General features: G+C 43.5%; 4 protein-coding genes, 1 non-coding gene and 1 pseudogene across 5 annotated transcripts; 3 read left to right on the top strand and 3 right to left on the bottom strand.

The window, feature by feature from the left end:
- Positions 1–24,823: 24,823 nt before the first annotated feature.
- LOC126191115 (cytochrome P450 6k1-like) lies at positions 24,824–83,429 on the bottom strand. Its single transcript, XM_049931856.1, has 8 exons — positions 83,383–83,429; positions 76,073–76,305; positions 59,363–59,601; positions 51,156–51,418; positions 44,010–44,203; positions 34,717–34,938; positions 27,644–27,895; positions 24,824–25,219 (listed from the first exon to the last, which is right to left on the bottom strand). The coding sequence occupies exons 2-8, from the start codon at positions 76,293–76,295 to the stop codon at positions 25,053–25,055; spliced, it is 1,560 nt and encodes a 519-aa protein (XP_049787813.1). The 5' UTR covers positions 76,296–76,305; positions 83,383–83,429; the 3' UTR covers positions 24,824–25,052.
- Positions 50,341–50,415, top strand: Trnat-ugu (transfer RNA threonine (anticodon UGU)). The gene has a single exon. It is a non-coding gene; the product is annotated as a tRNA-Thr (tRNA).
- On the top strand, positions 70,764–70,881 carry LOC126089771 (5S ribosomal RNA; annotated as a pseudogene).
- A 48,617-nt stretch (positions 83,430–132,046) lies between the features above and the next one.
- Positions 132,047–229,663, top strand: LOC126191269 (cytochrome P450 6k1-like). Its single transcript, XM_049932077.1, has 8 exons — positions 132,047–132,212; positions 137,056–137,293; positions 150,916–151,154; positions 164,536–164,798; positions 177,990–178,180; positions 189,958–190,164; positions 213,850–214,095; positions 229,354–229,663. The coding sequence occupies exons 2-8, from the start codon at positions 137,065–137,067 to the stop codon at positions 229,533–229,535; spliced, it is 1,557 nt and encodes a 518-aa protein (XP_049788034.1). The 5' UTR covers positions 132,047–132,212; positions 137,056–137,064; the 3' UTR covers positions 229,536–229,663.
- Positions 229,664–263,142: 33,479 nt separating this feature from the next.
- LOC126088203 (cytochrome P450 6k1-like) lies at positions 263,143–544,569 on the bottom strand. The gene is made up of 8 exons (XM_049906329.1): positions 544,555–544,569; positions 528,645–528,939; positions 521,315–521,553; positions 500,464–500,726; positions 495,222–495,415; positions 485,734–485,955; positions 263,316–263,567; positions 263,143–263,195 (listed from the first exon to the last, which is right to left on the bottom strand). Exons 1-8 carry the CDS (start codon positions 544,567–544,569, stop codon positions 263,143–263,145), a joined length of 1,533 nt encoding a protein of 510 aa, XP_049762286.1.
- On the bottom strand, positions 360,832–441,374 carry LOC126191268 (probable cytochrome P450 6a13). Its single transcript, XM_049932076.1, has 8 exons — positions 441,289–441,374; positions 422,524–422,806; positions 422,146–422,384; positions 409,721–409,983; positions 405,287–405,480; positions 390,828–391,049; positions 371,056–371,307; positions 360,832–361,064 (listed from the first exon to the last, which is right to left on the bottom strand). Exons 2-8 carry the CDS (start codon positions 422,753–422,755, stop codon positions 360,895–360,897), a joined length of 1,572 nt encoding a protein of 523 aa, XP_049788033.1. The 5' UTR covers positions 422,756–422,806; positions 441,289–441,374; the 3' UTR covers positions 360,832–360,894.
- Positions 544,570–576,716: the final 32,147 nt, after the last annotated feature.

Raw genomic sequence — 576,716 nt, 5'->3', positions numbered from 1 at the left:
ACTCAATGTGTTACACAACATAAGCAAATGTATGCAGCATGGGCTGCTGACTTGCAAGGTTTAGCATGCCAGTGTGATTTCTCCTGTATACAATGTGGTGCATTGCACATGGAATCATTATCTGTGATGTTATTACACGTCTCACTCCTGAGAGAAAAGTTAGTGCAAAGGCTTTGGAGTCATCGATCCAACCCTTTGCAATGTGCTAATAATTGACAAAGCTCACTAAGTAAGGGCATCTGCATGAGCTATGTTTCTTGATACTTCCTGTGGTGACTTTCTCAGTAGCGATTGTCACCATTCTGTTCTACAGTCAGCTGATGACATCCCATCAACATTGTCATCCAGTTTATCTACCACCTATTCATCGAGAAGTCCAGCAACACAGGATCAGTAGTTAGTGCAGTACTTAATGTGGTGATTTTAAATCTACCATTAATGCCCAAGAAAATTTTGATCTATATCCAATTTCTAGTTCACAGGAACTGTTGTCAAAATTGGTTGGGGGCATTATTTTTCAAAGACAGATCCACCTGATGCCTACTTTCAGTTACCTATAAGCGATCAGACAAAACAGTTTTTAGTGATTAATGTGCCATTCAGAACATATCATTTTAACAGTTTGGCATTTAGAGTCACAATATTCCCACAACAATTGAGAGATACCTTGAGGGACTCATCCAAGATGTCTCTAGCTATTTTAATTATTTAGAAGACTTGCTAATCACCAGAGCCACACAAGAGCAGCACCACCACCACAATCTACAGATGTTGTTTGGAACCATGTGGGAGGAGCACCAGTGCAGTCTCCAGAAGTTGCTTGAGGGCTCCAAGCCGATGGTCTGCATTGCTGCCTAAAAAAATGTAGTACACTCGAGACAAGTGTAAAATACAGGATCATGTGGATGCAGTCACTAACTTACCAGCTCCTGTGTACCTCAAAGGACTACAATCATTCATTGGCAAAATAAATTATTGTGAGAAATGTATACCCAATTCATCCCAGATTTCCCACACACTTAACCAACTGTGTAAAAAAAGGTCTATTTGTATCATTAGATATGTAACAGAAAGCTTTCTTGTAACTTAAAATCTGCCTCAGAGTGGCCCCTTGTTTAGCACCATTTTATCCAAACAAACACTTAAAATCACACTGGTGTGTCAGATTGTGGCATTGGTGTCATATTGTCCCATAAAAATATCAATGGCATGGAACAGCCCATTGCTTTTTCACCTAAAATGTTTAATGTGACAAGGAGGAACAATACACAAATTGAGAAAGACATATAGGCTATCGTATACGTGTCTGGGTGAAGTTTGATTCTATGAGACTAATTGTGTCCCATGACCATGACCTAACATAGGACAGAAATTTGATTTAGATTTCAGCTGAAAGTGCAGCTGTCTTCAGTGTGTTACAGGTAGTCATGTAGACTGAGCATGGTTATAACGACACATGTTAAATGTAACTTTAGCATATACAAGCATCAGTGAAACTCAATTGAATGATGCTTGTTCATGTGAAAGTTATATTGTAATATTTGTTGTTATAATTATGCTGAGTCTACATGACTACCAGTAATGCACTGGTGATAGCAGCACCATCAGTTGAAATCTAGTTCTGCAAAACGTACAGATGACAGTATGACTGATGCTGACCTGCTTTCTGTCCTACTTTCAAGTATATCTCTTTGGTTGGAAATGTCACCTGATCTCTGGTCACAAGCCACTCATTTTGCGTTCTGCTCCTGTTCAAAACTTCTTGATAAGACAACACAGTGACTGCAGTGGTGGGCATTGTTCCTGAGTAACTATAGCTACAAGACCCGTTATTGGCAGACTTTGCAGTACTTAAATGCAGATGTGCTTTCCTGCTTGCTGTGTGGTTCAGATGCAGAATTTGACAGGCAGAAAGTGATATGTTTCAAGCAAGATGCAAATCAGCAACACGCCTTCAACAAATTCACAGTTATGGAGTGCAAAGTAGCAGAAACACACTGTGATCCACTACTCTGCAGCGTTGTTGTCTGCTGCACGGCACGGTTGGCCAGAGCACCTGCAAAAGGGCACTGACCCAAAATGGCACACTTATTTTACATTATGCACAGGCTTAACGTTACTGATAGTGTCGTATTATCTGTTATGGGCAATTCAGGATGCTAGCTGGTAGTTTCTCTCACAGTCTGTCTCCACAGACTCAAACTCTCCCACTCTACACCTTGGGGAATATGTAAATGAAGGCAATAGAGTGGCATCATTTGTACTGCCCTAGTGCTGATGTCACCGTAGAAGACATCATATGGAACTGACAGCCCCAACACAGCATTAACCCCTTGGCCACACTCTGACCACCCTTGACAAAGAGTACATTTTGATTTTGCCACACAATTCTAGGAAGTGTTGTGGTTGCTCACTGTCAATGCCCTCTCTAACTTTCCATATGTGGCATGGATGGCTACTGCCATCACAGCAGCTACATCCGTGCCCTCTCCATTATATTTTCTATAGAGCGGACACATCCCACTTGGATTTAGAGAATGGGCCTCAGTTCATAGCATCTGCATTTCATGATTTTGTGAACACAATGGCATTGAGCACCTGACCACCACCCCTTTGCCTCCCAAGTCCGATACAGAAGCTGAGCTGGTGGTCAGGGTCATCAAACACAGTCTACATCTACATCTACATTCATACTCCACAAGCCATCCAACAGTGTGTGGCAGAGGGCACTTTACATGCCATTACTGTCATTAACTCCCATCCTGTTCCAGTCGTGTGTGGTTCGCGGGAAGAACGACTGCCGGAAAGCCTCCGTGCGCTCTCGAATCTCTCTAATTTTACATTCATGATCTCCTTGGGAGGTATAAGTAGGGGGAAGCAACATATCCAATACCTCATCCAGAAATGCACCCTCTCGAAACCTGGACAGCAAGCTACACCACGATGCAGAGCGCCTCTCTTGCAAAGTCTGCCACTTGAGTTTGCTAAACATCTCTGTAATGCTATCACGCTTACCAAATAACCCTGTGACAAAACACACCACTCTTCTTTGGATTTTCTCTATCTCCTCTGTCAACCTGACCTGGTATGTATCCCACACTGATGAGCAATACTCAAGTATTGCCACTCATTTTGCTTTCTGCTCCGGTTCAAAACTTCTTGATAAGACAACACAGTGGCTGCAGTGGTGCAGAGTAATGATGACTGCCATCCTGGGAAAGCACTCATCAAGCTTTCTTGCCATCTGAGTCCACCCCCATAAATAGATTTTGCTTAGCTGAAATTTGAAACAAATGCACACTCCATAGCGTCTTTCAATCACTGTGCCTGACTCAGTAGGCCCACCGTTCACACATTCAGTTGTATTAACACAAGAGCTCCCATGTCTGGGGTCATATTTTTGGCTGGGAATGTGAAAGGCTCAGGGCACCATCATCAGCAGATGGGGTTGGCAAATGTTTCAGGCCGCAGGTGACCATGAACGTATAGTCATGCATTGCATTCAGCTCTGGCCACAATGAAATGTACCATTCCACCTCCTCCGCCCCCCCTCCCCCCCCCTCTCTGTTCCTCAGCTGATGATTCTCCAAGATCTATGAAACTGTGCCTGGAATGAGCCCACCCAAAAACCGGACTTCTACTACTACAGCCTTCATGTTAATGTTAAGCATTGATAGTAGATTGAAAATGACCAATGATGGGAGCCAATGGAGGTGGAAATGCTGCCTCCCTCTAAGCCACTTCTGGCATCCACCAATGCCAGTGTCCCATTCACTTCACCATTGGCAGTAATGGAGAATTTTCAGACTAGGAAGCCATGGAGGGCAAAGCGTTATTCCTTTCTCCAATATAGTCAGCACTCACTCCTCTGCAGGCAGAACCCCTATGTGCCCCAGAACCCATTAGTCACCAGGAAATCCTACTATGTCAGCATCCAACTCTGTCAACTGCATTGAAGAACTACTGTGGGGGCCTCTTGCAGGGATTATGACATCTCTCTATCCTCTTCCTTGATAAAATCAGCAAAGGCCAGGTCATTTCCAGAATTGTGTGCCACTTAAAGGGTGAAGGGATTTAGTATCTGACTGTGATTCAAATATCCCAGACAGTTGGTGTACTGACGTGGAGGGCAGGTCAGAGATAGTTGTGCTACATATTCCAGCCACATCTTGCTCTTGCATGAGGTGACACAACAGACACAAATGTGTCACTTGATGCCATCCAGTGAATACCTTGGTCACACACTTGCCAGTCAGTCTCACTAATTCATTGAAGCCTTTGATATGTACTATTGACTGATTAGTAGGATGGTTGGCCCTGTTTGCGTTATTTTTTTTTTATTTAGATTGATACCTGGACTGTTTGTGTATGCGTGTGACAACTTTTCTGCACTGTGTACTTCAGTTTTTATTAGCCATTTACTTTGTGAACTCCACCATCATGGATCTCAGGAACCACCAGTTTGTTTCACTGGCCTCTGCATTACTGCCACTGTGATTGATTATAAACGGTGTTCTATCTACACAGAGAAGGAAAGGATAGGTAAAATTGAACAGGAGCAAAAAAAAAAAAAAATGAGTGGATAATTCCTGGGGTTAAAGAGTCTTGTGGTAGAAAGACAGACCTCTAAGTGGTTCAGAGAACACATCATATTCAAGATCAAAACTCCATTACAACCAGTATTGTAGAATCCTCCAGTCCATTGTTTACAAAAAGCAAAAGAACATAATGATCCAAATGAAGTTGATCCCCCAGAAATTAGCTCTGGCAGAGATTGTGACACTTCCAAATCATTTACTGTGATGTTCAATGATTACTTCACAGCGGTAGCAGCAAACACTGCACATGGTAATAAACAAACCATATGCAGATGCATTATATTTACTTGTGTGGACACTAGATGTACCACCAACAATTGTTATTTTCAAAAATATAATGCAAAGGAGATTATAGAATTCACCAAGTCATCAAAAAGTAGTTATTCTACTAATAAGAAAACATTAAAATCTTATTCTGACTTGACAGGATTACTCTCAAAATATCTTGGTAATCAATCAGGAAGTAGGGCATATTTCCTAACAGACTTACAAATGCTGTACTAATACCAATACATAAAGCTGGGGATATGAAACTATCTCTAACTACAGGGCTGTATCACTTCTTTGCATCTTTTTAAAAGCATTGGAGAAAGTGGACTTTGACAGAATATTGACCAGACCCTATTAACAACCTCTTAGTTTAGCTTTTGTAAAGGACTCTCTGCAGTGTAAACGATACAAGACCTAAAAAATGAAGTGGCAGCAGAGCTAAACAAGAAAAATTATCCTATTGCTATACACCATGGCATTGCGAAAGTCTTCCATTGTGCGAATCACAAAATTCTACTTAGTAGACCAAAGTGTTATATCATTAATAGTACCTTCTCACATAGATGGAATCTTCCTTTTATAATAGGGCCTCATTACAGGCAGCTCTTCAGACAAGAATCTAAACTCATAATGGGGGATCATTACATGTCGCATACCACAAGGGTTTATATTAGGCCCACCTGCTATGAACTTACATAAATGATCTTTAAAGGATTGTCCAAAACCAGTAATATTCACTACTGACACAAACATCAAGGGTTAAAACTCAGCCTCAGCAGACACAACTCAGATGATAGCTAAAGCTGCCTAAAAGCGGTTCACAGCTAACACTTTCATCGGCTACTTGCAGTTTAGTGGTTAGCATCACATCTGTCTATCACAGTATTCTTGGTCCAATTCCCAGCTGCATCAGAGTTTTTCCTTGCTCAGGGAGTTGGTGTTTATGTTGTCCTAATCAATGTATCTCACCTCAACATGCAAAATGTTGGAGTGGCATCAAATAAAAAGACTTGTGCCAGGCAACCAAACAATCCCAAACGACTTCTCTAAGGCAGTAATATCATATATTTATTTCAGTTTAAGTCTTTATCTCAAAAGGAATCATATTATGCAATTTCATACCTACCAGCAATAATGACCTGTTAGCACCAGAATTGTGCATTGATAGACTAATCAAAAATTGTGTTGACTTAAAGACAAGAGTGTCTATTTATTTATCATATTTCAATTCTCTATTGCCTTACAGAATTATATCTGTGATGGTGCACATAAAGTAAATAATATGTTGTTCAGCACAAACAAGCAGCAGAAACACTGTGTAAAATAAATAACTGTTGCATCTCAGAGAAGCCTTTTTAAGAATCTTATAATTCTTATACCAACTTCCAAAGGCATTTACTCCTTATTGGTTTGTGTTGCTGATAATAAAAATCAGATTCAACTGAACTGTGGTGTACACAGTTGTAATACTAGATACAAAAATGATTTTCATGTAGAGTTTGCCACCTTGTTAAGGGTTCAAAATGGAGTTACATGCTCTGGTGGTAAGATATTCAATAATTTCCCATCCAACATAAGATAAGAACTTGGGAATCTCTACCAGCACCACTAAGCAGTATAGTGATATTTTATTGCTAAACAGGGTACAGATTAAATTTTTACAATTTCTTCATTTATCATTAATATGTACTCTGACTTGTTCTACAACCCTGGATGTTCTCCTTCTTGATGGGGTCTACAGAGCATGAAAAATGAATTAACGAATGACTCACTCAATCAATGAAAACTGGGTACCAATTAATTTTCCTGTGACTTGTGATAAACTGGTTACTAACTTAATGCATCATTTAGCCAATGGAAAAGCAAGGAAAGTTGTTTTATGGGTTTAACTATCCATTATGTGTACAGTTGTTGTACTGATTTATAACAATGTACAGTAGTGTGTTATGTGTGACAATATAGGAGGAACTGTATACCACTAAATCATAATATGTAATGGAATGTAAGCCCTATATCCATCATGGTGTTTCAATGTATGACTTCTTTTCTGTGCATTTTTTGCTGTAATCAGATGACACACAATTTAATGGAGCCACCTCTTTTGTCAAAATATTGTTTCATTACCTCCCTGAAGGCCTTCAAAACAAAAATTAAAAATATTTGGAGTAAGTTTTGCAGTTATGTCAGAGGTCCTGCAAGACTTATGCCAGGGCTCAACCTGGTTCTCTACAAGCATGCTTTCAGAAAATACACATTGCTTCATTGACTTATTACATTCATTCACCCACTCATTCATTCATGCACTAAGTCAGTCATTTGTGTGTCTTATATCTCATTATAAGGAGAACATCAAGGATACACATTAATAGGCAGAAGCATCCAGTGTAGAAAATTTCTGTAAAGTATAATGAGAACAAATTATGAACAGTGCTAAGCCACACAGTGATAATTAATAAATTAGATATACATTATTTTACATACATTATCAGAAAAGCAGCTATGATGAAAAAGGAAAAGTGAGAGAGAGAAGCCACTACTCAGTGTTTGACACAACTAAGCTGCTATTTATGTCTACTTCTTTGTAATAAGCGTTTACATAACTTTACGCACTTTACAGAAACTATAGTCATCTGTACAATGGAAAAAATAAAAACCTGTTTAATATGAACATCAGTGTCAATAGCTATTTGCACCCTCCATTTTAAACATTGTTATAGATTATAGAAGGAGTAGCTATTAATTATTTATCGTTTTTTTTATGAAATACTCTAGAGCTTAACTCACTTCAGATTTATATTTTAGCCCATATACATGTTTCAGCAAAAACAAACACTGATACTATGAATCAGTTACCAAAATTAATATACTTTCAAGCAACCACATAAACCATTTCTTGTATTATTGTTGAATTTGACTAACTTATGTGAAAGAATGGCTTGTGACTTTACTCACAATGTAGGAAATCAGACTGGGACCCACTTCCATTTTCTTTTGTTATCTAATTCTGAGCATAAGACCGGGCTCAGTTTTGCTAAATTACATTAGTCAGAATAATTTGCTATTTAATTTGAACCATTTCAAGTAACTAGTTTTGTTATAGCTTAGAACAATTATCTAACAATAATTATTTGCTATTCCAATCACATTGTTGATGTACAAACAGATGCAATTACTATATTACTGATAATGTTAGGAAAAAACCCACAGAAATTCATACAGTTAATTTCTAAAATGTGGTAGGAACATCAGCATTCAGTCAGTTTCTATGTAATTAACACTTCCATGTATGGTATTGTTTATTTAGCTATTTTTGCAGTTTTGTCATCAAGAAGGCTTCTTTCAATCAAAACTCTTATTGTAAGATAATGTTCAGACGAAAACCAATTGTTCTGCGCCATTCTAAGTGTAAATTATCAAAATTATGTATTTAACAATGGAAACTTTTGTAGCTATTTTGCAAAACTGGATCTGAAGCTGTTTTCAAATGTGGAATCTGTGTCAGTAAAAACTGCAACAATGTAATGGTGTAATGATGTATTGTTGTGGATAAGAAGATGGGAAACGAAGAAGGACAGCTAACAGTGGTTGCTGATTAATATAAAAGCGCTATTGTGTCATTTAACTGAGTGAGACTGTTGTAGGTTGCTTATGTTGTACTGCACAGTGGCTATTGTCATGTAATTAGAACGTGTAGTATGTGCATACTTAGTAAATGACACTTAACTACGTAATTAAGACATGCACTGGCCATAACTAACTCAGTGAGAAGGGTCTAATGTTTTATGGGAGTAAAACTCATGAAACCAAATGTGTGTGTGTGTGTGTGTATACCATATTACTGGATGTATATAGTGCTGTACTCCCTTATTTTTACAGCCAATTTTTCACCATGGTCATTGTTACTGAGGAACTACAACCTGATTTATAACCAGCTATGTCACAACAGCAAAGTCTTAATCTTTTCTTTCAACTGAATTTCACTGAGTCAAATTTTAAAACATTTATGACACGTGAAAATTTTTGATGTACAAAATCCCAGGTTTCAAGATTAACCCTAGTTGTCACATTTGTTTTGATTTTTCCTCAGAGATATCATAAATTTCATGTTGTACAATTTTCTTTCAAGAGTCCTCCCTATATTAAAATTTTCTTGTAAATGAATGTTACATGTTGTTTCGTAAGACAAATTTTGTTCTCTTGTCTAATACTGATGCAAGTAAAAATAGCTTAAAGTGAATTGCTACCAAGTGATACCTTTTTCTTACTTTATTTTTCATTGTCAAAAACTAATAGGTTTGTATTTTACTTGTATTGGAAATGAAGTTACTGTTCTCACTATAGACAGACTGGATGTTGTGACTTCCCCATGAAATCTCAAGTGGAATGTGTGTTGATGATCTTGTATAAGTCAAAATTGTATAGTTACTAATCATATCTCTAGATGAGTCTTCTTAGAAGTTTGTATAGTGGAATTCTGTAAGGTTAACTTCGGCAAATAAATAACATTTTGTTAGTTTAAGTATTCTTCATGATTTATTTGTAATAGTGCTTCTGACTCCATATAAAAAAGTTGCAATTTAAGAACTAACACTGCATGACACATTAACATACATAGAAATTACAAAACATGTTAGTCCCCTAACACACTTAATTAAGATAACCCACACTCTACTCCATTTCTCTTTGCCAAACATGTACTACTCTGAATTCAAACAATCCTCACATATTAATTTATTTATGCAGGTCACTAGCAATTGTTCAAAGTTATGTTAAATATTAAACAGATATTGTAAATTTTAATGTAATAAATTCACTTTTGCATAGTGATCATATCCTGTAAATTTTTTCAGCATTCCTGTTTTCAAAAATTTAAAGAACTTTATCATGATAATTGTTATTGATGCTCATTTTGGTAAGCCGCCTGCAAATGGACTCTAATTTATTGTATGTGGTTAGGTCTCAGGTCCACAACAGCCAATATGAACTTAGATGCATCAGTCCAAGCAGATACTACACAAACAATCCAAAAAAATAAACATCCCCTAGTAATTTGTTAACTATCTCACTTAACAAGTCCTGGACATTATTTCCATTATCAGACTTCATGCTCACTGTGGAGAGAAATCAGACTACTATGACTGCCAAAAATTGCAACTTCCCTTCTTAACAATAAACAAACTGTCAAATTCATGTAAATAATTTTTTGCACTGTAACAATATAGCTGAGCAGTATTAAACTTCCAACCAACAACACAATGACTCACACACTTCAGCAGAATCCAACTGCTGATTTCAAGTAATAAATACTGCAAATCAGTGGTTTATATTGTTGTTCTTCCTTATCAGATATTGTACAATTGATTCCCTGGATAGCTATCATTATTAAATCCATTTCAGATATATATGTCAGACCTGGTCTGGTGCATACCTGCAATATAAGGTATGATTCATGAAAAGATGATACAAGACTGGCTTAACAATGTCATCAAACATTTTTTGTCATTAGTTGGTTCCATGCAGTATCACTATGCTGTCAGACAGCTTGCTGCCAACAACCAGTTTCTGTTGGTTGCATAAGTTGCAGGATAGCTCAAGCAATTACAACATTCTGAAACAGTTTTAATCCATTCATTACATAGAAAACCCCCATGCCAGTAGCTCACTGGTGTCTCAGCAGTCATGTTATTAAAAGCCTCGGCACTAGATGGCATCCTCAGTTATAGGTGATCTGTCACATATCTCCTTACCCAAAGATAGCAACATTATTTTACTGCTGAGTTAACTCAACAGATATCTGGCAGGATCAAGGTCATTATCCTTTTATGACTCTAGTTACATAAGTACTCTTCCTAAGTAAAGTGAGTCTCACCTAGTGTCCAGTTTTGCTCAATTATTACACATTATTTATTTCTTTTAAGTTGCGTTAATAATTCTTTTTTACATCAGGTGTTTGGGGTCACTATTACCCACTATGGGCACCCCTTCCTTAATTTTATGTTAAACCACATCTCAGAGAATAATCTTAAATATCATTATGGCATATAAACTCATTTACATACATGACTGCTATCTGTACACTCATTTCCATTCCTAACTTAAATTATCACTAGGCATACTTCTTTATCAATTAAATATTCTTTTTATAATTTGTACTCCCTTCTTATTCTACGTATTCAGACTGACACACTAGAATAACACTTAAAATTAAAATAATCACCTCTTCATCAACATTTTTGTGATTCATCATTATTACAACAAATATCACTTCCTTTGAAAATTATTTATTCACATCTTCCTTTAAAATTAAATTGTGTTCTCATAGTACTCTGTGATATATTATCTTGGATCTTTTATGCTCATAATATGCGTAGTACATAAACATTCACCTTTACTTGTATCATTTTGCTTTTACACCAGCATTCATTGTGCATTAAATAGTCCTCCAAAGAACAGCTATGTACTTAATACACTACTTCAGTGTTACTTTCATGTATCATTAGTATTCTACCTTCTATGTAACCAACTTAAGACATCACTCTAAAAATTGCTGTTAACAGCCCCCTTTAGTTCAGGAAACAGCTGTTGAAGTACAAGATGTATTTTTGTCTCTTGTTGTACATCTTTCCATAAGGTTTATCCGTGAAATATACTACAGAGATATCAGAATCACTGACAAGAATCAAGTTACCTGATCTTTTTAATAATTACTTAAATACTCTGCACTCCAAGATGATACTTTCAATATTCTGCTCTCTTAAACATTTGCCCATCATATTTCATGTATAATCATTTATTGCCCATGGGTATTGAACTAAACCATGTGTATTTCACCAAGACCAGAGACAATATTGTTCATGTGACAGCTACAGCTTACAGATAACTGTATGTCAAACATTTCTTTGCATACATTACTTAAATATTTAAGCTAAATTAAAGCATTACTTTTACCTAAAAACAAACAAAAGCAACCGAGGCTTTCTTCACTCCAGTAATAGTTTTAATTCGACTTTATTACTAACATCCTTTGACACAATATAAAAGATAGTTCCACCTTACTAACTAGCATTGGCATTGTTATCATATATAACATGCCTTACACACTGTGAAATATTTCACCAAAATCCAAGCACCATTTCATGTAAGCTCTCCAGTCAGTAATTACTTAAATTAATATTACACAAAGCTTCAGCATATGCCAGAGATTATGTAGCACTCAGACACTACATTTATTACTTCAGCAATCCCATTTAATTCATTAGCTCATTATATCATGTGATCAAAGACTATTGAACACCCAATAACTTCCTTATCACATACATGCAAACCTTTCTTCGATAGTAAAGAAATAAATTTATAATATGTCTCCAATGCCTCAGATAAATAATTTAAATTATGTAAATATAAAGTGCTAACTAAACATCCTTGCATTAAGGAATACAGCTAACACCACCATTATGTAGCTTATCCATGCCATTGATATCCATACCATAAATTTTATTCCACAAGAGTAACAATGTTTATCTCCTGTAATATTGCTCTGCTCTCCAGGAGAACATCATACATGTCATGACTTAATATTCTCTGGTACACACAATGTACCCTCCACTTCCTGGATTGAGGCATTATATGCATTACCCTCTCGTTATCACAAGATTCAATCATATTATTTGTACTTGATTCAATTAATTGCTCTATAATAGCCCCTGCTTGTTTCACAGTCCAAAATATGAGCATCCCTCCAACCACTCCTAGTTTTCTGGCTTTCTTTCATATTTAATAATTTCTCCCTTAGAATATGGGTCCTATTGCTACCCATTGGTCCCCTATTTTTCAAAAGTATGGTTTTAGTACTTCATGTTGCTTCATTATTAGTAGGTAATCCTTTCAATGGGTGATAATTAGCATTTTTCTCATGCTTCTGTTGAGGGTTTTTTCCACCTTTAACTCAAGAATGAGTATTTCAGTTTGCTATACCGTCTTGAGTTCCTCTATTTGCTTTACCTTTTTCTTAACCATCTGATTGATTTAGATAGCCCAGCAACCCCTACACATTTCTGAGGTTTCTGCCTGTTACCTGCTTTATTATGTGGTATTGTAGGTGATTTGTGAGGATAAAAACAATTTATACAATTATCTTGGCATTGATTCAGCAATTCCTATCTATTCCTCTCAACCTCATGCTATACTCAATGTCCCTTTTATAATCCTTTCTTCCTGAATCTCATTCCTTCCTTAGTTCCTTCCTTAGTTCCTCATAATTAATGTTGACTTATTCTCTAATTTGCTAAAATTGTCTTCAGCTCCTTACACCTATTGATTAGCATATCCCATAATTTAACAAGTTCAGTTTGTAACTCATTAAAATTAGAGCTCATCTCTACTGCTGATTGCTGATTTCACATTTGATTCTCTAATTTCAAATCCCTGTTTGTACTCAGTAGGAGGCCAATCCTCTTCATTCCCAAAGTGAATTCCCATTATACCATTTCCCTGTCTGGAAGTTAATTAAATCTTATCACTAATAACCTTATCACCACTGGAAGGATTGCTATCACTATCCAGAGTATTTGATATGGTCATAAAACCACCTGTTTCTCTGAAGAACACCACAAAACCCCTCTCAGAATCCTTATCCTTCTCCGTTTGAATTTCCTGTTACAGATGACTACACCTGTTAAATTTAAAATCAGGCTGCTGAGAACAATTGAGTGAGCAATTTCAAACAAGCCTGCTCCATAGAAACAGCAACCACACCAACTGTGACACCCCTGTTCACTGCCATTGATCCTCTGACCTCTGTGTTGGTCACCAATGTCATCTCAGCAGCACAAGGCTAGGGATGCACTGGACCATACCCCACCATCAAGATGAGGTGGGCTGCACAAACGTTGCCACACGTTACTGATCAGAGCTGCTGCATTTTCATCAACCACCTATCTTCTTCTGGAACTCTCTCTCCACTGTTAATGGCCACATAGTTTTTATTCATTTAACACACATAAAATTCCTCATGCCAGTAGTTCATTTGCCTCTCAACAGTTTTTTAATTAAAAAACCTGGGAACTACATCATGTACTGAAATATTAAAAACAGGTCATGATGGTTGGTATACGCAATCTCTCACATTCTGCAGACAAAATTACAATTAATGCTGTTCTTTTGTGAATATAGTTTTTCAAGTTTTAAGATTGTTTCAGTGTTAGAAAAATCCAAACATGACATTATTATTAGTATTTGTCTCCCATAATTTTGATTTGATAAGAAATTTATTTGTATAACATTCTTGAATTTTGCACCTGTGTTTTTACTGTCATTATGAGGTCTACTTCCTTTTATTGCTGTTTCAGTTTGCTTTTCTATTAGCTTAATGCTCTTTCCAGACTTGTGATCCCTCACCTTGTTACAGTTATATTCAGAGATTCTACTTTCACTGCACCTTTATAAAGTTTACTAAAATTTTCTTTAAAGCACTCTTTTCCATCACTCTGGACATAGTTGTTGGCTTACTGCTGCCAACTTCTTTCAAAAGCAATTACTACAAGACACTTTTTCCAAACTTACTGCCATTGTGTAAAGAAACTTCCATTTTTTCTCATTTTAACAACTGTCCTTACAAACTGTGAGTTTTGCTCAGTAACTAAACAATCTTCAGCCCCACTACTATCTGATTCTTGATCATACTTTGGCATTTCCAAGATAACAGACTTTAGATAACCAATTTCACATTCAAATTGCAACGATTGACTTCTCATTGAAAGGAAATGAGAACTTTACAAAAATAATGGAAGTGCAGTCTGTGCACTGATATACTAAATAGGCCAGCAAATATTCGCATAACAAATGGATCTGAAGTGCTCATAGTGACAATGATGCTTTTGTAGAACACACTGAATGTAACCAAACACTGAGTGTTGCAATAACGGTTCTCTCGAACACTACTCTTTCTACACATCAACATGAAGATGAACAAATTCTGTGTTATGCCGTTCCTATTGCTGAAAACATCTGCCAACATGTTTGGGTTTGTAACTGCCTGAGGAAGCTTGTGATTCTTGCCGAGAGTCACGGATGGGGAATCGCTTCTTGGGTAAATGAAATGACAGAAACTGTGAAAGCAACAGGTTTTGTCAAACCTGGGACAATGCTGTCTCAAGTAATAAAGTATGGTCATTCAGAGGAAATCAATAAATCTCAGTAGCCTGCCATGAACTAAAGAAGTGCTTTAGCTATCTGTGACACAAATATTATTTATGTCAACGTTCCACACCGATATCATTTACTGTCCTGGTCATGTGTGAACAAAGAGATCAGCACTGCAAATGAAAAGCTCTCAATCATATGCAGTCAGTTTGTAAACGTAAATGTTCTGGACATCAACAGTATTGACCATAGATTTCATACCACACATAGTCTCCATTTGAATAGCCTTGATAAAAAATTCATAACTAAAAAAAAGTTGAAATAATCACACGTAATTCTCTCAGGTCAGATGCGAGAGAAGTTATAAAAATGCTGTATCTCCCACTGCAAAAAAGAGAAATAGTGATTGTTTGCCAATGCAGCATATTCCTGTAGTAGTCAGAATTCAACAAAAGCCTTTTTTAGATTAGAAAATAAGAAAAGTTATGGAGTAAATATTGTACCCTTTAGTAATAATTTAGCTCATGTTAAATCTAACATTAAGAAACATCTCAGAAGTGCAACAGATTACCTGAATAGCTTAAGAAGATTTCACCAAAATGTAAGAAGCTGTTTAAACAAAGGAGACAAACTACAGTTTTCTCTTCAAGAAACAGCTGACACTGAGGACACTATTGCTGATGTGCTCTGCATAAACAAATATCACCTGGAAGGTACAGATATCAAAAAAATATATTAAAATAGTTATAGAATAATTTCTCACTACTGCAGAACCAACTTAAGGCAAGGTGGGGTGGAAATTTATATGCACAATACTCTTAGATCATAAACTGAATCTAACAACATTTTGAATGCTGTGCTGCCAAATTAGAACCGGAAGCTCAGTTCCTCATAAAAATTCAGTTTAGAGTGTGCCTGTGAGAAACATTAAAAAGTTCCTCTTGCAGCTAGAATTAGTTCTTACAAACCTTTATAGGAATAACATTTTGATTACAGTATGTGGTGATTTTAATATTAATTTTCTTTCAAACAGTAACAGTCATAAACAACTGGAATCATTGTTCTCAACTTTCAGTATACTCCTGATGGTTTCATTCCCAACAAGAGTATATGGTCACAGCAAGACCTTGATTGACAATCTATTCCTAGAACCCACAAATTATAATGATGTAAAAACACAAGCCATAATAAATGGTCTGTCTGATCATGATGCTCAACTGACAACCTTAAGGCTCACCTGTAGAAAAGCAGTAAATGATCACACCAAGATTAAACATATTAGAATAATAAATACAGAATGTACTAGCTTGTTTAGAAACAGCTTACACGGTGAACACCAGGCAGTTACAATGAATGAGAAATTCAATTCACTCCTGGACTTATTTCTTAAACTTTTTGAAGCCTGCTTCTCCAAAAGACAGATTAAAATGAAATCAATCTGTTCTGGAATAAAAGACAGAAGTGTAACAGGTGAATGTTGTATTTTATCCGTTTTGACCAACTTATTATACACCAGCTACACTGCATCTGCTATTGCTCGAGTGTCACAATGCCTTCGATGTTCAACTTATTTTCCAGTGCCACCGCTTTAATTTATGCTAACGATACAATACTTCGAGATTCTAGCACCATTCCCTCCACACACAAAATTCTTTTCGAGCACATATCATGACTAAACACTTCTGTGGTGCTTACTTCCTCCTTGATCCAATCAATATGAATCATGCCTTCTGTTTCACCTGGTGAAGTGGAACCCACTGGGACTCCTTCAACATCAGTCATTCTTTTCTGTAATGTTACTAGCGCACCTAACTGCTGATAATATGAGAGTGCAGCTTCAGATGTGTTCAGCATTGCATCATTTGAATGTGTAGAATGGGCTGCCATGCTGTCCCACACTGCCATCACCTGGCTGACTGGATTCACCCATAGCCGCAGGTGTACAACCTCGTTCGGCAATGCTATCTGCATCAGCTGAAGTGCTCCCATGCTTGTCCTGCCACAAAGCAGGATGCCTTCCCACCTCCACTGTTATTGCTCAGTGTTAAGCTATCTTACCACTGTCTCAGAAAACACTACATACCATTTCTGACATCACAATGCACTATTCTGAAACCATTTTTTACTGTTTCTTCAGCAATAGTTCAATGCGTTTCCCATATAGTGCACCATGTGGTAACTATTCTCTTATATCTCTCATACTTTACTTGAATTTGACTGGTTAAATTTTTAGTTTTGTATCAAACAAAACACATCATTTTGCTATGAGAGAAAATAATGGAAGTCCAAACCCTAATCAACAACGTACCATATGGAAACTACCTGTAGCAGGAAGCGAAAATCTGAGGGTGCGTAGGTCTAGTGAATAGCAGACCTACCTTTCTGATTCTGCCTGTTTGAATTCTAGATGTTGTCCACCTGTCAAACTCCATAGTCTTGGTCTAGTGGCTAGCATTGCTGCTTCTGGATCACGGGGTTCCAGGTTCGATTACCGGCTGGTTTGGGGATTTTCTGTGCCTGGGGATTGGGTGTTTGTGTTATCATATCATCATCACCATTAGTGACAATGTCTAGATTTGATTGTAAAAAAATTGGATTTTATCAAAATTGGGACTTTGTACAGGCACATATGACCACGCAGTTGAGCGCCCCCACAAACCCATGATCACCATCACCATCACCATGACGTGGTCTTAGCAGCAGAACAGGCTACCAGCGCATTTCACTTCCAATATATGAACTCTGCGAATGAATGTGGTACTATAATAACATTCTGGGGAAGTTGGTGCACCCGTGAAAATGAATCACAGACAAGTCTGGTAAAAGTTTAATATACTGTGTCTCCCCATTTTTCAGGTGTACATTCGTTACAGGAACTGCACAAAGTTACAAATGCGGCAATCAGAATTCACGGAGCTCATGAGAACGTAACTTCTTACCCTCACCTCGAGACGACAGATACGCAAGGAAATTTATTTGCTCACGAATGCCATACTTCTACTATATTTTGAACATATAATTATTACTATACTTCGTAACTTCTTACCCTCACCTCGAGACGACAGGTACGCAAGGAAATTTATTTGCTCACGAATGCCATACTTCTACTATATTTTGAACATATAATTATTACTATACTTCGTAACTTCTTACCCTCACCTCGAGACGACAGGTACGCAAGGAAATTTATTTGCTCACGAATGCCATACTTCTACTATATTTTGAACATATAATTATTACTATACTTGCAACACACCACTTGAATATTTTAGGAAATGCTAACACTTTCTTAACAAGCAAAATTTACAGAATACTCTCAGTGTGCCAACCAAGTCATCATCGGCGATGATAAAGCCACAACGTTGAGGCAGTAAAAATGGGAGTAGCGAAAGTACCGAACTTACGTGAATTGTAGTAATGGTGCTATGACTGGAATAAGCTTTGCGCATTCTCTATATACATAAATGATCAGATGAGCAGAGTGCACAGCAGTCTGCTGCTATTTGCTGATGATGCTGTGGTGTACAGAATTGTATCATCTACATCTACATCTACACCTACATCCATACTCCGCAAGCCACCTGACGGAGTGTGGCGGAGGGTACCTTGAGTACCTCTATCGGTTCTCCCTTCTATTCCAGTCTCGTATTGTTCATGTAAAGAAGGATTGTCGGTATGCCTCTGTGTGGGCTCTAATCTCTCTGATTTTATCCTCATGGTCTCTTCGCGAGATATACGTAGTAGGGAGCAATATACTGCTTGACTCTTCGGTGAAGGTATGTTCTCAAAACTTTGACAAAAGCCCATACCGAGCTACTGAGCGTCTCTCCTGCAGAGTCTTCCACTGGAGTTTATCTATCATCTCCGTAACGCTTTCGCGATTACTAAATGATCCTGTAACGAAGCGCGCTGCTCTCCGTTGGATCTTCTCTATATCTTCTATCAACCCTATCTGGTACGGATCCCACACTGCTGAGTAGTATTCAAGCAGTATTCGTATCATCAGTGAGTGACTGTACGAGGACACCAGATGGCTTAGACAAAATGGTTCAAATGGCTCTAAGCACTATGGGACTTGACATCTGAGGTCATCAGTCCCCTAGAACCCAGAACTACTGAAGATAAGGTGAGAGACATTAGGGCTTTTACAGAGGCATGCAGACAGTCGTTTTTGCCTTACTCTGTTTATGAATGGCACAAGAGAGGAAATAATTAGTAGTTGTACAGGGTACCTTCCACCACATACTATATGGTGGTTTGCAACGTATGTATGTAGAATCAGTTGAAGGTTACCTGACACTGTCTAAAACTGCGACTTTGTCACCAATCAAAATATACTTGTAATCTCCAATTCACTTTCTACACTACTTGACCAGAAAATATATTATTTACTTAATATGTACAAACCCTAGGCATATTGTGCGATAACTGTGGAGCTGTATCTTGCATCATGTCCAACAGCTCCAAGCTCTAGCCACGTTCGTCTGAACAGTGGCGTACCCTCCCCATTGTGGTCCGTCATAGCTGACAATGACATCACACTGGAAACTTTCAGGATTGTTAACGTTTCTGATAGTGTAATAACTTCGTTGTTTGCTCCCAGGGATACATATGCAGAGTTATAGCTGACAGTATTTTGCCTCTTTCCTAACCATTATAATTCATAACATTATTGCGCCTTTTTTTTCTCTGTGTTTCTACTACACCACATACTCTTCCACTTTGTCATGATGAAGGGATGTCAGCTGCTGTAAACTACACAGCACTTCTTCTTAAGAAGCTGTTTAGATTACAACGAATCCGTATCGCAGGAGCTCTGTTCATTAGTAAACTACGATACATATTCTGATTAACGAAGTCTACGATTCCACCCATTTTTCAACTGTGTGTTTTCTAATGTAATAATCAACAAGTGAACCTTTGGTGTTGTAACCTGTTGTAACTGCGACCGGAGTGAACGCAGGTGTCCGAGAAAGCACGGGGGACCAAATGGAGAACGGCCCACCAACAAACAAACGAACGGAATAGACGGACACGAAACGACGATGGACGGTGGAGAGAGACCTTATGACGACAACATGCAAGAAGCATTGGAGTGACACAGACAACCAGAGGAATCCAAGACGTTCACTAGTAATGAAAACAAGGAACAGTAAACACGCTGTCTACTGTCGAGGCGATTTGTCAAGTCTCACGCAACGATTAGACTAACTGCTGAGCTTTTTTTTCCTTTTTTTTTAAAATTCGCCCCAAAGGGGCCGGGCTGCAGCAGCTGAGTACGCTGCTCTACAACCTACAGACTTTTTCAAAAACGGAAGAAGAAAAGAAACAAGAAAAACAGGCGATAAAACGGTGACTGAAAGTATAAAATGGCGGAAAAATGCGGAAAGTTAAAACAGTAAGCAAAGGGGTTGGCAATGTTAATAAAATACACAGGAATCAGACAAGTAACATAGTAGACACACAATTAAAAAACATGGCGACAGTCTGGTTTCTGTTCGCAAGAGATAAAAAATCACACCCAGCGACAGTATGATGGCCGTTCGCAACACTTCCCAAAAGACACAACACGGAACACTCACTGTAAAACACTCACTGTAAAACACTCACTGTAAAACACTGCACGAAAATGGTGGCACAAAGATTACACTCCCGAACCAAAGGAAGATGGGGGGGGGGACCTGGAGGAGGAGGAAAAACAAGGAGGGAGGAGAGGAAAAAACGAAAGGGGGAAACCAAGGAGGGAGAGGACTCATAAGGGGGGAGAGGGGCAGAGCAGACGCGAGAGGGAATGAGAAGAGGCAGAGGAGGGAAATGCAAAAGGACTCGGGGGAAAGAAGGGGGCAGAGAGAGGGGAGGTGGGGAAAAAAGAGGATGGAAAAGGGGGGGAGAGGGAGCCCGGGAAAAGGACAGAGGAAAGGAGGGAGAGTGAGGATCAGAGTTGATAGGAGGGATAAATGGAGGGAGAGAGGGCATCATCTGGGAGTGGGAGTTGATGGAAGCCACCTTGGGAAAGGAGATGAAAGGTGTAGAGATGGAGGGTAGGGGGGACACAACAGTGAGGACGTGGCAGGGGGCGGAGATGGGAGAGGAGGGGAGCAACCAGAGGGTGAGAGGGATCAAGGCGGTGGGAGGTGTAGAGGATGTGGATATGTTCAAGGAATAGGAGCAGATGGGTGAGAGGAATGAGGTCATAGAGGACCCGCATGGGGGACGGGAGGCATATACGGAAGGCGAGGCAGAGTGCATGACGCTCAAGGATCTGGAGGGACTTATAGAATTTGGGGGGGGGGGGGGGCAGATATCCAGGCGGGACTGGCATAACAGAGGATGGGACGGATTAAGGATTTGTAGGTGTGGAGGATGGTAGAGGGGTGCAACCCCCATGTCCGGCCAGAGAGGAGTTTGAGGAGTCAGAGGCGGTTGTGGGCTTTGGATTGGATGGAGCGGAGATGAGGGATCCAGGTGAGGTGACAGTCGATGGTGAGGCCAAGGTAGGTGAGGGTGGGGTGAGGCGGACAGGATGGGTGCAGACAGTAAGGGAGAAATCCAGGAGCCGGAAGGAGTGAGTGGTATGACCTACGATGATTGCTTGGTTCTTGGAAGGATTGATTTTCAGGAGCCACTGGTTACACCATGCAGCAAAAAGGTCAAGGTGATTCTGGAGGAGGCGCTGGGACCGTTGGAGGGTAGGAGCAAGGGCGAGGAATGCGGTATCATCAGCATATTGCAAGAGGTGTACTGGAGGGGGGGTTGGGGCATATCTGCCGTGTACAGGAGGTAGAGGAGAGGGGAGAGGACAGAGCCCTGGGGCACAACTGCAGAGGGGTAGAAGGTGTGAGAATTGGCATTATGGATGGTAACATAGGAGGGGCGGCTGCTGAGCGAGAGGCAGGCACTTAAATACTCCATTGTGGGCGCCGCTATTGGCCGCTGGAACCACATGTTCCACTGTGGCGCCCTCACACTAAATGCGGGCCAGGAGACGCGCGCCGCCATAGCTTACGGCGCGATAGTGCAGAGACCTCTAGGGGTCTTCGACGTCCATGACGTTTGGCAGGGATTCAAATTCCGTGGAGCGCGGTACCAGATTTGGCATCGATGTATTGTTAAGAACATTTGTTTGAAATTTCTTTCTTTTTCATATTCTCTGTAATGTTGTGGAAAGTCATTTTTATCTTTCACTTCAGAAAAAAGTTAATATTCCTATAAATTTCAATTCTTTCGAATGAAAACTGGCAAGTATTTTACATTGTGAAATACTTAATTACAAAAGTCCATGATAACATTTCACTATCCATAAAATTAAAAACTGTAACAATTTTCATAAACACCAGAAAAGATCGTAATGTTAATATCGTAAGAATATATCTTTGATTCTTTGCACCAACTAGTTGTGTTAGCTTGGTTTAATCTCTAAGTAGTGGTCTTTAGGAGTGATGGGCAGGCGACTGTCGTAAAAAGTCAAGTGTTGGACTAATTTTCTTGTAAGATGGAGTAATGCATTATTTCGTCGGCCGATAATTGTGAACACTGTGTCTAACAAAAATTTCGAGTTTTGTAATTGTACAAAGAAGAAAAGAAATGTCATATTATCAATCACGAATCAGTGATTATTCAGAGGAGACTGTCTGTAACAAGAATTGAGTTATTTCAAAAAGAGAAGTGAATTGTAGGATAAATTGAAATTGGCAATAAATAACGATGCTTTATTATCCTCTAATTTATATCTTTGCTGAAACATATAAAACTTGGGCGTCTTGAAGAATCATGCATCAAAATATACTGGATGACGAGCTGAGCCACGAATTTATTCGAAATATCTGGATGAGTATTATTTTTGACTTCTAGTTTACACAACAGCCAACACTGGGACTTCTATTCTGCAGGGCCATTTCCCATCATATACTTACATACATTTACATGTCTCATAGTGCAGACGAAGAAATGCTACTGTTAAAATTAAATAATTTCAATAATTGCTCTTTGACTGGTCTTTGCGGACGAGACTGTTTCCATTCGTCACCATTCGAAGCTTTCCCGACACCTTGGCTGCATCCGCATCACATTGACGTGCGTTGTTGTAGTCACTCGGATCACAATATTGTTTTTAACACACTTACCGTAATAAAATTCTCTACACAACAATATATGCTTATGCTTGCGTAGGTCTTTCTTTCACTATTTTAATTAGTCCAATTATTGATGACAAGAGCGAAGCGCATGCCCAGTGGACAGACATACCACTACCACGTGTCAAGGCTTTGCATAGTTGAGTAAAATTTTGAAAACTTCAGTTGGTAACGCACAAGACATGCAAAGCAAGTCAGCAGAAAAGGATGTTGCATGTAATACAGCTGCAAGGCAGAGTTAATTGCTACACACCGTAAGAGCTGGATGTTCAATGTGCCACTGCAGTACAGTAACTTCATAGAGAGAGAAGGACGCCGTCATTGTGTTGACCAGAGCATGCAGAGTGGAATAACAAAGTGTAGCTCTGATGGAAGAATAACCACTCAGTATACTGACTTCGCAAAATCTGTTCGCCACAGCTCCTGGACGGCGAAGTTTCAGCTGCAACTATGGTAACCAGAGTGGCTCGCCAGATGAAAAAAGCATACCCAGTGATGTCATGGTCGCCCCACAGTGGCATAGCACATGGGAATGTATACATATTACTCCTGTTGCAGTGGAGCAATGCTAATCTGCAGCCAACGAGCCCAGAGGAGGGACCTGTGTCGGTCTGGAATGTACTCAGTTCGCAGCCGTCCAGCCTGGTAGTTGGACATGTTGGTGTAACTCCTGCTCATCTAGCTGTCTACAGTCTTCGATGGAGCAACAAGTTCTATCTGAGGATCACAGCCGCCGTGAGCGCCACAGCCGTCGACCGACTCAAGACTGATGGGGAACTGCAGATGTCTCTATCCAGTTGGCCTTCTGGTGGCTTAATCAGCAGGCCCAAGACCAACATCTGTCATCATGAGGGCCACTCACCTGTCTGGAGGCCACAGGATAACTCATGACGAATACACAAACTTCTAGCAGAGTTTGTAAGTCTCTTCCTGGATGCCGTCTACAGTGTGATCGAGCATGACCACGTTACCCGCTTTCTGGAGCTGCTTGCGACCCGACCGTGGAGAGCACGGACGACAACGCCAATACGGCATCGCCAGAGCAGCCCCATGATGTCACTGGGCGCTGTCCATGTGGCTCCCTCTGCCGATGCATTGGAGGCAGCATGCCTCATCTTGGTGTTACCATATTCCGACGAGGCGTGTGCCACCTCTGCCCCATCATTGCTGCAAGCAGCCCGTCCACAAAGTCAACTGTGTATCTTTGAACAGTAAATGTCTACTACGCTAACGACGTTTCATTAGTGGTTTCGGGTGCCAGAAAGATGATCTCACACCTAGCCACTATTACCCGACGTCCAGGGGTGGTGGTCCATCAAGATCCTGACCTCGATGACTACCACCATCATCTGGACCCCAGCCGTTACAGTTTTCCCATTTAATGAGGTCTTATACATCCAGATTTGCAATGGATTGGATTTGCGGGCAGTTTTTGAGATATGCCTCAACACTGCAGTTTGAAGAGCAATCACAGTTAATGGCACAGATGTAGATTTCAAAAGGGTTTCGGTAACCAACACGCAGACTATCATAAACATTCACATTAGCTTACCCATCATTACTGCCAAAAATATTTCTTTCTTAAGTAACAGCAGTAAAATTATTTGTTTCTTGTGCCAGGCAACACTTGCCGAAGGGAAAGAGTTATAGTGTTCTGTTATAGAGTTTATTAATAAAGTCAAAAGCATAAATGTACAAAAACAATTAACACGAAAGAAATTGTATGGTAAAAACTTGATTTTCGAATACAGTGTGAAAACAAAGTGATAGGAAAGGAAAGGGTACACGTAATGAGCGATATGTTTGTGCCACTTCTTCCTACTGAAAGGTTTCAGAGTCGTCAGAAGAACACACGAGTCCATATGAGATGAACAGCTGCTGCTGAAGCACAAGTGATAACTTGTCTTCGTGACTAGCCCCGATTTGTCAGTTTCAGTTGTATGCCGTCAGCAGAGCCCAGGTTGAAGGATTTCGCGCTGAAGCGCAGATTCGCTCTCGTCTTGTCGCAGGTCTCAACGTTGAACTTGGAGAGTATCTGCACTAGGCCTACTTTGGTTTGTAGCAGACCAAATCGCATTCCTGGAACAGAATGTTTATTTCAGCACAGTTATTTGAGCATCCCATCGATCTCAACCGCGAGTTTTCGCTATGACATGGAACGAGACAGTTTCACAATTATTGGTTTATAGCACGCTTCTTAATTTAAAAAATATGGCATAATGCTGACCATTTACATGATCGTCCGAAGTAACTTTTTTAGATACAGTAATTTACACTTAACAGTGTTCAAACTCCCTCTGTATCTCTCTCAAACATATATTCAGAAATTCTTCAGTGGAGCAGATCGAGTAATCAAGAAGATATTATTTCAATTTATGTGTGAAGTTAATTTTGTTATCTACTAGCTTACAAACTCAGCTTTGTCCGAGTATTCGTTTTGGCAATTTCGTATTAGAAACGAAAACAAAAATTAACTGTGTTTCTAGTGAAGTACCGAAAAAATTTCATTTCCATTTTCGCCTACAACCGTCTGCGCTTAGCAGTTGAATATAGTCAGAAGCACTGCCAGGTGTCAGGAATTTTCTTTATTTGACTCGACTGTCGAGTGTCTTAGTAGTGAAGAATAAATCTATTCAAACTTCATGCATGCTGCGGCAATTTTTCAGGATCTCAGTGTTCATGACGTCATATCCGCTGATCTATGTCTTATATAATGATATAATTTTGTAGGTATATTCAGCAGCATATGCGGATACTGTCTGCAAATTATGTTGTGAATGGAGTTGGGAGCAATAAATTTAAACGTCAAGCATGATACGGCAGTTTCTCACGCATCTCATAGTTTATGACTTCATACTTTTGATCTATGTGTCATAGAATGATGTAATTTTATAGGTACATTCTGCGGCATATGTGGATACTGTTGGAAAAATGTGTTGAGAACAGAGTTAGTAGAAAAGAAGAAATAAATGTAAACATAATGGACAATGCGACTGTCTTCTACGCATCTCTTGAACTATATGTGATATACTTTTGTAGGTGTATTTGGCGGCATATGTGGACACTGTGAAATTTATTGCGAATACAGTTAGTAGTGCAGAATTAATACGTTTAAAGGTCGTGCACGATGCGGCAATTTTTCGTTATTTATGACTTCATGTCTACTGAACTGTTTTAGGTAGGCGGTTCTTCCCACACAACGATTGTTTCCTGACAGTGAAGGATATGTTTGGTTGAAATCGCTCCACACACAGACACACACACACACACACACACACACACACACACACACACACAATAATATGTGTGGATTAACCTATTAAATTCTTTACATCAGTGGACGGGTGGTCAGAGTCTTATTGCTAAATAGTTCATTCTTGCTGTGTCATGCTAAGACTACGTAAAAGGCAGTGTAAGTCATCTGCCGTTCTACAATTATAATTACTTATAAATGTTGCTGTTGCTATCGAACTGAGAGACTGTTGACAACAAGCTTCAAGTGGGTGTAAATGTACAGTAAGGCTACTGTAAGTATGCCCAGCTGTTAAAAGAGTTTTCTAGAAAATTTTGCAGATTGGAGACCACTAAGGGCTTCAGGGGACACGCGAGCATAATTGTTAATCAAACAGGCTGTTCGACGATGAGAAATTTGTGGTATATTTACAAAAGAAAAGCTGAAGCCGTCACAAAACTATGAAATCATGGTTGTGAACAAAAATTTTATACACTACTGGCCATTAAAATTGCTACACCACGAACATGACGTGCTACAGACGCGAAATTTAACCGACAGGAAGAAGATGATGTGATATGGAAATGATTAGCTTTTCAGAGCATTCACACAAGGGTGGAGCCGGTGGCGACACCTACAACGTGCTGACATGAGGAAAGTTTCCAACCGATTTCTCATACACAAACAGCAGTTGACTGGCGTTGCCTGGTGAAACGTTGTTGTGATGCCTCGTGTCAGGAGGAGAAATGCGTACCATCACGTTTCCGACTCTGATAAAGGTCGGATTGTAACCTATAGCGATTGCGGTTTATCGTATCGCGACATTGCTGCTCGCGTTGGTCGAGATCCAATGATTGTTAGCAGAATGTGGAATCGGTGGGTTCAGGAGGGTAATACGGAACGCCGTGCTGGATCCCAATGGCCCCGTAACACTAGGAGTCGAGATGACAGGCATCTTACCCGCATGGCTGTAACGTTTCACCAGGCAACGCCGGTCAACTGCTGTATGTGTATGAGAAATCGGTTGGAAACTTGCCTCATGTCAGCACGTTGTAGATGTCGCCACCGGCGCCAACCTTGTGTGAATGCTCTGAAAAGCTAATCATTTGCATATCACAACATCTTCTTCCCGCCGGTTAAATTTCGCGTCTGTAGAACCTCATCTTCGTAGTGTAGCAATTTTAATGGCCAGTAGTGTAATAATTTTACTTCATGTTTAGTTCTCGTGCGGTATTACGCTGATAGCCTTAATTGAATATGTGAGTACTCACCTATGCAGTTTCTCGGGCCCTCTCCAAACGGAATGTAGACGTAGGGATGCCTCTTGGCCTTCGCCTCTTCAGTGAACCTCTCGGGGTCGAAGCGCTCGGGGTCCGGGTAGTGCTCGGGGTCTCGGTGAAGCCCAAACACGGAGATCATCACCGGCGTGCCCTTGGGGATGACCATGTTGCTGCCGGCGAACTTGTAGTCCACGCCGCACTCACGATTCAGTATCGGCACAATGGGGTACTTCCGCAGCGTCTCTGCGATTCACACACACAGTATTTATTGTTATCAGCAGGCATTAACTAAAAATCAATACCGGAGACAACTCCCTGGAAACAGCAATTACCATAAAATACCTAGGAATAACCATCCGGAGCGACCTAAAGTGGAATGACTACATCCGCAGTTGTAGGAAAAGCAGTTGTCAAGCTGACATTCATTGGGAGAATCTTCAGGACTTATAATTCATCCACGAAAGAAATAGAGTGCAAAACATGTGTTCAACGAATTCTTTTGCCCATCAGTATGCGACCCTTATTATGTTGGACTAATAGGAGATGGTGAAGATCCGAGGAATGGGGCACGTTTCGTCACGGAAACGTATAGTCGCTGCGAGAGCCTTATGGGAATGCTCAACAGACTCTAGTGGCAGATGATACAAGACAGACATTGTGCATCACTGAGAGGTTTACTGTGCGAATTCCGAGAGAGCTGCAATCTCCCAGCTCCTTCCTTCTTCCATCTATTGTCCATGTTAAATAACGCCCAGTCCAAGTAATGAATAAGCAAAGTCTTTTTTTCGAAGAGTTGAGAGGAGCGAAGGTTACAATAAACTTTCAAGTTTAGTTAACTTGTCATGCTGAGATGGCTCCAGTTCTACTTGTCTAGGGGTCTGATTCTTGAAGCTGAAAATCTATCATCAGGTCCTCACGGTTGGTTTGGACTAGATAAATTGGAAGATTGTTGTTGTAGAATTCTTTACGTAAATGTTTTTTCCACTTATTTTATTATATCATAACAGCATTTTGATTTTGCACATTAACACATTGTTCGCACCTAGTATAAAGAAATACGTCCGACCACATCGGAGGCAAGCTTACGACTCTCACACTGCGTGGAAATAACAACAATCCAATGGGTTTACAATTTTTCTTAACAAATGAATTTCTGCTAGCTTTCGTTACATTATTGATTTCTATTATTATTCCATAAATGAATCCAGAAATAAACATAGCAAACGGTACAGGATTGCGTAATTAATAACAGAATTTTTAAGTGTGCAAATAATTCGTAATTTCAAATGTTTTTAAAATAAATAATTTTAACTGTACTTTCAGAACTAGTACTTACCGATTATGACATCGAAACTGAAATATTTTATAAAGTAATTCATTTTCATAAATTTTAGCTTGAAATATAACATACTGTGTATAAAGTTTTCAGAAAAGCAACTGAGATAATACTGACGTGTCCAAATTTCAAAAGAAAATAATAATAATGGTATCGACAACTAGCGTTAGGTAATGCTAGAGGAGTTACAGCTTACTTTCGAAGAACAGTCGGGCAACATATTATCGTATTTTGTTGTATAAGCTTCCGCCTCGCATATTCCCCTCTCCTACGATTTTTCATTTATTTTATTAATATTGCGCTTAATTCCCTCTCCTGGTTCGTTCTTCCTGGAGCGACCTTCAACTGACTTGACAATGAACAACAGTGGACACAGCGGTACTCGGCATAAAAATATTTCCATTGTCACAACATACCGTAAATTTCAAAAGTGCGGTTGCAGTCGTATTTCTAGATCAGTTTGTTACAAGTCGTCATAATGTCGAAATATTCAATATAAATTAAATGTGTTATCTTACGCCGATACAAACGGAGTGAAAGCTGCAGGAAGGCATATCTCCGTTGATCCTAATTCAACACGGTGTTGGCGGAGACAAAAAGATAAACACATGGCTGCAAAGGAAAGCTCCAAATCTTTCCGTGGACCTAAAACAGGGAAATATACCGAAATTGATAATGGTGTAATTGCTTATGTCAATGAACTTCGGAAAGATGGTTGTGCTGTCACTTGTGAAATGATTCAGAACAAAGCTCGCGAGATAGCAGCCACGCTAAACATTGACAGAAAGGATTTTAAAACAGGTATTGGTTGGGTTGATTCGTTTTACGAGACGGGAAAATCTCAGTCAAAAGAACATCTTTGTGCCAGCGTTTACCTCGAGACTACACAGATAAGGTAATCGAGTTCCATCGTTACGTAATACAAGTGCGACAGCAATATGACTATTCGCTCTCCCAGGTTGGCAACGCTGACCAGACGCCAGTGTTTTTTGATATGCCATATAATACCACCATTGCTCCAACTGGCTCCAAAAGTGTCCCTGTGAAGACGACTGGAGAGGAGAAACTAAGATGTACAGTGGTGTTGTGCACTACAGCAGACTTCCACCATATGCCATCTTTAAAAGGAAGTCATTACCAAAGGAGACCACCCTGCAAAGAATTCACAGACGAGTTCAGGAAAAAGGCAGGATAACAGCAGATTCGATGGTGGATTCGTTGGAGAAAGTTTGGGGATGACAACCAGAATCATTATTACAAAAGAAGTCCCTCCTCGTCCTGGTCGGTTTCCGGTCTCATCTTGTGGGAACTGTAAAGCAGAAAGTGAAACGGACGAATTCCCATCCTGTCATCATCCCTGGAGATTTTAACTTCCATTCTTCAACCTTTAGGTGTCAATTTCAACAAACCTTTCAAAGAACATCTGTATTCAGAGTGGATGGTGGTGGGATCTCATCAGCTGACTGCAGGGGACGAGATAAGGAAGCCATCAATACCGACGACGTGCGAGTGGATAATCGGCGCATGAGAGAAAATTAGTGTGGATGTTGTTAAAGAAGAGTTTTAAAAAAGCTGGAATTTCTTGTGCAGTTGACGGTTCTGAGGACGACATGTTGTGGAATAGTGAAAATGAAGAAGATACTCGTAGATGTGTTATCTGAGCCTGAAAACAGTGACGATGGTGACGAAAGCGAGGCCGCAGAATAGTGAGAGAAAAGAAACAATGCATTGCTGCTCTTCATTGTAGGCATAATGAAACCGTGGTATGAATCCAGTTCTTTCGTGATAATCGAAAACAAATAGCCGTAGGTACCACTTTTCACAAATTACCGTAAATATAACTTTTATCAACGTAATACATCGTTTCCCCTCCTTTCTAGATACCTAGAAGTACCATTTTACTACTCACATAATTTTCTGCCTAGTGTTTTCAAGAAAATATTTCGAGAAAAAAGGAAGGGAATTACCCGATAAGATACCGTACATTGTCCCTCATACCATTCCTGAAATCGGAGAAAGAAGATACAGTAGGCGAGCATGGAAAGTCGGCTGTGGCTGAACGTTGCTGGAGAACAGACATAAAATACAAATTTAAAAGACGAATATTTTGTTTATAAGATGACTTTGTAACAAAAGAGGCACGCAAGATTAGATTAATTTGCAATAATTTCAAAGGAAACCACAGGTACACGGCTTGGGGGCAGGCTCCGGACACAGAGTTGAAACAAAGGCAAACAGGGAGGTGAGAGAAGCAATTTCAGTCGTAGCACCGGCCCATCGTTCCAACTGACGTCACGCATTTTCACTGCGCGCTGAAGCTACCAGAAGCTGGAATGCTCCAGGCGCAGCTTACATGCCTATACGAGGTGGATTCAAGTTCTAAGGCCTCCGATTTTTTTCTAATTAACTACTCACCCGAAATCGATGAAACTGGCGTTACTTCTCGACGTAATCGCCCTGCAGACGTACACATTTTTCACATCGCTGACGCCATGATTCCATGGCACCGGCGAAGGCTCTTTAGGAGTCTGTTTTGACCACTGGAAAATCGCTGAGGCAATAGCAGCACGGCTGGTGAATGTGCGGCCACGGAGAGTGTCTTTCATTGTTGGAAAAAGCCAAAAGTCACTAGGAGCCAGGTCAGGTGAGAAGGGAGCATGAGGAATCACTTCAAAGTTGTTATCACGAAGAAACTGTTGCGTAACGTTAACTCGATTTGCGGGTGCGTTGTCTTGGTGAAACAGCACACGTGCAGCCCTTCCCGGACGTTTTCGTTGCAGTGCAGGAAGGAATTTGTTCTTCAAAACATTTTCGTAGGATGCACCTGTTACCGTAGTGCCCTTTGGAACGCAATGGGTAAGGATAACGCCCTCGCTGTCCCAGAACATGGACACCATCATTTTTTCAGCACTGGCGGTTACCCGAAATTTTTTTGGTGGCAGTGAGTCTGTGTGCTTCCATTGAGCTGACTGGCGCTTTGTTTCTGGATTGAAAAATGGCATCCACGTCTCATCCATTGTCACAACCGACGAAAAGAAAGTCCCATTCATGCTGTCGTTGCGCGTCAACATTGTTTGGCAACATGCCACACAGGCAGCCATGTGGTCGTCCGTGTCAGCATTCGTGGCACCCACCTGGATGACACTTTTCGCATTTTCAGGTCGTCATGCAGGATTGTGTGCACAGAACCCACAGAAATGCCAACTCTGGAGGCGATCTGTTCAACAGTCATTCGGCGATCCCCCAAAACAATTCTCTCCACTTTCTCGATCATGTCGTCAGACCAGCTTGTGCGAGCCTGAGATTGTTTCGGTTTGTTGTCACACGATGTTCTGCCCTCATTAAACTGTCGCACCCACAAACGCACTTTCGACACATTCGTAACTCCATCACCACATGTTTCCTTCAACTGTCGATGAATTTCAATTGGTTTCACACCACGCAAATTCAGAAAACGAATGATTGCACGTTTTCAAGTAAGGAAAACGTCGCAATTTTAAGTATTTAAAACAGTTCTCATTCTCGCCACTGGCGGTAAAATTCCATCTGCCGTACGGTGCTGGCATCTCTGGGACGTATTGACAATGAACGCGGCCTCATTTTAAAACAATGCGCATGTTTCTATCTGTTTCCAGTCCAGATAAAAAAAATCAGAGGCCGTAGAACTTGAATGCATCTCGTACAGGGTGGTCCATTGATAGTGACCGGGCCAAATATCTCACGAAATAAGCATCAAACGAAAACGCTCATTTCGTGAGATATTTGGCCCGGTCACGATCAATGGACCACCCTGTATAAGCGGAACGTGATGTCAACTATGACAGTCTGTAGTTTTTTACTTCTGATGACGAGGGCAGAGACAACTGTCGAAAGCTCGAGAATCTTATTGAAATAGCTCCACTCGAAGAGTTTTTCCATGCATCAAGTTCTCACACTGAACTGAAAAATGACATAGAATACCTTTAGCTCATTTGTATAGACCATTGTGCAAATACTGGGGCGTTTTCCAGTTTCGATTCGAATTAAGCAAACTATTGTAACACAAAACAATATATAACACTTATTGCACAACACATGGGCAACATATGTACTCGATTTTCCCTGTCTTAAGTAGGTTAATGTAGATTTAAATCTAGGCAATAATAAAGCTTGTGATACAGTTTCATGAATCCACCGCTTTCTATATTCCGAGTTCGGTAATAAGCACGCGATAACTGACTGACCGATTGCTTTAAATATTATGCTCTTTGGTTTGTAACTTAAATTTATACATACTAGAAGTTGGTCCTGATGGAGCATGGCATGCACTTGTTGATTGCAGCGAACAACTGTTACTAATCATCCTGAGGTTGAAGATCTTCTACTATGTTTGCTTTCAAATACATTTGTTTTTGGAGAGGATCCGCCTTGAGCAAAACACAATTTTTATCTTTTCCTTTATTTCCTAGGAATGTTTCACTGAAGTTTCAGCATCATCAGTGGGCTTTTATTATCTTTCTTGTTACCACATGCTGTGGTTTTCCTGGACTTTTATGTTATTTTTTGGAGTTGTCTTCTTTTACAGCTTATAATTTTTTTCTGGTTCCCCCATTATCTTCACTGTAAAGTCCTGCTCAACGTGGCATTCACTGTGACTGTAGTTTGTAAACAGTGACAGTGAAAGTTACTTAGTGCAGGTCTTCACAGTGAAGAAAATGCGGTAACCAGCAAAAAATGATGAACTGTGAAAGAAAACAACTGCAATAAAAAAAAAAAAAACTCCTGGATAACCACAGCGTGTGGTAACAAGTAAGGTAATAAAAGCCCACTAATGGTGCTCAGACTTCAATATTACATGTCTGGGAAATAAAAGAAGGCAGAGGGTTGAAGATTGCGACGTGATTTGTGCTAGGCGCATTACTCGAGTACCTGTCAGTTTATCTGACAGTCGAAGTTTTTAAGTAGAGATGGGTAGACAGTAACTGAAGCAAGGCTTAAAGTCTAATACGTGAAGAGAAGAAGAAAAACATAATGATGCTGCGCTTTATAAAGAGAATGTACCTGTTGTAGTTCCACGTTAGACAATATAATTTTTGGAAACAGTAGAAGAATAACTTGCGTAAGGCAAAAAATACTACTTACGGCAAAATGTTTTCTGTATGGCAATATTATTCACGAATACTATTTACGTAAAAGTGAATTTTGCGTCGACACATTGTTTTTTGAGACGGAAGTAAAAGGTTAAAACAAGTTTGTGTCATTGATAAAGAAACAAACCTTAAACTTTATAAAATAGTACCAAATTGTACAAAACTCCAATATTGCTGTACCGTGTTTGACCCATGGATCATCTTCAAAGCTGATGAAAGTAAAATTCATGCAGTAGAAATGAAATTTATGAATGTCAAAAGACGTACGCTGTTACATCATACTTGCATTAATAACAAAATTGAAGAATTTAAGGTGAAATAACTGCTAAACTAGATCTAAGCAAATAATGTCACGCTCCCTACCTACAGTGTATATGAAAGTTTAAAGAATAACAACGTATCGACTAACTAGGAAAAGGGGAATAAGCAGACACTCAAGCAATAGAGTGAGTTTCTAAAGAGGAACACCCTAATCCTTGAAGGAAGAAGAAGCAGACAATGATGATGTATGTTAAAGATTTATAAAGCATTAATTCGTATAAGGATTGGGCATGTACTAGGCGAGGGCAGTTGTCCATAAGCAGATCTATGTCTCTTACCAGATACGACCTTCTCCAGGTAGCTCATCTGGCTGATGGCATCATACGTCAGACCCTTTCCCTCCTTCTCCAGGACGCTGTCGATTTCCTCCTGTAGCTTCCGCTGGATGTCTGGGTTGACCGCCAGCTCGTGCAGGGCGAAACTCATTGTGGTGGATGACGTCTCGAAGCCGCCGAGGTAGAACGCGAAAGCTTGGGCCGCTATGTCGTCCAGTGTCAACTCTGAAACAAATGTGCTTCTTTGTAACTTCATTACTTTACTGGCAATTGGTCATGAGTTGAAAATCTATAACATTCCATAATTGCTGTAGGACGAGATTTGTGGCTGCACCTAGAAACGAGAACGAGCTTTTCCTCTGTAATTAACCTGCTTCTGACTGGAGATAAATTACTACTCGTGTCCCACAAGGTTCAATACTGAGACCATTCTTGTATGTAAATGACCTTCCTTCTTACACTGATAAAGTAGAAATAGTGCTCTTTGGTGAAGATGTAAACCCTCTACAGGCCTCACAGTACAAGAGACAAGAACTGAAAGAATCAGAATTTTTTTTATTTGTTCTTGGTAAATGGCCTCTCACTTAACTTACAATTGTTAGATAAAACACAATTCATTGAATTCTGTATAAGCAGGATGCATCACCATCAGCAAACATAGAGCATGGAGAAAACGAAACATGTAAAACCGAATATACAAAGTACCGTACTTAAACATGCAAACTGATCATAAGTTGAACTGAACATTACACAACAGATCTTTTCAAATGTTGGAGTTTAGTAATATTTGTCTTACGTATGACTGCTGATTTTAGTGATGAAAGCACCATAATAAAGTTCTCTTTTTTTTTTTTACTTTGCTCAGTTCCATTCATAAATATCGTGGGGATTAATTTTCTATAGAAATTCCACGTAGACAAAAAGTATTTACTGCATAGAAACATCCTGTAAGGATAATATGTAGCGTCCATCCTGGAACCTCATGTAGGCAACTGTTTGAAAAACTTGGCATGTGAGCAGGAGCTTCAAATATGTGAGATAACTCTCTTATGAAATTGGCTATGAAGAACTCATAATTTGAAAAACAATTGACACAGCCATAAATATAGCACAAGGAATAAAAAATGATTTCCACTGTAGACGAAGTAAAAATTTTCCTACACAAAAAGTTCGCAGCCATAAAAATACTGTAGCTGCCCTTATCAATTAAAGTTACTGGCAGCTATGAAAATTTGGAAAACAAATTGATTTAGCATTTATTTGATGCTTCTTATATTCATACACCTATGAATGGATAATATCTGTTTTTGTAGGATTATATTTATTAATGTTTATTGATGGTCAAAGTGAAAGTAAAAATACAATTATGTAAATATTCAGTGTGTATTCATGATTGATAACATCCGCATATACTTGTATTAAATCTTATTGTCCAATAAAAGGAAAGTACAACCATGTTTCAGAACAACAGTCCCATCTTCCAGTGCATCTGAAAAATTAAACCTAAATGTGACGACTATTAGTATTATGTGACTCTAAGAAAACTAATGAAATATGTAATAACATAAAGATGAAACCACAATACGTACAGAATATACATACAAGTCAACTATAAGGGGGTGACGCAGTGATTGTCTGGTACATGACATATACCCAGAAAATTCAGCTCATATATTCTACGGCCGTGCGGAGAGAACTTTCGAGGAACTGGGCCTACATAAAACACAATGGAGCTACATATGTATACGGATACTCTGTACGTATTGTGGTACCCTCTTTATAATGTTACTATAGGTTTTATTGGTTTTCTTAGAGTTTGAAAATACGAATAGTCATCACATTTAGTTGTTGTAACATTTCAAATGCTCCTGAAGATGAGACTGTTGTCATGAAACTTGGTTGTGATTTCCTGTTACTGGGCAATAAAATTTAATACAAATATATGCGGATGTCACCAACCACGAATTATTTCTACAACAGCTGTGGATGTCCTATCAAGGGGAAGCCAGTATCTATTCGTACATTTACAGATAAAATGTTTCTCATTTGTACACCTCCAGACATGTTCTACATTATAGAGCTTTCGACAGTATGATCCACGGAATGTGATTCATGTGTGGGCCCGTTCTATCTGAGTGATACTGTGTTCCATCAAGTAAAATGTTGGATCAAAAGCAAAGGCTGAATTAAATCTCCTATTTGGCCCTTATAAAAATGAACATACTTTCAATTTGTTTCGATCTCTTACACATGCTCGCAGTCTGCGATAATATCTGAATATCTGTTCTAAAGAAAAGAGAGCATTCACAATATAAACGAAGTGCTCGGTACAATTACGCAGTTTTCAATTCTTTTCTAGAGAAAATGAGACGTTTTTCGCCATATCCTTGTTATCCGTCTCTGCACATGATATATATATATATATATATATATATATATATATATATATATATATATATATATGCACTTCCTCACCAGATTGCTCGAATGCTCGAACACTGTGGCGAGAAAAATTGGCAAATTAGTCTCGTATTCGCATCGTCCAGCGTATTTTACGGTATTCCGCGGCTGTATAGTGACTCTGTGTATAGGTATAAAACGGGATGGCTCTCTACAGCATGATACACGATTGTTTCTTTTTTCTATTAACCTGCTGCGTGTTTGACGTAAGAAATCAGAGACCCTGACTTGCAGAAATGATGTGACTCTATATTTCATCTGATTAGGCAACAGTCGCCTGCAATTGATCCTCCTTACTAATGTTAATGACCTTTCATCAGTTACGTTGTCAGACACTAACATTGTTTTGTTTTCAGTTGATATAAATATTATGACAAATAACAAGCCAGGTGCAATTTTAGAAACGGCTGCTAATGATATTTTCTAAGAATTATTAAAACATTTGTAAGGAATTCATTGTCAATAAACTTCGTAAAGACTCCTTATTTGTAGTTCAGAGCCTGCAACAGCATAAGTTTAAAATATAGGAACGTGGTGGTAGAAGAGGGTGACAGCTTTCAGTTATATTAAATAGATATGAAACTTCCTGGCAGGTTAGAACCGCGTGCCCGACAGAGTCTCGAACTCGGGACATTCGTCTTTCGCTGGTAAGTGCTCTACGGACTGAGCTACCCAAACACGACTCACGATCTGTCCTCAAAGCCTTAATTCCACCAGTACCTCGTCTTCCACTAGTACCTCTTCTTCCAGGAATGCTAGTTCTGCAAGGTTCGCAGGAGAGCTTCTGTGAAGTTTGGAAAGTAGGAGCGGAGTGCTGGCGGAATTAAGGCTGTGAAGAGGGGTCATGAGTCGTGCTTGGGTAGTTCAGTCGGTAGAGCACTTGCCCGCTAAAGGCAAAGGTCCCGAGTTCGAGTCTCAGTCCGACACACAATTCTAATATGCCAGTAAGTTTCATATCAGCGCACACTCCGTCGCAGAGAGAAAATTTCATTCTGGATATTAAACAGAGCTTGACAACACAATCACTTGAGGAAGAGTATGAACCACGGACCTGTTGAAACACCTAAACAAATCATTATTAGCAACGCAGATATTGTCAATCAAAGGTGACAAAAATAAGCAAACTGGTATAATTTCGTTGTATTGTATTGTATGTCGCAGCCACAGTGGTCCACAACCCCACGACGACTACCGCAGTCCATTTCACCCCTCCGCCGTCCCACACCGAACCCAGGGTTATTGTGCGGTTCGGCCCCTGGTGGACCCCCCCCCCCCCCTGGGAACGTCACACACCAGCACACCAGACGAGTGTAACCCCTATGTTTGCGTGGTTGAGTAATGGTGGTGTACGCGTACGTGGAGAACTTGTTTGCACAGCAATCGCCGACATAGTGTAACTGAGGCGGAATAAGGGGAACCAGCCCGCATCCACCGAGACAGATGGAAAACCGACTAAAATCCATCCACAGACTGGCCGGTTCAACGGACCTCGACACAAATCCGCCGGGCGGATTCGTGCCGGGGACCAGGCGCTCCTTCCCACTCCGGAAAGCCGTGCGTTGGACCGCTCGGCTAACCGGGCGGGCTGTATAATTTCCTTGTTTCGTTTTAAAATCGTGTGGCACGTTTTTCATGAATTCAAGGAGCTTCTACAGAAAGCTATAAAAATTATACACTCCTTTGCAAAACTGAAGGACGAGCTACACTCCTGGAAATGGAAAAAAGAACACATTGACACCGGTGTGTCAGACCCACCATACTTGCTCCGGACACTGCGAGAGGGCTGTACAAGCAATGATCACACGCACGGCACAGCGGACACACCAGGAACCGCGGTGTTGGCCGTCGAATGGCGCTAGCTGCGCAGCATTTGTGCACCGCCGCCGTCAGTGTCAGCCAGTTTGCCGTGGCATACGGAGCTCCATCGCAGTCTTTAACACTGGTAGCATGCCGCGACAGCGTGGACGTGAACCATATGTGCAGTTGACGGACTTTGAGCGAGGGCGTATAGTGGGGATGCGGGAGGCCGGGTGGACGAACCGCCGAATTGCTCAACACGTGGGGCGTGAGGTCTCCACAGTACATCGATGTTGTCGCCAGTGGTCGGCGGAAGGTGCACGTGCCCGTCGACCTGGGACCGGACCGCAGCGACGCACGGATGCACGCCAAGACCGTAGGATCCTACGCAGTGCCGTAGGGGACCGCACCGCCACTTCCCAGCAAATTAGGGACACTGTTGCTCCTGGGGTATCGGCGAGGACCATTCGCAACCGTCTCCATGACGCTGGGCTACGGTCCCGCACACCGTTAGGCCGTCTTCCGCTCGCGCCCCAACATCGTGCAGCCCGCCTCCAGTGGTGTCGCGACAGGCGTGAATGGAGGGACGAATGGAGACGTGTCGTCTTCAGCGATGAGAGTCGCTTCTGCCTTGGTGCCAATGATGGTCGTATGCGTGTTTGGCGCCGTGCAGGTGACGCCACAATCAGGACTGCATACGACCGAGGCACACAGGGCCAACACCCGGCATCATGGTGTGGGGAGCGATCTCCTACGCTGGCCGTACACCACTGGTGATCGTCGAGGGGACACTGAATAGAGCTCGGTACATCCAAACCGTCATCGAACCCATCGTTCTACCATTCCTAGACCGGCAAGGGAACTTGCTGTTCCAACAGGACAATGCACGTCCGCATGTATCCCGTGCCACCCAACGTGCTCTAGAAGGTGTAAGTCAACTACCCTGGCCACCAAGATCTCCGGATCTGTCCCCCATTGAGCATGTTTGGGACTGGATGAAGCGTCGTCTCACGCGGTCTGCACGTCCAGCACGAACGCTGGTCCAACTGAGGCGCCAGGTGGAAATGGCATGGCAAGCCGTTCCACAGGACTACATCCAGCATCTCTACGATCGTCTCCATGGGAGAATAGCAGCCTGCATTGCTGCGAAAGGTGGATATACACTGTACTAGTGCCGACATTGTGCATGCTCTGTTGCCTGTGTCTATGTGCCTGTGGTTCTGTCAGTGTGATTATGTGATGCATCTGACCCCAGGAATGTGTCAATAAAGTTTCCCCTTCCTGGGACAATGAATTCACGGTGTTCTTATTTCAATTTCCAGGAGTGTAGATCAACTAACATTACACACTGGGTACTCGGTGGAAATTAATCGAAGTGCGTGGGCATGTTGCCAGAAGGCTCGCAGTCGAGCACAGAAAGTTGGACACCACAATAGCCTTCAGGTTAGAATAGCGACAGTACCAGATGGGCCTGGTCTCAACACGCGACAGTCGGAGGACTGGGGAAAGACAGAGAGTGTCAGCAAGCACCTACGGTACAGTCTGATGGAGTTCTTCATTACAACATGGCTCGGAAAAAGAATATTTGGATAACTTCATACTGTGAAAATCATCGGGAACCTGGAAGAAGGATAAAGTGTGACGAGTGTAGCCCAGGAGTGTGGTGCTGCTCACAGCATTGTTTCACGTTCATGGGGAGCATTCCGAGCCACAGGCACCGCTACCCAGAGGAGAGGAGATGGTCGACTACGGTCAACTACGGTAGAGGATGACTGTTACATTGTGCAACAAGCAAGAAGGGACCCACGTCAAGCAGGGTGTACAATTGCAACCACATTTAGCAGGACTGCAAGGCACGCAGTCTCACTCTCCACAGTGGTACGGCGACTGCATGGAGGTGGTCCCTCTGCCCGACGCCCAGTACGTTGTGTTCCGTTTGACAGCCGCACATCAGCGGCACCTTTTGCTGCGGTGTCAGATGCACAGGGACTGGAGCAACGAGGAGCGCGATAGCGTACTCTACTCGGACGAGAACTGATTCGGTACAAGTAGTTAATCTGGTCGCGCCCTCAAATGGCGAGAGGTGGGAACAGGTAATGCATCCATTGTCGAAAGTTATTGTTTGGTGGCCCAGCTGTTATGGAGTGGGCAGGCATAACGTTGCATTGGCGTGCTCACCTCCAAATCTCTGAGGTACGGCGCACTCCTGGTCAACGTTCTTGCGACACTGTACTCCTTCCCTATGTGCGACCTTCAGGGGAGCATTCAGCCATGAGTTCATTTTCTTGGATGACAACGCGCGACCACATGCAACAACAACCAGCCAGCACTTGTCAACCGCACTGGTGGAGGAGTACAACGCCCTTACCGCAAGAACTCCGTACCAACCTCACGACCAGCATGGTAGCAAGTTGCATAGATTGCATTACTGTCTCTGTTGCCACGCACCCTTCTAAGAATCACATCACACCTTTACACCTTTTGTAATGTCCAGGGGGCCACAATATATCGCGGTAAATATTTTCTTTGAATAAAACTGTCATTTCTGTTCGTTTAATTCGTCTATTTCTGTCAGCTAGCTTCCGTACCAGCCAATGATCTTGCCGCAGTGGTAACACCGGTTCCCATCAGAAAAAAATAACCAAAGTTCAGCACCTTCGGGCTTGGCTAGCTCTCAGATGGGTCACCGTCGGGTCTGCTGGGTGCTGTTGGCAAGCGAGGTGCACTCAGCCTTGTGAGACCATTTGAGGAGCTGCTTGTCGAAAAGTAGCGGCACCTGTCACGAAAACTGACAACGGGTGGGAGAGTGGTGTGCTGACCATATCCGCATCTGGTGACACCTAAGGTCTGAGGATGACACGGCGGCCGTTCGGCACCATTGGGCCCTCAAGGCCTGTTCTGATGGTGTTCGTTTTTGTTTGTACCTTCTGTACTATACAATAGCAGTTGTTCCTATGTATGGTCCAAGTTTCACCGAGCTATGCTACACAACACTCAAAAGGTAGCTTGGACCTGAAGTTTTGTGCACCAGTGTGAGGACTACTGGTCTGATAAATTTCTTGTTAATAAGATTACACATTTTTCAGTGAAGAGCTCAGTTCTGGAAGGAAGAAAGATTATAAAAATGTATAACTATACAGTTTTCCATTAGTCGTGGAGACCCATTTTCAGTAAGTTTGGAGGAATCATAAAGAGGTAAGATTCCAATACAGTAAAATGTACCAGAACAGGAGCAAGTTGCATATCTTGCATTACTGTCTCTGTTGCCACGCACCCTTGTAAGAACCACGTCCTGCTTTTTGTGATGTCCAAGGGGCAACCATAAATCCTTGTAAATGCAGTGTAATTATTTTCTTTAAATAAAAGTGACATTTCTGTTCGTTTAATTCGTCTATTTCTTTCAGTTACCTTACGTACCAGCCAATGATATTGCCGCATTGGTAAGACTGGTTCCCATCATATAACCCAAGTTCAGCACCGTCGGGCTTGGCTAGCACTCAGATGGGTCACCGTCCGGGTCTGCCGAGTGCTGTTGGCAAGTGGGGTGCACTCAGCCTTGTGAGGCCATTTGAGCAGCTGCTTGTTGAGAAGTAGCGGCACCTGTCACGAAAGCTGACAACGGGTGGGAGAGCGGTGTGCTGACCATATGCCCCTCTGTATCCGCATCAGGTGACGCGTAAGGGATTGGGATGACACGGCGGCCGGGCGGCACCCTGGGCCTTCAAGGCCTGTTCTGATGGTGTTTGTTGTTGTATATATGTTCTATACTACAGGGTGTAAATTTTAAGTTGGAAAACCAGAATAACTCGAAAAATAAGCTTCACACGAAAAAAATGTGTAGAATGGAAAGTTGATTATTTTCAAGGGGGACGTCTGCTGGTGCTAAAATTAGCCCGCCACCCAAGCCCACTGGGGTCGGGGCGGGAGACAACTTTAAAATTTCAAATCGGTAACCCCCATTTTTTATTGCTGAATCAGATTCTACACAAAAAGCTACGTACATTTTGTCTTAAACATTTCTTTTGATTCTAGGTAGTTGGCGCTGTAATTGAAGAAATTCCATTTTCTCATTTTTGCCCGGAAAATGGTTACGGGTAAATAAAAAATTCTTATTTATTTCGTAAATTTTGTTCGCTAAAACTAAAACTCTCCCTCTCTCCTCATAGGGTGGGGTTTGAGAGAGAGAGAATAATTAGAGTTTTGCGAATGTTGACCCACATATTAACTTTTTCCGCAGATTCGGATAAGTTTTGTTTGTTTCGTGGTCCTCTCTCTCAACCCTCTCACACTAGTTTTAGCGAATCAAAATTTACGAAGTAAATAAGTATTTTTTATTTATCTGTATCCATTTCCACGCAAAAATGAGAACATAGATTTTCTTGAATTACAGCGCCAACTACCAACAATCAGAACAAATATTTAAGACAAAATGTACGTAGTTTTTTATGTAGAATATGATTCTACAATAAAAAATAGAAGTCACCATTTGAAATTTTCAAGTTGCCTGCCACCCCACCCCCAGGAGGCCGGGGCGGCGGGATAATTTTAGCACCAGCAGATGTCCCCCTCCAAAAAATCATCTTTGGATTCTACATATTTCTTCGTGTGAAGCTTATTTTTCGAGTTATTCTTGTTTGTCAACTTAAACTTTACACCCTGTACATTACAGCAGTTGTTCCTGTGTAGGGTCCAAGTTTCACCGAGTTATGTTACACAACACGCAAAAGGTACGTTGCACCTGAAGTTTTGTACACCAGTGTTCTGACTACTGAATCTGAACAATTTCTTGTTAATAAGATTACACTTTTTTCAATGAAGAGTTCAGTTCTGAAGGAAGATAAATTATACAGATGTATAACTATACAGTTGTCCATTAGTCGTAGAGACCCATTTTCAATACGTTTGGAGCAATCATACAGAGTTAAGATTCCAATAGAGTAAAATGTAATATGAGTCTGAGGAACAATATTTTCCGCTTCATTTAATTCCTCCACACCTTGTTTACCCCCTTTACTTGGATGTCTAGTAGAGATACTCACTCCATCGGGCAGCATCCGCGTCCGCTCCGGCGCTGGCCGCTTTGTCATCCTCCACGGAGCCGACGTTCTTCAGCTGGATCAGCAGGTGCATGAAGTCGTTCCTCGCCACGTTGTTCGCCTCGCGATACTTGACAGTGTCGCTTACCATTTTCCGGAAATGATCCGTCACGGGCGGCTCGTTAGAGCGAGTGAACCTGTTCCGTGTACCAACAGCAAACATAATTCTTTCAGTGAATGCAAAATAACTTCCATAAACTACTGTGATACATGTGGGTATATGCCTCTTTAGCAAGGGTAAATCTGCGCAGTTTGTGATCGGATCATTCTGTAAATACACTACTGGCAATTAAAATTGCTACACCAAGAAGATGACGTGCTACAGACGCGAAATTTAACCGACAGGAAGAAGATGCTGTGATATGCAAATGATCAGCTTTTCAGACAAGGTTGGCGCCGGTGGCGACACCTACAACGTGCTGACATGAGGAACGTTTCCAACCGATTTCTCATACGCAAACAGCAGTTGACCGGCGTTGCCTGGTGAAACGTTGTTGTGAAGCCTCGTGTAAGGAGGAGAAATGCGTACCATCACGTTTCCGACTTTGACAAAGGTCGGATTGTAGCCTATCGCAATTGCGGTTTTGTCGTACCGCGACATTGCTGCTCGCGTTGGTCGAGATCCAATGACTGTTAGCAGAATATGAAATCGGTGGGTTCAGGAGGGTAATACGGAACGCCGTGCTGGATCCCAGCGGCCTCTTATCACTAACAGTCGAGATGACAGGCATCTTATCCGCATGGCTGTAACGGATCGCCCAGTCACGTCTCGATCCCTGAGGCAACAGATGGGGACCTTTGCAAGAGCCGGCCGCAGTGGCCGAGCGGTTCTAGGCGCTACAGTCTGGAACCGCGAGACCGCTACGATCGCAGGTTCGAATCCTGCCTCGGGCATGTGTGTGTGTGTGATGTCCTTAGGTTAGTTAGGGGACTGATGACCTCAGAAGTTAAGTCCCGTAGTGCTCAGAGCCATTTGAACCTTTGCGAGACAACAAACATCTGCACGAACAGTTCGACGACGTTTGCAGCAGCATGGCCTACAGCTCGGAGATCATGGCTGCGGTTACCCTTGACGCTGCATCACAGACAGGAGCGCCTGCGATGGTGCACTCAACGACGAACCTGGGAGCACGAATGGCAAAACATCATTTTTTCGGATGAATCCAGGTTCTGTTTACAGCATCATGATGGTCGCATCTGTGTTTGGTGACATCGCGATGAACGCACATTGGAAGCATGTATTCGTCATCGCCATACTGACGTATCACCCGGCGTGATGGTATGGGGTACCATTGGTTACGCGTCTCGGTCACCTCTTATTCGCACTGACGGCACTTTGAACAGTGAACGTTACATTTCAGATGTGTTACGACCCGTGGCTCTACCCTTCATTCGATCCCTGCGAAACCCTACATTTCAGCAGGATAATGCACGACCGCATGTTGCAGGTCCTGTACGGGCCTTTCTGGATACCGAAAATGTTCGACTGCTGCCCTGGCCAGCAGATTCTCCAGATCTATAACAAATTGAAAACGTCTGGTCAATGGTCGCTGAGCAACTGGCTCGTCACAATACGCCAGTCACTACTCTTGATGAACTGTGGTATCGTGTTGAAGCTGCATGGGCAGCTGTACCTGTACACGCCATCGAAGCTCTGTTTGACTCAATGCCCAGGCGTATCAAGGCCATTATTTCTACGGCCAGAGGTGGTTGTTCTGTGTACTGATTCCTCAGGATCTATGCACCCAAATTGCGTGAAAATGTAATCACATGTAAGTTCTAGTATAATATATTTGTCCAATGAATACCCGTTTATCATCTGCATTTCTTCTCGGTGTAGCAATTTTAATGGCCAGTAGTGTAGTTATGACATCCTGGCTGTTACGAAACACAAGAGTTGTAGGTAGAACCTGAAATGCAGTGATAAATGTTTCATCATTCTATAAAAACAGGTTTTTAGGAACAATCAGTTCCAATTGACTCAGTTGTTTCTTTAAAGAAACGCTGAATATGATTTACCTTTCGTCATTTTAAAAACGAAAGTGTTCAAAAATTCTTTTTCACTGTAAAGTTTAGTTAGAGGCTAATGCTGATAATGGAGAAGCGAGGTGGGAGAGGAGGGGCTGGTATTAGTTAATATCTGATGGCACTCAGGGCTAACGGTCTCATTAAGATCGAGTACCACCATCAATTTTTAACACCGTCAAAGGAATGTAGGCCTAAGTAAGAAACATAAATTCCAACTTGATGCGTCTATCCTTTCCCGAGAAAAGGGGATTTTTACAGTCGGACGAACAAACAGAGAGCCAGATGGAGAACTAAATGATTTTACAAGGGTTCCGTTTCGATCGGTTAAGGTAAGGAATCCTAATAAACGTATCGATTCCACCTGTCCAGACACTCTGTGGCCATAATGGCGGCGCAATGGAGAACGGCTCAGAGAAGTCCTGAACGCTTGTTCCCGAAACCGTGTCACAAACTTCAAAGTGACAGATGTGTAAACAAGTGACCACTGGACAGAAAACCAACTACCGCATCTCGACAGAGGAGAGGACACTGGACCTGATGGGACAGCAGTACTGTGCAACACAGAGTTTGTGAAAAAACACGATCCTCTGCTAGCAGTCGTGTACCGCGGGTTCCAATGATTGCAAAAAGCCTTACAAGGAGAGGTCCCCAGCCTGGCGATCGACTTCTTGAAACTATCTAGACGGTGATGTGGGTTAAGGTCCCAGGTATCACGCATTGCAGCTATTCACCCTCTTGGGCTCTCCTTTGCCAGTAATTGACGAACAAAAATTCGGCATTTTGTGCGGCAATAACATTACAACAGTTGTGTCATACAGCCTGGTTGCTTGGTGTAATGATAGGATAACAGCTACAGGTGGAGGAGGTTGTGGGTTCGAATCTCGTCAGGTGCACAGATTTTTCTTTTATCTTTAAATCTTTATCGAAATTACTTCGATCATTATTTTTGTACATTTAATTGGTTTAACACTTATTTTTTGTAACTATTCCTTCGCTACATAATTTTAATCACCATATGAACTTTTTCATTTCTATAATTTTTTCGTTATATCATTCTTTTTCCAATCGGAATTTTCGTGAATATGAATTTAATTATATTTGTCTCATAACATTCATTTCTTTAAAATTCTGATCTACCAATTAAAAAACAAAAGACGAAATATCTATTTATCCTTGCGCAATGGTGTGAAAATGTATTTTTGTTACCAAATGTGCAGTTTATTTGCACAGTAATTGTCACACAAACATTTGAAACATGGCCTAAATACCTGCTGCACTACGGACAAAATAACGCAGAAGAAAATTGAAACCAAAGTCGGGTTTATAAGTAAAACGAAATTCAAGCAAAAGGAGAAATAGATGTAATGAACGCAATATTGTGGACGAAAAAACCGTGTGATAAAACAAAAGAAGTTAAATCAAAATTAAGACGTAAAATTAATTAAAAACACATGAACAGAGATTTCAATTGGAGAAAGACCGATAGGAAGAAAAATGAGAGCAAATGAAGAATTTGAAATAATGGTTAAGATTAGCTCACAAAGGAATGAAATTAAAAATTACATTTAAATCAATTAATTGAATAAAAATGATGATCAAAGTCACTTCGAAAAGATTTAAAAATATAAAGAAGCTTACTCCACCTGCTGAGATTCGAGTCCACAACCTCCTGCATTTGTAGCTGTTATCCTATCCATTACACCACACAACCACACTGCATACTGCCATTTCTTTAACGCTATTGAGTGTCGCACAAAATTCCGAATTTCTTTCCTCAATTACTCGCAAGCGAGGACCCGCCACAGTGAATGGCTGTAGTGTGTGATACCTGGGATATTAACCTACATCATCGTATAAATAGTTTCCGAAAGTCGATCGCACCGCTGGGGACATTTCCTTGCTAGAAGGGTAGTCGAATAGACACACATAAATCTTGACAGTCTGACGTAGAATTCTGGAACTTGCTTTACGCTCTTATGTTTTGATATTTCTGGAGACCGAAAACCTGCTATATAGGAATCAATAAGGATTCCAACATTAACTATCGTGTGTAACGCAGCCGCCCATCTATGACACCCAAAAATTAGTAGATACAGGCGCCCAAACTGAGCCGTGTTCCATAACTTCCGGAAGGCATTCGTTACAGTTCCGCACTGTCGCCTAATGATCAAAATAAGAGCGCACGTTATAACAGACCAACTGTGTGACTGAGCTGAAGAGTTTCGGCAAACGAGGTCGCTACTGTAGGAAGATTGTAGCGAAAGGCAGGTCTTCCTGGGAGTTAGTGTTCGGAGTGATTTGAAGTGGAACGATCACATAAAATCTCAAGTGACTTAGGTGCTGGAAGAGATTTATTGGAAGAATTCTCAGAAAGTGTAGTTCATCCACAAAGGGGGTAACTTACAAAACCCCCGTTCAATCTATAGTTGAACACTGTTCGTCGGTCTGGAATGGGAGTGACAGTGGAAATAGAGAAGATCCAAAGGATAGTAGCGAGTTTCGCTATAGGCTCACGTAGTAAGAACGAAAGCGTCACGGAGATGCTCATCCATCAGTGGGAGACATTGTAGGAGACCACGGAGTGGTTTACTCATAAAATTCCGAGAGCGTACGTTCCTAGAAGAGTCAGTCAATATACAGTCTTAGACAGAACAAAAAGGACGCACTGCAAATGGCTTATCGAACAGGACGGCAATCAGTGGATATGATGTATATGTACAGACAAACAAGTGATTAAAATTTCAAAAATTTGGATAATTTGTTCAAGAGAAAGAGCTTCACAAACTGAAGAAATCAATAACGCGTTATTCCACCTTCAGATCTTATACAGTAGTTATTCGGCTTGGCACTGATTGACAGAGTTGTTGGATGTCTTCCGGAGGGATATCGTGCCAAATTCAGTCCAATTGGAGCGTTAAATCGTCAAAATCACGAGATGATTGGAGGGATCTGCCAATACTGCTGCAAACGTTCTCAATTGGGAGGAGATCCGGCGACCTTGCTGGCTAAGGTAGGGTTTGGCAAGCACGAAGACAAACAGTAGGAACTCTCTCAGTGTGCGGGCGGGCATTATCTTGCTGAAATGTAAGCACAGGATGGCTTACCATGGAGGGTAACGAAACGAGACGTAAAATATCGTCAGTCTACCGCTGTGCTGTAAGGGTACCGCGGATGACAACCAAAGGGATCCTGCTACGAAAGCAAATGTCAACCCAGGTCATCACTCCTGGTTGTCAGGCCGTATGACGAGCCACTGTCATTTTGGTATCGCACTGTTGTCTGCAATGACTGCAGCCACCTCTTCGTTGGTCATCAGGGCTCATCACTGAAGGCAATTCTACTCCATTCAAAGTGATTCCAGGCCGAAGATGTGCCTGCAGACACCCTGGACAGTGGTGGGATACCAAGCTGACTGTCGCCTACTATACAGTCAGACAACCAGGAGTGATGGTCTGCGGTTCAATTTCTTTAATAGCATGATCCCTTTGCTTATCATTCGCAGAACCCGTACATTATGGCGGCATATCAAAAAGATTTTACTCTCTGTTTTGTTGTCTTTCATTACGATTCATCCTAGGCTTAAGTTTCAGCAAGATAATGCCCGGCCGCACTCGGCAGGAGTTTCTACTGCTTGCCTTCGTGCTTGCCAAACGCTACATTGAAATGATAAGTAAATCAAGACCCCAAGCTGTCGACAGCCGTTGATATACATCAACTGGGACAGTTGAAAATGTGTTCCCCGACCAGGACTCGAACCCAGGATCGCCTGCTTACATGACAGATGCTCTATCCATCTGAGCCATTGAGGGCACAGAGGATAGTGCGACTGCACGGATTTATCCCTTGCACACTCCTCGTGAGTCCCACATTGCAAACGTAATGTCCGCACACTACATTCGTAGTGCCCCTGCCCATTACACTCATTACTCGTGGCAGACAATCTTACCGAGTCCTGTAAGAGTTCGGGCAATGCGTGTGCATCCAGCACAGAAGAAGAAGGTCATGTCCGAAAGAACAGATACCATCTTCGTATATTTAAGGCTAACCGGCCATTGACCTTCTTCTTCTGTGCTGGATGCACAAGCATTGCTCGAACTGTTACGGGACTCTGTAAGATTGTCTGCCGCGAGTAATGAGTGTAATGGGCAGGCGCACTACGAATGTAGTGTGTGGACACTAAGGTGGAAATGTGGGTCACACGGGGAGCATGCAAGAGATAAATCCGTGCAGTCGCAGTATCCTCTGTGCCCTCAGTGGCTCAGATGGATAGAGCATCTGCCTTGTAAGCAGGAGATTCCGGGTTCGAGTCCCGGTCGGGGCGCACATTTCCAACTGTCCCCGTTGATGTATATCAACGTCTGTCGACAGCTTAGGGTATTGATTTAATTATCGTTTCATTCTAAGAGAGATGCAGGGTCACCGATGGCATCTGTTCTTTCGGACATGTCCGAAGGAACAGATACCATCTTCATAAACCCTACAGGGCCAGCAGGGTCGCCGGACTTCTACCCAGTTGAGAACTTTTGGAGCACTAGAGGCCTGACCCTTTAACCAACTCGAGATTTTGACGATCTAACGCACCAGTTGGTCAGAATTTGGTACGATATCCCTCAGGAGTACATCCAGCAACACTGTCAATCAGTGCCAAGCCGAATAACTGGTTGTATAAGGGTCAGAGGTGGACCAACGTGTTATTGACTTAATCAGTCTGTGAAGCGCTTTGTTTTGAATAAATCACCCAGTTTTTATGGAAATTGTAATTATTTCTTATGTCTGTACATGTAAATCACATTTACCGATTTTCGCCCCATTTGGATAGTTCCTTCGTGGTGCCTTGCTACTTTTTTTCTTCGAGTGTATTGCTTCCAAATGTGTATATCTCGAGAAAAGATCGTGAACATAAAAGTCAGACATGCGAGCTAACTCGGAAGCTTACCAGCAACGGTTCTCCCTGTGAACCATTCGCAATTGGAAGGAGGAAGGGGGAAAGTGACAGTTATACTTAATGTAATCCCCACCGGACACCAAAGGGTGGTTACGTCGGAGTGTTAAGTTTCTTACTTGAGAAGCTTGCCCAGTGCTGGGGCGAGAAAGTGAGCGATGATGATGAGCGTCTTGGTGAAGGACGGTTCGAAGACCTTGCGGCCCCACTGGCGGAACTCGGAGTCCGGGTTCTGCAGGCAGTTGGCGTTGATGCCGAAGGCGACGGAAGCGATGACGTCAGTGGTGTAGCGAGCCACCAGTTCGCGCATCTCTTCCGCCTCGCCCTTGGCTGCTGTCTTCTCCAGCACCGACACCAGCTCGCGGCCACAGTCTGTCATAGTCTGCAATCAGTTTCATGCGTGCGAAATTAAAAACACGGTTTTTAGGGGAAACAGGGCTGACAGTGAATAATAATGCGTGTGCTAAGATGATGCTGTTGTTGGTGTTGTGGTAATCAGTCCGAAGACCCATTTTATGCAGCTCACCACGCTACTCTATTCTATGCAAGCCTCTTAATCTCCGAACAAGTATCCCTGCCCTTAATGCTACGGTTTTTGATCCCCACAGTTCCTTCCATTACGAAACTGAGGATAGGTTCTCGCCGGAGGAGGTATCCTATCAACTGATCCTGTCTTTTGGTCAAATTGTGCCATAAGTATCTTTTTTCCCCATTCGATTCAGTACCTCCTCATCACTTACTCGATTTACCAATCTGATCTTTAGCAGTCTTCTGTAGGACCACATTTCAAAAGCTTGTAGTCTCTTCTTGTCTGAACTGCTTATTTGCTAAGCTAATTCCCTCAGCATCATCTGATTTACACCCATAAAAAGAAAAATTTTAAAAAGCCACGAAGGAATTATCCAAATGGGACGGAAATTGGTAGCTGTGAAGTACATGTATGGTGAATCAAATTATTACAATTTCAGAAAAATTGAATGATTTATTCAAGAGAAAGAGCTTCACAAAGTGAACAAGTCAGTAACATGTCGGTCCGACTCTGACCCTTACAAAACAGTTATTCGGCTTGGAATTGGTTGACAGAGATGCTGGATGTCCTTTTGTGGGGCTAGTACTAAATGCTCTCCAATTGGCGCATTACATCGTCAACACTGCTAGCTGGCTGAAGGACCCTCCCCAGAATGCTCTAAATGGTCTTAATTGGGGTGAGATCTGGTGACCTTGCTGGCCACAGTAGGGTTTGGTAAGCACGAAAACATGAAGTAGAAATTCTCTCTGTGTGGGGACGTGAATTACACTCCTGGAAATGGAAAAAAGAACACATTGACACCCGTGTGTCAGACCCACCATACCTGCTCCGGACACTGCGAGAGGGCTGTACAAGCAATGATCACACGCACGGCACAGCGGACACACCAGGAACCGCGGTGTTGGCCGTCGAATGGCGCTAGCTGCGCAGCATTTGTGCACCGCCGCCGTCAGTGTCAGCCAGTTTGCCGTGGCATACGGAGCTCCATCGCAGTCTTTAACACTGGTAGCATGCCGCGACAGCGTGGACGTGAACCGTATGTGCAGTTGACGGACTTTGAGCGAGGGCGTATAGTGGGCATGCGGGAGGCCGGGTGGACGTACCGCCGAATTGCTCAACACGTGGGGCGTGAGGTCTCCACAGTACATAGATGTTGTCGCCAGTGGTCGGAGGAAGGTGCACGTGCCCGTCGACCTGGGACCGGACCGCAGCGACGCACGGATGCACGCCAAGACCGTAGGATCCTACGCAGTGCCGTAGGGGACCGCACCGCCACTTCCCAGCAAATTAGGGACACTGTTGCTCCTGGGGTATCGGCGAGGACCATTCGCAACCGTCTCCATGAAGCTGGGCTACGGTCCCGCACACCGTTAGGCCGTCTTCCGCTCACGCCCCAACATCGTGCAGCCCGCCTCCAGTGGTGTCGCGACAGGCGTGAATGGAGGGACGAATGGAGACGTGTCGTCTTCAGCGATGAGAGTCGCTTCTGCCTTGGTGCCAATGATGGTCGTATGCGTGTTTGGCGCCGTGCAGGTGAGCGCCACAATCAGGACTACATACGACCGAGGCACACAGGGCCAACACCCGGCATCATGGTGTGGGGAGCGATCTCCTACACTGGCCGTACACCACTGGTGATCGTCGAGGGGACACTGAATAGTGCACGGTACATCCAAACCGTCATCGAACCCATCGTTCTACCATTCCTAGACCGGCAAGGGAACTTGCTGTTCCAACAGGACAATGCCCGTCCGCATGTATCCTGTGCCACCCAACGTGCTCTAAAAGGTGTAAGTCAACTACCCTGGCCAGCAAGATCTCCGGATCTGTCCCCCATTGAGCATGTTTGGGACTGGATGAAGCGTCGTCTCACGCGGTCTGCACGTCCAGCACGAACGCTGGTCCAACTGAGGCGCCAGGTGGAAATGGCATGGCAAGCCGTTCCACAGGACTACATCCAGCATCTCTACGATCGTCTCCATGGGAGCATAGCAGCCTGCATTGCTGCGAAAGGTGGATATACACTGTACTAGTGCCGACATTGTGCATGCTCTGTTGCCTGTGTCTATGTGCCTGTGGTTCTGTCAGTGTGATCATGTGATGTATCTGACCCCAGGAATGTGTCAATAAAGTTTCCCCTTCCTGGGACAATGAATTCACGGTGTTCTTATTTCAATTTCCAGGAGTGTATTTTGCTGAAATGTAGGCCCATGATTGCCTGCTATGAAGGTCAACAAAACGGGTCGCAGAATATTGTCGACGAGTGCGGTAAGGCTGCCGCGAAGACCTCTTTGTACAGCATGTGATTCCCGCTTTGAAAGTCCGCAACTTTATGGAAACCACTGTTCCCATGCAGGCTGGTTCATAATAAAATCAACATTATGCCATTCCCACTCGTTTGACCTTTCTCCCCACGTGCTGCTCGTAACCCATTACATTTGTGAACATTTCTATACGGCTATCTTGCATTCACAGCGTCAGATTTGCGCCTGGTGGCCAAAATTGGAACTAATGGGTCGCACGTTAACTGATTAGCATATCTACCAACTTCCGCTGCCATACGATAATTACACCCCACACTACACCTCCGTGAGTAGCTGCACTTTAAAAACTTGGTACTAAGAGAATTCGTGGTTAGTCACGAGACCAGCCAATAGGATTTAGGAGTGGATGAACTGAAGAAGATGTGACAAAACGGCAGCGGGGCGGTAATAACAGAGCAATGGACCTCACACAGCAGAGTGGTTTCAGAATGTGACATCACATATCGATACCATCCCAAGAGCGTCAATGTTGGCAACAGAATTGAAAGGTCGATAGCGGTCGTGCGGGATCTGAAGAATCCACTGGAGCACGCCGGGTGAGCCAGGACTCCAGCAGCTCTGTATCATGAACGCCCACTGCTGCCATGATATATAGGATAGCTGGCAGCAGACTTGGAGCCACACCGCTACATGATGTTATGCAGACGCCACCTAACCACAGCTTAGACACCACAGTTCGTGCTTTTGTTCAGAGAACCTCATTCTTGTCGTTATTGAGATGGCTGAGTCCAATTTCTTTCGTCATTATTTGTAATGAGTCTTTGTACGCTTGGAGAAATACGAGTTGAGAAAATCTTTCGTTTCCTGTGTTAACTTGCTCAGTCTAATCATTTCTGTTACTGTCCAGCTTTCGTTCGACGATAGTTACCGCAACACACTGTAGCCCACCTCTACTAGCCGTTGTTTACAAAGCCGTACATAACACAAAACATACAGTCCGGACATGCGCTGAGTTGTCCCTTCAGTCCATTGGCTATCGGAATGTCCTAGCACACGGTATTCTGACTCTCTTGGATAGTACCAATGACACGTCCAGAACTTTGATGCTCTCGAGTTTTACTCATCTGAATACGCACTGCATTTGGAATTTTAGCGGTTTCCAAAAGTCGGGTCTTCAACGGATGGCTTTTGTGGGACCAGTCATGACGCCTGTGAAAATTGGGTCATTCTGTGAAAGTCTTGACACTTGGGAACACTAGTAAGAAGTGAAAGTGCGATGAGATGAAGAACATTAATTCAGGGTAAAACGAGAGTAATGATAAGTCATTAGGTCTAAGGAAGTTTCTTTCGGATTTGATTGCTTCGAGTGTTCAAGATTTACAACTATCGCTGCAATGATTGTTGTTCTACAGGAGGCTCATCTAAACTTCAGAACTTTTCATGGGGTAATTTTAAGAAATGAATTTGAAAGGAAAGCCCCGCGAAAAATTTATGGACCCGTGAGAGTGACAGAGAGCTGGAGAGTAAGGTACAACCTCGAAATACAAGAGCTTATAAAAGAGAAGGATATAGGGAAATTTGTTAAATCTCAAAGAATAGCTGGTTAGGGCATATGGAGAGGATGGCAGAAGACAGGACGCCCAAACCATTAGCGATAGGCAGATTGTCCTCCGTCAGAAGGCCGACCAAGAGCTAGATGGCTGGATTACGTGTTGGCTGAGCTTATCACGACGGAGATGAGAGGATGGATGAGAAAAGCAGAGAAGAGAGCTATGTGGAGGGTGATTGCTGAGGAGGCCAAGGCCTATCAAGGGCTGCAGCGCCAAAGAAGAAGTAGTTGAAGAATGGCGCTAATCTTAGTGAAGTGGGATTGTAAAGGCAAGGGCGAGTATGAGAGTAACCTGAAATATTGTTAGGATAAAAGTGTTGTCTAATAAATGGTGACTATAACTGCAAATGTCGTTCATCAGAATTACTGAATATAAAGCATGTGCTTCCCACAATTATGAAATTGCAGTATAATCAGCCTATGTTACAACAGAAATTTGGAAGCGACGCTTGGCACACGGTCACAGCTGTTATTTGAGGTTTTCATCAGGTGAGAACCAACAGCCAGAGTACTTTAGAAAATCCATTTTCACTGTCAGCTATTTTATTTGACATATATGTCATCTACTGGTTTCGGTCATAGACCATCATCACTGGATATAAGGTAAAACAGATCAGTTAAAAACATACCTCATTTGACTTTTAAGCTGACATAACATCAGGGTTGTCACAGGGAAACCACCCAAACAACTATCGTTACCCTTGCTTCAAACACTAACGAACGTATATTACAACGCTTAAAGTCAAATGTGTGGTGGGGTGGAAGCTTTTCGCTCTCTGAATTCTCCTAGTTCAAACGAGAAAGGTTGATCACATCTATCCATATGAAGTTTGCACGGTCATTAATTACTATTAACCGTTTAACGCCGAGCGTCCCGAATTCGTGTCATACCATAGCGACGCTAATAAATGGAGCGCCATTGATGGTATTTGTAGATCAACACGAACCTAACACCGTCACTGACATGAGCTTCCCTCTCCTGAGCGTTTCGAATACTTCTACAGCGACTTGCTGTTCGCGTGTTTGTACACGGCACAAACACGAGTAATTATTGTCATTGTTTACATCATTACAGCTAGATAAAGAGGAAAGTTCATTTCTGAAAATTATTTGTATGTTCTATAGTATTTGTGACGTGATGCAAAACACATTTTGATTTATTAAACTAGTTGTAGGTGTAAGCTAATTCGAAAATACTGTTTGTGTAAAATATGTACCATCAGGCGTTTGTGAACCCTTGTGTGAGTGTGCAGGAGATGAAATCAGCTGAAGTCAAAGCAGATCTTTCCGTTGAAGTGTATCACCAGAATACTTCAGTGAGCGATTGTGTCCATTATTTACATATACATACTTAAATTCACTACAAGTTCCCGCCGGACGGGGTGGCCGAGCGGTTCTAGGCGGTACAGTCTGGATCCGCGGGACCGCTACGGTCGCAGGTTCGAATCCTGCCTCGGGCATGGATGTGTGTGATGTCCTTAGGTTAGTTAGGTTTAATTAGTGCTAAGTCCTAGGGGACTGATGACCTTAGAAGTTAAGTCCCATAGTGCTCAGAGCCATTTGAACTATTTGCACTACAAGTTCCCAGTAAATCATGTTGTATTGTACGGCATCAACACTGTTTTGACTGATTACATTTCACTTTTATTGAGTTATGCAAACTTCATGAATTGCCAATACCCTGAAGCTTTTCTTTTATTAGCAATGGATCCCTGGAGTTTTATGCTCCACGAAATACAATTTAAGATTTCAAAGCTCCTGTACCAACTGAGGAGAGGGACTACGACAATTTCAAAACTCTCAGTTACGAACAAAATACTTTACAAGAATTCAAATCCAAAATAGCAGAGATACTCTCCAATCATCCCTACGCAAGAAGCATCAGCGTTCAACAAAACCGGTTCCAGATAAGTTTGCCTGGTCTGATGTAATATGTCACTGGCCTCACGTTACAGACACAAGGCAAAAATGTAAAAGACCAACTTGTAAAAATAGACAGCATTTGTGTGTAGCAAGTGTAATGTTCATCTGTCTCTAAACAAGACAATACACTAGAATGAGATTTTCACTCTGCAGCGGAGTGTGCGCTGATATGAAAATTCCTGGCAGATTAAAACTGTGTGCCCGACCGAGACTCGAACTCGGGACCTTTGCCTTTCGCGGGCAAGTGCTCTACCAACTGAGCTACCGAAGCACGACTCACGCCCGGTACTCACAGCTTTACTTCTGCCAGTACCTCGTACGAAGTAAGTAGAAGCAGAAGTAAAGCTGTGAGTACCGGGCGTGAGTCGTGCTTCGGTAGCTCAGTTGGTAGAGCCCGCGAAAGGCAAAGGTCCCGAGTTCGAGTCTCGGTCGGGCACACAGTTTTAATCTGCCAGGAAGTTTCAAGACAATACACTGTTTCCGAGATTTTCACCAATTTTGTGAAATCGTACCGGGTGTTTCAAAAGGAATGGACTGATGACAAATCTCCATATCTACTGATAAAAACATACTACAAACACGGGAACAGTTGCAAAATACAAAATCTTGAAGTGTTAGCTATGCTATTACAAATGCTCTATGTGTCCTCCAGCAACAGCACGAACAATATTTAGACGATAGCTAAATTCTTCATAAACTGTACACAGTGTGTCTGCTTTTACAGAAGTTATGGCGGCTGTTATTCTCTTCACTTCTTCTACGTCTCGAGGTAAACGTCAGCTGAACACACTTTCCTTAATGTATCCCCACAAGAAAAAATTCTTGTGTCTGGCGGTTTTGATGGCCACGAAAGCGGGGCAGTATCTCGGGGTCCCAAGCGCTCTAACCATGTTGAACTATCTTCAAACGCTGTAAAATTGTTTTTTTCTACCCCTTCAGGAGGGCTCCAATGACTTCATTTTCCGACTGGATGGAGCTGCACAACACTGTCACAATAACGTACGTTACTTTCTCAATGACACTCTGCACCAAAGCTGGATAGGGGGCACGGGACTCCGAGACACTGCCCTGCATTCCTGGCGTCCAAGATCGCCAGACGTGACCCCACGCGAATTTTTTCTTGTGGTGATATGTGAAGGAAAGCGTGTTTATCTCCCCTTTACTTCGTGGCGTAGAAGAAGTGAAGGACAGACTAATAGCCGCCACAGTTTCAGTGATAGCAGGTACATTGTGTAAAGCTATGACGAATTTTAGCCATCGTCTAGACGTTGTTCGTGCAGCTGCTAGTGGACGCTCAGAACATTTCTAACAGCATAGCTATAACTTTAAGATTATGTGAGTATTTTGAAATTGATCCCGTTTTTAGTATGTTTTTATCAATAAATATGGAATTTTGAAATCAGGTCATTCTCTTTTAATTTTTTTGGAAATTTATGGTAATTTCCTATGGGACCAAACCGCTGCGATCATCGGTCCCAAGACTTACATATTACTTAATCTAACTTAAACCATTTTACGCTAAGGGAAACACACACACCCATGCCCGAGAGAGGACTCGAACCCCGACGGGGAGAGCCGCGCGAACCGTGGCAAGGCGCCCCACACCGCCCGGCTACTCGTGCCGCTCAGTCTCTTTGAAGCACCCTGTATTATACATAATCATTTAAAATGTATGCCTCCATGTACTATTCATTTTTGATCATGTAAATCCTATCAATGTACCGTCGAAATGTTAAATCAAAAATATTTTACTAAATGATCTACGTGTTAATTTCTTGAATGCCTGTTGTAGCAAGTTTACGACATACCAAGTTGTACCTAACAGATATAACTGACCTTATATACTCTATAACGCTTCATTAATGGTTACAAAGTATGATTTTTTTATTTTTTCATTCAAGGAGAAATTTATTTCGGTATTAAGTGGCTAATCTCTGTATAGTAAACAGAATCTGAACGTCACTTTGAATCGAGAAACGCTCTAGCCTTAGGTAAACTTACAGAGAACATCATCTTGAGCTTCCCTGAAGTGAAGGTGGGAGTGAGCTTGACCCTCAGCCTCTTCCACTCGTTTCCAGTCAAGGCGAAGAGGTGCCTGTTGATGGGGTCCCTCTTGTCCATGGTGACACCGCGGTCTTGGAACGCCTGGAAGTCCTTCACCAGCACGGTTCGCACCAGGTCTGGGTCCCTGACAATCAGCGATGGTCGCTGAAGAGCGTAGATGCCAACGACCTTTTTGCCTGAAAAGTACAATAGTCAGTAAACCGAGAAAATTAGTAATGTCACAGCAGGGAACAGGACTAACAGGAAAACAAATGACGGAGAGAAGAGGGAGTGATGGGCAGACAGAGCTGTGGTGGAAGCCTAGTAGAACGGGCGCTCTGCGGAAAGGAAGTGAGAGAGAAGCGAATTGTGACAGCGATGTGTGGGATGTCAGTGGAAAACAGGGGCCTGTACGTTGCCCTGACGTCCTGGAGTAAGAAGCAAAAGATTTTTGCTGGACCGGGAATCGAATCCAGATACTTGTCTTTCGTGAGTTGGGTGCTACGAAAGCTTCAACTTATCACTGGAATTTCTCTAACCTCAAGCTTAGGCGGGTCGATAAGGCATACTTGAGTAGCACCACTGGTACGAACCCTGTCCTTAACACTAATGATACAGGTTACAGTCTGTATCTTGTCTCAGATGTTCAGCACATCATATATTCGCTAATTCATCCTGGTTTGAGAGTTAGCTACAAACTGTATCAGTTACTACCTATATTACAAATATGGATGCAGTGAGCCTAAGTTGAATAGTACACCACAGAAGCGCTTTTAATTGTCCGTCGATGTTGCTGTACTACCACTACAGCTCAAAATAAAAAAATGGCTCTGAGCACTATGGGACTTAACATCTGAGGTCATCAGTCCCCTAGAACTTAGAACTACTTAAACCTAACTAACCTAAGGACATCACACACATCCACGCCCGAGGCAAGATTCGAACCTGCGACCGGAGTGGTCGCGCGGTTCCAGACTGTAGTCTCTAGAACCGCTCGGCCACACCGGCCGGCACCACTACAGCCTCTCTTGTTGTTGTGGTCTTCAGTCCTGAGACTGGTTTGATGCAGCTCTCCATGCTACTCTATCCTGTGCAAGCTTCTTCATCTCCCAGTACTTACTGCAACCTACATCCTTCTGAATCTGCTTAGTGTATTCATCTCTTGGTCTCCCTCTACGATTTTTACCCTCCACGCTGCCCTCCAATGCTAAATTTGTGGTCCCTTGATGCCTCAGAACATGTCCCACCAACCGGTCCCTTCTTCTTGTCAAGTTGTGCCACAAACTCCTCTTCTCCCCAATCCTATACAATACCTCCTCATTAGTTATGTGATCTACCCATCTAATCTTCAGCATTCTTCTGTAGCACCACATTTCGAAAGCTTCTATTCTCTTCTTGTCCAAACTGTTAATCGTCCATGTTTCCTTCCATACATGGCTACACTCCATAAAAATACTTTCAGAAACGACTTCCTTACACTTAAATCTATACTCGATGTTAACAAATTTCTCTTCTTCAGAAACGCTTTCCTTGCCATTGCCAGTCTACATTTTATATCCTCTCTACTTCTACCATCATCAGTTATTTTGCTCCCCAAATAGCAAAACTCCTTTACTACTTTAAGTGTCTCATTTCCTAATTTAATTCCCTCAGCATCACCGGACTTAAGCCTCTCTCATTGTTCGTGAAATTAAATTTTTATTTGTCACCGCCTACACACAACAGCCAGGTACACGAGCGTGATCCAAGACTGCTGCAGAAGCTTAACTTTTTTAACAGCCTCAGATGAATGAACTGCAACATGCCTCGTTAGAGACAAGTCAATCAGGGAGATTCCTCTCTGGTCATATGATAACGCTCGGTAGCATTAAAGTGGACCCACACTGAAAAATAACGGAAAAGGACTTCGCCACGAAACGGTGGTATGTTCAGAGGAGGCGGAACGTCAACATAGCGTCATATCGCTTAACCCAGTAATGAACGGTAAAAGTGAGCTTATGCGGAAACTGCCCATCTCCATAAAACGACGGAAACTTATATCTACAAACACAGAAATGGAGTACATAACGGCTTTTTATGGTACCTTACCCCAATCAGTAAAAACGGAACCCATACAGGATCACTTTGTTGTCCACCTCTGTCTATATATTTGTCTGTCCGACAGTTAAGACACCTTTTTCTCAGGAACAGGTAGAGATATCAAGTTAAAATTTATGTCACATGCTGAGGTCTATGGTCCCTTGGTGGTGTAAAATATTGAAGCTTCTAAGACAATAAAATCAAAAGATTCGGCTACTTACGTCACATATTTTGATACTCACAAACTCACTCATCAAAAGCTATAGGGTTCTTCCCGTTGACCTAGAATCACGAAATTTGCCAAGAAGCAAGGTTTCACAGTACAACCAAAGGGAAAAATCCGAAAGCTATCAGCTTGTTGTTATATCACAAGACTTTTTTTTCAGTTTTTGATATCAAGATTGTCTATCTGTCTGTTACGACCCAGTTTTCTCGGTAATGGGCAGACGTGTCAAGTTGAAATTTATGTCTCATACTATGTCTGTGGTCCCTTGACGGTATAATAAACGTTAGCTTCTAAGTCAATGAAATCAAAAGGTACGTACATTTACGTCACATATTTTGGTACTCGCAAACTCACTCATCAAAACCTATAGGGTACTTCCCGTTGACCTAGAATCATGAAATTTGGCAAGAAGCAAGGTTTCATGGTACAAGTAAAGGGTAACAAAATCTGAAAATTGTCCATTTATAATTATATCACAAGAAAAAAATATTTCCTTTGCCATTTGTTATCTGATGTCAAACTTGAAATTGAAACAATCAGTACTTTTGCATTCAGGCTGATTGGGCGCAATGGTGAAAGTCAAATGTTAGGTAAGGAACGACTTTTCTTGTTCATATGGCACTTTTCGGAATTTATCTATCATCAGACATCCATGGGGGAAAAATGGCCTAAAAGATACTAGACGTAAACTGCACACCTGTATAGTGCTGTTTTAAGTGGTGGGTGCAGCGACGAAGATTTTGTTACAGCTGCATGTACAGTGTCTTCAGTAATTAAGGAATATTCTCGGTACTATTGAAGTGAGGGTCAGAACAGGAATCCTTGAGGCGGCTAGCGCGTCCTTGCGCGCTGTCACGAATGGAGTCACTCGTAAACAGTGTCGCTCGTAAGTGACACGAAGCAGTAATTACGTCTCACATGTTACTAAAATTAACTTTATACTCTTCTTAACAATTTTCTCTCCGGAAGCTTTTACATGGTCAAACACAACGCAGATTCGTCAGGGACGGCGATTTTTGTTACCCATGTGAGAAGTTTCACACCTCTTACGGTATTTTTTTTTATATCCGAATAGTCCTACGTTTTCACGGTAGAATATGTTTTAGATGTATTTATAAACTTTGAGAACCTTCCTGCATTTTTTGAGTGTAAATATGTTAGTGTTTCTGACTTGTTCCTCAGACCGAAGTAAAAAACTAGATCTCTTTACGAGCTCTTGTAAAGTTAGTTTTTCGTTTTATCGTAAGGACTGCTAAGAATTTTCTTTTGGAAAATACTCCAACATAAAGATGTGTGACTTTTTTTGAAGTTTTTGCTAATATTTGAAATTGTCATTAACAGGAAATATTGTAAATGGTACAGATGACCTGCCTGTTTTCGCGACAACCGCTATAGCACTTTTTATCCTATAGTAGTGAATGATCGCTGTAACCCACCCTGGCTGAAAGCTTTGTGAAAAATGTTGCAGAACTCCGATTCTGGAGTGTTGGCCGTGGTAAGGCTAAGTGCAATTTGAGACGCGTATACCACGTGCCAAGTGAAGTGCTACGCGCGCTGACAGAAGCGAAGTGTGCACCCTGTAATCTTTCTCGAACTACTTTGCAGGAACTATCCGGTAAATATATTTGATTTTTATGTTACTTCTAGCTTTATATGTCAGCTTCACGGTGAAGTGCCCACCATCTCTCTAATTGTCATATTTACAGCAATATACGTCTTTGAGTAAGACATTGCTCATAATTAGAAAAGTCTGCAATGAAAATTAGGGATCGCTACGATTTTGCGTTTGGTGTATATTACTGCATACCAAAATTTAGCTAATGTATTGAATTTTTCTTTAGACTTGGGAGAAGGTCTCTATCTGTCTTTGATCTCTAGAAAATGGATTGTATGTAGCATATTCACTCCTGTTCGCACGCACGAGAATGAAATATTCGTAACGTCACTCATATCTCCTAAATCGGTCGAGATATCGGAATGAGATTTTGGCACATTATAGCACACTAGGAGGAGAGTATTTTGCCAAAGCATTAACACACGAAACTTTCTTATCTATGGTGATATAGTAGTATCTATACTTTTTATTTTATTTTCAAACCAGTAATTTTTCTGAGTCACCGACATCTAGTGAAAAGAGAATTTGCTAGCATGGATATAAACATGATATTTCTTCTCACTGGAAACCGACACAATGAGGTTTTCTCTAAGCTATTGACCTTTCTGGTCACCATTTGCTTGTTTAATGAGACACTGTTTGAGAATTCTGCCGCAAAAGCTGCAGCAAGATGATTTTGTGCAAATTATACTATGTTTTGACAAAAGAAGCACAATTAAACGTGTTAACAAGAGTAGTAGAGCCGTTACTCATAAATGACGATGCTTCTTCAAATTAGAAAAAGTAAACAATTCAGGCAAAGATAAATCGCCGATTCTGTTCCGGTTTTGGCGGAATCCTCGTAACCATCGTATTTTTAATAGGGAACGACTAGAATGGTAATTTGCCGTAGGCTTTTCTTCCTGTGCTTCATCTGAGCAATATGAAGGTACCAACGAGCTTACCATTCAGCCGGAGTGACGCGCAAATGTGAGACGCTGGTTACTCGCCTTGTCCTGTCAAACTGACAATGTGTGACTCACGAATGAAATAGTTACTATTGAGAAAAGCAAACCATTGATCCACCGCACAACACGACGCGACAGGAAAGCAGAAGCTAGTCAGGTGTGCCTCGTGAATGAAAGAGTTTACGTCATTCGAAAAAGATTGTCGTGCCTTTTTTAGAAATACATTTCAGCAAATTAAATATATCAGCAGACTCTTTCAGCATACTCATATTTTCGGAATAATATCGACCACATCCTTCATTTTTGTATCCAATGAAGTTTCTCGTCACTATACGCCAATAAAACATTGTCATTCATGGGTGTTTCTCGACTGTTTCTAGCTTACAGCGAAGATGTGATGTCCCCATGCACTCTCATTACATCTACATTCAAGTAATCACAATGAAACTTACATATTTCAGATACTGAACACAAAGGGGATACATCTGTGGAATTTCCCAGATTTAGAATTTTTGTTACAAATCGTACATTCACACCAGCATTATAGGCAGCACTTAGACAACCTTATTTCACTGCGTAAGATTAAAAATTTCCTGCCTTGTTTCTTGAATCAGATGATTTTATAATATTACTTCCGATTTCACTATTCTCACGATGAATCTTCTGTGCCTTATTGCGGTTTGAAGACATTGTGGAGCCACAAGGTATAATCCCAATGTCTAATGGTTCACCAGTCATTGAATTGTCCATTGTTCTCGAAAAAGGAAAAACAATAACGCAACAAAACAGCAAAACTATACGGATATAAATAATTGAAAAATATAATGTACTAATGAAAAAAAAACCAAAATGGGGAAAAACGAAACGCTACTCGGTGACAATAAGGTTCTGTAGTAAGGCAATATTTATCGGACGCCCGAGACTACCTTTGTCCATATGCGTGGTGCCGAAAGGAGCATATGCGAGGACTGCTTTCCCGGTCCCCATCTCGCCTCTCCCACAGTGGCGCGCGGCGCGAGTAGCTCTACCACAACAACAATGGCACGCCACTTGTCACAGATGTGTGTCGCATCACCATTACGACGCTCCCAGTTTGCGCAGACTCACTTGAATCTGCCTCCAGATTTCGCACGGAAGTAACATATATTCGAGAATGCCTATTACGAAACTATCATTTTCAAATGTAGTGCACTGAGGCACCAAAGAAACTGGTACAGGCATGCGTATTCAAATACAGAAATATTTAAACAGGCAGAATACGGCCCTGCGGTCGGTAACGCCAATGCAGTCTGGCGCAGTTGTTAGATCGGTTACTGCTGCTACAATGACTGGTAATCAAGGTTTAAGTGAGTTTGAACATGGTGTTATAGGACGTGCACGAGCGATGGGACACAGCATGATCAAGGTAGCGATGAAGTGGAGATTCGTACACCTTACCGTTGGTGGGGAGGCTTGCGTGCCTCAGTGATACAGATAGCCGTACCGTAGGTGCAACCACAACGGAGGGGTATCTGTTGAGAGGTCAGACAAATGTGTGGTTCCTGAAGAGGGGCAGCAGCCTTTTCAGTAGTTGCAGGGGCAACAGTCTGGATGATTGACTGATCTGGCCTTGTAACACTAACCAGAAAGGCTTTGCTGTGCTGGTACTGCGAACGGCTGAAAGCAAGGGGAAACTACAGCCATAATTTTTCCCAAGGGCATGCAGCTTTACTGTATGGTTAAATGATGATGGCGTCCTATTGGGTAAAATATTCCGGAGGTAAATTAGTCCCCCATTCGGATCTCCGGGCGGGGACTACTCAGGAGGACGTTGTTGTCAGGAGAAAGAAAACTGGCGTTCTACGGATCGGAGCGTGCAATGTCAGATCCCTTAATCGGGCAGGTAGGTTAGAAAATTTAAAAAGGGAGATGGATAGGTCAAAGTTAGATATAGCGGAAATTAGTGAAGTTCGGTGGCAGGAGGAACAAGACTGCTGGTCAGGTGAATACAGGGTTATAAATACAAAATCAAATAGGGGTAATGCAGGAGTAGGTTTAATAATGAATAGGAAAATAGAAATGCGAGTACGCTTCTACAAACAACATAGTGAACGCGTTATTGTAGCCAAGATAGATACGAAGCCCACGCCTACCACATGCCAACTAGCTGCGCAGATGACGAAGATGTTGATGAAATGTATGATGAGATAAAAGAAATTATTCAGATAGTGGAGGAGACGAAAATTTAATAGTCATAGGTGATTGGAACTCGAAAAGAAGGAAACGTAGTAGGTGAATATGGGATGGGAGGAAGGAATGAAAGAGGAAGCCGCCTGGTATGCACAGAGCATAACTTGGTTCAAGAATCATAAAAGGAGATTGTATACATGGAAGAAGCATGGAGACACTGGAAGGTCTCAGATAGATTATATAATGGTAAGACAGAGATTCAGGAACCAGGTTTTAAATTGTAAGACATTTCCAGGGGCATATGTGAACTCTGACCACAATCTATTGGTTATGAACTGTAGATTAAAACTGAAGAAACTGCAAAAAGGTGGAAATCTGAGGAGATGGGACCTGAATAAACTGAACCAGAGGTTTTAGAGAGCTTCAGGGAGAGCATTAGGGAACGATTGACAAGAATGCGGGAAAGAAATACAGTAGAAGAAGAATGGGTAGCTTTGAGAGATGAAGTAGTGAAGGTAGCAGAGGATCAAGTAGGTAAAAAGACGAGGGCTAATAGAAATCCTTGGGTAACAGAATAGATCTTGAATTTAATTGATGAAAGGAGAAAATATAAAAATGCAGTAAATGAAAAAAAAATTGGCTCTGAGCACTATGCGACTTAACGTCTGAGGTCATCAGTCGCCTAGAACTTAGAACTAATTAAACCTAACTAACCTAAGGACATCACACACATCCATGCCCGACGCAGGATTCGAACCTGCGACCGTAGCGGTCGCTCGGCTCCAGACTGTAGCGCGCAGAACCGCACGGCCACTCTGGCCGGCGCAGTAAATGAAGCAGGACACAAGGAATACAAACGTCTCAAAAATGAGATCGACAGGAAGTGCAAAATGGCTAAGCAGGGACGGCTAGAGGACACATGTAAGTATGTAGAGGCGTATATCACTAGGGGTAAGATAGATACTGTCTACAGTCCTTGGGAGAAAAGAGAACCACTTGCATGAATATCAAGAGCTCAGTTGAAACCCAGTTCTAAGCAAAGAAGGGAAAGCAGGAAGATGGAAGGAGTATATAGAGGGTGTATATAAGGGCGATGTTCTTGAGAACAATATTATATAAATGGAAGGGAATGTAGATGAAGATGAAATAGGAGATATGATACTGCCTGATAAGTTTGACAGAGCACTAAAAATCTAAGTCGAAACAAGGCCCCGGGAGTTGACAACTAGAGTAGAGAACTGCAGACAGCCTTGGGAGAGCCAGGTCTAAGAAGACTCTACGATCTGGTGAGCAAGGTGCAGGAGACAAACGAAATACCCTCAGACTTCAAGAAGAATATAATAATTTCAATCCCAAAGAAAGCAGGTGTTGACAGATGTGAAAATTACCGAACTATCCGTTTAATAAGCCACGGCTGCAAAATACTAACACGAATTCTTTACAGATGAATGGAAAAACTGGTAGAAGCCGACCTCGGGGAAGATCACTTTGGATTCCGTAGAAATGTTGGAACCCGTAGGCAATACTGACCCTACGACTTATCTTAGAAAATAGATTATGGAAAGGTAAACCTACGTTTCTAGCATTTGTAGACTTAGAGAAAGCTTTTGACAATGTTGAGTAGAATACTCTCTTTCAAATTCTGAAGGGGCAGGGGTAAAATACAGAGAGCGAAAGACTATTTACAATTTGTACAGAAACCAGATGGCAGTTATAAGAGTTGAGGGGCATGAAAGGGAAGCAGTGGTTGGGAAGGGAGTGAGACAGGGTTGTAGCCCATCCCCGATGTTATTCAATCTGTTTATTGAGCAAACAGTAAAGGAAACGAAAGAAAAATTCGGAGCAGGAATTGAAATCCATGGAGAAGAAATAAAAAATTTGAGGTTCGCCGATGACATTGTAATTCTGTTAGAGACAGCAAAGGACTTGGAAGAGCAGTTGAACGGAATGGACAGTGTCTTGAAAGGAGGATATAAAATGAACGTCAACAAAAGCAAAACGAGGTTAATGGAATGTAGTCGAATTAAGTCAGGTGATGCGGAGGGAATTAGATTAGGAAATGAGACACTTAAAGTAGTAAAGGAGTTTTTCTATTTGGGGAGCAAAATAACTGATGATGGTCGAAGTAGAGATGATATAAAATGTAGACTGGCAATGGCAAGGAAAGCGTTTCTGAAGATGAAAAATTTGTTAACATCCAGTATAGATTTAAATGTCAGGAAGTCGTTTCTGAAAGTATTTTTATGGCGTGTAGCCACGTATGGAAGTGAAACGTGGACGATAAATAGCTTAGACAAGAAGAGAATAGAAGCTTTCGAAATGTGGTGCTACAGAAGAATGCTGAAGATCAGATGGGTAGATCACATAACTAATGAGGAGGTATTGAATAGAATTGGATAGAAGAGAAATTTGTGGTGCAACTTGACTAGAAGAAGGGGTCGGTTGGTAGGGCCTATTCTGAGCCATCAAGGGATCACCAGTTTAGGTTTGGAGGGCAGCGTGGAGGATAAAAATCGTAGAGGGAGACCAAGAGACGAATACGCTAAACAGCTTCAGAAGAATGTAGGTTGCAGTAGGTACTGGGAGATGAAGAAGCTTGTACGGGATAGAGTAGCATGGAGGGCTGCATCAAACCAGTCTCTGGACTGAAGACCACAACAACAACAACCGCCAATATCAGAAATTCGCCAAAACATCCAATCTCCGACATCGCTGCGGCCGAAAAATATCTTGGAAGAACGGGGCCAACGACGACTGAAGAGAATCGTTCAACTTGATAGAAGTGCAACCCTACCGAAAATTGCTGCAGATTTCAATGCTGGGCTATCAACAAGTGTCAGCGCGCCAACCATTCAACGAAACATCGTCGATATGAGATTTAGGGGCCAAAGGCCTAATAGCGTACTCTTTATATCAGCATGAAACACAGCTTTACGCCTCGCCTGGGCCCGTCAACACCGACATTGGGCTGTTGATGACTGGAAACACTTTGCCTTGTCGGACGAGTCTCGTTTCAAATTGTATCGACGTGGACGTGTACGGGTATGGAGGCAACCCCATGAATCCATGGACTCTGCATGTCAGCAGGGTGCTGTCCAAGCTGGTGGAGGCTCTATAATGGTATGGGGTGTGTGCAGTTGATGTGATATTGGGCCCCTGATACGTCTAGATACGACCTTGACGGGTGACACGTACGTAAGTATCCTGTCTGGTCACCTGCGTCCAGTCACGTCCACTGTGTAGTCCGACGGACTTCGACAATTCCAGCAGGACAATGCGACACCGCACACGTCCAGAACTGCTACAGAGTGGCTCTAGGAACACTCTTCTAAGTTTAATCACTTCCGCTGGCCACCAAACTCCTCAGACATGAACATTATTGAGCATATCTAGGACGCCTTGCAATGTGCTGTTCAGAAGTGATCTCCACCCCCTCGTACTCTTACGGATTTATGAACAGCTCTGCACTATTCTTGGTGTCAGTTCTCTCCATCAGTACTTCAGACATTAGTCGAGTCCATGTCACGTCGTGTTGCGGCAGTTTTGCGCGCTCACGAGGACCCTGTACGATATTAGGCAAGTGTACCAGTTTCTTTGGCTCTTCATCGTACTTATCTGTAGCAAAGAACGTATATTAAACTAAATTTGTTACAATGAACGCAATGAGAAGAAGGAAAATGGCCTATGTTAAGAATACCCTTACGCTAGCAACAATCATGAATAGATGACAATCAACGCAAAGTGTTGCTATTCCTCGGAAGACAGTTTAGTGCAAAAATTATGCGACCAATCCATAAACGACTAGCACACAGTCACATAATATTCCGTAAAATGAATCATTCCACATCATTACGATAGATTGTAGAAAGCGACGTATGGGAATCAACTAATTCTTGTCCAGATAGCCACTCAAGAAGTTGGCGTGTTTTGTCGTTCTCTGTCTACCAGTCTTTCCCCATTCCGCTACATGTGGCCACGTTGAATGCCACCCTCAAGGTGTCTCGTGTGCTGTGCGGCGGACACGCCGAGCTGGCAGTATGGCTAGGCTGTCCTGCCGCTGACTCTCCGCTTCCCTCCCTCCCCCCCTCCCCCGCCACCTCCCAGCCCCGCTCCAGGCCCAACGAGTTGGATTTCCGCGAAGTTGACAGGACAGCGACGAGTTCTGCCTCTCTGTCAGCGGTACACCATACTAGTGAGCAGTACCCCCTCTGTGTATGAGGGGCGTTCAGCAACTAATGCAACAAATTCTTGTTTTGTGAAAGCAAGTAGGTTTTATCCTGGATTCCAATACACAATATTATTCCCCACTCTTTTCTCTACAGAGGCAACGGCCTTGTCGCAGTGGATACACCGGTTCCCGTCAGATCACCGAAATTAAGCGCTGTCGGGCGTGGCCGGCACTTGGCTGGGTGACCATCCGGGCCGCCATGCGCTGTTGCCATTTTTAGAGGTGCCAATTGAGGAGCTACTCGACCGAATAGTAGCGGCTCCGGTCTCAGAAAACCATCCTAACGACCAGGAGAGCGGTGTGCTGACCACACGCCCCTACTATCCGCATCGTCAGCTGAGGATGACACGGCGGTCGGATGGTCTCGATGGGCCACTTGTGACCTGACGACGGTATACTTTTTTTCTCTACAAAACCCAATTTTTCAACATAACCTCTCTTCAATGCGATTGCGTTACGCCACCTTACTGGGCCACCTTACTGGCCATATGCCCACATGGTACCACCCTACTGGTCGGCGTCGGAGCCAACGTCTTGGTGCATCAGTAACCTCCCCATCCTGCTCCACACGGAGTGCTTCCTTCATTGGGCCAAACAGATGGAAGTCGGAAGGTGTGAAATCCGGGCTAGAGGGTAGATGAGGAACAACAGTCCAGTGAAGTTTTGTGAGCTCTTTTCCAGTGTCCAGACTGGTGTGAGACCTTGCGCTGCCATGTACAGGGAGAAGTTCTTTTACATTTTTTGTGGCGACGAACACGCTGCACTTGCTTCTTAAATTTCCTGAGGGTAGCACAATAAACTTAAGAGTTGATCGTTGCGCCGGGAGGGAGGATATCAAGCAGAATAACCCGTAGAAAGCCCCAAAGACTATCCCCATGACTTCACCGGCTGAGGGCGCGGCTTTGAACTTTTTCTTTGGAGGTGAAGAGTGTGCCGTCCCATGGATTACCGTTTTGTTTCGAAGTGATGAACCCATTTTTCATCGGCCGTGACGATGTACGACGAAAATTTGTCATGATCGGCCTTGTAACACCCAAGCAGTTCGGCACAGATCGTCCTTCGTCGGTCTTGGTGAGGAACCCAGCGGACCTTTGAGTATCCCAACTGGTGAACAAGTGTGACAGCACTATCAACAGAGGCATTTATAGTCCGATCCAGGAGCGATGGTGGTTCGCGCATGTCCAAGCACGGACGAGGATTGCATTGTTAACTATACCAAGCGACAGCTGCGCTAAGCGCGTGCGCGTGCTTTCCGCTGGAAGGAAGTGTATATCCTGCAAATTATGTCTCTCCCTCGCTTATGCGGAATGTATCACTTACCACTGCCACCAGCAATAACAAGTCGCAACAAATGGTATAAAAATTCACTAAACAACTCGATACGAACACGTTTAATGCTCGCATTAGCTACGGCATTCAGAACAGACCGCTCAGAGCACTACTGGACGCTCATTGGCTGTCGGAGAGTGAGTGACGTAGGTCTGCAGAACAAGCCTAAACTCGACCGCCATCGTTCGTGACTCCAACTATAGCAGAGCAGCGAGGTGTTTGATTGTGATCGTCGGTCACCTCGAATTAGAGTGTCCGCACGTTCCAGCATTGCAGGGTGTTACAGCTGACTGCGGTCGGCCACCACGCGAGAGGTCGGACAGGTTTCTACATCTACATCTACATTTATACTCCGCAAGCCACCCAACGGTGTGTGGCGGAGGGCACTTTACGTGCCACTATCATTACCTCCCTTTCCTGTTCCAGTCGCGTATGGTTCGCGGGAAGAACGACTGTCTGAAGGCCTCCGTGCGCGCTCTAATCTCTCTAATTTTACATTCGTGATCTCCTCGGGAGGTATAAGTAGGGGGAAGCAATATATTCGATACCTCATCCAGAAACGCACCCTCTCGAAACCTGGCGAGCAAGCTACACCGCGATGCAGAGCGCCTCTCTTGCAGGGTCTGCCACTTGAGTTTGTTAAACATCTCCGTAACGCTATCACGGTTACCAAATAACCCTGTGACGAAACGCGCCGCTCTTCTTTGAATCTTCTCTATCTCCTCCGTCAACCCGATCTGGTACGGATCCCACACTGATGAGCAATACTCAAGTATAGGTCGAACGAGTGTTTTGTAAGCCACCTCCTTTGTTGATGGACTACATTTTCTAAGGACTCTCCCAATGAATCTCAACCTGGTACCCGCCTTACCAACAATTAATTTTATATGATCATTCCACTTCAAATCGTTCCGCACGCATACTCCCAGATATTTTACAGAGGTAACTGCTACCAGTGTTTGTTCCGCTATCATATAATCATACAATAAAGGATCCTTCTTTCTATGTATTCGCAATACATTACATTTGTCTATGTTAAGGGTCAGTTGCCACTCCCTGCACCAAGTGCCTATCCGCTGCAGATCTTCCAGCATTTCGCTACAATTTTCTAATGCTGCAACTTCTCTGTATAGTACAGCATCATCCGCGAAAAGCCGCATGGAACTTCCGACACTTGCGCAGCCTTGTTGTGACGATGACAGACGCCTCGCTCAACGACTCACCCTGCTTTTGTTCATCTTAGATATTCTGCAACGGCCTACGAATATATGTGACACTCTGGTTTTCCGCGAAAAGAAATTCAGTGACTGTCTCTACTTGGAACGCCCCTCCGTTACAGCCGGTCGATGTGGCCGAGCGGTTCTAGGCGCTTCAGTCTGGAATCGCGCGACCGCTACGGTTGCAGGTTCGAATCCTGCCTCGGGCATTGATTTGTGTAATGTTCTTAGGTTAGTTAGGTTTCAAGTAGTTCTAAGTTCTAGGGGACTGATGACCTCAGATGTTAAGTCCCATAGTGCTCAGAGCCATTTGAACCCTCCGTTACATACCATTTCGAATGCTACATATAGCGCCGCCAACTATCGCAACTTAGTGAAACTTTACGGGCTGAAGTAAGAAGAATCCACAATGTCCCACAATAAATTCCACATTTTTTTCAACCGAAATTGGCTGAGAAAATAAACGTTTTGCATTAGTTATTGAACGCTCCTTATAAATTATTGTAAAACGAATTTTAAGCAATTGAGAGCAAGTTTCATGACAGTGTCAAGTGCTTTTTTGAAAAAAAACTACGTTTACTATTTCGGGTTGCAAAAATTTTGGCTGCGTAAATAGTTCTATTTCAAAGGACGATGTTAAAAGTTGGAAGTTCATCGGTAGAACTTAAAAAGAGCACGAAATTTAAAAAACTCATATTCAGGCCCAAAAATCGTAGCTAACAATGAACCGAAGATTGAAGGCTTGTAAAACTGCAGACATAGCCGTTGTGGATTTTAAAATTGTACGGGCATAGCCGTTCAAAGAATTATTAACACAGAAACAAATTATGGGAACGAGAAGCTTCTAAGAATCGTAGCAATTCGTAAATTTCTTGGTAAAACTGGTCTGGCTTTTCAAGGTATAAGAGATAGGTTGTTCAAATCTAATACCCGTAATTTCTTAAAAATAATTGCTATCTGAATTTGATCCCATTATGGAAGAGGACGTCTGTAGAGATTTAAAAACAAGGAGAGACTAAACCTCACTACCTCGCAAAAAATATACAAAACAAGGTTATATGAGGAGTGTTCAAATGAAAAGGTACGAAATGCCATAACAACCAAAGAGATTGAAATTTGCATGTGCCGCTTTGGGATAACGTACGCGCGATTTTATCACACTAAAAGTTTTGTTCCCTTTATGATGTATCTGAATGGATAAACGTGTGAAGTTATAGCGCTATTCTTGTACTGTTTCATGTGATATGATGTTATTCTGGGAACTTGTGTTTCATTAATGTTTTGTAGACATTCATCTCAGGTTGGGATTGTGCAACTTCTGTTTGAACTATTCGTTGGTGGGTCGCAGCAGCCGATGTCGTGACGTCAGAGCAAGTCCAGAGAGACTGCAGCACCAAGAAATACGTGAGATGGAAAATTCATTGAACCCTAATGAACGATGCTGTAGAAGAGAACATCGAGCTTTAATGTATATTTTGAAGTATATTTGGGCCACACATAGTGTACTCAACACCACTGACAATAACTGCTGCGAAAGAAAAATAGAAAAAAAGCTGGTGTGGACCAATGAGAGAATAGCAGCGCTTGGAAAGAGTTTCAGATTGAAAATATTCAATTTATCATAAATTATTAAATAGAATTTTATGGAATTTATTTTTTCCCCAGTCTTGTGATAGATGCTCATTTCTTGGGCAGCATTGATACTTGCCTTAGGCAGCATATGGCCCACGGGCCGCGGGTTGGACACCCCTGGTCTAATGAGTGCAGAATATGGACTGAGAGTAAAGTGACGCAAAATTAAAGTAACGAGGAATAGTGGGACTGAGCTTACCGATCAACTTACTAAAGTTGGGGGCCACGGACTGGTCGAAGTGAGGGACGGAGTTCCGTTACGTTTGAAGCAAAATAACACATAATGGATATAGGAAGGAGCACGTAAAAACTGACTAGCACAGGAATAGATGGAATTCCTGTACAAAAGAAGGTTACTTGTATCAAACATCGTCCTTAATTTGAGGAAGAAATTTTTGATAGTGTATGTTTGGATTACAGAATTAAATGGACGTGAAGGAAACCGAAAAATAAAAGAATCAAAGAGTGTGAAATGGAGTGCAGCAGAAAAATGTTGAAAATTAGGTGGATTGATAGGACACGAAATGAGGAGATTCTCTTCAGAAAGGCCGAGGAGAGGAATATGTGGAACAAAAAGGGACGGGATGGCACGACGTATGTCCGTCGTACTTGCGTGAGCTGTCGAGGGTAAAAACTGTATGGGAATACAGGATTTGGACTATATCCATCAAATAATTGAGTACGTTAAGTGCAAGTGCTATTATGAGATAAAGAGGGCGGCGCAGGGAGAAATTCGTGGCGTACAGCATCAAACGACTCAGAAGCGTGATGAAAAAATAAATAAATAAATAAATAAATAAGTGACCTAGCTGCTCACACTTCTCGACCATTCTGAAAAGTCTTCCCACCCTGAGCCCACTCAATACATTTCATTGCTCATCAGACACTGATTTCCTAAAAAAGCAGATAGTCTGCGGGTGTAATTATGACAACAGTTAATATATCTTTTATGTTTTTTTATGAAGCTCACTTTATAACAGCAGAAAGTCATTTTGTCCTTGGTGAAGACATGGTGCCTGACGGACTTGATACACTGCTTACCTACCATTTTACGTACTCTAACAAAGTTGCATACAGTAACAAAGCTGCAACTACTAATAATAGTATTAGCATTTGAATATAAGCAGTGAGAAGATAGCAGATGATGCCAGGCCTGGAAGATTTAGAGTTTAAAATTCTGAGGAGAGGAGAGGATGAATAGCGAAGTGCAGGTGCAGAAAGATTACCTTTGTGTTTCCTGTAAACTTTGGCGATGGTCAAGCCCATCGAGAGCTTGCCAAAGAAGCTGTCACGCAGACTTCCGAAAGGGAAGGTCGGCTCGTCGTAAGGTACGCCCCTGCTCTTCCAGAAGCGGTAGTGGACGAAGACGAACTTGAGGTAGATGTAGATTATCGGCAGTGAGAGCACCACCAGCAGCTCCGTGAGCCATGAGTCGAAGTAGATGCCCATCGTGATCTCTCTGGAAGAACGAAGGGATGTTGTTTCAGTGACACAGTTGCTGCTTATCGAATGCAATTCCGTACATATGTCACGTTACTACGAAACTTCTTTGCAACTTCATCATATTATTTCAATGTTTTTACAGAACGTTATGGTATCTGCGCATTTCTGCAAATTGTGTTATCTACTATTTCGTCTGCTAAACTACACTATTTTCATTGTCGAGCGTTATGCGATATCTCGACAAAAAAAGCTATTTATACTTGCGCTATCTTATTAAGCACTGTTCAAGCATACTGTAGACGTCTTCCCCTTCATGGATTAACTAAGTTGCAGAAGAGCAGGACGGAAATCTGCCGAACGCAACTACTGTTATCTCTATTACTGTCAGCTGGAAGGAGCGGCATCGTGGGACGATTGCAACTGAACACAGACGGTATGAATTCTCGGCTAAATCAGCATCCCGATGATTAAACAGAGGAAGCAGTTACGAGGACAGAAGTTTAAGTATATATGTAGTGTCTGTTCTTTCGGAAGTGTCGGAAAGAACGGGCAACATTTTCATCCTGCAGCAACTGTGAATCAAGACAAAAAGGAATTAATGACATTACCTGCCAATGGGCATTGATTTAAATCAATGAGGAAAGCTGAAAACTTGTGCCGGACTGGGATGTGAAACCGGGCCTTTTGCTTCCCAATTGATTTAAATCAGTGCCGACTGGCAGCTAAAATTAAGAACGTTACGTGTCGTCAAAATAGCAAATAGTTTCTTTCCCAAAATGCAACGTTTAAAAATCACCACACTCTGCTTTTAGCCCAGTACACTTGGTCCACAAGATCCAATTCCTCTTTTCCCACAGCGGCATAGTTCCTTTGAAACGACACACCCGATTACCTTCCTCAATCTTTCCTAATCAGAGCTTGTTCTCCGTCCCTAATGACCTAGTTGTTGACGGGACGTTAAATACTAATCTTTTTCCCGTGCATTAGATATCGAAGAAAGGGCAAACTCCAACTCTTCTCTAACTCATTTCAGACCCTGTGAGTCAGGCAACATACAAGCGTAGATTGACACGTTTGTAATACATACAAAACAAAATTTATTTTCCAGTGTAATCAGCAGTCAGTGATCTCATTAAGCTTGTTTCAGCTAAATTTGAATCTTTATATTTTCTCAGAAAAAAATTGTATAGAATTATAATACTGTCAAGGTTATAGGGGCCTCTCAGTACATAATTTTGTGAGAGGGATACTCATATGTTCATACGTTACAGTCGAGACGTGGAGTATCACACATTTCGTACTTGGCTGTGGTTCTGCCAATCCAAGTAAGCTTTAAAATAATATATATTGTAATAAAATTGTAATTTTTCTACATTATGTTCAAAAACTCATAAATCGAATGAACTAGTTGGTTTTGTAACTTTCAATATTTTCAAATTTTTACATCTTATACTGAAGTTCTGAGGACATCATTTTGTAGATGAAAATTGTATCTATTATTTTTGACTTCCTGCCAACTTCAGCAAATGCAGCTTTTGTGAAGTAGTCAGTATGCTCAGGGCGTGAGAAAGTTCTCGGACTGAGCTCATGGTGAGCGAATGTAATCAGATGCTTAATTTTCCGAAATGAAACGGAATCACTAACGAAAAATGTTTTCGGAGAAATATATTTTTTGAAATACCAATGGCCAGGGAATAAGTATTAAAAATGGCTGTCAAGGATCTGGCGAATTATCATAGAACTTAAACAATGATGGTCGCACTGGATAATTACAAAATATAAGTAAATTTTCTGTTTATTCCCATTTTACTTAGGTAATTTCTTTTGCATAACATTGTGTTGATACATATCCATTATTCTCTTGGATACAGCAAAACATCTAACCACTGAATAGTTAATGGCACTATTGGGAAGCTACACAATTCTGATAATTCTACTCGTAAATAATATTCGTTTATAGCATGAATAGCCTATTCACGTGACGATAGTACATTCACTCCGAGTCAGGAAACCTATAAGACACTTGGAACAAAATCTGGTGCAACAGAGTGGACGGTAGAACTATTTAGAAGCATAGGTCGTGCACTTTTGTCATCGTAATGTGTAGGGTATGAACACTTTTTCTACCGACAAAAGGATCCTCGCACTAGGCGGTGCGTTTTCACCTTAGCACAAAACTTTAACGTTAATTGTAATTGGGGGGCAGGGGGGGTCTACTTTTCGCTACTATCACCTCATGTTGTCAGGAGCCTTGTGCTTCAACGTTTCCAGTCGCAGTGACACTAGGTGCTAACTGCTTCATAGTACGTACAATTTCAATTTGAGTATTATGCTCACATTCATATAAGATGGGAGTGATCTCAAGAACCTCAGTGGTTTTCTATGACGATACCATTAACTGTGTGAACAATTTCCACAGAGGAATTCTCGATCGCGCCGATAGTAGTGGTTATAGGCTACGATTAAAGTCTTAACAATAAACGGCCTTGGGTGCTGTTGCGGAATCCCCGTCCCCTCGCCCCTTTTTCCAACTCAGATTGTATGATGTTACCATCCATGCCTTTAAATAATAATGTTTTATAAGTGCATTGTATTACTTTGTGTCTATTTCTATGAAGCGTGTGACAGCTGTCAACAAAGAACTACCCGGTCTATTTATTTTAACGTATAAACAAATCGAAGAAACACACGTACCAACAGTAACAGTGTAACTGTTTCGTTGATTTACCACAAGTGTCAATTACATTGAAGCGCCAAAGAAACTGGTATAGGCATGCGTATTCAAATACAAAGGTTTCTTATCAGGCAGAATACGGCGCTGCGGTAAGACAAGTGTCTGGTGCAGTTGTTAGATCGGTTACTGCTGGTACAATTGCAGGTTATCAAGATTTAAGTGAGTTTGAACGTGGTGTTACAGTCGGCGCATGAGCGATGGGACGCAGCATCTCCGAGGAAGCGATGAAGTGGGGATTTTCCCGTACGCCCATTTCACGAATGTACCTTGAATGTCTGGAGTCCGCTAAATATCACATCGAGCTGATGGACGTGTCGGGTATGGAGACAACCTCGTGCATCCATGGACCCTGCATGTCAGCAGGGGACTGTTTAAGCTGAAAGAGACTGTAATGGTGTGGGTCGTGAGCAGTGTGAGTGATATGGGACTCCTGATACGTCTAGATACGACTCTGACAGTTGACACGTAAGTAAACATCCCGTCTGATCACCTGCATCCATTCCATTGTGCATTGGGCAAATCAGCGGGACAATGTGACACACCACACGTCCAGAATTGCTACAGAGTAGCACCAGGAACACCCTTCTGAGATTAAACATTTCCACTGGCCACCAAACTCCCGAGACATGAACGTTATTGATCTGGGATGTCTTGCAACGTGCTGTTCAGAAGAGATCTCCACCCCCTCGTACTCCTACGGATTTATGGACAGTCGTGCTGGTTTCATGGTGTCAATTCCCTCCAGCACTGCTTCAGACGTTAGTCGAGACCATGCCACGTCGTATTGCAGCATTTCATTACGCTCGCGGGGGCCCAACACGATATAGGCAGATGTATCAGTTTCTTTGACTCTTCAGTGTAATTTACTGTTGCATTCTTTTAGTGGCCTGAGACCAAGTTCGAGACACCTAATATAACAATGTTAGACCTCTTTAATTAACGACGGCATCGTCATTATGATCATCAGTAATTTGATGTAGACTACAGGAAACTGGACTTCTATAGAATTCTCGATGCACTATTGTCTTCAACTATACGTATCCACTTTGTACATACGTGTTTTCTTGTGTCGCCCACCCAACTGCCATTGAGATGCCGTCTCATTTTCTCATCTCTTGTAACCCATCATAAGATTGCCCAGCTCTACTTATCATTCTTTCGCCTGGCTACAAGTCCACGACACTTTTGTTTTATATTCAACATGTTTGTAATTACGGCTTCATCTACAGTCCGTTCCCTTACGAACGGTATATGTTTTCTGTCTATCCTAGCATTTACCAACAGTTTAAAATTCCCGCAGCTGAAACCGTGACGTCTAGTTACAGTTCATGTACTCCTAGAGGTATCTACATCTACATCCATCTACTGCAAACCATAGCGAAGTGCATGGCAGAGTGTACTTCCCAGTGTATCGGCGATTAGACCTCTCCCCGTTCCATTCATATTGGAACACGCAGAGAATAATTGTTCCAGTGGCTTTCTGACCCTTGTAATTAGCTCATAATACGGTGCACAGTGGAAGGTACCTCGTACGACAACTAGTCATCCCCTTTCCTATTTCACTCGCAAATAGTGCGAGGGAAAAACGACTATCTGGACTCCTCCTACGAGCCCTAATGTCTCTCATCTTTTCTTCGTGGTCCTTACGTGAAATTTACGTTGGTGTCAGTAGAATCGTCCTGCAGTCAACCGCAAATGACGTTTCTCTAAATTTTCTCAATACTGTTTCGCGACAAGAACGTCGCTATCCCTCCAGGGATTCCCATTTGATTTCCCGAACCATCTCCGTAATACGTCTGTGTTGTTCGAACCTATCGTTAAAAAATCTAGCACCTTCGATGTGTTCCTTTCTTCGACCAGGTGGGGATCGCAAACTCTCGAGCAGTTCTCAAGAATAGGTCACATTAGTGTTCAATACGCGAGCTCCTTTATAGATGAGCTACACTTCCCTAGATTTTTCCAAATAAATCGAGGTCGACCATTTGCCCTCCCTACTACCGATCTCACGTGCTCCTCCCACTTGACACCCCTTTTCAACGTTAGGCCTTGATATTTGAGCGACGTGACTGTGTTAAGCAGCACACCACAAAGACTGAATGCGAACATTACAGCTTTGTGTGATGTGTGTGATGTCCTTACGTTAGTTAGGTTTAAGTACTTCTAAGCTCTAGGGGGCTGATGACCTCAGTTAAGTCCCATAGAGCAGAGAGCCATTTGAACCATTACAGCTTTGTTTTTCCTAGTCATCTGCATCGAATTACGTTTTTCTGCATCTACTCGTAGAGCAAGCTGCCATTCCTCACTTCGAATAGTAGTCCCGTCTAAGTCGTCCTGTATCTCCTACAGCCCCTCCACGACAACTCTCTCCCGTACACTACAACGTCGTTATCAAACAGTCGCAGTCAGATCGTTTATGTACATAGAGAACATTTGCGCTCAAATCACACTTCCCTAGGGCACTCTTGACGGCACCTTTTTCTGATGAATATTTGCCATCGACGATTACGTGTTAGGTTCTGTTACTTAAGAAGTCTTCAACCCCTCACGTGTCTGGGAACCTGTTCCTTATGCTCGGACCTTCGTTAACGGTCTGCAGCCGGGCACTGTGTCGAACGCTTTCCGGTAATCTAGGAATATTGAATCTGCCTGTTGCTCTTCATCCATGGTTCGCAAGATGTCATGCAAGAAAACAACAAACGGAGTTTCGTACTAACGAGGCATTCTCAGTCGTTGCACCACTCTGCAATCTTATCAAGATCCGACTGAATACTTGTGCACCTTTTTTCAGGCAGTAGTTCATTACAGATAACTGTACCATCTGCAAAATGTCTGAGGTTATTATTAACATTGTCCGCGAGGTCATTAACATACACTAGTGGCCATTAAACTTGCTACGCCACGAAGATGACCTGCTACAGATGCGAAATTTAACCGAAAGGTGATATGCAAATGATTAGCTTTTCAGAGTATTCACACAAGGTTGGTGCTGGTGGTGACACCTACAACGTGCTGACACGAGAAAAGTTTCCAACCGATTTCTCATACACAAACAGCAGTTGACCGGCGTTGCCTGGTGAAACGTTGTTGTGATGCTTCGTGTAAGGAGGAGAAATGCGTGCCATCACTTTTCCGACTTTGATAAAGGTCGGATTGTAGACTATCGCGATTGCGGTTTATCGTATCGCGACATTGCTGCTCGGTTTGGTCGAGATCCTGACTATTAGCAGAATATGGAATCGGTGAGTTCAGGAGGGGAATACGGAACGCCGTGCTGGATCCCAACGGCCTCGTAATCACTAGCAGTCGAGATGACAGGCATCTTATCCGCATGGTTGCAACGGATCGTGCAGCCACGTCTCGATCCCTGAGTCAACAGATGGGGACGTTTGCAAGACAACAACCATCTTTACGAACAGTTCGACGACGCTTGCAGCAGCATAGACTATCAGCTGGGAGACCATGGCTGCGGTTACCCTTGACGCTGCATCACAGACAGGAGCGCCTGCGATGGTGTACTCAACTACGAACCTGGGTGCACGAATGGCAGAACGTCACTTTTTCGGATGAATCCAGGTACTGTTCACAGCATCATGATGGTCGCGTACGTGTTTGGCGACATCGCGGTGAACGCACATTGGAAGCGTCCAATGACCCGTTTATCATCTGCATTTCTTCTTGGTGAAGCAATTTTAATGGCCAAGTAGTGTATAACACGAATGGCAAAAATGTCAACACACTTACCAGGGTCATATTAATTATATACACTTGTCGATGACTTTCCCGTCGAAGAATAACACGCTGCGTCCTCTTCACCAAGAAATCCTCATTCCAGTCACAAATTTTGCGTCATGTCCCATATGATCTCTTTCGATGAAAATTAAGTGCTCGTATTGCGTTACTGGCCGGGAGGTGGGGTTGTTCGGTCGCCGGCTGCAAGTCTTTCTATTTAACACCCCTTCGGCGACTTTCACGTTAATGAAAGTGAGGTGAAATGATTAGAACAACACAAGACACTCAGTCCCCAAGCGATGAAAATTTCCGACCCGGCCGGGAATCGAACACAGGTGCCCGCTACCTTGAGACAGCTAAACTAACCACTTTTTTTTCTTCATTTTGTTCGTCATCGTTCTCGTTATTTGGTCTGGGCGGATAATAAACTTAGATGATTGCTTTGCGCCATAGCTTTCAGGAGTATTAAGTTTTTTAATACTGGGAAGTAGAGCAGTTGAAAACCATGTCTACGTATACATTTGCGTAGACTGAGTAAATTTCTCCGCACTGCAAAGCAGAGTAGCTGATGCGCGTCACTACATATGCTGCTACCGTAACCTTTCCAATAAGCTATTGGTTAGTACTCACCTGTGTGGCGACTAAAGTCTGTTGGTACTCCCAGCGTGCCTGCTCCCTGCATATAAACTGTGTATCTCGGTACCAGCAATGGCGTAATATCCAGTTATCAGTCGTTATCTTTAAGCGCTGACATCTGCTGAGGTCGTTCCGATAACAAACATCCTGTCACAAGATCTCGAGGTGTTCAGCGGAAGTTGGGAAATTGCATTTGGAACACGTGATGAAACGGTAATCCAAAGGAAAATTGTCACGTTACTTCTTGCGTTCCGTGTTTTATTAAGCGTGTTCCGTACGAATTCCAACATTGATCGTTTCCACTGCCCCACCATAACAGTATTCACCTTCTTGGATCGGTCTCTTTGAAGCCACGGCGTTTTTCTTCCTATATATATTTCATTACGTTTCGTGTAATTTGTATCCCATTTCAAACACAGAAATGACTAAGCAGATAAATATTCCGAAGCAGCTGGTGTGTGACTGAAATTTACAGCATTAAATTTACTTCATTCTAGCCTCGAAGTGAGTGTGCTAATCGAGTCTTGTTCACAATTTCGCGAAATAACACCCATTTAAACATATTCACAACGAAGTAAAAAGTGCAAATATGTCCCTCTGGAGTCATTGTGAAACTAACTTCAAGGAAGAGTGGTCGCAGCATAATGTGTATGCTAATAGTTAATTATTATGTGCGAGAAATGATGATTCTTGGTAAACGATCTTTCTAATTTATTCTACTCTATACTTCCTATGTGGTAATTATAGCTGAGTGCTTGTGGATGTATTCAGAAAACGAAGTTAAATATTACGTAGTTAAGAATGTTAGTTCAAAAATTTTTCTCATTTAAGAAGTCTTTAGTTCGAAGGGGACTTTATATATATATATATACGTATTTATGTCGAATGTATAGGGTTGCCGTAAGTTGTAGGCTATGTTCACCGTATGATCCACACCTGAACTATAAAAACCAATTTTTGTAAATACCCTTTTATTTGTGAACCAGCGTATACATCTAGATCAAACTTCAAGTTGCTGTTATTGCTCCATTCACACATAACAATACACTGTGAGTCTCTTGACGGTGTCCAATCTATATAGTTCACAGTGAGCGCTTGGTAATACTGAAATGACTTTGTATTAATGAAAATTCTACTGGGACGTATTCGTTGTCGGCAGTCTCAAAAGCTAATGACAAAGCTAATGTATTTCAGTGACCTGCATCAGATGATAACGATAATGATGGAGGGCTTTTGAATGTTCAGCACCCTAGCTCGCAGCGCTAATCCTAAAATAATATAGAACGACACGAGTGGTTCAAATGGCTCTGAGCACTATGGGACTTACCTGCTGTGATCATCAGTCCCCTAGAACTTAGAACTACTTAAACCTAACTAACCTAAGGACATCACACACATCCATGCCAGAGGCAGGATTCGAACCTGCGACCGTAGCGGTCGCGCGGTTCTAGACTGTAGCGCCTAGAACCGCTCGGCCACCCCGGCCGGCAACGACACAAGTGAAATGGCTTTGTACAATTATACTGTCACGTTAGGTAAGCGTCAACAATGAAAATAATAAATTTATTTTAATGTTATTAAAAAGTTTTGAATACATGAGCTGGCTTTTAAACTTTAAGAAACTCATTTCATCCTGTTTTACGCCGTCAAAAATCTATTTTCTGCAATTCATGTATTGCAACAACAAGAACTAATAAACACAGTAGAAATTTTTAATCTCATGTAAGCATATAGCCAAAAGCCTGAACTGTAAACATTCTAGATTACCTAATGCGGTTATTCTGAACTAAGTTCATCACAAGAATAAATGGCAATTTTAGGAACGTATAAATCAGTGAGTTACACACTTTTGCTCATTGGGATATTATTTTGGCATAGTTTCTCACTTAGGGAACAAGTATCCAGTCTGCAAAATAAAGTAATTTGACTTTGTGTGGCATTCACATAAGATGATATTGTAGGGATTTGTTAGACCTGATGGGAATATTAACTGTAGACTGACTACATTTATTCACTGATGAAATTTATATTTTCAGCAATCGATTTGCGTTTCAGTGTAACACTGAGAAACAGTGATTTTGTTAAACGAGAAATTTTCGCTAATTTTTGTGTATTTTGGTCTGCTGATTCTGAATATTAAGTTAGAATTACTATATTGGGCTCCAGTTTTTTGTAAGCCTTTTGGACTGCTGAATATGAAGTTAGAAATGTTCTATTGAACTCCAGTGTCTATCATAATGTGAATATATTTTCAACTAAATTGTTTATTATTGCATACTAACATTTGTTTTTGTTAATTGGAGCTAAATTAGTTATTATTGCATACCAACATTTGTTTCTGTTATTTGAAGGTAGCACTATATCGCATACTATATTTAACAAGAGGCGCAAATCAGTGAAATCGAAAACCTATGTTTGACATGTTACAAACTTTGTTAAGAAGTATGATTAAGAACTTCCCAAATTTCTGTTTTGTGGTCGCATATAATGTTTGCATACTAACAATACCATGTACATGTGTTAACCACCCAAACTGGTTTTGTTACACCTGTGGAGAGGTAACTCAAATCTCTAAAGAGAAATGTAACCCCACTGGTAAGAAAATCATGTGAACGTTATTTTGACGGTAAAATAGGTGGTCAGGATAAGTTCTGGGCCCCATACATTTGTTGTGCTTCATGTGTGACGCTGTTAAGTAGATGGCTGAAAACTGGATCTCGCCACATACGATCTGGAGAGCTATGGTTTGAAGAGAACCATAGAACCACACAACAGACTGCTGCTTCTGCATTGCACAGATCTCTGGAGTAATCGTGAAGTCCATGCACGCTATCCAGTATATGATCTTGCGTAAGCTAGAAGCCCTATGCCTCACAGTTCAAGCCCACCCATTCCTCAAAGACCAGAAATATGGAGTATGGATACTGATGATACCAAAGATGATAGATTTTTCGAGGCTGAGTTTCATTCTGATAGTGAAAGGCAGGACCCATTGTCTTTATACCTACACAAACATTTCAACTGAATCTCATATGATTACGCAGTCTGAATTAAACGATCTCGTTCGTGATGCTGACTTATCAAAGAAACAAGCTGAGATTGTGGCTTTAAGGTTGAAAGGATGGAACGTTCTGGATAAAAATGCGAGGGCATACTATTTTCCTAAAAGACATCAACAGTTTGAACATCTTCTCTCCCAGTAAGATAACTGGGTGTACAGTAATGATGTGGAGTGTTTACTTGAAGTCATGTGGAAGCCGCACAATCGCAGTGAATGTCGACTTTTCTTCGATGCTTCTTAGTTTCAAAACAGTCCTTCTGCACTATCTCAATCAATATCCTTCGATCCGTCTTGCAGTATGCTGCGTATATCATGGAATCATTTGGCAACCTGAAGCTTGTGCTGAACAGTATGAAATATGATACCTAAGAACGGCACATATGTAGTGATCTGAAGGCGATAGTTCTGCTTCTTGGGTTAAAACAAAGATATACAAAGTTATGTTGTTTCTTTGTGAGAGGGACAGGAGGGACAGAAAAAAAAACACTACCTTTGGAAACAATGGCCACAGATAGAAACTCTCACTGTTGAGACGAGAAATGTAGTTGTGAAGTCGGAGAACATCTTCCACCACTACACATCAAGCTGATGTTGATTAAGTATGTTGTCAAAGTGAGAGATCGTCCTGGCAAAGGTTTTGAGTTCCTCAGAATCATATTCCCTAGGATCAGTGACGCCTAGATCAAAGAGCGCATGTTTATTGGTCCACAAATTAAGGAACTAATGAATGATCCTGCATTCGAAATGGCTCTGAGCACTGTGGGACTTAACATCTGTGGTCATCAGTCCCCTAGAACTTAGAAGTACTTAAACCTAACTAACCTAAGACATCACACACATCCATGCCCTAGGCAGGATTCGACCCTGGCACCATAGCAGTCACGCGGTTCCTGACTGAGCGCCTAGAACCGCTCGGCCACCACGGCCGGCGATCCTGCATTCGAAGAAAGTTTGAATGAAGCTGAGGCAGCTGCATGGAGATCCTTCCAAAACGTTGTAAAAAACTTCCTGGGAAACTATAAGGCTGATAACTATGAAGAACTGGTTGATTAACTGAGAATTGTAGGAAACTTGGCTGTAAAATGTCTGTAAATGAAGATGGGGACTGGAATATATTCAACAAATAATCAGAGAAGTTGAGTATCAAGTGCGTTTCTCACACGAAAAGGTTGGAGTAGAAGGAATGTTAAAAAATGTAGGAAGATATATTTGCGCAGCCAGGAAGGCAGGATACAAATTTCAGAATACCTCAGCAGTCAATATCAAATATTCGGTGATGAGGACGAAGATGTGGAGAGCAAATGGAAAAAATTCAAAGACATTGTCCAATACACCCTAGACAAGCATGTTCCGAGTAAGGTTTTAAGGGATGGGAAAGATACACCATGGTTTAACAGTCATGTTAGAAAATCGCTATGTAAACAAAGAGCACTTAATCTCAGATTCAAGAGAATTAAAAACCTAGCTGAAAAACAAAACATGAATGAAGCGAAAGTGAGCGTAAGGAGAGGGATGAGAGAAGCGTTCAATGTTTTTGAAAGTAAAACGTTGTCAACCGACATGAGCAAAAAACCTAAGAGATTTTGGTCGTATGTAAAATCAGTAAGTGAGTCAAAAGCATTCTCTCAGCGACCACACCGGCACAGAAACGGAAGATAATAGAGAGAAGGCCGAAATACTGAGTTCGGTCTTCCGAAGTTGTTTCACCCGGAAGATCGTAACACTGTCCCTCCTTTCAATCGTCGTGCGAACGTCGAAATGGCAGATATTGAGACAACCGATCGCGAAACAGAAAAGCAGCTACAATCGCTTAGTAGTGGAAAGGTGTCAGGACCAGATCAGACACCTGTAAGATCCTGTAAAGGTTATGCGAAAGAACTTGCTCCCCTTCTAGCAGTAATTTATCGTATATCGCTTGAACAACGAAAGGTACCTAACGACTGGAAAAGAGCAGGTCATTTCCGTTTTTAATAAAAGGCCGTAAGACAGATCCGCACAATTATAGAGCTGTATCGTTGACGTCAATCTGTTGCAGAATTATGGAACATTTTTTATGCTCAAGAATTATGACGTTTTTGGAAAATGAACACCTCCTCTGTAAAAATTAATATGGATTCCGCAAACAGACATCCTGCGAAACTCAGCTCGCTCTGTTCCCCCATGAGATCCATAGCACAGTGGACATCGGCGCTCAGGTTGATGCCGTGTTCCTTGATTTCGGTAAGGCATTTAACCACCGTCCCGCATTGCCATTTAACGAAAAAAGTACGAGCCTACCGAGTATCTGAAATGAAATAAGCGTATTGCATTGCTGGCCGGGAAGCCCCATCTGGGGGAGATGGGCCGCCGAGTGGGAGTCTGATATAAGTCGGCGCCACATTGGGCGACTCGCCTGCCGGTGATGTGGATAAAATGATGATGAGGGCAACACAACTCACCGTCCACGAGCGGAGAAAATCTCCAAATCGACGGGGAATCTAACCAGGGCCCGCAGCATGGGAGACAAGCACGTTACTACAGAGCTAAGCGGGCGGACTGGAGATTGGAGCAGACTTGCGATTGGAATCAAGACGCAACACGTCGCTCTTAACGGAACAAAATTGACAGATGTAGAGGTAATATCCGGAGTACCACAGGGAAGTGTGATAGGACGGTTGCTGTTTACAATATATATAAACGATCTAGTAGAAAGCTTCGGATGCTCTTTAAGGCTATTCGCAGATGATGCAGTTGTCTATACCGAAGTAGCAACGCCGAAAGGTAGTAGGCATTTACAGAACGACCTGCAGAGACTTGATGATTGGTGAAGGCTCTGGCAGTTGACCCTGAACGTAAAAAAAATAACATATTGCGCATACATAGAAAAATAAATCCACTACTGTACAGCTACACTTTTGATGACAAACAGCTGGAGACAGCGTCTGCCGTAAAATATCTATACGTAACTATCCAGAGCGACATGAAGTGGGATGACCGTTTAAAACAGATAGTGGGAAAAGCGTACACCAGACTCAGATTCATTGGAAGAAACTTAAGGAAATGTAACTCATCCACGAAAGAAGTGGCTTATAAGGCTCTTGTTCGCCAGATTCTTGAGTATTGTTCATCTATCTGGTTTCCCTACCAGGTAGGACTGATAGAGGAGATAGAGAAGATCCAACGAAGGCCGGTGCGTTTCGTCACAGGATCGTATAGCTGGCGAGAGAGCGTTGCGGAGATGCTAAACAAACTCCACTGGCAGACGTTACAAGAGAGGCTTTGTGCATCACGGAGAGAGCTACTGTTGAAATTTCGGAACAGCGTTTTTCTGGAGGAGTCGGACAAAAAATTACTTCCCCCCACATACATCTCACGAATTGACCACGAGGAGAAAGTTCGAGAAATTAGAGGCAATGCAGAGACTTACCGACAATCATTCCTTCCCCGCACTATTCGCGAGTGGAACAGGGTTGGAGGGATCAGATACTGGTACCGAAAGTACCCTCCGCCACACACCATTAGGTGGCTTGCGGAGTATGATGTAGATGCAGATGTAGAGGACGTCAGATCGTGCCGAATCAAGCCCCTGCACCAAACTAGTCAAAAGGCTGATGCCCCAGGAAGAAAGTGAAGAGAAAGGATAAAGTGATTCTCGTACTTGTCGCACTGAGTTTTAAGGTGGCAGCTTTTAGTTAATTGCATTATAGGTTGTTCATTAATTACGCAAATAACATGGGGGAAGAGCGCCCTCTAAGTGATTAATTTTCAGAGTCTTCTGCGGTCATGAAAATACGTCTTTTCGATTTCCTTGTTTCATCCAGTTAACCGTCAAGATCCCTCAACACACAGACGTAATATTGGCACAGTCAGATAATGCAGAGGAGAATGTGAGGAGTTTACACATAATGCAAAATAGTCTAATGAATTTTTTGTACATATGTTGACAATGTTTAGATGTTGTACTAGTTTACTGTTGTTACTCTTTCACGCAAATTTAATGGTTTACATTAAATGTTAAATTTAACCGTCTGCATAACAGACAAGCTGCGGCGGGGCGAGTTATAACTCCGCATTCGTAACTTTCAGCTCATCTACCTCAACAGGCTTCTTGTTGATCTGCCCCTTCAAAATGGCTGTGAGCACTATGAGACTTAACATCTGGGGTCATCAGTCCCCTAGAACTTAGAACTACTTAAACCTAACTAACCTAAGGACATCACACACATCCACTCTCGAGGCATGATTCGAAACTGCGACAGTAGCAGTTGAGCTGTTCCAGACTGAAGCGCCTAGAACCGCTCGGCCACAACTGCCGGCCTGCCCCTTCATTCTGCCTTGGTAGGTGCTCGTTATGTCGGCAAAAGCAGCACTGAAGAAAAATCAACTAAATACCTACCGAATAACGCAAGCTTGGAGGCGTTCGGAATTCTAAATAATTTACTTGAAAAGTTTTAAGGTTGGATTGATTACACTTTATTGCCTCCAAAACATATTGTAAATGGTTATCAAGACGATATTTACTGTCAAACTAATATTGGTGCAAGTTAATGACTGTTTTTAGTTCGAGTTCTCCACACGAAAGCAGCCAGAAGCTTACGCCTGTCGACTTCTTAGAAAGTCCAAATGTTGCGAGATGTTCCCGAAACACGCCAAGAGGAGTTTAAGTACGGACTAAAAAGTTCACATGCAAATAACTTCCAAATGAATCCACTTAAAACTTCCAGTTTTTAACTATAGTGTTCAAAACTAAAGTCGCTTTACGATTCCGGTAACACAACCGATAGAACGTAAGATTCCTTTTTTCTTAACAAAAATTCGTGTGCAGAGGTTTCACATTGACCAGTACAGTAAGATGATTCACGAGCGACTCCCAGAGATACAGAACTGTAGCACAAGGTGTTAAATCCTGCCTAGTCGTCGAATATGGTGTGTATAGGAAACCTGCTTTCTCGGATCGCTAGACAACAATTCAAGCATATCGTATCAATGAGTTTTATTACGAAAAGTAAATGACAATACTTAGCTCTGAGAATTACATAGATGTGTCGCAAGCAAAGGGCGACATGCAAAATAAACAAGCTTCTTCAGTATAACAATTCCAAGGTTGAGCTACATATAGTGTACAAGCAAGTAACGAGCTTTGACGCTTCTATTCAGGTCGCTGGTCTCGAAGCTTCTCGTAGAACTGACCGCGAACAGTCGGGCACGGCGCTTTTGTTCCCTTCGCATAGAGGCCACTGCTGTGGCGTTGTCGACCTGGAGATGGCTCGGTCAGCGTGCAGTTGGCTGACGTCTTCTTCACAGCCCTCTCTGGTCTCTCGTTCCCGACTGGCGTGCTGGCGCTTCACTTTACGCCGTAACACACGGCATTACACGAAGCATGGGAAATGGTTAATTCCTATTTGCTGATGACTTAGGCAGTGAATGGGAATAACTCGAACACTTCTACTCCAGCGGTAGTTCGTAAATCATGCAATAGATTTACAAAAATCAATTTGTAAAAGAAATCCTGTATTTACGAAACCAAAATTTGAATATTTTCAGCATGGTGCAGCAGAGTCGGCAAATGTAAAATGTAATTATATGAAATTTCAGCCTCCAGATGCATAAGTAAATAAACTTTACCTAGGTTTCGGCTATAATAATGTAGCCTTCTTCAGAAATGTCACAATATAAAATTAAAATTAAAACATGCCAGATATTGGCCTAGTCAGACTTAAAATGTTGGTGCTATCTGCAAAACATCAGTAGAAGTGACGCAGCCTTATGACTATGTGTAGCACCAACATTTTAAGTCTGACTAGGCCAATATCTGGCATGTTTTAATTTTAATTTTATATTGTGACATTTCGGAAGAAGGCTACATTATTATAGCCGAAACCTAGGTGAAGTTTATTTACTTGTGCAACTGGAGGCTGAAATTTAATATAATTAGAAACCAAAATTAATTTAAGTAAAGCGAAATACGATTTATTCCCAGAAATGAATTACTAACTAATTTAACACCTACAATTTCTTCTTTCTGCTTTTATACAAAAGCATGCACGCTAGGACACACTTTACATACGTCACATGATTTTTGATAGCACAAGAATTTTGCCGCTCATATATTTTACAAAGTTTTCAATGAGATAAAACATCCACACGTTGCTTATATAGTTTGTGCGTCATTGATTGGAGAGTTACCGAGACATTTCTTAACTACTCTATTCCTGATTAGAGGTTGACGAAAACCAGACTTTCTGACGGAAAGACAAAGATCAAATCCCTCCGCCTGTGAGTCTGTATCTTATGCTTCTTGTATTCAGATTCTCACTGCAAACTGAAATTGATGAAGTTCCTCAGAAGTATTCTAAGTAGACAATTTTAAAAGAAAAAGTGCAGTTATACCAAGCTTTTTTTTTTTTTTTTTTTTTTTGCATCACCCAACCTGAAACCCAGACCATTCAAAAGCCTTATACTGCCTGTTCAGAATCTTTATGATAAAAGCGTAAAGTGGCCGAAAGTACCAGCATAATGACATTCCAATGAAAGTATTCTGCAAAACGGGCATCAATATATGATGCCCACTAAATGCAAAGCAGTTTAAGACGTCGCAAAACAGAAAACGGAGAGAGTGAAACAAAAACCTAACTTCCTTAGAGATTAAAACCATATGCTGGAGTGGGAATCGAATCCGCGAAATTGATCTTATTACCAACCACAAAACATAAAGCCTAGAAAACGGAGCAAAAATTAGAAAATAGAAGGTCCGTAGATGTAGATGAAGAATAGAAGCTTGTTAACAAATTTAGTACATTAATCGTTTCCGTTATGCAACTTTCCAGTGTGGCTAAAACAGGGAAGGGCTTTGACTCTCCTAACGACTGGTATCGCAGAAGATGTAGTAAACTATAGGCATTTATGAAAGACAATTTAAAATGATTTATCTCAATAAATACACCCTTCTAAGTGGGTCGCCGCTCATGTTCGGTACACAGTAAGCAAATCAGGATTTACAAAAGTGATACTTGACGCTCTTGACAAGGAACGAGGTGTCGCAAGGCTTTTGATAGTCACGACCGTAAGATGATCGCCCCGGATAGCTCAGTGGTCAGCGTGACAGAATGTCAATCCTAAGGGGCCGGATTCGATTCCCGGCTGAGTTGGAGATTTTCTCCGCTCAGGCACAGGGTGTTCTGTTGCCCTAATCAACATCATTTCATCCGCATCGACGCGCAAGTCGCCGAAGTGGCGTCAAATCGAAAGACTTCCACCCGGCGAACGGTTTACCCGACGGGAGGCCCTCGTCACACGACCATTAACCGTAAGATGTTACGAAAAGGCTAGGATCATGAAGAACTGAACCCGATCACACCTAGCAGATAGGGATAAATACAAGGGGTGATCAAAAAGTTTTATTTCGAAGCCCATACAGTCCAGAATCAGTATGCCAATGAGACAAAATAGTCGTGAGCATTGAGACAATCATCCTACCGACGCACCAGATTGAAGAGAGCTGTTTAGTAAAACACTGTGTCCTGTTGCGTGAAGAACTCCGAAACTGCCTCGTCCAAGAGGAATCGTCGACGGCGTCTTGTGTCGAATGACAATCAGTGCGGAACTTGGCGCACGATTCCACAACGGTGGTTTTGGACAGACATGCTCGCCCACACACGTTCTTCATTCTCTGATGGATGTCTCCGATGTTTGTCCCTTGGAAGCCAAGAGTCCGCAGCTCGTGGTCGTGTGGTAGCGTTCTCGCTTCCCGCGCCCGGGTTCCCGGGTTCGATTCCCGGCGGGGTCAGGGATTTTCTCTGCCTCGTGATGACTGGGTGTTGTGTGGTGTCCTTAGGTTAGTTAGGTTTAAGTAGTTCTAAGTTCTAGGGGACTGATGACCATAGCTGTTAAGTCCCATAGTGCTCAGAGCCATTTGGAAGCCAAGAAAATAATAACAGCATGTTGCTCCTGTTTGGATGTATTTATTAGTAACATAACCGCATTTTGTGTTTCCACATTTACTGCATGCATTTCGGAAAAACACGAATGCCACACTAATCTCTTGGCTACATGTCGGTGCTTATATATCTGCATCGGACTCGTACTAAGTTGAATATACACTGTGTGATCAAAAGTATCCGGACACCTGGCTGAAAATGACTCATAAGTTCGTGGCGCCCTCCATCGGTAATGCTGGAATTCAGTGCGGTGTTGGCTCACGCTTAGCCTTGACGACAGCTTCCACTCCCGCAGGCATACTTTCAGTCAGGTGCTGGAAGGTTTCTTGGGGAATGGCAGCCCCTTCTTCACGGAGTGCTGCACTGAGGAGAGGTACTGATGTCGATCGGTGAGGCCTGGTACGAAGTCAGCGTTCCAAAACATCCCAAAGGTGTTCTATAGGATTCAGGTCAGGACTCTGTGCAATCCAGTCCACTACAGGGATGTTATTGTCGTGTAACCACTCCGCCACAGGCCGTGCACTATCAACAGGTACTCGATCGTGTTGAAAGATGCAGCCGCCATCCCCGTACTGCTCTTCAACAGTGGGAAGCAAGAAGCTGCTTAAAACAACAATGTAGCCGGCGCTGTGGTAGTGTCACGCAAAACAACAAGGGTTACAAGTGCCCTCCATGGAAAAAACGACCACACCACAACAACACCGCCTCCGAATTTTACTGTTGACACTACACACGGTGGCAGATGACGTTCACAGGGCATTCGCCATACCCACACCCTGGCATCGGATCGCCACATTGTGTACCATGATTCGTCACTCCACACAACGTTTTTACACTGTTCAATGGTCCAATGTTTACGCTCCTTACACCAAGCGAGGCGTCGTTTGGCATTTATCGGCTTGATGTGTGGCTTATGAGCAGCCGCTCGACCATGAAATCTAAGTTTTGTCACCTCCCGCCTAACTGTTATAGTACTTGCAGTGGATCCTGATGCAGTTTGAAATTGCTGTGTGATGGTTTGGATAGAAGTCTGCCTAATCCACATTACGACCCTCTTCAACTGTTGGCAGTCTCTTGTCACTCAACAGACGAGGTCGGCCTGTACTCTTTTGTGCTGTACGTGTCTCTTCACGTTTCCACTTCGCTATCACAACGGAAACGGTGAACCTAGGGATGTTTAGGAGTGTGGAAATCTCGCGTACAGACGTATGACACAAGCGACATCCAGTCACCTGACCACGTTCGAAGTCCGTCAGTTCTGCGGAGCTCTCCATGCTGCTCTCTCACGATGTCTAATAACTACTGAGGTCGCTGATATGGAGTACCTGGCAGTAGGTCGCAGCACAATGCACCTATGTTTTTGGGTGTGTCTGGATACTTTTGATCACATAGTGTACGTGCAGGAACCCCCTCTAACGGAAACTTTTTGATCGTCCCTAATGTAGCAGAAACCTCAAATAAGGCTAAAACCTCAGTGAAACATATTAGGACCAAAACTGTTCCTGATGTATGTCAAGCTTTTCCAGATGGTAATAGTCATAGGCAAAAAAATTCTTTTTGTGGATGACAGCAATATTATGCTCACTAAATACACACGCACACACACACACACACACACAAAGGAGAAAATGAAACTTTCTAGAAAGTTTATGGTTGTCCTGATGGTGATGTTTATATTTATTTTATTTACTCTATTCAGTCTTGCGGTCTGCTATTTCCATCTCTTTTACTCACGAATTAACATTTCCTTTATTCATTTGCAATTCAGATTTACAGTCTTTATTGGAACAGCAAAATATGTACGTAAATGTATAAGTATGTGCTGGAACCAAATTTATATTTGGGTGTCAGTATTTATAGACATTACGTACGGTATGCTTATCACATTCAAGCAATCTTTTTATCTGTAAGCCTTAATTCACTTCCTTGCATTGTGTTATATGTTGTTTATCTACCGGCATCCCAGTCGCGCTGATTATCTTGCCTGATACGGATATACGACATCCTGTGGGGATTCATCAAGATTACAGGATCCCTCTCGAAGGAGACTACCCAGAAATATTTTCCACTCTTGACTGCTACGTTTGACTGTTTACGTTAAACAGTTTTCCGTCCAGTGCCACTAATTTTATCGTCTGGTTCTAATATATACAGTTTGTTCGTGCTCATGGTACTGATGTTATGAAACCCGAAATTGGAACTGATACACCAACACGAACGGTTAACAGATGTTTGTTGTACAGCAAAATCATCACTTTAATGTAACTCTGTTACTCGGCTACTTAATTATAATAATTTCCCAAAACATGAGGGTAAGGAGGAAAAAAAAATTTCTCCTAGAAGGTTAAAGAGCGCTGAAATCGTACTTTCAGATTAGACTTGGACTTAAACGTCGGTCTAGCGAGCAAACTGACCGTAAATTAGATTATAAGAACGATCGTTTTCTGTTATTTTTGTATGTTACATCCTTCTCAGTTGCAATCACCCCTCTAGTAATGCTAGGATTTTTTCCAATAATAAGCTGCACATGTAACAGTTTTGGTTGAAACTATTCCATGGGCTCAAACCAGTGCCAGACTCCAACTACTACTGAGCCCGTTGTGCCGTGCAGTGCCCGCGCGCATTTTCCCGCGCTCGCCTGCCATCCACCTTTTACCGCTCCCTTACAGACAGGGTATTCACCCGAGGTTTTGCATTCTACATATCCTAACACATTGCCTACGTATGGACCAGACGCACGGTTACAATTTTAAACATCTTACAACAGTTTCAACATTTGTTACATTTCAATTCTATTCCAATATTACTTGACATTTGATATAAACATTAATCTTCAGATTGAAGCTTATTTACAGTTTTCTTAACATAATGACATGAAACAAAAAGGAATGAAATCAGAACATCAATTACACAAGTTTATAGAAAAATCAGAAGAAAGAAAATTACTTATACGTACAATATTGTACAGCGCCATGTGTTGTTACACAAGCCGCTGTTTCCAGTAAATTTCACTAAGTGCAAATTTGATGGGAACACTGAACTTTATATTCATACATAGGTTCCGAATCTTTGTGTGAATGTACCATCATAAAATTTTATATCACAAAACCTCCTTTCACTCACATTATATAGGTCTATACTTTTTAATATATCAAGAACATTTACCTATCATTTACTCAAGTGCCTTTGGCTCAGTCCAGCCTCCTATCACAACATGATTTAAATAGGAAATTACTTATCATTATTAAATTTTTCAGAGAAATAAAATCAAAATCTGGAACACAAACACTTAACTGCAAAGCGTATACAAATACCTATATACACTATAAAATAATTTGTTGCTGCTTGCATTGAATGGCAGTCCATTTACTTATTTACTAATAAACACACAATACTATTTAGAAAAATCATTACATACATTTGCTGCCTATTATTCAGATTTGGGCAGTCCATTTCGCATCATCTTATCACATCACCTGTACCACACTTAAAATTCTCCTTGGATTATTTATCTGCCCTCTTTGGTGTTTGGCAGTCATTTATATCATGACTCACATACTGCCCATTTTGATTTTTGGCAGTCCCATCTTATATTTGGCTTGCAGCATTTGCTTTTTCTTTTCATCCCTTTTTTCCATGCACTGTTACATTTATAGTACAGTCGGTTATCTGAAAGTTACATAAGTACATTAGCACACTGACAATGGTATACATACATTTACAAATACTTGTTACATTTAGGATAAAATAATTTCATCATTAGATACAGCACATTTACTGCAGATTGCTTTCTGAGTGTACTTAGATCACTCACTCCTAGGAACATACAGTTTCAGGTCCACAACGTTTCTTACACCTAAAGATCTCTTGGATTTTGGGTAGCTCTGGTAGTAAGCATTATCATGTGGAATGTTCTGTATTATATACGGTCCATTATAAATATATTTAAACTTGGAAATTTCATGGTTCAGTTCACTAGATTTTTTGTGGGTTTTTAAAAGAACATAATCCCCAATTTTAAATTTTGAAACTTTCAGCTTTTTATCATGCCTATTAGATCTAGATTCAGCTTTTTGCTTTGCCCTTTCTCTGACCAATTCTTTCTTTTGACTCAACCCCAAGCTTGTACAAGGTGGAAACTCTAGTTTTTCCTCAATTAAACTTTTACTTCCGCTGCCTAACAAAATTTCTTCCGGTGGGAACCCAGTAGATTCATCATGTAAGGTGTTCATGACATTCTCAAAGTCAGATATAAATCTGCCCCAGGCTCTAAACTATGCCCCTTCCTGTTTTTTCCACAACGCACCTTGGTCGGCTGTGACATAGTCCCAAGATACGTTCCTGACCTATCAACCATTTATATCTGGTGGTTTCCTCGGTTTCTGGAGTTCAAAGTCTTTGCTTACTTGAACTCTTTGCAAAATAGACACTGAGTCGTCAGGTGGCTCTTTCTTTCTGTGTTCAGTCTCAACATCTGGGTTTTGTTTTGAAACTTCGTCATCAGTAGGTACAATATCGCAATTAGCAGTATTCCCATTATTTCACTAGTACCGATATACCCGTCATCTGAACTATTGTCAGAATCCGACCATTCTGGATCGCTTTCAGGTTTTAACATAAAAGCTTTTCTGAGACATGCACTAAGTTCTTCCTCTGCATCTTCGTCAGGCTTTGATTTTAACTCAATATCCTCTTTTGGCAAAACGTCCTCATCATCAGCTTTACTCACATCCAGTGTTACTTCATATTTAGTGTAATCCCCTTGGACTTCAGTTACTCTTAGGTAATTACCTGCCCCTTCCCCACAGTGCCTTTCGGTAACAGCTTGTACTGTTGGCGGATCGTTAACAGAAGTTACCTCCTCGTCAATGCTTAGGATTTCATCCTCCAATTCTTTCCTATCTTTAACAACCGTCCTATCGGCAGCAGGCGTACTTTGCGCGGCGCTATTTACTGTCTCCTCTTCAAATTCGGGCCACATCACCTTATCAACGTCCCTACTATTTCCTTTTTCACTAATTAACCACCTTGCCTCATATTCCTTCTTAAAATCCTCCCACTCACATTGCTTGAGGCCCTTGTACAGATCGTCGATCTGCACACGCCAATCAGTTACTTCTGTTAATTCATTCTCGCCATTTACTTCATTGCTTATACTGCTAACCGCACCTCTCTGTGTGTCCACTGTTCCATCTACTATTTCCTTCGCCACAGAATTACCACTCGTAATGTATTCGTCAGCTCTTACGGCAATGTTCGTACCTAATTCTGCGGCCTTGCTAACGGCTTCTCTCTGAACAGCTGATCTGCTAGGCTGGGCCGTTGCACTCTGACGCTCCGCTCGCCTGTCAACATGTAGCGCTCTGCGTGGCGAAGCTGAATCATCTGTGCACGCACCTGATGCATGTTTCGAACAACACGTTGCGTCGTTCCACGCCTGTCCGTAAGCTGTCTCATAACTTTACTATTAGTCCGGTAATGTTTCTTAAATCGGGGCCGGTATGTCCTGTCTGCTTCCATTTGGCCTGCAACGTTCGCGGAAATCAGTTTTCCGCGTCATTATTATTTTGTGCGGTGTACCCTCTACCGCGACCTGGATAACCCCCTCTTCCTGTTCCTCTGCCTCTACCTCTCTGTATCATGTTAACGCAAAAACCATCGCTGTCATTCCTTTCGTGATTATTGTGGTTATTCCTGTTACTAAAATTCTGATAATTGGCACAACTTTCGCACCAGTGGTCTTCGTCTTCGACCCTTTCGATAAACGCTTGGGAGCTGTGATGATTGCTTTCCACATATCTCTTCGATTCTTGAAGCTTTTTATATAGCTACCATACGATTTCAGAATCGGATCTTCTCCCTTTTAAATGTGTCAACTTTCGGTACCAATATTCGCAGAAATCTTTCAAAGAATTCCTGCCCCTGTTATCATGAAGTTTGGCCATGATAAACTCGCGCCACAAATGATCCTGTTTTTGATCGGACCAGTATTTTTCCATAAACTTTTGTTTAAACTCTTCGAACGTCATTAGTTCGGTATTCAAGTTAATTCCACAGCGCTTAGCGTCACCTGCTAAGGCGCTAATTAATACGTTTATCTTCTCCTGACCAGACAAGTGTTCAGGAAACATCCTCTCGCAATTTTTGATGAAATCCAACGGATGCCATCCGTTATGTTTCTTCGCGGGATCGTAGCGCTCCTCACCTTCCAACAGCTTCGTAAGTGGCATGCCATTATAGACAACACCAGGCCTATCTTTGATTTTACTCTCGAGATCGAAAATTTTGCCTTGAATTTTCGATGTATTTTGTTCACACTTTTGTACACATCCGGTAACTTTTTCGCCTAAATCTCTTCCAGTGTCTGAAACTGCCTTTTTCAACTGTGATATTCCATGTTGACATTCGTTTATGATCTCAGTTTTAAGACCGAAAAATTTTTCGTCTACTTTTGTTTCAACTAGAGGCTCTACTTTCTCTTGGATGTTGAGAATTTCAACATCAAACCTACTGTTAATGTCGTCAATTTCCCCCTGCATAGTATTCATATTTTTATTAATTGTGTCAATTTCAGACTTCATAGTATTTACTGCAGAACTTAAATTACCCACTTTTTGTTCTACCTGTTCTATTTGTTTACTAATTTTAATTCCTTGCTCTTCGACCTGTGCTTTAAGCTGACCAACTTGTGTTTTAAGCTGCTCGTCGACGTGTGTTTTAAGCTGACTAACCTGATTACTGACTTGTCTTTGAAGCTGATCATTCTGTCCTGAAATTTGTTTGGTTAATCGTTCAAATAAGTCGTTCATGCTTAAATTTTTACACTGTCTTGTTCTACGGAATCGGTACGTTCCGATCCTACTTCAAAATTTTCTTTCGCTTCTTTCTTTATCTGTGGTAAATCAAACATGTCAGTGGATTCGTTCACATACCCACTATCATCTACAAAGTCATCCTCTACTTCCTGTTTTATTCCTTGATGTGTTCGAGGTGATCTCGACATTTCAATCTGTTTGTTAACATGTTCGTGGTATTATACAGGGTTATTACAAATGATTGAAGCGATTTCACAGCTCTACAATAACTTTATTATTTGAGATATTTTCACAATGCTTTGCAGACACATACAAAAACTCAAAAAGTTTTTTTAGGCATTCACAAATGTTCCATATGTGCCCCTTTAGTGATTCGGCAGACATCAAGCCGATAATCAAGTTCCTCCCACACTCGGCCCAGCATGTCCCCATCAATGAGTTCGAAAGCATCGTTGATGCGAGCTCGCAGTTCTGGCACGTTTCTTCGTAGAGGAGGTTCGAACACTGAATCTTTCACATAACCCCACAGAAAGAAATCGCATGGGATTAAGTCGGGAGAGCGTGGAGGCCATGACATGAATTGCTGATCATGATCTCCACCACGACCGATCCATCGGTTTTCCAATCTCCTGTTTAAGAAATGCCGAACATCATGATGGAAGTGCGGTGGAGCACCTTCCTGTTGAAAGATGAAGTCGGCGCTGTCGGTCTCCAGTTGTGGCATGAGCCAATTTTCCAGCATGTCCAGATACACGCATGAAACTTGCCCGCATGCGTTCAACTGTTTCCTCGCTCACTGCAGGCCGACCCATTGATTTCCCCTTACAGAGGCATCCAGAAGCTTTAAACTGCGCATACCATCGCCGAATGGAGTTATCAGTTGGTGGATCTTTGTTGAACTTCGTTCTGAAGTGTCGTTGCACTGTTATGACTGACTGATGTGAGTGCATTTCAAGAACGACATACGCTTTCTCGGCTCCTGTCGCCATTTTGTCTCACTGCGCTCTCGAGCGCTCTGGCGGCAGAAACCTGAAGTGCGGCATCAGCCGAACAAAACTTTATGAGTTTATCTACGTATCTGTAGTGTGTCGTGACCATATGTAAATGAATGGAGCTACAGTGAATTTATGAAATCGCTTCAATCATTTGTAATAGCCCTGTATGTACGACAATTGTCTTCCGCTGACGCCATCTGTTATCTGGCCGCGTAAACTCCTGTCATTGCCAGGCGCACCTTCCATTACGCTTGGCACATCTACTGTCTGTACGTTCTTGTCCATACTGAACGCAAATTACACCTCACTACCGTACTTGACGTTCACTGCTATTTACTTCACTGAATATTATAGCAATTCGTGCCACTGAACATCCACTGTTCTGTATTCACGTTAATTTGTGACCGACAACAACTGGATGTCCTGTCACCGGGAAGCCACTTGTAATGTGAGCGTGGGGCACACAATACTCGTTAAAGCCTGTACTATGGTAAGTGGACGGGGTTCACCTTATGAGAAAGGATTTTCGTATAGATATCGACCGCGTGTACCTGAATGGTGGCAAATTAGACTTACACCCACTCTGTAATAACAATGATCCGTCAAGCAGGTTCGAAATGCAATTAAACGTCAGGATGGACCAAAAGCAACACTGAAGATGCTACCAATTTGAGAATAATACGGTCGTCAGCCTAATTAGGCATTAACTGAGTTTCTTCCCTGTACAAGTTGGTATATATTCATGCAAAACAACAAGTAGTAACACTGCATAGTATAGTAGAGTTTTGGAACCAGAAAATCTATTGAACTGATAGTTTCACGTTCTGTACCAATATTGAAATAACCATGAATACATAACACTACACTGTAATGTATACTACAAAACTTTATACTGTCTATTAATCTGATTAAAATCGGGCATAGGTTACCCTAGAAATATCACTTTCGTGCCACACACAAAATGTCAATTTTGATAAAGATAAAACACTGATAAATTTTGACTTTTATATTGACTTTAAGTTTTGCTGGTCAAACCAGTTTAGAACACTTCAGAATTCAACTGAATAAAAAGGTGGGGGGGGGGGGGGGGACCCTGAAACTGTTACCATCACTGTATTAAAAAAATTGATTACTGAATTTATTATGCTTTCAAGATTTCCAGTATATGAGTTACTACTCTTTTCATCTTATTTACTGCTCATTTAAATACCTTTATATCTGTCTCGAAATAATTAAACTTCATTACTATATCAATATTAAAGTTATCTTTCAACGTCGTTAGACCTTCATTATTAATTTACTGGTTCATTAACAAAACACTTCTTTAAACACCATTCTAACATAGCTAGGACTGCAAATAATTATTATGAACACAACATTTAATTTTTCATTTCGGGACACTCGGATTGCACAACATTTGGAAAGGACCCTGTCTAGGTTAGTTGTGAGGATAATTAAATGATGGGAAAGTTCTCGTAAAATTTAGGTTATTATTGCACAGTTCACTCTCTGATCCATACGAATACAGTACTAAAAGTTTCAACCTGTTTGTATCGATGCGGCGCTTGGCGGGTGGCAAGGTGGCGAGGCACAGAGCACACATACAACCACAGCTATGGCTCTTGATGTATCGGCACTTTAATTCTTCTTAGCGTCGCAATACTTTTCCATTTAGTGCCTATGGACTTTTGCCATGCTGTGTGGGATTTGGAACGGCATACCCGAGGCTCAGTGAAACTACGTCTTCCAGGAGAGCCTCCTCACTCCAGAAGGTGTTGCTCAAACCAGTGCCAGACTCCAACTACTACTGAGCCCGTTGTGCCGTGCGGTGCCCGCGCGCATTTTCCCGCGCTCGCCTGCCATCCACCTTTTACCGCTCCCTTACAGACAGGGTATTCACCCGAGGTTTTGCATTCTACATATCATAACACATTGCCTACGTATGGACCAGACGCACGGTTACAATTTTAAACATCTTACAACAGTTTCAACATTTGTTACATTTCAATTCTATTCCAATATTACTTGACATTTGACATAAACATTAATCTTCAGATTGAAGCTTATTTACAGTTTTCTTAACATAATGACATGAAACAAAAAGGAATGAAATCAGAACATCAATTACACAAGTTTATAGAAAAATCATAAGAAAAAAAATTACTTATATGTACAATATTACAAAGTCGTGTTGTTACAATGTCACCGGGCCACAACTGTTCATGACTGGTTTGAAGAATGTTCTGGACAACTCGAGCGAATCATTTGGCCACCCAATCGCCCGACATGGCTCCCATCAAAGATTTATGAGTCATAATCGAGAGGTCAGTTCCTGCACAATATCTACATGTACATCTACATCTACTTACATACTCCGCAATACACCATACGGTGCGTGGCGGAGTGTACCTCGTACCACAACTAGCATCTTCTCTCCCTGTTCCACTCCCAACCAGATCGAGCGAAAAATGACTGCCTATATGCCTCTGTACGAGCCCTAAACTCTCTTATCTTATCTTTGTGGTCTTTTCGCGAAATATAAGTTGGCGGCACTAAAACTATACTGCAGTCAGCCTCAAATGCTGGTTCTCTAAATTTCCTCAGTAGCTTCACGAAAAGAACGCTTCTTTTCCTCCAGTTACTCCCACCCGAGTTCCTGAAGCATTTCCGTAACACTCGCGTGATGATCAAACCTACCAGTAACAAACCTAGCAGCCCGCCTCTGAATTGCTTCTATGTCCTCCCTCAATCCGACCTGATAGGGATCCCAAACGCTCGAGCAGTACTCAAGAATCGGTCATATTAGTGTTTTATGAGCGGTCTCCTTTACAGATGAACCACATCTTCCCAAAATTCTACCAGAGAACCGATGACGACTATCCGCCTTCCCCACAACTGCCATTGCATGCTTTTCCCACTTCATATCGCTCTGCAATGTTACGCCCAAATATTTAATCGACGTGACTGTGTCAAGTGCTACACACTACCAATGGAGTATTCAAACATTACGGGATTCTTTTTCCTATTCATCTGTATTAATTTACATTTATCTATATTTAGAGTTTGCTGCCATTCTTTACACCAATCACAAATCCTGTCCAAGTCATCTTGTATCCTTCTACAGTCACTCAACGACGAGACCTTCCCGTACACCACATCATCATCAGCAAACAGCTGCACATTGCTATCCACCCTATCCAAAAGATCATTTATGTAGATAGAAAACAACTACCACACTTCCCTGGGGCACTCCAGATGATACCCTCACCTCCGATGAACACTCACCATCCTGCACCGGCGAGACATTCACAGTTATGGACGGCTATAGAGGCACGTGGCTCCAACGACTTGTTGAGTTCATGCCACTACGTCAGGCAAAAGGTGGCCCGACACCATATTTGGAGGTCTCCCATGACTTTTGTCACCTCAGTGCATAGTTATTTTCCTACTGACATACCTGCAGTCCTGTTTGTTGATGTTGGTGTTGTGTTCTTCAGGCCGACGACTGGTTTGATGCAGCTCTTCATGCTGCTCTATCCCGTGCAAACTTCTTTATCTCTGAATAACTACCGTAACCTGCATCTATTTGAACCTCCTCACTGTGTTCATGCCTTAGTCTCCCTCTATAATTTTAGCTCCCACAAACAGCAGAGCTCATCTACTACTTTTAATGTTTCATTTGCTAATCTAATTTCATCAGCATCACCCAGTTAATACGACTATATTCCATTGCCATTTTTTTACCGTAGTTGACATTCGTCTCCTAAAATCTTTTCAAGCCACTATCCATTCCACTCAACTGTCTCGCTCCCTTCTCAACCACAGTTTCCTTTTCATACACATCAACTCCTACAATTGCAGTCTGCTCTCTGTACAAGTTGCAAATAACCTTCCACTCCCTCTATTTTATCTCTGCTACTTTCAGAGTTTCAAAGCGTGTATTTCGATTAATATGTTCAAAAATTTTCTCTGAAGATATAAATGCTATATATGTTGGTTTGACTTTCTTTAAAGTGTCTTCCAATATAAAGTATCTAATCAAAAGTATGATGACACCCCTATGTAATGCAGAAATGACCTCTAGAAGTTACGAGAGGTGGACCGCCAGTATAAATCTCGTGTTATCAGTAGAGATGCACTAACATCAGAATGTGTCGATCAGTAGAGGACAGTGACTTCGAATGTGGACCACGTCACCTAAGTTAAAAATCCACCAGGAAAATTTCAACCTAAGTTGCCCAAGTCGCCTGTTGGTGATGTGATACTGAAGTGGAAACGCGAAGGAATAATCACTGTAAACCAAGACCAGGGAGACTTTATGTACCGACGGAGAGAGATCATCTTGCATTGAGAGAGTGGTTGTAAGACATAGCATGGAATAAGCGGAAGGAATCACTCATGCTACCAACAGTCCAACTACCACAGTACTGTGGGCAGGGAGTTAAAAGGAATGGGGTCCAGTGGTCGAGTATCTCCTCATGAGCCACATGTTTGTGAAGTCACTGTTAAACGAATCTTGAGGTGGTAATTGGGAAATTTGTGGTAAGATATTATGGGACCTAACTGCTGAGGTCATCGGTCCCTCAGCTTACGCACTTCCCAATCTAAAGGTAACTTACGCTAAGGACAACACACACACCTGTGCCCGAGAGAGGACTCGAATCTCCAGGGAGGGGGGGGGGGGGGGGGGGGGGGGAGCCGCGCGGACCGTGCCCAGACCTCTCGGCCACCCCGCGCGGCCTTGAGATGGTGTTAAAGCGACGCTAGTGAACAGTGGATGATGGAAAACGAGTGATTCGGAGTGATCAATAACGCTATGCCTTGTAGCGGTCCATGTTTAGGTTTGGCGAATGTCTGGAAACGTTGCCTGTAATCATGTGTAACATGTACAAAATGTAGTAATCTCACAAAAACGTGGGACAAACTGTACTTACTTTGCTTCATTTCGTGTCCTCAAATCCACATATTGATCTGTCCGTGTGAAAAATGCTGTATATTTGGAAAGGTGCTGCGCCTTAATCTCCTTTCTTTGGCCATAAACATTCGAGACCGAGCACCTTGTGTGATGGTATGCGATGCCGTTCCGTGTTTGGCAGGATCACCTTTGGCTCTCATAGCCGATAGTTTGGACCTCAGCCGTTACATTTCTGACTTCTTAGGATCTGTGGCTGTGCCCTATCTTCGAGGTCTACGTTACAAGATACGTAAGATCACAAGTTTAAGGATAGCAGCTAACCAGTGAAATGGCTGACAGTTTCGAAATAAACAGTAAAAAGTGAAATGATAATTAAGAGGGATGTTTAGTAAGTAATGCAACATATTTATTTCCGAGAGCAGGTTGGTTTTATTCAGGATTCCAATACACAATATCATTCCCTACTATTTTGGCTACAAACCCCGCTATTTCCTTAACATAATCTCCGTTCAATATGGCGGGCTTACACCACCTTTCTGGGAGTGCCCGTGCGCCTACCTTGTACCATTCTACTGTTCGACGTTTCCCAGGACCCGGACCTCCGGCTGGTGAACCCATCTTCCAACATAGAACACATCTTCGGACGTAATGCGTGGTTGGTCCACGTGCGAGCCCAATCCAGATGTGACTGTGGTGGATCCGTCTCAGAAAATCGCTCTGGATATATAAAGCGCGGCAGATCCACACTCGAACGCTAACTTTCATGTGGTATATCGTGGATCTGCATCCCAACATCGCTCGGTATATAACGCGCGTCGGATACACAATCGAATGCTAACTCGGGTCTACTGTGGGTCCTGGGAGCCTCCACGGCACATGCACAGACACAGACATGCAGAAAACAGAGCAAAGGCACTGCAAATGTAGAATATGTGGGTGGAGGCGACTGTATGCAATCGAGTACAGTACTATACTACACCGTCTGATCAGAAAAATAGTGCATTTGCGCTAGGTGTTGGCAGGTGTACTACATTTACAAGCACTTTTAGAACACGGAACGAGACGTGTAGTCATGATCGCATGGATAGAAGTTACATAAAATAGATAAAGTTACGAATAATGACGGAAAATGCATGCAAATTGATGGAAAATACACCTAAAGGTGGAGAAATTGAGGATGTACTTGCGTGTCTTCTGGTTTGTGCAAAACAATTCTTGTACCTGCAAACAAGTATGCGACAGCAAGAGGAAAACAAGAAAACGTTGATGTGGAAGCATAGGGAAACAGGGAAACAGTAATTTTTTTCGTAGAGGCAGTATTCTACTGTATGTCTATTGAGGCAATAGTGATACCGATGAGTTGGCTGCTGCTTTGATGCTTTCCAGGAAAAACAGAGAACCATCTGCCTCTAAACTTACTTTCACCAGCATTAAAGGATGAAGGACAGTGGGTGATCAGTTGAGATGGAGTTGTAACAAGATACGATTTAATGGGAGACTCATGATGCAGGTCATTTGACCATTTTTTTCCGATGTTCTGTTGGGATGCCTCAGTTGTGTTCGACTCGTATACAACCGCGTATTCTGTGTGTGTCTTAGAGCACTGTCTACTTGCGATCGTTAGCAGCAAACCTCTCGGTCATCAGAGGACTTCCGTCTCATTAAATGATGAAATGTGACCATCCTGTTACGTCACATTCCTCTAAACGAACGAAGATTTATGCGATGTACTCCGTTCCCCGGTCGCATTTTGGGTATAAAATTGAGACTTTAGTTTCATAACTAAGAACATTGTAAGTTAGCGATACGTGTTTGTGAAGCACTGCAATCCCCACGTATACATCTGCTTGGCAGATGTCCTCTTTAAAGAGTTAGTGGCGGTATGCCGTGTAATTTCACATGTCAAACGCCTATGCGTTTATCTGTTTCCTTGTAAGAGGTATTCTCCATTACTAACGATCCTTTTATGTAGGACTAATGTGGACATAGTATAGTTCCTTAACCGTGATTTGATGTGAACAGTGGACGCTACACATATCTGGAAAGCTATACTGTGCACGTATCACACAGAGCCGATGTTTTAAGGAAGTAGTTTTCTTCATTTTATGTCCGCAGCTCGTGGTCGTGCGGTAGCGTTCCCGGGTTCGATTCCCGTCGGGGTCCGGAATTTTCTCTGCCTCGTGATGACTGGGTTTGTGTGATGTCCTTAGTTTAGTTAGGTTTAATTAGTTCTAAGTTCTAGGGGACTGATGACCATAGCTGTGTAAGTCCCATGGTGCTCAGAGCTATCTTTTTTTCATTTTACACTTTGTTACCATAGTTTATCGATGAGACACTTGCAAGAAGGATGTATGTCATGCGCTGGAAATATATTCCTTACATAGGAATATTGATAGCGCTGTATTCCATACAACTGGTAAGTTGCAAACTGAAGCGATCGAATATTATATCCTGTTTTAAGTGCAGAATCGTGTAGCCTTAGGAGTGTGTGTGTTTATGTTGTCCCTTACCAATACCTTCCCGGTACTGTTCCCAGACACTAGGACAATACTTTAGAATTGATAGCGTAGTTCATTTACATAAAAATGCTTCGAACTCCATCCGCCTGGAGCTCCATCATGCATAAAAACCACCCGTTTCTTGTTCTTCTTAACCGTCTGCTATTACATCACAACACTTTCAAATATACTTCTATACACCGATGAGTGGTGCTAACCTCCTCGACATGCGCGCATCTGTAGAAATCTTGTGCACTCGCATAGGTGCGGAACACCAGTTACAGACTTGGCGTGCTCCATTCATTCATGAGACGTGGAATGTAGTGGTGTACTTCTTGTCATCTGCAAACTAAACAGGTAACAGTGCTGCAAGGTGGGTTGATGAAAGACAGTGCAAGGGGGTCTTTCAGTCTCTAACTTTATCCTAAGAACCCGAGAACGTGTCTCCCATCGGCATAGAGAAAGATCGTAAATTGCATACTACGCTCGAGGTGCTAGAAGTATGTAGATCACTGTCTGATAGACTTTGATGATGTATATGATGGAGAATTAACATTGAATGGACGTACTGCACAGTCATCTATCTACATTCGCAATGGTACTCTCAAGTAGAGGAGGGGGCGGTTTAGCGATGATACTGAAACTGGGAAGCATGCTGTCGCATCATTGGTCGGTGCTGAAATTACTGTAAAATTGCTAACACTGTTTGCTCTATCAACTGTGATGCTTATTATTACATTACATCAATGGTGTATTTTTCATGCCATCTGTCCACTGGTACGCTGTTGGTTACCACATAATGATTGACTGACATCGCTTTTTGAGATGGAAAAAGAGCTTTGTTGGAGGAGCAAAATTTTCTGGGGATGGCTAGCACCAAAATAGTCATCGCGTACATGAATGCAATATGTGGATTCAATCGAAACGGAACACAGTCATCAGCTATCCCATCACTGTGACAGATGAGTTTGAATGCAGAGGTCGTTAATCACTTTCGAAGAGCTGTTTGGAAACGTTCCACAAAGCCGCCAATCTCATCCATTTTCCTTACGTTGTAACTGTCTTTTATTTAAAATCATCCAGTGTGTGTGTGTGTGTGTGTGTGTGTGTGTGTGTGTGTGTGTTATGGTAGCAGCAGCAGCAACAAAATGATTTACACCGTGGGACGTCTAGTTTTCTGTGAGACGCAATGGATCAGAACGTGTTAATGTCAGTTTAGGACCTGACACAGACCTCGAAGTTGTGGTGGAAAAAACAAAATGTATGGCAGTGCACAAAGCGTGTTACAGCAGAAAAAAAGAATGTTTCAAGCAATGACAGAGGGTCACAGAGAGCATCTCTTGCGACTTATACTACGATTTGTGGGACACGGCCATCCTCCTACAATACAGGCGATGAAACTTTACACTGGTCTGTACACTTAATAGGATCGCCAAATGTGCTCGATGCTGGCACACAGATCGTATTTGTTTTTATATATGTGGGGGGAGAGAGATGCAATAAATATCTTATCGAATTCTTTGTCAGATGAAGTTAGTGGAGCTTTTGTAATTCGTAATTTGTCTTTGTTGGATGGTACAGAAAAACGATGGTATCATGTTGGGGTGATAGACGTGAAAGATCCCTGAGGGACATGGTTCTGTTTCGCACTGCAGTACCTGTAGGTTGTTTGGAGATGCACCAAAATGCAGTAGCAAAATCCTCGTAGTTTTGCCATTTCCTGTACTGTCTTTTATCCTACCTCGTGTTGCAGGAGAGGGCTACGTTTGGCGACGACCTTACACGTCGTTCATGGTTGGCGGAGCTACAACATGTTTCCATTTCCATCGTTAGTCCTGTCGCACTAACTCAGCTTAGCCTGTTTCTACACAGACTGCAGAATGTAGTAAATATAGCTTGTTCGGACTTCTACTCAGTTCCGACTTAAATTGGAACGATCACGTGTGCAAAGCCGCAAGGATGGTAGTGAAGAATCTGAGTGGCAGTTGCAAGATATATAGGGACTACCTAAAACCGAGTTGGAATTTTACTGTAACAGATAGGCGGGAAAAAGGTGGCTCGTTTCGAGATATGAGAGTGCCAGACATATGATTAACTAGTGGCTGTAATCGTTAAAAGACTTCTCCATAGGATCCAACGCAGGTGTGTGGTTGAATGGAAAGACTTTATTCCAAATCGCAGACAGCATTTCTACTGGACAGCGTGGCACTAGCGATCTTAAAAGGCTGTGTACTTCTCTGACGACCTCAATCAGCACACCATCAGCTGTTTGTGATCATTCTCAATCAACCATCGCCTATAACCAAGTTTACATATCACAGAACCTCTGACGTGGCATCGAGACAGAATACTGGAGGAATATTTAGGGGCAGCATGAGGCAGCTGCAAATACCGGCCGGCCAGGCTGGCCGAGCGGTTCTAGGCGCTTCAGTCTGGAATCCTGCCTTGGGCATGGATGTGTCTGATGTCCTTAGGTTAGTTAGGTTTCAGTGGTTATAGGGGACTGATGACCTCAGAGGTTAAGTCTCATAGTGCTCAGAGACATTTGAACCATTTTTTTTTCAAATACCGGCTTCTGACCATATTTTCTTAGCCCAATCACTTTCTTAATTTGGTGATTTTATGACAAGCTTGTATCGTTGGCGACGTGTAACCGCAGTTTCGGTCTGTTAATACACACTCCAGTGATCACCGTCTCTATTCGTGGTCGCGGTATTTGTGTGGGAAAACCACTTCATTCGGAGGTAATGCCATACCACGAATTATAAGGCTTCTGTAGTTGTTAACATGGACATCTTTAGTGGTACTTGTGAGCAACTGTAGAACAAATACCGCTTGTGACAGTAACATATTCGGTGCGATCGCATTTCTAACATCTGGCGGCTTGTAAGATGATATTAAGTCTCTCTTTCTAATACACTGTGGTGCCACTCGCAAGAAAAACTCATGAGACATGTCGACCCATCACCGATTTTTGCTCAGTATTTTTTCGAATTGCCAGAAATCTGTTATTGGCGGAGTATTATACTTAACAGTAGGGGATGTGTGATAGGTTTGCCTTGAGCGTCATGTTTATAAAGTGTTCTGATATGTACAAATAAAATGATTATGTCCTGTCGTAAGGGAAGATATGGATTTGACATGGAATACGGCGATAGCCACAAAGCGAATAAAGTATGTCAAGTCATAAGAATGGTACAGATATTTCTATTTCCGGAGCCACAGTTGTCAGCAGGGAATGTCGTCCAATTGTGAACCGCAATTGTAATATTTAATTGTAAGTATAGCTATCAAACATGTATGTGGCCTGTTTCCTAGGACGATTCTGTCTGGGAGCGCGTGGCACGCAGCGGCAGTGGCCTGTGGCGGGAATGATTCACGTTTCCAGCTAACAGCAAGAGCTGTCCGAATGGAAAGGCCTGTTTGGGTACAGGAATCTACCTGACCTATCCATGTCGTCCTCTAGACGGCTGAATAGCGAATTAATACTCAGTATGTGTTGGGCAGCCTTCGTAATCGTGTGTGTTCTCCGTGGAAATTTGAGGAGATTCAATATAGATGTGTGTTTGCACTGGACCCTTATTCCCTCCCATGTAAATCGTCCGGTTGACTGCATCTGCACATTTTCTGTCTTTATTTGGTTGAGAGAACGTTGATTGTGGTGTGTGTTGTGTGCATCTACCAGGTGAAAGATGGATGGAAGACACGTTTGCTGGTTCTCTAGACATGAGAAACACCTTAGTTGACTTTGCAAATTATAAGAATGATTTGGAATCTACACTCCTGGAAATTGAAATAAGAACACCGTGAATTCATTGTCCCAGGAAGAGGAAACTTTATTGACACATTCCTGGGGTCAGATACATCACATGATCACACTGACAGAACCACAGGCACATAGACACAGGCAACAGAGCATGCACAATGTCGGCACTAGTACAGTGTATATCCACCTTTCGCAGCAATGCAGGCTGCTATTCTCCCATGGAGACGATCGTAGAGATGCTGGATGTAGTCCTGTGGAACGGCTTGCCATGCCATTTCCACCTGGCGCCTCAGTTGGACCAGCGTTCGTGCTGGACGTGCAGACCGCATGAGACGACGCTTCATCCAGTCCCAAATATGCTCAATGGGGGACAGATCCGGAGATCTTGCTGGCCAGGGTAGTTGACTTACACCTTCTAGAGCACGTTGGGTGGCACGGGATACATGCGGACGTGCATTGTCCTGTTGGAACAGCAAGTTCCCTTGCCGGTCTAGGAATGCTAGAACGATGGGTTCGATGGCGGTTTGGATGTACCGTGCACTATTCAGTGTCCCCTCGACGATCACCAGTGGTGTACGGCCAGTGTAGGAGATCGCTCCCCACACCATGATGCCGGGTGTTGGCCCTGTGTGCCTCGGTCGTATGCAGTCCTAATTGTGGCGCTCACCTGCACGGCGCCAAACACGCATACGACCATCACTGGTACCAAGGCAGAAGCGACTCTCATCGCTGAAGACGACACGTCTCCATTCGTCCCTCCATTCACGCCTGTCGCGACACCACTGGAGGCGGGCTGCACGATGTTGGGGCGTGAGCGGAAGACGGCCTAACGGTGTGTGGAACCGTAGCCCAGCTTCATGGAGACGGTTGCGAATGGTCCTCGCCGATACCCCAGGAGCAACAGTGTCCCTAATTTGCTGGGAAGTGGCGGTGCGGTCCCCTACGGCACTGCGTAGGATCCTACGGTCTTGGCGTGCATCCGTGCGTCGCTGCGGTCCGGTCCCAGGTCGACGGGCACGTGCACCTTCCGCCGACCACTGGCGACAACATCGATGTACTGTGGAGACCTCACGCCCCACGTGTTGAGCAATTCGGCGGTACGTCCACCCGGCCTCCCGCATGCCCACTATACGCCCTCGCTCAAAGTCCGTCAACTGCACATACGGTTCACGTCCACGCTGTCGCGGCATGCTACCAGTGTTAAAGACTGCGATGGAGCTCCGTATGCCACGGCAAACTGGCTGACACTGACGGCGGCGGTGCACAAATGCTGCGCAGCTAGCGCCATTCGACGGCCAACACCGCGGTTCCTGGTGTGTCCGCTGTGCCGTGCGTGTGATCATTGCTTGTACAGCCCTCTCGCAGTGTCCGGAGCAAGTATGGTGGGTCTGACACACCGGTGTCAATGTGTTCTTTTTTCCATTTCCAGGAGTGTATTACGTCTCCGATATCGTTATTCGCAAGTGGCAATATAAGTTTCCTCTATTTTTTTCTAGTTTTCTTGTAAAGGTCTTTGCAGCTGAGATAAGTTTCTAGTTACTCAGTGGTTTACAGCACGCTCCACCTTGGTAAAGTTTTGGCTTTATAGAGAAATAATTTCCATTCTATATCTTCGGAGTTAAAGTGTGCAAGCTATCCGTAACATACTCCTAAGTGCTTGATATCGAGAACTATAGCGAAAATGGTATGATATTCTGGCAAATCATGCGAAAATATATTTGTTATTGCAATCCCAGAGTCTGGAGATGGGTGCAGAACGCAAGCAAGCAGGTAGAGGCCAGAAACAGTAACGCCTTTGTGCCGAGGGGAACTGACACAGCCTTTGTACAACAGTTTGGAGAGCGACCTCGGTAAGCTGAGGGCGCTCTGGTCACACGTCGGGCCAGTGTGTACGCAGGGCAGATGACTGTCAGCTGCGATGGATGACAGCCGATCTCACAGGAAATATCTAGCGCTGCGAGGAGTATATACGATGCAGGTGTTTATGCTGTCTGTCTTTGCGGTATATGTACCAGTGTCTGGGGGTCGATAGGTATGTACAGGATGCGGGTGTAGCGATTTTGTATGGCGCAGGATACGAATTGTGTGTTTACCACATCGATATGGTACCTGGAGAACGGTTTCACGCTGAAATATTCAAGCTTGCTTCATCAGCGGCAGAGCAGTGTAAATGAGGAAGTGTCTTTCCGTATTCGACGATCTGTAGACCTCTTTTGCAGGGTTTAACTGTCAGTGCAATATGGCGATCTGTACAAAATAAGTTTTGCTGCTGCAAGTCTCGTCTGCAGAAAAAAATGGCGGACACTGCTCCAACATCGGCAGCAGTAGCAGTTTGGCAGGTAAATTCAGTAAGAGCCAATCAGAATGCTCCATTCATTCACAAGACATCCTTTGTGTTGGGACATAAGAGCCTCTACGGAGAGGTTCGAGCAAGATCGGGGCAAGGTATCTATGGAAAGTTCTGAGAGTGACGTAATGTTCAAGTGCTCAAAGACAAGTTGAAGCAGACCATCCATCTCTGGCGGGATGCTGCTCTCATTCACCACTGTGGTGTTAGGACATCTCCAGACCAACAGCTGTAGGACATCGAAAATTCCAGCCATTTTTCTCTTCTGTAGGACAGTGCTTCGAATTCTGTTTGCTTAATTGTTCTGATTTCTCCCATCTGTGCTTAGAGTCAGGATTTCCAGGAAGCATAGCATGGGATGCCTCATTAGGACCATTACAATGAATGCATTCAGTGTTACCCTAGACTATTTTCGTAAAAAGGTCCTGGTAGGGCGAGAATTTGGTTCAAATGGCTCTGAGCACTATGGGACTTAACTGCTGTGGTCATCAGTCCCCTAGAACTTAGAACTACTTAAACCTAACTAACCTAAGGACATCACACACATCCATGCCTGAGGCAGGATTCGAATCTGCGACCGTAGCGGTCGAGCGGTCCCACACTGTAGCGCCTAGAACCGCTCGGCCACTCAGGTCGGCAGGGCGAGAATTTCCATGTAGACAAGCTGAGACATTACAAAAGCTCCTACAACAATAAAAGTGACTGTTAACTATTCCTACGACACTAAGATTTCTTGGCTCTTATTTACATAGACATGTGACGTCAGTGTAACACTAACAACCTTTTAGCTGCGCCTGCGAGGGTGAGCCGCTATGCAAACGCCTCGCTGAGGGTGATCCACTATGTGAACATGCGCTGGACTGCGGATACAAAGGCCATTTGTCTTTGCGCCAGCAACAGTTCCAAGGTAGACATATATTTCTATAGGAACTGATCAGATATGAATGGGATGCCGCTGCCACATGCTTGCGGGACCCGAACTGACACCTGCACATGGTTTGGCAGCTGACGGCTGCGTCTTCACTTTGCGGGGACTGCCAGTGCGTCGCGATTCTTGGCAGCGTGTGCTGTGGCGTTTTGTGCGGTTCAGTGGATAGGGGATGGTGGGCGGTGCATACTTCGCGATCGAAAGATTTTTAACAGTATAATTATGTGTGATGTGTGTTTCATGACGTTATTCCTTGCGCGATCGGAATAAAAAGAAGGGCAATCGATTTAATTACTTCTTAAATGACCTGCATTTTTCCAAACAGTAGAGAATGATGAGCAAGCTAAATCCAACCCCCAAAAACTGAATTTTTTTATAAATAAACAATATACCCTTGAATTTCCCTCCATGAGATCCTTCCTCTCCAATGCAGAGCCGCCAATTTCCAGCTAGAGTAGGCAAGGGGGAGAGGGGGGAGGGGCAGTGGTGGTGGGGGCCCCACGATTTCCTGAAAAATTCTTTAAATAAATAAATAAACTATATTACATACACTTTCTAGAATCCCCTAAATTGTTTAAATAAACAGTATTCCACACATTTTCTAAATTGTTTAAACAATATTCCATACACTACAATCGATTTCCTGACAAATTCTTCAACTACATAAAAAACTATATTCCATACACTGGCATAAATAATTAAACAATATTCCATACATTGTCTAAATTGTTTAAACAACATTCCATACATTGAAATCGAATTCCCTCCAAATGACTGATCAACTGAGTCTTTTCCCCACCAATTTCTGGGAGGGACAGAGGGTGGGGGTTTACCAGAGGAGGAGAGGTTAATTAACTAATCAATTTAATTAAGTAGTCAATTAAATTCATAAGAGTGAGAGGGGCTATTCCAATAATTCAGACCTAGAATTATGGATCAAAACATCAAACATAAATAAATGATATAATAATGAAGAGTTTATTCATTCTTCCTGTAGCAGTGAGGGGGAGGGCGTGAGTTGGAGGTTTCCTGAGTGGTGGAGACGAGGGTGCGGGGGTGGAGGAACAATAGGTTAATGACCTGTCAATAAATAGGAAGGACCCTTTTAGCAAAACAGTAGGTTAAGGACCTGTCAATCAAAGGAGAACGACAGGATAGGACCTGTCAGTCAAAGGAGAATAATACGTTTGCCCCTGAGTGCAAATCTGTCCTTGATGTAGGCAACCCACACTAACAAATCGCAATGGTGCCCCTGTTGCCCTACATATGTACTTGAATTCCATCTGATGAATGGCGTTGGCTGTCGACACAGGTCTGGCCTGAGATATGAATAGTGCCAGTATGTGAGCATTATGATTCAAGTGAGAACAGGTCTCTCCTCGAATTTATACTTAAGATAACTCATTAAAATGCGAAGAGGTATGTACATCCTGATAGATATTAATAATGCAGATAGTAAGTTTAAAACTATTCAGGATAGTGTCAAATGGGAGACAGGACAACCAGTCAGTGTACAAAAAACCATAACAATTAAAGTAAATGACAATGGTGTGACTTATAATGCATAAATGCCGAGTACTTTTAACAATCACTTTCTGGATGTAACAGAAGAAATGGGATTAAATGATTCACTTGAAGCAGCGAGAGAATATACTGAAAACCCCATTCCACACAACTAGAAGTAGCACCAACTTACTTCACTAAAATTAACAGAAGTGCAAAAATGGTAGAAAACAGGTCATATGGTCTTGATGGAATTTCGGACAGAATTCTTGTAAGTTGTTGCAACACAATATGTAATGCATCACTGGCAGAGGCCGTTTTTCCAGAGAGGTTGAAATATGCAATAGTTAAATCTCTTGGTAAGAAATGTCTCAAGGATGACTTAAACATTTATCATCCTATTTCCTTACTGACATCTTTTTCCAAAACATTCTAGAAGGAATGTGCTCAAGAGAAATCTCACTCTTAAGTAGAAACAAATCAGTTAGCATACCACAGTTTGGATTCCAGAAGAGTTGTTCGACACAGAATGCTGTTTATGAATCATTCATCAAATAGTAACAGCCTTAAATAGTAAAATATCACCAGTGGTTTTTTTTCCAGGGCGTTTGATTGTGTAGATCGTATTACCCTCTCAGGAAAATTTAAGTTTTATGCAATTAACGGCTTTATGCACAGCTGATCTGAAAAATGCTTAACAAAGACAATACAAAAAATTGTGCTGAATAATTAAACAGGTGGTCGAAGGGTAGAAAATTTTAGTGACTCGGGTGAAATCACAAAGGTAGTCCCACAGGATACAATTTTGAGTACACTCCTATTTTTTATGTGTGTGTGTGGCATTTCACTAAAAGCTGAATAAGTAGAATTGGTACTTTTAGCAGACGATACTAGTTTTGTAACAAATTGCGTTAGAGAGAAACTAACAGGAGAGACTGTACATGATGTTTTCCAAAGAATTGTTAAGTGGTTCTCGGATAATGCACTCTTACTAAATTTTGAAAGAACGCACTAAATTCAATTGTGCATAATAATTAAAGCCATATCAAGATGCAGCACATGATCAGGAGTCAGTGAATAGGGTAGAATGCTCCAAATTTATGGGTGCACATACTGGAAGAAGCATATTACTGGGCTTCTAAAAGAATTAATTTCAGCTTCCTTTGTTCTTCGTATAATTGCTAATCTTGGAAACAAACGAATTAGCCTCTTGACATATTTTGTATATTTCTACTGAATAATGTCTTATGGAATAATTTTGTGGGCTAACTGACCACTTAGAAAGAAAGTAATGACTGCACAAAGTAAGTTGTGGTGTTCATCCATGGTCGTGTTGTAAGTACCTCTTCAAGGAGCTAGGCATTTTCCTTTAAACCGACTCGTTCCACATCATTTCGATAAAATAATCGTTCAAATGATCTGTGGAACATGGATTAAGAACAAGTTACGTTGCGTCTCAAAATAGGTAAATGATGTTAAGAAACGCAGCACATTTTTAACAATTCAGTATGTAAGGCCTCCCTGTGGGATGAAGATAATAAATCGTACAGCGAATGTCGGCCAGAGCACCTCGTCGATCCGATGGTTTAAATTTGAGAACAAACTCTTGCATGTTGAAGCTAATACGAACGCTTTCAAGCTCAAATATCATACTCTTAGTGCCTATAGAAAAGCCAGAGTTAAAAGAATTACGTAGTTTAGGAACAAGAACTCCTTGCTAGAAATTATTCTGCTGTTGTATGGATAGGAGATTCACCTATTAGAGATGTAAGCCACTACAAATAAATCTGCATAGAACGAAGTACTCGTATGTCGCAAACGTGTAGACCTTCCGAAGAAACCGAATTCACGGATCACGGCGCTCAGATATCTTGTCGGACTGGCAGGAAGCTGATAGCATTTTATCAAACTGTCATTACATATCAAAGGTTTTGGAGTACTTACAAGTGTCGTTGGTTCTTATTCATGCCCAAGTGAAGCAGATTGATTACTGACGTCGTCTTCAAACGAGCGGATGTAATCAAGATGCTTTTGATAGCTGTTATGTGGTCACGTTTCAAAATAGACAGGAGAATTATTTTCATTTCTCTACTTTGTTCAGCTTGTATGCCGATGAAATGACAAGAATGCCGTAGAAATCAGACAGAATTTGTAGGCAACACCTGCACTTGTACGAGGGGAATTCAGCAAGTAACGCAACACATTTTTCTATGAAAGCAGTTTGGTTTTAATCAGGATTTTAATACACTATATTATTCCTCACTCTCTCGGATTCAAAACCCTGTATTTCAACATAATCTCCGTTCAATGCGACGGCCTTACCCAAGTTTACTGGGTGGGCCTGTATACCCACATGGTACCACTCTACTGGTCGACTTCGGAGCCAACATCTTGCTGCATCAATAAGGTACCCGTCATCCACTAACTGTTTCCCGCAGAGTGCATTCTTCATTGGGCCAAACAGATGGAAGTCGAAATGTGTGAGATCCGGGCTGTAGGCTCTGAGCACTATGGGACTCAACTGCTGAGGTCATTAGTCCCCTAGAACTTAGAACTAGTTAAACCTAACTAACCTAAGGACATCACAAACATCCATGCCCGAGGCAGGATTCGAACCTGCGACCATAGCGGTCTTGCGGTTCCACACTGCAGCGCCTTTAACCGCACGGCCACTTCGGCCGGCCGGGGCTGTAGGGTGAATGAAGAAGAACAGTCTAATGAAGTTTTGTGAGCCCCTCTCGGATGCGCAGACTCGTGTGAGGCCTTGTGATGGCATTGGGAAGGAGAATTTCGTCTGCATTTTTGTGGCGACCAACACACTGAGGATAGCACAATTCACTTCAGAGTTGATCGTTGCCTCATAAGGGAGGACATCGGACAGAATAACCCCCTCAGAGCCGCACTTCGAATGAGTGTGTCCGCACGTTCCAACAATATAAAAGTCACAGCTGTGTGCGGCCGGCCGGCACGCTGAAGAACGGACAGTTTGCGCAGCCTTGTTGCGATAATGAGAAACGCGTCGCACAACGACTCTCTGCGCTTTTGTTTTCTTCAGAGCCGCACTTCGAATGAGTGTGTCCGCACGTTCCAACAATGCAGGAGTCACAGCTGTGTGCGGCCGGCCGGTACCCTGAAGAACGGACTGATCTGTGCAACCTTGTTGCAATGATGAGAGGTGCCTCGCGCAACGACTTACTGTAGGCTTTTGTTTTCTTCAGAGCCGCACTTCGAATGAGTGTGTCCGCATGTTCGAACAATGCAGGAGTCACAGCTGTGTGCAGCCGGCGGGCACCCTGAAGAACGGACAGATCTGTGCAACCTTGTTGCGATAATGAGAGACGCCTCGCACAACGACTCTCTGTGCTTTTGTTTTCTTCAGAGCTTCACTTCGAATGAGTGTGTCCGCACGTTCCAACAATGCAGGAGTCACAGCTGTGTGCGGCCGGCCGGCACGCTGAAGAACGGACAGATCTGTGCAACCTTGTTGCGATAATGAGAGACGCCTCGCACAACGACTCTCTGTGCTTTGGTTTTCTTCAGAGCCGCACTTCAAATGAATGTGTCCGCACGTTCCAACAATGCAGGAGTCACAGCTGCAATGACTCTCTGTGTGCACGCTGCACAAAAGCCGGCCGGCCGCACACAGCTGTGACTCCTGCATTGCTGGAACGTGCGGACATACTCATTCGAAGTGCGGCTCTGAAGAAAACAAAAGTACGGAGAGTCGTTGTGCGAGGCGTCTCTCATTATCGCAACAAGGCTGCGCTAACTGTCCGTGCTTCAGTGTGCCGGCCGGCCGCACACATCTGTGACTCCTGCATTGTTGGAATTTGCGGACACATTCATTCGAAGTGCGGCTCTGAAGAAAACAAAGGCACAGAGAGTCGTTGTGCGATGATGAGAGGTGCCTCGCACAACGACTTACTGTAGGCTTTTGTTTTCTTCAGAGCCGCACTTCGAATGAGTGTGTCCGCACGTTCCAACAATGCAGGAGTCACAGCTGCAATGACTCTCTGTGTGCACGCTGCACAAAAGCCGGCCGGCCGCACACAGCTGTGACTCCTGCATTGCTGGAACGTGCGGACACACTCATTCGAAGTGCGGCTCTGAAGAAAACAAAAGCGCAGAGAGTCGTTGTGCGACGCGTCTCTCATTATCGCAACAAGGCTGCGCTAACTGTCCGTTCTTCAGTGTGCCGGCCGGCCGCACACATCTGTGACTCCTGCATTGTTGGAACTTGCGGACACACTCATTCGAAGTGCGGCTCTGAAGAAAACAAAAGCACAGAGAGTCGTTGTGCGATGATGAGAGGTGCCTCGCACAACGACTTACTGTAGGCTTTTGTTTTCTTCAGAGCCGCACTTCGAATGAGTGTGTCCGCACATTCCAACAATGCAGGAGTCACAGCTGCAATGACTCTCTGTGTGCACGCTGCACAAAAGCCGGCCGGCCGCACACAGCTGTGACTCCTGCATTGCTGGAACGTGCGGACACACTCATTCGAAGTGCGGCTCTGAAGAAAACAAAAGTACGGAGAGTCGTTGTGCGAGGCGTCTCTCATTATCGCAACAATGCTGCGCTAACTGTCCGTTCTTCAGTGTGCTGGCCGGCCGCACACATCTGTGACTCCTGCATTGTTGGAACTTGCGGACACACTCATTCGAAGTGCGGCTCTGAAGAAAACAAAAGCACAGAGAGTCGTTGTGCGATGATGAGAGGTGCCTCGCACAATGGCTTACTGTAGGCTTTTGTTTTCTTCAGAGCCGCACTTCGAATGAGTGTGTCCGCACGTTCCAACAATGCAGGAGTCACAGCTGTGTGCGGCCGGCCGGCACACTGAAGAACGGACAGTTAGCGCAGCCTTGTTGCGGTGATGAGAGGTGCCTCGCACAACGACTTACTGTAGGCTTTTGTTTTCTACCAGGTCTCTTTAGACATTCTTCAAGCTCCTATGAATATCTGCGATATCCTGGCTTTCCGCCAAGAGGAACTCAATAACAACTGTCAACTTGGAACGTACATAGTTACAGATGCCACTCTGAAGTCTACTTATTGCGACGCGTCCTGTCAGAACTTCATTAAACTAGAGAGGCGTAAGTGGGAATATTCCATGATGTCCCACAGCAAATTCCGCATTTTTTCAACTGAAATTATCTGAGACAAAAATGAGTAGCATTACTTATTGAACACCGCTCGCATTACATCCCTATATACTAATATAGCGTGCATGTGTGTTCACCAGACAAAATAGCACATATTATTATTGCCTGCCTTCTCTGATGGCACGCGACAAAAACTCATTAGTTAGATGCTGTAAGAAGACAATCTCTGAATTGCGTAGTAAGGCTGCAGGTTTGTCTTTCTGCTGTGAGTAATTTGAGCAAATATCATCTCAAGCAACTGCAGGTCCAGTCAAGATACAGTACGTAGCACCCTATTAATTTATTTAAAAATCTTTGCCATTCCTTGGGATTTAAGCTCTTTCAGTTAACGATAAATATTACAAGGCGTGATGGAACGTAATGACAAGGCTGTTCGTGCTTATAACTATCAACGCAATTGAAATTTATTACTTGAAGAATACGTATATCCTTTAGTACCAACGAGTGCCATAAGCTACCAAGAACAGTAGCGAAGTGAGAATTTAGTATGTCGCCGTAATGAGTTTTATAATATTATTCAATGCCCTGCACTACAAGCTTCTATGTACAATCCAATATGTTCTGCTTTAAGTAAGAAGTTTTCCATCAGATTTAGTTATTCGAAGCTTATGAATCTTTATCTGTCTCCTTGGGTTTAAGAAACTTCATGAATAATAATTCGTTTAATTGAAAATTCTTCGGGGATATATTATCGTTATGTAAGCACCCAAATAGATGCAAAATTCGGTACACTGTGATGAAAGAGTCAGTTTTGTAGCCCGAAGCAAAAGCATGGAGTTATTGATACACAGTGTAGATAGAAAAATTAGTTACCACTTAGTGGGTAGAATGAATGATTACTGATTAGAAGATCCCATATTTAAGGCTCTTTTCAAATATTTATATCTATGGCAGCCGAAAATATTTTATATCAAACGTCACTGTTAGTCAACGGGCTCCTGACAAGACAGCAGACAATAGTCGCAACAAATTATTATTATCAAATAAAAAATTTAATATTATACCATGGTAAAATGATTTTATTCTGTTACAATTATTACATATGATTTAAATGTAGCCTAGTTTTCGTATTGATGTTTAATACACAAAATTAGTGAGTTTCGATTTTAGTTTCTCTTGAGAGGCTTCTCTACATATATATACATTCAGAAATAAAACTTCTACAGTAGTTTATCACAAATAATTCGAAGAAGCGAACAACAAAAATTACTTCGCATATGTTGTTAAAAATTCATGAGAATATTCTTAAGGTCTAAAATACCGACACTAAATGCAAGAAATATGAAATAACAGTTTAATTATTGATCTGTACAAGTGAGTCAGCATTCAAATGATTAGACAGTAAATAAAAAAGTAAAAAATGAAAGAAGCGAACAACAAAAATTACTTCGCATATGTTGTTAAAAATTCATGAGAATATTCTTAAGGTCTAAAATACCGACACTAAATGCAAGAAATATGAAATAACAGTTTAATTATTGATCTGTACAAGTGAGTCAGCATTCAAATGATTAGACAGTAAATAAAAAAGTAAAAAATGAAAGACATCTGAGACCAGAAGTAGTAAATAAGTAACACCTTCATTACTACTAATTACGAGAGGAAAAAACTTTTGTATCTTATAATTTCAAGAACAATGCATTTTAATGATTATCTTAGAGCTAATGAGGAAACAAATTAACCCAACCTTATGGAAGAAACTACTATTAATCATTTTACCTCATTTGTATCTTATAATTTCAAGAACAATGCATTTTAATGATTATCTTAGAGTTAATGAGGAAAAAAATTAACCCAACCTTATGGTAGAAACTACTATTAATCATTTTACCTCAGATTTTATCTGTTTATATACGGTGTTGTTGTTTTAGAATAGCTGAAATCGGAGTAGTGTATTAAGTTGCTGAAGATACAAAGGGTAGTCATACAGATTTAATTGTTACTTCCAAAAATAAAGCTACGTACTTAATTTTAGCTGATGCACGTCAGCAACTATGGGAGATACAGAGATTCTCGCTCTCAGTGCCATGGCACACCACTAGAGGAGGCCAAACAAAAAGGCGCAGCGCACTGATGACGTGGAGTATCGTACTTTCAGTTGTTTTCTGCGTTTGAAGGGGAACAACGTTGCAACAGTTCACGCTGAGTTGGTGGAAGTGTGTGTGTGTGTGTGTGTGTGTGTGTGTGTGTGTGTGTGTGCGTGCATTGTGGCCTTCAGCCCGACAACTGGTTTGATGGAGCCCTCCACGTTAGTCTATCCTGTGCAAGCCTTTTCATCTCAGAATTACTATCGCCAACCACACCTCTGTATACCTGCTTACAGTATTTATTTCTTGGTCTGCCTCTAAAATTTTTACCCCCAACAGTACCCTCCAGTACCAAATTGACGATTACGTGATGCTTCAGAATGTGTCCTATCAACCGATCCATTCTTCTAGTCGAGTTGTCTCACAAATTTCTTTTCTCACCAGTTCTATTCAGTATCTCCATATTAGTTATTCGATGTACCCATGTAAGCTTCTGCCTTCTTCTGCAGCTTCACACCTCAAAACCTTCTATTCTCTTATGGTCTGAACTGTTTATCGTTCGCTTTTCACTTCCGTACATGGCTATGCTCCAGATGGTTACCTACAGAAAACATTTTCTAACAACTGCGAGCCTTCAAAAAATAAAAAATAAAAAATAAAAAAAGGTGACCTCAGACTCAGAGTTGAATTGAAATATTAAAAAGTTTTGGTTGGATTCGTTGACTAGGGTTTGGTATACGTAGTTGCAGCGTTACAAGCCAAATAATGCTGAGTCTACAGTATACAATATGAATACACACATGAATCGAGTGGGCGAAGGTTCTTATCACTCGGTAATTGCGAATTTTGAATGTAACATAGAAACTTATAAATGAAAGATTGCAATTAAATAAAATCTGCAGGTCTTATTTTAACGACTTTAAAACAATAGCAGAAGTACTTATAAGAATGCCATTTAATTCTGCAAAACACTTATTGGTGTCGATGGTCCAGCAATTAAACAAAATATAAGTTGAGTAACAGGAAAAAATAGATTCCTACTTCGCGTAATTAGTTATGAACAACAACATAGCTTGCAAGATATTCACTTCTAAATGCATACTACGTCTTTACTGCAGAAGCCACGGAAATCTCACAAGTGCACAAGTTGGCACTAGGAAATATTTCTATCTCCCGTGACCATGTGCAAACTGCTCAACACTCTCTAATATTTCATGCAACCCTCTATCGTGCCTTCCCGTCCAGAACTCCTCTCGTGTCCTGTGCGACCCGATGTTCCTCCCCCACTTCCATACAATCTCTCCCTTGACTTCAGTAATCACCTACTGTTGTAACGAGCGCTGTGATTGGCTAGAGCGCTCCAGCCATGTCTCCAAGCCAATGCACCCTCACAAACATATTGAAACACATAAGAAATACTGGATTTACATTTAAATAACTTGAAATTAATTAAATATTTGTACGGCTGGACCATAAACACGCTCTAACACACATTATTAAATACATAAACAAATCAAATAAACATAGATCAAAGGAATAGAAACAAAATCAGGCCAATAGCCTAATGTCTCTGTGCTTTCTAAAACACAGTAAATATTTGACCAATTTCTTAATGAATAGTATACATCAATATAAACAAAGACATAGACGAATAAATATATTTATAAGCATGCTGCTCCCTTTTCTTCGTGTAACTGTGGACTATGGCAAGACGCGATCAATAGTAATTGGCCATTTTGACTTTTAATAACTCATGTACTATTCAAGTTACATGCCTGTAATTCATACCAATTTAGGTTCACACTAATAGATTTCTAAAGACACGTCGACAGGCAACATCGGATGAACCGTTTAGATGTTGGAAATTCGTTGCTGAGTGTTACTTGTATAATTCACAGTCATATACTAAACTTTAAACTAATAAAGATATTGAAAATCTGATTGCACCATCAAAATCCTCTTGCAAATAATGGTAATGTACATGGTTCTTTTTTAGGTGTCATGATTCCTCTGACTTCTGTTAATTTCTGTGTGAACTGTGAAATGTCTGCCAGCATGGTTCCACAAAGTTCGCCGTCTTTGGCGCCCCCAACATACAAATCTCCTCCATTGACACAAACCACAGTCCTCGACACAGCGTCAACATGGAATTCCCAGCCACGTGATTGGCGTGGACCACTCGCTGGGGCTGCCCTTCTTGCTCCGGCTAAAATTCGGCGTCAACATGGAATTCCCAGCCACGTGATTGGCGTGGACCAATGGCTGGGGCTGCCCTTCTTGCTCCGGCTAAAATTCGGCACCACGCGGTTGATGAACGCTATGGCTTGCCGAGCGGCCCGTGCGGCCACGCCATCTCCGAACTTAGAATACTTTCAGGGCGCACAACTCGCCCGTTACCTCACACACTTAAACTTATGTTAGATGTTAGCAGAATCCTCTTTTTCACAAACGCTTCCCTTTCTATAGCCAGTGTAATTTTATATCCACTCTGATTCGTTGCCCAAACAGCAAAACGCATGTACTGCTTTTAGAGTCCCCGTTCCTAATCCAATTCCCTCATCATCGCCCGATTTACCTCGACTACATTCCATTACTCTTTTCATACTTCTATCTACCTTTCAAGACGCAGTCCATTCCATTCAACTGCTTTTAAATTCGACTTCTTCTCCCTGAACTTTAATTCCTTTTCCAAATTTCCTCTTGGTCTCCTTTACTGCTACGGCTGCAGCCGTGTCTTACTCCTTCTCAAACATTGCTCCCATTCATGTTCTTCGACACTCATAACTGCACTCTGGTTTCTGTAGAATTGTAAGTAACTTTTTTCTCCCTGTAATTTATCCCTACTATCACCAGAATTTGAAAGAGTGTATTTCAATCAACATTTTCAAAAAAAATCTACTTATGCTATACACGTAAGTTTCCCTTTCATTTGCGTATCTTCTAAGTCATAGAGCGAGTATTGCTTCGCATGTTCCCGTATTTCTTTCGAACCCAAAGTAATCATTCACGAAGTTGGCTGCTACCAGTTTTTTTCCGTTTTTCCGTAAACAATTCCTGTCACTTTCTTTGGAATTGGAATTGTTACACTCTTCTTGAAACCCGAGAGTATTCCGCCTGTCGCATATACGTTCTAAGTAAAAAACATTGCACAATGAAGAATTATCTGAATGTGATGGATATCGGTAGATGTGATGTACATCTGCAGAAAAAACAAATGATCACAACTTCAGAAAAGTGGATGATTTACTCAAGACAAAGAGCTTCTTCACAGCCGGCCGGAGTGGCCGTGCGGTTCTAGGTGCTACAGTGTGGAGCCGAGCAACCGCTACGGTCGCAGGTTCGACCCCTGCCTCGGGCATGGATGTGTGTGATGTCCTTAGATCAGTTAGGTTTAATTAGTTCTAAGTTCAAGGCGACTGATGACCTCAGAAGTTAAGTCGCATAGTGCTCAGAGCCATTTGAACCATTTAGCTTCTTCACAAATCGAACAAGTCAATAATGCGTTGGTCTACCTGTGGCACTTAGGCAAGTAGTTATTCGTCTTGGCATTGATTGATTGTTGGATGTTCTCCTGAGGGGTACCATGCCAAATGCCGTCCAGCAGACGCGTTAGATCGTCAAAACCCCGAGTTGGAGGGTCCAGCCCATAATGTTCCAAACGTTCCCAGTCAGGTAGAGATACGGCAGCCTCGCTGGCGAAGGTAGAGTTTGGCAAGCACGAAACAAGCAATACAAACCCTAGCATTATTTTGCTGAAATGAAAGCCCAGGATGGCTTGCAATGAAGAGCAATAAAACGAGGCGTAGATATCGTCGACGTAAGGATGCCGCGGATGACAAAGAGGTTCTGCTATGAAGAGAAGAGCTAACAGACCATCACTCCTTGTTGACGGGCCGTACGACGCACAACAGACACGTCCCCGCTGCTCATCGGGGCTCAGTTCGAAGCGGGACTCATCACTGAATACAGTTCTGCGCCAATCAGTGAGATTCCATACCGAAAACTACCTGCATGATGACGAATGTATAGTTAATACCATCTCCCAAACTCTCACTATTGTGATAGCATGAAGGCGTCTCTGTGGCCGAGTAACGCGTCTTTAGATAAACCCTTGAAGTTACGCTGAATAGGAGACCTCGGGTAGGTATATGTTTATGAGCTCCACCATTCAAATAACATTATTAAATAAATGTTTTATCGCTGGTGCCGCCCGGTGTGGCCGAGCGGTTCTAGGCGCGTCAGTCTGGAACCGCGAGACCGCTACGGTCGCAGGTTCGAATCCTGCCTCGGGCATGGATGTGTGTGATGTCCTTAGGTTAGTTAGGTTTAAGTAGGTCTAAGTTATAGGGGACTGACGACCTCAGAAGTTGAGTCCCATAGTGCTCAGAGCCATCTGAACCATTTTTTATCGCTGGTATTGGCGTAGCGCTGCGCGTTCGTCCATAGTCTGGTGCCTAACGCAAAATATAACTATATGCTATAAAATAAAATAAAACCTATTGTGACTTCTCCTTTTGTAGTAGCACGTTTGTTGCTTCCGATGTCCATTCTCGTTAGCAGCTGTGTAGATTCAAACGATACACAGATCCTACATAACACCCCGTGCAGACAGTTATGGATACAACACGTTAAAAAAAATGCCCTTAATTTATCATAACGAAATATGTCCACTTGCCCCTGTCCGTCATACAACGATCAATCACACCTTAATCACTAATACCGCAACCTGCCGTGCGGGATTAACCGAGCGGTCTAGGGCGCTGCAGTCATGGACTGTGCGGCTGGTCCCGGCGGAGGTTCGAGTCCTCCCTCGGGCATGGGTGTATGTGTTTGTCCTTAGGATAATTTAGGTTAAGTAGTGTGTAAGCTTAGGGACTGATGACCTTAGCACTTAAGTCCCATAAGATTTCACTCACATTAAAAATACCGCAACCAATAACCAACCAGATCTACGAACCTCGCTTATCTTTACAGGTTATTATCTTCACTGTCCACACTTGCCCCTTCCCGTCATTCAGTGACCAATCACATCTTTGTCACTAAACACCTAACTAAAAACTATATAGATCTCCGACGTTCGCTTATCTTCATTGTCTACAGAGAAAACAGCAAGAGACTCCAAATACATGGTGATTATAATTAAATATTCCCTACTTGAGCCAGTGTGGACGAAAAACTATTTACCGAACGGGTACACAACTTTATGGGAATGATGTTCAGACTGGGAGCTGCGGGATTTGCGTTGTTAACAGAGTTAGTGTAGTCACGTGCCGTTGGACGCCGGTAATGGTACGGCGACGTAGCATTGACACACTAACAGTATAGCACATGACAGTTACAGACAGTCAACATGGGTCTGGACAAGGTGAGCAGGGCTTTACTGGTAAGGCTGTTTTATCAAAACAACAACAACAGTGCTGCTCCCTCTACGATTTTTAGCCTCCACGCTGCCCTCCAATACTAAATTGGTGATCCATTGATGTCTAAGAATATGCCCTACCAACCGATCCCTTCTTCTAGTCAAGGTGTGCCACAAATTTCTCTTCTTCCTAATTCTATCCAATACGTCCTCATTAGTTATGTGATCTACCCATCTAATCCTCAGCATTCTTCTGTAGCACCACATTTCGAAATCTTCTATTCTCTTCTTGTCTAAACTGTTTATCGTTCTGAGACGCATATTGTTTCAATAAATACAAATCGTGTAACAACACTTTTCATGGCTGGTTTGTAAAATGATTTCCTTTTGCATTAACTGATGATTTTTTTTCGCTGCGTACCTGAAAGTATAATTTCTTTGAAATCTCGTGGCACAAAAAATCCTCCGCATACATAAAAGCAGTAAATACACACTCCCTCATTTATTTTGCCTTGTCTGTGTCCAATGCAGTCTTCTTCCTTGTTAACACACCGCTAAATTTTGACTGAAACGCTCAAACACTGGTAGAGAAAGAGTCGTACCCGCATCCATACTATCGAAAGCTCCTCAGTGTATTCTTTCAGCCGGTCATTATTCCGTGTTTTCTCCCCATAGACTTCATCCTTAACTGTATGTCACAGCATGAAATCCATTGTATTGAAACACGACCGAAGTGGCTTTTTATTTCTTTCTTTCTTCCTTTCTTTTTTAACTTGCGGTTGCTGCCCTATCACTTCTCTGTTGAATGTATTATCAAGGTAAAATTGAACCGCCTCTCTTACGATGAAGGAGAATAGATCGATTCTCATCAGTGATCATGTCGATAAATTTACTGACGAGACTACTGGAGCCGTATGTAAATAATTATTACTCTGAAGCTGTTTGATTAGTCTTACAACACTCTAGCTTCCCTGGCTTTATTGCGCAAAAATGGCAGAAAGCCACGGTTTTCCTATTTTATTTACGTACGTATATTGTCGCAGCTCGTTAGATAGAATGCCCTGGAGAATAATCGATATGCGAAAGCTCTTCATGTTTACGCATCAAAATTTAAATGTCACCATTACAAGTAGTGGAAAATGCAGGTGACCTACTAACGTAACTGCACCAGAATCGCCTGGCATAGTTACGACTTAGTAATCACACAATCCACGTGTCCCGGATCAGATAACATTCTTTGTACACTACAGATACAGGCGCTCGGCTGCCACAGACCGCCTGTGACCTGTTTGTGCGGAACTTGCGGTCAGCTTCGTACCAGGAAGCTGCAGTAGAACTTTCAGTCTGTGAGTAGGCTGCGCAGGCGTCGGTTCGCCGATCACGTCTGTAAACGTTTCAGCCTCTGATGTGCAAATACGCGAAGGAGTAAAAGGTTGCATTACAGCTACGGGCACGTGTGTGTTATTGTCCACGCAATTCTCCGCTTGTCTTCTACCGATTACCAATCTCTGCGAAGCTTCGCCCTCGTAACGGTCAGTAGTCACAATAACGTGTATTATGCGTTTGAATCTATGTCTTACAGTTGTGTGTGTGTTTGTGTGTGTGTGTGCTATGCTTATTATTTGCTTCAGAGTTTATAATTATCATTATTATTAGTAGTAGATCATATCATTTAGTTTAAATAGTTATAGTTATTGCTGTTACTTTTTATGTCAACAGCCCACCAGGTTTTCTAAGGCGTGTGCGTAGAAAAAAGTTAAAGGCTGTGGTATGTTTGTCAGATTTACAGCCGGATCAGTTTGACACTAGATTAGATTAGCAGATGATGTCATTAACAGAGGCAGTACTCTGAAGTGACACATGTCATGGAATAGCGATACGCGCATATACAGATGGCGCGAACACAAGATATAAAAGCGCGGTGCATTCACAGAGCTGTCCCTCTTCTCTCCCCCGAGTCCTTTTGCATTTCCCTCCTCTGCCTTTTCCCATTCCCTCTCGCGTCTGCCCTGCCCCTCCCACTCCTTATGAGTCCTCTCCCTCCTTTGATTCCCCCCACCTTCGTTTTTACTCACCTCCCTCCTTGTTTTCCCCCTCATCTGTCCAGGTCCACTCCCCCGCCCCCCCCCCCCATCTGCCCTAGGCTAAGGTGTGTCATCTTTGTGGCGACATTTTAGTGCAGTGTTTACAGTGAGTGTTCAGTGTTGTGTGTCTTTTCCGAAGTGTTGCGAACGGCCATCATACTGTCGCTGGGTGTGATTTTATATCTCTTGCGAACAGAAACCAGACTGTCGCCATGTTTTTTAATTGTCTGTCTACTATCTTACCTGTCTGCATCCTGTGCATTTTTATTCGTTTTGTCAACCCTTTGCTTTATGTTTTAACTTTCCCCAATTTTCCGCCGTTTCACAATTTAAGTCCCAGTTTTATGGCCTTCTTTTATTGTTTCTTAACTTCTCCTTACATTTTAAAAAGCCTGTAGGCTGCAGAGCGGCGTAATAAGCTGCTGCCAGCCCGCCCCCTTCGGGGGGAATCGAAATACAATAAAGGAAAAAAAAAAGACAGAGCTGTCATATTTACCCAGGTGATTCACGTGAAAAGTTTTCCGACATGATTAATGCCGCATGACGGGAATTAACAGTCTTTGATCGCGGAAGTTGGAGCTAACCCCATACAACATTTCACGTTGGAAATCGTTAGGGAATTCAACCTTCCGAAATCCACGGTGTCAAGGGTGTGCCGAGAATACCAGATTTCGGTTAGTACCCCACACCATGCAAAATGCAGTTTCTAGCGGCTTTCACTTAGCGATCGAGAGCATCGGCATTTGCATAAAGTTGCCAGTGCTAACAGACTAGCAACAATGCGTGAAATAACCGCAGAAACCAATGTGGGACGTACGATGTAACAGTGCTACGATCCGTTAGGACGGTGCGGCGAAATATGGCGTTAAGGGGAGGTTTACCATCTTTGGCCCGAAAAACGCATGTTCTATGAGAATTTTTTTCTCGGGATGTGCTATAGATATCATTGTCAAATTTGGTCAAAATGTTTATTGATATTTCCTCTACAAACTGGAATTTTTTCGACCGGAAATGTCGAAGAGCCTTGAGGCTGAAGTACCGTCGCAACGAAACAAAATTTCGATGTAGGCCTCCATGCGCGGTATGTCACAGGTCAGTCGGCACGTCTGAAATCAAAATTGAGTCGACGTTAGCGAAGTATATAAAATTCTTTAGGAGTTGTACCTCGCTCAAGTTACTTGGACCATAGGATACAAGATGGCGGCCATTTGAAAAAATAGGTTTTTGTTCATCGATTTTTCGACTTCGTCGGCCAAGTAAAAATATTTATAGTTGATGGATCGGAATAAAAGTGGTACAACTCTAGACAGTTTAGTTAGCTTCGTCGGAAACAACGAATCATGCCAATCGGTTCAGTAGATTTGGAGTTACCATACCACGCAATAAAAAAAATTATTTCGAGAAAAACGCGTTTGAAGTTTTGACGACATATAAATGCAATAATATGCAACGTACGTTCAATCAGCTAGTCCTTCCTCTTCCTCATAGAGGGCGTTCTTTTCGATCTGGATATTTATATAAATAGTCTCGATCATATTTTGTTGATATTCATTTTGCAATGGTAAGCACCATTGTAAAATAAATATAAACAAAATATGATCGACATTGTTAATATAAATACCCTCTATACAAAAGCATATCATGCTCTGTGGAAGACCTATAACATTATCTCTGTCGACTACATCTGAAAACAACTTTGTAACTGTTTGAGTAAGTTAACAACTCTCAATACTGTTAACAAAAAAATGTGACTGATGTTTAACATGTGCGAGACTCTGTACAAACGGACCATAAGAAAACTGTAGTACAAGTTCTTACAAATTTCGCCACTGACTACATATAAATATGGATAATGAACTACAAATTGCGGCGTTTTTATGTATTACAGTAAAATCAACAGACCAAAGCAGAACCTAACAGATCAAAAACATTGCGTAGAAATGGCACAGTACTCTTGAAAATGGGAATCGTTTCCCGAAACGCATCGTGTAAAATATAAATAAAAGAAAATCGTGACTGCTTAGCAGAAAAGTTATTTATAAACAAACCCATTGTTCTCACAGTCGCAAGTATAAACAGACCAATCATAATAGATCAAATCACACAGTTTATGATAATGGAGCCACGTTTGGAGCTCAGTTACTATTCTTTTTTTCTCGATGAAGCGACAAGAAGGAACTGGAAGACGCACTGAAAATAACCCAAAGCGCTGTAGACACAAGTGCTGAACAAGGAGGTAGACCCTGCCACAACCACAGGTGGGACTGCGAGCATTGGTGATAAGTATGTTGACAAGAGCGTACCAAACAAATGAAGAAATACACTGATATTACTTATAGATGCAAAGTTGGACTGTGTTTAGAAATTTATGTACATCTTGTAAAACACTATTTAAAGGACATATTCGTCAATTTTTAGTGATTTACAATGGCAATTTTCATAGCAAACTTCCATTCCTCGTAGAATTTTGTATTGTTCTGCGTCAAGCTAAGTATGTTCGTATGAACGGACTCTAAAAGGTTTAAAAGTTCAGGGTTTCCACATGAACACTTCCTGATTTTCAAATACAATTAAAAAACTACGTGACATAGATAATTGTGACTTGCGATAATATGTAAAACGCCAAAACTTTTGTACATATAATCAATATGCCACTTGAAACGTCCCCTTTGAACGTGAGTGTGCTTAATCTGACACACAATACTTTTAGCGCAACGCAATCTGACTTTCAAAAAACCCCTACAAAAGAATGGCCCTGACTAACATTAACCTGTACGTTTCACGAACCACTAACCTCACCAAAAATCTTCGTTACTCGAACTACTGCAATACAGCGAGCGCCGCTACTGCCAGCTAAATAAAAGATTCAAACTACGGAAGGCACTAACTACTGATAGGCATAGTTAGCAAATGAAAGATTTTAATAGAGAACAAACAATGTATTTACCTTAATAATCATAATATATATGCCATCCAGTCTTAGAAATTTCAAGTCTCCGCCATTTCTCTCCCCACATCCACCACTGCTGGCGGCTCACCTCCTACTGCGCAACGCTAAGCGCTGTTAACATCCAGCTGCCCAACACTGCAATGGCAGACAACAATGCTAACTAGCCACAGACTGCACACAGCACAGCCATTGATTTTCATACAGAGCGCTACGTAACGTTGCCAATAAGAAAATATAAACAGCCTTCTTACACACTACATGGACACCTTTCGCAACCCTGAACATGTCTTTACGATACCCTTTCTCGACCTATGTGTGCTGAAGCATTTCTGGGAAGATGGAGGCTATCGCATCCATATTTCTTCTGCAGACATCGCCAACATCATATACAGACGACTCACACGCAATACCTTTGACATGACCCTACAGGAAGAAATCCAAAGTGGTTATGTCCGGAGACCTCAGTGGGCACCTTTGTAAGCCCATCACGTCCTTCTCACCGCTGCCAGAACCTGTCCGCCTGTTTATACTCCCGGTCGGTAGGAACTTGTCATACCAAGCCTTAATCATCTTAATTTGTGGTGGTTCCCTTCGAAATTCACTTCGGGAACTTCTTTAGACGGCAACGGACGATTTCGTTCTTGCATACAACACCACACATTGGACCATCTCTTAATGTGCAGTCGTTTCTGGTGATTATGTATCACCTGAAACAAAAGAGTACGAATCGCTTAGAAAAAAATCTACACAAAACTGTTTGAGTTGCTTCACATGATGGCGCAAAGCTGAGGTATCGATGTCTCGCCGTCATGTAGGTTTCATGTGGACACCTGTTTTATCTGATGTCTCTTGAGTAATTATGCTCAGAACGCAGTTTTAATGCGGCGCAATACTTTTTGATATCCATACGTAATGTTGTGCTTTCCCTGCTTGTCTTAAGTTCACATGCTGTTGCTATTTAATGAAACTGTGATTTGTATAATTAAATTATTCATTGAAATGTGGCCTATGAAGTATTTCACACATGTAATAAACTCCAAGTTACGGTATAAAATAAACATTTTCTCCCTTACAAAAATTAGCTGGGTAGTAAGCGTATGTGACTGCCATAAGGAGGACCTTGGTTGGAATTCCAGTACTGTCAACGATGTTGTCCTTCGCGGGAGGACTGGAACAGGATGTACTTATCCTCGTAAGTCTGGGAGAACGGCAGACTGATCACATGCCGTTCCTACCGCAGCCACCGACGCCGTTGCCAGTGAATAGCACTGCAGTCAGTTGGAATCGTGTGGCCCTCTGTGTCTGATCGCAGAGTTAGGTTGGATTCTTTTCTTTTTGTAGCCTTCCAGGATGATCACAGAGAGCGCCCCGCTTGGCTCGTGGTCCACTACACTACTCGCCGCTGTTGTACTGGGTGTTATTTCGTTCTCCTCATTTTTCGCTCTACGCTTCCGGTACTGGAAGAACAGAGGAGTGCCATATATACCGCCAAGCTTCCCTTTTGGAAATATGCGTCGCTGCTTCTTAGGAAAGATGTCAATGGGTATGAACATCGCAGAGATATACAAAAGAATGAAAGGTAAGTGTGACATAATGCTGTGCCTATTTTAACCTGTACGCAACTTGGTCCCATAGTTTTTTCAGATGTTTATCTGCACCCCGTGGCAGGTTTAAGGCCCAAGCAACATAAGCGGCCGCTCGAGGTGCCAAGTTCAACATTTGTGTACGAAGTGTACCATAGTAGCCAAAACTGGCCTGTGTAAAGTATACGATAGTGGAACCAAAAACATTCCAGTGAAAATGTGGCCGCATACGAGCTGTTTGCGAGTTAATTGCTTGTGTGTGATTAGGTATCGTCACTGACTTTAATCTCTATATACACTCCTGGAAATGGAAAAAAGAACACATTGACACCGGTGTGTCAGACCCACCATACTTGCTCCGGACACTGCGAGAGGGCTGTACAAGCAATGATCACACGCACGGCACAGCGGACACACCAGGAACCGCGGTGTTGGCCGTCGAATGGCGCTAGCTGCGCAGCATTTGTGCACCGCCGCCGTCAGTGTCAGCCAGTTTGCCGTGGCATACGGAGCTCCATCGCAGTCTTTAACACTGGTAGCATGCCGCGACAGCGTGGACGTGAACCGTATGTGCAGTTGACGGACTTTGAGCGAGGGCGTATAGTGGGCATGCGGGAGGCCGGGTGGACGTACCGCCGAATTGCTCAACACGTGGGGCGTGAGGTCTCCACAGTACATCGATGTTGTCGCCAGTGGTCGGCGGAAGGTGCACGTGCCCGTCGACCTGGGACCGGACCGCAGCGACGCACGGATGCACGCCAAGACCGTAGGATCCTACGCAGTGCCGTAGGGGACCGCACCGCCACTTCCCAGCAAATTAGGGACACTGTTGCTCCTGGGGTATCGGCGAGGACCATTCGCAACCGTCTCCATGAAGCTGGGCTACGGTCCCGCACACCGTTAGGCCATCTTCCGCTCACGCCCCAACATCGTGCAGCCCGCCTCCAGTGGTGTCGCGACAGGCGTGAATGGAGGGACGAATGGAGACGTGTCGTCTTCAGCGATGAGAGTCGCTTCTGCCTTGGTGCCAATGATGGTCGTATGCGTGTTTGGCGCCGTGCAGGTGAGCGCCACAATCAGGACTGCATACGACCGAGGCACACAGGGCCAACACCCGGCATCATGGTGTGGGGAGCGATCTCCTACACTGGCCGTACACCACTGGTGATCGTCGAGGGGACACTGAATAGTGCACGGTACATCCAAACCGTCATCGAACCCATCGTCCTACCATTCCTAGACCGGCAAGGGAACTTGCTGTTCCAACAGGACAATGCACGTCCGCATGTATCCCGTGCCACCCAACGTGCTCTAGAAGGTGTAAGTCAACTACCCTGGCCAGCAAGATCTCCGGATCTGTCCCCCATTGAGCATGTTTGGGACTGGATGACGCGTCGTCTCACGCGGTCTGCACGTCCAGCACGAACGCTGGTCCAACTGAGGCGCCAGGTGGAAATGGCATGGCAAGCCGTTCCACAGGACTACATCCAGCATCTCTACGATCGTCTCCATGGGAGAATAGCAGCCTGCATTGCTGCGAAAGGTGGATATACACTGTACTAGTGCCGACATTGTGCATGCTCTGTTGCCTGTGTCTATGTGCCTGTGGTTCTGTCAGTGTGATCATGTGATGTATCTGACCCCAGGAATGTGTCAATAAAGTTTCCCCTTCCTGGGACAATGAATTCACGGTGTTCTTATTTCAATTTCCAGGAGTGTACAATAGGCAATGTCGTGACTGCCTGACTGGCCGACCCATCATCGGCCAGCCCAAACCGCTAAGGATAGAAACTTGAAATTTGGATAAGTTGTGAATTTTGTATTGTTGACGTTGTTTAAAAAGGGATTTTTGCAATTCGAACCCTAAGTGGTTGATTTAGGGGATGAAGGGTTTTTTGAAAAATTTCGCTAATAAGGTAATTTTGAAGCTATAACATAGAAAACTGGTATTTAGTTTCTCGGTCAAAAACAAAGAAATACGTGTTTCAGCATTTTTGGAACTTTAACCCTTTGCGGGTGAAGGAGTGGGCGAAATTTTGTTTTTAAAATATGTCATTATTAAAGAACTACTAAAGTATTTTTAAACGTACATCCATGAACAATGGTATTCCACTAAAATTTTCACTCTGCAGCAGAAATACTTTCATAAAAGATTTCACCCTCTATTTCATCCCATGTGGGATGAATTTCCAAAACCAGTGACATGCGTATGTTTTATTTCTTTCTAACAGAAAAGCCATATACAAATTTTCGTAGATTTAGCTTCAAAACTACATGCATAATGAAATATTTCCATAAAAACTTTCATCCCCGTTTCACCACTTTGGCGCTGAATTTCCAAAAACAGTGAAATAAGTATTTTCTTATTTCTAACGGAGAAGCTAGCTATATTTGCGGGCAAGTGCTCTACCATCTTTTTCTCATTTTGTTCGGTTTTGTTCGTTGCGTTTGGTCTGGGCGAACGTCACAAGACATCTGTTCAAGTTGATCGTTGATTCCTTTTACTCAGTTTTTTATTACAGAGGGCGAGCAACCCTCTAACCGAACACGCTGAGCTACCGCGCCGGCTAAATGATGATGAAGGACACACAACACCCAGTCCTCTGCCAGGAATTGAACCAGGGCCTCCTGCGTAGTAGGCGACCATCTGAGCTACCCAAACACGACTCACTCCGTCCTCACAGCTTCACTTCTGCCAGTCTCCTAGCTTCCAAACTTTACAGAAGCTCTCCTGCGAACCTAGCAGAACTAGCACTCCTGAAAGAAAGGATATTGCGGAAACATGGCTTAGCCACAGTCTGGGGGATGTTTCCAGAATGAGATTTTCACTGTGCAGCGGAGTGTGCGCTGTTAAGAAACTTCCTGGTAGATTAAAACTATGTGCCGGACCGAGACTCGAACTCGGAACCTTTGCCTTTCGCGGGCAAGTGCTCTACCATCTGAGCTACCCAAGCACGACTCATGCCCCGTCCTCACAGCTTTGCCTCTGCCAGTACCTCGTCTCCTAGCTTCCAAACTTTGCAGAAAATCTCCTACGAACCATGCAGAGCTAGCACTCCAGAGAAAGGATATTGCGGGGACATGGCTTAGCCACAGCCTGGGGGATGTTTCCAGAACGAGATATCCACTCTGCAGCGGAGTGTGCGCCGATAAGAAAAGTTCGCAGGAGAGTTTCTGTAAAGTTTGGAAGGTAGGAGACGAGGTACTGGCAGAAGTGAAGCTGTGAGGATGGGGCGTGAGTCGTGCTTGGGTAGTTCAGCTGGATAGCCGTCACACTAGCTCAGCGTGTTCGGTCAGAGAGCTGGTTGGCCTCAGTAATGAAAAAAAAACTGAGTGAAAGGATCAACAAACGAACTTGAACGTATGTCAGGTGACGTCCGCAACGACCAAACTCAACGATCAACAACGGACAAAATTTAAAAGAAAAGATGGTAGAGCACTTGTCTGCGAAAGGCAAAGGTCCCGAGTTCGAGACTCGGTCTGGCACACAGTTTTAATCTGCCAGGAAGATTCTTAAAAGAAATACATGTTTTAGTGTTTTTCGAAACACAACCCCTAAGGGAGTGAAGTAGGGGATGAGACTTCTTACGAAAATATTTTATTATGAAAGCATTTTAAAGCTAAATGTATGATAATTTAAATATGGCTTCTCCGTTAGAAATAAGAAAATACTTATTTCACTGTTTTTGGAAATTCAGCCCCAAGGCGGTAAAACGGGGATGAATGTTTTTATGGAAATATTTCATTGTGCAAGTAGTTTTGAAGCTAAATCTACGAACGTTTTTATATGGCTTCTTTGTCAGAAAGAAACAAAACATACGCATGTCACTGGTTTGGAAATTCGACCCATAAGGGATGAAATAGAGGGTGAAATATTTTATGAAAGTATTTCATTACGAAAGCGTTTTTGAAGCTATATCTCTGAAAGTTGCTGCTTTGTTTCTCGGTTAAAGATGAAATGTTTCGCTGTTTCTGGAAATTCAACCCCTAAAGGAGTGCAATAGGGAATGAAAATTTTAAGTAAATATTTTGTTACATTAAGAAAAATTTAAACCTAAATTTACAGAAATTAGTGTTTCACTTCTCGATTAGTTGCAAAGAAATATTCGTTAGGGGATGAAATTTGATATGGAAGTATCTCCGCAAGAACACAAAACTCTTGATTAACAAAAACTTTGAACTCCACCTACCAGAATCGCTTTTTGGTCAGAATCACATTCCGAAAATACCATGCTTATATGGCCTTAATTAGCGTGAAAAGCTTAAAAGGTGTTGTAGTTTTTGAACGAAAAAAATTTCGATGAAATAAAAACAAAATAATCACTGCATGCCATACAGTCTACGTGAGCGAAGCAGCAGGTGCTAAGCTAGTATCAAATATTGTCCTAGTTAGTATGAACGTGCTTGGAACGTAAACTTTTCGATTAAGTCCCGCCTAATTCGGCTTAAGTTTCACCAAACGATGAAGACTTGATCTTGGAGGCCACTTCTTGTGATTTAAGCTCTCCAGAGAGCTCATAATCCTATATATTAAAAAAAAACAATTTTACTAACATATTTCCCATTATTTTTGCTAGCTCATGATACTCTTTACTATAACTATGTAATTAATCAGTCATGAAATTAGTTTTTCAAAATTCAGTACTACCTTAGGTCTATGCTGTCTAAAGGAGGATTGTGCGGTCTGTAAATTTAGTCACTGAAAGTGATATCTTGAAATCAATATAATCAGATTCTGTTTTGAAAGATTTTGCGAAGATAAAACGTAGAAAAATGCCGATTTGTCTTTGTCCACGGGAAAAACTGTTTGTGCCTATATTGAAGAACTGTAGAAATTATACATGACTTTATTAATAGAATATTTCTCATTTGTATCAGTCATAGACCACTATTTTCCTTTTCAGTTGCGTACATATTAACTTTGATCACGTTTGCCAACATTCAATTGCTTTCACAGCAATTTTTCTTAATTTAACTACTTCCTGGTGAATTTTCTTCACATGTAACACACAACTTACAAAGTCTTTTGTTTAACACCTCAGTATAAAATTAAAGTATATTTTTGCATTTCTGTTTCATTTTTCCCAATGGAAAGTAAAATGATTCTTAAGTTATAGTATTAAAAGTTTCCATTTTTAAACTAACACAAATTTTATATTTCCATTCTTTGCACTAGGATTACTATATGGATTGTTTATTGAAGCTAGAACCGTACAATAGGTCTAGTTTTTCTGCTTTCGCTAAAAGTGTTTGAAGATGTCAGGAATCACTTTACATACAAATGAATTTTTTATCGTCTAACGTTTAGTGCTCGAATGAGACTCAGAAATTTATTTCCATTACAGAGGAATGTCGAAGTAGTACTAATTTTAAAAGCACAAATAACTCATTTCCACGAGAACTAGATTTAGATTTTTTTTAAATGTCTAACGACAACTCAAGGAAAGGCAGCTTGTGCCTGGGATGGGAGGGGGTCAAAGAGGGGCTGCAAATGATACGCTGCTTCTGTGGAACAATGCTCTTACATTGGCCCCACCTTGAAGATATAGAATATGGTATGTATTGCTGTATTATCTGCAGTCCTCTAAACATGCTCATAGATCTAATGATATCTGCTATGATTTGTATACTGATAAGTTCACTATTAAATTACACTTTGGGTAGAAAATCTAGAAATAGCCAAATACTCAATACAATAAATATAAACGAGTATGTTTTTCATTTCAAGATTGGTGACACACTAAGCCGAAAGTATCGTTTTGCACTATCCATGTGTTAATTACAATTCAACATCTAATCGCACTAACTTCTATAAACAATACCAGACATAGCCGTCTGCAGTTACCACAAGATTTTCTCTACTGTACTAATACTATGTTGTGTGCTTTGAACGTTGACACTTGCACTGCCCTTAACGTACTAGTTCTAGATATACACTCCTGGAAATTGAAATAAGAACACCGTGAATTCATTGTCCCAGGAAGGGGAAACGTTATTGACACATTCCTGGGGTCAGATACATCACATGATCACACTGACAGAACCACAGGCACATAGACACAGGCAACAGAGCATGCACAATGTCGGCACTAGTACAGTGTGCATCCACATTTCGCAGCAATGCAGGCTGCTATTCTCCCATGGAGACGATCGTAGAGATGCTGGATGTAGTCCTGTGGAACGGCTTGCCATGCCATTTCCACCTGGCGCCTCAGTTGGACCAGCGTTCGTGCTGGACGTGCAGACCGCGTGAGACGACGCTTCATCCTGTCCCAAACATGCTCAATGGGGGACAGATCCGGAGATCTTGTTGGCCAGGGTAGTTGACTTACACCTTCTAGAGCACGTTGGGTGGCACGGGATACATGCGGACGTGCATTGTCCTGTTGGAACAGCAAGTTCCCTTGCCGGTCTAGGAATGGTAGAACGATGGGTTCGATGACGGTTTGGATGTACCGTGCACTATTCAGTGTCCCCTCGACGATCACCAGTGGTGTACGGCCAGTGTAGGAGATCGCTCCCCACACCATGATGCCGGGTGTTGGCCCTGTGTGCCTCGGTCGTATGCAGTCCTGATTGTGGCGCTCACCTGCACGGCGCCAAACACGCATACGACCATCATTGGCACCAAGGCAGAAGCGACTCTCATCGCTGAAGACGACACGTCTCCATTCGTCCCTCCATTCACGCCTGTCGCGACACCACTGGAGGCGGGCTGCACGATGTTGAGGCGTGAGCGGAAGACGGCCTAACGGTGTGCGGGACCGTAGCCCAGCTTCATGGAGACGGTTGCGAATGGTCCTCGCCGATACCCCAGGAGCAACAGTGTCCCTAATTTGCTGGGAAGTGGCGGTGCGGTCCCCTACGGCACTGCGTAGGATCCTACGGTCTTGGCGTGCATCCGTGCGTCGCTGCGGTCCGGTCCCAGGTCGACGGGCACGTGCACCTTCCGCCGACCACTGGCGACAACATCGATGTACTGTGGAGACCTCACGCCCCACGTGTTGAGCAATTCGGCGGTACGTCCACCCGGCCTCCCGCATGCCCACTATACGCCCTCGCTCAAAGTCCGTCAACTGCACATACGGTTCACGTCCACGCTGTCGCGGCATGCTACCAGTGTTAAAGACTGCGATGGAGCTCCGTATGCCACGGCAAACTGGCTGACACTGACGGCGGCGGTGCACAAATGCTGCACAGCTAGCGCCATTCGACGGCCAACACCGCGGTTCCTGGTGTGTCCGCTGTGCCGTGCGTGTGATCATTGCTTGTACAGCCCTCTCGCAGTGTCCGGAGCAAGTATGGTGGGTCTGACACACCGGTGTCAATGTGTTCTTTTTTCCATTTCCAGGAGTGTATATGAAGAGGGTCACTCCGTTCGCTTCTGACGACAGACCAATTGATGAGGAAGACATTTGTAAATTTTTTGTGCATGAATATTACGTTTTACAACTTCATCTAATGTAAAAGAATTGCTTAATGAATAAAATACTTCCATTAACATGGTGGTTACTTTTTTGGCCAAGGAATCAGGTGGGCATCAACAGAAAATCAACCATGCACCTGAAAAAAATTTGGGAGCCTACGATTCTGAGCACAAACAAGAGGTAATACGATAAACACCAAGAAAATTAAACAAGGACAAAGGAATGTACTGAAATTATAACATACGCTGTTGAGGTAATTACATTAGAAAATACGATACTAAAAGTAGTCCACGAGTTTTGCTATTTGGGCAGCAAAATAATTAATGAGTTCCGAATTAGAAAGGATATTAAGGGCAGATTGGCAAGAGCTATAAAACTATGCCTGAAAATGTAAATTTTTTATCATTGAATAAAAAATTTTAATTATAAGAAAATAGTTTTGTAGGGTTTTCTCTAGAGTTATAGAGTGTAGCCTCATATTCGGATGGTAATCAGTTTAGGCAAGAAGAGAAATCTAGCGTTAGAGAAGAAGGATCGAAAATAGATTAGTTAGATCGGATAACTAATGAGAAAGTACTGAGTTGAGTAGGGGAGGAAATAACGTTACAGCACAACTTGACTAAAATAAGAAGTCTGTTGATAGGACACGTACAAAGGCAGCAAGGAATCGTCAGTATGTTAATGAACTGTGGAAATGGGGGGAGGGGGGGGGGGGAGTGGGCAAGAGTAGCAGGAGACCAATGCTTGAGTGTGGACTGAAATGCGTGTAAGTTGCAGTAGTTATGCAGAGAAAGACCCCGTACAACACAGAGTAGTGTGAAGAGCAGCATCAAACCAGCTCCCGGACTGAAGACAACAACGGCAACAACAACAACAACATGATTCCGAGATCTACACTACTGGCCATTAAAATTGCTACACCAAGAAGAAATGCAGATGGTAAATGGGTATTCATTAGACAAATATATTATACTAGAACTGACATGAGATTACATTTTCACGCAATTTGGGTGCATAGATCCTGAGAAATCAGTACCCAGAACAACCACCTCTGGCCGTAATAACGGCCTTGATACGCCTGGGCATTGAGTCAAACAGAGCTTGGATGGCGTGTACAGGTACAGCTGCCATGCAGCTTGAACACGATACCACAGTTCATCAAGAGTAGTGACTGGCGTATTGTGACGAGCCAGTTACTCGGCCACCATTGACCAGACTTTTCAGTTGGTGAGAGATCTGGAGAATTTGCTGGCCAGGGCAGCAGTCGAACGTTTTCTGTATCCAGAAAGGCCCGTACAGGACCTGCAACATGCGGTCGTGCATTATTCTGCTGAAATGTAGAGTTTTGCAGGGATCGAATGAAGGGTAGAGCCATGGATGTGTGTGATGTCCTTAGGTTAGTTAGGTTTAAGTAGTTATAAGTTCTAGGCGACTGATAACCTCAGAAGTTAAGTCGCATAGTGCTCAGAGCCATTTTTGAAGGGTAGAGCCACGGGTCGTAACACATCTGAAGTATAACGTCCATTGTTCGAAGTGCCGTCAATGCGAACAAGAGGTGACCGAGACGTGTAACTAATGGCACCCCATTCCACTACTCTGGGTGATACACCAGTATGGCGATGACGAATACACGCTTCCAATGTGCGTTCACCACGATGTCGCGAAACACGGAAACGACCATCACGATGCTGTAAACAGAACTGGATTCATCCGAAAAAATGACGTTTTGCCATTCGTGCACGCAGGTTCGTCGTTGAGTACACCATCGCAGGCGCTCCTGTCTGTGATGCAGCGTCTAGAGTAACCGCACCCATGGTCTCCGAGCTGATAGTCCATGCTGCTGCAAACGTCGTCGAACTGTTCGTGCAAATGGTTGTTGTCTAGCAAACGTCCCCATCTGTTGACTCAGGGATCTAGACGTGGCTGCACGATCCGTTACAGCCATGCGGATAAGATGCCTGTCATCTCGACTGCTAGTGATACGAGGCCGTTCGGATCCAGCACGGCGTTCCGTATTACCCTCCTGGACCCATCGATTCCATATTCTGCTAACAGTCATTGGATCTCGACCAACGCGAGCAGCAGTGTCGCGATACGTTAAACCGCAATCGCGATAGGCTACAATCCGACCTTATCAAAGTCGGAAACGTGATGGTACGCATTTCTCCTCCTTACACGAGGCATCACAACAACGTTTCACCAGGCAATGCCGGTCAACTGCTGTTAGTACATGGGAAATCGGTTTGAAACTTTCCTCGTGTCAGCACCTTGTAGGTGTCGCCACCGGCGCCAACGTTGTGTGAATGCTCTGAAAAGCTGATCATTTGCTTATCACAGCATCTTCTTCCTGTCGGTTAAATTTCGCGTCTGTAGGATGTCATATTCGTGGTGTAGCAATTTTAATGGTCAGTAGTGTATCTGAGTTTGATCGAGGACATACTGTGATGCCCCTTAGGCTCGGCACGTGTATTTCGGAAGAGCACGACTTGTCGGGTGTTCAAGGAATGCTGTAGTGAGTGTCTCTAACACGTGGCGAAACCAAGGTGAAACCACGTCCAGACGTCGTGAGGTTCGGCGGTATTATATCTCTTAAAAGAAATATAATGTTATGTTGTTTATTTAGTTAGCGGAAACACTCTCCTAGTAAATTTGTTTGAAAATACAAAAGAGATATAATAAGCAAAATAATGAATTTCGTAGGTTGCCAATTACGTATTATATCTGGTTTTATCGAGCGCCAGGCTCCCTACAAATTACTGTAAATGCAATAGCGTAGTAGTACTCAGCTCTGAAATTATTACTATCACAGAAAATAGACAAGTTTTAATAAAATTATTTCACTGGATTACTTCAATTAATCTCACAGAATATTTTTACATAATTTCTTCCGCTCCGGCTATCAGACATTGTGCTGTGAAAAAATATTTTTAAATGTACCGCGTAATGGCGGCTAATTGTTAACAGTCAGAGATTACAGTTACTCGCTCCGCAGCTGCTGGAAACATGCTAAATAATTTTCATTAAATATTCTTTTCATAAGATAAATGTGGCGTAGGTTCTTGAAATAACACACGGAGATCACTTTATACTAATATATTCTTACTAGGACACAGTTTACACCATTAAATATTTGCAATTACGTTACGACAGAAACAAATGCTAGCGCAGCACAATAGCTTGCGTACCTTATTCCAGCTAACACCAGAACGAACAGAACAAAACAGACTAGACAGAAGAATGAGCATTGCATTGTGTTTTATACTCTTACAGAGATGATAATACTTCTTTTAATTACTTACACATTATAATCTCATACACTAAAAATAATGTCTTTTCTGCATTTGTCGATATATATTGTATATTTTTACAGTTAAATCAATGTTTGCAATTCGTTTTGAGTCACATACTGACAGTTTTATTTATGTTTCACCTTGATAAGGGTGAATATTGCAAAAGGGACACTACAGCGGCTACCCCTCATTACAGATGTCGGACGTCTTAGGCTTGGCAGATTGATAAAACAGGACAGGCGGCGAACTGTGGCAGAACTAAAATCAGCCTTTAATGCTGGGGAGAGTACAAGTGTGTCTGAACACACAGTGCACCGAACACTCCTTACGATGGGGCCCTACAGCCGACGATCCATGCATGTGCCAATGTTAAAACCATGACATCGGCAACTACGACTGAAATTGGCGCGTAACCACCGTTACTGGACGTAGGCGCAGTGTCAGAACCTTGCATGGTCTGATGAAACCCGACCCCTTCTTTTACACACCGATGGGAGGGCGTGAATACATCGTCTTCCAGGAGAACAACTCTGAACCACCTGTACTGTGGGGCGGAGACAATCTGGCGGCGGCCCTATTATGCTATGGGGAACATTCACATGGGGATCCATGGGTCCAGCGGAGCTCGTGCGAGGCACCATGACAACGAAAGGGTATCGTACACTGGTTGTAGAGCATGTACATCCCTTCATGACGATCATGTTTCCCGAGGGCAGTTGCATTTTTCAGCATGATCATGCAACATGTCACACGTCCAGGAGTGTGATGGAACACAGTTTACACCATTAAATATTTGCAATTACGTTACGACAGAAACAAATGCTAGCGCAGCACAATAGCTTGCGTACCTTATTCCAGCTAACACCAGAACGAACAGAACAAAACAGACTAGACAGAAGAATGAGCATTGCATTGTGTTTTATACTCTTACAGAGATGATAATACTTCTTTTAATTACTTACACATTATAATCTCATACACTAAAAATAATGTCTTTTCTGCATTTGTCGATATATATTGTATATTTTTACAGTTAAATCAATGTTTGCAATTCGTTTTGAGTCACATACTGACAGTTTTATTTATGTTTCACCTTGATAAGGGTGAATATTGCAAAAGGGACACTACAGCGGCTACCCCTCATTACAGATGTCGGACGTCTTAGGCTTGGCAGATTGATAAAACAGGACAGGCGGCGAACTGTGGCAGAACTAAAATCAGCCTTTAATGCTGGGGAGAGTACAAGTGTGTCTGAACACACAGTGCACCGAACACTCCTTACGATGGGGCCCTACAGCCGACGATCCATGCATGTGCCAATGTTAAAACCATGACATCGGCAACTACGACTGAAATTGGCGCGTAACCACCGTTACTGGACGTAGGCGCAGTGTCAGAACCTTGCATGGTCTGATGAAACCCGACCCCTTCTTTTACACACCGATGGGAGGGCGTGAATACATCGTCTTCCAGGAGAACAACTCTGAACCACCTGTACTGTGGGGCGGAGACAATCTGGCGGCGGCCCTATTATGCTATGGGGAACATTCACATGGGGATCCATGGGTCCAGCGGAGCTCGTGCGAGGCACCATGACAACGAAAGGGTATCGTACACTAGTTGTAGACCATGTACAACCGTTAATGACGATCATGTTTGGCGAGGGCAGTTGCATTTTTCAGCATGATCATGCAACATGTCACACGTCCAGGAGTGTGATGGAACGCAGTGGCCAATTCCAACTGATGTGCTGCCCCGTCCCCTCCCCCACTTACCAGATCTGAACACGATCGAACACATCTGATCTGGAATGTGACTGAACGTCGCGTCGGAGTTCACCGCCGCCCTCCCAAGAATTTATGGGAATTAACCGAGTTGTGTGTGCAGACGTTGTGCAGCTCCCTCCACGGCCTACTAAGGCCTGATTGCCCCCATGTCGCGACGCGTCGCCGCTGTTATCCGTGTCAAAGGTGGACATACCGGCTGTTAGGTAGGTGGCCATAATGTCTGACTGACACATTCACTCACTCATTGACTCATCATGGGCCATTCCAAACCGCTAGGGATAAAAACTTGAAATTTGGAGAAGACGTTGATGCTATACTGTAGGTGTCGTTTAAGAAGGAAGGGGATGAAATTTTTTTTTATTTAAAATGTGTCGTTATTAAGGCAATTTTGAAGCCAGATTTCTGAAAATTTGTATTTTGTGTCTCGGTCAGAAATAAATACGTGTTTTAGCATTTATGGAAATTTAACTCTTAGGTGGGTGAAATAGTGGGTGAAAGTTTTGTTGAAAACAATTCGTTATTAAAGAACTATTAAACTATTTTGAAGCTACATCTGTGAAAAGCGGTATTTGGCTTCTCGGTTACATATAAAGAATTACGTGTTTCAGTGTTTTTGGAAATTCAGCCCCTAAGGGGGTGAAAACGAAGATGGAAATTATAATGAAATAGTTAATTATGAACGCATTTTCAAAGCTAAATCTATGAAAATCTGCATTTGGCTTCTCGCTTTGAAACAAAAAACTACATGTGGCCCTGTTTTTAGAAATTCAGCCCGTGAGGGGGTGGAATGGAGTACGAAAATTATCAAGTTTGTGAACAACATAAAAATTCGATGAAAAAAAGAATCTGAACAGACCATACAGCTTACGAGAGCGAAGCAGTGGACGATAAGCCAGTTTATCACTAAACTCAACGGTTTCAACGGAGAAAATGCAAAATTACTCCACGAATTCATACTTTTTCAGGGGATTGTCCCCAGTTGTTATCATTTGTATGGCTTCATCCTCAAGCTTAATACAGTACATTTATTTTCTGATGAGTGACAGACGAAATAATTTTTTTCTCTAAGGTGTCTGCTATTGGCTGCAATCCTGAATTTAGTTATTCTGCACAGGTCATAGATTCGTGGGGATCTACGCTCTGCCCCGACCCGTTCTGGTCATTATCGACCCCACCCTGGTGCACTGCGTGCTGGTGAAGGATTTCCACATGTTTTACGATCGGGGCATGAACCTGGACGAAACAATGCCACTCAACAGGCAACTGTTCTGCCTCGCTGGAAACAACTGGAAGAGGCTGCGCCTCAAGCTAGAACCAGCATTCGCTCCTAGCAAGCTCAAGATGATGTTTCCTGTAAGTACTCACTATATATATATATATATATATATATATATATATATATATATATATATATATATATATATATATCATGCACATTGTATGTGTAGTTCGTTGAAGTATGTCCGTCGACATTATTGCTTCAAAGGATTCAACCTTTTTCACAAAACTATTTCGTCTACATGAATGAATGTAGAAACCTGAAGTAATTTTGAACTTTTGCATCAAACGTTACTGCCGGTGGGAGCCTCCGTGGTGCGCTCTATCGTTCATTATCCGAAGTGTGCCGAGTCAACACGGCAACAACACAGCAACAAAAGGCGTTTTGTATTCTTCGCTTAAACATGTGTAATTCAGTTACAACTGTGCAACGTCATTTTCTCTGAGTGTATGGCACTGTACTTCACACAGCTCAGACCATTCGACGATGGCGTCAGCAGTTTTGAGACACTGGTTGTTAATGCAAACCTACCTATCGCTCCTGTGTGTTTGTTCAAGACGTGGAGCGCACTTGACAATCTTTCATTCGTCGTACCAGTTGAGAGTTGTCATGTGTCTCTTTGGCGTGTTTCACGGCAACATTTGTATTTAAAACCATATAGTAGTCAGTTACTTCAACCCCTTCATGATGGTGATAAACAATAATGCGTAGAGTTTTTGAATTCATACTGGCCCTGGAAATTCAAGGCCATGATTTGCTTTCAGGTAAGATTAGGAATAGATTTGTCTCTGAACTGGTATACAGAAAATGGCTCTAAGCACTATGGGACTTAGCATCTGAGGTCATCAGTCCCCTAGACTTAGAAGTACTTAAACCTGACTAACCTAAGGACATCACGCACATCCATGCCCGAGGCAGGATTCGAACCTGCAACTGTAGCAGCAGCACGTTTCCGGACTGGAGCCCCTAGAACCTCTCGGTCACAGCGGTCGGCTAACTGCTGTACAGGTTGTTCGGAAAATCACGCTACAGTCTTCCAGGACTTGTAGAGGGGACTGAGTACATAATACTTTGAATAGGAACCCATGTTCTAATGTCATCCAACGACGCTGCAGAGCTTCAAACATATAAGCGCCGACGTCTGTAAATGTATGTATATACAGGGTGATTCCATGATGATTTACATACTTACCAAGATGATGGAGAAGGTGATATGTATCAATTTGAGGTAAGGGTTCCCGTACCGGAAACGAACAAGTCGAAAGTTATAAGCAAAAGCCGTTCTGATACCTTGTAATGTGGCGCGGTCTCCTGACCTTCATTTCTTACGTATTCCGTCCTCACAATCGTATTCTGCACATCAAGACGCTACGTTTGAGCCCAAACGTGAGTCAATTTTTCATGAAATCATGTAAGTGATATGCAAATATAATAAATAAATCGCAAGTGTGCACCGAGGTTGAAAAAAGTCGAGGCTGGCGTACACAACATGACAGCCACTGGAATTTTCGTTCTAAAGAGGAAACCAGCGCACTGGGAAGACCGTCCCTTCAGAGGGCTGGGTCAACAACATACCTACTTCGGCCAAAGCGACCGCCCAGAGAGAAGACAGCTTTTGCTGGAGCGAAGGGATACCGACCCCCATGTTCGACTTAAAAGCAAATTCCGCTACATTGTGTGGGAGCGCCCAGAAGACACATTATTTCACGGACCGACTGCATAGTTGCAGAGTTCTCACAGGAGGACAGTATACACCTAACGGAGATGCTACAGATTTCCGCATTGGTCGACTCAAACGAAACGTCATTCTCCCGTTTAAAAGAGCAACGCTGATTGGCGGAATATTTCTGATGCAAAGAGCCAGAGAGGTAAGGGAAACAGCAAATGATATACTGTTGCAACTTTTCCAGGAAAAGGGGCCATTCCGTTGTCGCTCTTGGAGCGGGAACACGTAACGAGAGCGAGTGCGCTCATACATGTACGCAAAGAGCAATGAACAAAATCTCTCTCAGTACTTCACTGGGAGAGCACCTCTGTCGTTAGCAAATCGGAGTGACACTCTATATTGAGTCGCTCGTGATTAAGCGTTGTTCACTGTGTTGGCCGCCACACTTATTATGCGGTGTGAACATGGACATAGTACTAGTTAAACGCCTACGAGCGAGTATTGAGTGGCATCGCGGTGGACTGGTTATCTGACCGGTGTACCACGCCAATAGTTAGACTAGGGGCGGATGGGAGTCCTTGACTTCATCAAGGTGCAGGGAGAGTTTGACTGGCGAAGGTCAATCCAGATAGAAAGAGATAGGTGTGTTATTTGTCAGCAGCGAGCGACGCAGGCAGCAGTCATCGCAGCTCACAGTAAAGTGCGCTACAGCGTATGCGAGCCCCATCTGTCCTCCATAATAGTACACTACACTACATTTCTCACGCGACAGTCTTGACCGTACCTAGAAAAGTTATTCAAGTTGTGTAGGCGCTGCTCTCAGCCATTCTGCCGAGTAAATAACATTCTTAAAGAAAAGGGAGAAAAGAACCTTTCCATACTTTGTGAAATAATAGCATTCCTATCCATAAGAGGCAATCTACTGCTCTGAAGAGAACCCGGAAATTTATTATTATTTAATAAGAAAATGTTTCACTTGATTTCTCAGAATTTTTTGTAATAAATAATATTTTTCATTCGTTTAATGTTCTTCTTACACTAACTAGCAATACTCCCAAACCCAACCATTCCACTAGTTACGTAATAATATATAGTATATTTTTGTGTCTTTTCCTTTCAGTGGACAGCTCCAGAAGATATTTGTTGCTGAATGTTTTTCAAGCAGTTCATGTTGGTACATAAGGAGCGTCTGTCTGACTTCTGTAGTAGTGTGAGGTGGAAATTGTTTCTTGAAGCAGCCAAAGGGTACTTGTTGGATCAATCCATTGCGCGACTTGACAAAATAAAACCCACACACTCACAACATCTGGCAGTAGAATACATGTAGTGGTACCATTGTTGCTAAGACTGTAGGGCAGGCAACTTTCAGAGGAGGTAGTATTGACCAATACAAGAAAAAATGTCCAGTAAATGTGTGGTCGAAAATGCGTACCTTAAAAGCTATGAGCACTTGTTCAATAGAGGAGATGTGTATCAAGCAGCGAAGATGATCAAATGCTTCTAACTCCTCAGGTATGCATGTTAGAGCCCATGTGTACTAGACATTTCTTTCCTTGTTTTGGTCCATGTTACCACCTCTGAAGGTTGCCTACCCTAGAATCTTAGCAACAACAGTGCAACAGTACACTGTCAGAGGTTTCAGAACGGTTTTCGCTTATAACTATCGACTCGTTTGTTTCCGGTACGGGAAACCTTACCTCAGATACAATTCTACTTCTCCATCGTCCTAGAATCACGGAATCGCTCTGTATAAACATACATTTGTAGGCGCCAGTGCCTATAGCTTTGACACTCTGTAGCGTCGTTGGATGACGCTTCTGGGCATGGGTTCCCTTCTAAAATATTATGTACTCACTCCCCTCTACAATTTCTAGAAGTTTGTAACCGGATTTCCCGAACACGCTCTACATAAATCCTCGTATAGATACCAGGTGCATCTGAGGATGAGGCGATGAAAACAAACTGGCAGGGCTTGGCAAATGACCCCACAATATAAACAAATGCGTCGCATTGCTTATGAGTAGGCGGAAAGATCTGTATAATTACGCCATCGTCGAACAAGTACTGGAAGCAGTCACGCCCATTTAATATCTGGGACTATGCATGTGGAGTTATTTAATGTGAAACGACCATATAAAACTGATCATAGGCAAGTTAGTTGGTAGACTGAGATTCGTTGTATGAAAACTCAGCAAGCGTAGTCCACCTATGAAAGAAGTAGGTAACAAAACCCTCGTGTGAATGACACTTTAGCAGTGATTGACAATTTTACAGGGTAGGGTTTGTTGAGGAAGTAGATAAGATCCCCAGAATACCAGCGCCCTTCGTCACATATTGATACAGTAAACGCGAAAACGACAAGGAGATATACAATAAAGTAGCTTGTGGGGTATAGATGTTGACGTAAATTTCGTTAATGTTCGTTGGTGTTCCGAAACACTGTTTCTCAGCCACTATGCCATAAAAATTACGCCAGGGTAAGACGACATCGCCAAGCACAGTTACTCTGGTGTAGTGAAAGCGTCGACTGGAGAACATAATGGCGCTCTTCTGTCTTTAGTGATGCGAATAGGTTCTGTCTGTAAGCGAGTGATGAACACACACGCGTGCGGTGTAGAACTGGTGAGCGGCACCTTATGGAGTGCATCTGTCAACGAGACACATCTGCCTCACCAAGCATTACGGCGTGGGGAAGGAGGGGGGGGGGGGGGGTAGGTGGGCTAACTACAGCTCGCGGTCGTATTTGGTGCTTTTGCAGAATAAAGTAACCAGAGCTCTGTCCGATTCTTCTCGCAGTGTCATATATCCCATATCATCTTCACCTACGTCCACTTCCCTTTCCACAATATTGCTTTCATCTCCCTTGTATAAATCCTCTATAAACCCCTTCCACCTTTCAGTTTTTCCTTCTTTGTTTAGGATTGGTTTCCCATCTGAGCTTCTGATAGTCACACGGGCTGCTTCTCTTTCCCAAAAGGCCTCTTTAATTTTCCTGTTGGTGGTATCTATCTTTCCCCAACTGAAAAATGCTTTTAAATCCTTACATTTGTTCTCTAGCCATTCCTGCTTAGCAATTTTGCACTTCCCGTGAAACTAATTTTTTTAAACGTTTGTATTCCCTTTCGTCTCCATCATTGGCTGAATTTTTAAATGTTCTCCTTTCATCAGTTAAATTCAATATCTCTTTTATTATCCAAGGATTTTTACTAGGCCTTACCTTTTTACCTATTTGATCCTCTGCTGCCTTCACTATTTCATCTCTTAAAGCTGCCCTGTATTCATTTCCCTGTTATAGTCAGCCGTTGCCCAATGCTCCTGGTTAGCGCGCTGAACTCGCATTCGCCCGCATCTCGTGGTCGTGCGGTAGCGTTCTCGCTTCCCACGCCCGGGTTCCCGGGTTCGATTCTCGGCGGGGTCAGGGATTTTCTCTGCCTCGTGATGGCTGGGTGTTATGTGCTGTCCTTAGGTTAGTTAGGTTTAAGTAGTTCTAAGTTCTAGGGGACTTATGACCACAGCAGTTGAGTCCCATAGTGCTCAGAGCCATTTGAACCATTTGAACTCGCATTCGGGAGGACGGCGGTTCAATCCCGCGTTCGGCCATCCTGATTTAGGTTCTCCGTGATTTCCCTAAATCGCTCCAGGCAAATGCCGGGATGGTTCCTTTCAAAGGGCACGGCCGACTTCCTTCCCCGTCCTTCTCTAATCCGATGAGACTGATGACCTCGCTGTTTGGTCTCTTCCCCAAAAGCAACCCGACCCAACCTAATGCTCCCTCTGAAACTCTCAACACTCTAGTTCTTTCAGTTTATCCAGCTCCCATCTCCTTAAATTTCTACCTTTTTCCTGTTTCTTCAGTTTCAATCTACAGTTCATAACCAATAAATTGTGGCCTGAGTCCGCATCTGCCCCTTGAAATGTCTTACAATTTAATATTGGATCCGAAGTCTCAGTCTTAGCATTACATAATCAATCTGGAACCTTTTTCGGTGTCTCCAGGTCTCTTCCAGAGATTGTTTCTAACAAAAATGTAGGGTGGATAACACAATGAGAATTCATTAATAATCATTTTTTGAAATACTGTACAAGATAAATACTCAACTTAGTGTGATGAGCAAGTGTGGCACTGAAGCAAAATTATTAACACTGGTCTAATCTAACGCAGCGTACGTTAGCGCTCTAATCTGATAGTTGTTCAGTCCGGACTACTCTGAGGCAGTTCATAGTTAATAAACACTTTGACGCACAGCACTGACTATCCGATTAGAATCAGCCGTTGATAGCTGCTGGGGTAAAACTGCAGCACTGCATATAACTGCTCGGTAACTGCTGACCTCCTACAACTAGTGATCGGTAACAAGTGAACGAGTCAAGCTGTGCGTCTGCATTTACCTGCCAGGGCGTAAGGATGTCCATCTGTGATCTACACTGCCGGAAAATAAAAATACATTTACCTCAAGGATAAAGTCATTTTATTGACAACTGTTGTGACGGGTAGTTCATCACTGTAGGAGTATATGATAACAAACTCAGACCAAACGAGAAACACGTGTTGCAGTAAAGGACGGAGGTCCAAACAGTAGCAAAAAATTTTAAAATGTGTGCGAAATCTTGCCGCGCGGGATTAGCCGAGCGGTCTCAGGTGCTGCAGTCATGGACTGTGCGGCTGGTCCCGGCGGAGGTTCGAGTCCTCCCTCGGGCATGGGTGTGTGTATGTTTGTCCTTAGGATAATTTAGGTTAAGTAGTGTGTAAGCGTAGGGACTGATGACCTTAGCAGTTAAGTCCCATAAGATTCCACACACATTTGAATATTTTTTGTGTGAAATCTTATGGGACTTAACTGCTAAGGTCATCAGTCCCTAAGCTTACACAATACTTAACCTAAATTATCCTGGGGACAAACACACACAACCATGCCCGAGGGAGGTCTCGAACCTCCGCCGGGACCAGCCGCACAGTCCATGACTGTAGTGCCAAAGACCGCTCGGCTAATCCCGCGCGGCCCCAAACAGTAGCATTAACGCACAGCGGACCCCTCTCCCGCGCAAACACAGCATGTATTCTCGCATGCAAACGGTGATAAAGGTGCCGAATGGCATCCTGCAATAGATTGTCCGAAGCGTCTTGGGCCTTTTGTTGCAAACGGCGTTGTTTCTTGCAGACCCAGTTCCCGCTTCATGATGTCCTGTCCCACAATTCTTCAACTGGTGAGAGATCGGGTGATCTGCTGGCCAGGCAGTTGTTATACACCACGAAGAGCACGTTGTGTCATAGCATCCGTTACGTGGGCAACCAATGTCCTGCTGAAAACGCACATCGCCTTCCTGTCGAAGTAAGTGCGTTAGCTTGGGCGCAACGACCTGTCCAATGTAGCGGCTACTGTGTTTTACGGACTATAAGATGCACTTTCTTCTTCCAAAAACTGACTCCAAAATCCATGTTCGTCTTACACTCGGAATTAATATAAAAATTTCCCGTCTTTAATTTAAAATTTCCGCCCGTCTTATACTTCAGAATTGCAGCCTCTCGATGTCTCAATAAATAAACCATTTAAAGTGTATATGAGACAAGAGTGGAACAAATGGCTGATGGATGAAACCCAACACGAATTCACGCCGAAGGGATATTTAAAACCACCCCACAATCAAAGAAGTGTGTCCATATAGAGTGAGAGAAGACATTATTGTTAAATCTTTCAAGAGGTGCGTCATTTTACGCACTATAAGACACACTTCAATTTTTAAGCAATTTTATTAAAAAATAACATCTTTACCACTTTTATTATTAGATTTCGAAGCCAAACTAAAAAAATTCTTGGTTTATTAAACCGAACTGACCTTTAAAATCTCTGAAAACATGCTGTCGATGGCAGTGAAGACCATCTTACATATTAAGAGGATAACGATGACGAGGAAGAAGAAGAAGAAGAAGAAGAAGAAGAAGAAAGTGCAGATGGCGATTTTCACGGGGTTTGAAGGTCAGTTCGGTTTTATAAACCAGGAATTTTTTAGTCGGGTAGTCTGGCTTTACAATCTAATAATAAATACGATAAAGATGTTATTTTTTAACAAAATTGCTTAAAAATTAAGGTGTGTCTTATAGTCCGTAAAATTCGGTACAGGTTACTTTATTCTGCAGAAACACCAAATATGACCGCGAGTTGTAGCTGAAGCCCACCTGACCCCCCCCCTCCCTCCTCCCCCTCACCATAAAGCTTGGGGAGGCAGATGTGTCTCTCTGACAGATGCACTCCATAGGAGGCCGTTCACCAGTTCTACACCGCACGCGTGTGTGTTCATCACTCGCTTACAGACAGAACCTATTCGCACCACTAAAGACATTCCGTTCTCCAGTCGACTTTTTCACTACACCAGAGTAACCGTTCTTGGCGCTGTCGTCTTGTCCGTGGTAACCTGGCCAGAGGCACGAGTGATCTTAATTCCGCAGTAAGCAGATGGTTCCATAGTTAGTTAGTGTTAGTTAGTGTGTTGTTTAACGTCCCGTCGACAACGGGGTCGGTAGAGACGGAGCACAAGCTCGGGTTAGGGAAGGATGGGGAAGGAAATCGGCCGTGCCCTTTCAAAGGAACCATCCTGGCATTTGCCTGAAACGATTTAGGGAAATCACGGAAAACCTAAATCAGGATGGCTGGAGACGGGATTGAACCGTCGTCCTCCCGAATGCGAGTCCAGTGTGCTAACCACTGCGCCACCTCGCTCGGTGCAGATAGTTCCCAATGCTCCTTGATGACACGCCAGGTACAACATGTGCACAGATTTCTTCTCTGGATGATGTTCGGTCGGCCACCACTGCTTGCACAAAGCGTATAGATATTGACGTCTGTACTACGCGGACATCCGGAACCTGGTCTACAATTTAGAGAATGTTCCACAGACCACTGCGGAGAGCAACGATACACCAGTGATACACAGTGCCCAACTTTTTATATACACCCAACTTCCCGTAGCCCCCTTTCAAATGGCTGAAGCTGTTCAGCAGGAGTATGTACTGGTCAGTGGGGTATACCCCAGGATGAATGTTGCAAACACTGCTCAACTCTAAGCTCTGCACAGTTACTGCCCCAAGAGTAAAAATGGAGGGCGCACAAACAGGCCTCCTGAACGCTATCTGATCTCCGATGACCGTGACAAATGAATCACCAACACTACATCATCTCAGTATCCACCTGGTGTCGCTGAATACTGTCCTTGGAGACGGCGGATGCAGGAAGTAGTCCCTGGCGTCAGTGCCCTCTGTGGCGGCGGAAATAACTATGGGCGGAAAAGTCTTGTGGTGGAACAAAGACCTTGTAAAAAATAACTAGACTCACTTATGGCGCTGCAGTCGCGGGATAATTTGAACCTTCGGCTGGACGCCATTATAGTGGTTGTAGTGTGATGTGTTGTGTAGTATTGTTGTTTATGAAGACCCTGATTCAACGTTGTATATTTGTTGGGGCGTACATACAGTATTTGTTACTCGTAATTCTACTGTCTATACGTTCCAATCAAAAGAAGTAAAATGGTGAAGACTTGTGCAGCGATTAATTGTACAAATAAATTCGAGAAAGGAACTAATATTACATTTCACAGGTATGTGGATATTTTAAGTTGTTTTGTATGTCAGTACACTTGCTTAATAAATGTTTTTGTAACACGGTATTAGCATAATGTCTGTGCAACTATTTGCAGGTTACCTTTCTCAAAACCACAGCTGTTACAAAAATGGTTACACGCTGTCAGGAGGCAAGATTTCCGACCGACAGAATACCATTTTATATGTTCTGATCATTTTGAAGAAAGTTGGCTGATCGGTAGTGTTTTCATGGTCTAGCTTAGGTTGAAACTTGATAATTTGGTCGTGAGTTGCCAAAGCACTATGCCATATATAACGCACTTCTCGTCATAAAATCTAAAGCAAGGTAGAGTCAGAAAATATCTGTTAATATAGTGGGCAAATCTTCGAGTATTTTGATCATTTTGCGTACATCTATCGTAAATGAACTACGAAAAATGCTAGGGGCCCAGTACATAACTTTTAGCAACGGCAGATTCCATGTAGTACGTAAGATAAATTCATAAACAGTGACTAGTTGCTGTTTGTTCATAAATTAAAAAGTATATTGTAGTAACGTATTTAAATGAGGCATTATGTTTGTGACCTAACTCAAGGAAAGGCATTTTATAACCAAAAGCGATGTATAAACATTCGAACTCCGCGCGTCAGTTTACCACTCTAATGGCCGCCGCCCAGCTATTCAATTTGTCCGCTCTTCACAGTCGACCACTCGTGCGGTTGTGGGGGCCTGTGGTGGAAACAGAATGAGGCCCATCTATATGGCGTCGTATCACAATTATGCGGCTTGTGGCGCCCTCTGTTGGTAAAGCTGTGTGCCATACTTAACGTTGGACACGGCAACTGTAAAACTCGTCACATCTAGTCTCTTTTCTGCATCTGTTATGCTTGTAAGCCACACTGGTATTAATTAGACGTGCGCACCCATCAGCCAGAATATTATGACAAATCATCTGCTATGGAAATGACAGTGTAAATGTCACATAGATGACGTGTGTAACACGAAGAAATACGTAAATACATATTTATCTGCATGGGAAAGAAAGGTAAACTTGCTCCTTTACCCTGACGTAATTTTTATGGATAAGTGGCTGAGAAACAGTGTTTCGGAACACCAACGAACATCAAGAATTTTGCAGTGAACACATAGTGAGCAGTGGGGCGATCACTCTGTTGTAGAAATAATTCAAAAGCCAAGATCGCTTATGGGGACCACACTCTGCTTCTCTAACCCATCTTAATTTAGGTAAGTATTTGATCCATTTCTGAAAAACCTATTTGATGCAGGACCTTAATATTTTTACTGTATGTAACATGATGCTAATAGAGTAAACAGTACTAAAATCTACTTTATCCATTTTATAGTTTTTAAGAAATACTTTTCTAAATTTATTAACAAAAAATATTAATGTTTTTCTGCATAAAATATTTTTTTGTGAACTTCCTAATCGGGGAATATTAATGAATGTAGTCCCAGAGATGGCTTTTTATGTTATGCAGAGTCTCTGAAATTTTCATTCATTTATCTATGATAGTTTCTGATATGATTGGGCATATGTACTGAAAATTTTAGTTTACGGGAAATTGACTTTAAAGAAAAACTTTTGAAATTTGTTACTTACAATTAATTAAAACTGTCCTGCTGCATATGATGACCAATCTTGGCCTCTAACAGGTCTTCCAGCTTCTTTTTCACCTTCCTGGATGTTTGTCTTGCTTTCTTGGCCATTTTAGATGCAGACCTGCCTCTATCGGCTATCCTCATTTTCTCGCAATGTTGCAGCCCAGTGATCATATTTTCACCAGGATTAATTCCCAGCTTTTTCAGTGCCCAACACTTTCTAATATTACCACAATTGAATGTAATAACAGCATCATGAACTCCTAGTTTCATCGTATGCATGCCTACAAATACAGTTTTAGGGAGGCGGTTCCGAATTACGCTGTTGAAACATTCATTTGGGTTCTGTGTCTGCCGATGCAGACATTTCCTTAAAAGGTCAGGATGAGTCAAGTCTCTGAAAATACGTTTAATTGCTGTAATAACAGCAGCAGGAAGAGAATGCTGGTGAGAATAACATTCTCCGGTTGTCTGAGCCCTACTGTATTTGCACCAGGAATTTTCTCCTGATGGACACAATCCATGACATGGCTTATCATCAGTAGATGACTCATGGAAGAATATGGCCCAAACATCTCTCTTCATTGCCTCCAGATTTTCTTTATTTCTCCTAATTGCCTGCCCATAGTATACCTGCAAGTTTTCTATTTCAGTTTTTGTTAACCGACCCTGTCTGGTCAACAATTTTCCATCTTCTAATTTTTTTCCTCTCATATCAACAGTTAGTTTTCTCAGCCTTGTTCGCAAACGTTTTTGAACATGGCCTACACATTCTATTTTGCTAATAATGGCATCTCCATATGGCTTAGAGTTCACCACATTGTTGTATGCCTTACTGTCACCATCGCCCAAATATTTGGTGTAACGTACGCCTCTTGTTTCTATGGAGCGATGAAATATTTCTTGTACTGCATGAACTTCCAGACCACCACTTTTTCCTCTAAATTTAGCCACACAGTTGTGTTCTTTATGTTCATTGACTTTACATCATTTGCAATATTTAGACATTATCTCCACATCTAACACTTTACCGGTGTCTACACTCGTGGCAGTCACTACTCCATTCAGAGAAGTATGTCCTCTTTTCTGCCAACTTCCATCAAGTGTAATATCCGAACATCCATCATTTTCTTCCATTGCTTCCCTAGCAGCCAATTTTATGCTTACCTCACTGAGCTCAGATACAGCTTTCTCTAATATTGCAGTCAGTTTTTCAAATTTATTGGGTGGTTGATGTAAGTTCGTCACTGAACGAAATGTTCTCCTTGCAGCCATGCCTTTGCCAATTGATCGTAAGGCATAAACTAATCTAGTATTGATTTCAATAGGGGCCACATGAATTCATAAATGAAATCACAGCTGAGCATTTAGTGCAAATTAAATCCAAAGCAATTGCTAGGCCTTTTCTCCCACTGGCACTCTCACAAATTTTCACACTCCGTGACTCACCACAATGTCTAGATTGTACAAGTTTAGAAATTACATCTGATAATATTGTCAAATTTATAATAATGTTACTGCACCCCTTGTTACCTACGGAAAATTCATTGTAACTCTCTTAAAATGTTGAAGAATTACAATAAGAAACATCGTTGCCAGGCGGCATAACCTAAACTTGTTTCCTCTAAATTGTCGTTTCTTCAAAATGCCTTTACGTTTCGTCATCTTCAATAAACACAACAAAACACACTTAAACAAGCACTAGCCAACACACTCGGGAGTAAAAAAATCCCTAACGTGCAATGTAGGTTACATAAAGATCTAAAATATATGCAGGAAAGTGGGTGACAGAAAAGTGGGCGTGGCATATAAACACACGTGGTAGGAAAATGCTCTTTAAATGCTCTTAAAAATTTTTTTCAGCAAAATCCTTTTCAGAGTACTTAAATACAACCTTAATCTATCGAAATATGATGAAAACCGAAAATCGATTTTTTCCATCTGAACTATAGTGTGGTCCCCTTAAATACTGTTTTTTCTCTGCCTCGTGATGACTGGGTGTTGTGTGATGTCCTTAGGTTAGTTAGGTTTAAGTAGTTCTAAGTTCTAGGGGACTGATGGCCATAGATGTTAAGTCCCATAGTGCTCAGAGCCATTTGAACCAAATACTGTTTACTGGATAAGCGGTTTCAATACATTGAAGGTGCTATCATCGGATCTCAATGTAGGTTAACATTTATAAACCATTTGGACATAACGATATATGATGCAGACCAGGTGATATAAAACCATTGTCACAAAAAATGAAAAACAACTGCTCTCATGGTCATTCTTTTCCATATCTTATGGAAAAGTCACCCCTTGATGGAGAAGAGACTACTCGATCGCGAAATGCGGATTCTTAGTCCCCCAAATGCGCCAATTTTGCTTCGTTGCTTAACCAAACCAACTAATACCCATCATGAACCGCGGACAACCGTGCAGTTTGAACGTCCAAACGCAAACCGTTCAGAAGTTAATGACGATTTTATTTCATACAGTTCAATAATTGTCTCCCCTTATGATATCTGAATAACCTTTATTGACATTACAACATTTAAACACAGCACACCTTGCAGAATAACTCATTTGTTTTCTGTTACCGGGCGTTCGCAGGCGATGCGGAAGTATGCTGTCGACCTCTGTGAAGTGCTAGAGGCGGCGGCGGCAACTGGCGATATCGCTGACATGCACGAACTGGCGGCACGGTTCACCACTGACGTCATCGCCTCTCTAGCCTTTGGCGTGCAGGCCAACTCCCTGCGGAACCCCGACTCGGAGTTTCGCCAGTGGGTACGCAGGATCTTCATGACGTCGTTCACCAGGATGCTCTCGGTCGTGGCACTCTTCCTTAGCCCAACGTTATTCAAAATTCTCAAGTAAGCTATAACCCTCCTACGCCTTTTTAAGTTTAATCTGAGTAAATAATTGCTTCCACAGGCTTCAATACCAATGCCCTGAAAATATTCCGCTCCTGTACAAAATTTTTAGCCATGAATGAATATTAACGAGTTGTGACTTCTTTCTACGAGATTTTTTGGACGCACGAATGACCTTCATTGCCAACGATAACGTCCAGAAAAATGTAGACACTCTTTGATAGTTAATATCTCTGGAACAAAATGACATATCGCTGCAGTTTTGCGCAGTAGCGTAGTCCATTGTTTTCTCAATAGATCTCGGTGTGCGTCTTCCAGCAGCTGACAGTGCAGCAATGAATGAAGTAAGTTTGTTGTTTGAGCCACGCAAGGCCGCACTGAAGTGGTACTGGAGGTACGGATGCATGATGGAGGTACAACGGCAACGGCGTAATGTGTACGGAACTCAGCCACCAACACGTACATCAATTTATCATATATCGAATAAATTTGAAGCCGACGGTACCGTTCAGGATGTGCGTTAGGAAAGGTCTGGCCGATCACAAACATCAACAAGGTAAGCTTCCAGCGCTGCTGTGTTGCAACATTTTTTACGTCACTTCAAAAATCTGTGAAGCAGGGTGCACGTAAAGGAGGGGTAAGTCGATCAAGCGTACGACGAATACTGAAGGCTACAACAATGTGGAAAATGTACATTCCAGGATCGCTCCACGCTGTGAACGAGGACAACCCGCATCGAAGGACAGAGTACTGCGAGTGGTTTGATAGGATGCCTCACGAACAAGAACGGTTTGCAGGGGTGGTTATCTAGTCTGACAAGGCACAATTCAAACTGAACGGTATTGAAAACCGCCACAACAGTCTTTACTACGCTCCTGAAAATTCTCACGTTCACGTGGGCAAATATGTTAATTTACTGAGTGTTAATGTGTGGTGGGGTCTGTCACCGCGCGGTTTGATTGGCCCGTTCTTCTTTGAAAATACCCTAACTGCTGAGGCTGCCCCCATGAACCATGGACCTTGCCGTTGGTGGGGAGGCTTGCGTGCCTCAACGATACAGATAGCCGTACCGTAGGTGCAACCATAACGGAGGGGTATCTGTTGAGAGGCCAGATAAACGTGTGGTTCCTGAAGAGGGGCAGCAGCCTTTGCAGTAGTTGCAGGGGCAACAGTGTGGGTGATTGACTGATCTGACCTTGTAACGCTAACCAAAACGGCCTTGCTATTGTGGTACTGCGAACGGCTGAAAGCAAGGGGAAACTACAGTCGGAATTTTTTCGAGGGCATGCAGCTTTACTGCATGATTAAATGATGATGGCGTCCTCTTGGGTAAAATATTCCGGTGGTAAAATAGTCCCCCATTCGGATTTCCGGGCGGGGACTACTCAAGAGGGCGTCGTTATCAGGAGAAAGAAAACTGGCGTTCTACGGATCGGAGCGTGGAATGTCAGATCCCTTAATCGGGGAGGTAGGTTAGAAAATTTAATAAGGGAAATGGATTGGTTAAAGTTAGATATAGTGGGAATTAGTGAAGTTCGGTGGCTGGAGGAACAAGAGTTTTGGTCAGGTGAATACAAGATTATAAATACAAAATCAAATAGGGGTAATGCAGGTGTAGGTTTAATAACGAATAAAAAAAGTAGGAGTACGGGTAAGCTACTACGAGGGCAGTTCAATAAGTAATGCAACACATTTTTTTTCTCGGCCAATTTTGGTTGAAAAAACCGGAAATTTCTTGTGGAATATTTTCAAACATTCCCGCTTCGTCTCGTATAGTTTCATTGACTTCCCACAGGTGGCAGCGCTGTACGGAGCTGTTAAAATGGCGTCTGTAACGGATGTGCGTTGCAAACAACGGGCAGTGATCGAGTTTCTTTTGGCGGAAAACCAAGGCATCTCAGATATTCATAGGCGCTTGCAGAATGTCTACGGTGATCTGGCAGTGGACAAAAGCACAGTGAGTCGTTGGGCAAAGCGTGTATCATCATCGCCGCAAGGTCAAGCAAGACTGTCTGATCTCCCGCGTGCGGGCCGGCCGTGCAAGCTGTGACTCCTGCAATGGCGGAGCATGCGAACACACTCGTTCGAGATGATCGACGGATCACCATCAAACAACTCAGTGCTCAACTTGACATCTCTGTTGGTAGTGCTGTCACAATTGTTCACCAGTTGGCATATTCAAAGGTTTGTTCCCGCTGGGTCCCTCGTTGTCTAACCGAACACCATAAAGAGCAAAGGAGAACCATCTGTGCGGAATTGCTTGCTCGTCATGTGGCTGAGGGTGACAATTTCTTGTCAAAGATTGTTACAGGCGATGAAACATGGGCTCATCACTTCGAACCTGAAACAAAACGGCAGTCAATGGAGTGGCACCACACCCACTCCCCTACCAAGAAAAAGTTTAAAGCCATACCCTCAGCCGGTAAAGTCATGGTTACAGTCTTCTGGGACGCTGAAGGGGTTATTCTGTTCGATGTCCTTCCCCATGGTCAAACGATCAACTCTGAAGTGTATTGTGCTACTCTTCAGAAATTGAAGAAACGACTTCAGCGTGTTCGTAGGCACAAAAATCTGAACGAACTTCTCCTTCTTCATGACAACGCAAGACCTCACACAAGTCTTCGCACTCGAGAGGAGCTCACAAAACTTCAGTGGACTGTTCTTCCTCATGCACCCTACAGCCCCGATCTCGCACCGTCGGATTTCCATATGTTTGGCCCAATGAAGGACGCAATCCGTGGGAGGCACTACGCGGATGATGAAGTTATTGATGCAGTGCGACGTTGGCTCCGACATCGACCAGTGGAATGGCACCGTGCAGGCATACAGGCCCTCATTTCAAGGTGGCGTAAGGCCGTAGCATTGAATGGAGATTACGTTGAAAAATAGTGTTGTGTAGCTAAAAGATTGGGGAATAACCTGGTGTATTTCAATGCTGAATAAAACAACCCCTGTTTCAGAAAAAAAATGTGTTGCATTACTTATTGAACTGCCCTCGTACAAACAGCATAGTGAACGCAAGATAGACACGAAGCCCAAGCCTACTACAGTAGTACAAGTCTATATGCCAACTAGCTCTGCAGATGCCGAAGAAATTGATGAAATGTATGATGAGATAAAGGACTTTATTCAGTTAGTGAAGGGAGACGAAATTTTAATAGTCATGGGTGACTGGGATTCAAGAGTAGGAAAAGGGAGAGAAGGAAACATAGTAGGTGAATATGTATTGGGGATAAGAAATGAAAGAGGAAGCTGCCTGGTACAATTTTGCGCAGAGCATAACTTAATCATAGCTAACACTTGGTTTAAGAATCATGAAAGAAGGTTGTATACATGGAAGAACCCTGGAGATACTAAAAGGTATCAGATAGACTATATAATGGTAAGACAGAGATTTAGGAACAAGGTTTTAAATTGTAAGACATTTCCAGGGGCAGATGTGGACTCTGACCACAATCTAATGGTTATGAACTGTAGATTAAAACTGAAGAAACTGCAAAAAGGTGGGAATTTAAGGAGATGGGACCTGGATAAACTGAAAGAACCATAGGTTGTACAGAGTTTCAGGGAGAGTATAAGGGAACAATTGACAGGAATGGGGGAAAGAAATACAGTAGAAGAAGAATGGGTTGCTTTGAGGGATGAAATAGTGTAGGCAGCAGAGGATAAAATAGGTAAAAAGACGAGGGCTGGTAGAAAGCCTTGGGTAACAGAAGAAATATTCAATTTAACTGATGAAAGTCTCAAAAATGATATCGACAGGAAGTGCAAAATGGCTAACAAGGGATGGCTAGGGGACAAATGTAAGGATGTAAAGGCTTATCTCACTAGCGGTAAGATAGATACTGCCTACAGGAAAATTAAAGAGACCTTTGGAGAAAGGAGAACCACTTGCATGAATATCAAGAGCTTTTTAGGAAAAGCAGAAAGGTGGAAGGAGTATATAGAGGGTCTATACAAGGGCGATGTACTTGAGGACAATATTATGGAAAGGGAAGAGGATGTTGATGAAGATGAAATGGGAGATATGATACTGCGTGAAGAGTTTGACAGAGCACTGAAAGGCCTGAGTCGAAACAAGGTCCCCATTAGCACTACTGACGGCCTTGGGAGAGCCAGTCCTGACAAAACTCTACCATCTGGTGAGGAAGATGTATGAGACAGGCGAAATAATTCCAATCCCAAAGAAAGCAGCTGTTGACAAATGTGAAAATTACCGAACTATCAGTTTAATAAGTCACAGCTGCAAAATACTAACGCGAATTCTTTACAGACGAATGGAAAAACTGATAGAAGCCGATCTCGGGGAAGATCAGTTTGGATTCCATGGAAATGTTGGAACACGTGAGGCAATACTGACCCTACGACTTATCTTAGAAGAAAGATAAAGGAAAGGCAAAGCTACGTTTCTAGCATTTAAAGACTTAGAGAAAGCTTTTGACAATGTTGATTGGAATACTCTCTTTCAAATTCAATAACTGTTTAGGTGTACTTTGATATGCTGCAAACATCGATTTCACCTGTCATCCGATTTTACCTACAACAAGTTGACGCTCCGGTTCACTACTATAGAGATGCCAGAGCCTATTTCTATGAAAATCTGCCTGGACGATGGATAGGTCGAAGAGGACCCACCACGGTCTCCAGACCTTACACCTCTTGACTTCTACCTATGGGTGACTCTGAAAAATTACGTTTATCAACAGAAGCCAGCTACACTGAACGAGCTAGAAGAAACCATCGAGGCATCCTGTCGCCTGTTGTTGTTCATGTGGTCTTCAGTCCTGAGGCTCATTTGATGCAGCTCTACATGCTACTCTATCCTGTACAAGCTTCTTCATCTCCCAGTACCTACTGCAACCCACATCCATCTGAATCTGCATGGTGTATTCATCTCTTGGTCTCCCTCTACGATTTTTACCCTCCACGCTGCCCTCCAATGCTAAATTGGTGATCCCTTGATGTCTCAGAACATGTCCTACCAATCGATCCCTTCTTCTAGTCAAGTTGTGCCACAAACTTCTCTTCTCCCCAATCGTATTCAATACCTCCTCATTAGTTATGTGATCTACCCACCTAATCTTCAACATTCTTCTGTAGCACCACATTTCAAAAGCTTCTATTCTCTTCTTGTCCAAACTATTTATCGTCCATGTTTCACTTCCATACATGGCTACACTCCATACAAATACTTTCAGAAACAACTTCCTGACACTTAAATCTATACTCGATGTTAACAAATTTCTCTTCTTCAGAAACGCTTTCCTTGCCATCGCCAGTCTACATTTTATATCCTCTCTACTTCGACCATCATCAGTTATTTTGCTCCCCAAGTAGCAAAACTCCTTCACTACTTCAAGTGTCTCATTTCCTAATCTGATACCCTCAGCATCTCCCGACTTAATTCGACTACATTCCATTATCCTCGTTTTGCTTTTGTTGATGTTCATCTTATATCCTCCTTTCAAGACGCTATCCATTCCGTTCAACTGCTCTTCCAAGTCCTTTGCTGTCTCTGACAGAATTAAAATGTCGTCGGCGAACCTCAAGGTTTTTATTTCTTATCCATGGATTTTAATACCTAATCCGAATTTTTCTTTTGTTTCCTTCACTGCTTGCTCAATATACAGATTGAATAACATTGGGGAGAGGCTACAACCCTGTCTCACTCCCTTCACAACCATCATCACACCAGAAATACTGACAGCCGTAGTTCGCTCAACAGCTCAGGGGCATCGGCGATGTTTGGCTGCTAATGGGAAGAACTGTAACGGTATGTCATTTTGTTCCATTGATACTGGCTATCAAAGAGTGTCTACGTTTTTCAGGACCTCTCTGTATAAAAGATCTTAAATATAGGTTTGAGTAATACATGATTACGGCCAACACAATTAAACCTGTTAAAACAATCTGAAACCGTACTGCGTCCTCCTTTATAGGGAGGATGTGTGCAGTGGAGATGTAGATTTCATGTTGTATAGCCTCATAAAAAGCGTTAATCACGATAGTCTACATCTACATCTACGTGATTACTTTGCTATTCACAATAAAGTGCCTGGTAGAGGGTTCAATGAGCCACCTACTAGCAGTCTCTCTACCGTTCCACTCTCGAACGGCACGCGGCAAAAACGAGCACTTCAATTTTCTGTGCGAGCCCTGATTTCTCCTATTTTATCGTGATGGCCGGCCAGAGTGGCCGATCGGTTCTAGGCGCTACAGTCTGGAACCGCGCGACCGCTACGGTCGCAGGCTCGAATCCTGCCTCTGGCATGGATGTGTGTGATGTCCTTAGGTTAGTTAGGTTTAAGTAGTTCTACGTTCTAGGGGACTGATGACCTCAGAAGTTAAGTCCCATAGTGCTCAGAGGCATTTGATCATTTGATGTTATCGTGATGATCATTTCCCCCTCTGTAGGTGGGTGCCAACAGAATGTTTTCGCAATCGGAGGAGAAAACTGGTGATTGAAATTTCATGAGAAGATCCCGTCGCAACGAAAAACGCCCTTGTCTTAATGATTGCCACTCCAATTGACGTATCATGTCTGTGACACTATCTCCACTATTTCGCGATAATACAAAACGAGCTGCCCTTCTTTGAACTTTTTCGATGTCATCCGTCAGTCCCACCTGATGCGGATCTCACACCACACAGCAGTACTCCAGAATAGGGCGGACAAGCGTGGTGTAAGCAGTCTCTTTAGTAGACCTGTTGCACCTTCTAAGTGTTCTGCCAATGAATCGCATTCTTTGTTTTGCTCTACCCACAATATTATCTATGTGATCGTTCCAATTTAGGTTATTTGTAATTGTAATCTGTAAGTATTTCGTTGAATTTACTGTCTTCAGATTTGTGCGACTTATCAAGTAATCGAAATTTAGCTGATTTCTTTTAGTACTCATATGAATAACTTCACACTTTTCCTTATTAAGAGTCAATTGCCACTTTTCGCACCATACAGATATCTTATCTAAATCATTTTGCAACTCGTTTTGGTCATCTGATGACTTTACAAGACGGTAAATGACAGCATCATCTGCAAACAATCTAAGACGGCTACTCAGATGGTCTCCTATGTCGTTAATATAGATCAGTGACCTTTCTGACAGGATATCACGAATTCAGTCGCACATCTGAGGCGATACTCCGTAGGCACGCAGTTTGGAAGTCTAAAAATATGTAATCAATTTGACATCCCCTGTCGATAGCACTTATTACTTCATGAGTATAAAGAGCCAGTTGTGTTTCATAAGAACCATATTTTCTGAAACCGTGCTATGTGTCAATTAATCGTTTTCTTCGAGGTACTTCATAATGTTCGAATACAATATATGTTCCAAAAACCCTACTGCAAATCGACGTTAGTGATATAGCCCTGTAATTCAGCGGATTACTCCTACTTCCCTTTTTGGGTACTGGTGTGACTTGAGCAATTTTTCAGTCTTTAGGTACGGATCTTTTTGTGAGCAAGTGGTTGTATTTAATTGCTAAATATGGAGATATTTTATCAGCATACTCTGAGAGGAACGTGATTGGTATCCAATCTGTACCGGAGGCCTTGCCTTTACTAAGTGATTTAAGCTGCTTCGTTACTCCGAGGATATCTACTTCTATGTTTCTCATCTTGGCAGTTGTTCTTGATTGGAATTCAGGAATATTTGCTTCGTCTCCTTTGGTGAAGAAGTTTCGGAAAACCGTGTTTAATAACTCTGCTTTAGTGGCATTGTCATCAGTGACTCCGCCGTTGTTATCGCGCAGTGAAGGTATTGATTGTGTCTTGCCACTTGTGTGTTTTATGTATGACCAGAATCTCTTTTGGTTTTCTGCCAGATTTCTAGACAGAATTTCGTTGTGGAAACTATTAAAAGCATATCGGATTGAATTACGTGCCATATTTCGAACTTCTGTAAAACTTTGCCAATCTTGGGAATTTTCTGTGCATTTAAATTTGGCACGCTGTTTTAGCTGCTTCTGCAACAGCGATCTGACCCGTTTTGTGTACCATGGGGGATCAGTACCATCACTTATTAATTTATGTGGTATATATCTCTCAATTGCTGTCGATACTATCTCTTTGAAAACATTCCACAACTTTTCTACAGTTACATGGTTAGATCGGAAGGAGTGAAGACTGTCTCTCAAAAAGGCGTTAAGAGCATTTTTATCAGCTTTTTTAAATAGATATACTTTGCGTTTCTTTTTGGTGGTTGTAGGTGTTATGGTATTCAGCCTAGCGGCAACTGCCTTGTGGTCGCTAATCCCTGCATTCGTGACAATACTCACTATTTGTCCAGGATTCAAAATGGTGCAAATGGATCTGAGCACTATGGGACTTAACATCTGAGGTCATCAGTCCCCTAGAACTTAGAACTACTTAAACCTAACTAACCTAAAGACATCACACACATCCACGCCCGAGGCAGGATTCGAACCTGCGACCATAGCGGTCGCGCGGTTCCAGACTGTAGCGCCTAGAACCGCTCGGCCACTCCGGCCGGCTCTCCAGAATCATTTGTTGCTAAAAGGTCAAGTATGCTTTCGCAACCATTTACGCTTCGAATGGGCTCATGAACTAATTGTTCAAAACAATTTTCTGAGAAAGTCCCTCTCAACGTACTCAGAGTCAAAACGTGTCTCTAATTTCTCAGCATCTCGTATATCCCTTATTCTTGCTGCAATGTGCACGCTACCATGCAGCTGATGGCAGCTTTTCTGGATAACGATTCCACTGAAACCAGAAAGTGTTTATTTAAGTGTGTTCATGTCAGCTACGACTTTAGAGAAAAAGTAAGTGAGCACGTGGCAGCAGACCTTAAAAGCGTTATAAAATGTCGATGGCTTCCCGATCAGAATAAATTGAAGAGGAATTGGAATAATTATTGATCATTAGTGAAGAAAACCAATACGATAGCTCAGCAATAAGATTGCAAATGTTCTCTATGAGACCACGTGGGACACTATTACCGAAAATCGTCAACTTAGAAAAAAGGAACTCCAATAATTTTTAATCCCGTACTAACACTAAACAGTGGGATAGTAACATGTGCCATTACCCATATTCACCAATGCGTTAATGAATGACCGATACTGATCCTTGAACGTGGTATAAAGACTCTCACTCTGAACAAGAGATATAACCTTGGTCACAAAGCAGGCACAAATACGAAGCTGAAAGTTATAGGAATAGAATATTGCGCCAAAGCACGCTACCAAGCAATGTTCTCGCCACACATTCCTGTATGTTTCAGCGTAGAAATGGCCATCGAAATGGAACATTAGACAAAGAATCTGAACCTGTAGAATCATGAAAAGCTCGGGCAGCGTCCTCTCGATGCCACTACTCCGGCCCCCGGCAGAAACGTGTATGCTCGGTCTCTCAGTTCCACATGGTCACATTAACTCAAATCTCCGACGCCCTGGTACAAGACTGGTCAGTCAGGTACCGCCAACAATGTACAGCGTATAGATATGGTTCCGCTATCCAGCCGAAGACTGTGGCATTCTTAACCGACGAAACCGTGCGTGGACTGACTTTGCGCCTGGCCAGCGATTTGTATTTCGCATAAAGATAAATGAGATAAAAAAAAGTTTTCTAACAGAAAGCTTTCCAGTTCTAGCTAAATGGCCATACAGAACTAGAGGCCTAATCCGATAGCGATCAGTTACGAATATGTTTATAGAAATGCAAATTTGAAGCACGAGGAAGGAATAGCCCTATTTATCCTCACCGAAACCGACAAAATTTTCAATGTATCGGCAGTAAGGTGAAACCTTATTGGGGCGAAAAGAGCACGTTAGAACACTATGCACGTGGCGCATACAGTGTGCATTATTAACCTCTGGTATGAAATTATCAGCTAATAATTAAAACAAATCTACTTGTGCTGGTGTGCATTGGTGCAGTTTTCCAATGTTTCAATGGAAGAACATCGCAGTGCGTGGATGAGTTGCGACTATTAGCGACCTATCGTTTGACTCTCTTTCGTATCCACTACCATTACAAATATTGCACGCAGTGATTTACAGACGTCGATGCCACTTAAAAAGCACTCGTAGTAGAGACATTTCATTTTGATAGTCGCATACACAAGACAGTACATGAGCAAATGCGAAACGATTTTTGAACTGTGTGAGTGCAGTACTTTCACATCTATATAAAATTTAATTTTTTAAAAAATATAGTCCGTCTAGATCTATTTCTATTATAAAGAGTGGGTTAGGAAGGAGGCTCTACTGCTGTCTTAGCCTTGGTCCATATTTTCATGCTCTATTAAAATGTAATACACTCCGAGAAATGGAAAAAAGAACACATTGACACCGGTGTGTCAGACCCACCATACTTGCTCCGGACACTGCGAGAGGGCTGTACAAGCAATGATCACACGCACGGCACAGCGGACACACCAGGAGCCGCGGTGTTGGCCGTCGAATGGCGCTAGCTGCGCAGCATTTGTGCACCGCCGCCGTCAGTGTCAGCCAGTTTGGCGTGGCATACGGAGCTCCATCGCAGTCTTTAACACTGGTAGCATGCCGCGACAGCGTGGACGTGAACCGTATGTGCAGTTGACGGACTTTGAGCGAGGGCGTATAGTGGGCATGCGGGAGGCCGGGTGGACGTACCGCCGAATTGCTCAACACGTGGGGCGTGAGGTCTCCACAGTACATCGATGTTGTCGCCAGTGGTCGGCGGAAAGTGCACGTGCCCGTCGACCTGGGACCGGACCGCAGCGACGCACGGATGCACGCCAAGACCGTAGGATCCCACGCAGTGCCGTAGGGGACCGCACCGCCACTTCCCAGCAAATTAGGGACACTGTTGCTCCTGGGGTATCGGCGAGGACCATTCGCAACCGTCTCCATGAAGCTGGGCTACGGTCCCGCACACCGTTAGGCCGTCTTCCGCTCACGCCCCAACATCGTGCAGCCCGCCTCCAGTGGTGTCGCGACAGGCGTGAATGGAGGGACGAATGGAGACGTGTCGTCTTCAGCGATGAGAGTCGCTTCTGCCTTGGTGCCAATGATGGTCGTATGCGGGTTTGGCGCCGTGCAGGTGAGCGCCACAATCAGGACTGCATACGACCGAGGCACACAGGGCCAACACCCGGCTTCATGGTGTGGGGAGCGATCTCCTACACTGGCCGTACACCACTGGTGATCGTCGAGGGGACACTGAATAGTGCACGGTACATCCAAACCGTCATCGAACCCATCGTTCTACCATTCCTAGACCGGCAAGGGAACTTGCTGTTCCAACAGGACAATGCACGTCCGCATGTATCCCGTGCCACCCAATGTGCTCTAGAAGGTGTAAGTCAACTACCCTGGCCAGCAAGATCTCCGGATCTGTCCCCCATTGAGCATGTTTGGAACTGGATGAAGCGTCGTCTCACGCGGTCTGCACGTCCAGCACGAACGCTGGTCCAACTGAGGCGCCAGGTGGAAATGGCATGGCAAGCCGTTCCACGGGACTACATCCAGCATCTCTACGATCGTCTCCATGGGAGAATAGCAGCCTGCATTGCTGCGAAAGGTGGATATACACTGTACTAGTGCCGACATTGTGCATGCTCTGTTGCCTGTGTCTATGTGCCTGTGGTTCTGTCAGTGTGATCATGTGATGTATCTGACCCCAGGAATGTGTCAATAAAGTTTCCCCTTCCTGGGACAATGAATTCACGGTGTTCTTATTTCAATTTCCAGGAATGTATATTAATTATAAGTTCGAATAACCCCGTTATTTTGTATAACCTGAATACCTGAAATACCTACTGCAGCATTTTTTCATTCACTTCATGGAATGTTTCAGTTTCCACATAAAAAAATGTGTTTTGATAAATGGTTTATCACGCTGCTTTCTTAGCCACTTTTCATGACTGTGTGATAACCCACTGGAAAAACGTAACATAAAAATCGTATTCTTTCTCGAAGGTTTGTCTGAAACAATTATATTATTATTACTAACTCTTCCCGCCAACGCGTTGGAGGGGCTTAGTATGGTTCAATAGAAAAGAAAAAAAAGAAAGAGAGAAAGCACACGTTTCTAACATGTAATATGCATGGGAATTGGATCTCTTCCTCCTTCTCCCTATCTTTGTCCATCTCGTCCTCCTGCACTCCTTGTCCATCTCCTCATCCTCCCCTCTCTCTCTCTGTCCATCTCCTCCTCCCCCTCCCCCTTCCCTCTCCCACTCCCCCTGCACCACTGTCTCCGCCCCTCTCTGTACATCAACTCTTCCTTCCCCTCCTGCCCCTTTCTCTCTCAATCTCTTCCTCTCCCTTCTCTCGCCATCTCATCCTAGCCTTTCTCTCTGCCTACCTATTCCTTTCCGCTTTCTATTTCCTCCCACCCCTCTGTCCATCTTCCCCCCCCTCCCCTCTGACCTAGTTTGTTGTTATTTTAAAATAGGTTTTGTAATAATATTGTAATCATAATCCGATAAGCCATAAATACAAATTTTCTGTTGGGTAGAACGTTTCATTGGTGTATATTTCCTATCAGTATGTACATATTATATATGTTAAAAAATATGTAACCCATATGTGTCCAAGCGTTTATTCAGTAACGTATAAAAATTTGATCTAAATCGGCCGAGTACTTTTTGAGATTTTCGGTGACAATGTTGCCCCTTTCTGTATTGCATATATATTTATATATTATACATATTAAAATATATAGCCTATGCTGTCCCAATGTCCATTAGAATACTGTGTAAAAATTTGAATTAAACCGCTCAATAACTTTTTGAGAGCTTTGGCAGCAACTTTTCCGCTTTATACATTATATATTTATTGATATATTATATATTTCTAAAAATAGATGTTACAAAAACACATGCATATTCGAGTGGGACGTTCTGTCAAAATTTCGAAGCAGTCGGTAAAGAACTTTCGCAGATTTAAGATTTTGAACAAACGAACATTTACATTTAGATTTTCCCTGTAAGTATTACATGTATATTTATGTATTATATGTGTCACTCCAGTAGGTACATAGAAGAAATACGGATGTATTCCAATGCAACGTTGTTTCAAAATGTCAAAGCATTCGGTGAAAAACTTTCGGAGACTTATGGATTTGAACAAATGAACATTTACGTTTTTATTTATATATATCTCTTATTTGCCACAAGATATGAGTTTGATATGTATTTTTGTGACAGCGTCAGTTACTTTTGTTCATCTGATTTGGTACAGGTTGATAGGCGAAAAAAATCCCACATCACAATACTTCGTCAAACTGGCGAGGTATACAATCAGCTTCAGGGAATCGAACAATGTCACCAAGAATGATTTCATGCAGTTGCTTATACAGTTGAGGAATGTCGGGACTCTGGACGATGACAGGGGGAGAAACGGCGTTGAAGATGTGGGGGTTATTCGTTGGAGTAAGTATTATGATATTCTTTGAATGTAGTCAATAATTTGTGACGTGTGTTACAATCTTCGTAGGTCCAAAAATGAGCAATTTAGTTAGCAACTCATATCTAACAATATGTCCAGCATCAGTTTCATTTGAAGACCTCGGCTGCAAACAATTAACGTTATTGGTTGTTTTCAGAAACTGCGCAGTAAAGTTTCAATAAAATCTCAGAAATAAGATTTTTCTAGTACCTGCAATGTAATGTTTTTATTCAGATACGTCACTGTTTTCAGATACCAGGTGGTCAGAAACAGTCTTAAAAGTTTATAAGGTTGTTGCCCAAGATAGGTTGTATTGAGAAATAATTGTCGGAAAAAGTTTGTTACGTTGCTCATTTTAAGATTTAGTTTGCATTGAAGTTCGCCATTCAGGTCGCTGCGCGTGCAAATTCAAGCAGCTCCAAGCGCTAAAATACGGTAATGCACAGTCATCTGTACGACCCGGAGATGCTCATTACCAGTTCAAATGTACCGTTTTCGGATGTGATAAATTTAAATTATGTGAACAAAAGTTACGTTTGTTCGGATCGAGGAAACCAAAGCAAGAACACGGTTGGCGACACTCTCTGGCGGGCTAATTGAATCTGAGGGAGCAACGGCCTGACTGGTTAACTTCAATGCTAATTAAATCGGAAATAGCGCGACGTTTCGAATTTTCTTCTTAAAAATTATTTCTCAACACAACCTACACTACAACATCCTTATAAACTTTTCAGCCTGTTTCTGACAACCATATATATCAGAGCAACAACAAATTTGAAATTGTAAATTCTATCGAAAATTTTCTTCTTAAAAATCGTCAATGGATGTTTAAAACTCACAGACACGGTTCACTTACTGTGGGTTAATATGGCCTTAACATTGTTTACTTGCTGGGGGAATTAACGAAACTTTTCAGCGCTACCTCTAAAAATACAAATTTCAAACACCCTAATTGCATTCACAATTTTTGCGGTAATGTAGAATAACAACCTCAAAAATTAATCTGCTATTCAGCTTAATAAAGTACACAAAATTAATTTTAAAAGGCACCTTACTAGAGCACGTAACCAAAGTTAAGGATGGTCCTTAACAGTTCTACCATCAACCTGTCACGTAAATTTATGTAAACTGTGGTAGAGACACAACTAACATTTTTTACTTGCTTAGGTAAATAATCATATTTAGCTGATTAGCAGCAACTTTTGAAGCGCATCATCCTCAGATTCGTATAAATCGTTCTCGAAAAGCATTTTCCTGGTACGAACACGGTATGCATTACTACTATTGGCAGTCGCGTCTCTGGCGCTTACCATTGTTTACATGCACATATTCTGACAAAGTTGCCATTAGCGAGAATCTGAAATTAAGAGCTAGAGCGCCATATCTCGGATCATCTTGGAACTATCTGACTAAGATGCATAAAGCATATCACTTACCTTGTTTTACGTGCCCGTACCGTACCACTCTTTACAAGCGTGCTCTTCGTTTGTCGAGTCTTGTTGCACACAATGAACTTCTGAGAAAATCTTTATTATTGCGGCCAGTTGTGATTTTTACAAATCGGCATCAGGCACAAGCATCTGTGTGAATTCGTACACGACATTCTGTCTCACTCTGCTTAACGTCAAAAACACATAGTGGATAAAATAATGTAATATATAGACTTGAATCATCATTAGGACACTTGAATATGTTATTAATATGATAGCATACTGCACCCAACATGTAGAAAATTCGAATGTGGTCGCTGCTAGACACATTGTAGGAATTTTCTACAGTTTTGCACAGTTTTCTCCTGTCTTCTTCTCAGCTGAATACCTGTTAACCTCGGTTTTTATGTGTAGATGGGTTTACATTACCATACTTTAAACGGTTGTAATATCATCAAATCTAGAGTAGTATCTTTGAATAATAATCAAAAGACCTTCTGAGTCCCAGGTTAGCTCCAAAACACTAGTTAAATTTTGAGAAAAATCACCAACAGTGACCACCGAAGATTTTCGATCACCAACAGTGACCACCGAAGATTTTCGGTGTAAGGAATCTCCTTCGTTGTGCCAACGGCCTTGTCGAAGACGGCGGAGGAGCCTAGACATTTTCAGAGCAAACTCTAATCCTTGGTGTGGGAAACGGAATTGGGACGCTGAAGGCAATGGAAACCACTGCACTAAAGACACTTAATGTGTGCCCACAGGAGATGTGGTCTGTAACTGAAAAAGTATGATGACGGTCTGTTCATTGACAAAAGATTCCAGATTAGCCCCTCATTCGAATCTCCGGGATGGGAATGCCAAGGGAAAGGTAAGCATGAGGAAACAGTTGAATAACCTACGAAAGGTAACATCCTACGAGTGGGAGCGTGGAAAGTCAGAAGTTCGAACGTATCATGGAAGAAAGGAAATTTGAAAAGATAAACGAAAAGATTCAGTCTAGATATAGTGAGGCCGGTAAAATTAAATGAAAAGTCAGTAACGATTTCTGGTCTAATGTAGAATAACATCAACAGCAACAGTAAACTGTGTAACTGGGGTAGAAGTCGCTATGAACAGGTATGTAGGGTAGAGAGTGGTAAGGTTGTCCTCAACAGAATCGACAGCAAACCAATATCAACAACAATAGTTCAAGTACACTTGCAGACAAGCAGATAGGAGGGCATCGAATGTGTAATTAAGGGAAATGAAAATCTAATAATGAAGGCCGATTGGAACGCTTTAGTAGTCGAAGGAATACAAGACATTGTTATCGAAGAATATGAGCTCGATCGTACAAATGACAGAAGAGAAAGTCTAATTGAGTTTTTCAACAAATTCCATTCACTAATAGTGAATTACACCAAAAGTAGCAAGAGAAGGAGTTATCCTTGTAAAGTGTTGCAGATACGAGAGGATTCCAGCAGGAATATATTACGGTCAGACAGCTTTCGAAATAAAATATTGGGTTGTATGGCGTAGCTATTAGCAGATACATTCCATATCGAAATTCGTAATTGTGGAGAATAGGTTGAAGTTTAAGACACTCATGCGATAGAATAATTGTAGAAAGAAGAGAAATACTGAAGTGATGAGGAATGAGAAACGTTTGAAGACCTGTAAATCACTAGATACTGAGATAACGAATACCACAGTAGGCAGTTGAAGAAGAATAGACATCCCTAAAAAGGCCAGTCACAGAAATTGGATAGACAAACATAGGCACAAGGAAGGCAACTGCGAAGAACCCTTGGGTAACTGAATAAATACTTCAAATGATCTATGAATGAAGAAAGTACAAAGATGTTGCAGGGAAGACAGGGTTACAGCAATAGAATTCACTTAGGAAATCAATAAATAGGAAGTGCAGGTAAGTGAAGGCGAATTGGCTGCAGCAAAAATATGAAGAAATCGAAAATGGACTAAGTTAGCATATACAAAAGTCAAATTATTGTTAGGTGAAAGTAAAAGGAAGATAGCGAACATTAAGAGGGCAATGGGGCAATGGAGAGCGAACAGATGCTAAGAATACAATGCAAAACTTCTGCGAGAGGAAGGACTTGTCTGATTGTGTGATAGAAGAAGAAAGTGAAGTCGGTGTGGAAGACACAGGGGATCTAGTATTAGTGTCACAATTTAAAAGAACTTTGAATGACTCGCGATCAAACAAGGCAGAAGTTACCTCAAGAATTTCTGAAAGCATTGGAGGAAGTGGCAACCAAAAGTCTATTCAAGTTTGTGTATAGAATCTATGAGACTGGAGACATAGCATCAGACTTTCGGATAAATATAATGCACACAATCCCGGCTATAGCAATGGCAGATAAATGCAAGAACTATCGGACAATCAGTTTAACGATTTATGCATCGAGGTTATTAACAAGAATAATATACCGAAGAATGTAAAAGAAAACTGAGGATTGTTAGCGACGATCAGTTTGCCTTTCGGAAAGACACCAGACAGGTAGTTCTGACGTTGAGATTGATAATGGAAGTTAAGCTTAATTAAGAAAAATTAAGACTCGTTCATAGGATTTGTCGACTAGAGGAAGCATTCGACGGGATAAACTGGCGCCAGACGTTCGAAATTCTGGCCAAAAAAGAGGAGTTAGCTGTAGCTAAATATGGGTACTGTACAATATGTACAAGAACCAAGAGGGAACAATAAGAATGGAAGAACGAGACTGAAACGCTCGGACGAAGAAGAGTACAAGACAGGGATACAATCTTTCGTCCTATTGTTCAACCTATACGGTCTTCATTAAGAGTGACTCTTTTTAAAATTTGAAATTAAAAAGCCACTCAACATATGACAACAAATTGAGCATTATTTTGAAGCTTACATATTGCAGTTATGTTCTGAACAAAAATCTTTCAAACGTTCGCCATGGGTTTGAACACACTGACGCACACGATGGCTCCAATCGTTAATCACTCTGTCGCCTTACATCTGCGATAGCCTGATAAATTTTTTTCTCCAAAAGTTCCAAAGTTTGTGGCTTGTTAATATATTCCAGGGCTATTATATAGCGCCAAAGAAAAAAATTCGTTGGCGTTAAGTCACACGATTGTGGCGGCCAATTTACAAATCCATATCTTGAGATAATAGGGTCGCCAAACTTCTTTCTCAGAAAATCTAGTGAAGCATCAGCTGTGTGTCACGTGACGCCATCCTGCTGGAACCACATGTTTTCAGTACTTATGATCTCAAGTTGTGGCCACAGAAATTCGTGCAACATGGGTGTTAATCGGTCTCCATTGACGTAAAGGTTCTTCTCTAATCATCTTGATCGAAATAAGGTCCAACGACGCTGCCACGCCATAAATAGCAGCACACAGTGAGTTTTTCCGAAAGCAGTCTCGCCCAACGGACTATTTGTGGCTTCCTCCTTCACCAATAACGACAATTTTCCGCATTGACGAAGACACCAAAACAAAAATGAGAAGATGATTTTTTCACTGAAATCAAATTCTGATTTCAACTTCTGTACCGCTCAATCAGCGAACCCACGACGCTGTCTGTGATCGTTTGGCTTCAAGTGTTGAATCAGTACAACTATTTATGGGTGCAGGCCTCAATCCTTTCGCAAGATTCGCCTAGTTGATGTGTCAGATAGCCGCTACCGTGGAGATCGTCTTCAAACTGACACATTCGGTTATTCCTCAATACTCGCCGCTACTGCAGCGAAATAGTCCTTACTTCGCACTACGTTGTTGTCTGGGCGTGTAGAGTGAACTTCCGCTCAGACTTGGCACATTGAGGTGTATAGCCTGAACAGAGAAACGGTGACGACGGGCCAATTTGAACAAGTGAAGAGCATCCAAATCTGAGCTGCCACTTTGGTAAAATGATTTAATGATTTCTAAACGTTCGGGAAGCGTGAGTCGCTGCATGATGAAACTGCAAATTGTACTGGATACAAAACATTTATTAGAAACTGTAGATTACAATTTTCAAAAGTAATACTCTTAATGAAAGACCCCATATTTTAATGCCAGGGGTGAGTGGTCACTACTGTTTGCAAGACACTGTGCGAGCTGATGGTGGCTCCATTATGTTGTGGGCAGTGTTTACATGGAATGGACTGGTTCTTCTGGTCCAACTTAACCAATCATGGACTCGGATACTTAGAGACCATTTGAAGCCATTCATGGGCTTCATGTTCCCAATCGTCGGGCCGTAATTATTCGCGGTTGGTTGAAGAACTTCCTGGACAATTCGAGCGAGTGATTTGGCCACCCTGATCAATCGACATGAATCCCATAGAACATTTATGGAGCACAATAGAGAGATCAGTTAGTGCACAAAATCCTGCACAGGCAACACTTTCGCAATTCTGGATTGCTATAGAAGCGGCAAGGATCAATATTTCTTCAGGGAACCTCCAATGACTTGTTGAGTCCATGTCACGTCGAGTTGCTGCGCTAGGCCGAGAGAGCTTCTCCATCACTTTTGTCACCTCAGTGTATATCAGTGAATCATGGATTGTGGGAAAATAGGAAAAGAAGAGAATCGAAGAGTTTGAGATGTCCTGTTATGTCTTGTAAAATTACATGGTTTTTTTGAAAACAAAAGAGCCTTTGGATGCCCATATGCAAGTTGAAATTTATTCCACGTTTCTGTCATCATCCATGTAGAAGATATAGTGACATCGGATGAATGATTTTGGAATAAACTGACAACTACAGCGGCACATTCGCAATCTCCTACAGGCAAGGAAAACTCGGGGCTTGTGAAAGAAGTGCGAGCCAGACATCAACACATTGCCGGCCGCGGTGGTCATTCGGTTCTAGGCGCTCAGTCCGGAACCGCGCGACTGCTACGGTCACAGGTTCGAATCCTGCCTCGGGCATGAATGTGTGTGATGTCCTTAGGTTAGTTAGGTTTAAGTAGTTCTAAGTTCTAGGGGACTGATGACCACAGATGTTAAGTCCCATAGTGCTCAGAGCCATTTGAACCAGCCATCAACACATTATAGAAATGACAGGAGCCGTGACATTCGTATAGACTGTAGGAATAACAACCTGCCAATGTCAAACAACGCAACTCCAATGGAACAATATTCAGCACATACAATTCCCAGCGAACCTGTTAATAACTACTCTTAGCTATCAACAGGGAAGCCGACCATAATTCTACGCTTATCCTAATTGGAAGTCACAAAATTATACTGAGAAACCCTTCCCCGTCTCCAGCCAATTTCAGTGAAGTATTAAAACGAGCAGCCAATCAGAATGTAGTTTCAATGTTGTTGTTGTTGTTGTGGTCTACAGTCCGAAGACTGATTTGACGCAGCTTTCCACGCTACTCTATCCTGTGCTAGCCTCTTCAGCTGTGAATAACTACTGCAACCTACATCCTACTGAATCTGCTTACTATATTCATCTCTCGGTTTCCCTCTACAATTGTCGCTCCCCACAATCCCTCAAACTTTTAATCGATGAGCCCTTGATATCTTAGAATGTGTCCTACCAACCGATCCCTTATTTTAGTCAAGTTATGTTACAGATTCCTTTTCTTCCCAATTCTATCCAGTACCTCCTCATTAATTACGTAATCTACCCATCTAGTCTTAAGCAACCTTCTGTAGCAACACGTTTCAAAAGCTTCTATTCTTATTTTGTCTGAACTGCTTATCGTCCACGTTGCCTTTCGTACAGGACTACACTCCAGACAAATACCTTCAGAAAAGGGTTTCTGACTCATAACTCTATGTTCATTCTCAGCATATTGCTTTTCTTCAGAAGCGCTTTTCTTGAAATTTCCATTCTGTATTTTATATCCTTTCTACATGAGCCAACATCAGTTGTTTTACTGATCAAAAAGCAAAACTCACGTACTACTCTTAGTGTCTTGTTTCCTGATCTGGTTCCCTCAGCACACCCTGATTCAATTCGACTACATTCCATTACCCTTCTTTTGATTTGTCAATTTTCATCTTTCATCCTCCTTTCAAGACACTATCCATTCCGTTGAGCTGCTCTTCCAAGTCATTTGCTGCCTCAGAGAGAATTACGATGTCATCAGCAGACGTCAACGTTTTTATTTCTCCTCCCTGAGCTTTAATTTCTTCTCCAATAAATTTTTTTACATTCCTTTAATGCTTTCTTAGTATACAGACTGGATATCTTAGCGGATAGACAACACTCGTGTCTTACTTCCTTCTCAGTCACTACTTCCCTTTCATGCCCCTCGTGTCCTATAAATGCCGTTTGGTTTCTGTAGAAGTTAAGTATAAAATTTCACTCCAAGTATTTGACACATACTACCTTCAGAATTTCAATGAGTGTATTCCAGTCAACATTGCCAAAAGATTTCTCCAAATCTACAAAAGCTATAAACTCTGGTTTATCTTTCTTTAATCTATCGTCTAAGATGAGACGTAGCGCAGTATTGCCTCGCGTGCTCCAACAGTTCTTCCTTTCTTCTGTAAATAATACACTCCTGGAAATTGAAATAAGAACACCGTGAATTCATTGTCCCAGGAAGGGGAAACTTTATTGACACATTCCTGGGGTCAGATACATCACATGATCACACTGACAGAACCACAGGCACATAGACACAGGCAACAGAGCATGCACAATGTCGGCACTAGTACAGTGTATATCCACCTTTCGCAGCAATGCAGGCTGCTATTCTCCCATGGAGACGATCGTAGAGATGCTGGATGTAGTCCTGTGGAACGGCTTGCCATGCCATTTCCACCTGGCGCCTCAGTTGGACCAGCGTTCGTGCTGGACGTGCAGATCGCGTGAGACGACGCTTCATCCAGTCCCAAACATGCTCAATGGGGGACAGATCCGGAGATCTTGCTGGCCAGGGTAGTTGACTTACACCTTCTAGAGCACGTTGGGTGGCACGGGATACATGCGGACGTGCATTGTCCTGTTGGAACAGCAAGTTCCCTTGCCGGTCTAGGAATGGTAGGACGATGGGTTCGATGACGGTTTGGATGTACCGTGCACTATTCAGTGTCCCCTCGACGATCACCAGTGGTGTACGGCCAGTGTAGGAGATCGCTCCCCACACCATGATGCCGGGTGTTGGCCCTGTGTGCCTCGGTCGTATGCAGTCCTGATTGTGGCGCTCACCTGCACGGCGCCAAACACGCATACGACCATCATTGGCACCAAGGCAGAAGCGACTCTCATCGCTGAAGACGACACGTCTCCATTCGTCCCTCCATTCACGCCTGTCGCGACACCACTGGAGGCGGGCTGCACGATGTTGGGGCGTGAGCGGAAGACGGCCTAACGGTGTGCGGGACCGTAGCCCAGCTTCATGGAGACGGTTGCGAATGGTCCTCGCCGATACCCCAGGAGCAACAGTGTCCCTAATTTGCTGGGAAGTGGCGGTGCGGTCCCCTACGGCACTGCGTAGGATCCTACGGTCTTGGTGTGAATCCGTGCGTCGCTGCGGTCCGGTCCCAGGTCGACGGGCACGTGCACCTTCCGCCGACCACTGGCGACAACATCGATGTACTGTGGAGACCTCACGCCCCACGTGTTGAGCAATTCGGCGGTACGTCCATCCGGCCTCCCGCATGCCCACTATACGCCGTCGCTCAAAGTCCGTCAACTGCACATACGGTTCACGTCCACGCTGTCGCGGCATGCTACCAGTGTTAAAGACTGCGATGGAGCTCCGTATGCCACGGCAAACTGGCTGACACTGACGGCGGCGGTGCACAAATGCTGCGCAGCTAGCGCCATTCGACGGCCAACACCGCGGTTCCTGGTGTGTCCGCTGTGCCGTGCGTGTGATCATTGCTTGTACAGCCCTCTCGCAGTGTCCGGAGCAAGTATGGTGGGTGTGACACACCGGTGTCAATGTGTTCTTTTTTCCATTTCCAGGAGTGTATGTGTCACATTTTGCAACCAAAATTTATTAAGCTGAGAGTTCAGTAACATTCACACCTATCATCACCTGTGTTATTTGCATTGGGGTTACTTCATTCGTCTCGAAGTCTGATGGTACTCATACATCTTGCACACCAGATAGAAGAATTCTGTCATGGATGGCTCTTCTAAGGCTATCAGTAGCTCTGACGAAATATTTACTCCAGCGGAATTTTTTCCGCCTTACAACTTTCAGAACTTGTCGCTGTAAAGATTACATATCTTTTTTTGCACATCTTAAACTTGATAGTTTTACGTTTTATCTGAAGGGGTTAGAGAAAGGGGGTTACAAAGCAAAACTGTGCTAGCAGGATTTTTTAAAGTTTATTTGATTTATTTACGGAAGGTACAGCTGTAGTTTTAGTATGTAAATAAAAAAATCCAAGTAGCACAGCTGTGCTTTGTAGCTCCCCCTCCCTTCCATCTCCACTCCAGTGAACCACAGCGTAGTATTAAAATTATGTGTAAAATATCAAGACATGCAGAAAAAGTTACACTAATGAGGCAAAAGATTATGACCACTGCCCACTGCGAGGCTGTGTTCTGCTTGGTGGCTCTGAGGGCACGTGACGCAGTAAGAGAGGTATATGAACGAAGCAGGGACGAAAGGGGAATCTTTCTAGCGACGGTAAGTAGCGCAAATGAGGAAATCCACCGACTTAAGCTACTTTAACAAAGCCAGATTGTTGTGGCCCAGTGTCTGGCAGCGAGGATCTCGGAAACGGCGAAGTCGGTCGGCTGTTCGCGTGCTACTGTCGTGAGCACCTACGGAAAGCGCTTGAAGAATTCTGAGAAGGCGACAAGAAGTTCGACGTCTGTAACTCATCACAGAACAAAAGGCTACGAGGCTTTCCCGCTCTCTAAAGCAGGCGGTCTGTGGCAGATCTGACAACTGAGTACAGTGCTGCAGCAGGCGTAAGTGTTTCGGACCATACTCTTCAGCGCACAGTATTGAACATGATGTTCCGTAGCAGAGGATCCCAACGTATCCCCCTGTTGACCCAACACCATCGTCAATTTTGATAGCAGTGACACTGGATCATCGAGACTGGACTGCGGATCAATGGGATCGTGTCGCCTGGTCGGATGAATGCCGTTTATTGTTAAACAGGTCGATGGTCAGTCCAGATTCGCCGTCATCCAGACGAACAGTTGCTCTAAACATGCAGTGCGCCACTGGGGCAGGCCGGGGGGGGGGGGGGCAGTATTATGGCTCTGAGCACTATGGGACTTAACTTCTGAGGTCATCAGTCCCATAGAACTTAGAACTACTTAAACCTAACTAACCTAAGGACATCACATACATCCATTCCCGAGGCAGGATTCGAACCGGCGACCATAGCGGCCACGCGGGACCAGACTGAAGCGCCTAGAACCGCTCGGCCACACCGGCCGGCGCGGTGTTATGCTATGGGGGACATTTATCTGGGCTTTCATGGGTCCTGCGGTAGTAATCAAAGGTATCAATGACAGCTGCGAGCTATGTGACCACTGTCAGGAACCACCTGTAACCCCTTATGCTTGATGTCTTCCTCAACAGCGACGGCGTCTTCCAGGATAACTGTCCGTGTCACAAGGCCAGAATCGTGCTGCAATGGCTTGAGTAGCATAAAAGTGTACTCACGTTGATGCCTTGGCCATCGAATTTGGTTTATCTGAATCCAAGGAAACCCAACTGGGACGCTACCGTGGGCCAGCTCTGCGACTACAAACCAACCGCCCATAAATGACAGGAAGTGTGTGACCTGTGCTTAGGCATCTGGAAACGTATCAAGTACTTGTCGAATCCACGGCGCTCAGAATCGCTGTTAATTTGCGTTCCGGAAATGCACCAACACGCTTTTAAGTAGGTGGTCATAATGTTTTGGCTCATCGGTATTTGTAACCTTCACAGTCGCCAGCCATCAGTAATTTAGAACTAATATTGGTTCGTTGAGGAACGGGAAATACGATTTATGCTGTTGCTTGCCTCGAGTGGTGCCAAAGCTGGAACCTGGCAGCTTTGTGCAGAAGTACCGCACCTTCTCTGTGTTTTCCATAATTTGTTCAAATGGCTCAAATGGCTCCAAGCACTATGGGATTTAACATCGGACGTCATCAGTCCCCTAGACTTAGAACTACTTCAACCTAACTAACCTAAGGACATCACATACATCCATGCCCGAGGCAGGATTCGAACCTGCGACTGTAGCAGCAGGGCGGTTCCGGACTGAAGCGCCTAGAACCGCTCGGCCACAGTGGCCGGCGCCCTAATTTGTGGAACACAGTATATTTAGACCAAGGTCACGCTGAAATCGGTATTTTTCTGACTAGGCAGTTTTTTTCATAACAAATACTTTATCTGTGCAATACAAATCTGAAACTGAAAAGAAAACGAGTAAATTTTTCAGAGCTTCCGCTAGAGGACGTAGAAGCTACAGCACTGATGTTTCTCATCGCTGGCTTTGAGACATCGTCTGCAACTCTGAGCTTTACTCTCCACGAGCTGGCTGTCAATCAGGATATCCAGAGGAGGTTGCAGGATGAGACAGACAGAACGTGGGCCTTCACGTTCGACTCCGTTGTGCAAATGAGGTACCTCGACAAAGTAGTGAAAGGTAAGTCTGTCAGCTTCAATTACCGTCATATCGCAAAATATACACTCACTGACGCCGGTTCGTTAACGGCCACATTCTTTTCGAGGAAATACCTATTCTTTTTGTTTTTTATAAAATGCGCAGCACAATTAAAGGATCACAGTTTCGAAACCCCGTAATTTTCTCCCACTGCGACGCATAACTCTGAGATTTGTGTCAAAGGTGTCTACAACCTTTCTATATAACGGTGCAAAAGCGTAACGCACTAGACGTCACCCTTGGGCTAGGCGACGCTTCTAACAGCTAGGAGTCGGCGTATGCGGAAAGAAAGGTCAGGTCTCAGAAGTTCATTTGAGGTGTATGGTGGCCTAATGATGCACATTGGCACCAAATTTCAGCACAATTCTACCCAACGCCACCGTCGACGTATCACCCTTCCCCACATTTCATCTCTTTGCTGGTGCCTCTGCGATGGAGGTTAGAACTGCGATGCTTAACAATGAAATCACGCGGATTTCCTATGGGTGGCAGAATCGACCCGAAAACGCCTCAGGATGTGGCATAAAGAGCGTCAATGAAACCACCCGTTCACTAGGGGCGTCCATTTTCACACACTTCGCTCTCGAAAACGATAGTTGGCAGTGCGATGTACAACAGGGCGACGTTATTGACAAATTTTGTCACTGCTGCCATCCCCCCATTCGACCCGATTTGATCCGATTTGTATATGATCCGAAACAGAAAAGGATTTTGTCCTAATTCATCCCTCTTAAGACCTCCGGCTGGGCAACACCATCGGTACCACCTGGGCATTTGTCTCTATACAGACATTCATCTACCGATCTCTAGCCGTCTGTCAGGTAGGCAACCCTTTCGACACCCCACTGATTTCGTTTGCGGCCAGCAGGCGCTATTGTGAAGTGGGTAACTCGTCCCTACTGCAGGTAGGGATTGTGAGTGAGCATCTGCGTAATGGACATTTATAACGTGCCCAACAAAGGCGCTCGAATGGGACCAAGGGTGCTACAAAATCGGTGAGTCTAAGAGGCAGCCTTTGCCATTTCATTCACACGTCAAAATCGCACGCCTCCGTGCACATTCCACAGAAGGGCGCGGTTAAGGAAATATCATAAAGCACAAATACCTTTTCCGCTGCCAATCAGGTACAGATTTCGTCGAATGCTTTTGAACGATTGTTGTTGGTTCCACCTTGAATACCAAATCAAAAGTTGCGATCACAGTACACTGCAAAGGCATGACATCACGTTCAATGGGGCTGCAGCCCGCCGATTTTCTTAGAATACGGGAATGGCAGCAGTTGCAAAATTTGTCAGTAACGTCGTCTTGTTGTACATTTGTCGTTTTCGAGTGAGTAATGTGTGAAAATGAACGCCCCTAGGGAACGGGTGGTTTCATTGACGCCCTTTATGCCACATCCTGAGGTGTTTTCGTGTCGATTCTGCCCCATATAGGAAACACTCGCGATTTGAATGCTGGGCTTCGTGCTTCTGACCTCCATCGCAGAGGCGTCGAACGAAGGGGTGAAATGTGGGTAAGAGAGGGTTTGACAGCCTCCCCAATGGATGACATGTCCACGGAAGCGCTGGGTGGCATAATGGAGACATATAGTGTCAATACCATTAACTCAACTTTACAGATCACGTGAACTTCTGAGTTCTGGCCTTTTATTTCTAATGTGCCGACATGTTGCTGTTTGAAGTCGCCGAGCTCGAGGGTGACAGAGCTCCACGCTTTTGCACCATTACAGAGGAAGTTTGGAGGCAACTGTGAGTCAGATTTAAAGTTTCTGCTACGCAATGCGAAACAGTTACGGTGTTTCCAAAACGTTATCCTTCAATTGTGTTCTGCAGTGTATTTTCCACAACTTGCCAAGTTACAGTGCTATCTAGTAACAGCAACAGTGAAATACGTTATTTGAGGGTATGAAAGTGGCATTGATATAAGTGAACTTTTGTTTTCCATCTTTTGGTACATGATACGCAATAAAGTAAGTCTCAATTCCAAGTTAATATCTTTTGTTTAGACTGCTGTCTAAAGTAATTGTATTGTGTACTTTTCATTCAAATGGTTAAACTGAAAAATCATGCTGGTATAAAAGTTCATCTTTTGGACGGCTTTAACGCGAAAAAATAGTTATCCAACTTTGGCAGAAATTTGTAAACCTGCTTCTTCGTGTGTGACGACTGAGAAACTGGAAGCTAAATTCAACGTGACTATATTTTTCTTATTAATTTTAATTTTAATAATCAACAGCCTCAGTTGTACCGTTTACCTAGAATTTACCTAGGTTTAAGTCGGGATAACACAACCTTCTTCAGAATAACGGTAACTACCGTTTGTCCGTAGTGGACATCGTCAAGCTAAAACTACAAATCCATAAATTATCGTCAGACTGTAAAACCTTATCTGAAACTGCCTGGGCCCCACTTCACGACCGTGATGCGGCAGTCACGAGTGCTGTACTGGAAGTTTTCATATGTTAATTTATGTGGATGTTATCCATGTGAAGGACATTCCAAACTGCAGGCAGAGCTGAAAAAACTAGAGAAAGTGTACAATACGGTACTATATCATCGTTGATTGAAGGTTCAAGAAATATCTAACGATAGACAAATCAACGGAAAATATCATCATCACCTTCACTTTCATGTAATAGGCGTGGCGTCCCTTCCATGTCCCTGACTCAGTCTTATTCATGTCATCTGCCATGTGGTACATTTTTAATGGCTTGTAGTGGTAATCGCCGTTCTTATACTCTTTCCATGTGGTTCTTTCATTTATCTCTACATCCAGCTACTAAATCATTTATTGGTTCAAAATTTAGCTCTTCTGTAATATCATATTGTTATCATCTTATTTACTTTATCAAATTTTGTACACTCTTTCACAGTTCTCAGAAATCTCTTTTATCATGTTGAATCTTATTACACTGTTGTTTGCAGGGGTTCAGGTCTCACCGCTCTAGAAATACAGAAACTTATTATTTAGACACCTTTCCTAGTAAGGAGTACTCTGCATAGGTGTGTCGGACACTCAACCTCGCTTTTTAAATAAAGAGAGAGAGAGAGAGAGAGACAGAGAGACAGAGAGAAAAGAAAAACAATCAACTTCCAGTAGTATGATTACTGTACTTTGATGTGTGTATTTTTTAAAGGAAGTAAGTTAAATAAAATTATAAGCTATAAGCAAGGTCGATGGAAGTGTTATCAACGATTTATGATAAGGCCTATCAGCACTGAATTACCATCATGGTATGAGGGTCTGAGGATGGTCAAAAACTGACAAAAACCGGTTACCATCAAAATATACATTTTTAACGGTCGAGACTGTTTGCGTCCACTTTTAAAGTGCTTTTTGCCAAACCGCTGCTCTCCATGAGAAATCTGCTCAAAAATTACTAACCTGACGTAGCTACAGAAAAGCAGCCACAATAGCTACACTGCCAATTTTGAAAACAACAAGATACCAAATATAGTGTGCAACTAGTACAATAGCGTGAAGTGTCTCTGGTGATTATTAAACACAAAATGCTATTTGAACAATACATGGAAGCGAAATATGTTAGTCTTTCAAAAATTATTTTTTGTCGAAATAGCATTAATGAACTTAAAATACCCAACTCAAAATTATAATTTTGTTTCAACGCAGCTCTTAATTCTTTCTGTCACAGTTATACTATTTCGCGACAGGCCTATTTTTTATCAAGGTGGGTCAAACAGTCTTCCTCTGAATTATTCTTATATCATTTACAATTGCCTGTTCTGAAAATTAAAACTCTTAAGTTTGCACTTTACAAATTTTACTACACTTGTCTATGCCGGTAGGCGTAAGCATTTTCGAAGGAGTTATCGTAATTTGCGCGGCGAACCGGCATATTTCTCTATCCCATAGTGCCAGCGGCGAAACTTTGTTGCTAATTCTTCATGACATTACTCGGCTTGCTCCCCCCACCTCAACATACTGCCACTTTATTTAGAGCGATCCACGTCTGTCCCGCTAGGCGCCGCCATTACGCGACACTGCTGCCAAACGTTCTGCCCGTTACTGACTGTCGACCGGCTCTTCGTTTCCCAGCTCAACAACAAATAATATCTTTGCCCTAAGTAGTGCAGTTCTCTCTCAAACGCTAACAAAATGTTTACTGTCATTCACACTGTGTACTCTAATGTTTGCGCATCATTTAAAACTTTTAGTTAACAAGCGAAAATGTATCACTGAAAATTCTTTTAAAAAAAACAAGAATTTTGCAAAAGACAATGCAGTTAACTGAAGAGTAGCTCCACACTCTCCTAACAGGTTGGACTGGCTGTTACTTTTATAACACACTGACACATACACTGAGATATTTCAAAATAAATTACATAATAAATTGAAAAAGAAGACAAATTATGTGTAGATGCTTCGAATTTACTGCGTCCTTACAAACTGCCATAGTTTTACAAAATTTGATGTTAGATTTCTTTGCTTACTTAGTTTTAAAGTTCCGTTTATAGAGCCACACATATACTAGAAATTTACAAGTTTTTTTATTTAAGTCTTGATCCTCTAGATAACGCATTTGATTTCCAATGTAGTTACACTTTTTTTTACGAGCTCTATTATCTCGTCATAAACGACTCTTGTAAATGCCATTACTTTTTTCTTATCAATAGGGACTTCCATATTATATTCTTGGAACAATAGGCTCTGATTATTGGCAGCGATCTGCGGTTTGCTTATGTAATTAACGATCATCAGCGAATTAACAAGTGTTGACGTGTGATATTATTAAACCACGGTGAAATAAACTTTTCCACTCTCTGAAGAGATTTTTAATGTGTATATATGCCTGGGGTATTCCCTGTATTCCAGTGTGCTCCAGAAGATTTAGTGAAAACTCTGCATGTATAACCTATAAACGCTCTGTGCGTCATAATTACGCTCTCTTCTTTCTCTGTCAGTTGTTTTATAATGAACACGTTGTCGGAGTAAGGTTTTCCATTCCTAATAGCATTCTGCTCCTATAAAAGAAATACTTCATTCATTTTTTGTACTCTTGCACAAATCTTCCTGGTGTATACCTTACATGCTGTATTTACCAGACTTTTACTTCTGTGTGCTTCTGCATTCATTTCGATCTTTTAAAGAGAGGTATAACTAAAGAATACCTCCATTCATCGAGGATTAGCCTGTGTAATCAGCGATGTCAGTTTGTTAGTTAATTACATGTTTCATAGATCAGTTGAACGATTCTTTTGTCGAAATGTTGTGGAACGAGTCAGTTTACATGATATGTGCATATGATTATTGTTAACATTAATGAACACCTTATTATTTTAGTATTACTCATGCAACTACACGTAAATTAATGACTAAGTTACTGTGTGCCTTTTCGTGTTCCCACCTCTCACCATATGACGGTAGTCCACAATTTTCGAACATTATTGTTTTAGTGGTGTAGGTGTTACAGAGTGGGGATCCACAACTTTGTACGGGCTTACTGACCTCCAGATCTTTGAACACGCTACACTCACTGGTCACGTTTATTGTGACACTGTAGTCCTTATCCATGTGCGTGTTTTCAGGATGCATTCGACCTGTCTTCATTTTTTTTATGACTATGCACGACCGCATCATATTGCGCTGGTGGAGGAGCTCTTGAATTGAGAGAATATTCGGCGAATGGACGGGCTTGTCCGACCTTTTGGTTTGAATCCTACTGAGCCCCGACTAAATCCCATGGGGCACATGTGGGATGCACTGGGGAGGTATACTGCAGCACACCTACACATGCACAAACGACCGTCCACTAGTTGTCAACCGCGCTGGTGCAACCATGGAACACCCTTCCACTCTTTTAACAGTAGTTATTTTGCTTATCTGATTCTTCAGAAATCTGTAAACATGTCTTATACAATTCTTATTGTCATCATAGTTTTAGTTTGTTGTCATTCCAGATTCTTAGGCCCCTCGTATTTCTTATTTTACGTTTCCTTTCTGGAACTTCGGAGGCGGCTTTGTGGACATAGCTTTCCTGTGCTCTCACGCAACTTCTGTATTTTCTTTATTAATTCCTGCTGCGTAGTTGTGATGGTCTATTGGGGTAAGACACTATACTTGTAACATTTGTGTTAAATGGGTTTCGTAAGTTGCTGCAGTACTGCACAGGACCTTCAGTCTGGGCAGAATGTAAACATGGTGTTCTGATGTTTCCAGCGTGCCAGTTTGCTGGCGTGGCACATCCTCATCAAAATGGAAACAATGTCTTCGCTAGGTACTGGTTGAAAGTAGCCGCAACATAAAAAAAATCCAGCCACCTGTTTGGCCGAACAGTTGAGGCCAGGAACGCTATTTTTATTTGTTTACCATAACCTAGACAGCCTCATCTTACATCAGGCCAGGGTTTCGAACATAATCGTACAGTACTCTTTTTACATCATAGATACCTAAGAAATGAGAAATTTAATATGGAAAATAGCATTAAAATGATTTGAGTGTCTATCTTGACAATGTGAGTAAAGAAGTCTGGCTGTGAACTAATAAAGTTAATATTGGCAGTATTTGTAAAGCTGCTGTTACTACCACTAATAATGATAATAGTACTAACAATAATAATAATAATAATAATGACAATAATAACTATAATGATAGTGGCAGATATAAAGAATTTGTAGCTGTACAAAATAGATGCACCGCGCGGGGTAGCCGCGCGGTCTGTGGCGTCTTGTCACGGTTCGCGCGGCTCCCCCTGTCGGAGGTTCGAGTCCTCCCTCGGGCATGGGTGCGTGTGTTGTCCTTAGCGGAAGTTAGGTTAAGTTAGATTAATTAGTGTGTAAGCCTAGGGACCGATGACCTCAGCAGTTTGGTCCCATAGTCCTTACCACATTTTTTTTTTTTTCCAAAACAGATATTTATGATATAGCGAGAGCTGAGGAAATCAAATTCAAGCTAAGAATACTGGGAAACGAGGAAGATTTGGTTGGAGAGGCATTTTTGTAAGGCATTGAGAGATGCTGATGCCTTCTTGCACATTGCAGTTATGTGCTCAGTCCAATTTAGATTTTCGCCTGTTATCACTCCTAGACTCTTTGCTGAAAGAGAGAAGTTGATATTTGTCCCATTTAGGGTTAAAGACGGTAGGGATTCCCGATTTTCGGGCAATGACTCTAGAATGACTAACCAGTACCGCTTGACTTTAGGATGAGTTCTATATCCTGCGCCCATTTTGATAGTGCACACAGGTCGATATTGAGAGCTATGTTCAGGTTTATTCTTTTTGCACTTAGATACAGTTGGAGATCATCAGCGTGCATGTGGTATTTACAGTAGGGCACTGCTTAGAGTGTCTCGTGGCGTCTTCCCAAGCGAACGATTGCGTGTGGGTCGTGGGTCTCACAAACTGTTGACTAATATCTTAATTATCATCAGAAAAAGGCAAACTCACAATCAAAAGTAACTGACACGGCCGCGGCAATGTTGACAATAGTAATTATTACATCGGACGTGAATGTGCTGATTGAGAATCAATTCATATTATAACATTTTATTAGGCACTATCGCATTAAAGTGCTGTGGTGATACTGTGCTCCGGCAGGAACTGCAGACAGCTGGCATCCCTGAAATTTACGTGAAGTATTCATTACTGAAATCAAGTTCCTCGCTGTCCCACAACTTTCAGTTAACAGTACTCTGACATCTCAACGAATCAAGGCGTCCACGACCTGGCACTATCAACTGCTGCGAACAGGACATCACCTGTAGGAGACGCCTGGTAGGAGGCCTCTAAAGACACTCTTGGCGAGGTCTGACGGATTTGCACATCTCCAAACACAACTCTAGCGTGTACAGTCGGTTTAGTACAAATACACGCTGCACCCCTTTTTAACATAAGGGAAGTGTTACAGACTCCATCCTTGTAGATCCTGAATTGAATCTAGATAGGGCTGGGGTGAATGATGATTCTAGTCCTTATAGGATGGCCGCAGGTCCAGTCGTACTGTTACCAAATGAGTACAGCGGGTGTTTCTCGGGGGTTAAAAGGCGGCAGGCGGCAATACGATGGGAGCACCAACCTCCCCTTCCTAGTGGTGTGTAGAGATAGGTCGTACTCTACCTACAGTTAGGTCAACAGTCCGGTCACAGGCTTGAGACACAGATTTTTAACAGTTACTTTTCTTTCCTGCTGCAGATAGAGATTAACTTTCCTGCAGAAGAGGTCCCTTATTCAACCATCCTTCAGAAAATACACTTAAAGACTCCTTCACTGATTTACATTTTTATAGGTTAATGCTTATTTTTCGCTCTTGCACACAAAGTTCATTTAGAGATTATCAGAAAGTGGTCAGAATATATGTCACTGCCACGGACGTTTCTCACGTCATGCAATTGTTTACTAATTTTGTTCAAAAATGGTTCAAATGGCTCTGAGCACTATGGGACTTAACAGCTGAGGTCATCAGTCCCCTAGAACTTAGAACTACTTAAACCTGACTAACCTAAGGACATCACACACATCCATGCCCGAGGCAGGATTCGAACCTGCGACCGTAGCGGTAGCACCGTTTCTGACTGTAGCGCTTAGGACCGCTCGGTCACTACGGGCGGCTACTAATTTTGTTGATCTTTGAAACATAATCTACTATTAATCAGTGATTCTTTGGCTTCTCCCGGGTTATCTGTTGACGATACATTCCACGAGTGTGTTGTCCCTTCTCTGACACCAACGGGCACAATATTTCGGCGAACAGCCCTGTAGACATTATCAGGCGCAATGATATTGGCGACAAGGTTGTTCGCCGAAATATTATGCTCGCTAGTCTCCGGGAATCGGCGGTACACCCGTGGAGTGTTCCGTTATTGATCTGCTGCCTCTAGGACACCATGTTAATTTATGGATATCGTTGTTTACAAAGATTATGGTGGTATCTTTCGTTAATTACACGTAGCAAATCAAATTAAAATTTTTCCGTTTCATGTTTCTCCGTACGTTTGCTTCTTCTGGAGCATAAACTCCTATGATGACCCGGTGGCCTCAGTGTAAATCGCGCAGTTATAATTCATTTATATACGTATAACAGTCTGTTTCCGAGATCTATCTCTTATTCGTCACTTTACATACACCACGGCAGTTTCTCCTTTTTCTTTTTAGTACGTTGCAAACGATCGTGTCTCTCATACCTTTTATGTTTTTGCCTGTTTCTGTTAATCCATGGATTTGTAATCTTTTATCTTTACATTGTTTATATGGTTATGTCTCTTCTGTACATAGGCCTCTTACATTTTATGTCGCTAAAAGAAGTTTTCTTTTAAACCACGGCTCTTATCTTTGACACGCTCAGGTCGTCACCTTTGCAGCCTAATTGGCTGAACAGTTCGAGGATTTTCAGTTATTACAGTAACATGTACTTTTTACAGAAAACACACAGTAAAATTACGGCGAATTTTAAATGAAGAATTAAATAAGAGTAAGCTATGTCCAATATTGATGCCCTATGTCAGTAATACTGATTAAATGAAAATGTAGATACAGATTTATCATTAATACTTAGGTTATCTTATAACGAATCCAGTCGATTTCTACACAGATTACATATTGTGGCTTACCGCAGGGGGCTCCCATCTTGGGAGTATGTGGGTGGCAACCACACGGGCCCTTAGCTAAGCCTGGCATTACTTCCACTTACTTGTGTCAGGCTTCTCCTGTTTCCTTTCCTATCCGGCCCCCCTCGACCAACTCTTGGTTTCTTTGACCTCAATGGTATTAGGTTTCCGAGGCCCGAGGGTGTCTTTCACTTTCCTCTCTAGTATCTATTATCTACCCTTCAACCCAACGGTGAAGCGAGCGGAAGAAGAATCTTATATCGCAGGTTCTCAACGATCGTGGAGGCGGAAGAGGTCATGCCAGACGAACTGGCTGTAAAGGCGCCGCTCAGCCATCATTGAGCTCGCGGCAGTTCGTTGCAGTTCTGGTACCTGAAGTCACATGTCACATACATATGTGCCGTGATGAATTGTTCCAGAATCATAGTGTGTGGGTCACTTCCTCGCAAGCTGTAACCCACCTTAAACAAATTCAGGCAAATGGCAGTTTCTCCTGTCATTTTCTCTAAAGACCAATGGCGATGGGATAAGGACGATGGTAGCAGGCTCTGAGTGAGGCTGGAAGCTACTAGTCTGGACCTGCACATTGGCGGCAGGTGTGTGATGGTCGCCTTCCTGAGAACCCGTGTGACTACTCGGGAATCCGGTCCTGCATCTGCGCCTGGGCAGGCCTATTTAGGATGACCGCTGCCCACACTGATTGGGGAAGGCCCTAGAAAATGTGGGCTAAACATCGGAAGTCACACTTGAACCGGGCTGGGAATCCGCACCCAGTAGGTCACTCCTTATACTGCGGACGTAAACAAAGGAAGAATGAAATGATTATGACAATAGGGACATGGAATGTCAGGACCCTCCTGGACGTGAACAATTACAGGCCAGAGAGAAGAACCGCTCTTATCACCCAAGAACTAGCCCGGCTAGATATAGACGTAGCTGCCTCGAGTGAGACAAGACTCTCAGGTGAGGGGCACATTAGTGAGGTACGTTCAGGGTACACCATCTTCTGCAAGGGAAAGGATGCAGGAGAACCACGCACCCATGGTGCAGGATTTGCCGTAAAAACGAAAATAGTGAAAGATCTTCGACTTACACTTGTCTAAATTAATGAAAGACTGATACCTCTGAGAGTACCCATTGGTTCAGACAGATTCATCACCTTCGTCACTGCATATGCTCCTACTTTAGACAATGATGAAGACACAAAGAATCAGTTCTACCACCAACTGAACAGTACTCTCTGTAAAATACCCATTCAAGATAAATTAATTTTACTTGGTGATTTCAATGCTAAAGTGGGAAGGGCTACCGTTTTTGGAGAGACGTCATGAGTAAACAAGGGGTGGGAAACTGCAATGCAAATGGGTTGTTACTTCTTGGTCTATGTGCTGAGCACGAGTTTTTCATCTCCAATACCCAATTACGTTTGCATAACCGCTATAAGACCACATGGATGCACCCACGCTCCAAACATTGGCATCTTATAGACTACGTTATTACGCGACAGCGTGACAAGGAAAACATTCTCATCACAAAAGCAGCACTAAACATCGATGAGTGCTGGACTGACCGTAGACTTTTAGTCAGCCGTTTGAGAGTACCAAAGTATCGCAAGCCACGATCCCACTTTTCAAACACATCACGCAGAAAATTTAACATAAGCAACCTGAACAACAAAAACGTTTGCTCACACTTCCAAGACATACTGTCTGAACAACTTAACAAAGCTCCAGCAACCACAGATGACGTCGAACAAGAATGGACCACATTAAAGAACATCATCAAAGAAACTGCTGAGAATGTTGTTGGTTTTAGTGCACGGAAAAGAAGTGACTAGTTTGATGACAACCGTGGAGAAATCCAAGCCATAATCAATGCAAAGCGGGCGCTTACCTATCCCTTGTTCAAGATCCGTCCTGCGCAGAAAAGAAAGCACACTTTCAAGAACTCAAGCAGAAATGTCAAAGTGAAATACGAGTAATCAAGAACAAATGGTGGCAACAGAAAGCCACCGAACTCCAAAACCTTTCCGATGCAAGGAACCTGCGTGGCTTCTACGCTGGTATTAAAGAGCTGTATGGACCTATCCGCTCCTCATCAGGAACACTGAAAGCTGCTGACAACTCCACCATTCTTACTGAAAGTCAGGACATCTTAAATCGTTGGAAAGATCACTTCAGCTCACTGTTAAACCGCCCTTCTACTGCTGCTGGAGATTTTCTCAAAAATGTCCCACAGTACCCTCCAAAACCCTGGATGGCTGATCCTCCAACTTTTCAAGACTTTTGCAAGGCACTCAAGAGTGTGAAACCTGGGAAGGCTCCTGGACCTGACAGCATCCCGATGGAGCTTATTGAGGATGGCGGCTTGCCTCTAAAAACTAGACTCTTCCCACTCATTCTATTAATGTGGAAAACCTGCAAGGTACCAGCTGACTTGAAGAACTCCACAATTGTCACCATCTTCAAGAAGGGCGACAGAAGCGTCTGTGGTAACTACCGGGGAATATCTCTACTCTCTGTCACTGGCAAAATTTTTGCAAGAATCCTTTTAAATCGCCTCCAGACACTTTCAGAGACTATACTACCTGAGTCTCAATACGGGTTTCGACCTTCAAGAGGGACAATTGACATGATTTTCTGTGCACGACAACTACAGGAGAAGTGCAGAGAACAGCAAAAGCCTTTACTACTTGCTTTCTACGATCTAGAAAAGGCCTTTGATACAGTTCCCAGAGAAGCCATGTGGATGGTCTTAAAACGCTTCAGCTGCCCTGAACATTTTGTTGACCTGATTGGAGCTCTCCACGATGATATGACTGGACAGGTCCTCTGCCAGAATGAAACGACTGGTGAATTCCCAATAACAAGTGGGCTTAAACAAGGATGCGTTCTTGCAGCAACATTATTTGCATTGTATCTGGCAGCTATGCTTTACGAGACAACCGTAAACAATGCAGGAATAGAACTAAAGTACAGGTTTGATGGAGGATTATTCAACCAGTCCAGACTCCATTCAAAAAGGTGCACCAGTACCACTCGTGTGACAGAGCTGCAGTATGCTGATGACAATGCTTCTCGAGCTCATTCACCTGCAGATTTGCAGCTGTCAGTTGATTCCTTCAGCAGGGCGTAGGAACGATTTGGTCTCTCCATCAATATTCCAAAGACAAAGGTGATGGCGCAACCAACTCCTGGCTCCTCCGTTCCTGACTTCAGCATATCTATTTATGATACACCCTTGGAACAAGTGGACCATTTCCTCTACCTGGGAAGCATACTGTCATCTAACTGCTCATCTGGAAAAGATGTGGAGAATAGATTACGTGCTGCCCATGTAGCATTTGGACGTCTTACAAAGCGTGTCTTTCTGAATAAAGACCTAACACTGTACACCAAACTGATGGTGTACAAAGCTGTAGTCATTTCCACCCTGCTATATGGTTGCGAAACCTGGACGTTATATCGCTGTGATCTGAAGAAACTAGAACGCTTCAACCAACAGAAGCTAAGATATATCATGAACCTGAAATGGGATGACTTCATATCCAACACGGCTGTTCTTGAGAAAGCAAAAATGTATAGCATGGAAGCTCTTATCATTGGGCATCAACTCAGATGGGTCGGACATGTCCAGCGGATGAAAAATGACAGGCTTCCACGCCAAATGCTGTACAGTGAAGTGAGCACAGGTAAAAGGCCACGAGGTGCCCCTCTCAAACGTTATAAGGATCAGTACAAGAAAAATCATAAAAACTTGAACATCGATCCGAGTAACTGGTCCACAATAGCAGAAGACCGAAGTCGGTGGCGCTCAGTTACCTCAAATGCTCTTCAAAACTTTGAGCTGTAACGTCGAAGAATGGAGAATGACAAACGCCGGAGACGTAAACTCCTCCAGGCTCAGCCACGTCCTCCACCTTCCATCAGCTGTAATGTCTGGCCGCCTGTTCCACGCTAGGATTGGATTGCTATGCCATCAACGACACTTCCACGCCTGAACCGTGACAAAGGAAATCTCAGGAGAGAAATGAAAACTCGGATATGAGTATCAGCCGACGACATATTGTGGCTGAGATATGGTCCTCCACTTCAACGGTAGAACATCTATCAGATCAGCAAGTAGTGTAAAAAAAGTTATTGTAGAAAATTTTAGAGTTCTTAGAGAAGGTAAACAGAATCTTGGCAGGCTGCCTCAAACCAGTCAGAAAAATGAGGAATTACAAAAGAGCAGTGGTAAGAGGCTTCTGATATCCTTATGAGATTACGACTCAAATCACGTCTGTCCCAAGTTTCAGTTCAACCTGTAGGAGAATACGCCTATAACGTGCTTTGTTGGTTGGCCACCTCCTCACGATTCTAGGACAATCATCAAGCATCAGACAAATCCTCCACTCGTCGCTGAAAAGAACCCAACGCCGTTGATCTATGTACCACTCCAGGTTTTTCCCTGCCTACCTTATTAGCACACCACTCTGCTTGCGGCGTTTGTGCTGTTGTTCGTAATGGACACCTTGACACCAAATAGATCGTGTGGAGAAAGTTGCATACAATCTAGATCATCACAGCACTCCCAGTTACTATGAAAAATGGCAACCTGCAGTTCTGTTTCATTGTCCTCTGGTTGCCTGTGTTTAAGGAGACCAAACAGTTAAGGCCATCAGTCTCCTATTCACCCTACATCCGCCCGCCCCCCCTCCCCCCCCCCCCCCCACCACCACCCACCACCTCACTCCGAAGAACTGGAGCCGTGTAGCCAATTTGTCTGCGTGTAGAGAAGTGGTGGCCAGTTAGCATGTGCTAATGTGCTACAGTACTCTGTAAATATCGCACTAAAATTGCGCCATTTGTCTTCGAATGAGACCCAGACATTGCACTAAAATAAGCCATTTCTGTCTTCGAATGCGGAAATCGCACTAAAACAGCGCCATTTCTCTTCGAAAGAATGCTGGTATGCAAATAAAGCAGACGAAAACATGTTCTGTAGCGCTCTTTCCGCAATAAATAGAAATCAGAGGCGGGTGCTAATGGTTCAAATGTCTCTGAGCACTACGGGACTTAACATCTGAGGTCATCAGTCCCCTAGAACTCAGAACTACTTACACCTAACTAACCTTAGGACATCACACACATCCATGCCCGAGGCAGGATTCGAACCTGCGACCGTAGCGGTCGCGCGGTTCCAGATTGAAGCGCCTAGAACCGCTCGGCTACACCGGCCGGCAGAGGCGGGTGCTGAAATGTAGGTCACCCACCATGCGATCAACTCAGAAAAGGGATGCAGCTGTCTCTTTTCAACTGCACATTCCCTGATGTGACGTCATCCCATCTGGCATATGTGCTATGTTGCTCACAGCACCAGGTCAGTACTCAAGTGCATGTAACATATTGTGCAACCGTATAGTATGAGAGATTCTTGAGGATGTGTTGTAACTGCACCATGGCCGAGTGGTGATGCGCGCTAACTGGCAATTCACTGGCTTCGTTTCGATTCTCGCTGCTACCATCATTTTTATTCTTTTATTCTTTCGTTTTACTTTATTCCTCACAACCTTTTTTTTTTTTTTTTTTTTTTTTTTTTTTTTTTTTTTTTTTTTTTTTTTTTTTTTTTTTTGGGGTAATCAGTCTTCCGACTGGTTTGATGCGGCCAGCCACGAATTCGTCTACTATGCCAACCTCTTCATCTCACAGTAGAACTTGCAACCTACGTCCTGAATTATTTGCTGGATCTATGCCAATCTCTGTCTTCCTCTACAGTTTTTGCCCTCTACAGCTGCCTCTAGTTTCCGTGGAAGTCATTCCCTCATGTCTTAGCAGGTGTTCTATCATCTTGTCCTTTCTCCTTATCATTGTTTTCCACACATTCCTTTCCTCTCCGATTCTGCGCAGAACCTCTTCATTCCTTACCTTATCAGTCTACATAATTTTCAACATTCGTTTGTAGCAGCATATCTCAAATGCTTCGATTCTCTTCTGTTCCGGTTTTCCCACAGTCCATGTTTCACTACCATACAATGCTGTACTCCAGACGTACGTTCTCAGAAATGTGTTCCCCAAACTAAAGCCAATGTTTGGTACTAGTAGACTTCTCTTGCCAGGAATGCCCTTCCTGCCGTTGCTAGTCTCCTTTTGATGTCCTCCTCGCTCCGTCCGTCATTAGTTACTTTACTGCCTAGGTAGCCGAATTCCTTAACTTCATCCACTTCGTGACCATAAGTCCTGATGTTAAGTTTCTCGCTGTTCTCACTTCTGCCACTTCTCGTTACTTTCGTCTTTCTTAGATTTACTCTCAGTTCATATTATGTACTCATTAGATTGTTCATTCCATTCTGCAGATCATGTAATTCTTCTTCACTTTCACTCAGAATAGCAATGCCATCAGCGAATTTTATCATTGATATCCTTTCACCTTGAATTTTAATCCAACTCCTGAACCTTCCTTTTATTTCCATCACTGCTTCTTCGATGCACAGACTGATCGGTAGGGGCGAAAGACTACAGCCCTATCTTACACCCTTTTTAACCCGAACACTTCGTTCTTGGTCACCCATTCTTGTTATTTCCTCTTGGCTCTTGTACGTATTGTATATTACCCGTCTGTCACTATCACTTACCCCTGTTTTTCTCAGAATCTCAAACATCTTGCACCATTTGACATTGTCTAACGCTCTTTTCAGGTCAAAAAATCCTATAAACGTGTCTTGATTTTTCTTTAGTCTTACTTCCATTATCAACCGCAACGTCAGAATTGCCTCTGTCGTGCCTTTACCTTTCCTAATGCCAAACTGATCGTCATCTATTACATCCTCAATTTTCTTTTCATCAAATATTAAATGATTAATTGCACAGTTTAAATATACTGAAACAGTTCGAATTTTTTTTGGGTCGTCTGTCTTCCGACTGGTTTGATGCGGCCCGCCACAAATTCGCTTCATCTCACAGTAGCACTTGCAACCTACGTACTCAATTATTTGCTGGACGTATTCCGATCTCTGTCTTCCTCTACAGTTTTTTTCCTCTACAACTCCTTCTAGCACCATGGAAGTCATTGCCTTATGTCTTAACAGATGTCCTCTCATCCTGTGCCTTCTCCTTATCAGTGTTTTCAACATATTCCTTCCCCCTCCGATTCTGTGCAGAGCTTCCTCATTCCTTACTTTACCAGTCCACCTAATTTTCGACATTCGTCTGTAACACCACATGTAAAATGTTTTGATTCTCTTCTGTTGTGGTTCAATTTACACACTTAAAATTAATAAATTGAATTAAACTACGATTAATACCCTTGTAAGTCAAAAGGCTATAGACCACCAAATAGTATCACATTCGTAAAATTTTAGACTATCTGCCACTGGTATAGAGTAAATTATGCATGCATATATGAGAAAGTGTATGAAACGTTTGCATAGTGTGTATCTGAGGCAGAACCTGGTAATCAGTTCAGTATAGGCTACACCTAGAGGAATGCGGGAAACCGCAAAAAAAAAGAAGAATCGCTTCTAGGCTGGCCTGCACACCGACCCCTCGACCCCTAGTCTTGAATCCACGAGGAGGATTCGATCTGGACCCGGAACACCCTGCCCCCTCCCAGAAGCGGTTGCTTTAACATGCGCAGCTACTCTTTTTTTTATAAAAAAAGATAATTTGTTGTTCGTTATTGGTCATTGTATTTGTTCGGGGTGGACGTCCCATGACGCTTGTTCAATTTCATCGTTCATCCATTCACTCAGTTGTTACAGAGGGCAGCTAACCCTCTGACCGAACACGCTGAGCTACCGTGCCGGTGCTGTGACTACCTCTGAGATCTAATTTGTATGCAGCGGCCATAAGCTGTTGTTAATCGTGGTAGACTACTAGGAGGCTTATCTTAAATGTTTTGATAGCGGCTGAATGTTCGAACTGCGTCTCTGTAGTGTACGTTAGTTCGGTGGTCAGCTCCTGTCGTAAAATCACAATACGCACTTGGTTTCAGCTCGAAATGGCTCTTCAGGAACCGTCAACAAGCTGGATAGTATTCACATGCCACACTGTCGCACGATTAGACACCGGGTGTTCTAATGCAGGTCTGCACCGATTTCCTGTGATGCACCTGCCTAATACCGTGTAGGGCCGCCGCGAGCACACAGAAGTGTCGCAACACGACGTGTCATGGAGTAGTGCTGCAGACCTGTCCATAAATCCATAAGAGTACGACGGTTCAAATGGTTCAAATGGCTCTGAGCACTATGGGACTCAACATCTTAGGTCATAAGTCCCCTAGAACTTAGAACTACTTAAACCAAACTAACCTAAGGACATCACACACACCCATGTCCGAGGCAGGATTCGAACCTGCGACCGTAGCAGTCCCGCGGTTCCAGACTGCAGCGCCAGAACCGCTAGACCACCGCGGCCGGCAAGAGTACGACGGGGTGGAGACCTTTTCTGAGCAGCACGTTGCAAGGCATCCCAGATATGCTCATCTCTGAAGAGTTTGGTGGGCACCAGCAGTGTTCAAACTCAGAAGAGTGTTACTGGAGCCACTCTGTAGCAATTCTGGCCGTGTGTGGCGTCGCATTGTCCTGATGGAAGTGACAAAGGCCATCGGAATGCACAACGGACATGAATGGATGCAGGTGATCAAACAGGATGCTTACGTACGTGTCACCTGTCAGAGTCGTACCTACACGTATCAGGGATCCCAAATCACTCCAAGTGCACACGCCCCTCACCACTACAGACCCCCCGCCAGCTCGAACAGTCCCCTGCTGACGTGCAGGGTCCATGGATTCATCAGAATGTCTCCTTGTCCGTACACGTCCATCCGCTCGATACAATTTGAAACGAGACTCGTCCGACCAGGCAACATGTTTCCGGTCATCAACAGTTCAATTTCGGTGTTGACGGGCAGAGGCGAGGCGTAAAGCTTTTCGTCGTGCGGTCATCAAGGGTACATCACCCCGGTTCCCAGAACTCCTGAATTTTTTGTGGTAAGGTCTTATGGGACCAAACTGCTGAGATCATCGGTCACTAAGCGTAAACACTACTTAATCTAACTTAAACTAACTTACGCTAAGGACAACACATACATCCATGCCCGAGGGAGGACTCGAATCTCCCACGGGGGGAGCCGCCGTGACCGTGACAAGACGCCCAAGACCGCGCGGCTACCCCACGTGGCAGAACTCCTGAAGATAGACGTTGACTGTGGACATTGTATCACAGACACAGTCCGTTAGACTGTTCAGAGATTTTAGTAAGCCCGCCAAAAGATGTAAACAACCATGCATGAGCAGCGCCTATTAGACGGAGGGGGTTCGACAGCCGATCAGTTCCAGACATTCCACCAGGAAGGAGATACACGGCTCGTGTTGTCTGTAGTTCAACTATGCCTAGACGGTCAGTACCGTGGTTCGAATGCGTCCGCATTGTTACTTTGTCCCAGGAAGGGCTCTCAGTAAGGAAAGTGTCCAGGCGCGAACCAAAGCGACGTTGTTCGGACGTGGACGAGATACAGAGAGACAGGAACTGTCGATGACATACCTCGCTCAGGCCTCCCCAGGACTACTGCTGCAGTGGATGACCGCTACCTACGTATTAGGGCTTGGAGGAACCCTTACAGCAACGCCACCATGCTGAATAATGCTTTTCGTGCAGCCACAAGATGTCTTGTTACGACTCAAACTGTGCGCTATAGGCTTTACAACCACGACACCATGCAGCGCGGTACAGATGGGCCCATCAACATGTCGAATGGACCGCTCAGGATTGGCATCACGTTCTCTTCACCAATGATTGTCGCATATGCCTTCAACCAGACAATCGTCGGAGACGTGTTTGGATGCAACCCGATCAGGCTGAACGCCTTAGACACACTGTCCAACGAGTGCAGCAAGGTGGGGGTTCCCTGCTGTTTTGGGGTGGTATTATGTGGGGCCGACTTACGCCGCTGGTGGTCACGGAAGGTGCCGTAACGGCCGACAGTGCAACCATATCCGTAGCATATTGGTGAGGCATTCGTCTTCATGGACGACAATTCGTGCCCCCATCGTGCACACCTTGAGAATGACTTCCTTCAGGATAACGACATCGCTCGACTAGAGTGGCAGCCTGTTCTCCAGACATGAACCCTAACAAACACTGCTGGGATAGACTGAAAAGGGCTGTTTATGGACGGCGTGACCCACCAACCACTCTGAGTGATCTACGCCGAATCGCCGTTGAGGAATGGGACAATCTGGACAAACAGTGCCTTGATGGACTTGTGGATAGTATGCCACGCCGAATACAGGCGCGCATCAATGCAAGAATGCGTGCTACTGGCTATTAGAGGTGCCGGTGTGTACAGCAATCTGGACCACCACCTCTGAAGGTCTCGATGTATGGTTGTACAACATCAATGCGTGGTTTTCATGAGCAATAAAAAAGGGCGGAAACGATGTTTATGTTTATCTCTATTCCAATTTTCTGTACAGGTTGGGGAACTCTCGGAACCGAGGTGATGCAAAACTTTTTTTGATGTGTGTAGTTGATACAGACATGTCGGTCGCTTTGGCTCAATTAATACAATACCATACTAGCAATGGTAGTAGTAGATTCAATATATCCAAACAGTAGACCCTATAACGAATTCGGATTGCAAAAGGTTCCCAACTAAATGTAGGACTCTCAGCCAGTAGTACCATATCGACGACACGCCCTTTTTGCACCCTTCTTTTAACAAACGTCGATTTTTGCTGCAGTCATGCCTTGGTGTGATACCGATGCAGATGCAAAGTTAAACTCCAACCATCCTTCCTATAAACAGCCTGTGGTCTAATGTCCGGGCTGCATTTTTCCACGCTCCTTCACATTTATTACAAATGATTAAATGTTGTATATAGGCCATATAATATTTTCAGCAGATTTATATCCACTGCGGGCAGAGTCGCAGCTTTGGATGCACACTGGTTCCCTAGCAGGTTTACTGCTTAACGACTGTACTGTTTGGCTTGTAGGTTAGCAACTGCGCTGGGTAGTAGAAACTACTTCCCTGAACGATCATTCGGCGGGAAGCCGATTACACGCGAAGTGATTCAGCTCTACTTCTCACTCAGTTAGTTTCCAAAAAGTGATGCTTCAACGAAGTTTTGACTATGTGGCGACAGCATAGTATTGAGAGGTTTTCCGTATCACTGTAAACAAAATATGAATTACAGTGCACTAACAAATAATGAACGAAAATGTGAGCTTCGGCGCTTTAGCAGGAGAGTAGTCCCTCCACAGTCTATCACAGCGGCCAGACTACAAGACTATTCAATTCACACAGTTTCTCACAATAGGTATGCTCGTAGCGCCATTTGTTGTCCGTGCCTGACTTCTCTTTATGACGTGAGGCATCAGCTATTGTATCTTCGTTAAACTGAGACGTGAAGCTTCGGAATAAATTAAGCGGCTCACCGAATTGGAAATGCTACAATAAACAAGGCAAGAGGTTGGTGTAAAACGTTTTATGAGGCGTTTATCGCCGGCCGGTGTAGCCGAGCGGTTCTAGGCGCTTCAGTCTGGAACCGCGCGACCACTACGGTCGCAGGTTTGAATTCTGCCTCGGGCATGGATGTGTGTGATGTCCTCAGGTTAGTTAGGTTTAAGTAGTTCTAAGTTCTAGGGGACTGATGGCCTCAGCTGTTAAGTCCCATAGTGCTCAGAGCCATTTGAACCATTTGAGGCGTTCGTCTCGCGTAATGACTATGAAGGTGAAATGAAAACAAAAACTGGGCCTGTACAGAGGATGTACTAATCTGTTAGTATTGACGGTGAAGATTGAGGAGCAGAAAGTCGTGGCCTGTATAAGCAAACATTGGCAGAGGAAGGATTTTTAAGATTTTTGTTATGTGATATGGAGAAAACTATCTGTGTAAAACTGTTTGTTGGGAGACTTTTGTGCTCTATAAGGAACAGTCAAATTAATACGAGACTTATGGAAAAAAGTAAGTAAACTATCTATTATTTCCAAAGTAATCGCCACAACTGTCAGTACACTTGTCCCGCTTCCTGAGACAATACGGTCAATGCCTTCACGGAAAAATGTTAGCAGTTGCCGACGCGACCATGATTGTACCCAGGCGTGCACTTCTTCGTCCGAAGCAAATTGACGGCCACGAATGTCTTTCTTCAGGGCTCCAGAGGTAGTAAAATCGCATTGGGAGAGATCGGTACAGTATGGAGGGTGTTGGCGAGCCCATATGTTGCCAAGTTTGTCTCGATTACGCTGTAGAAGTTTCGCTTGGAAGCCGCTACATGTCCTCCACAGTCTCGATCTCTCCCCAAGCGATTTCCATGTGTTTTGAACACTGTAGAAAGACATTCGTGGCCACTGAATTGCTTCGGACGTAGATGTGCTCGACTGCGTACAATCACGGTTCCCTAGGCAACCGCAAACATTTTTCCATAAAGGACTGATCGTCTTGTCTCACAGTGGGATAAATGCATTAACAGTTATGGCGATTAGTTTTGAAATACACTCCTGGAAATTGAAATAAGAACACCGTGAATTCATTGTCCCAGGAAGGGGAAACTTTATTGACACATTCCTGGGGTCAGATACATCACATGATCACACTGACAGAACCACAGGCACATAGACACAGGCAACAGAGCATGCACAATGTCGGCACTAGTACAGTGTATATCCACCTTTCGCAGCAATGCAGGCTGCTATTCTCCCATGGAGACGATCGTAGAGATGGTGGATGTAGTCCTGTGGAACGGCTTGCCATGCCATTTCCACCTGGCGCCTCAGTTGGACCAGCGTTCGTGCTGGACGTGCAGACCGCGTGAGACGACGCTTCATCCAGTCCCAAACATGCTCAATGGGGGACAGTTCCGGAGATCTTGCTGGACAGGGTAGTTGACTTACACCTTCTAGAGCACGTTGGGTGGCACGGGATACATGCGGACGTGCATTGTCCTGTTGGAACAGCAAGTTCCCTTGCCGGTCTAGGAATGGTAGAACGATGGGTTCGATGACGGTTTGGATGTACCGTGCACTATTCAGTGTCCCCTCGACGATCACCAGTGGTGTACGGCCAGTGTAGGAGATCGCTCCCCACACCATGATGCCGGGTGTTGGCCCTGTGTGCCTCGGACGTATGCAGTCCTGATTGTGGCGCTCACCTGCACGGCGCCAAACACGCATACGACCATCATTGGCACCAAGGCAGAAGCGACTCTCATCGCTGAAGACGACACGTCTCCATTCGTCCCTCCATTCACGCCTGTCGCGACACCACTGGAGGCGGGCTGCACGATGTTGGGGCGTGAGCGGAAGACGGCCTAACGGTGTGCGGGACCGTAGCCCAGCTTCATGGAGACGGTTGCGAATGGTCCTCGCCGATACCCCAGGAGCAACAGTGTCCCTAATTTGCTGGGAAGTGGCGGTGCGGTCCCCTACGGCACTGCGTAGGATCCTACGGTCTTGGCGTGCATCCGTGCGTCGCTGCGGTCCGGTCCCAGGTCGACGGGCACGTGCACCTTCCGCCGACCACTGGCGACAACATCGATGTACTGTGGAGACCTCACGCCCCACGTGTTGAGCAATTCGGCGGTACGTCCACCCGGCCTCCCGCATGCCCACTATACGCCCTCGCTCAAAGTCCGTCAACTGCACATACGGTTCACGTCCACGCTGTCGCGGCATGCTACCAGTGTTAAAGACTGCGATGGAGCTCCGTATGCCACGGCAAACTGGCTGACACTGACGGCGGCGGTGCACAAATGCTGCGCAGCTAGCGCCATTCGACGGCCAACACCGCGGTTCCTGGTGTGTCCGCTGTGCCGTGCGTGTGATCATTGCTTGTACAGCCCTCTCGCAGTGTCCGGAGCAAGTATGGTGGGTCTGACACACCGGTGTCAATGTGTTCTTTTTTCCATTTCCAGGAGTGTAGTTTACTTACTTTTTTCCCATCTGTTTCGCTTTTATTTTACTGCCACTTATATTGTGTCTGCTGATCGAGAACCACTCATTTGCTTGCGATTTAATGACTTCGGTCATAAAGGTAGCATACAGTACAGCAGGTTGCAAAAAGTGAAAATTTATTTTATTGGTTACGTAAGTTTCCTTTCTGATACCAATAATCTTTGATTGCAGAGACACTGAGGAAGTACCCTGTAGTGCCAGTCCTGAACCGTAAAGCTTGTGTGGACTACAAGATACCAGACAGCGACGTCACGATTCAGAAGGGCACACCGGTGATGATATCCGTGTACGGGTTGCACCGCGACCCTGTGTTCTTTCCAGACCCTGAGCGCTTCGACCCTGAGAGGTTCTCGAAGAAGTTGAAGATACACCCGTGGGCCTACCTTCCTTTTGGGGACGGCCCGAGGAACTGCATAGGTCAGTACGTATTGTGTTTTCGTGACCTGGAATCTCGTTCACTAATTCTGTGTAATTCATCAGATTATCTTCAAAAAGAGTTCTGTGTTCACTTTCCTTATAATCAGGGACTTCAGAAAGTAATACACATACTGTCCCCCAACACTAATGGTAGAGAGCACCAGCCTCGGTCAAGAAGCAAGATAACCAAAGTCCCTTGATCACAGTTAAATCGTGTTTAAAATGCCTCTGAGATGCATCAAAGTTAATTGACAGTCAACAAACCATCGTCAGCCAACCGTTCATTTGCCCGTGGTTAACACCGTTTGTTGCAATGGAAGACACCCTGAAGATGCAAAGATATGAATTTTGAAACGGCCACCTATAAACATAAGTTTTCTAGTCAATCGCTGGTGAGTGGCGTCTCACATGCTCTCACTTTTGACAACAAGGAGAAATGTGCTTATACTTCGCTACCAGTTCGTTAGTTTATATTTAGTGAAATGGAAAACGAAAGAAGAACACCAAAGTTTTCGAAGTACGAGATGAAAGTACTTCTCGAATTGGTTGGTTCGAATGCATTAGTTCTTGATAACAAAAGAACTGACGTCTGTACTACAAAAGAAGAAATCTACAGAGTCCAGCTTCGGTCATTATCTCTTTCGTTCTTTTGCCGTTCAGTTCGAATAAGTATGTCATTTAAATATAAAATTCATTAAGTATATGCTAATTAACACAGCTAATAGTGATTTTTATGAAAAATATACGTCTTCTTATTTCTAACTTGACACGACACAGAAAAATACAATTTTCATTGTAAACAAAACATCTTGTGCAGTTAAGAGTTACTAATTAATATTTTCTATCTTTTTGTATTTTAGGCTTCACTTGAATGCTCAAAGAACAAGCCTCTTTGTTTAAAAATTTGAACCTGTCTGGAATCGAACCCTGGTCCTCCATGCAACGCGCAAGCATAATACCGCGGAGCTACACCGCTTGTCGCGAAAAGTAAGAGTAGAAGTCAATTTCACTCGACAGTTTTTGATTAGTTGCATCGAATTGCTTCTGCGAGAGGTACATTCGAGTTTTGAACTTCTCGTACCATAAATATAAAAAAATTACAAAAATCCGATTGTCATATTGTCCGCTTGTTACAGAAAAACAGGCAGTATGATCACATGTGAAGGACCAATTTAATTCTACTCCTGGTTTGTTTGATTCATAAACTAATAAACTTTCTGGGTTCATCTCAATTGAATGGTATTGTATACGATGCCTTGAGTCTGTCTCAGTAAATCGCAGCACTCCGCCATCTTAATACCGTACGCTTATAAAACCCTAGTCATCTCGAGAGCGCCACTCAAGAGCCACCGTCAAATTTAAACGCGGTCACCTCCCTCGTTTAACTTTGATGGAGGTGGGAGCACCAAAATTTTGCATTGAATGGGGTTGAACGCCGACTACACCGCGGTTAAATTTTGATCGTGGTCGGTGCACCCGGCCGTAAGACCATTACCCGACAAGCGTGGCACAATGTTATAAGGGTGTACATGTTGTGAGTTCCCTGTAGACACAGATCTGCTATGGTACGGATAACAGATTAAGCACAGAGTGCGATTGTACTGAAACAGCAACTGGAAAGGCACTCCAAAGTTGAAGCACACGTTGCAGTACGACTCTTGTGGTCAAAACATCTAAACTACACACAGATTCAAAGTGGAATTCTAGAGGTATGCGAACCAAATGCAATGTCTCGTCCAGCCACGGTGCTAACCATTGACCAAGGCCGCACAGACGTGGGTGATGCCAATCTTGCCGATCTTGCACCATGCGATTTCCACTTTTTCGGCTAGCAGAAGGAATATCTGGTGCGGAAAAGAATTCCCAACGATGAAGACGTTCACACTGCGGCTCTCGAATGGCTCCATGACCATGAAACGGATTTTTATCGGCGAGGAACTGTTGTCCTATATATACATAAATGATTTGGCGGACAGGGTGGGCAGCAATCGGTGGTTGGTTGCTGATGACGCCGTGGTGTACGGTAAGGTGTCGAAGTTGATTGGCTATAGGAAGATACAAGGTGACTCAGACAAAATGTCCAGTTGTTGTGTTGAATGGCAGCTAGCACTGAATGCGGGAAAATGTAAGTTGATGCGGATGAGTTGGAAGAACAAACCTGTAATGTTCTGATGCTGTATTACTAGTGTCCTGCTTGACAGTCAAGTCGTGTAAATATCTGGGCGTAACAACGCAAAGCGATATGAGGTGGAACGATCCTGTGAAAACTGTGGTAGGGAAGGCGAATGGTCGACTTCGGTTTATTGGGAGAATTTTGGGAAAGAGTGGTTCATTTGTAAAGCAGACCGCATATAGAACGTTGGTGCAACCTATTCTTGAGTACTGCCGGAGTGTTCGGGATCCGTACCAAGTCGGATTCAAGGAAGGCATCGCAGCAATTCAGAGGCGGGCGGCCACATTTGTTACCGGTAGGTTCGAACAACACGCAAGTGTTATGGTGATGCTTCGGGAACTCAAATGGGAATCCCTGGAGGCAATGCAACGATCTTTTCAAGAACACTGTTGAGAAAATTTAGAGAGCCGGCATCTGAAGCTGACTGCCGAACGATTCTGCTGCCGCTAATATACATCGCGCGTAAGGACCACGAAGATAAGATAGGAAAGATTAGGGCTCATACGGAGGCGTACAGACTGTCGTTTTTCCCTCGCTCTGTTTACGATTGGAACAGGAAAGGAAATGACAAGTAGTGGTATAGGGACCCTACGCCGCGCACCGTACGCTGGCTTACGGAGTATCTACAGGGTGTTTCAAAAATGACCGGTATATTTGAAACGGCAATAAAAACTAAACGAGCAGCGATAGAAATACACTGTTTGTTGCAATATGCTTGGGACAACAGTACATTTTCAGGCAGACAAACTTTCGAAATTACAGTAGTTACAATTTTCAACAACAGATGGCGCTGCGGTCTGGGAAACTCTATAGTACGATATTTTCCACATATCCACCATGCGTAGCAATAATATTGCGTAGTCTCTGAATGAAATTACCCGAAACCTTTGACAACGTGTCTGGTGGAATGGCTTCACATGCAGATGAGATGTACTGCTTCAGCTGTTCAATTGTTTCTGGATTCTGGCGGTACACCTGGTCTTTCAAGTGTCCCCACAGGAAGAAGTCACAGGGGTTCATGTCTGGCGAATAGGGAGGCCAATCCACGCCGCCTCCTGTATGTTTCGGATAACCCAAAGCAATCACACGATCATCGAAATATTCATTCAGGAAATTAGAGACGTCGGCCGTGCGATGTGGCCGGGCACCATCTTGCATAAACCACGAGGTGTTCGCAGTGTCGTCTAAGGCAGTTTGTACCGCCACAAATTCACGAAGAATGTCCAGATAGCGTGATGCAGTAATCGTTTCGGATCTGAAAAACGGGCCAATGATTCCTTTGGAAGAAATGGCGGCCCAGACCAGTACTTTTTGAGGATGCAGGGACGATGGGACTGCAACATGGGGCTTTTCAGTTCCCCATATGCGCCAGTTCTGTTTATTGACGAAGCCGTCCAGGTAAAAATAAGCTTATTCAGTAAACCAAATGCTGCCCACATGCATATCGCCGTCATCAATCCTGTGCACTATATCGTTAGCGAATGTCTCTCGTGCAGCAATGGTAGCGGCGCTGAGGGGTTGCCGCGTTTGAATTTTGTATGGATAGAGGTGTAAACTCTGGCGCATGAGACGATACGTGGACGTTGGCGTCATTTGGACCGCAGCTGCAACACTGCGAACGGAAACCCGAGGCCGCTGTTGGATCACCTGCTGCACTAGCTGCGCGTTGCCCTCTGTGGTTGCCGTACGCGGTCGCCCTACCTTTCCAGCACGTTCATCCGTCACGTTCCCAGTCCGTTGAAATTTTTCAAACAGATCCTTTATTGTATCGCTTTTCGGTCCTTTGGTTACATTAAACCTCCGTTGAAAACTTCGTCTTGTTGCAACAACACTGTGTTCTAGGCGGTGAAATTCCAACGCCAGAAAAATCCTCTGTTCTAAGGAATAAACCATGTTGCCTACAGCACACTTACACGTTGTGAACAGCACACGCTTACAGCAGAAAGACGACGTACAGAATGGCGCACCCACAGACTGCGTTGTCTTCTATATCTTTCACATCACTTGCAGCGCCATCTGTTGTTGAAAATTGTAACTACTGTAATTTCGAAAGTTTGTCTGCCTGAAAATGTACTGTTGTCCCAAGCATATTGCAACAAACGGTGTATTTCTATCGCTGCTCGTTTAGTTTTTATTGCCGTTTCAAATATACCGGTCATTTTTGAAACACCCTGTATGTAGATGTAGATATACATGTACCGGGTGAAAAAATGGTTCAAATGGCTCTGAGCACTATGGGACATAACATCTATGGTCATCAGTCCCCTAGAACTTAGAACTACTTAAACCTAACTAACCTAAGGACAGCACACAACACCCAGCGATCACGATGCAGAGAAAATCCCTGACCCCGCCGGGAATCGAACCCGGGAACCCGGGCGTGGGAAGCGAGAACGCTACCGCACGACCACGAGATGCGGGCGTACCGGGTGATCAAAAAGTCAGTATAAATTTGAAAACTGAATAAATCACGGAATAATGTAGATAGAGAGGTACAAATTTACACACATGCTTGGAATGACATGGGGTTTTATTAGAACCAAAAAAATACAAAAGTTCAAAAAATGTCCCACAGATGGCGCTTCATCTGATCAGAATAGCAATAATTAGCATAACAAAGTAAGACAAGGCAAAGATGATGTTCTTTACAGGAAATGCTGAATATGTCCACCATCATTCCTCAACAATAGCTGTATTCGGGGAATAATGTTGTGAACAGCACTGTAAAGCATGTCCGGTGCTATGGTGAGGCATTGGCGTCGGATGTTGTCTTTCAGCATCCCTAGAGATGTCGGTTGATCACGATACAGTTGCGACTTCAGGTAACCCCAAAGCCAATAATCGCACGGACTGAGGTCTGGGGACCTGGGAGGCCAAGCATGACGATAGTGGCGGCTGAGCACACGATCATCACCAAACGACGCGCGCAAGAGATCTTTCACGTGTCTAGCAATATGAGGTGCTTTTTTTCGGTTCTAATAAAACCCTATGTCATTCCAAGCATGTGTCTCAATTTTTACCTCTCTATCTACATTATTCTGTGGTTTATTAAGTTTTCAAATTTATACTGACTTTTTGATCAGCCGGTAGATTGGTAGAGCGTGGCGACCTTTTTTAAGTCTCCGCGTATTACTACATTTAGACACGGCTAGGCAGGTAAAGCAAAGTAAAGCTTGTGGCGCTCAACCTGCTAACGAGCTCTTGGCATGACTGCCTTAGGTCCGTCACGGTGCTACGGGTACTATGCTATGAGGGGAGGTTGGTGAGCCTATCGCCTCGTCCGCCTTTTACCCGCTGAAAGATCCCCGGTAATCAGTTTGACAGCACGATGAGTGGAGCTGGGCCGTCCAGGAGGGAGTGGGACGAGGGAAATTACTCGTTCCTGCCTGGGGTTGAACCAGAACCATAGTCTAGCGCTCCCCTCGCTAGACCATTCCGGCCAAGTAGGAAAAGAGCACTCTTCTTTTTCTGCATCGTGAGTTTCAGTTGTAGGAAATTCATCAAAATTCGTTCCACACATACTTTCGAATTATTGATCCTTCACGTTTTCTCTGAAAACAAAATAGCTACGAGTTTTTAAGTTTTGCAACCGAGCTCTCATTTTGTATTTGCACGACACCTCGTCACTTTTCATAGTTGTCTGCATCCTGTGTCATGTGTAGATTTCGTTCTTCCCTGTTTTGTCAACCATACCGAAAACACGACACAATAAGCGCTTTCTTTCGTGGTACTTAGCCTACATTTTTAAGCACATCGCCGGCCGCGGTGGTCCAGCGGTTCTGGCGCTGCAGTCCGGAACCGCAGGACTGCTACGGTCGCAGGTTCGAATCCTGCCTCGGGTATGGGTGTGTGTGATGTCCTTAGGTTGGTTGGGTTTAAGTAGTTCTAAGTTCTAGGGGACTTATGACCTAAGATGTTGAGTCCCATAGTGCTCAGAGCCATTTGAACCAATTTTTAAGCACATCTCCCACTGTTGCCAAAATAGACATTGTGTAAGTAATTATTATAAACGTAGATATTACAACTTTAGAACTATTTCCATCAATGGTCATCCTATTCAGTGATATTTGTACATAGTATTTGGCAGTTGAGAGATAGTGTGTGTGTGTGTATGAAATGAAATCATCATATACACTGAGAGAGAAAAGTCACAACTCTAAGAAGGAGTTGCGCGACATGAGCGAAAGTCGGCAGGCATGTTTCTACATCTGAAAGATGGCGTCTGTTCAAGTTTCGCACCAGTTGTATAATAGTGGTGGTAGTAGCACCATTATGAGGATGGAAATCAGGTTTGCTTTAAATACACGCTGTGACGCGTAGTTACCTTTGAGATTGGACGTGGTGAGATGATGTTAGTCGAGAATGCCTTTAAGGCGACAAAGACGCCATGATCAGCACCTCACTCAGTTTGAACGATGTCTTGTAACAGAGCTCGTGAAGCTGGAGGTTCCTATCGCAGTACTGTAGAAAGGTTTGGCAGAAATGTAGCTAATGTACATGATTGCTAGCATTGAGGTCACGAGAACGTATCATCGGAAAAAGTCCGGTTTCAGGGTAGCCAAGGTGAAATTACCGAGAGGGAAGACCGTCGTGGTCAGCGCATGACTGTGGCGCACCGTACTGCAACTGCAGCAGCAATCTGAGCAGCAGTTGGCACCACTGTGACACAACGAAGTGTTAAAAAAAAACAGGTGACTTCAAGCACATTTCCGAGCCAGATGCTCTGTAGCGTGCATTCTGCTGATCCAAAACCACCGCCATGTGCGGCTTCAGTGGTATCAAGCGAGAGTTCATTGGAGGGCCGGGTGGAGATCTGTTGTGGTTTCTGAAGCTGAAAGCTGGTTCTACCTCGATGTTAGTGATGGCCGTGTGTTGGTTAGAAAGACGCCAATTGTGGGCCTACAGCCAACCTGTCTGCGTGCTATACACACTGGACCAATACCTTCGGGATGCGATTTCGCATGACAGCAGGAGCGCTCTCATGGTTATCCCACGCACCCTGACTACAAATTTGTACGTCAGTCTGGTGACTCGATGTCTACTGCTGCCATTCCCGAACAGCATTCCAGGGGTTTTTTCCAACAGGATAACGCTCGCCTGCATGCCGCTGTTGTCACTCAACAGGCTCTACATACTGTCGACATGTTGCCTTGGCCTGCTCGAGCACTAGCTCTGTCTCCTGTGGAGCACATGCGGCATCATCGGTCGACGATTCTACCGTCGTCGACAAAAAAACATTAACCGTCCCTATATTGACTGACCAAGTGCAACGAGCATGGAAGTCCATCTTAACTGACATCCGGCACCTGTACAACACAGCGCAAGCATGTCTGCGTCTTTGCATTGACCATTTCGTAGGTTCATACTGACTGTTACCCCAATGTACCACCAGTTCACCTCTGCAATGGCGTTCCTCGTGTTTGCATTAACTTGTGATCTTGCAACGTCAGTCACTTAAATATGTTACCTAGAGCAATTTATTCCCGAAATTTCATTACTCTATATTTATTATTTTTTGGTGCTGCGGCTTTTTTCCATCACATATAGTATTTCTCAAGTCAACATACCTTTTTCTGAACACATACTAATCGTACAGGGATTAATGAGGTAGCGTTAGAAAGATTTTATTAACTGGCTTCTGACACTGCATACCGATTATACGCTAAAACTATTTGTGGAAAATTTCAACATAAAAGAGACTTTTAACCATCACAGCCAAAAGGGCATCATGTACATTTTGCGAAGCTAGCTTACTGATCACGAATAAGAGACTCCCTTTTAATATTATCTGATTACGAATGCCATCTTATTTCGTTTAAAGGATTTATTAACTGAATAATTTCTATATAGCATTGCCATAGATATTAACTGTGACTGCTGTAGTCCATTATCTCTGCCCATCGTACAGGCTTTCTGAAACGAGAAACACGTATGTCATTGTCGCCTTGAATTGTGCTTTACCTATTGTCACTACAGCCAAATGTGCTTATTGTAACTGAAAATGTTTGTCGAATTAAATTAGAGGTTTTGTGGACCTACAAACAGTGCCTGACTTCTGCCCTTCGTACAAGCCGGGACAAACATTCCGAAAGCAAAACATATTTTTGGACGCATGCAGATGCATATACAACAATGTATCATAAATTTATTATTATTATTTCTCGTCGTTAGGTTCATTTTGAAGATTGTTGCTCTTCATTCCAGCAACACCCTTCTCCCAACAACTACACTTATTCCAAATATTGTCATTATTCAAAATTATCAAAATGCGAAAGTTTCGCATGGATCCTTAGGTTTCATATGTATAACACAAGATTACTAACACTTAGTTATAAAAGAAGGGAGCAGGCTTTTATGTAGTTTTAGTGGAAAAGTCTGGATTATTGAGTGATCTGGTGTTGAAAGATTAGCGAAATTATTTTGGTACTCAGAATAAAGAAATGGTTCAAATGGCTCTGAGCACTATGGGACTTAACTTCTGAGGTCATCAGTCCCGTAGAACTTAGAACTACTTAAACCTAACTAACCTAAGAACATCACACACATCCATGCCCGAGGCAGGATTCGAACCTGCGACCGTAGCGGTCGCGCGGTTCCAGACTGAAGCGCCTAGAATCCCTCGGCCACTCCGGCCGGCAACTCAGAATAATTGAAAAACAAACAGAAATTTGGAGAGGAATTAAAGTTCGCAGAGAAGAAATTAAAGCTATAAGATTAATCGATGACATAATTCTGTCTGAGACACCAAGGGAGTTAAAAGATTAATTGAACGGAATGGATGAAGGTAAGGTAAAATCCGACATTCCTCTGTCGATGACGTCGACGGTTGCGATATGGAGAGGTCAGCACACAGCTCACCCGAACGCTGTTGGGTTTCTTTACCTTGGAACCGCCACTATTCGGTCAAGCAGCTCCTCAGTTGATTTCACGAGGCACAATGCACTCCATACCAGTCCTACCACTAAGTAAAAAGCGTTGGCAATTAGTGGAATCGAACCCAGGTCCCCCTCGTGGCTGTCAGTCGCGCTGTCCACTCACTGACGGAGGCGAACGAACTGAATGGATAGTCTCTTGTAACGAAGTTATAAGATAATATCAACAGAACTAAACCAAAGTAATGGAGCATAATCGAGCTACACTGCGCAACAGAATTAAAGGATCACTTTTAGGAAACCCCGTAACTGTGTCCCATTTCAACGCATAAGTTTTAAATTTGGTTCAAATGTGCGTAAAATATTCGTCTGTAAGATGCAAAAGCGTGGCGTGCTGCGACGTCGCACTGGGGCTCGACGTCGCTTCAAAGAAAGGTTTCGATACTTGCGAAAAAAAAACAAGAGCCCAGGAGTAAAGTGGGTTAATGATGCCACATTGCCACCAAATTTCACCAACTTCTGCCCAACGGCACCGTGGACCTCCTGTGCGATAGAGGTGAGAAGCCAGCTTTGAAATCACGCTGCTTTTTTATGGTTGGCCGAGGAAAGCATTCCAGAAGATCACCGCTCACAATTCACACCAAAAGCCCTCAGGATGTGGTATAAAGAGCCTCAACGAAACGACTCTTCCTTGGGCATTGAATTCTACACATATCCTGACTGAAAACGACAGTTCGTAGTGCGAAGAGCAGCAGGACGATGTTTGTGCTTTTTCAGTCCTCGTGTTTCGTTCCCTCCTGTGTCGTGATAACGGGGAGGGAGAATGGGGACTTGCAACTGAGACCTGGTGGTCAAGGGAAGGCAGATTTCGGTTACGACTATGGACGGGGCCGTAATCAGTTACTATTGGTGGCCTTTTACAGTTACACACATTTATTTTTAAAACAGTAATTCCAGGCTCAACAACAAATAAAAAAAATACCACACGTTATTAATGAAGGAATAAACAACTGCGTAAATAATAGTGAATTCAGTGCGTTACAATTTAGCAACTTCACCATAAAATAAAGATACATATAATGGTTTTTTTTAAAGAAAAAAAAGCCACTGTGATCACGGCTGAAAGCCTTACACGTCACGAATGGCAATAAATTAAGAATGTATAAGACCTAGCTGCAATTTACAACTTACAGGTATTGAAATATTAAAAGGTAAGTGGCCACAAACACAGCAGAAGGTATCAGACGCCAGGAATGGCAGTAAATGTTTTCAGGCTTTCTGCTAAAATCCAAATAGCAATTATTTTCTCAAAGCAAATGACCACAATCACGGGTGAAGACCTTACATGCTAGGAACGGCAATTATATAAAAAAGTTTTAGAAACCTGCTGTAAAACAGCAAATACAAGCAAAGGTTAATAAAAGAAACAAGCAACTGACCACCAAACGGGCGAAACAAGATGATGGTAAACTTTGTAACACAACCCTATGCTGCTAGATTTATTCCAGAAGGCGACTAGAACTACTAAATAAACATACATAACCTTTAATATATGGTAATAAATAATACAATAATAAAACACAGGGACCAGTGACAGACGGTGCTCCAGGAATCGAACTCTCAGAAGGTCCGGCAACAAACACTTTCGCGAGCAATGAGATAGGCAGCCAAGAGTTGCATTCTCTTCACAAGATGGTAACTCAGATTAGTGGCAATCTAACGAATGACTAATGGTAATCTTGCTGAAGCTACCTCACGTCCGATAAACCAAATGCAACGATGGAACAATACGCCAAAGCTGGAACCGGCGATCTGCACTACGCCCCCAGAATGCTGTGTTTAGAGCGCCCCGGGTCCGCCGCTCGTGGTCTCGCGGTAGCGTTCTCGCTTCCCGAGCACGGGGTCCCGGGTTCGATTCCCGGCGGGGTCAGGGATTTTCACCTGCCTCGAGATGACTGGGTGTTTGTATTGTCCTCATCATTTCATCATCATCCAGGAAAGTGGCGAAATTGGACTGAGCAAAGATTGGGTAATTGTACGGGCGCTGATAACCACGCAGTTGAGCGCCCCACAAACCAAACATCATCATCATCATCATTTAGAGCGCCCGGAACGAGAAAGTAACCACTACCAGATTTCCGTCCGATTCCACAAACCCGAAAATCTAAACAAGCAAGTCACAGTACAGAACACCAGACAAACTAACAGTAACTGAAACCCCACTCGATTTGCGTGCGAGGGAAAACCAAAATATAACCAGCCAGAATCAGCAACCACACGTCATTGCGGAAACAATCGCAAAGCGAGCCAAAACCAAGTACCAAATGAGTGACATCAAATTCATTAGGCACACAAACGCACTCTGAATTCACTATGACAACTCTGACGACGGTTGGCAGAATGAAACAAATCCCTTCACTGCTTTATTAATTCACAGTTGAGTAACCACATCGTCTAATCACTGAGACAATTGCTTTTAACACAGTAGGGTCTTCAAGTTCTAAGCGGTACGCAGATCCACCAAAATTCACATGACGGCGCACACCCAACACATACGTACTATGGGCCCACACGGGAGCCTGACTCGGCTCTACTTGGATTGAAATGCACTCATCTTAAAGCTTGCTGGATCCGGTATTCGACGAGGTCGTGCACCCTCAAGACCACAGCCCTTCCATCCGGCAGTCCATGCATGCCGCCAGCGGTCCCGGCGTGTTTCCGAACTGCGCGGACCTGGCTGCTCACGAGTCCCCAACCGAACTAGCCACTCACATGACCCGGAAAAACAACGACGTCGCCCCAAAGATAGGGCAACAGTTACTACACATCGATAACAGCCGCTGCTGCCACCAGCGGACAGGCAACGATTGCAAAACCAAATGGCGCCAGTCAACAGGAGAAGAAGACAAACAACCACAACCATGCCAACTAAACGATACCGTGTGGCCTCCAACAAAAGGCGGAAACCTACAAACAGCACCAACGCGAGCCACAGCACGGCTCAGCAACACTAACATGTGCGTCAATAAAACGGCAAAGGGTCTCGCTAAGAACACCAAGTCGGCAACACCTTCGGTGCCACCCACGAATCTTTGTTGAATACCTGGCAGCCTCACGACTCCTGTAATGCCTGAGGGTTAGTCAACCCATTCGACACCCCTTAGGTGCGGTTTGCCTGCCTTCAGGCGCTAGAGCAGCCGAAAGGCTGAATGGTTGTCGAAGTTCCTGACAGGTTCATTTTTCGAGTATAATGACTTTTGTGGAGACTAGAAATCTACTCTGTAGGAATCAGCATGGGTTTCGAAAAAGACAATCGTGTGAAACCCAGCTCGCGCTATTCGTCCACGAGATTCAGGGGGCCATAGACACGGGTTCCCAGGTAGATGCCGTGCTTCTTGACTTCCGCAAGGCGTTCGATACAGTTCCACACAGTCGTTTAATGAACAAAGTAAGAGCACATGGACTATGAGACCAATTGTGTGATTGGATTGAAGAGTTCCTAGATAACGGAACGCAGCATGTCATTCTCAATGGAGAGAAGTCTTCCGAAGTAAGAGTGATTACAGGTGTGCTGCAGGGGAGTGTCGTAGGACCGTTGCTATTCACAATATACATAAATGACCTTGTGGATGACATCGGAAGTTCACTGAGGCCTTTTGCAGATGATGCTGTGGTATATCGAGAGGTTGTAACAATAGAAAATTTTACTGAAATGCAGGATGATCTGCAGCGAATTGACGCATGGTGCAGGGAATGGCAATTGAATCTCAATGTAGACAAGTGTAATATGCTGCGAATACATAGAATGAAAGATCCCTTATCATTTAGCTACAATATAGCAGGTCAGAAACTGGAAGCAGTTAATTCCATAAATTATCTAGGAGTACGCATTAGGAGTGATTTAAAATGGAATGATCATATAAAGTTGATCGTCGGTAAAGCAGATGCCAGACTGAGATTCATTGGAAGAATCCTAATGAAATGCAATCCGAAAGCAAAGGAAGTAGGTTACAGTACGCTTGTGGTTGATAGAAGAGATAGAGAAGATCCAACGGAGAGCAGCACGCTTCGTTACAAGATCATTTAGTAATCGCGAAAGCTTTACGGAGATGATAGATAGATTCCAGTGGAAGACTCTGCAGGAGAGACGCTCAGAAGCTTTTGTTGAAGTTTCGAGAACATACCTTCACCGAGGAGTCGAGCAGTATATTGCTCCCTCCTACGTATATCTCGCGAAGAGACCATGAGGATAAAATCAGAGAGATTAGAGCCCACACAGAGGCATACCGACAATCCCCTCTTTTCCACGAACAATACGATACTGGAATAGAAGGGAGAACCGATAGAGGTACTGGAAGTACCCTCCGCCACACACCGTCAGGTGGCTTGCGGAGTATGGATGTAGATGTAGATGTAGATGTAAAGTGCTCAACAAATATGCGTGGGTGGCACCAAGTGTCTTGCCGAACTGCGAGGTCTTACAGGGACCATTCGCCGTTTACGATTCACCCTCCTCGTGATCACGCGACGGGAGGGCTGATAAAGCACAAAAACTCTTTGCTGCCTCAGATAACGTTCGGATTTCGTCGAATGGTTTTGAACGGTGATTCCACCTTACGTACAGGAGCAAAAATTGGGGTCGTACTGCACCCCAAAGGTGTACGATCACGTTCGGTGGGGTTGCAGTCCCTCGATGTCCTTAGAGTCGGGTTGAAACACCGAGGGGGTGGCAGCAGTGTCGGAAGTTATCAAGAACGTCGTCCTGTAGGTCATCGCACTGCAAACTGTCGTTTTCGACAGCGGGAATCAACGCCCCAAGAAAAGGATGGTTTCATATCACCCCCGCCCCCCCCCCCTCCCGCTCACGAAGCCATTTCGTGTCGATTCTCAGCGGCGATGTAGCTGAAATGTTTTCCTCGGCTACCCACAAGAAAACCGCGTGATTTCAATGCTGGGTGTAGCGATTCTGACCTCAATCGCAGAGGTGCCAAAAGCAGAGGTGAAATTTGGGTAACAAGGGGTGTGACGACCTTCCCATCGTACACACGTCCACGGAGGAGTTGGGGAGAATTGTGGTGAAATTTGGTTCCAGTATATCATTAACCCACCTTACTCCTCACATGAATTTCTGAGTTGTGACCTTTTCTTCGCATATGCAGGCACTTTGCTGTTTGAAACCATACCGAGCGTCGCGGGGCGCTAAGCTTTTGCACCGTTACAGATGAAACATGTAGACAACTTAAAACCAAATTTCAAACTCACGCGCTGCAATGGGAGACAATCATGGGGTTGCAAAATCTTAATCTTTAGTTTTGTTGCACAGTGTACAATGGACTCGCTCGTATGCGGGAAAAGGGGCGTTGAGCTCCCCATCTGGCCACCCAGACGTTTTCTGTGATTTCCGAAAATTTCTCAAGGAAGTAGCAGAATGGGTACTTTGAAAGAGACCATCCTATTTCCTTCCCGTCCTTTGCCAATCCGAGATTTTCCTCCGCCTCTAATGATCCCGCCATTAATGGGATATTTAACCCCAGTCTTCCTTCTTAGCTTCCTTCCTTATTTTTTAGTCTCCTTATCGTTATCGTACCTCGAAACAACCACATCTCTCTTCCTTCTTTCTTTACGTACAATGCTATCCATAGCTTGTGTTATAGCATTATTTCAATGTTAACTGTAAAATCTTAAGTTTATGGATATGGTTTTCGGCTGAACTTCAACTGGTGGAAAAATTATTGCAGTTATTGGAGTAAACTGCCAATTACTTTAACTTTTCTTCTTCTTCTTCTTATATTCATTTTGACCACCTGTGCACCGCATTAAGTATCATTTCTTTCCGCTTTATCCTTGTCCTGTATGCCCACATTTTGCCACCTTCTCGCTACTCTGTCAATAATCTTTTCGTCCTGGATCTAATTCTGTCCTGGAAACCTGTGACAGCGTGATTTTCGATAAGAAAGTTACCTTATTATAAATTTCTGTTTCCAGTATTTCAACTGTTTCCAGCTCTCATTGTAACTGCTGTAGTCATCGTACTTTGGTGTTATCGCTCACACGAACCTATAGTATCCATTGTTTAAATGACCCTTCTTCCTTTCTACAAATGCGTCCGAAGAACAAAGTCCTTTTCTTGGTAGTGTCCGAGATATTTACGGTCTGTTCATATTGTTTTCATTACTTTATATTTGCTAATAAAGGAATTGTTTTTCTTTTCAGGAATCGACTTCGCTCTTCTACAAGTTAAGTTGGGTCTTGTACACATATTGTCGAAGTTTAACGTCGACATCTGCGATAGGACGAAAACCGGCCTCCAGTTTTCTGCAAAATCGTTCATACTCGCGCCTGATGGAGGAGTTCCTCTGCGGTTGTCGAAAAGAAAATCAAGGAGAGAAGATTAAGTTAGAGTTGTGCGACGAGGATAGCTACATTATACCAAAAGGACAGAAATTATTCGAAACATTAAACAGGCACTTCCAGATAGACTTCATGATTTTTATAAACATCTTCCAGTTTTCTAAACATTTATTATGATCCTTATCTTCACTCACGACCTAAAAATATCCTAGGAATTATATTGTCTATGGTGGGACTTATAAGTACAGTATTATGTAAATACTGCGCTTAAATGAAATGTGAAGTTTTATAGAAAACAACACACAGTCAAATATGGTTTTCATTTATTCTCTATGTCGTTACCATTTTCATATTACTACATTTTCTGCCAATTTATAAACGGAACACTGAACACGGAACACTGAATGGTGCCTACTGCGCAGCCATGATCAGAACATGTACCAGCATACTACAGTATGTAATATCATAGGCATATAATGCGTGAAGGTCCATCGATGAAAGGCGGTGCTGATTTTGACGTGTGTAGTGTTGGGCCACACCACGCCCAGTGCATCCTATAGCTGGTGTGGTGATGGTTGGCAGGAGGATGTGCGTCCAGGTGGACAAGAGCTGGGGCAATTGTTACCGACAGGAAGGTTATCCCTGCATATCACTTAGAGGAGAGGAGACTGGAAGTGAATTGGTTTCTTACTTACCGCGACACACTGTGTGTGAAGTTATGTAGCAACTGGCCACTAAAATGGAAACAGACAAATGGACACTAACGAAAAAAGCCACCCATACTGTAGCAGTAAGTAAAAGACTAAATTTTGCATCTATATCAACAGATAAACAATAGTCAATAATACATTAAAGCATGTTCCATCTTCTTGTCACAGAGCCAACACCCAGCATTATGCTAGAAATGGTGATGTAACTTCCAGAAAACCATCTGAAGCTGAACCTGAAAAGATTCGAAAACCGGCTCATAGAATAACAAACGACTGTTCAAAAAAAGTGACTGGCTGCATCTTATGTACTTACACTAACATTGTATTCTTCTACGACTATACGTTCTATGTCTGCTTTCGCCAACACTCAAAGTGCGAAGCATATTAGCCCAGTCAACGAAGACCAAGAAAACGTCAAATATGGGAAAAATTTGTATAGTCTCAAATTTTTGTACTGTCTGATAGGAGGGAGTGTCCTGAACAACGTACTAAAAATTCTGATCGGTGGAGTGTGAGCATGGAGCTGTGGATGCGTTTAAGTGGCAATTTTTAATGTTTTTATTGAATACCTCAAAACTCGCGGCTTTTAACGGAAATGTTTCCCAGTGCAAAACTAAATTACATTGTATTTCCTAATAAAAAGTCAATTCATTTTTTTCTCTAGGACTAATAGTGTCCGCGTTGGAGGGTATGGAACAATCGCAGATTGTTAAAAATGGTGTTTTAATGGTGCAAAATTAATGTGCGTTATTAAATGAAGTGGCTTAAGAACAAAAATTAGATTTGTGTACCGCATCTAAGTACAGTAGAACCGTATTAAGGCATAAACTGGGGTCTGGGGGTGTAACAGGTTTGAAAGACGGACGGGGGTGGAGGTTAGAAACGGGAGGTTACCAGATTGCTGTCATGCACCTCCGTCCTTCACAGGTCTGTAGACTGAAATACCAGCAGGCGATTCCCCACTCTGATGCACCACGTCACATAAAGCAACTACAGGGTGTTTCACAAAGTTACACCACCCCTTCCACAGCGAGCCTCACCACTCACTTCATTTAGCAATACACATAAATTTTACACCACTAAAAAACTATTTTTACTAATCTGCGATTTATCCACGTCTTGCAACCCGAGAACTATTACTCCTAGAGAAAAAATGGTAGGACCCTTTTTGTAGGAAATTTAATGTAGTTTAATTTTGTACTTGGAATCCGTGGTTTTCGAGATACTCAAGTAAAACGTAAGAAAGTGACGCTCACATCCCACAGGTCACGACTTTAAGTATGTTGTTCAGGACACCCCTTCCTACCACTGTACAAAAGTTTGTGACTACATGATTTTTTCCCCTTATGTTCGTTCGTTGACGGGACTGTATCGAGGGGGCCCTGAAAACCAAGGGACAGCTGATGTCTTTATCATGTGTTGAATGATCTGTTGTGCAACTTCAATGTCTTTCAAAAGTAGACACGTATTTTGCCATGGAGCGTCTAAATCCATGGAAGGTATGGTTTGCTACACCAAATGAACAGAGCCTCGGACCTAGAAACCAAAAGCTAGAATGGCTTCGTGGCCAAAAATCTTTGAGGTTGTCGGGTATGTTATGTACTGATTCTCTGTACATGACTTTGACCACAACTTGGCCCTCCAGTAGAATAAATTGTATTTTAGTAGTTGTTTATTCAGCCCTTGAGATTTCCAGGAGACAACATAGCATATGCATCTTCAGTGATGATTGTACGCAGAGGGTCTCGCATTTGACAGTACGTTAACTCGAGTCTGTCTATAGTGCCACAGTTAGTATTAGCTTACTCGGGTCGGAGGTTTTGTATTCGGGATGGGTACCACATCGTTGAAATGTAAGTGATGTGGATGACGACACGAATGCATGTGCTGAGGCTGATGCTAAAGAACAAAGATCATGTGTTCTGTGTTCTTGCCCCATTGTCCCACCACTTTCCGCTGTGGGATATTCCTATGTAGATGCTTGTGAAAACTTCTAGGACGGTACTGGTGTTCACTTCGACATCATTGTGCTGCTACGCTGATTCACGGTCCAGGCAGAGAAGCTACAGTTACAGTACCTGCGAGATGATGGAGCCTTCATAAGAGACTGAGAGCCGTAATCGGAAGACAGGAAGCATCATGCCAAAGATGACGATGAGCTACATCTGTAACTCGATTTCTGTGTTATTTACAATGTGGAACGATTAATTTGACGTCCAAAAAGGCGCGGTCATTGGCTTTCAGGCAACGGTGGAAGCATTTCCTAAAAGGCTAAGTCCGTAAACTGTTCGTGTGCATCCGTGGTTAAAGTACCCCATGCGTGGCAAAATGGTGTTATCCAAGCATGGTGGCCAGTCAGCTGTGGTGCAACACGGGCTATAAATGATAGGAATGATAATTAAATCAAGATCCTAAGCTGTCGACAGGCGTTGATATACATCAACGGGGACAGTTGAAAATGTGTGCCCCGACCGGGACTCGTACCCAGGGTCTCATGCTTACATGGCAGATACTCTATCCATCTTCTTCTTTTTTTTTTTTTTTTTTTGTAACCTCATTTTGTTCGTTATAGTTCGTTGCAATTGTTCGTGGCGGACGTCCCCAGACGCCCTTTGACGTTCGTTATTGATCCATTCACTCAGTTTTTTTTTATTACAGAGGGCAGCTAACCCTCTGACGAACACGCTGAGCTACCGTGCCGCATGTGAGCCACCCAGGATACAGAAAATAGTGCGATGGCAGGGATTTATCCCTTGCACGCGGCCCGTGAAACCCACATTCCCAACATATTTCCACACACTACATTCATAGTGCCCCTGCCCATTACACTCATTACTCGGAGCAGACAACCTTACCGAGTCCCGTAAAAGTTCGGGCAATGCGTTTGCATCCAGCACAGAAGAAGAAGGCCCATGGCCGGGCTAGCCTTAACTATATATGAAGATTGGAATTGTATTAATACCTTCAGCTGCTAACGGGCGTCGATATATCAAGGGGGACAAGTGAAAATGTGTGCCCCGACGGGGACTCGAACCCGGGATCTTCTGCTTACATGGCAGACCCTCTATCCATCTGAGCCACCGAGGGCACAGAGGATAGTGCGACTGCAGGGACTATCTCGCGCACGTCTCCCGCGAGACTCACATTCTCACCGTGTATGTCCACACACTACATTCGTAGTGTCCCACCCCAGCACTCAAAAAAATGGTTCAAATGGCTCTGAGCACTATGGGACTTAACAGCTGTGGTCATCAGTCCCCTACAACTTAGAACTACTTAAACCTAACTAACCTAAGGACATCACACACATCCATGCCCGAGGCAGGATTCGAACCTGCGACCGGAGCAGTCGCGCGGTTCCGGACTGCGCGCCTAGAACCGCGAGACCACCGCGGCCGGCCTCCAGCACTCATTACTCTTGGAAGACATTCTTACCAAGTCTCGTAAGAGTTCGGGGAATATGTGTGCATCCGCACAGAAGAAGAAGGTCATTGCCGGTGTTGCCAGAAATATATACTTATATGGATATGGTGTCTGTTCTTTCGGACATGTCCGAAAGAACATACACAATTGATGACCTGCAGCCGTCTATAATGAAATTAGAATTGTATTAATATCTTCAGCTGCTAACGGGCGTCTATATATATCAACGGGGACAGGTGAAAATGTGTGCCCCGACCTAGACTCGAACTCGGGATCTCCTGCTTACGTGGCAAACGCTCTATCCGCCTGAGCCACCGAGGGCACAGAGGATAGTGCGACTGCAGGGATTTATCCCTTACATGGTTCCCGTGAGACCCACATTCCCAACTTACTGTCCACACACTACATTCGTAGTGCCCCTGCCCATTACACACATTACTCGCGGCAGACAATCTTACCGAGTCCCGTAAGAGTTCTGCTGTGAAGATGTGTTCTGGCGAGTAGACGTGCAACTGTTGAACAACTGTCTGTCCAAATGGACCAAGGGGCTTCCATCAATGTCTCCTCAACGACTGTTCAGCGAACGTTGCTGTGTATGGACCTCTGTAGCAGAAGCCTGGTTTAGGCACCCACGCTGATTGCTGTTCGTCGCTGACGAAGGCTGGAATTTTCACGTTAAAACCGGAACTGGGCGTCCACTGAGTGGTGATCGCTGGCCTTTTTCGGGTGAATAACGTTTTCTATCCCATCGGATAGGTGGCCTTTGGTGTTTACGACTCTCCAACGATCGTCGGAACCAGGCCAGAGGAGGAAGCAGTATGGACTGAGGAATAACATTCCCTGGATGATCTTGTCATTCTGGAAGATACACTGGATCAAGACAAGTGTGCATCTATCCTTGAGGACCTGAAACGTCCCCTTAGAAAAATTTATACAGGACTGAGCTTAAACTGACACACAATATTTTTAGCGCAACGCAATCTGACTTTCAAAAATCCCTACAAAAGAATGGCCCTGATTAACATTAACCTATACCTTTCACAAATCACTTACCTCACAAAAATCTTCATTACTCGAACTACTGCAATACACCGAGCGCCACTACTGCCAGCTAAATAAAAGATTCAAACTACGGAAGGCACTAACTACTGATAGGCATAGTTAGCAAATAAAAGATTTTTGTAGAGAACAAACACTGTATTTACCTTAATAGTCATAATATATATATATCAGTTCATGACATCCAGTCTAACAAATTTCAAAACTCCGCCATCTCTCTCCCCACATCCACCACTGCTGGCGGCTCACGTCCAACTGCACAACGCTACGCGCTGTTAACATCCAGCTGCCCAACACTACAATGGCTGACAACAATGCAAACTGGACACAGACTGCACACAGCACAGCCAGTGATTTTCATACAGAGCGCTACGTAACGTTGCCAATAAGAAAAGATAAACAGCCTATTTACATAGCCCCCATGCTCCCCACAAAAAAATTTTACAAATTGTTTTGGGCACTGGGCAATACATATTTGTTAAAATTTTTCATAATCGTAATTACAATAACAAAGAAATCAAATGCACACACTTATTGATACAATGTTGGTCAAAAGCTAAATTTTTCTTACAGTCCATAAAGACAGTCCTGATCATTCATCACAGTAAAACTGCCGTTTCTTTTCTCAAATGTCTGAGCCGTAAAAGACAATGCACACGGAAGTAGTGGATGTCCATGCAGTCTTGAAGAAGTAGTGTTGTCCTTCCAACGGAAAGACAGTGCTGACTCTTGACATGCAGACAGGTAATGGGCCACAACAGAGCAAACCCACAGCAGAGTCAATCGAAGGTTTGAAGAATATTGGTAGGTAGGTCATCACAGAGCATACCCATTGTAGTCCTGGTAGAGATTACGATATTGGTGGGCCACCAGAGGTGCAGACCCACTGTAGTCCTTGTAGAAATAATGGTATTGGTGGGTCATCAAAGATGCAGACCCACTGTAGTCCTTGTAGAGATGGCCAGCAGCCATCTGTTGTGACTGTGCAGGTGCACAATCACCATTGAAGAGTCTTGCGGAGAATATAGCAAGTCCATAAACCACCACTTGTGCACTCACAAAATTTTTGGAATTGTCCTTGGAACCAGCAATGCTGTTATCCAGTCCCTTGCTGAATTATCAACACACGTGCAAACACTAACAGTCCCTACTTCTCACATATTGTTCATATACTATGACCAACAGAAACGTGTGCAGTGAAATGGAACTTACAAGTTACTTAATTTGATGAACTGGTGTCAATTACAATTTTATAACATAAGAATACAATAACAAAGGTACAAAATACATCATTAAAACATAGCAATACAGATAACATTTGTAGTACAGGCTTTACAAAAGAATCAAAATAATGTATACATCAGTGTTACAGGAATTATGACATGAGTACATACATAAAAGATCAGAATAACTTTCGAAACATCAACTTCACACATGAGCATTAAAACAGAACAGAATAAATAATGTCTAAACATCTTTACAAAGAAAATAACATATTATCAGAAAAATTCTACAACATAACTCATATCAGTTAAACACATAAAGACAGGAAAAACACAAATATACAAGAGTACACGAACATATAGCAGAATAACACAAGAGGAAAGGGCAGGGTTTGGTTTCAGTGTAACATTTGGTATTGCAGTCCAACCGAAAACTTCATTCCATAGATTTTTCGTCTTATTTCAACATTTTTTCCACCAAAAAATTCTATCCAGGTATGCTTTCTGTATTTATATATTCACAATTTTCTTACATCATTATTTATTTTTCATTATCTTACCTCATCATTTATTTCCAAGAAAATCCTACCTATACCTGCTTTCTGTACTTTTTTTGTATAACTTCTCAGTGCATTTCTTCAAATTCATCGCAACTCATTCTCTTATAGGCTACCCCCTCTTAAGCTAACTTAAATCTACTGAGCTCAGATGCTAAACTAAGGGACGAGGCAATGCAGCAGCACAAAACAATTAACACAAACAGCAATGACAAAAAAATGGAAAATTGCAAAGCAAGCTACAGTAAATCTAAATTACCAAGCAATGCAACATTACAACTAATATGAGCCAATGTGCAGCAACAAGAAAAATAAATCAGTAGTAAAACTAGCTTAGAAGAGTGACACAAATTAAAATTCAGTAGCACTATGCCTGGCAAAAAGGCAGCAGCAAATATAAAAAATATAAAAAATATAAAACTTATACCTATACATGACAAAGCTCAAGCAGAAAAAATGTTACAGTAAAAATGGCCATGTTTAATACTTATGTCACATCTTAACACTAGAGTGATGCATCACAAAAACTTACTCTACCAAAAAAAAATTACCAAGTAGTTGAAAAGAAAATTATGTATGCAGTTCCTGTGAAATGTCTTTGTGCTCCCCCATTTTTGGGAAATGTATTACAAAATTAGTATTTACTGGATCTGTAGACAGAAAATATTTATATTAGTACATCTATAAAATTCTATTTTAACCAATGCTGCAGTGCAGCTAGAAACTAGATATTAAAGAAAATGAGCAAATAAATACATAAAGCAAGCCATATGGCATTTCTCTCAACTAGAAAGACAGAAGTCATAATCAGGTGTATAGACATAAAAATATTTCTCGTCATTTCATTAGGCATTTCAGTAAATATCATAGATTAAGAGCTCCACAGTGTTATCATATGTTTTCAAGTTTGAGCATGTCGTATTTGCGATGCTTTCTACAAAGGAATGTCAATAGCGAGGATAATGGCCTCTCTTTTTTTTTTTCTCCACCTAATGACTTTCTTTTGTCAGACAACTACCTCTCAGCTGGGCGCCCAAAACGCATTACGTCGAGGTGACCTACCTTCCTTACCAAAATATTTACGAAATCAGTTTCCGCTACAGTGACAGTCTCACATGAAAATTTCACAGGTCGAGAATTTGCGTTACCAATGTGTAGAAACAAAATCCTGTAAATATAACAGTGTCCAAAAATTTTTGCCGGCATTGTGATACATTCACGCATATACATACACATTTCATAACTCTTAAAGTACGATTCTTGGTTTCCAACATCCATTTTCACAAACCAGAGACCCTAACCACTACTCCTTATTCCTTACCTTACTACACATATACATATTCGTCGACACTTCATCAATATTTCATCATAATAAATACGTAGCATAATCAAATTCCTCATATAGCATCATCTCATTGATCATAAACATACCTCAACAGCGTTATACACATCGTTATCATAACATCATAACACCTCAGTCAAATCTCAAAAACGTCGTAGCTTTCTGCAATAATTCCAAAACCTAAAGAAAATTCTCTGCTCATTTCATTAGTGCCATCTACCTCAAACGTACTTTAAAAATCGTGATCTCATACCAAATACATCATTCAAAGCTCTCATAGTATCACAATGGCTCCGAAAAAATATGAACAGTTCACACAGTACAGACAAAATACAATTTCGTAAGTGTGAAGTAATCCAACTCTGTAATTGCGTAAACATGTGTCACTGACGTAATAAAAAAGTTTGTCTTTCTCAGTTAAATGATCAGATAGCTATGTAATTTATGTGTTAGAGGAATATGGTACCGATGTGTAAAGTTGTATAAGCAAATACCATATTAGCTAGGGCTCCTTGTGCTTGCCAAACACATGGTACACAAAGTAGGCGTGTACCCCCCTGAGGATTAATGTAATTACACCCTCAGGTGTTACAGATTACATCAATGGAATGAAATGTATCACAGAAAACTTTCTTTGTATTTCAAAAATCTTGAAAAATAGATGTTTTAAGTACAAAATTAATCACTCAAATGCGTGTCGTGTAGCGCTAAATGTGCGTCTTGCTGTAAGATAATCTCTGTGGAAGTGTCGTAGTTATTTTCCTCTGAAAGCTAAGTTCTGCAGAAGCCAATGTACTTACCTCATGATAAACAAATGTGAAATGCTTTGCGTAGAGATATCTTAGTTATTACGCTTATTGTTGTGATGAAGAACATACTGTGCTGTAACGTATTGTTGTGCTACGAAAGAGGCTGTCTCATTGTAGCTATACCACAAAAGTTACTACTAAAACATGTTTTACTTTCCAGAATAATACAGAAAAACTGTGCAGATATGAAACAGAAACACCGCAAAAGCAACATTGTAAATTGTCACTCATTAGTAGCGTCGTGATAAAATCGTATAGCTGTCACATAAACTAACCACTGTCTCATCTGGTATCTCACAGAAAGTACTTTAAATCCAGAATGTATTTTCAAGTAAACCAAAATGTTGCATTAGAATCTCATTAGCAGTACCAGTATATGTTCTAAGTATTTGAGCCTTATAGTCATTACGTAATTGTGCAACTAACAAGCAAGAATGTACACACACAATAACACTGTGTCGTCTGTTCACAATAACAATGCATTCGTAATTACTTGTCTAAGTTACCTATGTTCTTGCCTGGATAGTTAGTTAGCTTTAAAACATAGTTGCATGTTAACAATTTGTAAGTGTGACAAAGAGTAGTAATAACATGAAGTGAAAAATTTTATAGCAAAGACTAAGTTAAAAAGCAGATTATCTCTCAATAAATGGTTTTACATGTGAAATGTCGTGTAACCCTTTACTCTTCCTAGTACACAGAGTTTCAACTTTAACGCAATTATCATGTGGTATACGTCGGTAAAGAATACTGGAATTTTTTTCAAGGTTAGCGTCTATGTTATTTTTCTCTGAGCCAGCCGGCGCACGTGGCAGCCTGCTGTGCGAGTCATTGTCTGTTTCTTTGTTGGCGCGCGTCGTTAGTGGGATAAGGAGACCTAACTTCTACAAATTCGCCTTGCCGAGAGGGCCCTGCTCTGTTTGAAGCTCGCCAGTTCTGATGAAATTCAGGTCTGTCGTTTTGTCGGTAGTTGACATAGTTTCTTGTCTGTCGGTCATGTGGTGGAGAGTTTCTCCCGGAATCGTAACTGCACGCTGAACTGTTGCGTCTGAAGTTATTCTGTCTCCCTTGATAATAATTGTTTTTGTTCCCATATTGTCATTTTCTATGGTAATCTCTGTCATATTCATTACTTCGGAAATGCGATCTTTCTCTGTAACTATTATTACTCTGCCAGTGGTTGTCATATGGGTGGTGTCTGTTTTGGTCACGATTTGCGTTGTAAGAATAGACTTGTCGTGTCCAGTTATTGTTTCTGTCGTCACGTAATTGTGACGGATGTGACCTGTAGTGATTGTTTTCCTGTTTTCGCATCCCGCGTATGTCTGTGTCAATTTCTAATTCTTGTAAGAGTCCCTGAAAAGCTTCAATGTCGTCTTTGCAACGTCCTGCCAAAATAATATTTCTTAAATGTTCAGGCAATTTCAGTAAGCAAATGCGGATGAGTTCTGAAGGGCTGTATGGGTTTGAAAGATATTGACTCTTATGCAACATGTCTTCAAAATATTTGACAAGACTGGAAAATTCAGACTGTTCAAAGTGTTTCATCATTATGATGCCATGTTTTACTCGGTCTTGTGTGGCTTGAGACCAGTATGCTGAGTGGAAGGCATGATAAAATTCTCCTTCACTGTGGCAATCGTGAATGACCGATCGCATTCTTACAGCTGGTTCATTCTCTAAGTAGCCACACATACACTCCTGGAAATGGAAAAAAGAACACATTGACACCGGTGTGTCAGACCCACCATACTTGCTCCGGACACTGCGAGAGGGCTGTACAAGCAATGATCACACGCACGGCACAGCGGACACACCAGGAACCGCGATGTTGGCCGTCGAATGGCGCTAGCTGCGCAGCATTTGTGCACCGCCGCCGTCAGTGTCAGCCAGTTTGCCGTGGCATACGGAGCTCCATCGCAGTCTTTAACACTGGTAGCATGCCGCGACAGCGTGGACGTGAACCGTATGTGCAGTTGACGGACTTTGAGCGAGGGCGTATAGTGGGCATGCGGGAGGCCGGGTGGTCGTACCGCCGAATTGCTCAACACGTGGGGCGTGAGGTCTCCACAGTACATCGATGTTGTCGCCAGTGGTCGGCGGAAGGTGCACGTGCCCGTCGACCTGGGACCGGACCGCAGCGACGCACGGATGCACGCCAAGACCGTAGGATCCTACGCAGTGCCGTAGGGGACCGCACCGCCACTTCCCAGCAAATTAGGGACACTGTTGCTCCTGGGGTATCGGCGAGGACCATTCGCAACCGTCTCCATGAAGCTAGGCTACGGTCCCGCACACCGTCAGGCCGTCTTCCGCTCACGCCCCAACATCGTGCAGCCCGCCTCCAGTGGTGTCGCGACAAGCGTGAATGGAGGGACGAATGGAGACGTGTCGTCTTCAGCGATGAGAGTCGCTTCTGCCTTGGTGCCAATGATGGTCGTATGCGTGTTTCGCGCCGTGCAGGTGAGCGCCACAATCAGGACTGCATACGACCGAGGCACACAGGGCCAACACCCGGCATCATGGTGTGGGGAGCGATCTACTACACTGGCCGTACACCACTGGTGATCGTCGAGGGGACACTGAATAGTGCACGGTACATCCAAACCGTCATCGAACCCATCGTTCTACCATTCCTAGACCGGCAAGGGAACTTGCTGTTCCAACAGGACAATGCACGTCCGCATGTATCCCGTGCCACCCAACGTGCTCTAGAAGGTGTAAGTCAACTACCCTGGCCAGCAAGATCTCCGGATCTGTCCCCCATTGAGCATGTTTGGGACTGGATGAAGCGTCGTCTCACGCGGTCTGCACGTCCAGCACGAACGCTGGTCCAACTGAGGCGCCAGGTGGAAATGGCATGGCAAGCCGTTCCACAGGACTACATCCAGCATCTCTACGATCGTCTCCATGGGAGAACAGCAGCCTGCATTGCTGCGAAAGGTGGATATACACTGTACTAGTGCCGACATTGTGCATGCTCTGTTGCCTGTGTCTATGTGCCTGTGGTTCTGTCAGTGTGATCATGTGATGTATCTGACCCCAGGAATGTGTCAATAAAGTTTCCCCTTCCTGGGACAATGAATTCACGGTGTTCTTATTTCAATTTCCAGGAGTGTAAATTCTAATCTGTGTTCTAATGACCAGTTGGGAGGAAAACAATGAGAGAATTGATGGAGCCACGCTTGTGGATGAATGTCGTTGGCAGAATTCTTAAATGTTTTGAATTTACGTGTAGTAATGAACAGCTTATAGTCAAAATCGTCATGTCGGCGAGTCACATGTCGGTCATTGTTACGTCGTTTCGGCGGTGTCATCTCAAAATTCGGTGTGCCTTGCCAATTTATTTCATAATTTCCGAAGTGTCCTGTGTTATTATTTTGTGGTTGTTCCGTATTTCTATGTCCCTCTTCCCATACTGGAGCGCGAGTGTCCTCTGAAATATGTAATTCTTGTATTACCTGCGTCAACTGATCTTGTACTTCCCGGATTTCTCTTTTGTGCTGTGTATTGATTTGATTTTGATTTTGTTTGAATTTTCTAATTTGTTCATACTCTTCTGTGTCAGTGAAGGCTACAGGTCTTGTGTCATTCAGATCATCATCTACCTTTGTAGATAAGTTAGTGACCTGATCCGAAAGTTCGGCTACTTTCTCCGATAGTGATCACATTTCCTCAGTGTGTTTTTCTGAACCAAGTTTCAGAGTGTCCATTTGTGTTGAAATCGAATCTACTGTGTCCTTTAAGTTTTCCTGAGTTTTTGCAAGTTGCGTAACTGAATCGGTAGATGCAACTGAGTCAATTTTAGCCCACAAGGTCTCATGATTTTCATGAACAATGGTTTGCAGTTCTTTTATGGCTGCTTTGTGATTCTGTAATGCATTTTCATGCCGCGAAAAAATAGGTTGAAAATGCTCACAAATTTGTGTTTTTACGTCATTACAGACTTTTTGACATTTCGATTCAATGTTATGTAACTCAGTAGTTAAATCTTCACGTGTTTGTTCAAGTGTGGTGTCTAACTTTTGAAGATTTTGTTCCATTGTGTCTAACATTTTAAGATTTTGTTCCACTGTGTCTAACTTTTGAAGATTTTGTCCCATTTGTCTCTGATTTAGTTCCATTTTTGCATTAATTGCAATAATAATGTATTAGTGTCTGGAATCTGTTTCTCTATGCTTTTCGACAGTGAATTTGCACCGGCAACATTCACATTTTGACAAGCAGAAAATGTGTCTTGACTTGTTTGAGAAAACGGTGAGGACCCAAAACCTGAATCTACAGTATTTGCGAGATTGTGTCCTGTCATTTCGGATTCCTGAGGCGAGCTGTTGCCGACCGATCGATCGATAATGCTTCCCTGTTCACTAATTGTTTCACTGCCTACGCCATTGTTTGCCGCCCGCTCCATTTCCCTATGCACAATTACCAAATTACTACTTCGAATGTCTGTTAATTCACTACACAGTGGTGCTGATAAGCTACGCTCTTCGTCACTATTATTTATCAGTTTACTTTGGAGTCTAGTGTTACGTTTTTCACACGCCATTATTGTCACAATATTTCACACGACAACACAGAAAAGCACAATTTGAAGAGCAAAAATAAGAGAACACATTAACATAGCACTGAAAATAATATTTAGTTAATTGCAAGCGCAGCTGCGAAATACTTGGTGCAAATCTAAATGCATGCCACAACTGTGTACAATGAAAAACTACAACTACAAAGGAAATTCTCTCTATAATTATGCGGTAGCACTAAACAAAAGCTACACTAATTACACAAACTACAAGAAAAAATCAGTAGATTCCAGTGAGATATCCTAAGGGTCGACATATGAAACGTCCCCTTTGAACAAATTATACAAGACCTTGCTTAAACTGACACACAATATTTTTAGCGCAACGCAATCTGACTTTCAAAAATCCCTACAAAAGAATGGCCCTGATTAACATTAACCTATACCTTTCGCAAATCACTTACCTCACAAAAATCTTCATTACTCGAACTACTGCAATACAGCGAGCGCCACTACTGCCAGCTAAATAAAAGATTCAAACTACGGAAGGCACTAACTACTGATAGGCATAGTTAGCAAATAAAAGATTTTTGTAGAGAACAAACACTGTATTTACCTTAATAGTCATAATATATATATATCAGTTCATGACATCCAGTCTAACAAATTTCAAAACTCCGCCATCTCTCTCCCCACATCCACCACTGCTGGCGGCTCACGTCCAACTGCACAACGCTACGCGCTGTTAACATCCAGCTGCCCAACACTACAATGGCTGACAACAATGCAAACTGGACACAGACTGCACACAGCACAGCCAGTGATTTTCATACAGAGCGCTACGTAACGTTGCCAATAAGAAAAGATAAACAGCCTACTTACAGACCATGTCAGCCCCTATATGCAGTTTGTTCTTCCTCAGCACGATGGCATCTACCAGCAGGATAATGCAAGGTGTCACGCAGTTCGCTGTGTACTGCTTGGTTCGAAGACTAGCACGATGAATTTACCATATTCTGCTGGCCACTAAGTCCCCCGGATTCAAGCCCAGTCGAGAACATTTGGGACCACTCCCATCGGGCAGTTCGTGCCTTGGATCCTCAACCGTGAAACCTGGCCATGGCACTGGAGCCGAGGTGGCTCCTCATCCCTCTCGGTACCTTCCAGAATCTCATTGACTCTCTTACTACACGTCCGCATTGCTAAAGGTGATTATTTAGGCTTTGGACAGGTGGACACGTTATTGTGACTGGATGCGTAGCTAACACAGTCTCATCTATGTGAGACTTGAGTTCCTCAATGTTCAGGGAAATTTTAAACCTCGGTATGCGTGGTATTTGCCGGCAAATAACATGCAAACACACACCGAAAATACTAACGCCACCACACAACCAAGTGCGACCAAGGTGAGAAGTTATCGATACTGAATGTTAATTATCAGCAGGTGAGATATCATTAATTCTGTCCCTCTGTTCTTGTACTCGAACATTATGAAGCACTTTGAAGAGTATGACTTATTGATACATAATCAACATGGGTTCAGAAAATATTGTCTTGTGCAGCACAGCAAGCTCTTTATTCCCATGAAGTAATGAGTGCTGTCAACAAGGGATCTCAGATCGATTCCATATTCCTAGATTTCCAGAAGGCTTTTGACACCGTTCCACACAAGCCACTATTAATCAAACTGTGAGCATATGGAGTATCGTCTCAGTTGTGTGACTGGATTCGTGATTCCCTCTCACAGAGGTCACACTTCGTAGTGACGGACGGTAAATCATCGAGTAGAACAGAAGTGATATCTGGCGTTCCGAAAGGTAGTGTCATAGGCCCTCTGCTGTTTCTGATTTACATAAATGATCTAGGTGTAATCTGAGCAACCCCCTTAGATTGTTTGCAGATGACGCTGTAATTTACCGTCTAGTAAAATCATCAGACGATCAATTCCAATTACAAAATGATCTAGAGAAAATTTCTGTATGGTGCGAAAAGCGGCAACTGGAACTAAACCAAGAAAAGTGCGATGTCATCTACATGGGTACTAAAAGAAATCCGATAAATTTTGGGTGTACGATAAATCGCACAAATCTAAGGGCTGTTAATTCGACTAAATACCTAGGAATTACAACTACGAGCAACTTAAATTGGAAAGACCATATAGATAATATTATGGGGAAGGCGAATCAAAGACTCCACTTTGTTGGCAGAACACTTAGAAGATGCGACAAATCCACTAAAGAGACAGCCTAGATTACACTTTTCCGTCCTCTGCTGGAATACTGCTGAACGGTGTGGGATCCTTACCAGGTAGGATTGACGGAGCACGTCGAAAAAGTGCAAAGAAGGCCAGCTCGTTTCGTGTTACCGCGCAATGGGGGTGAGAGTGTCACTGATATGATATCCGACTTGGGGTGGCTGTCACTGAAACAAAGGCGGTTTTCTTTGCGACGAGATCTATTTAGGAAATTTCAATCACCAACTTTCTCTTCCGAATGCAAAAGTATTTTGTTGACACCCACCTACGTAGGGAGAAATGATCATCATAATAAAATAAGAGAAATCAGAGCTCAAAAGGAAAGATTTAGGTGTTCCTTTTTCCCACGTGCCATTCGAGAGAGGAATGGTGGTGAAGCAGTATGAAAATGGTTCGATGAACCTCTGCCAGACACTTAAGTGTGAATTACAGAGCAACCATGTAGATGTAGACCAGGAAGAGGTCAGGATTCCACGCACAATTTGAGCAGAAACCTCCACAATTATTTATAAAGTCACTTGCTAATTTAATCTCAACTTCTTGCTAAGCGTGTGTGACGCGTATGCTCAATTCACCGATCCTCCACAGTCCTGATGGTCTCACCAGTGTATAACATGCCACAACTGAAAAGCGTCCGCCTTACGCAAACCCTTGTTATCCTTCACAGGTACTAAAAGGGCCCTAATCTACAGACGCTGGTCGAAAAACTCACGTGACGTCATGCTTCTGCACAATACGAGCAATCCTGTTGAAACGCTTCGTGCAAAAGGCAAATAGGCCGTAGACTTTGGTGACATCTCGTTATTTTCATCACTCAGGCGATTCACGTTTAGTCGATAGTGCAACGCCCGTCTCACCTGTCCTCCACCATAACCATTCTGGTGAAAGATGACTTCGAAGTGCGCTAACACAGTTGGCAAAGTTTCAGGGTCTGATGTGATGTGGGCCATATGTACCAAAGTACGGAGTACCCCTCCTCGCTGAGCTGGATAGTGACAACTATCATCCTGAACCAAAATCAGTATGAACTGGCCCCGAATAAACGGTATATCCCAATTCATCATCAATCTTCCTATTGGACAATACTTCAAAAAAGGGAAGGCAGCCATCCTTCTCCACTTCCATCGTGAAGCGAATATTCGAGTGGATTAAATTAAGATGTTCTAAAAATGTGATCATCAATGACTGGATCCAGCTGAATGTGGCATACTTGGAGAAACTTGTCTTTCTCGGCGAAATGAAATGTTATATGGTGTTGGCGTGATGTATCCTTGGGGGTAACAAATTTTTTGTCCGATGTGCTCATTTTCTATTATAGTTTGCCTCGGCAGGTGATTGAAACTGCGATCAGGGTGCTCTGACCGTTGTAAATTCTTCCTTGCAATATTTCAGAGTCGGTGTTTTTTTTCCGACGTTCCCATTGACGCACTAACATTGAACATAAAGCAAACAAAACTCCAATTTCAGCTTTCTGAGAGTAAATAATGTTGTCAAATGAAACTATGTCATAAATACATAGTTTATGAAACAAACGAAAGAATTTTAGAGATAAAGATTGGCTGTCAGCAGTAGTGGTATGAGCGCGAAGACTGTCAGTATCTCACGTCTTAAGGACCTTGACATAAGACTGTAGCAGCAGCTGCCTCGTAGTTCTATACAGTTCTCATGTAGTCCATATTACTAGTATACTTACCCTATTTCATATTCCTAAGCTCTATAGTTCCTTTATTACGAAGCGTTGCATGAAGTATGTATGGTTAATGTCTCATTGTGTACGTGCGGGACAGAAAACAGAATTTCAAAACAAATAGCGTATGTATGAATTGGTTGAAACTATGTGCTTCCTTTTGGTCATGGAATAAACTTTCATGAAACTGAGTGATTATTTTTGATATTCCAGTGAGACTTTCACACACACATCTGCCCATTCTAGTTCATCCCACATAATAATGGCATTTCTCGGCGCAAGGTCATATCTTACAAATAATGAGAAGTTTGGACAATGGGTTAACGCTGATTAGCTACATTATGGAAGGTGAGTGTTTGTCTTCATCAGGGTTTGTACAGCAAGTCTTTTATTTTTAGGAGCGCTTTACGAAAGATGTATGTCTTAGTTTAATCTGAGTTAAGATTACACCGAAAGAATATGACAGAGTAGATGGACGAAAGCACCTAGATGTTTAGTTCCGTTTGGCCTGCTAGTTCGTTGAATAAAACGACAGAAAAAAAGAACCTGATGGACATTACTTCATTATAGACACTCTGAAGTAGAAACTTTTATTGGAAGCTATCACTCGCAAAGAAATTACCAAACGCGACTAAAAATTTTCAGAAGCGAAAGTATTGAAATAGATCTCATTTTAGCCAGCTGCTTTTCACAGTACTACGTTCGCTCGAGTAAGTACATGCAACGCCGTCGAGCACTCTCTTTGTGTAACATGTACACCCTTAGTGATAAAGAGTAGATAAGTCCAAGTGGTCATTTCTAATCCCTTTAGTAAAACAATAATTTGCCTCTGAGCTTTAAGTCATTCTGTGTTTCATTCAGCGCGTCTCATTACATGACTGGTTCTTTATTGTACGTAGTGTTGTAATCTGACGTTTGTGTAAAGATTTGTTGTCGTTAAGATGGTGAGACATCCTTCACGGCTATTGTTGAAATCGGAAACAGTGGAGGCTGACTGACGGTGCATTCTGGGACGTGAAATTGTCTCCACTTTCCAGGAGCACTGGACACCCTGCCGTAGTCTATTAGGCCGCACCGTACTGTGGATTTCCCGCGTGGGCCTCTGCCCTACTCAGTCACCCTTTGTTATCAGATGGTGTAAGTCACTATATTCAGGTTAACAGGGTTTTATTGATGCTTTCAGAAGACAGCCTTTCTTTAGTAACAAGAGCATTGTCTGGAAACTGTTAAACACAGCGAAATTTCTTTCTGACTTCAGCCACTGGAAAATGATGGCGATAGTAAATAAAAGAACTTTCAGCATTGTAGCGCGTCAGCAATCGTAAGTATCGAAATAATTATGAAAAATCCGCCTCGATTGCACAAACTTCCTGGCGTTTACCTATGTTTCAGCGTGGGTAACCACGCCTTCTTCAGAACAAATATACACTCCTGGAAATGGAAAAAAGAACACATTGACACCGGTGTGTCAGACCCACCATACTTGCTCCGGACACTGCGAGAGGGCTGTACAAGCAATGATCACACGCACGGCACAGCGGACACAGCAGGAACCGCGGTGTTGGCCGTCGAATGGCGCTAGCTGCGCAGCATTTGTGCACCGCCGCCGTCAGTGTCAGCCAGTTTGCCGTGGCATACGGAGCTCCATCGCAGTCTTTAACACTGGTAGCATGCCGCGACAGCGTGGACGTGAACCGTATGTGCAGTTGACGGACTTTGAGCGAGGGCGTATAGTGGGCATGCGGGAGGCCGGGTGGACGTACCGCCGAATTGCTCAACACGTGGGGCGTGAGGTCTCCACAGTACATCGATGTCGTCGCCAGTGGTCGGCGGAAGGTGCACGTGCCCGTCGACCTGGGACCGGACCGCAGCGACGCACGGATGCACGCCGAGACCGTAGGATCCTACGCAGTGCCGTAGGGGACCGCACCGCCACTTCCCAGCAAATTAGGGACACTGTTGCCCCTGGGGTATCGGCGAGGACCATTCGCAACCGTCTCCATGAAGCTAGGCTACGGTCCCGCACACCGTTAGGCCGTCTTCCGCTCACGCCCCAACATCGTGCAGCCCGCCTCCAGTGGTGTCGCGACAGGCGTGAATGGAGGGACGAATGGAGACGTGTCGTCTTCAGCGATGAGAGTCGCTTCTGCCTTGGTGCCAATGATGGTCGTATGCGTGTTTGGCGCCGTGCAGGTGAGCGCCACAATCAGGACTGCATACGACCGAGGCACACAGGGCCAACACCCGGCATCATGGTGTGGGGAGCGATCTCCTACACTGGCCGTACACCACTGGTGATCGTCGAGGGGACACTGAATAGTGCACGGTACATCCAAACCGTCATCGAACCCATCGTTCTACCATTCCTAGACCGGCAAGGGAACTTGCTGTTCCAACAGGACAATGCACGTCCGCATGTATCCCGTGCCACCCAACGTGCTCTGGAAGGTGTAAGTCAACTACCCTGGCCAGCAAGATCTCCGGATCTGTCCCCCATTGAGCATGTTTGGGACTGGATGAAGCGTCGTCTCACGCGGTCTGCACGTCCAGCACGAACGCTGGTCCAACTGAGGCGCCAGGTGGAAATGGCATGGCAAGCCGTTCCACAGGACTACATCCAGCATCTCTACGATCGTCTCCATGGGAGAATAGCAGCCTGCATTGCTGCGAAAGGTGGATATACACTGTACTAGTGCCGACATTGTGCATGCTCTGTTGCCTGTGTCTATGTGCCTGTGGTTCTGTCAGTGTGATCATGTGATGTATCTGACCCCAGGAATGTGTCAATAAAGTTTCCCCTTCCTGGGACAATGAATTCACGGTGTTCTTATTTCAATTTCCAGGAGTGTATATAACAAGCTGTTTTGTATTTGTTCTGAAGAAGGCGTGGTTACCCACGCAGAAACCTAGGTAAACACCAGGTAGTTTGTGCAATCGAGGCGGATTTTTCATAATTATTTCGATAGTAAATAACGTAACACAGCTGCCTCCTCGACAATTCTGCTGTAGGAATTGAACAATAAACGGCGTTTGGCTTGCGCCAGAGATACGATTAGAGGCCGCATGTTTGCAGTGCTTGCTACGATAACAAGTACCGCTCATATGGTGTCTCAAGGCCAAGGCAGACGACCCTTGGTACAAGGCGATTGAGTATCTAATCGCAACTTATCACGGCTTCAGTAATTATCTGTGGGTTTTTCCGCACTGCTCTGCCTGCCATCGTTAGGCTGCAGGAGTACTGGGGATTCCCCAAGTAGGCCTCTAGTTCACGCAGTTACCTTTAGATATCAGAAGCAGGGATGATTTTCCTTATTTCATTTTATTTTCAGACACAACCAAACACACACAATTGAAGACGACACTGATAGATTGTTGGCGTTCATAGAAATACGATTGTTAGAGGTTTATTGACGATACACGTGGTACACAGATATAGAGTATACGTTTTAGGACAGTTAATCCTCACTCTTCACACAGATCTCTTCTTCGCTCGCAGATGAAGCCCAGTTGCGGGCATGAACACTATGGTTAGTGGATCGAATTCAATTGGAATTTCAGTCTCATCGCATTTCTGGAATTCGATCTTTGACATCAGGTGAGCGAGGCCGATTTTAGACTGCAGAAGACCCAGTCTCATGCCTGTGAATAGAAAACAGAACATTTAATGTTTCACTGTTTTAACATTTAATACGCAGTATAGCAATAACAGCGTTTTTACGTTACGATTGCTGTAGTAAATATACAGCGACGATGATGCTATGCGATAATGGCGCACAACATTATCATATAACCGCGCTTTCACAAGATACGTATTCAAAAGAAACCACGACTGTAGATACAAAAAAGTATAAAGGATTACGTGACAGTATACTCCGGATAATAAACTCCAAATTTACAACTTTCACTCCACAAATGAAACTACTGTCTGACAGTTTTAACCTTAAATTCACTCGCAGCGGAACAAAAGTCGCCGAACATTTTCTCCATTCGGGGTACCACAACCGCATATTTGCTGTAATGTTCCCGGCTCGGCTGTTGTTTACACGTATTTATTTAATTTCTCACGACTGCCCAATTCCGGCCTTATAGAACATTCTCATGTGCTGTAGGTGCCAACGCGTCGTAGTATATCCGATGCCCGCTGCTAAATAATCGGATATATTATGACATGTCTGCACCTACAGCACTTGTGAACGGACTATGAGGCCGAAATCGGCCAGTCGTGGGAAATTAAGTAAAGCAAATACGTGTGAACAGCCGAAGTGGAACCATTACAACACCAAATAGTCGCAACGGAAAAAGTAGAGTATTTCGAGAATTTTTAACGTAAGAGGGGGAATCCAAATGTAATTATTAGAGCCCGGATTTTATGTAATTACATGTTCTATTCCTTTATATGTAGTTATAAGATAAACCAAAATGTCGACGAATTACACTAAAAGGACCCTTATTTCATGGTTTTAAATTACACATTTTGAACATTTTCTGGTACAATATGTATTTCACACTGTTTTACATAATTCTACTTATTTTAATATTATTGCGGGATTATTACAGGTTTTCGGAAGTCCCATACATTTTCGTTGCATAGCAAGAAAGCGAAAAAAATTCAATTGTGTTATGATGTTTCTCACACAGTCGTCACAGAGCCTTTACATTCAAAGCTAAACTGCACAAGTTCGATGCGGACAACTATGACTTGTTTTAAACCGTTTGCTTTCTTGTTATCAGACGCTTCGCTATGTGTTAACACTCACTTGCATTTACGTTAACTATGGCACCGTTTGCGTCTTCGTTGTCATCAAAGCTGAAAACATGGATTTCTATTGACAGTGCCTTAACAACTGATGGCAACTTTGTGATAAGCGTACGGTAACTTGTCATACTGAACAACATTTACTGAGCAATCTACATATTAGGAAGAAACAACAGATTACTTCAAAGAAACAGGTCCTAATTAAATAGTTGCACGGAGAATATACACCATCTAACAGAGAATTTTAAAAAGAAACGTGTCTTGCTATTGTTGCAGGAAACATAGCCTGGAACAAAGTTGAAGTACTTGAATTTAAAGATTTCTTACAGAAATACCTGAAATGCGGAAGAACCTGAATTTAAACATTTCCTACACAATTACTACAACTGCAACATCACCGACGAGTCAACTCTCAGCAAGAGTTACCTGGATTGCTGTTACGTTGACTTGTTAAAAAAAAAAATCAGGGCTGACATTGGCAAATCGCCCACTGTATACGGATTTCTATGAAGAGACGACGCATGCCGCAGGTTGTTTCTTCACTAATCTAACGTTGGGCAAGCTGGACTTTAAGGCTGTATCCAAACGCTATTTAATTTATTGTAAACCTTTGAACGCAACAAATAGTGCAACATTTCATTAATGATGGTCTTAAGGTACTACGGCCAGATGGCTTAAAAAAGATAGGGTCTTACTGATATACACAGATGCAGCTCCATACATGTTGAAAGCGGGGAAATCGTCTAATGTACTTTATCTAAACTTAGTGTACGTTACGTGAACGGCTCATTCAATGCAACGACTGGCAGAGACATACATAAATTCCCAAAAGTAAATTCACTGATATCAGCAATGAAGAAGGTTTAGCTGAAATGTCCTTATCGTGTAAAACGCTACAAGCAGCAGCTACTTGATGTATCTTTGCATCGGGAGCCGTGATAACAAAGTGGGCAACATGGATTGAAGCTGTTGCTTTCTACAGCAAGCACTCTGAAGTTGAGAAGTCCATGATGGAGAACTTTTCTTCTGATCCAGCAGTGTCTGTGAGTAAATCCTTGTCAGCATGCAACAGTTCTAAAGTGCTCAGTTCAGTTTCAGCTAGAAAGTATCAAGAAACTGGAGACGTCAAGTATGAGTCTCCAAGAGGCAAAATGAAGTTCGGAAGGTCATTATTGTACCAGGTGAAGGGGGCGATGTAGTTTCCAGTGACCTGCAACCTGTGCTGAATAAGAACCCTGGGTATTCAAAGCTTTTTTATTTTGTCTCGCTTATTTAATGATGAAATTGTACGTAGAACCTCCTGAGAACATTATACGTAGCACCATCACTCTATATAAATATGCACTGTTGATTTCTTGCGAAGTTGAGGGTTTTTGTCTTTTTATAAAGACATGTTGTCAGACAGAAGACTGTGCGTGGCAACATAACACCTGGAAAAGTATATTATAATTAATTGTGCATCCCCTTCCATTCTGGCTCAAAAGCTTGAGTAGGAGACACTTGTACTTCAGTACTTTGTAGCAGAAGTGAACTAATTAAGAAGTCGCATAGAGATATTTGTGGTAGCCTGCCTGTGGACTTACATTTTCTAGAAACAAAATAAAATTTGGGATTTTACATATAATTTTTTATTACATATTTATTTACATGTTTAGAATCTCGGTTCGACGCGCAAGTTGCCGAAGTGGCGTCAAATAGAAAGACTTGCACCCGGCGAACGGTCTGCTAGACGGGAGGCCCTAGTGACACGACTAATCTTGGTTGCATAATTACGCACATATTTCTTAATTTGATATTACATGAAATCCCAGGTCTAGTAATTACAATTCCCAAACCTGCCAATGGAGAGGCAATACTGACAGATTCTACTGCTGCGCCTTTATAGCGGCCCAGCCGTTATAATCTCGTTGTTCACCGTCTCGTAGATCTTTCTTTCTTGTCCTAAAGCGGGATGCGGTGTGGACATAGGTGGGGAAATTTAATTTTATTGTCGGACTGATAATAGCCATTTATTCTTGCTGATAGTTTTCTCCTCTATGATAATACTTGACGAATATTATATGCCACTGTCTTCAACTGTTCTGTCTGAGCAGCAGTATAATTAAACCTTGGACCATTCCGCACGACGAACTTACATTTCAGTAAACTTCGTTATCATCCACAGACGAATCAAAGTGTCGGGACCAAAACATACCTTTATTTACTAAGTCAGCTCGTCAACGACTCTACCGATCCAGTCTTGTCATTCCTCCAAAAGGAAATAAGCTAAATGTGACTCCAGTTATATGAAAAAAATTGATCAATTTTTACTCACACACAAGCCAGAAGGTAATCAACGCTGACATAATTTTGATGGATTTTCTTTGTTACTTTGGAATCAAGTTCTTCAAAGAAGTTATTCGGGTTTACTCTCATCAGGTGTGTAATTCAGTTTAAAGCAACGACAGGAAATAATTATTCCACGAGATTTTGCATCATGTCTTAAATGGATGTCTGACGCTTCATTTTAATGGTTTTAAGAGCCAGCGAGAAGATGTATAGATGTTCAATAACGCAAAGCTTCCAGAATGCCAACAGAATAAAAATTTAGAGGCGTGGTTTTTACCTCTCATTAGATAAATGATTTCTAGATGGACTTCTACTTCGAATAAAGTTATAACAATTTGAGATTTTATTTCGGAAACATGAATATCAAGTATCAGACCATATTTAAAACCTCAATATTTCTATCCGTAAACGTATTTAAACTTCTTCGTGCCAGTTTCTCTCTCATAACTTCCTTTTTCTCACAATAAAAATCTGAATAATCTTTCTGCTAGGTGGGCCAACTTAAGAATAAACTTCAAAATAATTGCACTGTAATAACACGTTATTTGACACTCTTAGGAAACTACAGAACTCAATAGAGGTTCGATGTTCATCTCCTAAGTCAGTTGCTGGCATATTGTTTGCTGTAACTGTGAAGCGGATGGCTTCCGATTCATCGTGCATAAATTAAACTCTGCTTTGCTTAGAACGGTTTCCTTCATTATTGTGAAGTTTCGATAATTTGATGATGTCACTTTTGTTGCAACACTGTTTCCAGTAAGGCCCTCAACCGTTCACATTTCGTAGTTGTGGTTTTGGTGTTGTGTGTATGTATGCTGACAAGCCTAGAACACACGCCTCTACAGTTTTAGTTTGCTTTGAAGTGCTTTATAATACAATCTAATAATAAATTTTCATGGAATATTGAAGCGTGTTTTGAAATCTTAGTTCAATGCAAACAATTTTCCTTTAATCAATATGGGTTTTAATGTTTTCCTACAATCAAAGAAAAAAGCTAGAAAAGAAGTCAAAAGATTGTGATAAATCCATACTTCCGGACCCCAGCATAATCACTTCTCTGCGAGCTAAACAGTGTCACAAAGAAGCCATAGTTAAATCTAAAAAAACTGATTTGGCAAAACTATGCCGACCGACTGTTACTGCCCAATCCATTTTTAGGCAAACGAACCCACTGTTGTGGCCAGAGACGCAGTTTTACTTTTTCTCACACCTCGCCAATACTGTTGCCGGCTAAGCTCGTATCTAAACATCGATATTCGGACGAGTTGTGAGAATAGCAGCCTTACGTCTTCAACTATACTCTTCCCAGCGAAATGGCGCAGTGGCAAACGCTGGACGGGAAATCGGTTCAAAAACGCCTACCAGCCATCCAATTTGGGTTTCCGTGATTTTCCTAAACTACTTAAGCCAACAATCGGGATGGTTGCTTGGAAAGGGCACTGCCAATTTCTTTCCCCATTCTTGCTCAGTCCGAGCTGGTGTTCCATAATTATTCAATGACTTTTTCGTCGACGGGACGTTAAGCCTCAGTCTTCTGATTTTCTACTACACATTGTTTTGTATCAACTTACTAACGTCACCCCACCAGAAGCTTCAGCTAGGTCGGCGTGCTGGTTTTTATAAGCACTGTTTATCGTTTTCAGTACTTTTGCTGTTGCGGACTCCAAAGAACAGTGTGCTAACACGAATAAAATCAAAGGACTAATAAGAAAAAGGGACGAGGTGAGTTCTTACTCCTATGATCAAGACACTAAGCAACAGTACAGCAAAGGGAGGCTCCTTCGGTACGATAACTGTAGAAAGCAAAACAGGTGGAAATTAACACTAAATCAGATTCTGTTTTTTTTTTTCGACATTAAAGACGGATCACAAGCTAGGATTGGGAAATAACGGCAAAGCAAATCAGCCGCCCCCTTTCAAAGGAACCATCCCTGCATTTGCCTTATCCTAGCGAGGGAAATAGCGGAAAATTTGAATCTAAATGAAAGGCCGCGGATTTGGAGAGCAGTTCATCCTAATACGCGTCCAGTTACGCAGAACTGTGATTCGTCACTCGGCGAAATCAGAGATTACGTAACACGAACAACAGGGTATTTATAGACACTATTGCTTTAAAAATGAGACTCCCCACGGCGTATCAAGAAGAGTGACTGTATATATCCTCATAGTTTCATCTGAAGGTTCCCCGTGCATAGCTTTGACCACCAAGGCTTTTTAACATTTACCTGTTCCGCTGGATCCCTCAGTTCAAGGAAGGGTGCTGGAGCTCTGATCGAAATCCTTTTAACTTCTTCTAATATGGGAAAACACCACCAGCTAGACTGCTATGCTAACTATTGCTTCTTGTCAACGGAAAGTTAGGAGACTACTAGAAACCTCACATTGTTGGTAGCAACCTATGACGCAAAACAGAGAGAAATATTTCGTCGTGGGATCTTAGCACACGGTTCTCTAGTTATGGATTAACCTTCCTCCTTGCATCAAACTAAATGCACTCGTAGATCGAAATATACCACCAACGAATTTTTTTCCAAATCATCCTATGTCGATTATAATGAAACTGTCGTGAGCATCTACCACAGCTTCTAATACAGCTGAATGACTATTTTTATAACTGAAAACACTTGTTTTTCTGGGAGTTTTAAACAAATGTATTGCTTCCTGCAAACTTTTATTGAATAGACAGACCATTTAATGTTCTATTTGACATACATTAATACAAGCGATAAAACCTACGATACAGTAAGTGGATACACATCCTCAATTGAACATTACGATGATCGTGAAATTATAATATCATCTCTTTAATAGAAACTATAAGATACAGTAATTCGAGCGATCACAAAAGCCAGTGCGAAATGAACAAAGTGTAAAATTCAGATCTGGGGGTGGGGGGTGTCATACAGGGGCCGGACAAAAATATGCAGTACCCGCGAGAAAGGGTTGCTTCAATATAATGCTAGCCAAGCCTGCAGGTCGATCTGTTGTCCTTGGCAACGAACGGCACCTGTGCTATGTCCTCAATACGTTGCAAGGGCCATTCGTGGTCACAACAGTTTTCTGAATAGTTGCGAGTGCATTACGTCGGAGAGAAGTGTATTCTAAAGTGGCAAATTGTTGGGGTTCGTTTGACGGGTGCTTCCGTAACCAAGATAGCCGAAGTGTCTGGAGTGTCGAGAGGCACCGTATCGAAGATTTATACCGCATACAGGGAAAATCAAGATACAACGCGGACGAAAGTGTGTGCTGAGTGATCGTGACAGACGCTCATTGAAGAGGACTGTGACGAAAAATTAAGGGGACGACAGCTGTAAGAGTCACTGTAGATCTGAATGTCGCATTCTCGAACCCTGTCAGAACCAAAACAACACGAAGAGAGTTCCATAACCAGGGAATTGCAAGGCGAGCTGAAATTCTGAAACCACTCATCAGTGATGCAAATGCCCGTGACAGGAAAACGTTGTGCAAAAGCCATAAAGAACCTGGACTATGGAGCAATGGAAGAAAGTCATTAACTCGGATGAGTCTTGTTCGTTACTGCTTCTGGCCGAGTTTACGTCGCAAGAGTGAAGCGTGGAAGGGTTTCGGTGATGATTTGGGTAACCATACCGTCGTATATCATGGTTCCATGGCTACTTTGTAAGATCACATTACTACCAAGGGTTATGTGACCATTTTGGCTGATCGGGTACATTCCACTGTACATCGTTTGCTCCCCAGTGGTGATGCTATGTCCCAAGACGACAAATGCCCTGTTCACACAGCTCGCATGTTCAGGGTTGGTTTTGTGAGAACGAGGATGAATTGTTGCATCTCTTTGGTGGCCAACCACAGTCACCAGATCTCAATATTACTGAGTCTATATCTACATCTACATCTACATGGATACTCTGCAAATCACATTTAAGTGCCTGGCATAGGGTTCATCGAACCACCTTCACAACTCTCTATTATTCCAATCTCGTATAGCACGAGGAAAGAATGAACACCTATATCTTTCCGTACGAGCTCTGATTTCCCTTATTTTATCGTGGTGATCGTTCCGCCCTATGTAGGTCGGTGTCAACAAAATATTTTCGCATTCGGAGGAGAAAGCGGGTGATTGGAATTTCGTGAGAAGATTCCAACTAAAAACGCCTTTCTTTTATGATTTCCAGCCCAAATCCTGTACCATTTCTGTGACACTCTCTCCCATATTTCGCCGTAATACAGGAAGTGCTGCCTTTCTTTGAACTTTTTCGATATACTCCGTCAGTCCTATCTGGTAAGTATCCCACACCGTGCAGCAGTATTCTAAAAGAGGACGGACAAGCGTAGTGTAGGCAGTCTCCTTAGTAGGTCTGTTACATTTTCTAAGTGTCTTGCCAATAAAACGCAGTCTTTGGTTAGCCTTGCCCACGACATTTTCTGTGTGTTCCTTCCAATTTAAGTTTTTCGTAATTGTAATACCTAGGTATTTAGTTGAATTTACGGCTTTTAGATTAGACTGATTTATCGTGTAACCGAAGTTTAACGAGTTCCTTTTAGCACTCATGTGGATGACCTCACACTTTTCGTTATTTAGGGTCAACTGCCACTTTTCGCACCATTCAGATATTTTTTCCAAATCGTTTTGCAGTTTGTTTTGATCTTCTGTTGACTTTAGTATTCGATAGACGACGGCGCCATCTGCAAACAACAGAAGGCGGCTGCTCAGATTGTCCCCCAAATCGTTTATATAGATAAGGAAAAGCAAAGGGCCTGTAACACTACCTTGGGGAACGCCTGAAATCACTTCTGTTTTACTCGATGACTTCCCGTCAGTTACTTCGTACTGTGACCTCTCTGACAGGAAATCGCAAATCCAGTCCCGTAACTGAGACGATATTCCATAAGCACGCAATTTCACTACGAGCCGCTTGTGTGGTACAGTGGTCTACTTCAGAAAGAAGACCTCGTGATCGCTCTTCGCCTCCATCATCGTTACCTGAACAACCTGCCACTGTTTTGCTGGAGGACAGCACAATATTCCCTTGAAAGCATACAGGACCACATTTATCCATTCCGCTGAAAGCTGTTTTGAAGAGCAATGGTTTTCCTCCGTATCAGGCGTGATAATATGTCTTTTCTGCACTCCCTGTAAATAGGCAGGCTAGGGAGGTACATTCTTCACGTTGATTAGTAAACCAGTAAAGACTTACTTTCACGGATTGTTGCGTTCTAACGATACTTTTTCACGTAGATTTAAAGTTGAAAACCATGAGATACAAGGCATGTTTGCATCAGGCTATACGACCAGGCTCGTTATACAACATATACTCACAGTTAACGTCTATGTAAAATGTCCTATTGGTTACAAATTACGAGCTGCAACTCAGAACAAATATTAAGACACCGAAAAGGAACATTTCACAGGTTGGATCAGTGAAGAGAGAAGACGTTTTAGTTCAAAATTATTGGTAATACCACCGGGCCAGCTACCGTCCAAGCTACCTTCTAACAGCCGTGTGTAAGGCGTCAAACAAATCCAACACCTTCCATGAAAACCCTGACATGATAAGCAAATCCAGTAGTATGTCACATAGCTCCGAATAAATCGTGACATTAAATTAACCAAAGTAATACGAGTAACGAGTGAGCAAATGGAATACCACAGACTAACACAAGAATGCCTAAATGCCTGTCATACCTTCCCACCGTGAGACAGACGCAGTTCCGAGGGGAGAAACGAGAACAGAAGCCGAGAGCAGAACCGTGTTAAGCTAGAAGGCCCTACGATAAGGGACGGACACCCAAGTCGCCAGCTAACTACCAGGACCACCCCCAGCCCATGTTAAAAGCTAGAGCCATCCAGAAGAACAGTATAGATCTTACGATAACACAAAAAGGGCCACACCAGCCGCAAGTTTTAGCGTGAGACTTTTTCGCGTCTCTGTTACGTTGCAAACCTAGAAAACATTGCCCCACCACGAAAAATAACCGCTAGGACCACCCCCCAGCCCATGTTAAAAGCTAGAGCCCTCCAGAAGAACAGTATGGATCTTACGATAACACAAAAAGGGCCATACCAGCCGCAAGTTTTAGCGTGAGACTTTTTCGCGTCTCTGTTACGTTGCAAACGTTAAATACATTGCCCCACCACGAAAAGTAACCTCCAGGACTACCCCCCAGCCCCTGTTAAAAGATAGAGCCCTCCAGAAGAACAGTATAGATCTTACGATAACACTAAAAGGGCCACACCAGCCGCAAGTTTTAGCGTGAGACTTTTTCGCGTCTTTGTTACGTTGCAAATTTTTGTAGGCGGAGCTTAAGGTTAACATTGAGACCCTGATTGGTCAGATGAAAACAAAGCCAGATAGTTTTTTTTCTTAAACCAACTTCGGTAAATTGTAGTAAGGAGAAGTTAAAAAAGAGTTGCTTCGGAGACGGCGAGCTGTATGGAGCTACGCCGGCCGCCGCCCCCTGACGAACACCGACAAGGTAATGAACGCACGCGATGCCGCATTTTTGAGCGCATAAGGTTTCACTCAGAACTGCAGAAATCTCATCTGTTACATCCCCTTTTTACGTAGTACTAGTGTCTATCGTCAATTAAATCTCATGGTATTCACATTTGCTATGTAAGTTAAAATCTGAAACGCGATGATTTTTCTGTTATATAATTATTGAGAAGCCACATCAGCCACTGTACCTTACGAAAAGTTAAATAAGTAATTAAAGATAATTGAGGGTCACTGTAGACCATTTTGATAGTTTTCTCTTTTATGAAACTTAACTTAAATCTAGATTATAGCTGATGTGATATGGCATAGGTCATCCTTCGATCCATTGTAGAACTTGGAAACTGACTCAGGGAAAATTCGTTCACATTTTTGTTGAACACAGTTGGTTTTTATCATCCTGTATTAAAATATTTCCTTTTATCAATAGTGCAATTTATAAACAATGTTTTGTGAGTAGAATAAAATTTCCAATGGTAAGCTTAACTGCTTTTTCGACGTTATTTTACCAGCTAACTAAAAATAGGAAAGCCTTGAACCCCTTCCACTAAATTTAGTTAGTATCAAGATTCTTTTACAGGGAGTGAAGTGGAGGTGACGCTGAAATCATTAAGTACTTGATTATATCATCGCTAGTCTCACTGAACTCTTCTGAACTCTACATGTCATGTGTGGTCTGGCGTCTCCTTACCAGCAACAGGTCCCAGGTTCAAACTAGACAATTCCCTAAAAAAACACGCTCAGAGCGTCGTTGCGCGAAAGTGGTAGGGAGACACGACTTAGAACAAACAGACACCACGCAGAATGTTAGCTAGCTACCGTCCAAGCTACCTTCTAACAGCCGTGTACCGCAAGTCCCTAGAGGGACGGAAGGTTCCAAATGATTGGAAAAGGGCATAGGTAGTTCCAGTTTTCAAGAAGGGTCGTCGAGCAGATGCGCAAAACTATAGGCCTATATCTCTGACATCGATCTGTTGTAGAATTTTAGAAGATGTTTTTTTGCTCGCGTATCATGTCATTTCTGGAAACCCAGAATCTACTCTGTAGGAATCAACAGGGATTCCGGAAACAGCGATGGTGTGAGACCCAACTCGCTTTATTTGTTCATGAGACCCGGAAAATATTAGATACAGGCTCCCAGGTAGATGCTATTTTCCTTGACTTCTGGAAGGCGTTCGATAGAGTTACGCACCGTCGCCTGGTAAACAAAGTAAGAGCCTACGCAATATCAGACCAGCTGTGTGGCTGGATTGAAGAGTTTTTAGCGAACAGAACACAGCATGTTATTTTCAATGGAGAGACGTCTACAGACGTTAAAGTAACCTCTGGCGTGCCACAGGAGAGTCTTATGGGACCATTACTTTTCACAATATATATAAATGACCCAGTAGATAGTGTCGGAAGTTCCATGCGGCTTTTCGCGGATGATGCTGTAGTATACAGAGATGTTGCAGCATTAGAAAATTGCAGCTAAATGCAGGAAGATCTGCAGTGGATAGGCACTTGGTGCAGGGAGTGGCAACTGACCCTTAACATAGACAAATGTAATGTATTGCGAATACATAGAAGGAAGGATCCTTTATTGTATGATTTTATGATAGCGGAACAAACACTGGTAGCAGTTACTTCTGTAAAATATCTGGGAGTATGCGTACGGAACAATTTGAAGTGGAATGATTATATAAAATTAATTGTTGGTAAGGCGGGTTCCAGGTTGAGATTCATTGGGAGAGTTCTTAGAAAATGTAGTCCACCAACAAAGGAGGTGGCTTACAAAACACTCGTTCGACCTCTACTTGAGTATTGCTCATCAGTGTGGGATCCGTACCAGGTCGGGTTGACAGAGGAGATAGAGAAGATCCAAAGAAAAGCGGCGCGTTTCGTCACAGGGATATTTGGTAAGCGTGATAGCGTTACGAAGATGTTTAGCAAACTTAAGTGGCAGACACTGCAAGAGAGGCGCTCTGCATCGCGGTGTAGCTTGTTGTCCAGGTTTCGAGAGGATGCGTTTCTGGATGAGGTATCGAATATATTGCTTCCCCCTACTTATACCTGCCCGCATCTCGTGGTCGTGCGGTAGCGTTCTCGCTTCCCACGCCCGGGTTCCCGGGTTCGATTCCCGGCGGGGTCAGGGATTTTCTCTGCCTCGTGATGGCTGGGTGTTGTGTGCTGTCCTTAGGTTAGTTAGGTTTAAGTAGTTCTAAGTTCTAGGGGACTGATGACCGTAGCAGTTAAGTCCCATAGTGCTCAGAGCCATTTTTTGAACCTACTTATACCTCCCGAGGAGGTCACGAATGTAAAATTAGAGAGGTTCGGGCACGCACGGAGGCTTTCCGGCAGTCGTTCTTCCCGCGAACCATACGCGACTGGAACAGGAAAAGGAGGTAATGACAGTGGCACGTAAAGTACCCTCCGCCACACACCGTTGGGTGGCTTGCGGAGTATAAACGTAGATGTAGATGAAGAACTTTCTGTAATGGATTTCTCTTAAATGGTTACAGTTCAGAGCGAGAAGACGCCCCTTGTATTATCAAAAGTAAAACCCAAAAACGTTTCTACAGTCAAACACATAGCGTTTACTTCGAGGAATACGTTAAATTCGTCCTTTTTCTCGACTCCACAGCAATTACAGCAAAACACACCACCCTGACAGAGGTGAGGACAGTGAGACTTACCTACGCAGTTGCGTGGCCCCTCACCGAAGGGGAGGTACACGTAGGGGTGCCTCTTGGCTTTCTCCTCCTCGGAGAAGCGCTCGGGGTCAAAACGCTCCGGGTCGGGGTAGTACTTGGGGTCGTGGTGCAGCGCATAGTTGGGCACAGCGACTCCCATGTCCTTGTCGATGACCACCTTGGTGCCCCGAATCTGGTAAGGGCGGGTGGTCTTACGTGGGAGGATCGCCACCGGCGGGTACTTCCTCAAAGTTTCTGTAACAGAAACCCATAACATTGATAAATCTATTCTGTGACAAGTTGTGGTATTTTAAATTTATTATGAAAAAAATAATTAATGTACCTTTGTAGGATGCCACAGTGGCATTAAATTTCCAGAAGGAATACATTTCGCGACTACTATTAAAAATTTTACTTACGATAATTGGCCAGTTTCGATACAAATACCATTATCAATTGGCAACTGCAACGAGAGACCCCAGAAATATGCCATGTTATTGGAAATTAAATTCAGTTTTCGTCCCAAGAACTAAAAGTGAGATGACTGTTGTGGATGTGGATCATGTCAAAGTATATAGAAGATTTCAATATAATACTCACTTCCCTGTTCATTTGTCAAAAGACTGAAGATATGCGAATACATTACACTAAACTGGAAATGCTAATATTTACAGAATAAGTACAATGTCAGCATAAAACAAAGTTATGCACTTTTAATGAATTTGTCATAACACAAAATACCTAATCTTGACAGTTGTGACCAAGTGCTGTCAAAATTGAAATCTAACAGACATTTTTACATAAGCTGGTCTAACTGTCCGTTAAGATATTCATCTATAGAGTAGGAGGTGTTACCTACCAAAAAGTCTTTCAAACTCTGCTTTAATTGGAATCAATTTTTTAATGACTGTTGGCAATTTATTGAAAATGTATGTTCCTGAGTATTGGACCCGTTTTTGGACCAAGGTAAGTGATTTTAGTTCTTTATGTATACTGTTCTTATTACTAGTATTGATACTGTGTATTGAACTATTGGTTGAAAATAGAGACATATTATTTGCATAAAATTTCATTAAGGAATACATATACTAAGAAGCAGTGGTTAGGATACCCAAGAAGTCCATTCAACAGATTTCTACATAATATTCTTGAATCTACACCTCAAATGAATCTGATTACATGCTTCTTCACACTAAAAACTTTTGCTCAGTTTCATAAGAGATATTCCAAAATATGACCCCACATGAAATAATAAAATCAAAGTAAGCAAAGTATGAAAGACTTTTCAGAGTAATGTCTCTTGCATCTAACACCATTTACGTTGTAAATACTGACTTGTTTAGGCGCTTCAGTAATTCTATGGTATACGCTTCCGAACTAAATTTATTATACAGTTGTAGTTCCACGAATTTAACACTGTTAGTCTCTTCTACCACAAGTCTTACTATGTTATACACATGCGGAAGGAAATGTCTTATAGGTTCCGAATTCCATATAGTGCCTTGCAGACAAACAAAAACTACACGAAGCGAAATGTAGTGTGAGGAAGCGTTCAATGAATTCGAAAGTACAAAAACAATTAAAATCGCTGAAAAGAGGAAAGGCCGCTGGACCTGATGCGACACTAGTTCGATTTTACACAGAGTAAAAAAATGGTTCAAATGGTTCTGAGCACTGTGGGACTTAACATCTGAGGTCATCAGTCCCCTAGACTTAGAAGTACTTAAATCTAACTAACCTAAGGACATCACACACATCCACGCCCGAGGCAGGATTCGAACCTGCGACCGTAGCAGTCGCGCGGTTCCGGACTGAAGCGCCTAGAACCGCTCGGCCACCGAGGCCGTCTACACAGAGTACGCGAAGGAACTTGCCCCCCTTCTTGCAGCGGTGTACCGTAGGTATCTAGAAGAGCGTAGCTTACCAAAAGATTTGAAAAGGGCACAGGTCATCCCCGTTTTCAAGAAGGGAGACCTATGTCTCTAACTTCAATCAGTTGGAGAATTTTGGGACACGTATTATGTTCGAGTATAATGACTTTTCTGGAGACTAGAAATCTACTCTGTAGGAATCAGCGTGGGTTTCGGAAAAGACGGTCGTGTGAAACCCAGCTCGCGCTATTCGTCCACGAGACACAGAGGGCCATAGACACGGGTTCCCAGGTAGATGCCGTGTTTATTGACTTCCGCAAGGCGTTCGATACAGTTCCCCACAGTCGTTTAATCAACAAAGTAAGAGCATATGGACTACCAGACCAATCGTGTGATTGGATTGAAGAGTTCCTAGATAACAGAACGCAGTATGTCATTCTCAATGGAGAGAAGTCTTCCGAAGTAAGATTGATTTCAGGTGTGCCGCAGGAGAGTGTCGTAGGACCGTTGCTATTCACTATATATATATATATAAATGACCTTGTGGATAACATCGGAAGTTCACTGAGACTTTTTGCGGATGATGCTGTAGTATATCAAGCGGTTGTAACAATGGAAAATTGTACTGAAATGCAGGATGATCTGCAGCGAATTGACGCATGGTGCAGGGAATGGCAATTGAATCTCAATGTAGACAAGTGTAATGTGCTGCGAATACAAAGAAAGAAACTTCCTTTATCATTTACCTACAATATATTAAGTCAGAAACTGGAAGCAGTTAATTCAATAAACTATCTGGGAGTAGGCATTAGGAGTGATTTAAAATGGAATGTCAAAAATGTTCAGATGTGTGTGAAATCTTATGGAACTTAACTGCTAAGGTCATCAGTCCCTAAGCTTACACACTACTTAACCTAAATTATTATAAGGACAATCACACTCACCCATGCCCGAGGGAGGACTCGAACCTCCGCCGGGACCAGTCGAAAATGGAATGACCATATAAAATTAATCGTTGGTAAAGCAGATGCCAGACTGAGATTCATTGGAAGAATCCTAAGGAAATGCAGTCCGAAAACAAAGGAAGTAGGTTACATTACACTTGTTCGCCCACTGTTTGAATATTGCTCACCGGTGTGGGATCCGTGCCAGATAGGGTTGATAGAAGAGATAGAGAAGATCCAACGGAGAGCAGCGCGCTTCGTTACAGGATCATTTAGTAATCGCGAAGGCGTTACGGAGATGATAGATAAACTCCAGTGGAAGATTCTGCAAGAGAGACGCTTAGTAGCTCAGCAAGGGCTTTTGTTGAAGTTTCGAAAACATACCTTCACTGAGGAGTCAAGCAATATATTGCTCCCTCCTACGTGTATCTCGCGAAGAGACCATCAGGATAAAATCAGAGAGATTAGAGCCCACAGAAAGGCATACCGACAATTTTTATTTCCACGAGCAATACGAGACTGGAATAGAAGGGAGAACCGATAGAGGTACTCAAGGCACCCTCCGCCACACATCGTCAGGTTGGTTGCGGAGTATGGATGTAAATGTAGATGTAGATGTAGTGGGTATTTTCAGAGATTAATGTCAGTGTACTAGCTTTACACCATTTATTAATCTCAGTGAAAATCTGATTAGCAGCCATTTCTAAATCTGTACTTGACTTGCTATGTATTTCAATGTCTGTATCATCTGCAAACAAAACAAACTTAACATCTGGCTATGTAACAGATGAGCGGTCGTTAATGTAAACAGGAAGAAACAACAGACCCAAGATGGCGTCTTGAGCAACACCACATGTAATTAATTCTCTATCAGATGAAGACTGATTGCTTACTCCACAGGTATTTTGCAATGACACCCTTTGTTTCCTATTACTTAGGTAAGACTCGAACCATTTTGCTTCACTGCCAATGACACCATAAAATTCTGATTTACCTAAGAGAATACTGTGATTCACACAATCAAAGGCTTTTGACAAGTCACAGAAAATGCCAGTAACATCTAATTTGTTATCTAATGAATTAAGTACAGTGTTACTACATGTGTAAATAGGCTTCCCTATATCGAATCCCTGGAACATAAACTATGACTTGGACAATATGTTAGTTGCAGTAAGATGCTTAAGAATATGGTTGAACACAGCCTTTTCAAATATTTTTGAAAAAGGTGGCAGAAATGGAATTGATCAATAGTTTAATGGTATCTCATTATCCCCTTCTTGTAAAGAGACTTAGCTTCAGCATATTTCAGCCGGTCTAGAAATGTTCTGCTGATAATAGATTGATTAAACAAATAACTTAACATGAAACTCAACTCAGATGAACATTCTTTGATTAACTTTGTTGATATATTAGCATAACTACTAGAATAATTTGATTTTAAGCATTTTATGATGGATGATACTTCACTGGGAGAAGTGAGTGTTATTTGCATTTCACTGACGTTATTTGTAAAGACTGGTCTCAGATCTCCCATCGCACCGTTTGCTGAACCTGATAACCCCAAGCTGTCAGTAACAGAAACAAATCTTTCTGACAAATGCATGTAGTATTATGAACACCACATGCATTTCTTACCAATTCCTGATTTATTTTTAGAGCTGTCTGTTCCTCTTCCTTTCTGGTCCCATCTGTCTATGCCTTCACTGTATCCCATGTAGTTTTTATTTTGTTGTCTGCTGTAATAATGTTTTTTATACAATAAAACTGATTCGATATCTGTACTAGTTGCTTCAATAGTTTGCAGTATTCTTTGTAATGCATCGCAGTGCTTACATCAGAGCTGTTCCTGAACAGTAGAACCAGTTTCCTTTTTGCCCCACATGATATTTGTATTCCTTGTGTAATCCATGGTTTATTTTTAGACTTCTGTTTGATTTCAGTTACCTTTAGGGAAATTTTTTTTTTCAAATGAAGGAGTACTTTATTAATGAATGCCTCGTATTTGTATTTGACTCAGAAGTATCATAAACATCTATCCAGTTCTAGTATTCGACCAATCTCCTAAAATTCTCAATGAGGAAGTAACTTTATTAATGAATGCCTCGAATTTTTATTTGACTCAGAAGTATCATAAACATCTACCCAGTTCATGTTTTCGAGCAATCTCCTAAAATTCTTAATTTATGACCGATTTATTACCCTTCTGTGCTCAGACTTAATAAATTTCATATCCTGACAAGTTTTAACACTTAACAGAAAATGCTGCATGTCATGATCAGATAGGCCATTTGCTATTGGTTTTGTGATATTATTTTTTCCCCTAGATTTGTCTATGAAGATATTATCGATAGCAGATTCAGAGCCTTTACATACCATAACTGCAAAGCTCACAATAGGAATTAAACTGACTGACAGTGCTACTGATTGCAATAATTGTACACTGTCAGAGCTTTTCAATAAATCCACACTGAAATCATCAGCAACCACTATTTCCTTGTTTTGTATTGTGATATGGGACAACAGAGCTTCCAGATTTTTTATGAAGAGGTAAAAGATTCCTAAAGGTCACTGTTCTCTTCAAAATTCAATATGTATGTCAGCTGTACAATGTTTAGTTCTTGTGCTATAAATAATTGAAAGTGTTCCCAGACTTTATGTACACCCTGTACTTACTACTATAAAGAACTTATTATAACATGCTGCTTCTGTTGCACGAGCTTCTGAGTGCTGCTCTGAGCAAAACTTGTTAACATCAATATTCTTGAAACTAAAACAATTTAGGACAAATATGTGAACTCATTCTTTCTCTATATTTTCTCCACAGAAGTAAGAGGCTAAGTTAACTCCTGTAACATTTAACATATCTATACTAGTGATCCCATGATATTCAGAGAGGCAGATTATATGAACTGGTTTGCTCAGCTCTAATTCTTCAGTACAAATAAGCAACTCATTAAGCTTACTCCTCAGTTCCTGGACATTCTGATGCAATAAGGATAAATGATTTTGTGCGCTGGCTGAATTACAACTGGATGAACCAAATTTTTCTGTCAATTCCTGAACAGTTTCAATTAGGGGCTATTTGAATGAATTGTGTAAATTAAAATTTACTTTCTGGCTACCTGTTTTATCATTATGAATGTCATTTCCAATCTGTCTCTGAACATCTTTTGTTTCTGCCCCCCCCCCCTCCTGTTGTTCTGTCACTTGTAACCACTGGTACTTTACCACATGCGATAGTGCCCCACCACTTCTTAAGTTATTTGAAAAACTGCTTATGGCTAAGAACTGTAAGGTAATGGACCTTTTGGAGAAACTTGAAATCCAGATCAGCTTCGGAAGGATCCAATAGGTCTTTTAAATGAGCAAACTGTGTGGCGTAGTAGGTATTTGGAAAACTTCACTCGTATTTTAAGTGAGAAGGACTGATAGCTTACTTTCTATGACAATTTATCTGGCTGATATGCAACTTGTTCCAAGCGCTATTTTTAAATAGGGCTGTATTCGTATACTTTTAAATTTGGACCATAATGGTTTTCATCTAGTGTTTTCTACATTGTTTGGTTTATACACTGAGGCGACAAAAGTTATGGGTGCCTTCTAATATATCGGATCTCCAGTGTAGCAACTCGACGTGGCATGGAATCAACAAGTCGTTGGAAGTAACCGCAGAAATACTGATCCATGCGCCTCTACAGCCGTCCACAATTGCCAAAGCGTTGCCGTTCAGGATTTTAGACACGAACTGACCACCCGATTATGCCCGACAAATGTTCGATAAGTGGCCAGATTATTCGCTCGAATTGTCCAGAATGTTCTTGCAAATAAACGCGAACAGTTGTGGGCTGGCGACAAGGCGCATTGTCATCCATAAAAATTTCATCATTGTTTGGGAACAGTAAGTGAATGGCTGAAAATGATCTCCCATCTGTATTTGTGCATATCGCTATTCCATGACTTGTGTCACCTTCACAGTCCACTAAATAGCTCATATTAGTAATGAAAATTACACCCTTGCGGCATGTCCCTCTAACCTCTGTGCTTATATCACTTATAATCTGGGTGGAGACGATATCTGCCGAGGCTCTATTTCCCTCTGTGAACCGCTAGTCAATGTTCAGCTGTGTACGAGACATGTGGATATCAGTGCTTGTTGGTGTTCACTATTGTCAGGCAGTGCTTGATGTTAAATCTCAATTTTAGCTGTTCGTATCTACGGAATTATGATTATCAACGTTATATCAAACTTTTTCCCTGCCTGAACTGTCCTAAGTGAGGAAAATGTGTCACTCGTTTTACAGTATGACGCATGTATGGGTAAGAATATGATAAGATAAGCGCTTATGCACACGATGCATGTCTTAGAATTACTTTTCCTATGACGACTGAGAATGTTTCCTCTCTTGTCTTTCACATTTGTACATATCTTTGATTTTTCGAGTGCCTCACATTTAAGTAAAAACACTGTGATTGCAGTTGCCATTGAAAAATGGTATTTCCATCGCAACTGACCAACTGTGGAAAATAAAATTTTTAACAGTCGTGGTGGAATGTATTCCTTCACGAGATGAAAAGAAAACTTGAGATAACGAAGGTTTTAATATGCATGTACTGTTGTTCCACGTAATCAGGATGTACGTTCATGTATGATTCGCATACATCTCCCATTGCGGCACCTAATAGTATCATACGCAGAGCCGCTTGATATGCGCTAAAAATAACCAAACTGTGCATGTATCTATTTGCTAAAATGGTTTAAAGATATACTAAAATGACTCAGATATTCAGTAAAATACCGGAAAATATGCACTACGTTATATCTACATCTAGACGTAAATGTATATTCAAACCCTGCAAACCAGTATGAAGTGCAGGGCATTGTACCTTGTATTATGGTTTAATAGTCAGTCTTACTTCGTCTTCCCAGTCCCCAAGGGAGCGATACACAGGGACGTGTAGTAGGATATATTCCTTGATTTCTCACTTAACGCTGGTTTTAAAACATCACTCATGCTCATAAATTAAGGATAATGCTGATACATGGTGAAACACGCTCTGGTGGGCGGTTTGAGGGTTTAAAATCACCTGGGGGTATGATCATGCGGTGCATTTGACCTGCGGTCGTCGCACGGTGGCGCTGGCAGCAGTCCACAAACACAGAGGTGTGTTGGTGCATGTCAGAGTACGGTGCAGCGTGTAAGTGTGCAGACGTTTTCAGACGTACTATTGGTAAATGTGTGTTGAAAATGGCTCAAAGAGCACATATTAATGACGTTATGGCTGGAGGCTGGTCAAACACAGCAGGTCGTAGCACGGGTAATCCGTGTGCCACAAAGTGTGATCTCAAGATTATGGCAACGATTCCAGCAGACAGGAAACGTGTCCAGGCGCTACAGTACCGGACGTCCACAGTGTACAACACCACAAGAAGACCGATATCTCACCATCAGTGCCCGCAGACGGCCACGGAGTACTGCAGGTAGCCTTGCTCGGGACCTTACCGCAGCCACTGGAACAGTTGTCTCCAGACACACAGTCTACAGACGACTGAACAGATATGTTTTATTCGCCAGGAGACCTGCAAGGTGCATTGCACTGATCCTGGTCACAGGAGATCCCGTAAAGCCTGGTGTCAAGAACACAGCACATGTTCATTGGAACAGTGGTCCCAGGGTATGTTCACGGACGAGTCCAGGTATAGTCTGAACAGTGAGTCTCGTCGGGTTTTCATATGGTGTGAACCAGGAACCAGATACCAACCCCTTAATGTCCTTGAAAGGGACCTGTATGGCGGTCGTCATTTGATGGTGTGAGGTGGGATTATGATTGGTGGATGTACACCCCTGCAAGTCTTTGACAGAGGAACTGTAACAGGTCAGGTGTATCGGGACGTCATTTTGCACCAGCATGTCCGCCTTTTCAGGGGTGCAATGGGTCCCACCTTCCTCGTGATAGATGTTAATGCACGGCCCCACTGAGCTGCCATCGTGGAAGAGTACCTTGAAACAGAAGATATCAGGCGAATGGAGTGGCCTGCCTGTTCTCCAGACCTAAACCCTATCGACCACGTCTGGGATGCTCTCGGTCGACGTATCGCTGCACGTCTTCAAACCTCTAGGACACTTCAGGAGCTCCGACAGGCACCGGAGCAAGAATGGGAGGCTATACCCCAGCAGCTGCTCGACCACCTGATCCAGAGTATGCCAACCCATTGTGCGGTCTGTGTACGTGTGGATGGTGATAATATCCCATATTGATCTCGGGGTACCTGCGGAGGAAACAGTGGCCTTTTGTAACACATGTGTTTCGGCACGGTTTTCTCAACTTATTACCAATACCGTGGAGTTACAGGTCTGTGTCGCGTGTGTTCCGTATGTGCCTATGCTATTAGCGCCAGTTTTGTGTAGTGCCACGTTGTGTGGTATCACATTCTGCAATTATCCTTAATTTATGAGCATGAGTGTATATGTACGGTCTTTCGTGAGCTAGTTAACTGTCTGCAAGAACCTCTGTAGATAACAAATGAAATATAAGTCTAAGCTCTTCGACAGCATAAAAGACAGTGTCCTTCGTCAGCATTAATTTTGTCATCTTCTTCCTCATTCAGGGCAGACTGAGCAACGAAGGTACAAGAACTATATACTTTTCTGGTTCATAACAACAAGTAGCGTAATCCAGAAAAGGGTAATAATCACATGAATTTAACGGAAAGATTTCTGCTGCAAGGTAACGAGAAACTGTAAACGGAACCTATAAACTTTGAGATACAGTGTGAGCGGTGGAACAGATAGCCAGCCACACCCCCAAGACAGCGACAGTAACGCAGCAGAAACGTTGAAGCTAATACTATAAGTAATGCATACGTTACCCGTCCATTGAGTCTCAAGAAGTTGTGAATGGTGAGGGATCGGAATGCCATTGCCGTGGAACTCTTGCTCGTTAACTTGCGAATGAAATACCGCAAAAACTGAGTACTTGAACATAAATCCGAATGATAGCCAAGCCTGAAGGTTGTGTTGTTCTATTTGTTCACGAACAGCACCTGTGCAATGACCTCAATACTTTGCGAAGGTCAGGCGTGGACAAAACAGTGTTCTGTGCAGTTGTGTGTGCGTTTTGTCGGAGCTTAAGTGAATTCGAACGTGAGCAAACTGTTGGTCCTCGTACGATGGCTGCTTCCATACGAAGGTCGCACCAGTGTCTGGAGTTTCAAGAGGCACCGTGTCTAAGATTTACACTGCATGCAGGGAAAGCTAAGTCGTAACGAAGATGAAAGAGTTTGTTGAGTGATCACGACAGACGCTAATTGAAGACTGTGACGAGAAATAAGGGGCCGACAGCTGCAAAACTCACTGCAGAACCGAATGTCGGACTCACCATCCTTTTCAACACCAAAACAAGGGAGCTCCATAAACTGGGAATTGCAGGGCGAGTTGGAGTTCCAAAACTACTCATCAGAGATGCAAATACCGATTATGGAAAAACAAGGTGCCGACGCCATAGCAACTTGGACTATGGACTAACGGAAGAAAGTCATCGGCTAGTAAGTGTCTTCTTTCAACTTCTGGTCGAGCTTACGTCACAAGAGTGAAACATGGCGCGGTTCGGTGATGGTATGGGCAGCCATAGCGTGGTATTCCATAAGCCACGAGGGTTCTGCGAAAGGACTCTTACTACTAAGCATTACGTGACCACTTCGGCTGATCGGGTCCACCTCATGGTACAATATTAGTTCCCCAATGGTGCCGTGACGGACAAGATAGATACGGCGCCTGTTCTCACAGCTCTTATCGTCCAGTGCTGGTTTTGTGAACACGTGGATCAATTGTCGCATCTCCCCTGGCCACTACGGCCACCAGGTCTTAATACACTACTGGCCATTACAATTGCTACAACACGAAGATGACGTGCTACAGACGCGAAATTTAAACGACAGGAACAAGATGCTGTGATATGCGAATGATTAGCTTTTCAGAGCACTCACACAAGGTTGGCGCAGGTGGCGACACCTACAACGTGCTGACATGAGGAACGTTTCCAACCGATTTCTCATACACGAACAGCGGTTGACCGGTGTTGCCTGGTGAAACGTTGTTCTGATGCCTCGTGTAAGGAGGAGAAATGCGTACCATCACGTTTCCGACTTTGGTAAAGATCGGATTGTAGCCTATCGCGATTGCTGTTTACCGTACCGCGACATTGGTGCTCGCGTTGGTCGAGATCCAATGACTGTTAGCAGAATACGGAATCGGTGGGTTCAGGAGGGTAATACGGAACGCCGTGCTGGTTCCCAACGGCCTCGTATCACTAGCAGTCGAGATAACAGGCATCTTATCCGCATGGCTGTAACGGATCGTGCAGCCACGTCTCGATCCCTGAATCAACAGATGGGGACGTTTGCAAGACAATAACCATCTGCACGAACAGTTCGACGACGTTTGCAGCAGCATGGACTATCAGCTCGGAGACCATGGCTGCGGTTACCCTTGACGCTGCATCACAGACAGGAGCGCCTGCGATGGTGTACTCGTGATGGTCGCATCCTTGTTTGGCGACATCGCGGTCAGCGCACATTGGAAGCGTGTATTCGTCATCGCCATACTGGCGTATCACCTGACGTGATGGTATGGGGTGCCATTGGCTACACGTCTCGGTCACCTCTTGTTCGCACTGACGGCGCTCTGAACAGTGGACATTACATTTCAGATGTGTTAAGACTTGTGGCTCTACCCTTCATTCGATCCCTGCGAAACCGTACAATTCAGCAGGATAATGCACGACTGCGTGTTGCAGGTCCTGTTCGGACCTTTCTGGATACAGAAAATGTTCGACTGCTGCCCTGGCCAGCACGTTCTCCAGATCTCTCACCAATCGAAAACGTCTGGTCAATGGAGGCCGAACAACTGGCTCGTCACAATACCCCAATCACTACTCTTGATGACCTGTAGTATCGTGTTGAAGCTGCATGGGCAACTGTACCTGTACACGCCATCCAAGCTCTGTTTGACTCAATGCCGAGGTGTATCAAGGCCGTTATTACGGCCAGAGGTGGTTGTTCTGGGTACTGATTTCTCAGGATGTATGCACCCAAATTGCATGAGAATGTAATCACATGTCAGTTCTAGAATAATATATTTGTCCATTGAATGCCCGTTTATCATCTTGGAGTAGCAATTTTAATGGCCAGTAGTGTATTATTGAGCGTTTGTGGTCTGCCTTGGAGAAAATGGTGCATTACCGCTATCCACCTTCAGATAGTTGCGTGACCCTGTTACTGTTTTTCATGATGATTAGAAACGAGTGATTTGGAGTGGTGAGTCACGCTATACCATGTGGCCATCTTCTGCAAGGGTTTGGGTTCGACGAATGCCTGGAGGACCTTACTTGCCAGCATGTGTACTTCCAACAGTGGTGTACTAAGGAGGTGGCGTTACGATATGGGAGTTTTTTCGTGGTTAGGGTGTGGTTCCCTTATTGAGCTTAAGCAAACGCTAAATACTGAAGGATACACACATGTTTTACGTAACTATGTACTACATACAGTAGAAGACCTGTTCGGAGACGATAATGGTTTGAATGAGCCTAACAAAGCTTCCTTTTATAAAACAGCATACGCGAGACAATGGTTTGTGGACAATAACGTTCCTGAAATATACTGGCCTGTCCAGAGTTCCTACCTGAACCCAACGGAACACTTTTGGGATGGGTTAGAATGTCGACTGCGCTCTAGACTTCAGCTTCCAACGTGACTACCACCTCTGGTTTCGGCTTTGGAGGAAGAATGGACTGCCATTGCTTCACAAACATTGAGACACCTCGTTGAAAGTGTCTTCAAAAGAGTTAAAGCCATCATAAAGGCTAAGCGTGGACACACCACATATGGAAGTGTATTAATAGGTACGCTATCAGATCGCGAACAAACGGTGTAGACACTATCGATAACAAGTCATGCTACCGAAGCCACATTCTGCCAGTTTCGGACCATCTCTTCGACAGCATCCAGCGAGCTCTTTGCTGGTTTCTGTTGAGAGATAAAGAAATCATATTAAAATACGACACTAACAATTCCATGTAGCGAAGTGTTGTTTCAATCTCACGAACATGCGTTAGCAAGTCGAGTTTGATAGTAAACAGCTGGATGGAAACCAAGCAATTTGGAGTCCTCTGCAAATTCATGTAGATATAGATGTAGAACATAGCACCGTTATCGTCAGTTTACCGCGACATCAGGGTACACTACTTACGGTCTAGCTACCTTCACAAGCTCAACTACTCGCTGAAACCGTTGAACAACTGTAAATTGTACGAAATCTTTGCAGAATGTAATAAAAGAAATCTTGTTGAAGAGCAATGGCCGTTGTTGAAAAGAAACATCATATGCAGAAAGATCCATAATGCATATTTACCAAGTTTCGGAAGATAGCAGTGGTACCTCATTGTAAATGACAAAATCAAGAGAAACGAAAAACAACAAAATTCATCTGTGTCCTACATAAATATGCGAGTTTTGTGGGTAGAAAATCTGCGTGCGTAAACGTCACCACAATAGCTGCATTTGCGCGTCGCAGACCGTTTATTATAAACAGAACAAATCCAAATTATATCGACATGAAGGAACTTTTTCATCCCGATAAATTTCGATACCTACACACTAGAAACAATACATCAACTTGTGTGATAGGATACACACTGACAAAATGGACATGACCACTACGCCAACCTCGACGATAATTACTGATACGCCGAATGCGACAATCATGACATAAGAACCCAGGAAAAGTATCAAGACACGTACGGTAGCATACCAAAAATTATGACTGGCCTTTAACAGCCTGCCGCGGTGGTCTAGCGGTTCAGGCGCTCAGTCCGGAACCGCGCGACTGCTACGGTCGCAGGTTCGAATCCTGCCTCGGGCATGGATGTGTGTGATGTCCTTAGGTTAGTTAGGTTTAAGTAGTTCTAAGTTCTAGGGGACTGATGACCTAAGATGTTAAGTCCCATAGTGCTCAGAACCATTTGAACCATTTGAAAGCCTTTAACGACGCCACTATATTAAATAAAAATGATTGCAAAAAAGTAACAACCACAGGAGTCTTTAACACCGTTCAGTTTGTAGCCGACGGTGTCCGGTACCGTCGGATGGTAATGGTTTACAACGTGGCCAGTCAGTCGAGTAAGCGACGAATTCGTTTGCCAAGCACTGTCGCGTATCTCCACCTACAAACTGTTGGTTGGCTGCCCATGAATCTAGGATCTTCCCCTGTCGGTGGTGCTTTGTGCAGAAACAGCTGTTACCACGCATTTGTATTCCATGCAATCTGTATAATAAATGCTATTCAGCAAAAGAGGGATCAGGAAACAATAGTAGAGACGGATTCCACTACACCGCCCTCCGCAGGGTACAAAGAACCACCAGGGTGTGCTTAAGCAACAATGAAGCGCCGCCTGGAATATGGCATGCAAATAGGTGTTCTTATTATTATTTATGATTTGATTTGCCTATGATTGTGCGCTAAATACAGAGTATCTTTACAACACATAAAGAAATACAGTAAAATGCTGAATAAATGGGCTAATGGACTGTCGCAAACTGGGGAAGTGTGTCCTATATCCCGTGTCCCTAACTGGTAGAGCTTCGGCACTGACCTGAGATGACCTTATCGAGGTAGGGCATCCCCATGACGGCGTCGTACGTGAAGCGTCCGCCCGTCGTCTGCAGGGTTTCGTCCACCTCCTGGTGGAGCCGCCGCTGCACCTCCGGGTTGAGGGCCAGCTCGTACAGCGCGTAGCTCATCGTCGTCGACGACGTCTCGAAGCCCGCCGCGAAGAACAGCACGGCCTGAGCCGCCAGGTCGCCCTGCGACAGCTCTGCCAACGTAGAGGTGAACATGTACAGAAAGATACGATACCGTGTAAGGTAGGCATGTCGTTTTGATTTCTAAGTTATCGTGTGCAAGTCAGAGAGAGAACAAGCTATGTTACTGTTAAACAATCTCTGGTCTTGTCGTTTGAAATGTGGTAGGTGGTGGACGCCTTCAGTGGCGCTGTGTTGACTTGTGATTGTATCTGTTAGATGAAGGAAGATATTTTGTAAAGGACAGCAAGGATAAATACGATGTATATATTGGAAGGTGAAAAGAATATAAATTTTGAATAAAATAGTTTTTGAAGAGGAGAAGTTTGAGGCGAGATTGTAGCACTGTGCAGTGTTGTTTGTCGGAATGATTGTTGTCCGCTAGTTGGCTTTGTTAACTCGCTCACAGTCGAGGAAAAGACCACCCCACTTCCTTGAGTACAGGGTATCAACTGATTAAGCCGTTTGGTTTTTATGCAAATTCTCTGTTTACATTGTACCCTTTTCAAATCATTGTTCACTTTTTTAACCACAGTACTGTTCAGACCAATATTATGTGTGTAGATCGCGCGAAATTTTACTCTGTCTTCTTGAATACGTAATTCGTTCCAAAATCGTTGTCTTGGAATATCACTTTATAGGAGTAGTTACTCTTCCCATCCCGCTGTGTAAAGAATGTATATATTACGCATTACCACATTGCACCATATGGTATGCAACAGTTTGAATATGGTTCGGAAATTTTTTTCAAAAATAAAAATCTGGCTTAGCCGCTACCGGTTTGTTGTTTGCTGCCGTGCTTTCGATAAATCTTCAACAATGTTGTCAAGACGCGAGGTAAGTGGAAATTTTTATTAGGACCAGATAATTGACAAACTGCCTATTGGCTTCCGTCTCGGGTTCTTCGGCCGACGTTCATCTAATGATTTTTCTGACGTTTCGCCAGCACGAGTGGCTGGCATTGTCAAAGCTTCACCCTCCATTGCCGGTGGTGAACTGGAGGCGAGCTCGCGGCCGCAGACTATATGTACCTGGCGCGCCAACGTCCGAGGGCTTCTCCACGGTCATTTCCGGTGCGGTTCTCCTCTTGCTACCTGCGACGGTCGTTCGCTGCAGTACGGGAAGCCAGGATCCGTTTACCTTAAGGCTTTCCTCCTTCTTGTTGAAACTGTTCGCGTGTTTTTGGATTTCTACAGCTTCTCTGAACAAGCGCGTGTGATAGTGCTTCTCTACAGCCAGAACTTCCGTGTCGGCGAATTTTATTGCGTGGTCGGTCTCATTCAGTGCGTGCTCTGCCACGGCCGATTTCTCCACGCACTGAATGAGACCGACCACGCAATAAAATTCGCCGACACGGAAGTTCTGGCTGTAGAGAAGCACTATCACACGCGCTTGTTCAGAGAAGCTGTAGAAATCCAAAAACACGCGAACAGTTTCAACAAGAAGGAGGAAAGCCTTAAGGTAAACGGATCCTGGCTTCCCGTACTGCAGCGAACGACCGTCGCAGGTAGCAAGAGGAGAACCGCACCGGAAATGACCGTGGAGAAGCCCTCGGACGTTGGCGCGCCAGGTACATATAGTCTGCGGCCGCGAGCTCGCCTCCAGTTCACCACCGGCAATGGAGGGTGAAGCTTTGACAATGCCAGCCACTCGTGCTGGCGAAACGTCAGAAAAATCATTAGATGAACGTCGGCCGAAGAACCCGAGACGGAAGCCAATAGGCAGTTTGTCAACAAGTGGCCACGAAAGCCTCAACAATTTTGCATTACGCCTCTACGGGGAGGAGATTTGCAGATTGTACCGACGCCTTGACCAACGACGGAAGAAGAAAGCGCGACTGATGTCCTCTCTCGCCTTTCTGTCACGGTGCCGAGATGAATGTGCTACACCGAAGTTCTTGAGATGCAAGCGCCTATTCACCACCGCCCAAGCACATCGTATCTACGACAGAATGGAACGAGCTTTTCTTCGTGAGCGAATACATACAACACGGAGAGACTTGGCAAGAACGGATCAGGAACTTCTGGACATTTTCTATCAACTAAGTAGCAGAATGCATCGAGACGACTGGGACAAGATCGACAGCATCACTCACAGGAGCATGCAGAACGAACTCGAGCGCTGCACCGAGCGGCAAAAGAAAAAGTTTGAAAGATGCCGGAAGCAGACCGACAAGGCGATTCCCGACATGTCACACACAGTGGTCAACCTCACTGAACGACAACTGACCGAAGAGGAAGTGTCTGTTCTTCAAAAAGGAGGGAATATCGCTATCATTCCGAGAACTATACCTATGGAGGACATCATTGCCAACACCGAAGCAGCCATTCGGACCCTTCCTTGTGAAAGGGCAGAGGAAATACGCACTGAAACATCCAGGATACTGCGCCGAGCAAAACCACCAGCTTGCAACCTGAAGAAAGAAGAGGTACAAGCCATTAAGAAGCTCAACGCCGACAAGAGTATATTGGTACTGCCTGCCGATAAGGGGAATGCGACCGTCGTAATGAAGACCGAAGATTATGAGCAAAAGATCCGAGACCTATTAGATCCGACGACGTACCGAAAACTAAGCGCAGATCCGACGCAGCGTATCACTCGGAATACGAATCGATTAATCAAGGCGTCTTCTCTGCCGGCGGACATACAGAGAAACCTGCGCAACACAGAAGCCCTACCACCTCGGCTGTATGGATTACCCAAGATCCATAAGAACAACGTTCCACTGAGACCGATCGTTAGCGCTCCTGGCTCACCAACGTATAAACTGGCGAAACACTTGGCCTCTCTGCTCCAGCCACACGTGGGAAAGACCGACACATACATTAAGGACTCAGGGCACTTCATTGAGAAGCTGAAGAAACTGAAACTTGCGCCAAATGACATCCTGGTCAGTTTTGATGTTGTTTCGTTATTTACGAAAGTGCCACTCAGCGACGCTCTGGAGCACATCGGTTCCATGTTCCGGCAAGACATCAAAAAGCTCTTCCATGCATGTCTCACCACGAGCTATTTCACGTGGAATGGCGATTTCTACGAACAGCTGGAAGGCGTCGCCATGGGTAGTCCTCTCAGTCCAGTGGTGGCCAACTTCTTCATGGAACAATTCGAAGCACAGGCACTGGACTCGGCGACTTGCAAACCTAAGGTGTGGTACAGGTACGTCGATGATACTTTCGTGGTGTGGAGCCATGGTGAAGAACAGCTCGGTGAATTCCTGAGACACTTGAACAGCCTCCATGCCAACATAACATTTACCATGGAAGTAGAAAAGGACAAGAAACTGCCATTTCTAGATGTGCTGGTCACAAGGGACGGCGAAAACCTGGGACACAGCGTGTATCGAAAACCGACACACACGGACCGATACCTGCACAAACTGTCAAACCACCACCCGAGCCAGAAAAGAGGCATGATTAGTACGCTCGTAAAGAGAGCAGGACGAATATGTGAGCCTCAACACCTCAAACGAGAAATGCAACACCTGGAAACTGTTCTGAGGAGCAATGGGTACTCCACAAATTACATTAGAAGTGTAACAGAGCCAAACACTCGGCGAAGTAAGGAACCAGAAAAAGAAATGTCGGGTACGGCCTTTCTGCCATACATTCCCAGAGTGACGGACAGAATCGGCCGTATATTGCGCAAACACGGCGTAAAGACGATTTTCAAACCGACAAGGAAGATCAAAGAGTGTCTTAGATCGGCGAAGGAGAAAAGGGACCCACTTGCAATGTCGGGAATATACCGTATACCTTGCACATGCGGAAAAGTTTATGTCGGAATGACTGGACGATCCATTAACACCAGGATCAAAGAGCATAAGCGACATTGCAGGTTGGGGCAGGTGGAGAAATCGGCCGTGGCAGAGCACGCACTGAATGAGACCGACCACGCAATAAAATTCGCCGACACGGAAGTTCTGGCTGTAGAGAAGCACTATCACACGCGCTTGTTCAGAGAAGCTGTAGAAATCCAAAAACACGCGAACAGTTTCAACAAGAAGGAGGAAAGCCTTAAGGTAAACGGATCCTGGCTTCCCGTACTGCAGCGAACGACCGTCGCAGGTAGCAAGAGGAGAACCGCACCGGAAATGACCGTGGAGAAGCCCTCGGACGTTGGCGCGCCAGGTACATATAGTCTGCGGCCGCGAGCTCGCCTCCAGTTCACCACCGGCAATGGAGGGTGAGGCTTTGACAATGCCAGCCACTCGTGCTGGCGAAACGTCAGAAAAATCATTAGATGAACGTCGGCCGAAGAACCCGAGACGGAAGCCAATAGGCAGTTTGTCAACAAGTGGCCACGAAAGCCTCAACAATTTTGCATTACGCCTCTACGGGGAGGAGATTTGCAGATTGTACCGACGCCTTGACCAACGACGGAAGAAGAAAGCGCGACTGATGTCCTCTCTCGCCTTTCTGTCACGGTGCCGAGATGAATGTGCTACACCGAAGTTCTTGAGATGCAAGCGCCTATTCACCACCGCCCAAGCACATCGTATCTACGACAGAATGGAACGAGCTTTTCTTCGTGAGCGAATACATACAACACGGAGAGACTTGGCAAGAACGGATCAGGAACTTCTGGACATTTTCTATCAACTAAGTAGCAGAATGCATCGAGACGACTGGGACAAGATCGACAGCATCACTCACAGGAGCATGCAGAACGAACTCGAGCGCTGCACCGAGCGGCAAAAGAAAAAGTTTGAAAGATGCCGGAAGCAGACCGACAAGGCGATTCCCGACATGTCACACACAGTGGTCAACCTCACTGAACGACAACTGACCGAAGAGGAAGTGTCTGTTCTTCAAAAAGGAGGGAATATCGCTATCATTCCGAGAACTATACCTATGGAGGACATCATTGCCAACACCGAAGCAGCCATTCGGACCCTTCCTTGTGAAAGGGCAGAGGAAATACGCACTGAAACATCCAGGATACTGCGCCGAGCAAAACCACCAGCTTGCAACCTGAAGAAAGAAGAGGTACAAGCCATTAAGAAGCTCAACGCCGACAAGAGTATATTGGTACTGCCTGCCGATAAGGGGAATGCGACCGTCGTAATGAAGACCGAAGATTATGAGCAAAAGATCCGAGACCTATTAGATCCGACGACGTACCGAAAACTAAGCGCAGATCCGACGCAGCGTATCACTCGGAATACGAATCGATTAATCAAGGCGTCTTCTCTGCCGGCGGACATACAGAGAAACCTGCGCAACACAGAAGCCCTACCACCTCGGCTGTATGGATTACCCAAGATCCATAAGAACAACGTTCCACTGAGACCGATCGTTAGCGCTCCTGGCTCACCAACGTATAAACTGGCGAAACACTTGGCCTCTCTGCTCCAGCCACACGTGGGAAAGACCGACACATACATTAAGGACTCAGGGCACTTCATTGAGAAGCTGAAGAAACTGAAACTTGCGCCAAATGACATCCTGGTCAGTTTTGATGTTGTTTCGTTATTTACGAAAGTGCCACTCAGCGACGCTCTGGAGCACATCGGTTCCATGTTCCGGCAAGACATCAAAAAGCTCTTCCATGCATGTCTCACCACGAGCTATTTCACGTGGAATGGCGATTTCTACGAACAGCTGGAAGGCGTCGCCATGGGTAGTCCTCTCAGTCCAGTGGTGGCCAACTTCTTCATGGAACAATTCGAAGCACAGGCACTGGACTCGGCGACTTGCAAACCTAAGGTGTGGTACAGGTACGTCGATGATACTTTCGTGGTGTGGAGCCATGGTGAAGAACAGCTCGGTGAATTCCTGAGACACTTGAACAGCCTCCATGCCAACATAACATTTACCATGGAAGTAGAAAAGGACAAGAAACTGCCATTTCTAGATGTGCTGGTCACAAGGGACGGCGAAAACCTGGGACACAGCGTGTATCGAAAACCGACACACACGGACCGATACCTGCACAAACTGTCAAACCACCACCCGAGCCAGAAAAGAGGCATGATTAGTACGCTCGTAAAGAGAGCAGGACGAATATGTGAGCCTCAACACCTCAAACGAGAAATGCAACACCTGGAAACTGTTCTGAGGAGCAATGGGTACTCCACAAATTACATTAGAAGTGTAACAGAGCCAAACACTCGGCGAAGTAAGGAACCAGAAAAAGAAATGTCGGGTACGGCCTTTCTGCCATACATTCCCAGAGTGACGGACAGAATCGGCCGTATATTGCGCAAACACGGCGTAAAGACGATTTTCAAACCGACAAGGAAGATCAAAGAGTGTCTTAGATCGGCGAAGGAGAAAAGAGACCCACTTGCAATGTCGGGAATATACCGTATACCTTGCACATGCGGAAAAGTTTATGTCGGAATGACTGGACGATCCATTAACACCAGGATCAAAGAGCATAAGCGACATTGCAGGTTGGGGCAGGTGGAGAAATCGGCCGTGGCAGAGCACGCACTGAATGAGACCGACCACGCAATAAAATTCGCCGACACGGAAGTTCTGGCTGTAGAGAAGCACTATCACACGCGCTTGTTCAGAGAAGCTGTAGAAATCCAAAAACACGCGAACAGTTTCAACAAGAAGGAGGAAAGCCTTAAGGTAAACGGATCCTGGCTTCCCGTACTGCAGCGAACGACCGTCGCAGGTAGCAAGAGGAGAACCGCACCGGAAATGACCGTGGAGAAGCCCTCGGACGTTGGCGCGCCAGGTACATATAGTCTGCGGCCGCGAGCTCGCCTCCAGTTCACCACCGGCAATGGAGGGTGAGGCTTTGACAATGCCAGCCACTCGTGCTGGCGAAACGTCAGAAAAATCATTAGATGAACGTCGGCCGAAGAACCCGAGACGGAAGCCAATAGGCAGTTTGTCAACAAGTGGCCACGAAAGCCTCAACAATTTTGGACCAGATAATTGTTTCCGCATTTACTATAAAGATAAGTTGTATTCAGACCAGTTACAGTTCAATACAAATTCGGTTCTGCTGAGCCAAAGATTACCATAACAGGTTACAGTTTGTGGTTGCATAGTTTTGGTAATACGTGGACATTTTATAGAGTGGTAGGTAAATTTGGGCTAAATTTCATACAAAACACGCTGGGGAGTTTACAACCGCACGAAACTGAAAAGGCAAGAATACGACTTGGTTAAAACTGGTATTTAAGTGAGGCAATGGCTGGTTAAAAACAATACGGAAGCATCAGTACGGAGTTTACGATGCACCAATTGTCCAAATGTAAGATTTATTTAATTTGAAAAAACAGCTTGTTTCAGGGATGTAAAAGCTGAAACGTAAAATTAGCCAGGTTAAATTACATCTACATCTACATCTATACTCTGCAAGCCACCTGACGGTGTGTGGTGGAGGGTACATTGACTACCTCTTTCGGTTCTCCCTTCTATTCCAGTCTCGTATTGTTCGTGGAAAGAAGGATTGTCGGTATGCTTCTGTGTGGGCTCTAATCTCTCTGATTTTATCCTCATGGTTTCTTCGCGAGATATACGTAGGAGGAAGCAATATACTGCTTGACTCTTCGGTGAAGGTATGTTCTCGAAACTTCAACAAAAGCCCGTACCGAGCTACTGAGCGTCTCTCCTGCAGAGTCTTCCACTTGAGTTTATCTATCATCTCCTTAACACTTTCGCGATTACTAAATGATCCTGTAACGAAGCGTGCTGCTCTCCGTTGGATCTTCTCTATCTCTTCTATCAACCCTATCTGGTACGGATCCCACACTGCTGAGCAGTATTCAAGCAGCGGGCGAACAAGCGTACTGTAACCTACTTCCTTTGTTTTCGGATTGCATTTCCTTAGGATGCTTCCAATGAATCTTAGTCTGGCATCTGCTTTACCGACGATCAACTTTATATGATCATTCCATTTTAAATCGCTCCTAATCCGTACTCCCAGATAATTTATGGCATTAACTGCTTCCAGTTGCTGACCTGCTATATTGTAGCTAAATGATAATTGATCTTTCTTTCTATGTATTCGCAGCACATTACACTTGTCTACATTGAGATTCAATTGCCATTCCCTGCACCATGCGTCAATTCGCTGCAGATCCTCCTGCATTTCAGTACAATTTTCCATTGTTACAACCTCTCGATATACCACAGCAGCAAAAGGCCTCAGTGAACTTCCGATGTCATCCACAAGGTCATTTATGTATATTGTGAACAGCAACGGTCCTACGACACTCCCCTGCGGCACACCTGAAATCACTTCGGAAGACTTCTCTCCATTGAGAATGACATGCTGCGTTCTGTGATCTAGGTACTCTTCAATCCAATCACACAATTGGTCTCATACTCCATATGCTCTTACTTTGTTCATTAAACGACTGTGGGGAAATGTATCGAACGCCTTGCGGAAGTCAAGAAACACGGCATCCACCTGTGAACCCGTGTCTATGGCCCTCTGAGTCTCGTGGATGAATAGCGCGAGCTGGGTTTCACACGACCGTCTTTTCCGAAACCCATGCTGATTCCTACAGAGTAAATTTCTAGTCTCCAGAAAAGTCATTATACTCGAACATAATACGTGTTCCAAAATTCTACAACTGATCGACGTTAGAGATATAGATCTATAGTTCTGCACATCTGTTCGACGACCCTTCTTGAAAACGGGGACGACCTGTGCCCATTTCCAACCATTTGGAACGCTACGCTCTTCTAAAGACCTACGGTACACCGCTGCAAGAAGGGGGGCAAGTTCCTTCGCGTACTCTGTGTAAAATCGAACTGGTATCCCAACAGGTCCAGCGGCCTTTCCTCTTTTGAGCGATTTGAATTGTTTTTCTATCCCTCTGTCGTCTATTTCGATATCTATCATTTTGTCATCTGTGCGACAATCTAGAGAAGGAACTACAGTGCAGTCTTCCTCTGTGAAACAGCTTTGGAAAAAGACATTTAGTATTTATGTTTGCTGTGAAGTTCCCTTTGCTTCCGCAGCAGTTTTCTAACTCGGTTGTTGTACCACGGTGGCCCTTTTCCATCTCTGTCATCCTCTGTTTCAGTACCATTTTGGTCACAGAGTGTCTGGACATTTTGTTTTGATCCACCTACCGCTTTGACATAAGACCAAAATTTCTTAGGATTTTCTGCCAAGTCAGTACATAGAACTTTACTTTCGAATTCATTGAACGCCTCTCGCATAGCCCTCCCCACACTACATTTCGCTACGCGTAATTTTTGTTTGTCTGCAAGGCTTTGGCTATGTTTATGTTTGCTGTGAAGTTCCCTTTGCTTCCGCAGCAGTTTTCTAACTCGGCTGTTGTACCACGGTGGCTCTTTTCCATCTCTTACGACCTTGCTTGGCACATAGTCATCTAACGCATATTGTATGATGGTTTTGAACTTTGTCCACTGATCCTCAACACTATCTGTGCTTGAGACAAAACTTTTGTGTTGAGCCGTCAGGTACTGTGAAATCTGCTTTTTGTCACTTTTGCTAAACAGAAAAATCTTCCTACCTTTTTTAATATTTCTATTTACGGCTGAAATAATCGAAGCAGTAACCGCTTTATGATCGCTGATTCCCTGTTCTACGTTAACTGTTTCAAATAGTTCGGGTCTGTTTGTCACCAGAAGGTCTAATATGTTATCGCGACGAGTCGGTTCCCTGTTTAACTTAAAAAAATTTCACTGGATTCTTTGTCCCTGCCACCCGTAATGAACGTTTGAGTCTCGCAGTCTATATCCAGCAAATTAAAATCTCCACCATGGTGGGGAAATCTAATCGAAATATTTTCCAAATTATCCTTCAGGTGCTCAGCCACAGCAGCTGCTGAGCCAGGGGGCCTATAGAGACATCCAATTACCATGTCTGAGCCTGATTTAACCGTGACCTTCACCCAAATTAGATGGGAAAAGTAGGAGTATATGAAATAAGATAGTGAGATTAGGTATGTGGGTCCTACTTGAAGAAGCTTTAAAATAAGGTCCAAAGAACATAATAATTAAGAGAATGGGTCATTGAAGATATCAACGCGACTTAAGTATAACCAACACTCGTTAGGAAGCATCACGGACAGCTGGAATACATTGCATTTAGAAGAAAAATGTTGATTGTTCAAATGTGTGCGAAATCGTATGGGACTTAACTGCTAAGGTCATCAGTCCCTAAGCTTACACATTACTTAACCTAAATTATCCTAAGGACAAACACACACAACCTCCGGCATGACGAGCCGCACAGTCCATGACTGCAGCGCCCTAGACCGAATGTTGATTGCTGTCAAATTTAGAAGAGATATGAACATTTTGAGATTTCAAAGATGAATGAGTCAACTTGTTAAACAAAAAGACAGAAGTATCCTGTATGTATTTCTGGCCCAATTTAGCGATGTGGAAAGCAAACAGAAGCCTAATATCCTTAGAAGTATTAAGTTTTGTTTTGATGTTATGTTTAGAAATTTTCTCATTTACAATGTAAGTAGGGAACACAATTTAAAAGGCGGATTAAGCGTCAGTTGTGAGGATTCGCAAACATTGTGACTCAGATGTAATATTATTTTTAGGTTTTGATTAGACATATACACAGATGTTGAAATGTCTTTTAGCCGAAAGCGATCGCTGGCGGCGCTGATGCGTACGCGAGAAGATGTGTGAATATAGGCTCTCCCGGCGTATACTGTTGGAGAAAACTTCTCGGATATCGAGACGGGTGGCGGTGTTTAAAATACCGCGACGTTTCGACGAGTGTTATACTCATCATCTTCTGGTGAAGTGTCGAGATATGCGGATACTTTGATAGTTATACTAGTGGACATGCAGATACATTGATATTTATGTTAGTGGAATACCGGGCGGGTAGGGCGGTGCAACTGCAGTAGTGAGGGTAGCGGGTACTCCGTGTAGACAGTCGTGCCGCCTCTTGCTGGTTGGATGGTGGTGGTCGCGCTCCCGTCGTACTGCCGTTAACGTCGGATGCCACGCGGCACTTACTTGGTATCCTTCGTCTCTGTTGACAAGATGTCGTGAACCTGTGTTTCAAAGGATGCGTTTACACTGAGGTGACAAAAGTCATGTCATAGCGATAGGCACATGTACAGAGGGCAGTAGTATCGCGTACACGAAGTATAAAAGGACATTGTACTGGAGGAGCTGTCTCCCTCCAGATCCTTGAGCGTCATGCACTCCGCCTCTCCTTCCGTATACGCCTCCCGTCCCCCACGCGGATCCTCTATGACCTCATTCCTTTCCCCCATCTGCTCCTAGTCCTCGAGCATATCCGCATACTCTACACCCCCCGCTGCCTTGATCCCCCTCACCCCCTGCTTGCTCCTCTCCTCTTCCATCCCTGCCTGCTGCCACGTCTTCACTGTTGTGTCCCCCCTACCCTTCATCTCTACACCCTTCATCTCCTTTCCCAAGGTGGCTTCCATCAACTCCCCCTCCCGGATGATGCCCTCTCTCCCTCCATTTATCCCTCCTATCAACTCTGATCCTCACCCCCCCTCCTTTCCTCCGTCCTTTTCCTGGGCTCCCTCTCCCCCCCCTTCCATCCATTTTTTCCCCACCTACCCTCTCTCTGCCCCCCTTCTCTCCCCCGAGCCCTTTTGCATTTCCCTCCTCTGCCTATTCCCACTCCCTCTCGCGTCTGCCCTGCCCCTTCCCCCCCTTTATGAGTCCTCTCCCTCCTTTGGTTCCCTCCTTTCGTTTTTCCTCTCCTCCCTCCTTGTTTTCCCCCCCATCTGCCCAGGTTCCCCCCCCCCCTCTGCCCTCGGCTATGGTGTGTTATCTTTGTGCCGACATTTTAGTACAGTGTTTACAGTGAGTGTTCAGTGTTGTGTGTCTTCTCCGAAGTGTTGCGAACGGATATCATACTGTCGCTGAGTGTGATTTTTATATTTCTTGCAAACAGAAACCAGACTGTCGCCATGTTTTTTAATTGTCTGTCTACTATGTTCCCTGTCTGCTTCCTGTGTATTTTATTAGCTTTGCCACCCCCTTTGCTTTATGTTTTAACTTTCCACAATTTTCCGCCGTTTTACAATTTCAGTCACCGTTTTATCGCCTGCTTTTATTGTTTCTTATCTTCTTTCTTACGTTTTAAAAAGTCTGTAGGCTGCAGAGCAGCGTAATAAGCTCCTGCCAGCCCGTCCCCTTCGGGGGGAATCGAAATACAATAAAGGAAAAAAAAAAGAGGAGCTGTCATTCATACTCAAGCGATTCATGTGAAAAGGTTGCCGACGTGGTTATGGCCGCACGACGGGAATTAACATGCGAGGGGCATTTAAAAGGTCCGTGCAAAAATAAAAACTACTTACGTGTTTGGGGTAAACCACTTTTTATTTTTCGACATAGTCTCCTTTTAGACTTATTCACCTCGTCCAACGTTGTTCTAATTTGTTGATCCCTTACGAATAATAGGAATTGTCCAACTCTGCAAAATAGCTATTAGTTGCTGCAGTCACCTCCTCGTTTGAATAAAATCTTTGTCCCGCCAGCCATTTCTTCAAATTGGGGAACAAATAGTAGTCCGAGCGAGCCGAGTCTGGAGAATAGGGGGGATGTGAAACGAGTTGGAATCATATTTCCATTAATTTTGCGACCACAACTATGAGGTGTGTGCTGGCATTGTCGTGATGGAAAAGGACATTTTTGCCGCCCAATCGCCGGCGTTTTTTTTTTTTCACCTCGGTTTTCAAACGGTCCAGTAACGTTGAATAATATGCACCTGTAATAGTTTTACCCTTTTCCAGATGGTCGACGAGGATTATCCCTTGCGAATCCCAAAAGACAGTCGCCATAACCTTTGCAGCCAAACGACCGGTCTTCGTTGTTTGTAGTGCAGATTCTCCCTTGGTAACCCATTGTTTAGATTGTTCTTTGGTCTCAGGAGTATGGTAATATATCCATGTTTCATCCACAGTTACGAAACGACACTTAAAGCCTTCGTATTCTTCCTGAACAGCTGCATAGTAATGTATCCATGTTTCATCCACAGTGACGAAACAACGCTTAAAGCCCTGCGGATTCCTCCTGAACAGCTGCAAACCACCCTTGTAACACTTCACACGATTCCGTTTTTGGTCAAGTGTGAGCAATCGCGGAACCCATCTTGCGGATAGCTTTCTCATGTCCCAATGTTTATGCAAAATATTATGTACCCGTTCATTCGAGATGCCCACAGCACTAGCAATCTTCACCATATCATGGATTGTATCAATTATTTCTGCAGTCGTAACCTCCACAGGGCGTCCAGAACGTTCAGCATCACTTGTGCCCATATGGCCACTCCGAAAATTATGAAACTAATTATAAACTGTTGTAATCGAAGGTGCAGAGTCACCGTAATGTTTGTCAAGCTTCTCTTTAGTCTCCTGAGGCGTTTTGTCTTTCATAAAGTAATGTTTAATCACCACGGAAATTCTTTTTCGTCCATTTTTGGACAATCACTCTACTTCCTTGATTCACACGAATGCCAAACTCAAAGAAACTTGGTGCGCGTTCTTTCCAAAGATGCTACTAACTAAACATGACCTGGATACGCGCCGGTGGTGCCATCTCTCGGAACTTGCACGGACTTTTCAAATGCCTCGTACTTTGAACGCGGACTGGTAGTTGGAGCTAGGCGTTTGGGACATTCTGCTTCGAAAATCTTTAGGTAATTCAATACCCCGAGGTCCATAGTGTCAAGAGTGTACCGAGAATAACAAATTTCACCCATAACTTCTCACCACGGACAACGCAGGGGCCGACGGCCTTCACTTAACGACATAGAGCAGAGGCGCTTGCGTAGAGTTGTCAGTGCTATCAGACAAGTGACACTGAGCGAAATAGCCCCATAAATCAATGTGGGACGTACGACAGACGAACACATCCGTTAAGACAGTCCGGCGAAATGTGGCGTTTATGGGCTGTGGCAACAGCCAGCCGACACGAGTGCCTTTGCTAACAGCACGACATCGCCTGCAACGCCTCTACTGGACTCATGACCATATTGGTTCGACCCTAAACAACTGGAAAACTGTGGGCTGGTCAGATGAGTCCCAATTTCAGTTGGTAAAAGCTGATGATAGGGTTCGAGTACGGCGCAGACCCCACGAAGTCTTGGACCAAAGTTGTCAAGGACGCACTGTGCAAGCTGATGGTGGCTCCATAATGGACTGCGTCCTCTGGGCCAACTGAACCGATCATTGACTGGAAATAGTTATATTCGCCTAATTGGAGACCATTACCATGAAATTATTATGGACGACAATGCGCCCCATGTGATCAGGCCACAACTGTTCGCAATCGGTTTGAAGAACATTCAGGACAGTGCGAGCGAAGGATTTGGTCATCCAGATCGTCCGACATGTATCCTGTCGAACATTTATGGGACACAACCGACAGGTCAGATCGTGCACAACTCCTGCACCGGTAATACTTTCGCAATTGTGGGCGGCTTTAGAGGAGCATGGCTCAGTATCTCTGCAGGGGACTTACAAGGATTGTGGAGTCCATACCACGTTGTTTTGCTGCACTAAGCCGGACAATAGGAGATTTGACACGATGTTAGGGAGTATCCCATTACTTTTGTCACCTCTCTGTATGGCGTTGTCCAAATAGCTGGTTACTCGGCGAATCACCTTGGTGTTCTGGAAGTCACAAGCCTTGTTTTACTAAAGGTTATGCTCTGCTGTCGGTGATTTTTCTGTCTATCCAGTCGCACATCCCCGGTGTTATTCTCAAAGCGTTTCGAAATACAGCACTTCGTTTACCCAAAGTATTGTTGGCCACATTCGCAGGCAATTCTGTATAAATGCAGTACTTTCATTTTTAGTGGATCTTTCACAGAGCCAAGTCATTCTTTTGTCTTCGGTGGTGGTCGTATGACGGTTTTTATATTGAAATTTTAGAGTAGCCTCGCAATTTTGGCTGACGGCGGTACCAGGTATCGAAGGCAGGTATCGAAGGCAAGCGAGTCTCTTGTCTTCTTCTTCGTCCTCCTACTACCCAGCACCTTGCTTCTTCTTGAATTCCCTAATCTGCGCTTCACTGTATCCACTTTAGCGGACTACTTCCTTCATGTTTTTGGTTCGTCCTGGGGTGTTTTTTATCACAGATAATGTGCGCCCTTTGTTGCAGGGTGGTACAGCCACTGCACACTGCACACGACCGTCCACAGCCAGTTGGTGGGGGGGGGGGGACTCCACTAGTATAAATATCATAGCATCAGCGTATTTAGATGCTTCGTCAGAAGTTGGTGAGTATGACACTCGCCGAAATGTCGCGGTATTTTAACATTGCCACCCAGCTGGAAACCCACGACATAAATAAAAAATTATAATCTTTGGCAGATGACTGGCAGGTAACTTTCGGCAGTCAGTAAAACTAAGGCTCTGTGAGAGTATTAAGCGCCAGCAGTAATTACGGCATTTATACCATACCCATAATGGACAGTCTTATGTGTATGGCAGTGAACTTTTGCTGCTTGCTTATTCTCGTCTGTACCTAATGGTATAATACTTTGTAGATGCGTAGTACTACATTGTCAATGGAGACATATTTACGTTATATGTATGTTTTACGTAAAATAATGTGAAGTAATGATTATCGTTTTCCTTATTTATAGAATTTGTAATGGAATTACATCTTACTGAAATATGTTGTAATTTTAAATTACACAAATGACAAATTAGACAACTGGTATGTCAAAATCTTCATACTGATATCATGATCAGTTTTACTATTGCTTCAAAACATACATACGGAGGTAGTTTATTTGGAAACTAACAATGAAATGGTACGAAAAAAGTGTGTGTACGACCTCTACATCTGTATTTATACAACTAAATCTAGTGTGCGGTGTGTGGTCTCAGATTTTGTAGTGAATCAGGGTCGTTTACCAGCTATACTGTTCCCTTCTAGGATGATATGCATGAAGAATGATTGTCGGAAACCCTCCGTATAACTACCACATAAGACAAGAATTTGTTTAGATCAAGCAAACAGTATGAACGATTATCAAATATAGAGCCTTGATCGCAATTTTTATTTTATCTTTGTGTTTCACCCACATTGCATTCTGGTGATACGAAGTGCGCCTCAAACAGAATGTTAACACATTACACAAATATCAAACAGCTAAGTAAACTTGACAAACCAATTCAATACCCGAATAACAGACAGGTTGTAAACGATAACTGTTCACAGCATATCATAACAGTGTGGGATAAGTTGAGATGAATAATTTCATATACCAAACTGGCGGTGTATCAACCCAGGAACAACTTTCGTCTTTCAGTAAGAAATAAGCAAACTTGCTAAATAAAGGATTTCAACATAACATCAGCCCAAACCTGTGAAAACATAGCGTACAGGCCTTGCTGTAGCTACACGGCGGCCCGCATCTCGTGGTTGTGCGGTAGCGTTCTCGCTTCCCACGCCCGGGTTCCCGGATTCGATTCCCGGCGGGGTCAGGGATTTTCTCTGCCTCGTGATGACTGGGTGTTGTGTGATGTCCTTAGGTTAGTTAGGTTTAAGTAGTTCTAAGTTATAGGGGACTGATGACCATAGATGTTAAGTCCCATAGTGCTCAGAGCCAGCCAGCCAGCTACACGGCTAAACTAAACCAAAATAACCAGAGTGCCATAGGCCACAAAGTAAACAATTTTGCCACTAAACAAAATAACAGTAACATGAACCACAATGAACATACAGTACTTAAAACACTAATAAAAACCAAGCAACAATAATGTTTTAATAGTACAAACAAACGAAGGTAATTCAATTTTTGTGATGTTGATTGGTGAAATATTTCTTCGACAAAAATAATGTAATCGAAGTTAAGTGAAATCGCACTACTAGTCTGCAGAATAACGTTAAAAAAATTGTGAATAAACGTGACTTCCTTTTAACTGGAAAATACGTACACGATTGCATTGTTTTGATAGCTTCTGCGCCACAGTTACGAGCACAACGGAAAATCCGCAAACGGAATGCCTAATACATCCCACCGTAAATTCTTAAAGCAGCCCACCTCACAGAATTTGCAAGAAACTAGATGCGTTTCTTGAAAAAGAAAAAAAATTTAAAGCACTCCGTCTTCAGGCCACGAGTGGCCTACCGGGACCATCCGACGGCCGTGTCATCCTCGGTGGAGGATGCGGATAGGAGGGGCGTGGGGTCAGCCCACCGCTCTCCCGGTCGTCATGATGGTATTCTTGACCGAAGCCGCTACTATTCGGTCGAGTAGCTCCTCAATTGGCATCACGAGGCTGAGTGCACCCCGAAAAATGGCAACAGCGCATGGCCCCTTCCAAGTGCCGGCCACGCACGACAGCGCTTAACTTCAGTGATCTCACGGGAACCGCTGTATCCACTGCGGCAAGGCCGTTGCCTACATGAAAAAATAAAATGAGCATCTAAATCTCTCCGTGCGACCACCGATTTCACTTATTTTATTGCGATGGTCTTTTCTCCGTATGTAGGTGTAAGTCAATGAAATATTTTGGTATTCCGAGGGTAAAATTAGTGTTCGAAATTTCGTGTGAAGATCTCGCCCCAAACGCGCTTATCATATCCATGACATTCTCTCCCTACTTAACGGTTACAAAACGAGCTGCCACTGTTTGAACTCATTCGACGTCCTCGGCTAATTCTATCTCGTAATGATGCCATACCGCGCAGTAGTACTCCAGAATAGGATGGACCTACATAGTGTAGGCAGTCTCTCTCGTAGATCTGTTGCATCTTCTAAGTGTTCTGCGAATAGTTCCCAGTCTTTGGCTCGACATTCTCGCAATATTTTCGACGCGATCGTTTCTGTTAAAGTTGTTCGTAGTTATTTAGTTCAATTGGAGTCTTTAGATTTGTTTGATTTACTGTGCAACCTAAATTTAACAGATGCCGTTTAGTGATCATGTAGATGACCGCACACTCTTTATGGTTCAGAGTCAATTGCCACGTTTTGCACCATACAGATGTCTTGTCTACGTTATTTCTCAATTGATTTTGGTTTACCGATGGCCTTACTAAACGGCAAACGACAGCATTAACTGCAAAGTGCATATCACTGTACTAAAAACAGTACCTTAAGACAAGCAAGTAAATGGTCAACTAAAACTAAACTAAAGTGAACTCCGTCCGGATAGGCCATGAAGGCCCAACGGTAACGACCGGCCGCCATGTCATACTCAAACAACAGGCATCACTGGATGCGGATACGGCGGGGAATGTGGTCAGCACACCTCTCTCCCAGCCGTTGTCAGTTTTCGTGAGCGGAGCCGCTACTTCTCAGGCAAGTAGCTCCTCAGTTTGCCTCACAAGGGCTGACTGTGTAACCAATGGCACCCCATACCATCACGCCGGGTGATACGCCAGTATGGCGATAACGAATACACGCTTCCAATGTGCGTTCAACGCGATGTCGCCAAACACGGCTGCGACCATCATGATGCTGTAAACAGAACCTGGATCCATCCGAAAAAATGACGTTTTGCCATTCGTGCACCCAGATTCATCGTTGAGTACACCATCGCAGGCGCTCCTGCCTGTGATGCGGCGTCAAGAGTAACCGCAGCCATGGTCTCCGAGCTGATAGTCCGTGCTTTTGCAAACGTCGTCGAACTGTTCGTGCAGATGGTTGTTGTCTTGCTAACGTCCCCATCTGTTGACCCAGGGATCGAAACGTGCCCGCAGGTTCCGTTACAGCCATGCGGATAAGATGCCTGTCATCTCGACTGCTACTGATACGAAGCTGTTGGTATCCAGCACGGCGTTCCGTATTACCCTCCTGAACCCACCGATTCCATATTCTGCTAAAAGTCATTGGATCTCGACCAACGCGAGCAGAAATTGGTTTGTGACTGGATTCAGGATTTCCTAGAAGAAAGAACACAACATGTCATTCTTAACGGTTCAAAATCTGCAGATGTAGAGGTAATTTCGGGAGTACCGCAAGGAAGCGTGATAGGACCTTTATTGTTTACAATATACATAAATGACTTAGTTGACAACATCGGTAGCTCCGTGAGGCTATTTGCAGATGACACGGTTGTCTACAAGAAAGTAGCAACATCAGAAGACTCGTACGTACTCCAGGAAGACCTGCAGAGGATTAATGCATGGTGCGACAGCTGGCAGCTTTCCCTAAACGTAGATAAATGTAATATAATGCGCATACATAGGGGCAGAAATCCATTCCAGTACGATTATGCCATAGGTGGTAAATCATTGGAAGCGGTAACGACCGTAAAATACTTAGGAGTTACTATCCGGAGCGATCTGAAGTGGAATGATCACATAAAACAAATAGTGGGAAAAGCAGGCGCCAGGTTGAGATTCATAGGAAGAATTCTAAGAAAATGTGACTCATCGACGAAAGAAGTAGCTTACAAAACGCTTGTTCGTCCGATTCTTGAGTATTGCTCATCAGTATGGGACCCTTACCAGGTTGGATTAATAGAAGAGATAGACATGATCCAGCGAAAAGCAGCGCGATTCGTCATGGGAACATTTAGTCAGCGCGAGAGTGTTACGGAGATGCTGAACAAGCTCCAGTGGCGGACACTTCAAGAAAGGCGTTACGCAATACGGAGAGGTTTATTATCGAAATTACGAGAGAGTACATTCCGGGAAGAGATGGGCAACATATTACTACCGCCCACATATATCTCGCGTAATGATCACAACGAAAAGATCCGAGAAATAAGAGCAAATACGGAGACTTACAAGCAGTCGTTCTTCCCACGCACAATTCGTGAATGGAACAGGGAAGGGGGGATCAGATAGTGGTACAATAAGTACCCTCCGCCACACACCGTAAGGTGGCTCGCGGAGTATAGAAAAAAAAAAATGTCGCGATACGATAAACCGCAATCGCGATGGGCTACATACAATCCGACCTTTATCAAAGTCGGAAACGTGATGGTACGCATCTCTCCTCCTTACACAAGGCATCACGACAACGTTTCACCAGGCAACGCCAGTCAACTACTGTTTGTGTATGAGAAATTGGTTGGAATCTTTCATCATGTCAGCCGCGTGGGATTAGCCGTGCGGCCTAAGGCGCTGCAGGCTGGTCCCGGCGGAGGTTCGAGTCCTCCCTCGGGCATGGGTGTGTGTGTTTGTCCTTAGGATAATTTAGGTTGAGTAGTGTGTAAGCTTAGGGACTGATGACCTTAGCAATTAAGTCCCATAAGATTTCACACACATTTTTTTTTCATCATGTCAGCACGTTGTAGGTTCGAATTCTGCGTCGGGCGTGGATGTGTCTAATGTCCTTAGGTTAGTTAGGTTTAAGTAGTTCTAAGTTCTAGGGGACTGATGACCTTAGCAGTTAAGTCCCATAAGATTTCACACACTTTTTTTTTTCATCATGTCACCACGTTGTAGATGTCGCCACCGGCGCCAACCTTGTGTGAATGCTCTGAAAAGCGAATAGTTTGCACATCACAGCATCTTTTTCCCGTCGGTTAAATTTCGCGTTTGTAGCATGTCATCTTCGTGGTGTAGCAATTTTAATGGCCATTAGTGTAGCTAACTCTCAACATGTCTCGTAAGCCACCTTTGACATCCCACCAGCTCAACTCAGAGCTGCCGAATAGTGTTATAATGGTTTCAGGAGCACTCCACACAAATGAGGTTGCTTTGTGTGACTCCTGCGTCACACAATCTCTGTCGAGCTCATCTCGCACGGAATCGAGTGAGAGCTGCCAGCCTGGGACTAGAGATGGGGGATCCGCTCTTGAACTAATTCATAGAGTTGAATCTTTCAAAGGAGTGAACAATCAGTGATTCAGAAAAGAAGAACGGTAGCTCCAAACGTTTCCCACGGCAGAGAGAGAGAGAGAGAGAGAGAGAGAGAGAGAGAGAGAGAGACGGAGCATATCAGCGGCACCTCTGCTGGTCAGAGCACAGTGCACGCCACACAACACAGCCAGCGCCGGCCTCTGCCCTGCTTCTGCCTCGGCTGCCTGCAACGTGCAGTGAGTGCCCCATTGGAATTTGTGTTTCACATATGCCGTGCCGTCCCTGTGCTTCCTCTGCCGTCTGGCGCAGCTTAACTTCGCATCGCATTCTGTCGGCGATCGTTTCAGTCGCACGTCCTGCCCTCTGGGCAGTTGATGCGAGCAACAGGACAGAGAGCCACCTTGCGGATAACATAGGAACTACTTGCAACAACCTGCTCGCAAGAGAACGGACGATTTGTCTCGGAGCGGGTGAGTTCACCGCTTCCCCCACCCTCGGAACTCGCCCGCTCAACGCTCACCCCACCGTCTCGACTCTAGCCAGAGCGTTGAGCAAAGCGACTCAGGTGTCACTCTGGTCTCTGCGGTCTCAGCTCACGCAGTAATACAGCTCGCGGCTTGACCTGCTCGACTCAGCGCCTCTGCATCGCAGTTCGTCCCTACTGGATATTGTTCTTCGTAGTAATACCGCTATGTATATTACATTATTATGTTATGTATACATCAATTGTTTTTATTTAATTTTTATTTGTTTAAACTGATTAGATTAGGTTCCTGATGACTCCTCTTACTATAGGATTTTTATTATGGACACTCGAATTTACGCTTTAATTACGAGCGAACCGATAAACGTATCGCAAAATGTGATACACCAATATTTTCCTTGTTTTATTCTGCGTAAGGCTATATGCAGCACTTTCGTTTTACAGTCAAATTTATATATTTTTTTTCTTATTCTGGTACGGATTTTGCGATTTTAGGCGTCTTCAGAAGGAAACGTTCACTTTAAAAATATATGGCTTGCGATGTATTTGTATGAGGTTAATGAAATTTTAATACATTATAGCCAAATATATTGTTAATGTAAATCTCAAGTTACAACATTTTCCGATCACCCAAAAAACCACGATAGTGTAAAATAAATCAATAATCAAAAACTTTGTCATATCACGGATATTTCAACAAACAATACAAAATTCTTACTCATTATCTGTGTTACTTCAAAATAGGATCAAATAAGTTCAAAATACAGGTATAGTACTGGAATAAACCAAGTTTAAAGGGCAATGTGCCTTCCATTTATTTTCTATTGTAAATGAGTGGTGAGTCATGAAAAAGAGCTAATTCATTTTAGGGAGTGAACAGTTCTGATCCAATCTCTGAAAAGAACAGTTTTGCCCATCTCTACCTGGGACCCAGCTGCCAGGTTACAGGTGGCTGTTACGCGGTGATGCATCAGTAGGTGTCCCTGGTGCTTTCGTCATTTAGTGGAGTCTGTGGCACGACGTGGAGAGTAGGAGTAATTTAACCTACTGCAAATATGTCAGCTGGCCTCTGTGGCCGAGTGGTTCTAGGCGCTTCAGTCTGGAACCACGCGACCGCTACGGTCGCAGGTTCGAATCCTGCCTCGGGCTTGGATGTGTCTAATATCCTTAGGTTAGTTAGGTTTAAGTAGTTCTAAGTTCTAGGGGACTGATGACCTCAGATGTTCAGTCCTATAGTGCTCAGAATCATTTGAACCATTTGCAAATATGTCTGCTTGAATTGTTCATGTGCATCTGCTCATCACCATCGGGTACCAGAGACATGGTAGTTAATGGACGTTAATATGGTTTGTCAACCCTTCACCTTTATGACGGCTTGAACTCTGTTAGGGACACTATCAATGATGAGTCCGAGTGCCTAGGTAGGAACGGCTACCCATTCTTCCTCAAGTGCTTAAACTAGAGAAGATAGCGACGTTGGACGCTGGGATCTGGAGCGATGTCGACGTTCTAACTCATCCTAAAGGTGTTCCTTTGGGTTCAGGTATGGACTCTGGGCAGACCAGTCATTTGAGGAATGTTATTGTCCACAAACTGTTGTCTCACAGGTCCTCGCTTGCGTCAGGGTGCTTTGATAAGCTGATACTGTCATCTTCTCAAAGCTGTTCGTCTACTGTACACAGTACATAGCGCAGCAAAATTTGTTCATACCCATTCGCATTCACCGTTTCGTAAAGCGCAATAATCGGACCACACCCTAACAGGGAAAAACACGCCCACACTACCTCCTCCTAATGTACTACAGACATTCGCCAACCCTAAACTCTTCCATGGGAGTGCCACAGGTTGCAGCGTGACTCATCAATTTAACTCAGTCGTTCCCAGTCATCCACGACGCAGCGGAGACGCTCTTGACACCAACTCAAGCGCCGCTTAGCATTGACTATACTTTTGTGCGGCTTATGAGCAGCTTCTTGACCATAGCACCCCATTTTTCCTAATCCTACGCACAGTCATTATGCTAGCTGGGCCGGTGTTAGCACTTTGGAATAAATAAAGAAAAGTGTGATGTCATTCACATGAATACTAAAAGAAATCAGCTAAATTTCCATTACGCGATAAGTCACACAAATCTGAAGGCTGTAAATTCAGCTAAATACTTAGGGATTACAATTAAAAATAATCTAAATTGGAACGATCACATAGATAATATTGTGGGTAGAGCAAACCAAAGACTGCGATTCATTGGCAGAGCACTTAGATGGTGCAACAGGTCTACTAAAGAGACTGCTTGCACCACGCTTGTCCGCCCTATGCTGGAGTATTGCTGTGCGGTGTGGGATCCGCATCATGTGGGACTGACAAATTACATCGAAAAAGTACAAAGAAGGGCAGCTCGTTTTCTATTATCGCGAAATAGGGGAGATAGTTCACAGACATGATACGTGAATTGGAGCATCAATCATTAAAACAAAGGCGTTTCTCGTTGCGATGGGATCTTCTCATGAAATTTCAATCACCAGTTTTCTCCTCCGATTGTGAAAACATTCTGTTGGCACCCACCTACATAGGGAGAAATGATCATCACGATAAAATAAGAGAAACCAGGGCTCGCACAGAAAAATTTAAGTGCTCGGATTTCCCGCGCCGTTCGAGAGTGGAACGGCAGAGAGACAGCTTGAAGGTGGTTCATTGAACCCTCTGCCAGGCACTTTATTGTGAATAGCAGAGTAATCGCGTAGATGTAGATGTAGATGTAGATGCAAAACTCACGAATGATTCATTGCGCTCATTTCATGCGATTTTCTACATCTGCATCTACATCTACATGGATACTCTGCAAATCACACTTAGGTCTTGGCAGTGTTCATCGAATCACTTTCTCTAGTATTCCCATTTCGAACAGCGCGCGGAAATAACTAGCACCTATATGTTTCCGTGCGAGATCTGATTTCCCTTATTTTATTTTGATGATCGTTTCTCCCTATGTAGGTTGGCGTCAGAAGAAAATTTTCGCATTCGGGGGAGAAAGTTGGTGATTGAAATTGCGTGAGAAGATTCCGCCGCAACGAGAAACGCCTTTGTTTTAATTATGCCCACTCCAAATCCTGTATCATGTCCGTGACGCTCTCTCACCTGTTTCGGGAAAATACAAAACGTGATGCTACTCTTTGAACTTTCTCGATGTACTCCGTTAATTCTATCTGATAAGGATCCCACATCGCGCAGCAGTACTCCAAAAGAGGACGGACAAGCGTAGGCCTAATATAGACAGTCTCTTTAGTAGATCTGTTACATTTTCTAAGTGTTCTGTGAATGAAACGCAGTTTTGGTTTGCCGTCACCACAACATTTTCCGTGTGTTCTTTCCAATTTAAGTTGTTCGTAATTGCAATTCCTAATCGGCTGGGGTGGTCTAGCGGTTCTAGGCGCTACAGTCTGGAACCGCGCCACCGCTACGGTCGCAGGTTCGAATCCTGCCTCGGGCATGGATGTGTGTGATGTCCTTAGGTTAGTTAGGTTTAAGTAGTTCTAAGTTCTAGGCGACTGATGGCCTCAGAAGTTAAGTCGCATAGTGCTCAGAGCCATTTCTCTGCTCCATACAGTGCAATGCCATGGCGATTCTTGCTCGGATTTCGTTGGTGCAGTGGGCATCCTTTGTGATAAAACTTCCCAAGTACTTGAACTGATTCACAATTTCCAGTTCCCAATTGTCAACAGTTATCTTCAAGTTTTTTTTTCAGATGCTTGCATAAAGATGTCCTCTGCTGTCGGAGAGAGTGGCGATTCGATTGTCACTCCGTTCGTTTGTTCATTATGTAATGTTTATCACACCAGCTGAAATAGTTGGACGATAAACATAATCGCACCAGGTCACCGATATCAAGAGGTATTCGTTCCTGAATGAAGCCAATAGTTAGAAAGTTGAAGAAGAGAGATTTTATGTCAAAGCTGCCCAATACATCAATATCCTGTAAGTGCTGCTCCTGTGAACGAAGTGAGTCGAATCCTCCGCATACGATTCTGTGTGTCCCACGAGGTGACCTAGTTTTCGCCAGATTGTAGGTAGGGGAGTCGATCCTTTAACGACAGGCTTGAGGAGGAAGCTTTCCTTGTGGATTTTACATACTCCATAAATCCATGGGGTTACCAGGATATTAGTTATGAGTACACAACCGTCTCCACTGGATCAGTTTTGCCTCTAGGAGTCCAGTACTAACAACGGTGTTGACCCTTCATCACTGTGGAGTGCTAAGAAGGTAGGCGCCTAGAATGAAGCCCGGATGAATGGTGTTGGGATATTTTCACCAACAAGAACAAGATTTCTTTGAAGCCTGATGAGCGTAGTTTTGACTGATTTATCTTGTAACCGATGTTTAACGGGTTCCTTTTAGCCCTCATCTGATTGCCCCCACACTTTTCATTATTCAGGGTCAATTACCAGGTTTCGCATTATACAGATTCTCTTCTACGTCCTTTTTCAATTGGTTTTGATCTTCTGATGACTTTACTAGTCGGTAAACGACAGCATCATCTGCAAACAACCTAAGACGGCTCCTCAGATTGTCTGCTAAATTATTTATATACACTACTGGAAATTGAAATAAGAACACCGTGAATTCATTGTCCCAGGAAGGGGAAACTTTATTGACACATTCCTGGGGTCAGATACATCACATGATCACACTGACAGAACCACAGGCACATAGACACAGGCAACAGAGCATGCACAATGTCGGCACTAGTACAGTGTATATCCACCTTTCGCAGCAATGCCGGCTGCTATTCTCCCATGGAGACGATCGTAGAGATGCTGGATGTAGTCCTGCGGAACAGCTTGCCATGCCATTTCCACCTGGCGCCTCAGTTGGACCAGCGTTCGTGCTGGACGTGCAGACCGCGTGAGACGACGCTTCATCCAGTCCCAAACATTCTCAATGGGGGACAGATCCGGAGATCTTGCTGGCCAGGGTAGTTGACTTACACCTTCTAGAGCACGTTGGGTGGCACGGGATACATGCGGACGTGCATTGTCCTGTTGGAACAGCAAGTTCCCTTGCCGGTCTAGGAATGGTAGAACGATGGGTTCGATGACGGTTTGGATGTACCGTGCACTATTCAGTGTCCCCTCGACGATCACCAGTGGTGTACGGCCAGTGTAGGAGATCGCTCCCCACACCATGATGCCGGGTGTTGGCCCTGTGTGCCTCGGTCGTATGCAGTCCTGATTGTGGCGCTCACCTGCACGGCGCCAAACACGCATACGACCATCATTGGCACCGAGGCAGAAGCGACTCTCATCGCTGAAGACGACACGTCTCCATTCGTCCCTCTATTCACGCCTGTCGCGACACCACTGGAGGCGGGCTGCACGATGTTGGGGCGTGAGCGGAAGACGGCCTAACGGTGTGCGGGACCGTAGCCCAGCTTCATGGAGACGGTTGCGAATGGTCCTCGCCGATACCCCAGGAGCAACAGTGTCCCTAATTTGCTGGGAAGTGGCGGTGCGGTCCCCTACGGCACTGCGTAGGATCCTACGGTCTTGGCGTGCATCAGTGCGTCGCTGCGGTCCGGTCCCAGGTCGACGGGCACATGCACCTTCCGCCGACCACTGGCGACAACATCGATGTACTGTGGAGACCTCACGCCCCACGTGTTGAGCAATTCGGCGGTACGTCCACCCGGCCTCCCGCATGCCCACTATACGCCCTCGCTCAAAGTCCGTCAACTGCACATACGGTTCACGTCCACGCTGTCGCGGCATGCTACCAGTGTTGCAGACTGACTTGGAGCTCCGTATGCCACGGCAAACTGGCTGACACTGACGGCGGCGGTGCACAAATGCTGCGCAGCTAGCGCCATTCGACGGCCAACACCGCGGTTCCTGGTGTGTCCGCTGTGCCGTGCGTGTGATCATTGCTTGTACAGCCCTCTCGCAGTGTCCGGAGCAAGTATGGTGGGTCTGACACACCGGTGTCAATGTGTTCTTTTTTCCATTTCCAGGAGTGTAGATAAGGCACAGCAGAGGGCCTGCCTTGGGGAACGCCAGAAATCACTTCTGTTTTACTCGATGACATCCCGTCAGTTACTACGAACTGTGACGGTGAATCGCGAATCCAGTCACATAACTGAGACGATATGCACTCAATTAGATTAAAAGCCGTTTATGTGGTACAGTGTCAAAAGCCTTCTGGAAATCTTCAAACACCCCCCACAACGTTCGACGGCCCGCCTATTCTTGGCTTAGCTGTGGCTATTCCTTCGCGTTTCCACTTCAGAGTGTCTGATCGATTTGTTACTCAGGTGAGATCCAATGACGAGTCCTAGTTCGAAGTCACCGAGCACTCCTGAGCCATGGCTGACCTGTTTTGCTCTTAACCCTTCTCTACTGAAAACACACTGCCCCCCCCCCCCCCACCCGCCTCTTTTTATACTGGCGCTTCCGTGTCTCGTCGCATCTATTGGTCAACTCCGCATTGCCTGTCCATATACTTTTTGATCTGATAGTCTTGATAAGGTAGACTTCTCTTACAGATATTTGACAGTTATCACTCATTCTAGTGTCAGATCGCCCTTGATGTATTCAAAGATATTGTGCCCTTCCACCTATGTACGAGGGTAATCCCAAAAGTAAGGTCTCCTTTTTCTTTTGTGAGTACAGAACTCTGTGTGGCAGTTGGTCACACTGCTTGAAGAGTGCTTCACGCGCTGTGTGTAAAACATGCGCACGCCGCGCTGAGGCGCTCAGTCTTGGCTTGGCAGCCGTTGAGAATGGACCTCCCGTTGGATGTTACCGCCAAGTGCGAATTGCGCGCAGTTATTCGGTTTTTGAACGCAATGGGCATTCGCCGATTGAAATCTATCGCCAATTGACGGAAGTGTATGGTGAGTCGCGCATGGATGTCAAAAATGTGGCGGCATCCTTCTTCGCCAAAGCCGCGGAAATTCAAACAAACACAGTCTGCTGGCAAAGTCATGACAACCGATTTTTGGGATCGGAAATGGGTATTGTTGTTCGACTTTATGTCCACTGGGACCACAATTAACGATGACTGGTACTGTGAGACTCTGAAAAAACGTAAACGGGCAATTCAGAACCGGAGAAGAGGAATGTTGAGCAAGGGCGTACTCATTCTCCATGACAACGCTCACCCATACATCGTTCGGCAAGCCGTTGCTCTCCTGCAACAGGTTCAGTGGAACATTATCACCCACCCATCCTATAGACCTGGCTTAGTGCCCAGTGACTATCACCTGTTCCTGGGTAAAAAGAACATTTGGCCGGAAAGCGATTCAGCTCCGACGACGAGGTGAAAGTAGAGGTTCATAACTTTCTGAACATCATGGCGGCGAGCTGATATGACATGGGCATACAAAAACTGTCACAACGTCTACAAAAATGCATCGGCGTAAATGGTGATTATGTCGAAAAATAGCTTAATGTTCAAGCTGTCAACTGATGTAAACTATTGTATAAATAAACAGATATATGTACTTATAAAAAAATAGGAGACCTTACTTTTGGGCTTACCGTCGTACGTATATTAATTCCGGATGAGATTTTCACTCTGCAACAAACAGTGCGCTGACATGTAACTTCCTGGCAGATTTAAACTCTGTGCCGGATCGAGCCTCGAACTCGGGACCTTTGCCTTTCGCGGGCAAGTGCTCTACCATCTGAGCTACCCAAGCACGACTCACAACCCCTCCTCACAGCTTTACTTCCGCCAGTACCTCGTTTCCTACCTTCCAAACTTCACAGAAGCTCTTCAGCGAACCTTGCAGAACTAGCACTCCTGAAAGAAAGGATATTGCGTGAACATGGCTTAGCCACAGCCTGGGGGATGTTTCCAGAATGAGATTTTCACTCTGCACCGGATTGTGCGCTGCAAGGTTCGCTGAAGAGCTGCTGTGAAATTTGGAAAGTAGGAGACGAGGTACTGGCAGAATTGAAACTGTGAGGACGGCTCGTGAGTCGTGCTTGGTTAGCGCAGATGGTAGGGCATTTGCCCCCGAAAGGCAAAGGTCCGGACTTCGAGCCTCGGTCCGGCACACAGTTTTAATCTGCCATGAAATTACATTCCTATTGTCTATGTTGAGAATAAGCTGTCTGAACTTGCAGCAAGTTGTTTTGCAGTTCTTAAACAGCTACTTGGCTTCCATATCTAAAACCGCGTCTTCTGCAGACCTCCTCAGAAAGATACGATCGCTATCTGCAGGTCATCTATACGTGTTTCGGAACAGTCACGATGCTATGACACTTCCCTGAGTAACGCCAGACACCTCCCCAGCAAGGACTCCAGCTGAATTCTGTTTCCTATCTAGTTCTTAAAGTAGTCTAGTAACTCTTACGCTGTTCTGTAATCAGATATTTCGTTTGTTTTTTCGCCGCTTGCGATGACTTAGGTAAACACTACGTTTTGCGCTGTCAGCTGTGAATTCATTTCTAACTGTTTCACTAAGTAATAAACAACGACTCACACCAAAGAACAAGATACAAATAATCGACTTGTCACTTTATTGTAGGCTTCCCTAGTATTTGTAAATCGCTTCGTGCAAATACCCTAACATTCTTTTTAAAGTTACATCCAGTCTCCTTTGCTACCCCTATCCAACATAAATACTGCTCCATCTCTAGTAGCCGGCCGCGGTGGCCGTGCGGTTAAAGGCGCTGCAGTCCGGAACCGCGGGACGGCTACTGTCGCAGGTTCGAATCCTGTCTCGCGCATGGGTGTGTGTGATGGCCTTAGGTTTGTTAGGTTTAACCTAAGGACATCACACACATCCATGCGCGAGGCATGATTCGAACCTGCGACAGTAGCCGTCCCGCGGTTCCGGACTGCAGCGCCTTTAACCGCTCGGCTACTCCGGCCGGCTCTTAAACTTCACTCGTGATGTTAGTCTTCCTGACAATTTCTTTGCAACTCCCACAAACTTCTTCCAGCTTTTTATAATTAGAAACACTATGGAGAAAGAATTGTAATGTGCACTATCGATAACTACAAAAGGGGAAAATATGAATGGAAGCGCAAGGAACAATTGCTCCGTTTAGAATGGGCGTCACGTAGAAACACTATCTTTCTCTTCTACTGTTCTACGTGTACAATAGCTCAAAAATATCGGGAAACACCTATGTAATACGATAAGGATCACCAGATGTCAAGAGAGGCGAAATCGCCTGTATAAAAGGGGACGGGGAGTACTGTGTTCTTAGTAGAGAAGCTCAATGACTTTGAAGGTTGACTAGTAACTGCGTGTCACTTGACTAAGAAATGCATCAGGGACATTTCAATCATTTTAAAGCTGCCCAAGTCACTTTTAGTTGATATGATCGTCAAGTGAAAATCCGAAGAAAGAACCATAGCTAAACCAAGACCAGACATACTCAACTACTGATCGATGGCAACCTTCGAGCATTGCGGAAGACGGTTGTACAAAAACGCATGATACGAACAAATTTCACACAGTCTTATATTAGGCGCAGTAGAGGCACAATTCTAAGACTATCATTGTTTTCATCAGCACGATGGACCCTGTCATAAAGCAGCGTCCGTGAGGCAATAGATTTGGGACAGTAACATTCCTGATATTAATTGGTCAGTCCAGAGACCCGACGTAAATTCAATGGAACACTTTTTGGATGCGTTAGAACGTGGACTTCAGTCCAGACCCCAGCATCTGACATCAATACTTTCTCTAGCTTCTGCTCCTGAGGATAATGGTCTGTCATTCTCCACAGACATTCAGACACCTCATTGAATGCGTCCCCAGCAGAGTTTAAGCGTCGAAAACCAAAGGGTGGGCACAGCTCACATTAATATCCGATAATTGGTGTCCTGATACTTTTCATCAGATAATGAATGTCGATGATACAAGGAAAATAAAAGACGCGGTTCTGAGGTGAGATTATAATTTGGGGTGATGGGGTGTAAACGATAAGATTTACTTGTGACACTGTTGTCCCGTCTCTAAGAGGGGAAACATTACAGGACCAATTGAATAGGATAAACTGTCTACTGAATGCAGACTGTGGTTTGAGAGTAAACAAAAAAAAAAAGATGAAAGTATTAAGGAGCCTCAGAGTGAGGAGGACGTGGTAAGCTATGTGATGGAGTTATGCTGAGTTGCAAGCAAAATAATGCTTGACAGAAGATGTAACAAGCATACTAGAAGCGGATTACCAAAGGTGAAGAGAGCATCTTCGCCACAAAATGAATACTCCTATCAAACATAGGCCCTAACTCGAGAATAAAATATCTAAACTGTACATCTGGAATACAGCATTGTGTTAAAATGAATCATGTACTATAGAAAATCTGAAAAGAAGAGAATCGACGCTTTTTAAATTTAGTAACAATGATTTTATCTTGGAACTCTTCCATTTGGTCCGTGTTTGCATAGAAAAACAGTAATATCAGAAAATTGAGTCCGCCCTGATGCATCCAACGAACGTGAGTACACTAACAGCTAAGTAACATCTCAGTACACACCAAATAACTGGTTTCCACAACACTACCACAACCCCAAGTATATATAGCTGACATAAGAAGTTCACCTTTTAGTATTTTGTTTACTAACAGCCGCTCACATGGTTGCAGATGACATGATGTTCGCTAAGTAGAAAACGACAACAGAAAAAAAGCGCACAGAAAATATGTCGCAGACGGCGACAATAATTGCTTAAAACATACTGTAACACACAACAAATAAGGTAGTATAAAAGGGTCCATAGAAAACTATATTTCAAAAGACGAATAGTAAAAATGTAATAATGTGCTACTGTGTTGTATAACCATGCTATTTTCTGCATGTTTTAGATTTTTAAAAAAACCACTGATGATGGTGATATTTGTCACCGAAAATAGTTTGGGAGAATAAAGAAATAAACGAATAACAAGGTGTTTTGCATCAAGGCGGACTCAATTTTCTGATATTACTGTTTTTAAATTTGGTGTCACTAAAGGACATCGAAATTTAAGCGAACTGATACGATAAGAAATGACGTACATCACAGAACCGCTGAGGAATGAAATGTAAAGAAAAAGTTAACTAGAAGAGGGAATAGGATGATAGAACTTGTGTCAAGACATCAGTGAAGGTTTTAATGGCACTGGAAACAGAACTTGTGTCAAGACATCAGGAAAAGTTTTGATAGCACTGGAGGAAACCGTAGAGTCCATGGATAGTAGGGGAAACAGAATACAGAGAACAAGTAATTGAGGATCTCCAGTGCAGGTCTACTTTGAGATGAAGAGACTGGGGCAAGAGAGAAAACTGTGACCCGTCGAACCACTCGGAAACCTGATGACCGAATAATTAAGAAAACATTGTGAATCTTCTTCTAGGACTTTGAACTGAATGTGCACACATTACTGCAGGCAAGGGGCCAACACATGTAGAAGTATTTCCATGGTTGCGTCATGTAAGCTTGTGAGTTGTGCGAGTGGTATAAGAGGCAGTCAAAGGAAGACGAGACAGATGGAAAAACAGTAAACTGCTTATAATTTCAAAAGTAATCATAATAAGTTTTAAAACATTTATCCCTATTAAGGCAAAATGGTCAATGAATTCATAGAAAAATGTTTACTGTTGCCTACGCACTATGAGTATAATAATGCGTGCACCTTTTCGGCCGAACCAACTCCTGCAGCGTAGCCGAAGCAACCTGCGAACAAAATGCTTGCCCAAATGTAACCGAGGTTATTGGACTACGCCGCAGAACTTTCGCTGGGAAGCCCATACACATCCTCCACACAGTTTCGATCTCTGTCCACGCGATTTCCATATTTGTTGTGCCCTGAAGGAAGACAATCGTGGGCGTCGATTTGCTTCGCACGAAGAGGCGCGCGCCTGGGTAGAGTCATGGTTCCATAGGCGACCACAAACATTTTTCCATGAAAGCATACACCGCCTTGTGTCACAGTGCCATACACGTAACAACATCTATGGCCACTACTTTTGAATCAATGACCACGTTACATGCTTTATTCCGTCTGTCTCGCTTTCATTTTCATAATACGAGGGTGAGTCAAATGAAAACCTTAGATTTGTAATAACAAATCAAAATTTCGCGCCGTTATCCTGTAAGTTGGTAAGCGTACTACAAACACCGTGCAGAATGGCCTGTAGGAGGCACCATAGTCCAGATGCACACATACCGTCGCAGTATCAGTATAGAGATGGCCGCCCCTCTTGCGACTTGCACCAGGGAAGAACAGTGTTCTGATATTCGATTTTTGCGTAGTAAAGGCGTGAAACCTATTGAAATTCATCAACGAATGAAGGTTCAGTATGGTGATGCATGTTTGTCACAGCAGCAAGTCTACGAATGGAGTAGGAAGTTCGCAAATGGTGTGACTCCAGTGGAAGATGCTCCTCGTCCAGGTCAGGCGCAACGAGTTGTGACTCATCAGAACAGTGCAGCAGTTGAAGCCACAGTGAAGGAAAACCGCCGAGTGACACTGAATGACATTGCAGCATGTTTACAGATTAGTCATGGTCAGCACACCACACTGTGCATGATGTGCTCCAGTTTCACAAAGTGTCTGCAAGATGGGTGCCACGACAGCTGACTCCTGAAATGAGAGAACGACGTGTTGATGCTTGTGAAGAACTTCTTCGGCGCTGTGAACGAGGTGATGGCTTCCTTGCAAGAATCGTTACTGGGGACGAAATCTGGGTTCACTTCCACCAACCGGAAACGAAGAGTACGAGCAAGGAATGGCGCCATTCCTCATCCCCAAAAACAAAGAAGTTTCGAACGAAACCATCAGCAGGGAAGGTTATGCTGACTGTCTTTTGGGACGAAACAGGCGTCATTATGGAGCATTACATGCCCAGAGGGACCGCTGTCACCAATGCGTCATACACAGATCTCCTAAAGAATCACTTGCGGCCTGCAATCAAATCAAATCGACGTGGATTGCTGTCAGCAGGTGTCCTTTTGCAACATGACAGTGCAAGGCGCAACACTGCCCGTACAACAGTAGAAAAAATCACAGACCTGCATTTTAAGTGTCTTCCTTACCCACCATACTCACCAGACCTTGCCCCTAGTGATTTCCATATGTTTGGACCACTCAAAGACATAATGGGAGGAAAGAAGTTCCGTTCTGATGAGGTACGCCACGCGGTGCATGAGTGGTTGCGCGGACTACCAAAAGAATTTATTTCTAAAGGAATTTATGCACTTTGTAAGCGCCGGATACAGTTTTGTACCACTTCTGCACAATAAATAATATTTAAAAATATATTTAAGGTTTTCATTTGACTCATCCTCGTACATATTTACTAAAAGAAATTCAGAGTGGATTTAGGATTAAATAACACAGTAAAAGATGTCGTTCATCATTGTTAGTGCGGTGTTTGCCGTTTACTTACTCCAGTTGCTGTTTTCGTCGTCTTGGGCCTTTGCACTGCCGGACTTCTCCTCGTCCATGAAGCCTCTGTTCTTGAGCTGTATCAGCATGTGCATGAAATCATTGCGTTCCACGTTGTTACGCTCCCGGTAAGTCACTGTATCCCTCACCATATCCTCGAAATACTTCAGAACGTCCTTCCTCCCTATAAACGCCCTGAAATAAGGGGTAGAAAGCAAACAACGAAGTTAGTAACGTTGTGACAAAAATTAGTGACAGACAAAACTGTGAAGGACAGAGAATACTATGTTATTTGTAGCAAAAGTTTTCCTGTTTAATCCTGTGTACTGCGAGGACATACTTTTAGATGTAGCGTGCACGCTTTCATTAGATGTTTTCAACCAGACTGACGCTCAGTGGTAACAGGAGAAGTAGATAAGACGTCCGGCTCTAAGTACTGGCAGCATGTTTCCAACTGGACTGTCGCTCGCTGGCAACAAAAAAAGTAGACAAAACACTTGACCGTTAAGCACTGGCAAACAGATGTCGTTATTCCCGTTGTGCATACGTGACTTTCAGCTGTAAGTTGAGAGGCGGTATTGTTTAGTTTTATGAAGAGAATACCTCTTACTGAAATGTATCCTCTTTTCGCAAGAGTTCCTATGGTATAGCTGCTTAATGCCGCGGGGTACATTGATGCTAATCATAGTAAAAAGACGATTGTATTTTATTGACACTTTCCTTTTATCTGATGTTGGAAAATGCCACATCCAACAACAGCGTCCTACGTTGCAAATCGAACTTCATAAATTGCAGATGGTCAGCACAGATGGCCCTTACATTAACGCGCATTGCGAGCGCAACAACAGTAAAATCAACTACACCAATTGACCAATAATCAACTATTATTATGTAAATGTTAAAACAAATGCTTTTTATTTGTACAGACGTTCAATATTTCTGTTTGGTTTGCCAGCTGAGAAATTGTAGTACTGAGATGCTATTCATTTGTAATATACTCAATTTCAAGATAAAAGTATGTGTTAAGTATTGAGACTTATTGTGATGTTTTGTGAAATTATATTTTTTTAGTTAACGTGTAGAAAGGAGCAGTCATAGATAATGTATATTATTCACTGGCATGTAACCAGCAGTAAATTCAAAAGGCTGATTTGACTCAAATATTTGTTGACATCGTTCTTTGTACTGATTGAAAGTAGACAGTCAATTAAATTAAATTCGCAAGTTCTATGAATTAAGAGTAAACGACTATTAAAAGAATAGCCGACGTATATGGACTTACCGCAACCGACGATATTTCTTTGGATGTACTGACGTGAGTCTTCGGAATGAAAAAGCACCGCATTACAGACTCGTGGAGAAAGTAACTGCTACAAATTTAATACGAACCTTCTTAACCTCGCTAATGACAGAACAAAATGTATAAGTAGCAATTTTAATGAGCTCAGAGAAGATGTGTTGCGGATTGCTTGTTTAAAGGAGCTCCGTAATATTATTCACTGTCGTTATCGCTGCAAAAGGTTAGATCAAAGACGCTGCATATCACTTGTTTTGCGACTCGTATTACGGTACTGAGCGAGAGTCAGTACTCCAACGAATTGCTGGAATTAATAGATCATAAAAAGAAACTTATGAGCAGTTTGTACGCCCGTGGCTACTAGTATCCTGCAGGGACTTTTGAATGAAGAGAGGGTTCAATGTTTACAAGAGCGTCGCTACAGAAAACAGCGATTTAAAGCGCTAGGCTCACATTCAGAAGGAATCACATCCAAAACTCCGTCTGGCAGTAAATTATTAGTAAAGAGCGCAACCCATAAATTTGTGGAATATACTGGGAACATGTGCAGAAGAAGAAACAAAACAATTATACCGATTCGATAACACTGCTTAATTTCATGATTAGTGAAAATAAGTTTGCATAATAAATAGTATGGATCAGCCACATGAACAAGTCGAAGTTGCTCTCTCTCTCCGAAAACTTCAAATAAACCACGACAATTTACCGCACATTCCAAATCAGAGTAAATATGTCGTAATATTACATTTGCTAGAGTATCTTGCATGAGAATTATCTTCTAAAAATATTTTAATAAACTTCGAAAATCGTTATACTATACTGCATCGTTACTAACCGTTATGTCAAGTTCTACGTTCCCTCATTTATTGTTATATCTTCGATAATTATGTAAAAGAATGGGAATTTTGAACTATCCCATAAATTGTTTTTTAACACGTTTCTGGGATATCGAGTAGTGTAGCGTCCTGGTGCGTTTAGGACGAGGACACGAAATGTTGTACGTAGGCAGAGATTTTCAGGCTGCTTATAATTAAAGTGATTGTGTTCTGACTGCTGTAGCGCGGCCTTTTTTACATTTCCAGACGCAGGAACGACGTAGCTATGTTCATTAATCTTGCTCTCGCAGAGTATGCTAAAAAAATAATAGTTTCTCTTTATGTCAAAAGGTCAAATAAAGAGCTGTGTAAGCAGTCATAATGTGAAATGTTTCCTGTTTTGACGTCAGTATGCAGTTTGCCTCTTCGTGATGCGTGTTGATTTCTTTTTTGAAGAGAGTGTTGGTTTAAAGGTTTAAGAGTACGAAACGGAATGGCTATTGAGAAGAAAGACCGTGTACTGCTGAAGTTGTTTTAGCAGAATGGCGGCAATAGCAGCATTGCATTGCGGCAATATCTCCGACAGAAAAAGCTACAAAGAGGCCCTATGCCTGTAAGTGGGCGGAAGAATACGATCAAGAAATTTGAAGAAACAGGTGAATTAGGTGGTGCACCGTGGATAGGTTGGCGGCCCCTTCCCGTGGCAGTTGTTCTACATTCGAGGGTGAGTCAAATGAAAACCTTAAATAATTTTTTAAATTTTATTTATTGTGCAAAAGTGGTGGGTGAGGAAGACACTCAAAACGCAGGTCTATGATTGTTGCAACTGCTGTACGGGCAGTGTTGCGCCTTGAATTGTCATGTTGCAAAAGGACACCTGCTGACAGCAATCCACGTCGCTTTGATTTGATTGCAGGCCGCAGATGATATTTAGGAGATCTGTGTATGATGGACTGGTGACAGTGGTCCCTCTAGGCATGTAACGCTCCAAAATGACGCCTTTTTCGTCCCAAAAGAGAGTCAGCATAACCTTCCCTGCTGATGGTTCTGTTCGATACGTCTTTGGTTTTGGTGATGAGGAATGGCGCCATTCCTCGCTCGCTCTCTTCGTTTCCGGTTCGTGGAAGTGAACCCACGTTTCGTCCCCAGTAACGATTCTTGCAAGGAAGCCATCACCTTCTCGTTCAAAGCGCCGAAGAAGTTCTTCACAAGCATCAACACGTCGTTCTCTCATTTCAGGAGTCAGCTGTCGTGGCACCCATCTTGCAGACACTTTGTGAAACTGGAGCACATCATGCACAGTGTGGTGTGCTGACCATGACTAATCTGTAAACATGCTGCAATGTCATTCAGTGTCACTCGGCGGTTTTCCTTCACTGTGGCTTCAACTGCTGCACTGTTCTGATGAGTCACAACTCGTTGCGCCTGACCTGGACGAGGAGCATCTTCCACTGAAGTCACACCATTTGCGAACTTCCTACTCCATTCGTAGACTTGCTGCTGTGACAAACATGCATCACCGTACTGAACCTTCATTCGTCGATGAATTTCAATAGGTTTCACATCTTCACTATGCAAAAACCGAATATCAGAACGCTGTTCTTCGCTGGTGCAAGTCGCAAGTGGGGCGGCCATCTTTATACTGATACTGTGACGGTATGTGAGCATCTGCGCTATGTTTCCACCTACAGGCCATTCTGCACGCTTTTTGTAGCACGCTTACCAACTTACAGGATAACGGCGCGAAATTTCGATTTGTTATTACAAATTTAAGGTTTTCATTTGACTTACCCTCGCATATCCGACCGTGCAGCAAAAGGCTCAGATTCTATAGTCAGTGCTCGAGCTGTGTCACGGTAATTCTCCTTCCCCTGGTCAAAAATTCGGAAGATTTTGGGCAAATTTTACTCTGGTGTTCCTACAGGATTCAGAATGTGCACCAAAGGAAGCCCACATCGCCGTGACTTCGCCCTTTGCTTTTTTCGCACACTAGAAAATGGATGTCATGTGGCCGGCGGATATTCTTTGGACGGACGAGGCATATTTCAGTCTGCACGGTGCCGTGAATTCACGGAACTGACGCATATGAGATTCTGCTCCGCCACATTTTGCGCAGGAAGATCCACTGCACTCAGTTTGTATGACAATGGTGTGGTTTCACAAGCTCCGCCGTTCTCGACCCGTTTTTTTCAAGAAGTTAACACCTCGCGGTGACGTTATAAAGACCACCTTGTGCAAGTCATGATCCCAGATTTGCCAGCACGCGACTGTGTCCACACCACTATTTTCATGTAAGACGGGGCGACATCACTTGTCGCTTGCTAGGTGTCAGATTTGCTTCGAAAACCTTCCGTAAAGACAGCCTCATCTCTATCCAATTTCAAGATACGTGGCCTTCCAGATGCAATGTCTCTTGCAGCGATCTCTCTGCGATATTTTCAGAAATTTTATAAATTATATAACTCAGTACATATCTCGAAATAGCTCTTCTTATCTTACCGATTCCTAAACTTTAATATACGATGATTATTCATGCAAAGTAGTTTCAAGCCCTATTATTCCTTGGAGCGTCCATTTACTCCATGGAAGAGCTTCTCTGCTATCTGTTTCCTCTTATGAAAAAAATGAGGCAATGCTTGCCGATTAGCCGTGAAAGAAGGGGGATGTATATGTATGTATTGTTGAGCTGGTCGGCATCTTGATGAGATTCTGTGTGAGAAGGAATTTCATACATCAACTAAACTAAAGTAAGTGTGTTCGCGTATTATTTAACTGATTATTATTGACAGTGTCTGCTTACTGCACGGGATCAGTGGGGAACGTCTGATTTACACTGGACGAACCTGCCGTTTTGTATGCTCAAGATATCCAGTTACTTCAAATAAATAGGCTAACACGGTCTTACCAGCAGATCTCCGGTCTTCCCCATGTGATCACCGAAAGTTAATAATTATTACAAATGTTTTCAGGAGATCGATTGACAATTTTCGTCGCACCGAGACTTCGAAATTGCTTCACTGCCTTATGGAATTTAAGTTAAGCTCAATTTAATCAGGATAGAACAGTATTGAACTGTGTGAATGTGATAAACCTGCTTTGTGAATGAAAATTCCCTTAACATACGCATGTTTTTACTATCCTGATCAGTGAAGCTAAATCAGGCCGGTGTGAGAGAGGTTTTTAAATTTTTTGAATACCACCAAAAAAAATATTAAACAGAACCCCCGACCAAAATCCACGTGCCTTCTGGTTGTGGGAATATCTGAAAGATTGTGTATGTCAGGGATGTATCTGAACTCTTCCTGACCTGAAAGATAGCATACGACAACATATCGCTCTGCTTACATCGATATGCTGCGAGTAACTGTGGACGCCGCTGTGTCGAGTCGAGTCGAGAGATCATATTGAACACATGTCGTAACTTGTGATCATATTCTAATAAACATGTCAGAACCACCGTTATCATGTATTTGACCGTTCCTTCCCTTCTCCTGCACCCACACCACATTATGACTGCTTACAACAGCATCTTTTCACCTGGTGGCAGAAAATGGAACTATTATTTTCGCAGCATACACTGCGAGCGCACCGATTAACGAACATAAATAGGATGTTTCAGCATTCTGCGATGTAAACAGCCCGCACTGCAGCACTCGGAACACCATCAGTTTGATTGTAACCACCCTGTAGATAAATAAACTTCCAGGTTACCTTCTCTATAATAAAGAGTTGGCCGTGTATACTGTAAATAGCCTGTTTATGTGTTTGTATGTTGGCAGCGCTATAGACTGTAAATAATATCGCTGACAGCACTCTGCGCCCTCGGTAAGAGACTGCTAGTCCGTCCAACCACACACCCACAGAGTCTCTTACCTAGGGCGTAGAGCGCTGTCAGCGATATTAATTACAGTCTACAGCGCTGTCAACACACACACACATATAAATAGGCTACTTACAATGCAACCGGACGTATGAGGTTATATATAAGTGACATACTTATCATGGAGTCTGATTCAAAACATTTGAAAATGTATTGCGCTTTGATAGACATGGACCCTTCACAATCACGTAGTGATGCGCAGACTGATAGATTCAGAAACGGACGATATGTTGTCGATATAAGGGTTTGTTCATAAGCACCTCCATAGTTTCACAAGACGACTGCTCGAAAACTACAAGACACACAAAAAATGACACATTTCAGTGGCATGTTTCCAAGTTTCAATTCGTAGTACGCACCAAGGTGTAATTGCACTAGGGAGCAGGTATATCAGAATACGTAAAACGATCATATAATCCATACTATCGTTCCGGATTGTCTGGCAACCCAATTAAAAGATTTCCAAAAGCAGACTGCTGTAGCGCCTTTCCAGGCAATTTTTGTCAGTGTCTTCAATGAACAACATGCACGTATTGACACTTGCCGTGTCACAAACAGTGCCCACATTGGCCACCTCTTATGTGAGTTAAAATTGGAGAGACGCTCTATCCACTGATGAACGGCTGTTTCCTGTATGCATCTACTTTTCTAGCAGTCGTGATCCGAAACCCCAGAGATACTTATGAATAACCAAGTATATTGACAGAAAGCGGATGAGGGGAAAAATATAATAGGCCTACAAGTTTATAAGTGATATGACGTAAACATCAGGGATTAAAATCAGGGCAAAATGTCTGCACACAAACTTTTCGTCTAAAGAGAATCATTGTTTCACATTTTGTACACTTCGTTAGGTGCCGACAGCTTCCAGAGTGTCTTGCAAACACGCTCCTATTACTCACCTGAAAAGTTTCGCAGTAGGCGGATGGATAGCAAGTAACAGCTGTTCCACCCTGTCCGATGTGTAGAACTCGAAAAGTTTGCGGCCCCACACCCGAAACTCAGCGTCCGGATTGCGCTGGCAGTTGCATTCGACGCCGAAGGCGACGCTCCCAATGACGTCTATCGTGAACCTGGCCGAAACGTCGCGAATCTCTACAACTTTCTCGCTCCTCGCTGCATCGTCCAGGACTTCCACCATCTCGCGGCCGCATCTGTCTATCGTCTGCAAGCATCAGATGTGCAACCATCTAAAGCTCTAGACTACACTTCATCTCATAGTAAATAATATGCCGGGTGATCAAAAAGTCAGTATAAATTTGAAAACTGAATAAATCATGCAATAATGTAGATAGAGAGGTACAAATTGGCAAACATGCTTGGAATGACATGGGGTTTTATTAGAACCAAAAAAATACAAACGTTCAAAATATGTCCAACAGATAGCGCTTCATCTTATCAGAATAGCAATAATTAGCATAACAAAGTAAGGCAAAGAGAAGATGATGTTCTTTACAGGAAATGCTCAATATGTCCACCATCATTCCTCAACAATAGCTGTAGTCGAGGAATAATGTTGTGAACAGCACTGTAAAGCATGTCCGGAGTTATGGTGAGGCATTGGCGTCGGATGTTGTCTTTCAGCATCCCTAGAGATGTCGGTCGATCACGATACACTTGCGACTTCAGGTAACCCCAAAGCCAATAATCGCACGGACTGAGGTCTGGGGACCTGGGAGGCCAAGCATGACGAAAGTGGCGGCTGAGCATACGATCATCACCAAACGACGCGCGCAAGAGATCTTTCACGCGTCTAGCAATATGGGGTGTTTTTTCTTGGTTCTAATAAAACCCCATGTCATTCCAAGCATGTGTGTCAATTTTTGCCTCTCTATCTACATTATTCCGTGGTTTATTAAGTTTTCAAATTTATGCTGACTTTTTGATCACCCGGTATATGTGCAAAGATGTCCAGGAATAAATTTAGCTTTGAATGAGGAAAAAACTATAGATGCTGGCCACAGTAAGAATATGTAAGACACCCATGAACAACTGAGCTGCATTCAGTTACAGTATTGGAGAAAGAGTGCTTCTGTCACAAAGACAATTTTAATATTTCACGACGAATAAATCCACTCCATTTGTATTTGACAGATTCTTTATGTGGATAAAGTAGGACACATGACCCAGGTTTCAGGATGTAAATCCCATCTTCAGGCGCTTGATTGGGGACGAGAAAGTCGTACCAGTCACGTAAGGAGTCCAGCAAATTTATCAAATCTGTTGACCGGTCTTGTAAGGTGTCCACGCCGTGCTGCGGGCTGGGCACTTATGTGGCCCCGTTTACCCAGTGTGGTACTGGTTCACCCAGATAACCTTTTCATGCCTCACCCACACGGGATCTCGCAAGCTACTTGGTAAATTTTTGACTGGGCGATTTTCTCCTATCCAATGAAGCCTCTGAAGACAGGATTTAATTTACAACCTGAAACCTGGGACGTGTATACGATTTTATCCAAATAAAGGATTCGTTAAGCATAACTGGAGCGGATTTATTGATCATGAAAAATTTTAGCAATAGTTGTTCATGTCTCCCAAAAAGTATATTAATATTTTAATAGTCTGGAATCAAGATTCCAGGGTGTCGATAAATGTACTGGTCATCGACGCAAGACCAGAGTGCATAAAAACCAAGTGGTTGATACCAGCTCACTTGACAATGGGAAGATCGCGAATGCCCGACTATGGGGCACTTCATCTCCGAATATGTTTGAGCACCGAACTTTACATGTGTCACTGTGTCAATTTTGTGTCTTGCATACTTCGATTCCGGGAAAACTCACGCTGCCAGAGAAAACCAAAGCGGCCGGAAAGCTCTTGAAGAGGTATTCTCGTATACAAGATGTTTATTCGGGACGAGGTGAACACATGTTAGTGTTCCATTTTACCTCAGCAGCGAAATACATAACATTCTGTTTTTTATCGTGCCCATCCGTGTTTTCGCTCACAATATCTGCAGATAATGGAGGGCTCAGTCGCTCTCGAATTGTTTCAAAATCATTTAAGCAATTCAGCATCACTTCAATCTTAGGATTGATACATAAACAAAGAAGCAACTCATTACAAGAGAATAGCGTTTTTCCTGAGATTTATTACAGTTAGGGAAGGGACGTGTTCAAAGAAGGAATATAGATTAACGATGAGGTCATTAGAGAAAGAGCTCTAGATTATATTGGGGCGGGGTATTTGTAGTGTTCTATTACACCTCCCACTATGGTACAACACTCTCTTTATTAAACAAAAAATATGGATTGACTGTAATCACTTGATACTTGGCAATTCCAGTCCACGCCGGACCACTGTAAATTGTGAAACACACCGGGGGAAATAATACCGACATTCCAGGGAAAAGTAAATCCGTCAGTAATCCGTACTATCGCAATCCAAAACACGGTTCAGTCGAGACTCCAGTAAACATCCAGGTTACATAAGCACAGTGTAAGCGAGGTAGAGACTTTAGCATAGCATGATTCGAAGTGTCTTTCAGCCACCCAGAGGCTGCGTTTTATCTCCGAGCTACATCTTCAGCAGGCCCCCTTGCTGCCGGCCAGAGGAGCGGACACTATCGACTTCTCACACTCGGATGACAGAGATACAGCAACCACTTTATCGGAAAGGTCCTGATATTCAAGTGAAGCGAGTAATATTAGCCACTGAAAACATAAATCAGGATGTCAGGATTGGTAAATTCTGCCCTTCTAACGTAAAATTTAACATAGTTGGGAAAGATAACATATACCTTCAACAGTGTATTTGAAGTGTCACAGAACTAGATAAAGCTTAATCGCAAGATCTTTCTTACACAAGAATGCTAAAAGTATATATTTAGAAAAGGTAGATACACTACTGGCCATTAAAATTGCTATACCACGAAGATGACGTGCTACCGACACGAAATTTATCCGACAGGAAGAAGATGCTGTGATATGCAAATGATTAGCTTTTCAGGGCATTCACACAATGTTGTCGCCGGTGGCGACACCTACAAAGTGCTGACATGAGGAAAGTTTCCAACCGATTTCTCATACACAAACAGCAGTAGACCGGCGTTGCCTGCTGAAACGTTATTGTGATCCCTCGTGTAAGGAGGAGAAATGCGTACCATCACGTTTCCGACTTTGATAAAGGTCGGATTGTAGCCTATCGCGATTGCGGTTTATCGTACTGCAACATTGCTGCTCGCGTTGGTCGATTTCCAATGACTTTTAGCAGAATATGGAATCGGTTGGTTCAGGAGGGTAATACGGAACGCCGTGCTGGATCCCAACGTCCTCGTATCACTAGCAATCGAGATGACAGGCATCTTATCCGCATGGCTGTAACGGATCGTCCAGCCACGTCTCGATCTCTGAGTCAACAGATGGGGACGTTTGCAAGACAACAACCATCTGCACGAACAGTTCGACGACGTTTGCAGCAGCATGGACTATCAGTTCGGAGACCATGGCTGCGGTTACCCATGAAGCTGCATCACAGACAGGAGCGCCTGCAATGGTGTACTCAACGACGAACCTGGGTACACGAATGGCAAAACGTAATTTTTTCGGATGAATGCAGGTTCTGTTTACAGCATCATGATGGTCGCATCCTTGTTTGGCGACATCGCGGTGAACGCACATTGGAAGCGTGTATTCGTCATCGCCATACTGGCGTATCACCCGGCGTGATGGTATGGGGTGCCATTGGTTACACGTCTCGATCACCTCTTGTTCGCATTGACGGCACTTTGAACAGTGGAAACCCTAGATTTCAGCAGGATAATGCACGACCGCATGTTGCAAGCACTATACGGGCGCCGGCCAGTGTGGCCGAGCGGTTCTAGCCGCTACAGTCAGGTTCGAATCCTGCTTCGGGCATGGATGTGTGTGATGTCCTTAGGTTAGTTAGGTTTAAGTAGTTCTAAGTTTTAGGGGACTGATGACCTCAGCAGAAAAGTCCCATAGTGCTCAGAGCCATTTGAACCATTTTGAACCTGTACGGGCCTTTCTGGATACAGAAAATGTTCGACTGCTGCCCTGGCCAGCACATTCTCCAGATCTCTCACCAACTGAAAACGTCTGGTCAATGGTGGCCGTGCAACTGGCTCGTCACAATACGCCAGTCACTACTCTTGGTGAACTGTGGTATCGTGTTAAAGCTGTATGGGCAGCTGTTCCTGTACGCGCCATCCAAGCTCTGTGTGACTCAATGCCCAGGCGTATCAAGGCCGTTATTACGGCCGGAGGTGGTTGTTCTGGGTACTGATTTCTCAGGATCTATGCACCCAAATTGCGTGAAAATGTAATCACATGTCAGTTCTAGTATAATATATTTGTCCAATGAATATCCGTTTATCATCTGCATTTATTCTTGATGTAGCAATTTTGATGGGCAGTAGTGTACTTTAGATAAGAAGTACTAAAATAAGAATCTTTGTTGCGACCTCCCAGACGTGCTTGACAAAGCTGTGTTTCCTATACTCTTCTAGTGACTGTTCTTGTTGCTCTGAAACTGGGTTCAAATTATGTAGTGATGGAACTGGCTTTTCGGTCTGTTAAAAGGTTGATGTGCGCCGGGCTGCTGGAAGTAAATCTCATACACCTCTCGCCTCAGAGGCAGGAATCGATTTGTTACTATTTTTATTATTATTATAATTTTAGTAGAATTTATTTAGTTATCATTAACATTTATGTTAGACCAATTAGTCGCCTGTGTAATTTTGATCCAGAGAAATTGTTGTCACTGGCGCAAAGTAGTCTCATATGAAGCAACTGAATAAAAGAATGTATGAACTTTTTCTCTATCATTGGGCGAAGCAGACGTATTTGTAGTAATATTTGTAGTAAGGTTTTGTGTTGTGTGCAGGAAACTCTTCCCTGATTTAAATCGGCGTCGGGGTGGTAGGTATCCGTAAAGGGTGTGGGCCGTAGATGTGAACGAATTAATTTTTTTTTTCTTGGCTGCCACTTCGTCTCTGGTGCTAGTGAAATGATACCGGCTAGGCAGTACAGCTTGTCAGTCAGTATCGTCCACAAACAGCCTGCGATGATGCGGCATCATTAACTGAGTGGTATTTCCATTTGTTTGCTACGGCTGGGGTTGTATCACACCACGTAGTCCGCAGCTGAGAAGCACAAGCCTGAAGCTATAGTCCTTACTGCCCCGAATTCCGCACCCCAACTGGTGCCTGTTAGTCTGAGCACAATGTAATTTCTAGCAGCTACTTTATGCTTCGTGTTCGGTCCTGTAAGTTAATGCGCTATCTAATGTTACACACAAGTATTTTGGGATTGTGTAGTTCCCGAGCCTTACTTCCTTCCATGCTCCTTGACGCCTCTTTATTCTTCAGGTGAAACATACAGGTTTGAGTCTTTGAGGGGTTAGGCTTGAGTTGGTTTTCGTGTAGTAGAGGGCCAGTTGTTCAGGAGCTTCTGATACTTTCTTTTCGATGGTCTCAAAGTGATTTGCTTGAGCTTTGATGGCAAAATCTGTTGTACAAGCGAGAATACACTCGTCGGTACAATTGTGGGTTCTTTACTTTATTCCAGAAGAAGACCGAGTGGATAATGTAACATGTAAGATTAGTTCACGTTATTATAACATAGGTAGGAAGAATTACTTAACTTCGTACAATCTATTTCCACAGGAGTGTCATGAATTTTTACAACTGTCTCTGAATATTAACGTATGACTTCAAAACACATCTCTCTCGCTCAGAGTACATTAAAAAATAACTTTCATGTAGAGTTCTGCGTGATTCATAGATCACACAGCTGGCCTACAGGAAGATGATTCTATTGTCGTAGTCGACGATCGCCTACTAGGGCCGAGTGGTCTTCTGCTCGGCTGTAAGTAGTAAAGCAGTTGTGGTGGCGTAGCGAAGCTTTTACTGGTGTGGCTACGTCACTGTCGCTTATTCGTAGATGTGGCTTGCAGCGACTACCTTCTCTGTGTTTGCGTTGTGACATACCAACCTTTCTTTGGTACCTCATTCTTTGGACGATAGCACACAATCATCTGCCTGTGTAAAACTTCGTGTGCCGTCTGGGAGTGGCTGGTCATTGGTATGGATATTGAAAAGCAATGAAGCCAACAAACTACAGTGCGGTGGTTAGTTCTTTTGTTTTCTCCACCGGCTTCTTTGCCCTTGAAAATCGACAGAGAGTCTTCTATTCTGGAGGACATTTCCAATCATTTGTGTCATGACACTATTTTTACTTAGTGTCTACATTTTCCGTAATAGCTGTTCGTGGTTCACTGTGTCACAAGCAGGTGATAAGTGTATGAAAACAGCCCCAGTGATTCTTCTTTTCTCGAATTCATCCTTGATGTGTTGTGTTAGTTTCAGCACCTGCGATGTGTCACATCTGCCTGTTCTGATGCCGGATTTTGCAGTCTCAGAAGAGGCCCCAGTACGGACTCTTCGCCCTTCATACATGGTTTGCAGGACACTGTGCGAGAAAAGTGCAAGCTCAGTTTCGCATAGGAAGTTTATTAAATTCGAATTAAAGGCATTATTTCGATTATAATAAATTTCATGGAGGCAGGAAAACTTCCCCACACAAATCAAAAATCATTTAAAATGTATCGCTTGTGTGAAACAGGTTTCGGCTCATGATACCCTGCTATCCGTGCATGATGGACAACATGAACATTCCATATTACTAGATTACCGGAAAGAGTTTGACACAGTGCCCCGTTGCACATTGCTAACGAAGATCCGAGTATACGGAATAGGTGCCCAGACAGTGAGTGACTTGAAGACTTCTTAAATAGCAAAACCCACTATGTTGTACTGAACGGTGTGTGTTCATCAGAGAAAAGTGTATCGTCAGACGTGCCTTTGGGAAGTGTGATAGGACCGTTCTTGTTCTCTATGTACAACAAACGTTCTGATAGATAGCGACTGTTTGCCGATGCCGCTGTTGTGCTCGGGAAACCGTCGTCGTTTACGACTGTAGAGCATTCAGGATCACTTAGACACAATTTCTGTCCGGTCCGATGAATAACAGCTTGCTCTAAATGTAGGAAAATGTAAGTTATGACAGATAAGTAGGAAAAATAACCCTATAATATTCGAATACAGTATTGGTGCTGTGCAGCTTAACCCAGTCATTGCGATTGAATATCCAGGCGTCACGTTGCAAAGCGACATAAAATGGAACGACTATGTGAGGATTGTGTTATTTCCATTTATTAGGAGCATTCTGGGAAAATGTGGTTCATCTGTCAAGGACACCACACATACGAGGTGCGACAATAAAGTAATGAGGCTGATGTTCTTTGCAAGATGTGGAAACCCTGCAGGCTTGCGTAGGCACAATATCTTTGACCTTGGTCTATAAGCTGCTTCTAGTCCAAGCGGCACATCGATGCAACTGCTCAGTCGTGAGTTGTGCAGTAATAAGTTAACACGTGTTTGTGTCTCTCGTCACTGCGCAACAGTACGCCACTTCTTTTTGCGTATAATTGGGTGAAAACGCGACGACAACTTACGGCAAACTTCAGAAGGCTTTTGGAGTGGAGGTTATGTCAAGATCTCAGATTTTTCGTTGGCATATAAAATGTTTAGTGAAGGCAGAACGATTGTTGAAGATGAAGACCACAGTGGACGTCCATCAACCTCACAGACGGATGTAAACTTGGTCAGGGTGCGTGAACTCATATGATCAGATCGAAGATTATCCGTGAAAATGATTGCAGAAGAATTGAACTTCAATCGAGAAATCGTTCGTCTAATAATAACTGAAGATCTTAGTATGAGAAAGATTTGTGCAAATATGGTCCCCAAAAATCTCACTCCACAACAGCGAGAAACACGGAAAAATGTAGCAGCCGATCTGTTAGAGCAAACGGAAATCAATTCAGAATTGTTGAGCCGTGTTATCACTGGTGATGAAAATTGATTTTTTCAGTACGATCCAGAGACAAAACGCCAAAGTTCGCAATGGTCCTCAAAGGGATCACCCAGACCAAAAAAATCTCGCATGTCAAAGTCAAAAGTGAAATGCATGTTTGTATGCTTTTTTTGATTCCAAAGGAAATGTTCATAAAGAGTGGGTGCCTCCTGGACAAAAAATTAACCAATATTACTACAAAGAAGTTTTAGAAAGACTTCGTGAAAGAGTTCTTCGTATCCGTGCCAACATTGCTGATAATAGGATTCTGCATCACGATAATACGCCATCCCATACTGCTCTGTCAGTACAGCAATTTTAACCTCAAACCAAATGTCAGTACAGCAATTTTAACCTCAAACCAAATGTCAGTACTACCACAGCCACCTTATTCACCACTTATCGCTCTGTGAGAATTTTTTCTATTTCCAAGAGTCCAAACGGCGGTCAAGGGACACCATTTTCAAACAACACAAGATGTCCAAAAAGCTGTGACGAGGGTCTTGGAGGATATTACTCCAGAAATGTTACCATCAATGGAAAAAGCGCTGGAAAAGTGTGTGCAATCAGAAGGGAACTACTTTGAAGGAGACAGCACTAAACTTGACTAAAAAGGTAAACAACAATTTTTTTTCACATCAGTCGCGTTACTTTATTGTCGCACCTCGTAAGACGCTAGTGTGGGCTAATGTCGAGTACCGTTACTACTCGAGTGTTTTTGATTCTCACCAGGTCGGATTAAAGTAAGACAAAGAAGCAATTCAGGGGCAGGCTGATAGATTTGTTACCGGCAGGTTCGATCAATACGCGAGTGTCACGGAGATGATTTGTGAAATCAAATTGGAATCCCTGGAGGAAAGACGACGTTATTTTCACGAAACACTACTAAGAAAATTTAGAGAACCGGTATGCAAGATTCTACTGCTGCCAAAGCACAATTCATGTAAGGACCCCGAACACAAGATAAGAGGAACTAGGGCTCGTACGAAGCCGTATAGATAGCCGTTGTTTCTTCGCTCGTTTACGAGTGGAATAAAAAAGAAAGGGACTAGCAATGACAGACGGTGTCCTCCGTCATGCACCTTTTGGTAGCTTGCGGATTTTCCATGTAGATGTAGATGCAGATTAAATGAATCGCAGCTGCTTTGCGCAGACGACAGGCAGTAAACCGCTTGTCGCAAGTGATTAAGTGATCGAACCTAAACCTCAACGATAACTAAATAAATTCTTCTATAATGATAATAATAATAAAAAGAATAACAAAACGATTCCTGCCGTAAGGGGATAGGTGTATGAGAAATTGCAGCGCCTCCTTCAGCGATTGGTTTACTTGCAGCAGCCTGGGGCACATCAACCAATTAAAGGATTGACAAGACAATTCGATCACTACATAATTTTGAGCCCAGCTTGGGAGCAACAAGAACAATCACTGTACATCATTATCAAACATGTCTGGCAGGAACGGAACAACGACTCTAATTTTAGTAGTTCTTTCCTAAAATGTGTGGTTTTTCTAGTGACCTTTTTTTTTGACACTGTTGTGTGAGAAAGGTCTCGTGATTAAGCTTTATCTAGTTCCGTAACTTTTCGGATACATTGTTACACTATTATGCTGTCATTTCCCAGCGACGCTAAATTTTAAGTCAGAAGGGCACAAGTTATCCATCCTGACATCCTAATTTATGTTTTCAGTGCTTGCTATAACTCACATTACTTGAATACCAGGATTATTCCATTAAAGATGTTGCTGTATTCCTGTTATCTGACGACAATTTTGGTACAAATTGTCAAGTCAGAAACTCTGTTGTTTCTTCCCAATCATCACAGTTAACCATTTGCGAGTAGTATAATCAAAGTTTTCTGTGCGTGTCTGACGTCGGAGAAACCAGTGCCTATATTCGACGTAGAGCAGGTGTCATTGGGAAAGTGCAGGGAAGACAAGTTCTGTGGGACACTTCCGTATCTGATTGTACTAACAAATCAAAAAAATGTTAAAGCAATAAATGAAACCCGTAAATTATATGACAGAGATTTTTATCCCTTACCACCACAGGAGACGGATTTGATAGGTAAGCACATGCCAAACAACTGATTAACTGTAGCACGGTATTTCCTGTTCAAACAATGTCATAACACACTCTGCTGCACTAACTAGGGAGCATTGTCAAGAGTCAATGTACGATCTTGATGAAACTTGGCGGGTGCGTAGAGGGGGCAGAATAATGTAATACGTATTTTTTGTTTGTGCTCAGTTTCACTTTTAAAGGGTAAAACACACCCCGAAAGGTAATTTGGCATATTAGGTTTGGAGGGAACATGTTTGAAACACTGATATATAACAAATGTTTTTCATATAAAAGTTGATAACTAATTAAAGTTCTTGAAAACTGTATTGTCGAATTTTGTAGTAGTCAGAAATTTTGTAAACTACCCCACCACCATTAATTAATTTTAAAAAATGAAAACCTTCGTTACAATAAAATTAAAGAAGTTTTCAAGCTACGTACATCCACGTGTAATAAAGCTAGTTTCAAAAATGCCATTTTTGTAAAATAACCTGTACACAATGTGCTTGCAGAGTATTTTCAGCGTAACTAATTAAAATACCTGAACATTCATTGTTATTCTAGTTACTGTACATATTTTACTTGTATTTGTTTTATGTTTCAAACTGTTATTTTACGTTTTACTTTCTTTTTTGTTTTGTTTTTTAGATTACCGTTTCATGTAAGTGTATTTTCTCAATTGAAAATAAAAGGTAAATCATTATTATGACACAAAATCATTACAGTAGTGATAATCTATAGATAAATAGTTATAAAATTTTCTTACACAATGCACATAAAATGAACGATTGTACTTCTGCCGTCAAGCTCTTTGGGTTCACCAGATGAACAAATAAGAAAACATCTATCAAACATCTTTTGTCGTACTCAGGCGTATTTTTACCAGATTTCAGTGCCGGCGCAAGGACATTTGAGGCTTTGAAAAGAGATTCTCGAATTCTCGGTCCAAATGACTATTACTTTCTTTTAAAACTATGAAAAGCTGAGTGGTCAATATGAAAACACCCGAGGACAAAGAACTCGTTCAGCAGCTGATCCCAAAAGGCTCGAGAGCACAGGTACAGACGTGAGATGTATAGGGCTTTCGATCCTGGAAAAACATAGTGAATAGATTTTCAGATGTAGTTCTTTTGAATGATTGTGATGTCACTCTCCGCTTGAGAAACGACATAATCAAGCAGCAGTCACTAGTGTACAATCAATGCTCTTCGCCAAGGCTTATCAACGTACTGAAATATGCCTGATACAAATCACAATATTTAGAGGGTCACCCGTGACAGTTTGGAATCCTGTGGAATTTTGTTTTACTTTGTGTTCTCCGTCATGTATATTATGTGAAGGAATTTCGTTCATTTGATGGGTATGGTGCAAGGAAACGTCATGTCTTAAGTATTTATTTACAGACTTGCTGTTACCCGCTGTCTCGCTCGCATATCAGCAGGTTTGTTACGATGAGCGATGGTAGTAAGTAAGCCAGTAATTTTACTAGATGTCTGTGTATTTAGTGGCGTAGAAACGTAAGCACAAAAAATGTATTCAGTGCCGGTATGTAGTTACATAATGAATGTGTTCCTATTATTTTGCTGTATGTCGAATCTGAAATCATGCATTATGTTTTTCTATTTATATTTAAAGAACGTCTCGATTCCTTACATTCATGGAGAAGCAAAGTTTTCAGCACTTTCTCCAGCTCACCTAGTACTGGATGCGAAATTTTGTCACCAGAGCAGCACATACCAACCGTTCCTCTCTTCCATTTTAATACGTTATGGTGCCTTCATTTTTGATTTGTCCCCCTATGATGATTAATTTATGATTGACAGAGCCAGTTAATGTCCGCAGCTCGTGGTCTCGCGGTAGCGTTCTCGCTTCCCAACCACGGGGTCCCGGGTTCGGTTCCCGGCGGGGTCAGGTATTTTCACCTAGCTCGACATGTGTTGTTGTGTCGTCTTCATCATCATCATTCAACCCCATTGCGGTCGGAGAACCTCCACCAGGACCTTGCCTAGTACGGCGGTGCGGGTCTCCCGCATCGTTCCCCTACGCTCTGCCAAGGAGTATGGGACTTCGTCATCATCATAGTCAGTTAATAGATCAGAATCAAATGCAGCCTCACCAAAAGGCTCCCGCGTTCCATATGTAAAGGTACGGCCCTCTCTTTGTGGTACAGCCTTTAAATGACGCTATCGATGTGATTATTCAAGCCTCTTGGAAGCTGTATAAAATGCGAGTTTGTGTCTGTTCTGATGTCTCTGTAGCTCTAACGGCCGCCTGACATTCTGCATCCAAGTTCCGGCGGATATGAAATTGCTCTGACGTTTGTTGGATTCGAGGAACTCTCGCAGCTTGAGCTCTCTTAGAACTACGCGCTAAATCAGATGTACGTTTACGAAGCTCATAGTAATAGTTTTAAATGTAGTTCTCCGGCTTGCTGTCTTATCTTATTGTTATATCTCACACAAAACTCTCCAGCTAAGCCAGATGGGGTAGGAATTCAATAGCATAAAGCATGCGCACAGTAACATTGGATTTGCAACGTCACGGAATAACGTACAGACACTAAGAGTCGCTGACTATCGCAATAGCGTCGTATGCATGTCACTCAAGTAGACCATATTTAAAAATGCTGATAGTACTAAAAAAATGCCACTTCCTAAACTCGTAGCCTATGGTCTTCCTAAGGTTCAACCCATCCCCACACTAAATACGGTTCAGCAGTAGAGTCGTGAAAAGTTACTCGTATGTATGAAACACGTTGAGAATTGAATAAGCATTGTATTAACGATGTTGAACCATATTACGTAGAACATATCAACCAACAAAGCATTTGCACAAATATGGTAAAGCTCAAAAGTGAAACAGAAAATAGTTTTTTCAAAAAGTAAATATTTTTCCTTAGTTTCCGTAATATTCTTCAAATTAGTAAATATCTTGAAATACATACTTTGTAAAGTAACCTATCTTCTTCATCAGGGTTCAAGTTACCTCACGGCAGATTTCATGGATTCAGCGATTCAGTCGTGGAAACGTAGCAGGGCTACTTTCACATTTATAATATTAGTAAGAATTATCATTACTGTAATGGTTTTGTATCATAATAATAAGTTACCCATTATTTTCAATTGACAGAATTCGTATAGAAATGGTAAACTATGAAACAAGCCAAAAATTAATGTAAAACGTAAAGTAACAATTTAAAACATAAAAGAAATATAAGCAAAATACATACAATAACTAGGCTAATGATGAACGTTTAGATATTTTAATTGTGTATGCTGAAAATACTTTGACTCCACATAGTGTACAGCTTATTTTTCAGAAGTGGAATTTCAGAAACCAGGTTTATTACATATGAATGTTCGAATATGTAGCTTGGAAGTTTCTTTAATTTACCTTGTAACAAAAGTTTATTTATTTGCAAGTCTGTATCGAACTTGGTGCTGAGTTTTCACTCAGACGGCGCTTTGGCGTTAGGCGGTAATTTCCGTGTGTGGTCGCTGGCCGGAGCTTAGCTGGAAGCGTGTGATGGGGTAAGAAAGAGGTGGCTGCCTTGGCGCGAAGGCAGTTCTGCTCGGCTGTGGTTGTATGCTTCCGGACGCCGAGTGGGGCCCGATGGGAAGACCGGACCGTGGTTTTACGGTTAATAGTGTGGACAGCGGCGTGGGGTACCGTTTAACTTGATTCGCAAGGGGAGCAAAATCTCACCTGTTGTACTTTATCGAGCCTGAGTTTGAAATGCCTTCTATGTGCGGCGGGATGTCATTTCGTCCTCCTGTCTCTCCGTCGCTGGGATTGCTATCCTCGTTTACCGTCCCATGAATGTATATCGATGGGGTACGCTGCTCTCCGTACTCTACTAGACGCTGATGATGGAAGTGCGTCGTTCAGCGGCACCTTAGTCTGGGTGCTTTATGTTTGATCTTCAAGTGCATAGTCTTCGAGTGGCACTCCTTAGAGTTTGCCTTGCGCAGTTAGACTGAAGTTTATTTTGTCTTGCGGTGCTTCCGCTTTCCGTTAACGAAGGTTAAGCTTGATTCGGCACTCCGTACGACGCTTGGCACCTCAGCAGGCGGGTCGGAGCCACCTTCGCGACTAAACGGAAGCCTTTGGACTGAGATGTCTTGTGTTTAGCATTTTGTTCATAAATTGCTGCTTTGGTATTAAGTTGGCTGAGATTTCTTATGGATTTCCCGGCATTTTGTCTGTTGTCCGGCCCGGGCTAGGTCTCGTTATTTTAAAAGTCGGTCCTTGTTGTGGCTTAGTACGATTTTGTTTACTGCCTGGTGGTTCTGGTAGTACGCCGGGTCGCTGTGGTTGTGTTGCATTTTGTATGGGGCTGTGTGCTCGGAGCCGTGGAGTACCATTTGTGCGAACTGCTTCACTGGGGAGTACTGATCGGGCCATTCGTGGTCCTCTGCTGTATGAAATGATTTTATTATTATTTTAAAGTAACATTATCACTTAAATAATTTAATTCTTGTTGCGTTAATTGCAACTTGGGTACTGAGAAATTTAGTAGTGTAATTACGTAAGATTTAGTAGGGGCACATGCCCCTTTACCTGTTTCGTAATCTGTTAATTACCGAAAGACCTTAAGCTTATAGTCATATGATGTGATTTTGTTAAATTATTGTATTTTTATGTCATGTTATTGTTTTTTTTTAATTTGCTGATCACTGGTGTACTGTTCCAAGTATTAAACTGTTTCAGGTAGCTATTACTTGGGTGGAACGCGCGGAACCGCAACGGAGAGAGTAGTGGCGTGCCTTACGTGTCCGTTGTTGGCGCGGCCTGGTGTCCGTTGTTTGTTTTGGTGCACCTGAGTTAAGTACTGTGTTGCCTCCTCCCTTGCGGCCCCGTCGTGTTCTTCTCATAAACATTTTCTTCGAGGCATTTTAGTTAATTTTATGCTAGTATTGTTTTAATTTCTTACATTGGTAAAATTGTGCGGCCTTCATTATGCACACTATTTGTCATAGCGAAGTTGATGTGCCATTGTAATTTCTTAAACTCCATTGTGTGTCCCCTTCCTGATACATATTGTCTGTCATAATAGATTTGAGTATGGCAATTATAATGTCTCATATAACATGATGTGCGCGTGTAATGGTGCAATAAATGGATGATTGTTATTTCCGTTTTTGGCGCCCTTCATGCCTCCTTTCTTGTCCCTATTGGTACGCTATCCTTGTACTTGTGTTGGTAAACCACATCAGTTTTCCTTTTTCAAAATTAATTGATGGTGATAGGATAATTTGCAAAATTTCAAACTATTACAAAATTCAATTATGCAGTCTTCAAGAACTTTAATTACATATCGACTTCCACATACGAAATATTTGTATACCTCATCGTTTTTAAGGTATTCCCACCAAACTTAATATGCCAGATTTCCTTTCGGGGCGTGTTTTACCATTTAAATGTGAGACTGGGCACAAGCAAAATATTCGTGTTGCATTATTGTGCCCATCTACACACCTGCCAGGTTTCATCAAGATCGTTTTTTTCTACTCTTGGGCACGTTCCTTTGTAAGTGATAACAATAAGTTACCAGTTGGTCAAAATACGTCAGTGACATACGATATAACGTCAAATACTACTCAGCTTCCACGGGACCGATGACCTCGCTGTTTGGGGTCCCCTCCCCAAAATCAGCCAACCATTAGGTTCCACTTGAGGTATCTCGCAAAGGCAAGTGAACGTACCCAAACCTTAGTCTAACTAATTGCTATCGCCAATTCTTTATTTTCTGTATACTGCGTTTCTTCATCATGAGCACACAACTAATTTCTCTGTGAGACTTGAGCTCTGTGCGCCAAAGACAGATTGCAGGAACATGTATAAAGTTACTACATCATTCGCACGCCGCAAATACGTCAGATAATGAAATTCACACGGCGAAGAAACAAAACTTAACCTCACTTTGATTCCATTTCATTCTTACAGTGCGCTGATAAAAGTTGATATCATACCAGAAATTGTATCATTACATTGTACTGACATTGTATGGTCGCTGATTGCTATCAGACGTCGTCATGTTTTAAAAATTTAATTTCTGCTCACCTCGAACATCATTTTTAATTTCCCCGAGGTAAACGCCGGGGTCAGCTTGGAGCGCAGCCTCTTCCACTTGCTGCCGTTAAGGAACAGCAGGTGGTGGTTGAGCGGCTCGCTGTCATCGAACGGTATGCACCTGTCCTGGAATGCGTCGAAGTCCTTGACCAGAACGTCGCGAATGAGATCTGGGTCGAAGACCAGGAAGGCTGGTGCGTAGAGTGCGTAAATCCCGAGGAAGGGCTTGTCTATGACAAGAGAAAGCTGTGGAGGAGCGCAGTTCAGCGGAAAAGCATCGTGGAAACAGAAACAATAACAAAAAGCAATAAGCACAACGATGCAGAAAACAGTAGAGAATGCACATACGTACCTCGGTATCGTTTGTAGATTTCGTGTAGCTGGAGTTCAATTCGCTTCTTTCCGAATAAAGCCTCTTTTTCCACACTTCCGAAAGGGAAAACTGCTTCGGCCTGTGGAACGCCCCTTTTCGTCCAGTAGGAATACCAGGAGAGGAAATAGAGGTAGACAGCGACGGACAGTACTAAGAACAAGCCCGTTGTAGCTCCCCACCACGATTCCAGCACAATCGCCATGACGCTCATGATGGAGCTAGCGGTGCCCACCTGTTATCACGTAGCCTTGCTGACGTCGGCCTGAGATGAAAGACATTGGAACAGAAACAGGAAGTTTACAATAATGCTTCTACTACAATATTTACTAACAACTATTGGCTACCTGCCATATAGGATGCTCCGAAAAAAACGTTTACGCATTAAGAGACCCTTCTAATGGGCAATATTTGCTCATTAATGATGACGCAATTGCTGTAACGTGACTCAATAACCCCCACAGGACGGATTCACCTTCTCTGTTAAAACATAGTTTTTGTTTTCAAAAAAATGGTTCAAATGGCTCTGAGCACTATGGGACTCAACTGCTGTGGTCGTAAGTCCCCTAGAACTTAGAACTACTTAAACCTAACTAACCTAAGGACATCACACACATCCATGCCCGAGGCAGGATTCGAACCTGCGACCGTAGCAGCAGCGTGGTTCCGGACTGAAGCGCCTTTAACCGCTCGGCCACTCCGGCCGGCTATTTTTTTTTCTCAGAAATTTTACGACAAAAGTGTAAAAAACATACTTGAAAGTCTCTTCGGGTTTGCTGCCGGATCCTAAAATCAACTCGATTCAATGTTTCGGCGATCCAACATCTTCAGGAGAACGCTGCTTCTGCTGATGAGATTCGCTGCGAACTCCGGCAGCAAACCGAAAAAGACTTTCAAGACTTACTACGCCGGGAATGCCTACGAAGTCGCATGTAGCAAATGTAACACTAAATAGTGTGGAGTCTCACTAAATCTAAAATCGTCGACCCTCTGTAACAACTGCAAGCTATCTCGTCCAAACCACTCTTATAAAAGCAAAGCAAAGTTTCCTTAAACCGGAGCTAAACATATCATCCTCTTCCGCAAGAACGTTAAATCAGTTCACCTAAACAAACCCATACGTGCCGCAGCCACAAGAGAAACCATAATCCGTTTCATAACCACAGGTCTCCAATATATCATCACTTTCGACGACTTCGTATCCTCCAACAAGTAATAGCTGCATCTTTCGTATTCCATCTTAGTGCCGCAGACATGCACCATAACAGTCACTCCCATTTCGTCCTCTTCCGCAAGAACGTTAAATCAGTTCACCTAAACAAACCCATACGTGTCGCAGCCACAAGAGAAACCACAATCCGTTTCATAACCACAGGTCTCCAATATATCATCACATTCGACGACCTCGTATCCTCCAACAAGTAATAGCTGCTTCTTCCGTATTCCATCTTAGTGCCACCTTCTCCCCTTCTAGAAACCCTTTTGTAATCTCAGTCCCTTCTCAGCCTGCGCACCATTACTGCCATCAAGTGCTCGCTCCCCATCACAGTCACAGCTACATCTTATTCCTTTATTCCAATCCTTGCAGTACATACATCACACAAGCAGAATTATCTTCTCCAATCCACTCGCGTACTTTAGCCACACATGTCGAGCCTCCCTTTGCAGTACTACACTTCCATTCACCCGGTGTTTCTTAGCTAGAGCTCTTCATATAGCCACTGGAAACGACCCTCAGTCAGCACCTCCTGCATCAACACCATCAGCTGTATAACAGCTCCAAATGCATCATTCTCGAAGACATACATCACTACATCTTAACTACCTCACTGTTATCGTTGTTGTGTGGCCTTCAGTCCGAAGACTAGTTTGATGCAGGTCCCCATGCTGATCTAGCCTGTGCGAACCTCTTCATCTCTGCGACCCATATTTTTCCGTATCTGCTTACTCTACACATCTCTTGGTCTCCTCTAAGATTTTTTACCCTCCACGTTTCCCACCAGTACTAAATTGGCGATTCCTTGATGTTACAGAATGTGTCCTAGCAATTGAGCGCTTCTTTTGCTCAAGTAGTGCCACAAATTTCTTGACTCTCCAGTTCCATTCAGTAATTCCTCATTAGTTACTTGATCGACTCATCTAACCTTCAACATTTTTCTGTAGCACCACATTTCGAAAGCTTTTACTCTCTTTTTATCTAATCTGTTTATCGTCCATTTTTCACTACCATACACGGCTACACTCCAGACAAATACCTTCAGAAAAGACTTCCTAGCACTTAGATCTATATTCGATGTTCATAAATTTCTCTTCTTCGGAAGTGCTTTACTTGCCATTGCCAGTCTACCTTTTATATCTTCTCTACTTCGGCCGTCATCAGTCACTTTGCTGCCTAAATAGCAAAACCCATCTACTACTTTAAGTGTCTCGTCTCCTAATTTGATTCCCTCAGCATCACCTGATTTTATTCGACTACAGCCCATTATCCTTTTTTTTTTTTTTTTTTTTTTTTGCTTTTGTTGATGTTCATCTTACATCCTCCTTTCAAGACACTGTCCATTCCGTTCAACTGCTCTTAGAAGTCCTTTGCTGTTTCTGAGAGAATTACAATGAAATCAGCAAATCTCAAAGTTTTTGTTTCTTCATACTGGAGTTTAATTCCTACTCCAAATTTCTCTCTTTCACTACTTGCCCAATATACAGATTGAATAACATCGGGAATAGGTTACAACCCTGTCTCACTCCTATCTCAACCACCGCTTCCCTTTCGTGCTCCTCGACTCTTATAACTGCCATCTGGTTTCTGTACAAACTGTAAATAGCACCTCGATCCATGTATTTTTATCCCTGCTGCCTTCATAATTTGAAACAGAGTATTCCAGTCAACACTATCAAAAGCTTTCTCCAAGTCTACAAATACTATAGATGTAGGTTTGGCTTTCCTTAACCTGTCTGCTAAGTCATAGGGCCAGTTTTTCCTCGAGTGTTCCTTCTCCGGAATCCCAATTGGCCTTCCCGGAGGGTTGATTCTACCAGTTTTTCCATTCTTCCGTAAATAATTCATGTTAGTTCTTTGAAAGCCATGACTTTTTAAAGTGGGCTGTGCGGTTCTAGGCGCTATAGTCTGGAACCGCGGGACCGCTACGGTCGCAGGTTCGAATCCTGCCTCGGGCATGTATGAGTGTGATGTCCTTAGGTTAGTTAGGTTTAAGTAGTTCTAAGTTCTAGGGGACTGATGACCTCAGAAGTTGAGTCCCACAGTGCTCACAGCCATTTAAACCATTTATTTTTTAAAGTGGTAGTTCGATAATTTTCACGCCTGTCGACAACAGCTTTTTTTGAATTGAAATTACTGTATTCTTCCTGAAATCTGAGTGCATTTCGCGTATATTATACATCTTGCACACCAGATGAAAGATTTTGTCGTGACTGGCTCTCCCAAGACTATCAGTACGTCTAACGGAAAATCGTCTGCTCCAGGGGGCTTGTTTCGGCTTAGATCTTTCAGAGCTCTGTCGAGTTCTTCTCGCAGTATCATATCTCCCGTCTCATCTTCACCTACATCCACTTCCCTTTTTATAACGTTGCTCTGAAGTTAATCTCCCTTGTATAGACCCTCTGTATATTCCTTCCACCTTTCAGCTTTCTCTTCTTTGTTTAGGACTGGTTTTCCATCTGAGCTCTTGATATTCATACAGATGCTTCTCTTTCCTCCAAAGGCCTCTTTAATTTTCCTGTAGGCGATATCTATCTTTTCCCTAGTGAAATATATTTCTAAATCCTTACCCCTGTCCTCTAGCCATTCCTAGCCATTTTGCACATCCTGTCAATCACATTTTTTTAACGTTTGTATTCCCTTTCACCTGCTTCATTTGCTGCATTTTTAAATTTTCTCTTTTCAGCAATTAACTTCAATATGTCTATTGTTAGCCAAGGGTTTTTACTACGCCTTGCCTTTTTACCTATTTAATCCTCTGTTGCCTTCACTAATTCATCTCTTAAAGCTACCCATTCCTTTCCCCTGATTTAGTCAACCACTGCCTAATGCTCCCTCTTAAATTCTCTACCTATGGTTCTTTCAGTTTATCCAGGTCCCATCTCCTTAATTTCCTAGCTTTTTCCAATTGCTTTAATTTTAATCTACAGTTCATAACCAATAAATTGTTGTCAAAGATCACAATTGACTCCTGTGAATGTCTTACAATTTAAAATCTGGTTCCTAAATCTCTGTCCAACCATTATACAGGATGGACCTTTGATCGTGATCGGGCCAAATATCTCACGAAATAAGCGTCAAACGAAAAAACTAAAAAGAACGAAACTTGTCTAGCTTGAAGGGGGAAACCAGATGGCGCTATGGTTGGCCCGCTAGAGGGCGCTGCCATAGGTCAAACGGATATCAACTGCGTTTTTTAAATAGGAACCCCCATTTTTATTACAAATTCGTGTAGTACGTAAAGAAATATGGATGTTTTAGTTGGACCACATTTTTCGCTTTGTGATAGATGGTGATGTAATAGTCACAAATATATGGATCAAACTTTTAGAGGAACAGTTGGTAACAGGTAGGTTTTTTTAAATTAAAATACAGAACGTAGGTACGTTTGAACATTTTATTTCATTTGATCCAATGTGATAGATGTACCTTTGTGAAATTATCGTTTCTGAGAACGCATGCTGTTACAGCGTGATTACCTGTAAATATCACATTAATGCAATAAATGCTCAAAATAATGTCCGTCAACCTCTATGCATTTGGCAATACGTGTAACGACATTCCTCTCAACAGCGAGTAGTTCGCCTTCCGTAATGTTCGCACATGCGTTGACAATGCGCTGACCCATGTTGTCAGGCGTTTTCGGTGGATCACGATGGCAAATATCCTTCAAGTTTCCGCACAGAAAGAAATCCGGGGACGTCAGATCCGGTGATACGTGCGGGCCATTGTATGGTTCTTTGACGACCAATCCACCTGTCATGAAATATGCTATTCAATACCGCTTCAATCGCACGCGAGCTATGTGCCGGACATCCATCATGTTGGAAGTACATTGTGATTCTGTCATGCAGTGAAACATCTTGTAGTAACATCGGTAGAACATTACGTAGGAAATCAGCATACATTGCACCATTTACATTGCCATCGATAAAATGGGGGCCAATTATCCTTCCTCCCATAATGCCGCCATACATTAACCCGTCAAGGTCGCTGATGTTCCACTTGTCGCAGCCATCTTGGATTTTCCGTTGCCCAATAGCGCATATTATGCCGGTTTACGTTACCGCTGTTTTTGAATGACGCTTCGTCGCTAAATAGAACGCGTGCAAAAAATCTGTCATCGTCCTGTAATTTCTCTTGTGCCCAGTGTCAGAACTGTACACGACGTTCAAAGACGTCGCCATGCAATTCCTGGTGCATAGAAATATGGTACTGGTGCAATCGATGTTGATGTAGCATTCTCAACACCGACGTTTTTGAGATTTCCGATTCTCGCGCAATTTGTCTGCTACTGATGTGAGGATTAGCCGCGACAGCAGCTAAAACACGTACTTGGGTATCATCATTTGTTGCAGGTCGTGGTTGACGTTTCACATGTGGCTGAACACTTCCTGTTTCCTTAAATAACCTAACTATCTGGCGAACGGTCCGGACACTTGGATGATGTCGTCCAGGATACCGAGCAGCATACATAGCACACGCCCATTGTGAATTTTGACCACAATAGCCATACATCAACACGATATCGTCCTTTTCCGCTATTAGTAAACGGTCCATTTTAAGACGGGTAATGTATCACGAAGCAAATACCGTCCGCACTGGCGGAATGTTACGTGATACCACGTAGTTAAACGTTTGTGACTATTACAGCGCCATCTATCACAAAGCGAAAAAAGTGGTCCAACTAAAACATTCATATTTCTTTACGTACTACACGAGTATGTAATAAAAAAATGGGGATTCCTATCTAAGAAAAATGCAGTTGATATCCGTTTGACCTATGGCAACTCCATCTAGCGGGGTAACAACAGCGCCACCTGGTTTCCTCCTTCAAACTAGACGAGTTTCGTTCTTTGTAGTTTTTTCGTTTGATGCTTATTTCGCGAGATATTTGGCCCGGTCACTATCAATGGACCACCCTGTATAATCAATCTGAACCCTACTGGTGTCTCCAGGTCTCTTCCACGTATACAAACCTCTTTCATAATTTTAAACCAATTTTTAGCGAAGCTTAAATTATGCCCTCGTGACCGGCCATCCCGCTGTTACCGCTTCTATACTGACAACACAATATTTTTATATTTGCGCATCCGCTTCTCGTGATGTCTGAGCAGCAGTCAGGTTGTCTGCAGATCTCGCTGTCGTTTATCGCCTAGTAAAGTCATCAGAAGATAAAAACAAATTGCAAAACGATTTAGATAAGATATGTGTATGGTGTGGAAATTGGCATTTGACCCTAAATAATGAAAAGTGGCCGGCCCGGGTGCCCGAGCGGTTCTAGGCGTTACAGTCTGGAACCGCGCGACCGCTACGGTCGCAGGTTCGAATCCTGCCTAGGGCATGGATGTGTGTGATGTCCTTAGGTTAGTTAGGTTTAAGTAGTTCTAACTTCTAGGGGACTCATGACCTTAGAAGTTAACTCCCATAGTGCTCTGAGCCATTTGAACCAATGAAAAGTGTGTGATCATCCACATGAGTGCTAAAAGAAACCCGTTAAACTTCGCTTACACGATAAATCAGTCAAGCCTGAAGGCCGTAAATTCAACTAAGTACCTAGGAATTACAATTACAAATAACTTAAATTGGAAAGAATGCATAGAAAATGTTGTGGGGTAGGCAAACCAAAGACTGTCTTTTTGGCAGAACACTTGTAATAGATCTACTAAAGAGACGCTTGTCCGTCCTCTTTTGGTGTACTGTTGCGCGGTCTGGGATCGTTACCACGTAGTATCAACGGAGTACCTCGAGAAAGGTCAAAGAAGAGCACCATGTTTCGTATTATCGCGAACTAGGGGAGACAGTGTCACTGACATGATACAGGATTTGGAGTGGACATTATTAAAAGAAAGGCGTTTTTAGTTGTGGCAGAATCTTCTTACGAAACTTCAATCACCTGCTTTTTCCCCGGAATGCGAAAATATTTTGTTAACGCCGGCCTACGTAGTGAAAAACTATCATCGTACTTCAGAGCTTGCACAGAAATGTATTGATGTTTGATTTATCCACGCGCTGTTCGAGATTGGAATAATAGAGAATAATTGTGAAGGTGGTTCGATGAACCCTCTGCCAGGAACTTAAGTGTAATTTGCCGAGTACCCATGTAGATATAGATATAGATGTAGATAGTGTACATGTTGAACAGCAGAAGAAGAAGAAGATTGCGTTCTTGCCTTACCCCCTTTCTAATCGAAGCACCTACACTTTGCTCTTCCACGCTTGTTGTTCCCTTTTGGTCGTGACGATAATCTATATTACTTGTCTTTATCAGTAGGTATACAATTATAATCAGCTGAAAGAAGTTTTTAAAAGTTGCCAAGCAATTGTGAAGATTATTTAGACTGAAGTTTAAAGGGAGAGAATATCTAGATGGAGCAGTATCTCAACTGGACATTGGTAGGAAAGGAAACTGAATGTGACATTAATGAAAAGTACAAAACGGTATGGTATCTGCAAGAAGCGATTAGCTTTATTTCAGGTACTGAATCAACAATAAAGAAGAAAAGAGAAAGAAGAATCCTACTAGTAATGGCATATGAACTGTGAACCTGTGCTCAATCCTGCAAACAGTGAAGAACTGACAGTTCAGTCCTTCCTGTTTTTGTCCGTGAGCACCTGCTACTTTGAGGGCGCACACAAACTGGTGAGCATCATACAGCATTTTCAATAACCGATGTCCCTTTGATCATAGATGACTGATGCAGACACTACATACAACAGCTTAGAGAGTTTTATAGAAGATGCTGTTAGCTTATACTGTTGTATCACGTCTTTTAGAAATATTTCATACGGCGTCAGTAATGTGACACCACGTAACTCACGGTTATATTTAGTTAACGCTCGTCCCTTGAAAAAAATCAGTTTCCAGCCTGAGTGAATATACCTTTTTGGGCTTTGAGTGAATATACCTTTTTGGGCTTCATACAGTCATTACAGAGGGAAAAAGTGTTTCAGATATTTTATAGCAACGATACGCGAGGAGTGCTGTTACCACTATCGCCTCGAGAGTGTGTAGCTCCTTAAGAAAGGAAACAGTAACAGGTGGCGTAAATGCTAATGGCAAACTTATTCTGCAAATAACATTTGCTGAGGAATCGACAGGTTTTGCACAATGTAACCTACAACAATTCAAATGTTCGTATGTGGGTGGATGAAGAACCTAATACTTTTGTTGAAAGAAATACTGAGTGTGCTGTCTCAGTTAATAAGTAGGGGAGGCCTCACTGACAGCCAACATGCGGATCCAGTTACAGTGGATGACTTTAGTGTACCGTAATCGTGATTAACACTCATAAATAAGTCAGATAAATGTAAAGTACTTGTTGACAGTGGTGGTAAGCTCACCCCAAGTGGGATAAATAGAGCCAGTAACTCACATTTATTCAATCCGAGCAGACTCACCTTAAGGCACCCATTCGATTCAGTATTTCAAATTGTCGTTAGTAGATACAAAATAGCGTAAGACACTTACATCCGATGATTTTGAAAAGTCGTTCCTAAGCAGCTCAAATGATGGAGAAGCGTTAGACAGCTTCTGGAAACGACAGCTGACTAATTGAGTTTCTAAAAACAAGTACTTGTGGTGAAGACGTGAATGATATCACTTCAAAACATGTGACTTTTCGGGAAATATTTTTCACAAACAGTTTCTCCAAAACAAGGAACAAACACTGTGTAAACTATAGTAGACGGCAGTTACTCACATTTTCAAAATACATGAGATTTTTAAGTCGTGATGTGTCTTCTTCTAACATATACCCTACTGGGTGTAGCTTTTTCTGTATCGCGTGACAGAAAAGCTGCAATTTTGACATTGGATCAAGCTCTAAATCTGGATATTTCACAAAACCATGAAAATGAAGCAAGTAATCGCGACGAAGGTAAGTTGTGTTTAAAGTAACGCCGTTGAAGTGTATTTATAGCTCTATTCCCTCTTCTTAGTTGCTCTACATCGCAATGTAATCTGCGTGAAATGCTCAGTATACGACGGTTCATACGTTAGCATCGCAATTTCACAGTGGAATAAACGACTAGAATTACCACCGCAGTCGCGCCCGTCACCACGCATAGAACTCAGGTTGTGACGTCACTAGATGCAGTTGCAGGCCCGCTCTTACGTAGGCCTCGGATAAACTCGCCAAATCCCTTACTGCTATTCGAGAGGAATACACAGTGTTCCAATACCAGCTGTCACTCTGTCCACCTCTCTCGTCAACATGAATAACTCAAATATGACACTGTATTCTTCACGTACTCATCTCACCCATCGAAACGATGCAGGAATGTATCGGAAAGGAAGCCCATTTTGCCGGCCGGAGTGGCCGAGCGGTTCTAGGCGCTACAGTCTGGAACCGCGCGACCGCTACGGTCGCAGGTTCGAATCCTGCCTCGGGCATGGATGTGTGTGATGTCTTTAGGTTAGTTAGGTTTAAGTAGTTCTAAGTTCTAGGGGACAGATGACCTCAGCAGTTAAGTCCCATAATGCTCAGAGCCATTGTTTTGGAAGCCCATTTGAATCACTTTTTCGATGCAATAACCAAAATAAAAGTAAAAGTAGCGAGCACAAGACAGTGTGTCAGAATAAAACCAGTAAAGACAGTAACAAGGCGAATGTGTCGCCCGGGAAATTTACTTCGGCTGGCACGTACTCACCACTAGACTGCTGGCGTCGACCAGGCCTCCGCTAGAATGGTGACGACTAGGCCTCTGATGAGGCCGTCCAGCAACTTCACAGTCAGAATTATTTGTGGTTTACGTACGTATCTCCGAATTTATCTGATACGAAGGCGTCAAGGTCAGTTTTTGTATTCTTATCAAACACTCTTCTACGGCTATCACGAATACCACTCACATCAAGCACTCTCCATACGAGAAGATATTCAAATTCTTATCTAGCTCTAAAGCTGCGCTATTTTGTGCAAGTGTGTTAATAATAATTACAGATTTCGCTGAAGCCTAAGAAATTGCACCATGACATTGAAAAGTCAGAGGACCAGTTAATTAAGCGTTGTGGAAACATTCCCTATAACAATTAGGTACACATTTTGTAGGCTGTTGAATTTATTGACATCAGTTTATGTGAAAAAAAAGGCTGCAGGCTTGAAATGCTAAATTATCCGTAGTGACTAATTAGTTTCCTACTCCACATTACTGATGTAAGCTAACCCCGCAGGTACACAACGTAGACCATGGCAGTACTGCTTGTTTGCCTCATCACCTCCATACTCTGCAATGAATTCCAAGCGAGTTGGCGTTAATAGTTACGACACTGGACTCGCATTCGCGGGAATTGGGCTTCAAGTAACGTTCCGGTAAAGAGATTTAGATTTTCGGTGGTTTCCCTAAATCGCTTAAGACGAATGACGGGATGCTTCCTTTGAGAAGGATAAGACCTGTTTCTTTCCCTATCCTTGTCCTAACCGACCTCGAGCTCCGCCCCTAAAGAGTTCCTCGTCAACGGGTCATTAAATGTTAACGTTCCTTTTTTTGATGTTCCTTTACTTCTTTACAGTGGTTTGGACAGGCGATGTCACCCAGACTCTATTCTTTTGTGGACAATACTCTTACCGACAGAGCCTCTCTCCCAATGCTACTTTAAAAAAATTATGGAATACCTATTATTCCTTTTCCAGTTTCAACATTTTGTTGATGCAGGGCCAGCAATCTTTTTAACATTTCATGAAGCCCTTAATAACGAATCTGTCACAAATGCAGTACGTATGTTTGACGACTAGTTTCGAACCAAGTGGTTGAATCTCAAGCCTGGCCTAACGAGGCTGCACTGTAAGTGCCTGATCTTAAAAACATACATCAAAATGGCAATGCATGTTTTATAAAGAAAGTGTCCGCAGATTACTGTCACAATCAACATGCACCTCCTTAGCAAGTCAAATGGTTCAAATGGCTCTGAGAACTATGGGACTATGGAACTTAGAACTACTTAAACCCAACTAACCTAAGGACATCACACACATCCATGCCCGAGGCAGGATTCGAACCTGCGACCGTAGAGGTCGCGCGGTTCCAGTCTACATTATATATTCTCACCGCTACTGTCGCAGGTTCGAATCCTGCCTCGGGCATGGATGTGTGTGATGTCCTTAGGTTAGTTAGGTTTAAGTAGTTCTAAGTTCTAGGGGACTGATGACCTTAGAAGTTAAGTCTCATAGTGCTCAGAGCCATTTGAACCATTTATAAAAGAGTTAGTGACTCTTTACGCGGCTGCTTTGCATAATTAGAGTGTACCAACGGGTAAATTTCATTTCAGATACCGAGTAAAAGAAGAAAGAGACGTATCAGATAAGTGGTTCTATAGTTATTAGCTTCAGTCTTGCGACCGGTACTTAACTCTCTCATCTCAAACGGACATTCCTGTACGTGGAATCGCATTTAAATGTAGTACTTGTTTTGTCATCATTCAAGTGTAGCTTACAGAATAATTACAACAAAAACAATTTTTATTGACATATATTAGGCCTGCTAAAAATTAATCTATTAAAGATCTGTTTCTTTTTCTATGCAATTGTGACAAAGCTAATTTGTCGTGGTGACTGTTAAATACCATTCTTCTATTCAGTACACTAATTGCAACACTTTCTAAACTTTTCGCGCTAATTAAAGCCATAGAAGCACAGTCTTTTCCGAATGTACTTCTGACCAAAAAGAGAGTCTGCTTTCATAATGACATTTTATCATAAGACTTTTCGTCTCTCATTTCATTAGCTGTTGATTTCCCAAAAACATTGGAACACGTACTTTTTATTTCGATTTTCATAAATGCAGCTTTAAAAATGCTTCAGTAGTTCTTTAACAACGATTTATTTTTAAACAAAAACATCCAACCAATATTTCATCCGCAAAGGTTTTGAATTTTTTTTTATTTCTGAGCGAAAACCCAAATTCCAATTTCCGTACTTCAAAACTGCCTGAATAGCGACGTATTTACAAAAAAAAGCTCATTCCCTGTTTGACCGCCTTAGGAGCGTCATTTCGAAAAATCCCTTCACAAGCGATGCCTACAGTATAAAATCAACACCCTCGTCAAATTTCGAGTTTCTGTCCTCAGCGGTTTGGGCAGGGCGACGATGAGACATTGAATCAGTCACGACATTTCCTGTTACATATAAAAATGAACTCTTGTTCGTACCCTAATACAGACTGCCCTTTGATCTGCGTAAAAAAAGTATTCGAATGTCTTTACGTCCAAAACAGTGTTACATTATTTTAACGTATCGTAAGACTTCTCTTTACTACGTTTTTCACTTTTCCTTCTCATTATAATTTTTCGTTGCGTTTTTTCCTATCTTTTTTTTTTTAATTTCAGAGGCACTTTATCCTCGCAGGCTTTGTCTCCGTTATCCCTGTTATTTCCGCTGGATAGTTTTCCGCTATGCTCGCTGATAATTTCCCTCGTAGTCTCTTGGAGCAAACAACGCATCGCGCGACATGACGCGGCCCTCAACAATGCAGGGTTCTCTGCGCGAAGCCAGCGCCGTTGCCCGGCATTTGTTTGAGACGAGACGGCTGTGAGCGTCAATGCATCCGCCCCGGCCAGCAAAATCTTAAGGAAGCCGTGAAATGCAGTTAAGAGCACGGAGGAACGATAGCAGCCAGAAGTGAAGTCAGCAATAGACATCTGAGTGTCTGCTATCCGTGGCACCCAAACCACAGGAGTCAACCCGTTTGCACCTTTCTGCGAAAGCTTCTCACAGGTATGTATATTCATTAAATATAGAGATCCTCGACACTACAGTTGTATCGAGGGTAATTTTATTTTGCCAACCAGTCATCCAGATCGTTTATCAATGTTTGGTAATTTCCAAGAATGATTGCCTATCGAAGTCGCAGGGTCCTAACGATACATATCGACCGTGCGATCGTAAATCGATCATGTGACTCCGGTGGCGAGTGTTGTGATCAATTATTTGTAATCGTCATTTTTATCTGTTTTCCGTCGTTGCCTTACTTGCTCTAAGTTACACACCTCCGCAAATTGTTTGTGTGTTGCTAGGGAAACCCAGACGATTTATGTCGTTAGCGAGTGGGATGTCTGGTATTCTTGATGTTTCTTCGGCTGATTCTCTCACATGGAAAAATCTAATTCCATGTTAATACAGCGTAGAAAATTGTTCGACTTTTTGTCGCAAACATGGAGTACTACCGGACGAGGAAAGAAGGGACTGTGTAGACTCTGGTGGTGCGAAGTGTGTAAAACTTCGTTAGAACAGTTTCGATGCTGAAATACCGTTACAAATTCATTGCGGACTGTGCGCAAACGAACGAGTATCAGGAAGAATACATGGTTCGACTCTTCCAAATTATCCATCCAGACCATCGTGATGGACTTTCACATGACGACAAGACCCACGACGAGTGAGGTAAGTTGTCTCCTTTGCAGTTACAAGTATTTTTGTAACGCTCTTCTTTTGTCGTTGCTGCAATTACCGCTGTAAACGTACAACACCCGCCACCGGATGTGCATGATCGATTTACGATCGCACGCTTAATATGTATCGTTTGGACCCCGCGACATCGATAGCCAATCATGCTTGGAAATTACCAATGTTTGTCCGGGGCAGTATGTGTTGGTGGAGAATGAATTTTATAACTCTTGTAACTTCAGTAAAATCAGAATACTCAAAATTATACAAGGGTTGGAACTTTAATAGTGGCAACTATTTATTTACAGCTCGTACAAAATAGATACGTGTTTCAAAGTTTTACTGACCTTCAAAGCAGTCACCAGCAATGTGTATAACCCGATGCCAGCGATGTGGAAGTCGTAGGATACTCTTAGCAGTGCAGTTGTGTTGACGGTTCGAGCGGCGCGGTCTATTGCCCGATTAATTTGTAGCAGTTCTGAAGCGAATGCCGTGAAGTGTTTCCTTCAGTTTAGAAATCGAGTTGAACTCACGAGGGCTTGTCAGAGGAGTGTAGTAGGTGGTGTAGCACTTGGCAACCCCATCAGTCAAACAAATCAGTAACAACTTGCACTGTACGTGCTTGACCATTGTCCTGCAAAATGATGGTCATCACTTCTGTCACCAACCTGGTCGTAGATTGTTTTCCAACCTTTCTGCAGGACCTGACCATCATTTTGCAGGACAGTGCTCAAGTACGTACAGTGCAAGCTGTTACTGATTGTTTGACTGATGCGGCTGCTAAGTGCTCCACCACCTACTGGACTCCCCTAACTTAAGCCCTCGTGAGTTCAACTCGATTTCTAAACTGAAGGAAACACTTCCTGGCATTCGCTTCAGAACTGCTACAAATTCGTCGGGCAATAGACCGCGCCACTCGAAGTGTCAACACAACTCGCACTATTAAGAGTATCCTACGACTTCCACATCGTTGGCAACGGGCTATACACAATGCTGGTAACTACTTTGAAGGTCAGTGAAACTTTCTAACACGTATCTATTTTGTACGAGCTGTAAATAAGTAGTTGCCACTATTAAAGTTCCAACCCTCAAATATCCTTCTACAAAGTTTTCGAACAAGTTGATCTTTGTATTCCCTCGCATGCACAACGTTCGAAAAATCAAATGTGTGACCCTGCTTTCTTGAAACACGTATTTTCCATGCCCGTAATTTATCATAGGAAATAACATATTTTGTTTGAATTTGTAGCGATTATAGACTAATTCCCCCCCATGAACCATGGTCCTTGTCGTTGGTGGGGAGACTTGCGTGCCTCAGTGATACAGATGGCCGTACCGCAGGTGCAACCACAACGGAGGGGTATCTGTTGAGGGGCCAGACAAACGTGTGGTTCGTGAAGAGGGGCAGCAGCCTTTTCAGTAGTTGCAGGGGCAACAGTCTGGATGATTGACTGATCTGGCCTTGTAACAATAACCAAAACGGCCTTGCTGTGCTGGTACTGCGAACGGCTGAAAGCAAGGGGAAACTACGGCCGTAATTTTTCCCGAGGGCATGCAGCTTTACTGTATGATTAAATGATGATGGCGTCTTGGGTAAAATATTCCTGAGGTAAAATAGTCCCCCATTCGGATCTCCGGGTGAGGACTACTCAAAAGGATGTCGTTATCAGGAGAAAGAAAACTGGCGTTCTACGAATCGGAGCGTGGAATGTTAGATCCCTTAATCGAGCAGGTAGGTTGGAAAATTTAAAAAGGGAAATGGATAGGTTAAAGTTAGATATAGTGGGAATTAGTGAAGTTCGGTGGCAGGAGGAACAAGACTTTTGGTCAGGTGAATACAGGGTTATAAATACTAAATCAAATAGAGGTAATGCAGGAGTAGGTTTAATAATGAATAAAAAAATAGGCGTGCGGGTAAGCTACTACAAACAGCCTAGTGAACGCATTATTGTGGCCAAGATAGACACGAAGCCCACGCCCACTATAGTAGTACAAGTTTATATGCCAACTAGCTCTGCAGAGGATGAAGACATTGATGAACTGTATGATGAGATAAAAGAAATTGTTCAGATAGTGAAGGGAGACGAAATTTTAATAGCCATGTGTGACTGGAATTCGAGTGTAGGAAAAGGGAGAGAAGGAAACATAGTAGGTGAATATGGATTGGGGGTAAGCAAAGAAAGAGGAAGCCGTCTGGTAGAATTTTGCACAGAGCATAACTTAATCATAGCTAAAACTTGGTCAAGAATCATCATAGAAGGTTGTATACATGGAAGAATCCTGGAGATATTAGAAGGTATCAGATAGATTATATAATGGTAAGACAGAGATTTAGGAACCAGGTTTTAAATTGTAAGACATTTCCAGGAGTAGATGTGGACTCTGACCACAATCTATTGGTTATGAACTGCAGATTAAAATTGAAGAAACTGCAAAAAGGTGGGAATTTAAGGAGATGGGACCTGGATAAACTGAAAGAACCAGAGGTTGTACAGAGTTTCAGGGAGAGCATAAGGGAACAATTGACAGCAGTGGGGGAAAGAAGTACAGTAGAAGAAGAATGGGTAACTCTGAGGGATGAAGTAGTGAAGGCAGCAGAGGATCAAGTAGGTAAAAAGACGCGGGCTAATAGAAATCCTTGGGTAGCAGAAGAAATATTGAATTTAATTGATGAAAGGAGAAAATATAAAAATGCAGTAAATGAAGCAGGCAAAAAGGAATACAAACGTCTCAAAAATGAGATCGACAGGAAGTGCAAAATGGCTAAGCAGGCATGGCTAGAGAACAAATGTAAGGATGTAGAGGCTTATCTCACTAGGGGTAAGATAGATACTGCCTACAGGAAAATTAAAGAGACCTTTGGAGAAAAGAGAACCACTTGTATGAATATCAAGAGCTCAGATGGAAAACCAGTTCTAACCAAAGAAGGGAAAGCAGAAAGATGGTAGGAGTATATAGAGGGTCTATACAAGGGCGATGTACTTGAGGACAATATTATAGAAATGGAAGAGAACGTAGGTGAAGAGGAAATGGGAGATACGATACTGCGTGAAGAGTTTGACAGAGCACTGAAAGACCTGAGTCGAAACAAGGTCCCGGGAGTAGAAAACATTCCATTAGAACTACTGATGGCCTCGGGAGAACCAGTCCTGACAAAACTCTACCATCTGGTGAGCAAGATGTATGAGACAGGCGAAGTACCCTCAGACTTCAAGAAGAATATAATAATTCCAATCCCAAAGAAAGCAGGTGTTGACAGATGTGAAAATTACCGAACTATCAGTTTAATAAGTCACAGCTGCAAAATACTAACATGAATTCTTTACAGACGAATGGAAAAACTGGTAGAAGCCGACATCGGGGAAGATCAGTTTGGACTCCGTAGAAATATTGGAACACGTGAGGCAATACTGACCTTACGACTTATCTTAGAAGAAAGATTAAGGAAAGGCAAACCTACGTTTCTAGCATTTGTAGACTTAGAGAAAGCTTTTGACAATGTTGACTGGAACACTCTCTTTCAAATTCTAAAGGTAACAGGGGTAAAATACAGGGAGCGAAAGGCTATTTACAATTTGTACAGAAACCAGATGGCAGTTATAAGAGTCGAGGCGCATGAAAGGGAAGCAGTGGTTGGGAAGGGAGTGAGACAGGGTTGTAGCCTCTCCCCAATGTTATTCAATCTGTATATTGAGCAAGCAGTAAAGGAAACAAAAGAAAAATGTGGAGTAGGTATTAAAATCCATGGAAAAGAAATAAAAACTTTGAGGTTCGCCGATGACATTGTAATTCTGTCAGAGACAGCAAAGGACTTGGAAGAGCAGTTGAACGGAATGGTCAGTGTCTTGAAAGAAGGATATAAGATGAACATAAACAAAAGCAAAACGTGGATAATGGAATGTAGTCGAATTAAGTCGGGTGATGCTGAGGGTACTAGATTAGGAAATGAGACACTTAAAGTAGTAAAGAAGTTTTGCTATTTGGGGAGCAAAATAACTGATGATGGTCGAAGTAGAGAAAATATAAAATGTAGACTGGCAATGGCAAGGAAAGCGTTTCTGAAGAAGAGAAATTTGTTAACGTCGAGTATAGATTGAAGTGTCAGGAAGTCATTTCTGAAAGTATTTGTGTGGAGTGTAGCCATGTATGGAAGTGAAACATAGACGATAAATAGTTTGGACAGGAAGAGAACAGAAGCTTTCGAAATGTGGTGCTATAGAAGAATGCTGAAGATTAGATGGGTAGATCACATAACTAATGAGGAGGTATTGAATAGAATTGGGGAGAAGAGGAGTCTGTGGCAGAACTTGACGAGAAGAAGAGACCGGTTGGTAGGACGTGTACTGAGGCATCAGGGGATCACAAATTTAGTATTGGAGGGCAGCGTGGAGGGTAAAAATCGTAGGGGGAGCGCAAGAGATGAATACACTAAGCAGATTCAGAAGGATGTAGGTTGCAGTAGTACTGGGAGATGAAGAAACTTGCACAGGATAGGGTAGCTTGGAGAGCTGCATCAAACCAGTCTGAGGACTGAAGACCACAACAACAACATAGACTAATTTGAAACATTAAGCTGTATTTTTGTCAGAAACCTATTTTCCTTCTGAATCATAGTTCTCTTATACATGAAACGAAATGCGATTTGAAACTGTTTACTAAGATGCGTCAGCTTCCGTCTTTGTACGGCCTCCAAAATTCAGGTGCGTCGTGCAGTCGAAATGAATATAAAAATGTCCAGTGTTTGATTTAAAATTCCCGCCAGTCTTAAAAATGGCCTTATATTCGATACTGCGGGAAGCCTATCCTTGTCTGGCAACATTGGATTCAACTGGCAGCAGCAGTGCACCGATGCGACGAACGTGAGTTGTGGGGATTCACAAGCTTGCTGTCTCCCAACCGCCCCCTCATCACAAACCCAGAACATTGTCTAGCCTGTGATGCACCATTGCAGTCTACGGTGCAAGAGAACTTAAAATGAATGTGATTTGTATTATCGGTAACAGTACGATATTTTTTACAGTAGCTGGTTTCTTAATGCGAACCAAATCCAAAATGTCTCAGAAAATGCCAGAAGAGTATGAAGAGAAATATTATCTTCCCATCGCTTTATTATTCAACATCGAAAGATAACCAGTGTGGAATAAAGCCAAATAGCGAATATCGACAGAATTAGTGTGACATTTGATATGCCGAGCGACAGAACTGTTGCCAGCGAAGTTGCTAAAACTGTGACTATAAAAACAAGTGGACATGAAAAATGCACTGCACTGTAGTCCTTATATGTTGTGCTGACGCTACTAAACTAAATACAATGGTCATTTTCAAGCGCAAAACAATGTCAGAACATTCTGAAATACCACTAGGTGCTGTTGGTCACGTGCACAATAGGAGTTGGATGTACTAGGCTAGTATGAAATGGTGGATTAACGGAATGTGGGTGAGAGGGAAAGGTGCTTTATTGAAGAAGAGTTCTCTTCTTTTGCTAGATCAGTTTAGTAGTCATTTGAAAAATTCTGTGAAAGACAAATTGAGACAGGGAAGTACAGAGATAGCTGTTGTTCCGGAAGGACTTACTTCACAATTGCAACATCATGATGTCTCGATAAATAAACCATTTAAAGTGAATATGAGAGAGGAATGAAACGGACGGATGATGTGTGAAACCCAACATGTACTAACACCGAAAGAACTTTATAAGGACCAACAATCAAACAATTGTGTCAATGGATAAAACAGTCATGGTCTAGAGTGAGAGAAGACATTATTGTTAATTCGTTCAAGAAGTGCAGCAAAAGTAACGCTCTCGATGGCAGTGAAGACCATCTTAAACAGGGTGATTCGCAAAGATTTGCAAATATTTTAGTATGTTATTCTACAAGTAAAAATAAAGAAAAATGTTCATATAAACGTAGGTCTGCAAATCTTTAGTTACGGAGTTACGTATCGTTAAAGATCTTGCCTGAAATTTAGCAACTTCGCTAATACGAAGCCATAGTAAAACTGTACGAGGTTAAAGTAAAGCACGATTTCCATTTATGTTGTTGTTATTGTTCTGGTGAATCTAATAAAACATGTTCCAGATGTGAATCTGCAGTAGTTTTCCAGAACATTATGAATGCAATAGGCGAAATTAAGAACAACCCTGTGTAACTGAGATGAGCAACAAAATCTGTTCATACAAGTGCAACTAAACGCACTGAAATCGGTGGAGACATTTTTGAACATTTATTGTGAATGTATTGTGAAATTGTATGTATACTGTACAACTTCCTTGACACTGAGCTTTCTTTTCGGGTTTAACATGAATTCACCTGTGCTACGGTATTAATAAGAGCAGATTATCTGACACATTCATACAGTTTCAGTCAACGTTATTATCATAATTTTTCAAAAATTAAATTCTCTACAACTTCTTTTGAAAACTTCGTGAAATTGTATGGAATTTAAAAAGCAGACTGGGCCAAGTAATTAGTAAACTAAAAATTTTTCGAAATTACTTCTTTGCTTCTCTGGATGTTCTGTAAAACTATTGCAGATACACGTTTGGGACATGTTTTATTAGATTCATCAGACCAATAACAACAAAATAAATGGAAATCGTGCTTTACTTTTACCTCGTACAGCTTTGTGATGGCTTCATATTAGCGAAGTTGCTAAATTTCAGGTAAAATCTTTTATTAGCCGTAACTCTGTAACTGTTTGCTGACCTATGTTTACACGAACTTTTTCTTTAGTTTTACTTGCAGAACAGCATATTAAAATATTCGCATATCTCCGTGAATCACACAGTTTACAACGAGAACGACAATGACGACGAAGAGGAAGATGATGATGAAGAAGAAAAAATTTCAGAAAGCGATTCTCAGGGATTTTAGACGTCAGTTCGGTTTTATAAACGAAAAATTTTTCTGACTTCGCAGTCTAATAATAAAAACGGTAAAAATGTTATTTAAAAAAACAGTTTAAAAATTAAGGTACGCCTTATAGTCCGTAGCTTGTCATAGTCCGTAAAATACCATTTCCTTGGTTTCTCGCCTTCCTAGTACTACTGAACCGGTAGAGGTCTCTGCATTTCTAGCTGCTAGTACATTGGTTCTTCTCGCTGCCAACTTTGGCGATCAAATGATAATAAGCGTAGTAGGCCTGGCACTATAGTCGTCATTGTTTAATGCTGTCTTTTATTTCGCTGACAAATAATTTGTAGCAGTGAGTATCGTTCGTACGTGACATCTTCCGCCGTTGTGTACCCCCTGATCTGATACAACAAGTATTATTCTTTCAGTCCGGGAAGACTGTCGGAGTAGTGGCTGACGAAATTGGTTGTTTCGATAGAAGTCGAGAGACTGTGTATGACTGCTCACTGATAATCACTTGAAGAGTGGAAATGGAAAACGTTCTAAGTGCCAAAACTGAAACTCATCATAAGAATGAAAAAACAATATATCTCTGTACATAACTGATTCGTATCCAACAATTTGAGAAGGTATTCTGATACCACAGAATTATACTGCTCACTCTATCATCGCAAAAAGTAACGAGGCAAGTTATAAAATAAATACTTGATTAAGAACGTTGTAAATGCCATTTCAGGAAACTGACTTGTACTAAGAGTAAATAAGAATGTTTTTAAAAGCTGATTTTTTGCAGAGGAGAAGTCAGCAACCAGCCACTGTCGATAATGCTGTTTATTTGCATAAATAGCGCTGTTATCGGTTTAGAAACGACATGTTTGTCTTCATACTGCTGTTCACGTTCATGTAACATTTGTCATTGTTTGCATTAGGTGTTGACTGTTCCATGCCCAATAACAAATGTAAATTTTGTGACGGAGACTAATATTCAAATATGGGAAAAAGTAAGTGAACGAAAAATGGCAGGAGAACGTGGAATGGGGGAAACGAAGAAAACGCCATGCCAAGACCTGGTACAATTATGCACAGAGCACAATTAGCCCCTGCAAACAGTGTTTTAAGAATCACGAAATAAGGTTGCATACGTGGAAAACGCCTGCAAACACCAAAAGGTTACAGATAGTTTATATAATGGTAATCCTAAGATTCAGAAACCGTGTTTTTAAACTTCAAAAAACATTTCCTGGAACGGATGTACTCTCCGACCAATATTTATTGGTTGTTAAATGCAGACTATAGCTTGAGAAATTACAAACAGGTGCCAAGTTATGGAGATGTTACTTGAATGATTTGAAATAACGACGGACTGTTGAGAGTTTAAAAGAGGGTGTTAGGAAACAAATTTGAAATAAGGAATAGGAATGAAGTCGGTGATGCTTTAAGAAATGACCTAGTGAAGGGAGCGAGAGGAACTTAAAACAAAAAGACAAAGGCTAGTAGAAATCCTTGTGTAACACACAATATGTTAAATTTAATTTACTAAAAGAGAAAACACACATATGCAGCAAACGAGGCAGGGAAAAGGCAATATATACGATTAAAAAATAAGATTCAAAGAAAGTGTAAAATGGCGAAGCAGGAATGACTGAATGAGAACTGCAAGACGGCATATGGTTGCATGACTGTGGGAATTTATTACTGTTACGAATGTCTCCGCCGTCTTGTGATTCTAAAGCGAGTCGTTGTATTATATAGATTCTATATTTCTCTCAATATGACACACTATACAACGTTAAACATCTACAGCTTAATTCTGCTGTCTTAATAATAAATAAATGCGGAAATTAAAGAATGCTAGAAAAGTGAAATAGAAAAAAGCTGTGGTGTATATATATCGGCTGCAGAAAACTTAAGGGAACCTTAGGAGAAAAAGTAAGTAGCTCTATGAAATCAAGTGCTCAGATGGGAAGGCACGACGAAATTAAGGCTGAAGGGTGAAGAAATTATGCAGAAGGGTTTTATGAAGGTGAGAAATTTGAAGACAGTGTTATGGAAAGGGGAAAAACATGAGGTGGGACATGCGATGTCGCAATAAGAATTTGAGAAAGCAGTGAAAGGCAAAGGCAAAACAAGAAACCTCAAGTAGACGACATTCCTGGTGAATTATTAATATACTTGGGAGAAACAAGAATGATCAAACAGTTCCTTCCAGTTTGCGTGGTGTATGAGATAGTTTAAACAGCCCAAGTCTGCCTCCCTCAGCGCGGCTGACCGCCATGCGGAGTAACCGGGTTCGAGTCCCAGTTCTGCCAGGGATTTTTCCAGGGTATCAGGACTGGAACTGGGTGAAGACAGCCTCGTGATGTCAATCGAGAAGCTACTTGACCGAGTAACATCGGCTCCAGGTCACGAAAACAGACAACGGCGAGCTATGACGTGCTGCGACGTCATTGGCAGAGGATAACACGGCGGTCGGTAGGCACCAATGCATCCGCCAGGGCGTGTGGGCGGAGATTACGAGCTTAAATCGTCGAATATTTCATGAAGTTTGTAGTAAGCATAATACGCGAGAATGCATGTTCTGACAGATGTGAGTACCTTCCAGCCTTTGATTGCAAAACATTAAAACGAATTATGTGCAAAAGAATGGAGCGATTGATTGAAGCCGAACTGAGGGAAGATAAATTTGACTACCTGAGAAATCTATGAACACAAAGGCAGGGGTGTCGTCATGGATACAATATCGCCTGTAACAATGTGTGACTCGTGGGTGATATAACGCGATTCGTGTGGCTATACTCTTCTTGCTTTCGTATGGGTTGTGATTGGTGTCTACACTGTATACTTGTACGACAGGAAACAGAACTTCAAAAGAAATAGGAAATACATGAAATGATTGTAAATATGTATCATGGTTTAAACAGAAAATATACATTAACGAAACTGAGTAATATTTTTAAATACCTCAGTCTTCTTTTATACAAACCTTTTCCCATTTTAGTTTATCCCAGGTTACAATATCATTGCTCTGTACAATGTCATATCTCAAAATGATGAGAAGTTAGGACAAGCTGTTCACTGTGTTATTTTAGAAGTAGAATGTTTACTTTCACCAACATTCGCAATCTACGTCTTTTACTTTTAGAAGCAGTATATCTGAATTTGTTTGTGAAAGATAATATACTTCGTTTAATTTGAGTTGGAACTGTATAAAAAGAATAATGTGACAACAGTAAATGGAAGAATGCGGTTTTGTTTACTGTGCAGTCTACTAGTCACCTGAATAAAACAAACTTATCTTTTTGTATTTTTTAAAAAAATTATGGACATTGGTATATTTTGAACACTTTCAATCAGCATCTTCCTTCCGAAGACATCATTTGCGAAGAAATTATCAAATGCAGTTGAACCTTTTCAGAAACATAGGTATTAAAATTAAATTTATTTTATTTAGGTACAGATACTTTCCATATTACTACGTTAGCTCGAATCATATACTAACGCTAACAAGCAGCGAGCACACTTATTGTGTAAAGTTTACACCGCTGGTACCAAGGACAGATACGTTCGATACCGGCTCTGATACAGTTTAAAAAAATAAGCGTTTGTCTCTCATCTTTCATTCTTTCTCCGTGTTCAAGCCTGCACGACTAGCATCAAAAACTGATTTTAATTCTTGATTGCACATCTCACGTTTATCTAAAGGATTGTTTCTTTCAAAATGGTAAGACATCCTTCACAGTGGTTGTTAAAATCGTAAACAATGGCGACTGATTGGTAGCGCATTAGGTGATAAATTGGTTCCGTCCCCTTACTTTTTATCTTCTTGTTTTATATTGTGTTGCCATTTCCGTTGTTTCTTGATCTGCGCCGTATGAAAACAATGATGTCATACGACACTGTACTTATATTAACAGGGTTTTATTATTTCTTTCAGAAAACAACCTTCCTCTGGGCAACAAGAGCATCGACTTTAAACATTTCAACGCAGCGAACGTATTTTTGGCTTTTTGTTTTACAATCGAACGATTATAGAATGACAGCACTAGTAAAAAACACAACACAGCTGTCTTCTCGACATTCTGCTATGGGATAAGAACAGTAAACGGCGTTTAGTCTGTAGGAGAAGTGCGATCAGAGGACGAAAATCTACACATCACGATAAGACATACCGCTGATCTGTCGTCTGAAGGCCAAGGTTGCCAATCCTTGATACATTCACGTACTGCTAGTTATTTATCTAATCGCAACTTATCAGGGCTTCTGTGGACATTGCACAGCCTGTCTTAGTCTATTAGGCTAGGGGGCTACATGGGGTTCCCCACTTAGACCTCTACCTGTGACAGCTACCTCTTGATATCAGAGTCAATGAAGACATTTACCTATTTCTTTTTATTTTCAGTCACAACCATGTACACACAACTGAAGGAGTCGCGCACTGATTCTTGCTGTTCAGACAGATGATGGTTTTTAGAGATTTATTGACGATACACGTGTTACACAGATATAGAATATGTTGTCTTCTCGTAAACGTTTGTGGAACGAGAAGTAGTCTTCACTCTTCACACAGATCTCTTCTTCGCTCGGAGGTGAATCCCAGTTGCGGGCATGAACACTATGGTTAGTGGATCGAATTCAATTGGAATTTTAGTCTCATCGCATTTCTGGAATTCAATCTTTGACATCAGATGAGCGAGGCCGATTTTAGACTGCAGGAGGCCCAGTCTCATGCCTGTGAACAGAAAATCGAACATTTTGTGTTTCATTATTTTAACGTTTATTCGTAGTACGGCAATAACATTGTTTTACATTAAGACTGCTATAGTACGTATAATACGATGGTGAAGACGTTCGTGTTAGCAGCGCAAAACTTTCTCATGCAAACATGCTTTCAGAGGACATATATTCATAAGAAACATCGACCGCAGATAAAAAAGTTTAAAGAAATCACTACACAAGGAAACTAAATTACATAATTTTGTGTGATCCGAGGCTCAGAAATACAGCAACAGAATTTCGTTTACAAGACGACCATTGTGATCCGTAAGGCGGCATACGTAGTTCATGTGGAGCTATGATGTTTGCCGGTGGTTCCCGCCCAGCAAGTGCAGGAATTTTCGAGCATTTTCAGCTATTTCACCACTTTCATTGCCACGATCACTCGGTTCATTATCTTATTCATCACTACTATTCTCACAATAATCGCTGTCCTTACTCTAATTGGGCCGGCCGCTGTGGCCGAACGGTTCTAGGCGCTTCAGTCCGGAATCGCACTGCTGCTACGGCAGCAGGTTCGAATCCTGCCTCGGGCATGGATGTGTGTGATGTCCTTAGGTTAGTTAGGTTTACGTAGCTATAAGTCTAGGAGACTGATGACCTCAAGTGTTAAGTCACATAGTGCTTAGAGTCATTTGAACCAACTGTAATTGAAAACATAATAAATTTCATCACATATTCTCAGTGGAGGTTTGCTCGTAAACTCCATACAGTAGGGCCTCTGACACTGAATGAACTGCGGCTCCACACTCAGTAACGTGGGGGCCATGATGTTTTGGTTTGTGGGGCACTCAACTGTGCAGTCATCAACGCCCACACAAATTCCCAATTGTTACACAGTCCAATTTGTTTCACAGTCCAATCTAGCCACTGTTACAAATGATGAGGATGATGAGGAAATGATGAGGACAACACAAAGAACGAGTCCCTGGGCAGAGAATATCCCCCAATCCGGCCTGGAATCGAACCTGGGACCCCGTGATCCAGACGCAGCAACGCTAGCCACTAGACCACGAGTTGCGGACGTAACGTGGGGGAACAACCGGCAGCTGAATTGCGATAGTAACATTAGCTTACTGTCAGCGGGCGTTACGAGATTACTAAAGAACTCACGTCGATGGTAACAACCTATGAGGCAAAACACAGAGAAATGTATTGTCGTGTGTCCCTGGGATCTGTTGCTCTTGCAACAAGCAAAGTACACTCGCAGATCTAAATGTACCTCTATAGATCGTTTCACTTCTCATCTTTCATTCAATATAATGACATGTCGTGAGTATCTGCACCAGCTTGTAATACTGTGTGAATATATTTATAGCTGAAAACAGTTGTACCAGAATTTCTTGGGCGTTTTAAACAGAAATTTGTGCTTGCTGCCTGTAAACGTGTATTGAACTGATAGACCCTTTATCTTCTCTTTGTTGTGCGCTGATGTAAGAGATAAAATCTATGATTCAGTAACTGAATATATTTGTGTTGGTTACTCATTCTACATGTAACATTACCATGAGCTCGAAATTATAATATAATCTCTTTAATAGCAACTATAAAACATAGTAATTCCAGTGCTGGTAAACGTATGTGAAATGGAAAAGTATAAAATTTACATAAAGGTAATGCATAAATAGACAGGCTAGGGAGATGCGTGGCTGTTTTTCGTTAATCAAGGACCAAAGACGTACTTTGACGACCTGTTGTATTCAGACGATCCTCATTCACTTAAATTAAAAGTTAAAATAGTGGGATACGAGCCACGTCTTCATCACGCAACACGGCCATGTTAGTCACACAACGTGTCTCGGAGACCTGAAGCACGACTCAAATATTATGGCAGGCACAAGGGATGTCTCAAAAGTAAGACTAACGAGGCGAGAAGACTACTTCCAAACACTGATGGTAGCAGCGGAAATGCTACTCCCGAGAAACAATGAAAAACTTGTGCTGTGGATTTCTCTGGAAAGGTTACGGTTAGGAGCGAGAAGATCTAGGGACAACACGAGGCAGTGCGAGGTCAGTACGGATGAATGTCAAGAACAACAAACCAGAAATCAACAAGCTTCAATGTCACCGATACCCAACATCATGTGCAGGAGTTGACATCTTACAAGCCGCTCAGTGCGCCATAGATGTCGTGAAGCTGTAGGCACGTATAATGTAAAGACCGCAGTTTCATGTCATCTGTTGCATCTTCACCTATCACTATACATTCAGTGATACCTATGCGAATGATGTTCGACGAAAACTTGTCACGACCAGCCACGTAATGCGGAAGCAGTTCTGCCCAGATGTTCCTTCTTTGCTCTTCATGGTATTCTGTTAGGCTGCGGGGAACTCCTCGACTGGTACTGCGAGGTGTCTGATTGTGTCCCGTCGATCACATAGAATGAGAGCGTCCGCACGTTTCAACATTGCAGGAGTCACAGCTGTGTGCAGCCGGCTGTCACGTGAGACCTGCGTGGCCTTGTTGCGATGACGACAGACGACTCACTGAAAGATTCACCGCGAATATTGTTCACTCCCAGGCCTCCATCGACATTCTGCAAGCACCTACGGATATCTGCTATGCTCTGATTTTCCGCCAAATGAAACTCAACGACGGCATCTTCATTTATACAGATGGCTCTAAGACCAATGACGGTGTCGGGTGTTCTTTTATTGTCGGGGCACACAGTTTCAAATACCGGCTCCATGGCCATTGTTCGGTCTTCACAGCTGAGCTATTTGCCCTCTATCTGGCCTTTACATCCGCCGCCACCGACATTCTGCTTATACACTCCTGGAAATTGAAATAAGAACACCGTGAATTCATTGTCCCAGGAAGGGGAAACTTTATTGACACATTCCTGGGGTCAGATACATCACATGATCACACTGACAGAACCACAGGCACATAGACACAGGCAACAGAGCATGCACAATGTCGGCACTAGTACAGTGTATATCCACCTTTCGCAGCAATGCAGGCTGCTATTCTCCCATGGAGACGTTCGTAGAGATGCTGGATGTAGTCCTGTGGAACGGCTTGCCATGCCATTTCCACCTGGCGCCTCAGTTGGACCAGCGTTCGTGCTGGACGTGCAGACCGCGTGAGACGACGCTTCATCCAGTCCCAAACATGCTCAATGGGGGACAGATCCGGAGATCTTGCTGGCCAGGGTAGTTGACTTACACCTTCTAGAGCACGTTGGGTGGTACGGGATACATGCGGACGTGCATTGTCCTGTTGCAACAGCAAGTTCCCTTGCCGGTCTAGGAATGGTAGAACGATGGGTTCGATGACGGTTTGGATGTACCGTGCACTATTCAGTGTCCCCTCGACGATCACCAGTGGTGTACGGCCAGTGTAGGAGATCGCTCCCCACACCATGATGCCGGGTGTTGGCCCTGTGTGCCTCGGTCGTATGCAGTCCTGATTGTGGCGCTCACCTGCACGGCGCCAAACACGCATACGACCATCATTGGCACCAAGGCAGAAGCGACTCTCATCGCTGAAGACGACACGTCTCCATTCGTCCCTCCATTCACGCCTGTCGCGACACCACTGGAGGCGGGCTGCACGATGTTGGGGCGTGAGCGGAAGACGGCCTAACGGTGTGCGGGGCCGTAGCCCAGCTTCATGGAGACGGTTGCGAATGGTCCTCGCCGATACCCCAGGAGCAACAGTGTCCCTAATTTGCTGGGAAGTGGCGGTGCGGTCCCCTACGGCACTGCGTAGGATCCTACGGTCTTGGCGTGCATCCGTGCGTCGCTGCGGTCCGGTCCCAGGTCGACGGGCACGTGCACCTTCCGCCGACCACTGGCGACAACATCGATGTACTGTGGAGACCTCACGCCCCACGTGTTGAGCAATTCGGCGGTACGTCCACCCGGCCTCTCGCATGCCCACTATACGCCCTCGCTCAAAGTCCGTCAACTGCACATACGGTTCACGTCCACGCTGTCGCGGCATGCTACCAGTGTTAAAGACTGCGATGGAGCTCCGTATGCCACGGCAAACTGGCTGACACTGACGGCGGCGGTGCACAAATGCTGCGCAGCTAGCGCCATTCGAGGGCCAACACCGCGGTTCCTGGTGTGTCCGCTGTGCCGTGCGTGTGATCATTGCTTGTACAGCCCTCTCGCAGTGTCCGGAGCAAGTATGGTGGGTCTGACACACCGGTGTCAATGTGTTCTTTTTTCCATTTCCAGAAGTGTATCATCTGCTCTGGTTCCCTGAGCACCATCCAGAGCCTCAGTGATCCGTATCCGGTTCACCCTTTCGTGCACAGGATCCAACGCTCTCTTCAGCAGCTGGCGGACGACAGTTCTCCGGTGACCTTTATGTGGGTTCCTGGCCATGTCGGTATCCCTGGGAACAAAGCTGCAGATGCCGCGGCCAAGGCTGCGGTCCTCCAGCCTTGGACAGCTTCTTGTTGTGTGCCTTCATCTGATTTTAGCAGGGTCACTTGTCAGCGCATTTTATCGCTGTGGCATGCTGATTGGGCTACACTTACTGAAAACAAGCTTCGGGCCTTGAAACCTCTCCCCACGGCTTGGACGACCTCTTCACGCCCTTCTCGGCGGGAGGAGGTCGTTTTGGCCCAGTTACGAATTGGACACTGCCGGTTCAGCCATCGCCATCTGCTGACGGCTGCGCCGGCGCCGTTCTGCCCATGTGGGCAATTGCTGACGGTACGCCACATTTTAACGTCCTGCCCGAATTTTAATACACTGCGCATTGATCTTGGCCTGCCATGTACTCTGGATGCCATTTTAGCGGATGACCCAGGAGCAGCTGCTCGCGTTCTTCGTTTTATCCACTTGACAAACCTGTCTAAGGACATTTGATTATGCTGTTTTCTTTTAATCCCTTGCCTGTTAATGTGCCTTTTATAGTGCTGTCAAGGGCGTAACCAGGATCTCATCTAGGGGTTTGGGGGAGGGAGGGGGGCAGGTCATACTAGTCTCAGGAAACAAGGACTCGAGACAACATACAGCACTTCTTATTGAATATGTGGTGTCACCGCCAGACACCACACTTGCTAGGTGGTAGCCTTTAAATCGGCCGCGGTCCGTTAGCATACGTCGGACCCGCGTGTCGCCAGTATCAGTGATTGCAGACCGAGCGCCGCCACACGGCAGGGCTAGAGAGACTTCCTAGCACTCGCCCCAGTTGTACAACCGACTTTGCTAGCGATGGTTCACTGTCTACATACGCTCTAATTTGCCGAGACGATAGTTAGCATAACCTTCAGCTACATCATTTGCTACGACCTAGCAAGGCGCCATTATCAGTTACTATTGATATTGAATCATGTACCGTCAAGACCGACGTTCACCATTAACGGATTAAAGTTAAGTATTCCACCAGCTACGTCCGTTTTTCTAAATTCTAATTTCCTTGTCCTGTTCCAGACCTCACGCCAGCCTGCGTGAGCTAAAACGCGTGCCTTTCGGCCTCCTCTAGTAACACGGTGTTGGCTCTCCTGCCAACCAAAACAGAATAATACAGTAAACCAGTGAAAAACTGCTTTTAATAAACATTTTAAATACAAGAATGCACTTGTACAATCCGAGAAAACATGCAGAATTTCTTATTAAATAAAACAGTTAACTAGTGAAAACTTCGATATCTTCTGGGGTACGCCCATGAGTGTTGTCCTTTTTAGTTCCTGTTTTACCACAGTGCCTCGCAGTGCATTCATAACTTAGTCTGGGCGCTAATGACCACTGTAGTTGTGCGCCGTAAAACCACAAAACCACAACAGCATTTTGAAGGCCACGTATAGCGCCGTCACCTACCAAAACTTCATGAAACTGCAGGGGTTGAAGCGGGAATATTCTCCATGTCCCACAACAGATCCCGCAATTTCTCAATCGAAATTGCCCGAAAAAAATATGTTGCATTACTTATTGAGCGCTCCTCGCAGGTAAACATACGACATGCACAATATAGTCTATGTACCATGTAAAACCTTGACGACCTCGCTGAATAATGTATCTTTCACACGCACATTGAGCTAGTATCGCATAAATTCAAACGGAGATTTTTATTACTACGTACACACAGATCTATCCCACCCCCTCCTCACAAATTCTGTAAGCCCCTCCAGATCCTCGAGCGCCATGCACTCACCTCGCCTTCCGTATACGCCACCTATCCCCCACACGGATCCTCTACAACCTGATTCCTTTCCCCCATCTGCTTCTACTCCTCAAAGATATCTGCGTACTCTACACCTCCCGCCACCTTGATTCTCCTCATCCCCTGGTTGCTCCTCTCCTCTCCTACCCCCGCCCTCTGCTGCACCTTCACCTTTGTGTCCCCCCTACGCTCCATCTCTACACCCTTCATCTGCTTCCCCAAGGTGGCTTCCATCAACTCCCCCTCCCAGATGATGCTCTCTCTCCCTCCATTTATCCCTATCAGCTCTGATCCTCACCTCCCCCTCCCTTCCTCTGTTCTTTTCCCAGGCTCCCTCTGCCCCCCCTTCCATACTGTTTTTTCCCCACCTACCCTCTCTCTGCCTCCCTTCTCTCCCCCGAGTCCTTTTGCATTCCCCTCCTCTGCCTTTCCCCATTCCCTCTCGTGTCTGCCCTGCCCCCCCCCCCCTTATGAGTCCTCTCCCTCCGTCGGTTACCCCCACTCACCTCGTTTTTCCTCTCCACCCCCTTTTTTCCCCCCTCATCTGTCCAAGTCCCCCACCCATCTGCCCTTGGCTGTCGTGTGTCATCTTCGTGCCGACTTTTTAGTGAAATGTTTCCAGTGAGTGTTAAGTGTTGTGCATCTTTTCTAAAGTATTGTGAACGGAAATCATACTGTTGCTGGGTGTGATTTTTATATCTCTTGCGAACAGAAACCAGAGGGTTGCTGTGTTTTTTTAATTGTCTGTCTACTATTTTACCTGTCTGCTTCCTGGGTATTTTATTAGCATCGCCAACCCTTTGTTTTATGTTTTCACTTTCCATAATTTCCCGCCGTTTTACAATTTAAGTCACCATTTTATCGCCTGCTTTTATTGTTCTTCTTCATATGTTTTAAAAATTCTGTAGGTTGAAGAGCAGCGTACTAAGCTGCTGCCAGCTCGCCCCCTTCGGGGGGAATCGAAAATCAATAAGGAAAAAAAAAAACTGACCTATATCTGTAATCGTTTGTTCATTCTTCGTTATTATTTTGTGAATTACCCCACTTGTTGTTAATGTATGAGTTGTGTCAAGCTGTAAATTTGTAAATATTGTCTAAATTGTAATTATAATATTATCTGATAATATTATTATGTACATACTGCAATGTGATGGCCCACTTGGAAATATATTTTATCTATGTAAAATGTTGTCAAGATTGGGGAATATCGTTGCTGAAACAAAAGAACAGGGGTTGCCGTGTCGGAAGGAAGACGTGTGAGTGTTGGAGACGAGCTTTGTGGAAATTTTAATTTGATTGTGAGACAATATGGTAACGGATTTGAGCTTGAACTGTGATTAGTTTCGGAAGTAGTTCGTCGGGGATCTTTTGGTTGTACTTAACTAAGTGAAGGCGAAGTGGAGGCTGTGGAATGCTAATGTCCTAGAAGGCATGAGGGTTACTGCTGTATTGAATCCGAAGATTATTAAAGGTTTACGTTATGATTTGCTCTGTGTGTGTGTGTGTGTGGGGGGGGGGGGTAGATGTTTAACAAGTAAGGATTACTGATAAACAGGTATATATTAGATGCTGAAATGTATCTAAATGTTGTTTATTCTTCAGGGCCCTGTTAAAATAAGAGATTTTAAACAACAGACGTTTGTGTGCACGGCAAAGTGAGGTTTAAACAGAAAGAAGGTGACTGACCTTATAAGGCATTCGTGTTCGGTGTGTGTGTGTGTGTGTGTGTGTGTGTGTGTGTGTGTGTGTGTGTGTGTGTGTGTGGGTGTGTGTGTGGGTGGGTGGGTGGGTGGGTAGGTGGGTGGGTAGGTGGATGGGTGGGTGGGTGGGTGCGTGCGTGCGTGAATGCGCGGGTGTGCGTGTGTGTGTGTGTGTCTTTGGGTGTATATGTGTGTGTAAGAGTTTCCGTACGCAATAAAAAAGTTGTGCATATTCAGAAAAAATTAACTTGGAATGGGCGTGTGTGTGTGTGTGTGTGTGTGTGTGTGTGTGTGTGTGTGTGTGTGTGTGTGGGTGGTTGGGTGGGTGGGTGGGTGGGTGTGTGTGTGGGTGGGTGTGTGTGTGGGTGGGTGGGTGGGTGGGTGGGTAGGTGGGTGGGTGGGTGGGTGGGTGGATGGGTGGGTGGGTGGGTGGGTGCGTGCGTGCGTGCGTGCGTGAATGCGCGCGTGTGCGTGTGTGTGTGTGTGTCTTTGGGTGTATATGTGTGTGTAAGAGGTTCCGTACGCAATAAAAGAGTTGTGCATATTCAGAAAAAATAAACTTGGAATGGGCGTATACTGTTGATTGCGTTAGTAGTGTTCTGCTCTAACTGGACATGAAACTTTAGTCATAGTATCGGCCTATGATTGCTGAGCCTTCCAGCATGTCGCAAACTGTCGAACAGTGGGTACTCAGCGCAGAACTCCATCACGGTGAATTTTAATTTCCTATTTACTGATATAAAACTTTGACGGTATCCTGTTACCAAGATCGTCCGCTTTGTCTTGGAGTAGTGGAAGTCGCAGATTGTGTTACAGTATCAGCTGGACTACGTTCTGCGCAGGCATGTTTTCTCTGACATCTGTCTCGTCTATTTGATGAAACTCAGCGGTGACAGTGCTGTTATTGGGAACGTTCTGAGTAACTACTGAAGCTGAATCAGACTCAAAGCCAGTAAAAGGATAAAAAGATTATTACTTTTGAGAAAGAACATGGTAGAAGTGCAGTACCATCTGGGCGGTTATTTTGTCTACTTATTCAAATGGCTCTGAGCACTATGGGACTTAACTTCTGAGGTCATCAGTCGCCTAGAACTTAGAACTACTTAAACCTAACTAACCTAAGGACATCACACACATCCATGCCCGAGGCAGGATTCGAACCTGCGACCGTAGTAGTCGCGCAGCTCCAGAGTGTAACACCTAGAACCGCTCGGCCACACCGGCCGGCATCTACTTATTCATCTGAATGAAATCTTTACTTATCTGTTACTTTACAACAGTGACTTGTTATTTGAATATCTGCTTATGTAGTTATTATTTATAGAGAGCGTATGCATTTGTGAGTACGGGCTCCGCTTACGTCTGACAAGCGGGAAGTGAAACCAGAATTTTTGTAGAAAATCGGTTTAGTGCTGGACGACGGTGCTTCTGACAATGATACACTGTTCCGCACGATTTATTTTATACCAGAACAGGCTAGTATGAAAAGGTCTTACTTCAAATGTCATAACAAACTACATAGGTTCGTTCGGAGACGAGACAAAATGTCACTGCTTTAGAACATCTTGTTGGCTTAGAGCAGATATTCCAGTCCCTAAAGCCTAACGTGTGCAGTCAAGAATACTGACGTATTCTGTGTCTTTGGACCTCTTGTTTCCAGATACGATCTGTTCGCCAGTCACATTATTTTACTATCGAATGTGTCCGCCCCGATAGCTGAGTGGTCAGCGTGACAACTTGCTGTCCTACGGGCCCGGGTTCGATTCCCCGCTGGGTCGGTGATTTTCTCCGCTCAGGGACTTGGTGTTGTGTTGCCTTCATCATCACTGCATACCCATCCGGCGCGCAGGTCGCCCAATGTGGCGTCGAATGTAATAAGACCTGCACCAAGGCGGCTGAACCTGCCCCGCAAGGGCCCTCCCGGCCATTGGCGCCAAACGCTTATTTCCACTATCGAATGTGCAACCCAAAAAATTGCACAGAATTTCTGATAGATTTAAAACTTCACAAGTGTGGCTAAATCAACTAATTTTACTCTGGCCAAAACCTTAAAACAGACCTCTGCGGTTTTTCCGGCGATTTTGACAAAACATACAAACGAGGTGGAGGGCATTAAGACTTACCTACGCAATTGCGTGGCCCCTCACCGAACGGCAGATAGACGTAGGGGTGCCTCTTGGCTTTCTCCTCCTCTGAGAAGCGCTCGGGGTCAAAACGCTCCGGGTCAGGGAAGTACCTGGGGTCGTGGTGCAGTGCGTAGTTGGGAACGATGACTGCCATGTCGTTGTCAATCACCACCTTGCTACCCGGAATCTGGTACGGGCGGGTGGTCTTCCTTGGGAGGAACGCCACCGGCGGATACTTCCTCAGGGTTTCTGTAACAAAAGAACCAATGACGTTGAGAAACTAGCTGACTGATTCATTCTGAATATACGAGTAGAGAGAAGCAGTAAATGTACTTCTGCAGAGTGCCACAGTCTTGAAGGAATACATCCCGCCATGATTGTTAAAAAATTTTGCGTTCCACAATTACCAATTTTTGTTGAAATATCTTTCTCAAGTGCCAACTGCAATCAGATTTCATAAAAATCTGACGTGTTTTAGGAAATCCAGCCTCCTTATTATAAACACTAAATCTATATACCAATAATACAACAGTAAAGTCTGTCTGTTTGAACACGCTGATCTCCAAAACTACTAGACGAATTTTCATAGAGTTTTCAAAGACAACTTCATTGTAGCCTGGGGTAACGTATAAGCTTCATTTCATCAAAATCATCTCATCATCATCATCATCATTTATTGCCTTATCGGGCCTTTAAGGCCTACAGCAAGAAGAACAAAAGGAAAAGTAAAGACAAAAAGACTTACAAAAGTACTCTATACAGTAGTAAAAGTTACATATGTACATTACAGCTTAAAGAAGAAACGAAAAAATAAACAGGGCATTCAATCAAAGGTTTAAAAGGCAAGAGGGATACATTACAGAAACAAAAAAACAAAAAAAAAAAAAAAACACACACGCAGTGTCTGTCAATTACACGAGAGGAGGGAGCTGTTGCAGATGGCAGTCCATCTCATCCGGTCGTTGGCGTCCTCCTCCACGGCTGCTGGTTCCACTTCTTTCAGGATCGTTGTTATCCTATCCTTCCATCGAGTTCTTGGGCGTCCTCTAGGGCGTTTTCCTGTGGGTTGAGAGTGGAGGACTCTGTTTGGAAGGGATCCGTCTGCCCGTAGGATGTGGCCAAACCATTGGAGTCTCTTCTGTGCCAATATTCGTCCAATGTGTGGCTTTCCATACCGCTGGTATAAATCTTCTTTTTTTCTTCGTTCCCATTTACCTTCCATGGCATTGTAGATGGGTCCATATATCTTCCGAAGTACCTTCCTTTCAAATGCACATATTGCTTCTTCTGCTGTTGCTGATGTTGCCCAAGTTTCACAGCCGTATAAAAGTACTGGTCTCACCAGTGTCGTGTATAGGTGGATCTTGTTCTTCTGCGATACCAGCCGAGATCTGAAAAGATTGTTCAGGCTAAAGAACATGCGATTAGCATTTGTTATACGTTGCTGTACTTCTTTCGTTACTTCACTTCTATTTGTTAGTATGGAGCCCAGGTACTTGAACTCTTCAACTCGTTCGAAGGTATGCCTGTCGACATCAATGGAAGGAGGGAGATCTCGGCGGCGTGATACAACAAGATATTTAGTTTTTTCCTCGTTCACCACCAGCCCAATTTTCTCTGCATTGTGGAGGAATCGGGAAGTATCCCTGCGTACTTGCTCTAGAGTGTCGCCAAGGATCACAACATCATCAGCAAATGCCAAGATTGTGTCTGCTCCCACCATCTCCATCTCTCTGGTTCGACAAGTGTCACGGCTTACTTTTTCCAGGGCCAAATTGAATAATATTGGCGCCAATGGATCTCCTTGTCTCAATCCATTTTGTATACTGAATGATGGTGATAGTTGATTACCAAACCGCACTTGGGCCGTAGACTGGAATGGAAACTGTAGGGGATACAATAGGATTATTGAAGGCCAGTTTGCGACGCTGCAGATTGTTATGTGGTGCTCATTGTGAGTGAGGAGAGTTGGGAAATACATGAGATGGTGAAGTTTACAAGATGGGGAAGGCAAATGGATCTACAGTGCTCAGCACTTAAGGACTTGGATAGACTGATAGAAGCTATGTGGAGTGGATATCCATGCAACATTTGCGTAGGAGGGTATGGGTCGGATCAGTGTCTCCTACGTGTCGAGTTTAGTGGAGGGATGTAATCCCTAAGTTTGACTAGTTAGTAGGTTTACTATTTTTAGTCTATTGGAGGCTTTTTGTTTGTGGGGTTTCCATGTCAGTTGCCGAGGATTAGTCCAAGATATTTTAGTGTAATAGTTAATTGATAACACTGTTGTAAATGGTAAGACAGAAGTCAAGGAGGTGGCAGCTACGAGTGGTTCTTCCATTGATTATGGCCTGGATAAGAATCTGATAGGAGGTATTTTCAAAACTTCACTCATATTTTAAGCGAGCAGGATTCTAAGATAATGTATCAGGCAACCCACAAGTAATTTCAAGTACTATTTTTAAATCAGGCTGCGTTCACGTAATATTACGTTTTGGTCATAATGGTTTCCATTTAATGGTCTACACATTTTTTGCCAACTACGTATCTCATCTTAGAAGGCTAATTAAATTCACGCCATAACAGATTATCTGCCTGCTCTTTATGCTTAGAAAGTGTAACCTTAATGGACATTATCTCTGCGAGGACCAGAGTCTCTTTGTGAACCATTATTGGTATCCTATACATGTATAAGAATGTGTATGTCGGGGTTTGTTGGAGTTTACCCTGCGCAGTCAGTGCCTATGTTAGTTTTCTGTTTTAGCTGTTCCTGTAATCTGAGCAAGTTTAATTCTCAAACTTACGTCAAACTTCTTCTCTGCTTAAACTGTTCTGTGTGTGGAATGTGTGTCTATCCTTCCTCTCTCCACTTCCATACTCTCCATCTCCTTCATCAGGGCAATTTCCAGCGCCTCCCCCTCCTGGATGTTGAACTTCGCTGTGACATCTACCCCTCCTTCCAACTGTAACTTGGCCTTGTTCCCTCCCCACCCCAGGGCCCCCCTTTCCCTTTCCCCTCCTTCTCCCATAGCGGATTTTCCTTCCCCCCCCCCCCCCAAGTCCATGCACACCCGCCTCAACTGCGACCCTCCCATGTCCTTCCCTTCCCTGCCCTCTTCGACGCGCCCCTGTTCACCTCCCCCCTCTACCCCCCTCCCTCCCTTCTTCCCTTCTCCCTCATCTCCACTCCTCTGGCAGGCTCTGTGTTTTGCTCATCATCATCAGTGTGCTGCATCAGAGTTGTGTTTGGTGCTGTTCTCCTGTGTGTCGAGAGCTGTGATTTTAATTGTGTGTTACTGTCGGTGATTGTTATGTGCTACACCGTCTGTCGATACTGTTATGCTCCAGTCATACTTCGCCTTGTATTCTTTTAATTGTCCCAGTATGTGGTTTTTTGTGTGCGCTACTTTTTCACAGTTTTTATCTCCATTTTACAGTCACCCCCTGTTTGTCTATTGTCTTCCACATAGCTCCCCACTTTTTTATATCTATGTACACCATATTTTCTCCTTCATGTTATTTGTAAATGTCTTCTATTGTATGTTGTATGTCTTTCGGCTGAAGAGCAGCACATATGCTGTTGCCAGCCCACCCTGATGGGGAACTGAAATGCAATAAAGAAAAAATAAGAATGTGTGTCCATAGTTTCACAAGATGATGTATACATGGGCAAGAGTACTGTTAACACATTCTTATGTACACGACGCAAGTGTTAGAAATAATATTATCCTATGATGCCTGTGAGTGTTTACTCTTTTCTGTCTTTTGCACTTTTATATCTGTCTGTTCTTCCACGTTCCCTAAATTTAAGTAAAAAGATATTTTGTGTCTGATTGTAGTTTCCACGTTTTACCGTATTTCCATTGAAACTGGCCAGTCGTAAAAAATAACATATTTGACAGTCGAGGCGAAATATACTCCTTCAAGAGACAAAAAAGACAAGAAATAACGAAGTTTTTATGCGATTATGAAATAGACTTAAAAAATGCTGTAATATTGCTCAAAAATATTCAAGGGTTTTTGTGATATTTCTTTATTATTTGTTGTTACGACGCGTTTCCAGGCTATGCCATCATCTGGTGACATGATAATTTTTTTTTCTTTACTGTTATTTTCAAACCCTTACAGGAAAAGGTAGGCCGGCAGCCGCCTATCTATGCCGCTCTTCGGCCATAGAAAAACATACAGGAAACAAGAAGACATAAAAACAAACATACATGGAGGATAAAAGCAGCAGACATACATACTAAAATAAAGGAAGGCGTTCACGGATGCACTGGTTGTATAAAAAAATTCAGCACTAGACACAAACGTGGGCACAGAGTTGCACACGTGAATGTAGGAGCACTGAAGGAGAGACACTGATGAACTGATGGGAAGGAAAACACTAGCACAGTGGCGACGAACTTCGGCGCACTAAAACATACTGTTTGCACGAAAAAGCCGTGGGCCTGCCATAGGGAAGGTAGGAGGGGGTGGGGAAGCCAGTGGGAGAGAAGGAAGGCAGGGGGAGGGGAGAAGGTATGGTGGGGTGTGGAAGCCCAGGGAGGGGGATGAGAAGGGTAGAAGAGGGAGGAAGTGAGGAGGGAGAGAAAGGAAAAGACGGTGCCCTGGAGGAAAAACACAGGAGGAGAAAGGGGAGGATTAAATCTGGTAGGAGAGGTACAAGGAGGGGATGAGGGCATCATCCGGGAGGGCTAGTTGGCGGAAGCCACCTTCGACAAGGGTATGGAGTGTGGTAAGATAGAGAGTGGTTGGGATGCAGGTGTACAGGCATCGCAGCGTACGGGGGTGGGAAAGGATGGGATAGACATGCGGGTGAGGGTGATCAAGTTTACGAGAGGTGTAAAGGATCTGTACCTGCCTGATAAATAAGAAAATTTTGTTTCTACATACGGTAGATGTTACAAGAGTCATATAATGGTCATTACAATAAACAAATAAACAACAGTAAATAGTAATAAAATACTAACCTCCGGTACATACCTTAGAGTACATATGTACATCACAATTTTGACGTTCCAGTCGTGTGTCATCAATTGATGCTTAAGCTTCATCATTTGAAAACAAAATGCCAACAAAAAACCTAACAGTCATAAGGCTAGAACTGTAGAGTCAAACCGAACTGTGTGTCCTGCAGAAGAAGACATGGCGCACTCTAGAGGTTCGTTGGAGCACCGATATATGTACCGAGTGCACGGCTTTGCGTGGCTTACATGAAAGGTACTTGCCAAGTAAACGGCTTAGCATTCACCTATAAAAACCTTTGACATCACGCAATGGTCCACAATCCGGATCATTGGCAATTTTTAGGAGGAATTAACCGAACAGCATTACAGAATAAAATTGTATGTATTCATTACAAATAATCGTAAAAGAGTTCGCCGCTGGTAGCTGAGTGGTCAGCGCGACGGAAAGTCATACCTCACGGCGCGGGTTCGATTCCCGACTGGGTCGGAGATTTTCTCCGCTCAGGGACTGAGTGTTGTGTTGTCCTTATCATTATTTCATCCCCAGCGACGCGCAAGTCGCCGAAGTGGCGTCAACTTGAAAGACTTGCACCAGGTGAACGGTCTACCCGACGGGAGGCCCTAGCCACACGGCATTTTCATTTCCATCGTAAAAGAAAAAGTTGTGGAAATCGTTTACAGAATCGCATGCACCTTAGCAATAACTTGTTTGTCTAATTTACAGATATGTATTTTAAGAGGGCGCCACGTCTTCTTCGTAGCGCAGACGATGCGGTTTGGCACTACAGTTCTAGCCTTGATACGACATGCATGCCCGAAGGAACATGCCGCGGAATTCGGAATAACACAGGCACTGCAATATCGTATTTATCCGCCGACATTGGGGAAACGACTTTCAAGTAAAATGTCTCCCCCGTATGAGAATATAAAGCACTACATTTCTGGAAATTAACAATCTAGCAGACTAGAACTTTAAAGTATGTTGGACATGTGTGAAAACACTAAACATCACTGTACTCTTATGTTTGTACGAGGATAAGACCCAAAAGTAAGGTCTCCTATTTTTTTTTTTTTTTAGTACAGAACTCTGTTTGTGTGGCAGTTGGTCACACTCTTATGAAGAGTGCTTTACGCGCTGTCTGTAAACATGCGCACGCCGCGCTGAGGCGCTCACTCTTGGCTTGGCAGCCGTTGAGAATGGAGCTCCCGTTGGATGTTACCGCCAAGTGCGAATTGCGCGCAGTTATTCGGATTTTGAACGCAAAGGGCACTGCGCCGATTGAAATCCATCGCCAATAGACGTGTATGGTGAGTCGTGCATGGATGTCAAAAATATTCGTAAAGTGGTATAGCGAATTTGCAGCTGGTCGGACCGAAATTCACGACGAACAAAGGAGTGGGTGACCGTCAATTTCTGAGGAGACAGTGTTGAAGGTTGAGCAAAGCATGCGTGAAGATCGACGGATCACCCAGGATGATGTCTGACAGGTACTGTGAGACTCGGAAAAAACTCAAACGGGCAATTCAGAACCGGAGAAGAGGAACGTTGAGCAAGGGCGTACACATTCTCCATGACAACGCTCGCCCACACATCGCTCGGCAAACCGTTGCTCTCCTGCAACAGTTTCAGTGGAACATAATCACCCACCCACCCTATAGTCCTGACTTGGCGCCGAGTGAGTATCACCTGTTCCCTAAGTTAAAAGAGCATTCGGCCGGAAAGCGATTCAGCTCCGACGACGAGGTGAAATAAGAGGTTCATAGCAATCTGAACAGCATGGCGGCGAGCTGGTATGACATTTGCATACAAAAACTGTCAAAGCGTCTACAATAATGAATATACAGAAGTGGTGATTATATAGAAAAATAGCTAAATGTTCAAGCTGTAAACTGATGTAAACCGTTGTAGAAATAAATAGGTCTATGTACTTATAAAAAAATAGGGCTTTTTGGATTACCCTCGTAGTTTGGGACGCAGTATACAAATACACTCCTGGAAATTGAAATAAGAACACCGTGAATTCATTGTCCCAGGAAGGGGAAACTTTATTGACACATTCCTGGGGTCAGATACATCACATGATCACACTGACAGAACCACAGGCACATAGACACAGGCAACAGAGCATGCACAATGTCGGCGCTAGTACAGTGTATATCCACCTTTCGCAGCAATGCAGGCTGCTATTCTCCCATGGAGACGATCGTAGAGATGCTGGATGTAGTCCTGTGGAACGGCTTGCCATGCCATTTCCACCTGGCGCCTCAGTTGGACCAGCGTTCGTGCTGGACGTGCAGACCGCGTGAGACGACGCTTCATCCAGTCCCAAACATGCTCAATGGGGGACAGATCCGGAGATCTTGCTGGCCAGGGTAGTTGACTTACACCTTCTAGAGCACTTTGGGTGGCACGGGATACATGCGGACGTGCATTGTCCAGTTGGAACAGCAAGTTCCCTTGCCGGTCTAGGAATGGTAGAACGATGGGTTCGATGACGGTTTGGATGTACCGTGCACTATTCAGTGTCCCCTCGACGATCACCAGTGGTGTAGGGCCAGTGTAGGAGATCGCTCCCCACACCATGATGCCGGGTGTTGGCCCTGTGTGCCTCGGTCGTATGCAGTCCTGATTGTGGCGCTCACCTGCACGGCGCCAAACACGCATACGACCATCATTGGCACCAAGGCAGAAGCGACTCTCATCGCTGAAGACGACACGTCTCCATTCGTCCCTCCATTCACGCCTGTCGCGACACCACTGGAGGCGGGCTGCACGATGTTGGGTCGTGAGCGGAAGACGGCCTAACGGTGTGCGGGACCGTAGCCCAGCTTCATGGAGACGGTTGCGAATGGTCCTCGCCGATACCCCGGGAGCAACAGTGTCCCTAATTTGCTGGGAAGTGGCGGTGCGGTCCCCTACGGCACTGCGTAGGATCCTACGGTCTTGGCGTGCATCCGTGCGTCGCTGCGGTCCGGTCCCAGGTCGACGGGCACGTGCACCTTCCGCCGACCACTGGCGGCAACATCGATGTACTGTGGAGACCTCACGCCCCACGTGTTGAGCAATTCGGCGGTACGTCCACCCGGCCTCCCGCATGCCCACTATACGCCCTCGCTCAAAGTCCGTCAACTGCACATACGGTTCACGTCCACGCTGTCGCGGCATGCTACCAGTGTTAAAGACTGCGATGGAGCTCCGTATGCCACGGCAAACTGGCTGACACTGACGGCGGCGGTGCACAAATGCTGCGCAGCTAGCGCCATTCGCCGGCCAACACCGCGGTTCCTGGTGTGTCCGCTGTGCCGTGCGTGTGATCATTGCTTGTACAGCCCTCTCGCAGTGTCCGGAGCAAGTATGGTGGGTCTGACACACCGGTGTCAATGTGTTCTTTTTTCCATTTCCATGAGTGTATATTATCCCGTCTCCAGCAGGGAACATTGGTAGTTTGTTTGTCTAAGTGCCGCTGTATGTTCCATCATGAATCACTGAAGAAGAAACACTTGTGCCCCTCGGCAGATAAGTAGACGGCATACCACAACAAAAATTCTCCTACTCCTTTGATTTAGTGCTCTTATGTATCGTTTACATGAATCATCAAAAACATATCTATATTTACACCTACATACACGCTTCACAAGCCACCTTACGATGCATGGGGGAGAATATCCTGTACTACTACTAACCAATCCGTTACCTGTTCTCCCTAGACATGTCAATACGCTGAAATGCACAATATGGGCAACGGAAAATCAGCGCGCACGTCAACCGGTACCTCTTCATTCTGCAAAGGTGACTGTGTGCTGCACGTTGTCGGCACCGTTTATCTTAGGGCCGTATTCTTTCGAGCAGATGAGTCGTGCAGGTCCTGTTTGCTGTACAGTCACTGGAAAATATTATGAGAATCTTTTGCGCACCAACGTCATTTCAACCCTGCAACAACGTGGATGTGTGGGTAGGCGCTCCTTCACACAGTGCACAGCCAGTGAAACGGCTACTGCAGCGGCATGGCGCGGAATTCTAGAATTACCGGCCGTCATTTCCCTGCAGCCTGGCCGTTCAGGACTTAAGGGACTCCGGAAAGGCTCAAAATCATGAAAAGTTCAATTTTTACTTTTTTTGCGTTTTCTGAATCTGCAGACTATTACCTTTTATTAGATATATAATTTATTCAATTCCGAAGACTACAACTATTTTTAAATTTTTTTTAAATGTGTTCTACATGGGCGTGACCCACTGTGGCGCTGTTAAACTGCTATCAAATGGTGTTATTATTAACGTCCGTGTTCATCAGGTACATTTTAGTGATGTGAGATAAAGTATGTGTTGTGGCTAACCTATTTTCAGAGACTTAGCAGCACCTGGACTGTTGAAAAAGTGTATTCACGGAAAAACTCAAAACCCCAATGAAAGTGTAAATAGAGTTATATGGTCGAGAACCCCCAAGAGCCGGCCGAAGTGGCCGTGCGGTTAAAGGCGCTGTAGTCTGGAACCGCAAGACCGCTACGGTCGCAGGTTCGAATCCTGCCTCGGGCATGGATGTTTGTGATGTCCTTAGGTTAGTTAGGTTTAACTAGTTCTAAGTTCTAGGGGACTAATGACCTCAGCAGTTGAGTCCTATAGTGCTCAGAGCCATTTGAACCAATCCCCAAGACTGTATTTGTTGGAATAGAAACACTTTACTTTGGTGTGTATGATGCTGTTGCGACTTTCAATGATGGCAACATTGTAAGGTGCAAGGTATTTAGAAATATGGGAATGAAGATAGGTTCTAACATGGTACGAGCGATGCTTGCTTTAGACAAGGAACGCCTTCGGGCTGCAGACAGGGCTGTAAAGAGTCTAGAAATACAAGCAAGAGTAAACAGGAGGAGGAACAAGAGGAAGCTGGAGGAGGAGTTTGCAGAGGATGAAGATAATCCATCCTATGGACCTGGAATGCACTAAAAAGTTAATCCAATCTTTGTCGCTCGATTTCCAAAACTTTTATTTTCTCATACTACTTAAATGTTTTCTATGGATCTTCCAAACATATTTGTTTCAAACTTTCAGTAAATGTTACACAGTACCTTCTGCATAATTTAACACAGCCTTTTTCCAAAAAACTGTATATTTTTGAATATATAAATAAAAAATTGCAAAAAAATGTTGTGAATTTTCATTACAATTGAAAAAAAAACATCTTTAATAACTGAACTAAAATTTTGTAAAATCCCTGTGTTAAGTTGTAGCCCATATTCCAATAAATAATCTGTAAAAAGTTCAACTTCCTACCTCAAATACTTTGTGAGGAAAGATGTAATTTATAAGCGTTATTTTAACATTGCAAGTATAGGGCGTTCCGGAACCCCTTAATCCGTGTGACTTCTGGCTGCGGGGTATCAGAAAGGTGTTGTGTTGAGCGATCCAATTGCAAAGTAGCTGCAATTGAAGACACGCATTGCGCAACGTATTCTGAACTTGATCCCCGAGATATTCCGATCTGTTGCTGAACATTCTTTTTCTCGATTTCAACTTGTGGCAGAAAACGGTGGACACCATATTGAACAATTGAACATGTCTAGCGAAAATTAGAAACCGATGTTATTTTGCTTTTTATGGGGTTTTTGCCCCAAGGACGATTAAAATTCTATTTTTCCTCATCTGATGAGGAGCGACCCAGCCGTGGTGGGCGGGCTTACCTAAGTAACAGTGCCGCAACTGCTGACTGCCGTACTTGTACAGTCATGCACATTACACAGTACGGATGATGTAACGTGCAACTCAAACCGGCCGTCGTAATACTGTACAATTGTGCAGTGAACACATAGTGCGTAGTGGGGCGATCACTCTGTTGTAGAAATAATTCAAAAGCCAAGATCGCTTGAATATTGTTTACTGGATAGCCGGTTTGAACACACTACAGGTGCTTGTATTACAATTCATCTATCACTTGTAGCCGGCCTCATTTACGTTAACACGCTTACAGCGCCATCTATAGGTAAATTTTTGGTTTTTTACCATTACTTTTCTCCCTATTTCAATAACATGCTGTTAAAATTTGATGTCTTTCTGAGCAGCGATTCTCTTTCTACAGCGTTTTGAAACTGAAACTTTAATTATAGGCACCCTGTATGTTGGCGACAGTGGGACTGTTCTGCATTCTGTCGCAAATGACGGTTGCAACTTTCTTAAGATATTTCGCGGAAAGAACGACTTCTTCCCTCCACAGGTTCCTATTTGCGTTTACGGAGCGTTTCAGTATTATTCGCTTGTTGATCGAATCTACCACTAATAAATCTAGCAGCACGCATCTAGATTTCATCTATCTCTTCCTGTAATTGAGCCTGTGGGACCGAAGACACTCGAGCAGTACTCAAGAGTGGGTAGCAATAGTGCCTTCCACGCGGTTTCCTTCGTAGATGAGCTACACTTTCCCAGAGTTCTCTGTCTAAACCGAAGTCAATAATTCGGCTTCCCTGCAACCTACCTTTCGCTTCCTATCACTTTGCAGTGCTACGCCTAGATATTTAAACGACACGACTGTGTAGAGCAGCACAACACTAATGCAGTATTCGAACATTACACGATCATTACACGAACATTACATCGAATGAAACAGAAGTGATTTCAGGCGTTCCCCAAAGTAATGTTATAGGCCCTTTACTGTTCCTTATCTATATAAACGATTTGGGAGACAATCTGAGCAGCCGTCTTCGGTTGTTTGCGGATGACGCTGTCCTTTATCGACTAATAAAGTCACCAGAAGATCAAAACAAACTGCCGGCCGGGGTGGCCGAGCGGTTCTAGGCGCTACAGTCTGGAACCGCGCAACCGCTACGGTCGCAGGTTCGAATCCTGCCTCGGGCATGGATGTGTGTGATGTCCTTAGGTTAGTTAGGTTTAAGTAGTTCTAAGTTCTAGGGGACTGATGACCTCAGAAGTTAAGTCCCATAGTTCTCAGCGCCATTTGAACCGAAACAAACTGCAAAACGATTTAGAAAAAATATCTGAATGGTGGAGAAAGTGACAGTTGACCCTAAATGACGAAAAGTGTGAGGTCATCCACACGAGTGCTAAAAGGAACTCGTTAAACTTCGATTACACGATAAATCAGTCTAATCTAAAAGCCGTAAATTCAACTAAATACCTAGGTATTACAATTACGAACATCTTAAATTGGAAAGAACACATAGAAAATGTTGTGGGGAAAGCTAACCAAAGGCTGCGTTTTATTGGCAGGACACTTAGAAAATGTAACTGACCTACTAAGGAGACTGCCTACACTACGCTTGTCCGTCCTGTTTTAGAATACTGCTGCGCGGTGTGGGATCCTTACCAGATAGGACTGACGCAGTACACCGAAAAAGTTCAAGGAAAGGCAGCACGTTTTGTATTATAGCGAAATATGGGAAAGAGTGTCACAGAAATGATACAGGATTTGGGCCGGAAATCATTAAAAGAAAGGCGTTTTTAGTTGTGACGGAATCTTCTCACGAAATTGAAATCACCAACTTTCTCCTCCGAATGCGAAAATATTTTGTTGACACCGACCTACATAGGAAGGAACGATCACCACGACATAATAAGGGAAATCAGAGCTCGTACGAAAATACACTCCTGGAAATGGAAAAAAGAACACATTGACACCGGTGTGTCAGACCCACCATACTTGCTCCGGACACTGCGAGAGGGCTGTACAAGCAATGATCACATGCACGGCACAGCGGACACACCAGGAACCGCGGTGTTGGCCGGCGAATGGCGCTAGCTGCGCAGCATTTGTGCACCGCCGCCGTCAGTGTCAGCCAGTTTGCCGTGGCATACGGAGCTCCATCGCAGTCTTTAACACTGGTAGCATGCCGCGACAGCGTGGACGTGAACCGTATGTGCAGTTGACGGACTTTGAGCGAGGGCGTATAGTGGGCATGCGGGAGGCCGGGTGGACGTACCGCCGAATTGCTCAACACGTGGGGCGTGAGGTCTCCACAGTACATCGATGTTGTCGCCAGTGGTCGGCGGAAGGTGCACGTGCCCGTCGACCTGGGACCGGACCGCAGCGACGCACGGATGCACGCCAAGACCGTAGGATCCTACGCAGTGCCGTAGGGGACCGCACCGCCACTTCCCAGCAAATTAGGGACACTGTTGCTCCTGGGGTATCGGCGAGGACCATTCGCAACCGTCTCCATGAAGCTGGGCTACGGTCCCGCACACCGTTAGGCCGTCTTCCGCTCACGCCCCAACATCGTGCAGCCCGACCTCCAGTGGTGTCGCGACAGGCGTGAATGGAGTGACGAATGGAGACGTGTCGTCTTCAGCGATGAGAGTCGCTTCTGCCTTGGTGCCAATGATGGTCGTATGCGTGTTTGGCGCCGTGCAGGTGAGCGCCACAATCAGGACTGCATACGACCGAGGCACACAGGGCCAACACCCGGCATCATGGTGTGGGGAGCGATCTCCTACACTGGCCGTACACCACTGGTGATCGTCGAGGGGACACTGAATAGTGCACGGTACATCCAAACCGTCATCGAACCCATCGTTCTACCATTCCTAGACCGGCAAGGGAACTTGCTGTTCCAACAGGACAATGCACGTCCGCATGTATCCCGTGCCACCCAACGTGCTCTAGAAGGTGTAAGTCAACTACCCTGGCCAGCAAGATCTCCGGATCTGTCCCCCATTGAGCATGTTTGGGACTGGATGAAGCGTCGTCTCACGCGGTCTGCACGTCCAGCACGAACGCTGGTCCAACTGAGGCGCCAGGTGGAAATGGCATGGCAAGCCGTTCCACAGGACTACATCCAGCATCTCTACGATCGTCTCCGTGGGAGAATAGCAGCCTGCATTGCTGCGAAAGGTGGATATACACTGTACTAGTGCCGACATTGTGCATGCTCTGTTGCCTGTGTCTATGTGCCTGTGGTTCTGTCGGTGTGATCATGTGATGTATCTGACCCCAGGAATGTGTCAATAAAGTTTCCTCTTCCTGGGACAATGAATTCACGGTGTTCTTATTTCAATTTCCAGGAGTGTATATAGGTGTTCATTCTTTCCGCGCGCTATAGGAGATTGGAATAATAGAGAATTGTGGAGGTGGTTCGATGAACCCTCTGCCAGGCACTTAAATGTGATTTGCAGAGTATCCATGTAGATGTAGATGTAGATGTAGATTGTTTTTCCTACTCATCTGCGTTAGCTTACATTTTTCCACATTTAGAGCAAGCAGTCATTCATCACACCAGAAATTCTGTCTAAGTCATCTTGTATCCTTCTACACTTACTTGATGATGAAACTTTCTCGCCTAAGTCCCATAGTGCTTAGAGCCATTTGAACCGTTTTAAACACTTTCTCGCACCTTGCAGCGGCTTGGTCACCCTCCTCTCGGCCCTTCCGCCGGGAGGAGGTTATTTTACCTCGGCTGCGTATTGGGCACTGCCTTTTTAGCCATCTTCATTTGATAAGTGGCGCTCCCACCACTTTGTTCACATTGAGCCCAAGTTTTATCTATCCGCCACTTTCTGATGGAATGCCCATTTTTAGCCGTTTACGTTCCCGCTTTGGTTTGTCGTCTAATTTATCGGCCGTTTTAGCAAAAGACGCGCGGGCTGTCGACCACGTTTTACTTTTTATCCGTCAAAGCTACGTGGCGAAGGCCATTTAATTTTTATTTTCGGAATTGCATCTCTGTATGGTGTCTTTTATAGCCCTTTTCCCACGTGCCTGTTTTTAGCTGTCTTTTGTCAATTGGGACTGACGTATAGTCGTTTTTTAACTCCTCTCTAACTTTGAGTTCTATAGTTAATACTTGGGCGCGTATGGCCCCAGTTGTTTTTTGCGCCCTAAAGCTAAACAAAACAAACAAACACTGCAGCGTCATCAGCTGCTCCCCCTATCCGTCAGGTCGTTGATATATGTAGAGAGCAACAGCGGTCCTATCACCGTCCAAGCTCACTCACAACGACAATGACCCCGTTCTCAGTTCAATTACTTTACCAACAGCCTTACACTTCAGGTTATTTTATTTCCTTTCGAACGCTACCAGTTTCGGCAATTCATTTTGCCGTCTTCAGGCCCCATACCCTTTTATCGTATCAACAAGCTTATCTTATGGTGCCATAATACGATAAGCTTGCTGATACGAAAACAGCGTATGCGGCGTGAAGATGGCAAAATGAATTGCCGAAACTGGTAACGTTCGAAATAAAATAACCTAAAATATACGGCTGTTGGTAAAGTTATTGAATTGAGAAGTACGTGCCAGCCGATGTCCCCTGGTCATAATGTACCGACAGAGACCATGACCATGATTCCGGACTATCACTGCTTCGTCCTCTGATTACGTTGTCATTGGATATATGTTCTGAATGATCTTTTACTTGTAATTCCAGATTCTAGTCCGTTTAAGTTGGCTACCGTAACAAGAACCACTACTTTTCCTTTACGAGGCAGTGTACTGGATAAAAAAACAATGCGGGATGTACATTGTACAGTCACATTAAAGTGACCTTGCGCCCCTGGTAGTTGAGTGGCCAGCCGGCACGGTAGCTCAGCGTGTTCGGTCAGAGGGTTACTTACCCTCTGTAATAAAAAAACTGAGTGAACGGATCAACGAAGAGCCTGAACAGGTGTCATCTGACGTCCGCCCCGAACAAATTCGACGAACAATATAGAACAAAATGAGATCAACTAAAAAAATTTTTTTCTGTAGTCAGCGCGACAGAATGTCAATCCTAAGGGCCCGGGTTCGATTCGCGGCTGGGTCGGAGATTTTCTCCGCTCAGGGACTGGGTGTTGTGTTGTCCTAGTCATCATCATCTCATCCCCATCGACGCGGAAGTCGCCGAAGTGGCATCAAATCGAAACACTTGCACCCGGCGAACGGTCTACCCAACGGGAGGCCCTAGTCACACGACATTTACATTAAAGTGACCACCGGTCGAAAGCATGGATAACCGTCTTCAGCAAAGCAGACCTCTGCGAGACGTGCAGGAACGCAGTCAGTGAGGTTCTGGGAGAACCGACAGGAATATGGAGCCATGTCGACTGCGCTAGGTTTCTCGATTGCCGCGCGGGGTTAGCCGAGCGGTCTCAGGCGCTGCAGTCATAGACTGTGCGGCTGGTCCCGGCGGAGGTTCGAGTCCTCCCTCGCGCATGGGTGTGTGTGTTTGTCCTTAGGATAATTTAGATTAAGTAGTGAGTAAGCTTGGGGACTGATGACCTTAGCAGTCAAGTCCCATAAGATTTCACACACCTTTGAATATTTTTGTTTCTCGATTGAGCATCCATGGTGAGTACTGTCCCATCGAGGTGGTCCCACAGATACTCGATAGGGCTTAAATCTTGGGAGTTTGGTGACCAAGGGAATATGGTAAAGTCATCCTGACGCTCTTCGAACCCCGCTCGCACAATGGGAGCTGAGTGACACGTTGCATTGTCCTGCTGGTAGATGACATCGTGGCGAGGAAAAACATACTGCGTGTAGCGGTGGATATCGTTCTCGAGGATAGATGTATACTTTTGTTGATCCTCTGTGCCATCCAGAAAATTGCAATCATCAAGGGATACTGCAAAAATATTCCCCAGACCATAACGCTCCCACCCGGCTGCAAGGTGGTTGCTTTCAGACGTTTCACGCTGTACAAGTCAACGCCCATCTGTCCAGTGGAGCAGAAAGCGTGATTCCTCTGAAAAGGCCACCTGTCGCCACTGGCTGGACGTCCAGTTGCGGTACTGGAGTGCAAATTCCAGCCTTCGTTGCCGTGAAGAAAAGTCAGTACGGGTGCATGAACCAGGTGCCTTCTGTGGAGGCCCATATGCAGGAATGTTCGCTGAATGGTCGTTGAGGTGACACTGTTTGTAGCCTTTTGGTTCACCTGGCTGGTTAGTTGCGCAACAGCTGCACGTGTATTCACCCGTACACATCTATGCAGCCGTCTTCACCACGTGCACCACAGTCTCTTCGGCGCTGGTTTCGGATAGCGCCACTTTAGTCATGCACGGTGTACTTTAAGGACGGTGGTACGCGAGCGGTTTACAAAGTCAGCCGTTTCGGAAATGCTTCCATCTTTGGCCTGGAAGCCAATGATGATGACCTTTTCGAACGTCAGATAAATCGATCCGTATCCGCATTACGACAACAACTGCACTATTTCCCACTTCCCCCCAACATGCCTCATGTACTTTCTACTCCTAGTGCTGCCACCTGCCCACCTGTTAGTGGTTATTGCACATTGACGTCTAACATAGGTGGTGATCGCATTAATGTGACTGGATCGTGTAAGAGGTGTACGGACCACAAGCAAAGGGAAAATTTGCAATTTCCTGCAGCAGAAATTATATGATGGTGCCCAGTCATTGCTCTCCCTGGCACAAAAGCGAGGCTGACAGTGCGGCACCTGTATCCTCTTGGGGAAATGACATTCCATGATGGGCCATGGTTCTTACGCCACCTACTGGCACCAAACTGGTGCCTTTGGTGAAAAGAGACGCCAGAATCACAGTTTCTCTGACAGCAGAGATATACTGCGCTGCGAGGCAGGATGACCGGTTCTAGATAATATTTCCAAGGCAGATTCAAGAAAGTCTTCGGTAGAACGACATCTCATCGCTCATCCTTCGTTCGACGCACTAAGACAGTCTGCGGTTGGTAACCAAAAATTCGCAGCATAGATGGCTGAAGTGAACAACCCCGGCAAATGAACATCCGAGAGAGTACCCTCAGCGAATATAACCGTAACATCATCAGAGAGCCGGCCGCGGTGGCCGAGCGGTTCTAGGCGCTTCAATCCGGAAACGTGCGACTGCTACGGTCGCAGGTTCGAATCCTACCTCGGGCATGGATGTGTGTGATGTCCTTAGGTTGGTTAGGTTTAAGTAGTTCTAAGTTCTAGGGGACTTATGACATAGTGCTCAGAGCACTTTGAACCATCATCAGAGTGGAAGCACAGTCTCACACCGCTGATCGGTCCAGGACCAGGATGATGCGTGCCAGCGTGATGGTCACGGGAGTCCTCTCTACAAATGGGGAGACAACAGCAGGGACCAGGCTCAATCTATTGGAAGAATCGTAAGGAAATGTAATTCATCCACGTAATAAGTGCCTTACAAAACACTTTTTTCGACCGATTCTTGAGCAATGTTCATGAATCTGAGACCCTTACCGAATAATAGAAGAGAGAGACAAAATCCGAAACAGAGCTTCGCCTTTTGTCACGGGATCGTGTAGTCGGTAAAAATGTAAATGGCGTGTGACTAGGGCCTCCCGTCGGGTGGACCATTCGCCGGGTGCAAGTCTTTCGATTTGACGCCACTTCGGTTACTTGCGCGTCGATGGGGATGAAATGACGATGATTTGGACAACACAACATCCAGTCCCTGAGCGGAGAAAATCTCCGACCCCGCCGTGAATCGAACCCGGGCCCTTAGGATTGACATTCTGTAGCGCTGACCACTCAGCTACCGGGGGCGGTCGTGTAGTCGGGGCGAGAGCATTACGGAAAGGCTCAACAAACTCCAGTGGCAGAAGCACTGCATCACGGAGAGATTCACTACTGAAATTCCCAGAGAGAAAAAACTGGGCACATGCAGGCATCATTTTACTTCCTTTTACAGACATCTCGTGAAATAGCAACACCAAGAAAATTCGAGGAATTAAAGCTTACACGGAAGATCACCGACAATCATTTCTCCCACACGCCATTCGTGAACGGAGCAGGGAAGATTGTAAGAGATAGTGCTACCAGAAGTACTCTCCACCACACACCATCAGGTGGCTTGCAGAATCCAGTCACAAATCTTGTCTGGAACTTGGTAAGCTCGTATTTTGTTCACCAAACTAAAGTGCGGAATTGTATTGAATGTCTCTCTGAACTCAGGCAACACGGCATCAACATGGCCACCGATCTCAACGGCACTCCCGAGCGCCGTTGAGAGCATGCTGAGTTTCGTAAGGTCTCTATTTGCAACATCCATGTTGATTTTTGTAAAGGAGACAACAGTGATGCTCCTTCGACACATAGGGGTGTTCCATGCAACTGGGGAACCAGGAGACAACGCCAGAGGCAGATTTCACTACAACCCTCTCTGCAGACTCCAAGGAATCAGTAGGGTGTGCCTACGTATCGATGAAGTGTTTTGTGGAATCTGGGATGCACAAAACTGTGGTTATTACTGTTGTATGTTAACCGGAGACCTAGAAACGACGGAGAGGCTCCGTCCCCGCCGCAGCCGCAGTGGTCCACAACCCCACGACGACCACCGCAGTCCATTTCACCCCTCCGCCGCCCCACACCGAACCCAGGGTTATTATGCGGTTCGGCCCCCGGTGGAACCCCCCGCCCCCCAAGGGAACGTCTCACACCAGACGAGTGTAACCCCTATGTTTTAGTAGTAGAGTAATGGTGGTGTACGCGTACGTGGAGAACTTGTTTGCGCAACAATCGCCGACATAGTGTGCTGAGGCGGAATAAGGGGAACCAGCCCGCATTCGCCGAGGCAGATGGAAAACCGCCGAAAAAACCATCCACAGACTGACCAGCTCACCGGACCTCGACACAAGTCCGTCGGGCGGATTCGTGCCGGGGACCAGGCGCTCCTTTCCGCTCCGGAAAGCCGCGCGTTAGACCACTCGGCTAACCAGGTGAGCTATTACTGTTTATAATGCGATTTTCCTAGGCGCGTTCGGTATATACTGACGACCTTTGCAACGTGTATAACAGTGCAGTAAGGGGAAGATGTGTGGGAACGGATTGTCCTGCAATGGTGCGCGAAGTATGCTGGGTCCTGCGTCACCAACTGGTAGAGCTTCGGCACTGACCTGAGATGACCTTATCGAGGTAGGGCATCCCCATGACGGCGTCGTACGTGAAGCGGCCGCCCGTCCTCTGCAGGGTTTCGTCCACCTCCTGGTGGAGCCGCCGCTGCACCTCCGGGTTGAGGGCCAGCTCGTACAGCGCGTAGCTCATCGTCGTCGACGACGTCTCGAAGCCCGCCGAGAAGAACAGCACGGCCTGAGCTGCCAGCTCGCTCTGAGACAGCTCTGCAAAGGAAAAGGCGAGTATTTAGTGTGAGGTACGGAAGAATCAAAGCTCAAAGAAGCAGGATGCTGAAGAGTATAGCGTCCCCAGTGCTATATTACGAAAAGACTTTAAAAAAAACGTATTTATAAAAGAAGAGACATTTTAAAATTGAATAAAATATTTTTATCATGTAGCCCTTCGACCATAGATACTAGTAGACTGGCCTTGCTGTGCAGAAGCTATAGGGCTGGTGTGGCACCAACATAAACCACGTGACTGTTGGCAAAACGTGGCGGGATTTCAAAAGAGCGGTCTGCCATCCTGTGTTTGTATCGTATTTTACCCACATTTCTCAATTGACTGCCAAACGCTTCGAACAAAAATTACTTTTTTATTTGCGAAAAATTATGTCAGAACTACATTTGACCGTGATTTGTTCACAGTACCATTTATAAAATCTAAAAAAATATATCGAACGCCCCTCTGGTGGGCAGCGGGACTAAATTACTATAAACTATCAGTTAAAGTAAAATGTCGTTAAATTCTTTTAAACAGCAAGAGTGGCCTCGTGTCAAAACTTTAAATATTGGATTCGCCGCGTTTTGAGCTCTAGTCACTTATAAAAGAAAATGGGATATGGGAATTATGTCAACTATAGGTCCCAAAATTGTCGACTTTAGGAGCAGGTCCATTTTAGAGTATCAATTTTAGGTGCACTTCAAAGATTCAGTTCCTACTATTTTTACAAAAGTTTAAACTATCATTTTTTAAAAAAATGATATTTTATATGAAAGGTGAGACTCTGAAGTTTCAGAAAATAATTTTGGAACCTACATTTATTTAATAGTATTACAAGGCAGAAAAAAATGCTCTTCATGTGTCGACTATAGGTGCTCTTACCTTATTATACTCTCACTTGTATACACAAAAAGGCGCGTATGTGCAGATGGCTTAAAGTTTTTCCGTTTCAGGGCCTGTATCCGAAGCTGTCTTCGGTTTTCATCCTTAGGGAACCTAAGAGTAGGAACGAGAAACACTTATACTTACTTCTGTAACCGAATTATCACAGATACTTTCCAAAATGCAATATGAGTCTGACTTTACAGGCATCACTTTCAACACTTTAATTTACGTGATACTATATTTCAAGTGTAAAAAACATATAAAAGTCACTTCAGCAGATTTCAATAAACGCATCTGCATTATCATAGAAACACACGTGAAATGTAATGCCATTTCCCCCGACAAAACGCTGAGTACAGCCATAAGCGCAACACGAAACAACCATGTTTTGCCAACATTCACGTGACTTTAGCCCAGAGATGTTGGAGCCACGAAAATGACGTCAGGGCCAGTCTATTATATTTATGGTCGAAGATGTAGCCGTAAAATAATAATTTCTCTGTGTAAGTTTCGAGTGCAAAGAAATATACCAAAATGATCTAAAGAGACGACGAGATACGCTCTTTTGTTAATTTTTTAGTCGTCTTCACTTCTTCTCTTGTCTTGATTGCGTGTAGGCGGACATCTTGCGTGTGCTGGCAAATGTAAGCATATTTGTACTAATTAAGCAGATAATATATTGATTTAATATTATTGTGCACTTTTAATTTGTAAGAGGTGATCCTGATTTCATGTCCGCCTTCCTTGAATTAACCTGCATTCGAGTAATTTACAGTTCAACAATCGCAGCGGCCGATGCAGCCATTACGTGGCGATATTAACTTAAAAAAAAATAGCGGAAGCGAAAAACTCGCCCGCTATTAACATAATATTCATTTTTCTCCACAGCGGTACGAAGCTGCAGAAATACGTAGCTTTAAGATTCTTATTTTCAGTACCACAGCCGAGAGCCAGAGATAGGACTCCGACTACAATACAATGGTTAACAAAAGTAAGAAGAAAACTCTCGCGCGTGTGTGGGCCGCAATTGTAATCAATAACTGAAGATTTTTTTGCTTTAAATTGAACTGACTAGCCGAGGAAATTAATATGAAAAGTTTATTCCATTGTTCAATTTATATGCTCCTGTTTTAACATACAGTGAGTTTAACGTTCATTGACGTAAAAAATAATCTATACTGAAGATTAATATTGTTAAAAAGGAGAACTTCACAAAAGCATTTAATCGAAAATAAAAATAAAATGAAAATACCATTTTTATTAAGACCCGCCACGTAAGTCGGCAACAATCAACATAATAATAATACACTCCTGGAAATGGAAAAAAGAACACATTGACACCGGTGTGTCAGACCCACCACACATGCTCCGGACACTGCGAGAGGGCTGTACAAGCAATGATCACACGCACGGCACAGCGGACACACCAGGAACCGCGGTGTTGGCCGTCGAATGGCGCTAGCTGCGCAGCATTTGTGCACCGCCGCCGTCAGTGTCAGCCAGTTTGCCGTGGCATACGGAGCTCCGTCGCAGTCTTTAACACTGGTAGCATGCCGCGACAGCGTGGACGTGAACCGTATGTGCAGTTGACGGACTTTGAGCGAGGGCGTATAGTGGGCATGCGGGAGGCCGGGTGGACGTACCGCCGAATTGCTCAACACGTGGGGCGTGAGGTCTCCACAGTACATCGATGTTGTCGCCAGTGGTCGGCGGAAGGTGCACGTGCCCGTCGACCTGGGACCGGACCGCAGCGACGCACGGATGCACGCCAAGACCGTAGGATCCTACGCAGTGCCGTAGGGGACCGCACCGCCACTTCCCAGCAAATTAGGGACACTGTTGCTCCTGGGGTATCGGCGAGGACCATTCGCAACCGTCTCCATGAAGCTGGGCTACGGTCCCGCACACCGTTAGGCCGTCTTCCGCTCACGCCCCAACATCGTGCAGCCCGCCTCCAGTGGTGTCGCGACAGGCGTGAATGGAGGGACGAATGGAGACGTGTCGTCTTCAGCGATGAGAGTCGCTTCTGCCTTGGTGCCAGTGATGGTCGTATGCGTGTTTGGCGCCGTGCAGGTGAGCGCCACAATCAGGACTGCATACGACTGAGGCACACAGGGCCAACACCCGGCGTCATGGTGTGGGGAGCGATCTCCTACACTGGCCGTACACCACTGGTGATCGTCGAGGGGACACTGAATAGTGCACGGTACATCGAAACCGTCATCGAACCCATCGTTCTACCATTCCTAGACCGGCAAGGGAACTTGCTGTTCCAACAGGACAATGCACGTCCGCATGTATCCCGTGCCACCCAACGTGCTCTAGAAGGTGTGAGTCAACTACCCTGGCCAGCAAGATCTCCGGATCTGTCCCCCATTGAGCATGTTTGGGACTGGATGAAGCGTCGTCTCACGCGGTCTGCACGTCCAGCACGAACGCTGGTCCAACTGAGGCGCCAGGTGGAAATGGCATGGTAAGCCGTTCCACAGGACTACATCCAGCATCTCTACGATCGTCTCCATGTGAGAATAGCAGCCTGCATTGCTGCGAAAGGTGGATATACACTGTACTAGTGCCGACATTGTGCATGCTCTGTTGCCTGTGTCTATGTGCCTGTGGTTCTGTCAGTGTGATCATGTGATGTATCTGACCCCAGGAATGTGTCAATAAAGTTTCCCCTTCCTGGGACAATGAATTCACGGTGTTCTTATTTCAATTTCCAGGAGTGTAGATTAAATTGCGACGGCCGACGGACGCGAGAAGAGGAACGAATGAATGCGCTCGAAGTATTCTGAGGCTATAGACACTGCGATGATGAAAAGCTCAGTAGGCGTTTCAGTTGAAGAGAAATGGATATCTCTAAAGATAGCAATCATAAAAGTTGGAAAGAAAAATATACGTACAAGAAAGGTAACTGCGAAGAAATCATGGGTAACGAAAGAAATGCTTCAGTTGATCGACGAAAGAAGGAAGTACAAAAATGTACAGGGAAATTTGGGAATACGGAAATACAAATCACTTAGGAATAAAATAAACAGGAAGTGCAGGGAAACTAAGGCGAAATGGCTACACAAAAAAATGTGAAGGAATCGAAAAAGAAATGATAGTCGGAATGACTGACTCAGCATACAGGAAAGTCAAAACAGTCCTTGGTGAAATTAAAAGCAAAGGCGGTAAGATTAAGAGTGCAATGAGATTCCACTGTTAAATGCAGAGGTGAGAGCGGATGGGTGGAAAGAGAACACTGAAGGGGGAAGGCTTGTCTGATAACGTGATGGAGGAAGAAATAGGACTCGACAGGGAAAAGATAGGTCCAGTATTAAAATCAAAATTTAAAAGAGCTTAGGATAACTTAAGATCAAATAAAGCAGAGGGATAGATAACATTCCGTCGAAATTTCGAAAGTTTTTGGAGGAAATTGAATTTCTGGCCAAAAGAAGTCTACTAGTTTCAAACATAGGCCTCAATTTGAGGAAGAAATGTGTGAGAATGTACGTCTGGAGCACAGAACTGTTTGGTTCTGAAATATGGGCTGTGGGAAAACCGGAACACAAAAGAAGGAAGCATTTGAGATGTGGTGCTACAGACTAATCGTGGAATTAGGTCGACCGCTAAGATAAGGGATGAGGAGGATCTCCGTAGAACAGTGGGAGAGCATGAAATAGTCATGGCCGTGAGATGAAGCATGTGGATCAGACAGGAAGAACGTGAGACATCATTACAAAGAGAATGGTTCATCGGCGGCAGCAAAGCATCTTAACAATGAGCACCCCCGTTAGAAAGCATCAGAGTCAGCTTGAATATATTGCAGTTACAAGACAAAAAGAGAACAGAAGCTTTCGAAATGTGGTGCTACAGAAGAATGCTGAAGATTAGATGGGTAGATCACATAACTAATGAGGAGGTATTGAATAGAATTGGGGAGAAGAGGAGTTTGTGGCACAACTTGACTAAAAGAAGGGATCGGTTGGTAGCACATGTTCTGAGGCATCAAGGGATCACCAATTTAGTATTGGAGGGCAGAGTGGAGGGTAAAAATCGTAGAGGGAGACCAAGAGATGAATACACTAAGCAGATTCAGAAGGATGTAGGTTGCAGTAAGTACTGGGAGATGAAGCAGCTTGCACGGGATAGAGTAGCATGGAGAGCTGCATCAAACCAGTCTCAGGACTGAAGACCACAACAACAACAATAACAAGAAAATGGTCGGATGTTGCCAAATTTAGAGGAAAGATGAATATTCTGCGCCTTCAGAAACGAGCAGACAGAAGTATCAAGTGGGTATTTCTGTGTCCACTTTAGCGATGTTCCTATGAAAAGCAGCCAGCAACCTAAAATCCTTAGTATTTATCAAGTTTCGTTTTGGCCACGTGTTTCCAGTCTGTAATTTATAATGTATGTAGGGAGCACATTTTCGAACGTGGATTAAGCGTTAGTCATAAGAATTGTATTGGTTGCCATGGGTCGCGTATGCGGGACCTTATGTCAATGAATGCTAAGTTCTGTTATATCTTGATAGATGCATACCTTACAGCACATGTGTAAGAAGAGAAATGGATATCTCTAAAGATAGCAATCATAAAAGTTGGAAAGAAAAATATACGTACAAGAAAGGTAACTGCGAAGAAATCATGGGTAACGAAAGAAATGCTTCAGTTGATCGACGAAAGAAGGAAGTACAAAAATGTACAGGGAAATTTGGAAATACGGAAATACAAATCACTTAGGTTTTGCTTTGAGATGTACACAGACATTCGCATGTCCTTTATTCGACAGTTGTATCGTTGGTGACACTGATGCAAGTCTAAACGTAAAAAGGAATTACAATCTTTGAAACCAGAAACTGAAATAATGGCTATCTGATTATTCCTTTTACTCAACAACAAAGTTTCATAATGTGCAAGAGAGCACCTCTACATGTATCATAATTACTCTGCAATTCAGTTTTAAGCGTTTGGCAGAGGGTTCATAAAAACAACTTTAGACCATTACTCGACCGTTCCACTCATCAACTAAATATTTTCGTGAGAGGTCTGATTTATTTTATTACTGTCATCATTATTCCATATGAAGGCGGAAGTTAAAAAATATTTTGGTATTCAGAGGAGAAAGTTAGTTATTGAAATTTCGTGAAAAAGCTTTGCCGCTATGGGAAACTGTTTTGGTTTAGTGGTGGCCAACCCAACACGCTTACCATTCATGTGAGACCCTCTCCTCTACTTCGCGATAATACAAAACGAGCTGCCGTTTTTTGAACTTATTCGATGTCCTCCGTCAGTTCTATCTGCTAAGAATCCCATACTGCGCATCAGTACTCCAGGAGAGGATGGACAGGCAAAATGCAGGCAGTCTCCTTAGTAGATTTTTTGCATCTTCTAAGTTTTCTGCCACTAAAGTACAATATTTGTTTCGCGTGCTCCGCAATATTTTCTGTGTGATGATTCCAATTTAAGTTGGTCTTGATCGTAGTTTCTCGGCATTTAGTTGATTCGACAATGTTTAAATTTTCTGTGTTTTATCTTGTAACTGAAATTTAGCGGATTTTTTTTTTAGTATTCATGTCGAGGACTTCAACCGTTTCATTGTTTAGGGTCAGTGCCACATCTCATGGAAATAATTCTGAAATTCATTTGATCCTCTTGTCACTTTATTAAACGATAAACGACGCATGATCTGCAGAGGATAAACCACTGTACTAAAAAAAGTACCTTAAGACCGTAAGCAAAATGTCAACATGTTGCCGTAATTTTCTGTTAGAAAGTGTAAAGTAGTTGTTGAAATGGACTCGTTCCACATTGTAACAAGACGTCGCATATGAGCCACGGAATATGCTAATAACTGAATCTCAATACCTCTTATAAATACTCCCTCCGTCCGATAACCTAACCTCATAGATGCCGAATACTGTCACAATGCTTTGAAGAACAAGCACGGAAATGAGGGTGCTTTGTTTGACCTATACGTCATATGACCTCTATAAAGCTCATCTCGCACGTCATCGAGAGAGATGTAAGAGTCTTGTAGTCGCATCCCGAGACTTCAAGTAGCGATTGTGCGGTCATGTAGCAATTGGGGATCCAGACACTTCCGCCTATCCCGTGGTTTCCGCTACACAACGCAACGGGCGAGGATAATTCAGTCTCCTGCAAACGTTTCTGCTTCAGTTGCTCATGTGTCTATGATCATGAAATAATTCCGGTAGATATCGCACGGGTGTCATCCATTCCAGTGACTGATCACCCTTCTTGTAGTCACAGAAATTGTGCCGTGTCACCGACATTCTTGCATTATATTACTCTTCTCTATGTTGAGGATCAGCTGTCTGCCTTTGCACCGTGTCTCCTTACATTTCATATCTGGTCGACTTTCAAGTATACGAATGCATCTCCTGCGAACATCCTCAGAGAGTTATGCTCGGTTTCTGCAGGTCCTCAATATGTGTTGTGGTACAGTGACAGTGCTACGATACTTCCGTAACGCCGGACGCCACCTACCTTCTGGCGACGCCTCTCCTGCAAAGATGTCGTACTGAATCCGGTTTCAAAGTCATTCTTAAACTAGTCTCATAACGGTTCCGATATTCTGTAATCACCTAATTCGTTTGTGTTTCTTGCCACTTACGGCGACTCGATCGAATACTACGTTTAGAGCTGTCGGCTGTGAATCCATTTGGAGCCATGAGGGGCAGCCAAATGAAAACCGAACAGCCGCCACGGTTCCATTCGAAGGTAATCACCACACGCGTTATGACATTTGTCCCACTACTTTAGAATGAAAGCATTCTATGGTCCTGTTGAGGCGGCTGTTAGGTTTTCATTTGACTGCCCCTTACATTTAACAGCCGGCCGGTGTGGCCAAGCGGTTAAAGGCGCTACAGTCTGGAACCGCGTGACCGCTACGGTCGCAGGTTCGAATCCTGCCTCGGGCATGGATGTGTGTGATGTCCTTAGGTTAGTTAGGTTTAAGTAGTTCTAAGTTCTAGGGGACTGATGACCTTAGAAGTTAAGTCCCATAGTGCTCAGAGCCATTTGAACCATTTTTTACATTTAACACAGTAATAAAAATGTGTCAAGCAAACGAAATCATACAAATAATCGACAAACCATTTTGATGTTGGTTTCCCTAATATTTGTTTATCGCTTATGACAAATACAATTTTTCTTCATTAAAATCACATCCAGTTTCCTTTCCTACCCTGTCCAATTGAAATTCTGCTCCATCTTTAATACCCTTTCTTAAACATCAGTCTTGATCTTTCACGTCGTACCAGTTTCTTAAGGTGCTCCGGAACGCCCTATACTTGCAATGTTAAAATAACGCTTATAAATTACATCTTTCCTCACAAAGTATTTGAGGTAGGAAGTTGAACTTTTTACAGATTATTTATTGGAATATGGGCTACAACTTAACACAGGTATTTTACAAAATTTTAGTTCAGTTATTAAAGATGATTTTTTTCAATTGTAAAGAAAATTCACAACATTTTTTTGCAATTTTTTATTTATATATTCAAAAATATACAGTTTTTGGAAAACGGCTTTGTTAAATTATGCAGAAGGTACTGTGTAACATTTACTAAAAGTTTGAAACAAATATGTTTGGAAGATCCTTAGAAAACATGTAATTAGTATGAGAAAATAAAAGTTTTGGGAATCGAGCGACAAAGATTGGATTAACTTTTTAGTGCATTCCAGGTCCATAGGATGGATTATCTTCATCCTCTGCAAACTCCTCCTCATGCTTCCTCTTGTTCCTCCTCCTGTTTACTCTTGCTTGTATTTCTAGACTCTTTACAGCCCTGTCTACAGCCCGAAGGCGTTCCTTGTCTAAAGCAAGCATCGCTCGTACCATGTTAGAACCTATCTTCATTCCCATATTTCTAAATACCTTGCACCTTACAATATTGCCATCATTGAAAGTCGCAACAGCATCATACACACCAAAGTGAAGTGTTTCTATTCCAACAAATACAGTCTTGGGGATTCTCGACCATATAACACTATTTACACTTTCATTGGGGTTTTGAGTTTTTCCGTGAATACACTTTTTCAACAGTTCAGTGATTATTATTATTATTATTATTATTATTAATAATTATTATTATTAATAATTATTAATAATTGGTTAATAATAACACCATCTGACAGCAGTTTAACAGCGCCACAGTGGGTCACGCCCATGTAGAACACATTTCAAAAAAAATTTAAAAATAGTTGTAGTCTTCGGAATTGAATAAATTATATATCTATTAAAAGATAATAGTCTGCACATTCAGAAAACGCAAAAAAGTAAAAATTGAACTTTTCATGATTTTGAGCCTTTCCGGCGCCCCTTAACAGCTCTTGCAAACTTATTCCGTCTTTCTGTAATTGTGCTTGATATAAAGAAAGAAGAGTAACATTGAATGTCGACAAGAACAAAGAGGGGACACTAAGAATAGAAGTGTAAGGAACAAGTGTTGCGACCACTGAGGGCGTCAAACAGGACCCAGTCTTTTTCCTGTATTGCTCAACATGAACACTACCTGATCAAGATTGTCCGGACACTCCTGTGTAATGGGGAACTGGCCACTAGATGTCACGAGAGGCGCATTGGTCGATATAAAACATGGCAGGGAGCATTGTGATGTCAGTAGAGACGCAGTAACAGCAGACTGGGTTGGTCAGGAGAGGTCACTGTGTTCGAACGTGGACTAGTCACTGAGTGTCACCCGAGCAACGAAGCCGACCGCGGGGGCAGTGCGGTTCTAGGATCTTCAGTCCGGAACCGCGAGACTGCTACGGTCGCAGGTTCGAATCCTGCTTCGGACATGGATGCGTATGCTGTCCTTAGGTTAGTTAGGTTTAAGTAGTTCTAAGTTCTAGGGGACTGATGATCTCAGATGTTAAGTCCCATAGTGCTCAGAGCCATTTGAACCGAGTAACGCGAACCTACTGGAGACATTTCAACCCTTCTAACATTGCCCAAGTCGATTGTTGGTGGTGTTACTGTGAAGTGAAAATGCGGAGAAAGAACCACAGCTAAAAATGATTGAAAAACAATCTTGACCGGAATAAAATATTTATTTGCAATTGTTAACGGTTTAGTACAGAACGCGACCATATTCAGACCGTTTAAGCCATGATGGAAAGCAATGGCGGTGAATGGTCTGAAGATGGGCACATTCGGACCGAAACCGATAACCGCTGAAAATAAATATTTTATTCCGATCGAGACAGTTTTTAATCCATTTTAAAGTACTTTTAGCCAGACCGCTGTTTCTCCACGAGAAATGTTCTCCAAATTACATAACCAAAGCTAAACAAAGAAAAGGCAACCGTCGAACATTCTGGAGGGCGATTATAAAAGACCTCATGAAAGCAGCAGAAGAAATCACTCATGAGTTCCAAAGTTAAAAAGAATGGGGCACAGTGGTAGAGCAGCCCCTTATATCCCACATATTTCTGTAGTCAACACTAAGGAAGGTTTCATGTGGTGTCAGGAGGGACGCCACTGGACAGTGGATGATTGAAAACAAGTGATTTGAAATGATAAATCACGCTGTGTCATGTGGAAATCCGATGGAAAGCTTTGGGTTTGGCGAAAGCCCGAAGAACGTTACCTGCCATCATGTGTAGTGACAAGAATGAAGCACGGAGGAGGTAGTCATACGGTGTCGGGTTGTTTTTCGTAGTTGCAGTGCGATCCCAATATTGTGCTTAAGGAAAGGGTGAAGGTAGAAGGATATGTACATACACTCTTTACAGAATTGTGTACTGCCTGCAAAAGAGGAAGGGTTCGGAGACGATGATAGTTTGTATCAGGATGACGATGGAGCTTCTCATAAAGGAGCAACTCTGAGGGAATGCTTCGTGGGTAATAACATTTCTCAAATGGAATAGTCTGCCCATGGTCCCCATCGAAACTCAGTGGAACATCTTTGGGATGAATTAGAACGTCGACTTCGCTCCAGACCCTTGCATCCAACATTACTACTTTGTCTGGTTTCGGCTTTTGCAGAAGAATGGGCTGCCACTCATCCACAGACCTCACTGAAAGTGTTCCCAAAAGAGTTCAACCCGTCGTAGAAGGCAGAAGATGGAAACACCCCATATTAATGTCCTCTAAAAGGTGTCCAGATACTTTTTATAAAATAGTATATGTCCGTGAAATGAAAGAAAAGTTCATAAGTGAGATTATTATTTGAGGTGAACGGGTGTTAACGATAAGATTGGATTAATGACATTATTGTCATCTGTGCAAGTGCGGAAACATTACAGGACTAGCTGAATAGGATAAACAGCTACCGAAGCCAGACTGTGGGCTGAAAGAAAACGAAAGAAAGAGGAAACTATGGGGGAGGATGTTGTGAAGCATGTGGAAGAATTATGCACTGTTGGAAGCATGACAGAAGATGCAAAAAGGATATTAGAAGGGGACTAGCGCAGACGAGGAGACCATTCCTCGCTATAAAATGAATAGTCGCATCAAACATAGGCCTTAACTTGAGAATTAAATACCTAAGCGTATACGTCTGGGGTGCAGCATTGTACGGAAATGAATCATGAACTGTGGAGAAATCTGAAAAGAAGACAATCTGTGCGTTTTACGTAGATGTGGAGTTACAAATGGATGTAGAAAATTAAGTAGTCTGATACGACAAAAAAGTAGGTTCTCCGCAGAATCGACTGGGAAAGTAATGTATAGAAAAAATAACCTAGAAGAGAGAATAGGGCGATAGGACATGTGTCAAGACATCAGACAATAGTTTCCATGGTGCTACAGGAAATGTAGGAGAAACGCAGATTAGAATACAGAGAATAAGTAATTGAAGAAATGGTGTGCAGGTCTACTTTGAGATGAAGAGATTGAGACAAGAGAGAAAACGGTAATGGGTTGAGCCGGCCGCTGTGGTCGAGCGGTTCTAGGCGCTTCAGTGCGGCGCCGCGCGGCCCCTACGGCCGCAGTTTCGAATCCTGCCTCGGGCAGGGATGTGTGTGATGTCCTTAGGTTAGTTAGGTTTAAGGGGCTCCGGAACGCCCTATACTTGCAATGTTAAAATAGCGCTTATAAATTACATCTTTCCTCACAAATTATTTGAGGTAGGAAGTTGAACATTTTACAGATTATTTATTGGAATATGGGCTACAACTTAACGCAGGGATTTTACAAAATTTTAGTTCAGTTATTAAAGATGATTTTTTTCAATTGTAATGAAAATTCACAACATTTTTTTGCAATTTTTTATTTATATATTCAAAAATATACAGTTTTTTGGAAAAAGGCTGTGTTAAATTATGCAGAAGGTACTGTGTAACATTTGCTGAAAGTTTGAAACAAATATGTTTGGAAGATCCTTAGAAAACATGTAATTAGTATGAGAAAATAAAAGTTTTGGGAATCGAGCGACAAAGATTGGATTAACTTTTTAGTGCATTCCAGGTCCATAGGATGGATTATCTCCATCCTCTGCAAACTCCTCCTCCAGCTTCCTCTTGTTCCTCCTCCTGTTTACTCTTGCTTGTATTTCTAGACTCTGCCCGAAGGCGTTCCTTGTCTAAAGCAAGCATCGCTCGTACCATGTTAGAATGTTATTGTTTACAGTAATAACACATACCTTTGGCTTTCCAACATTTCTCCTTTTCTTAAAAGCCTTCAGAGGATTTCTAATAACTTTACTTTTACTCATTATTATACTTCAACAAAACAGAGACTCAAGAAACAGAATTAATTACGAATATTTTCGAGATAACGACAGAGTAAATAAACATGAAACAATCGACAATCACACCAGCGATATATATTGAACCATCACAGGTTAGCCACTACACATACTTTATCTCACATCACTAAAATGTACCTGATGAACACGGACGTTAATAATAACACCATTTGACAGCAGTTTAACAGCGCCACAGTGGGTCACGTCCATGTAGAACACATTTCAAAAAAAATTTAAAAATAGTTGTAGTCTTCGGAATTGAATAAATTATATATCTATTAAAAGGTCTGCAGATTCAGGAAACGCAAAAAAGTAAAAATTGAACTTTTCATGATTTTGAGCCTTTCCGGAGCCCCTTAAGTAGTTCTAAGTCTAGGGTACTGATGACGTCATATGTTAAGTCCCACAGTCCTTAGAGCCATCTGAGCCATTTCTAATGGGTTGCGACAAACCACTTGGAAGATTGATGACAGAATAATAAAAACAATAGTGAATGTCCTTCTAGGACGTAGAAAAGAATGTGCACACACAATTGCCCAGGTAAGTCGTCAACGCACATAAGAGTATTACACTGTCCAGTCACATTATGTGACCGCATGCCTAAAGCCTGAATAACCACCGCTGCAAGAGGTGCAGGAAGAGAGTCAGTGAGGTTCTGGAAGGTACCGACAGGGATGTGCAGCCATGCCGACTTCGTACCGTGTCCAGCAGCGCTGGATTTCTCGGTTGAGGATCCGCGAACAGCCCGATCGAGATGGTCCAACAGATTCTGGATTGGGTTTAAATCTGGGGAGTTTGGTGGACTAAGGGAGTATGGCGAACTCGTCCTGGTGCTCTTTGCGTCATGCACGTACACTGTATGCTGAGGAAAAACAAATTTATTATAGGGGTGGACGTGGTCTCCAAGGGTAGATACTTTCTTGTGTTCACCCATTGTGCCTTCCAGAATGACGAGGGAACCCGGGGATGCAACGATGTTCCCCAGACCATAAAGCTCCCTCCTGTTTAGAGGATGTTTGCTTTCGCGCTGTACATGCCAACAACCATCCGCCTGATGCAACATACTACGTGGTTCATCAGAAAAGCCCACCTGTCGTCACTCAGTGGATGTCCAGTTGCAGCGTCTGTGTACAACTTTCAGCCTTCGTAGCCGATGGACAGCAGTCAGCATGGGTGCATGAACCAGGTTCCTACTGCGGGGGCCTATATGCAGCAACGTTCGCAGAACGTTCGTTGAGGAGACCCTGTTGGTAGACCCTTGGTTCATCTGGGCGGTCAGATGTTCAACAGTTGCACGTCTGTTCGTCCGTATACATCGTTCATCCCTGCCATCTATATCCCGTCGTACACAACAGTTGCCTCGGCGGCGGTTTTGGATAGTGTGTTTTCCGCGTCCCTCTGACATACTTGTATACCCTCATCTGCTAGTGCTGCCGCCTGCGGCCTGTTTCTGGATACTGACGTTGACGTCTAACATAGGCAGCGGTCATTTTAGTGTCACTGGACCGTATGGTTGCGTGATCCCCATTTGCGATTATTTCGATCCAGTTTTTTGTAATTCGTGTTTATTGAAAGAAATTCAGATATGATTTATAAGTTAACAATGAAATACATAGTTCATCATTATTGTTGTGGTGTATGTCGTTCACTTACTCCAGTTACTGTCGTTGTCGTCATGGGCCTTTGAACTACCAGATTTCTCGTCATCCATGAAGCCTCTGTTCTTGAGCTGTATCAGCATGTGCATGAAGTCATTGCGCTCTACGTTGTTACTCTCCCGGTAGTTCACTGTATCCCTCACCATATCCTCGAAGTACTTGAGAACTTCCTTTCTGCCTACAATCGCCCTGAAAGATGAGGTAGACAGCAAACAACGAAATTAGTAACGTTGTGATAAGAGTTAGTGGCATTTTGATAAAGTTGTGAATAATGGAAGACACTAACGCCATTTGTAGCTATAAAATAGTAGCAAAGTTTTCACTTTTAATTCTATGCACTGTAATGGGATGGTTCTAGATGAAAGATGAACGCTTTTCTTGGATCGTGACAAATAAATAAAAACACCTACAGCCGTCCTTATGATTTGATTTTATTTTGTCGCTACCAGTTTCAACAATTGAGTACGTCATCTTCAGGCACTGAAGCGTTGAAACTGGCAGCGACAAAATAAAATAAAATCAAATCATAAGGACGGCTGTAGGTGTTTTTCTTTGTTTGTCACGATAGTAAATGGCCGTCGCCCCAGAGACCTCCTGCTAAAGGGATGGACATACAAAAGCTTTCCTTGGATAGTCCCCCAGTGCTAACAGTACAACTACATAAAACACTTGGGTGCACATTCAGTGAAACGGATATTATTATTCCCATGGTGCAAACATGATGCATCCACGTGGATACTAAGACATAGTATTGTTGTCCTTTTGAAGGGAAACAGACTTGATCGAAAATGTATGATCTATTCTTAACAGTTTCTGAGATACAGCTGGTTAAAACTGCCATGTACATAATTTACGCTAGTGATGTTAAAGAGACTAATGCACTTTGTTAATAGTTTCTTTTTAGCTATCGTTAGGAAATGCGACATCAGTCTACAGTGTGCTATGTTGCTAATCGATCCTGATAAATTGCAGATGGTCCGTGCATCTGGCTTTTATAAGAATGCGCAGTTTAAGGGCCGCAATAGCAAGGAACTCAATTTTGGCCAACTGCACGATCACTGATTATTATTATTATTATTATTATATTATTTAAATCTTAAACAAATAAATGTGACCTGTATTCGTGATCAGCTGTCGTTCTGTTTGCCTGATAAGAAGCTATTCTATTCTAATACTTATAGAAACTACAAAACAGCTACTCAAACTTTATTCCGTAGAAGTAGAAGAGACCATTTATGTAGTGAAATACATTGCCTAGTTTCAAGATAAAAGTAGTGTAATTTTTTTTTAAATTGGGAATTGTAATTGTGAAATTATATTTTTTAAAGTACCACGGAGAAAAACGTCGGCGGAGATACTCTTAACTGTTCAGTGTTATTTAACCAACAATAAATTGAAAAGACCGATTTAACCAAAATATTTATCAACACCATTCGCTAAATTAATGGACCAATTCGTACATGAGAAATCAATTAAATGAAATTCCTAAGTTTTATGTATCAAGATTAAACGATATAATAGCGGTCACTAGCATGTTTTGTTCACTGCGGGCTACTTCATAGCATATCTTCAGTGTATGGAATTTCACGTTGATTTTTTCGTCAGTGTAGATGTGGTCCACGCTGATGAACCACCTTACTGCAGAATGATAACGGGCGGATTTCCTAAGGTCGAAGTGGCCCTTGGAAGCTTGTCAACGGACTGCGGGGTTTACTCAAGGTTCTGTTTTTCGTCCACGGTTCGAGACACAGGGTGCTATAAAGGAATGCCTGAGGATGCAAACTCACTTTTATCCCCATTAGAGAGGTACTTAGCGGTTTCGTGTAGTCAAAAGACTTGAGAAAGAGGTTTCCGTTAATAACAAAACACAGCGACTAAGACGAAACAAAACAGCGTTTGGGCAGTTTATACGTTCATCACCATTTCTAGCCTCCAGGAACGTTTACACGAAGAGAGGGTTCAACTTTTGCGCTTCTTCAGAAAAAAAAGGTTTAAAACACGGAGCTCGTATTCAGAAGGAATTCCCGTGTGACAGTAAAACGTACAACCCATAAATTTGAAGGCTGTATCAGAATCATGTATACCAGAGGAAGCAAAGCTGTTACTGTGATTCAATAACACTGATTAGTTCCATGATTAGTGAGAGTAAACCTGCACAAATAGTATGGATAAGCAACAAGAACATGTCAAACTGATTCTCTCTCGCCGAAAACCATCAAAACACCCACAAAAATTTATCACAAATGTCAACGCAGAGGAAATATGTGGCAGTATTACATTTGTTACATCTTCCACGAGACTTATCTTCTAAAATTTTTAAATACTGTTGGAGTACCGCAATATTATATAATCACCAAATAATATGTTACGTTCTGTGTTCCAACTTATGTTATCTTTTCTTTGATAATTATGTGAAAAATGGGTTTTTGGAAACACCCCAAGAATTTTTTTAATACACACCTTGAATATCGAGTAGCGTAGTTTCCTGGGACGTTTAAGGCGAGAACATGAAATGTTATTGAATATAGACGGATAGAAGTTACATAGATCGGAAGACATCTAGATTGACTGTGTGTCGGCTCCGGGATTCCTGTTTGGATACCGTGAGGCTTGCATGAAAATTTGGTTAAATTTCCACATTTAACTTACGACCTAGGATTTCCATTCAAAGGACTATGAACAAATACAATGAATCAACTACAATTATTCAGAATCTTGTGACAAAAGTCGAAAGAAAAAGGTACCGTCATGAAAAAAAAATCTGACGGGGATTGCGAACAGCTGTTAAATATTTTATAAAATGCATGATAGAAATTATGCCCCTAGTTATCACTACCAGTTTTCGTTAATAACGGTCATAACTGTATAAAAGTTCTTCTATTATTTGTGTGTCATGTCATACCTACATAGCAGTGGTATTAATAGAGTCCCAACAGAACTTCAGAACGTTAAAAGAACTAACAGGCATCGGTACTGAAGGGGTAGTGAATCAGACGTGAAAGCCGCATCTGACACACCACCTCTTGAGCACCGATACCTGTTTGTTCTTTTAATATCCTGCAGTTCTGCTGGGGCTGTATTAATAATAAAGGACATACAGACAGATGTGTGCCACGCATTTTTGTAAAAAACAAAAAAAATTATTAGCTTCTCCGTTAATAAAGAGATGTCCATGTACATAAACAGACACATAAGATTATCTATGAGCTAAATATTTTCGTTTCAGAGATCCCGATTCAACGCTTTCCAAATTGTACAACGATTTGACAGAGAGAGGATATTTCACTATTTCGTAGTGACGCACACACGAATCCGCTTATGCGGACATGATACCTTTCGCTGATACCAGTGAAAATTTAAGAATCTGAGGTTTCATAGAGAGCTCCAAGATTTTTTTCCTGCCTGTTATTAATATTTAAGATCCCTTTCAAGTATAGTAACAGTTCTCATCAGCTTCAAATAGTTCTGCATCGACACAGAACAGAAAGCTCTGTTGTTGTAATTCAGGGTTACCCACAAGTACCTCCACGATTTCAGAAGACGACTGTGCGAAAACTCCTTCAAAGCAAACACCAGACACATACCTGCGGATAGAACACCCCTCCAAGTTCATATTCGTAATTTTTGCCATGGCGATGTTGTCCTAGGGAGCAAGCATGTCAGAGTACGTAGTTAAATCATCTACTCCACATTTTCGTTTCGAACTCTCACCTACAGACAGGGAACCCAATGAAAAGATTACTGGAAGCAGCACGCACTCGCGCCTTCCCAAAGAATTTGTATCAACGTCTTCAATGAATAACATGCACGTATTGACGCTTGCCGTGTCACAAGCGGTGCCCATGCTGAGCACCTGCAATGTGCGTTATAAACTGGAGAGATACTCTATCCACTGCTAAGTGTCAATTTCCAATATATCCTCTAATTTTCGCACTGTCATCTTCTGAAACCCCAGAGTACTTATGAATAACGCTCTATATCGACAGAAAATGGACTGATGTGGAGAAAATACATAGAATTGTATGTTTATGAGCGACATGACGTAAACACTAAGGGATATATTCCGGGCAAAATGGCCGAACACAAACTAAAGTTAAAAAATGACCAAATTCCTCCAGCTGTATTAAGGTGTTGGTTTTATTGGCAACTACTAATATTAGACACATACGATTGCTGTCAACAAGTATGGGCCTGAAGATGATGATGTAACAACATCAAAACTAGTTCCCAATAAAACCAACACTTTAATACAACTGGAGGAATTTCGTTATTTTTAACATATATTGTACTAGCTGACGTCCCAAGTCGTCCGTTTCAATTATGGATATACGAAGAACAAACTAAAGTGGATCATTGTTTTACATTTTGTAGACGTCTTCAGATAGCAACGGCTTTCAGAGTGTCTTGCAATAACGCTGCTATTACTCACCTGAAGAGTTTCGCAGTAGGTGGATGGACAGCAAGTAACAGCTGTTCCACCCTGTCCGATGTGTAGAACTCGAACAGTTTGCGGCCCCACACCCGAAACTCAGCGTCCGGATCGCGCTGGCAGTTGCACTTGACGCCAAAGGCGACGCTCCCGATGACATCTATCGTGAACCTAGCCGAAACGTCGCGAATCTCTACAACTTTCTCGCTCCTCGCTGCATCGTCCAGGACTTCCACCATCTCACGGCCGCATCTGTCTATCGTCTGCAAGCGGCAAATGTACAACCATATGAAGCTCTACATTTCATACGTGGTAAATGACATATGTACAAAGACGTCCAGAAGTAAATTTACAGTCGAATGACAGTTCCAACGTACAATCATATCAAGCTCTCCTTTTATTTTCGGGGTAAATGACATGTGCAAAAACGTTCAGGAATAAATTTGGCTTCGAGTGACAGGTTCGAGAGGAACAAACTATAGGAACAGGTCAAAGCAAGAATATTTAGTACGCTAATGAGCAACTCAGTTACATGTAGTTATTGTTTTGGAGAAAGGATGCTCCTGCCACAAATGCGATTGGAATAGTTCCGGATCACGTAACCAGGACGTCGACAAATGTGTTGGCCATCGGTGTGTCAGCGGAGCACAGAATAAGTTAGATAGTTGACAATGGACAGGTCGCGAATACCCGTTGTGTGGGACACTGCATTTCCGAAGACATTTTAAGCACTGGGCTTTAAATGTGTCACTGTGATAAGTGTGTATCTTGCATACTTTGATTCCGGGAAAACTCACGCTGTCAGAGGCAACCACGGTGGCCGACAAAGTCTTGAAGAGGTATTCTGGTATGGAGAATGTTTATATGGTACGTAGCGAACACATGTTAGTGTGCCATTGTCCCTCAACAGCGAATTTTGTAGGGTTCTACTGATGTATCGTGCTCATCCGTCTTTTCGCCCACAACATCTGCAGATAATGGAGGGCGCAGTCGCGCTCGAATTGTATCAAAATAATTTAAGAAACGAGCGTCAGTTGTGTCGTAGGACTGATAATTAAACAATAGAACAGCTCATTACAAGAATATGTCTTCCCTGAGGTGTATAACAGAGAAGGGGCGCGTTGAAGAAAAGACGATAGCTAAGTGCTTAACGTCCCGTTAACTACGAGGGCATCAGAGAAAGAGCTTTAGCTCATAGTGGGGCGGAATAGTTGCAGCGATCACTGTTACGGCCACTAAGGTGCAACACACTCTCTATTAAACAGAAAATATGGATAAACTGTAATCAGCATGAAACACAACAAAACAGTACCTAATAATTTTTTCGCATAATTTATTCTGCAACCATAATGTAGCTTTGATGTAATTTCTGTCAAAGGTACCTTTTAGTATTTCATTAACGTTGTTATATACGAGGGCTGTTCAGAAAGTAAGCTCCGATTGATCGCGAAATGGAAACGACTATGATAATCCGATAAAGCTTTGCACAGATGTGTTGGGCAGTGTCTCTAGTATGACCCTAGATAGCATCACGTCACTCCTCTCATTTCTGAGCTCACAGTGATCGCGTAAAGTTGTCTAGAGAATAGTGTCTCCCGCCAAGTACGAGGACCTGGTGAGAAATTTCGCCTGAAGCTATACAGCCAACATTACATAACTGTCGTGCAGTTTCTTCTACAAGGCAATATTCTCAGCCGCATTCTGAAGGGGCAATGAAGATGCTCCTGCATCGTTTTCAATTGGAAATGTTTGACTACCCACAATACAGCCCGTAATTGACTCCCCCTGCGTTTCATTTCTGCTCACATGAACCGCTGGCTATGAATACAACATTTTGGCACAGAAAACGAGCTGTAGGCCAGCGTAGAGAATTGGCGGAAAGCACTGGCGGCTGTCTTTTATGATGAGGGTATTGGAAAGTTGGTACAACGCTACGACAAACGTCTTAGTCAGAACGGCAACTACGTAGAGAAGTAGCTGGATGGTGTAGCTAACTGTTAAAAATAAAACATTTCTAATTTTCACTGTGGTTCCCATTTCGCGATCAATCGGAGCTTACTTTCTGAACAGCCCTCGTAGTTAAACGTCAAAGAATTATCTCCAATGAACTGATTAAAAAAGAGTATTGTAATTAAGATGTAACAGGAACGCTTGCCTGGTCAGGGAAGTTTGCGACTGAACAGAGCCAAAGAACACGTTTGAAGTGAGGAGTAGTGTCGCTGGGCGCGTTATGCGCGGAGTCGGTCAGAAGTAGTCGGCGGTGAGAGATGCTAGCGACTTGCGGTCTAGTGCAGACGTGGTGCGCCGGAATGTAAGGAATAAACTGCAAGATTTTAATACACACATCAAAAAAAGTTTTGCATCACCTCGGTTTCGAGAGTTCCGGAACCTGCACAGAAAATTGGAATAGAAATCAACATAAACGTCATTTCCGCCCATTTTATTTCTCATGAAAACCACACATTGGACGTTGTACCACCATACAGCGAGACGTACAGAGGTGGTGGTCCAGAGTGTTGTACACACCGATACCTCTAATACCCAGAAGCACGTCCTCTTGCATTGATGCATGTCTGTATTCGTCGTGGCATACTATACAAAATTTCGTGAAGACACTGTTGGTCCAGATTGTCCTACTCCTCAGCGGTGATTCGGCGTAGATCCCTCACAGTGGTTGGTGGCTCACGTCGTCCATAAACAGCCCTTTTCAATCTATCCCAGGCATGTTCGATAGGGTTCATGTCTGGAGAACATGCTGGCCACTCTAGTCGAGCGCTGTCGTCAACCTGAAAGAAGTCAGTCGCAAACTGTGCACGATGGGGGCGCGAATTGTCGTCCATGAAGACGAATGTCTCGCCAATATGCTGCCGTTATGGTTGCACTGTCGGTCGGAGGATGGAATTCACGTATCGTACAGCCGTTACGCCGCCTTCCATGACCACCAGCGGCGTACGTCGGCTCCACATGAGGCCACCCCAAAATGGCAGGGAACCTCCACCTTACTGCACTCGCTGGACAGTGTGTCTAAGGCATTCAGCCTGACCGGGTTTCCTCCAAACACTTCTCCGACGATTGTCTGGTTGAAGGCATAAGCGACACTCGTTGGCGAAGAGAAAATGATGCCAATCCTGAGCGGTCCATTCGACGTGTTGTTGGGCCCATTTGTACCGCGCTGCATGGTTTCGTGGTTGCAAAGATGGACCTCGTCATGAACGTCGGGAGTGAAGTTGAGCGTCATGTAGCCTATTGCACACAGTTTGCGTTGTAACGCGACGTCATGTGGCTGCACAAAAAGCATTATTCCAACATGGAGGTGTTGCTGTCAGGGTTCCTCCGAGCCATAGTCCGTAGGTAGCGGTCATCCACTGCAGTAGTAGCCCTTGAGCGGCTCGAGCCTGGCATGTCATCGACAGTTCCTTTCTCTCTTTATCTCCTCCATTTGTGTTGTAACTGCGACCAGGACGGTGGCGGGGTATCACTGACGGAAGGCGCGGCGGGACCCGCGGAGAGGCCCGCGAACAACAACACAACGGACAAGGACGGACACGACCACCGTAGGACAGAACGAATACGACAAGACCGAACAACAGAGTCACAAGGAAACAAACTCGTACACGAACCAGGAAGAAAGCAGTCTAGCGCAAGCGAGGTGTAAACCGACGTAAGCGAGATTAGACTGACCGGCTGAGCTTTTTTTTTTCCTTTATTGTAATTTTAATCACCTGATACAGGCGGGCTGGCAGCAGCATGGTACGCTGCTCTTCAGCCTTAAGTGGAACAATAACATGACATATAGGTGATACAGACAAGACAGTAAAAACGGCGGGCAAAAAAAGGAGATACAAAAAACAATAAACACGAAGCCGTTCACGCTGGACGCGAAAAAACAGTAACACTTGGGGACACGGCGCACAGAACACGCATGACGGCGACGGCACACGTGAACAGTTGAGGCGTGACGGTGACAGAACACTAAACACAAATCGAGGCACACACACAGCACACAGATGGCGATTATCTCCGGCGCGCGAAAGTCCACTGAGCGTGTACGAGTCCGGGGACCTGCCAAGAGTGGAGGAGGAGGAGGAGGAGGGGAATGGGAGAGGGGAGAGAAGAGAGAAGAGATGCCATGGGCAGAGGAGAGAGGGGGAGGGAGGAAGGAGGAGGGGAAGCCCGGGGGAAGAGGGGCGGAGGAAGGGGGGAGAGGAAAGAGAAGGGAAGGGAAGGGAGGGAGGGAGGGAGCCTGAAGGATAGGACACAGGAAGTGGGGGGGAGGGTCAAAGTTGATAGGAGGGGTAGATGGAGGGGAGGAGGACATCATCAGGGAGGGGGAGCTGGCGGAAGCCACCTTGGGAGAGGGTAAGGAGGGTGGAGAGATGGAGACCGGGTGGGACGTGGGAATACAGGTGCTGCAGCGGGCGGGGGTGGGAGAGGATTGGGGAGACGAGCGGGTGAGGAGGATCGAGTTTATGGGAGGTGTACAGGATCCGTATCCTTTCGAGGAAAATGAGGAGGTGGGGGAAGGGGATGAGATCATACAGGATCCGCATGGGGGAGGGGAGACAGATGCGATAGGCAAGGCGGAGAGCATGGCGTTCAAGGATTTGGAGGGATTTATAAAAGGTAGGGGGGGGCGGAGATCCAGGCTGGATGGGCGTAACAAAGGATAGGGCGGATGAGGGATTTATAGGTGTGGAGGATTGTGGAGGGGTCCAGACCCCACGTACGGCCGGAAAGGAGCTTGAGGAGACGGAGGCGGGAACGTGCCTTGGCTTGGATTGTCCGGAGATGGGGAGTCCAGGAGAGGCAACGGTCTAGGGTGACGCCAAGGTACTTAAGGGTGGGAGTGAGGGCGATAGGACGGCCATAGACGGTGAGATAGAAATCAAGGAGGCGGAAGGAAGTGGTGGTTTTGCCTACAATGATCGCCTGGGTTTTGGAGGGATTGACCTTGAGCAACCACTTGTTGCACCAAGCAGTGAACCGGTCAAGATGGGATTGGAGAAGGTGTTGGGAGCGTTGCAGGGTGGGGGCAAGGGCAAGGAAGGCGGTGTCATCGGCAAACTGGCTGAGCGAGTGGCCGGTGCTTAAGTACGCTATCGGGGACGCCGCTATTGGCCGCTGGGACCACGTGTTCCACTGTGGCGCCCCCACACTAAAAGCGGGCCAGGAGGCGCGCGCCGCCACAGCTTACGGTGCAGCGACCTCTATGGGTCTTCGACGTCCATGACGTCTGGCGCGGATTCAAATTCCGCGGCGCGCGGTACCAGAATTTGTTTCACTCCGAGACGCCTGGACACTTTTCTCGTAGAAAGCCCTTCGTGACACAAAGTAACAATGCGGACGCGATCCAACTGCGGTATTGACCATCTAAGCATGGTTGAACTACAGACAACACGAGCTGTATACCTCCTTACTGGTGCAATGACTGGACTGATCGGCTGTGGGTCGCCCTCCATCTAATAGGCGCTGCTCATTTATGGTTGTTTACATCTTTGGGCGGGATTAGTGACATCTCTGAACAGTCAAAGGGACTGTGTCTTTGATACAATATCCACAGTCAATGTCTAACTTCAGGAGTCCTGTTAACCGGGGTGATACAAAACTTTTTTTTTTATATGTGTAGTAGAAGCTAGTGAACCGCTATCTCCAAGATATTTCATTAACAGGTTGTCGATCATCAGTGAGAGAGTAAGCTTTTGCAGCCGCTGTGTGAAAGGGTTCAACTGTGGCTATAACATGTTTACACTGCTGTGGCGTTGTTAGTGCGACGTGGTGTGGCTTTTGGAAACTTCCATCACATGTCATTACTTGCGGCACTATATAAAGTGCATTTTTCTGTGCGGTAACTGAATGTACGTATGTTTAGCAAAACAATCTGGGGATTCCAGATATCGCTTCCTGCTGTTTCTACAGCGAGGTTTGATGTTAGAGGGACTACGTGAGGATTGTCTATCAAATGGTGTTGGTTTGTTGTTTGGGCTTTATCCCTAGAAAGATGTCAGGCTTTGAATGCGGAGAAGGACGATGAAGGTCAATACCCGATCTGATCTCGCTTACTGTGGTGTGAATGGGAAATTCATTTTATGAAACAACCTCACTTCATCAAAATTTTGCTGTGCTGCATACGACAGCTCAAAATAGTGCTATGTTGCATCGATATCTCATACGTTCTTGCTATTGTTAATAGTGTTGTTAATTTCAGTTCCTCTGTCCAAAAATATCTTTATCGGGTGCTTGAGTAATTATTATATGACACACTAAAGATTTAGCATAGGGCTGTTAATACATTTATGCGTCAGCTCTGTGCCTATACCGTTTATAACTGGTGCAACTTCTTGTCAATGAAAAAATGCGAGCGTAGTTGTTATATATTCTGCTCGTAACACTTAGAGAGCAAATTATTGATTTCAGACAAACCTAAACACGTTTATCGTGAGAACGTAATTTTTGTTGAAGACACAATGTTCGGAGGTTAAAAAGAGCAGAAAATAGTTCTGTTCAGCAACATCGATTATGCTACTCGCCTAGAAGCGGAACTGTAAACGTCTGTAGTATGAGTCCCAGTCTTCATCTTCAGGATGAACAGGCGCGATTGGCGGTGGTGGACGCTGTCCAGGATTGATGAGCTACTGTAACATAAACTGCTGCTGTGCCACAGTCCAAGTCCATCGGAATGCAGAATTAACATGAATGGATTCAGGTGATCGGCCAGCCGCGGTGGCCGAGCGGTTCTAGGTGCTTCAGTTCGGAACTGCGCGACTGCTACGGTCGCAGGTTCGAATCCTGCCTCGGGCATGGATGTGTGTGATGTCCTTAGGTTAGTTAGGTTTAGGTAGTTCTAAGTTCTAGGGGCTGATGACCTCCGATGTTAAGTCCCATAGTGCTCAGAGCCATTTGAACCCATTTTTGATTCAAGTGATCAGACATGATGCTTACGTACGTGTATCGTGTCTAGACGTATCAGGGGTCACATATCACTCCAACTGCACGCGCCCCACACCATTATAGAGCCTCCACCAGCTTGAAGAGTCCTCTGCTGACATGGAGTCTCCATAGATTCATGAGGTTGTCTCCATACCCGCACACGTCCATCCGCTCTATACAATTTGAAACGAGACTCCTCCGACCAGGCAACACGTTTCCAGTCATCAACAGTCCAACGTCGTGTTGATGGGCCGAGCCGTGGCGTAAAGCTTTGTGTCTTGAGTCATCAAGGGTACACGAGTGAATCTTCGGCTCAGAAAGCCCATATCGATGATGTTTCCTTGAATGGTTCACACGCTGACACTTGTTGATGGCCCAGCATGGAAATCTGCAGCAATTTGCAGAAGGATCGCACTTCTGTCTCTTTGAACGATTCTCTTCAGTCTACATCTACATCTACATCTACATCCATACTCCGCAAGCCACCTGACGGTGTGTGGCGGAGGGTACCTTCAGTACCTCTATCGGTTCTCCCTTCTATTCCAGTCTCGTATTGTTCGTGGAAAGAAGGATTGTCGATATGCTTCTGTGTGGGCTCTAATCTCTCTGATTTTATCCTCATGGTCTCTTCGCGAGATATACGTAGGAGGGAGCAATATACTACTTGACTCTTCGGTGAAGGTATGTTCTCGAAACTTTGACAAAAGCCCGTACCGAGGTACTGAGCGTCTCTCCTGCAGAGCCTTCCACTGGAGTTTATCTATCATCTCCGTAACGCTTTTGCGATTACTAAATGATCCTGTAACGAAGCGCGCTGCTCTCCGTTGGATCTTCTCTATGTCTTGTATCAACCCTATCTGGTACGGATCCCACACTGCTGAGCAGTATTCAAGCAGTGGGCGAACAAGCGTACTGTAACCTACTTGCTTTGTTTTCGGATTGCATTTCCTTAGGATTCTTCCAATGAATCTCAGTCTGGCATCTGCTTTACCGACGATCAACATTATATGATCATTCCATTTTAAATCACTGCTAATGCGTACTCCCAGATAATTTATGGAATTAACTGCTTCCAGTTGCTGACCTGCTATTTTGTAGCTAAATGATAAAGGAGCTATCTTTCTATGTGCTCGCAGCACATTACACTTGTCTACATTGAGATTCAATTGCCATTCCCTGCACCATGCGTCAATTCGCTGCAGATCCTCCTGCATTTCAGTACAATTTTCCATTGTTACAACCTCTCGATACACCACAGCATCATCTGCAAAAAGCCTCAGTAAACTTCCGATGTCATCGACCAGGTCATTTATGTATATTGTGAATAGCAACGGTCCTATGACACTCCCCTGCGGCACACCTGAAATCACTCTTACTTCGGAAGACTTCTCTCCACTGAGAATAACATGCTGCGTCCTGTTATCTAGGAACTCCTCAATCCAATCACACAATTGGTCTGATAGTCCATATGCTCTTACTTTGTTCATTAAACGACTGTGGGGAACTGTATCGAACGCCTTGCGGAAGTCAAGAAACACGGCATCTACCTGTGAACCCGTGTCTATGGCCCTCTGAGTCTCGTGGACGATTAGCGCGAGCTGGGTTTCACATGACCGTCTTTTTCGAAACTCATGCTGATTCCTACAGAGTAGATTTCTAGTCTCCAGAAAAGTCATTATACTCGAACACAATACGTGTTCCAAAATTCTACAACTGACCGACGTTAGAGATATAGGTCTATAGTTCTGCACATCTGTTCGAAGTCCCTTCATGAAAACTGGGATGACCTGTGCCCTTTTCCAATCCTTTGGAACGCTACGCTCTTCTAGGGACCTACGGTACACCGCTGCAAGAAGGGGGGCAAGTTCCTTCGCGTACTTTGTGTAAAATTGAACTGGTATCCCATCAGGTCCAGAGGCCTTTCCTCTTTTGAGGGATTTTAATTGTTTCTCTATCCCTCTGTCGTCTATTTCGATATCTACCATTTTGTCATCTGTGTGACAATCTAGAGAAGGTCCTGTTCTTCGGGGCGTCAGCATTGTCGGGGATTTGATGTTTTACCGGATTCCTGATATTCACAGTACACTTGTGAAATGGTCGTAAGGGAAAATCCCCACTTCATCACTACCGCGGAGATGCTGTGTCCCATCGCTCGTGCGCCGACTGTAACAACACGTTCAAGCTCACTTAATCTTGATAACCTGCCATTGTAGCACCAGTAACCGAGCTAACAACTGCGCCAGACACATGTCTTATATAGGCGTTGCCGACACCAGCGCCGTATTCTGCCTGTTTACATATCTCTCTATTTGAATACGCATGCCTGTTCCAGTTTCTTTGGCGCTTCAGTGTATATAGTGTGTTAAAGGTGTAGTCACAGATATTTTGATAATTGCTACCTTAATATGCAACCTCTTCAGTGTGATGGTTGTTTATTCTCTGCACCTAACAGTCTTCCCGCAAATATATCACGTAATATACTACCTAATATTTTCTGCACAGTCGTATCTGCACCGCAAAGTAGACTAACTTGTCAGCATAGACAATCCGTTTTGCGTGCACACACCCACACTTTTGTGCGTGTCCTCGTGCCTGAAAAAATCTGAACCTATGAGTCTTTCTCTATCGTTGAGCGAAGCAGATGCATTATAAGTAACGGGGAATGTTTATCAATGATACTGACGAAACAAATAAAAACTGGTGAGTTCAAAAACGAAGCCTCGGGTAAATTATTTACTGTTTGATAGGACACACATCGAGGCATTACAAAATCGTCAGTTTTGTAACGGTAGGGGGGAGGGGAGGTAAAATTGTAGAGGGAGATGAAGGTTTGAATACCGTAAGCAGTTTCAAATGCACGTAGACTACAGTAGCAGAATAGAAAAGAAGAGGGTTGTGCGGGATAGATTAGCGTGGAGAGCAGCATCAAACCAGTCTTTGAACTGTAGACCATATCAACAAGTGTGGCCAGCAGTTCCCTTAATAACTTAATTACAGCGTCTCTACAACTAACTCGCAGCACATAATCAAGATAGAAAGCTGGCGTTTGCAGAGAGCTGAAGTTATTCGTTTTACTTTGAACCTTAACGCCTTCTTTCTCGAGGGAGGCACAGAGCTTTGTCTTCAGCTGTCTGTAGCCGCCGTATGGTTTGTCAAGCTCAGGTGACTTCTGTATGGAAGAAGGGTAAAAGAACGGACTAGCAGAATTATAGACCATGTTCTTAACATCGGTTTACTGCAGATTTGTTGAGAACATTCTAAGTTCAAATACAATTTCTTTATTTGATTACGTCATATGCCAACAAACACTGAGTGATATTTATAAAGATACGATCACATTCATTGGGACTGCAGGCCCACGATGTCCTTGGAGAAGGGTTGAATCGTCCGGGGGTGGCAGCAGTGTCAAAGATTGCACTGCCAACAGTGGTTTTCGACCGCGAAATGTGTGGGAATCAACGCCCGATGGGTTATGGTGGTTTCATTGACGCCGTTCATGGCACCCCCTAGGCGTTTTTGTGTCGATTATGAACGGTGGTCTGAAATGTTTCCCTCGGCCACCCGCAAGAAAACTGCGTGATTTCAACTCTGGGCGTCGCTGTTCTGGTCATCATCACAAAAGGGTCATACTGTGGGTCGGAGTCGATGTGACCACCTTTCTATCGTGTGAGACGTCCATAGACACATTGTGCAGAATTATGGCGAAATATGGTACCCACGTGGCATCATTAACTCCCCTTACACCTCAGATCAACTTTCAAATGGCTCTAAGCACTATGGGACTTAACATCTGTGGTCATCAGTCCCCTAGAAGTTAGAACTACTTAAACCCAACTAACCTAAGGACTCCACACATATCCATGCCCGACACATGATTCGAACCTCCGACCGTAGCAGCAACGCGGTTCCGGACTGAAGCGCCTAGAACTTTCGAGCTCTGGTATTTTTCTCATGTATCGAGACCTTACTGTCTGAAACGTCGCCGACTCCGAAGGTGACGTTGCCTGGTTCCACACAAAGCCCTTGCAGAGAAAGGGTGTACGCACCTTTGAGCCAAATTTCAAACTTTTGCGTTGCAATAGGAGATAATCAAGAGGTTTCGAAAAACTGAGAAAGGTTGTACGCACCTTTGAGCCAAATTTCAATCTTCTGCGTTGCAATAGGATATAATTAAGAGGTTTCGAAAAACTGACCCTTTAATTATGTTGCACAGTGTATTTTGCGTTTCTTTGTAATGACTGCACTTGAAGCAACCAAAATCATTTCCTCTGAATGAAACATTTTGGAACTGAGTAGCTCTACAGTTTACTGTCAGGCGGCAGTTCAGCTACCGTGAGACTTGAATTCTGTGCCCTGAACCCTCATCTGTACTACTACAAAATACGAGGATAATCCCAAAAGTAAGATCTCCTATTTTTTTATATGTACAGAACTCTGTTTATGTGGCAGTTGGTCACACTATTATGAAGAGTGCTTCACGCGCTGTGTGTAAACATGCGCACGCTACGCTGAGGCGCTCACTCTTGGCTTGGCAGCCGTTGAGAATGCAGTTCCCGTTGGATGTTACAGCCAAGTGCGAATTGCGCGCAGTTATTCGGTTTTTGAACGCAAAGGGCACTGCGCCGATTGAAATCCATCGCCAATTGACGAAAGTGTATGGTGATTCGTGCATGGATGTCAAAAATGTTCGTAAGTGGTGTAGAGAGTTTGCAGCTGGTCGGACCGAAGTTCACGACGAACAAAGGAGCGGGAGACCGTCAATTTCTGAGGAGACAGTGTTGAAGGTTGAGCAAAGCATGCGTGGAGATCGGCGGATCACCCTGGATGATCTCTGCACGTTGGTTCCTGAGGTTTCCCGAAGCACCGCTCACAGAATTTTAACGGAAACATTGAACTACCGGAAGGTGTACGCAAGATGGGCGCCACGCATGCTGACTGAGGACCACGTGCGGCAACGTGTTGATGCTTCCCGCGCATTTCTTCACCGCCTAGCAGCCGAACAGGACTACTTTCTGGACTCAATTTTCACGGGTGACGAAACCTGGGCATAACACTTTACACCTGAGACCAATCAACAATGACGCCAGTTCATAACTTTATGGACAGCATGGCGGCGAGCTGGTATGACATGGGCGTACAAGAACTTCCACAGCCTCTACAAAAATGCATCGACAGAAATGGTGATTATATCGAAAAATAGCTAAATGTTCAAGCAGTAAACCGATGTAAACCATTGTAGAAATAAACAGGTCTATGTACTTATAAAAAAATAGGAGACCTTACTTTTGGGATTACCCTCGTATATACATCATATCTTAGCAAACATGGACAGTTAAGGAAATTTACCTCGCGAAGAAACAAAATTTAACCTCACTTTACACAGAAGTGATAAAAGTTGATATCATTCCAGAAAATGTATCGCTACATTTTACTGTCGTTCTATAGTCTCTAATTGCTGTTAGACGTCACCATGTTTTAAAAATTTTGTTTCTGCTCACCTCGAACATCATTTTTAACTTCCCCGAGGTGAACGCCGGGGTCAGCTTGGAGCGCAGCCTCTTCCACTTGCTGCCGTTGAGAAACAGCAGGTGGTGGTTGAGCGGCTCGCTGTCATCGAACGGTATGCACCTGTCCTGGAACGCGTCGAAGTCCTTGACCAGAACGTCGCGAATGAGATCCGGGTCGAACACCAGGAAGGCTGGTGCGTAGAGTGCGTAAAACCCAAGGAAGCGCTCATCTGTGGCAAGACAAAGCTGTGCAGAACCACTTTTCTGCGGAAAAGCACCGTGGAAACAGAAACAACAAAAGCGCAAGAAACAATAACTGAAATAGAGAAGATTACAGAAACGGAAGCAGTTCAGAACGTCCATACGCACCCCGATGTCGCTTGTAGATTTCGTGTAGCTTAAGTTCAATCCTCATCTTTCCGAACAAAGCGTCTTTTCCTAGGCTTCCGTAAGGGAAAACTGTTTCCGCCTGTGGAACGCCTTTTTTCGTCCAGTAGGAATACCAGGAGAGGAAGTAGAGGTAGACGGCGGCGGCCAGCACCAGAGCGACGCCCGTCGCCGCACCCCACCAAGACTCCAGCACAATCGCCATGACGCTCATCGTGGTGCTTGTGGGAACCAGCAGATCTCGTGTTACCTTGCTGACGACGGCCTGGAATGGAAGATGCCGGAGTGGACACAGGAAGTTTATAGTAACGGCACTACTGCAACATCTACTAACAGCTATTGGCTACATAACTTTCAGGATGTTATGCATTAAATGATCATTCTAATGGACAACAGTTGCTTCATGAAAGATAACGCAGCTGTTGTGACTCAATAATCCTCCATAGGATGATTTCACCTTATCTGTTGAAACATCTTTTTTTTGTTTTATCTCTGGACCGTTATCGATCTAGCATTCTTTTTCACAGTAAGCATGTGGAAGAAAGAACTAGAAATAGTGTGAAGTCGTTATAAATCTAAAATCGGCGCCTTTTTTTTTTTTTAGAAACTGCAACCTGTATCGCCCAACCCAGTCCTAAGAAAGCGTAGCTAAGTCTGCTCCCACTGACCCTAAATTGACCGTCCTCAACAGCCATATCGAAGGACCACTCCATCCAAACGATTCCTTACGTCCCGCACCCACAGCAGAACTGTAATCCTTTTCGTAATCCAAGTTCTCAAAACTATCCATCCCTTTCAACGAACCTGTATTCTCCAACAAATAACACTGGCTACTCATTCCGTATTTCATCTTGTGAGGGGCACACTTGGACGTGGAACCAGATTTTGTAATATAATTCATGAAAAATGACCTGAAAGCGATTGTCATATGTAGAAGAGACTGTATTTTTGACACCACTGAATCAAAGATGTCGCCTGAGTGGCAGAATCGATTCTAAGTAGGGGCGCGCTGAGCGCGGTAGCAGTCGCCGTCGCCGTTGCACTCTTGTATAGGTAGGATTGAAACGTCCCCTTAGAAAAATTATAGAAGACTGTGCTTAAACTGACACACAATATTTTTTAGCGCAACGCAATCTGACTTTCAGAAATCCCTACAAAGGAATGGCCCTGACTAACATTAACCTGTACCTTTCACAAATCACTTACCTCACAAAAATCTTCATTTCTCGAACTACTGCAATACAGCGAGCGCCACTACTGCCAGCTAAATAAAAGATTCAAACTACGGAAGGCACTAACTACTGATAGGCATAGTTAGCAAATGAAAGATTTTGATAGAGAACAATGTATTTACCTTAATAGTGTTGAAAAATCATAATATACATAGCAGTTCATGACATCCAGTGTTACAAATTTCAAAACTCCGCCATCTCTCTCCCCACATCCACCACTGCTGGCGGCTCACCAACTGCGCAACGCTACGCGCTGTTAACATCCAGCTGCCCAACACTACAATGGCAGACAACAATGCAAACTAGCCACAGATTGCACACAGCACAGCCAGTGATTTACATACAGAGCGCTATGTGGCGTTACCAATAAAAAAACCTATACAGTGTACTTACAGGATGTAATGCTTAAAGCTAGTGGCTAGCTGTGAGAATTTAGTTGCTGGTCTATGGACGCAGCATAATACAGTTTTTATAAATTGAAGTGATGAATGGTGTTGGTTGTGCTCACACAGAGTCCGTAAATGTCAGGTCGTAGTTATTTCTATAAAAGTGTGAAGTATGTATCATTAATTTGTAAGGCTATAAGAACATCAAGAATTGAACTAATATTGATCGTTAACAATGTGACCATTGTCCATGGCAATTAGAGAAGAGCAATGAATTGATGCTGTAACTCAAAGATAAAGCAACTGGAAGAAATTTGTAAGGTAATAAAATTTTGTATATTTAGTTTTAAGTATGCAGCAGCAAGCACAATGTGGATTTCGCTAATTTTTACAGTGCTGACCCTTGAGTGTATGAACCAAGTATTTTCCATCAGATTTAATGTATGGATTGATTAGGTATACCTGATATGTAATATTTTGTGTGCTTAGTAATCCTGATACAAAAATCTTAAATTTTGGAATTTATTTTGTCAAACTATGTCAAACTTTTTGTCATCCAAGTGTTTTTAATTGCGACAGTAAGTGAGAATTGTAGAACAGTTGAGAAGTTTACTGATTTTGAAGTTGATGCAAAATGTTTCATATCAGATTTTGTGACGGAGAAACTTTATTTTGAATACAATTTCCAAACTGAAGCATTTGGTCTTAGGATATCCCCTTATCAGCACCTCATCCTCTTCCATGTCGTGTTTATTTGAACCCAATGAATATTTTTTTTAAAGAAATCGTTTTTCAATCAGAGTCAGAAAAATATTAATGTGCCAGAATCAGAAAAGTGTTAATGTTTGTAACAGCTTCAATGCGGCCAGTATTGCACAGCGCTGGCCCAATATCCAGTATTTCCACTGAACGTTTGCAAGGTTATTCGTTTATCAACCAATCTACTGACATTATTTGTATGAAGCTATTTTACGGCTGGCATTGCACTTAGCTATGCCAAGATTGAATATTTTCTATGCCTACTGTGGAGAGAACAGAACACCGAGATTACATCCGTTGCGACTCTATAACTAAGGCAAATTTGTTTCATTGTTTATTTTCACAGGGAATTATGTCAGGTTATTATACAGGGCCATAGAACTGGGTGCTCGTGAGACTGGATAAATTTCAGGATTAATTTAAATATGAAAACTGCGTATTGATATTGCGGATTAAGTCATTTGCTCAACAACACATCACACATTAAATATCCATGACACAAACATTACGCATTACATATTCATTGGCAAACAAAACCTTTTTTTATAAAGAATGTTATACTTGGCGACAGCTCTGCCAGTCGTTCGCTCTGTGAAATTCTTGATATTTAAAATAGTTAGGTTCTGTTCTTTCAACCACTCTGTAGCTATAACAGTCTCTTTCGCAACGCAATTTACTAACTTGTAAAAAAGTTCTTCCACAGTTCATCGGCATTCTTATGCTCCGCTTTGTTTTCCACTGATGTGATTGTTCAATATTTTTTGTCTTTGGCTTTGTACTCTGCATCTGTTAAGATGCCGCGCAAAGGTGTTAAGCTTCCGGCGTTATTGAAACAATTAGAGATACCGAAATAGACGATTTTCCGATTATTGACAACAATGTTGAGAATGATAGTAACCACTCTGCGGGGAGCAGAAGAAGAAGGAAACCTGAATTCCGTTTCTCAAAATAATGTATAGTTTACCGACAATTTGATTTCACCTAGTTTATCATCTGCTCTGACTGACATAGCGGACGACGCTGAGGTAAATGTTTCTAGCCTGCAGGTGTCAGAACACGATTTTTTACCGAATCCGGCCAATAAACTTCCCAATTCTTGTACAGTGAGTCAGAATACCAATAGTATGTCAGAGGCAAAGCAGTGGAAAGTACTCAATCAAACAAAGGAGACGTCCATGGTTGTAGATGATGTCTCCGCACCACGAAACACAACACAGGTGACACCCGACACATCAGTTGAAAAGAATACGGAAGCGATGCTTCAAATTCTCATGCAAATGATGGTTAAACAGAATAACAAAAATGATGAACAATTTCCCATCATACGAGAAGAATAATGTTCCGTGATACAAGAAATACGAGGTAAACAAGTTGATTGGTTCAAATGGCTCTGAGCACTATGGGACTTAACATCTATGGTCATCAGTCCCCTAGAACTTAGAACTACTTAAACCTAACTAACCTAAGGACATCACACAACACCCAGTCATCACGAGACAGAGAAAATCCCTGACCCCGCCGGGAATCGAACCCGGGAACCCGGGCGTGAGAAGCGAGAACGCTACCGCACGACCACGAGCTGCGGGCGAACAAGTTGATACCACCACTCAGTTCAATGAACAACTTTGCAGCATACGTGACGAGCTTCAATCGTACACAGAAACGACTGAACTGACAACCGTTAAGGCCAGTGAAAAACGACTTTCCGATAAAGTTGAAGCCATAGCCAGGCAATGCGCAGACACTACCAAACCGTTGAGAGATGACATTAATGCTTTAAGACATTAATGTAGTGAAACCTACAAAAAGCTTACATACGAAATCCAATCAGTTAATGAAAGGTAGATCAACAAGACACTCGATTAGATGCACAGCTTAAAGTTCACACTGTGACCTCAGAAAAACGTTACAAAGTCTTCCTCCGTAAACACACAGTTTTTACACACAGTTTTTACAGTCATTAGCATTACAAAGACAGGAAGTAGAACAGCAGTTGATCAATAGTCGTATAACCCACGTAGACGCTAGTATAAATTCTGTTACAGACGTTGCCACGTCGATAATGTCACATCCAATTAAAAAAACCATCGACAACACAGAGCAAAATTTTACAAGAAATTAACCAGGACCTACATTAAGCGACATGAAATCCGCGTCGCAAATGTCACATCCTATTAAAAAACCCATCGACAACACAGAGCAAAATTTTACAAGAAATTAACCAGGACCTATATTAAGCGACATGAAATCGTCAGTTTTTCCTCTGACGCTACCGTCAGCGACAGCAGTTTGGTAATTTAGGAAAACATTAATGAACACATTGTGCCTACCAAATCTGGTAACAAAACTAAGTTTCCCACGTCAGAAATTTGATTGCTATTCCCCACCGATCGATTTGCAGACCAGATTCATACAGCCAAATCAATCCTCAACAAATCACTTTTATTTTCCTCAGATTAATGATGCGAACAATCAAACATCAGACGTCACATTCAGTCTTGACACAGAACAGAGTTTGTTTCCTTCCTAACAACACTTCTGTTCGATCTACTATTGCTACGGATTCATGTGAAACCACGCAATATACCACCATTCCGTTTATCTCTTTCAAAGCAGCTACGTATAAACATGACAACCTACAGTCAGAACCCAAAATTAACAGCTACAAGAAGACGATGTCTTTTACTACAGAAAATAAAACACAGCAAAGTCGCACAGTTTCAGATGTTATTTTGAGTAAACAGAGTTTTATTATCGACGCTAAACCAGCCCAATCTGATGTCACAGCACGTATGAATGGTTGTCACAACAGTTCGAATTAATTTCAACAGCCCACTTCTAATTCTAACGAACAGCATATTCACTCTGATTACGTTAGAGAACTACAATTGACAGTACCTTTCATAAAAAAATATCATCTTATGGCACAGCTGACCTTACACTGCCAAGCAATATTTGTGATATTTCAGATAAAATTTGTGAAACTGCTCAGAGTAATACTTTCAGCACCAGTACAGAAAAGCCTAAGCCACGAAAGCAACGCCGTAGAAAGCATATTCAGAAGACCAGTATATTTGCAGATGTCATTTTAAGTGAACAGGATTATTTTATCTACGATCAATCAGTTCCATGTAAATATACAGCCCGTCAGCATAATGCCAAAAACAGTTCTAAATTATTTTCGCATCAGATTACGGAAGGGGAAAAAATATTTTATATTCAATTCGCCGTTTATTTAATACAAGCAAACACGCAGGTTTTGATTTACCGACCCAGCACAGTTATCCTATACAAACTGAAAACAGTTCTGATAATGCGAAGATTTCTCAAATGTTACAAATTAATCAAGGTCAATGGCAACGGATAGCACAGCCTATTGAGAATACAAGATGCCACGGACAGACAGTATGATATCTGCGACAGGTAAGTGGCACGCCGTCCTTGGAACCAGCAGCGATGCGGTCAACAACACCGTCGGGCCGCACAGCTGCACGCCACAGCTTACTTCAAAGTAATGTAGCGCTACGCCGACCAAAACAAAACTCTCCTCCACATATATCAGGCCCACTGACGTCAAATCTGTTTCCTTTTACTCGCAATGCCCATCTGATTTAAAAGCTTCGCACAGATCCTACGAAACTAATCGCAAAGTCATCAACAGCAAATCAGTTAACAACAAAATAACCACGTTTCAATACCACCAGCACTTAACTATCAAGCATATTTATTTGAAAACATCGATGTCCAAAAATAATCACATCTACATTCATATGAAAAAAATTATGCCAAGCGAAACACAGAGCTGGATTAGTTATGTTGCGCGATGTAAATACAACAAGGAGATTCTGCCATCACACAAATTACTTTTTATACGATTTTGCTTTCCCGGACTGCGACGTTACACAGTTCTGTCACTGATACACTGAATTTGTCTATTTTCTTTATAACTCTTTTGTAGCTATGCAACACCTGAATGATATGTACTGAATTTCAATTTGCGTAGTATAGCAATAATGAGAATTACTGAAATACCAATAAGGTAAGTTTTAGCGCCAAGAATAGGCTGCGATTATGAACGCAGCTATAAGCACGCTTATGTAAGTAGCAAGAATTTCAGAAGAAAATTTTACAGTATTTATTCTACGAAATTTCTATGTAACCAGCTACTTCATTTACACTACTGGTATGCACCAATTTTGATGACATAAATTATTTCTTCAGTTCGATGTCTTGCATTCTGAAGACAGCACACTACTGCTATTTATACGTATGTTTTCAATACATTTCACCTTTGTTTAAAAATTTTTTGCTACTTTTCAGGAACTAAGATATTTGGCATTAGTCTTGCAGAAGTCTTTATTTGCATTACCAGCAATTTATGAAAATTATGCATATTTTGGTTCTACATGCGGGTTCACATATCTATAAAACACACAAGACTTTTACTTCACACACTACCTATGTTCATATAAATTCTATTGTCACCTTGTTTTCACGATTCCTTGATTATTCAGCGTTTTATTAGGTGGCGTCGTGCCCGGTGGGGAGAATCTTGCAGGTCGGTTCTCTTACCGCAAGTTTAGGCTTTGCACATTTTTCTGTTTTCTTACGGGTGTACATGACAACAACAACTGGAAGATACCACATTTATTTTGACGTGTGTCCAGCCCCAGTGGGTCACATCTCTTGGGTGGTCTGACCACTGCAAACGGCAATTCAAACATTTCTTCGTAATAAGAAGTTGTGTCCTTTTGTATACAGCATCTATACAATTTATATTCATTTATTTCCTATGCTATTTTGTCGTTGCTGATACCATGTAATGTGCTACTTTTTTTATGATGCTATTCTACTCCACTTTGCCATTATTGCACACCCTATAATAACAAAATGAAATTATGTGTATTTATTTTTAAGTATGCAGCAACGCAATGTGGATTTCGCAAATTTTTAGTGCTGAACCTTGAATGTAGGAACGAAGTATTCTCCATCAGATTTAATGTATAGGTTGATTTGGTATACCCGATTTGTAATATTTTGTGTGCTTTGTAATCCTGATACAGAGAAGTTAAATTTTGGAATTTATTTAGTCAAACGATGTCGGACTTTTTGTCATGTAACAATCCAAGTGTTTTTAATTGCGACAGTAAGTGATAATTGTAGAACAGTTGAGAAATTCACTGATATTGAAGTTCATGTAAAATGTTTCATATCAGATGTTGTGAAGAAGAAACTTTTATTTTGAATACAATTTCCAAACTGAAGCATTTGGTCTTAGGATATCCCCTTATCAGTACCTCATTCTCTTCCATGTCGTGTTTATTTGAACCCAATGAATATCTTTTTAAAGAAGTTATTTTTCAATCAGAGTCAGAACAATATTAATGTGCCAGAATCAGAAAAGTGTTAATGTTTGTAACAGCTTCAATGCGGCCAGCATTGCACAGCGCTGGCTCAATATCCAGTACTTCCACTGAACATTTGCAAGGTTATTCATTTACCAACGGATCTACTAATATTATTTGTATGAAGCTATTTTACGGTCGGCATTGCAATTCACTGTGCCAAGATTGTATATTTTATATGCCTACTGAGGAAAGCGCAGAATACACAGATTATATCCGTTGCGACTCTAGAACTAAGGCAAATTTATTTCATTGTTTATTTTCACAGGGAATTTTATCAGTTTATTATACAGGGCCGTAGAACTACGTGCTCACAAAACTGGGTAAATTTTAGAGGCATTGATTTCATTATGAAAACTGGGTATTAAGATTAAGTCATATGCTCAACAACACGTCACACAGTAAATTTGTATGATACCAACATTACGCAGTACATATTCATCGGCAAACAGAAACACAAAACCCTTTTTAAAGAACGCTACATAGTGCCACAGCCACATACTCCTACAACCCCTCCCACATCACTTTCTCTCGTCTAGACACCCTTTTGTAATGCCAGTCCCATCCCAGATGGCGCAGCGTCACTACCCTCTAGCATTCACTCCCCACCATAAGTATGGCCAGTGCCTACTCATCCTATTTTATTACCCCAACCCTCGCAATACATATCCTGATGAGCCAAAACAATATGACCACCTGCTTAATAGTTTCTTTGTCCGTGTTTAGAACGAAATACATCACTAATTCCGTGTATCAGTAAGCCGACAGCTTGTAGGTAGGTTTGTGAAACTATGTGGAATGAGATGTCAACGCAAAGATCATGTAATACACGTAAATAACCAGCCATTGATTTATGTACGCGGTTATGGCGTCCTATAGCGACGCAGATGGGTCCCACAGTACTTGCATCCGGCGAATTTGGTCGCTGTACATCAGCATGAGTTCACTATAATGCTTCTCAAACAACTGTAGCACGTTTGTTGTTATTTTGTTGTTGTTATTGTTGTTGTTACAGCATCTGGAGGGTTCTCAACATCACGGTCATCAGCGCCCGTACGATGACTGTGTGAGGCGAATGGTGCTATAGCACACAAAATGAGGGTAACCTAAAACACACCATAAGACCACATACACTCCCTTGTACACATTTTTACATGAACACACGCAACTCGTCCGAACGGTACAATGGAGCAAGCGAGTCAAGGCTATGACTCCGAGACATGGACAATTATACTGTTAAAAGATGACATCGCCTTCGGGGAAGACTTCACGTATGAAGGGTTGCGGGTAGTTTGCAACTGTCAGCGTGTCTTCGATTACTACCACAGGTTCCATGCAAACGTAGGAGAATGTCTCACATTGCATAATACTGCTCACACCAGCCTGAGTCCGTGTCTCGCTGCACGTTTCGAGCCGCCGTTCACCTCGATTACGGCGTTTGTGGAGGCGGCCATCGACGTAGTTTAGTAAAAATGTGATTTACCGGAAGATCTGACGCCTTTCCAGCGATCAACAGTCGAATCCCGATGGTCCCGTGCCCACTGCAATCGTAATTGGCGATGTCGTTGGGTGAACGTAGCGGTGGTCTGCTGCGGAGCTCCATGTTCAACAATGTACGAAGTACAGTGTTCTCCAAAACACTTGTGCTTACACCAGCATTGTGCTCTTTCAGCAGAGATGCCACAGATCACCATCAACCCCACATTACAGATCAGACAAGCCTCGGAAACGCACATTACGAGAAGAGTCGTGGACATCCAACCATTTAGTTCATAGTGGTAGTTTCTCTGTACTTCTACCAGTTTCCATGCATGCTCACAACAGCAGCGCAGGAACGTACGATTAGCTTCGCCATTTTCGAAATACTCGTTCACAAGCTCTGCGCAATAGTAAGCTGCCCTTTGTCAAGTCGCTTATCTCAATGGATTTCTCCATTTGCAGCCCGTATCTTCGTTCCGATGATTCCCCATCCGTGTCTGCTCCGCTTACATACTTTTGTTACCGTATCACACGCCCGCAACGCCACCAGATGGCATCCGACGTCGCGGTGGGCAGTGGTCGTAATGTTTCGGCTGTTCAGTGTACATGTTGTTGTTGTTGTTGTTGTGGTGGTGGTGGTCTTCAGTCCTGAGACTGGTTTGATGCAGCTCTCCATGCTACCCTATCCTCTGCAAGCTTCTTCATCTCCCAGTACCTACTGCAACCTACATCCTTCTGAATCCGCTTAGTGTATTAATCTCTTGGTCTCCCTCTACGATTTTTATCCTCCACACTGCCCACCAATACTGTACATAATAAATGCAAAATTCACTTCTCCAATCCACTCTCTCATTTATTTGCTCAGACATACACAAATTCCTTTTACAGTCATTTACTTCCATTCCATCCGGTCTTTCCTATCTGGGGCTGGTCTTGAAGCCACAGAAGACGACCTCTGGTCGAATTACAGCAGCTCCTACATCAACACAGTCAGCTGCACAACGGTCACAACATTATTGTTCCCGCAGATATCCGTCACCAAATCTAAACAGTTCGACTCAGTTGAGCAAATTGAGCCAATGCTTTTGCATTTTTATATTTAACTAAGTAATTTCTAATACCTGTACAGCTGAAGCGCATATGCGCTATCGGGTAAAAAGTATCTGGGCGCCAAATAGTGGACATTAATGTGTGGTGTGTGCACACTTCGCCTTGATGACAGCTTGAACTCGGTTGGGTTACTTTCGATGTCTGAATGTCTGTGGAGGAATTGTTGCATATTCTTCCTTAATAGCCAAAAACAGAGAAGGTAATGATTATTATTTACTTATTTAATTATCTGCTCTTCACATTGATGCCCGGAAAGCTGAAGTCTGGAAAGCTAACATAGTCCATACAATCACATTTTTATGTATAGTAATAAATGTATGTGTTAATTATTTGTTTCTAGTACCTATAAATATTTTAAACAAGTGTAATTATACAAAAATGCTACTTACTACTAACAATTATTCTCTACCACTGTAAGGCTACATTTATCCAGGTATTATCGCTACTTAAGTAGTACAGATTCTGTTCTGTTCATTTTTTAGGATATATCTATAGTGTTCGAATTTGTTTCCACTGCTGGACCCCCCTCATAATGCCCCGGTCAACAGCATTGGCTGCCGGATTCCTTGGGCTTAGGGCAGCGTCAGCAACGTTCCCGTGCCCCTCTGCCACGTCTTAGAATTCAGAGTCCCGTATTCACTTGCATCAACGCAATGTAGATTTAATAAGTTTGCTTTAATTTACGTCTATGGTCACAATCTTTTCTGTTTAACAGATTACCGGTTTCGGTCTTTAATGACCATCATCAGATCTGTCTCATAAAAACAAAGTCCTAATGCACTGCAGCCATAGTGGCATTGTCAAATGTTAAATGCGGAATCAGCACCAGCATCGTGAAATACACTCCTGGAAATTGAAATAAGAACACCGTGAATTCATTGTCCCAGGAAGGGGAAACTTTATTGACACATTCCTGGGGTCAGATACATCACATGATCACACTGACAGAACCACAGGCACATAGACACAGGCAACAGAGCATGCACAATGTCGGCACTAGTACAGTGTATATCCACCTTTCGCAGCAATGCAGGCTGCTATTCTCCCATGGAGACGATCGTAGAGATGCTGGATGTAGTCCTGTGGAACGGCTTGCCATGCCATTTCCACCTGGCGCCTCAGTTGGACCAGCGTTCGTGCTGGACGTGCAGACCGCGTGAGACGACGCTTCATCCAGTCCCAAACATGCTCAATGGGGGACAGATCCGGAGATCTTGCTGGCCAGGGTAGTTGACTTACACCTTCTAGAGCACGTTGGGTGGCACGGGATACATGCGGACGTGCATTGTCCTGTTGGAACAGCAAGTTCCCTTGCCGGTCTAGGAATGGTAGAACGATGGGTTCGATGACGGTTTGGATGTACCGTGCACTATTCAGTGTCCCCTCGACGATCACCAGTGGTGTACGGCCAGTGTAGGAGATCGCTCCCCACACCACGATGCCGGGTGTTGGCCCTGTGTGCCTCGGTCGTATGCAGTCCTGATTGTGGCGCTCACCTGCACGGCGCCAAACACGCATACGACCATCATTGGCACCAAGGCAGAAGCGACTCTCATCGCTGAAGACGACACGTCTCCATTCGTCCCTCCATTCACGCCTGTCGCGACACCACTGGAGGCGGGCTGCACGATGTTGGGACGTGAGCGGAAAACGGCCTAACGGTGTGCGGGACCGTAGCCCAGCTTCATGGAGACGGTTGCGAATGGTCCTCGCCGATACCCCAGGAGCAACAGTGTCCCTAATTTGCTGGGAAGTGGCGGTGCGGTCCCCTACGGCACTGCGTAGGATCCTACGGTCTTGGCGTGCATCCGTGCGTCGCTGCGGTCCGGTCCCAGGTCGACGGGCACGTGCACCTTCCGCCGACCACTGGCGACAACATCGATGTACTGTGGAGACCTCACGCCCCACGTGTTGAGCAATTCGGCGGTACGTCCACCCAGCCTCACGCATGCCCACTATACGCCCTCGCTCAAAGTCCGTCAACTGCACATACGGTTCACGTCCACGCTGTCGCGGCATGCTACCAGTGTTAAAGACTGCGATGGAGCTCCGTATGCCACGGCAAACTGGCTGACACTGACGGCGGCGGTGCACAAATGCTGCGCAGCTAGCGCCATTCGACGGCCAACACCGCGGTTCCTGGTGTGTCCGCTGTGCCGTGCGTGTGATCATTGCTTGTACAGCCCTCTCGCAGTGTTCGGAGCAAGTATGGTGGGTCTGACACACCGGTGTCAATGTGTTCTTTTTTCCATTTCCAGGAGTGTACATATAAATCACATCACATGCAAGAGTCATGTTGTCAGTAAACTTGTTGTAAACAGTAGTTTTACTAACAACATGACTCGTGCATGTGATGTGATTTATATGTATTTGGCGATGCTGGTGCTGATTCCGCGTTTAACATTTGGCAATGCCACTATGGCTGCAGTGCATTAGGACTTTGTTTTTATGAGACCGAAACCGGTTATCTGTTAAACAGAAAAGATTGTGACCATAGACGTAAATGAAAGGAAACGTATTACATATACAGGTCACTGTGTTTTTTCGCGACGATATCGCAGCTTGTGAAAGCAATGTAGATTCTTCAGTGGTCGCCGACTTCAGCTCTCTTCTCTCCATCTGTCTAGTCTAGCCGGAATGGCAGCGTACAGCCGTGCGATTGAGTACCATGTGAAGTCTTCCTTGGCTTTCCTGCATACTGCGGGTGCAGTACCGTCCAAGATGCGCCAGGTTGACTCGTTCCTCAGTGCTGGTCTGGGTATCCAGCGTTCTTAATGCCTGACGACCATTACCGGCTGCGTCTTCTCATAGCGCACAATCCCGCAATGCTGGCTCTGGAGTGCCCACATTGCTGCAGGCACAACTATCATTAGTTTGCCTTTTTAAAATTTTATACAGGTACGTAGTGTACGGGCCATGACCAGTCAGGTAATGTATCAGTCCGCTCGATGGCTGAAGAAATCACATGTTCAGTCTCTCCCTCATGTTAGGGAGAAGTTCGTATGTCCTCCTTCCCCTGCCTAACGGGTCCCATTCATTTTGCCACAGTCGCAATATACTATCTTGTATTAACATTTCTGTACTAATCGCAGTTCAAAGTATCCTTCGTACTTTTATCTGATTGCCGTTCTTTAACGAATAAAGTGCTCCCATTTTCCTAATTTCCAAATTCAGTGGCATATTCGCAGAGTTACTAACAGTGCGTGGTTTGGGGTACTGCAGTAGGCGCCCGTTAATCTTAGTAGCGCTCCTCCTTTAACTTTTCTGACTAATGAGGCTGACTTCACATCCTGAAATCTGTGAGCCCAAATCCTCGCGTCATATCCTACGACTGATGCTATTTATAGATTGGCGGTATGCTCTGATTATGTACAAGGGAAGTCTAAATCGTCCATTTATGATGGCTACAGTTCTGTTCATTGTGTTAGTGTCTTTTCTGCCTGCCTCCTCTATGTCGTGTGTAAAGTTGCGACGTTCGTCCACGAGACCCCCTAGATATTTCGTCACTGCGCTTCTTCTAGTAGCTGCATCGTTTAATTATTTTCTCTAAGGATTTCTTGCTAGGTTTCACTGCAGCAAGAGATACACTATGTGATCAAAAGTATCCGGACACCTGGCTGAAAATGACATACAAGTTCGTGGCACCCAACATTGGTAATGCTGGAATTCAATATGGTCTTGACCCACCCTTAGCCTTGCTGACAGCTTCCACTCTCGCAGACATACTCGTACGTTCAATCAGGTGCTGGAAGGTTTCTTGGAGAATAGCAGCCCATTCTTCACGCAGTGCTGCAGTGAGGAGAGGTATCGATGTCGGTCGGTGAGGCACGGCACGTAGTCGACGTTCCAAAACATCCCAAAGGTGTTCTATAAGATTCAGGTCAGGACTCTGTGAAGGCCACTCTATTACAGGGATGTTATTCTCGTGCAACCACTCCGCCACAGACCGTGCATTATGAACAGGTGCTCAATCGTGTTGAGAGATGCAATCGCCATCCCCGAATTGCTCTTCAACAGTGGGAAGCAAGAAGGTGCTTAAAACATCAGTGTGGGCCTGTACTCTGATAGTGCCACGCAAAACAACAAGGGGTGCGAGCCCCCTCCATGAAAAACACGACCACACCATAACACCACAGCCTCCGAATTTTACTATTGGCACTACACACGCTGGCAGATGAAGTTCACCGGACATTCGCCAAACCCACTCCCTGCCATGGGATCACCACATTGTGTACCGTGATTCGTCACCCCACACAACGTTTTTTCCACTGTTCAATCTTCCAATGTTTACGCTCCTTACACCAAGCGAGGCGTCGTTTGGCATTTACCGGCGTGATGTGTGGATTATGAGCATGAAATCCAAGTTTTCTCACCTCCCGCCTAACTGTCATAGTACTTGCAGTGGATCGTGATGCAGGCTGGAATTCCTGTGTGACGGTGTGGATAGATTTTGCCTATTACACATTACGACCCTCTTCAACTGTCGGCGGTCTCTGTCAGTCAACAGACGAGGTCGGCCTGTACGCTTTTGTGCTGTACATGTCCCTTCACGTTTCCACTTCACCATCAAATCGGAAACAGTGGACTTAGGGACGTTTAGGAGTGTGGAAATCTCGCGTACAGACGTATGACACAAGTGACACCCAGTCACCTGACCACATTCGAAGTCTGTGAGTTCCGCGGAGCGCCCCATTCTGCTCTCTCACGATGTCTAATGACTACTGAGGTCGCTGATATGGAGTACCTGGCAGTAGGTGGCAGCACAATGCACCTAATATGAAAATCTATGTTTTGCGGGATGTCCGGATACTTTTAACCACATAGTATACATGGATGTGTGAGGTGCCAGTGACAACTTGACACATCTGCGTCATCCTTCAAGCTCGTGGAGTGCTGCAAAAATATTTATCTCCCATCATTCTTCTGGAGTCCCCACTTACAATGAACAGCGCGTCAGCCATTATAGATGTTGTTATGGTGGATGCTGAGGTCTGAAACGAAGTTGACTTTCTAACTCACCTCAAAGATGTTCCGCTGGAATCAGGTCGGAACTTCGTGCAGGCCAATTAATCTCAGGAATGTTTTTGCCCCAAACGATTGTCTGTCAGCCGCTGCTTTATGACAGGCTGCATTGTCGTGCTGATACAATCAATCATCCTCTCCGAACTGTTCCTCTACTGTACGCAGTACACAGTGGTGTAAAACGTGTTCATAACCGTCCGCACATAACGTTTCCGTAAGCACGATATAAGGGGAACACACCCTTCCAACGGAAAACAGACCCTGACCATAACACCGCGTTCTCCGTACTTAACTGGCAGCACTACAAATGATGGCAGGTAACGTTCTTCAGGCATTCGCCAAACCCAAACCCTCATCGTATTCCCACGAGCTATAGCATAATTCATCGCTCCGAATCACGTATTCCTAGTCATTCTCTGTCCACTGCCGTCGCTCTTTACACCACCTTAAGCTTCGCTTAGCTTTGTCTAGAAAAATGTGTGGCTCGACTACTGTACCATATTCTTTTTAACTCCCTACTCACAGTTGTGCTAGCTAGACTACTGGCTGAAGAAACACAAGAATGGATAGAGAATTACGCTGCATGTGAATCCACACTATATTGGCACATACGGCGAGTGCAATGGCTCTTGCAGCGTGTGGTGCCTGCACCCTGTAGTGCCTCGCCACTCCATAGTATTTTACTCGGTCACGTGTCATCAACTTCGATCCGTGTCAAAAACCGATGAGCATAGAACGTTGCCGGCCGGAGTGGCCGAGCGGTTAAAGGCGCTACAGTCTGGAACCGCACGACCGCTACGGTCGCAGGTTCGAATCCTGCCTCGGGCATGGATGTGTGTGATGTCCTTAGGTTAGTTAGGTTTAAGTAGTTCTACGTTCTAGGGGACTTATGACCACAGCAGTTGAGTCCCATAGTGCTCAGAGCCATTTGAACCATAGAACGTTGGTGCGGACCATGAGGTTTCAGTTACTGCACCGTCTGGATCTTGTACGGGTACTAGGGTAAAATAGACCGCAAAACTTCCCCTACTGTTGACCGTGAGATGGACAACTCTCTTGGCACTGCACAAGCAGTGTTACTACTCGGGGCACATGCTGGATTGTCAGTTACAGCAACAGCAACATCGTCAATAACTTCCACCGGGATAGAACGCCTCTTCCAGATGCCATACCAAGCTCACTCGTGTTTTAGAATACCATTATCTTCTTCTTTGACTTTTTTAATGACATCGTGGCTCTCCTCAGACCTTTCACTCGACGATACCCTATCAATGCAGCACTGTAATTGTGCTGCCGTTCAATTGAAACAGATCACGGACTCTCTTCTCGACAACCATACTGTTCGCTCGCATTATTGCTTGTCAAATGAGAACGTGGATATCATACCGTCATGCGAATAGGGTACGAGTCAAATTTTCACCTTGTGGTCGGAAATGGAACTATATCATACCGTCATACGAATACAGAACCAGATTTTCACCTGCTTGTCAGAAATGGAACTAATTTTGTAAGTAGGCTGTTTAGGTTCTTATATTGGTAACGCCGCCGCCACGTAGCGCTCTCTGTATGAAAATCACTGGCTGTGCTGTGTGCAGTCTGTGGCTAGTTTGCATTGTTGTCTGCCATTGTAGTGTTGGGCAGCTGGACGTGAACAGCGCGTAGCGTTGCGCAGTTGGGGGTGAGCCGCCAGCAGTGGTGGATGTGGGGAGAGAAATGGCGGAGATTTGAAATTTGTAAGACTGGGTGGCATGAAATGCTACATATATTATGATTATTAAGGTAAATACATTGTTTGTTCTCTATTAAAATCTTTCATTTGCTAACTATCCCTATCAGTAGTTAGTGCCTTCCGTAGTTTGAATCTTTTATTTAGCTGGCAGTAGTGGCGCTCACTGTATTGCAGTAGTTCGAGCAACGAAGATTTTTGGTGAGGTAAGTGATTTGTGAAAGATATAGGTTAATGTTAGTCAGGGCCACTCTTTTGTAGGGATTATTGAAAGTCAGATTGCGTTGCGCTAAAAATATTGTGTGTCAGTTTAAACACAGTCATGTATAATTGTTCAAAGGGGACGTTTCAATTTGTTCTCCAGCGAAAATCGGTTCCGCGTTAACGTATTAGCATATTAACCAAGTTTCGCTGCCATACGATGATTACAGCCCACATTGGACCTCTGTGAGAGCTGCACTTTATATACGCCCGGTACGAAAATGACAATCGCCGCGAGGGTAACTTGTGCTTAAAGTAATTTTCCTGAAGTGTTTATAGTTTTGTTCCCCCTTCTCAGTTGATTTACATCGATGACGGTTCATACTTATGCACCATAATTTCATACTGGAGATGGCAACTAGAAGTACCACCACAAATGCGCCCGTACCTGTGTATAGCGCTCAGGCTGTGACGTCACTAGACGCAGCTCGAGGCCCACGAGAAAGACAGGCCGCGGCGCGTACGTCACGAACGTAGTCCTGAACTCGCGCGATCGCTCAGCTCAGCAGACAAATTGCGTTTCTAAACCTGTTAACTCGCAGCTGGGCATGTAACTACTAACGAGAATTATCTCTTCCACTGGAATCTGCTATTATGAAGCTTTGCTGATTAACAGTACAACAGCAAAATTTTATTTAAGATCAACACTCGATATAAATGGTATAACGGCTTGTTTATAGCACTTAGTCTCTTCTGCTTAACAGTTCTCATTACATGCTGGAAGTGGTGCCTTATGCAACTGATAATCATTTTAGCATGATTTTATTTTATTGTACACCAGTACAATCGTAACAAATTGTTTTCCTATCAATGGACTTCCTATCATTATAGGACTAATAACAGTAAGATTCCATAATAGCGGATTCCAGTAGAAGATTCAGTTTTAGTTTGTACGGACACGCCTAGTTACGGGTTAACAGGTGTACAAACGTAGTTTGTCTGCTGATTCGAGTGAGCGAGCGAGCGAGCGCAGGACTACCTTCGTGACGTACGCGCCGCGGCCTGTCTTTCTCGTAGGCCTCGACGCAGCTGCAGGCTTGCTTTCAAAACCCCTTACTGCTACTCGAGTGGAATACACCTCGTTCCAGTACCGGGTATGATTCTGCCCTTCTCTTTCCTCAACAGAAGTATATGTATGTCATATTTAAGTATATGACACCGAGCTCTTCATGTACTCGTCTCAATCACCAAAACGATACAAACACGTATTGGAAAGGGTGTGATATTTATACCAATTTTTCGCTTTAGTTCAGCAAAAGAAAAGTAAAGACAATGGATACAAGGCAGTGTGTCAGAATCAAACTAGTAGTGCGACGGAGGAGAGGAATGTGTCGCCCAGGAGAGGTATTCCAGCAGCATGTACTCACCACTGGATTGGCGACGACCAGGCCTCAGACGGGACCGCTCAGCAACTTCGCAGGCAGAATCACTTGTTGTTTTACGTACGTATCGCCGAATCTATCTGATACGAAAACGTCAGCTTCAGTTTTTGTGTTCTTATCAATCACGGTTCTACGGGTATCACGAATTACTCTCACATCAAGGACTTTCCACACGAGAAGACATTCAATAGCTTATCTAACTCCAAAGGTGCGCTACTATCGTGCACGTGTGTTCATTACGGTTATAGATTTCGTTCTAGCCTAACATAGTGAACCACGACACTGAAAAGTCAGCAGGCCATTTAAGTAAGGTTTTTGAAAACAGTAACTATGACAATTAAGTATGCATTCTGTAAGTTCTCGAATTTAGGATCGATATGCAGTCCGTCGAAAACGCCGGTTCTCTAAACTTTCGACAGCCGAAATGACGATAGTGAAATAAATGGATAATAAAAACTTACAGTCTCATCGCGGCAATGATTCCCTTCAAAAAGTATATTTTGTGAAGTACGATACTAATGGAGACGGCTAAGTAGGGCGCGTCTGCCGGCTATGCAACGGTAACTGGGTATCCACACGGGTGACCCGAAGTGCAAGAAGGTTATGGGCTGATTTCATCAGACTATGCGAGAGAGAAGCCAAGAAAAACTGATTCAGCACTTCAGTTAGACACTAGAGAAGCCAGAGCGCTAACAGGCTCAGAATTCGAGGGCACATTCGGTCACCATTGTGGGAGGAGGATTACTTCTTCGCCTGCTATAAAATCTCCGCCCTTCTCAAGCTCTTTCTCAGAGTTAGGCCATTTCATTTTCATTACGGATACCGATAGAAGACAGCTCTGTTCGGTTGCAGGATTTTCTGGTGAAATCAACAAGTGTCTGCAAGCTCCCGCCAACTTTCAGTCAACTGCCGCAACTCCACACCCATCTGGGAGTGAAGGGGTCTTCTGATCTGCAAGCCGCAATTCTGCCGGACACAACGGTGACTGACTGAGGATGGGGACCGGGCCGATCGTCCTTGGATGAAGAATTGCTTTGCCCTCTGCAAGTTGTTCGACTTACAAGGAACACCTTCAGAGCGATGTCGCCAAAGGCCAATGATGTTTATGGTATTCGTTGTCCCACATATTGTCAACCATAATGGTATCGGCAGGTAATAGCAACAGGGGGCAGGATTGGAGGTATCCAACTGTGAGCGCAGCATGAGGCTACGGAGCATTGTTGAAATGCTTAGTCGAAGAGTAACTCACAACAGTGCTACAGTGCTGGTGGTGATGATACGAAACAGAGCACTGGAACGATAAATAAATCGAACTTTGTATTAACTCTACAACAACAGTTGTCGAAGTTGACATTTTGTCAGAAAGGAACCCAAGAAGTGGCTGGAGAAATATTAGGGTTTCTGCAAGAGAGTCAGTGGAATGTGTAGTGTCGTATACGCTCGACTGCGCGGACAATGTACATGAGAAGAAGAATGATAACGATAGGTGCTTAACAAGTGAAAATGATATTCAAACAGGTGTCGCGCCACGTAATTCATCATCTTTGCCGCACAGGGAGCCAGAAATTCCGTCTCCAGTAAAGGACAATCGTTGTCCAAGCGGCTGGTACGAAACGTAATTATACACACGGAAGATCATCCGTAACATAGTAAAAAAAACAATTATAGACAGATTTCAGGTAAGTCTGCAGCAATATGACCGTGTAGTGCATAAGAAAAACTGCAGATATTCAAGTGAGGACAAGGCGCAATTGTTACAAAAACTGGTGTTCGTGCGTTTCAAGGATGCTCGATACGATTTGCAGGAAGTGCATGATAGTGACCTACTACGTTACGTGCATCAAATTACGAGCGACATAGACTATACTGATTCAAGAGAGGCAGTGGACGGTTGCATAACTTCAAACAGTTCTACAAAACTGGGAGACGTAAGATAACGAAATTTCAAGCAAAGCGTCAACTTGACGAAGCACAGCAAACAGCGGAATCCGCCAAAAAATTTGTAGGTGAGGTAAATAAACGTATCACATCGTTCAGTAAGGAATTTGTTTTCAACTCCGACCAATCTGGATTTGGAAAGGAAATGCATATGAAAGGAACAGGAAATTAGAGACACCAAGAGAGATGTATAGAGATCAACTAACATCAATGGCTTAACACATTCGTATACCATAATGCCCACTGTTAATCTGGATGAGAAATTGGCTGTAAAGTTACTTATTGTGTTGCGAGAAGTTGGAGTTGCTCTGCTACTTATGATTTTTTCTCGTGTGCGTGATCTTGCAAGGGCGGAAGAGAACATTTACGTCACAGCAGCAAGAGAGGGAAAATGAAAATACGAGAGCTACAACTATGGTGTGTGCACTGCCTTTGTCTAATAGCAGGTCAAAATAACTTGATTTTGCTTGATTACTAGTCTGCGTATAAAATCATACTCCTTTCACGCAAACTGTCCCTCTTGAAAAGTGTGACATGACAACTGCAACCACCCAGAACCACTGGTCAAATTCAGCCTCTGGAAGTCGTTTTTTCGCAAAGCCTTAAAGGTTAGCCAGTTTCACGATAAGCCCCACGACAGACTGTTTCGCATTCGTTTTCGTGCCATCACATTCCATCAGTTCTCATCATCCCGTTCCACCAATATGATTCCACAGGGTGTTTCCGGAAGCGCGTGCAAAAATGTAACAGGACATAGAGAACACTCCACTGAACAAATTGAGGTAGGGAATCTGTGGTCGGAGAACGCAGCTTAAGGAGATATGGAATTAAACTTGTCTGCAGCTTACTCTATCGTTACTGTTTTCCAGAATATTTACAATTAACATGCGTACAAGTTTACACGTGGTGTGTTGTTTATTCACATGTACATTCTTTATTTCCTGCAAAGAAACAAGGAGACCAGCCTGATTGCTAAGCATTCATGATGCAGGCTTTGTTTACGTAACTTGTCCATAAGGTTGCCCGAGCGGTCTAAGGCGCTGCAGTCATGGACTGTGCGGCTGGTCCCGGCGGAGGTTCGAGTCCTCCCTCGGGCATAGGTGTGTGTTTTTGTCCTTAGGATAATTTACGTTAAGTAGTGTGTAAGCTTAGGGACTAATGACCTTAGCAGTTAAGTCCCATAAGCTTTCACACAAATTTGAACATTTGAACATAAGGTGGCTCTGTTGTATCGTATTTACATTGTCCCATGACAGAACGTGCTACGAATCAATGACAGACCCATTCATTACTCAGTTCTATTCAGAGAAGTACAGTGCAATATGATGGAGCAGTACTGGTACAGTTTGGCAGAACTCATTGACATGCACCTTGTGTGTGGGGAAGTAGGTTGCAATGCTCTCACTCCTGAAAGGCTGTACAGTGAACGATTTCCTAACAGTCACAATCCGTCACGACGTTTATTTCTATCGATCGACGAATGCGGGAGATTTGTTCATTGGAAAGAAGAAACGAGGGACCTGGCAACATGAACACTCGCACACCCGATTTTGAAGAGCAAGTGCTGGAACTTGTTGCAGTGGACCCAGTACAAGTACTCGTCGTTTTGCACGTGAAATTGGCGCTGCACATACGATTGTGTGGCGAGCACTCCACGAACAACAATTACATTACACCCGTATCATCCACAACGAGTCCATGCAATGCTTGTGACTGACTTTGCACCAAGGGTCGCATTCTGTCCGTGATTGCTCCAATAATGGATTGATCGGCCAGATTTCCTCAAAATTGTGCTGTTTACTGACGAGGCCTCATTTGGTCGTGATGGTATTTCGAACAGCAAGAATAGCCATATGTGTGATGAGGCAAAACCTCACGCTGTGGTAGAGTCACAACATCAAGTACGTTTTACTGTGAATATCTGGGCTACCATCATAGGTGACAATCTCATTGGTCCATATCTTCTACCAGGCCGCCTGAGAGGCCGCCCATACTTGAGGTTTCTTGCAAAGAGCTGTGCCTGAGTTGTTGCAGAACGTACCCTTGGCTGTTCGTGAGAGGATGTGGATACATGATGACGGTGCACCGCCTCACTTCAGTGTGGACGCCCGCAGTCATCTCAATACTGTATTTCCTGGTCTCCGGATTGGAGGGGTAGGTCCTATTCCATGGCCCGAGAGGTCACCTGACCCGAATCCCCTTGATTCCTTGATTGTCTCCTATGCGGATATGTAAACTCACTTGTGTATGAGCCCCCAGTGGATACAGAGATGGAATTGGTTGCCACAATTGTACCTTCCTCTGATGTGATTCGAAACACACCTGGGATATTTGTCAAGGTGCGTCAGTATCTTCTTTGCCGATGTCATGCTTGAACTGAGGTTGATGGCCATCAGTTTCAGCACGTTTTATAAGATACAATGGTGTCAGTGATGGTATTTGCAGTTAACTGTATCTAATGTAAATAACAAAGTACACAATAATGTGATTTTATTCCTATCACCTCCTTAAGCTGGCTTCTCCGATCCCAGTTTCAAAATGGCTCTGAGCACTATGGGACTTTAACATCTGAGGTCATCAGTCCCCTAGACTCAGAACCACTTAAACCTAAGGACATCACACACATCCATGCCCGAGGCAGGATTCGAACCTGCGACCGTAAAAGTCGCGCGGTTCCGGACTGAAGCACACAGAACCGCTCGGCCACAGCGGCCGGCCCCAGTTTTACTACCTCAAATTTTTCAATGTAGCGTGCCCTATGACCTCTTAAATTTTTGCACGCTCTTGCGGCAACATCGTGTATATGCAGTCTTTAAGTGTGGATACCTAGCTGAATGTCCTGCGGAGTTCGTGATTCCCAAGGAGTTCGCCTTCGATCTTTATGGTGTGAACCTTTGTGATCATTGTGGCGCACCATGTTTCATTCAGTGTTCATGGTGCACGGTAATGGTCTGTTCTGAACATTTTTTTGAATGTCGGCCTTGTCTATCGGCGTGTAGTACATACACCCCATAGGAGGCTGATCCCTGCACCTCCCGGCCGGCCTCTGTGGCGGAGCGGTTCTAGGCGCTTCAGTCGGGAACCACGCTGGTTCCACGGTCGCAGGTTCGAATCCTGCCTCGGGCATGGATGTGTGTGATGTCCTTAGGTTAGTTAGGTTTAAGTAGTTCTAAGTCTAGGGGCTGATGACCTCAGATGTTAAGTCCCATAGTGCTTAGAGCCATTTGAACCTGCACCTGCCGGAGACTCATTTTCTGTCGTCCTGGTGTACAGGATGAGTCATTAGCAGCTGTCGTGTCATAATTATCAACACGACGCTTTCAAATGAACCTCATTAGCAGCTATCGTGTCATAATTATCAACACGACGCTTTCAAATGAACCTCACTAAAGACTGAACCTACGACCTCGTACTCAAGAGGTTCCTTGTTAGACGCTGGGTTCCTTTGCCGCCGCTTTTTGGGTAGTACAAGTATCGCCTTAGCGGCTGTATGCTGGGACTGCCACTCAGGTGCATCCTGTTGGTGCCAGGTCTTCCGCCTAAGCGACATTTCGGCAACCGATAACAGGGCATGCAGATTTCTGGGGCCCAGCCTGAGTGCAGCTTGACTCATCGAGAGTGCTGAGGCTGTGACGGACGTCCACAGCCACAATAAATCATTGTTAATTGAATGATGTTTCGTTAGCGACCTCACGCTCTAAAGGACCACTCACCCCCATTCTCCATTCGACCTCCTGATAATAACGCGACCCATCTCGGGTCATAACACAAACGAGGAAAATCATTTCTCAATATTGTTCCTCCATCAAGCAATTTCCATTTGAGTTCACATTGCTTTTATGTAATACTTGCGTACTGACATTTCTACATGCTTAATTCGGAGTGGCCGTGCGGTTCTAGGCGCTACAGTCTGGAGCCGGGCGACCGCTGCGGTCGCAGGTTCGAATCCTGCCTCGGGCATGGATGTGTGTGATGTCCGTAGGTTAGTTAGGTTTAATTAGTTCTAAGTTCTAGGCGACTGGTGACCTCAGAAGTTAAGTCGCATAGTGCTCAGAGCCATTTGAACCATTTGAACATGCTTAATTCGTTCATGAGTATTGCTGGTTGGAGGCTGGTTTGAAAATAAGCGAATCACCATCCTCTTCCACAGAAAAAATCTGATAAAGAGCTGAAAGACTAAGTCCAAACAAGACCCGTGGAGCAGACGATACTTGGGAGAAAACGAGTAATCTGGTCAGATGAGTTCTGATTTCAGTTGCTGAGACCTGATGGTAGGGTTCGAGTGGCGTGGACCCCACAAAGCCATGGACCCAAGTTGTCAACAAGTCACTGTGCAAACTAGTGCTGGCTCCATAAGGCTGTGGCCTATGTTCACATGAAATGGACTGGGTCCTCTGGATGTCCCGCTCCTTAAAGACCAATTGCAGCCATTCATGAACTTCACCTTCCCAAACAACTATGGAATTTTTATGGATGGCAATGAGCCGTGTCACCGGGGCACAATTTTTCGCGATTGGTTTGAAGAACATTCTGAATAATTTGATTCAATGATTTGGCTACCCATAGAACACTTGTGGGACATAATCGAAAGAGCAGTTCGTGTACAAAATCCTGCAGCAGAAACACTTTCGCAATTATGGACGGCTATAGAGGCAGCATGGCTCAATATTTCTGCAGCGGACTTCCAACGACTTGTTGAGTCCATACCACGTCTAGTTGCTGGACTATACCAGGAAAAAGGATGTTTTACACGATATTAGAAGGTACCTCATGACTTTCGTCAGTTCGGTGTACATGAGACTGGTTAAATAGCCAAAGACTTCGAGAAGAGTGTAATAATAACTCCAAATTGCGAGAAGGCAGGTGCTGACAGGTGTGAGTATTTTCAAACCATGCTTGAGAAATACCAAATACGAATTATGTGGAGCCGAACTGGGAGAAGGTGAAACTGACTTCCTTGGAGCTGTAAAATCTACGAGGCAATAGTGACTTGATGACTTACCTTACAAGATAGTCTGAATAAAGACGAACGGAAAAAATCCGACAGTTTTAAAGGTAATTTCCAGAGCACCCTAAGGAAGAGTGACAGGATTGTTATTGCTTACAATGTATACAGGGTGGTCCATTGATAGTGACCGGGCCAAATATCACACGAAATAAGCATCAAACGAAAAAACTACAAAGAACGAAACTCACCTAGCTTGAAGAGGGAAACCAGATGGCGCCATGGTTGGCCCGCTAGATGGCGTTGCCATAGATCAAACGGATATCAACTGCGTTTTTTTAAATACGAACCCCCATTTTTATTACATATTCGTGTAGTACGTAAAAAAGGATGGATGTTTTAGTTGGACCACTTTTTTCGCTTTGTGATAGATGGCGCTGTAATAGTCACAAACGTATAACTACGTGGTATCACGTAACATTCCGCCAGTGCGGACGGTATTTGCTCCGTGATACATTACCCGTGTTAAAATGGACCGTTTACCAATTGCGGAAAAGGTCGATATCGTGTTGATGAATGGCTATTGTGATCAAAATGCCCAACGGGCGTGTGCTATGTATGCTGCTCGGTATCCTGGACGACATCATCCAAGTGTCCGGACCGTTCGCCGGATAGTTACGTTATTTAAGGAAACAGGAAGTGTTCAGCCACATGTGAAACGTCAACCACGACCTGCAACAAATGATGATTCCCAAGCCGGTGTTTTAGCTGCTGTCGCGGCTAATCCGCACATCAGTAGCATACAAATTGCGCGATAACCGGGAATCTCAAAAACGTCGGTGTTGAGAATGCTACATCAACATCGATTGCATCCGTACCATATTTCTATGCACCAGGAATTGCATGGCGACGACTTTGAACGTAGTGTACAGTTCTGCCACTGGGCACAAGAGAAATTACGGGACGATGACAGATTTTTTGCACGCGTTCTATTTAGCGACGAAGCGTCATTCACCAACAGCGGTAACGTAAACCGGCAAAATATGCACTATTGGGCAACGGAAAATCCTCGATGGCTGCGACAGGTGGAACATCAGCGACCTTGGCGGGTCAATGTATGGTGCGGCATTATGGGAGGAAGGGTAATTGGCCCCCATTTTATCGATGGCAATCTAAATGGTGCAATGTATGCTAATTTCTTACGTAATGTTCTACCGATGTTACTACAAGAGGTTTCACTGCATGACAGAATGGCGATGTACTTCCAACATGATGGATGTCCGCACATAGCTCGCGTGCGATTGAAGCGGTATTGAATAGCATATTTCATGGATGGTGGATTGGTCGTCGAAGCACCATACCATGGCCCTCACGTTCACCGGATCTGACGTACCCGGATTTGTTTCTGTGGGGAATGTTGAAGGATATTTGCCATTATAATCCACCGACAACGCCTGACAACATGGGTCAGCGCATTGTCAATGCATGTGCGAACATTACGGAAGGCGAACTACTTGCTTTTGAGAGGAATGTCGTTACACGTATTGCCAAATGCATTGAGGTTGACGGACATCATTTTGAGCATTTATTGCATTGATGTGGTATTTACAGGTAATCACGCTGTATCAGCATGCATCCTCAGAAATGATAAGTTCACAAAGGCACATGTATCACATTGAACAACCGACATAAAATGCTCAAACGTACCTACGTTCTGTATTTTCATTTAAAACATCTACCTGTTACCAACTGTTCGTCTAAAACTGTGAGTCCTGTGTTTGTGACTATTACAGCGCCATCTATCACAAAGCGAAAAAAGTGGTCCATATTTCTTTACGTACTGCATGAATATGTGATAAAAATGGTTGTACCTATTTTAAAAAACGCGGTTGGTATCCGTTTGACCTATGGTAGCGTCATCCATAGCGCCATCTGGTTTCCCCCTGGAAGATAGACAAGTTTCGTTCTTTGTAGTTTTTTCGTTTGACGCTTATTTCATGAGATATTTGGCTCGGTCACGATCAGTGGACCACCCTATATAAATCATCTATAAGAAAGCATTTGATGCCCCATAAGACTGTTTGCAGATGATACAGTTGTCTATAAGAAGGTAGCAACGCCAGAACACTGTGATGGTTTTGTAGAAGGATCTGCAGGGGACTGATCAACGGTGCACAGACTGGCAGTTGATTCTGAACGTAAATATATGTCCACAAAGTATGTTCCGTTTGGTTATATAAAACAAACTTGTACAGATAGAGAAAAAATATTTATTGTACAAAAATCTACAACTGTTAAACTACTTTTCTATATAGCTTCCGAAATTTTGTAGGCACTTGTCATAGCGTGGCACAAGTTTTTGTATGCCTTCTTCGTAGAAAGTTGCCGCCTGTGTATTCAACCATGTGGTAACACGTTCTTTCAGCTCGTCATCATCGTTGAAGAGTTGACCACCAAAGACAGATTTTAGGTGTAAGAAGAAAGTCGGTAGGAGCGAGGTCCGGGCTGTACGGAGGATGATCAAACGCGTCCCGTCAGTAACTATAGACGGGCGTCCACTTCGTTCTCCATCGTGCACTTGATCACGCCCTTCGCTGAACAGTCTGACCCATCTTCTAAACACTGAATCACTCACAGCATTTTGTCCGTAAACCTCGCAGATTTGCCGATGAATTTCCTTTGGCTTAACTTTCTTTGCGTTTAGAAAACGAATCACAGATCTGATTTCACACGCGGCGGCATTTTCAATTACGGCTGACATTATAAAGAAGCACTACAAAGCACACGTCGGCAGCAGCTATCTGAAAATGGAGTACATGTCTTTTCCCTGAGTCAGAGTAAATGCCGCGCATGCTCGGAACTGCGATCCTAGCGCTGCCGCGTATAGATATAGAAACGGGACTTACTTTGTGGACGACCCTCGTAAATGTAACATACTATACGGACATGGGAGAAAAATCAACTGCTGCTAGATACAGTATCTACCGTAAAAGATCTGGGATTTACCATCCGGAGCGAGCTGAAGTTGAATGACCACATATAACGAACAGTTGGAAAAACAGATGCCAGACTGAGATTCATATGAAGAACCTTTAAGAAATATAGGTCATCCACGAAAGAAATGGCTTATAAAACACTTTTATCACCGGTTCCTGAGTACTGTTCACTAGTCTGTACAACATGATGGAAGGATTGGTTAAAGCTGAAATGGGAGAGGATGAATGTAGCTTCCTGCGAAATATAGTTGCTACCTTAACAGGTAGGATTAATAGAAGACATAGGGAGGATCCAACGAAGAGCAGAACGCTTCGTTATTGGATCATTTAGTTGGCGCGAGAACGTTGCAAAGATGCTCAACAAACTGGCAGACAATGCAAGAGAAGCTCTACTACTGAAATTCCCAGAGAGTTCGTTCCGGGTAGAGTCCTCCCACATATGTTTCGCGAAACGGCTACAACGAGAAAATTTGAGAAATTAAGGCTAATATAGCGGTTTACCGACAATCATTCTTCCCGTGCGCGAATGGAACAGGAAATGGGGGAGAGGTACACTCCGCCACACACCGTCAGGTGACTTGCAGGGTATCGACGTAGATGCAGATGTTTATAACATTTGTTGGTTCTGAAAAAGCTTTTGATAATGCCGTATGGAAGTAAGGAAGCGAGAGAAGAAGAGAGGACATGAAACATAGACCCGCAATAGCCAGAGAAGCTTTCCACGAAATGGGAAAGTTGTTAACAACGACAATAAACAACATAGGCAAGCTGATGAAGCCCTTAAAATTGAACACGAAATTCAGAAAATGTTGAGGAAGCAGACACTAGCACTCTCGGTTCAAAAAAGAACGCGCCAATGTCGACCGCCGAAAGTTAGTAGAAATTCGTATGTCTGTAAAAAGATCGACGCACGAAGCATACAAAAACTACCACTGTCACATCTTAGAGAAAGACTACTGAGAATCCAAAAAAAATTGGTCCTACGTAAAATCACTAAGTGAAGGCTTCTACCTAGTCACTCGTTGACCAGTTTGGTGTGGCAAAAGAAGACATCTGGAGGAAAGTAGAAGTATTAAATTTCGCACTTATGAACTCATTCACACAGGAAGATCGTACGAACATACCGTCGTTTGACCGTCGCACAGACTCTCTTATGGAAGAGATAGTAATTGGCATCCTTGCTGTAGCGAAGCATCTCAAGAGTTGTAAACAAATTATTCTCAAATTCTGGAATCTCATATCGGTTTCACAGAGACTACTCTAAAGCATTGCCTCTTAGCTAGCTTGCATTATTCACGAATCTCTTGCCCAGCGCAAAGTCCCGAGCGAATGGAAAACAACGTAGGTGACTTCCGTATATAAGAAGGATAAAAGCACAGACCCGCAAAATTATAGACTAATATCCTTAACATCGGTTTGCTGCAGAATTCTTGATGTGTTCTCAGTTGAGTTTCGTGATACGGAAAAGCTCATGTTCAAGAATCAGTATAGACTCAGAAAGCTTCGCTCGTGCGAACGTCAGCTTGCCCTTTTCCCGCACGGTATCCTGCGAACCATGGATGAAGGGCAACAGGGAAATTCCATATTTAATTTCCGGAAAGCATTTGCACGGTGCCACACTGCATACTGTTAACGAGGATACGGAATGCGTTCCCAGAAATGTAACTCGAAGACTTTTTTATGTAATAGAGCGCAGTATGTTATCCTCGACGGCGAATATTCATCAGAGACAAGGGGGATTGTGGCATGACCTTTCTTATTCTCTATCTCTATATACAATATGAAAGGCAATGTCCTGCCTGCCTGCCTGACTGACTGACTGACTCAACATCGCCCAGCCCAGAACACTACGGAAAGAAACTTGAAATTTGGCGAAGATGTGGACCTTATACTGTAGGCTTCGTTTAAGAAGCGATTTTTCGAAATTCCAACCCTAAGGGGGTGAAACAGGGGATGGCATTTTTTTTTTTGGAAAATGTCGCTACTAAAGCAGTTTTGAAGCTAGACCTACGAAAATTGGTATTTCGTTTCTCGGTCAGAAATAGAGAAATACGTGTTTCAGCATTTTTGGAAATTTTGCCCTATGGGGGGGGGGGTGAAATACTGGGTAAAAGCTTTTTTTGAAAACATATGATTATTAAAGAACTACTAAAGTATTTTTAAAGCTACATCTATGAACAATGATATTTGACTTCTCGGTTACAAAGAAAGAAATAGGTGTTTCATTGTTTTTTGGAAAATGAACACCTAAGCGAGTGAAATAGCGGATGAGATTTTTGTGAAAATATTTTATTATGAACGTATTTTTAAATCTAAATCTATGAAAATTTAAGTTTGACTTCTCAGTTAGAAATTAAAAAAATACGTGTTTCAGTGTTTCTGGAAATTCAACCCATAAGGGTGCACAATAGGGCATCAAAAATTTTATGAAAATATTTCGTTGCATTAAAAATTTTAAAGCTAAACTTCTGAAAACTGGTATTTTACTTCTAGGTTAGATAAAAACAAACATTTGTTAGGGGATGAAAGTTGCTACGGAAATACACTACTGGCCATTAAAATTGCTACACCACGAAGATGACGTGCTACAGACGCGAAATTTAACCGACACGAAGAAGATGCTGTGATGTGCAAATGATTAGTTTTTCAGAGCATTCACACAAGGTTAGCGCCGGTGGCGACACCTACAACGTGCTGACATGAGGAAAGTTTCAAACCAATTTCTCATACGCAAACAGCAGTTGACCGGCGTTGCCAGGTGAAACGTTGTTGTGATGCCTCGTGTAAGGAGGAGAAATGCGTACCATCACGTTTCCGACTTTGATAAAGGTCGGATTGTAGCCTATCGCGATTGCGATTTATCGTATCACGACATTGCTGCTCGCCTTGGTTGAGATCCAATGACTGTGAGCACAGTATGGATTTGGTGGGTTCAGGAGGGTAATACGGAACGCCGTGCTGGATCTCAACGGCCTCGTATCACTAGCAGGCGAGATGACAGGCATCTTATCTGATGGCTGTAACGGATCGTGCAGCCACGTCTCGATAGCTGAGTCAACAGATGGGGACGTTTGCAAGACGACAACCGTCTGCACTAACTGTTCGAGGACGTTTGCAGCAGCATGGACTATCAGCTCGGAGACCATGGCTGCGGTTACCCTTGACGTTGCATCACAGACAGGAGCGCCTGCGAAGGTGTACTCAACGACGAACCTGGACGCACGAATGTCAAAACGTCATTTTTTCGGATGAATCCAGGTTCTGTTTACAGTATCATGATGGTCGCATCCGTGTTTGGCGACATCGTGGTGAACGCACATTGGAAGCGTGTATTCGTCATCGCCATACTGGCGTATCACCCAGATTGATGGTATGGGGTGCCATTGGTTACACGTCTCAGTCACCTCTTGTTGGCATTGTGGACGATACATTTCAGATGTGTTACGACTCGTGGCTCTACCCTTCATTCGATCCCTGCAAAACCCTACATTTCAGTAGGATAATGTACGACCGCTTGTTGCAGGTCCTGTACGGGCCTTTCTGGATACAAAAAATGTTCGACTGCTGCCCTGACCAGCACATTCTCCAGATCTCTCACCAATTGAAAACGTCTGGTCAATGGTGCCCGAGCAACTGGCTCGTCACAATACTCCAGTCACTACTCTTGATGAACTGTGGTATCGTGTTGAAGCTACCTGGGCAGCTGTACCTGTACACGCCATCCAAGCTCTGTTTTACTCAATGCCCAGGCGTATCAACGCCGTTATTACGGCCAGAGGTGGTTGTTTTGGTTACTGATTTCTTAGGATCTATGCACCCAAACTTTGTGAAAATGTAATCACATGTCAGTTCTAGTATAATATATCTGTCCAATGAATACCAGTTTATCATCTGCATTTATTCTTGGTGTAGCAATTTTAATGGCCAGTAGTGTACCTCCACAAGAAAGCAAAAGGCATCGCTTTTTCGTCATAGTACATTCGGAAGAAAACCTTACTTACATGGCTTTAAGGAACATGAAAACCTTAGGTGTTGCAATATGTGAACAACACAAAAATTCGATTAAATAAAAGGAAAGATCTCTGCAGGCCACACAGTATACGCGAGCGAAGCAGCGGGCGCTAATCTAGTATACATAAATGATCTGACAGACGAGTTATGCGGCTGTTTGCTAATGACAGTGTCGTGTACGGGTAGATGTCGTCGTTCAGTGACTGTATAGAAATAATTTCGTGTGGCTCAACGGCCTGGGGCAAGTCTTTCAATTGGTCGCCGCTGCGGTGACTTGCGTGTCCCTGACGTATCCCAGTTAACCATACGAGGAAAGAGAACCTACAGTTTAATATGGAATTTGAAGCACGTCTCTTTTCTGGAGACTCCTCAACGTCGCTGAGAGGTGAAGAGCGACTGTATGAGGATGTACAAAATTTCTAGTTGGTGTAATGAACGGCGGCTTGCTCTAATTGTAGAAAAATGTTATGTTAGTGCAGATGAGCAGGAAAAACAATACTGTAATGTTCGGATACAGCAGTAATGATGTGCTTCTTTACATAGGCACTTCGATTAAATACCTAGGTGTTAAGTCGCAAAGCGATATGAAGTCGAACGAGCACGTAAGAACGGCTGTAGTCAAGGCGAATAGTCGACATCGGTTAGTTTTGAGCCTGTTAGGAAAGTGCAACTCACCTGTAAAGGAGACTGCTCGTAGAACACCAGTGAGACCCATTCTTGAATACTGCTCGAGCGTTTGGTATCCCCGTCAGGCCATATTAAACGAGGCAGCCTCACGAGGGCCGAGTGTAACCCGCGTGCCGACAGAGCTTGGCAGATCCAGACGGCACCCGTCCAAGTGCTAGCCAAGCCCAACACCGTTTAACTTCAGTGATCTGACGGGAACCAGCCGAAGTATTGTCCTAGTTGGTACAAATCTATTTGATATGTAAACCTTTTCAGTCTACATCAAATCTGACAACCCCACACACTGTTCATGGAATCTTCCCGACAGCAATGCATATCTTTCTGTGTTTGGTTGTGGGTAGAAGGTGATCGAAGCACTGAGCCACACATTCATGGAGGACGGTACCTTCGTGTTTGGTAGCGGGATCTTCCAGGACTGCTCGAGAATGTTCCCCCCGTGCATAGCTGAGGAATGCTGTACAAACACAATAGGTCTCCGGCATACACTCCTGGAAATTGAAATAAGAACACCGTGAATTCATTGTCCCAGGAAGGGGAAACTTTATTGACACATTCCTGGGGTCAGATACATCACATGATCACACTGACAGAACCACAGGCACATAGACACAGGCAACAGAGCATGCACAATGTCGGCACTAGTACAGTGTATATCCACCTTTCGCAGCAATGCAGGCTGCTATTCTCCCATGGAGACGATCGTAGAGATGCTGGATGTAGTCCTGTGGAACGGCTTGCCATGCCATTTCCACCTGGCGCCTCAGTTGGACCAGCGTTCGTGCTGGACGTGCAGACCGCGTGAGACGACGCTTCATCCAGTCCCAAACACGCTCAATGGGGGACAGATCCGGAGATCTTGCTGGCCAGGGTAGTTGACTTACACCTTCTAGAGCACGTTGGGTGGCACGGGATACATGCGGACGTGCATTGTCCTGTTGGAACAGCAAGTTCCCTTGCCGGTCTAGGAATGGTAGAACGATGGGTTCGATGACGGTTTGGATGTACCGTGCACTATTCAGTGTCCCCTCGACGATCACCAGTGGTGTACGGCCAGTGTAGGAGATCGCTCCCACACCATGATGCCGGGTGTTGGCCCTGTGTGCCTCGGTCGTATGCAGTCCTGATTGTGGCGCTCACCTGCACGGCGCCAAACACGCATACGACCATCATTGGCACCAAGGCAGAAGCGACTCTCATCGCTGAAGACGACACGTCTCCATTCGTCCCTCCATTCACGCCTGTCGCGACACCACTGGAGGCGGGCTGCACCATGTTGGGGCGTGAGCGGAAGACGGCCTAACGGTGTGCGGGACCGTAGCCCAGCTTCATGGAGACGGTTGCGAATGGTCCTCGCCGATACCCCAGGAGCAACAGTGTCCCTAATTTGCTGGGAAGTGGCGGTGCGGTCCCCTACGGCACTGCGTAGGATCCTACGATCTTGGCGTGCATCCGTGCGTCGCTGCGGTCCGGTCCCAGGTCGACGGGCGCGTGCACCTTCCGCCGACCACTGGCGACAACATCGATGTACTGTGGAGACCTCACGCCCCACGTGTTGAGCAATGCGGAGGTACGTCCACCCGGCCTCCCGCATGCCCACTATACGCCCTCGCTCAAAGTCCGTCAACTGCACATACGGTTCACGTCCACGCTGTCGCGGCATGCTACCAGTGTTAAAGACTGCGATGGAGCTCCGTATGCCACGGCAAACTGGCTGACACTGACGGCGGCGGTGCACAAATGCTACGCAGCTAGCGCCATTCGACGGCCAACACCGCGGTTCCTTGTGTGTCCGCTGTGCCGTGCGTGTGATCATTGCTTGTACAGCCCTCTCGCAGTGTCCGGAGCAAGTATGTTGGGTCTGACACACCGGTGTCAATGTGTTCTTTTTTCCATTTCCAGGAGTGTATTTTGTCGCCAATGTAAGTCGGCATCTAACCAGCCAGTATGGTCCAAGACGGACAGGTCGACCACAACCTGTATTTTGGCCATCACGATCACCTGGTCATCTCAAAAATCTACAGAACTCCCGTAAATCAGTAGATTTCACAGCCTTGTCGAGCTTTGACAGATGAGTCAGTTGTGTCTGAAAGCGAAGACGAGAGGAGTGTTTCATTCAAACGGAAGGACGACAAGGAGGAACCTCATACAACAGATGAAATTTAGAGGACCGGCATGTGAAGGTGACTGCCGAACAATTCTACTGCCGCCAGCATACATTGAGTGTAAGGACCAGGAAGATAAGAACCGATGCATTAGCGCTCATGCGAAAGCATATAGACAGTAGTTTTTCCCTCGCTCTGTTTGCGAGTGGAACTGGAAAGGAAATGAATAGTAGTGGTACAGGGTACCCTCCGCCACGCACCGTACGATGGCTTGCAGAGTACACTGTTCGACGTGGGTTCTATTTCTGATATTAAAGTATGTGCTTCTAGACCATTTTACCGTGGGAAATTCCAATATGTAAACAAAATATCGTTGTCAGGGATACTTTTTATGTAATATATATATATATATATATATATATATATATATATATATATATATATGTGTGTGTGTGTGTGTGTGTATTCACAGTTCTTGGCAAACACAGAGACGTTATAGAGAAATACGGGTATGTTGCCGCATCCAGTATTGATAGAACGTGATAATTTCTTGTACAACAGCAGGTGGGAAGAATCAGACATCATTAGGTTATCCCCCGCCACACCTATGTCAGTAAGACCACCTGAAACATCTCATTAACTCAAACGGCGACAGCCGGTCGCTGCCTCGGCAGTAAAGCTTCACGCCTCCTAGGGGCAGGTGCATCGAGTTTACAACAGTGGTGTTAGCCGCAATTTGTGTCAGTCTTTTAACGAGTGAGTGTTTTGGCTGACAAGTAACTGTATGTCATATTTCCGAGCACGGTTGAAATTTTTTAGTTCCTGTGTGTAAACTGATTGATCCTGGTGCTGAAAGTAAAACGACTGCTTGTTTTTACACATCAGCGTTCCTCTAGTTCCCTACTATTAATTTAATACAGGTGTACTACCAAAGTGGTATTTTTAAATTTGCAGAAATGCCAGGTCGTCGTGGATGTCGATATAAGCCGGACAACTTCTGCTACATCTGTGGGAAGTTCACTTTTGCCAGAAATAGGAAGAAAATTTCTTTAGTCATAAAGAAAGCATACAAACAGTACTTTGGAGTAGAGGTAGAAGACCAAGATAAAGAATGGGCACCACATTTCTATTGTGCTACATATTACTGCAAACTAATTCAGTGGTGGAAAGGTAAAGAGAATGTGGCGTTGTTTGCTGTTCCCATGGTGTGGAGGGAGCCTAACGACCATGTTACTGATTGTTATTTCTGTCTAACAAAACTTCAGGGTTTTACAAACAAAAAGTTGAAGATGCACATTGTTTACCCAGATCTGCCTTCAGCGAGAATGCCAGTGCAGCATTCCGACAACCATCCAGTACTTTCAAGAGCTCGAGGTCAAATGCCGAGTGACAGTGAAATAAGTAGTACGGAAGAAATCACAGATGATGATTCTTTATATCACTGCACAAGTGAGTCATCGCCACATTTGTTAACACAGGCAGATTTAAATGATTTAGTACATGATCTAGGACTAAGTAAACAAAAGGCGCAGCTGCTTGGTTCAAGATTACAAGAGTATAATATACTGCACCAAAGTACTAAAATCAGTGTGTTCAGGCACAGAGAACATGCCTTTATTTCTTATTTTTCAACTGACGAAGCACTGACATTTTGCAATGACGTTGCTGGCCTGATGAAAGTGCTGAACTTCACTTACATTTCACAGAAGTGGAGACTTTTCAGAGATGCATCGAAAACAAGTCTGAAGGGTGTTTTGCTCCATAACGGAAATCAAATACCCTCTGTTCCAGTAGCTTACGCTAGTTTGACAAAAGAGAATTACGAATTCGTACAAAGGATACTAAATTCATTAAAATACAATGAACACAAGTGGAAAATATGTGCAGATTTCAAGGTAATTGCTATGGTACTGGGAATGCAACAAGGCTACACAAAGTATGCCTGTTTTCTTTGCGAGTGGGATAGTCGAGACCGAAATTCTCACTACGTGAAAAAGAAATGGCCCAGGCGAAGATGTAAAGTTGGCGAAAAGAATGTACAACGTGAAAGTCTGGTAGCTCCTGAATATATACTACTTCCACCGCTTCACATCAAACTTGGCCTGATGAAACAATTCGTGAAGGCCATGGATCCAACAGGCTGTGGGTTTGCATATCTAGCTACCAGATTCCCCCGTCTTTCAGCTGCAAAAATAAAGGAAGGTGTATTTGTGGGTCCACAAATCAGGGAGCTGCAGAAAGATGCAAATTTTGAAGCATGTTTAACTGATAAAGAAAAATCCGCATGAGACTGTTTAAAGATGGTGACGGAAAACGTCCTTGGAAGAAGAAGAGCTACTAACTACAAAGCAATGGTGAAGGATATGATCGAAGCATATCAGGATTTGGGGTGTAATATGTCTTTGAAGGTACATATGATGGACTCTCATCTGGACTACTTCACTGAGAGTTGTAGTGACGTATCGGATGAACATGGGGAAAGATTCCATAAAGACATTTCGACCATAGAAAGGCGCTATGAAGGGAAGTGGGTACCTTCTATGTTGGCAGATTATTGCTGGAATATCATTCGAGAGAAGAAAGATTCACAATACAAGAGAAAAAAGTTATGTGCATTACAAGGCAGTGGCTCATTGTTTGTCAATTTTCTGTAATTTCTTATGTCAAATAAATGCTTCAAAGTGTATACACGAAGGTTACTGTGTTACATGTTAGATCCCACCCTCCATTAATGTGATGAACTTATAACATCATAAAGATGTGCATTTGTTTGTCGAATTTCACCTCACGTTTGCTGCACTATATCAGAAACTGAAAAGAGAAATAAAATTGCGATTACTCATAAACTATCCCTGACAGAAAAAAAACAAAAACAGTTTTCAATTCAGCACTCAAAATACAACTATCACAATATTTTTTATCAGAAATAGAAAAAAGGTCTTTTTTTGTAGAACAGTGGTATCTATGCAGATGTAGGTACGAGTGAACAGAAAACTGTAACACTTAACGAACCGGCATAAAGTTCTACTTTCTGTACTGTACGTCGTGAGTGAAATATACGCCCATTTGTATGAGAACTTAATCGAAAAGTTCACGTTTCAAATTTATTTCATGTATAGAGGAGAATATTTCGTACTTAAGTCAGTGTTTGCTCGAAACCACACATTCACAGATATCTCTCAAACAAGTTCTTTGTTAACGTACTTGAACGGTTTTGCTTCTTTCGATTGCGTCAGTTGTCGCAATTAATTGTGATACAGCCCGAACACACTACTATTCGTTATCAGGGACAAATACAATCGTTGATTTTACACGTGAAATTTTACGCCGACCGTTTCTTTGGTAACCTAATCTTATATTTGCAACTTTCGATCTTTGTGCTTTTCTACCTACTCTTTATGCATCACAAAACGTTATCGTGAGGGGATCATTTGATTTATTCGATCTGTGTATCATATAAACGATCTAGGTTTGTCTGATACATTAGAGGGACCGTTATCGAAACACATCAAAGATAATTACACAAATGCGACCTTCATTGTAATTTTTCTGCACGCAAAAAATATCTAATCTTTATAACTGGGGAGATAATCTGCCTTACTTGTTTCGATGTAGGTTAATTATTCACAGCGCACTGAATTTCGACTTAGTGATCTCTGAAAAAAATTAAAAGCCTTAGGAAATAATTTTGTTAGCTAATGTGATAGTTAAATACGTGATCTGTGAGTTTCGTCAACAGTTAGAGGTACTTGTTACCTGAAAAGTTTGTGACTTACCTCAAAACGAATTTGAACAAGTTTTCTTCTCTCCTAGGACTTATTTAGGGTTATTGACCCATTTTGCTGTGTCTCATTACAGGAAAAAAACCTAGGTAACGACTGACACCGAGTAATTAAGAACAATAATGAACAAATGTTGTAGAATAAACATTAACTGTTGTCTTTCGTTGTACTTTACTTTGAACAAGGTAACTTACTTGATGACACCAACGCCCATGTCAGATTATAAATCCGTAAATAACTTTAGAAGACAGAAGTGGCTGTTAAGCTAGCATCGAACTCTATTCGTAAAATGTAAGTGAATGCTGACTAGAATTGTCCTGTCTGATAGTAAGGCAGTCATCGACCCAACGGTTGGTTTGAACATTACAGTGTTTTGCTGTACGTGATCCTGTTGGATGGTGTACGCCCCCTTGTTCTTCGCACATAGTGTAGCACAAAGATATCCGGTATCTACGGACTTCTTTCGACAGTAAATTAACGCAAAAGTAGTCTTTGCAATGATTATAGACCAATCTATTAGCAGTCCCTTTAACTTCTATCTGCATATCATATTTAACTTTAAAATACAACAAAAAATCGGTATGTGTGTAGTCTAGACATTCAAATTGTTTCTAACTATATCAGTAGTAAACTGTATGTGTCACATATGTAAAAACCTAGCCAAACGTGCTGGTTTCAATCGAGTTGTCAGGTAGTTGCTGTCAATTACACCATTGTGAGATTCGTCCAAGCAAGCATGTACAAGACACCGAACACTACAGTATTTATTAATGCAGTATTTCATTAATGAAACTCAAAGCGTTTGTTTAAAATCCACAAACTGTTTCGCACTGCAGTGCACCAAGCAGCTTTTTCAGTGCTTGCACGAAAGGCACATTGCACAATTATGACAAGTGTTTCCTTGTCTCTGTAAACTAGTGATTAATGTGTACGAAGGAGCATATCTATGCGATTTTAGAATGTATGTGCTGATATGACTGAATGAGTGCGTTTAATTTCTCTCTTTTTGAGTTGTACGAAAACTGATCGGAATATTAAGATACGACAGCATTGAGGTAGAGCGCCGCGCGGAGTGGCCGCGAGGTTAGAGGCGGCATGTCACGGACTGCGCGGCCCCTCCCGCCAGAGGTTCGGGTCCTCCCTCTGGCATGTGTGTGTGTGTGTGTGTGTGTGTGTGTGTGTGTGTGTGTGTGTTGCGTAAGTTAGATTAAGTTAGTTTAAGTAGTGTGTAAGTCTCGGGACCGATGACCTTAGCAGTTTGGTCCCATAGGAATTCACACACATTAGAATATTTGTGGTAGAGCGTCATAAATGCATTGCTCTGTTATCTTGTGTGTTCTTATGTTGTTTCTTCAGTGTTACAGTGAATCCTGAATGTGTTTATTCGGTTTCATGTGCAGTTTTGAATGGGGAAAAATTATGTTGTGGTATTGCTGTCATGCTGCATGATATTGATTCATTTTTGCCACCTTTTCACAGTTAATTTTATTTAGGTGTATTGGACACATTTGATAGGAGGAAAGTTTTATTTTCCTCACTGAGAAGATGTTCTCCTGGTGTGGCCTCAGAATCTTCTTCCTCGGCAGGAGGCAGTCAGTGAATCTTACTAGGAAGGGCGAAAGTCTCCTGGGAAAATGGTTCAAGTGGCTCTGAGCACTATGGGACTTAATATCTGAGGTCATCAGTCCCCTAGAACTTAAAACTACTTGAACCTAACTAACCTAAGGACATCACACACATCGATGCCCAAGGCAGGATTCAAACTTGCGACCGTAGCAGTCGCGCGGTTCCGGACTGAAGCTCCTAGAACCACTCGTCCACAACGGCCGGCGTCTCCTGGGAGCTGGGCAGTTTCCGCAGAAGTAAACTGGACTGCTTCATGCTTCTGCTGGCAGAACCTGCGCCTCATAGCCCTGATTGGAAGGTACGGTGCTGCCACTGCCATCCCCAGCGAATAACTAAGAATGACACTTCTGCCTGTTCTGTTTGGACATCAATGAACAAGACATCAAAACGCCGCCCGTCCAGCGTCCTAAGGTCCGCTGCTTTCACTGCAAAATTTGCTGTATCCAGTCGAGTTCAGTCGGCCGACCACTGTGCTCGGATTGAAGAAGCCGACCAATCGATGAAACACTGATCCTTCCCAGTACCAACCTCTATCATTTGTTAAGGTGCGTTTTATACGCCGTAAGTGGGAGGTTTCTGCAGCATCTCCACATTTTTTTCATTAAGTAAGCGACATTCTCTTCCATCACATTGGCAACAGCAATAAGTCGTCCCCTACATGTAGTATTTTTGAAAGTTAGGTGGCTGAGGGCCGTAAACTAAGATTCTGTGCGTCTCTGCTTTGGGCGGGCCACTCTGCTGTGCTGATTCGATCGCCACCAACTGTGAGGGTCACTCGTCTTGGCCCGCTGTTTGGTGCTGACGGGCACATGGATTGCTGATTTTGGAGAAATGTAAATGTCGCAATTGTGGTAGCATGAGCTTCGTTGTGAGCACCTCCTTACTTGCTTACCTGGCCACGCAACTCTTGCTTAATTTGGTTAGAGTTTCTGGCATCTTGTTTTATCCTTAACTTTGATTTCTCCAACTGCCCAGAAGAGCAGAACTTGTCGCACTTTCTCCATAGAGTCCTCCACACATATTGGTGGCACCTTCTGTGTTAGGTCATTTTGTAATTTGATTTAAGTTATAGAGAACTTTCTTCTCTGTTAATTCTAACTGTGAAGTTTGTCAGCCATTAGGCAAATAAATTTCTGTTACTCTCAGTTTTGACGTAGATCCCAAGATCCTTTACATTGTCCTACAACTTTTCCATGTTGAAGCGCCCCACTAACAACAAATATGTAACCTGGTGCCCATCTAACTTCGTTGTTCTCACTGTGATGGCGTTATCGTAGTGCACAGTGGTCAAATTCAACCATCAGTTATAGTAATAATGCAGAGAGAAGAAGTGCCGGCCGTGGTGTCCGAGCGGTTCTAGGCGCTTCAGTCCGGAACCGCGCTGCTGCTACGGTCGCAGGGTCGAATCCTGCCTCGGATATGGCTGTATGTTGTCCTTAGGTTGGTTAGGTTTAAGTAGTTCTAAGTCGAGGGGACTAATAACCTTAAATGTTAAGTCCCATAGTGCTTACCATTTGAACCATTGATAAGTGGAAGAAGGAGGAGGAGGAGGTGGTGGAGGTGGAGGTTGAGGTGGTGGTAGTGGTGGTGTGAGTTTGCAAAAGGCCATGAAGATTTGAATGACACTGAGGGTTCGGGAAGGCCGTTTTCGTTACTGACTGGCGACATTTCCTGCCTGGATGCAATGGTGAAAGCTCACTAACGTGTGCACGTCAGTGACATTTCCCGCGAGCTTGGCATTTCGTATGGGGTGTGTCTACGACATCGCTGACGAACCGTTAGATTTCCGCAAGGTTTCACGTCGGTATGTGGCTAAGGAGTTGGATGACATGACGAAAGGCAAGCAGATGATTTGTTGAATGAATCATCTGCAACGGTAAACCGAAGAGGGTGACAGTCTCCAGGACCGCATTGTTACTGGCAGTGAATCGGGGTTACTGCGTTTCAGGCCGGAAACGAAGCAACAGAGCATGGCGTGGAAACGTCTGAGTTCGCGTATGACAAAAAAATTCCTAACGGTGCCATAGGTTGGGAAAGTTATGTTTAGCGGTCTGTAATATATCGATTATTCCTTGCTACTGTAGTGTTATCTTGAAACTGTGAGAAAGGAGGACAGGCGTTCCAAGTAGCGGAAGCAGACACGATGCTGTGGGCAGACGAAACTAGGAGAGATTTTGTTACATGAAGTAAACAGTAAGGATAAAGCCTTGCGAAAATGCAGACGCCCCCAGAAGCGGTCCCAGGGCGTTAGTTACTCTTTAACGAATTAACATGTAAATTCATATGTCGTCTAGACGCTGTATTAGGTTGTCACCGTAGAACTTTGTAACCTAAGGCACGTACTAGTGTATAAAGCCAGCTTGATACCAGCCCTGTGAACAGCAACGTCAGTACGCTCACAAAACTGTTGACCTAGCAGTCCCTACTCCGGGGAGCCCGAGGGGCGGGGCTAAATGACGTATAACAATAATGTTGCAAACCTTATTTGGCAGAGCTTTCAGCTGAACAATGTTGATACCAAATACGGACTTGCATTAACATCCCCGCCTTAGGAGCAGTAGAGGGAACCTAATTAAACCATGATTGGCAGGGACCTGCAAGACACCTATGGGATTGGCTGGGTGGCTTTAAGTGGGAAAAACAGTGCCCCCACGCGACTCTTTAAAACCCCTAGATTCCGCATTTTGGCAGAGTTCCCAGTCAGACGATATGGGCGCCCAACCCGCGTCCGTCGGCTCCAGCCTCGGTCCAGCCCCGCGTAAGTCTGCTCCCTCACTTGGAGTGCCTCAGTGAACAGTGTCACATTCAGTGTGTTTTGTTTTGCAACTGAGTTGTTGCCTTAAGATGCTGCTAGTGTTTGCTACGGTGGTTAGCATCCACTCTTGTGGACTTCTGCACTGGCTTCTGTTGTAACAGTGTTATTCATGCTTTTCCTAACCCTAGAACTAGCCTCCAGTGTATTAGTTAGTCCTGTCTGGAATAAACAGCTATTTCAAAACCCCCTTTGTCCAAGACTCGCCACAACGAGTTCCCTACCGAGTCTCATTAGCTACATTTCTAGTAAATGCCTGTACCAGTGTTGGCTCAGATAGAAGAAAACAATCAAGTGCCTTCACTGTGAATTGTCCTCCTGCCTTCTGCTCTGTACCGCTCGGGAGCGCAGACTGACCAACAACCCCTTTTTCCCTTCTCCCACCAATGTCAGGACACGACAGGTCTTCTGGGATCGCCGCGGACAGCTCCCGTTGAATTTTATGCCAATAGGTGCAACTGCCCATGCCGACACTTATTTCGGCTAACAAATAATAGGGGCAAAGGGATTCTGACTCGCTATCGTAGTACAGAAACAAATCCACTCTTACTGATGAAGAATGGCGTGATTACGTGATTGTTACTGAAATTTATCTGTGGGCTACTTTAATGGAGAAGCGCCGAGAGATTCCTGATGTGGATAACGTGGTTATCCCCCACGACAATGCGAGGCCACATGTGGCAGACAGAACCGCCGACAAGCTCCGCCCATTTCACTGGGAGATTCTGGGCCACTGACCCTACAGTCCGAATTCCGCTCCTAGTGATTTCCACGTTTTCTGCCCACTGAAGAAGTTCCTGGCAGGACAGCGATTCGCGTGCAACGATGTAGCCAAGACAGCAGTCCGACGGTGGTTCCACAGATGGACGAAACCACATAGGCATCCAAAATTTAGTGCTGCGGTGGGATAAATATCTGAAAAGACATGTAGAAGAGTACATATGTTTGCACTTACCTGTATATACCTTATTTCGGCTAACAAAAAATAGGGGCAAAGGGATTCTGGTTCGTCCTCGTAGTACAGAAAAAATCCAGTCTTACAGATGAAGAATGGCGTGATTACGTAATTGTTAATGAAATTTAGCAGGTGGAGATCACAATATGGCATAACCAGAGGACGTCCAAGTTTTGTTTGCCGTCTTAGTTAGGACTTTGAGAAACGTCGAATCTTTGATGTGACGGACATACACTACTTGCCATTAAAATTGCTACAACACGAAGATGACGTGCTACTGACGCGAAATTTAACCGACACGAAGAAGATGCCGTGATATGCAAATGATTAGCTTTTCAGAGCATTCACACAAAGTTGGCGCCGGTGGCGACACCTACAACGTGCTGGCACGAGGAAAGTTTCCAACCGATTTCTTATACACAAACAGCAGTTGACCGGCGTTGCCTGGTGAAACGTTGTTGTGATGCCTCGTATAAGGAGGAGAAATGCGTACCATCACGTTTCCGACTTTGATAAAGGTTGCATTGTAGCCTATCGCGATTGCGGTTTGTCGTATCGCGACATTGCTGCTCGCGTTGGTCGAGATCCAATGACTATTAGCAGAATATGGAATCGGTGAGTTCAGGAGGGGAATACGGAACGCCGTTCTGGATCCCAACGGCCTCGTAATCACTAGCAGTCGAAATGACAGGCATCTTATCCGCGTGGCTGTAACGGATCGTGCAGCCACGTCTCGATCCCTGAGTCAACAGATGGGGTCGTTTGCAAGACAACAACCATCTGCACGAACAGTTCGACGACGTTTGCAGCAGCATGGACTATCAGCTCGGAGACCATGGCTGCGGTTACCCTTGACGCTGCATCACAGACAGGAGCGCCTGCGATTGTGTACTCCAGACGAACCTGGGCGCACGAATGGCAGAACGTCATTTTTTCGGATGAATCCAGGTTCTGTTTACAGCATCATGATGGTCGCATCCGTGTTTGGCGACATCGCGGTGAACGCACATTGGAAGCGTGTATTCGTCATCGCCATACTGGCGTATCACACGGCGTGATGGTATGGGGTGCCATTGGTTACACGTCTCGGTTACCTCTTGTTCGCATTGACGGCACTTTGAACAGCGACGTTACATTTCAGATGTGTTACGACCCGTGGCTCTACCCTTCATTCGGTCCCTGCGAAACCCATCATGCACGACCGCATGTTGCAGGTCCTGTACGGGCCTTTCTGGATACAAAAAATGTTCGACTGATGCCATGGCCAGCACATTCTCCAGATCTCTCACCAATTGAAAACGTCTGGTCAATGGTGCCCGAGCAACTGGCTCGTCACAATACGCCAGTCACTACTCTTGATGAACTGTTGTATCGTGTTGAAGCTGCATGGGCAGCTGTACCTGTACACCCCATCCAAGCTCTGTTTGACACAATGTCCAGGCGTATCAAGGCCGTTATTACGGCCAGAGGTGGTTGTTCTGGGTACTGATTTCTCAGGATCTATGCTCCCAAATTGCGTGAAAATGTAATCACATGTCAGTTCCAGTATAATATATTTGTCGAATGAATACCCGTTTATCATCTGCATTTCTTCTTGGTGTAGCAATTTTAATGGTCAGTAGTGTAGGAACATCATAGTCTCAGAACGCACAGACAGTTGGCTATAGCGCAATGACTGCAGGACAAATGGTGACGTTATGAACTCAGGGCGACAGTGTGGCGAGACCTGTAGACTGAGCTCTTTAAGAAGAGCTACACCACGAGAAGACTGCACAATTGTTCGATTGCTTCTGACGAATGGACGCATGACAACAGCTGAGATCAGGAGACAAGTTACAGACAGAGTTGAGTCTCACCAAGAACCATTTGGAACAGTCACAGAAAGCTTGGTTCAGATCTCGATTTGTAGAGTTGCCTTGCGTCTTTTGCGGCTCATACCAAACTACAGACAACAGAGGCGTGCGTGGTCTAAAACTAGAGTCAGCTGCAACATGGAGTGGCAGTCTTTGGTGTTCAGCGATGTGTCTTGCTTTCTTCTATTGTCGGTCAGATCAACAACAACAAGGTCATAAACGACATGGTGAAAGGCAATGGGAAACAGCAAGTTTTGAGATCGATACCTAACCCACTCCTGAAGTCACGGCGGGGGACATGACAGCAGGACTGATTTCGTAATTGTTGAAGGGAGGCAAATGGTAGTTAGTATGTGGCAAGAATGTAATCACAGTTGTAATACCCTTCACGACTATCGAACTAAGCGGATGTTCCAGAACGGTTAAGAAAAACCCACTGTGCTGACCACACCACAAACGCGTTATGAACGTACGGGCCGTTGAAAGGTCCCCTCTTTTGTCACCCACGCGTCACGCTTGGGATGCAGTGGGAATACGCATACCTAAAAATCAGCCTCCAGCCAGGAATCGTCATGAACTGACAAAGCACATTAAGAAAAGGTGACGCCCAGAGATTGGCTTTCTTCATGCCACAACCTATACATGATATTTATTTGACATCAGTTCGGAATTGAATGAAAGAATAATCATTTAATGCCCGTTACGTGACGAGCATCTGAATAAAGTTTTGATAAATATCGGACTGGTGTAACACTTTCACTTCCGTCAGTGTGTTAGACACACACATCCATAGGCCTAATAATTCGTATCAGAGCTTAATAACTAAAGATCGCAACTTGCCCGTCATAAGTTCTATTTATTTTTGCCGTGATTATAAGCAAAGAGATAAGCTGCCGACACTAAACGAGAATTCGTATCTTCTATATAGTTATAGAAAGGCATACAGAATATAAACTAGCTCTAACTAATATGTCTTTCACATGCACAAAGCATTTCCAAAGATGAAGTCCGTGTTCCGGAAAAATCACAAGATCGACAGGGACTAAATTCCAGAATCATTTATTTCATGCAAAACACATGACCTGTTGATATCCATTGCTCACTCAGGAAGTAAAATCATTTTATTCAGGCTATAAACATATAGAGGAATCGTCATATATGTTCGAACAAATAGTTGACCATGCTCCAGAAAAATACGTACGGTACTTAGCTGAATAATTAAAGATTATAGAGATTCCCCCCCATGAAACATAGACCTTACTTTGGAGAGGCTTGCGTGCCTCAGCGATACAGATAGCCTTACCGTAGGTGCAACCACAACGAAGGGGTATCTGTTAACACGCCAGACAAACGTATGGTTCCTCAAGAGGGGCAGCAACCTTTTCAGTAGTTGACTAATCTGGCCTTGTAACACTAACCAAAACGGCCTTGCTGTGCTGGTACTGCGAACGGCTGAAAGCTAGGGGAAACTACGGCCGTAATTTTTCCCGAGGGCATGCAGCTTTACTGTATGGTTAAATGATGATGGCGTCCTCTTGGGTAAAATATTCCGGAGGTAAAATAGTCCCCCATTCGGATCTCCGTGCGGGGACTACTCAGGAGGACGTTGTTGTCAGGAGAAAGAGAAATGGCATTCTACGCATCGGAGAGTGGAATGTCAGATCCCTTAATAGGGCAGGTAGGTTAGAAAATTTATAAAGGGAAATGGATAGGTTAAAGTTAGATATAGTGGGAAATAGCGAAGTTCGGTGGCAGGAGGAACAAAACTTTTGGTCAGGTGAATACAGGGTTATAAATACAAACTCAAATAGTGGTAATACAGGAGTAGGTTTAATAATTAATAAAAAAAATAGGAGTACGGGTAAGCTACTACAAACAGCATAGTGAACGCCTTATTGTGGCCCAGATAGACACGAAGCCCACGCCTACTATAGTAGTACAAGTTTATATGCCAACTAGCTCTGCAGATGACGAAGAAATTGATGAAATGTATGATGAGATAAAAGAAATTATTCATATAGTGAAGGGAGACGAAAATTTAATAGTCATGGATGATTGGAATTCGATAGTAGAAAAAGGAAGAGAAGGAAACATAGTAGGTGAATATGGGCTGGGTGTAAGAAATGAAAGAGGAAGCCGCCTGGTAGAATTTTGCGCAGAGCATAACTTAAACATAGCTAACACTTGGCTCAAGAATCATGAAAGAAGGTTGTATACATGGAAGAACCCTGGAGATACTAAAAGGTTTCAGATAGATTATATAATGGTAAGACAGAGATTTAGGAACCAGGTTTTAAATTGTAAGACATTTCCAGGGGCAGATGTGGACTCTGACCACAATCTATTGGTTACGAACTGTAGATTAAAACTGAAGAAATTGAAAAAAGGTGGGAATTTAAGGAGATGGGACCTGGATAAACTGAAAGAACCAGAGATTGTAGAGAGCTTCAGGGAGAGCATAAGGGAACAATTGACAGGAATGGGGAAAAGAAATACAGTAGAAGAAGAATGGGTAGCTTTGAGGGATGAAATAGTGAAGGCAGCAGAGGGACAAGTAGGTAAAAAGACGAGGGCTAGTAGAAACCCTTCGGTAACAGAAGAAATATTGAATTTAATTGATGAAAGGAGAAAATCTAAAAATGCAGTAAATGAAGCAGGCAAAAAGGAATACAACGTCTCAAAAATGAGATCGACAGGAAGTGCAAAATGGCTAAGCAGGGATGGCTAGAGGACAAATGTAAGGATGTAGAGGCTTATCTCACTAGGGGTAAGATAGATACTGCCTACAGGAAAATTAAAGAGACCTTTGGAGATAAGAGAACCACTTGTATGAATATCAAGAGCTTTGATGGAAAAGCAGAAAGGTGGAAGGAGTACATAGAGGGTCTATACAAAGGCGATGTACTTGAGGGCAATATAATGGAAATGAAAGAGGATGTAGATGAAGATGAAATGGGAGATATGATACTGCGTGAAGAGTTTGACAGAGCACTGTAAGACCTGAGTCGAAACAAGGCCCCGGGAGTAGACAACATTCCATTGGAACTACTGACGGCCTCGGGAGAGCCAGTCCTGACAAAACTCTACCATCTGGTGAGCAAGATGTATGAGTCAGGCGAAGTATCCTCAGACTTCAAGAAGAAATAATAATTCCAATCCCAAAGAAAGCAGGTGTTGACAGATGTGAAAATTACCGAACAATCAGTTTAATAAGTCACAGCTGCAAAATACTAACACGAATTCTTTACAGACGAATGGAAAAACTGGTAGAAGGCGACCTCGGGGAAGATCAGTTTGGATTCCGTAGAAATATTGGAACACGTGAGGCAATACTGACCTTACGACTTATCTTATACGAAAGATTAAGGAAAGGCAAACGTACGTTTCTAGCATTTGTAGACTTAGAGAAAGCTTTTGACAATGTTGACTGAAATACTCTCTTTCAAATTCTAAAGGCGGCAGGGGTAAAATACAGGGAGCGAAAGGCTATTTACAATTTGTACAGAAACCAGATGGCAGTTATAAAAGTCGAGGGACATGAAAGAGAAGCAGTGGTTGGGAAAGGAGTGAGACAGGGTTGTAGCCTCTCCCCGATGTTATTTAATCTGTATATTGAAAAGTAGAAAAGGAAACAAAAGAAAAATTCGGAGTAGGTATTAAAATCCATGGAGAAGAAATAAAAACTTTAAGGTTCGCCGATGACATTGTAATTCTGTCAGAGACAGCAAAGGACTGGGAAGAGCAGTTGAACGGAATGGACAGTGTCTTGAAAGGAGGATATAAGATGAATATCAACAAAAGCAATACGAGGATAATGGTATGTAGTCGAGTTAACTCGGGTGATGCTGAGGGAATTAGATTAGGAAATGAGACACTTAAAGTAGTAAAGGAGTTTTGCTATTTGGGGAGCAAAATAACTGATGATGGTCGAAGTAGAGAGGATATAAAATGTAGACTGGCAATGGCAAAGAAAGCGTTTCTGAATAAGAGAAATTTGTTAACATCTAGTATGGATTTAAGTGTTAGTATGGAAGTGAAACATGGACGATAAATAGTTTGGACAAGAAGAGAATAGAAGCTTTCGAAATGTGGTGCTACAGAAGAATGCTGAAGATTAGATGGGTAGATCACATAACTAATGAAGAGGTATTGAATAGAATTGGGGAGAAGAGGAGTTTGTGGCACAACTTGACTAGAAGAAGGGATCGGTTGGTAGGACATGTCCTGAGGCATCAAGGGATCACCAATTTAGTACGGGAGGGCAACGTGGAGGGTAAAAATCGTAGAGGGAGACCAAGAGATGAATACACTAAGCAGATTCAGAAGGATGTAGGCTGCATTACGTACTGGGAGATGAAGCAGCTTGCACAGGGTAGAGTAGCATGGAGAGCTGCATCAAACCAGTCTCAGGACTGAAGACCACAACAACAACAACAACAACAACAACAACAGAGATTCACATGGCAACGGCACGAACGGGAGGTCAACAGACAGAGTTTGTGACGGCATTGAACAGATAAATTAGTGTAAAAGAAGATGTAAATCTAATAATCATAGATGATCGAACCGTTATAATTGGAGACGGTATAAAAGACAAGGCTATGCAAGAATACCAGGTTAGCAGCAGGAATAAGAGAGTAGAAAGACTCCTTGAGTTCTGCAATAAACTTCATCTAGCAGCAAAGTCGCCAGAGAAGAGGATATAAGTGGAAAAAGCGCAAGGACATGTGAATATACCAGCAGGTTTGCATCTATGTCAGACAGAGATTCCCAAATCAGGGATCGGTTTGTAAGGCGTTCACAGGAGCAGATATAAACTCTTACGACAAACCCTAACTGCTTCAGTTATGCATGTACCTCTCCTATGACTTCTAAACTTCGCGGAAGCTCTCCTGGGTAAGCCGCTGAAGTAGCAAATGTACTGAACATTTCCCTGGTGATTGAAAGATGAGAATGAACTCTGGTTCTAAGTATCAAAAAGAGACATCAGGGAAAATGGTACACAGTTTAAAGGAGTTGGAAGTAGAAGTTGCGTGGTTCAAGGATACATAAACAAACGCTAGGAATGGCAAAACAACATACAGAAGCTGCCTAGTCGGACAGCATTGTCCTCTTGCTAGATGTTGATGGAAAAGTGAGAGAAGACCATGCCTGTTGTAAATTGCAAGAATTTTGAGAGTCCATTAGGCTTGTCTGATGGAGAGCCTCTATTCGAGACTTCCATTCTGGATAGGGTGGATAGGTGGGTCCTTTCGACCTCTCACCAGAAGAGCCGTCTTCCATGACACTTTCTGTTTGGTTGTCGCCAACCCTCTCGTCTTCTGGTAAATTTTACCAGCAGATGTGAATAAATTAAAGTGCTATCTTCCGAAACAGTGTCTAAAATATAGAGATAATTAATGTACGTTGCAAGGCGATCCTGAGATAATCTGGTGATTTGGGCAACATAAACAAGCCAGGGTTTACGTGAAGTGTAATTTCATTTTACTTATTTTCACTGAAGAAAGAAAGAGAAACTCTGTGTAACTGTGGACTGAAAAAAAAGAAACATTACTAAATTTATTTAGTCAGGACCCAAGTGTATATCTGCTGTGCGACACTAAAAATGTGTATAATTGCTACGCTGGCAATGAAGTTGATTATAACTGGTGTTTCAGGCTGTATCTATGTCACTGTGAATGACATTACTGTATGAAATTTTCTCACAGGTTGATCAGCAAGGCTTTACATGTTTCTTAGTTGACTTACGAGTTCAAGTTCCTCTGTGGGATCTGAAATGACTACCTCCACTCACTTAATTTAAATCTTAAACTTTAATACACATTTTACTTGGCGGTAGTTGTTACTTCTACTGCTTCGTCAATCAACAACCTTTTTATGTGATGATTCTAAAATAAGCTACTTCTGTTTTCTCCTACTTTCTATTCCGTACTGGTTTATACGTTACTCATCGTCTAACAATTTGATTTAACACGGGTTACATTGTATTTGATGCTCTGAATAACATACGTGTACGTACTTTTATATTACTATAAAAATAGTCCATCCAGAAAATTTAAAATCAGTCATTGAAGATCTGTGTACGTCGTTGCTGAAAATAAAATAAGTCACCGTGTGCATAACATCAAGTTTATACTTGCAGCCATATTACATCCTACAAGTCAGTCACAAAATTTTATGTTACGATGCAAGTAACTGTGATGTTTATTATTCACATTCTTGTAGGGATACATTATCGACGATATGTATATAGTTAATAATTAAAGCATTGGCGTTTAAAGTCGTGAAAAACAGGCAGGATATTGATGTTTAGAGATTTATTAAGGCTATACACTGTACACTGAAGTGGAATATGGGGTCATCTCCTAAACCTTTTTACACTGAGAATTAGTTTTCACTTTTCACACAGATCTCCTCTTCGCTCTGAGATGAAGACCAGTTGCAGGCATTAACACTATGGATAGCGGATCGTATTCGATAGGAATTTCAGTCTCATCACATTTCTGGAATTCGATCTTTGACATGAGGTGTGCAAGACCGATTTTCGCCTGCAAGAGACCAAGTCGCATACCTGTGAACAAAAAAGAGGTGTTTTAGTATTTCATTCTGCAATGTGTGCACAAGTTATGAGATGTGTGAGAGATCCTATCATTGGTTAATTTTCCTTTATTTTTTCGTTTCGGCCGGGCCCGCAACGTAGAATACGTCACAATATGTTACTTATAAAGAACGATTTTAGGCAAGCAGCACATAAATATTTATTTCTAATTTCTGCTACCAGTCACTTTTTTTATTTTATGTTTACTCGATCATAATACAACGCGTTTCGAACATGTTCTGTTCATCTTCAGGCGTTTATACATACATACATACATACAGAGAAATGTTACTTAAAAATAAACAGTCTTAAACTAGATTAATCTAGAACTCTTTGTCCATGATCTAGTTTAAGACTGTTTATTTTTAAGTAACATTTCTCTGTGTGTATGTATGTATAAACGTCTGAAGATAAACAGAACATGTTCGAAACGCGTTGTATTATGTTAGATTAGCCATAAAATAAAAAAGTGACTGGTAGCATAAATTAGAAATAAATAATTATCCCACACAGTCACGGTTCACAAACATAGCTATTATGGCCAAGAATAAGTAGCACGAAGTTCAATTAGCAGTGCTTCTTACTTACTACAAGCTTGTTTCGTCTATAACCCTATTCTCAATCAACGTCTAATTGGAATAGACGGCCATATTGCATCATTGAATAACCGTTGACTCTATTTGTTGCTAGATTGTTAAAAGTAACGTAATTTCTATTTGTGTAGAATTTTTTTCATGAAGTTCTTTTGACAGCTAGATTGACAGTTTATTCTCGCTGGTGGTTTGTATTTAAACATGTTCACATTCTTACATTTCATTACTACGTACACATCTTTGCACATTAGAAGAGATATTCTGTAAGGCGTTATTCACCTGCTCAGTATGTACATTATAACTGCGACAAGTAATACCAAGTATTGGAAGTGAGCACAGGAAATGCTGATACTTACCCACGCAGTTGCGTGGTCCCTCACCAAACGGGAGGTACACGTAGGGGTGCCTTTTGGCCTTCTCCTCCTCAGAGAAGCGCTCGGGGTCAAACCGCTCCGGGTCAGGGAAGTACCTGGGGTCGTGGTGCAGCGCGTAGATCGGAACGGCCACTGCGATGTCCTTGTCGACCACGGCTTTGCTGCCTGGTATCTGGTACGAGCGGGTCGTCTTCCGCGGTAGTAGAGTTATCGGTGGGTATTTCCTCAAGGTTTCTGCAATAAATTCGAGATGTGAGACTAGTTCCTTCATTATTCTCTGCGACAGTGGTACAATTAAAGCAGAAAAACGTCCGAAATACACAGTGGTACGCAGTACAAATGTACAGCAGGTCGCATGTTAGTGGGAAGCAACAAGCTCTTTGGATGAGCGACATTACAACTTGGAACAGAGACTTAGGGACTAATGTGTTGCAGTTCACCAACAACACATATGCTACACTGGTGCCCAAGTCCACAACACAATGTTCACTAGTGAGTTAAGTACAATCTGAAAAATGAGGTAATAGAAAAAGAAGAGATAGCAATCACTGTAACTTGGTATCAAAACTTCCCTACAAACAGGAGATGTGCTGAATGATATCTTCGTATCGATATACATGGTGCAGCAAATAAAAGAGGCCCGGAGAACAGAGTGACAGGGTACAAGGAAACACAGCAGAGGAAAGGAGATACAGTACAAACCTGACTACAACAGATGCTGAAAGTGATCACTATTCATCTCTTGGCACTTTTGGGCCCTGGTCAGCAAGTTGCTGAGGGCAGATCGAAGTTGGACTGCTGGAATTGGTGCAATCTCATTCGGAATGTTCTTGAATGTTTCTTGAACTATGTGAGTTGTTGACTGTATGAGTTGTTGTGATACACCTTAGACTTGAGTGCTCCCCACACAAAGAAATCGCATATGACAGATCAGGCGACCTGGGTGGCCAGCTAGAGCCGCGACCCGATTGACCTCTGCCAACAACTCTTCAGGCGTGACGACTGTGTAAATGTGCTTTAAGGTTCGGCCGGCTGTATGGGCAGTTGCTCCACCCTGTTGGAAGTAACTGTTGGTCTTTTTCTTCTGATTATATGCATACGTTCACGGACAATCGTATTCACCCGTCCGAGGCACTTTTATTTGCCCCAGCCTGTATTCTGGGTAAACTAGTGGCTGTGCCCTGACTGAGTTCTTTGGCGCCCTGCGAGAGCGCACCTCTTCTGGATGGGTGGTCTGGAGACGCCGCGCCAGCGCAAAGTAAAATGTGGGGCTTGGCCGGACAGTGGTAGTCAGTTCACTAGCGGCTGGAACATGCGAAGGTTGTCCTGGACAGTGGAGAGTATCAATGCGGAAATGCAACAGGTTTACCTTTTTAGAGGCGGATACGTGAAGGATAGATAGAGGCAAAGTTTTCATTTCCTTCGTGGCATCTCCACTGCTCGTATGGAAAATTCAATCCGGCAAAGCAACGTTATTTGCCACGAAGGCTTTGCTAGGAGGCTGAGTGGCCGTTACTGTAGTCACACAACGAGTTAATCGTGAGCTCCTGTCCGCTTATTGGATAATAAGCGAGATGTCAAACGCCACTGAACTTAGTGGCCCTCGTGGGTGACCCAATGCCCCATCACTGGTGAGTAACAGCGCTAACTTGTGTGTGTTTTGGCAGATTTAACTCTTGTCAAACTATTGCACCACCCGAGAGGTATTTTATCGTAAATGGCGTCTGTCTGAAACCGCCCAAATTGTATTCGCTTAAAAGCGTCCTGTTTAGTAAAAGAAGGTACATAATAACCTATTATTAACTGGTAGATTTATTGATGTGATTCATCGATGCTAAATAGTCAAGGCTAATTCCTTATCTTAAATGAATCGTAATTCGACGACTTGTAACACTGTTATTGTTCTGTTCTAGAGCTCTAAAAACTAACTTTTTTTTATTCCAACTACGAGGGCAGTTCAATAAGTAATGCAACACATTTTTCTTCTGAAACAGGGGTTGTTTTATTCAGCATTGAAATACACCAGGTTATTCCCCAATCTTTTAGCTACACAACACTATTTTTCAACGTAATCTCCATTCAATGCTACGGTCTTACGCCACCTTGAAATGAGGACCTGTATGCCTGCACGGTACCATTCCACTGGTCGATGTCGGAGCCAACGTCGTACTGCATCAATAACTTCTTCATCATCCGCGTAGTGCCTCCCACAGATTGCGTCCTTCATTGGGCCAAACATATGGAAATCCGACGGTGCGAGATCGGGGCTGTAGGATGCATGAGGAAGAACAGTCCACTGAAGTTTTGTGAGCTCCTCTCGGGTGCGAAGACTTGTGTGAGGTCTTGCGTTGTCATGAAGAAGAAGGAGAAGTTCGTTCAGATTTTTGTGCCTACAAACACGCTGAAGTCGTTTCTTCAATTTCTGAAGAGTAGCACAATACACTTCAGAGTTGATCGTTTGACCATGGGGAAGGACATCGAACAGAATAACCCCTTCAGCGTCCCAGAAGACTGTAACCATGACTTTACCGGCTGAGGGTATGGCTTTAAACTCTTTCTTGGTAGGGGAGTGAGTGTGGCGCCACTCCATTGATTGCCGTTTTGTTTCAGGTTCGAAGTGATGAACCCATGTTTCATCGCCTGTAACAATCTTTGACAAGAAATTGTCACCCTCAGCCATATGACGAGCAAGCAATTCCGCACAGATGGTTCTCCTTTGCTCTTTATGGTGTTCTGTTAGACAACGAGGGACCCAGCGAGAACAAACCTTTGAATATCCCAACTGGTGAACAATTGTGACAGCACTACCAACAGAGATGTCAAGTTCAGCACTGAGTTGTTTGATGGTGATCCGTCGATCATCTCGAACGAGTGTGTTCGCACGCTCCGCCATTGCAGGAGTCACAGCTGTGCACGGCCGGCCCGCAAGCGGGACCTTACGGCGATGATGACACACACTTTGCCCAACAACTCACCGTGCTTTTGTCCACTGCCAGATCACCGTAGACATTCTGCAAGCGCTTATGAATATCTGAGATGCCCTGGTTTTCCGCCAAAAGAAACTCGATCACTGCCCGTTGTTTGCAACGCACATCCGTTACAGACGCCATTTTAACAGCTCCGTACAGCGCTGCCACCTGTCGGAAGTCAATGAAACTATACGAGACGAAGCGGGAATGTTTAAAAATATTCCACAAGAAATTTCCAGTTTTTTCAACCAAAATTGGCCGAGAAAAAAAATGTGTTGCATTACTTATTGAACTGCCCTCGTATGTACAAATTACCGGGATGGCCTACTGGGATCAATGTCGAACGTGACACCAAATAGTCTGGGGTAAGATTCTTGGGGTGAGGCCTTGGCGTTCGTCATCTAGTGGCTGACGATTTTGGTATAAAGCAAGCAGGATTCCAATAGCACCACATGACTGTCATGTTAATATGGAATCGATGAGTTCAAGAGGATCATACACAATGTAATGCCGGATCTCAATGGCCCCAGATGACTGGAATCGACGCACTCAGGAGGGCCTCATCCAATGCCACGCTGTTTCTCAATGGCCCCGGACGACTGTCATTTAAATGCGGAAAACAATGCCTTCAGGAGGCCCACACTCAGTGTCACGCCAGATCTCAGTGAGCCCACACAATTGTCATGTGAATCCGGAATTGGTGGGTTCAGGAGGATCATACTCAGTGCCATGAAGAATCTTAGTGGCCTCAAGCGACTGTCATGTGAACATGGAATCCATAGACTCAGAAGGGCCATACTCAATGACGTGCAGGATCTCAACGGCCCCACACGACTTTCGTTTCGCTGGGTTGTGCAGGATCGTCCAACCAAATTGCAGAGATTGAGTCAAGGAATGGGCTTTTTTGCAGCAATATAGGTATCTACATGAACAGTTCGACGAGGAATGGAACAATATAGACTGTCAGCATGAGAGCAATTTTTGCAGTCTCTGTTCACGCAACAGCAGAGTAGTCTGTAGAAAGTTGTGAGCCCAACGACAACACTGAACACAAGAGTAGCACCACGTCGTCTTTTCCCTACATTTTTGCACAGCATCACTGTGGATGTATTCATGTGCCGAGGCTTCGAGAAGAACGAACGTTGCGAGATTGTGTTGATCATAGTCATAGCATCCCATTACCTAGTGTAATGGTATGGAGTGACATTGACCACACAACATGATCACACCTCCGGTGACGTAGCCAGTAATTTAGACAGTATGCTTTACATTTATGACGTGTTAAGTCTGGTGGCTGAGCCCTATCTTCGAAGTCACACTGATGCTTATCTTTTAACAATGTAATGTATGACTGCATGTTGCCCGTGCTGTCCTGACCCACGATAGTAAAGAAGGTGTTCGAGTTTTGCCCTGGCAAGCATGTTCTTCACATCTCTTACCGCCGGCCGCTGTGGCCGAGCGGTTCTAGGCACTTCGGTCCGGAACGGCGCTGTTGCTACGGTCGCAGGTTCGAATCCTGCCTAGGGCATGGATGTGTGTGATGTCCTTAGGTTAGTTAGGTTTAAGTAGTTCTAAGTCTAGGGGACTGATGACCTCAGATGTTACGTCCCGTAGTGCTTAGAGCCATTTGAACCATTTTTGAACATATCTCACCCACTGTAAACATCTTTTTGTGGTTTTCCGAGTGACCCTATCGTCAGCCATTACAACTGATGGACTGTCATAGAGCTGGAACAGCATGGAATGACATACCAATATCGATCATTCAAGCTCGGTTGGGCTCTATGCCCAACCAGTGTTATGACCATTGTTGTTGCCAGCGGTGAAAGCCGTGTGTACTAAATTTTCACCCTGTGTACCCTTACGTCACCTCTTAATTTGATAGTGTGTTCTTCCTTATTTCCTATGGTTTCTGGCATTGGAATTTTAATGGCGACGGCGTTATTTTAATACAAATGCTGTCTGCAAACTGAAGAGCAGCAGCGCTCGTGGTGAGGAAGTGATGTTTCCCGGAAGAAGCATGGAATGTACTCGCAAGATGCGAGCACCGTACCACCATAGCTATACAATTTGCTGGAAACAAATGAAAATTTGTGCCGGAAGTCTCTCTCTGTTCAGGAATCACATCACTGCGCGAGCACTATGGACAGCGACACTGGGAGATATGGAAGTTTAGGACACTCTGTGAAGTGTGCTCTGACAGCCGAAGCAGTTACGGGGACCGCTCGAATAAATGGAAAATCCGGGTTCGAGTCTCAGTTCAGTACAAATTTTCATTTGTTCCAGTAAATTGTATAGCTGTGGTGGCATCGTATTCGCAATTTGCGAATACATTTCATGCTTTAATATGGCTATCAATCGCCAGCAACGTCTGTTACGTCAGTGATGCATACACACATCTTTACGCTGTGAAACACAGACACCGCATTAATGTATCCCGTAAGAAGGTTACAACTGCTGTAGATTCACAAAAAAAAATTAGCTTTCAAGTCTAACACTGCAGTGCAAGGCAATATGATTTTTTTGAGTCTGTTCCTGCGCGTTTCAAGTGTTAGTTACACCAACTCATCTCGTTAGTTCATTAATGCGTTTGTCAGTAAAATGTGTATCTCTCTTGTAAAATCTTTGATGGTTATGGAACATAGGGTGGTGTTCTGAACAACGAGAAAAGGGCCCCAAGAGCTGTAATAAAGAACACTTCTGTTCACTTGCAGTCAATAAATCCATATCTTGGTTACTATTCACCCGATTCAAAGGCTTGTACCTCTAATACTTTCGCAATAGCTATGCTGTAAGGTACTGAAAAATCTAAATCCATATACTGGTTCTCGATATGCAAGCGAAAAATTCGAGACACGGTGAGAATTCCGCTTTTGAGTGTATCCCATCGTATCACACGGTGACATCCAACAATTAAAAAAATGTAGTAATACTTTCATATTCTTTGGAAACGTTGCACTGTACGATGTGGTAAACACTAACGAAATACATCCATCCGTTTGGGAGGAGATAATGCAGGTTCAGATTCATTCACATGCATTATGTTGTACGAGGGTGTGCTGAAAAGTAATGCCTCCGATTTCTTTATGCTGAAACTCTTATAGCTTTTTAAAGGAAACGAACTTTATTAACATTCTACACAGTTATTCTTCATGTCTACATATTTATTTCTCAGCACGGTCACCCTGGCGATGAACACATTTCTGCCAACGAGACACCGGTTTGCTGATGCCGCCACTATAGGATGTTTGACTTCTTTTGACGGAGCCACAACCATACCTCTGCTCGCACGGCTTCATCACTATCAAAGTGAGGTCCATGAAGGCGTTCCTTTAGTTTTGGAAACAGATGAAACTCGAGTGGGGCCAAGTCGCCACTGTATAGAGGACGATCAGTGACAGAGAACCTAAGGCACCTGATTGTTGTTGCCCAAGTCGCAGCTATCGTGTGTGTGGTCTGCCAGAGTCGTGCTCCACGATGCTCCACGTGTGGACGAACTCTTCGAGTTGGTACTTGCAGTTTTCTGAGGGTTACACCGTACACGACACACTTGCAGGCTACAATTTTGAGCCCTCTGGCGACGGGGGATTGCAACTTGCGTCAGCATAGCGAGAAAGTCGACCGAGTAATATGCACGACATGTAATACCTCAGTCAATCTTGAGAACAGAGTAAAAAATTCGGAGGCATTACTTTTTCAGCCCGCCCTCGTCTATACCCGTCAGTCCATGAAGTTCGAGGCTGGATTAATAAAAATAGAGAAAAATAAAAAGGTGGTTTTATTGCTTCAGGTGTTCTACACAGCCTCCCCTCACTTGCGTTAAGCGCACCGAACTTTCATGAAACCATGTTCAGTTCTCAGAAAAGTAAGGATGTTCAATTTGAATATCACATTGGCTTGAATGTCCGTTATGTCGACAAAGATTTAACCTTTCATGTAAATTTCTGCACTTTGTCATTTTGTGATGGGTTCGTAATGGGAACACCAAGTCTCGTTACCCGTGGTGATATATTCCAGGGCACAGTTTTCCAAATTTTACATTTAATTAACGTGCGCCAGGTGTCCGCTCGTTTTAGTTTCTAGTTTACGAGTCAAGGTGTGCGGGTCATACTTCTCACAAAGTCTTCTCTTTTTCTAAACCTTCTGAAGAATATCTTGAACGGGTGATTTTTAGATGTTGCTTCATTGCAATTAATACTTCCTGCTCCTCGCAACTGACTGGTTGGATGTACATCTGTTATATGCAGTTGTTATTCCAAGCCGCCACCCTCGTTCCTGAGCTGACGTTGCTTTTCTTTGAAAAAGCTTTCCAAAATCCTCAGAAAATAAGATGTTCAGTCGAGCAGCAAGACACCTGCGCACCGCTTCCTTTAGATGTTCATCGAAGGTGAATCGATGCGCTCGGAAACAATCTTTAAGTGGATCAAACAGACGGTGCGAGGTCAGTACTGTATGCAGGATGCTCCACATGCATATCGTGAAGCGTTTTGGCCTGGGTGCGCTGCGGTATGTAGACACGCGCTGCCGTGTAAGAAAGAAAATAAAATAACGCTGATTGACAATAGATCTCGATGTTGTATTTCTACTAGTTGCTAAATGTACCACGTAGCGTTGGCTGGTTACTGTTGACTCGTTTTATAAGTAATGTTCCAGAACTGACCGTTGTGAGTTCCAAAAAACTGTGAGCATCGCTTTTCCTGCAAAGGATTAACTCTTTAATTCCTTTTAGGCTGGATATTCCAGAGTGTTGTCATTCCATACTCTGACGTTTGCTCTCTCTTTCCACCAAGGTTTTCTTTCGAAAAGATTTCACCTTCATTAGCACGATGGTCCAGTAGCTGTCGACAGATTCTCACACAACTGTGTTAGCGTTGTTTATTGAGTTGTTATGGGACCCATTCTTCGCAAATGGATGATGTCATATGCAGAACGAAGGATACCGCGCATTTAGTTGTACTTCATCAGCAGTCACTCCTCGATTATTCAAAATCAGGTCACGGACTTGCTTAATGTTGGCATCAGTGGCGGATGTGACTTGACGTCGTGCTCCTTCCTCGTCCTTCAGGCTTCTTCGGAGGCTTGTGAAACACTTCGCCCAGGTAAAACATTGCCTCCATATAGTGCTGATAGTCTTCTATGGATCTCAGCTCCTATTGCACCTTCAGACCACAAAAAAGCCGGTTGTCGAATGGTGTTCTTCATTCGTGCTAACGTAGACTGAAGTGGCAGTGTTTACTTCAGAAGAGCGCAAAGCCAACTGATGTGGCTACGCTTAGAACCAGGCGAGGAGAAAGGTGTCATCTGGCCGTAGGACTTATTTGACCTTAAGAGTCACTTTAGAACATCTCTGAAACAAATAAAGGAAAATCAGTTTTATGGCTCTGTGGTATCCTCTGTAGTCTTGTAGTCAATAAATGCTGACTGTGTCAAAACATTCAGAAGAGAAGCGGCCGATTACTTGCAGCGTGATACCGACTATCTTGACAAACAATTTGACTTTGAAGAGAGCGTGTACAAAACTTTCAAACCATTTCCACTATCAGGGAAACAGTGCCCAGTTTCAGAATTCATAGAAGTGATTTCTCGATATGAACTTCGTGTAGACGACGATTCGACGTTCGAAGAATGTGTGCAATTAAACAGCTATCTCAAGGAAGAAGAGAACTTTTTTAAGCTGAAGTCAGATGATAAGTGGATAAAACTGTGAAAACCTATTCGCAGTTGTCTGTTCCGTGTTTTCTACCCAGCATTCCACTGCTGCTCAAGAAGAAATTTTCAACCTTATGAGTAAAACTTGGCGAGCTCAGACAAACCGTTTGTCAGTGGCTACATTAGAAATTTAACTAGCAGTGAATACGAATTACTCATTTTCGTGGCTGTAGTTTCGCTGTTTTCTCAACGGAGGAGGAGGGAAGATGATATTGAGGAAGTTGAAAAGCGAGCAGCAATATCAGTAAGGCAAAATGCAGTGCTTTCTTACGTTGTATTTCAGCCTCTTGCGTTAGAAAAAACCTGGCTACCCTCATCTAACGACTAGCGACGACACTAAGTCACACTGCCAACGTGAAGACTATTACAGCGAAAGTGCAGACCGACCCTTGTTAACAGTTGAACAATACGTGATGACGATCGTTCTGCGGTGGCGTCTCATGAGTAGAGACACACGTGCTCCCAGCCGCCAGCACTGACCTGAGATGACCTTGTCGAGGTAGGGCATCCCCATGACGGCGTCGTACGTGAAGCGTCCGCCCGTCGTCTGCAGGGTTTCGTCCACCTCCTCCTGCAGTCTCTTCTGCACGTCCGGGTTGAGGGCCAGCTCGTACAGCGCGTAGCTCATCGTCGTCGACGACGTCTCGAAGCCCGCCGCGAAGAACAGCATAGCTTGGGCTGCCAAGTCTCCGTCGGATAGCTCTGCAAAGTCACAGGCAGATATTGAAAATAAGAAGATGTGAAGGGATTAACCGACAGCCAAAAAAGAAAGTCTGCGGCATAGTCGAGCTTGATGGCAACATGATATATAACTGTAGTTATACTGACAACGGAACGATTGATAGAGGTGTAATAATAGTAGGGCGACTTGGAAAAAAATGGCTCTAAGCGCTATGAGACTTAACATCCGAGGTCATCAGTCCCCTAGACTTAGAGCTAAGTAAACCTAACTAACCTGAGGACATCACACACATCCATGCCCGAGGCAGGATTCGAACCTGCGAGCGTCGCAGCCTCGTGGTTACGGACTGAAGCGCCTAGAATCGCTCGGCCACAACGGCCGGCTGGCGACTTGGAGGCGAACCATCTAATTTCTAACAGTAGTCATAGTGACAAGGGAACGTTTGATTGGTTGGTAGGTTGATTGATTTGAGAGGAGGGGAGCAAACGCGGATTTGAACCGTCGTCCCTCCCGAACGCAAGTCCATTGTGCTAACCACTGCGCCAGGTCGTTCGATAGGAACGACTGATAGAGCTGGAATAATAGTAGGAAGACTTGGAGGGGAACCATCTTCAAACATGATCCGACGACGACAATAATGATGTTGATGATCATCATCATCAACAACAGCAGCAGCAGCAGCGTAACTTATTCGTAATAATATGCTCCATGGAGGCCTCCCCAAGATTCCTCCATCCATGAGTCTCCACCTTCATGCATCCGTGCTACTCGTACCTGTTTTCTCAGTTCACCCTTCAATCAGTCAGACCCCGCGCAAAATAAGGTGACTTTTGCGCAGAAACGTATGTCTGTAGTGAGCGCTGGTCGAATCCATCTCGTTGTACAAAGAGGCGGTCACCTCATTTGCCTTCGCACTTCGAGTGTTCTGCTTGATATCCGTTCAGTGTGTAGCAAGGCACTGCAGCCTCCACGCACCATAGGTGGATGGAATGTTCTTCATAATCAGGCACTTGTGATTGTAAACGAAGCGATCAAAACTTATATCGGAAGAGGAGAACGAGAAATCAAAAATCTCACTGAAAATTGTGCCCGAGAGGGTTTGCATGGCCGATAGTTATTCCAATTACACAACAGAGAGAATAAAGAAGGAAGGGGAAAAAACAAATCTTGGAATATCTGCCAAGGCTTCATTACCTCTGAAAGATGTGAAAGAAAGAAGAAAATTTTCTTCTAAGGAAATATTAACGGACAGGGCACTCCCACATTATTTCCACGTGACCATCGTTTTTTATTTTACACTAGCGAACCTGGAAATGCTTCACAGCAGCTAAATATCAACGGGAATAGGGCATACGTTTGTCCTAATATCCTTCTCGCCTCTCTCTCTCTCCCTCTCCTCCTCGCCCTCTCTATGTCCATTTCCTTCCACCCCTTCTCTGTCCATCTGCTCCTTCACCTCTTCCTGATCTTGAGCCTTGTTCATTGTTATTGCCAAATCATATTCCGCAGTAGTATCCTGTTCATAATGTGTAAAAATGTCGTGTGACTAGGGCCTCCCGTCGGGTAGACCGTTCGCCGGGTGCAAGTCTTTCGATTTGACGCTACTTCGGCGACTTGCGCGTCTATGGGGAGATAAAGCATAAATACAACTTTTGTGTTTACTGTGGAAACCGACTGCGAGAAAGAAAGCGAAACCGCACATATTAATAGCAGGGCAAAGCGCAGTATTGTCTTTCTCGCGGTCGGTTTTAACAGAAAACCTATACATCGTTATTTAAAAAACATATAGCCTATGTCCACAATGATAATCAGTGTTTGTCGAACAAAATTTAAAGTAAATTGGTCAATAGCTTTTCATTTTTCGTTAACAATGTTTCCCTATGACCGATCGTTTATTCGAGTAACATGTAAAAATCTGAAGTAAGCCAGTCAAGAACTTTTAGTGATTTTGGAAACAGCGTTTCTTCTTTATACGTTACATATGTACTTACATGTAATATATATGGCCTAGGTCCGTCAGAATGCCCATTAGAATATCTAGCAAAAATCTGAAGCAAATTGGACGAGTACATTTTGAGAATTTTGGTAACAACGATTCTCTTTTCTATATTAAATATGTATTTATAAATTATAAGATAGCGCTCCATTGCGTCAAAATTTCAAAGCAATCGATGCAGAACTTTCGGAGATTAAAGATTTTGTTTAAATAAATACTTACATTTTTATTTATATAGACTGTCAATATTGTAGTAAACTATCTTGACGTCAGAGCTGCATTTTTATCGCTTCTTGTGTTTTATGAGACTTTCCTTCGGTAGCTCTTGGTTTGAATTGTTTCGCTTTGGTCTGTCCTTTGTTTATGTGACTATTTTCGACACTATGCTTCTGTTCTCTCGAGGAGTTCCTTGAAAAATGAAGCTGATTCTTGTTGTACTGTTGATTGCGTTTACTTAAACTAATTGCTTGACTTTTTTCGGGTTCATAAACAATTTATTTTTATCTGTTATTACTTTTATGTTGTAATTTCGTGCACTGACACGTTCCATGACGTTGGAGATTTAACCCTCAATTTGGTCCTACGGAACTTTACGTGTAAATAAATAAGAAACTATTGCCTTTCAGGGTCTATATTTGTCGAATTATGCCTCATACTGATATAATATGTCAATACGATCGTTTACAGATTCTTAATAAAGGGACATAACGCATCTGTGCATAGGCTTCAGCTGTCGAACTGCCCGTTCCCTTTGACACGGTGGCCGTTACGGACGGAGGGAGCCCCCATTATTAGTCAGCACAGGATAAGATGGCTGATGCACAGTGATCAGTTTTCGTCCAAAGCGCTGAGCGAGTTCATTTGTTTGTTCAGAAGGGCGGGCCGACAGTGTTCGCCAACTTTCGCCGGTCAGCCGGCGCAGGCCCTGCAATCTTTCTCAAACGATTTTACAGAAACCATTCGGTAAAAAAGTTATTTGTACATTACTTATTGCTTTATTGTGTCAGCTTCATGATGATGTGTCCATCGTTTCGTTAATAGTCACTGTCATTGTGATATTTGCGTGTAAATAAGGCACTGCTCTAAATTCGAAAAGCCGCGCCGGCCGTTGTGGCCGAGCGGTTCTAGGCGCTTCAGTCCGGGACCACGCGGCTGCTACGGTCGCAGGTTCGAATCCTGCCTCGGGTATGGAAGTGTGCGATGTCCTTAGGTTAGTTAGGTTTACATAGTTCTAAGTCTAGGGGACTGATGACCTCAGATGTTAAGTCCCATAGTGCTCAGAGCCATTTGAACCATTCGAAAAGCCGCGCGGAGTGGCCGCGTGGTTTGAGGCGCCGTGACACGGATTACGCGGCCGCTCCCGCCAGAGTTTCGAGTCCTCCCTCGGGCATGGGTGTGTGTGTTGTTCTGAGCATAAGTTAGTTCAAGTTAATTTAACTAGCGTGTAAGTCTAGGAACCGATGACCTCAGCAGTTTGGCCCCTTAGGAATTCACACACATTTGAAAATTTTTGAAATTAGAAAAAAAGTTTGCAATGAATAATTGGGGTCGCTATGATTTTGCGTTCAATGCATATAACAAACCGGTAACATGTTGCTGCGTATGAAATGTTTAACATATCGAATTGTTCGTTAGACTTGTCTGGACGTCTCTATCTATCACCTGTCTCGAGAAAATTGATCTGACGTAGCGTTATCATTTGCGAGCGCACCGCCAGAGCGATAAAGCCAGAGTGAAATATCCGCAACATTCCTCACGTTTCATAAACAGTTTGAGGTATTCAAATAAAATTTTGTCAAATGATTGCAAGCGAAAAGCAGAGTATTTTGCTATGTGGTTATTACATTCTCTGAAAAGAACACAGACAATTTCTTTCCACTTTGTTCCCTACCCCGGTCTTGTTTTCTATCTCTAGTGACCCATTCGTCGACGAGACGCAAAAACTTTCATCGTTCTTCATTCCTATTTTTCTTTCTTCGGGAAGTATTTTGGTGCTACACGAGAACTACTGATGTGTCCAGAAGACGCTGTAATGAAGATCATCTCAAAAAGCTGCACCTTGCGTCAGCATATGGTCCTGAGTTTTGATGTAGTACAGCAGCCCACACTGCAGATATTACGCGAAGGTGGCAGCATAGATGCAGTGTTGTAAAATTCTACCCATCGCTCCTTGCACGATAGACACAGTGTCAGAGGGTTAAACTCTCCACAGTATCTAAGCAAAATTCACAGGAACTCCAATTTCAAGCTTTAGATAAGTCATAGTACGAAAAACACCTAACTAGTATCATGTACGCATACACAATACGTATCAGTTCTAAGGATGTGTAGACGCTATGTTACAATATAAGGAACATACACTGAACAGCCAGAACATTATGACCACCGACTTACTATCGATTAAAACACGTCCAGGCGATAGGCAGAGTCAGCTTGCAAGGAATGACTGCAAGTATCAGGAAGCGTTGTGTCCGTGTGTAATATGTGCCAGGGGGCGCGATCTACCTTAGTGTGTCCGAGGGCAGACTGTGATGGCCCGGAGGTCGACGGCACAAGCACTTCGGAAACTGCAGGACTTGTCGGCTGTTCGAGGAATGCTGTGGTGAGTGTCTTCAACACGTGGCGAAACCAAGGTGAAATCACGTCCAGACGTTGGGCTTAGGCTGTTTGGGGGAAAGAGACCAAACTGCGAGGTCATCGGTCTCATCGGAATAGGGAAGGACGGGGAAGGAAGTCGGCCGTGCCCTATCAAAGGAACCATCCCGGCATTTGCCTGAAGCGATTTAGGGAAATCACTGAAAGCCTAAATCAGGATGGCCGGACGCGGGATTGAACCGTCGTCCTCCCTAATACGAGTCCAGTGTGCTAACCACTGCACCACCTCGCTCGGTCACGTCCAGACGTCGTGGGGTTGGGTGGTCATCCCTCATTACAGACGTTGGACGTCGTTGGCTGTGCAGACTGGTAAAACAGGACGAGCGGCGAAGTGTTGCGGAACTAACACCAGACATTAATGCTGAGTAGAGTACAAATGTGTTTGAACACGCAGTGCACCGAACATGTCTAACGACGCAACTAGCGACCCATGCACGTGCCAATTTTAATACCACGACATAGGAAACTACTACTGACATGGGTACGTGACCATCGGCACTGGAACATTGGCCTAGTGGCAGAGCGTTGCATGGCCTGAAAAATCCCGATACCTTCTTTTTCATGCCGATGGGAGGGCGCGAAACCGTCGTCTTCCAGGAGAATATCTGCGTACCACCTGCCCTGGCGGCGGCGCACTTTGCTCTGGAGAACATTCACGTGGACATCCACGGATCTAGTGGAGCTCGTGCAAGGCGCCAATGCAGCCGAGGAGTGTCGTATACTGGTTGCAAACCATGTACACCCCTTCATGACGATCATGTTTCCCGTCAGTGGCATTTTTCATCAAGACAATGCTTGTCAGAACGCCAGGAGTGTGATGGAGTGGTTCGAGGAACGCAGTGGCGAGTTTCAATTAATGTGCTGCCCTGCTGTGACTGAACATGGCGATCATCGCCCCCCTCCCCGGAATTTATGGGAATTAGGTGACTTGTGTGTGCAAATGTGGTGCCCACTTCCTCCACTGACCTACCAAGACCGTGGCATGACACGTCGCTGCCGTTATCCGTACCAAAGGTGGACAGACCAGGTATTAGGTAGGTGGTCATAATGTTCTGGCTGATTAGTTCAGTTTATAGTACAAGGAGTGTAAGACCACAAAATTTATTTACTGTATGTGAAATAATGTCCATAAAATCTAGAAAAGAGCAAGTATCAACATTAGAACAAGACGGAGTGCAAGAAATCCTACAGCTTCTTCACCAATCACCCTAAAAGTAATGTATGAATATTTATCCTTCTGCAGCTCCAGGCTGGAAATAGTATGCCGTTTATCGTTCCTCAACGAGTTTTCAGAACTGAAATTGAACTACTTTAACTGTTCATTACACAGGCCAACGATGGAAAAACGTTTTTGCTGAAAATACCTTATTCTTACGTTTTTTGGAGTGGGAAATCCAGATATGATACTTAAAACACTATATTACCCACGATTTCTTCACATTCTACAGTTAACTTTATTAAATAAAGCGAATTTTTAAAGAATTTAACAGATTTTATATAGTTAAAATAATTTAAAAAAGGAGGTGTAATGAATGTAGATGACGTCGGTAGCACTGCTGAAAAACATTTGCTGGCAAAAAAAGGGTCGATTCTATTTTTGTGTTAACAGATCATGTTTTGTTTACTCTCAACCTGACCTCACTTTCCCATTTCCTGAACGTGTGCTCAGTACAATGTCTAATCGTGGTTGTAAAAGCTCTTCTGACAGTTTTTGTTACATTTGTGATGAATTGGTGATTAAAAAGACCCAAAGAAACATTACAGATTTTGGGAAAAAGGTTTATCTATCTTACTTTGGATCTAAACGTGGTGATCAAGATAAATCTTGGGCGCCGTATGAGGTATGTTATGTGTGTGTTGAAGATCTGAGAAAATGGTCCATAAAGGAGAAAAATGTCTTTAGATTTGCTGTTCCTATGATATGGAGGGAGGAAAGAAACCATTCCAATGATTGCTACTTTTTCAGTGTTGACGTTACTGGTAATAATTCGAAAAACAAGAAGGTAATAAGCCACCCTAACCTTCCGTCCGCCATCCGACCAGTAGGGCATGGTGTCGATTTGCCGGTTCCTGAACCACCAGATGATTTAATTTCTATTCCAACAGAAGTATTTTCAGATGTACAGTGTGATTTAGATGAACCAGATGATGAATTCCATTGTAATACAAATTGTTTACTCAGACCGAGCTTAATGATTTGGTTAGGGATCTGGGCTTAACGAAAGAAAAAGCTGAATTACTGGCTCTAGATTAAAAGAACTGAACTTATTGGCAGTTGGAACCAGCGTATATATGTATAGAAGGACATAGCTGCAATTTTCCAAGTTTTTTCAACAAGAAGGTGATTTAGAGTACTACTCAGATATTCCGAGTCTGATGAATGAGTTTGGTATTGAATACAAAAAGGAACTGTTTATTAATTCATCTAAAACCAGCGATGGAAAGACGCTACGAAGGCCGCTGGAACACCAACATTATGGGGGATTACTGTTGGTCACTTCACCGAGAAGTTCAGCAAGCGACTCACTGTACAAAAAGCTACACAAGAAGCTTCAAAGCAAAAAGAGAAAGAAAATACAAACCAATTCCAGCTGACAAGTGAAACATATATTAACACATATCATTGTTTTAAGTAGCTTACTATAAATACAAACCATGCTTATGTTGTAACAAAGCGTTTCATTAATTTCCCCGTTTACTGTATAGCATAGGATTTTTATACGATATAATAAAAAGCATTTCTAAACCTCAAAAATCTTATGGCCTACCAAAAATCGAGAGCAAAAGCGTATGTCATCACATTCATTGACTTTCAAAAGGCGTACGACTCCATAGACAGGGAATCTCTAATCTCCATATTAAAAGAATTGAACCTAGACAATAAAACTACAAACCTAATTAGAGAAACCATCACCAACACATACTCCAAAATTAAATTTATGGGAGAACTCTCAGACCTATTTGAGATAAAAACTGGAGTACGACAAGGTGATGGACTCTCTCCATTGTTATTTAACTGTGCCCTAGAAAAAATAGTAAGCCAAAGAACAGATCCTCGAATTACAGAAACAAGCAGAGAAAATAGGCCTTAAAATTTCTTTTGAAAAAACCAAAATAATCACAAATATAAAAAAGCCAATGAAATATCTTAAAGTAAGAGACCAAAAGATCGAAATTGTTAAAGAATTCAAATATCTTGGTGAATGGATTAGCTGGAACGCCCTTGATAAAAAAGCAATAGAATTAAGAAGAAACAAAGTTGAACTAGCCTTTCAGCTTACTAAAAATACTTATAATAAAAAGTCCCTCTCATGGAATTCAAAAATAAAACATTACAACACTGTCATTAAACCAGAAGCACTATATGCAGCTGAGACATTATCTATCACTAACCATGGCCCAATTGAAAGGCTAGAGATCAAAGAAAGAAAAATATTGAGAACAATTTTAGGCCCCAAATTTCATAACGACAAACTAATTCATACCAAAAATGAAACACTCTACAAAACCACAGAAAAACTTTCGGATACAATGAGGAAAAGAAGAATTGAGTTTTATGGGCACATTCTCAGAATGAACCCAAATAGACTTACAAAAAGAATGTTTGACTACTTCAGGAATAAAAAATCCAAACCAAATTGGTTTATCCAAACAGAGAAAGACTTAAGAGAACTACACATCACAGAAAAAATGCTCACAGACAGGACCGCAAAAATGATAAGCAAAGACAGAAAAGAGGGATTCCAGCTCCAAAATAGAAAGAAAAGAACGATTGTCATCTCTGATGAGGAAAGAAAAGCAAGATCAGAAAGAATGAAACAGTACTGGGCGAAAAGAAAGGCACAGAACACACAGAAGTGATTGATTCAACGTACCCCAAAGTTGGGTGAAACGAAGAAGAAGAAGAAGAAGAAAAAGAAAAAGCATACTGCTCGAAAACTATGGATGATGCAAAAAAACTAAGGCTAGGTTTGTATTCAGCTCATAAAAATCTATAAAGATGAGCTATCAAAGTAAAAACAGTTTTTCAAAAACTTTTTTTCACTAGCCTATGTTATTAAACAACGCCCAGCTGTGTAAATAAGCCACTCTACGCCATGTCCAATCTTGCAGCGACGCTAGTGATACACGTTAAGACGAATTGCCTTTATAAACTTCAAACTTGGATAGTTTAAAGCCTTGGAACGTTGTTTCAGAAGCGAACGTCTGGCGCACAGTTAACTGCGTCTAGTGGACTCGGCTGAAACTTTCTTACTGGACGGATACTGTGCAGCACTTGCAGTAGTCTATTACGTCTCTTTCCATTAGTTGGCTCCTACATATGATCAGTTGCTGAACTCTATAACCTGTTTAAACTGCCGTGACGGTCTTCATTGCTTTCTGATAAGTGCTCCAGAAAATCTTACATCGCTATGCACGACTCTTGATTCTTTTCTTTGAAAGTGAAGTACGTGAACAAGGCATGAGCCAGCACGTGTATGGTGGGAGTTCCGTGGTTTAAGCTCACGGGGGATCAGGAATAGGATCAGTTATATTATACGAATTTACTGAATTAAATTCCTAGTAGGACTGAAAGAACGTAACACTGAAGTAAAGTAACTCGCATTATTCGTTAAAAAAGAAGTGAAAACTTACTCCAGTTACTGATGTCGTCATCTTGAGCCTTTGCGCTGGAAGACTTGTCATCGTCTACGAAGCCTCTGCTCTTGAGCTGTATCAGCAGGTGCATGAAGTCGTTGCGCACAACGTTGTTTCTCTCTCGGTAGCTCACTGTATCCTTCACCATGCGCTCAAAATAATGGAGAACCTCTTTCCGGCCTATAATCCTCCTGCAACATACCCAAATCACACTGACAACATTAATCAGATAAGAATGTTAGAAAATCTAAAATTTGTGGCGCAGTTGTTATCGGTCACATTCATTAACTTAATTTTGTCAAATACCTCTTTATGGCAAACTCGCTTTCCATTTCCGAACATATTATGAACTCCTTTATTAATTTCCCTGTCATGAATCAACTACTAAAGTGTCTTCCCGTATTTAACATTCCCCCCGTGTAACTCCATAGGTGATCCACAGCGACCTTCTGTGAATGTTCAGCAGACGCGAAGGGGCATACAAATCATCAGATAGGGTTAGCAGCACTCTCAAACAATTCGCTGATGCTACTCTCGTTGATAGATGTTTGTATAGAATCTCATGACGGTTTGACACTACTTCTATCTATTGTCAGTTTCCTTGTGATTGATTGCATTTACAAAAAATGGTGCAAATGGCTCTGAGCACTATTGGACTTAACATCTATGGTCATCAGTCCCCTAGAACTTAGAACTACTTAAACCTAACTAACCGAAGGACAGCACACAACACCCAGTCATCACGAGGCAGAGAAAATCCCTGACCCCACCGGGAATCGAACCCGGGAACCCGGGTTGTATTTACAGTGACGCTGAAACCATAAGCCTAATTTTTTTCAGCGTAAGTAAAATGTCAGAAATACGGTTATAATAAACGAGTTATCGTCTACGATAATGTGCTGGATGGAAAAGGTAGCCATGGGAACATCACACGTATTCCAGCAAGACTGCACCCCTAAACACATTAGCAATTTAATGCAAACATCGTTTCGTGGTAACTACACTCTATGGCCGCAAGAGTTCATCAGTCGGAAATATTGCGCCTGGGTTTCTTGATCATTGTGCGGTAAAAAAAATGGGATTTCAGTTTGTAGCTGTTTACAACGAGAACTACTTGGTTACCTTCTTATGACGAACGAAAGATCAGCCTGAAGGCGTTCGAAACTTGTTACTGTGTTGCATAATTACATACCCCACAAGACTTGATACAGTTATGGAAATTTTAGTAAATAACATCGTTACAATGAAGACGTTGTGACCATAAAACTGTGTTGCACACTTGTTACACCATTGAAGAATAACTAAATTCAGCAAGGCGTGTGGTCTGATAAGCCGACTGTGGGGGAGTTCATAACTTGGTCAAATCTGAACATTCATTTATGCTGATGAAATTGTAGAAAAAGCGACCCACCAGGATAGCCGAGCGCTGCTAACGCGCTGCTTCCTGGACTCGGGTAGGCGCGCCGGCTCCGGATCGAATCCGCCCGGCGGATTAACGAAGAGGGCCGGTGCGCCGGCCAGCCTGGATGTGGTTTTTAGGCGGTTTTCCACATCCCCCTAGGTGAATACCGGGCTGGTCCCCACGTCCCGCCTCAGTTACACGGCTCGCAGACATCTGAACACTTTCACACTATTCCATCGATTACGCTAATCGCAGACAGTTGGGGTACACTGATTCCTTCCCGGGGTGGCGGCAGGTAGGACATCTGGCCACCCCTTCAACTAAGATTGCCACATCCGATTAACCATGCCGACCCTGCGTATCTGTGGGAAAAACGGCACAAGCAAAAGAAAGAAAGAAATTGTAGAAAAAAAGCGTTTCCATTTTCAGTATGTATTTCGTTAGACACTGAAGCTATTCGTTTTCGACACACGAGGCCAAAGAGTGCTTATGGTTAAGTCTTAGGTTAATAATACGAGGAGTGTTCAATAAGTAATGCAACACATTTCTTTTTCTCGGTCAATTTCGGTTGAAAAAATGCGGAATTTGTTGTCGAACATTGTCGAATATTTCCGCTTCAGCCCCTATAGTTTCATGAAGTTCTGATAGGTAGTGGCGCTAAATGTATCCTACAAAATGGCGTCTATAGAGGAGGTGTGTTCCAAGCAGAGGGCTGTCTTTGAGCTTCTTTTGGTGGAAAACCAGAGCATCGCAGATATTCGTAGGCGCTTGCAGAATGTCTACGGAGATCTGGCAGTGGACAAAAGCACGGTGAGTCGTTGGGCGAGCCGTCTGTCATTATCGCAACGAGGTCGCGCAAACCTGTCCAGTGTCTCGCGTGTCGGTCGCACACAACTGAGACTCCTGCAGTATTGGAACATGCGGACACTCTCATTCGAGGTGACAGACAGATATCGTATAGGGCAATGAATGACCATCTGTGCGAAGTTGCCTGCTTGTTACGAGGCTGATCGTGATAATTCTTTGTCAAATGGGTTCATCACTTCCAATCGGAAACGAAACAGCAGTCTATAGAGTGGCGCCACAGCGCCTCTCCTCCGGATAAAATTTCGAAGATGCACCCACAGCCGGTAAATTCATGGTGACAGCCTCCTGAGACACTGAAGGTGTTATTCTGTTTGATGTCCTCCCTCATGGTGCAACTATCAACTGTGAAGTGTATTTTGCTATCCTCAGGAACTTTATGAAACAACTTCAGCGTGATCGTCGCTCAAAAATGGAAACGAACTTCTCCTCCTCCATGACAAATGGCTCTGAGCACTATGGGACTAAACATCCTCCTCCATGACAACGCAGGGCCTCACACAAGTGCGCTCCCTAGACGAGCTCACGAAACTTAATTGGACTGTTCTTCCTCATCCACCCTACAGCCCGGATCTCGCATCCTGTGACTTCTCTTTGTTTTTGGCCCATTGAAGTATGCACTCCGCGGGAAGCAGTACTTGGATGATAGGGGGGGGGGGGTTTATTGATTCAGTAAGTCGTTGGCTCCAACGTCGATCAGTACAGTAATATCATGCGGGCACACAGGCCCTCCAAGTAAGGTGGCGTAAGGCCATCACACTGAACGGATATTGTGTTGAAAAATAGGGCTTTGTAGCCAAAAGACTGGGGAATAATACGTAATAGTGGAATCCCAAATAAAACAAACCTGCTATTAGAAAAAAATGTTGCATTACTTCTTGAACGTGCCTCGTAGGGTAATAATATTACTGATGAGTTAACATTGTTCCGTACTCGAGTTCGCTAACGCACGCTTGCTAGATGACGTTCGATCAGCAGGAAGCCTGTTTGAATGCTGGTGGTGCGATACATTTTCATCATCAGTATGTGGTCTGCAATGGGACAAGAAGTGGTGGCGTAAACATCTCGTGCCAAAGTCCTGGATTAAATTCAAAATAGCTCTCCTGATGGTGGGTCCCTCAGACGGGAATTTGCAAGCAATTCAAATTGGAGGAAGGAAGGAAGATTGTGGTTCACGATCCACGAGTTCGATGGCGACGGATTACAAGATAGAATTGGAAAGGACGGGGCATGAAATCGACTATCGTCTTTTCAAAGGAACAACCCAGTTTCTCGCTTTAAGTGATTCAGGGAAACTATGGCAAATCTTGATCTGGACGATTTGAAAGGGAACTTTCTGAAAGCTGAACCTAGTTTACCTGCCATGTAGGACACATACATAATTCTGCTATACACCACAACAAGACCTAAACTGTAAAACAACTACACTCCCGGAAATTGAAATAAGAACACCGTGAATTCATTGTCCCAGGAAGCGGAAACTTTATTGACACATTCCTGGGGTCAGATACATCACATGATCACACTGACAGAACCACAGGCACATAGACACAGGCAACAGAGCATGCACAATGTCGGCACTAGTACAGTGTATATCCACCTTTCGCAGCAATGCAGGCTGCTATTCTCCCATGGAGACGATCGTAGAGATGCTGGATGTAGTCCTGTGGAACGGCTTGCCATGCCATTTCCACCTGGCGCCTCAGTTGGACCAGCGTTCGTGCTGGACGTGCAGACCGCGTGAGACGACGCTTCATCCAGTCCCAAACATGCTCAATGGGGGACAGATCCGGAGATCTTGCTGGCCACGGTAGTTGACTTACACCTTCTAGAGCACGTTGGGTGGCACGGGATACATGCGGACGTGCATTGTCCTGTTGGAACAGCAAGTTCCCTTGCCGGTCTAGGAATGGTAGAACGATGGGTTCGATGACGGTTTGGATGTACCGTGCACTATTCAGTGTCCCCTCGACGATCACCAGTGGTGTACGGCCAGTGTAGGAGATCGCTCCCCACACCATGATGCCGGGTGTTGGCCCTGTGTGCCTCGGTCGTATGCAGTCCTGATTGTGGCGCTCACCTGCACGGCGCCAAACACGCATACGACCATCATTGGCACCAAGGCAGAAGCGACTCTCATCGCTGAAGACGACACGTCTCCATTCGTCCCTCCATTCACGCCTGTCGCGACACCACTGGAGGCGGGCTGCACGATGTTGGGGCGTGAGCGGAAGACGGCCTAACGGTGTGCGGGACCGTAGCCCACCTTCATGGAGACGGTTGCGAATGGTCCTCGCCGATACCCCAGGAGCAACAGTGTCCCTAATTTGCTGGAAAGTGGCGGTGCGGTCCCCTACGGCACTGCGTAGGATCCTACGGTCTTGGCGTGCATCCGTGCGTCGCTGCGGTCCGGTCCCAGGTCGACGGGCACGTGCACCTTCCGCCGACCACTGGCGACAACATCGATGTACTGTGGAGACCTCACGCCCCACGTGTTGAGCAATTCGGCGGTACGTCCACCCGGCCTCCCGCATGCTCACTATACGCCCTCGCTCAAAGTCCGTCAACTGCACATACGGTTCACGTCCACGCTGTCGCGGCATGCTACCAGTGTTAAAGACTGCGATGGAGCTCCGTATGCCACGGCAAACTGGCTGACACTGACGGCGGCGGTGCACAAATGCTACGCAGCTAGCGCCATTCGACGGCCAACACCGCGGTTCCTGGTGTGTCCGCTGTGCCGTGCGTGTGATCATTGCTTGTACAGCCCTCTCGCAGTGTCCGGAGCAAGTATGGTGGGTCTGACACACCGGTGTCAATGTGTTCTTTTTTCCATTTCCAGGAGTGTATAAACCGACAAGCTAGAAGTTGCGAGCCTAAACTGAAGTAGTATTTTAAATTTCAAAGCATCATTGGGAATATCCAGCACAGACTGGGTACGGAATGTCTTGAGATGGAGCTACTAAGACTTACCTGTAGAGCTTTGCCGTAGGGATATGGATGGCGAGTAGCAAATGTTCCACCCTGTCTGACAGGTAGAATTCGAAGATCTGGCGTCCCCACTGTCGGAATTCAGCGTCCGGGTTGCGCTGGCAGTTGCACTCGACGCCGAAGGCGACGCTCCCGATGACGTCTGTCGTGAACCTGGCCGAAACGTCGCGAACCTCTAATACTTGCTGGCTCCGCGCTGCATCGTCCAGGACTTCCACCATCTCGCGCCCACATTTGTCCATCGTCTGCAGGCAACAAAATAAACTGCTATAAACTTTTTTTCCACCAGTGGACTGTAGTGCGCACGAATCTAAGGAACTCCATGACGCCTGTAAATCGACATCGACTTCATGGGATATATCTGAAAAATTAAAAACAAGAAAAAAGAATCCTGTGAAACCAATGTAGAATTTTAGTTATCATAAAGACCCTAAAACAATTTCACCCTTCTACTTTTTATTTCGAAATAAATGCTGTTCTTCCTGTTCGATTTGTGATGACTGAGTATACCTTATTCATTGTTATACAAGGTGTAATGGGTATAAGTGTAGATATTTCAGTTTGTGACTGAGGACGGTGCACTGAACAGTATTGCATCAGTACTTAGGTCATTTGCAGACTGATAACTATAACTCTTAAAAGTTGTATGTTTTTAGGTTTCTTACTACCTCGAAGTACATGAGGCCAGAGCAAGCCATTAATGTTTATTTTCCCCTGGGCAGAAGGTCAGGCGTTGCAGTGTGGATGCGTGGACACAATACATGTAGTCTATGCCAACAGGCATAGTCCACTTAGTGGTTCAATACAACTGTGCAGAAAATATCAGGTCGTAAAATGTGTGATGTGTTTATGGAAAACTATTTGAAAACAATCGACACAATGCTGTGTGTAGATATTAAGGTCCCACATATAAAATTATCTGGACTTGTACCGATTATCATAGTATGACCACCAATCTATTGTCCACGGAGGTTCATATGCTACACACAGAAATAGCTGCACTATCTTTAACATACTGTAATGGCTACTAAACAATTTAAGTGGCATTGCATAGTTTCTATTTCTGCAGCTACTGGAGTAACATGCACTTGAGTCTCTGTGTTGTAGGCTTCACATTTACGTTGATACATTGTACCTGTAGCGCTAATTCTGGTATGATAGCGATCATTGTATCATTGGTGTCAGCAGCTAGTCAGGGAACCTTTGTCCTGACATCATATGTGAATTTTTGTCTGTAGACATACATAATGTTAATTTTCCCGTTCATTTTGTTACGAGTTATTGAAACGTCATAAATAATATCATATAGAGAATATAGAAAACATTTTTTTTAAATACGAGTGAGACAATGTTTAAAATGTAAGCGAAAAACTCTTTCATATTTGTTCATATTAGAGTACTTGAGCGAGAGCCGGAAAGAAATGTATCCTGATCGATGGAGGCACGATCTGTAAACATTGTGATGGGACTAACATAAGTGAGCCGAACATAATCATTCCCCAAGACTACAGAGGGATTCTAAAATCGAAATTTGTGAAAACAAATTAAGTAATAATATTTCCTTCGCAATGAAAATGTAATAGGTACATTCATCTATCATTAGGCCCTACTGAGTCAATGTCTCCGTCAGTAACGACTGCAGTTGGCACGAGATCATCGAGACTGGGCCGTGAATCAATGGGAATGTATCGGCTCGACGGATGAATAACGTTTCTTGTTACACGAGGGCTATGGTCGAGGCGAGTGTCTGGATAAGCCGTCATCCAGGCGAGTGTCTGCTCGAAACGTGCGCAGGCGCAGTGTTATGCGGTGGGTGTCGTTTCCAGGGGTTCCGTGGGATCTGTGTAGGTAGCTGGAGGCACCATGACAGCTACTGACTAGCTGAACATTATTGCGGACCACCTGCATCCCTTCATGCACATTGTCTTCTCCAACGGCGACAGTAACTTTCAGCAAGTCCGTGTCAGAAGGCCAGAATTGAGTTATAGTGTCCGGAAACTCACGTTGACGTCTTTGCCATCAAATATGCCGCATCTCTACCCGATTGAGCACATCTGGGATGCTATAGGGCGCCAGTTTCGCGTACACAACCCACTGGCCAGTAATTTTTGGGAACTCCGTGACCTGTAAGTAGACGTCTGGTGCCACAAACCCCAGGAAATCTACCATTGACTTGCCGAACCTATGCCACTGAGAATCGCTGCTGTACCAAGTGTCCCAGAAGTCTTTCCTTGATCACAAACATTCATAAGGCATAAAGTATGACACATAGACAAATACTTTTTTTCTTGAATTGTATGTGATGTATTCAAGTTTTTTTGTACATACCTACTTATCGTTACTTTGATTGTTACGGGGCCCAGTGACGTAACAACCGCGGAATCGGACACGATTTGCAAACAATATGTACTCAAACTAGGAGAAAGCCCTGTACGTCCTCTGGTACCATGAGATGCTGTCACCAAAAACCTTCCAAAGAAAATTCCAAACGGAATACCACAAACAGCCACCAGCTGGTAAAAGCATCAGAATGTGATAAGCGAAGCTTAAGGAAACAGGGAGCGTCTGAGATCTCCACAGAACAGGCAGGCCTGGACGTAGTGCGCAGACAATTCAGACAGCGAGATATGCTGTCTTGAAAAGTGCCAAGAAGTCAGTGACCAAAGCCTCATGTGAGTTGCAGATTCCAAAGACATCACTGCACCGCGCCCTACATAAACAATTTATTTTGCGTCCATGCAAAGTCCAGATCGTACACTCCCTGAAACCAACGGATTACGGTGCTCGTTATGAAATTGCTTTTTCCATGCTGGCTGATATTGAGGAAGATGACTATCGGCAACGTGTCCTCTTCTCAGAAGAGGTCACATTTCATTTGAATGGTGTTGTCCATCGACACAATGCTAGGACCTTGCGATCCGAGAATCGTTAATCTGTGTTTCATACCGTCAGAGAGAGTCCTAAGCTGGATATTGTTGCACTCTTACGCACAATAAAATCATAAGACCTCTTTTCTTCAGTGAAACGATAATCACAGCCAATACCTACCTTGATGTTGTGGTCTCCAGTCTGGAGACTGGTTTGATGCAGCTCTCCATGCTACTGCTGCACCCAACATCCTTCTGAATGTGTTTAGCATATTCACGTCTTGGTCTCCCTCTACGTTTTTGCCCTCCACGCTTCCCTCCAGTACTAAATTGGTGATCTCTTGGTGCCTCAGAACGTGTCCTGTCAACCGATCTCTTCTTCTAGTCAAATTGTGCCACAAATTCCTCTTCTCTTAAATTCTGTTCAGTACATCTTCATTAGTGACATGAGGGACTCATCTAATCTTCAGCATTCTTCTGTAGCACCTCATTTTGAAGGCTTCTATTCAATTCTTCTCTAAACTGTTTATCGTCCACGTTTCACTTCCATACGTGGCTACACTCCATATAAACACTTTCAGAAAAGACTTCCTGACACTTAAATCTATACTCGATGTTATCAAATTTCTCTTCTTCAGACAGTATCAGAACCTATCTTGATATGTTGCGGTTATTCTTTTTTTTTTTTTTTTTTTGTTGTGGTTTTAGGGCGCAAAACTTCTATGGTCATTAGCGCCCAGCCCGTGACTTAAGACAGTAAAAAACCGAAATTTAAAACCAGCAGCAATGGGAACAAAGTCAGAAAATTGGAGAAACTAAAAATAGAAGACTGCTTAAAAATCCACTACAGAAAGGGGGTTATTGTCCCCAAAAAAGCTTCAAATGACTGACGTCATTTCACTGTCACTAATAAACTGTAGAACGCGGTCGGCGGAGCGCGTGTCATCTGCTAAAATCGACGATAGATCAGGCGATAGCTGTAGACGGGAGCGTAACGGATTAAAATAGGGGCATTCAATTAAAAGGTGTCTTACCGTCCACAGCTGAGAGCAGTGGGGACAGAGTGGGGGAGGATCGCCGCTTAAAAGATGTCGATGGCTAAAACGACAATGCCCTATCCGGAGTCTAGCTAAAATTACCTCCTCCCGACGACGCGTTCGGGAGGAAGAGGTCCAAGCGCAAGGAAGGGCTTTCACTTCCCGCAATTTATTACAGGGAAGTGCCGACCAATGGGCATGCCATAAATGAGCAACATGGCGACATAAATCGTTCCGAAGATCGGTGAAGGGAAGCGACTGAATAGCTGGCCGAGGAAGAGAGACTGCGGCCTTGGCCGCTATATCGGCCGCCTCATTCCCACAGATACCAGCGTGTCCCGGGAGCCAGAGGAACGCCACCGAGACGCCCCTCAGGTGAAGCAAGCGCAGACAGTCCTGAATCCGGTGGACCAGAGGGTGCACAGGGTAAAGAGCTTGGAGACTGAGGAGAGAGCTGAGAGAATCTGAGCAGATAACGTACTGTATCCGCTGATGGCGGCGGATGTAGTGGACAGCCTGGAGAACAGCGTAAAGCTCCGCAGTATAAACCGAACACTGGTCGGGAAGCCGAAAGCGATTTGGGGTGTCGCCAACAATATAGGCACTCCCTACACCTAACGATGTTTTCGAGCCGTCGGTGTAAATAAATGTGGCGTCCGTCATTTCTGCACATAGAGCAGCAAATGCCCGACGATAAACAAGTGTAGGGGTACCATCTTTGGGAAATTGACAAAGGTCACGGAGCAGGCAGATCCGGGGACGGAGCCAAGGCGGTGCTGTACCCCAAGTTGTCAGGAAGGTTTTAGGAAAGCGGAAGGAAAGAGAATGGAGCAGTTGACGGAAGCGGACTCCCGGGGGTAGTAGGGAGGAGGGGCGGCCTGCATACCCTACATCAAAGGAGGCGTCGAAAAAAAGGTCGTGGGCTGGATTAGCAGGCATGGAAGACAGACGGCTAGCATAACGACTCAGGAGGACTGCTCGCCGATTGGACAGCGGAGGTTCAGCAGTCTCAGCATAAAGGCTTTCCACAGGGCTAGTGTAAAAAGCTCCAGACACTAAACGTAATCCACGGTGGTGGATAGAGTTGAGACGCCGAAGAATAGACGGCCGAGCAGAGGAGTAGACAATGCTTCCATAATCCAATTTCGAGCGCACTAAGGCGCGATAGAGGCGGAGAAGGACCACTCGGTCCGCTCCCCAGGAGGTACCATTCAGGACACGGAGGGTGTTAAGCGATCGCAGACAGCGAGCCGAAAGATAGGAAACGTGGGAGGACCAGCATAGTTTTCTGTCAAACATAAGACCCAAGAATTTAGCGACGTCTGAAAACGGAAGGTTGACAGGACCTAGATGTAAGGAGGGCGGAAGAAACTCCGTACGTCGCCAAAAATTGACACAAACGGTCTTACTGGGTGAAAAACGGAAGCCAGTTTCGATGCTCCAAGAGTGGAGGCTATCGAGACATCCTTGAAGACGCCGTTCAAGAAGGCTGGTCCGTTGAGAGCTGTAGTAGATCGCAAAATCGTCCACAAAGAGGGAGCCCGAGACATCAGGAGGGAGACAATCCATAATTGGATTTATGGCGATGGCAAACAGTACAACACTCAGCACGGATCCCTGGGGTACCCCGTTTTCTTGGGAGAAAGTACGGGAGAGAGTAGTGTTCACCCGCACCCGAAAAGTGCGCTCTGCCATAAATTCGCGAAGAAAAAGGGGCAGCCGGCCTCGAAAGCCCCAAGAGAACAGTGTGCGGAGGATGCCTGTCCTCCAACAGGTATCGTATGCTCTCTCCAGATCAAAAAATATTGCTACCGTTTGGCGTTGCCGGAGAAAATTGTTCATGATATAAGTGGAGAGAGCGACAAGATGGTCAACTGCAGAACGATGCTTCCGAAATCCGCATTGGGCTGGTGTTAAAAGACTGCGGGATTCCAGCCACCAAGCTAAACGGTAATTCACCATACGCTCCAAAACCTTACAGACACTACTCGTGAGAGAAATGGGGCGATAGCTAGAGGGGAGATGTTTGTCCTTTCCAGGTTTCGGAACGGGAACGACAATAGCTTCCCGCCACCGTCTGGGAAAGGTGCTGTCGGTCCAAATTCGATTATAAAGGCGAAGGAGGTAACGCAGACTATGGGTGGATAAATGCAGCAACATTTGGACATGGATACCATCCGGTCCTGGGGCGGAGGAGCGAGAAGATGAGAGGGCATGTTGGAGTTCCCGCATGGAGAAAACAGTATTGTAGCTTTCGTGATTTTGGGAGGAGAAAGCAAGAGGTCGCACTTCCGCTGCACGTTTCTTCGGGAGAAACACTGGCGGGTAATTGAAAGAGCTCGAAATCTCAGCAAAGTGCTGACCCAACGAGTTAGAAATTGCGACGGGGTCCACTAAGGTATCATGCGCGACAGTGAGCCCAGAAACCGGGGAGAAACTAGGCGCGCCTGAGAACCGTCGAAGCCGACTCCAAACTTCCGAGGAGGGAGTGAAGGTGTTAAATGAGCTAATAAAGAATTTCCAGCTTGCCTTCTTGCTATCGCGGATGACGCGACGGCATCGCGCACGGAGCTGCTTATAGCGGATACAGTTGGCCAAAGTAGGATGGTGACGGAAAATGCGAAGAGCACGTCGCCGCTCACGTATTGCGTCACGGCATGCCTCGTTCCACCAAGGAACTGGGGGGCGCCGGGGCAATTCGGAGGTGCGTGGTATTGAACGTTCCGCAGCTGTAAGGATAACGTCGGTAATGTGTGTGACCTCATCGTCGACGCTGGGAAAGCGACGGTCATCGAATGTCGCGAGAGACGAAAAAAGTGTCCAATCGGCTTGGGCAAACTTCCAGCGTCGCGGGCGCATATATGGCAGTTGAGGCTGCAGTCTGAGGACACATGGAAAGTGGTCACTCGAGTGTGTATCATCAAGGGCGAACCATTCGAAGCGCCGAGCTAGCGGAACAGTACCGACCGCAAGGTCCAAATGAGATAAGGTTGTCGTGGAGGCAGACAAAAATGTGGGGACCCCAGTGTTGAGGCAAACTAGATCCGCTTGGTGGAAGACGTCTAGCAATACGGAGCCACGTGGACAAGGGTGTGGAGATCCCCAAAGCGGGTGGTGGGCATTGAAGTCCCCAACCAGCAAATAGGGGGGTGGAAGCTGACCAAGAAGATGAAGGAGATCAGCTCGTGCCATTGGTGTGGACGATGGAATGTATACAGTACAAAAAGAGAACGTGTATCCGGAAAGTGAAAGACGGACGGCGACAGCTTGGAAGGAAGTGTTTAAGGGGATTGGGTGATAATGGAGAGTATCACGGAGAAGAATCAAGAGTCCTCCATGGGCTGGAGAGCCTTCAACAGAGGGGAGATCATATCGGACAGACTGAAAATGAGGGAGAACAAAGCGGTCATGGGGACGCAGCTTTGTTTCCTGAAGACAGAAGATGACCGGCGAGTAGGAGCGTAAGAGGACCGACAATTCATCCCGATTGGCTCGAATGCCGCGGATATTCCAGTGGATAATGGACATGGGGTGAAAAGAGAATGGAGGAATGTGACCAAAGTCGCTGTCAACTCAAAGACTGCTCGGAGCTAGCAACCGACAGCATGGAACGGCATTCAGCCGAAGGCAGAAGATCCTGATCCATAAGTTGGTCAGGAGCAGTCCCTGCCACCAGCGATCGGCCGGTTGACCGGCCGCCAGCAGTGCGCCTCGGCGACACAGAAGATGGCCGAGGGCGATTTCCGCCAGGTGGTGCTGTAGAGGGGGCACACCTTGGCGGAGAAGGAGAGGAACTGGGTTTCTTTGTAGCCTTCTTGGAAGAATGTTGTTTAGATGAAGTAGGAACCGATGGTTGTGAAGCTGCGGTACGTAAAAACTCTTCACGAGTATGCTCTTTTTTCGAAGACTTGGCGTCCGACTTTTGGGCTCGAGATGTAGCAGAACCCGACGAAGGGTGAGCCATAGAGTGGGCAGGCGAAAGTGGTGAGGTTGAACGAGCGATCTTTGCGCTGGCCGATCTGACGACCGTGGTACTAAAGGTGAGGTCGCAAGTCTGCGTGGCCGCCTCCTTTGTTGGCCGAGGAGAAGCAAGGACAGTGCTGTATTTTCCTGTCTGAGGCACGGTGGGCTTGCGACTGGCGAATAATTTTCGAGCAGCAAAGGTCGACACCTTTTCCTTCACCCTTATTTCCTGGATGAGCTTCTCATCCTTAAAAACGGGGCAATCTCGAGAGGAAGCAGAGTGGTCACCCATACAGTTGATGCAGCGAGGGGATGGAGGTGGACAAGCACCCTCATGGGCATCCGTGCCACACGTAACACATTTGGCTGGATTGGAACAGGACTGGCTGGTGTGATTGAACCGCTGACATCGATAGCAACGCGTAGGGTTTGGGACGTAAGGGCGAACGGAAATTATCTCATAGCCTGCTTTGATTTTCGATGGGAGTTGAACTGTGTCAAATGTCAAGAAGACAGTGCGGGTTGGAATGATGTTCGTGTCAACCCGTTTCATTACTCTATGAACTGCCGTTACGCCCTGGTCAGACAGATAGTGCTGAATTTCTTCGTCAGACAATCCATCGAGGGAGCGTGTATAAACGACTCCACGCGAGGAATTCAAGGTACGGTGCGGTTCCACCCGGACAGGGAAGGTGTGGAGCAGAGAAGTACGCAGCAATTTTTGTGTCTGGAGGGCACTGTGTGTTTCTAACAACAGGGTGCCATTCCGTAATCTGGAACAAGACTTTACAGGACCTGCTATTGCGTCGACTCCTTTCTGAATAATGAAAGGGTTGACCGTGGAGAAGTCGTGACCTTCATCAGACCGAGAAACAACAAGGAACTGTGGCAACGATGGAAGAATCGTCTGTGGCTGAGACTCAGTATGCTTACGTTTGTGACTAGACTTAGTGGAAGGTGAGGAAACCATTGCGGAAGAATCCCCCATGATTACCGGCGTCTCCGATGGCGCGCTCCTCCCTTGTGGGGGCCCTCTCTGAGGGCACTCCCGCCTTAGGTGATTGTTCACACCTCAGGTCACACCTCCCGACAAACGGACGGAGGGACCAATCGGCATTTTCGGAAGGTATCAGCTCGGGTAATCACCCCTCCCTGGGCCTGGCCGTTACCAGGGGGTACGTACGTGTCCTACCTGTCTACCCGGGGCGGGGAATTACGCGTTACCCCGTCACCGGCTACGCACGAAGGGCGTGGGTCGGCCTTCAGACACGCACAGGGAGGAAGAAAGAGAAAGGGAAAGGAAGGAAGAGAGGTCTCAAACGCCGCAGCGGAGAAAAGAGAAGAGGTAAGGAAAAGAGAAGGACAAAGGAAGGAAGAAGACAGAGAAGGACAAAGGAAGGAAGAAGACATAAAAGCAAGGAAGGCAAGGAATGCAGTACATTTACGAGCGTCCGTCTCCGGACGTAGGCACAAACCATACTCCCAGATGGGGAGAAAGAGAAGGAAAGAGCCAGAGGTGAGGGGAGGAGGGGCGAAGATAGGGATGGGGAAGGATGCGGAATGGGAAGGTATGCAGCCCGGAAAGGAAGGAAGGCCACATTAGCTCGGGGTCCCGTGCTCGCTACGCACGTATCCACAAAAGAGTTGTGGACCCCCTGGGGGGTTGCGGTTATTCGTCGACTCACAGATTCTGGAAATTCCAGACTTAATTTTCCAACAAGATTGTGCGCCACCTCAATGCGCGTTAGATGTTCGTGCCTATTTCGGTACAACATTTCCGGGAAGATGGATCGGGCGTGGTGGTCCCATCAGCTGGTCTCCGCGATCGCCGGACGTAACACCATCGGATTTCTTCTTTTGGGGTTACGTCAATAACCACGTTTACCAAACTCCAGCGAACGACATCGCAGCATTACAGTGCAGAATTACTGGCGTCATAGCACCCATTACTCACGAAATATGGACGAACACATGGGTGGTATTGGAATGTAAGATATGTTTCAGTAATCCATTATAAATGACGAACTGCAGCTGTGATTTAAACTGGCGATTAATCTGGGTATGAATATGCAATACGTCGCTTTTTTGGATTTTATATACGCTTCATTGTTTGTGCCATTAAGCAGTTTTCATGGCACTGCAGACTCATCATCAGATGGAGGCGTTACAGCAACATTATATCGTGGACCATGTGTAGCTAGAAGCTGTGATCACTGTGGCTGGCGAAAATGGCGGAAATTTAGTAATCGGTAACGAAAAGGTTTATGAAATGTTGTTACATTTTGGCTACTTACAGTGCACTGCATTGTGGTATCCATAGCAAATGCATTCCCATAGTGTGCAATATCAGGTGTATACACAAATATACACAGTATTAGGCTCCACTTGGTTTCACGCTTATTCACAGAACGTAAACAATGGATCTAAATATAAAGAATATGTATATAATAGACATAAAACTTTGCTACTTCATAACCTTTAGCCTGAGATGCATTTACAAGTACAGATAATATATTTAAGTGAATCTTGCTAGCTGTTGGTATGTTCTTATACTGACAATGTACAAAGATATTCTTTATATTTGCAGCCATTGTTTACATTCTGTGGATAAGCGTGATACCACGTGCAGCTAAATACTGTGTGTATTTGTGTATCCGATAACGTACATTATGTGAATGGATTGAATGGATTTGCTATGGGTACCACAATGCAGCGCACTGCAACTACCCAAAAACGTAACATCATTTCCGTTTCACAAACGTTTCGTCACCGATTTCTAAACTCCCATCATTTTCACCAACCACATCACCACAACGGCTAACTACATTTGATCCACGATATAATGGTCCTGTAACACCTGCATCTGATAGTGAGTCCGCAGTGCCACGAAAACCAGTTAATGGTACAGAAAGTAAAGCGTATCGAGAATCCGAAAAGGCGACGCATCGTATATTCATACCCAGATAATTCGCCAATAAAGGATTTGTGGCCGCGCTGGGTTCGAGTCCTCCCTCGGACATAGGTGTGTGTGTGTTGTCCATAGCGTAAATTAGCTTAAGTTAGATTAAGTAGTATGTAAGCCTAAGGACCGATGACCTCAGCAGTTTGGTCAGTGTGTCATATTTTCTGACTTCTGCATATTTGTAATCAGGGAAAGGGTTCTGAAGCACACTGTATTGCGTTCCAAAAATGAACCAAAACGCTATTAAGGAGGTACTCGTAATGTTTTGAAGCTGTGGTGTGAAAGATATTATGTTAAACAGGCCTTTCTTTTTATTCACAGTATTGTTTTCTTTAGATCGCGAAATAACTTTTGCATTCTTTTCGCAGAGATGTCCTGTAAGCGGTATCGACACGTCATGCAAGGTCCTTATCTCTTTGTGAGGCAGAGCGTCAGTAGAGCGGGTCCGCTCGATTACAGCCGGTTAGGTGTTGAGCAGTTGTCTTGGACAATACAGGCGTTGGACGTTTGCCATGCACCATGCAGCCAGCCGGTCAGGCGGTAGGCAGTTGTCTTGGACCATGTACCAGAGTTTAAAAATCACACACTAGTTACGTACGTGGACTGGGAGCTGTTCAGAGCCGGCGATAACAGTGGTACAGATATTTGCAATGGTTATTAATACCGTATTCTACGGTTATAAGGCGCTACAGACTATAAGATACACCTGAATTTTTAAGAATTTTTTGAAAAAATAACATTTTTACCATTCTTATCATTAGACTGCAAAGTCAGATTTTAAAAAATGTTAATTTATAACACCGAAATGACTTTTAAAATCCCTGAAAATTGTCACCAGAACTTTCTTCTTCTTCATCTTCTTCTTCTTGCTCTTCGTCGTCAAAATTGTCCTCGTCATATATAGAATGGTCTTCAATGCCATCGAGAGCTTTACTTATGCCGCACTTCTCAAAAGATTTAACAATAAAATCTTCTCTCATTTTAGACCACGATTGCTTTAGCCAGTAACACACTTGTTTGATTGTAGGTCGTTTTAAAGCTCCCTTCGGCATTAATTCATGTTCCGTTTCATTCTAAATGGTTTATTTTTCGAGACACCAAGAGGTTGTAATTGTGAAGTAAGTCCTCCCGAAATAACAGCAAGCTCTGTATTTCCCTGTCTCAATTTCTCTTTCACACTCTTTTTCAAATGATTGCTGAAGTAATCTAGCACAAGAAGAGGCCTCTTCTTCAATAAAGCACCTTTTCTTCTCTCCCACACTATGTTAATCCATAATTTCATACCAGCATCGTCCATCCGACCCTTGTCATTTACGTGGATAACAACATCTGGCGTCACTGCGGAAGGTTTTGGCATTGTTTTGCACTTGAAAATGATCAAACTGTCAACACAGCATGAAAATTTTGCAAAAACAGACATAATGTCTTGTGGGATACCAGCAGTCACTGATTTTATAATGTTACTTAAAATCCGTCTTGATTGCAAAAAAATTTTTTATTATTCATATGACCGGTTTCGGTTCATTCAGAACCATCTTCAGATCTGATGTTTCAGTTACAAGAGTAACCCGTCCAAATCCAGCAACTTTCACATGCTACGTCACATAAATATGTGACGTAGCATGTGAAAGTTGCTGGATTTGGACGGGTTACTCTTGTAACTGAAACATCAGATCTGATAACATAAAAATGTGACGTAGCATGTGAAAGTTGCTGGATTTGGACGGGTTACTCTTGTAACTGAAACATCAGATCTGAAGATGGTTCTGAATGAACCGAAACCGGTCATATGAATAATAAAAAAATTTTTTGCAATCAAGACGGATTTTAAGTAACAGCATGAAAAGACAACAATGTAGTGCATTTTTTTCATATCCACTTGTTTTTACAGTTACTCGGCACATCAAATGCCAGAGGAGTTTCGTCCATATTCTCTATTTTGCTTAGTTCAGTATTGGTTCCCTTTCGATTTTGAATAATAAAGCGATGGAAAGATAATTTCTCTTCATATTCTCGTGGCATTTTCTAAGATATTTTGGTTTTGGTTCGTATGCCAAGACCATGACGCTTTATAAATCTGTAGCACCAACCAACTCCACCGTCAAAGTCCGTAAGTTCCACCGTAGCGCTAGCTTTCGAGCGTGTATTTGAATCAGTTTTGTATTGATTCCTATGTCATTTTGATGGTATCCTTGAATCTATTTCAATGTGTCATGTTCTAGTTTTGCCCATTTTGCATTGAGTTCTCTATTTGTACTTTTAGTCTCCCTCATTTTTTCAGTTCGTCTTTACTAGTCAGTCAGTCGCGAAAGTTTTTTTTTCTGTTGGTGGAGGGCCGAAATGCCGCTCAGCTACTCTGTTTCCATGTTATTCGGCGTATGCTATTACTTTCAATTTATAGCCAGCATCATATGAATACCTGTTTTTTTTTTTCATTAGAAACTAAAATATTGTACTGTTACCCATAACACAGATCACTTTCAATTCAAGTTCGCCGGCACTGTTGTCTACAATGACGCATCATAGGCTAGACAGTGTCCCGGGTTTGTGATGGCGGGGCAGGAGGGGACAGAGACAGTGTTACCTAGCTTGTAGATCCCCACAACTTACGTTCGTCGCAACGATAAACCGCAGCTGCCAGTTGAATCCAACGTTGCCAGAGAGATAGAGATAGCTTTCCCACGGCATCGAATATATGGCTATTTTTAAGACTGGCAGGAATTTTAAATAAAAGCCTGGACATTTTTATATTAATTTCGAGTACAAGAATCACCTGAATTTTGGAGGCAATTTTTCGAAGTAAAAGTGCGTCTTGTAATCCGTAAAACGCGGAACGTAGCGTCTAAGACATTTTAGTTGGGTGATAGTAATATTTCACATTTAAATTGCCATCATTTCGCGTGCTGACTTGGTGATGAGCTGCGAGTGTGGTCTCATAATTAGTCGCATGGTACTACAGAGGCTTCGATATCGATTACTGTTAGTCTTTTGGAAGCTGATTACAGGACCGTGTCGTACTTATTCAGTCTAATGCGTTGCGGACTTAGTACCGTCATTGTCTCTCGCACTTCAGATGTAAGTAGGCTGTTTATGTTTTCTTATTGGCAACGTTACGTAGCGCTCTGTATGAAAATCACTGACTGTGCTGTGTGCAGTCTGTGGCTAGTTTGCATTGTTGTCTGCCATTGTAGTGTTGGGCAGCGGCAGCTGGATGTGAACAGCGCGTAGCGTTGCGCAGTTGGAGGTGAGCCGCCAGCAGTGGTGGATGTGGGGAGAGAGATGGCGGAGTTTTGAAATTTGTTATACTGGATATTATGAACTGCTATATATATTATCACTATTAAGGTAAATACATTGTTTGTTCTCTATTAAAATCTTTCATCTGCTAACTATCCCTATCAGTAGTTAGTGACTTCCGTAGTTTGAATCTTTTATTTAGCTGGCAGTAGTGGCGCTCGCTGTATTGCAGTAGTTCGAATAACGGAGATTTTTGGTGAGGTAAGTGATTTGTGAAAGGTATAGATTAATGTTAGTCAGGGCCATTCTTTTGCAGGGATTTTTGAAAGTCAGATTGCGTTGCGCTAAAAAAAAATTGTGTGTCAGTTTAAGCTCAGTCCTGTACAATTTTTATAGGGGGTCGTTTCACAGATTATTCAATGCATTATTGGAAAACATGTACAGAAAACTTGTGTTACTGTGATGGCTGGAAATTCATGTTCAATTGCATTATCAGGCCCACTTGGTGTATATTTATTGCTCGATTCTTTTGACGATAATACAGAGTATCAGTTCATTATAGTTGTTACTCGTTTATGCTCTCCTCAGAAATTTGTTTAATTTTCGTTCGTAATGTTGATACACATGTTGCGCGATGTCATCTTGGACACGGCTCTTAGCAACATTCCCTTTGTCAAATCAATGATGATCTACGATACAGATCATAAAATAATTCATATACAGTCTCTCTCAAGGTTTACTGATAAATATCTCGCTGTCTGCATGTACAATTTACAGATTGCGAAAGATAAGTTTCGTCGATGACGCAGGGATGAAAATTTGCTGGGCAGATATATATATACTGATGTTTCCATGCAATGATTTTTTCAGGAGGGCTACAGCTTTCACAATAGTACGTGCACAATTACTTTGTTCTTGAACTACATTATTATTCAGTTACTGGTAAGGTGTTATCTCCGCTAGATCCTTTCCAGATAAAATTGTTGTGATTACGTTCAAGGGCATCAGCCCATGGCACTGTCCATAGCCACGCGCGTACCACATTTCATATCAGTTTCACGATGTGCGTTTTTTCTGTAAGTGTGTCCTGCAGTGATTAGTTCTTTTGCTTACTTCGTAGTCAGATAACATTTCCAAAATTCATTACTGGGCCACAAAACAAGCCATAGCTACAATAATTTAGCGCTTATTCTATCTACTCGTGTTAGTATACCAGCTCCTAACACAGTTCATAACATACAAGTGTATGTATCGCTAATGCTAAGAAGCGAGATGAAACGGGAGGGGCACGTAAAATCAGTAACAGGTAAGCCAAACAGCAGGTCTGTGGGAAAGGACAGTTGATTCTTAAAGCAAATCGCTTACAAGACGCTAACGTGGCAAATTCACAGTACTCGTCAAATAGACACGACAAAACAAGATGTCGAATGAATTCAGTGACGTGCCGCTGGGTTCGTGACTGGACGGTATGGTCCACAGAAAAGCGCAAAGGAGGCGCTCGCGTAACTTAAATGGCGGTCTAACAAGGGGACCATCCATACTGTAAATCACGGATTTTGATACGCTTCAAAATGTTGTAGAGTACCTCGCCATCCGATTTTTTAGCGACGGGCCTTGGTTTTTGAGAAAATCGATTTTGAAGTTCATTGCGTGCTCTGTACACCTGTAACATTACGTACATTCCGAGCAAGTCAGCTTAGCGCAGCTGTAAAGTTTCACGGCTAAACTTCAAAATCGATTTTCTCAAAAACCAAGACCCGTCGCTAAAAAATCGGATAGCCAGGTGCTCAGGGTATGTGCCTCTACAACATATTTGAAGCGCATCAAAACCCGTGATTTACAGTATGGAGGGTCCCCTTGTATGTGACGCTACGTTGTTCTCGTGATACCTTATTGGGAAAATTTAAGAAGAGTGTACGACAGTTATGCTGCATCTATCGTATAGCTCACGTACATCCAGAGAATGAGAGAAGAGACACCAGGGCTCGTAAAGGGGCGTGTAGTCATTATTCCGTAGAATGAAATTTGAAAGCAGAAAATCTGCTAATACTGGTGCGAAATTCGGTCCGCCATGCACTGTACAAAGTGTGGAACATATGTTTAGGAACTGATTTCGATTCTGAAACTAAGAACGACGACACCCCTTTAATTGTGGGGTGGCGTGTAAATTAATGTGGTATCCGTAATGAATGAAACGTGGCATTCATTACAAGCAGGATGAATTAGCAGATGGAAAATTCATAATAAGTGTCGGTATATCACCAGAACTGTTCGCCTCCGTAGCGTAGCGATAGCGTTACCGCCTACCACGCAGGAGGCCCAGGTTCGATTCTGGCAGGGGACTGGGTGTTGTGTGTCCTCCTCCATCACTTTCATCATCACTGAGACGCAAGTCGCCCATGTGGCGTCAACTGAAAAGGACTTGCAATTAGAGTTGTGGCGATTCGTGAATGAGTCGTTCATTTGAACGACTCTAAATAAAGAATCGTAAGAATCGAATCGTGATACTGACGAATCGTCGTTCAAAAGAATCGTAAGAACGATTGTGTGTTTCCGAGTCGTGACGATTCCAAGTTCCAACGATTCATCGATTCTTGGTACGCTATGCTTCGAAGGCAACTTCCGAATCATGCCGAGTCGTGCCGAATGATTACGGCCGCCAGATGGCAGTCAAGTGGAGGACGCGTGTCAACAAAGGAAGCTCGAAATGAACAAACGAAGTTCGTGGGCCGTAATATTACGCGTGAAAACCAAGCTGACACTTGGCAGTGTCGTCTTCTCATGTAAATAGTTGTGCCAGTGGCAAGTTCTCAGACAAATTAAAAGCAAAATACCTATGCTTCGTATTTAGAGGAAATGAAAGTTAAGTTAAATTTGCCTTGTGGAAGAGCTGTCAGCTGCGTTATGAATTGCAAGAGTGATGTGGACTTGGAAAGACATCTTAGCACAGAAGAAACATAGGATGATATGAGCCAAATCACGTCTGCCCCACTGCTACATTTTGTTACTATAAAACAGACGTCCGTAGTTAGATACGTTCAAGCCACACAACCAAACTAGCATACCACGTAATTTTGCACCACCTTTCGCACAAATCGACTCCTCTTTCCTGGCATACTGAAATAAAACAATAGATGAAATCAAATCAAACGTGACGTATAAATCGAGAATCACACTTGTAACGTAATTTGCATGTTTACTCATAAATAAACTATTTATGGCATATATTATCATGACACAGTTCGATTCTAACCCCATTGACAATTTCAGACATGTCCTGCCATCTGTGAGTAAGATGTAGAACTTTTTGCATTCCGTAAGAATCGTGCCATCGTAGACTAGAATGAATCGTGAACGAATCGTAGGAATCGATTCGCAACGTGAGATTGAATCGTAGGAATCGAATCGGGAAAAGAATCGTGTTGCCCAACTCTACTTGCAATACGGCAGGCGAACTCCCCCGAATGGGGCCTCCCGGCCAACAATGCCATACGATCTTTTTTTCCATACCAGAACTAATTGGAGCTAAACACCTAATCTTTAGTAATATGATTGTCAATCAACTGGGCCATGGAGATTGAACACGATAAGCAATGTAATATATACAGTTCTGTCACATTAATGTGACCACTGCGTATGTTCGACGTCGACGTGCAATAACTGCTCCAGTGTTGGCACCACCAACAGTGGAAAGCGTGTGTGTGTGGGGGGGTTGGGGGGGGGCGGGCGGGGGGGACGCGGTAAACAGTGCAGTCGTCGTCGTAATGCGGGAACGGAGCGAATTATCTGATGTACAAAAGGGCATAATCGTTGGCTTTGGGACAAGGATGGAAGCAATTCCAAACCGGCTAAGTCTATGAACTGTTCGCATGCCGCCATGATACCTTGCATGGCAAAATGGCTGTATCTCAAATTGACGTCTAGGCAACTGTGGTGCACCTCAGGCCATAGACGACAGGGGCGAACGACGGCTGCAGAGATGTCTACGCGCGAATAGACGTGCAACTGTTGGGCAACTGACTGCCCAGATGACTCAAAGGGCTACCAACAGTGTCTCCTCAAAAACCGCTCAGCGAACGCTGTTGCATACGGGCCTCCACAGCATGCACCTGGTTCATCCACCCATGCCGACTACCGTCCTTCGGCAAAGGAGGCTGGAATTTGCACGCCAGTACCGCAACTGGACGTCCATTGAGTGGCGACAGGTGGCCTTTTCAGGTGAATCTCGTTTTCTGCTCCATCGGACAGATGGAAGTTGGCGCGTACGGTGTGAAACGTCTGAAAGCAAACACCTTGCAACAACCGTCTGAAGGATCCATGCCGGAACAAGGGATGTCAAGATCTGGGGGATGTTTTAGTGGTATTTCTTGGGTGATCTCGTCATTCTGGAAGGTACAGTGGATCAACACAAGTATACATCTATCCTCGGGGACCATGTCCACCCATACATGTAGATTGTTATTCCTCGGCACAAAAATTCTACACTACAGGCTATTAAAATTGCTACAACAAGAAGAAATGCAGATGATAAATTGGTATCGTTGGACAAGTATACTATAATAGAACTGACATGAGATTACATTTTCACACAATTTGGGTGCATAGATCCTGAGAAATCAGTACCCAGAACAACCACCTCTGGCCGTAATAACGGCCTTGATACGCCTGGGCATTGAGTCAAACAGAGCTTGGATGGCATGTACAGGTACAGCTGCCCACGCAGCTACAACACGATACCACAGTTCATCAAGAGTAGTGACTGGCGTATTGTGACAAGCCAGTTGCTCGGCCACCATTGACCAGACGTTTTCATTTGGTGAGAGATCTGGAGAATGTGCTAGCCAGGGCAGCAGCCGAAAATTTTCTGTATCCAGTAAGGCCCATAGAGGAGCTGCAACATGCGGTCGTCCAATATCCTGCTAAAATGTACGGTTTCGCATGGATCGAATGAAGGGTAGAGCCTCGGGTCGTAACACATCTGAAATGTAACGTCCACTGTTCAAAGTGCCGTCAATGCGAACAAGAGGTGACCGAGACGTGTAACCAGTGGCACCCCATACCATCACGCCGGGTGATACGCGAGTATGGCGATAACGAATACACGCTTCCATTCAGCGTTCGCCGGGATGTCGCCAAACACGGATGCGGCCATCATGATGCTGTAAACAGAACCTGGATTCATCCGAAAAAATGACGTTTTGCCATTCGTGCACCCAGGTTCGTCGTAGAGTACACCATCGCAGGCCCTCTTGTCTGTGATGCAGCGTCAAGGGTAACCGCAGCCATGATCTCCGAACTGATAGTCCATGCTGCTGCAAACGTCGTCGAACTGTTCGTGCAGATGGTTGTTGTCTTGCAAACGTCCCCATGTGTTGACTCAGGGATCGAGACGTGGCTGCACGATCCCTTACAGCCATGCGCATAAGATGCCTGTCATCTCGACTGCTAGTGATTACGAGGCCGTTGCGATCCAGCACGGCGTTCCGTATTCCCCTCCTGAACTCACCGATTCCATATTCTGCTAACAGTCATTGGATCTCGACCAACGCGAGCAGCAATGTCGCGATACGATAAACCGCAATCGCGATAGTCTACAATCCGACCTTTATCAAACTCGGAAAAGTGATGGTACGCATTTCTCCTCCTTACACGAAGCATGACAACAACGTTTCACCAGGCAACGCCGGTCAACTGCTGTTTGTGTATGAGAAATCGGTTGGAAACTTTCGTTATGTGAGCACGTTGTAGGTGTCGTCACCGGCGCCAACCTTGTGTGAATGCTCTGAAAAGCTAATCATTGCATATCACAGCATCTTCTTCCTGCCGGTTAAATTTCGCGTCTGTAGCACGTCATCTTCGTGGTGTAGCAATTGTAATGGCCAGTAGTGTACTAGCAGGACAACGCAACTCGTCACACAGCTTGCAGTATACGTGCGTGGCTCGAAGACCACCAGGACGAGTTTACGGTACTTCCCTGGCTCCCAAACCCTCCGTATTTAAACCCAATTGAGAATCGGTGGGACCACCTCGATTGGGCTATTTGTGCCATGGATCCTCAGCCGAGGCACCTAGCGCAGCTGGTCACTGCACTGGAATCGGCATGGTTCCACATCCCTAACGGTACCTTTCAGAACCTCACTTAGTCTCTTCCTGCACGTCTCGCAGCGGTCCGCAGCTTGTGGTCTCGCGGTCGCGTTCTCGCTCCCCGGGCATGGGGTCCCGTGTTCGATTCCCGGCGTGGTCAGGGATTTTCACCTCCCTCGAGATGACTGGATGTTTGTGTAGTCCTCATCATTTCATCATCATTCATCAAAATGGCGAGATTGGACTGGGTAATGGTTGGGAATTTGTACGGGCGCTGATGACCGCACAGTTGAGCGCCCCACAAACCAAACAACACCACCTTCACCATCATCATCACGTCTCGCAGCGGCCAGGGCTGCAAAAACTGATTACTCAAGCATCTGATAGGTGGTCTTCTTAATGTGAGTTGACAGTGTAATACGAGAGGCAGTGAAGGAATTCACATTCGCGAAAAGCTTACGAAAAGGAAAGTGCACAGAATTTCAGAAAATTAACATAAATATGCCTGTGGATTGTGTGGTTCAAATCTACTTGGAATCACTCATATAAGAAACTTCACCCTCAGGAGAAATGTAAATTACCTAGATCGCTTTTTTGTCATTCGGTCTTATATAGATTTACAAATTAGTTACGTTGCACAGAAATTTGTCACATTCACCGTTTAATCACTTGAATCCGCTCACCTCGAACATCATTTTTAGCTTTCCAGAGGTGAACGCCGGAGTGAGCTTGGAGCGCAGCCTCTTCCACTTGCTGCCGTTGAGAAACAGCAGGTGTTGGTTGAGCGGCTCGCTGTCATCGAACGGTATGCACCTGTCCTGGAAGGCGTCGAAGTCCTTGACCAGAACGTCGCGAATCAGATCCGGGTCCATCACCAGAAGCGCCGGCGTGTGCAGCGCGTAAATGCCAAGGAAGCGCTCGTCTGCGGCAACACAAAACAGTATTGAGGAAACGTTGAGTTGGAGCTCCCTGTACCGTGGTGATTGGACGCTGAAGGCAAACTGTAATACTTCTTGATATTATTGTAAACTGTCTTGTCCCAAGGGCAGAGCAGTACCAAAGTGAATCTGCGTCCCCGGCAGGACAGCGAACCCGCCGCCCCCCCTCCCCCCCCCCCGTCCCCCCACTATCACCACCGTTCCTTTTTCCAGCGCAGATTTAGCAAATTTTGTAATTTTATGAGTTTACTAAAAATGAAGCAATACTGCAACTGTTACCTAAACTATGTTGTAGGAAACAAATTACAAATTTTACAACTTTCTAAAATAAATTGAAATAGCACATAATCTGTATCTTATTATTTACTGACTGAGAACCTGGTGTTACCTGGAGATGTATTTTCACGCATCAAAAAAGGTTTTACATCACCCTGGTTCCCAGAACTCCTGAAAATAGACGTTGACTGCGGATATTGTATCACAGACACAGTCCCTTTGGCTGTGCAGAGATGTCACTAAACCCGCCCAAAGATGTAAACAACTATGCATGAGCAGCGCCTATTAGACGGAGGGGGTCTGACAGCCGATCAGTTCCAGTCATTCCACCAGGAAGGAAGTACATGGCTCGTGTTGTCCGTAGTTCAACCTGTAAGTAGGCTGTTTATGTTTTCTTATTGGCAACGTTACGTAGTGCTCTGTATGAAAATCACTAGCTGTGCTGTGTGCAGTCTGTGGCTAGTTTGCATTGTTGTCTGCCATTGTAGTGTTGGGCAGTTGGCTGTTAACAGCGTGTAGCGTTGCGCAGTTGGAGGTGAGCCGCCAGCAGTGGTGGATGTGGGGAGAGAGATGGCGGAGTTTTGAAATTTGTAAGACTGGATGTCATGAACTGCTATGTATATTATGACTTTTCAACACTATTAAGGTAAATACATTGTTTGTTCTCTATCAAAATCTTTCATTTGCTAACAATGCCTATCAGTAGTTAGTGCCTTCAGTAGTTTGAATCTTTTATTTAGCTGGCAGTAGTGGCGCTCACTGTATTGCAGTAGTTCGAGTAACGAAGATTTTTGTGAGTAAGTGATTTGTGAAAGGTATGGGTTAATGTTAGTCAGGCCCATTCTTTGTAGCGATTACTGAAAGTCGGATTTCGTTGCGCTAAAAGTATTGTGTGTCACTTTAGTAAATGTTTGAGTACGTTCAGTTTTGCTCAGCTGTTTGAAAAGCGCAGTAACTCATAAATTTTTCTAGTGGGACGTTTCAAACCATGCCTAGACGGTCAATACCGCGGTTCGATCACGTCCGCATTGTTACTTTGTGCCAGGAAGGACTCTCAACAAGAGCAGTGTCCACGCGTCTCGGAGTGAATCAAAGCGATGTTGTTCGGACACGGAGGAGATACAGACAGACAGGAACTGTCGGTGACATACTTCGCTCAGGCCGCCCGAGGGATATTATTGCAGTGGATGACCGCTACCTACGGATTATGGCTCGGAGGAACCCTAACAACAACGCCACCATGTCGAATAATGCATTTCGTGCAGCCACAGGACGTCGTGTTACGACTCAAGCTGTGCGCAATGGGCTTCACGATGCGCAACTTCAATCCCGACGTCCATGGCGAGGTCCATCTGTGCAACCACGACACCATGCAGCGCGGTAGAGATGGGCTGAACAACATGCCGAATGGACGGCTCAGGATTGGCATCACGTTCTCTTCACCGATGAGTGTCGCATATGCCTTCAACCAAACAATCGTCGGAGACGAATTTGCAGGCAACCCGGTCAATCTGAACGCCATAGACACACTGCGCAGCGAGTGCAGCAAGGTGGAGGTTCCTCGCTGTTTTGGGGTGGCATTATGTGGGGCGACGTATGCTGCTGGTGGTCATGGAAGGCGCCGTAATGGCTGTATGATACGTGACTCCCATCCTCCAACCGATAGTGCAACCATATCGGCAGCATATTGGCGAGGCATCGTCTTCATGGACGACAATTCGCGCCCCCCATCGTGCACATCTTGTGAATGACTTCCTCCAGGATACCGACATCGCTCGACTAGAGTGGCCAGCATGTTCTCCAGACATGAACCTTATCGAACATGCCTGTGACAGATTGAAAAGGGCTGTTTATGGACGATGTGACACACCAACCACTCTGAGGGACTACGCCGAATCGCCGTTGAGGAGTGGGACAATCTGGACCAACAGTGCCTTGATGAACTTGTAGATAGTATGCCACGATGAATACAGGCATGCATCAATGCAAGAGGACTTTCTACTGGGTATTAGAGGTACCGGTGTGTACAGCAATCTGGACCACAACCTCTGAAGGTCTCACTGTATGGTGGTGCAACATGCAATGTGTGGTTTTGATGAGCAATAGAAAGGCGGGAATGATGTTTATGTTGATCTCTATTCCAATTTTCTGTTTCCTGCGAGCTTCTGTAAAGTTTGGAAGATAGGAGACGAGGTACTGACAGAAGTAAAGCTGTGAGGACGGGGCGTGAGTCGTGCTTGGGTAGCTCAGTTGGTAGAGCACTTGCCTGCGATAGGCAGAGGTCCCGAGTTCGAGTCTCGGTCCGGCACACAGTTTTAATCTGCCAAGAAGTTTCGTATCAGCGCACACTCCGCTGCAGAGTGAAAATCTCATTCTGGGTGCGACATTTAGTTTGATCACTGTAGGTCGCACTCTAACATGTAACTGGCCGTGCGGTCTCTGGCGCCTAGTCAGTTCGTGCGGCTCCTCCCCTTCCCCGTCGGAGGTTCGAGTCCTCCCTAGGGCATGGGTGGGTGGGTGTTGACCTTAGCGTAAAGTTAGGTTAAGAATTGTGTAAGCTTAGGGGCCGATGACCTCAGTAGTTTGGTCCCATAACATCTTACCACAAATTTCCATATTTCTAACATGTAACTCACATCCACAATATACAAAACAGAAACTACAATCCCATAATGCTATTGTATCGAAACTATCTGAAGCGACATGGGATTGTGGAGCGAGCACATGGAGGAATTCAGAACTAGCGCTTCTCCACATAGAGTCTGAATACTGTGTCGCCAGTCTGGATGAGAAGTGCACATGTGGCTATAGTGGACGTCCAACTGAAGAAGACAATGCGGATGATCTCGGAACATTCAGACCACCTCCTGTGCTTGCCCGTCCTAGCAGATATTGAGCCCCCTGAAACTATGCAATCACAGATATCCACAAGGTCATACAGAAAAATCCTAGACAACACAGATCTCTCTATACACCAAGATCTAGCACATACGGAAATCCAAGTCATATTTATGGAAAATCGTCGAAGAACTGCAAGGCTTCACTCGAAGTGGACACAGGAACCGAAACTTGGTGAACGACCCCAACTAGAAGATCGATGGATTCAACCACCCGAGGAAATTGTGGACAACTCTGAATCTTGTCAGGAAGAGAGTTGGTAGTTGCAAGCAACTAATGAACAAACGGGGCCTGTCAGACAATCCTGAATATGAGTGCGCAGAAATCCAGTCAGAGGACCATTTACTTTGTGTGAATGGGCAATCTAAAAGGACATACACAGACTCTCAGACTCAGCCAAAGAGTGCCTCAAAAATAATTGTAATACTGTGTAGTATTATAAGCATATATGTAAAGAATATTTTAAGTCAGTACACAGTTATCAGAATATTTAATTAATACATTATGCAATGAATGGCTTTGTAAATATCGAACGGGCAAGTAAATAAACCACTGTAGATGAAACATGGGTTCATTATTCTGAATCAGAGAGAAAACGCTAGAGCATGGAATGGAAATGCCTCGGAATGCCAGCCAAAATAAATTGCAACAGTCAACCTCTGCGGGAAAAGTGGTGCTAACAGTTTTCTTAAGATGTCCATCGAACAATTTTGGTAACACAATCAGGAAAAAGGGTCAGCAGAAAACACCCTACGTTACGAACCCTGCAAATCGAAAAACGCACCAAGGTTTATAGCCAAACGCCGTTCTCTTTTTCATTTATTTGGTTTATTAAAGATGTTTTAAGAGACCATCGCTTCACCTGCGATGAAGAAGTGTTTCTAAATTGATTTTATTCTTGTTGTGTATAAGCGACATCAGCGCAGTAACTACGGTGGCTTCTTGAATTAACAGATGTAAAGAACAGATATGCATTCGATCAGTCAGTTGTGGGCAAGCAGTGTTAAGTACAGGACGTGATCTGCGGCCGTAGTGTGCCAAAGTTGTTGCATCATAAATCGCAGCAGAACAACATCTCTAAATTAAGTGTTCAAGACATCATCCAGAACGTACGAATGGTTCAAATGGCTCTGAGCACTATGGGACTTAACATCTGTGGTCATCAGTCCCCTAGAACTTAGAACTACTTAAACCTAACTAACCTAAGGACATCACACACATCCATGCCCGAGGCAGGATTCGAACTTGCGACCGTAGAGGTCGCGCGGTTCCATACTGAAGCGCCTAGAACCGCTGGCGACAGAGGCCGGCTCCAGAACGTTCTGAAGAAGAAAATAGCGTGTGCGAAGTTTGCACACAGACAGTGACTCCCAAACAAAAACGACAACGCGTGGAGACCTGCTGCAATTTCATTGAAATGAAAAACGCGGACAGTTTTTTCTCGAAAAATTCATCACGGGTGAGGAAACTTGGTGTTACCAATACGAACCTACCACAAAACGACAATGTGCATAATGGGTCTCCGATGGCTCGCCGAAACCAAAGAAGGTGCGAATGTGACGAAAGCTGAACAACATCGCAAAGAAGAACTCTTTCGACAGTTTGAGATGGTTGTATTAAATAAGTTGTATTCAGATGCAGGGGAGACTATGTAGAACACCTGAAGCATTAAAACCGTCACCTTATTTTTCTCTAGTTTTTACTGCCCCAGTGTCGAAATTTATTGGACTGATGGGATACGTGGCTCGCTGTGCAACAGAAGATTTTAATTGAGTGTATGGGAGAGCTTATACAGGGTGGCGCAGGGGAACGGGGAATTTTGAACGTTACAGTTGGCAGCACTGTAGCGCCGGCAGATGTTCGAAACTTTGCACAATTGATGTGAACGGATTGCCATTTAGTAATCATGGAGAATTGGACTGGTGCTGTGGTGTCACCGCCAGACACCACACTTGATAGATGGTAACTTTAAATCGGCCGCGGTCCATTAGTACATGTCGGACCCGCGTGTCGCCACTGTCAGTAATTGTAGACCGAGCGCCACCACACGGCAGGTCTAGAGAGACTTACTAACACTCGCCCCAGTTGTACGGACGACTTTGCTAGCGACTACACTGACGAAGCCTTTCTCTCATTTGCCGAGAGATAGTTAGAATAGCCTTCAGCTAAGTCCATGGCTGCGACCTAGCAAGGCGCCACTAACCATTTCTTGAGAGAGTCTCACTTGTATCATCAAGAATGCTGTATACAAATGATGGATTAAAGTTAAGTATTCCAGCAGCTACGTACTTTTCTTTATAGCATTCATTACGTATCCTGTTTCAGACCTAACGCCAGCCGGCGTGTGTAAACGCGTGCCTTTCGGTTACCCGTCACTGTGGACTGGCTGTCTTGTCAGTCCACAACAGGTGCGGAACGTGCAGTAGCTATGAGAGCGTTTTACAAAAATGGTGATAGTGCGACTGCCGCGCAGAGAACATTTCGACAGCATTACCAGCTTGGACGTCATGGAGGTGTCGCATCTGCGGATGCGATTACAACGTGGGTGCGTAATTTTGAAGAAACAGGGTCTGACTTGGAAAAGAAACCTCCAGGTGGCATTCCAACGGTACGTACCCCAGAGAACATTGCAGCTGCTAGAGCTGCAATCGAGAGAAGTCCTCGCCGCTCCGTTCGACAGCATGCATCTTCGCTAGGGATTAAGCGACGAAGCTTACAAAGAATACTGCACGAATTAGACTTCCATCGCTATAAGTTGCAGATTGTGCAACACTTACATGAACGAGGCCCAGCGTCACGTATGGAGTTTAGTACCCAGATATTGGCTAAAATCTACGAGGACGCGAATTTCCTTGGTAACTTAAGGATATCAGACGAAGCCCATTTCCCCCTGAACTGATTCGTGAACAAACAGTATTTTCTTATTCGGCACAGGACAATCCGTGTGAGTTTCACCAGCGAGCACTAAATAGCGCCAAGGTCACAATATGGTGTGCTGTATCATGTCATGGTGTTATCGGCCCTTATTTTTTTGAACGTGAGGATGGTATTGCAGTGGCAGTAACATCCGCTCGATATGTTGAAATGCTTCAAACATTCTTTACACCGAGACTGTACGAGCTTAATCTTAACGTCACACACTGCTCGACAATGGATGGCAGCAGTTCGTCAATTGTTTGGAAGACGCATTATTTCACGTAACGGTGACATTGCATGGCCTACAAGATGCCCTGATCTTAGTGTGTGCGACTTCTTCCTGTGGGGATATCTTAAAGGCAAGGTGTACCGTACACGTCCTACAACAATCCATGAACTGAAGGAGAACATTGAAAAGGAAATCACTGCCATTCCCCAAGATTTGCTACACCGCGCATTCCAGAGTTTTCATAACAGGCTGTTAGAGTGTGAACGCCGAATGGGAGCACATCTTTCCGATGTCATCTTTAAAAAGTAAAGAGACACTTTTGGACATTTTGATTGTAAAGACATACTGAATAATGGCATACTGAATACATTCGCTTTCGTTAATAAATTACTAGTTTTATGAATTTATTCATGGAAATGACGTTATTTCGTAATTTCCAGTTTCCCTGCGCCACCCTGTACAACTTCGGTCAAAATGCGCTACAAAGCAGGGTTAATATGTTTATAAATGATGTCATTGTAAATTTTTCACTGTTATTGTTATGAACTAGAAAAATGTTCTGCGGATATTTTTGATTTCTTCTCGTACACGCACACGACAGTTGCAATTCATTTGGATCAACATTCATTTGAAAAGTTAATTATGAAAATGGAAAAACTTACGGAACACTTAAGTGACACTGAATTACTGTATTACAGAGCGAGAGGTGATCGTAACCATATGTAAGGGAAGATAGTACAAAAGTTGATTACATACCTCGATATCGTTTGTAGATTTCGTGTATTTTGAACTCTACTCGCGTCTTTCCCAGAATGGTCTCCTTGCCGATACTCCCGTACGGGAAGACGGCCTCGGCGTGCGGCACGCCCCTCTGCCTCCAGTAGGCGTACCAGTAGAGGAACCAGAGGTAGAACGCGGCGAACAGCACGAAAACCGCGAGCAGCGCCTCGCTCCACCACGACTCCAGCAACATTGCCATGGCGACGGCGCTAGCGGCGGCGGCGGCGGCGGCGGCGGCGGCCACAGTTCGGATCACGCTGGTGACCACGGCCTGAGGGTGTCAGAGACGATGTGACCATCGTGAACAGGAAACGCACTGAATCCGATCATCTTATGTATTGTTTCGTAAGAGATTTCATCACACCCAACACATTAATCTTCTCTCAATCATCAGAGTCATTTCAAATACGAACTGAATAAAATTAGAAATTCGCCTCTCACAAAACATGTGGAATGTTACAGGATCACACAGACCGAGAATGTGGCAGATTGCAGCAAAATTTGGCTGATAAGCAATGGGTGGAAAACGGTGTTTCGCGAATGGTGAAAAACGTAGGTACCACCCACTGATACATGATGAACCCTGTTGTATAGCAAGTGCACAGCAGGTTCAGTTTGGAAAAGAAATTATGAGCGGAAAAAAAAGATCTGCATTACCACCAGCGTTTATGAAGGGCTTAATTCAATAGTGGTACAAGTCCATTACCTTCACTTTTCTGCCTATAATGCTTCTGAAATTAATGATCCAAACAAACAGAAAGAAAGGTTCATCTCTAGCAAGAAGCCATATGCTTGAATATTTCTGATACCTCAACTGCAGATTGTTCAGCGCTCATTTAACTTTAGGACTCTGTATCTCAAAATGAATAATAATGGACTTGTACCACTATTGAAACAAGCCCTTGATATGCTGACATGGATAAGCTTAGTTTGAATGGGTGTAGCACATGTAAGACCGTGCCTCACGAAGCAGAAAAATTTTACTCTGAAACAAAAACAAAACAATAGTGAAAATACACTGAGATATCAAAAATGATGGGATACTTCCTAATATAGTGTCTCCTTTTGCCTGGCGTAGTGCAGCTACTCAACAAGGCATGCACTCAACAAGTCGTAGGAATGTGCAGAAAGATTGAATCGTGCTGCCTCTACAGCCATCGATGATTGCGAAAGTGTTGCTGGTACAGGAGTTTGTGCAATAAATTACCTCTTGATTATGTCTCATAAATGTTCGACAGGATTCATTTCGAGCGATCTGTATGGCCAAATCATTCGCTCGAATTGTCCGTAATGTTCTTCAAACCGCCCGTGAACAATTGTGGCCCAGTGAGATGGAGCACAGTCATTCCACCGTTTTTTGGGAACATGAAGTCCATGAATAACTGCATATGGTTTTCAAGTAGCTGAACATAATCATTTCCAGTCAATGATCTGTTCAGTTGGGCCACAGGACCCGTCCATTCTATGTCAACACAGCTGCCACCATTACGGAGCCACAAGCAGCTTGCACTGTGCCTTGTTGACAGCTTGGGTCCATGGCTTCGTGGGATCGGGCCCACATTCGACCCTGCTATCACCTCTTACCAATAGAAATCTGGACTCATCTGACGAAAGCCACGGTTGTCCAGACGTTTAGGGTCTGAAAGATATAGTTACAATCCTAGGAGAGGCGATGCATGTGCAATCGTGCTGTTAGCAAAGGCACTCGCGTCGGTCGTCTGCCGTCGTAGCAGGTTAGTGCCAAATTTTGCAGTACTGTCCTAACGGATACGTTCGTCGTATGTTCCACATTGGTTGCTGCGGTTATTTCACGCAGTGTTGCTTGTCTGTTAGCACTGACAATTCTACCCAAACGCTACTGCTCTCGGTCGTTTAGTGAAGGCTGTTGACCAACGCGTTGCCCTTGGTGGGAGGTAATGCCTGAAATCTGGTATTCTCGGCACACTCGTGACACTGTTCATCTTGGGATATTGAATTCTGTAACGAATTCCGAAGCGGAATGTCTCATGTTTGTAGCTCCCACTACCACTTCGCGTTCAAAGTCCGTTAACTCGCGTCATGCGACCATAATCACTTCGGAAGTGTTTTCACATGAATCACCTGAGTACAAATGACCGCTCCACCAACACACTGACCTTTTATACTTTGTGTAGGAGATATTACCGCCATCTGTGTATGTACAGTCTTAGACATAAAAACTGACCGCTGGCCAGCCGCCACAGAGACTAAGTCCGAGTCATTCACTTAAGGTGGACAATAAAACTGACCGCCCCTGACAACTCTAAGTCCGGCCATCTGCACAATCTGGCAACACTGTAACATGCGGAAGCGTTAGGAGGAAGTGTTGTCTACGTCCGAGATCATGTGGATGGAGTGAGCCTGTGGTCTTGCGGTAATCGTCGTGCATTCTAAACTTAGATTCTCATGTTCGCGTCCAACTGTATTTTTTTTAACCACATTTCGGTCTAAAGTTATGACTCTGATTGAACATCGAAGACAATTCGCTTAACGTTCTACCCACCCGCAATAACAAGTATTCCAGAAACAATTCCGCAGGACAGCTCGTCGCTGCGTCGCGATCATAACAGCTCACGCTCGGGCAAACCATTTGAAGTCATTGATTCCAGTGAGGGTGACAACTACTGTGTGTTGAACACCACATGCACCAGTCAATTCCTCAGTTGGCGTCGAGTGGATGAGATTTTTCAATTACCTAGCATTGCAAGAATTGTAAGGAGGAGACTGAAAGTAAATGGACTTGTATCTAAAGAGCTGCGACAAAGCAAAGCTTGACCGACTATCAGATAATTGTCCACATGGGTTTTGTGGACGAGAATACTTTTAGTAACCAACCCACCCACGATCATTACGTAAGATTTCTCGAAGGCGTAGGGGCATTGATTTCATTAAGTCGTCGACAGTGTAGCGTGATGGTTTACTTCCCACCATACGTTTTCTATATTCGTCCAAACGTCGCTTGCATTTGTGGGTCCACATGGCATTGACCTTGTTACCTCTGCCCACATATTCTCTATCTGGTTGATGTTCGGTGATCGTGGAACAAACGGCAACAGCTTTATCCTCTCTTGGGCCTGAAACCAATCACACACTGCTCTGCTATGATGAATGGGGCTCTGCTGCTGTAAATAAACTGTTATCTCGTTCGTTCAGATATTTATATTTAAATAACATATTAGTAATAAGCACATTGTATTATTATTTTCCACAGTGTTTAAGAATTCAGGCCCTGTCATAAATAAGTGATCTAGATTCAACCGTCCGATTAAGAGTGTGGTTTACCCAGTCTATCAAATGATGAGAGTCGTATTCGGATATCCACATTAAGCCTGACTGGCTGAATCCGATTAGAACGTTCTGGTATCGAAATGAAATTACAGAAATCGGATAATTTGAACGTCTGTATTGCAACAATGATGCGCACATTAATTCCTATGATGGAGTAACAGGTAGCAACTGCCTATGAAAAAGTGAGAAATATGTCTACTAGCAGCAATGTAACGTAATTATAACCAATATTTAAGTGATGGACATACTGAATCGAACAATGCACATCTATTTCAGTGGTGGGAAGATGCACCATATCGGATTTGCTGATGACATAATGACAATCATAATAATAATAATAATAATCCCGATGGGCCGATAGGGGAAATCCTCCCCCATATGGGTGGTACCGAGGAGTCCAAAACACACTTCTGGAGCTATCAGATGTAAACTATTATGTTCAGACTACTCTTTGCTCTAGTCTACGTCTTTTGGTGGGGCTCAGCCTTTCATTTCTTCTTAGGAAGTTAATGATAAAGGCATCATAACATGTCACCAGTAACATTACTGCAAAGGAATGCTCAATGAGCGACCTGATGACGTTCAATAATAGTCACTCCGTTGATTTTTGTTGTTTCGAATTTGAGCATGCTGTTCTCCTACACCAGACTTCTGAACTTTGCCTGTTGAATGCAAATGTCGCATGATGGTAAAATGGTAATTTGTCACATATATCAGTAGTCGAGACTTCCTTAATGTGGAAAATCATTTATGCCAGAACGATCTTTGTTGAAACAAGAATATTTTTTTCTGGCGTATTATTCCCAAAAGCACTCGCTTCACACACAGTTCAAATCTTTCTAGCTGCTTCCTCTACATTCACCCCTCCGTTATACCAAAAGTAAACGTTGTGTTGCAGATGTTACACCTTTTTCCACTTGCGACACAATTTTACAATGCTTAAATGTAGCTCATGATTTTCAAGTATGCAAAATCCAATGTTTAACTGCAAGATGATAACTAGAACTTCAAATTCGAAAATGGCATTGATACATACACTGACAGCGTGGCGCCGCCTTCACATAGGCGGCGCCGTATTTCAGGTGGCCGTAGCAGCTGCAGCGCGAGGAAACGCCCGAGCGTGAGCTGTTAAGGTCGCGACGCAGCCACGAGCTGTCCTGCGGAATTGTTTCTGAAATACTTGTTATTGCGGGTGGGTAGAACGTTAAGCGAATTGTCTTCGATGTTCAATCAGACTCATAACTTAAGACCGAAATGTGGTTAAAAAAAACACTACAGTTGGACGCGAACATGAGAATCTAAGTTTAGAATGCACGACGATTACCGCAAGACCACGGGTTCACTCCATCCACATGATCTCGGACGTAGACAACACTTCCTCCTAACACTTCCACGTGTTACAGTGTTGCCAGATTGTGCAGATGGCCGGACTTAGAGGTGTCAGGGGCGGTCAGTTTTATTGGCCACCTTAAGTGAACGACTCGGACTTAGTCTCTGTGGCGGCCGCCCGGCGGTCAGTTTTTATGTCTAAGACTGTACATATCGATTGTTGGGAAGGGAGTAAGACAGGGTTGTAGCCTCTCCCCGATGTTATTCAATCTGTATATTGAGCAAGCAGTAAAGGAAACAAAAGAAAAATTCGGAGTAGGTATTAAAATCCATGGAGAAGAAATAAAAACTTTGAGGTTCGCCGATGACATTGTAATTCTGTCAGAGACACCAAAGGACTTGGAAGAGCAGTTGAACGGAATGGATGGTGTCTTGAATGGAGGATATAAGATGAACATCAACAAAAGCAAAACGAGGATAATGGAATGTGGTCGAATTAAGTCAGGTGATGTTGAGGGTATAAGATTAGGAAATGAGACAGTTAAAGTAGTAAAGGAGTTTTGCTATTTGGGGAGCAAAATAACTGACGATGGTCGAAGTAGAGAGGATATAAAATGTAGACTGGCAGTGGCAAGGAAAGCGTTCCTGAAGAAGAGAAATTTGTTAACATCGAGTATAGATTTAAGCGTCAGGAAGTCATTTCTGAAAGTATTTGTAAGGAGTGTAGCCATGTATGGAAGTGAAACATGGATGGTAAATAGTTTGGACAAGAAGAGAATAGAAGTTTTCGAAATGTGGTGCTACAGAAGAATACTGAAGATTAGATGGGTAGATCACATAACTAATGAGGAAGTATTGAATAGGATTGGGGAGAAGTTTGTGGCACAACTTGACCAGAAGAAGGGATCGGTTGGTAGGACATGTTCTGAGGCATGAAGGGATCACCAGTTTAGTATTGGAGGGCAGCGTGGAGGGTAAAAATCGTAGAGGGAGACCAAGAGATGAATACACTAAGCAGATTCAGAAGGATGTAGGTTGCAGTAGGCACTGGGAGATGATGAAGCTTGCACAGGATAGAGTAGCATGGAGAGCTGCATCAAACCAGTCTCAGGACTGAAGACCACAACAACAACATGACTTTTGTTGCCTCGGTGTAAAGACAGTCTGTTTGAAAATTACATATCTTCGCAGATCTGTGAAATCTTAAACTTGCGCTACTTCACATTTCTTCAAGTGTAAGGCATTTGCGTGTTATGTCCTCTTTGCGTGTACTAGTATTGGCTGCTGTTGCCGGCCGCGGTGTCCGAGCGTTTCTAGGCTTTTCAGTCCGGACCCGCGCGACTGCTACGGTCGCAGGTTCGAATCCTGCCTCGGGCATTGGTGTGTGTGATGTCCTTAGGTTAGTTAGGTTTAAGTAGTCCTAAGTTCTAGGGGACTCATGACCTCTGATGTTAAGTCTCATAGTGCTCAGAGCTATTTGTTGAACTATTTTTTTGGCTGCTGTTAGTTTCTAACCGATTTCTCCATCTCTTTCTTGGTGCATCTGTTGACTTCTTCCCCATTGGTCGATCAACCACTATTATTTTGTGCATTCTACTTCCACTTTTTCATTTGACATGATCACTTCATTTATTTATATTTTCCTTCATCTGTTCAGTTACTACTTTTAAGTCCTAGTTCTTGTCTGTTTGATGTATTGTTTATACTACCAAATAATCTATACCCAGGTGCTCTTCTCATAGAACTAATTGCCGCAGTTTGCATTCTTTGTTCATCTCCAGCTGTTATGGTCCAGTGTTCTCTATGTTGTCCTGGTAATGTAACTAAATCTTTCAATTTTCTTGGTATTTCTTTTTACTTCGTGGAGGAGATGCCATTTCCCAAGAAGTCGAGTTCTTCCACTCTGCCTTCTAGCTGTTTATTACAATTTTCTTTGGAGCCGGGTCTTGGCCATTAAATGCTGTGATTTTTGTTTCTTGCCAGTTATATTTAATTTATAAATCACTTCTGGAAGGCTGCCCTCACTGTCAAATACAAATTTGGACTTCGCCAAAGAGTGTTATTATCTAATTTCGTCGGTTAATGTTATAAATGTGGAAAACCATTTTTTTGCCATTGTTTCGTCACGTCATCAAGGCAAAGTATCGGAGACAAACTGAATCCTTGTCGTAAGCCTAGATTTGTCGTTATTATAACATGCTCCTTTCCGGCAATGGCAATTGTTGAATTTTGCTACATTTGTGGGATTGCTCTTTTTAAATATCTAGTATTTCCCAAAACAATGTGCTCTCTACATTATTAAAGGCTTTCACATGTAGTCAGTGAACTGCAGGTGTATTTCTCTGTTAAATTCTACATGCTCTGCGAGTATTTATCTGATGACAAATGTGTTTTCTGAGCAGGACTTACTCTTCCTGAACCCAGTTTGTTCTTCCAACAAGATATTTTCGAAACTTACTGCGAATCTGTGATATTACCCTAGAAAATGTTGAACATCCAGTGTTGAGTACGAAAGTGCCCATGTAATTCTCTCAGCGTTTCTATCTCCTTTCTTAAGTACAGCCGTTACTATGGCTAATTTCCATCTGTTCGGCATTTCTTTCTTTGTCCAGCACTTGTTGATGAAGTGAAGGAATTTTGTGATTTCATTCTTTCCACATTTGCTTGTTCCTTCTCTTCAAGTGTGACAACCTGTTCGTCTAATTATTCATTTGTTTCGTACTGATTTGTTCTAATTTTTTATAGTAATCCAAATCTGCTAATGGTTAGCATTCAGTACGTTCTTACTCTACCTCGAGCGTTATACGAGGGCTGGAACTTTAATAGTGGCAACTATTTATTTACAGCTAGTACAAAATAGATACGTGTTTCAAAGTATTACTGACCTTCAAAGTAATCACCAGTATTGTGTATAACCCGTTGCCAGCGATGTGGAAGTCGTAGGATACTCTTAGCAGTGACAGTTGTGTTGATAGTTCGATCGACGCGGTCCATTGCCCGACGAAATTGTAGCAGTTCTGGAGCGAATGCCGTGAAGTGTTTCCTTCAGTTTAGAAATCGAGTTGAACTCACGAGGGCTTAAATCAAGGGAGTGCAGTAGGTGGTACAGAGCTTAGGAGCTCCATCAGTCAAACAAATCAGTAACAGCCTGCACTGAACGTGCTTGAGCACTGTTATCCAAAATGATGGTCAGGTCCGGCAGTAAGTGTCATCATTTCTGTCTCTAAGCTGGCAGTAGGTTGTGTTCCAAAACTGAACAGCATAGAGACAGAAGTGATAACACTTTCTGCAGGACCTGACCATCATTTTGCAGGACAGTGCTCAAGCACATACAGTGCAAGCTGTTACTGATTTGTTTGACTGATTGGGCTGCTAAGTGCTATACTGACTTAACGCGCTCGTGAGTTCAACTCTATTTCTAAACTGAAGAAAACACTTCACGGCATTTGGTTCAGAACTGCTACAATTTCGTCGGGCGATATACCGCGCCGATCGAACTGTCAACACAACTGGCACAGCTTAGAGTATCCTACGACTTCCACGCCGCTGGCAACGGGTTATACACAGTGCTGCTGACTACTTTGAAGGTCAGTAAAATCTTGAAACACGTATCTATTTTTTACGAGCTGTAAATAAATTGTTGTCACTATTAAAGTTCCAACCATCGTAATACGCTTTCTGATCAAAAGTATTCGAACATCAGTGTGTAATACGGTACTGAACACTAGATGTCGCGGGAGGCGATCCCGCCGGTGTAAAAGGAGACGTAGAGTGTTGTGTTGTGTTGTCAGTACGGCAGCAGCAACAGTACAATGGTCCGTTAGGGTGAACTAAGTCACTTAGAACGCGGACTAGTCTCTGGAAGTTATCTGAGTAACAAAACCATCAGCGACATTTCCACCCTTCTAAAACTGCCCGAGTCGACGGTTGGAAAAGAGATTATCAAATGGGAACGGTAAGATACAACCACAGCTAAGGCAAGAGCAGGCAGACCTGAAGTACTGATGGACAAGGACCGTTGAACAATGCGGAGGGTGGTTGTAAAAAGCTGCATGAAGCCACGAAAAAGGAATTCGTGAGTTCCAAAGTGGTACCATCAGTCCAGCTAGCACAATGACTGTCTCTGGTGTAGTCGATAAGGCGTAGCGCTGGCGCCTGCTATTGACACCACAAAGATGCTCCTTGCTATCTGAGCATCGCGTGTCACACCGATGATCTGGAAGTATTAGGTTGGCACACAAGTTCGTAGCCTTTTTATTTTGCATGTTGGTATTCCGGTTGTTATGGATTTATTTAGATACTGTCATTTTTTATTTCTAGTTACCTGTGCTATGTGAGTTTACATGTTGTCGTTTGCTCATTTGGAGATTGTGGATGGAGCTGTGGACGCTAGGAAATGGACTGCCAAATGGAGAAATTGGAACATTTCCGACATACTCTTCTGTCTAAATTCAATAGAGCGGTGACAGCAGCGGAGGCAGCAAGAAACCTTAGCGCCTTGTATGGGGACGATGCATCGGACAGGGCACCGCAAGTAAATGATTTTCTCGTTTTTAAGAGGATCGTTTTGACATTAGCGAATCTCCACGTTCAGGAAAACGTTCGGGGTCTGATGAATACTGAATCCACATTGATCCACGTCGAGAACTGGCCAATGTGATGTCCAGTTGTCATTACAACATCGTGCGATTTTTGCATGCAATATGGAAGGTTCAAAAATCGGATGTATGGGTACCGCATACTCTAAGCCAAAATTACAAAAATCGGCGTGTGGGCATATGTGCTTCTCTGCTTGTTGGTCATCAATTGGCACCTGAACGACACTGTCCATTCTTATCTTGTATCGTTAATGGAGACATGAAATGGTGTGTTTATGCTAACATAGGAAGAAGAGAGGAATGGTTGAGCCCAGACAAAGCAACAACTCCCAGTGCATCCAAAAAAGATTATGTTGCGTACCTGATGGAACAGCGACGTCGTGGTGTACTATGAACACTTTCCCCGACGTGTAATCGTCAATGATGACATTTATTAACGACAACAGAGACGTCTTGCAGACCCAGCCCAAGAACAACGGCCAGGAAGACTGCGTGGAGTGAGGTTAATCTACGATAACGCCCGCCCGCATTCTGCTAAACTGACAAAAAACACCATACAGGATTTGGGTTGGAAAGTCATTCTGCGCTCACGTTATTCACCTGGTCTTGCGCCCTCAGATCTTCACCTTTTCCGCTCTCTGACCACCAACCTTCGGCCGGCCGCTGTGGTCGAGCGGTTCTAGGCGCTTCAGTCCGGAACCACGCGGCTGCTACGGTCGTACGTTCGAATCCTGCCTCGGGCATGTATGTATGTAATGTCCTTAGGTTAGTTAGGTTTGCGTAGTCCTAAGTCTATGAGACTGATGACCTCAGATGTTAAGTCCCATAGAGCTCAGAGCCATTTGGACCATTTTGAACCAACAACCTTCAAGGAACTTCCTTTCCGGATTAAAATGCGCTCTGAACATGGCTCGGCGTGTTCTTCGCCTCAAAACTACGTGATTTCTGCAGTTGCGGATTCGAAAAGTCACCCAGGCGTTGGCAAACTGTTGTAAATACTGAAGGAGAATATATTACTAAGAACTAAAGTCTCTTGTACGTGTATCTGCGGTGTTTGTTACATTTATGGAAAAACGCTACGAACTTGTGCACCAATCCAAAAGCAAGAGACGCCCAAAGAAGTTCTCCGCGCCATCGGCGGCGGCCTGTCTTGAAAGTGACCGACTCACGGACAAGAGGTCAGTTCTACGCCAGACTAAGTTCCAGTCAACGCCTAGTCCACAGAAAGCAGCGAGGAGAGTACCATGCTTGGCGACAACGAAGTTAGAGACAATCAGTTATACTCTTCAAGTTAATATTCCAGTCCTTACACGTTTGTGTGAACTTCGTTTTCGAACAGTGCTGTGTTATGAAACTTCCTGGCAGATTAAAACTGTGTGCCGGGCCGAGACTCGAACTCGGGACCTTTGCCTTTCGCGGACAAGTGCTCTACCAACTGAGCTACCGAAGCACGACTCACACCCTGTCCTCACAACTTTACTTCTGCCAGTACCTCGTCTCTTACCTTCCAAACTTTACTCCTGCGAGCAGGAGAGCTTCTGTAAAGTTTGGAAGGCAGGAGACTAGGTACTGGCAGAACTGGAGCTGTGGGAACGGGTCGTTAGTCGTGCTCGGGTAGTTCAGTTGGTAGAGCACTTGCCCGTATAAGGCAAAGTTCCCGAGTTCGAGTCTCGGCCCGGCACACAGTTTTAATCTGCCAGGAAGTTTCATATCAGCGCACATGCCACTGCAGAGTGAAAATCTCATTCTAGTGCTGTGTTATATTACGAACGACAGTCCGTTTCAGCACAAGTGTTAGACCGGTTCTCCCTATCCTTTTAAATGTACCCACGCTCTGACCAACGTCACAATAAAGAAGAAATTGTACAACAAAAGATAACTGTTCATTTTGGGTGTAGATATATTCAGTTCTTACATGTTAGGCGTGCAGTAATAATGTCATTTATCCCTGTTTGCAACCAATTCATTTGTGACAGCCCGTCATGGGAGGGAAAAAAGAGTGGGTTACAATAGTCGAGCAGCTCTTCAGGAGCCACACATTTCTGTGGTCAATCTTAAGCGACGCTTGATATGTGTAAACAGCGACGCACTGGACAGTGGATGACTGGAAATGTGTGATTTGGAGTTTTAATTACTTTGTACCCTGTGGCATTTCGATAAAACGCGTTGAGGTTGACGAATGTCTCGAGAACCTTGCCTGCCTTGTGTGTAGTGCCAACAGTAAAGTATGGAGGACCTGATGTTACGTAAGGGCGTTTTTCGTGGTTAGGGGTGCAGAAGGATATGAACATACATTGAAGAGCCAAAGAAATTGGCACATCTGTGTAAAGACTCAGCGAGCACGCAGAAGAGACTTAACACGACGTGGCATGGTACTCGACTAATATCTGAAATAGTGATGGAGGGAACTGACACCATGAATCCTGCGGGGCTGTCCATAAATACGTAAGAGTACAAGAAGAGGAGATCTCTTCTGAAAAGCGCATTGCAAGGCATCCCAGACATTCTCAATAATGTCCATGCCTGTGGAGTATGAAGGCCAGCGGAAGTGTTTAAACTCAGAATAGTGTTCCTGAAGCCATTCTGTAGCAACTCTGGGTGTGTGTGGTGTCGCATTGACCTGCTGGAATTGCCTAGTCCGTCGGAATACACAATCGATATGAATGGATGCATGTGATCAGACAGGGTGTTTACGTACGTGCCACCTGTCATAGTCTTATCTAGACGTATCAGGCGTCCCATGTCACTCCAACTGCACACGTCCCACACCGTTATAGAGCGTCCATCAGTTTGAACAGTCCCCTGCTGAGATGCAGGGTCCACGGATTCATGAGGTTGTCTCCATACCCGCACACGTCCATCCGCTCGATATAATTTGAAACGAGACCCTTCCGACCAGGCAACACGTTTTCAGTCATCAACAATCCAATGTCAGTGTTGACGGGCCTAGGCGAGACGTAAAGCTTTGTGTCGTACAATCATCAAGGTACATGAGTGGGCCTTCAGCGCCGAAAGCTCATATCGACGATGTTTCGTTGAACAGTTCGCACGCTGACACTTGTTGAAGGGCCAGCACTGAAATCTGCAACAGCCTGCGGAAGGGTTGCACTTCTGTCACGTTGAACGATTCTCTTCAGCCGTCATTGGTCCCATTCTCGCAGGATCTATTTCCGGCTGCAGCGATGTTGCAAATTTGATGTTTTACTGGATTCCTGATATTTACGGCACACTCGTGAAATGGTTGTACGGGTAAATCCCAACTTGATTGCTACGTCGGAGATATGTGTCCCATCGCTCGTGTGTCGACTATAACACCACGTCAGACTCACTTAAATCTTGATAGCCTGCCATTGTAGCAGCAATATGCGATCTAACAACTGCGCCAGACACTTGTTGTCTTATATAGGCGTTGCCGGCCGCAGCACCGTACTCTGCCTGTTTACCCATCTCTGTATTTGAATACGCATGCCTGTACCAGTTTCTTTGGCGCTTACGTGTATTTTACAGAACTGTGTACAGTAAAAGAACTGTTCGGAGTCCATAACTGATTGTTTGCACATGACAACGCACCTTGTCATGAAGCAACATCTGTGAAGCAATGGTTCGTCGGCAATAACATTCCTGAAATGAACTGGCCTGCCCAGTGTCCCGACCTGAACCAAATGGAACACCTTTGGGATAAGTTAAAATCTCCATTTGGTTCCAGATGCCAGCGACCAACATCACTATCTTCTCTGGTCTCGGGTGGTGAGGGGGAACGGGCTGCCATTCATCAACAGACGTTCAGAGACCTCACTGAAAATGTCCCCAATAGAGTTCAGGCCATGATAAAGGCCAAGAGTCGACATATGCCACATTGATGTCTACGCAGATGCCCAGATACTTTCGATGAGACAGTGTACACTTGGATCTTCCTTGGAATGCTACCCACCAAGGTGATCGAGACGTTGCTGCCTAAGTCTGTACCAGTTTTTGACAGCACCCCACATAAAGGCTGCCAGTATATGAAGAGGGTCCCTACCACGGCCCGCCGCTCGTTTTGACTGCTCAGCCGGTGCCATTTCAGTAACTACATTAGGCCTTTCCATAAGGTTAACTGTTGCCTCCTGGAAAAAAGGTGTTCACTTGGTGAGATCATGTATTATTGCACTGATACGAAAACCATTGTCGAAACATCGACTACAGGGTTGGACAGTAGGTTATCATCACTTTGTTCCAATACGACGCACCTCTCAAATTACCCTCGATAGCGATAAGAGGCGTCCGACATCCACACGTGACTCCTTGCTGAACCTAAGGCACAGACAGCATGGCGGAGACACACCTTGGCTCCTAGCCATTTACGTAATTACTACAGGGGATGGATAAAAATGCGAAAACACCAAAACACAACACGTTACCATAATACGGCGTGTAAAAACAGTTGACATTCTAGGCAGCTTCCAATAGTCTCGAAACGGATAAATACAGGTGTTATATTGTTTTCAAGCGAATCTTACACCATTCTTCCTGCAAAATAGTTGCGATTTTAGGCAAGCATGATGGAGACTGGTAGCCATCAGGCACCCATCTCTCCAAAGTAGTCCAAAAACATTCAGTAATATTGATATATGGTGCCTGTGGTGCCAGGGGAGATGCAACAATTCATACTCATGCTCATGAAAACAGTCCTGGACGATGTGAGCTGTGTGAACAGGTGCCGAGTCTTCTTGGAACACAGTATCAGCATTGGGGAACAAACACTGTACCATGCCATGCATCTGATTAGCCAAAATGGTTACATAATCTTTGGTAGCAACAGTAACCATATCTGCCATTAAATACCATGATATGGTTGTCTGCATGTTTCACTCCTGACACGTAAAGTCGGCCGGAAGGGAGAAACAGTGTGAAACAAGACTCAACCGACTAAATGACATTCTTCCATTGCTTCACAGTCCAAGTGTTATGGCTTTGACACTGTTTTCTTGTTACGGGGATTTGCATCACTAGTGAGTGGTTTTCTAATTCCAGCTCGCCGTGCAGTTTCCTGTTTGTGGAGCTCCGATCGTTTTACTTTGCTGCTGATAGAGTTCTCGACTGTGATATTCAGCTCTGCACTGACTTTTGCAGCTGCCGTCGTCCTATTTTTCGTCACAGTCCTCTTCAGTGGCCATTTGTCACGATCACACAGCATACACTTTCGTCCGCGATGATATTTTTCCACTTGCCTTGTATGCAGGATCTATCTTTGATACGGTGCCTCTTGAAACACCAAACACTTTGACTCCCTTTCTTACGGACGCATCCACCATACGAGCACCAACAAATTTCACACGTTCGAATTCACTTATCTCCGACATAATTCACTCACAACTACACAGAGCACTGTTCTGGCCACAGCTGACAATTACAACGTCTTGAGGTAATTGCACAGGTGGCGCTCGCTGTCAAATCCAACAGTGCAACCTGCAGGCTTGACTATCATCTGCGTTAATGTTCAAGCAAGCATTTCTAGCGCTGTTTCCATATTTCTGTTCAACTCCTGTAAGTTGATGGTGTTGAATGCGGGTTCTAACAACACTACCACAACAAAGGTCAAAATTTAATAATGATTGTGGTGTTGCTCACGCTGCTAAATACTGCATTTTCGGGCAACAACAAAGTTATTATGTGGCAGGTGTCATTAGAGCACAGTTAATAAAGTCATTTCATGCAATAATGAATAAACTAGGCACTCATGTTTTCGTGTTTCCCAAGCTGTTCTCGTTGTAAAATCATGGATCAATCGTCGAAAATCTAGGTGGTGATGATTCCAAGCTCGGATGCAAAGAGGCCTAGTTTTATTACGCGATATTCAAAAGTTTTGTAGATGCGCTTCACAAACCATTCTTGAAGATTACACTTTTGCAGGACAATGGTGATGTAAAAAAATAATCAGCACTCCGAATTTAAGTTACACTTCCTTTTTATTGCTTTTGTTGCAATATCGCGTAACACACAAAACATCACTTCACAATACCAAACATACTTGAAAACATCTTCCTCACTGTTAAAGCTCACATTTTATAAGCTGACTACGTTATGCGTCTTTCCAACATGACGTCCAAGACTTGACTTCTTCAAGGTCCGACTCTCTAACTAACTAATAATCGCTTATGCGCCCAAAAATCAGAGTTACAAGTACGTCAAAGATCATAGTGACAAAAGAAAGAATACACATAAGAATAATATCATTGCAACATAAACATATCTATGTATTAAAGTACCTCTGCATTAATGAAATCAAATCTGAATGTTGTCTCAGAAATATGTTAACTACTTCACAGAAATACAGTAGAATATTGCTGGTATCGAGAGCTTCAGGTGAGCTGCCGTAATGGTTACGTAATTCAAGTACCATTACAGGGTCACTATTTAGAGTCAGTTCTTCGATGTTTCGTGTCTCAAGAAAGCGGCTGAGCGTTCGTCGGTCATCGATATGACGTACACCAATTTGGCGGGCAACTTGTCGTACTGACGAGTCATCTTGCCGTAAATTGACAGCATGCGCACAGTCTAAGCTTGTAATTACCCTTCCGGGCCTGTTAACAGTCTACACAAGTCCCACTGTCCACAATTGGAGACACAGCGCGTTCTACTTAACTGCACTCACAATGCAGCTTTCCTTTTACCTGTTTGGCACACATATTGCGTTCCATCATTATTTAATAACTCCAAAAAAACTATTTATTGACGCATAGTCAGCAAGTATTCAGAAAAGTCTCCTTATGAAACACAACTAGCTATTTGTTCACACGAAGTGATGATTGCTTTCGGCAGTGGATCTGAACTTGTTTCCATAATTCTAGATTTCCAGAAGGCTTTTGACGCTGTTCCTCATACCCGCCTTCTAATCAAATTACATGCCTGTGGAGTATCTTCGCAGTTGTGGGACTTTATTCGTAACTTCGTCCCAGAAGGGGCACAGTTTGCAGTAACTGACAAAGTCATCGAGTGAAACTGAAGTGATATCTGGCGTTCGTTGAGGAATTGTTATATCCCTAATCTATATAAACGATTTAGGGGCCAATCTGAGCAGTCTGCTTAGCTTGTTTGGAGATAATGCTGTCATTTGCCGTCTACTATTCATCAGAATATCAAGAGCAATTTTCAAATAATTTAAACAAGATATCTATACGACGCGAAAAGTGACAATTGACTCTAAACAATAAAAAGTTAAGTCCTCCACATGGGTACTGAAAGCGACCCGTTAAATTTCTGTTATACGATGGACTACAAAAATTTAGACGCCATCGGCGTAAGTAAATACCTATGGACTACAATTACAAAAACGCGTAAACTGGAACGATCACGTAGACAATGTTGTGGGAAAGACGAACCAAACACTGCCTTTTATTGGAAGAACATTTAAAATTATGCAACAAAATCCAACCCAACGATTGTCCGTCCTCTTCTGGAGTATTGCTGTGAGGTATGGGATTACTAGTAAATTTGACTGACAGGGGACATCGAAAAAACTCGAAGAAGGGCCTCTCGTTTTGTATTATCGTGAAATAGGGGAGAGAGTAGCACGGATATGATGCACAGGTAAAAGCGGCAAGCGTTAAAACAAACGCGTTTTTCGTTGCAGGGAGATCTTTTCACGAAATTTCAGCCAACACCTTTCTCCTCCGAATGCGAAAATATTTTGCTGACTTCCAAGGAGGGAAATTCCCATTGGAATAAAGTAAGAGAAATCTGAGCTTGCACAGAAAGACTTACATGTTCGTTTTTTCTACGTGCCATTCAACAGTAGAAGGACAGAGGAATAGTTTGAAAGTGGTTCGATGAACACTGCCAAGCACTCAGGTGTGAATTGCAGAGTAGTAATGTAGATGTTGACGTAGATTTACACTTGACAGGTATCTGCTGTACACAGCGTCTTGCTGTGGCCAAAAGAGAACTGAGAAAGGTCTTTCTACATAATAATAGTAACAACAACAGCTCGATCTATGCAAGTCATGAGGGTGCTGCAAAACGTTTTTCTGGTACTCATACTGAACTACAGAATCTATATCTCTATTACATATATGGATTTTGTGTGTGTGTGTGTGTGTGTGTGTGTGTGTGTGTGTGTGTGTGTGTGTGTGTTGTATTTCCACATTTCCTGCTAAACAACTGTATCTGTTTCAACCAAATTTAGTGCATATAACACTTACTGCCTGGTAAGAAGCACTATAGGGGTAAGAACTATGTAATACTAATTGGGATTGGGTTGGGCTGGGTTTGGAGTAAAGGGGTTGCTGATATCGGCTGCCTTCATGGTCAGTGTATTTTGTGGGTAAGGCCTACTGTCAGAATGTGTTTGAGGGGGTATATGTGTGGATAGGCACGACTGACTGAGCAGAGAGATAGTGGGGAAGAGGAAGATGGATCGTCACAGAGGATGAGATGGAGAGGGACAGGGGGAGGAGGAGATGGCAGAGAGAGGTGAGTGGAAGAGACATACAGGGAGAGGGGGGAGAGGAGGTGAATGAACTGATGTTAGGAAGGAGGAAATGACCAGAAAGAAACAGGGGGATGGACAGAGACAGAAGAGAGGAGGAGAGAGAAAGAAGGGAGGAGGAGATGAGCTAATAGAAGATAGGAATAAATAAATACCCATGCAACAGCAGGTTTCTCAGTATGTTGTAAAAATGGATGTATGTGTTTAAATATGTAGGTACATACTGCACCTCCTCCTAAACCATAGGATCAATTTCAACAGAACTTGGTACTCACATCCCTTATTATCTGCAATGAAGCACTGTAGGTTAAGCACCACCTACCTCTCATTGGGGTGGGGGCGAGAACAAGAAGAACAGAAGATGGACACAGAGAGGGGGAGGAGGAGATGCACAGAAATAGGAGAGAAGAGGGAAATGAAATGATCATGTGGTAGTGATGGCCGGGGGGCCCCTTCTGGGGGGAGGTTGGCTGCCAGGTGCAAGTCTTATTTCAGGTGACGCCACACTGGGTGACTTCCGCGTCGCTGGTCATGAGAGGATGATGAGGACAGCACAGCACCCAGTCCACGAGTGGAGAAAATCTCCAGCCCAGCTGGGAATCGAACCCGGGCCTGCTGCATGGTAGGCAAACAGGTGGACAGGGAGGAGGAGATGGACAGAGATGTGGTGGAGGAGGGGATGTAGTACGCAAGTGAATATGGAGAAAGGTAGTGGGGAGGTAGAAAAGAAGTAGCAAGGAGGCAGATGAAACATGGTGAGAGTGATAGTGACGTGAAAGAGGGGGAGGGTGTGAGGAGGAAGGTAGAAGACGAAAATGGGAGAGCAAAATAGACAGAGGAAGGTAGATCAGGGGACAGATTAAAATTTTTCCTCGCTATTTTGATGGATCTATTTCAACTAAATTTGGTGTATACATGACCCATTTACTGTATGAAAGCAATTTTTAAGTACGTATCTCTTCTGTCCCTAGAGATGGGGTGGGAACGAGGTGGTTGGTTGATTTGGGGAAGGGGACCAAACAGCGAGGTCATCAGTCCCATCGGATTAGGGAAGGATGGGGAAGGAAGTTGGCCGTGTCCTTCCGAAGGAACCATCCCGGCATTTGCCTGAAGCGATTTAGAGAAATCAAGGAAAACCCAAATCAGGATGGCCTGACACGGATTTGAACCGTCGTCTTCCCGAAGGCGAGTCCAGTATCCTAACCACTGCGGGTGGGGACGGGGACGAGAAAATGGGCGACATGTAAAAATGTCTTAAAACAGTAGGTTGGTGTTTCTTTCCCGTCTTTAGTTAGTTAGGAATGCTTTAAAAATATAAAGTGCTATTTCTCTCGTATCTGCGGTGATCGATATCTCAAGGAAGCGGCGAGAATGAACATTATAGCAAGACAACGTTTTTGTCAACGTGTTCCGGGATCGAAGATGACACCGCACGGCTGTATATCACTGATAAATTTAACACGCGCTTTAGAGTTATATGGTGTAAAGCAACAGAGATTCATGCGTACAAATGTGCAATATACACTCCTGGAAATGGAAAAAAGAACACATTGACACCGGTGTGTCAGACCCACCATACTTGCTCCGGACACTGCGAGAGGGCTGTACAAGCAATGATCACACGCACGGCACAGCGGACACACCAGGAACCGCGGTGTTGGCCGTCGAATGGCGCTAGCTGCGCAGCATTTGTGCACCGCCGCCGTCAGTGTCAGCCAGTTTGCCGTGGCATACGGAGCTCCGTCGCAGTCTTTAACACTGGCAGCATGCCGCGACAGCGTGGACGTGAACCGTATGTGCAGTTGACGGACTTTGAGCGAGGGCGTATAGTGGGCATGCGGGAGGCCGGGTGGACGTACCGCCGAATTGCTCAACACGTGGGGCGTGATGTCTCCACAGTACATCGATGTTGTCGCCAGTGGTCGGCGGAAGGTGCACGTGCCCGTCGACCTGGGACCGGACCGCAGCGACGCACGGATGCACGCCAAGACCGTAGGATCCTACGCAGTGCCGTAGGGGACCGCACCGCCACTTCCCAGCAAATTAGGGACACTGTTGCTCCTGGGGTATCGGCGAGGACCATTCGCAACCGTCTCCATGAAGCTGGGCTACGGTCCCGCACACCGTTAGGCCGTCTTCCGCTCACGCCCCAACATCGTGCAGCCCGCCTCCAGTGGTGTCGCGACAGGCGTGAATGGAGGGACGAATGGAGACGTGTCGTCTTCGGCGATGAGAGTCGCTTCTGCCTTGGTGCCAATGATGGTCGTATGCGTGTTTGGCGCCGTGCAGGTGAGCGCCACAATCAGGACTGCATACGACCGAGGCACACAGGGCCAACACCCGGCATCATGGTGTGGGGAGCGATCTCCTACACTGGCCGTACACCACTGGTGATCGTCGAGGGGACACTGAATAGTGCACGGTACATCCAAACCGTCATCGAACCCATCGTTCTACCATTCCTAGACCGGCAAGGGAACTTGCTGTTCCAACAGGACAATGCACGTCCGCATGTATCCCGTGCCACCCAACGTGCTCTAGAAGGTGTAAGTCAACTACCCTGGCCAGCAAGATCTCCGGATCTGTCCCCCATTGAGCATGTTTGGGACTGGATGAAGCGTCGTCTCACGCGGTCTGCACGTCCAGCACGAACGCTGGTCCACCTGAGGCGCCAGGTGGAAATGGCATGGCAAGCCGTTCCACAGGACTACATCCAGCATCTCTACGATCGTCTCCATGGGAGAATAGCAGCCTGCATTGCTGCGAAAGGTGGATATACACTGTACTAGTGCCGACATTGTGCATGCTCTGTTGCCTGTGTCTATGTGACTGTGGTTCTGTCAGTGTGATCATGTGATGTATCTGACCCCAGGAATGTGTCAATAAAGTTTCCCCTTCCTGGGACAATGAATTCACGGTGTTCTTATTTCAATTTCCAGGAGTGTATGTGACATACGCATACTTGGGGGCTGTCTCAGGTAAAATGCTAGTGACTAAATAAAACAACGGGTTATAACATTTATTGTCACCGCAGGGACCGCTAAAATATCGTGGCTCTACCTCTATAGATATTATCTCTCTTTGATAGCCACCGCCGCTTCGCCGACAGACAATGAGCTAGACCATTTTCATTGACTTCTGCATCAGATTTATATAGATTTTCTTCTCTCTTTACCTCGAACTCCCTATGGAAGTGTATAGGGTTTGATATTATAGAACTCGGCTCATTGTACAGCTCTGTCCTCTTTAGCTAATTACCAGAGATCTGAGGGTGGAATACGGGGGGGAGGAGTTTCTCCGATTTGGAAACAAAAATTTAGAAGTACTTCCACCTATATTCGCCTAACGTGAGAACGAGTCCCCACGCACACCGCAGACTGCGTGTAACAGGAACTACTACGGATGGTCGTTTGGCGAAGTCTATCACATCCCTTACTCATAGATGATATCCGAAATAGTCTGTGCTGAACACGCCAACTCCGGCAGAAGGTACTGTCCTGCTGTTTCGCTCAAAAAAGGTCAAGCGTTACCGTCCACTCGCCTTTATACGAAGCGGGGGCAGTCGTCGTCGTCCAGGTTTCGCGTGAAAATGTATCCAATCGAGTAGCATCAACAATAAATTAACAGTCTGCGTATGCCGATAAAACATGAATTAGAAACTTTTCCTTCGAAAGGTAGGGCAGCATTCGGTGATTAATCGGTTTATTTACGAAGGGAGAGCGTAATTACACGTGATATCAGTGAATATAGCAGTATTATCATTCTTAGTAGCGTCCATTGGCGAGCTGTATCATTACCTGAACAATTAGTAAGGCTACTGAGAACTGTTATAGGGTGATAGTTAAATTTTGAAAAAGTAATATAGCAATGACAAATTCCATTGTGAATGTGGAACTAATTTAATTGCTAATATGAGTACGAATGCGTCTAGACATTGTTAGGAAGCGTGTTACTAACCAACTCAATAAACCAAGTAAAAGGTGTGAACTATTATCTTTTAGAAGTAAACTTTTTCACTTTCAACTGAAGAACTTTAATATTCGTAAATAAAAGAGATACGTCTTCGCTTTCGCTCTGCTGTAAATTGTCATTTACGGAACCTTTCACAAGAGAAACGAAGCTAAAGCGGCAATTTTGTTTGGATGCCAAATACATTATCTCATCAAAAGATTCCCGAAACGTGTTAGTGGATATTAATGCATGGTGTCTATAACCTTCGCTTATATGACTGAACTCTACTGGGGATGCTTGCAGTGAAGTTCGTGAGTGTTCGTGGAGGAACGGCAGCCCATTCTTCGCCAAAAGCAGAAACTAGAGAAGGCAGTTGTGTTGAACACTGGGTTTGAAGCGCAAACGACATCCTGACTCATCTCAAAGGTACTCCATCGGGGTCAGATCGGGACTCTGGGCAGGCCTCACAGATTCTGCTTTTTTTTTGGGGGGGGGGGGGGGGGGTTGCATTGTCATACTCATACAATCATCGTCTCCGAACTGTTACTCCACTGTACACAATAAACAAGGTGTAGAATGTATTAATATTCTTCTGCAGTTCTACATCACACTTAATCGCCTGCCAGAGGGTTCATCGAACCATATTCACAGTAATTCTCTATTATTCCACTCTCTAACAGGGCGCGGAAAAAACGAACGCCTATATCTTTCCTTGGGAGCTTTGATTTCCCTTATTTTATTATTACGGTCGTTTCACCCCGCGTAGGTAGGCTTCCACAAAATACAAGGGTTGGGAATTTAATAGTGCCAACTATTTATTTATAGCTCGTACAAAATAGATACGTGTTTCAAAGTTTTACTGACCTTCAAAGTACTTACCAGCATTGTGTATAACCCGTTGCCAGTGATGTGTAAGTCGTAGGATACTCTTAGCAGTACCAGTTGTGTTGCTACTTCGAGCGGCACGGTCTATTACTCGACGAATTTGTAGCAGTTCTGAAGCGAATGCCGTGAAGTGTTTCCTTCAGTTTAGAAATCGAGTTGAACTTACGAGGGCTTGTGTCAGGGGAGTGCAGTGGATAGTGTAGCTCTCAGCAGTCCCATCAGTCAAGCAATTCGGTAACAGCTTGCACTGTACGTACTTTAGCATTGTCGTGCAAAATGATGGTCAGGTCCTGCAGAAAGTGTCATCATTTCTGTCTCTATGCTGTTCATTTTTGGAACACAACCTACGAGCAGCTTAGTGACAGAAATGATGACACTTTCTGCAGGACCTGACCATCATTTTGCACGACAATGCTCAAGCACGTACAGTGCTAGCTGTTACCGATTTGTTTGTCTCATGGAGCTGGTAAGTGCTATACCACCTACTGCACTTCCCTGACATACGTCCTCGTAAGTTCAACTGGTCTTACATTAAATCAGTAAGTGGCTCGAAACATCATGTCCAGACACTCCGGGATGATGATGGCATTGAAACAGAGGATGACAAGCGTAAAGCTGAAATACTAAACACCTTTTTCCAAAGCTGTTTCACAGAGGAAGACCGCACTGCAGTTCCTTCTCTAAATCCTCGCACCAACGAAAAAATGGCTGACATCGAAATAAGTGTCCAAGGAATAGAAAAGCAACTGGAATCACTCAACAGAGGGAAGTCCACTGGACCTGACGGGAAACCAATTCGATTCTACACAGAGTACGCGAAAGAACTTGCCCCCCTTCTAACAGCCGTGTACCGCAAGTCTCTAGAGGAACAGAAGGTTCCAAATGATTGGAAAACAGCACAGGTAGTCCCAGTCTTCAAGAAGGGTCGTCGAGCAGATGCGCAAAACTATAGACCTATATCTCTGACGTCGATCTGTTGTAGAATTTTAGAACATGTGTTTTGCTCGAGTATCATGTCGTTTTTGGAAACTCAGAATCTACTATGTAGGAATCAACATGGATTCCGGAAACAGCGATCGTGTGAAACCCAACTCGCTTTATTTGTTCACGAGACCCAGAAAATATTAGATACAGGCTCCCAGGTAGATGCTATTTTTCTTGACTTCCGGAAGGCGTTCGATACAGTTCCGCACTGTCGCCTGATAAACAAAGTAAGAGCCTACGGAATATCAGACCAGCTGTGTGGCTGAATTGAAGAGTTTTTAGCAAACAGAACACAGCATGTTGTTATCAACGGAGAGACGTCTACAGACATTAAAGTAACCTCTGGCGTGTCACAGGGGAGTGTTATGGGACCATTGCTTTTCACAATATATATAAATGACCTAGTAGATAGTGTCGGAAGTTCCATGCGGCTTTTCGCGGATGATGCTGTAGTATACAGAGAAGTTGCAGCATTAGAAAATTGTAGCGAAATGCAGGAAGATCTGCAGCGGATAGGCACTTGGTGCAGGGAGTGGCAACTGACCCTTAACGTAGACAAATGTAATGTATTGCGAATACATAGAAAGAAGGATCCTTTATTATATGATTATATGATAGCGGAACAAACACTGGTAGCAGTTACTTCTGTAAAATATCTGGGAGTATGCGTGCGGAACGATTTGAAGTGGAATGATCATATAAAATTAATTGTTGGTAAGGTGGGTACCAGGTTGAGATTCATTGGGAGAGTCCTTAGAAAATGTGGTCCATCAACAAAGGAGGTGGCTTACAAAACACTCGTTCAACCTATACTTGAGTATTGCTCATCAGTGTGGGATCCGTACCAGATCGGGTTGACGGAGGAGATAGAGAAGATCCAAAGAAGAGCGGCGCGTTTCGTCACAGGGTTATTTGGTAACCGTGATAGCGTTACGGAGATGTTTAACAAACTCAAGTGGCAGACTCTGCAAGAGAGGCGCTCTGCATCGCGTTGTAGCTTGCTCGCCAGGTTTCGAGAGGGTGCGTTTCTGGATGAGGTATCGAATATATTGCTTCCCCCTACTTATACCTCCCGAGGAGATCACGAATGTAAAGTTAGAGAGATTAGAGCGCGCACAGAGGCTTTCAGACAGTCGTTCTTCCCGCGAACCATACGCGACTGGAACAGGAAAGGGAGGTAATGACAGTGGCACGTAAAGTGCCCTCCGCCAAACACCGTTGGGTGGCTTGCGGAGTATAAATGTAGATGTAGATTTAAGAGTATCCTACGACTTCCACATCGCCGGCAACGGGCTATACACAATGCTGGTGACTACTTTGAAGGTCAGTAAAACTTTGAAACACGTATCTATTTTGTACGAGCTGTAAATAAATAGTTGCCACTATTAAAGTTCCAATCGTTGTATTTTCGCATTCTGAGGAGAAAGTTGGTGACTGAAATTTCGTGAGAAGATTCCGCCGCAACGGAAAACTCCTTTGTTTTAATGGTGTCCATCCCAATCCTGTATCATGTCCGTGAGACATTCTCCCCTAATTTCACGATAATACAAAACGTGCTACTCTTCGTTGAACTTTCTCGATATACTCCTTCAAAATCCTATCTGGTAAAGATCCCAGATAACGCAGTTAGTACTCCATAGGAGGGCGGACAAGCGTACTGCAGGCACTGTCTTTAGTAGATCTGTTACATTTTGTAAGTGTTCTGCCAATAAAACGCAACCTTTGGTTTGCTTTACCTACATGTTCCGCGCGTTCTCTCCAGTTTAAAGTTGTTCGTAATTGTAATTCCTCGGTATTTAGTTGAATTTACAGCCTTTAGACTAGACTGATTTATCGTGTATCCCAAGTTTAACAGAATTCTTTAAGCACTCATATGGATGACCTCACAATTTTCGTTATTTAGGGTCAACTGCCAATTCTCGCACTATTCAGATATCTTTTCTAAATCTTTTGTAATTTGTTTTCATCTTCTGATGACTTTATTAGTCGATAAACAACAGCGTCATCTGCAAGCAACCTACGACGGCTGCTCAGATTGTCTCCCAAATCGTTTATATAGATAAGGAACAGCAGAGGGCCTATAACACTATCTTGGGGAGCGCCAGGAATCATCCCTATTTTACTCGATGACTTTCCGTCAATTACTACGACTGTGACCTCTCTGACAGAAAAGCACGAATCCAGTCACATAACTGAGACGATATTCCATAAGCAAGCGATTTCACCACAAGCCGCCTGTGTGGTACAGTGTCAAAAGCCTTTTGGAAATCTAGAAATACGGAATCAATTTGAAATGCTTGTCAATAGCACTCCACTTCGTGTATGTGTGTATAGAGCTAGTTGTGTTTAACAAGAACGATGTCCATGTTGACTGTGTGTCAATAGACCGTTCACTTCGAGGCAATTCGTAACGTTCGAGCAGAGTTGGTGTTTTCTTAAGCGCAGTAATGGCCTCACACCCTAATAACGAGAAAAGACCTCGTACCATAACACCACTTCCTCCGTTCTTCACTGTTAGCGCTAACACGATGGTGGGTAACGTTCTCCGGGCATCCGTCAAACCCAAAACCTCACATCGGATCCCGCAAAGTATAGCATGATGCACTTTTAAATCAGTCGCGTCCAGTCACGCACCCCAAGCGTCGCTTAGCAGTCACTACAGAAATGCCTGGCTCATGAGATGCTCGATCATTGTACACATGGTTTTTCAAATTAAATGGCTCCAAGCACTATGGGACTTAACATCTGAAGTCATCAGTCCCCTAGGACTTAGAACTACTTAAACCTAACAGACCTAAGGACATCACACACATCCATGCCCGAGGCAGGATTCGAACCTGCGACCGCAGCAGCAGCGCGGTTTCAGACTGAAGCGCTCGGCCACAACGGCCGGCACACATTGCTTTTAACCCCCTATATACAGTGACAGGGAAATAGACTGCCGGTAACACTTTCTAACGCACTATTTATTTCATGATTTTAAACATGGGTGTGGCAGCAACTGTTAAAATTCTTCACAATAAAGGATGACAGCCAAAACCAGTTGCAGGATAAAATTTATTAAAATTCTTGACCAAGGTTTCGGTACATATAAATATACCTTCATCAGAAGTAAAACTACTAAAATTACATCATGTAATGGAGAATAATAAAAACAATTATGCCAAAGGCGTCGTCAGTAATTAAAACATCATCTCCATTTGTACAACATGTGTAATGAGCACAGGGTCAAAGCGAACAGTATTAGCAGCATTACTTCACTTATGAACTATTGAGTTCATAAGTGAAGTAATGCTGCTAATACTGTTCGCTTTGACCCTGTGCTCATTACACATGTTGTACAAATGGAGATGATGTTTTAATTACTGACGACGCCTTTGGCATAATTGTTTTTATTATTCTCCATTACATGATGTAATTTTAGTAGTTTTACTTCTGATGAAGGTATATTTATATGTACCGAAACCTTGGTCAAGAATTTTAATAAATTTTATCCTGCAACTGGTTTTGGCTGTCATCCTTTATTGTGAAGCACTATTTATTCCTTCTGCCGATTGTAATCTTTTTCCTCAACCATCCTCCTCAATGCTCGACGGTCTTTGTGATCAGGTCTGTGTTGTCTTGGCTTATCTGTGATTGATTCCTAGCATTCCATTTTATAATCACATCATCTGCAAACGACATGGGCAGCTTCAAAAGGTTTGAAATATCCCTGATGGATCTGTTACTCAGGTGGCATCTAATGATTACCAGTTCACATTGTCACTGAGTTCCCCTGAGAGAACCATTCTGCTGTTACTCCTGTTTACTGACTGTGTATGTTCAACTATTGGTTGTAGCCTTCAGAGAAGGAGCCCTGTAAATCCTCACGCGATTGCTTTTGTCTCTTCCTTTGCTCAGAACATTCGTTTCCCGTGAGGCACCACAGAAGCTCAACTGCGTTTTATATCTGGAGCAACGTATCAAATCATCTTTAGTAAACACTCTGTTAGTAGATTTTGATGACTCTTGCTGCAGCCTAACTAAACTGTTGATGATCGAAAAGTATGTCGCATACAGATACGGCACGTGAATTAGTTCTTTAATAACGCGAGGGGCTTCGTTCCTCTTTTGTCAGACCTCCTGCATCGCACCTCTAGTATTGGCAAAACATTTTTTTCTGCAGAAATGGTGGCAGTAGGATTATTAGATTTTTTTCTGTCGTTTGAATAACGTAATGGTGATGAGGTCCCATACTCCGAAGAGCGTTTGGGGACGATGCGGGAGACCCACACCGCCGAACTAGCCAAGGTCCTAATAGAGGTGGTTTTCCATTGCCTTCCTCCGACCGTAATGGGGACGAATGATGATGATGATGATGATGATGAAGACGCCACAACAACACCCAGTCATCTCGAGGCAGGGAAAATTCCTGACCCCGCCGGGAATCCAACACGGGACCCCGTGCGCGAGAAGCGAGAACGCTGCCGCAAGACAACGAGCTGCTGACTGAATAACATAATTGGGTGTGAAAATGGATGTTCACTCCCACCACTGCTGCATCGACAGGCTACCAACAAATTTCAGATAATCAATGAGACGTTAAACAATATTGTAAAACGATTAGAATAGGCATCATGTGAAGGAGAGCAAGAGACTTCTTAACTTCGCTTTTATGAGATCAACAAAAGTGTGTAAACCGACTGCCAGAAGCACCCGTCAGCAGAGATGTAGGTTTGTACTCACCACTAGGACGTCGACAACTAGGAATCAGATACCGCTTCCCAGCGACCTCGTAGTCAGTATCACTGGCGTTTTTACGCACGTATCGGGGAATCTGACTGATACCACGACGCGAAGGTCAGCTCTTGTACTCATATCTTTCAAGGTTGCTCAGCAATCACAGATTCCTGGCGTATCAGGCGCTCATCAGATTATAAATATTCAAATTTTCATACGCCCATTATGCTGCAACCAGAAAAATGCCACCGCCAGTGAGCAATTAAACGTACACTAATTACAGTTTTGGTTTTAGAGAGAATGTGGCAGAACAGTCGGCCTCTCGTTCTGAACAAAGGAATGAACTCGACCAGCGCTGGACGAAAACTGGTAACTGCGCATCGGGCACCGTATCCTGCGCGACCTATACTTGTGGCGTGAATTCATGCGCCACGAGCCAGAGAGCACAAGAAATATGGGCCCTGCAACGAACTTGTGACATTACACGAGTCACCTTGTCTGTCATACTTCGCAAACATTTGGGTCCCTTCAGAGTCCATGTGCAGTCAATATGTCTATGGAAATGGAAACGAGCGTTTGGCGTCATTGGCTGGGAGGCCCCTTACGGGGCAGGTCCGGCCGCCTTGGTACAGGTCTTATTACATTCGACGCCACAATGGGCGACCTGCGCGCCGGATGGGGATGAAATGATGATGAACACAACATAACACCCAGTCCCTGAGTGGAGAAAATCTCCGACCCAGCCAGGAATCGAACCCGAGCCCGTAGGACGGCAATCCATAGCGCTGACCACTCAGCTATCGGGGCGGACAATATGTCTATGAAAAGGTTGCAAAATGGCTCTAAGCAGTATGGCACTTAACATCTGAAGTCATCAGTCCCCTAGACTTACAAGGGAACCTCCCCATCGCACCCCCCTCAGATGTAGTTATAAGTTGGCACAGTGGATAGGCCTCGAAAAACTGAACACAGATCAATCGAGAAAACAGGAAGAAGTTGTGTGGAAGTATGAAAAAATAAGCAAAATATATATACTGAGTAGTCCATGCGCAAGATAGGCAAAATCAAGGATAATGTAAGCATAGGTGCGTCGTGGTCTCGTGGTTAGCGTGAGCAGCTGCAGAACGAGAGGTCTTTGGTTCAAGTCTTCCCTCGAGTGATAAGTTTATTTGCGTAAAGTTTTGATCTGTCCGTACGTTCATTGACGTCTCTGTTCACTGTAATACGTTTAGTGTGTGTTTTGCGACCCCACCGCAAAACCGTGTGATTAGTGACGAAAGGACGTGCCTCTTCAATGGGAACCGAAAACATTTGATCGCAAGGTCATAGGTCAACCGATTCCTCCACAGGAAAACACGTTTGATATATTCTATACGACACTGGTGATGGCATGTGCGTCACATGACAGGAATATATTTGTCGACCCACCTAACTTGTACACTTGGCGAATGGGTAAAAAAATTCTTCTACCTTTCCCGATTTAGGTTTTCTTGTGGATGTGATAATCACTCCCAAAAAAGTGATGAAAACATAAGAGATTGTTACATAAACTGAAAACAAAAACTTAAAATTTCCACTCGAGGGAAGACTTGAACCAAGTACCTCTCGTTCCGCATCTGCTCACGCTAACTTTTTTTTTTAATTACTAGTCATAACATTCCACAGTAGTACATAATTTTCAACTGACATTTAAAAGTAATAAAACAAACTAAAATTAATTACAGGCTAACCACACGACCACGGCGCTCCTGAGGTCACCTTGTCCTAGATGTTGCTTATAGTGAGTGCTCATGGACTACTCAGTTTGAATATTTTGCTTATTTTTTCATAGTTCCACACAACTTCTTCCTGTTTTCTCGATTCATCTGTGTTCAGTTTTTCAAGGTCTATCCACTCTGCCAACTTAGAATTAAATCTGAGTGGGGTGCGATGGGGAGGTTCCCTTGTTAGAACTACCTAAACCTAACTAACCTAAGGACATCACACTCATCCATGCCCAAGGCAGGATTCGAACCTGCGACTGTAGCAGCAGCGCTGCTCCGGACTGAGGCGCCTAGAACCGCTCGGCCACAGCGGCCGGCTGAAAAGGTTGCACTAAAGGCCTTAACTTTGTCGTGTGGTATCGAGAGCTTGCAGGCATTTAAATGAGCAATTAAGAATGAATAAACTCATGTGAAGTAGTAACCCATTCCCTACTGTAGACGGCTGCTGGCCCCCTTAAGACCTGCAGTGTCACGTGCTGTGACATACAAGCCACGGCCTTCTTTCTCGTGGGCCTCGCCACAACCAGGGCCCGGGACTGTAGCCAGGCGCGTAGCACTATAGGCCTTATGGGTGCCAGCAGCTGTCGCCAGTGGTGAGCAAGTAACTAATTTGGACAAAGGAAATGACAACTTCAGAGACTTTACTGGTCTCATACAGATATGATTTTTTTATGTAGATAGACTCGCTGCTTCAATCTATATACATAAAAAATCATATCTGTATGAGAAGTTTTTTGAGACCAGTAAAGTGTGTGAAATTTTGTTATTTCATTTGTGTAAGTACTTGCATCTGTGTTTCAAGCTGGATCTCCCATTTACGTTCGATGCTTAGGTGCTGTTCCAGAACAGGGAGAGCCTTGGAAATTCTGTTCGTGTGTAAGGGGGAATTTAAAGTAGACTGGGGCAGCACTGAGATTTGGATCTCAGGACGGAGGCATGTCAGAGTAATCCGTGCAGTTCTGTAAACCGCTGTGTGCCGAGGAAGCTTAGTGGCCAACACACCTGCCTACTAAGAAGGAACATGGGTTCGTTTCCTGTCCTTGGTACAAATATTTTGGACAACTTCGTAGCTGCATGGTTAAATACACTCACGCTCTCGACAACATATGATAAAGGTAAGAACTTTAGTGTGTGCGTCATTTCGTCGACATACCGATATCCCACCTGGCCTCGGACAGAGCCCTGCATTTGCAAAGTGTGTCGGACAAGGCAACTAGTGTGGCGTCGCAAGTTCGTTATGGGGCCAGCATTTCTTGCGGTGTCCCACCACGTCTCCAGGAAGCGCAGGATTTAACGTCGCTTGTAACATGGTTCTGCAGCAAGTATACAGGGTGTTTCAAAAATGACCGGTATATTTGAAACGGCAATAAAAACTAAACGAGCAGCGATAGAAATACACCGTTTGTTGCAATATGCTTGGGACAACAGTACATTTTCAGGCAGACAAACTTTCGAAATTACAGTAGTTACAATTTTCAACAACAGATGGCGCTGCGGTCTTGGAAACTCTATAGTACGATATTTTCCACATATCCACCATGCGTAGCAATAATATGGCGTAGTCTCTGAATGAAATTACCCGAAACCTTTGACAACGTGTCTGGCGGAATGGCTTCACATGCAGATGAGATGTACTGCTTCAGCTGTTCAATTGTTTCTGGTTTCTGGCGGTACACCTGGTCTTTCAAGTGTCCCCACAGAAAGAAGTCACAGGGGTTCATGTCTGGCGAATAGGGAGGCCAATCCACGCCGCCTCCTGTATGTTTCGGATAGCCCAAAGCAATCACACGATCATCGAAATATTCATTCAGGAAATTAAAGACGTCGGCCGTGCGATGTGGCCGGGCACCATCTTGCATAAACCACGAGGTGTTCGAAGTGTCGTCTAAGGCAGTTTGTACCGCCACAAATTCACGAAGAATGTCCAGATAGCGTGATGCAGTAATCGTTTCGGATCTGAAAAATGGGCCAATGACTCCTTTGGAAGAAATGGCGGCCCAGACCAGTACTTTTTGAGGATGCAGGGATGATGGGACTGCAACATGGGGCTTTTCGGTTCCCCATATGCGCCAGTTCTGTTTATTGACGAAGCCGTCCAGGTAAAAATAAGCTTCGTCAGTAAACCAAATGCTGCCCACATGCATATAGCCGTCATCAATCCTGTGCACTATATCGTTAGCGAATGTGTCTCGTGCAGCAATGGTAGCGGCGCTGAGGGGTTGCCGCGTTTGAATTTTGTATGGATAGAGGTGTAAACTCTGGCGCATGAGACGATACGTGGACGTTGGCGTCATTTGGACCACAGCTGTTGGATCACCTGCTGCACTAGCTGCGCGTTGCCCTCTGTGGTTGCCGTACGCGGTCGCCCTACCTTTCCAGCACGTTCATCCGTCACGTTCATCCGTCACGTTCCCAGTCCGTTGAAATTTTTCAAACAGATCCTTTATTGTATCGCTTTTCGGTCCTTTGGTTACATTAAACCTCCGTTGAAAACTTCGTCTTGTTGCAACAACACTGTGTTCTAGGCGGTGGAATTCCAACACCAGAAAAATCCTCTGTTCTAAGGAATAAACCATGTTGTCTACAGCACACTTGCACGTTGTGAACAGCACACGCTTACAGCAGAAAGACGACGTACAGAATGGCGCACCCACAGACTGCGTTGTCTTCTATATCTTTCACATGACTTGCAGCGCCATCTGTTGTTGAAAATTGTAACTGCTGTAATTTCGAAAGTTTGTCCGCCTGAAAATGTACTGTTGTCCCAAGCATATTGCAACAAACGGTGTATTTCTATCGCTGCTCGTTTAGTTTTTATTGCCGTTTCAAATATACCGGTCATTTTTGAAACACCCTGTAACTTGTTTAAAGGACGTCCTATTCCACTTATGGCTGTAGAACTTTTTATTTTGCTGTTGTAACTTCGGCGTTACTCCATCGTTACGCATTTCCAAAATAATTTTTAATATCAAAATAAAAATTTCTGCAGTCATAGGCGGAATATGACGTCCTTTATACAATTAATACAGTATGTGGCCGACGCCATCTCACTATCCGTGTCGAGAGGCCTCCTATGCAAATGAACCCAGTTCCTGATTGCAGATAAGCGTCTTGCCTACACCATACCACACGGTCGAGCAAACGATATGTATGTCCTCTCGTCTGAGAGGCGTCATCGAAATTCTCAATGATGATCAATATATCCCTATACTGATTTAATTTTCGCGTGCTATTCACGAAATATCGACCAAAGCGAGCAGCAATAGCGAGGAAAAATAAACCGCACTCTCGATAGTCCACGGTCCCACCGCTGTGGAATTCCGACACGTGCTGGAAAACGTTTGTCCTCCTTACAAGAGACCTAACACGTTGTTCCCTCAAACAAACAACATGCAGACGCAGGTTCTGAACGAGAAATCAGCTGCGTAATCTGTCCCTAGGCACTCCTAACAGCATTGTGCAGCTTCATTGACCTCTTCCTCATTTGCATCAGAGTATGTAGTGCACTTAATGATAGCTGCATACTGCCTTTACGTTGTTTCAGTTCTAATAGTCAGCTTTTATTTTATTATATAAATCAGTCACATTTATGAACGAAACTGATTGAAACGTGTGCGTAAACCTACGCTAATCGTCTATAATCGTTTGCTTCGCCTGTATCCCTCTTGGCACAGAAAGAACATTAAAATGTTTTATTATTTCATGTAATGTTACGGGGAAAGTTCGCTAGTCAAATCTTTCTCAGCAATTTTTCATCATGGCACAAAATGCCTGTAGAATAGCACTGCTCCAAAGGAAAAAAAAAAAAAAAAAAAAAAACTTGCAGGTGTACAATTCATGTAACCTATTTTTATTTAGCTACGTGCTCTTACATCTGTCCTAGAAGTAAAATGATGTTAAGGCGGGTAGGACGTCAAACGCGCCGACTTGGAGCAGGAGAGGCACCACAGGACATTTTAATTTCCACTGTCTATACTTTTACAAATAAATTCATAAAACTGTCAGCATGACCAGGAAGGATTCAGGATTCACACTCATAGCAGTGAAAGTTCAAAAACATAACAAAATAATTTTTTTACTTGTGAAATTTCATCATTTATTCACTTGCTATCGGCTGCATTTGTTGCTATAGGTACACTTTTCTTTATAAGTAAGACAGATTCTTCGACGAATTTTGCACTGATTAAAATGGTTCAAATGGCTCTGAGCACTATGGGATTTAACTTCTGTGGTCATCAGGCCCCTAGGACTTAGAACTACTTAAACCTAAGCGCCTAGAACCGCTCGGCCACTCCGGCTGGCTGCACTGGCTATTAAACACATACTCTTTAATGCAAAACTGTGGAATTTTCCAAATTATTAAAAACTGTGGTAAAAACTGAGATAATTAACTACAAAATTTTAATTTTTTCTCAACATGAAGTTTAAAATGTAACAGCTCATTCGTTTTTTTCATAAATTAAATAAATTCTACAATTCTATACACCTGTAAGTATGGTTTGTATGCTGTGCAAAATTCATCGAAGAATATCTCTTACTTATGAAGAAAAGTATACCTGTAGCAAGAAATGCAGCCAATGCTTAAATTTTACACGTAAAAAGATTTATTTTGTTAGGTTTTTGAACTCCCACTTCTATGAATGTAAATTCTGAATCCTTCCTGGCCATGCTAAGAAAGTTTTATGAATTTATTTGCAAAGGTATAGACAGTGGAAATTAAATTTTTTATGTGGTGCCACGCCTGCTCGAAGTAGGCCCGTTTTACGTCCTACCTCCCATTAAGGAAATCCTTTGTGGATAAAGAGAAGCAGAAATCCAAAAGTACAATCGATATTTAACAGTATAGTACATTTTATTGCATTCACTTGTTGGTCTTAATCCCTTTTACACTGACAAGGAAGTGAAGCATCTAGAGGGGTAGGAGGAAACGAAACGACTTTTCACTTTTTCCGAGGGTATGTGATTTTATGTCAGTGATTACAAAATCGAGTCAAATTTACAACTAAGTAGGCTGTATAAGCCCATTTATCAGTAACGTAGCACCCCCTCGGGTCTGGATGTCTGCACTAATTCGGTTGGGAAGAGTGGTTGGTTGGTTGGTTTGGGGATTGAAGGGACCAGACTGCTACGGTGATCGGTCCCTTTTTCCAAATACTAAAAACACCCACAGAGAATAAAAACGATCAACAGATGAGAAGACAGACGACAAAGAACAAGAGAAACTTAGACAAAGACCAGACAAGACGAACTAAAATCACACAGAGTGTGACGGTGGTTGGCCGACCACAGAAACAAAAAAGGAAAAGCCAACCACCGAGAAACACATTAAAAAATCAGACTAAAATCGTAGGCCATAGGCCACAATCGACACAAAAACACACACACTTACATTAAGCGATAAAATCCCCCTGCCCGAATAAAACGCAAAACTAAGTCCGCTATGGCAGAGTCGTCAGTTAAAAGCGCAGGTAGCGTATCAGGCAGCGCAAAAGCCTGCCTGAGCACAGTTAAAAGGGGTCACTCCAACAGAATATGGGCCACCGTCAAGGACGCCCCACAACGACAAAGAGGTGGATCCGCACGACACAGTAAATAACTGCGCGTCAGCCGGGAGTGGCCAATGCGGAGCCGACAAACGACTACTGAGTCCCTGCGGTTGGCTCGCAGGGATGACCGCCACACAGCTGTCGTCTCCTTGACAGCCCGGAGTTTATTACGCATGGTCAGTTCGCGCCTTTCATCGGCCCATAAGGCTGTTCTATCCTCTCCTGAAGCAAGCTCGTCCATAAATGTTGTAACTGGTTCTTCATCACCGAGATACTGGCACTGGGGCAGGGTTGTCGTCCGAGCTGGTCCCACACTTGTTACATCATGGAGAGCTCTGAGGATGCTTCTGGTCAGAGGAGTGCCTCGACATCACGTAGACACTTCAGAGACATGCCGTGTGTGGACCAGCATTCTCCACCACAGTGTCGCATGAAAAGCAACATGTCCATGATACATATTTGTGCCATCAGAAGTCCCTCAGTCACTACCAGCCATGACCTGAAGTCAAACCTGATGAATCCCCAGATCATATGCCAGGAGAAACATCACTAACAGTGTAAAACCAGCCATACTCGTCTGAGAGGCAAGGAATATCAGCATAAACATTTCTTGCCTGCCACATTCATGGAAACAAAGCCAATATACAGGGACCTTGCAGATACAAAATTACTTAGTAAATGTCTACATAGCCGTACACAAAACCCTAATCAGAGTTTCAACAGCTGCATGTGACAACGAGTACCAAAAACAATGTGTTGGATGGACAGTACTCAAAATGGGTGTGATGGATGCTGTCATCTGTTTCAACGATGGTGTAATCAGCAGCACAAAAGTAATGGACAAATTACGCATCCAGCCAGGAAATACTACGAGAACTGCCCTGAGTGCCATAGATCGTCACCAGCTAGTTAAAGCAGAAAGGGCTGTGGAAGCCACCACTAAAGAGTCCAGAGTAAGGAAAAGGCTCCTGAAGAAATCTACAGAGGATAAAGAAGCGGCTGACCGGCAAGATTATGCTGCTGGAATGTTCTGAAAGAGACATACGGTGAGTCAAAAAACACTGAACATTCTTTTGTCATTTCCTCGAAACTACATTTTCAGAACATTACTTACTTATAACTTCACAACGGTTTTATCCATGTCCACCAAATTTCTCTCAAGTGAAGAATGGGATAGTATCTTTGTATTATACCTAATACATCGAAGAAATGATCTACGTTTGTCATTCTGTATATAATTTTAGCGGCATTTTTAGACAAAATAGTAATGTGGTGTAATAAGGGTTTTTCTGTTTCCTCAGATATACTCCAAACTACAAAACGGGGGAGGGGGGGGGGGCATAATCTGTTCCTATGAATGTTGACAGCAGCCTGCCACAGTTTGAATGCTATTACACTGATGATGGACCAGAAAATGGCACCAGAATGGGAACGTGTATCATAAAAACATGTATTAGGCAAAATACTGTAATTCTTAAACTATAACAGATATTTCAATATATTTTCTTTTATAGTTTGAGTTAATGTCGTTCATTTTTGGTAAAAAACAAAGCTTCCTCCGCATTGTAGATCAAGGGTAATGTGCACTGAGAGCGATGTATAAACACGCAGCCCCTTCACGTCCAGGTCCCCTTAAGACATGAGGGAATGACTTCCATGATACTAGAGGGAGCTGTAGAGGGTAAAAACTGTAGTGGAAGCCAGAGATTGGAATACATCCAGCAAATAATTGAGGACGCAGGTTGCAAGTGCTACTCTGAGATAAAGAGGTTGGCACAGGAGAGGAATTCATGACAGGCCGCATCAAACCAGTCAGAAGACTGATGGAGGGGGCGGGGGGGGGGGGGGGGGGGAAGAGATGGACAGTCTAGCGAGCGAGTAGAGTGGCGGTCATAACAACTGACACACACAGATGGCGGAACACAGGGGCTTCCCTCATGGAGTGCGTGTCTAGAGTCACTACACAGAGGGTCCACCACACAGCGAGAAGACATATGCCAAAAATGCAAGCACTGAAAGGACATCATGGGTGGGGAGACATAGGCTTCATGTCACATCTGTAGCACATAACCCTGACTTCCTCTGGGAGGGTATCTCCCTCGAAGTCCAAAATGAAGGTACGGTTGCCTTTACTACCCTTCTGCACATGTCAAACAAAATGAATACCTCATCACTCCAGATTAGCTGGGAGTTCCTCAACAGTTTTAGGATGAGGTCCCAATGAAAATTCACTCGATGGACGATATTCGGAGAATGGTGAGGGGTAACAGACACTGAGATGGTCACAAGCATGAAGAGCTGCAGATTAGGCAGCAGAAGCAGCTTTGATTAACAGATAGCCCAACCATGTCTTATTGAGAGACTCCATTTCACCAAAATTGTCTCAATATTCTACACAAAAACAATGGCTTTGTTGTGATGAGTGTGTCAGTGTCTGTCCCTTTACAGATGAGGTAGCGAGGAAAGTATTTCGTCCCAAGACAGCAAGCCTGGCTCTCCTCCAAGGCCCAGGGGATGGCCAGAGAAGGGAGGCTGCTGGGTCATATGAAGAAGCTTTCAATGAACATTTACTATTCCAAGAGACAGCCATTTGAGGACGGCTATATTTTTGCAGCTTGATACGCTTCATGTGCCAAGCATCCACCCTCATGCCATTCACTCCAACCAGGGCTGTCTCCACGGGTGCCACCCAGCCATACCAAGGGCGGCATGGTGGCTGTTGCCGGGAATTCCGATGCTCCAGGAAGACAAGCAACCACTCCTTGGCATGCATGGAGAGGGAACAGCTCAGGTATCAGTAATGTGATCCCTGTATTGTCAGGGGGCTCAGCCAGAGGGATGAAGGGGGGCTATGGTGGGGAAGAAAGAGGGGAAGGTGGAAGAGAAATTCACACTGTAGACGCTAGGGAGGGAGTTCTTCCCCAAATGGCCCACACTAAAACAAGAAAATTTACAAGTAGAGGTCAAATGCCAAGTGGGACCTAAACGCCAAAAAGGATGAAAGAGAACAGCGAGGAGAAACAAAATTGCAAGCCATACAGGGAACCATGTGGACAGCCAGGTCGACATAAATCAGAACACCAAGAGAGGAGAAGGAGGGGGCAGCAAGGAAGGAATGAGGAAAGGGAGAGAGGGAGGGACACAATGAAGGAAATGCAGCCAGGGAAGGAAGAATAGGCTGCAATAGCTAGGGGCCCCGTGTGCACCGTGCACAAACTCGCAAAAGAACCGTGAGCCCTTTGAGAGGGGGGCGGGGGGGGTCTATAATTTGAGTTAAATTATTAACTACACTTTTAAATGATCCTTTTCTTGCAGGTTTTATTCAGCAAATCGAGATTTTGGCTAGTGCCTAGCCATTATCAATGCTCCATTTCATAGTATCAGTACATGTTCTAGTATGATGTCAGTACCCTGTTGTTCGTGCATCTGTCTCAGCTCTTTCACGACTACTGTATAAGTATACAGTGGTCTTGACAAAACTGTGACGGATGCCTAAAGAACAGGGGACTGACTTATTACAACATGTATTGATACTATGAAATGGTGCCTTGATAATGGCTAGGTACTAGCCAAAATCTAGATTTGCCAAATGCAACCTGCAAGAAGAAGACGACTGATTGTTGTGCTCTATTGTTTTAAAGTCACATTACAGTCGTTGAATGCACTGACATTCCTAAGGGAAGGTAATCTGATGAACTCCACTTTTGTAAATGTACTTTAGTACAGAAATTACACCTTCACTCATCAACTCATTGCAAAAGTAACCCAAGGAGGAGGCTACACAAGATTTTAATACTTTAGCTGAAATACCAACACAGCCAGAAGAGTTACTGATTTTAGTCCCCTAATAGTGTTTGTGATCTGTCTAACAGATGAAATGGCAAAACTAAGTCTGGTGGCAGGATATGCAATACATTCTAAATAAATGTAATGGCTCTGCCTTTAAGAACCTTTTCTTGTCTGTCTTCCTCTATTGTTGGGAAGAATTCACTGTATTTCATGGTCAATAATTGTAATTTAACAGCATCTTCCCAATACTGCTGTCATCAAGGGAATGAATATAGTCTGCTTTGCTGAGTTTATTCATTTAGTGCCAAATAACGCTCCAAATTGTCTTTGTCTCATTCTTGGTATTGTGTATTTTTTGTTCATAGCACATCTCTTTTTGCCTTTTGGATGACAGTGACAAAAATAGTAATTATGCTTGCAGTGTTGTTTACAATTAATCCTCTGTATTAAGTAAAACTCTCTATTTGTAGCACAAGATATTTTGACCCTAGATGTTAACCACTGTAATTGTCCCTGACCTATGTGAAAGAAAACATTCAGAGTATTGAAACTTCCTGGCAGATTAAAACTGTGTGCCACACTGAGACTCAGACTCAGGATCTTTGCCTTTCAAGGGCAAATGCTCTACCAACTGAGCTACCCAAGCACGATTCACGACCGGACCTCACAGCTTCAGTTCTACCAGAAGAGCTTCAGTGAAGTTGGAAGGGAGGAGACAAGGTACTGGTAGAATTGAAAATGTGAGAACGGGCCGTGAGTCGTGCTTGGGTAGCTCAGTTGGTAGAGTATTTGCCTGTGAAAGGCAAAGATCCTGAGTTTGAGTCTTGATTCAGCACACTGTTTTAATCTGCCAGGAAGTCTCATATCAGCGCATACTCTGCTGCAGAGTGAAAATCTCATTCTGGTTTCAGAGTGTTGTAAAAATACGTTTAAAAAAATTGAATCTCTGAGACAGTTGGTTTTTTAAATAAATTAGCAGTTCTGTTGCACTATGTTCCTCTGTCTTTCTTTGGAATGTTACTGTGTGAATCCAACAAAAACTGGAAATGGCCATCACTAACTCGAGGCATTTTTCCAGAGAAACTGAAATATTATGATGTTAAATCCCTCTGTAATAAAGGTGATAGGAGGGATCTCAGTAACTACCAATTTGTTTCACTACTGATGTTATTTTCCAATTTTTTGAGAAGGTGATGCATTCAAGACTAAATATTTCTTCTGAGCAACAAGAACATCCTCAGTAAATCACAGTTTGTACTTCAGAAGAGTTACTCTACTTAGAATGCCATTAACACAGTCACTCACCAAATTTTACAAGCATTAACTAACAAAATAGCACCAGTTGGTGTTCTCTGTGACCTGCGTAAGGCATTTTATTGTGTAGCAAACAATGTTCCCCTAGTTAAACTGAGATTTTATGGGATTGATGGTACAGCCAAGCAATGGATAGTGTCATCTGACCAAAGAAATGCAGAAACTTATACTTAATAATTCAACCTATGTAGTCTGGGAACATTATTCTGGCTGGGGAGAAATCTCACATCGGGTTCCCTGGGGCTCAATTTTAGGTTCGCTATTGTTCCTCATATACTTAAATGATTTTCCATCCATTATACAACAAGCAGAATTAGTTCTTTCTGTGTGTGATTAGTATTGTAATCAATCCAAGCATACAAACAGCAACAGACAAAATGATAAAACTACATTCTTAAAAGAATCATTTGACTTGTTTTCTTAGAATGGTCTCACACTCAGTTTTTAGGAAATGCAACATATTCAGTTCTACACATCTAGAGGCACTGCACCAATGATAAGTGTAACACATGGTGGGTAAACAGTAAATAAGGCAGAAACTTCAACATTCTTACGTGTCCACACTGATGAGGATTTAAATTGGAAAAAGCACATTTTGGAACTCTTACAACAACTTAGTTCAGCCAAATTTGCAGTTAGAATCACTGCAAACCTTTGAAACACACAAATCAGTAAGCTGACATACTGTGGATATTTTCATTTAATAACTTCATATGGAGTAATTTTTCCGGGATAACTTACCTTTAAGAAAGGAAGTATTCATGCTCAAAAATCGGCTCTAAGAATAATGTGTGGTGCTCAACCATGATCATTTTGTGGACATCTCTAAGGAATTGGACATCCTGGCTTCTGCTTTACAGCATAAACAATCCACTGCAGTTCAAAAGGAACAATGATGCATCCACATTTATAAAATAATTTGTATGTGAATAAAAAAGTCTCATTCCAAATTCTACCAATTTATTGTGCAAGTGATCCATGGAACATGAAGCTAACTGACTAAGTGCTCTCGACAACACTACATACCTGATAAACAAATGATGAATTAACCAAATACAATAATTTGTGAGTTATTTCAAAGTTCCATTAATACTATCTCCAAATATTTCCATGCAGTCCAAAAGAATTCCTGTTGGGATCTGTAATTGTTAGAACTAGTGTATTTCATGTTTTTAAATCTGTTACTGAAGCACAGCACTTGGAGCAGTTGATTTCAGTACTCATTAAGGTAGTTCATTCCACCTTTGTGTATTCAGCCACTCCCACTTTCCCTATATGAGGCCAGCAATAGTATGATAACAGTTTTTCCCAGTATACAGAGTATTCCACAATATTTTGGAATTCCAGCTAAATGATATCGACACCTTGACTTGACGTTTTGCCTAATAACAAATCCATCTTCAGGTGAATTTTATTACTTCATTACTAGGGCATGTTGATTCGTTTGTACCATACACTGGCATGGTGCCGCATTCTATATCCTAAACCTATTTTTTTATCGACAGTAAATATGTTCAAGAAATTGATGGAATTGCCAAGGGCATTTCCCTGTGCCTTCTGGTAGGAAATACCCTGATGAGCCAAAACATTATATAGCTAGTTGGTACACCTTTGGAATGCAACACAGCGCTGGCTGGGGTGGCCGAGTGGTTCTAGGCGCTACAGTCTGGAACCGCGTGACCACTACGGTTGCAGGTTCGAATCCTGCCTCGAGCATGGATGTGGGTGATGTCCTTAGGTTAGTTAGGTTTAAGTAGTTCTAAGTTCTAGGGGACTGATGACCTCAGAAGTTAAGTCCCATAGGGCTCTGAGCCATTTGAACCATTTTGCAACACAGCAGTGATTCTGTGTGGCATGGATTGAACAAGTCCTTGGTAGGTTTTTAGAGGTATGTGGCACCAAATGTCTATGCACAGGTCATGCAATTTCCATAATTCATGGGTCAGCACTTTGTGCACATGGATATAGTGTCTAGCAGCAGTCCATCAGGTTGAGATCAGGCAGATTTGACAGCCATGACATCAACAAGAGTTCACTATTATTATTCTCAAACCACCGCATCACGATTTTCACCTTGTAATAAGCCTAGTTATCTTACTAGAAGATGTCGATGCTGTCATGCTGCTATCGATTACAACCACAGATTCCACCAAAGCCCAGGTGAATGTCTCTGATAGCATAATACTGCACTCACCAGCCTGCTTGCATGGCATATCCAGACAGCCATCAACCTGGTGTAACAAGAAACGTGGTTCATCTGACCAGGTAATGCATTTCAATTGATGTCGATGACACAGTGCCCACAGCAGTCATAATTGATGAGGTAACTGATGATGTCATTGAGACAATATGGAGATACATAAAGACCATCTGCTACAGAACGCCAAGTACATCAAACTTTATCATGATTAACGAAGAGGGTAAACCTCCTACCTCCACTTTTATGATTAGGCATTGCCGTCCAACACTTAGTTGCCTACTACGGTTTCACTGTCCTTCAACCACTTTCAGTAGTTGCTCATGACAGCAACATGTGAACAGCTGACCAGTTTTGCCATTTCAGAGATGTTTATTCCTAGGAACCAGGCCATAATAATCTGTAAGTTGTCAAAGACACTCATGTTAGTAGATTTCCTCATTTGTCACCCAAATGATTGCTAGAATGATTCCCCACTCATCTCTGCTCCACTTAAATATTCTCCTTAGTGCATCACATGCCCAAAACACACCTTCAGGCAGCACCCAATCTTGCACTGGGCAATAATCATAATATTTTGGTTCATCAGCATGGGCTTTATGGAATACATTAAAGAGAGGCCAGTTGAGTCATTATAAATTAAACCATATTCAAGGTTTGTAGGTGAAACGTTTCTAGAAAAGCTTCATGGTGACAAAAATATATTCTGATTTTTACATCTGCATTTAACTCACATCAATAACCAGTTTGTAGTGGATGTTGAAAAAGATGGTTATCTACCTTTACTGGACAATTTATCAGAAAGCAGAGGATTTGTTGGAGCATGCCTTTTACCAGGAGACCAAACATACAATTTAATGTCAGACTATTCAGTTGTTATAGGCACAGGCACCAACTCCATGAGGCCTGAGGGGGCCTGAATTCCCTCAAAAATTCGTTGGGGGGTGGGGGGCCGAAGACCCCCAATAATTTAAGAAAATTATCAATTAAATTATGCTCTGTAAAATCACAAAATTATGTTGGAATTTTTTATTTCCTTGTTTGATGATAGTTACCTTTTAAAATACATTCAGTAGTGAGTAAAACAAATAATTATTATGGAAGTAAGCAGGTTAACTGAAAACGAGTGGTGTGAATCATGATAGTGTTATGGTGGTGCGGGCGCACTTAGAATTTGTCCCAGTGCACAAACCTTCAGGTAAAGTCTGGCGCCGGTGGGCCAGTGCTGCAGCCGTGGTGACATCAAAAGGACTGGAGCAGAAACACCTGGAACCCTCCACCTCGCTTCGCCTTCACTAATCGAGACATTACAACACCTATGCTATATAAAGCCCACTCTGTTGTGGCAGTGATTCAGTGTGGATAGTTTCATTCAGTGCATGCTGCACATGTGCTTAGCGTTTTGACTTTAGTATCTAGTGGATGACTTTATATGACTATATATTATTCATTTACTTTAGTCTCTTAGTGTATTGTGAATTAAGTTTGCAATGGATAAATTTGTTACCAAAAAGACACGCTTGGAAGTTGATGATACTGCAAGTCAACCTCCAACAATTACCATGTAGTCAATTACTTTGCCATCTTCAGCTGAGAACTGTTCACAGCCAAAACCTAGACAATCCGGTAAGGGAAGATCATTTCACAAGTCTTGGTTGATCAAATACACATGGCTAGAATATGAAGCATCTACCAAAAAAGTTTTTTACAAAACCTGCAAAAAGGCAGATGTTAAGAATCTATTATAATTTTCTTAAAAAAAAAAAAAGGAAAAAAAGCTTTTGAAAAATTCTGTCTTCATGAAAATACATTTACACATAAAGAAGGTGTTCTGAAACTAATTTCTATCACTAACCGGAGTGTGGCCTCCCAATTGAATGAACAGTTAGATAGTGATATGAATAAAGGCCGTTTAGCTCTTGACACAATTTTTACTACCGTACAATTTCTATGCCGACAAGGACTAGCAATTAGAGGGCACAAAGATGTAAACCAAAATTATTTTCTGTTGTTGGAACTCTGAAAGAGTGACATACCTGAGTTTAAAGATTGGTTAGGGCATTCGGGGTATAAGTGGATGTCCCACAATATTTAAAACAAGATCATTGATCTCCTAGGAAAGTCTGTGTTAAGAAAGATATTGGCTTCAGTCAATTTTTCTATTATCATTGACTAATCAAGTGATTCATCGATTCACGAACAAGTATCATTTTATATTTGTAATGTTGATGATTCCTTAATCATCAATGAAGACTTTATTGACTGATACGAGACCCCCAACACTCAATCACAAGCTCTGTTTAATATTTTAAAAGACATTTTTGCTTGTCTTGATTTGTCAATGGATAACTTATAAAGAGGACAGTGCTATAATGGTGCCTCAAATATGAGAGGTACGTTCACAGGACTAAAAAACTTAGTTTTGGATATACAACCAAAAGCACATTATGTGCAAGGCACTGAACACAGTTTAGACTTGGCAGTTGTAAACCAAGCTGATCTACGACGCCTCTGCCCAACTCGATGGACTATGTGAGCTTCTAGTATCTTGAGAATATTAAAACACTTTGAAGAACTTCTATAGTTTTGGAAACATTTTCTGCAGAGGACAAAACAGAGGCATGTTACAAATGTGCAGGTTACCTTGAGTCAATGTTACAATTCAAGACTTATTTCTTTCTAAGTCTTTATTGTCATGCGATGAACCCAGTAGAGGATGTCAATGAAAAAATTCAGTGCTCTTATCTAAGTGTTGCTGATCTGCAAAACGTATATGAGGGCTTGATTTGTATATTGAATGGAAGGTAGGTGTTTTGAACACTTTTGGGAATTGTGTTTAAAAGAAAAGCCTTCACAAGTTGTTGATCCTTTGATTCCTTGGAATGTAAGTATACCAAAGAAGTATGAAAACAATGAAGCCTGCTCACCACACACTTTCAAAACCCCAAAGGAATACTACAAAGCTATTTACATTGAAGTTTGTGAAACAGTACAATCTTGCATTACTGAGTGGTTTGCTTCAACTGGACTCACACAGGTCATTGCAGTTGAACAAAAGTGCTTCTTTTTAGTAAACAGAGGTGAAACAAATTTGAAAAATCAACTGAGTTGTTCAAAAATGACCTAGACATTGAGAGACTGTGCTTACACATGAACATGTTAGCTGATATCGCTAAAAAACCAATTGGTCTTAATAAAACATGCATGATCTAAGAGAGTACACTACACAAGAGCCAGCAGTTGGAGAAATGTTATGGGAAGTAGTGAAGTGCATTAAGCTTTTCCAAGTGGTTCCAATCACGACAGCAACAGCAGAACAGTTATATAGCATCCTTAGACGTCTGAAGTCATATCTCTGATCAACAATGGGACAGAAGCAATTGCACAACTTGACTGTTTTTCATGCCTACAGAGATGTTTTGGATGAATTGGATATCTGAGCAGTCATCAATGACTTCATATTCAGTAATCCAGTCAGACAGTCGACATTTGCACCTTTCTAAAGACACTCTACCCCTAATAATGGCATTTAGAGCAATATTAAAAATCTTTATAAAATAGAGAATTCAATACATACATAAGTTAAATTTTCAGTTTTGAAATATTAGTAATATTTTACTACTGTATTACTATATTAATTATTTTCAAATACTTATATATTTTTAGGGTGTAAGACCCAATTAAAACCTGCTATTTACAAACTTTTTGACTGAAAGTATTAGGCTTACTTTAGTAACTTTAGTAACTGTATTAAAGCATTAACTTTGAGACATTGCTTTTATTTAATGAACCCTGAGCCTTATTCAAAGTAAGCTTAAATTAGCTATTCCATTTATTAATCAAAGTGCTATTAGCGTGCGACAGCAATATATTTTTTTATTCTTTTAATGATAGTTTAGGATTTATTTAAACATAATTTCAGTCTTTTCAGAGCTATATATTCACTGCTCTGTAATAGTCTATAAGCAAGATCATTACTGTAAATTTAATTAGCTTATTACGAAATATCATGGGTGTTTATGTTTTCAAAGTCAAACATGCGTCAGGCTTGTCGAGTTTCCCGGAGTGTCAAGTTACCAAGAGTCCAGTTTTCAGGGTTCTAATGTTGATTATATGACTCTAAAATGCTTTAAAAAACTTTGAAACTCACTGTTTTTCATCTGAAATTTAGAAAATTTCCCTGGGCAAGACCCCCAGTATGCCGCCCCCCCCCCCCCCCCCCAACTTTTTATACGTCGACACCCCTGCTTATATGTTAATATGTGAAGGGTGATCAAAAAATATCTGCACTGAGACTGTACAGTCCAGAATTTGTATGTCAATCAAGCAAAATTACCAAGAGCACTGAGGCAATCATTCCACCTAAGCAACAGGTTCAAGATACACCAGGTTCAAGATACCTGTTTGGTGAAACACTATGTCCTGCTGCATGAAGATGTCCATAACCTGTTGCACATTCTCATCTGACAGGAATCATTAGTATTTCAAAGTCTTTTTTAAGGGACTGAAGAGTGTGTCCCACTCTCCCACTTCTGCATTATGAATTTGTGACATGGGGATGTTCATTATCATGAAGCAACAACACCCCTTGTTGCAATTTTCACAGATGTTTCTCTGTAATTGCATGCTGTATTTTCTCCAGTGTTGCTCAGTAGCATTCCCCAGTGATGCCTGGACCATTGAAGCAGATTAGGCTGTCCTCCCAGATTGACCAACATCTTGTGTCGAATTGTGACCAGCATGGAACATGGTGCAACCTTTTATAATGGTGGTTTTCAACAGATGTGTTGCACCATATATGTTCTTCATTCTCCAGTGGATGTCTACTGTTGTTTGTCCTTCAGCAACCAAGAAAATAACTACAGTGTGTTGGTCCTCTTTGGACACATTTGGTAATAACATCATTGTAGTTCACCATTCCACATTTACCACATGCTATCAGAAATGCACGAATGCCACACTAATACATTGCCAACATGCCGGTGCTTATATACTTGCATTGGAGTAAGGATATGTTGCATGTATGCTGCAACTATGCCCTCAAATGGAAACTTTTTGATTCGTCCTTACAGAACCTGATACACAGAACCTGACACACGGGTCATGAGTACATAAACATTATGTAATTACTGTTAAATTTCTGTTGTTGATAATTTTGATACTTTATGAGACTGCAAGTTTAAAATCCTATTGAAAAAGT

Source organism: Schistocerca cancellata, chromosome 6 (genome assembly GCF_023864275.1).
Source record: "Schistocerca cancellata isolate TAMUIC-IGC-003103 chromosome 6, iqSchCanc2.1, whole genome shotgun sequence".
In the NCBI taxonomy this organism is placed as follows: domain Eukaryota; kingdom Metazoa; phylum Arthropoda; class Insecta; order Orthoptera; family Acrididae; genus Schistocerca; species Schistocerca cancellata.
The sequence above is the reverse complement of the archived record's forward strand: the minus strand, read 5'-3'. Positions and strand labels throughout refer to the sequence as shown.

What these genes read in the sequence shown, in the direction of transcription:
- LOC126191115 (XM_049931856.1), bottom strand. Translation starts at nt 76,295, where the DNA reads ATGGGCATCTACTTCGACTCATGGCTCACGGAGCTGCTGGTGGTGCTC. An exon ending in GCACTGGGCAAGCTTCTCAA is followed by an intron (nt 44,204 to 51,155) that starts GTAAGAAACTTA and finishes TACACGGAACAG; the next exon opens with GTTCACTCGCTCTAACGAGC. An exon ending in CCTGGAGAAGGTCGTATCTG is followed by an intron (nt 27,896 to 34,716) that starts GTAAGAGACATA and finishes TGTGAATCGCAG; the next exon opens with AGACGCTGCGGAAGTACCCC.
- LOC126088203 (XM_049906329.1), bottom strand. An exon ending in CCTACGGCAAAGCTCTACAG is followed by an intron (nt 495,416 to 500,463) that starts GTAAGTCTTAGT and finishes GGTATGTTGCAG; the next exon opens with GAGGATTATAGGCCGGAAAG. An exon ending in TGACGACATCAGTAACTGGA is followed by an intron (nt 485,956 to 495,221) that starts GTAAGTTTTCAC and finishes GTGACTTTGCAG; the next exon opens with AGCTATCCGACGGAGACTTG.
- LOC126191269 (XM_049932077.1), top strand. Translation starts at nt 137,065, where the DNA reads ATGATCACAGAGAGCGCCCCGCTTGGCTCGTGGTCCACTACACTACTC. An exon ending in ACGTTATTCAAAATTCTCAA is followed by an intron (nt 164,799 to 177,989) that starts GTAAGCTATAAC and finishes GATTTGGTACAG; the next exon opens with GTTGATAGGCGAAAAAAATC. An exon ending in TGTGGGGGTTATTCGTTGGA is followed by an intron (nt 178,181 to 189,957) that starts GTAAGTATTATG and finishes TAAATTTTTCAG; the next exon opens with AGCTTCCGCTAGAGGACGTA.
- LOC126191268 (XM_049932076.1), bottom strand. Translation starts at nt 422,755, where the DNA reads ATGAGCGTCATGGCGATTGTGCTGGAGTCTTGGTGGGGTGCGGCGACG. An exon ending in AGTTAAAAATGATGTTCGAG is followed by an intron (nt 409,984 to 422,145) that starts GTGAGCAGAAAC and finishes TGCCGCTTGCAG; the next exon opens with ACGATAGACAGATGCGGCCG. An exon ending in GGGGCCACGCAATTGCGTAG is followed by an intron (nt 361,065 to 371,055) that starts GTAAGTCTTAAT and finishes TTCTGTTCACAG; the next exon opens with GCATGAGACTGGGCCTCCTG.